At 40.5% G+C, this 576,716-nt stretch overlaps 6 protein-coding genes, 1 long non-coding RNA gene and 1 pseudogene across 34 annotated transcripts; 2 read left to right on the forward strand and 6 right to left on the reverse strand.

Moving 5' to 3' along the window:
• Positions 1–564: 564 nt before the first annotated feature.
• On the reverse strand, positions 565–78,677 carry LOC103349386 (mucin-2-like). The gene is made up of 4 exons (XM_070049816.1): positions 78,630–78,677; positions 12,323–12,487; positions 979–8,487; positions 565–933 (listed from the first exon to the last, which is right to left on the reverse strand). Exons 1-4 carry the CDS (start codon positions 78,675–78,677, stop codon positions 565–567), a joined length of 8,091 nt encoding a protein of 2,696 aa, XP_069905917.1.
• Positions 78,678–124,443: 45,766 nt separating this feature from the next.
• Positions 124,444–193,193, reverse strand: LOC115333218 (legumin J-like). Of its 4 annotated transcripts, XM_051851093.2 has the most exons (11): positions 193,127–193,193; positions 189,890–189,960; positions 144,594–144,701; positions 142,643–142,879; positions 141,999–142,205; positions 138,429–138,662; positions 135,457–135,610; positions 133,618–133,727; positions 132,602–132,715; positions 130,800–130,946; positions 124,444–126,579 (listed from the first exon to the last, which is right to left on the reverse strand). In XM_051851093.2, exons 3-11 carry the CDS (start codon positions 144,675–144,677, stop codon positions 126,445–126,447), a joined length of 1,422 nt encoding a protein of 473 aa, XP_051707053.1. In that variant the 5' UTR covers positions 144,678–144,701; positions 189,890–189,960; positions 193,127–193,193; the 3' UTR covers positions 124,444–126,444. The 4 variants fall into 4 exon arrangements, with proteins under 4 accessions (XP_051707053.1, XP_051707055.1, XP_051707054.1 ...); XM_051851095.2 differs by lacking the exons at positions 189,890–189,960; positions 193,127–193,193 and adding an exon at positions 153,897–153,970; XM_051851094.2 differs by lacking the exons at positions 189,890–189,960; positions 193,127–193,193 and adding an exon at positions 152,646–153,878.
• On the reverse strand, positions 153,951–202,057 carry C10H18orf54 (chromosome 10 C18orf54 homolog). 2 transcript variants are annotated; one of them, XM_070050172.1, is made up of 7 exons: positions 201,775–202,057; positions 198,705–199,499; positions 198,237–198,387; positions 194,465–194,567; positions 193,127–193,258; positions 189,890–189,960; positions 153,951–153,973 (listed from the first exon to the last, which is right to left on the reverse strand). In XM_070050172.1, exons 1-7 carry the CDS (start codon positions 202,055–202,057, stop codon positions 153,967–153,969), a joined length of 1,542 nt encoding a protein of 513 aa, XP_069906273.1. In that variant the 3' UTR covers positions 153,951–153,966. The 2 variants fall into 2 exon arrangements, with proteins under 2 accessions (XP_069906273.1, XP_017199679.3); XM_017344190.3 differs by lacking the exon at positions 153,951–153,973 and adding an exon at positions 177,241–180,610.
• A 1,750-nt stretch (positions 202,058–203,807) lies between these two features.
• STARD6 (StAR related lipid transfer domain containing 6) lies at positions 203,808–237,442 on the forward strand. Of its 7 annotated transcripts, none has more exons than XM_051851205.2 (11): positions 203,808–203,949; positions 204,975–205,031; positions 205,110–205,254; positions 207,505–207,588; positions 209,282–209,375; positions 209,555–209,604; positions 221,498–221,624; positions 224,771–224,888; positions 228,407–228,500; positions 230,516–234,789; positions 234,970–237,442. In XM_051851205.2, the coding sequence occupies exons 5-10, from the start codon at positions 209,286–209,288 to the stop codon at positions 230,715–230,717; spliced, it is 681 nt and encodes a 226-aa protein (XP_051707165.1). In that variant the 5' UTR covers positions 203,808–203,949; positions 204,975–205,031; positions 205,110–205,254; positions 207,505–207,588; positions 209,282–209,285; the 3' UTR covers positions 230,718–234,789; positions 234,970–237,442. The 7 variants fall into 7 exon arrangements, with proteins under 7 accessions (XP_051707165.1, XP_051707167.1, XP_017199681.1 ...); XM_051851207.2 differs by having other exon boundaries at positions 205,114–205,254; XM_017344192.3 differs by lacking the exon at positions 205,110–205,254 and having other exon boundaries at positions 204,975–205,045.
• POLI (DNA polymerase iota) lies at positions 213,543–272,135 on the reverse strand. 14 transcript variants are annotated; one of them, XM_051851199.2, is made up of 11 exons: positions 271,936–272,135; positions 270,469–270,591; positions 267,892–268,056; positions 264,223–264,375; positions 261,796–262,032; positions 257,311–257,489; positions 256,423–256,514; positions 252,579–252,709; positions 248,184–248,386; positions 235,001–235,069; positions 213,543–214,736 (listed from the first exon to the last, which is right to left on the reverse strand). In XM_051851199.2, the coding sequence occupies exons 1-11, from the start codon at positions 272,042–272,044 to the stop codon at positions 214,494–214,496; spliced, it is 1,704 nt and encodes a 567-aa protein (XP_051707159.1). In that variant the 5' UTR covers positions 272,045–272,135; the 3' UTR covers positions 213,543–214,493. The 14 variants fall into 14 exon arrangements, 10 of the variants coding, with proteins under 10 accessions (XP_051707159.1, XP_051707161.1, XP_051707162.1 ...); XM_051851202.2 differs by lacking the exon at positions 213,543–214,736 and adding an exon at positions 229,781–230,404 and having other exon boundaries at positions 271,936–272,129; XR_011379320.1 differs by lacking the exons at positions 213,543–214,736; positions 235,001–235,069 and adding exons at positions 244,609–245,805; positions 251,585–251,700 and having other exon boundaries at positions 271,936–272,130.
• MBD2 (methyl-CpG binding domain protein 2) lies at positions 272,127–389,668 on the forward strand. 5 transcript variants are annotated; one of them, XR_011379323.1, is made up of 11 exons: positions 272,133–272,344; positions 272,393–272,417; positions 273,598–273,812; positions 273,928–274,032; positions 315,465–316,884; positions 339,499–339,658; positions 355,025–355,162; positions 374,834–374,924; positions 376,131–376,308; positions 382,548–382,686; positions 386,089–389,668. It is a non-coding gene; the product is annotated as a methyl-CpG binding domain protein 2 (long non-coding RNA). The 5 variants fall into 5 exon arrangements; XR_007921456.2 differs by lacking the exon at positions 386,089–389,668 and adding an exon at positions 382,875–386,067; XR_011379326.1 differs by lacking the exons at positions 374,834–374,924; positions 386,089–389,668 and adding an exon at positions 382,875–386,072 and having other exon boundaries at positions 272,127–272,344.
• Positions 389,669–495,855: 106,187 nt separating this feature from the next.
• On the reverse strand, positions 495,856–499,920 carry LOC127492376 (protein lin-28 homolog A pseudogene; annotated as a pseudogene).
• Positions 499,921–514,469: 14,549 nt separating this feature from the next.
• LOC138844159 (large ribosomal subunit protein eL34-like) lies at positions 514,470–514,856 on the reverse strand. The gene has a single exon (XM_070051249.1). The coding sequence runs from the start codon at positions 514,831–514,833 to the stop codon at positions 514,480–514,482; it is 354 nt and encodes a 117-aa protein (XP_069907350.1). The 5' UTR covers positions 514,834–514,856; the 3' UTR covers positions 514,470–514,479.
• Between the last annotated feature and the right edge of the window lie 61,860 nt (positions 514,857–576,716).

Here is a 576,716-nt window from a genome sequence, read left to right on the forward strand (position 1 = left end):
GACTGTAATTGGTGTTGTCTCTAGAATTGCTGACTTGAGGATGCTATAGAAGCAGTGGTGCTGAAAGGCACTGTACTTTCAAGAGGTGACTGTAGTTGCTGTTGTCTCTGGAGCCACTGCACTTGAGGGCACATTAGTAGGGCTGGATGTCGATGTTGTAGTTTCAGGAGAAGTGGCTGCAGTTGGTGTTCTCTCTGGCATTGCAGTACTAGATGGTGCAGTAGAAGCAGTGGTGCTGGAAGTAGATGTGGTAGTTTCAGGTGAAGTGACTGTAGTTCCTGTTGTCTCTGTAGTTGCAGTACTAGATGGTGCAGTAGAAGCAGTGGTGCTGGAAGTAGATGTGGTAGTTTCAGGCGAAGTGACTATGGTTCCTGTTGTCTCTGTAGTTGCTGTTGTCTCAGGAGTTGCAGTACTAGATGGTGCAGTAGAAGCAGTGCTGCTGGAAGCAGATGTTTAGGTTTCAGGTGAAGTGACTGTAGTTGCTGTTGTCTCTGTAGTTGCTATTGTCTCAGGAGTTGTAGTACTAGATGGTGCAGTAGAAGCAGTGCTGCTGGAAGCAGATGTTTAGGTTTCAGGTGAAGTGACTGTAGTTGCTGTTGTCTCTGTAGTTGCTGTTGTCTCAGGAGTTGCAGTACCAGATGGTACAGTAGAAGCAGTGGTGCTGGAAGCAGATGTTGTACTTTCAGGTGAAGTGACTGTAGCTGCTGTTGTCTCTGTAGTTGCTGTTGTCTCAGGAGTTGCAGTAGTAGATGCTGCAGTAGAAGCAGTGGTGCTGGAAGTAGATGTTGTAGTTTCTGGTGAAGTGACTGTAGTTGCTGTTGTCTCTGTAGTTGCTGTTGTCTCAGGAGTTGTACTACTAGATGGTGCAGTGGAAGCAGTGGTGCTTGAAGTAGACGTGGTAGTTTCAGGTGAAGTGACTGTAGTTCCTGATGTCTCTGTAGTTGCTGTTGTCTCAGGAGTTGCAGTACCAGATGGTACAGTAGAAGCAGTGCTGCTGGAAGCAGATGTTGTAGTTTCTGGTGAAGTGACTGTAGCTGCTGTTGTCTCTGTAGTTGCTGTTGTCTCAGGAGTTGCAGTAGTAGATGGTGCAGTAGAAGCAGTGGTGCTGGAAGTAGATGTTGTAGTTTCTGGTGAAGTGACTGTAGTTGCTGTTGTCTTTGTAGTTGCTGCTGTCTCAGGAGTTGCAGTACTAGATGGTGCAGTAGAAGCAGTGGTGCTGGAAGCAAATGTAGTTATAGGTGAAGTGACTGTAGTTGCTGTAGTTTCTGGAGTGGCTGTACTTGAGAGTACAGTAGAAGCAGTGCTGCTGGAAGCAGATTTTGTAGTTTCAGGTGAAGTGACTGTAGTTCCTGTTGTCTCTGTAGTTGCTGTTGTCTCAAGAGTTGTAGTACTATATGGTGCAGTGGAAGCAGTGGTGCTGGAAATAGATGTGGTAGTTTCTGGTGAAGTGACTGTAGTTCCTGTTGTCTCTGTAGTTGCTGTTGTCTCAGGAGTTGCAGTACTAGATGGTGCAGTAGAAGCAGTGGTGCTGGAAGTAGATGATATGGTAGTTTCAGGTGAAGTGACTGTAGTTGCTGTTGTATCTGGAGTTGTAGTACTTGAGAGAACAGTAGAAGCAGTGGTGCTGGAAACAGACGTTGTAGTTTCAGGTGAAGTGACTGTAGTTGCTGTTGTCTCAGGAGTTGCAGTACTAGATGGTGCAGTAGAATCAGTGCTGCTGGTAGTAGACGTTGTAGTTTCAGGTGAAGTGACTGTAGTTCCTGATGTCTCTGTAGTTGCTGTTGTCTCAGGAGTTGCAGTACTAGTTGGTGCAGTGGAAGCAGTGGTGCTGGAAGTAGATGTTGTAGTTTCAGGTGAAGTGACTGTAGTTGCCGTAGTCTCTAAAGTTGCTGTACTTGAGAGAACAGTAGAAGAAGTTCTGATGGAAACAGATGTTGTAGTTTCAGTTGAAGTGACTGTAGTTCCTTTTGTCTCTGTAGTTGCTGTTGTCTCAGGTGTTGCAGTACTAGATGGTGCAGTAGAAGCAGTGGTGCTGGAAGTAGATGTTGTAGTTTCAGGTGAAGTGACTGTAGTTGCTGTAGTCTCTGAAGTCGCTGTACTTGAGAGAACAGTAGAAGCAGTGCTGCTGGAAACAGACGCTGTAGTTTCAGGTGAAGTGACTCTAGTTCCTATTTTCTCTGTAGTTGCTGTTGTCTCAGGAGTTGCAGTACTAGATGGTGCAGTAGAAGCAGTGGTGCTGGAAACAGACGTTGTAGTTTCAGGTGAAGTGACTGTAGTTGCTGTTGTCTCTGTAGTTGATGTTGTGTCTGGAGTTGCAGTACTAGATGGTGCAGTAGAAGCAGTGGTGCTGGAAACAGACGTTGTAGTTTCAGGTGAAGTGACTGTAGTTGCTGTTGTCTCTGTAGTTGCTGTTGTCTCAGGAGTTGCAGTACTAGATGGTGCAGTAGAAGCAGTGGTGCTGGAAACAGACGTTGCAGTTTCAGGTGAAGTGACTGTAGTTCCTGATGTCTCTGTAGTTGCTGTTGTCTCAGGAGTTGCAGTACTATATGGTGCAGTAGAAGCAGCGCTGCTGGAAGCAGATAGTGTAGTTTCAGGTGAAGTGACTGTAGTTGCTGTTGTCTCTGTAGTTGATGTTGTCTCTGGAGTTGCAGTACTAGATGGTGCAGTAGAAGCAGTGGTGCTGGAAGTAGATGTCGTAGTTTCAGGTGAAGTGACTTTAGTTCCTGTTGTCTCAGGAGTTGCAGTACTAGATGGTGCAGTAGAAGCAGTGCTGCTGGAAGCAGATAGTGTAGTTTCAGGTGAAGTGACTGTAGTTGCTGTTGTCTCTGTAGTTGATGTTGTCTCTGGAGTTGCAGTACTAGATGGTGCAGTAGAAGCAGTGGTGCTGGAAGTAGGTGTTGTAGTTTTAGGTGAAGTGACGGTAGTTGCCATAGTCTCTGGAGTTGCAGTATGAGATGGTGCAGTAGAAGCAGTGGTGCTGGAAGTAGATGTCGTAGTTTCAGGTGAAGTGACTTTAGTTCCTGTTGTCTCAGGAGTTGCAGTACTATATGGTGCAGTAGAAGCAGCGCTGCTGGAAGCAGATAGTGTAGTTTCAGGTGAAGTGACTGTAGTTGCTGTTGTCTCTGTAGTTGATGTTGTCTCTGGAGTTGCAGTACTAGATGGCGCAGTAGAAGCAGTGGTGCTGGAAGTAGATGTGGTAGTTTCTGGTGAAGTGACTGTAGTTCCTGATGTCTCTGTAGTTGCTGTTGTCTCAGGAGTTGCAGTACTAGATGGTGCAGTAGAAGCAGTGCTGCTGGAAACAGACGTTGCAGTTTCAGGTGAAGTGACTGTAGTTCCTGATGTCTCTGTAGTTGCTGTTGTCTCAGGAGTTGCAGTACTAGATGGTGCAGTAGAAGCAGTGGTGCTGGAAGCAAATGTAGTTATAGGTGAAGTGACTGTAGTTACCGTAGTCTCTGGAGTGGCTGTACTTGAGAGTACAGTAGAAGCACTGCTGCTGGAAGCAGATGTTTTAGTTTCAGGTGAAGTGACTGTAGTTCCTGTTCTCTCTGTAGTTGTTGTTGTCTCAAGAGTTGCAGTACTAGATGGTACTGTAGAAGCAGTGCTGCTGGAAGTAGATGTTGTAGTTTTAGGTGAAGTGACTGTAGTTCCTGTTGTCTCTGTAGTTGCTGTTGTCTCAGGAGTTGTAGTACTATATGGTGCAGTGGAAGCAGTGGTGCTGGAAATAGATGTGCTAGTTTCTGGTGAAGTGACTGTAGTTGCTGTTGTCTCTGCAGTTGCTGTTGTGTCTGGAGTTGCAGTACTAGATGGTGCAGTAGAAGCAGTGGTGCTGGAAGTAGATGATATGGTAGTTTCAGGTGAAGTGACTGTAGTTGCTGTTGTCTCTGGAGTTGTAGTACTTGAGAGAACAGTAGAAGCAGTGGTGCTGGAAGTAGATGTTTTAGTTTCAGGTGAAGTGACTGTAGTTGCTGTTGTCTCAGGAGTTGCAGTACTAGATGGTGCAGTAGAATCAGTGCTGCTGGAAGTAGATGTTGTAGTTTCAGGTGAAGTGACTGTAGTTGCTGTAGTCTCTGAAGTTGCTGTACTTGAGAGAACAGTAGAAGCAGTGCTGCTGGAAACAGACGTTGTAGTTTCAGGTGAAGTGACTCTAGTTCCTATTTTCTCTGTAGTTGCTGTTGTCTCAGGAGTTGCAGTACTAGATGGTGCAGTAGAAACAGTGGGGCTGGAAGAAAATGTAGTTACAGGTGAAGTGACTGTAGTTGCTGTTGTCTCTGTAGTTGCTGTTGTCTCAGGAGTTGCAGTACTAGATGATGCAGTAGAAGCAGCGCTGCTGGAAGTAGATGTCGTAGTTTCAGGTGAAGTGACTTTAGTTCCTGTTGTCTCAGGAGTTGCAGTACTAGATGGTGCAGTAGAAGCAGTGCTGCTGGAAGCAGATAGTGTAGTTTCAGGTGAAGTGACTGTAGTTGCTGTTGTCTCTGTAGTTGATGTTGTCTCAGGAGTTGCAGTACTTGAGGGCACAGTAGAAGCAGTGCTGCTGGATGTGGATGTTGTAGTTTCAGGTGAAGTGACTGTATTTCCTGTTGTCTCTGTAGTTGCTGTTGTCTCAGGAGTTGCAGTACTAGATGGTGCAGTAGAAGCAGTGGTGCTGGAAGTAGGTGTTGTAGTTTTAGGTGAAGTGACGGTAGTTGCCGTAGTCTCTGAAGTTGCTGTACTTGAGAGAATAGTAGAAGCAGTGGTGCTGGAATCAAATGTAGTTATAGGTGAAGTGACTGTAGTTGCCATAGTCTCTGGAGTTGCAGTATGAGATGGTGCAGTAGAAGCAGTGCTGCTGGAAGTAGATGTGGTAGTTTCTGGTGAAGTGACTGTAGTTCCTGTTGTCTCTGTAGTTGCTGTTGTCTCAGGAGTTGCAGTACTAGATGGTGCAGTAGAAGCAGTGCTGCTGGAAACAGACGTTGCAGTTTCAGGTGAAGTGACTGTAGTTCCTGATGTCTCTGTAGTTGCTGTTGTCTCAGGAGTTGCAGTACTAGATGGTGCAGTAGAAGCAGTGGTGCTGGAAGCAAATGTAGTTATAGGTGAAGTGACTGTAGTTGCTGTAGTCTCTGAAGTTGCTGTACTTGAGAGTACAGTAGAAGCACTGCTGCTGGAAGCAGATGTTTTAGTTTCCGGTGAAGTGACTGTCGTTATGGTAGTCTCTGTAGTTGTTGTTGTCTCAAGAGTTGCAGTACTAGATGGTACTGTAGAAGCAGTGCTGCTGGAAGTAGATGTTGTAGTTTCAGGTGAAGTGACTGTAGTTCCTGTTGTCTCTGTAGTTGCTGTTGTCTCAGGAGTTGCAGTACTATATGGTGCAGTAGAAGCAGTGGTGCTGGAAGTTGATGTTGTAGTTTCAGGTGAAGTGACTGTAGTTGCCGTAGTCTCTGAAGTTGCTGTACTTGAGAGAACAGTAGAAGCAGTGCTGCTGGAAGTAGATGTTGTAGTTTCAGGTGTAGTGACTGTAGTTCCTGTTGTCACAGAAGTTGCTGTTGTGTCTGGAGTTGCAGTACTAGATGGTGCAGTAGAAGCAGTGGTGCTGGAAGCAAATGTAGTTATAGGTGAAGTGACGGTAGTTGCCGTAGTCACTGGAGTTGCAGTACGAGATGGTGCAGTAGAAGCAGCGCTGCTGGAAGTAGATGTGGTAGTTTCTGGTGAAGTGACTGTAGTTCCTGTTGTCTCTGTAGTTGCTGTTGTCTCTGGAGTTGCAGTACTAGATGGTGCAGTAGAAGCAGTGGTGCTGGAAGTAGATGTCGTAGTTTCAGGTGAAGTGACTTTAGTTCCTGTTGTCTCAGGAGTTGCAGTACTAGATGGTGCAGTAGAAGCAGTGCTGCTGGAAGCAGATAGTGTAGTTTCAGGTGAAGTGACTGTAGTTGCTGTTGTCTCTGTAGTTGATGTTGTCTCTGGAGTTGCAGTACTAGATGGTGCAGTAGAAGCAGTGGTGCTGGAAGTAGGTGTTGTAGTTTTAGGTGAAGTGACGGTAGTTGCCATAGTCTCTGGAGTTGCAGTATGAGATGGTGCAGTAGAAGCAGTGGTGCTGGAAGTAGATGTGGTAGTTTCTGGTGAAGTGACTGTAGTTCCTGTTGTCTCTGTAGTTGCTGTTGTCTCAGGAGTTGCAGTACTAGATGGTGCAGTAGAAGCAGTGCTGCTGGAAACAGACGTTGCAGTTTCAGGTGAAGTGACTGTAGTTCCTGATGTCTCTGTAGTTGCTGTTGTCTCAGGAGTTGCAGTACTAGATGGTGCAGTAGAAGCAGTGGTGCTGGAAGCAAATGTAGTTATAGGTGAAGTGACTGTAGTTACCGTAGTCTCTGGAGTGGCTGTACTTGAGAGTACAGTAGAAGCACTGCTGCTGGAAGCAGATGTTTTAGTTTCAGGTGAAGTGACTGTAGTTCCTGTTCTCTCTGTAGTTGTTGTTGTCTCAAGAGTTGCAGTACTAGATGGTACTGTAGAAGCAGTGCTGCTGGAAGTAGATGTTGTAGTTTTAGGTGAAGTGACTGTAGTTCCTGTTGTCTCTGTAGTTGCTGTTGTCTCAGGAGTTGCAGTACTAGATGGTGCAGTAGAAGCAGTGGTGCTGGAAGTAGATGTTGTAGTTTCAGTTGAAGTGACTGTAGTTCCTTTTGTCTCTGTAGTTGCTGTTGTCTCAGGTGTTGCAGTACTAGATGGTGCAGTAGAAGCAGTGGTGCTGGAAGTAGATGTTGTAGTTTCAGGTGAAGTGACTGTAGTTGCTGTAGTCTCTGAAGTTGCTGTACTTGAGAGAACAGTAGAAGCAGTGGTGCTGGAAGTAGATGTTGTAGTTTCAGGTGTAGTGACTGTAGTTCCTGTTGTCGCAGAAGTTGCTGTTGTGTCTGGATTTGCAGTACTAGATGGTGCAGTAGAAGCAGTGGTGCTGGAAGCTAATGTAGTCATAGGTGAAGTGACTGTAGTTGCCGTAGTCACTGGAGTTGCAGTACTAGAGGGTGCAGTAGAAGCAGTGGTGCTGGATGTAGATGTTGTAGTTTCAGGTGAAGTGACTGTAGTTCCTTTTGTCTCTGTAGTTGCTGTTGTCTCAGGAGTTGCAGTACGAGATGGTGCAGTAGAAGCAGTGGTGCTGGAAACAGACGTTGTAGTTTCAGGTGAAGTGACTGTAGTTGCTGTTGTCTCTGTAGTTGCTGTTGTGTCTGGAGTTGCAGTACTAGTTGGTGCAGTGGAAGCAGTGGTGCTGGAAGTAGATGTTGTAGTTTCAGGTGAAGTGACTGTAGTTGCTGTAGTCTCTGAAGTTGCTGTACTTGAGAGAACAGTAGAAGCAGTGCTGCTGGAAACAGACGTTGTAGTTTCAGGTGAAGTGACTCTAGTTTCTATTTTCTCTGTAGTTGCTGTTGTCTCAGGAGTTGCGGTACTAGATAGTGCAGTAGAAGCAGTGGGGCTGGAAGAAAATGTAGTTATAGGTGAAATGACTGTAGTTGCTGTTGTCTCTGTAGTTGCTGTTGTCTCAGGACTTGCAGTTCTAGATGGTGCAGTAGAAGCAGTGGTGCTGGAAACAGACATTGTAGTTTCAGGTGAAGTGACTGTAGTTGCTTTTGTCTCTGTAGTTGCTGTTGTGTCTGGAGTTGCAGTAGTAGATGGTGCAGTAGAAGCAGTGGTGCTGGAAGTAGATGTTGTAGTTTCCGGTGAAGTGACTGTCGTTATGGTAGTCTCTGAAGTTGCTGTACTTGAGAGAACAGTAGAAGCTGTGCTGCTGGAAGTAGATGTTGTAGTTTCAGGTGAAGTGACTGTAATTGCTGTTGTCTCTGCAGTCACTGTTGTCTCTGGAGTTGCTGTACTTGAGAGAACAGTAGAAGCTGTGCTGCTGGAAGTTGAAGTTGTAGTTATAAGTGAAGTGACTGTCCTTATGGTAGTCTCTGAAGTCGACGGCACAGTAGTAGGGCTGGATGTGGATGTTGTAGTTTCAGGTGAAGTGACTGTAGTTGCTGTTGTCTCAGGAGTTGCAGTACTAGATGGTGCAGTAGAAGCAGTGCTGCTGGAAGCAGATGTAGTAGGCCCAGTTGAAGCAGTAGTGCTGGCCTCTGTGGTTGTAGATGTGCTTGTGCTTGTTGTAGTGCCTGAATTGGTTTGGCTGCTTGTTTCTTTGGTGGAAGTGGTGGCCGCTGCTGTGGTAGTTTCAGTTGTAGTATTAGTGATGGTTGTTTTGCTGGTAGGTTCTGTTGAGCCACCTGCCATTGTTATTGTGCTAGTAGGCTGAGTTGAAGTGGATGTTGAGGTAGATGTAGTGGTGGCTACAGGTTTTGAACTTGTAGATGTCCCAGTAGTAGATGAGGATGTCCCTTGGCTTTGAGGAACTTGAATAACAATGGAAGTATTGTTATTTCTCCCATTGTACACCAAGGACATTATGAGTACTCCAAATGCTGTTGTTATCACACCAGCTAAGAGACAAGCTAGGAAGATTTTCCATAAAGACCAACCATTGTGGAAATGTTGTGTTACCTGGAAAGTATGTTAATATTATTACCAAAAGATGAAAAAAAGTTTAAAGAAAAATTAATGCCATTTATTACCCTTCTATATTTTGTTCTGGTAATTTTGAACTCTCACTGCTTAAGGTTGTCTTTAACTATTTTGAGTTGGTTTTTGTACGTTTCCTGATATAAGGCTCAATTTTATTCTCCTGCATGTGTACAGCCAGTTTCCCCAAAGTCATTTGTTGAAGAAACTGTCCTTTCTCCCATTGTGTGTTCCTGACACATTTGTTGAAAATCAATTGACTATAAGTGCAGGGATGGATTTCTGGACCGTATTCTACCCAATTGGTCTATTACCTTTTTTAATGCAAGTACCATCATTATTTGGTTATTATCGGTTTGTAGTTGATTTTGAAAGAAATTACTTCATTTAAATAAATTGTATAAACAGGAACAGTGAGCACAGCAATTAAGTCAGTGCTTGAGATGCCTACATCCCATATCAGGATGCCTAGCTTGAGCCCCAGCTATTTCACTTCCAATCTACTTTCTTGCTAATGTGTGCTCAGAGAAAGCAGATGATAGCTCAAGTGCTTGAGTCCCTGGGCTCCTGGCTTCTACCTGGCACTGCCCTGGCTTTAGGAGGCATTTGAGGATTGAACCAATGGATGAAAGCTTTCTCTCCATTTTTTTTTCTCTCTCTCCTCCTGCCCTTTGCCTTTCAAATTAAATTAAACTAGAAAGTATAAGAACAAAGACTATCATAATTACCCTTCAATAATAACTGTTGAGCTCAAATTTTAGTTTTTCTTAGGAAAAACATTTTCCTTGTGTTTTCCCTACAATTAGAGCAAAAAGAAAATTCCACTGACCTCTCATTTTTCTGATTCATGTGTCTATATCTCTACATATCTTCATGTGTATATATATCTTCATGTGTCTATATCACTCCAGAATTGAATGTGTGCATCCCACATGGCATCTTAACTCCTTATGCCAAGGCCCACCCCCAGGGTTTACATTTTGACTCTTTCTTTTACTAGATGTATGATGATATTTGGTAATTTGCATTAGTTTGCAAAGTCTCAATTTCCTCACACGAGTATCACCTTTATTTATTTATTTGAAAGGCAGAGTTACAGAGAGACAGAAGCACAAAGAGAGAGAGGTCTTACATCCACTGATTCACTCCCCAGAAGGCTACAACAGCACGAGCTGCACCCGTCTGAACCAGGAGCCAGGAGCTTCCTCCAGGTCTCCCATGTGGATGCAGGTGCCCAAGGATTGACATCTTGTACTGCTTTCCCAGGCCATAGCAGAGATCTGGATCAGAGGTGGAGGAGCTGGGACACAAACTGGTGCCCACATGGGATGCTGGCGCTATAGGCAGTGGCTTTACCTGCTACACCACAGCTCCGGCCCCATGTTTTCTTAGAAACATACCTCCATCTATCAACTCCATCTATCAACCTCCATCTATCAACATACCTCCAACTTTCAAAAGAAGTATCTGCACATATTTAGTGATGGTTGCAGATAGCAATTTGAGTTACTCAAAGGGTTGTCTAATTAAATTTTTCTCCCTCTTAGGCCAGTTAATTATCAGTAATTCTACCCTCAACCTACTACTTTAGAGCTTTGCATTTTAATTACATTAATTAATGGCTTCTCAAATTTTCTAGCTAACCTTTCTCTCAATGTATCATTTGGCACCATGAAATATGGGGTCTGAAAAATTTGCTGAAATCCAGCTTATGCCCCCACCAATGATTTTCATTAGGTAAGATGCTTGCCTCTTGGATACTATTCTTTTATCCATTAAAGACTATGATAAGATTTGAATAAGGATTAGTGTGAGTAAAATTACTTTGTAAATTCTAAAGTATTATGCTAAGATTTGTATTATTTGTTAGTGTTATATGAGAAGAAGTATTGCATAGTATGTAACACATAAGTCTTAGGATCTGAGAGTCTTGAATTTCAATCCTCTATCAATGAGTATTATTCTGAGCAAATTCCTCAGTTTGTCTAATTCTTAATTTGTCTTATGTCAGTGGTGGAGCTAGTAATATCTACCTGAAAGTACTATTGAGAAACCTGGTTAATAAGAATAACATAATTAAATGTTTACATAAGACAGTAAAACATAACAGTTAAGACCATGAATTTTAGAGCCTAACGACTTTAAGATTTATATTTTATTTTTATAAATACAGAGGGTATGGTTGTTTATATTTTTATTTATTAATTAATTTATTTTTGTTTGAAACATCCATCTGCTGGCTCACTCCCCAAATATCTGCAACATCCAGAATTATTTAAGCCAGAGCCAGCTCCCGGAACTCCATTTGAACCTCATCATGTGGGTGTCAGGGACCCAAGTACTTATTCCACCTCCTGATGTTTCACAGGGTGTGCCTCAGCAAGAAGCTAGAATCGGAGCAGTCAGGACTGGAACTCAGACACTCCAGAACTGAATGTGCACATCCCACATGGCATCTTAACTCCTTATGCCAAGGCCCACCCCCAGGGTTTACATTTTGACTCTTCCTTTTACTAGATGTATGATGATATTTGGTAATTTGCATTAGTTTGCAAAGCCTCAATTTCCTCACACAAATATCACCTATTTCATAAAGTTTTTGTAAATAATAGTACAAAAGAAAACAATGTATAGGGTAAGCATTTGGCCTAGCAGTTAAGAAGCCCGGTAGAGTGTCTAGGTCCTGCACTGCAGTGCTTGGGTTCTATCCCCAATCATGCTCTAGCTCTTGATCCGAGCTTCTTGCTAATGTGGACCCTGGGAAGGATCAGGGAAGGTTCAAGTAACTGAGTTCCTGCCACCAACTGTGGGAGACCTGGATTGCTGTTCCTTTTTTCCCATCTTTGACCTTAGCTCAGCTCCAGCTGATGCAAGAATTTGGGAAGTGAACCATCAGATAGGATGTGTGTGTGTGTGTGTCTGGCTGGCTAGCTGTCTTTCAAATATATAATTTTCAAAATATTTTAAAAGAAGAGCTATTAATTTCAGGTCTCTGATCAGTCTGATTCTTTGAAGTCATCAGAAACATATTTTCTAAATAATCCCTATCAGTGAAAAGCATTCTTCCACATTACCTCTTTACATAATAGAGTTTTATTCACTTAGCTTTTCAGAATTTCTTCACACTGACTCTATAGCAGGCTTCCTTGGAGGAAGGTTATATTCCAGACCAGAAGCACTGAAGTGAACTGCAGAGCACTATCAAGTCTAGAGGAAGACTGGGAGATCAGGCTGTAAGGTGAGGAGAATGCAGTAAAACAAGAAGCAGGGTCAGCAATACAAGATATCTGTTTCTGGTATCAAATCAAGGTAGAAGACACAGAGAATGGGCAGTTTCCAAGTCAAGGTTGGAAGTTCGTGAGTTGTGAGCCAGGAGATTAAAGGAAGGGCCACCGTGAGGGTCCAAGGCAGTCAGAGAAGCAGAGTGTGACAGATCATGCCCACAGATTAGGGCCAGCAGCTTAACACCTGATCGGGGTTTACCTAAACACCATTCACTGTCTATATACTGGCAGGGTTCTCACCTGTTCACTACTCCAAAAAGAACACCAGATTTCTTTGCTTCCTGTAACTCTCATGTATTTTCTCTAAACTCCATACAAATATTTAAATAAAGATAATTAACTCCTCAAAAAAAGAGCTCCTACAATCTTCTACCTCTCGTGTTTTTCCCTTCGTGAACTTCAGACGATATCATAGATCTTTAAAATGAAATTGTTAATGTTGATTATTTTTCCACTGAAATACACTGGATCAAGAGTATTTTCATGTGGATTACATCTTAAACCAGGGAAACAGCATTACCCCCAAACATTACCTGACCATGTAGGAATTCTCTGTTTGGAAATTCGGAGTGTCCAAGGGACCCTGTGTTGGTGCAGACATCAGTTAAATTGGTACCAGTATCACCAGTTGCAGCCGTTGATGTAGAAAACTGATATGCTGAGTTGTGAGTTCTGTAGATGGTTGGATTCAGGAATGGCTGAAGACCAAAAGAAAAAAAGATAAGAAAAATAGGAAGGTACTGAATATTACTTCTAAAGTAATATAATCCTCACAAACCTAAATCAGACTGTGACACATCATGGGTCTGTTTTGATGAAACGTGAAGATCATTTGATTATATGACTAAAGGAGACTGAAGGAGTAAATCTTCTCAAAAGAAAAAAAAGGAAATCCATTTGGTCATCATAAATTGCTCTTAATTATTTTATTTAAGTATTTACATTAAAGTCATATTTAATACATTTGTTAAGTATAATTATGTTGCAAACTGCTGAAGTATGGTTATCTTCTTGGAATTATATCTATGAAATATATGAAATATGTTCTCTTTATAGTTCATTACTTTGCCCTGGCCCAGGATCAGCTCTCCTAGGCATTTGGGGAGTGAACCAGAGGATGGAAGATCTGTCTCTCCCTCTATGTCAGTCTGCCTTTCAAATAAATAATTAAATCTTTGTTTGATGATTTCTCTCATATGTTAATGTAATGAGCTACATTGCTACCTTTTGAACCACCCTGACAATAATCATCATACATGAAAATACTTCAGATAATGTGAAAATGTGAAATTAAAAGTATGACTTTATTTTGGTATATTTTTCATAATATTGTGGGAAATGTTTATTATGAAAAAAGAATGCACAGGTTTCAAATTTTTTTAATCCAAAATAAATATATACTTCTAATCCCATTTTACAGGAACTCTGAAGTCTCTGCATATTTTTGTTGGTTTTTAATTGTATTTAAGTTATTCAAGTTTCATGTATTTCATATATACAGATTTAGAAGCATGGTATTACTTCCCACCTTACCCTCCCTCTCATCCATGCTCCAACCCTAGTAAGTAAATCTATTAAAAAATACAATCTGTAAACAAAATAGCAGATAGTGAAAGGATAAACAGTAACTTAGATGAAAGAACAATGTTTAATGATATATAGCACCGAATGTTGATTATAATAAATAATAATACATTGGACATTTCAAAATTGCTGAAAAGATTTTAAGTATTTTCACTAACAAAATTGTAAGCCTGTGAAATGATAGATTTGCTAACTAGCATGGTTTAATCATCCCACAATAAAATATTTATCAAAACATCATATTGTACTCAATAAATATCCACAACTGTTTTTCAAGATATTGAAATGAATAATAGAATTAATGAAACCATCAGATACAAGATTAATCTGTAAAAATTAATTGGATTTTCATATAGTAATAAAGGAATATTTTGAAATTAAATATTAAAATAAAATAATAAAAATTAAATAAATATTTGAAATTAAGTTTAATATAATTTAAAACATCACCAAAACTATCAGGAATAAGTATAAAGAGGAATATATTTTATCTCTATATTGAAACCTCTAGTCATTGTTAATGAAAGTTAAAGAAGACAAACATGAATGGAGAAATAAAAACACATTATAGATAGAAGTTAGATAGTATAAGAGTTCCAATTCTCACAAATTGATATGCAAACTCAAAACTCTCCCAAAGTTCCAAAAATATTTCTGTAGATAAAAAGAATTGATTCCAGATACTTATAAAGACCAAATACTTACAAATACTTGCAAAAGGACCTTGAGTAACAAAGAATATCTTGAAGGAAAAAATACTGGAGAAGAACTATCAAATTTCAATACTAATGATAAAGCTGGAGTAATTAACGCAGGGATAAATTTCAAATGTCATAGACCTAAATGTGTGAGTAAAACAATCAAACTTCCAGATAAAAATGTGGAATATCATCATTCCTTCTGGTAGGAAAATATTTGTTAAATATAACACTGAAAGCCTAATAATAAAAGAAAAAAATAATAAATAAAATTCATTAAAATTAAGAACACACTTGGGGACAGCTCTGTGGCCCAGAGGGTTAAGCCACCATCTGCAGTGCCAGCATCCAATATGGGCACTGATTCAAGTCCTGGTTGCTCTGCTTCCAATCCAGCTCCCTGTTGATGGCCTGGGAAAGCAGCGGAAAATTGCTCAAGTGCTTGGGCCCCTGCACCCATATGGGAGACCTCTAAGAAGTTCCTGGACCCTGGACCCTGGCTCCTGGCTCCTGGCTTCAGCCTGACTCAGCTCCAGCGATTGTGGCCATTTGGAGAATGAACCAGCAGATAGAAGATTCTCTCTCTCTCTCTCTCTCTCTCTCTCTCTCTCTCTGAATCTTTCAAATAAATAAATAAATCTTTTTAAAAATATAGAACATACTTTATCATCAAAACAACATTCTTTAAGAAAATGAAAAAGTTATCCATTCAGTGGAAGAAATAGTCACTATAAATATGGACTCATACCCATTAAATGAAGAGCTACTAAAAATTATTAAGCAAAATCCAAACAACCCTATTTTAAAAGGCCTTAAAACTTAAGACCTATACCAAAAATGATTTTAAAATTTTCAATGATCATTTGAAAACCTATCTCAACATCATTACTCACCAGAAGAACACAAATTAAAACCACAATGAGACACCAAAACACACACAAAAATGAATTAAAAAGACATAGCACTAAGACTGGCAGTGATGTGGAATAGAAAGATTTCTCCTGCTTTGATTATGGATATAAGAACGAGCAGCACAAGCCACACACAAAAGAACACATACTGTATAATCCTATGTATGTGAAGTTCAAGAAAATGTAGAATGAAATCATGGAGATACACATAAGAGTGGTTACTTCTGGTACTGACCCGGGGCAGGCACAAGGAGATCTTCTTGTGTGCTATAAATGTGTTCGTTCTTGAAATGGGTAGTGGTTATACAAGTATCCACATGATAGATATACGTATGTATGGGAATTTGTGCAAAAATTCATCAACTGTACACTTAATATGGGTTTATAAATGTCTTACATAAAATGTGTTACATATTAATTACACTCAATCCTAAGTGGATATTGGAAAGACTATTGACATTGACAGCTGAATTAAACTCTAAGTTCTCAATGCAATTCTTTACCACAAAAGAATTAATAAGTGATAATATAGAGGTCAGTCTAAAGGATTTGCTAAGTAATTTGCTTCCGAGGCCAGAACTTCACTCACAAAGTGACTTCTAATTTTTAACAATATGTAGAAATCTGAGTTATGAGAACTCTAGACATTACACTACAAATATAGAAAATTAACACACAAATCCAGGTATCATATTTTCAAAACAATTTTAATGCAATCAAAATCAGATTTCTTGGTTTATGCTTGAATTATGATACCTATAAAGCAGTATTTGAGTAGATTTGTAAATTATCACCCCCAAAATTGCTAATTCCTTCAATTAATTAATATTGAAAATACAAACCTCAGCTATGCATATATCAATATATAAAAATATGAATTTTCTTAATTAGCAGTCATAAAATAGATAAAATTGTTTCCATGTAAAATTGATTAAAATTCCTTTTTAGAATAAAGTATATTGTAAAGAAGTATTAAAGTTGCATAAATATCCATAAATATTGAAAATTAGACTCAAAACTATCAGAAATACCAAACTGGTGCCCCCAGTACTCACTGGCTGATTTTCAGGGTGTTCAATATTCACTACGTATTTCCCTTGTTTACTGTGCATTCTTGAGCTGTCAGTGTCACCAGCTTAACTCCAGAAACATTTTTCAGCCTGTTCATTGCCCTTTATACCTGCAAACTTGAGAAATAATTAAGTTGATTAATATTAAATCTAGTATGAGACATCAGTCCCAGTGTGGATTAGGTTAAATAATAAATAATTATTCTTTATATGGGATCCACCTTACAGGAAGAAGTGGATGTTAAGCAATTGCGTAGATAGAAGAAAACCAATGCCATCTCTGTGACTATGCTCTCAATGGTATCTACCTGGTGGCCTACCTCGTAGTTTAAAAAAAAAAAAAAAAAAAAACTCTGCAATGATATGCAATTCTCCCTTGTGTATCCTACACGTCATCTCCCTGGCCTTTCCTTCTATCATCAAAAACAGGCCAGGACAGCATTCTGAACTAAGTGAATGTTGTTGCTTCTTTTCCAACCAGACATCCAGACATGACCATCTTTTCCTGGATGGGCAGAAACTTCTAGAATTCATGACTTCTTGGATTCTTTCTCATGGTCTGAAACTTTTCCTGTCTATCCTCTCTGCTTCTGGAAAAAAAAATCTTACTTGGTTGAGGCTTTCTCAAACCCCAAGCCAATTAGATAGTTAATATGATAATCAAGTCTCTGTGAATGCATTTGCCAAGGCCCCTTTCACCGGTTGTCCCGTGGGCTAGCGTGCGTGGCTGCCCAGATGAGTACTCCTGATCGTGCTTGCTGTCTAGTACCAGTGCACTAATGCAGGTAGAGCTCTTCCAACTTCTGCAAATTATTTTCTAAAGCAAAAGACTTTTCTCTTACCCTTAGAAATTTGGCAAGTTCTCAAAGATAACTGGCAAGAATTATGAGAGGACTTTTAACCTGCGAAATGAAGTTATTAGTTGGCTCCCAACACTTTCATCTGGAAATCCCAAATAAAATTGCTGCAGAAAAGTATATGTGAAGAATGGTGCTTAAATAACCTAAAAGTGTAAAAATGTATCTTTAGTAGTAATTAGCCCAAAAATAATTTCCTGCAAATGAGCCAGCAAGAAGCAAATATGTATGGTTTTCTGTGAAAAATGTCTCATTTATCATTATCTGACCAGATTTCTATCAGACTTTAAAGAGAAGGATAAGAGATCTTGCAATTCAACCATCTAATTTTAAAAACAAGAAAATTTGTGCCCAGAGAGAGCGGAAGCAACAAAGATTAGTTGTATGGTGGAATTTGGCTCTTGCTCATTCAAATGTCTTCTCCCCCAACTACCTTATATACTGGTGAGATCAAGCAAAAATTGAGACAAAAGTTTCAAAGATATGGCTGTAGAAGGGATCCCACATGGGATTCCTAATATATTCTGGTGTCACCTGAGACTGAATCACTCTCAGGAGTAGGATCTGAGAGCCTGATTTTGGTGTCCCACTGCCAAGTAATTGTTACTCAAAGCTTGAGATATGTTTTACTAATCAATGATTCCAAGGACGGTTGTAGAATACCTTAATATCTTTCAGAAGAAAATTGTGTATGTAAAGATACCTAAATTTTCTTGAGTTAAAACATGGTTAACTGGTGTAGCCACTGTGGAAGACAGTATGGAGATACTTCATAAATATGAATATAGACCTACCATATGATCCAGCCATCCCACTCCTGAGAATTTACCCAAACCAAAAGAAATCAGCATCTGAAAGAGTTTTCTGTACCCCCATGTTCATTGCAGCACAATTCACAATAGGTATTATATGGAATCAACCCAGATGTGGATCAACTGTTGACTGGATAAAGAAATTATGGCATATATACAGTATGGAGTACTACTCAGCTGTAGAAAAAAATGAAATCTCATCTTTTGCAAAAATATGGACATAAATGGAAACCAATATACTTAGTGAAATAAGCCAGTCCCCAAAAAACAGATATAATATGTTTTTCCTGGTTTGAGGTAACTAACAGAGTATCTAAAATGTAACATATTGGACTAAAATGGACATTTTGAGATTTGATGATTGTTTACAGTTCTTGTCTCTTCCACTAAGGAACAATGTTATTTTTTTTCTTCATTGTATTTGTTGAACTCTTTTACTTAGTGTAGGGTTAACGTTAGGATCATTAAGTAAACTAAAAATAGATCTTTGTAAAAGTTAGAAGTCAGAATGGGGGAGGGAGGTAGAAGAAGGGTTGTAGCAAAGGCGTGAAGGAGTTTGGGGGGGAGTTCCTAAATCTGTATATATGAAATATATGAAACTTATATAACTTAAATAAAATTTTAAAAAATTTAAAAAACATGGTTAAGTTTTTAATTGCTTATTAATTTAAAAAGCACCTATGGAGCATTCATCAGACCCAAATATCATACAAGGTGCTGAGAGTGTAAAGGATGATGAATCAGAGTCAAGATTCCTGCCCTCCTGGAGCATGGTAAATGCATAGTATGTATTAAATGGTTTTATACCCCATCTAAGCATCTCTTTCTATTTTATTTTTTCATTTTTTGAAGGCTTATTTACTTATTTGAAAGTCAAAGTTACAGAGAAAGGGTCATCCCCAGGTGACCGCAACTGCCAGGGTTGGGTCAGGCAGAAGCCAGGAGCTTTATCCAGCTCTCTCAAATGGGTGGCAGGAGCCCAAACACATAGGCCATCTTCCACTGCTTTTCTCAGGACATTAGAGGAAGCTCGATTGGAAGTAGAGCAGCTAGGATACAAATAAGTGTCCGTATGTGATTCCGGCTGCAGGCAGCAGCTTTATCTGCTACACCACAATGCTAGCCCCCAGGTTCTCTTAATAAAGATATTTTTTATTTATTTGAAATGCAGAAAGACAGAGAGAGAAAGACCTCTTCCATCCACTGGTTCCCTCCCTAAAGGACCTCAACAGCCAGGGCTGAGACAGACTAAAGCCAGGAGCTAAAAACTCCAACCAGGTTTCCCCACGGGTGACAGGAGCCCAAAGACTTGGGCCATCATCTGCTGCATTGCCCAATGCATTAGGAGGAAGCTGGATCAGAAGGTGAGCAGCCAGGCCCCAACCTGGCACTCCACTTTTTGGGATGCCAGCATCATAGACAACAGCTGTGCCACAACACCAGCCCCTAAAATCCTCTTTTAAATGTACTCTTTAGATAAAAATGTCCATTGTAATCCAGTGAAAGTGAAATAAAATAGCCCTGGGTCTACAGAACATAAAATGCATATGAAAAAGCTATAGAAGAGACTTCTTCCAAGGAATTGTCAGAGATAATGTCTTCCCCTTCATGTTATTATTTTAAGATTTATTGAATTATTTGAAATTCAGAGTTACACAGAGGAGAGGCAGAGAGAGAGAGAGGTCTTCCATCTGATGGTTCATTCCCCAAATGGCTACAACGGCCGAAGCTGTGCTGATCCAAAGCCAGGAGCCAGGAGCTTCTTCCAGGTCTCCCACATGGGTTCAGTGGCCCAAGGACTTGGACCATCTTCTACTGCTTTCCCAGGTTATAGCAGAGAGCTGGATCGGAAGTAGAGCAGCCAGGTCTTGAACCAGCACCCATGTGGGACGCTGGTGCTTCAGGCCAAGGCATTAACCCACTGCGCCACAGCGCCCCCTCCCCCTCATGTTAAACTAAGCCAATGAAAAGGCCTCTGGGACTGTATACCTAGCGTGATCATATCATTTACCACCCATACAAAAGAGAGCAAAAGGAGGTAGCACGAATAATTTTACAATGACAACAGTATTCCATGCAAACCAGGACATGTGGCCACTCAGCTGGAACCCACATGAATTTGAAGATTCACTAGTACAAACCATGACCAATAGATGAGACCATGAATTGTAAATAAACTTAGTATTTCTACTGAATACATGTTTCTGTTGAATATATATTTCTCTTGAAATTTTCAAAAATCTAATATAGCATGGTACTGAAACACACATTTCAGTTTTGCACTGCAGTTCCATAACTATGAAGTAAGTGAAATGCCACCAATATGTGCCATTCTTTAAATAATACATGGAATGTGTGTGTGTACAGTTCTGTCATTGGCAAAACAATATCAAAATCCCACCTTCACTGTCATTGACTGATTAACTGCTGTAATAGTTAAAGCAAGACTGAAAAGTAAATTACCATGTACTTAAATTTCTCATATAAAATTCAAGCGTTATTTTTCTAAGGAATGTTTATGTGCACTTATTACATTCCAGGCCAGCAGCTAGAGCAAAGCACACCTGCATTATTACAATGTGCAAAGGAAACAGAGATAGCTTTCACTGGAATGCTGAATATCTCCTAGGAAAGTTTTTTATAACTACAGAGTTTGAAGCCAAAAGAATTTGGAAGTCTATAATGGTTGAAAATGTTTGAAAATCCCTTAACAATACATCATTTTTTAGCAAAAAGAACACAGAGTCTGTTAATATAAGTCATCTATCATTATAAAGTGAATCACACTATAGCTTTAAAGATGACAAAAAATTAATTTATTGATCATATTACCCACATCAAACATTTCCATGGCTGAAATTTCACCATGACCTCAGAGTAATCAAAACATCTTTGTATCTCTGCTTTGGTCTTTTAAAGTGATGAGAACCAAAATGACAGCTCCAACTCTCTCATCTTCAGCAGCCTTTTAGGCCAGAGCATTATTATATTTCATCATGTTGTGTTGAATGATTAAGTGGTAACCAAATAGATACCAGATCTCAAAGGCTTCTGTACAGTAAGAAACAAAACATGACTTCAGTAAACTAGGGTATTATTTTTTCTTGACATAAAAAGAAGGCTACAGGAGGACAGTTCATGTGCAGGTGAGAGGAAGGAAAACAAAACCTGCATCCTGTGCTGAAGAATGTCACTAGGGCACACTGCGTGGGTGCTCTCCACACTGGCCTCTGACTAATTTGCATCTTGGCATTAATATCATTGATATTTCTCTGAATGATACCTACCACATTTGATGCATACCACACTGATCATATCTAATCCTACTAATTCCTTCTTCATTAAGTATCATTACCCTGTTTTCCTGATGAAATACCAAAGTATTTAGTGATAACTTATGAGTCCCAAGATAAGTTTGTGGCTACCAATTCATTCACCCAAGAACTGGTTATTAAATTTCTACTACATTCACTGTGTTTCATTACATATATGGGGTCAAGCACATTAGTGACCAGTAGAATGAGCATGTAGCATGCGCAAAAAATAGACCTTTGTTGTCATAAGTCATTGTAATCTTCATGATGCTTATTTTTTTAAAGATTTATTTTATTTATTTGAAAGACAGAGTTACAGAGAAAGGTAGAGACAGAAGAGAGGTCTTCCATCTGCTGGTTCACTCCCCAAATGGCTGCAACGGCTAGAGCTGCGCCCGTCCAAAGCCAGGAGTTTTTTATGGGTCTCCCACATGGGTGCAGGGGCTCAAGAACCTGGGCCTTATTCTACTGCTATCCCAGGCCATAGCAGAGAGCTGGATTGGAAGAGCAGCTGGGACCAGAACCTGCGCCCATATGGAATGCCAGCGCTTCAGGCTGGGACTTTAGCCCAGTGCGCCACAGCGCTGGCCCCTTCATGATGTTTATTAGTGCAGCAAAAACCAGTCAATCCAGACTAACACAGTGACCCAAGCGGTCAGCAATGAGACATCAGACCTCAGCACCTCAAGCCTGCAATATGAGTATCAGGGCATAGTAGCTGATAGAAACCCCTGCCCTTCAATATTCGAATTTGGGACTTGAACTATTAAGTTAATTTTTCTGAGGCATGGTGACTTTGGAATTTGGGCAGGGCATAAGCACTGTGGGGTGCTGGAATAGACTTAGATACAAAGAATATGGTGTGGGCTGGTGTTGTGGTATAGGGGATTAAGCCACCCACCTCCTGCAGCTCTAGCATCCCACATGGATGCTGGTTCAAGTCCCAGCTGCTCCACTTCCTATCCAGCTCACTGTTAATGTGCCTGGGAAAGCACAACCAAGTGCTTGGGCACCTGCAACCATGTGGGAGACCCAGAAGAAGCTCCTGGCACCTGGCTTTGGCTTGGCCCAGCCCCAGCTGTTGTAGTCATCTGGGGAGAAAATCTTTTTTTCTCTGTCTCTCCCTCTCTCTCTGTAACTCTGCCTTTCAAATAAATAAAATTAATCTTTTTTAAAAAAAAAGAAAGAAAGAATATGGTGAAAATGACTAAACATGTTGGAAGTGGAGTTGTTTTGTATAGACATAGAGCCAAGACAGTGACTAATGGGGAATAAAGCCAGTCACTGAAGGCTTATTGGAGGGTGTGAATCTTGAGCCAGATCTTTTTTTTAAAGATTTAATTATTTATCTATTTGAAAGTCAGAGTTACAGGGAGAGAGATGGAGAGACAGAGAAATAGACATCCTCCATCCGCTGGTTCACTCTCCAAACCAGAGCTGGGCCAAGCCAAAGCCAGGAGCTTCTTCTGGGTCTTTCACATGTGTGCAGGCCCCAAGCACATGGGCCATCCTCCCATAGGCCATCCTCCTATGCTTTCCCAGGCTCATTAGCAAGGAGCTGGATGGGAAGTGAGCACCCAAGGCATGAACCAGAGCCCATATGGGATGCCAGCACTATAGGCTGTGGCTTAACCTGCTGTACCACAGTGCTGTCCTCTCAGATCAGATCTTAAAGGAAAATAAGTGTTGGGAAAAGAGAGAAAAGGCAGGCATCACTTAAAAAGAAAGCCTTGGAGAGAGAATTAAAGTGTGAAAAATAATGTGTGTTGGTGATAGAAATAGTGAAAAGCACCTTTGTTTTTAAAGCTATAGACATGAGACTTCCTCCTAACACCAGACCCTGCATTAGAGACTCTTATGACCTCTTGCTCTTATCTACACCAGCCTCATTACTGAACTCTCTCACCTATTCCCTTCCAAGGGCACTGAGTGATCTTTAAACTCATCCCATGATCTTGCTCAGTACTTAATGGATTCCTAATGCATTCAGGAAAAGTAAATAAAATCCCACACCTTTCACAGAGGCCAAAAGAAAAAAAAATCTGGCCTGCACTATCTGTAGAGCTTTAGCTCGTACCACTACTCCCTCATTCACCAGCTTTTCATATATTCCACAAAAAAACCTGTCTCAAAATATCTGCATGTCTATGTTCTTCTGCTTGAGATTTCTTCCCCTCTTCTAGTCCACCTTCCCCAGGGTCATTCCTATCCATCTGGACAAAATAATGACCCTCCCAAAGGTGTTCACCTAGTAGTACTCACAGACATACTAGGTATATGGCAAAGAGGAATTAACATTACAGGTGGAATTGAGGTTGCTATTTAGCTGACCTTAAAATAGGGAGATTATCCTAGATTATGCAAATGGAACCAATGTAATTATAGAATCCTTAAAACTGGAAGAGGAAGGAAGAGTGAGTCACAGAAAGGGATGTAACTAAAATGGTCAGAGATTGCATTTTTGCTGATTTCAAAGAAGGAAGAAGAGGGTCATGAGCTAAGGAGTGTGGGTGGAACCCAGAAGCTGGACAAAGCAAGAAAGCAGTTCTCTCCTAGAGTCTCTAGAAGGAACATAGCTCAACTAAAATGTTTTATCCCAGAAAGACTCTGAATAGGATTTATAATCAGAACTATAAGATCATAAACTTGTATTTCTGTAAGTCACTAAGTTTGTGGCACTTGTTATAGTAGCCACAGAAAATGCAGACTCCATCATTCAAGTCTCAGTTTAAGTCTTACTCTCCAATTTACCGAGTTCTTCTACTTTCATAACCTGCCCAGGACTAAGTATTTTCTTAGGACTTATCTCAGTTGGCAATTGAATAATCATTTTGTGGTTGTTTGTTAATATCCATTATCTGTTCTGTATCTAAATTTCCACAAAGGTGAGGACTGGGCCACTTTTTTTATCATCACTTTATTCCCAGCACGCATTACATAGTGGACCCACTATAAGAGGTTTTTGACGACGGCGCCGCAGCTCACTAGGCTAATCCTCCACCTTGCGGCGCCGGCACCCCGGCTTCTAGTCCCGGTTGGGGCATCGGATTCTGTCCCGGTTGCCCCTCTTCCAGGCCAGCTCTCTGCTGTGGCCAGGGAAGGCAGTGGAGGATGGCCCAAGTGCTAGGGCCCTGCACCCCAAGGGAGACCAGGAAAAGCACCTGGCTCCTGGCTCCTGCCATCGGATCAGCGCGGTGCGCCGGCCACAGTGCGCCGGCCGCGGTGGCCATTGGAGGGTGAACCAACGGCAAAGGAAGACCTTTCTCTCTGTCTCTCTCTCTCTCTCTCTCACTGTCCACTCTGCCTGTCAAAAAAAAAAAGTTTATTGAATAAAATGCATGATATGGAATGTGTGTTTCCCCATTCACGTTTTAACCATTAGACCAAACACCTGCCTCATCTGGGGTAACGCTTACTGACAGTTAATCCTTCTCAGTGAATAACACTGTCCATAAAAGCTGGTGCCTTTAAAGCTACTGAAGAACTTCTAAAGAAGTTCCACAGCTCACTTTCAACATTTTCCAGAATTGACTGAGACCCAATGACTACAGCATCCAAACCTGCATCCAAATTGATCAAGTTAAAACTCCAATTCTAATCCATAAAAAACACTTAGAATAGAAGGTAAAAAAGAATCTGAGTATTTTTCAATTATGACCTTTGAGTGCAGAGATTCTTCATGACAAACATTTTTAAATTAAGAGAACTGGATAAAAGTGTCACAGCTTTTCTTTGAACTTTCATGACTGGGCACCTGCACACACATTCATTCGTGCATGCACACATTCAACCAGTATTTCCTGAGGCTTCTTCGTGCCATGCCTGTGCAAAATATCTCATAAGCATTTTCTCATTTAATCCTCAGCACTGCATTTATAAGCAGGTAATGCCAGTGTTTCCATTTCATACACAAGGAAACTGAGCTTCTGAGATCTAAGAATCCACCCAAGATCACACAGCGAGGGAAGAACTGGGAATCAGTTTTCCTCCTAGCAAACTTCTACCCCTGCATCAAAACCCACCTTGAGTGCTGCTCCTCAGTGTGACCTCTGCATCTAGCCTCAGACAGCACTGCCTCTGTCTTCTCGCTCTCTTTGCCCTCAGTATTGCCTCCAAATGGCTTCTGGATCAGCCATTTCTGGGTGTCTCTTTTTGGATCTGTCCTTTCTAACATTTAAGTTCCTCAAGGAGAGAAATGGTAACAAAATTGTGTATTTTTACACCATTATTTCTTAGCCAAAAAAAAAAAAAGTAAGCTGAAGATGAAGGTGGATGACACACTTACTGACATCCAGGAAATATAATAGAGGAAGTTTTCTTTTTTTTTTCTCTGGCACTTTGGGTAAGAATGATTCAGGCCAGGGCTGGCGCCGTGGCTCACTTGGTTAATCCTCCGCCTGGGGCACTGGCATCCCATATGGGCCACGGGTTCTAGTCCTGGTTGCTCCTCTTCCAGTCTAGCTCTCTGCTGTGGCCCAGGAGGGCATTGGAGGATGGCCCAAGTGCTCAAGCCCCTGCACCCACATGGGAGACCAGGAAGAAGCACCTGGCTCCTGGCTTTGGATCAATGCAGCGCCGGCAGTGGTGGCCATTTGGGGAGTGAACCAATCGAAGGAAGACCTTTATCTCTCTCTCTCACTGTCTATAACTCTACCTGTCAAATAAAAAAAAATGATTCAGGCTATAATTACATGTGGAAAAGGAACACAGTTAAAATTTGGCAGGAGACAAAGTGCTCTTCACCTACAGCACCGTGCAAGGAGCTCAGGTCATGACTCCCCTTCTCCTCCAAGAACAGGTTCCATGCATGATCTGCTGCCACACCCCATGCCCACACCACCCTCAGGGCCACCCAGATGCTTGTCATCTCAGAGGGTGGAGCTGCACACTTTCTCCAGTAAGCGCACTTGCCACACAACCTAGGGCAGTCACACAAAAAGAACTTGCTTCCAGGGATTAAGGGAGGAGCTTGGCAGGGATAAAATTCCAGGACATGAGAATTACCATAGGTTTGGGTGTTTGAGCTTCAGGTCCTAGAAATAAGACTCAGTCTTGGAGACACTTTGGACCCCATATCCAAAAGGGAGACAAAAACTATGTCACCTACCCCACAATGCTTAGGAATGGACACCCCCTACTAGAACAGGACCTCTCCTGCAACAGTCATTGAGTGGGATCAGAAGGAACTTGTATCCACACCTAGAGAAAGAGAATCACTTCTTTACATTGCTTTAACTCATAAATAGCACTTACTATACATCAGGCAAGTCTTCTAAACCCTTTATGAATATTAGCTCATTTAATCCTAACAGTCCAAGGAATTATTTTCCTGACTTTACAAAGAACCTGAGGCACAAAGAAATTAAGCATCTCACTTAAGTCACACAGCTAGGAAGCAACAAGGTAAAAATTGCACCAAATCCCTTTGATTTCAGAGTCCATTTATTTTAACCATAATTTCGTATTGCATCCTATCTTCATACAGCATAATGTTTTCATATTACAATAGTGTCCCAAATTCATCAAACACTGCTATCACTTTCAATGATGCTTTCAGTCTAGCCTGTCCAACAGGGTGTAAAAGGGCCCCATCCTGCTATTTTACCCCTACCTATGTCCCAGCTCAAGAAAGTCCCTTTTTCTCGGTTTCCAGCAGCTACCCCAGGAGCCTCCCAGCTAGCAATCTATCTCCCCCAAGTCAACTATTAATTATTTCCTTGCCAAACCTTTTTGCATACAATGGTCTTCATGGTTCATGCTTCATCAACAATTTTTCTACTTCTCAATGGGTTGAGTTCCGATATCTCTTCCTGCCTTTCAAAGACTGGTGATCCCAGCTCCCCTGGTCGATTGTGTTTTTGATGCCTTCCCTTTCCTACTCTATGTGTCTCTCAACCAAGCCAAGCCCATCCCTTCAGTGCTGCCTGGAAACCCGCCCTTAGTCCTCCTTGTGTGCATTCCCATACAGTGCTCCTTTGCACTGCTTGGGATGGCCTCCCTTTTCTATCTATTGAAGACTGACCCAACGTGAGGGTCTCCCCTCTGAAGCCTGCTCTCAAAGTCTCTTCAACCTCAATTCTGAATTTGAGGCTGGCAGAGTTCTCCCTTGCATGCAGATAAACTTGACTGGAAGTTTGAGCTCCTGCTGGGAGCATGCTACTCCAGTCTCCCCCCCAAAGTACATCCTGCATTTGATCTCCACTGGACTGCCCTAAGTTCACATTACCTTGAGGGCTCCCTTCTCAATCCTTTTGCTTTCCTCATCACTCCTTGCTGTCCCCACACATTTATTTTGCTGCTTCTTTTCTTTTAAATCAAGCAGAGGACTGAGTGAATCTAACCCTTAGTCCAAAACACAGTCTCATCTTTGCAAGACTCTTCTTTGATATTATTTTCACCTTTATCTTCACATTTTTCTCCTTTTCACTCTACCTTACATACTAATTTGTTTTCTATGTGGTTATACAAAATGAAAATGACATATTTATTCCAGCTGTTTTTGCTATGCTTGTAAGACCCATCAATATGGCACTACAGAATCAACGCACGGATTTCAATTTTTGGCACCAAAATAAGTTTATCCTTTAAATCAATTTTTTCAGGAAATTTTCAAAAAGCCTAAAATTCAGAATTACTTGGCCATATATGTAGTCTTACTTTGTTTTTTTTTTAATTTTATTTATTCATTTGAGAGGCAGAATTAGAGAGAGGGAAAGACAGAGAGATAGGTCTTCCATCTGCTGGTTCACTCTCCAAATGGCCCCAATGTCTGGATCTGGGCCCATCCAAAGCCAGGAGCCAGGAGCTTTTTCTATGTTTCCCACATGGATGCAGGAGTCCAAGTACTTGGGCCATCTTCTACTGTTTTTCCAGGCCATAGCAGAGAGCTGGATTTGAAGAGGAGCAGCCTGGACATGAAGCGGGGCCCATATGGCATGCTGGCTCTGCAGGCAGAGGCTTAGCCTACTAAGCCACAGCACTGGCTCCTGTAGCCTTAAAATTTGACCAAGCAGATGATTCCAGACCCATCACCAACATGGACAGCACTCATCCAGCTTCACAATCTTTTTTTTTCCAGTGCAATAAGATTTCAATTCTTGTTGTGCCATCCTTGGAAAAACACCTAAGAAACTTTTAAATAAAACCCATGCCCAAGCCCCACCCTGACTATTTAGATCTTCACCCCACAGTGTGGCACATGGGTGCTAGATTTTAAAACCTTCCCAGCTGATTCTAAAACACAGCCAGGGTAAAGAAGCTGGGGTGTAAAGTATTGTATTATTGTTTTAATTTGCTTTTTTCTTGGGTAACTCATGATAAACATAACTTCCTTTGTTAATTAACTGTTCTCCTGAACGTTTACCTGGTTAAAGCAAGTTAAAATTATGATCAGATATGAACTTAAAGAAGGGGAAAATACTTCTGACAGAAATATGGAACACCAGGATGGAGGGACAATCTCCACTAGCTTCAGGGATAGTGTGATTAGGACACCTATCGCAATGCACAACGCTTTGGTTTTCTAAATCCTCTCTGGAATCCATCTCCTCCTTACCCAAGTGATGCTTCCTCTATCACCACCCAGCACAAGCAGACCCAGGAGGAGCAACTGCCCGGTGCCTCTGTTGGTGAGCACTCTCTTGGCTGACTAGCTGTCTGCGCTTGCCAGCTGGCTGATGCCAATCACTGAGCGATGTGCCTTGCAGCTGTTACGGTGGAAGCTCCTCTGTCATCACTGACTGACAGCCAATGGAGTCAATTACTGTCCCTGCCCCAGCACGTTACAGAACTCTGCAAGTAGCTGCCAGGTAAAGAACTCTGCCTGTTTACAAGTGAGCTGGCAAGGACAAGATCTTATCTTCCTCCATGTTGCCCAGCAGCTAATCTGGGCTTTAAATATTCACACCATCTGAAACTGGTTTGGGGACTTGCACAGAGATTCTGTTCAGGGTGCAAATTCTTTAGGTTGCATGGAGACAGTGCAATAAATGAGACATTTCTTGGTTTTCCAACTGTGCTCTAAGGTGTTGTGCTAAGTAATATATTACCCACCAATACAAAGAAAATCCAAAGATCTACAGCAATGTCTGAGATATGGCTCCAAAAACTCCAACACTGGACTACATCCTACCCCTGCCACCTAAGTACCTATGAAGGCAAAACTCAGGGATTCAGGACATTTAAAGTCTCCAGATGATTTCAATGTGCAGCCAATTTGATGAATCTGAGAATTCCTTCCTCAGCTTCCCTTCTGCCTGGGGTTCTTCTGAGAGACAAAGGCCAAAGAGCCCCAAGTTAAACTGTATGGGGAAGGGGGTGCTTTTTTAATTCTCTGAAACAGTTTCTTGGATCTGCTACATAAACTGCTAGAAATATAATTGCTGAGAATATCTAAAGCATACACTGAAAGGACAGGACTTTGACTCATAATTTTCTTCTAATACATCACACTTTGGATGTTTATGATCCCAGACTCACAAAGGTAACTCCAAGAACATGTCAAGATATTGCAATCATATTCCTAATGGATAATTCTATGAATTCATAGTGGATGGAGAAATTAGACACTTCTATAAAGTATGGCTCCTCTGTCCCACTTTTCGATCTCAACTTTGGAATTAGAAGAAAAATTGAAAGTTTTCAACACTGAGTTTTTTAACATAAGGTATGGGGTAGAAGATTATGGGAAAATGGGAAAAAGGGCAATCAAACAACTTCTACTGAGGTGTAAGTCCCCAATCCCCACAGAGGAAGAATATCAAACCCATGAATCATAGAAGTATAGCTCACAATTTTTCTTCTCCAAAATAAAAATGAATAATTATTTGATAAAATCAAGTTTATCTTAACTGTAATTGAGGTAAACATTAACTATTTTGTATTACACTCAAGAGAAATTTTAGACTCTAGCAATCAAACTCCTGAAACCAAGTTCAGTAACAATTTTCATCCCTCAAATTAACAGTGAGGTTGTGAGTCTATTGTTAAACAGTTTCTTCTTGGAAAAAAGTCAATTTAGTAAATACTATTCATGAATTTGTTGACAATTTGTTCAGTTATAATGATTAGGCTGTGTCTAGTATTTGGCTGTGACTATGATAACTCTTTTATTAGTCTTTCCATTCACTAATCGTAAAATTCATCAAAATGAAAGAAAATCAAATTTTTCCAAACTTTTAAGAATATTTCATTTTCTGAATAAGACTTGTAGGTTTACATGAAAAACATTGTAATTAATGACTATTTCCTTATTTTGTGTTTAGGGCAAATGTTAAAAAAAAATTATGGAAATGGGGACAGTGCAGCAGGTTAAGCCGGCACATGCAATGCCAGCATCCCATATCAGAGTTCAGGTTGAAGTACCTGCTTCACTTCTGATACAGCTCCCTGGTAACACACCTGGGAAAGCAACAGAAAATGGCCCCAAGTACATAGGCCCCTGCAACTCACTTGGGAAACCCAGATATAGTTCCAGCCTCCTGACTTCAACCTGACACATCACCTGTCATTGCAGCCATCTGGGGAGTGAACCAGAGGATGGAAGACTTTCTCTCTCTCCCTCCCTCCCTTTTCCTCTCTCCCTCTCCCTCTCTCTTCCTTCCCCTTCCCTTCTCCCTCTCCCTCTGTCTCTCACTCTATCACTCTGCTTTTCCACTAAAAAAAATAAATAAACCATTTTTATAAAATTGTAGTCATTAGCAAAAAAAAAAAAAAAAAAACCTGTTGGATCCATAAAAACTTTTCAGAATGTTGAAAGGATTTTTTGAGCAGGCACTGGGGTGTAGTGGATTAAGCCACTGCCAGCAGTACCAGCATCCCATATGGATGCCAGTTAGTGTCCCAGCTGCTCTACTTCTGATCCAGTTCCCTGCTTATGTGCCTGGGAAAACAGCAAAGGACTGCCCAAGTGCTTGGGCCCCTGCACCCAGTGGAGACTCAAAGAAGCATCTGGCTCCTGGCTTTGGCCTGGCTGGTTGTGGCCATTTGGCCATTCCAGCAGATGAAAGATCTCTCTCTTCTCTCTGTGTGTCTTTCTCTCTCTCTCTCTCCTTTCTCTCTCCTCTCTCTCTCTCTCTCTCATTCTGTAACTCTGCCTTTCAAATAATAAAGCCAATCTTTAAAAAACAAAAGGATTTTTAAAACAAATGTATTTATTTGAGAGGCAGACAGACAGAGAGGGAGAGGGCTCCCATATGCTGGTTGATTCCCCAAATGACTGAAATGACTGAGGCTGAGCCAGGATGAAGCCAGGAGCTGTGAACTTAACCCAGGTCTCCCACATGAGTAACAGGAACCCAATCACATGAGCCATCACTGCTGTCTCCCAGGACCTTCCTTGGTAGGATTCCAAATTCAGTAGCAGAAGGCAGAAATCAGTTCCAGGCAATTTGATGTAAGATGCAGACATTTTAACCACTAAACTAAATATCTACCCCCAAAAAAGGGCTCTTTGAGTGTCAGTGGCAACAGCAATGACTAATTGGAGAATGGCAGTTACAGCTTCAATGTTAAGTGTTGAGTCATTCACTGTCACAGTAGTCCCTTGTTTCCCCAATAACAGGCTCAAGCTGGCTGCCGTATCCCACAACCTCACCAGATGAGATGGAGGCGAGAGCACAGAGATTTGTGTTTCTTCTTCCACTATCACTACAGGCACCATCCTCACCTCTATGGTTACTGGACTCAGGCATGCTAAGAGATTCACAATAACCAGTGCCAACAATTTCCTATTGACTGGAAGGAACTGAAGTAAATATTCGATCAATTGACACTCATTTATGATGTCAGTAGTCACCCGAGGCTCTTGTCATGAGCTGCCAAGGCTTTGGAAGCCTCTTGAGTTCACCAACTCCGATCTTATTTAGACAAGGCCATATTCAAAGTGGAAGTTCTCTCCTCCTTTCAGAGAAAGGTACCTCCTTCTTTGATGACCCGTTCTTTCCACTGGGATCTCACTCACAGAGATCTTTCATTTAGGTTGTTTTTTTTTGTTTTGTTTTGTTTTTTTTGTCACAGTGTCTTGGCTTTCCATGCCTAAAATACTCTCATCAGCTTTTTACCCAGATCCGAATACCTTAAGGGCTGATTCTGAGGACAGAGTGCTATTTAGGGCATTTGCCATTCTATGAATCTGCTGTGTATCCTGCTTCCCAGGCAGGATCATTCTCTCCTTTTTAATTCTATCAATTATTATTTGCAGACACTGGTCTTATTTATGTAATCTCTTTGAGACTTAATCCTATCTTTTCGATCAATTATGAACTTAAACTGATCACTTTAACAAGTAAAATGGCATTGGTACATGCCAGCTTGATGGGATTAAATTGGAATCTCCTGGCACATTTCTAGCTCTATGATTAGGGGTAAGTCCAAGTGAGCATGTGTCAAACTGTACATCTACTCCCTCTCTTATTCACACTCTTATATTTAACAGGGATCACTTTTCAGTTAAATTTCAACACCTAAGAATAAATGTGTGTTAATTACAGAGTTCAACCAATAGTATTAACTAGAAAAAAAATACTAAAAGAGATAAAGTATTAAATTGTACATCAACAGTCAGGACAAGGGCTGACCAAGTCACTGTTTCTCATAGTGTCCCTTTCACTTCAACAGGTTTCCTTTTTTTTGTGGTTGGTTAGTTGTCACCGATCAGGGAGAACATATGATATTTGTCCCTTTGGGACTGACTTAATTCACTCAGCATGATGTTTGCTGACAGATTTTAAGATATGCAATTTTTATAAAGAGGAACAGGTAAAAAAAATTCCCTTTGTTTTTCTTCCATAGAAAATGCTAGATTTTTAAATAAACTAGTTCACAAAACAATATTTTTACATTAATTCATTCCTTAAACTAATATTCTGTAATTACTAACTTACTATGTGTCTTTAATGAAACTCAGCTATTAACATTTTATAAATTGGTATGCCCAAGCCAAATCAATAAATATATGATATTTTAAAATAAAAATAATTTCAAAGAGGATCATGACAGGACTAGAAGACGAACAGAGAAAATCACATTACCTATACCCCTAGAGTTCTGTGACCGACAATTCTGACTGAGCAGAATTAATACCTTTAGAATTGGTTTTATGCTTTCCATATACTAGCAAGGCATTTTCTGTGCTTGACTACTCTGATTACTTGAGCTCAAGAAAAACTTCAGGAAGGAAAAAAAACAAAGAATAGTAGTGGAATTATTCTGCACACCAGAGGAGATAGGCTTCCAGAAAAAAAGTATTCTGGGCTATTCTTAAAATGAAATTAGCCTCCAAAAAAAACTTAGACTCCAGAAACACAACAATTTAATGTGTTCAGAACAAGAATTTAATTTTCTCTGAGCAAACAAAATAATAAGCATTGGCATCATCATCAAAGAAACCGGTTAGCTGGGCTGCTGTGTGTCCCTCGGAGCTCACTGCTCCATACCTGCATGTCAGGTGTTTGCTCCTTTCTGAGCATTGCTCTTCTTAGAATACCTGCCCCTCATCTTTCCTTAAACACTACCTGCAAATCCACGCTCATGATCCAGGTGCAAGTTCAAACTTCCATGAAGCCCTCTTCACCAGCTTCAACTCTCTGGGATCTCCCTGTCCCAGTGTGTATCACAAAATTAACACTTAATTGCTATAGATTCTGTTGTTGCTTTTAGTTACTGTACACATGTATGAATATATTGGCTCCCTAACTAACCTGTAAATACATTAAGGATAAGAGTAAGACTTAATTTTTTTTAATTGTATTTATTTACTTGAGGAGAGAGGGGGAGAGAGAGATGGAGAGGGAAAGCACAAAAAAGCATTTCCATCCTCCAGTTCACTCCTCAAATGCCCCCAGTGAAGCTAGGAACTCAGTCCAGGTCTCCCATATGGAGTGCAAGAACCAAATTTCTTGAGCTTCCAATGCCACCTTCCAAGGCTGCGTTGCAGAAAACTGGAGCCAGGAGCCAAAACTAAGTGTTTAACCCAGGTACTCTGATGTGGGATAATGGTGTCTAAACAGGTATTCCAACTGCTAGGCAAAATGCCTACCCTAAGACTTATAAAATCTTAAAATCTATAGCACACCCTCCTTGAGCACATATTTGGATATCTGATGGACTGTGATTTACGGCCAGACTCAGCTAAAAGCAATTTACCATGAAAGAAGACATCATCTGGAGCTCTGTTCAGCACATCATGATCTTTGGGCACAGCATACATAATGAGAGATCATAATTTAAAATGAAAGAATGAGCCAGTGGGTTCTGAAAGATGAAGCTGAATTTTCAGGCTTACCTTGGATCTGGAATCACTAATGTGCTCTGTCTTCTGCCCCACTGGTATGGCTTCCTCTCAGTGCCCTGAATTGCCTCTAAGCCACTAAACAACTTGGATGAAATCTTTTCTTTGATGACTCTTTTAATGAATTGCTGGGTGATGGTTTCGGGAGAGCCCTTCAGCTGTGAGCTGCTTGTGGAGGGAGATGCACTAAGGAAGGCTGGAGCACCTGGGGAAGGAGTCTCCTATCACTCTACTCTGTGGGATACCAGCCAGCCCGCGGAACCCAGATCCTAGCAGACCAAGCAGGGACCCACACTGTCCATCTGATATCCCCTGAAACACATCTGAAATTCAGTTTCTCTTCCCCTGCAGCATTTTCTCCTTTATTTCCTGTATTCCTAGCACAAGTATCTTTTGTGCTTCTGCTAGAGCTCTGGATTATGTTTTATGAAAGAATACCAAAGCTGGAGGTACTTTTTCAGTTTCTGATTTGCATGTCCTTTGTTTCATTGCCAAGTTCTTTCTGAGATGAACTTCTGAAGACGTTCTCAGAAGTTGATGCTTCCTCTTATTATTATAGTGATTTTTTGCTCATTAACTTTATCATTCTTAAAACAGAAGGGATTGAAAGCTACCCCTTTGATTATAAGTCTCATATAAACCAAACCTGATGTCTTATAGGTGTCTCTATAAAGGAATTAGATGCCCTGATCCCTCCCTCTTTAGTACTAAACATCACAGGAGAGGCGTGAAACTGGTCTGCTGTGTTTCTCTTCCCACCCCTGGAATCCACAGGCTGGGGTCTTTGTTAGCTCTGTTCCTAAAGCATCTCAAGTTCTAGAAAAATACCCAGAAGATAAAGGCCCTCAGTAAACACTTGCTGCTGAGTGTGAGTGACTTGGTTTTCAAGTCCATTAACAACTTTTTTGTTTTTACCAAATAAACTTCTTGGAATCCAAATATTTTTACCTTGAGATTATTTGCTTGTTTTTTGTCTTAAAAAGTTTTAAATTTAATTACCTTCTTAAAAAATACAATATACACACATAGAAATGCATTAAGTATACAGGTTATGTTAACAAAGAATGGTAAAATTAACACCCACCTTATCACAACCCAAGCTGAGATATAAGAATTTACTGGAATCATAGGCACCTTTCACATGCTTTCTAGATCACAGGTATACCTCCTGCCTCCATGTAACCCCTACTATGATTTTCATAGTATTTATAGCCCTGCTGCTCCCTGTAATTTTATACAGGCATGTACATGTTTAAACAACTTCCATTACTTCCATTTTCACCTATAGAAATTTGAAAGTTTTACATTTATGCCACAGTTTACAAATTATCAAAGTGCAAGTATTCTTGTGTTCCTTGAATAAATTCAACTTTATCATGATACATTATTTTTAGTATAATATACTATTTGATTCACTTGTTTTATTTCAGCTTTTGGGTTTTCTTTCATAAATGGGTTGAAAAAATATTTTATTTGCAGATATTGCCCTTACTGGGTATGAATCAAGATTGCCAAAAATTGAATTGGGCACCATTTCTTATGCTTTTGTTTTTTGAAATAAATTTAATTGTAATTATGTATTTTTTGAAAATTTCATAAATTTAACTTGGTCCAAGACTTTTAGGGGAGATCTTTGATTATATTGTCAACCTCTGTAGTAATAGTGGCCAACTCAAGCGTGGCTTATTTGAGCCAGTTTCATCACTCTGTGTTTCTCCAAAACTCTGTGTTATCCACTACATAGGTTTAGAGTTATTCATAATTTCTCTTTATTATTCTTTTTACCACTAATGAGCACTTACTGGTATTCCCTTGAATCTGAATTGTCATTTACGTCTTTTCTCTTGGTCCCTCTGTCCTGAACATATCTATCTAATCATTTACAACACTCAACTTCTATTTCATTAACCTTGCCAGTTAAATAATTATTTGCTATTTCATTTAAATCTGCTCTACCAAATTTTTATTTACTTCCTTCTTATTTCTTTGGGTTCACCCTGTTGCATTTTTTCCAACCTTACAACTTCTTAATTTTAATGCTTACTATATTTGTTTTCATTATTTCTTATATTTGATAAGTACCTTGATTGCATAAATCCCCCTTTAAGTACTACTCTACTTGCTCCCACAATTTCATTATGTTGTGTTTTATAACCTTTCCCATCTCAATATTCTGTGATTTCACCTATGATTAACCCAAGCATTATATGAGTATTTTATTTTGTTTCCATCTTGTGGGAGTTATTTTAAACTTTGTTTATATTTTTTATTTCCTATTTTGTTACATTGTGGTCATTAGCATTGTCGATGTAGTACTGATTTTTTTAATTTTTGAAACTTCCTTTGCAGCCTAATAGTTTCAACTTTGGGTTTGGTTTAATGAGGTTCAAATGCCTATGTCATGTGCTTTGGAAATACTGGGGTCTATGTCAAAACTGCCCAGGTGACTTGCCCGTATTCATATTTTCCCATTCTAAAGCAGTGTCTTCCATATCATGTCTTAGGCACACAAAATCACAAACAACAAAATGTATCTTACATAAAGTACTCAAAAGAATAATTGTAACTTTTTGTGACTGTAATAGTGCCTGTTATAGGTGTTTCTGTAGTCATGGTGGACTTTTCAGTAGAGATCTGTGGAATGGTCCACACTGTACTAGTAGGTGTGTTACTACTAGTAAGTGATGTAAGAGATGACAAGTTTGTTAACTCTGAGTTTAGAAGAGGTTTGGTTTTTTTTTTCAAGAATGCAGACTGATGAATTTGTTTCAGTTGTGCTTGTTTGGGACATTGGTGTGGTTTCACTAAGAGATGAGAGAGTAGAGGCTTCCATGTTGGAGGTGAGCACAGTTCCCATATGCCCCTGAGCAGGACCTGAAATGAGGCCTTCTGCTGCTGCTGTTGGAATTCCTTTGCAGTACTGGAGCCAGAGATCGGAGATACACTGGCTGCCTCTGACTTTATTGAAGGATTAGGCTTGATAGCATGTTTTTAGTGCCAATAGCCAAACCTGTGATATTTTTGTTACCAGTGTTAGAGGCTGTTAGAGGACTGGTCACATTTGAAGGAAGAAACACAGTGGCCAGAGTAGTGACTAATATTGCTGTTATCTTAGAGGCTCCATTTGCTATTGTGGCAAACCTTTCTAGAAGCATCCACTGAATGGACACTGAGGTGCAGGCTGCAATACTTCTGGTTGGCAGTGATGCACCGGAGGACACATATGTCTCATCAAGGTCATGAGAAGTGTATATTCCATAATATTGGTTACGCTTTTTAATTTGGTTTCATTTGTTAGCAAAGGTGATGGAGTACCAATGTGATACAGGGTGATGTGGACTTCTGAAATGACAGTTTTGGGTGCATTTCTCTGTCAGTCTTTGCTGTACTTGATGTGACCCCATCAGGTATTTTTATTGGGTTTGTTGTTGCAATGGAGTCACTAATAGAGGCTAGAGATGATTCCCTTAGTGTTACATGGGGATTAATCATATTAGCCAATTTTTCTTTTCCTTTAGAAGAAATAGTGACTTGTTTATTCATTGGTGGTGTTTTTTTTTTAAAAAAGGTACAGTCTGACTTTAATTCACAAACATGCTAGCAATAGATATTGTGAGCCCTTCCCTTGTAGTTGTAATCTAACTTCATTTTGATGTCTCCCATTGAATGGTAGATGGTGTCCTGGCTGCTCTGTTGCTGGTGCTAGTGATGGGGTACAGGGAAAACTGGACAAGTTTTTCAAAAAAAATAATAACTCTGTGAGCCATCCAAGTAAAAAATGCAAAGTGTGTAGTGAGAAAAATGAGTCTGGAATTTGAGAGAGGTTAACCTAGAGATATAAATTTAATAATCATTGTCCTCTAGATGAATTTTTTAAAGATTTGTTTATTTATTTTTAAAGTCAGAGTTCCAGAGAGAGAGAGAATCTTCCATCTGCTGGTTCACTCCCCAGGTGGCCACAATGGTCGGGGCTGATCCAAGCTGAAGCCAGAAGCCAAGAGCTTCATCTAGGTCTCCCGACCTGGGCAGCAGGGACCCAAGCACTCGGGATATCTTCCACTGCTTTTCCCAGGCCATTAGCAGGGACCTGGATTGGAAATGGAGCAACCAGGACACAAATCAATGCCCAAATGAGATGCCAGTGTCCCAGGAAGCAGCTTTACCACCATGGCAGCTCCTCTAGATGGACTCTTAAGAAATAAAACCAGGGGCCGGTGCCGTGGCTCACTTGGTTAATCCTCCACCTGCAGCGCTGGCATCCCATATGGGCACCGTGTTCTAGTCCTGGTTGCTCCTCTTCCAGTCCAGCTCTCTGTTGTGGCCTGGGAAGGCAGTGGAGGATGGCCCAAGTGCTTGGGTGCCTGCACCCGCATGGAAGACCAGGAAGAAGCACCTGGTTCCTGGCCTCGGATCGGCGTAGCTCTGGCAGTGGCAGCCATTTGGGGGGTGAACCAATGGAAGGAAGACCTTTCTCTCTGTCTCTCTGTCTCTCTCTCTCACTGTCTAACTCTTATCTGTCAAATAAAAAAAAAAAGAAAAGAAAAGAAAAGAAAGAAAGAAAACCACATGAAAGGGCAAGTATTTAGCCTATTGGTTAGGACTCCCATTAAGACACCTATGAACCATATATAGTACCTGTATTTGATACTCAGCTGCAGATTCCAACTCCAGCATCCTTCTTATATTTATATATAAATATATTGAATTTTATTATATATAATAAATAGATATACTGTTTTTCAACTTATTTAACAAATATAAATTTCCAAAGTACAACTTTTGGATTATAGCAGCTTTTCCCCCAATAACCTTCTCATGTAGACCCTGCAAGACAGCAGTGATAGTTGAAGGAACTAGGTTCCTGTTATCCATATGGGAGACCTGGATTGAGGTCTTGGTTCATGGCTTCACATCCCCACCCACCCTACACTAACCATTGCAGACATTTGAGGAATGAAACAACATATGGGTCTCTCTCTCTCTCTCTCTCTCTCTATCTCACCAACACCTTTTTTTTAACAACCCAGATGAGAGCACCACAAGGATGAATTTCAATGAGAGAGAAGACTAAAGGCTCAACTCTGAGCACTCCAGTGGGAAGAGGCCAAGGGGAAGAGCAGGAAGGTGTTTGAGGACAGCCAGCAGGGAGATCACAAACCAAATGGGTTGGTCATTCTGGAAGACACATGAAGGTAATGCCTAATGTAAAGAAGGTGAAGGATGTGAGTCAGTAGATTTTAAGGACACTGACCTACATCTATCTGTTATCTTTTTCTATATATCTGTATATTATACACACACACATATATATGATACTATACATCTTATTCCAAGGAACTGTGTTATCCTTTATGAATAACAGTCATCCAGAAAAAATCACTATTACCATGGCATTGATTCATCTCTAAAAATTAATTTCAATTGCTCAACAAAATCTATGGGCAAGTTTCCATGATGGGAATACTAATAAAGCAAGGGCCCTGGACAAGCTCTCTGAACTAGTAGAAACCAGCACAAAAACAGTAAGTGCCAAAGAAAGGAGGGAGAATAGGAGAAAAATTTAAAGGAATTCTTATATACCCTACAAGATTAACATTTTATTGAAGTACAATGTGTTAAAACTTCCTAGAACAATTCCTTCCCAGGAAATTACATGGCCTAGGTTCAACCTTGTAGTCAGAATCACAAGAGCCATTAATTATCTACTGTGATCCACTTTAATGGTTGTCTTATTTGTTGTTAACACAAGGTCAACATCAATATTTAATGTCATGATGTTCCCATATCTCCAAGAACCTAAAGCTCCTGAATTGAAATGAAAGAAAGTTTTTCTTCCTTATCCCTTCTAACCCACAGGGTTTTTGCTTATTACTGATGACACTATAATTCTGGTATAAAAGTGGCATAAGAGTCAGAGAGGATAGGAAACTCATTTCTAGGAAGAGGAAGCATAGGTGGACATTTTGGGAAACGAGTGAATGGCAGACCATAGAAAGGGGATGAGCTGATAGAAAAGACCAACAGTGGAGAGCAGATAAGAAATACAGAGTTTTTGTTTTTGCTTTTGCTGTGTGTGTGTGTGTGTGTGTGTGGTCTAGGTGTAGCAATATTTTGAGTATTCAGTGTGTGGAGACTTTATTTGTTCCTGTTTAGCTAGCCTGTAATGATAACACAGTTATCACTGATTAAGTACACATTAGGTACCCTGCACTAATTTCTTTATGTACATTATTTAGCTTGCTTTTCATTGAATAGGTTTCCTTATCAAATTGTGATAGATAAGGAAAATAGGGAACAGAAAGATTAAGGAACTTCCTCTCTGAATGATTGATAATCTTGGGATTTATACCAAATATATGAGATTATAAAGCCTGTATTTGTTAATACTATATAATTTTATTTAATCAGATAACCAATGACTTCATTTCACCTACTAACACTTAATGATTAAGGTCTTTAAAATACTTTGATTTTTTTTTTCAAAATATGGCCATAAATGTTTCATTATTTTAACAATTAGTGTACTATGAAGAGAGCTGTGTCAACACTATAATATGCAAAGCTCTATTAATATTTGTGACCACTTCAAAATACTTTTATCACTCCCTGTCAGGTAACCATTTGTGTGAAAAAAAGGAGCTGCATTATTTATTTCATTCCATCAAATTGGTAAAGTAGAAAGGAAAATCAAAGAAAGACAAGAAGGGAGAAAGGAAATACTGAAAACCAGAGAAGTAAACTGTAATAGGTACATAAGAAATGTAAATATTTCTTCAAAAAATTTACTAGCAATCTTTTCAGTTGCTCTTCACTGATGTCTATATTTCTTGTCCACACTCAGGTCCTGAATATGCTGAAAGCAACTCCAGCACTTGTCCTTTTCCACTCAAATTTATAGGGTTCAATTAGTGGAAGGGAACACTCAATTGGATGTCAACTGTAACACAGCATCTAAGCATACATGAATTCTAAAGAGATAAAGTAGACTAGAAGTCATTGTACTGGACACATCCCTAAACAATGGGCCTGTTAGTTGTACTTTCTTACTCTAAGAGCTATTTAGGGACATGACTTCTTTCTTCACTACCCAGAAAGAAAAGATTTGAAATGTCGTTCTCTCCCTACCCCATGGTTAAATACTGCTTCAAATGTGTACACCTTGTAATATGGGTAGTCTAGTCTAATTTTCAAAGCTTCAGAGAACCTTCTAGTGTTCATGGTATTCATGAATAGAAGTTGGGCAAAGGCTAAATGATTAGCAAATTTTTTTGAGTTCGCTTAGAATTCTAATGGCAAGTCACTAATAATAATATATTGTAATATCTAGAGCTGTGGGAGGACATTCAGTTCAAAGTCTTTGCATAACAAGATAGGTGTATCAAATAAGCACATGTTCCAGGTTACAACTGTAACACAATCTTATTTTGCATCCCCCTGCCTGTAACTTATCTTGGGAGTGATATAGTTCTTCCTCTGCACTTACATGATAGCTAAGGCAGTGCTATGGTTTTCTGTCATCACTCTTTTAATTAATAAAATATCACAGAGTCACTTGAAGTTGGCTCTAAATACTGTTCCAGGGACAGACATTTGGCACAGCAGTTAAGACCTTCTTGGGATGCCTGCATACTCTATTGCAGTGTCTGGGTTCAAATCCTGGTTCTGCTTCTGATTCCAGCTTCCTGTGGATAGACATCCTAAGAGGCAGCAGGTGAAGGCTCACGTACTGGGCTCCTTTCGGTACAGGAGCGTAGGATACACTCAGCTGAGTTCTGGGCTCCTGGTTGTAGCGTGGTCCAGTTCTGGCTCTTGTGGGCATTTGGGGAATGAGTTTGGCAGATAGAAAATCTCTGTCAGTGTGTGTGTGTGTATGTATGTATGTGTGTGTCTGTCTCTAAGCCCTTTAAGTAAAATTAAAAATAAGTATTTTTTAAAATACTATTTTTTAAAATAATATTCCAATTCAGCAATCAGAATATGCAGTCACATATAATAAACTAAACATGATACAAGGTTGAATCCCTTTCCTGTCCCAGACAAAACTGGCTATAGCAGGAAGACTGCCATAGATGGAGGTGGGTGAGACCAGGTTTGGGCCCGAATCCCGAATGTTGGAATCCTGAAAATTCAATATCCCAAAAATATAATCCCAGAAAAATAATTTTTAAAATCTTCAAATTTATTTACATTCTTAAGGGAATTTATTTGAGAAACATAAAAACACATCAGCTGCTTTATATAATAAAGTAGGCAATAGTAACACATTTTTGCAAGCATGAACACAAATATGCTAACAACAGTCATGAAAATCATGGGGTTTTAACAGCTTTGAGTGGATGAGCTACATTCACAAAGAAATGGTTCAAAGAGTGAAGTGAATAAACACATATCACTATGGTTGATAATTATGTGCACCCAGCTTTATAATTTCATCTGAAATTCCATGACAACAACCTCTCTTTTGATGGGATCAATCAAAAATTGAAATGAGTTGTCCCAAATTGTGCAGTTGCCTAAGAGCCACAATCTTGAGACAATTTATCTTGTACAAATACAAGTGCACAAAAAAGCCATCTCTTCATTTATGGAGGAAATTTCAACATTTTTAGGTATACCACAATACTCACAAAGTAAACACTATAATGCACTTTCTCAAATTCAAATTTAAAAAACAGAAAAAAAAAAAACACGAAGCAAATTAGAATTGCCTGAAAGTCTACAAAGTGTGTACCTCAAGTATTAGAAATGAGACAAGAATAAGAGAGAGAGCACGGAATTATAAAACATAATGGAGACAATTTAAAATCATGAGAAAAAACTTTAACAAAAATAGAAGGAAATACGTGAATATGTGAAAAAGTGCATTACAGACAGATTAAGGGCAATTGCAGGGGTAGTCCAGAGGAGCTGGCAGACTTTCAAGATCATGAACTCTGCTTTGAAGTCTTGCATCATGATGAACGGTGGCTTGCTTTATTCCAGGGCATGACTCTTCTCAGAGAACAGGTTCACATTCATTTTCTCCTTGGTGCTGCTCTTCGTGAAAGTCTTCAATGGTCTGATGTATGCTGACACAAGCATTTCCTCGTCAATCTTCCCACATTCTGTGCTATCCTCTTATGTTGTTTGGGATACGAGGAAATGCCTTTCACATGTGCTCATTCAGACCACAGATTTAATGGAAATGATACTAGTGATCAAACAATGCTATTGCCTAAATGTCTAAGTGTCTTCTTACCTTTCCATGCACATAACCAGTTAGTAACTTCTCTGGCTTCTTCAGGTAAATGTGACTTTAATTAATCAAAAGCTCCTGGAATATTGGCTGGAAGAAATGCCAATGCAGACAAATGATGCATTTTTAAACTGAAGTTTTCATCTTCACTGCATCATGTGACCAAACCCTTCCCCTTTTACTCCTCCTAAATAACCTTTTTTTTTTTTTTTCATTCATGGGAGATAAGGATTTTCAAATTTTGGCATTCAGCATTTCAACATTTGGAATTTTAATCTTTAAGGATTGTGATTTTCAGGATTATAGACTTAAAGGAATTTTGATTTTTCAAGATTTGAGCATTGGGATTATGGGGGTCAGGATTAGGTCTCTCAGGATGACAGACAGTAGTTGAGGTCTGCACCTGCTTTTTCTCCCTGTTCCTCTCTGTGAGGAGAGAAGACAAGGAGAGCAAAGACATTTCTGTTCCACTGGCTTCTCTCTCCTTGACTGGCAAGTTTTAATCCTGCCCCTTCCCTCACTGACAGTTACTGTCAGCTCTTAAGAAACTTCCATCATCACCCTGCCTGGACCCCTCAGCTCCACTCCATTGGCATCTCTCACAGCTTACTCTGACACCCAGTGTAACAGTGTGCTAAAGCTTTTGTGACGGTGCCACAAACTGAGAAGGCTCAAAACAGAAGATGAAGGTGTCAGCAGTGTGGGTGCCCTCGGAGCTGGTGTTGTTTTGCTTCTGGAGGCATCAATCAAACCTCTGTCTTCATTTCTACATGGAGCTTTCCCAGTGCACATGTGTCTACCCCCAGACATCCCTTTTTAATAAGGACATGAGTCATATTGGATTGGAGGCTCACCCATGAGTATGGCCTCATCCTGACTTCATTGACTCCATGAGCAGTGACCCCATTTCCAGCTAAAATCACATTCTGAGATTCTTGAGGTTTAGGATTTCAACATACAAACTAGCATGAAAGTGAGGTGAAGCCCAAAAAGCTCAGTCCATCACAGCCAGTATTCTTCACTGTAGGGTAATAGCTGTCACTTTTATTTTAATATTCTATAAAACTATTGCTTTTGTTTTTGTGAAGAAGTAATAGTAACAATCATTACCCAAATTAAATGACTGCAAATTAACTTAAGGCTCAGGTAAGTGCTTATTAAAGATCTATAAACTTGCCTTTACCCAAGTGTACCTAAAGAAGAAGCAAAATCATTCAGCCTTCATTAAAAAGCATCGCACTGTCTCATGCCACTGCAGGGTCAAATTCTGACAACAATTTGCAAATTAAAATAAGCTGGAAAAAATTTTAAAAGATAACAAGCTGGAAAATAAAGACTCCATCTCCTTGTTAGCAAGTTGTGTTATATAATTCACAAGAAAAACAAAATTCCAAATATGTACACATGCATGTGATGGAGGAAAAGCAGTGCCATTGTTCAATCATGTTGTAGATGCCAGAAAGTGGAATCAGGGAGAAGACCAACAACTTTGAAGTCACAGGGATGGAACTGGAACTACAACTCTGCCATTATGAACTGGGTGACTAGGGAATACTTCTTAATTTTCTTTTTTATCCTTCCTTACATTGAACTTCCACTTTACTTTTTACATTAAACTGAAAGTCTTGGGGCAGATGTTTGGCGCAATAGTTAACACACCTCTTGGGATGCTCACATCCCATATTGTAGTGCCTGAGTTCAGGTCCCAGCTCTGTTTCACATTCTGGCTCCCTGCTAATGTGCCCCCTAGGAGGCACAGATGATGGCTCCAGTACTTAAGTCCCTACCACTTGCAAGGGAGATCCTATTGAACTCGCGACTCTTGGCTTCAGCATGACCCATCCCTGGCTGTTAAAGCCATCTGGGGAGTGAACCAGTGGATGTAAGATCTCTTTCTTTGTTTTGATCTTTGTCTCTGTCACTCTCTTTCTCTTTGTCTCTATGTCTTTCAAATAAATAAATGATTTTAAAGCCTTCTCCTTTAATGTAGAAAATAGTATCAAAACAATGAAGAAATAGTATAAGGTAAAATAAAGATCTTCTCATTATTAATTGTCATCCATTAATATTCTAAAGTGAATATTATTAGTAATGTTACAGACCTTAGGATGAGGCTGTATTGGAATAGAGTTATCTTCTAATCCAATATGATATGTCCCTATAAAAAGTAGAAATTTGGGGAAAGACACACGCACACACACAGAATGCCAGGTAAATATTATTTATACTATAAATTCATGTATTTTAATATTTATGTAATTTTTATTTAATATTTATTTTATTCCTTTGAAAGGCAGAGCAATAGGGACAGAAAGAGATATTATCTACCAAGTGGTTCACTTCCCAAATGCACACACCAGCTGGGGTTGGGAGTCTGAAGTCAGGCACCTGGCTCTCCATCTAAGTCTGTCACATGGGTGACAGGAAGCCAAGACCTGAGCCATCACCTGTACTTTCCAGAATGAGTATTAACAAGAACTTGGATTAGATGCAAAGTAGCCAGGTCCCAATCCAGGCATTCTGCTATGGGTTGTAGGTGTCTAAAGAAGCAACTTAACCTACTGTGTTACAAGGTCCACCCTGCAATTCTAATATTTTATAGGCTGTCTTTCAGTATTTTTCTATAAAAACACAAATGTAAAAGGTAAACAAGTAGGTTATTTTAACCGAAAAAAATTGAATATGTATCAAATATTTAACAATACAATTTGTTTTTTTATTTTTTAACTTTTATTTAATGAATATAAATTTCCAAAGTACAGCTTATGGATTACAATGGCTTTCCCCCCATAACGTCCCTCCCACCCGCAACCCTCCCCTTTCCCACTCCCTCTCCCCTTCCATTCACATCAAGATTCATTTTCGATTCTCTTTATATACAGAAGATCAGTTTATCATATATTAAGTAAAGATTTCAAAAGTTTGCACCCACATAGCAACACAAAGTGAAAAATACTGTTTGAGCACTAATTATAGCATTAAATCACAATGTACAGCACATTAAGGACAGAGATCCTACATGAGGAGTAAGTGCACAGTGACTCCTGTTGTTGACTTAACAAATTGACACTCTTGTTTATGGTGTCAGTAGTCACCCTAGGCTCTTGTCATGTGTTGCCAAGGCTATGGAAGCCCCCTGAGTTCACCAACTCTGATCATATTTAGACAAGGTCGAAGTCAAAGTGGAAGTTCTCTCCTCCCTTCAGAGAAAGGTACCTCCTTCTTTGATGACCTGTTCTTTCCTCTGGGATCTCACTCACGGAGATCTTTCATTTAGGTCATTTTTTTCCTCCAGAGTGTCTTGGCTTTCCATGCCTGAAATACTCTCATGGGCTTTTCAGCCAGATCCGCATGCCTTAAGAGCTGATTCTGAGGCCAGAGTGCTGTTTAGGACATCTGCCATTCTATGAGTCTGCCGTGTATCTCACTTCCCATGTTGGATCGTTCTCTCCCTTTTTTATTCTATCGGTTAGTATTTGCAGACACTAGTCTTGTTTATGTGATCCCTTTTACTCTTAGTCCTATCATACAACTTGTTTTTTAACATGAACAGAATATCACAGAATTCTTCATATAACATTGGACGCAGACCTACTATATTCTTGTATTTTGAGTGGCTACATAGTATTCAATCATTCCCCTGTTCATATGTTTTTTGTTTTCAATTTTTTACCACTACAAATAATGATACAGTTAACCTATTTATAAATATTCATGCATATTCATATAACTATTTCTTTAAAATAGATCTTTTTATAAATTGAATTCCTGGATCAAGAGGGTATGCACATTTCTCATGGTTTATGGGTTACACAAAATATTTTTCTATGGAGTTTGTTTCAACCACAGAATCAGCCTTTTTTGGTTTTGAAAATCAAATAAGTGGAAAGTCATATCTTATTGTGATTTTAAGTTATGTGCCATTTTTAGGAAATTGCCAGTAGCAATAACTGATGGAAACTGGCCATTTGTTATCTCTTCCACTGTAAATCACCTGTTTATATTCTTTGCCCACATTTATGTCACTTGTTTGTCTCTTTATTGTAAATAAGCCTTGATTTTACATGGCTACTCTAACAGTGTTTAACTATGTGCCTTTATACAAGTTATCTAAGCTTCCTGCGCCTCTGTTCCCTCACATGAAGCAATGATATGAAGAACGTCTACCCCTGAGAATGTTGTGGAGACGGAGAGAAATGATGCATGTAAACTGCTCAGAACAATGCCTGCCATAGTTACTATTTGTTGCAAAAGGAATAGTTACTATTTGTTGCAAAAGGAATAGTTCTTACCTTCAATTAACCTGTTTTCTCATCTATAAAATAGAATGATGACACCTAGGTCCTAGATGTATTATGAAGATAAAGTAAAGGAATTAGGATAGTAATAGAGGATGGGCCTCTATAATATGTCTAATATATTTTGGGCCCTTACAATAGTCTAAACATATATAGAACTTTATAGTATTTTAATAGGCTATCATAATAGCAACAGCTCTTTTCATCATCATTCACAGAGACTGCCATCACTTAGCTTCTGGATGAATCTAGTATTTGCAGTAGCTACTTAACTATATATGCCAGGAATTAGACTAACGGCTTCCTGTGTATGTCTCATTTACTTCTGATAGCAATGTGCAAGATAGATACTGGGAAGAACTCTATTTTACAGATGATATGACTGAGGAATGTATAAATTTAAAACTTGCCCAAATCACATGCCAGTAAGTGGCGGACAGAGTTTAAACCCTGACCGTCTGACCCCAGAACTCTTGACCTTGATTGCTGGCTCTGCTTGTCACTTATATTGCATAGAGCCCACTGGAACTTCATCTTTGCCCTCAGGTTAATAGATGAAGTTTCCAGCGCTAAGAGGCAGAAAACATGTGACATATTATTTATTAGGCTAAGATTTCTCTTGTGATTAGTTGTCCTCCCAATACAGAAATACAATGAGTTTTTGTTTGATTGCTGTTTGACTTCCTATAAAACCCTATAAGGTTATCAACAATCTTTGCCATGATGACAAGTACTCCAAATAACAAAAAGAGGAAGTGAAGAAAACATAAATTTTCTTACAAGGGATATTTATTTGGAAATAAGATTTATAAAGTAAATTTTGAATTTAAAATTATCAAAATTTGTCTGTATGTGGGATCCAAAGAGTCTTGTGTTGTGTTAAAGTGCCATCTGCAGCAAACATTGTAAAATCATCATGAAATATGTCTGGGGGATATTCCTTTCTATGTTTATTTCAACAGCGACTCCTTACATTAAGTCCCACTCCATCGGCAATGGTCCGTTTTTGCTCTGTGGTTATTTCCATTCATTATTAACATCTTTTGGAATGCAGGGACTATTTTTGAAAGGAAATGAGCCAGTCAGACATATCTGGAGGCTTCACAGATGGCATTTTTTAGAATAGTTTTGTTTTCATGTTGCTATTGAAAAGTCCTTTTAGACCCCTTTGCAACATGCAATAATGCACTCACATTAACTGATACATGATGCGTGCTTCTGCTATTTTTCCTCTGCTTCACTTGGCAATTAAACACATGATTTCCCTGCAAATGACTATAATTTTTTGCTTCCATAATATTTATGTCAACTCCAAAGGAGCTGGGAGTTGGCATCCTGAAAACCTGACCATCTGAGGCAATGGCAGCAGCATGTAATTTCATCTGTATCCACTAATTACTGGATGATCAGAACACCAGAAATAAAAAATCATATGCTAAAAAACCATAATGCATGCCCTCAGCTGGCTAAATCAGTAATTTGAAGCCATGTGCAAATGAGCACATAACTTTCTGAGTGATTTATTGCTGTTTGGGGAATACATACCAAGCTTTGAAAATATTTCATTTGACCTGAACTCCAAACTTTCAGATGAAAGTGACTTACAGTACTGCTCAGATCACACCGAGGGGTCAGAAGAAGTGGCTCTCTCTGGACTCAAGAGCTCTGATTAGAGAGCAAAATATTCTGCAGAGCTGCTCATGAGATTGCCTGTACAAGGTGGCAATCAGTTGAAGGCAGAGTTCAGATACCAAAACTCCTGTGGTCATTTCTATTTCTACAATTTGAGCCTCATGGAAAACAGATAATATGGGGATAGCAGCTCCATCTTTCATACTCCTAAGTCCATTAAAATACCTCAGAAGTCCCATTTTGGATACAACAAACTGAGATCTAGAGAGGTAAATGTATTTTCCCTAAATGACACACTGAAATACAGCAGGGCTCAACTAGGCACCTGGCCCATTCATTCCAGAGTCATTTCCACCTTACCACCAAGGTCTTTGCTGTGTTCACAGGTTAGGCCCTATCTTTGCTGCAGAGAATTTACTCTACCTTATTGATCAGATCCTTACCCACTCATGGAAACAACCCTGACAAATGACCATATCCCCACAACTGGTCTAATAAGATCTCTGCTCTATTCCTTGCCTTGTACCACATCACTGGTTTACAATAACTTGGCAAATATTTGGTAATCACCAACTGTTCCACTAAGTAAAAACAGAGATTTACTGTTTCTTAGTACCTGGAAATGCAAGAAAAGCATAGAGTAAATTCTCATTATTCTATATTCTACAAAGATACCACAAACATTGAATTAACAAATATTAAAACATTACTCCTAAAGGAAATACAGGGTTAGGTTCCCGCAAGCCTTTGGTTGCAGGATTTTTGTCAGTTGCCCAATACATAACCTTGTTTTATGTGTGTTTCTCTTTAAAGACAACTTACTCAATACATGTGTTGACTCATTACCACTGACTCTGGCCAACAGCATTTTAACTCATGCCTGAATGAAGGTTCTCTAACACATCTATTTTCCCAGTAACGCACAGCCTTGTGTTTAGGAACACTAAACAGCACTTTGGCACTACCCTTGAGAACCATTTTAAACAATGAAATCAGTAGGAAAAATACAAAAATTTTGAAAAGATTGTACTAAGTAGACCATGAAAAGGACACCTGTTTACAATACGAGAGCTTAGGCAAGAAGTCAGAGCATGTCCTTGTTTGACTTCACCTGGGAACAAGCACATGAGGTAACTCATATTTTTGTCACTCTGTGCATATTCATGAATGACCTCAAAAGTGCCACAAGTATTGACTTTATGGTTACAAGTAAGTTTTAGCAAGCGGTCCAAATCATAATTATGAAATTCATGAATAATGAGAAGCAGCTTTAATTCCTACTCTTGGTGAAGCCATACAATGAAATGCTGTAGGAGTAAGAAGAGAAAATCATGTAGAGTAGACCAGGCAGGACAAATACCACAAATGGGTAAGGGAATAGAATTGAAGGAACAAATGGGATCTAACTAGACAAAAGAGAACATCAGTTTGATTCTTCAGCTTTTCCTATTATTCCCTAGAACAAGATTCCCTAGTACAAATTTTTTCTTTGGGAAAATTGATTTTACAGGTCGTTCTACCTTAATGCAAAAAAATGGGGAGTTACCAAGCAAGGCCAACATGGAACATAGTTCAGAACATATGTCTGTCTGCTCTTTCTCTCTCTCTCTCTCTCTCTCTCTCTCTCTCTCTCTCTCTCCACACACACATACAATTAACAGAGCAATACATATTTCCTTTACCACCAAACACAGAGTTCCAGAGAAGAACCTCCAATGCAAAAACGAGGCATGCAGCTACCATCAGCTGAACTTCTGGAACAGTGTAAGGAGATAGTCTTATGGTTCTTGTCTTGAGAGGAAAGCAACCACAGGATCTGTACATTGTATTTCTGAAAGTCCCTGGACTTCTTGGGAGGGATCATGAGCTGTAAAGGAGGAGCCTTGTGACCCTTGCTTATGAGTTAACAGTCAGGACTGTCCACACAATCCCTTTTAAATAGTTCATATTCAATACTAGAAGACCCATATAGCTAACCAGTGGCCCTAGAATCATGATGGTTCAACTACACTTTTTCAACCTTATGCTGGCATGAAAGTGATACTTCAAAGTTTGAATTTAGATATTTTCTCAGCTAGCAACATGCAGTATAATGCTATCTCTTGAAATGCTGGACAGCTCCCAGTCAGCCTCACAATTGTCAGGGCAAACAACCAATGCTCTGTGGTAGACTGGGATGCTAAGTTATGATGACCAATAGGTCAGGTTATTTAATGCAGTTAAAATTTATTTCAATTTAATTGAGAGAGCAACTACAATTAGATGACCAGACCAAAATCCTGTGTTCCTGATAAAGACTCCTGTGATCAGTGGTTTTCTAAAGAACTCTCACTAGTTCACAATGCAGAGTACTAAAATCTTGCCAGTTTTGAGTGAATTAATCATTATTCCAGGGTCAGACAGGCAGGTTGAAGATTGCTTAGACACTTTCATATTCCTTCCCCACAAAGAATAAAAAGGAAAAGGAGAGATTGCAATGTTCATGTCAATCAAATGCGTTATTTATAAGCTACTTAAGAGAATTTGATGAAACCAAAATTGTTAATAACTCAAGGGAAGATTTAGAAGATATCAATAAATTTTGAATTATCAAACTACTCCCAATATTATGCTATTCTTGTCATACTCCCTCTTTCTCTTTTCTCTTTCCCTCTCTAATTTGCTCACCAAATCAAAAGCAACACTTTGTTAATACCTGTAGAAAATTCATTATGTAATCTTTCTGAAGCACTTGAAGTATTTTTTATTTTAAAATGTTTAATTGATAAATATTGTATATATTCAAAATATACATTGTGGTAATTTTAATACTGCTATATTGTCTGATGATTAGATCAAATTAACTAGAACATTCATGATCTCTAGGGTTGTTAAAGGCATTTGGAGAGTAAACTATTAGATTGAGTAGACATTGCTCAAAAGAAGACCAGCAATTTGGTAACAGGTAAATGAAAATGTACTCAAAATCTCAAATCATGAAAACAGTACTTGTTAGGATAGCTGTTCTCATAATATATTCTTTAAAATTTTCATTAATACTATAGTTGCTTTTGATTAAGACATCTAAAAGGTGCATCTCTAAAATAATTGCTTAGCTTAATGTTTTTTATGTTTAAAAAAGTCCTAGCATAACTCTAGGATAAATATTACGAAGATATCATTGATTTCAAGCTTAATTTATATTTAATATATACTTCAGAAAGAGCCTAAATGTCTAAAATGTATCTGTAAAAATAAACAAATAAGAAAAGCACTGAAATTTTTAAAAAGATTAAAATTTAGCAATTATGAAAATGAAGCCCAGAAACAGATCTAAGTGTATATAATTTAGCATACAACAAATGAGGAGTTGTAAATGGTTCTTGAAATAGAATAACTGCTGGGAAAATTTGTCAAATAAAATTCTTACCTCATACCATATGATAAGACATATTAGATTAATTACAAAGTTAAAGGTAAAGAAGTAGGCTGGCGCCGTGGCTCACTTGGCTAATCCTCCACCTGCGGCGCTGGCACCCCAGGTTCTAGTCCCAGTTGGGGCACTGGATTCTGTCCCGGTTGCTCCTCTTCCAGTCAGTCCAGCTCTCTGCTGTGGCCTGGGAAGGCAGTGGAGGATGGCCCAAGTGCTTGGGCCCTGCACCTGCATGGGAGACCGGGAGGAAGCACCTGGCTCCTGGCTTCGGATCAGCGCAATGTGCCGACCGTAGCGGCCATTTGGAGGGTGAACCAACAGAAAAGGAAGACCTTTCTCTCTGTCTCTCTCTCACTCTCCTGAAAAAAAAAATGGTAAAGAAATAAATTAGTGGAAGGAATACTAAGGTCTATATAGTAGAATGACAGCACTCATTGATACTCCATCAATGACTATTGATATAAAAAAAACTCATCTACCATAAAACACCAGAAACGATAGATAAACCATACTATTGGGACAGCAGAAGGGGCAAGCCAGGAGTGGTAGGGTAGCTCTGGTAGAAATCAGGCACTGAAGTCACTGCTTCCATGAAGTCATCATCTTGGGTTTTAATGGCCTGTGGCCTCAGGCGGATCAGGGCCAAAACCCAAGGTAGGAATATGGGGCTGAGATCCCCACAAAAGTATGAGTCCTCAGTAGGTTACATACTCAGAGGCAAGCATAACTCAGGTTAGGAGTTCAGATATAACTTCCTAAAGTCCAAGCAAGGACAATAACTCATAGATCTCAGATGGCTGCATCCTGGGGCATTGGTGGTTGCAAATGCATACCCTCTACAGGAAAAACCTTCCTCACCCAATCCTGGTGATTTTCATAGAGAAAACCTCACAAAATTTAAACTCAAAATCTAAAATTTCAAAGCACACAAGGAGATGGGAAAGTATTGCTGAATAACTCTCAAGTTTGGGAGGTAGACAGGAAAGACCTTTCCAAACAAAAATACAACGTGTTTTTTTTTTTGTTTTTGTTTTTTGTTTTTGTTTTGTTTTTGTTTTTGTATTTTTTTTTTGTTTTGTTTTTTGGGGTTTTTTTTGGCAGGCAGATGTCGTTCCCCCTCTTCATGGAGGAACGACACAGGACCCTGCGCTGTTCTTTTGTCTGCTCGGCCCTCCCCGGGTTTGCTGCTGGTTCTTCCCGGGTTGGCTACCGTCCCTTCCACCTCCGTGGAAGGGCGGTTCCCCCTAGCCACTTTCCCCACTTCCGCGGGGGAGCGGCACACCGCCGGCCGGCTCTCTCGGGGGCTGCACAGGTGTTCCTTCAGATAGATGTTCCTGGTGCATGTTGTCTCTCTCCTCCTTTATAGTCCTCTTCCACCAATCCCAACTCTGCTACCCACACGCCGAGTACGCTGCTCTCCTCCAATCAGGAGTAGGTCCTACAGTTTATTGGTTGAACTGGAGGCAGCTGTGTAGAAGCTGTTTCCTCCTCTCCCAGCGCCATATTGTGGGAGAGCAGATGCATAGAATAAGTCTTAATTCCAGTAACTTAGTCTAGTCTGAGTTGCTCCCAGTTGCTCCCCACAGGCAGAGTAGACAGCGAGAGAGAGAGACAGAGAGAAAGGTCTTCCTTTGCCATTGGTTCACCCTCCAATGGCTGCCGCGGCCAGTGCACTGCAGTCGGCACACCGCGCTGATCGGAAGCCAGGAGCCAGGCACCTCTCCTGGTCCCCCATGCGGGTGCAAGGCCCAAGGACCTGGGCCATCCTCCACTCCAAGGTTTTATGTGAAAATAACACTAGTAATATTAATAGCTAAGCCAGCGCCGCAGCTCACTAGGCTAATCCTCCGCCTTGCAGCGCCGGCACCCCGGGTTCTAGTCCCAGTCGGGGCACCAGATTCTGTCCCGGTTGCCCCTCTTCCAGGCCAGCTCTCTGCTGTGGCCAGGGAGTGCAGTGGAGGATGGCCCAAGACCTTGGGAGACCAGGATAAGTACCTGGCTCCTGCCATTGGATCAGCGCGGTGCGCAGCCTGCAGCACACCAGCTGCGGCGGCCATTGGAGGGTGAACCAACGGCAAAGGAAGACCTTTCTCTCTGTCTCTCTCACTGTCCACTCTGCCTGTCAAAAAATAAAATAAAATAATTAATAGCTAATATTTATGGAGCCTATTAAATGCCAGACTCTGCTAGCTGCTCTTCATATTATGCAAAAAGAGTTTCCCACAACAACTCTCAAAGGCAACATCTGCCGAAGTCTCATTGTGTATTAACAATTAGCAGGGGCCAGCGCTGTGGTGTAGTGGGTAAAGCCGCCGCCTGCAGTGCCAGCATCCTATATGGGCGCTGGTTTGAGTCCCGGTTGCTCCACTTCCAGTCTGGCTCTCTGCTATGTCCTGGGAAAGCAATACAAGATGGCCCAAGTCCTTGGGCCCCTGCACCTGTGTGGGAGACCCTGAAGAAGCTCCTGGCTCCTGGCTTTGGATCAGCGCAGCTCCAGCCATTGCAGCCAGTTGGGGAGTGAACCAGCAGGTGGAAGGCGGCTCTCTCTCTCTCTCTTGCTCTCGCTCTCGCTCTCGCTCTCTCTCTCAATCTGCCTCTCTGTGTAACTCTGACTTTCAAATAAATAAATAAATCTTTAAAAAAAGTAAAATTAAAAAATAAAAATAACAATTAGCAAATGGTAGAGCTGTCAGGTGATCATGTGCTTTGTATGAAGCTAAGAATGTCCGTAGCCTAAGAGGTGACTACGGCTGGTAGAATACCATTCTTCTCACTGATGATATAGTATGCACAGGTATGTGATACAATTTTGGTAAATGAAACATAAGGGAGATTTTTCTTGCTCTTAAAAAAAAAAAAAAACACAAAAAATGATTTACTTTTGTTTCTGGAGTTTTCCTTCTGCATATGATGAAGCCAGCCTGAGATACTGAGAAAAGCCAGTCTAAGGATACAAATCAACAAGCCGAAGATGGTGGCACAAAAAGTTTCAGAAACCTAAGTCCTGGATAGTGCTCTCTTGCAGGACCTATGGAGTCTATACCTCCTCTTCCAGACCTGTGCTCCTCAAAGTGGGGTCTGCATACCTGTAGCTGTCCTGAACTGTTAACAGACCTCAATGCAATTGCATGTGCCAGAATATAAAGTAGAGCACCATTTCTCTTCCTCCATTGAGGAGATCTTGCCACCAAGGGGAGATAGGGGGTGGGGGAAATGGTGACTAAACAGCATTTATTTATCGACTGAACTGAGAAGTGGTTGTTTGACTTCCATTCTAGAACTAGCTCCTTATCTTGCCACTGACTGGTAACACTTTACAAGCTGGCATTTGCACTGTTGGAAATTTCTTGTTATGGAAGATGGTAATTGCCCTTATTATTTTGGTCACTTGTGTTCTAGTTTTCTGTGGTTGGCAAGTGAATAACTGAACAAATGACAATATCAATTAGGGCTAATTCAAATAACAAGATGCTATGCCAATCACATTGTCAAATATCATCTCCATATACTTTTAAATATTAGTGAAATGCAGGATATAAAAATATTTATACAATTTGACCTCACATTTCTAGATACATGGCAATATATCAATAGAAAAGAAATAAAGTAAAAATGCTGTTGGTGTTAAGTAGTGGAATTAAATATTATCATTCTCTTCTTTTTACTTTTATATATTTTCCAAAAATCCACAGTGAATATATATTAATTTTATAATCACTAAAATTAAGAAAGTATTTGAAGTAATGAATACTTGCCCTAAAAGGAAGCCTTACATTCTATTTCAAATTATTTGGATTTAAAACAAATATAAATACTAAAGAATTAAAGACATGACTATATATATGAAATATATAGATACACAAATGCTTCAGGAATATTGATAATTTTAATGTGCAAGAAGACATTCCAAAACTATGTGGAAAACCCAGAAGCCCAATTAAAAGAGGCATATTTGCACATGCATAAAAATTGGATCATAAATCACCTAATAATTGCCTCAAGAAAAAATTGCCCCACATAACAAATATAAAATATAATATCTTCCATAAATATAATTAGAACATATACTATAAAACATACTGTAAAATTAATGTCTTCAAGTTGATAAGGAAAGCACACAAGCCAACAGAAAACTAATCAATGGATACAAATAGACAAGTCTCACAGGAATAAATCCAACTTAAAAATATACTCAACTTCCCTAGTTACCACTGATCCAAGGATATCACTGACACAAATTTATGATTTAAGAAAATATAATTTTCCAATATATTGACAAATGTTTTAAGAAAACATTATCTTCTCATGTTCTGAAGGATGCCCTTATATTATAAAATTATAAATTATATATTGTTATATATTATAAATTATAAAATATTATAATTTTAGAACAATCTAAATACTAATACCTTAAAATTGCAAACATATTTAATTTCAGCTATCCATAAGTGGTCCACTTACAAATCTTTGGATATCTTCCTTATAAATAGGAGGGAATTTCAAAAGTTCATTGAAGAAGAAATTAAATGATAAGTTTCTTCAGCTGCAAAAGCTTTGAAATCCACACATAGTTTTTACATGATAGGCATTTTCCAGAACTTTTTGAAGGCCCTCATGTGTCTAAAATGCAATGTCCCTTCTCAAAGCCCCCACATGTTCACAATGGTTCAAGTCACCTCATTTATCAACAACTTTCCTGCTTCTACTCTTACCATTCTGGAGTCTATTTTTAATACAGTAGCTGAAGTGTTTTTATTAACCCAAAAGCCAAATCACATTGCTCCTTTGTTCCAAGGCTGTAATTTGTCCACTCTGTTTCTCAAAGAGAAACTCCAATTCTCCACAATGAATCACAAGGCTCTGTATAATCTAGCCCACTTCTGACATCAGCCCCTACACTTCTCCCAGATGCTCACTGTACTGGCCTCATTGGTGCACACGATCACCACAATCCCATCTCAAAGAGGGACCTTGCTGTTCCATCTACCTCAGTATCCTTTTCCACTAGATATACCTGTTACTCTCTCGCTTTCTTCCGATTTTTATCTGATGGTCAACTTCTCAGAGAGGCCTTTTCTGACTGATTTAAATTCAAGCACATAAACCAACGTGCAAGCATACCCCATATCTACTATTTGCCTTATTTCTCTACTGGTTCACTCCCTGAATTACAGCAACAACTAGTCCAAACCAGCAGCCCAGAAGTCAGTCCAGTTCTCCCATATGAGTAACGTGAACCCAAATATGTAAGGCATCACCCGTGGTCTCCCAGGTTGTGCATTATCAGGAAGCTGGAATTAGAAGCTGAGCTGGGACTTGATCAGCCAGGAACATTGATATCAGCCAGGAGGGTTGATATGGGATGCAGCTTTCCCAATCTTAACCACTGTGCCAGAAGTCCATCCCTTCACACAACTGGTGAAACAGATAAAACCAAAGTTAATGGTTCATGGCCTTTTGGCCATTAACCAATTTTGTATTAACCCCAAAAATTAATATTAACACTATCAATTTCTACCTCCTAGAATGTTCTTTGACATTCTCTTTGTTATTTAATGAGCTAAATACAGTCTTTGGCATATGCCATTTTAAATTTGCAACAGAGTACATGACTCTCTTGAAAAGTAGATGTTGGGGCCAGTGCTTTGGCATAGGGGGTAAAGCTGCCACCTGCAGTGCCAGCATACCACATGGGCTCCAGTTCAAGTCCCAGCTACTCCACTTCCCATCCAGCTCTCTGCTATGGCTTGGGAAAGCAGTAGAAGATGGACTAAGTCCCAGAGCCCTGCACCCATGTGAGAGACTGGGAAGAAGCTCCTAGCTCCTGGCTTCAGATCAACGCATCTCCAGCCATTGTGGCCAATTGGAGAGTGAACCAGCAGATGGAAGACCTCTCTCTCACTCTCTCTCTCTCTCTCTCTTTCTGTTTTTCCTTCTCTCTCTGTGTACCTCTGACTTTCAAATAAATAAATAAATACATCTTTTAAAAAAATGAAGGAAAAGTAGATGTTATATTTATGCCCTGTCTCCTCAGACTGGAATAGGAATTGAAGGAGGGGAAGGATTTTTGTCTGTGTTCAGTGCCTACCACCATTCCTGGCACTTTGTGTGCATAAACTTTACAAATTGAGAAATGCACTTTCAGGAATTCTAAATCTTCATAAACACCTTTTTTCTTTCTGTTGATTTTTAAACATGATTCCACAAATTTTTCCCTCTTGTTATTTTTGCTTTTTCCTAATAAAGAAGCGAAACACAGGAAAGAAAAAAAGGGTTTGATCTATCTCTGTCCCGAGATTTACTACTTGACAGAGGTTTGTGGTCAGACAAGGTTCTCAAGTGAGATGGCTCCTGGAAGAGGAAATTTGCCCCTGAAAAGTGCTAATGAATCCTGGATGTGGCACAAATGAACAGAGGGGGATCATGCCAGACTAACTCAACACCACTGACTGGAAAAGAGAAATTTTCTTACGTTTTCCACCTACTGTTAACTGACAGAATTCTTACACGAACTCTGTTAAAGTCATTTCAGACTGTCTGCCTCCTATCCAACAAAGGGAGGGAAAACGCATGAAGAAAACTTTTGAAAACAGGAGGAAAGAATGATTGAGGCCCTTTTTTTCCAGGATGGTGACCTAGTTACCTGGTCTGATAACTTAGTAAGTGATGCTTGGAAGAAAGGAATGGGAAGATTGGATGTAAGGAGAAAAAAACAGATTTCAAAATCCATCTAGGCAAGGACTTAAATGTTTTAAGTACACTAGGAAAGATCTTTGGTAGCTCTGTCCAGTAGAAATATAATGTGAGCCACAAATGCAAAGCACTTGTATAATTTTTAAGTTTTCATTCCAAAAAGTAGAAAAGTGAAACTAATTTAAATGTTTTATGCAACTCTATATCCAAAATATTATTTGTTCAACATGTGGTAAATATAAAAATTAAAATATTTTGGGGCCAGCCCATGGCACAGTAGGTTAATCCTCCACTTCTGGCACCTGCACCCCATATGGGCACCGGTTCTAGTCCCAGCTGCTCCTCTTCCAATCCAGCTCTCTGCTATGGCCTGGAAAAGCAGTGGAAGATAGCCTAAGTGCTTGGGCCCCTGCACCTGCCTGGGAGACCAGGAAAAAGCACATGGCTCCTCACTTCATACTGGCGCAGCTCTGGCTGTTGCAGCCATTTGGGGAGTGAACCAACAGAGGGAAGACCTTTCTCTCTCTCTCTCTCTCTCTCTCTCTCTCTGTCTGGGGCTCTCTCTCTCAAGTAAATAAATCTTTAAAAAAATTAAAATATTTTGCAGTCTTCCTTTTCATACTAAACCTTCAAAATCTGGTATATGCTTTACACTGGCTGCATGCCCCCGTTTAGATGGGCCATAAGTCAAGTGCCAACAACCTCACCACCAGATTGGACTGAGGGGGTTGGCAAGAGACAATTCCCCTCACTTATGATGGGGCTTCGAAAAACTCATGGAAAAATGGAACTCAGAGATAATATGAGTTTCTTACTAACCTTTTGAAACTTTGTTGTATCCATCCCTGTGCTTGTCACTTAAATTTACCATTTTGTAATTCAGTGTTTCAAGCGAGGATGTTATTATGTTTATATGGCTTGGAGAAGAGACAGAATCAAAATTTAGCAAAAAGCCACCAGAGTGAACAAGGAATGATTTTCAGTTTTCATTTTGATTCCTGTAAAGAATAGGGCCTTAGGCCATCTCTTTAAACAAAAATTCAGCCCTGGAGCAGTTTCTTCCTGAGGGCTTTCTGTCATCCATTAGTCCACCTCAATCCTGAAGGCAGATTTTAAAAATGACTCAGAAGCACTTAAGGGTAAGATCTTCCCATCATGTATTATGCTTTGTGGTTTATGCGTCTTCATTTAGCTTCTTCTAGTTCTATTAGAATCTTTACAAGCTAACAATTATTTTGTGGGTCCCCAAACTGCTCTTTCTCCCCATAGCCTCATTTTAACCTAATGGCCATAATTGTTTCTAATAATAACCATAATTATCCTTCATATTTATATTTGTTTTTCACACATATTATCTCATTTGAGCCTCAGAGCAATCTCATGAGGTAAACCCAATTTGTGGGGGGAAGATTGTGATTCCCATAGGGTTCAATGGCTTATCAAGGTCATACAGCTTGGTTGGGGGGAGGGTGGAGAGGACAGGGAATCAGAACAGAAACAGGTCCTTGTTCATGAAAACATACAAACAAAGATCTGCACCTGGGGTGGATTTCAGATGCATTTGTAATGTTGGTTTAATTTTTTAAGTTTATTACAACATTATGGATACATAATTGTGAGATTGGGCTAATGCATATTTTCTCACAAAATTTTCTTGCATGTAAGTATTGCTGTACGCCTATCAAACAAACCACCATTCAAGTTTTCTATCTCCCCAAGTTGCCAGAGGCAATGATTGAAAATTCTTCAGTCCCGAGCTTATTTTCTAGTACACAGCAGCACAAAAAATATTTTGATCAGTGAATAAACTGATGAACATGTTTATTTCCAGGATTTTCTAACTGTTACATTGAGGCAATGAAGGGAAAATATGTTACACAAAATATTTCCCTTATTTCTTCGAAGAGGAATCTTTGACTCAAGTAATACCTTGGCTCAACACAGTCCAGTAAATATATAATCCCAACCACATATGTAATCTTACTAATTTAATGATATGTAGATTTATTGATGACGTATTTACCCAAAATAGTACCATCTGGGCATGCAGCATGGGATTTTTTATTTCAGTTAGTAATGAGATAATTTACATTATTTCATTCATGTGCGGTCTGGGACATTTGGTGTATATTTCACACTTATATCTCAACTCAGAGCAGCAACACTTCGGGCACCCATCAGCTCCATGTGAATGGTGTCTATTGCATGGACAGCACCATCTCTGCAGCAGAGAGAAAGAGCTCTGCTGCCGTCTTCTCTTTGCCCACCAACCCACAGATACAAATTAAGCACTCACCCTGTATCCAGTACTAGAAGTAAAATAAGAGGAGAGTGGATCAAATGAAACCCTCAAGCTGTCTCATATGTGAGGACTACTAGGTTAAGAGACTGAACACACAACTGGTCATATCACATTCAACAATAGAACACTGACCTACAGCCTCTGGCAGCAAGCAACCAGGCTGTCCAGCCAAACCCCAACTTGAGCAGCAAGTAGGCTGTACTGATCAGCACTTGGTAAATGACTTCCATTCATACTTGTCCCCTTCACAACAGAGGACTGTCAGAATAAGCCAAAAAGCCTCTACAGACCAACTGGGTATGATAACCTGCTTGTAGCAGACCCCAGCAGCTTTCCCATGCCAACACCCCCAGTTAGGGCACACCGGGAGTCTTTCTGCCCTTATGGCTTTCCTCCCCTCATGACTGCCTCCAAGTCTATGATGAACACAAACACAAATGATGGTGGCTGGTGCCCTGGCAAGCTCTCAATAAAGGCCCTCTGATCATTCTCGTTGCATGGTCTTCATTTATTTCCACCAAATCCTTGTTTAGTCTTTTCTTAATGATTAAAATTGTCAAACATCTTCTTTTACTTTTCCCTGTGGGTTCAGTTTTTCATTTCATTTGCATCACTCACTCATGCAATAGTGCACTACTGGATGTCAGCCACCATGCTAAGTCTTAGAAATGAAGTAAAGAGCCAGAGAGTCAGCCTTTTCCCTCAAGGAACCTAAAGTTTAGCAAAAGCACACACACACACACACAAATGTTTAATAGGTTGTACTAAACACTACAAAGGAAAAAGGTGTGGGGAATGAAAGTGTATAACGGAACCTCAGTTTTTTAATGTTCAGAAGATATGAGTGCTAAATCTTCCCAACAAAAGATTTTTATTCTGCTATATACTTGAACTTCAACAAATGCTTGACAAAATGAGAAATACTACTTTACCAACAGACTTGACCACTGAGGAGCAGACACTTTTCCTTATCTTCCTTTTCCTTGTTCCTTTATGTTTATATTTAATGTTCTTCAGCAAACACCCCTGAATGGTGGCTGGCATTCTTTCCACAGGAGATAAAAGGAAGGATATAAAAAGTTTCCTATAAATGAAATAACCATGGCTTGCTGAAGATTAGTTTAAATAATTATTCCTTAATTTTACATTTATTGGCCGGTGCCGTGGCTCAATAGGCTAATCCTCCGCCTGCGGCACCGGCACACTGGGTTCTACTCCTGGTAGCTCCTCTTCCTGTCCAGCTCTCTGCTGTGGCCCAGGAGTGCAGTGGAGTATGGCCCAAGTCCTTGGGCCCTGCACCCATATGTGAGACCAGGAGAAGCACCTGGCTCCTGGCTTCAGATCAGCGCAGTGCGCCGGCCGCAGCGGCCAAAGGGGGGTGAACCAACAGCAAAGGCAGACCTTTCTCTCTGTCTCTCTGTCCACTCTGCCTGTCAAAAAAAAATTTACATTTATTAATAACTCTCATTTTACCAAGACAAAGAACCATGGCAAGGTTTGTCTGCATTAAACATGAAATAGTCTTCATTCTGGTTGAATTACAGATAGTAAAAAAAAAAAAAAAAAAAAAACAGAAGTAGTCTCTTACCTCAAACACTTACTAAAATTTTACAAAGGTCATTTTTAATTCTTAGAAAAATATACATTGACTCATTTTAATTTTATACTTATTTGAACAACACTTATTTTTCAATGGTTCTTTCATTTAATGTACTTCAATCTAACAAACTACTGACTCAGAAACACTCAGGTAATTAACTTGAATATTTGATAAAATAATACAGGAAGTGTTCTGAGATCTGGCAGCTATAACTAGATGTATCCAACACTTAATTTTCCTTCACAGTGGGTTAAGCACATTACCTGGAAAATTATTTTCAAAAATGCCTTAATTAGTAGTAATATGCATGCTGTCATTATATTTTTATAAAGCTAGATCTTTTGAAATATCTCAGTTGTTAAAAAAAAGAAGAAGAAGAAGAAAACATTTTTGAAAGAAATGAGGGCCGGCGCCGCAGCTCAATAGGCTAATCCTCCACCTAGCGGCGCCGGCACACCGGGTTCTAGTCCCGGTCAGGGCGCCGGATTCTGTCCCGGTTGCCCCTCTTCCAGGCCAGCTCTCTGCTGTGGCCCGGGAGTGCAGTGGAGGATGGCCCAAGTGCTTGGGCCCTGCACCCCATGGGAGACCAGGATAAGTACCTGGCTCCTGCCATCGGATCAGCGTGGTGTGCCGGCTGCAGCGCGCTGGCCGCGGCGGCCATTGGAGGGTGACCCAACAGCAAAGGAAGACCTTTCTCTCTGTCTCTCTCTCTCACTGTCCACTCTGCCTGTCAAAAAAGAAAGACAGAAAGACAGACAGAAAGACAGACAGAAAGACAGACAGAAAGACAGACAGAAAGACAGGAAGGAAGGAAGGATTGAGAATGGTGCCTGGAATCTCTAGGATATAATCAAATGTAGCAATATTTGACTTTTGGAAGTCCCTGAAGGAAAGGAAGAAGAGTGGCTTAGAAAACTTCTTCTGTGGGGCCAGTATTGTGGCACAGTGGGTTAGACTGCTGCCTCTGACGCCAGCATTCCATACGAACTCCACATCAACTTCCTACCGCTCCACATCATATCGAGCTCCCTGATAATGGTCTGGGAAAGCAGCAAAAGATGGGCCGGGTACTTGGGCCCCTGCTACCCACAGGGGAGACCCAGATGAAGTTCCTGGCTTCAGCCTGCCCAGGCCCTTCCTACCTTTGCAGCCATTTATGGCCCCTTGGTGAGTGAACCAGCAAATGGAAGACCTCTCTGTCTCCATCTCTGTGTGTGTGTGTCTCTGTAACTCTGCCTTTCAAATAAATAAATAAATCTTTTAAAAAACCATAAACCTAATCTATGATATAATGGCAGGGACAAAAAACACTATTCTGAGAAACGTGTGGACATCCAAATACAGGAAGCTCATAGGACCCAAAAACAGAAATGAGCAGTAAAGAACCTCACCTTGACACATTATAGTCAGATTTTCCAAAGTGTGACATAGGAGAGAATTCTAAACTCTACGAGAGAAAAGTACCAGGACACTCATTAGATTTACAGCATATTTCTCAACAGAAACATTATGGACCGGAGGAGAATGGAGAAATATAGAACAAGTTCTGAATTTTAAAAAAGGCTAGTCCAAAATATTTTACCCAGTGAAACTCTTTCATAAATAAGGTAGAATACTTTCCAAAACACACAAAGACTGAAGGAATTCATCACTGTCTAATGAGCCTTACAAATGATACTTTAAGATGTACTACAGACTGAATTTTCATATATAACTGGTCTATTATCATAAAAGGTAGGTTGACTAACATAAAGTGAAGGCACATAGCTCTCCTGACTTCACATAATGATATAAGTTACATTTACCTTTCAGACCATTAGTTAAGTAGCTTCAGACTTTCTAAAATTGCATATTTTATGAAATTCTAAAATACATGATCAAAAAACATTCCAAAATCCTGGAGAATCTTCCCTTCCCTGGTCTATTAGATCCAATAACACTGTAATGAAGAAGTTCTGGGAGAAATTTCAAGAATTCCTGCCCAGGAAACCCTCCACCCAGCAATATTTCAAAAAAGGAACAGAGAGGAAAAACAGAATAATACCCATACTCTTTTTTTTTTTAAGATGTAATGGATTTGATTTGAAAGGCAGAGTTACAGAGAAAGGGAGAGATAGAGAAATAGATCTTCCATCTGCTGGTTCACTCCTCAAATAGCTACAAAGGCCTAGACCTGGACCAGACACAGGCCAGGAGCCAGGAGCTTTCTAGGTCTCCCAGTGGTTGCAGAGGCCCAAGCATTGGGCCATCCTTCCCTGCTTTCCCAGGCACAGTAGCAGGGAGCTGGATCAGAAGCAGAGCAACCAGGACACAAACCAGTGCCTGTATGGGATGTTGGCATTGCCGGTGGTGATCTCACCTGCCACACCGTAATGCTGCCCCCCCCCCATACCCATTTCTATAAAAATTCCACTCTGAACGCAGATTCATCATGTTCAGTTCCTTCCTGAGACACTGACCTATCTTGTATATTTCTACTTATTAAACTCTGCACCCTTGTTTACCACTACACAAAGAATGCTAGTAATATAGATCTATTTTTAGTTTTTTTATTTGACAGGTAGAGATATAGACAGTGAAAGAGAGAGACAGAGAGAAAGGTCTTCCTTTCGTTGCTTCACTCCCCAAAATGGCCGCTATGGCCAGCGCTGTGCCGATCCAAAGCCAGAAGCCAGGTGCCTCTTCCTGGTCTCCCCTACAGGTGCAGGGCCCCAAGCACTTGGGCCATCCTCCACTGCCTTCCTGAGCCACAGCAGAGAGCTGGACAGAAAGAGGAGCAGCTGGGACTAGAACCCGGTGCCCATATGGGATGCTGTCACTGCAGGCGGAGCATTAACCAAGTGAGCCATGGTGTCGGCCCTGTAGATTGATTTTTAAAAACTTGTGTGAAAATTATACTAAATTGATCTTCTGTATATAAAGATAATTGAAAATGAATCTTGATGAAGAATGGGATGGGAGAGGGAGTAGGAGATGGGATGGTTGCAGGTGGGAAGGTAGTTACGGGGGGAAAAGCCGCCATAATCCAAAAGTTGTACTTTGGAAATTTATATTCATTAAATAAAAGTTAAAAAAATTACAAGCCTTTAAATTCTTCAAAATAAAATAATGTCAAGCAAAATGCTCTCATTGCCCAATGTAACTCTGAACTCCTAAATATCTGTAGAAGCTACTCTGCAAACAATAGCCACCAAAAGAACCAGAGTTTTATTTATCTTGCCCCATGTAAAAGATAAGCTTTCACTCAGAACTTGACCACAAATCAAAAGTTCTTGGTTCCTATGTTTAGATGATTTTATGTCTTCTGAAAAACACTCTAGTTTTACAAAGTAATATAACCTTTCCAAAATAAACAGGGAAATGAATGAGGAATTCATACTATAACATCCCAGCTCACTGGGTTAGAAAATAATTCCCCTGCACCTGTGCAAATCACACTTCAAGAGCAAGGATGTCCCTGCACAGTGAAAAGAACCTCTTTCCCATTAGTCTGTTTGCCAGGGCCTCACATAAAGTATCAAGGCTTTTCTTGAACCCTAAAAGAAAATTCTGTTAGACATGCATGGGGTGAGAGATCATGGATGACAGACAGGAATGTAGCCCTGTGTCCACGGGGTGACTGAGGAGGGAACCAGAGAGGTTTGACACCCTCACAAACACGGCCTCCTATACTTTCAAATCTGCTCTTCCCTCTCGCACCCCTCACAGGAACCAGTTCTGTTGGAATGCCTCTTCCTGGGAGACAGGTCATCAATTCAAGGGATACTCTTGCCCTCCATCACATAAAGTCTCATTATTCTTTCCTCCAATCCAACTTAATCCTCCCTTGATCTGTTTCCAAGACTCTTCAACACCTACGTCATCACTATCCCATTTTTGCTTTTGGTTTTCCCTTTGTTTTTTCCAGCTGAGTTTCTGTAGACTACTCTAATGCACACTGAGCACACTGACACCCCAAAACTTGCAGTTCTTGCTCTTGGTATCTCCCATCAGACACAGCACTTGCACAGTTTTGTGTTACTACTTTTTCTGCATTTTTGTTCCTCTAGTTGGCTCAAAAATAGAGTCGATTACTACACATTCAGCTGTACCACATAAGTAATCAAAAACACCTGAAGTGCCCCAGGTCAACCGAAATGACATTTCTAGGGACCACACTATGGCTCAGAAGATGGGGCTGCTGCTTGGAACACCCACCTCCCCTGTCAGAGGGCTGGTTCCAGTCCTGGATCTTCTACTTCTGATTCAGCTCCCTGGTAATGCTCCTGGGAGGCAGCAGGTGATGGCTCAAGTACTTGGGCCCCTGCAATGCACATGGGAGATCCAGACAGAACTCCTGGCTCCTGGCTTTTGCCTGGCCCAGCTCTGGCTCTTGTAGGCATACAGGGAGTAAATGAACCAGGTGAAGGAAGATATTCATTCTCTCTCTCTCTCTCTCTCCCCCGTCACTCTTCATTTCAAATAAATTAAAACAAATAAAGTTTTTTAAATGTTTCCTAAATCTAGGAGAATAAAAATTTTGCATTGGTTTACACTGTAAAATTTGTTACGTTTAACTGAAATTTTTTTAACTTAAAAACTTTTATTAGAAAGACTTCTGACTGATTTCAAAAGCTCTAATATCCTAAATAACACCTTGCTGATAATTACATTACTTAGAAAAGTTGACAGTTCTGTGCTAAAGTATATAAATAAACTCAGTCACTTAAACTATTGGAAATTTTCAAGGGACATTTTAGCAAGTCCAAGATTTTATTGTCATGTCTTCCTCTTAAACCTGTGAAACACTACTGAAAAAGAGCTGTTACTCTGAGACAAAACTGCAACAAAAAGGTCAGAATCCCCTGAGGAAGGTGAGTAATATGAGTATGGCCTCAAACAGCCGGAGGCTCACCTCACATGGACTCCAACCCTCTGTATTTCCTGAAATCCTCTTGGAACTCTCAAGCCATTAAATTAGTTCAGTCAAGTCCTATGCAGCACTACATCACAAAAGCAGGACTGGAACCAGCCCTCTGACAGGGGAGGTGGGTGTTCACAAAAGCACAAACTAAGAGCCAGAACCCAGCAGCAATTTTTTGTCATGTGTCTTGACTTAGCCAGGCCTACAAAACAAACAAAAAACTTTAAGGATGAAGACACATCACCATACTTCAAAGAGTAGAAGTATAAATTCCTGTGTTCAGGGGCTGGCGCCGTGGCTCACTTGGTTAATCCTCCGCCTGCGGTATTAGCACCAGGTTCTGGTCCTGGCTGCTCCTCTTCCAGTCCAGCAATCTGCTGTGGCCCAGGAGGGTAGTGGAGGATGGCCCAAGTGCTTGGGCCTCTGCACCTGCATGGGAGACCAGGAAGAGGCACCTGGCTCCTGGCTTCGGATCGGCGCAGCACTGGCCATAGCAGCCATCTGGGGACTGAACCAACGGAAGGAAGACCTTTCTTTCTGTCTCTCTCTCACAGTCTATAACTATGTCAAATAAAAAAAAAAAATACTGTGTTTATACCAGAAAGGGTTCATTCTTCATTTTTAAAAATTCGGTATAAATTAATGTGGCTATAAAAATAACATAGGAGCAACAATTCTGCATTTAGTGTGTGACCCTATACTAGCTGCCTTATTTCAGGTTGCTCATCTGTAAAATGGAAATATTATACAGCAATACCTCACCAAGTGACAGCCAGGATTAACTAGAAGACACATCATATATGCAAGATATGCTTTATAAACTAAAAGCCATCATCAACTTCTGACCCTGTAAGCCTGTCCAACAGGCTATGACTAGTAGATGATGGTAGGCTCAAAAGATAGTTAAAGTATTACCATGAATGTCCCAAATGCTTTCTGAGTAATTGCATTTATCTCCTTTCATTTATTTCCAACTTGTTTTGTTCACAGATTGACTTTGGCTCACTCTGAGCCTCTAACACCCCATCTTGCCTCTGGCTTTGGACATGAATTATTCTTAATCTCTCCAGTCTCTGAAACTCTGGCTGATCTGCTGCCAATAGCCTTTAGTGAACCTCTTCTAAGGTCCATTGTCTAAATAAAGAGCATGCAAATATATGATTAAAATGGAATAGCCTAAGACTCTTATATTTAAAAAAAATAAAATAAAATCTTCATTTATAGTAATTTTAGATTTGAGAGAAGTTGTAAAGATAGTATAAAAATTTTCCCTTATACTCCTCACCCAATCTCAATATACTTGAATGTTATCTCACATTTACTGTAATGTATTTGCCAAGTCTAAGAAACTAAAATTGGTACATTACTATTAACTAAGCTATAGAATTTTTTTTTAATTTCACTACTTTTCTATTACTGTTCTTTATTGTTGTTGTTCCAAGATCAATTTTAGGAAACCACACTGCATTGAGTTGTCATGTCTCTTTAATCACCTTTCATCTCCAACATTTTTCTCAGTCTTTTCTTATTTTTCATTACTTAACTTATTTCATTAGTATTGACCAGGAACTTTGTAGAATGTTCTTCAATTTGGATAAACATGATCTATTTTTGTCTCATTATTAAATTGGCATTGAAAGAATACTACAAAATGCCCTTTATCATCACATGATATCCACATGACATTCTTGTGGATACTAACCCTAGGAGTAGGACAGTATTTGCCAGATTCTCCACTATAAAGTTGCTTTTCCCTCTAATCTTTGAAGTGTGATTCTTAATTTTGCAGAGACAGGCAGTCTTAAAAGACGACAGAGAAAACTAAAGGAGGAGCAACAAGAGAGTTGGAAAGAAACTCAAAGAGCATATTGTTCACATCAAGCAAGACTAAGACATTTGGGGAATGAGGACATGGTAAAAACTGTCAAATGTTCAAGGAAGTAAAGAAACTTGCTGAAAGGTGTCAAATGAAAGGTGGCAATGACTCTGGCAAAAGTAATTTTAATTGTGTGATAGAGCCAAACCAGAATGCAGTGGCCTGGACTAATTACAGCAAGTTGACATAAAATGTGAATTATATATTCTAGAAACTTAACTATGAAACTATGAAGGGAATGGGTGGAAAGGGTGGTGACTGGAGAGTTACAGACTCAATGGAGACTTAGGAGCATCTCTTTATTTAATGTAAAGAGGCTTGAAAACTTGTAATCGGAGAGAACAAAGACATTTGAGCAAGAAGGAAAGTGGGGTGAAGGTTAAAGATCTAGGCAACTTTACTGGGTAGAATTTATATGGATATGGGCTATATCCCACTATATCTGTCATAAATCTGGGCCAGTCTTCATTGAGCGGTATGTCTGAATTATCAATGATTTTCTTGTTGAGAATGTGCAGAGATGTAATGAGACTTCCAGAGCAGAACACACATTCTCTTTTATATATAATTTCTTAGACATGCCCAAGTCTCCAACAAGCTGTTCATCCAGATTTTTAGTTAACTGTTCAGAGCTAGATGAGTTGTCAGTTCTGTTTAACAATTCTCATACCCTGCTAAACCAGCTTTTCAGTAAGGCTGGGCAGAGCCCTGACCGAGAAAGCCAGCAACTGGATGGGAATTTTGGTTCATTCTGACATCCTCTTTGCCTATAGTAAATTCCCTTGTTTTTTGCGCTTTCATTTTATAACATGAGAAAGCATAAACGAATATTTCCTGTGACAAAGACTACTGTTTGTCAGTAGATTGGAATTACTAAATAAAGGTTTTTTTTCTAAATCATAGTTGTGTTTTATCTTCTAAAAATAAGAATTTCTTCAAATTCCCATACTTTCCCTGAGAAAAAACACAGGGGCTTTCTGGTGGTGGTGATAATGGTGATTTTTGAAGAAGATTTAGGCAATTTCAATAAGATAGGTAGATTTTTTAATGAATATTTCAAATGTGAGTTAAAATATTATATAGGTTCAAAGGCATTTAATAAAATGAGAAGAATTTAATACAGTGGGTAAATTTGGACAAAATTTATAAATATAGAATCTACTGTAATTCAGCCAATTTTATTCTGAGAATTTACATTCTTATGAGTTAATTAATTAAAAATAAATGAATAAATTAAAGTATTATGGGTACTTATATTGAGATAAAACTATATTCATGGTTTTCATCTATTTTAACAGCAGCAAAGAAAAATACCATGGATTGAGCTAGAATGATGCTGAGGGAAGAATGAGCTGTCTGTTAAAGCAGAATTTTTCATGCTTTATCTTCAGTACTAGCCTCACTATTTCTGTTTTTTGCCATATTAATTAAAAATTGAAGAAATGCATTAACATAACAGTTAATTAGTCAAATGACTGACAAAATAATTAAACATGGATAGCAAAATTAGATTAGCTTAGAGCATCAGTGTTGTTCTCAGACTCTGACTATGAAATTGTCTCAAACTAAATACAAGGGTATTTCTGAAAAAGGTAAAATATGTTGATGGAGAATAACTCAAAGATATATATTTAATTGTTGGCTCACAGTTTTACTTGTAAATGAGGGAAATCAATCAACATATTGATTTTACCTAACAAAGGCAAAATAAGATTTTTTTTTTTTTTTCTGTCATGGTGAGTTTTTTTTTTTTTTAACTTTTATTTAATGCATATAAATTTCCAAAGTACGACTTATGGATTACAATGGCTTCCCCCCAATACCGTCCCTCCCACCCACAACCCTCCCCTTTCCCACTCCCTCTCCCCTTCCATTCACATCAAGATTCATTTTTGATTATCTTAATATACAGAAGATCAGCTTAGTATACATTAAGTATGGATTTCAACAGTTTGCTCCCACACAGAAACATAAAGTGAAAAAATAATAGATGATTTTTTTTTAAATGATGATGAAATCAGATCAGACCTATTGTCATGTTTAATCCCAGTGAGAGTCAAGTTGGGAGTTGATAATTTCTTTTTTTTTTTTTTTTTTTACAGAGGATCAGTTTAGTATGCATTAAGTAAGGATTTCAACAGTTTGCACCCCATAGAAACACAAAGTGAAATATATTGTTTGAGTACTCGTTATAGCATTAAATCTCAATGTACAGCACATTAAGGATAGAGATCCTACATGAGGAGTAAGTGCACAGTGACTCCTGTTGTTGACTTTACCAATTGACACTCCTGTCTATGGCATCAGTAATCTCCCTCTGCTCCAGTCATGAGTTTCCAAGGCTATGGAAGCCCCATGAGTTCTCCGACTCTTATCTTGTTTAGACAAGGTCATAGTCAAAGTGGAGGTTCTCTCCTCCCTTCAGAGAAAGGTACCTCCTTCTTTGAAGACCTGTTCTTTCCACTGGGATCTCACTCGCAGAGATCTTTTGCCAGAGTGTCTTGGCTTTCCATGCCTGAAATACTCTCATGAGCTTTTCAGCCAGCTCCGAATGCCTTTAGGGCTGATTCTGAGGCCAGAGTGCTATTTAGGACATCTGCCATTCTATGAGTCTGCTGAGTATCTCACTTCCCATGTTGGATCACTCTCCCCTTTATTTACTCCATCAGTTAGCGTTAGCAGGTACTAGACTTGTCTATGTGCTCCCTTTGACTCCCAGTCCCTTCACCAGGACCAACTGTGAACTGAAACTGATCACCTGGAACAGTGAGATGGCATTGGTACATGCCACCTCGATGGGATTGAATTGGAATCCCCTGGTATTCTTCCAACTCCACCACTTGGGGCAAGTCAGCCTGAGCATGTCCCAAATTATACATCTCTTCCCTCTCCCATTCCCACCACCATGTTCAACAGGGATCACATTTCAGTTAATTTTCAACACTTAAGAATAACTGTGCATCAATTACAGATCTAAACCAGTCATATTAAGTAGAACAGATAAAAAAAACTACTAAGAGGGATAATGTATTAAGTTGTTCATTAACAGTCAGGGCTATGCTGATCAAGCCACCGTTTCCCATAGTGTCCACCTCACTCCAACAGGTTTCCCTCTTGGTGTTCAGTCAGTCGTCACCGATCACGGAGAACATATAGTATTTGTCCCTTTGGGACTGGCTTATTTCACTCAGCATGATGTGTTCCAGATTCCTCCATTTTGTTGCAAATGACTGGATTTCGTTGTTTCTTACTGCAGTATAGTATTCTAAAGAGTACATATCCCATAATTTCTTTATCCAGTCTATCGTTGATGGGCATTTAGGTTGGTTCCAGGTCTTAGCTATTGTGAATTGAGCTGCAATAAACATTAGGGTGCAGACCTCTTTTTTGTTTGCCAATTTAAATTCCTTTGGGTAAATTCCAAGGAGTGGGATGGCTGGGTCGAACGGTAGGGTTATCTTCAGGTTTCTGAGGAATCTCCAGACTGACTTCCATAGTGGCTTGACCAGTTTGCATTCCCACCAACAGTGTGTTTTCTAATAGAGAGATGGAGATAAAAATAGAATTGAGAATAGTAACCTATATTTGCACATTTTTGGAACACAATGGACAGCTGACAGCTACTTGGAAGGCCAAGCTGACTTTGAGCTAGTTGAATAAGAATATCAAAAACACAGTTTGAAAAGTTTGAACAAGGCATCAGCAAAATATGACCCAAGGGTCAAGTCCCACAAATGGGAGGCCAACTGTGGCTTGCCAACAACTGATGCAGCCATGCCCTTTCATTTTCATATTGTCATGAGTATTTTAATGGCAAAATTAATCATCTACAATAAAGACCATATTACTCACAAAACTGACAACATTTACTCTGGCCAAAGTTGCCAACTCCGGCCTAAACCTATCAGTTGAAAGGCATACACTGTCAGACTGGATACACACACAGTGTCCAATCATACAAGTACTTTTTATCAGACTACAACTTTAAATAATCACATCAAGAAAAGTTAAACTAAAAATGTGGAGGAAAATGTTTCATGCAAACATTAATCAAAGAAAGCTAGAACAGCTATTAATATATGTTAGGCACAGTAAACTTCTAAATAAGGAATATTATCAAGAACCAAATAAGACATAACAAAATGAGAAACGGTTCTCTAAAAACACAAAACTATCATAACTATATAGATCTCTGAACAACAGAATGTCAAAATACAATAATCAAATATCAATGGAACTGAAAAAAATAGACAAATCTACAATTATAACTGAAGACTTCAATGTTCCTCTCTCAATAATTGATAGACTAGACAGAAAAATGATAATTATATAGAAGTCCTGAATAGCACTATCAACCAATTGGATATATCTGATATTTATACAATAGACCCCGGTAACAGCAGATTACAAATTCTTTCCAAAAACACATGGAGCATTCATTGAAACAGACCATATCCTGAGCCTTAAACAAACCTCAAATTTTTTAGACAATAAAAATAATTTTTTTTTGGAAAGTAAAAGTAGCAAAGTTTATTAGGGTAGGGACATCCGTAAGGACAGATGGGCACCTCTCCAGACAGGACCTGACAGAGAGTGCCCGGTCTACATTTAGGCCAGGGTTTTTAAAGAAGTGGGTCTTTGTCTTCACAGACTTCCTCCTGAAACAAAGGACTTTATGGATGCAAATGTTATCAGACAGGAGGAAGGGAGCAGGGTGTTTGAGATGCAGATACTGGGCTGCACCTGGGAGACTGTGGAAGATTTGTCAGGCAGAAGGGGTGGGGACCCCCCCCACCTGGCAGGTTATCAGGTGGAAGGGGGCAGGGCAGGGCAGGATGTGAATACCAGGCTGCCCCTGAAACATCATCCGGATGACCTTGAGATGCAGCATATGCTGGACATAGATGTCTTCTCTTTAGGCCTTTATGTTGCACACACATAAGCTCATAACTGACTTCCTACCTAACATTCCCCCCTCAAGAGGCAATACCCAAAATTCTTCTTTGGGATTATGGATGGAGGATCCGTTTTCTGTAACTTCTTCAAAGCGGCATGTGGGCGTCGAGGGGAATTTGGGTATTTCCTCTTGCTATCTGTTTTATGGTGTGCTACAGTGGCTAATTTTTTAAAATATTTTAGAGAATTAAATCACTAAATTAGAAATCAGTAGCAGAAGCAAATCTGAAAAATCCACAAATATTGGAAAACTGAGAAGCCATACACTTCTAAATAATATATGCACCATAGAAGATATCTCAAGAAAAATTTTAAAATATATACAAACTGTGGGGTCAGTGCTGTGGCTCAGCGGGTTAAAGCCCTGGCCTGAAGCACCAGCATCCCATATGGGCACCGGTTCGAGTCCCAGCTGCTCCACTTCCAATCCAGCTCTCTACTATGGCCTGGGATAGCAGTGGAAGATGGCCCAGGTCCTTGGGCCCCTGCTCCTGAGTGGGAGACCCGGAAGAAGCCCCTGGCTTCAGATTGGCACAGCTGCAGCCATTGCAGCCATTTGGGGAGTGCACCAGCAGATGGAAGACCTCTCTCTCTCTCTCTCTCCCTGCCTCTCTCCATAACTCTTTCAAATAAATAAAATAAATCTTAAAATATATATATATATATATACAAAAACTGCATTAAAACTAGTACAACATACTCAAATTTGTGGGAGGCAACTGAAGGGTGCTTAGAGAGAGACTTAAAATGTTAAATGATCTTATCACAATATATATTTATTAATTTATTAGAAATGAGTTATTAGAAATATCGCCAATCATTTACTGTCTGCTTCCACTTAAAATGTTTGAAAGAGAAGGGGGAAAGAGCCCCAATGCAAGCAGAGTGAATATAATAATAAACATGAGAACAGAAAGCAATGAATTTGAAAACAAAATCAACTGAGAAAATCAAGAAATCAAAAATCTGGACTTTTGAAAATAGTCATAAAATTGATGAACTTTTCTGATCAAGAATAAAGGCAAAGTTGTAACAGCTTGAGCAGCCTTAAAAGAAATAAAAATGTTTGATTATAATCCAAAGGTTAAAATAGACATATATGAATATATAGTAAATAACTGAATAAATTAGGAGAAGCAACCACTTTTAATAAATATAGAAGAAATGATGGACTAGAAAATCACCATTTGAACTTAAAAGCAAAAACACATAAGTTTGGGGTGAAGAATCCTGGTAGGCACTGCCCTAGCCACATGATCAAGGTTAACATCATCAAATGTCAATATCACATACACCCTGATGTAATGCACAGGGAATGGCAAATGATTTCTATGTTAGCCTCCCTAGGAATGCAATAACTTCAATGTAATTATGAAGAAACACCATACAAATCCAAGCTGGGGAACACTCTACAAAATAATGGCCAGTATGTATCAAAAGTTTTAAGGTCGTAGGAGACAAGAAAAGACTGAGGAACTGTCCCAGACTGGAGAAAAAGACCATGTGATGACTGAAGACAATGGAAAATCACAGATTGGATTCTGACACAGTCAAGGGTAATTATCAGGAAAAGCTGGCAAATTCAGAGTTCTGTTCCTCAGTCAACAGTGTCTTATCAAAGTTAATCTCTTAGTTTAGATAAAGGTTCGAAGGTTTGGTAAGGTGCCAATATAAGCAAAAGCTGGGCAAAAGGTTTATGGGAACTCTTATTTTTGCAACTCTAGGTATAAAATTATCTTTCAAAAAAATAGAAAAGAAACAATGCAAAGTCCCCAGTGTTCCTTCTGCAATTCTACCCCTCTCCCTCTTTCCTAGTGGCACTGACAACATTCTTAGCCCAGAAAAGTCCTTTATCCCAGCCCCGGGTTTCATCTCTAGCCTCCCTCCTGCCTCTCCAAGACTCTCTGATCCAGATGAACCAAAACATCTCATGTTTCCTAAGTGATTCTGTCTGCACCATGTCTGCACCTCCACCTGCATTCCTCCTGCATACAATGTACTTCCACAAGTTCATCCACCAAATACCAATTAAACTTTCAAAATGTCCAAGTGTCTTCCTTAAGCACTCTGTCTCATTACTGAATCATTTACTCCATTATCTCAGTTATTTGTGAATTGTGATATCACAACACATATCACATTGTGTATAGTACACTGCACAATTGATATATATTGCTTTACTTGTCTCTCTTCTCTGTTAGATTGTTAGCTTCCTTGGAGTTAGAGTAAATTTTTTAATCTGAGAGGGAGAGCGAGAGAATAAGAGAGAGAGAAATATTCTCGTACCCTGGTTCACTCCCCAGATGCCCACGATGGCCAGGGCCGGGTTGAGCAAAAGCTGGGAGCCAGGAACCCAGTCCAGGTCTCCCATATTGGTGGCAGGAATCAGATTACTTGAGGCATCACTGGTGCCTTTCCAGGTCTACATTATCAACAAAGTGGAATTAGGAATCAGAGCTGGGTATTGAACCCAAGTACTCTGACATAGCATATTCGTGCCTTAATTACCAGGCTGACCACCTGCCATATATAACACTTACAAACTTTTAGGATACTCAATAAATGATTAAATGAATGAATGAATCCCAGCTTACTAAGCCAGATAGAGGTTGAGAGTCTGAAATTATTTGACTATATTTGTAAGTACAAATGATAGCCATAGTATCCTATTTATGTCTAATCAAAATTACAGGATAACTTTAAATCTCAAATCACAAGATATACTATGAAATATTAGTAAACATCAAGATTTGTCCACTGCAACCAGAGAGCAAGAAGTTAAGACATTAGGAAAATATTCCAAATATATATAAGGTAGACAAAGGGTTAGTATCCTAAGGTATAAAGAGACATGGGCTCCTGAAGGTGAGGGACTGGCACTCTCAGCTTATTGTTATGGGTGTAAAGTATTACAAGTGTTTTTGGAAAACCACCTGAAATATCTAGGACTTTTTCAAAAGTTCATCATTTTTGATCCAGAAAATCCATTTTACATATTTTTCCTAAGGAATATTTAGGTAAGTAAGAAGAGATACATGTCCAAGGCAGCTTTTATGTTAGCAAACATTTGGAAAACATTCCAGGTGTCCATCATAGGGACTGGTTCAGTAAATTATGATGTGTTTGATATTGTATTAGTAGTCAGTCATTATGATTTGAAAAGCTACCAAGGCTGTTATTTGAAAAACATGGTTTTTGAAATCCAAATTTCACTTTAAAAATATGTAGTTATAGAGATACATATGGAAATGTGTATTCCAAATGTGAAAAAAGCTCTGGATAATAGGATTACAGCTCATTTGTTTTCCTCTGTGTTTTCTTGTACACTGTTTTTAGTAGTGGTCATAATTAGAATATTCATATACACAAATTTATTTAAGCAAATATGTACATACATACCATCGTTTCCTGACCAGGGATTTCTCTTGTTGTCTCTGGAGTAGTCATGGCTGACTAACACACAGCTCCACTTCATTCCACTTTCCCATAGCCTGCTCCCATCCTGTATTCAGCAGGAGGAAAAGGGCAACTGACCCCTTTCAGAATAGGGGGCTGACACCACATGTTGCACAAATCTCCGGCAAGCACTGCAGGCAGCAACGGGGTCCCAGATGCACCCAAAAAAAATGACTTCCCTGCCCAGCTCATGCTGAACGTTGCAAAGGAACTAGCCAAGACGTCAGTGATATTACCCAAACGAATACATCCTCCCAAATATGTACCAAAACAATACAAAGCTTTGGTAGTCGACAATTTTGTTAGTTTTACTGATGGTTTGAGGAAAACCCAGTTGAGTTTCCTGTGTACCTGTGCACACAGGTGAGTCACTTGGGCCTTACCAGGCAAGGAGGTAAGAGAATACACCCTTTCCCACTTGGAGAAACCAAGGTTCAGAGAAGTTCTGTTACTCAAGCAAGATCCCCAGAGACGATAACTCTGACACTCGAACTCAAACCCAGACCATTCTGAGCCCTTCTCTTCATACCAGGCCATCACCAACTGATGCTTCTCACCTGAGGAGCCTGACGAGCAAATCCTGAATTCCAGACCAGCCTTCCCTCCTGATGATTCTGACTCAGCAGATTGCAGATGGAGCCAGGCAATGTGTATAGTTTTCAAAGCTCAGCAGGTGATTTGTATGATTGTGTGATTTGAAGAGAAGCTGGTTAACTCTACCACACCTATAGCTTATGAAGAGAAATATTTATTCTCAGTCACTAAGAATATATATTTTTATATATTTTATATATTTTTAAATACTTATTTATTTATTTATCTGACAGGCAGAGTGATAGAGAAAGAGAGTGAGAGACAGAGAGAAACAGATCTTCCATCTGCTTGTTCACTCCCCAATGCCACAATAGCCAAGGTTGGTCCCAGGCCAAAGCCAAGAGCCAGGAACTCCACCTGGGTTTCCCACATAGGTAGCAGCTGTTTTCCCAGGCATATTAGAAGACAGCTGGATCAAAAGCAGAGCAGCCAGGACTTGAACCAGTGCGCCAATATGGGATGCCAGGTGCAAGCAATGTTTTAACCCTCTGCTCTCTAACACTGGCCCCTCAGCTGAGTTTTTTAAAGCATCAAGATGAATGAAGACAAAGGTGGAGCTCCTGCATGGAAAATAATCTATTCTGCTTTAACGGGAGGCTGTGGGGTTTTCGGGCTGTGTATGTTTCTTTATCTCTGGTTATCTTTGCTGTAGACAGCAGAAACCATACCTATGTCCTGATGGTTCTCCTTCCTTGGTTGATCTCACCTCCCTTGTAGTTGACTCTTCTTTTCTCAGTAGCCTGGTTTCCTGGTCTCTTCCATCTCTCTCTAGAACCTGATATAAGAACTTCCCCATCGAAAATCAATATGTACATTCTGAAATCATTTTCTCTGTAAATGGTTGGATTTCATTTCACCCTTAAAGGGATGCTTAAAGGAGAAGATAATATTAATAATAAAAGCAGCTACAAAGTAAAAAAAAAAAAAAAAAAAAAAAAAGAACTTCCCCATCGACCCAATCTCTGAGGCTGACCCACAAGCTGACTCAGGTTCCTGTGCAAGTCAGCCACAGATCAGCCACTGAGTAGCAGTCACTTGCCAGCAAAGAAGCTTCCAGAAATACATTTTCTCACAACCCCCACTCCAAAAAACAGAGCCTCACCTCACCACACACCAATCTATCATTTCCTTTCCTGTGAAGAAAACAGGCTGCTGAGAGGAGTGCTTTCTGGGGATGCATTTGTGCCTGGCTGTAAGGGCTCCCGCGAATCAGTAATCCTCTCAGCGAAAGACACTTCGACCCCTAGGGCTATGTTCATGCTCCCTCCTCACCTGAGTGGCACAAAGTGCTTTGGGTGTCATTTCCAATTTAGGAAAGCTCTCTGGACTGCTATGTACTTGATCTGGACCATAAGAACTGAGTTAGATTTGGACACAATCCAACATGGTAACATCAAGAAGGACATTATGAATGGAAGGGAAGTAAAGCATAAGCAACCACAGAAAAAATAAAAAGTGATATATATGGAAGATGAGTTTTGCTTGTTTTATTCTATCTAAAATTAATAGATATTTTTAAAACACAGTCCTCATAGGCTGTAATTCCCCTTCAAAAGACAAATCTATGAAGAATGTATTTAAAATCTAAATTAAGGAAGAAAAGGAACTAATGTTTATTGATACCTTTTATGTATCAAGTTCCCTAAATTATCTCACTAAATCCTCAAAACAACACCTGCAGGGTGGGTAGCATCCACTTCACCCTTCCCACCTATTTCCCAGATGAGAATAATGAGAATAAAAAGCTGACCTTTCCAAAGACACAAAGCTTATCAAAGAGAGAGAGAGAGACAGAGAGACAGAGAGGGTCAAACTGAGCTCTGCCAGTTTGCCTGTAAATCCCACATAGTGTCTCCTCACCTCATCTTGCCCTTAAGATGACAAAAAAATGGGCCATATCACTGTGGTAGAACACCCCCAGCTGAGATCAGTGTACAGGAGGTCAGAAAATTCCCACTGCAAGGGGCAAGTTAGTTTTAGCAGCACAGTATCATCCAACACATCAAACTAACAGCGCCAGTCTGAATGTTCCTGGTTTTCAAATCTCACTAGTATTTAATTTATAGATTAATTTTTATCTCATATTCATTTAATAGCTGCCAATGTCAGTAGCACATATGTAATTTTATGTGTATATTTCAGCTAACATTATAATAAAAATATTTCAAGGGTATCAGATATCTTTACCTGTTTAAAGCACTCCACCTGCCACTCAATACTGAGAAAATTGCATCAACTCATTGCTCATGAATAAACACTGACCCAAACAGATTTTTGGGTGTGTTAATGGTTCTCTAGATCAGTAGCCTCTGAGATTTCTCTACAAAGCCCAGGGTAGTATGTCCTGTGAAATCATAAGCATTGCTCTCATTCTGCTGAACTGAAGTTAAAACTAACTGGGCTGGCGCCGCGGCTCACTAGGCTAATCCTCCACCTAGCGGCGCTGGCACACCAGGCTCTAGTCCCGGTCGGGGCGCCGGATTCTGTCCCGGTTGCCCCTCTTCCAGGCCAGCTCTCTGCTGTGGCCCGGGAAGGCAGTGGAGGATGGCCCAAGTGCTTGGGCCCTGCACCCCATGGGAGACCAGGAAAAGCACCTGGCTCCTGCCATCGGATCAGCGCGGTGCGCCGGCTGCAGCGCGCCGGCTGCAGCAGCCATTGGAGGGTGAACCAACGGCAAAAGGAAGACCTTTCTCTCTGTCTCTCTCTCTCACTGTCCACTCTGCCTGTCAAAAAAAATAAAATAAAATAAAAAACTAACTGGGGAGGCACTTGTTGTGATAGAGCAGGTTAAGTCACAGCCTGAGACTCCTGAATCCCATGTCAGAGTGCCAGCTCCAGTCCTGAATCCTCTGCCTCTGGTTCAACTTCTGGGAAAGCAACAGATGATGTCTCAAGTACCTGAGTCCCCACCAGAGTTCTGGGCTCGAGGCTTTAGCCTGGCCCAGCCCCAGCTGTGCTAGGCATTTGGAAAGTGAACCAGTAGATGGAATCTTTCTTTCTGTCACTCTACCTTTCAATTAGATAAAAATAGTAATAAAACACTAGATGGGGAAGAAATTATTTTTAATGCTTTATAATTTTAAAATTTCAAATTTTGCAGATGATGAAACATTGAATTTTTTCAAGTTTTTCCTCCTGAGTAAAGAAGTAGGTATTGCTGGCACTGTGGCACAGCAGGTTAACGCAGTGACCTGAAACACCAGCATCCCATATGGGTGCTGATATGAGACTTGGCTGCTCCACTTCCAATCTGCTATGGCCTGGGAAAGCAGTAAAAGATGGCCCACGTCCTTGGACCCTTGCACCCACGTGGGAGACCTAGAAGAAGCTCCTGACTCCTGGCTTCAGATCGGCGCAGCTCCAGCCATTGTGACCAATTGGGAAGTGAACAATTGGATGGAAGACCTCTCTCTCTCTCTCTGCCTCTCCTCTCTCTATGTAACTCTGAATTTCAAATAAATAAATAAGTAAATCTTAAAAAAAAAGAAGAAAAAGAAATAGATGCGCCAATATAATGCTTGTCCTCTGGTCCCAGAAATTTATTATACTATATTATTATACTATATTATATATTAATTTTATTATATTATTTATTTACTAAATAAACATAAGATACTTTAATCACATTATCTGGGTGATGCTGTTCTAACACATTTTACACTTCTGCAAAGCACTTCACAATGCATATACCTTAAATATTTATAAATTGTTTGCCACCTTTCTTCTAGTTCTCTTTCCTATTTCCAACCCATTTCCCTTAGTGTGGATTGAATATTTAAGAGGAAAAAACTCTTTTTTTCAAAAATAAGAAGAAATTATGTCCTATCTGGTGTAAATTAAAAAATCAAAGAAGGCAATGACTTCAGACCCACCCTCTCTAGGCTGGGATGAGTCACTTTATTTACTCAGAGGGTATAAAGTTTTAAAACGTGCTTTAAATCCACTATCCCAGCTCTTAAACCTTGTGCCTTCTGACCTAGCTGACCCATATATGCATCATGCAGTCAACACCTACTATAAGAAAGGCCCAGGCTTTATGTCCAAAGATGTGTCCCCTCCCACCTCATTTCTGCCTGACGCCTTTTCCTACAGCTACTTAACTCTGGAAAATCCCCCACCCCTGCCCACCACCAGCATCCTGCCCCTCATGTGACCTGTTCTGGACCATGCCCAGATTTGATGATATGTGTCTTCCTCATAGTTTTGACCTTTAGCTCCATCTTCTTCTGGCTGTTGCAGATGACCAACACCCATATACTGCTCAATTCCCTGCTGTGTATCCTACACAGTAGACAAGGTGGCACAGACAAGAGCACCTGCCCTGCTTGCCTGGGTTGATTGTGTTGTAAAGAAACTTATAAATTAAAGACAAAAATGTTCAAACACCAACCAGCATAAAATACCACCTTAATATCTGATAAAGTAGGAATTAAAAAGATGCCTATAAGAGAAGCCTGCCAGGCAGTCATCTTTCTATCAGTAAATCTGAACATAAGTAATGAGAATGTGGTTTCTGCGGATAGGGGACTTCTAGGGCAACTACCACTGGCCCCCACATAATTGAACCCCTGCTTAGAATAAGAGCGTAGAGAGTCATAACTGCCCCATTGACCACTGGCACAGCACTGAGTGAGCAATTTCTCTGAAAAGCCAAGGGCTTTTTATCCATGTGTCAAACAATCATTTCAATAGTTTTATTGAGATACAATTTATGCACAACTGGAAGTGTTTAACATGTGCTAAATATCTATATATATAAAAACTCATATATATAATACATACAAATATACATACACACACACACACATACACACACACACATATATATCAGAGAACCCATCTTCAATATCAAGACAGTGAACATATCCACCTATCACCTCTAAAAATTTCCTTGGTTACCTTTTTAAAATTTTTATTTTAATTTTCATTTGAAAGAGAAAGAGATCTTTCATCTTCGGCGCCTACCACAAATGCTGCAACAACCTGGGCTGGGCCAGGCTGAAGCCAGGAGCCAGGAATTCCATCTATGTCTCCCACATGGGTGGCAGAGGCCCAAGCAATTGGGCCATTATTCGCTGCCTTTCCAGGCACATTAGCAGGAACTTAAAATTACACTCTGATATGGAATGCTGGTGTCCCATGTAGTAACTCAACTCGCTGCACCACAGCACTAGCCACTGCATACATCTTTTTTAAAGATTTATTGATTTGTTTGAAAGGCAAAGTTACAGAGAGAGACGGAGAGACAGAGAGAGAGAGTGGGGTCTTCCTTCCACTGGATCACTCCCCAGATGGCCACAACAGCCAGAGTTGTGACGATCTGGAGCCAAGAGCCAGAGCTTTTTCTGGATCTCCCAGGCAGGTGCAGGGATCGGAGGACCTAGGCCATCGTCTACTGCTTTCCCAGGCCATAGAGAGAGCTGGTTCAGAAGTGGAACAGCTGGGACTTGAACCAGAGCCCATATGGGATGCCGGCACTGCAGGCAGCAGCTTTACCCGTTACACCACAGTGCCGGCCCCACACTGCATACATTTTTATGTGCTCTCCACTTATACCTCCCCACAATTGCCCCATCCACAAGCTATCACTGATTTGTTTGCTGTTGCTAAAGAGTAGTTTGCATTTTCTAAAATATTATGTAAATAGAATTAGATAGTGTATAGATTCTTAATCTGGCTTTTTGCACTGTGTATAATTATTTTCAGATCCATTAATGTCATCACAGGTATCAAAAGCTAATTCCTTTTTGTTGCTGAGTAGATTTAATTGTGTGGATAAACTACAATTGTTTATCCATGTGTTGATGGATACTTTGGATTGCTTCCCAGTTTGAGATTATTACAAATAATGCTGTTATGAATATTTGTGTACAAGTATAGACAAATGCTACCTAGTAAAATGGGAGGGTCACCATAGCAAAGGTATGTCTAACTTTCTAAACTGTCAAACTGGTTTTTCAAGGTTCTCATATAATTTTTACTTCCTAAAAACAATATGCAAGAGTTCCAGTTGCTCCATAACTTTGTAAAGAGCTGGCACGGTAGTGTTTTCAACTTAATACAGTCTCAAGGTACAGTGTTGTATACTGTTGTGGTCTTAGTTTGCATTTCCTTAATGACTAAAGTTGTTGATATAATTTCATATGCCTATTTAGCATCTAAGAAGTTCTTGATGAAGTATTGGTCTCTTTTCTTCAGTTTTAATAGACAATTTGTTTTCCTAATGATGAGTTTAGAGGATTCTTCATTTGTACTGGATATAGTCCTTTATAAAATATGTGATTTGCAATGTTTTTCTCCCAAAGGGAGATTTGCTTTTCATTTTCTTAACAGTGCTTTTTAAGACAGAACTTCATAATTTGGAAGACTAATATATCAATTTGGTTTCTTTAATATTTATTTATTTATTTGAAAGAGTTACAGAAAGAGAGATGGAGAAGAGAGCAAGATTTTCTATCAGCTGGTTCACTCCCCAGATGGCCACAAAAGCTAGAGCTTGCCATTAATTTCAGCCTTTTATTTCTCTCATCAACATTTTCTATCTTTAGTTTTTTGATAACTCATATTTTGATGCTTTTATAATTGGCTTGTTTTCTTTCAATCTATTATTTCCAGCTAGTTGTATTAGTTTCCTTTTTGTGCAGTAACAAATTGCCATAATCTTAGTGGCTTACTAGGGAAGAATCGTTTCTTTGGGGTTTCCATTTTCTGGGGTCTTGCTGGATTCCTTGGCATGTGGTTCCACATCTGTCCTCCCTCTGCTTGGATGATGCTATCACAACTCCTTCTCTGACTCAAATTCTCCCTCTCTTTTAAGAACCATTGTGATTATATTAGATGCACCTAGATAAACCAAGATACTCCCCGCATTGTAACATCCTAACAATCATATCTGTAAGTCTCTTTAAGGTAACATATTCACAGATTCCGGAGATTAAGTTGTGTGCATTTTAAGAATGGATGAAATTATTCAATCTATAACACAAGTACATAAAAATATGATTGATGATTAAATATAGCTCTTGTATTCTGCACTTATACTAAATTTACTTATTAATGTTAGTATCTTTTTTGTAGTCTAAAGGATTTTCTACACATATATGATCATTTCAGCTATTTTAAAAAAGCAGTTTTGCATAAACACAGTTTTCTAACATGGATGCTTACATTTCTTTTTCACGTCTTATTTCACTGGCTAGTGCTTCCAGTATGATGTTTAAAAGCAGTAGTGAGAACAGACTTCCTCATCTTGTTCCTAAGGATAAAGGAACACTTCACTATTATCTTTTCCATTGTAGAATGTGATTATTTTGCTCACAAACTTAGTGAGATACATAAGGTCTATTATATTTTCTATTTTGTTAGGAATTTGTATCAAGAATGCATTTTTAATTTCATTAAATTATTTTCTACATGTGTTGACATGATAATAAGTTATTTTCTTTATACTATTAATAGAGCATAGTACACTGATTGATCATCAAATGTGAAAACTGAACTTAAATTCCTGAAATAACCCCGCTTGGTGAAATATATTATCTTTTAATATACTTTTAGATTTTCTTTGCTAAAGTTTTGTTAAAGTTTTTCATTTGTGCTCAAGAGTCATACTAGTCTGTAATTTTCACTTAATGCTCTTTTCTAGATTTGGCATCAAGGTAATGCTAATTTTGTAGAATGAGTTGGTAAGTATTTATTCCTCTTCATCTTGGGAGACTATTTGGTGTAGAAGTGCTGTTAGTTCTTTAAATGTTTGGTAGAACTCACCACTGAAGCCATCTAGGCCTGGAGTTTTCCTTGTGGGGTGATATTTAAATAAAAAATTCATCCTTTTTAATTGATGTAAGGCTATTCAGGTTATACATTTCCTAGTAGTGAAGTTTGGAAGATTTGTCTTTCAAGGAACTTACCAATTTCATCTAAGTAACATAAATAATCATTTTTATCATTTTTCATCACTGGGATTGTTATTTCAAGCATCCTTTTATCTTTTTTAATGTCAAATTTTTTATTTCCAGATTATTGGGCATTTTTTAAAGTTTAGTTAGAGGAAATTGCCTTCAGGAAACTGAAAGTCAAATAATCTACTGCTGATTTTGCTATTTAGGGACAGAGTTAGACAGTGAGAGAGTGAGACAGAGAGAAAGGTTCACCCCCCAAATGGCCGCTACAGCTGGCGCTGTGCCAATCCGAAGCCAGGATCCAGGAGCTTCCTCCTGGTCTCCCATGTGGGTGCAAGGGTCCAAGCACCTGGGCCATCCTCCACTGCCTTCCTGGGCCACAGCAGAGAGCTGGACTGGAAGAGGAGCAACAGGGACTAGAACCCGGTGCCCATCTGGGATGCTGGCACCACAGGCAGAGAATTAACCAAGTGAGCCATGGCACTGGCCCCTACATTTACCTCAGGGACAATGATTAAAAACTTAGAGCCATGGGCAGTTGTTTGGCACAGTGGCTAACATGCCTTTTGAGATACCCACATCCCATATGGGAGCACCTGGGGTTGATTTCTGTCTCACCTTCTGATTCTAGCTCCCTGCTAATGGCATCCTGGGAGGAAGCAGATGATCACTCAAGTACTTGTATCCCTGCCACACATGTGAGAGATTTGGAAAGAGCTTCCTTCAGCCTGGCCCAGCCCCACTGTGCAGGCATTTGGGGAGAGAACCAGCAGATAGAAAAATCTCTCTCTCTCCCTCTCTCTCACCCTGCCTCTCCCTCTCCCTTTCTGTCTCTCTGTCTTTAAAATAAAAAGAAGTAAGTAAAACTTTAAAAAATATTAGAGTCATATCCTGCTGATGATGATGACTCAAGAGTATACCTCTTGTTGAGTCAGGAGTATCACCTCTATTAATAATAATTGAAATAGTAATTCACACTTGTAGATTACTTACCGTATGCCAGGGCTTTTGCTAAGTTGGAGTCTTAGAAGCATAAATCCATTTAATCCTCATAACAACCTGAAATGTAGGAGCTATGATTATCCTTGTTTTGCTTAAGAGGAAACAGGGGCTTAGAGGAGTTGATAAACTTGTCCAAGTCACAATACACATGAAACAAATTTTCAGTTATGGAGAAAGAAATAATAGGAAGAAACCATCTAGTTTATCAGACAAGAACACAAATATATCAACAGTCAGGTGGGTGTAAACATTCGTTTGAAAATTCAAAACAGAAATTATGGAGATTTTCTTCACTAACCTGTTTCATTATCTCTTGAGAAAATTGCTGTTCAAGAAGTCTAACCTATACTCCTCCTCCTATTGAGATTTATCTATTTCTTGTCTATGGGAATGACAGAAAAAAGAATCATCATTCTGGGCCCAGCATTGTGGCATAGTAGGTTAAGACACCACCCTGCGATGCCAACATCCCGTAAGGGCACTTGTTCGTGTCCACAACTGATTGAGCTCCCTGCTAATGAGTCTGGTAAAGCAGCAGAAAATGGCCCAAATATTTGGACCCCTGCACCCATGAGGGAGACCTGGGTAAAACTCTGGACTCCTGGCTTTTGCCTGATCAACCCCAGGCCATTGAAGCCATTTGGGGAGTAAACCAGTAGATGGAAAATCGATATCTCTTTTTCTCTCTCTGTCTCTCCCTTTCTGTCTATGAATAAATCTTTTTTAAGAAGGAATCATTAGGGGATGGCATTGTGGTGTAGTTGGTAAACCCACCATTTGCGAAGCTGGCATCCCATTTGGCCACCGGTTGGAGCCCAGCTGCTCTATTTCTGATCCAGCTCCCTGCTAATACGCTTTGGAAAGTAGCAGTGATGGCTCAAGTGCTTGGGCCCCTGCACCCACATGGGAGACACAGAGGAAGCTCCTGGCTCCTGGTTTTGACCTTGCCCAGCCCTGGCCATTACAGCCATTTAGGGAGTGGACCAGTGGATGGAAGACCTCTCTCTGTAACTCTGCCTTTCACATAGATAAAATAAATCTTTACAGAAAGGGAGGGAGGGGTCATTATTCTTCACACAATGTCATTTTTAATTTTTATTTATTTATTTGAAAGAGTAACAGATAGTGAGAGTGTCAGCATTCTAATTATTATTATTGTTGTTTTCCATTCTAACTAGGTTTATGCATAAGACAATTATTTGAAAGGCTTTTTTATTTTTTGTATGATTTGTTTAATTTTCATCCTTTCTTTGGATCTTCAAGAAAATATAGCTAAGAGTAATGTATTTAGGAGGAGCAGAGTTTCTGGGTAAGGCAAGAACATGTCAATGAGACTATTCTGGGAAACAATGGTAAGAGTGCACCACACACCTATGAATCTTTTGGGACCATGTTATAAAGCAAGAGTTAAAATGTGTGGGTTATTATATCTAGATAAACCACTAAAAAGCTAAATTAAAGGACTCCTTTGTGGGGAGCAACTGGGAGCAACTCGGACTAGACTAAGTTACTGGAATTAAGACTTATTCTATGCATCTGCTCTCCCACAATATGGCGCTGGGAGAGGAGGAAACAGCTTCTACACAGCTGCCTCCAGTTCAACCAATAAACTGTAGGACCTGCTCCTGATTGGAGGAGAGCAGCGTACTCGGCGTGTGGGTAGTAGAGTTGGGATTGGCGGAAGAGGACTATAAAGGAGGAGAGAGACAACATGCACCAGGAACATCTAAGGGGAACATCTATCTGAAGGAACACCTGTGCAGCCCCCGAGAGAGCCGGCCGGCGGTGTGCCGCTCCCCCGCGGAAGTGGGGAAAGTGGCAGGGGGAACCGCCCTTCCACGGAGGTGGAAGGGTCGGTAGCCAACCCGGGAAGAACCAGCAGCAAACCCGGGGAGGGCCGAGCAGACAAAAGAACAGCGCAGGGTCCTGTGTCGTTCCTCCACGAAGACGGGGAGCGACACTCCTTGAAAGGGTATTGGAATTTTTCTTAAGCCTTTAATAAAAACTGTGGCTACCACTGCATTAATCAGTCTCATGTTAGCATATTGGTGAGCTGAGCAGATTTTTTTCCACCAATATATTGCATAGCTCATTTTACAGGAGTCATTTTTATAAAGAAATAAATCCAGAAGGTTACCTTTCTCCTGAGGCCTTGTGCTATGAAGATGGGCATGCGACTTAAATCTCCTCATCTTCCTTGTCAGTTCTAAGGATATGTCTAGACACACAGGAGGAAGTAAAAAATTGTAGCAATCAACTACATAATTTGAACAGAAAATCACATACAGCTGAAGCACTGAGTTGATTGGATAAAATGAAGTAAATTCCCACCAGTCCTCACTCTTCACTGCCTGCTTAGACACAATTCTTATCTAGGATGCCAGAACAAGTTCAAAATTGGCAGAAATCTATGTAACCCATCTAAATTGGTGATAATCTGTTCAGCCTCAGCATAGAAATAGAGAACAGTAGTTAGAATTAAATAAACTGCCAGTTCCCCCTGATCTCAATTCCTTGTTTAGAGTTTAAATCTGTATGTACAATACCCCTAAATAACTTGACAGAAATGGGCATTTTGGCCATCTATGTGGGTACAGTAACTAATCTTTGAATTTTCAGCTTATATATTTACCAAGTAACTAGTAATTGAACTTTGTTCTACAAATACAAAAAAAAATGGAACATTTCCATCAATTCCTGCAACTACACTCCTTGCTTCAAATGATAAGCTGTCTTTGCTATTCACTAAATTAAAAAAAAAAAAAGAACAAACAAACACAATAAAACCTATGCACTTATCCTTGGAAGAAGTAACCAAGGGATGCATATCTGGGAAGCATACATCACATTCGACACAGCCTCATCATTTCACCCAATTTCGGTTAACATCATCCCACCAGTGGCAAACCATGCCAGTGTGCTGGGGGTGGAGCAGCTCCCGGGGTTCCCCCTCTGCAGAGATCCTTGCCCCAGCCTGTCAAGTGCAGGCAGTACTTGGTGCCTTGGAAGAGTCAAACATGGTGTTTTCTAAGCCATGCTGTGGTAAAATGCCTCCTCTACCATTCTAGGTAGTCTAAGTCTGGATAGGATGTGTAAAATATATCACATGTATTATATATGTGCCAATTGACAGGTAAAACTTAGTTTGTTTTTGTATTTTCTTGGCAAAAGCAATAAGATACATGACTCAAGATTCCCCACTGAGTTTATTTTTACCAATCCAAGAAGTTACATAAATGTTAAGAATAATAGTAATCAAATTGTTATATAAATAAATCTATACAACCTTGAAACATTAAGAATCATCTTACCTGTTTCTTTTACAAGACAGCTACAATTATGGAAACAGGGCCTCTAAAGAATAAAGAATAAAAAATGAGTCAGGACCCATTTCCAAATTCAATGTGTATGTTTTGGAAAAACAGAAATCAGCACACTTCAAAGGTAACCAACAGAAATTGTATGCAGTTAACCAAGAAAAGATTTGGGACAAACTAATTAATCATTGCAGGGTGTTTTAGCCTATGTTCTGCTGCTATAACAAAATACCTGGGACTGGGTCATTTGTGAACAGTGATAATTTATCCAGCTCACAATTCTGGAGGCTAGAGGAGCATGGCAAGCATCAGACAACCACCTCCTTGCTACATCATCACAGAGAGGCAGAGCAAAAAGAACGTTCCAGAGACAGAAGCCAGCTTCTGAAACAGCACACTCGTGGTAATGATCCCACCGCCTATGAGGTTATTAATCCATTTATGAGGGTAAAGTCCTTATGTCCCAATCAATGCTTAAAAGCTCCATCTTTTAGTATTGCTACAATGGCAGTTAAACTTCAGCAAGAGCTCTGGAGGGGATGCTCACAACATAGCACAGGTGTTAGAAGAAACATCACAGCCTGGAAAACATGCTTCATCATGATCGCTATAAATGAGTAAAACAATTTTCACTCTGTTTCAAAAAAAAAAAAAAGTGAAGAGTGGGAATTGCGGTGCAGTGGGCTAAGCTGTTGCTTGGGATGCGTGCACCCCACATCAGAGCACCTGGGTGGGAGCCCACCTCTGCTTCTGCTTCTTGCTAATGCATACCCTGGACCAGCAGGGGATGGCTCAGGTACTTGGGCCCCTACCAGACTCATGCAAGGAAGATCCGGATGTAGTTCCAGAGCCGTGACTTCGGCTTGGCACTGGGAGGGAGTGAACCAACTGGTGGAAGTTCTCTTATATTTCTGCCATTCAAATAAATAATAATTTTAAAAAAGAAAAAATAGAGTTTTATGCCAATAATGCAATTGTATTCCCTTAGTGTTAAATTACACCTGATATTTAAAATTAGCAGAAACCAGTATTTAACACCTCCTACTATTAAAAGTAGAGTCACATGGTTATTTTCACTTCCAACTTCACAAAGGGAGAGAAAGACCGTCAATATCACCTCAGAATGAAGAACGAGCTTGTTCTGATGCCAGTGCAGGTATCACTCTGCCTGCCCAATTCAATCACCCAAAGTGCTGTGAGGGCTCATGTTCCGCACACTCGTAGGCTGGCTCAGGCATATCATGTTGGTTTTGCTGGTTTTTTTTTGTTTGTTTGTTTGTTTGTTTTTTGACAGGCAGAGTGGACAGTGAGAGAGAGAGACAGAGAGAAAGGTCTTCCTTTGCCGTTGGTTCACCCTCCAATGGCCGCTGCACTGCCGGCATGCTGCAGCCGGCGCACCGCGCTGATCCGATGGCAGGAGCCAGGTGCTTCTCCTGGTCTCCCATGGGGTGCAGGGCCCAAGGACCTGGGCCATCCTCCACTGCCTTCCCGGGCCACAGCAGAGAGCTGGACTGAATGGGGAGCAACCGGGACAGAACCCGGGATGCTGGCGCCACAGGCAGAGGATTAGCCTATTGAGCCACGGCGCCGACTTTGCTATTATTTTTCAATAGCAACCAACTGTGGAATATTGAATGGGTACAGGCTTTGTCTTAGGCTGGCTACATAATTACAAATCCCAACAACTATGAACAATGGGAATTGTTTGCTAAAATTTTAGAGACTGAGAAAGAATTACAGGAGGGCTGAATGACTGTGCAGATATCATACAGTGGAAGCAGCAGTGACAGGATCAGAGCAGGTTGCTACTTAAAGGGTTAAAATACAAGCAAATTAATATTTTTGACAAAGAAAATATTTGCTTCTCTAAAATTCTCCTTATAAAATAGAAACCTTAATTTGATAAAACTCTTGTTTTCTATTGTTTTTAGGAGAGCATAAATGAATTATCTAGACTTTCTGTAATATTTTTAAGATTTTAAGCATTTTGATGCAGATTAAAAATAAATGATAAAAGTTGTAGACATCAAGATTAATTTTAATAACAAATATTACATATTTTTTCTCAGTAGTGGGAGACTTTACATTATTTATTGTTATTGTTTTAATTATCCTCGCCTCCTTACAAAAACCAGTTGGCGCCTGTGGCGCCAGAATCCCATAAGTGCCCTGGTTCATGTCCCAGCTGCTCCTCTTCAGATCCAGCTCTCTGCTTACGGCCTGGGAAAGCAGCAGAAGATGACCCAAGTGCTTGGGCCCCCACACCCATATTGGGGACCAAGAATATGCTCCTGGCTCCAGGATTTGGATGAGCCTAGCTCTAGCCTTTGCAGCCATTTGGGGAGTGAACCAGCGGATGAAAGACCTCTCCCTCTGTCTCTCCCTCTCTCTGTCCATAACTCTGCCTCTCAAAAAATAAATAAATTTAAAAAGAAAATCAACTGAAGGAGATCTGAACATGAAACCCATATAAGACAGCTAATTTTCTTTTTTAAAAAAACTTTTATTTAATAAATAAAATTTCCAAAGTACTGCTTTTGGATTACAGTGGCTTTTCCCCACCCCCATAAATTCCCTCCCACCCACAAGCCTCCCATCTCCTGCTCCCTCTCCCATCCCATTCACATCAAGATTCATTTTCATGAAACTCGATGAAGGGTGGGATGGGAGAGGGAGTGAGAGAGGGGAGGGCTGTGGGAGGGAGGGAGGTGGGGGGGGCAGCCACAACAATACAAAAGTTGCACTTTGTAAATTCATATTTATTAAATAAAAAGATTCATTTTCAATTATCTTTATATACAGAAGATCAATTTAGTATATATTAAGTAAAAATTTCAACAATCTTCACCCACACAGAAACACAAAGTGTAAAGTACTGTTTGAGTACTAGTTATAGCATTAATTCACATTGTACAACACATTAAGGACAGAGATCCTACATGGGGAGTAAGTGCACAGTAACTCCTGTTGTTGATTTAACAATTGACACTCTTGTTTTTGGCGTCAGTAATCACCCAAGGCTCTTGTCTTTAGATCATTAAAAGCAGATGCAACTAGAATAATTATTGAAATTAAGCACTGAATTTAGTTCTGAATTTGTATCGGTTATACAAAGTAGATATACAAGTGAGAACATACATTTCTTATTGTTTTAGTGAAAAGCAGAGAAACTCAAATATTCATCTGGCAACAAATCTAAAAGGAATTTTAAAAACACAATAGCCACCATTGAGTGAGTATTCACTCAGCGCTAGGCCCTCAGCTTGGTAGTATACATTTACAAGGGTAGTTCAAAGCATTTTTGGAAAAGAGAATTAAAAACCAAGTTTATTTTGGTGCAAAAAAAATTGAAATCTGTGCATAATTTTTTTCAGATTCTGCATTTTCCATGAACCTTTTGAAGATCCCCCTGATATTTAAAGAACAAACATCATATGAATCATATGGATCCTTCTAATAGGCTCAGAGTAAAATAAGATAAAATGTCTTCAACTACAGTTTTGCAGTTATTCTGACTCGTTATTCAAACAAGTATTTTTATCTGTCTCTGACAAAAGGAGGGTATAGCACTATGAATGGAAGAAGAGCACCTCTGAAAACGAGGGAAGATAAAAGACTTTATGGCCTGGCAAGTTTTGGGTTTTGAGGAGCTGGCTTAGTGCAGGAATAGAATGAAAGAAATGGGAGAATGAAAGCAAGCAAATCCTTTCAGCAGCTCTGTGAAATATCAAATACCTTAAGTAAGCTTTTGGCAGGTGCAACACCACAGTCAGTTTATAGACGAATGCACTAACATGTTCTCGTTTCATGGTTTCCTTTGTTGCCAATAAATTCCCAATGTGCAAAAAACAGTGTTAGAATTCTGTAAAATTGCTAAAAGTTCTCATACGTAGAATCTACCATCCTGCCTTTGTTTTAAATAAGCTGAATACATATTTTGTAACTTGGAATAGGTAACAGGCATTCACTTTAGAACTTGCAAATACTCACTGTTTATAAAATGGAGAATGAGGTTATTTAGGTTGCAACTTACATCATTCTTCTAAGTAAACTTTAAAATTTGATTTTATGTTTTATATTCCCCTGTGGGGATTTCTGTCTTCATTTTTGAGGCCAGAAATGCCTACTTTGTAAATTCTTTTTTTCTATGTACTTTTCTGAAATGACATGATGCAACTACTAGTATGTAGTAGTAACTAAGGTATTTTCAATTTTTGTACTATAACATTCTTAGTGCTTAGACCGAGCCATTCTGTGAGTCTATTATAGCACTTAGAAGGATTCAAACTTAGTTTTATGAAGACCACGGGTGGATTATATAGTAGTTATTGGAAGTACACCACCATAGATTATTAAATATATATATATATACAGCTATATTCAACCTATATATGTATATATGAATACATGCGAGATATATATATATATATATATATATATATATATATATAAAACTTCATTATCCACAGGGGATTGCTTCCAGGACACCAAAATCTGTAGATCTTCAAACTCATCGCATAAAATGGCATAGTACTATATATAAGCTATTTACACCATCCCCTATGCTTTTTTTAAGTTTTAAAAACTTATTTGGAAGGCAGAGTTACAGAGAGAGGGGGAGGAACAGAGAGAGAAATCTTTCATCCACTGATTCACTCCCTAATGACCACAATGGCCAGGGCTGGGCCAGACAGAAGCCAGGAGCCAGGAGCTTCTTATAAGTCTCCCATGTGGGTGCAGGGGCCCAAGCACTTGGCGCCATGTTCTGCTGCTTTCCCAGGTGCATTAGCCGGGAGCTGGGTCGGAAGCAGAGCAGCCAGGACATGAACTGGCAGCCCCATATACCTTAGAGCATCTCTACACTATTTTATTATTCCTTAGTATAGCAAATAAAACAAAAGTTCTATGTGAATAGTTATTATATTCTGGTGTTTAGGGCAAAATACCAAGAAAAAAAAATCTATACATGTTCAGTCAGAAGCAATTGCTTTCTCCAATATTTTTGATCCACAGAACACGAGGATACAGAAGGCTGACTGAACAGAACACTTCAAAAATATCACGGGAAGTGAAGTTAAAAGACAAATTTATTTTAATGCAATAAAATGCTCACATCTGTGCATAGTTTTTTCATTAAAAAGTTTGAGAAAATGGATATTATGAAAACAATTTCTAAATTTGTTGGCACAAAAATAAACATCTTTTAATTCCATTTTCCCACAAACTTTGTGAAATCTATGAAAACTATGAAAGTGATACAAAATGTTGAGTTCCCATTAAGAAATGACCAATAACCAAGACAACATCTTTGCTCTTCAGCATTCTCGTCTCCCCCTCTCTTGGTTCTGTAAATGCTTTCTGGCCATATCGCCCAGGTCTGCTCCTTAAATTGAAAACCATTGAGTCCTCCCTGTGTGTGTTGTCTTCATCTGTGGACAGAGGAAAGTCTAACCAAGAGCTCTTCCAGGTGGAGTCTGAGTTAGCTCCAACAATAACATATCTACACAACCCTGTTAAATTCTTTCCTCCATTCATCTTCAATTTGGGACACCCTGCAGAATCATTTCCCATCCTCTCTGTGGTGTCTATGTCACACATGAGAAGTACATACTGTCTGTGAGCTCCCTTCCCACCTCCCATGCCCTCTCCCATCTCCTTCTTCATTATGGATCATTTTTAGTGTGACTTTATATATAGAGGACCATCCTTATGCTAATCATAGAGTTCAACAATTTGCCCCCATGCCCACATACAATCTATAGAGTACAATTTGGAGAGAGAATTTACAGTTGATTCTCATATTACAATTCAATAGGGACAGAGGTCCTACCTGGGGAGCAAGTGCACATTGACTACTGTTGTTCCTTTAACAATTAACACTCTTTTTTTATGGGGTCCGTGATCTCCCAAGGCTCTTGTCGTGAGCTGCCAGGGCTATGGAGGCCTTGTGTGACCATAGACTCCGTCGTTATTTGGACACACTGGCTCCTGTCTGTATAGCAAAGGCAACAGATGCTCTCTCTCATTCTCCTCTCTCTCTCTCTCTCTCTTTCTGTCTCTCTCCTTTATCCTCTCTCTCTCTCTTTAAAAAAAAAAAATTAAAGTAATCCAAAAACAGCTTCGTGTGAATCCGTTTTCAGCATGCATGGTGTATCTTCAGACAGGGTACTTAAGCCTTCTCAGTATTCCTGAGCCCTGGTGCCTTCAATTGCAAAAGGTGAACCCTAGTCCATAGTCCATAGCTTTTGTTCAGCCTTCTATGTGGTAAGGCTTTTCTTTTTAATTTTCTGCATTGCTACCAGATTTGGGCTCTTGAGGGTTTTCTGCTAACTGTGGGACAGTATCTACCCTGTGTTCTCTGTGGCCCAGGAACAATAATGAAAAGGACAGCCAACAGGTGTTGTAAATTCCTCTATGAGTGATGAGTTATTTTAGTTATATTTGACTTATAAAAGAACAGGACACAGGGCTGCTGATTTAAACTTCAAAATGAACAAAGTAAGAGTTAACATTAAAGAGTATGTGCTGGTCCATACAGAAGGGACTGATTGAGGTATTGGGCTTTGGAGTCAGACAAAACTTGCTTGAAATCTGGCTTTGCCATCAAGTAGACATGACGATGGGTGGTAGGCTTTCCTTCTCTGCAGCGTAGTGTCCTCTTCTGAAGCATGGTTGTAAAAGTGGCCACAGCATGGGGCAGCTCTAAAGATAAGTTAGGTAAATCTTTGCCACTGGTTAGCCCACTGCTTGTCATGGTCTTGTTGTCATCATCCTTGCCTGTGGAAAGCAACATGACCTTGAACCACTTATTGACAAAATAATAGACTTTCTCCCCTCTGCATCTCTGCCATTCTCTCTATATAATACACATTCTCCAGAATTTGTTCATCTTGTAACGGAAACTATGCACCCACTAGCCAACATCTCCCACCTCTCAATGTATACATGTATCAAAACATGAAGTTATGTGCCATAAATATATATGATTCTTTATGTTTTGAAATATATCAATAAAATCTTTTTAAAAATAAAAATATAAATAAGAAAGGAAGAAGGAGAAAGAGGAAGAAGGAAGAAAGGAAAGAAGGAAGGAAGGAGGGAATGAAGGAAGGAAGGAAGGAAGGAAGGAAGGAAGGAAGGAGGGGGGAAGGAAGGAAGGAAGGAAGAGGAAGGGAGGGAGGAAGGGAGGGGCAGTAGGAGGTTGGGAGACACAGAAAGAAGAGGTAAGGAGTTGAAAGGGGGAAGGGAGGAGAGAAAAAAGGCAGAGGGGGAAATTGGTAAACAGCAATTATACACTGGGGAATTTTATTAGATATTTTAGTCAAATTTTCAAGGAGTCACTCTAGTTCTCTTGAGGCAAGCTCTGTTTTCTCCCTCTGAAATTTCCATCAAGCATTGCAATTATTTGTTTAGTTTCATGACTGAGTATACATCTCAAAAGGTGTCCTAAATGTTTGAAGAGGGGTAGGGCTCACTGGAGAGATGAAACTCCCAAGCATCACAGCTGTAAAAGTTACTGTTACTGCACATATTTTGGCTTTACTGTAGCTCTTTATTTTTTTTTCAGTTGACTGATAGTTACATATGACTGTTTAATAAATAGGAACTGAGCATGACTAGAATTCTTTGTCCCCCAAAATCAGATTTTCATTCACGATGTTGGCTACCCTAATGATTTTTAAATTTCATAGGTAGTTAATTTTACCCTGAAGATAGATAGATGATGGGTAGAGAGATAGATAGATAATGTGCAAATACGTGACTACAAATTTTTTTTAAAAGAGGAAGTATTAACAGAAAAAAAATTCTGAAAATTCAAATTTCTTAGTAGATGCTGCTTACAATATGTATTGAATTCAAAAAAGTTGTGTTAAAAAAATAAAATAAATAAATCTGATATATGTTGTCTTTCCTACTATCTTTTTCACACCTCATTCCTGTTGTTACTCCTTTGTTTTCTTTTCATTTTTCCCTTCTAACCAGCTATTTACATCTGAGCTTAGTACTCAAGAATCTAGTATGATCATTTTTATAGAATTCTTTTTTTTTAAGATTTATTTATTCATTTGAAAGGCAGAATTTACAGAGAGAAGGAGAAACAGAGAGAGAGACCTTCTATCTGCTGGTTCACACCCCAAACAGCTGCAGTTTTTGAGCTGGGCAGATTGCAATGTTTGAGCAAAGGCCAGAGCTGGGCAGATTCAGAACCAGGAGCCAGGAGGTTCTTCCAGGTCTCCTACACAGGTGAAGGGGCCCAAGAGCTTGGGCCAACTCCCACTGCTTTCCCAGCCACATTATAGCAGGGAGCTGGATCAGAAGTGGAGCAGCCAGGACTCAAACTGGTGCTCCTATGGGATGCCGGTGCTACAGGTGGTGGTTTTACCCCCTACACCACAGCTCCAGCCCCCACTTTTATAATACTTAGCAAAAAATAAATTACTAGAGTATTGTTTTCACTGATTGCTCAAAAAATGAACAAAGCAATTGTCATAGGTATTCTCGTTTTAAATGAAAGAATGTTTCAAAGAAAGAAAGAAAGGAAACCTATCCTTGAGAACTCTGAATATTCTACACTGTACAGTGTATAGATTTTGTGGTTAGCAAGGGTTAAGAAATAGAAATCAAAGATGATGGGGCCAGCACCGTGGCTCACTTGGTTAATCTTCCGCCTGCAGTGCTGGCATCCCATATGGGTGCCAGTTCTAGTCCTGGTTGCTCCTCTTCCAGTCCAGCTCTCTGCTGTGGCCCGGGAAGGCAGTGGAGGATGGCCCAAGTGTTTGAGCCCTGCACCCCATGGGAGACCAGGAGAAGCACCTGGCTCCTGGCTTCGGATCAGCACAGCACACTGGCTGTAGCGGCCATTTGGGGGGTGAACCAACAAAAGGAAAACCTTTCTCTCTGTCTCCCTCTCTCACTATCTAACTCTATCTGTCAAATAAATTAAAAAAAAAAAAAAAAAAGAAATCAAAGATAATTCTATGCTTTGCTGACAAAGCATTGGACACTCCTTAAGTGTAAGGCTGGAGTCAGGCTACCCACGCTCAGGTCCACAAGAGCTGCTTGTATTTAATCTTTGTGTGTCTCATATCAATTTTTTATAGTCCAGAAAGACTGTAAAAATTATTTTTAATTGTGGTAGACAACATTTATTAGAGTTATAATTAGATTCATTATATCTGCTATTATCATGGCATTCTTTTAAATTTGTATTTTCCTTTTTTCCCCCAGAAATCTTTTATTTAAAGAATGCAAACTTCAGGAATTTCATAAATACAACTTTAGGAACACAGTGACTCTTCCCACCATACCCACCATCCCACCCATTCTACCACCCTTCTTCCTCCTCCCTCTCCTATTCCCATTCTTTTTTTTTTCTAAGATCTATTTTCAATTATTTTTATGCACATACGATTAACTCTATACTAAGTAAAGAGTTCAATAATTAGTGTGAAAAAAAAAAAACAAACTGTTCGTCAACGGTTGAAACAAAGGTTGTTCAAAGTCGTTGCATTTCAAAGTGTCAATTTCACTTCTATAGATTACCTTTTAGGTGCTCTATTAGTTATCACAGATCAGGGAGATCATATGGTATTTGTCCTTTTGAAACTGGCTTACTTCATTAAGTATGATGTTTTCTCATATCAAATGGGGATATTGATGAAAATAATGGTTCAATCACAAGGTTTTATAAGCATTAAATGGTTAATTTTTGTAAAGCATGCCAATGCCCTGCTCTTACTAGCAGTGGAAGATGGCCCTGCACCCTCGTGGGAGACCCGGAAGAAGCTCCTGACTCCTGGCTTTGGATGGGCTCAGTTCCAGTCATTGAGGTCATTTGGGGAGTGAACCAGTGGATGAAAGACCTCACTCTCTGTCTCTGCCTCTCGCTGTCTATAACTCTACCTCTCAAATAAATAATAAAAATCTTTGAAAAAAAATCTGGGTTTATTTTGGTAGATGTTAGAAGGTTTGATGAACAACTGGCTTTTATTTACTTTAAGTTCAAAATTTTAATAACATGCATCCAGCTCCAGCTCTTCGTGTCATGCCCCCAAGAAAATATTTCTAAATTTTTTTCTTGTAAAGTGTCCTATAATTGTTCCATGTATAATAGTCTTGTCCCACTGTGAATTGAAAATTTACTGAGACTTACAGTCATATCTTCATTTTCCTCTTGTTTATCTTTTAATTCCATGCACCATATTTAAGATTCTCAAAAATCCTTGTTGACTGGTTGCTAATAAGACCCAAAGTCTGCACAGTGCTTCCTAATTTACAAAGCACTCTCACATGTGCCACTGCATTTGATCCTCATGAAAAGTATCCACATTTCCAGTTTAGCAGACTAATGTTGAGAAAAGTGAAATCACTTAAAACATCATAAAAACCAGTACATGGATAAATGCAAACTTGGAGCACAGATCGTCAGAGCAAGTCGTCCCCCTGCACATTCCACACAACCAGCTCCCCTTCTCAACTCCCACAGCTGCTGGACTCTCAAGTATGCCGAGCCTCTCATTTTGCACATTCAGGAGGAAACTGGCTTCCAGACTCCCAATCCAGCTCTCTTTTGACTGACGAGAAAGTGCATCAGTAAGATATGGAAGGGACAGAATAGATGGGTATTAAAGTTGATGACTTCTCTCTTCATTCACACCCAAAACTTTGATCAAAATGATTTGTAATTCCCCAGTTTTAAAATGTATGCATCCTCTAAAACAAACCCTGGCTAGGGTCTTTGAGCCTTGACGTTGAACAGAAAAACTAGCTCTATTTATTCATTTACACATTTTACTTCTCTTCTCCCTTGATCCAAGTTATATGCAGCTTCTGTTTGGGTGAGGGCTTCCTCAAACATTTGCCTTTGGTGTGAAAGATCAATATTTTCCCTTCAAATCAATTAGCCATGAATTAATTCTAGTGTAGCAGATATGAGTCTCAGTTCACAAGCGCAGGTGTTCAAGAAATATTGCAGTTTTATTGCTTTTTAATCAACTTAATATGGCGCCAACCCCATAATTCCATCCCCATCACCATGAGTACCCCCTCCATTCCCAGGTTGCACCAACACTGATGAAGATTATGTGGACTGCAGAAAAAGCAGGAAGAGCTTCCAGCCAACAGTTTATCCTGACCACTAAAGACACCCTCATTCTCCACTTCCAAAGAAGTCCTGGAATGCAAAGTGCTCTGGCATCCTTGCCACACGGGAGTAAGGGACCTTTTCCTTGTCTGGCAGTCCTGGTGCCCATTCATTGTCCCAACATAATGCTTATTCCCACTTCCTGTGTAATACTCAAAGCTCTTTCTTCTTATCCGTGTGGGAAGAACATTTCTCCTTGATTTCTCCAGGCACTCAAGAGCTATATCTACTTCATTTTTCCTAATAGGAAATTTCCAGTACCTCTTAAATCCTCAAGTCTTTGTGAAGAAAGGAAGGGAGGAAGGAAGGAAGCATTGCTTCTATTTTCCATTCCATATAAACCTCTGGGCAATGAAAAGAAAGCTGGGCTATATTCTCCAAGAAATATAGAGAAAGTGAAAATAACAGGAGAGGCCGGCGCTGTGGCTCAACAGGCTAATCATCTGCCTGCAGTGCCAGCACCCTGGGTTCTAGTCCCGGTTGGGGCGCCGGATTCTGTCTCAGTTGCTCCTCTTCCAGTCCAGCTCTCTGCTGTGGTCCAGGAAGGCAGTGGAGGATGGCCCAAGTGCTTGGGCCCTGTACCCGCATGGGAGACCAGGAGGAAGCACCTGGCTCCTGGCTTCGGATCGCTGCAGTGCGCCAGCCATAGCTGCCATTTGGGGGGTGAACCAACAGAAGGAAGACCTTTCTCTCTGTCTCTCTCTCTCACTATCTATAACTTTCTCTCTGTCTCTCTCTCTCACTGTCTAACACTGCGCATCAAAAAAAAAAAAAGGAGAAAACAATCAGTATTTTGGTAATTTATTCTACCATATTAGTTTTGCTCTGAGATCTTTGAATTAAGTAAGGCATTGACACTAAACTATTTCACATAAAACAAGATTAAACAAGACCGGCTTCTCCAAACTATGAAGATGAGCTGGTTGAAAGCATGTATTAAGAAGCATTATAACAATAAAAACTTCCCACAGTCCCTGCAGACGCAGTGCAAAGCTGCTGGATAAACACAATCTCTCTTATAGCAGGGAAGCAGGTGAAAGGTAATGATGGCTGAACTTCACCCAACAGAGGTAGAATCCCCAACATACCCACTGTGTTCCCTCTTCCAGATCCCACCTTCCAGATCCAGATCCTTTCACACCTTCTCATTCATCCATCTCTTCAAGGGGTAACCACAAAAGACTTAGAAACAGCCTTTGGGGGCCAGTGCTGTGGCATAGTGGGTAAAGCTGCCACCTGCAGTGCTGGCATCCCACATGAGTGTCAGTTCAAGTCCCGGCTGCTCCACTTCTGATCCAGCTCTCTGCTGTGGCCTGGGGAAGCAGTAGAAAATGGCCCAAGTCCTTGTGCCCCTGCACCCATGTGGAAGATGCAGAAGAAGCTCCTGGCTCCTGGCTTCAGATCAGCACAGCTCTGGCCGATGTGGCCATCTGGGGAGTGAACAAGCAGATGGAATACCTCTGTGTCTCTCTTTCTCTCTGCCTCTGCATCTCTGTAACTCTGCCTTTCTAATAAATAAATAAATCTTTAAAAAAAAAGGAAACAGCCTTCGGATAATAAGTAACAACTTTTTTTAGCTTTTCCAAAATATTTGTTCCTTAATTATTTTTAAATACGTGTACAATAATATTTGGTAAGAGAGATGGTGGGTAAAGATGAAAAGAGAGAATGGATGAAACTGTCAAAGCCTTTCTCCAAGACATCAGCTAAATATAACTACTCCAGCCGTAGCTGGGGAGTAGGGGAAGACAGGACACTAAGGAATCACAAAAATTCTGCCTTGCTCAATAATCATTGAAAGCAGATATGAAAGAAGTTCAAGACTTCCTTTCATAGACAGAAAGTTATCGACAAGGTTTAAATAGATTTTGGAGACAAAATGTCTCCCAGCAACCTCTCTAACCTCTTTAATGCTTAACTCAATAGCATTAGATGTTAAGATCCCTTGAGATGTCCTGGGCTTTTGTAATTACTGTTTGCTTTGTTTACCTTGAGGCACTTCAGTTTGAGTTGATATTGAAAAATGGATTTGACTTTGAAATTGTTTGCAATTGTTTTGCTCAGATGTTTCCTTTCTTCCCCCACTTACTGGTTGTTCATTTATTTATGTCAGTATTGACATGTATACTCTGGGTTATAATCCAATACTATACCATTTATTGTGTTGCACAAATTGTTTCAGAATTGTAAAATAACATTAACAATGTTAAAATAGCAATAAAAACTATTATTCCCATTTTACAGTAGAGAAATTGAGACAGAGTGATCACAAAAGATTTTTCAAAGATAATGATTTGAACCCTAAACCAAGGAATCCAAAGCAAGTATAAATTTTACACACCATTGCTGCCAATGGTTGGCAGAAAGAAAAACTGGAGAATGGCCAAAGTCAATGTTTGTACTGTACTGAAATAAAAATGAATGGTCTATTAAAACAAACTATTTTAGGACAGAAGTCGAATACGAGCCAACACATAGTCATTTAATGTATTCTGTGTGGACATACATCAGACCATACTAATTATTAAAGAGCAAGTAGAAGCAGAAAAACATCAAATAAATGCGTACAAAGAGCAAAATACTTTAAAGGGTAATTAAATCAAGCTAACAATGTTTCTCCAGGCATCATCAGCTGGCTCCATGTCTCCAAATTTTAATAAGTCAAAGGTGACCAATTTGAATTTCCTTTCTTTCCTCCATTTTTCTACTGGTCTCCTTTTTTAAATTTCCCTTTTAAAACCTTTGGATAGCAGAGAAGAACTGAAGCAACAGACAAGGCCTAAAAATTGATTTAGAGAAATTTTAAAGCCCAGGTTAAATCTAAACTTCCAGAGAGCTGAGGAGGAACTGTCTATGGGTCCATGGTCCCCTAGCAGAAATGCTCAGGGATAGGAGGATTATAAGGAAAGATAAGATGGGTCTAATCTGCCTTAAGTCAGCTCCTGACTAGACACATGGCCGGCCAGCCAAACAGCCCTGAAAGAGGGACTGCTGAGAAAAGAAATAGTTGTAATTATACTCTGCCTGAGAGTCCTCCTTTCCTGCACAGTGTTCCAAGACGCATGGCAAATTTCAGTGTCAGTTTAGCGTTTGTGACATCAGACATCGCTGTACCACAGGCAGCTCCGTGACCTTCAGCCCCATGACCTTCAGCCCCATGACCTTCAACCCTGTGACCGTCAGCCCTGTGACTTTCACCTACAAGATATTCAGCTGCGTGATCTTTGGTGAGAGACTCGACCTCCCTGAACATGAGTGTCCTCATCTGGAAATGGAATTGTTAACAGCTACTTTCCTTCCAGGTCTATTTTATGGACTCAGTTAAGTGATGCAGCTTAATACTTGGCACAATGCCCAGCATCTAACAGGTGCTCAATATGTAGCATTTTAAAAAAGAATTCCTCACACTAACAAAGCAACAAAATAAACAAAATCTTTACTTTTCCTCAAAACATAGACCATTTATTCCTGCTGTGAGTCACAATATATCTGCACTTCCAAAGGGCCCTTCGTCTTCCCTTCCCAGTGACCAAAGTCTGGACAGACTATTCTCTCTCTCCCAAGGCTGAGATCATCACTGTGTCACTTCTCTGAACTCAGTAGTGTAGGGTCTGCATCGCTCATTGCAACTTAATCCCACACTGATTTTCACTGAAATTTCAGCCTTTTGTGTAGGTACATTCTGTCTTTCATAAGCCTAAAGTCTGAGAGATTATTTCTTTCCCTTCCAATCTCACATCTTATTTAGCCCAACATGGTACATTCCCAAAATACTCATTAAAGGGATAAATGATACCTCTCAAACAAGTGTGCATGTGTGGCTTACGGAGAGCCAAGTAGAATAAATGTCATTCTATTCATATACTGAGTAACCAAATGGCAGAATACCTTAAACTTTAAAAATCAAATTAATGAAATTTTGACATTTGGAATCACGGGCAAAGCCAATATAATGTACTTTAAAGTTTCTCTTGACAGGAATAGTTCCCTTCCTAACAGCAGGTGAGTTCTAGCTACAAACCCAACTCCCTGCTCAGCTGTCTCCCCTGCCATTTCTAAGCCCATGCGGGTGCTGTACTCTGTTCTCTTTAACCAAGTAATTTTCATTACTTTCTTTCCCAAACATTTATGTGATAAGTAAGACTTTGGAAATCAAAAATAAATGATTTAAGGAATAGCCTGTCTAGGGTGGTTGACTACTCACCTATTTTTGGTGTGCTACTTACTATATTCCTTAACTAGGACTGCCACAAACTAAGTAGCTCAAACAACTGATATCCATTGTCTTTATTTCTGAAGGGTGAAAGCCCGAGAGGAAGGTGTTGGCAGGGTTGGTTTCCTCTGAGGGCTGATCCATGACTGCCCCCACGCTGCAGGTGGTTTGCTGTGACCTAAGCATCCTGTGGCTGAAACATCATCCCAATCTCTGCCTTCACGTTCACTCGATGCTTTTCCTGCATTTGTGGCTCTGTTCAAATTTGTGTTTTCTATAGACACTAGTCATATGGTGTTAGCTTGCACACACACACATTCCAATATGACCTCATCTTGATTAATTATATCTGCAGCTACTCTATTTCCAGTTAATGTCTTATTCTGATGTATGGGGGCTTAGCACTTTAGCATATGAGGGAGGCAGTGACCAAATTTAACCTATAACAGCTATAAAAATCTGTGTTTAAACCCCAAAAGCAAACCAGGAAGGACCAAAGGCATCTACATCCATCAAGCTAGCTTTTGGGGAAGCGATAAACTAGCACTCTACACCTTGTACCCAGTGCTTTCAGTTTGTAAGTCAGTTTGCACTTAGACTAATCTCTGGCTATACACTAAGAGCTTAACAAGTGTCAGCTCTCAGTAGTAGTATTCATATTAGTATTATTTAGCTATTAAGTTACAGTGCAAAGTCAAACATAATTCATCCCCACCAATGAGTAATCAGTAACAGTTGAAGCCTAGAAAAAAATAGAGGCAGGGGCCGGCTCTGTGGCAAACCTGGTAAAACTGCCAGCGGTGAGGACATTCCATATGGGCGCCAGTTCAGGTCCTGGCTGCTCCACTTCTGATCCAGCTCTCTGCTATGGCCTGGGAAACAGTAGAAGATGGCCCAAGTCCTTGGGCACCTGCACCCACATGGGAGACCCATAAAAAGCTCCTGGCTCCTGGCTTCAGATCAGCACAGCTCCGGCTATTGCTGCCAACTGGGGAGTGAACAAGCAGATGGAAGACCTCTCTCTCTGCCTCTCTTTCTGTCTCTGCGTAACTCTGACTTTCAAATAAAAATAAATAAATCTTTAAAAAGAAAGAGAGGAAGGAAGGAAGGAGGGAGTAAGGGAGGAAGGAAGGAAGGAAGCAAGCAAGCAAGCAAGCTAGAAAGAAAGAGGAGTTAGAAAGAAAGAAAGGAAGAAAGAAGGGAAGGAAGGAAGGAAGGAAGGAAGAAAGCAAGCAAGTAAGCAAGCAAGCTGGCGATGAAAAGCACAAGGTGATGAATTTTGGTGTAGTTGACCATAACTGGGAATTTATCAATTATCCTTTCATGATCTAAAATTAATTAAGAATGCAAAAATTAAAATGTAATGGATTTATTATGTAAATGTGTTCCTGATGTATCTATCCATCATGCGTTTTCACTTATATCACAAAACTGCAGAAAGGAGGAAAGAATTTCCCAATGGGATACATTTAATGAATTATATGTGGACCACTAAACATTTGTGAAATATAAGAATACAAATTAAGGAAGATACTCATATTTTTAACTCAAAAGGTTTGCCGATTTTAAAAGGATACACAAACGGCTAAGCTGTAAGTTGAATGCTATGTGCATTTGATGATAATTTGTGGAATTTTTTAAAAGATACACAAAACAATGCAAATATTCTCATAAGAGGCAACAGCTATGCTAATGCCTATAAATTTTTGTTAACTTCAATATAAACAAAGCTTATGCAAAACTGTTAGTAACTGACTTGATCACAAGGGGTATTAGAAATACCGGCTTGCTAACAAACATAAAGAGAGAGAAATTTACAAGTACATATTCAAGATTTCCTTGGCTTTCAAAGGATGTTTAGTTGTATTGAGATTATATGCATGACAGGAGTTTAAGATTACAAATATGACGAGAGTTTAAAGTGGGAGATCAGTGCCGGCGGTAAAGGAGGATTTCCACAAAGAGATGTGCATTGAGCTGTGTCCTGGAGAATGACAGGTAGAAATAAGCGATGACATTATACTTCAAGGAAAGGTGACAGAAGCAGCAAGATTTTGATGTATCATAAGCAAGTGAAGAATTGAAGCTAAAGCCTCACATTGCTGTGGCTGAATTTACCATCCCTTTTTTCCTTGAAGTCATTTTTGGTGGTTGTGAGCAAGTTTGTGTGGTCTTGGGAGACCTCCCAGTGCTTGCGATTCCTGCTTCTGACACAGCCCCTACAACCAACCCAGAGAACAATGTTGAGAGAGAAGGCTAAGATCAAGTCTAAGAGTACAAACTCAAGCTGTTCATGTATCATTTTCCCAGCTTAACTTCCAAACCCAAACCTTATGCATTGCTTCAATCAGTCATTATTTTTAAAATAATTTAAAATTGCATTACCAAATTAACTTCAGTGGAATGATACAAACAAGTGGATGAGAAATAACTTAGGTGCTTTTTGCTGTTTAGATCTTATTTATGACTCAGTTGTGAGCCCAGCTTCTCCTTTCTGTCCAGTGCTGTTCAGCCCCTCCATGCAGCCAGGTCTGAGAATGTTCCTTGGCCATCCCTCTATCGCAGCCCCACGATTCTATTTGTGTTTTCCTCACCAAAATGTGAGCTTCTTAAAGGAGGAAGTTCTGTCCAGGCTCAGGTTCTGGAACCAGACTTGCAGGCTTGAATCCTGTCATTAGCCTTCCCTCTCACTGTGATTTCAGGTAACTCATCTGACTTCTCTTGAACCCACTTTTTGATTTCTAAATGGGGATTACGAGAATATCTCTTCATTCATGAAAACCACTTATGGTCAATGCCCGCCCATGCTAAGCCCTCAAAAATATGTTAGCTATTTGATTTCTTCTGGCATAAAGGGTGTGCTCAGGAAATACTTGTAGGATGGATGAATTATATTCCTTGGCTTTAAAAGAAAGAAAAAATATGCTTGTATTCTTCTGTGTATGTCTTTCAAAACCTATTCCAGTGATTGATTAATGGATTTTTATTTAAAGAAAGACTGCAAGGCAAAAGTTCTACCTAAAGAAGGAAACAAAACAGTGCCATTAGGGGTGCTCCAGATAACCAAAAGAGAGACTTTTTTTTTGTCAGAGATCTTTACCTCGATTCATTCTGTTTAGGCATTTCCTTAGTTACATACTTGATCTTCCAACACATGAGACACACTGCTGATCTTTCTAATCTCTCCTTCGAAGGAAAAAATAAAAAAAAGATGTCCACAAAGGGTGAGTGAATACAGACAAGAATGAGAAGGACTATACCTTCTACCCCTAAAATAATGCTTAGTCTTCCGCAGGAGGTGTAATGCTGCCACCACGTCTTGCTCAGAATGTGTCGAGTCATTCTTTACTAACAACTCACAGAAGCATTAGAGGCCAGCGCCGCGGCTCACTAGGCTAATCCTCCGCCTTGTGGCGCCGGCACACCGGGTACTAGTCCCGGTCAGGGCGCCAGATTCTGTCCCGGTTGCCCCTCTTCCAGGCCAGCTCTCTGCTGTGGCCAGGGAGTGTAGTGGAGGATGGCCCAAGTGCTTGGGCCCTGCACCCCATGGGAGACCAGGATAGGTACCTGGCTCCTGCCATCGGATCAGCGCGGTGCGCCGTCCGCAGCGCGCCGGCCGCGGCGGCCATTGGGGGGTGAACCAACGGCAAAGGAAGACCTTTCTCTCTGTCTCTCTCTCACTGTACACTCTGCCTGAAAAAAAAAAAAAAAAAAAAAAAAGGAAGCATTAGAATGTTGGAGCTAATCATTAGTTTGTGAAACACACCCAATAATCAGCAGTAGGCAGGTACAAACATATCCAGAAAGTTGCAATAGCAGTGTAGATAATGTGGATAATTCCACTCAAATTAACACCAGTGTTATCTAAAAGCAGTTGATTCTCTACAAGAAAGACCTTAGAAGTTTTCTGTCAGCTGTTTGTACTGTATCTCAATGAAGAATGTCTACATGTAAAAGAACACTTTCATAAACATGAGACTTTAATTCCAAAGACTGAAATAAAAGAATACCAGAGTAAAAATTGTTTATAATCATTTTATATTTATATTTTAAAAGATTCATTTATTTATGTATTTGAGAGGCAGAGTCACAAAGAGAAGAGACAGAGAGAGAGAGAGAGAGAGGTCTTCCATCCATGGGTTCACTCCCCAGATGGCCACAATGGTTGGAGCTGGGCCAATCCAAAGCCAGGGGCCAGGAACAATCACTTGGTCTATCTTCTACTGATTTCTCAGGCCATTAGCAGGGAACTAGATCAGAAGTGGAGCAGCCGGGACTCCAACCAGCACCCATACGGTATGCCAGCACCTGAAGTGGAGGCTTTACCTACTATACCACAGCACCGGCCCCTAAAATCATCTTAGTTCTAGCTCCACTTTTTTATGAATCATATATCACATAGCTAGTCATTTACTATCTCTGAGCTGGAGCAATAATACTGGTCTTGCCTATATTGGGGTAGTACTGTAATCATTCATTCATTCAATTTATTGGATATCCCTTACTTAACGTATACTAAGCTGATCTTCTGTATATTAAGATAATCGAAAATGAATCTTGATGTGAATGGAAGGGGAGAGGGAGTGGGAAAGGGGAGGGTTGTGGGTGGGAGGGACAGTATGGGGGGGAAGCCATTGTAATCCATAAGTTGTACTTTGGAAATTTATATTCATTAAATAAAAGTTAAAAAAAAATTTATTGGATATCTAACATGGACCAGGCTGAATGCAAATTATTAAGACAAAAAGGTAAATTCTACATAATACCCCAAAGAAATGTTAATACAAACTGAAAATGGGTGATGTTACTCACTGTTATAAATACAGCTGCATTTGTCATTTAAGGATGATAAAAATAGAAATCTTTTGGCAAGTGTCAGCTCATAATTTTTTCACAGCCTGCTGCACAGAAAGGGTGCACCTTCGCATCAGTTCCTCTGCATTTTCACTTCATCTCCTCAGAAAAGCCTTCTCCAGCCATCCTGTCTATGGTATCCCTCCACTCCTGATTTTTATTAAAGAATGGCCCCAGATAGTTTCCTTTACAGTAAATATTTGTATTCATACCTTATGTGTTTGTTTACATATTTACTGTTTCTGTCACAATACATGCATCCCAGGATTTCATGGATCTTATATTTGCTGCCTTGCTCTCACCAACATCTAGATCAGTTCCTAGAATATAGTAAGTATTCAATAAGTATTTGTTCTATAACTGAATGATTGGATAAATAATCTGTCACAAAGGGACAGCCTAATTGGAGAGAAATGAATGCTATGACTTGGGAGAAAGAAGAGAAAAATTAATTCACAAATATTTCAAATTCTTGTTATTATTAGTTTGAATTTTCAGAGGCATAGGGAAACAAATAATTCATCATATATGTGTTATTTTGTTCACCTCATAAAAATAACCTTTCAGGCCACTATATCCCTAAAGCTGTACCTATGAAATTTGTATTCATTAAATAAAAGCTTTCTTAAAAAAATAAAATCAAATAACCTTTCAGGGGCTGGTGCCGTGGCGTAGCAGGTAAAGCTGCTGCCTACAGTGCCAGCATCCCATATGGGTGCCAGTTCGAGTCCCAGCTGCTCCACTTCCTATCCAGCTCTGTTATAGCCTGGGAAAGCAGTGGAAGATGGCTCAAGTCTTTGGGCCCCTGCACCCACGTGGGAGACCCGGAAGAAGCTCCTGGCTCCTGGCTTCGAATCAGCGCAGCTCTGGGCATTGCGGCCATCTGGGGAGTGAACCAGCAGATGGAAGACCTCTCTCTCTCTCTTTCTCTGCCTCTGCCTCTCTGTAATTCCATCTTTCAAATAAATAGATAAATCTTTAATAAAAAATAACCTTTTCAAGTTACTATTGTTAACACCATTTTACTGATGACTAAACTGAGGCTCAAAGAGGACATTAGTTAAGGACCTCACAGTTAATAATAGTAACAGCCTCTGTGTGTGTGTGTGTGTGTGTGTGTGTTTCCTTTTTATAACTTCATCCCTGAAGATTAATAAACTACTGTTACTCTATCCTTTTAGACCTCAGGAATTAGAGAGGAGAGAGACAGGAGGAGAGATCAAGCCACAATAGTTCTTACTGAGAAAGATGAGATTTGACAGTTCACACTAAAAATTAGCTTTCCCCAGGATCAGAAAGCAGAGTCAAGTGTCTTTGCGTCCTGTATGAAGAACTCAAAGTGATGTGCCCGTAGGCACCGGCTTCTGCCTTGAGTTTCCCTCAATATCAACCGTAATTCCTTAGTCTGGATAGTTCTCTGTCTCTTTAGCTTTCTTTCTCTGCTTTTTCCATTGATGTTTTCTTTCTCTGCAAGGAAACTGTTTAAAAGGCACAAAGATCAAGCAAGAAAAGACAGTGATACTATGTTCACAGAAATGGGATTTGGTCTTTAATGTAGCCTGAGCTGGGTGTTTTACTCCAACGTTTTCATGCATGTGTAGTGAATTCTCCTTTGGAGAATAACGTTATGGCCCAGAAGTCTACAGGAAATCAATTTGTTGCAGAATTTCCCTTAGAACCACAGCTATCCTATAAAACATAAACCAGACTGAAGTGGTTTGCACAAACTTCTCTGGTGGTGTGTGAGCGCCATCTGATGCCCAGAGGAAGGGTGGCATCAGTCTCAGACCTCTGATTACAGGCTTGATAACCCACTCAGAAAATGCCATAAAAATACAGAGCCACCGGCTCAGGAGCCATGAAATCCTTGTTAATAATGTGTACCCAACATTATCTACTACAACTACTGAAAGTCCCAGCAAATATTATTTTAATATTTTCCTTTATGTTAACTTGATTTTATTCTTCTGGCCTGAGTTTTACCAAGGCAAATGTAGTAACTTATCTTTGGTACTGCAGAGGATCCAAAAATGAATAAAGAAAGGGGGAAACCCTTGCTCTCGCTCAAGGAATTTTCCACTCTTACAAAAGAGAAAACATCTTGACAATTTAAGGGGAAAAGTCAACATTAGTCAACATGAGCGTGATAAGAGGAGGTTGAAAGAAGCTTAAAGAATACCCAGAGAACTACTCACTATCTTACGCCTCGGAGGATCTGGAGAGGATTTTTTGGTTTTTTTTGTTGTTGTTGTTCATTTTTTGTTTTTTTTAGAAAATTTTTATTTAATAAATACAAATTTCAAAAGTACAACTTTTGGATTAGAGTGGTTTTCCCCCTATAACCACCCTCCCTCCTACAAACCATCCCATCTCCAACCCCCTCTCCCATCCCATGCCTCATTAAGATCCATTTTTAATTATCTTTATATACAGAAGATCAACTTGGTATATAGTAAGTTAAGATTTCAACAGTTTGCACCCACACAGACACAAAGTGTAAAGTCCTGTTTGAGTAGTAGTTTTACCATGAATTCACATAGTACAACACATTAAGGACAGAGATCCTACTTGGGGAGTAAGTGCACAGTGACTCCTGTTGTTCTGTTGTTGATTTAACACTTGACACTCTTATTTATGATGTCAGTAATCACCCGAGGCTCTTGTCATGAGCTGTAGAGAGGCTTTTTTGTAATGTGGTAATAAATCACTCATGGGGATCACTGAACTTGGGTTGATGATCCCTCTCCTTAAAAGCAGTGACTCAACAAGGGGAGGATTGTGGCAGATAGACTGGCTTCAATACTGAACCTAAAGGCTAAGGAAGTAGGAGAGATCCAGTAACACAAACGCAAGTGTAACAAAGAAGAATGCAACTTGAACACAATAAAAATGTCCTTTGGTACCAGGATGAGCCGCCAGGTGCTGGTGCTGGGTGCCCAAACGACCAACCAACCACACTAAAATGGCTCAAGTATCTGTGAGCTGCAGCTGTGGGCTCCCCTCTCAGAAGATGCCGCCTTCTGTGTGGGCTGCTGAGACACAACTTGAGCTTTGAATGTAGGAGTGCCTCCCTGAGCAAGGACATAGGCCTTCGTTCTGACCATGACCTTAGAGCGACAGCCTCACCTCGGCATTCTCATTGGTTCGTTAGTGGTCTTTTAAGAAGGTGCAAGTCTACTGGGGCACACGAAGTCTTTGAGGGAACAATGGGCTGGACACTATTAAAGGAACCAAGTTCCAGATCCTCAGCATCCATGCCTTTTCCAAAAAGCGGTTGCCCTAAAGGGGACCTCAGGACTGGGGCAGGGTCTCTTCTGTCCCCTCCCATTGCACAATTCTCTCACTCCTCACAAAGGAAAAGCGCAGCTTTCCTCCAAACACAGCAAGGAGCGTCGTCTGAGGTTGCACTAAGCTGGTGGACTGTGTGAGGAGGCATCACCCCTGAAGGAGTCCTGTGAGAGCACGGCATAGCAGGAAGGTGACAGGTACTGAAGGGAGCGAAGCCTCATTTTACCCAAGTGACAAGCCCAGTGACTGCCCAAACCCCTCTCTGTATTTCTGTCTCTTGCCCTCTCTTGAATCCTGTACTTGAGGATGGAAATTCAGAAGAGGAATGGCTGTCCAGGAATGTATTTGAATGGAACTGATAAACTTGAAGTAGGCTACTTTTTGTCAGAAGGAAAACCTGATTTGGTTGTTTGTGTTGACAATGAGGAATGGCTTTGTTGATTAATTACATGATGGACATAGGCTATGAATAGATAACATACATCTGCAGCTTCCAGGGCTGGCATGCTGTGGTGTAGTGGGTAAAGCCATTGCCTGCAGTGCCAGCATCCCATATGGATGTCAGTTCACAATACCCAGCTGCTCCACTTCCAATCCAGCTCTGCTATGGCCTGGGAAAGCAGTAGAAGATGGCCCAAGTCCTTGGGCCCCTGCACCTGCGTGGGGGACCTGGAAGAAGCCACTGGCTTTGGATTGGCGCAGCTCCGGTTGTTGCAGCCAACTGGGGAGTGAACCAGTGGATAAAAGACCTGTCTATCTCTCTCTGCCTCTCCTTCTCTCTATGTGCAACTCTTTCAAATAAATAAATAAATCTTTTAAAAATCTGCAGCTTCCAAAATATAGTTGAAGCCTAAATAGAATAAGCAAAGATCTGGTAACTGAATCATGTACAACTATTACAATTTTAAAATGTTAGATGTCAGATATAAATGTGGAAGGTACATACAAGTTTTCAAGTTATTCAGAGGTAATACAGCCAAAGAGAAAGGAAAGAAGGAAGAAAAAAGAAAGTAAGGGAGGAAGGTAGAAGGGAAGGAGAAAGGAAGGAAGGAAGGAGGGGGAGGGAGGGAGGGAGGATGGTTACTGCAAGCAGGGAGAGGGAAGAGAAACACTGTACTAGAAAACCAAAGTGAAAATGACCTAAGCCAAGTCCAGGTTGACATTTTTAACAGTCCTTGAACTTGGGCCAGCCACGGTGTGATTTTGTGCTTTATAAGTTCTCGATCCTTAACTGAATTTCCACAACCCAAGTTTTTATACAGAAGCCCACCTCAGGGCTCTAGGGAGTGGGTGAGTTCAGAGTCTTTCACTTCACCCCAATTTGAATTTTGTTGCTCATTTACAAATGTTTTCTGTTCTGTTTATTGTTTCCTTCTTTGACTTTTACTATTTTAATGTCCTTTACTTAGCAACCAAATATCCATACTTCATCCTCCCAGCTCTCCTCCTGCCTGCATTTTCCCTCTGCTGTTGCACAGTGCTCCCAAGCTGCCCTCCAAAAAACACTGTTAATAGATTTCTTTGAAAAAGGAGTCACAGTTGTAACTTTGGGGAACACTGAATGCCCTGTTCCAAAGGGCTGTCTTAGCCCCTTATAGAAATCCAGCATACTTCAAAAACTTTGTGAAAAAATGAAAATAAAAGACAAATTTATCTTGGGTCAGGTGTTTGGCAGAGCAGTTAAGACACCACATGGGATGTTTGCATCGTACATCAGTGTCTGGGTTCGAGTACTAACTCCATGCCCAATTCTAGGGTCCTGCTAATGCTTTGGGAGGCAGCAGATAATGGCTTGAGTGCTTGGGTCCCTGTCCATTAGCCCAGCTCTGGCTATTATTGGCATTTGGAGAAAGAACGAACTGATAGGAGATCTTTCTCTACCTCTCTCCTTTTCAAAAAAAAAAAAATTGAAACTCATGCATAGCTTTTACATAATAGTCATTTTCCATGAACTTTTTAAAGACTCCGCACCCACCCTGCTAGTATGGAAGACTTACTGAGAAATGGATGCTACCTGGCCTTGAGCCCTGAACCATCTACCAAGCCCTTACCTGACAGTATGGGACTTACCTCCATTCTCCCTGCAGAGCCCCTCTCTCCTTTCTTGCCTCCAACCTTTATGTCATCAGACATCAATTGATAAATTCAGCCAGTTATTGATTTTATTTCTGTCTGGTACATGAAAAAGATGACTTCAAAATTACAGAGATCCTAACGTGAATGTGTACCACTGGGATACCCCTACAAGAAATCTTCATGAAATCAATTGCCCAGACTTGGATGGATCAGAGAGGTCTTAGGATGTTTCCTTTAAACAGTGTAGTATATGCAAATTTTCCTCTCCTTCTCTGTTTCTCTCTCTCTCTCTCCCTATCTCCCATCCCTGTGTGTGTGTGTGTGTGTGTGTGTGTGTATGCGTGTGGTGTGAGAGAGAGAGGCATATACTACCTATACATTTTCAGGTATATAGATATATAAAGGTACATCAAAAGGTTCATGGGAAAATGGAAATAAAAGATGTTTATTTTGGGAGAAAATTTAAAACATGCAGTTTCTCCATAATATGTACTGTCTGTGGATTTTTTGAAGATTCATTAAAATGCTTCCTTGGAATAATTTTGCCATTAGTTTATTTTTTTAAGATTTATTTATTTGAAAGTCAGAGTTGCACAGAGAGAGGAGAGGCAGAGAGAGAAAGAGAGAGACAAAGAGAGATATAAAGAGAGAGAGAGGTCTTCCATCAGATGGTTCAATCCCTAGTTGGCTGCAATGGTCAGAGCTGTGCTGATCCAAAGCCGGGAGCCAGGAGCTTTTTCTAGGTCTCCCACACAGGTGCAGGGGCCCAAGGACTTGGGCCATCTTCTACTGCTTTCTCAGGCCATAGCAGGGAGCTGGATTGGAAGTGGAGCGGATGGGTCTTGAACCGGGCTCCTATGGGATGCCAGCACTTCAGGCCAGGGCGTTAACCCGCTGCACCACAGCACCAGCCCCACCATTAGTTTAATATAGCTCTTATAGTTAGCATCTATGAAGTTCCTCCCACCACAGGGCCTGGGATGGAGTGAAGAATGGTAAAGGAAAAGATGCCACAGCACAAAGAAAAGCCAACTTGTGTTTACCTTCTCCCTCTTCTCAGCCTTCAGTTCTTCCAAGACAATTGAAAGAGCGTGGGCTGGTGCTGTGGCATAGTAGGCTAAGCCTCCGCCTGCAGCACCAGGCATCCTATATGGGTGTCAGTCCAAGTCCCTGTTGCTCCTCTTCCAATCCAGCTCTCTGCTATGGCCTGGGAAAGCAGAGGGAGATGGCCCAAGTCCTTGGGCCTCTGCAGCCACGTGGGAGACCTGGAAGAAGCTCCTGGATCCTGGCTTCAGATAGGCCCAGCTCCAGCCATTGAGGCTATTTGGGGAGTGAACCAGAGGATGGAAGACCTCTCTCTCTGTCTCTTCCTCTCTCTGTCTGTAACTCTGCTTCTCAAATAAACAAAATGTTTAAAAATATATATCATATGTATTATTTATAATAGTATTAATATTATATTATACAGTATAATGTATGATATTAGTAACAACATATTTTTATTAATACATATTTATACAATATATTATATACTTATATGTATGTAAAGAGAGGGGACAGACTCAGGTTCAAAGCCACTAAGAGGACCTGATTTAGAGGAACTCTACCTATGTACCTATCATGAGTGTCGTCAATGAATCAAAGAGATGGCAGATAAAAAGCCAAGAGTTCCTTATCTAGGGAGAAAGAAGAAATTCAGAAGCATAAAAATAAAGAAGAAATTAATCAGCTTCACCATAAAGTTGAACAAAGAAAACTACATACCAAAAAATATATACATTATATTTCCACTTCCATAAAGTTGAAAAAGAGGCACAAGTAATTTTAGTATAAACTGATGGAAATAGACCAAGAGCACCTAGAAGTAACATCATGTTCCTTGGTCAAGGTGCTGTGGTAAGAGCATCAGTGTGCAGAGATCCACGCACTCTACACGTGAGTACACTTCACTCCATGTTTGTATTTAAATAAGAAGTTAAGAACTGGGGCCGGCATTACGTCATAGCCGGTAAAGCTACTGCCTGCACGGCCGGAATCCAATATGGGCACCGGTTTGTGTCTGGGCTGCTCTGCTTCTGATCCAGCTCCCTGCTGATAGCCTGGGGAAGCAGTGGAACAGACTCAAGTGCCTGGCCCCTGCCTGGACTCCCTCAAGTGGAAAACTCAGAAGCTCCTGGCTTCAGCCCCGCCCAGTCCCAGCCGTTTTGGCCATCTGGGGAGTGAACCACCAGATAGAGGATATCTATGTATCTCTTCCTTTCTTGCTATAACTCTTTCAAATAAATAAATAAATCTTAAAAAAAAAAAAAAGTTAGGAACCTAAGGGGTGGTAGCTGAAAATATGAGCTGAAGTAGATCCTGTCTGAATAGAAAGGGCCCACCCAAAAGCAAATACTTACAGAGAAAAGGTACAATTCAAGGATTCTCATTTCAAAGAAGATCCAGGAGTTCCGCTCCAGGCTTTGGTCAAATTATGACATTTCAATTGGTAAAGTCAACAACAGGAGTCACTGTGCACTTACTCCTCATGTAGGATCTCTGTCCTTAATGTGCTGTACATTGAGATTTAATGCTATAACGAGTACTCAAACAATATATTTCACTTTGTGTTTCTATGGGGGGTGCAAACTGTTGAAATTTTTACTTAATGCATACTAAACTGATCTTCTGTAAAAAAAAAAAAAAAAAAAGAAATTATCAATTCCCAACTTGACTCTCACTGGGATTAAACATGACAATAGGTCTGATCTGATTTCATCATCATTTAAAAAAAATCATCTATTATTTTTCACTTTATGTTTCTGTGTGGGAGCAAACCGTTGAAATCCTTACTTAATGTATACTAAGCTGATCTTCTGTATATTAAGATAATCGAAAATGAATCTTGATGTGAATGGAAGGGGAGAGGGAGTGGGAAAGGGGAGGGTTGTGGGTGGGAGGGACGGTATGGGGGGGAAGCCATTGTAATCCATAAGTCGTACTTTGGAAATTTACATTCATTTAATAAAAGTTAAAAAAAAAAGAAAATAAAGAGAGACCTGAAAAAAAATTATGACATTTAACAACAGAAGCACATTTAGCAGTTTCCCTCTTGCTTTGTGTGTTTCTGCCCCTCCTTGTCCTATAAGTGCTTACATCCTTAAGATCTTCCCACACCCAGGCCAGGTGGGAGCTCAGTACCATAAACTTGTAAAACCATCTTCAATGCCTTATTTTACAACATAGGAGAAGCTGTACTTGAAAGGGCCACCCATCCTGGATGACAGGAATGTTTATTTACTTCTCAGCTTTTACAACCTGAAACTCCTTAGACACAGACACAAAAGCTATCTCCAAGGGCAGTAATTGTTGGAGCAGTGCTGACAGTGAGGAAAGGTTATCTAGGTAGAGAAAGTATTCAAAGGCTTTTTGTGAATCACTTGAGAGCAGCTTTGCTAGCAACTGTTCTATTTTTTATTTAATTTATTCTTGACACTACTAACACCTGCAGAACACACTTAGCAACAAAACAAAAACAAATTAAAAATCCCTCCTCTTGTCCAATTGCCTAAAGAGATACAAAAATAAATAAATGATTACTGATTGCTTTGCAGTTTGGGGAGGAGGGATGGGGTGATGAGTGAAAATCTTCAAATTTTTTATTTCCCTGGCATCAAAATTGGACTTTCTGAGTATGTACTAATATTTCAGTTGAGGAGCAATGAAGCCAGTGCCTTCCTCTCTCCAACACAGTATAGTATCTCACTTAGTCTGAATATTGCTGTCTACTTCATTTCAGTATGAACCATGCTGCACTCTGAACTAAGGGAGCGTCTGAAAACATCAGGCTAAAATAATAAAATGTAAACACTGATAGCAGGATGAAGTTGGGTATTACAAAACCAACATATGAGCCTGTTTAAAGCTGTGATTTCTTGCTAATGTAAAAAAAAAGGAATTTAAACATACTTACTGGAGTATTCAAACTTCAGGGATTGGAGTGACAGTCCCCTCCAAAAAAAGTGGGAGCAAATTAATGTTATGAGGCTTATGAAATATTTGAGGACTCAAGATTATTAAGACATTGGAATGAGAATGACTGAAGGTGTTGAGTTTTGCCTTCTCTGGATCTATTATGTAGATCCACCTGTTCAACTTTCTTTAAAAAATTATTAGTATGGGTTCCCTGATAAAACAGAATGAAGAAATATTTTGAATGTACATGATATGGAAAGAGCTGGGTTCATGCAAGGCAGGGGACGAAAGAGAACTCCAGATTTGAATATAAAACATTTAAGTTAGAAATATCATAAAGCCACACCCTATGTCTCCCATATAGTCTTAGAACAGTGCTAAGCACATATCAAGATGCAAGCAAAAAATTAACAAGTAGGATCGGGTGTTGTGGTGCAGCAAATTAAGCTGCCACATGGGATGCCTGAGCGCCAAGGATTGAGTCCCAGCATCTCTGCTTCCTATCCAGCTTATTAATACTGACAGGCAGAAGATGATATACCTCAAGTGCCAATTACATGGGAGATCTAGATAGAGTTCCAGGATCCTGGCTTCAGCCTGGTCCAGTCTTTGCTGCATAGGCATTCGGGGAATGAACCAGCAGAAGGGAGATCTCTCTCTGCCTTCCAAGTATATGAAAATAAGTGAACATTTTAAAAAAGAAATATAGCTTTAAAATGAACAAGTACTTAATAAACATTGACTAATATGTGACCCCACTTACATGAGGCATCTAGAATCGAAAAATTGATAGAGACGGAAAATAGAAGTTAGCACAGCTCGGGGGTGGGAGGAGGGGTGCTACTGTTTAATAGGTACAGAGTTTCTTTCTGGGATAATGAAAATATTCTGGAAATATAAAGTGATGATGGTTGGGCAACACTGTGAATGTACTCAATGTCATTGAGTATTGCACAGTTATAATAGTTAAAATGTCAAAGTTTATGTTATGAATATTTTGCAGAAAAAAATATTTTAATGAAAAATATTGAGATTTTTGGTTGCATAGAAATAGTGATGAATGATCTCAGGAGGCTCTAACTGCCCCTTACAGAAGCAACTGGAACATGAACAGCCCGGCACGTATGTCAGAGGCCCAGCAAAGGAGAAGTGGGGCTAGTGTTGGGGCATCCAGAGTTGTAGGTAACTGAAGTCACTGTTCCCACTTCAAATTCCTCCGTGTGAAGGAAGCTTCCAGACACTTGAAGGTAGAAACCAAGAAACAATTACACAGGTTGGGGGTGGGAGACGGGAAGTGTGGTTAAAAGACCTGAGATTTGGTCTTAAATATCTTCCTTGCAGTTTGGATAACATTGCCTTTTCAGGTCTCAGTTCCCATTCCACAGATTCAGGTGATGTGACCACGCTTAGTGAAATAAGCCAGTCACAAAAAGACAAATACCATATGGTCTCTCTGATCTAACTAATAGAGCAATTAAAATGTAATCTAGGGGGCCAGCACTGTGGTGTAGTAGGTAAAGCAATCGCTTGCAGTGCTGGCATCCCATATGGGTGCCAGTTTGAGTCCCGCTGCTCCACTTCCAACCCAGCTCTCTGCTATGGCCTGGAAAATCCGTGGAAGATGGCCCAAGTCCTTCAGACCCTGCACATACTTGAAAGACTCAGAAGAAGCTCCTGGCTCTTGGCTTCAGATCAGACCAGTTCTGGCCATTTCGACTATCTTGAGAGTGAACCAGTGGATGGAAGACCTCTCTCTCTCTCTCTCTCTCTCTCTCTCTCTCTCTCTCCCTGCCTCTGCCTCTCTGTAACCCTGCCTTTCAAATAAATAAATCTTTTTTAAAAAATGTAATCTATAGGAGCAAAACTGACACTTTGAGATGCAATGACTTTGAACAGCTCTTGCCTTGACTGTTGGGAACAATGTTTTTCTTGTTTGTTTTTGTTCTTTACATCTTTTTCTTCTGCATACTAATCGGTGAACTCTCTACTTTGTGCAGGGTTAATCTTACGACTATAAAATTTAAGTGAAAATTGATCTCTGTAAAAATAAGAATGAGAAAGGAAGAGGAGGAGGAAGAAAGGCAGGAGCATGTGTAGGAAGAAGATAGGAGGGCAAGAAGCATCATGTTCCCAAATCTGTATATATTAAATGCATGAAATTGTATTTCTTACACAAAATAAATTTTTAAAAATTGATGTGACCAGGATGACATGGTCTCCACTATCTCTTTGAATCTCTGGTTCTAAGGCATCCTTATCTGCTTCTTCCTAAATAGTTCCAGCTTAAGCATGAGAAGAAAACACAGATTCCCATTTCTTTAGCCATCGTTATTCTTTTCTGGACTTTCCATTTTCTTCCTAGTTTTGTTTTTGGAAGAACAGGGATTCAAAGTGAATACAAGTTTCAAAAATTATACTTGGCACAGAATATGGAGGAGCCACCACTCAAAATTTCTGATTACTATAGCATAAACTTGCTGACTTTTTTTTTTTTGCTTTATTTTTAAGCAATAACACTGCACTGCTGACTCGTTTTTAACTGTTGATAAATGACAGTCATTGAGAATCAAGCTATATAGTAATGGGAACTATTTTTCTTTTTCTAGATTGGTTGGGTGATAAAAAGCAGCCTGATTACTCCTCAATAGGTAAGTATGAGAGTAGGAACAAAGGAACTTTTTATAACCGCCTTCCAGTATTTAGAAGCAATAAGGAACACTCAGTGGTTCTTTATCTAACCTGTAGTTCCTTTATTCAAAAAAAATTCACTCCACTCACTTATTCAAAGTTGCCATTAAAAAGAGCATTATTTAAATTTTTCACATTTAAACGTTTTATCTGCTATAATTCATTCCATTTCAAATTAAACAACTGTGGTTGTATCATAGAATGTCTGTACGTATAAAATGGTTAGGGTGGACTCAGCTTTAAAGCAAGTTTTCAACCAAAAGTGTGGTTTTGACCTGTGCTATGTGAAATACAAGTGTGATTGAGCAATTTTCTCTTCAATTCATGGATTTTGAAATAAATAGAGTAGATAGACCAAAAAGCCTACAAACACTTCCGTATTAATGGATGAAGTTACCCTAGAGAATAAAATTATAAGAAGAAATATCTATCAGCAGCACAAGAGGCTGACAAAGACCAAAATTATGAGAATCAAGTAGAATTGAACAACATATCCCACCACAGAGTAGTATATTAACAATACCACAAAGGAATTGTTTTCATTATGCTATTTTTAATATTTTTCTTGTTTTAAATTCATGTCGGATTAGATTCCTAAATCAGGCTTCGAGTTTATTGTTATCAGGAAACCCAGAAAGTTCCAGCATCATACAGATTTTCCTTAAAGGATGGTAAATCATAGCTTGAGGATATCAAAGGAAATCCAATAATGCATCAATCATAAGAACAAGTTTCATTCAAGATTATGACAAGCTACAATATGAAAATGTACAAGAGCTTTACTGGGTGACCACATAGTAATCTGATACAATACAAGATATATATACAATTTCAAGATATAAGAAACTGGATTATGAATGCTTGGTAGTATATTTTTTAAATTCCAACGTAACTTAAAATTTCTGTCAACACACATTTTCATGTACCTTTTGTGAATATTTTCCCTCTCTTTGGATGTCCTCTTTCCTACACCCAATACCCTGTGCTGGTCAGTGCACCTTTTCAATCATATTCCTCCTCCTGGATTGTGACCCATTCTCTATGAAGTTTCTTCAAAAGATCACATCCACCATAAACCTCCCAATGCTTCTAGGCATCAACCTGGAGTACCTTTCACACACACACACTTTCCATCTTCTTCCTCATGCTTTAGCTAACTCTTAATCTACATTCAGAGCTCCTGCAGAACACCTTCTTGGCATCCTCCCATCTGACACCCCGTAACTGGGCTTAATGTCTCATGTATGCATGAATATATGTATATATACATGTATATATACAGCATAATCTCTGTGTATACATGCAGACACATATAACTTATTACACTGTCCAGTTATCATAGCACTAGGACAATGTATTATTATATCATTTTCTGTTTCCCTCAATGGGAATGTTTCCTTGAGGAAAGATATCATTTAGTAGTCAACTTTATATATTTAACACTCAGAATAGTGGTTGGCTTATAGTACTTATTGTGTATGTTTAGTGATCAAATGAATGGATGAACGAACAAATGGTCAAAAGCAGGGCGAGGCCGTCTTGGTCTTCCTGAAGTCCAGTATGTAAGTGGCTATCTCCTCCAGCTGAAAGTGAACTTGATTCTCACTGTATTCCATAACAGATTCAACAGAGTTGGCAGTTTAGGTATGGGGCTGGGATAGAGAGAGAAGGAACGCAATTCCTTGTGGCCTAAAAACAAATAGCCTAAGCCAACTTCAAAATTCCACTATCTAGCAGGAGAATGACTGCAAAGCGATGGTGGTCAAGAGCATTAAAAATTAACTATACCTACTTTAGAATTTTATATGGATTAGCCCGGAAATGAGGGTGGTACCCCTGACACACTGAAGGAATACTAAATACTTGATAAAATAAATTGCAAGTGAAAAATCAAGCACTGAACAGATTTAAACAATTTTTTTTCTACTTAAGACAGTGACTCCCAGCTTAGACTACCAGCCTGAGCAACTTCAGAATGATGATTGAGATGAGCACACAGCCACCATTACCAACACTTTACCATATGCTTCTCAGGCAAAATGAAGAACTATTCCTCAAATGTAAAAAGATGACTAGGTGACTGAAAAAATCCCAATACATTCAAAGATAGTACTGAATCCATCATTAGCTTATCACTAAGGATTTCTTGGCTAATATAGGATAAGTATACAGCTACTACTATGAATACTCCTGGAAAGTGGTGGCATCATAGAAAATATCTCATGCCAACCAAAGGGCTGGGATTGCTAACTATGATTCTGAACTGACTTCTTCAGACAGTGTTTGACACATGTGAATTCCAGTGCCTCGATATATATACACACACAGGCTACCTCCTTGCTTCCTTTCACAGTGATGAATGAAATAAAAATTTGCAAGTGTTATTGATATGCATAGGAAGACTAGGTTTACTTCTGTAGTAATGAATTTGACATAACAAAAGGAAAATGAACACAAACACATATATTTAAAATCCTTACAAAAATATATCAATTTAACTTATTAGGTCTCCCCGCAGATCCACTATCAACACAAAGATACTGAAATAGTCCCTGAGCATGAATTGCCTACATTCACTCTCAGCTAAAGGAGCCCACTGGGCTGCTTTGTATTTGCTGTCTCGTTTTCACTTCATACACAGCTCCAAGTTCATTAGCCAAGTGAGTCCTCTTTAAGGTCAGCAACAGCCAACAGAGCAGGAAGAATAAACCTGAGCTCATCAGCAACTCTAAGGCAGGTTGATCGCCTGGTCCTCCTTGAATTTGGGGATCTTCTTAAACTCACTTTGCTTCCTGAAGAAAAGCTGGGCCAGGATGTGGTCTGCTGTGGCCTGGAGATAATCGTCCATGTCAAGGGTTTGCAGCTGCCGGTGTAAAGCAAAAGATATATCAGCACCAACTACTCAGACTGCTACAGAGATCCCACCGCTGCCAAGGCATTTACAGCTGTGTCACGTTACACAGCCACGAACTCCTGCGTAAGGGTCAGCTTGTGTGCCTGTCTTCCCTTGCCCTGGGGAGCACATCTTTCCAAGTCTGAGAAGTAAGGAAAGGGATGGCGAGCGGTGCTGAGGCATCTGAGGCTTTCTCTAGAAGGGACCCTGTCCTGCTGAAGCAGTTCCCTTTGAAGAGGACACAGTGCCATTTGTCTTCCTGGGAGCTGGGACTTCTCAGATCGCCAAGCCCAGAGGCAACAGCATGAGGCAGGCCTTGCTGCCAGGTAAGCAGTCCCAGTGTCCCCAGCCAGAGACTGGGTGCTCTCCACAGCTAGTCTAATGCGCTCTTTCTCTCTCTGTCCCTGTCTCTCTCCCCCTCCCTCCTCTCCTTTCTCCATCTGACTCCCCCAGTTTCTGCATGTGTGTGTCCTACTCTGTTTCTTCATCTCACTCTATGTCTGTGTCTATGCATTTCAGAATCTCTTTAGTGCTTCTCTTTCTGCCCACTTCTGTGCACAGGCCTGTCTGTACATGGATCCTTGTGAATCTGTGTCTCAGCCTCTCTGTGGTCTCTGCTCTTCTTTGTGTGTATGTCTTTGTCTCCTCCTATCTGTGTGTCCCTCTCTTTGTAAGTAGCTTCTCTGTGTCTTTCTCTTTCCATCTGTGTGTGTTTCTGTAATATATGTGTGTGTGTGTCCTTCTCTGTGTGTCTCTGTCCCACTGTGTGTGTGTTTCTCTCTAAGAGTGATTCTCTCTCACACCCTCTGCCTCTCCTTCCTCCCAAACTCTTCTTCCCCTTCAGACACCTTATTCAAAATACACTCCATTAGACAAACTTCCATTACCCACTCCATTGGGTCATGAGTGACTATCCCTCCTCCAAGTCTATGTCAGATGCTCCCGCAGATAGAAGCAGAGGTAAAAAATTCCTCCTACCCAAAATTCTGATTCATTTCTTTCTTCCTTGTTGTGAGTCATTCCTTAAATTGTACTTATTCACTTAAAACTCTGTATTTCTATTCTCTTGTCTTGCTTAAAGAATTTATTCCTTAATTTTGGGCTTGTATTTAATGGTTTTCAACTGTCATTTTCAAATTTAAAGCTTTGGGGCCAGCGTTGTGGTGAAGCTGGTTAAGCCACTGCCTGCAATACTGGCATCCCATAAGAACACTGATTAAAGTCCTGGTTGCTCTATTTCCAGTTCTGCAACCTGCTAATGAGCCAGGAAAAGCAGCAGAGAAAGGCATAGTGCTTGGGCACCTGCACCCATGTCGAAGACCCAGATAGATTTCTAGGCTCCTGACCTTGGCCTGGCCCAGTTCTGGTGGTTCTGGCTATTTGGGGAGTGAACCATCAGATGAAAGACACACTCTTTCTTTCTCTCTCTCTCTCTCTCTCTCTCTCTCTGCGTGTGTGTATGTGTGTGTCTTTCCCTTTCTCTCTGTAACTCTGTATTTCAAATAAATAAGTAAATCTTTTTTAGGACTGGCTTATTTCACTAAAATAATAGTTTTCAGTTACATCCATTCTGTTGCAAAAGACAATATTTCACTCTTTTTTATGACTGAGTAGTATTCCATAGTGTATATATGCAACATTTTCAGTCCTCAAAAAGACAAATATCATATGTTTTCTCTGATTTGAGGTAACTAACATACAGAGTACAAAAAATGTAATATATATGTATGAAATTGGCATTTTGAGATTTGTTATTGCTTGTAGCCCTTGTCTACACTCTTGAGGAACAGTGGCTTTTCTACTATTTATTGAATTCATTATTTAGTGGAGGGTTAAGCTTGTGATTATAAAATAAACTGAAAGTATTTCATTGTAAAAAATAAAAGAAAAATAAGAAACAAAGGAGGGAGGAGAGTGGGAGTATGGCTGGGAGAGAGGGTAGGGTGGGGAGTATCATTATGCTCTTAAATCTGTATATATGAAATACATGAAGTTTGTTCACCTTGTGTAAGTAAAAATAATAAAACAACTACAAAAATAGATAAATAAATCTTTGTTTAAAGTTTTAATTTGTTGGATTACCTTTTGTACAACATTGAATCTTATGTTTTCTAAAATGCATACTTTAATTCTATCTTTGTACACATAAATATATTTTACACACATAAAATTTTATTCTAGTCATTTTTAATTGTCTTCTTTTTTAAATGTTTATGCATTTATTACATTTATTTGAGAGGCAGAGAGAGAGAGAGAAATTTCCCATCTACTGGTTCACTCCCCAAATGTGCACAACAGCTAGGGGTGGTCTCAGCTAAAGCCAGGAACCAGAAACTCAATCCAACTGCCCTAGATGTGTGGCAAGGACCCAAGTACTTGAACCATCACCTGCTGCCTCCCAGGATGCTCACTAGCAAGAAGCCAGAATTGAAAGCAGAGCTAGGCTGGCGCTGCGGCTCACTAGGCTAATTCTCCGCCTTGCGGCGCTGGCACACAGGGTTCTAGTCCCGGTCGGGGCGCCGGATTCTGTCCCGGTTGCCCCTCTTCCAGGCCAGCTCTCTGCTGTGGCCAGGGAGTGCAGTGGAGGATGGCCCAAGTCCTTGGGCCCTGCACCCCATGGGAGACCAGGAGAAGCACCTGGCTCCTGCCATCAGATCAGCGCGGTGCGCCGGCCACAGCACGCTGGCCACAGCGGCCATTGGAGGGTGAACCAACAGCAAAGGAAGACCTTTCTCTCTCTCTCTCTCTCTCTCTCTCTGTCCACTCTGCCTGTCAAAAAAGAAAAAAGTAAAAAAAAGCAGAGCTAGGACTTGTACCAAGGCATTCCAATATGAAATAGGATATGGGCATCATAGCTGATGTCCTGTCCCCTACGTCAAAGGCGTACCCCTAATTCTTTTTTCTCTTTTTAGCTTTTAAAACCCTAACTTGCTATTTTCAACTTGACATTTTCCTTCTTTTTCATTTACATTTGATTTGCTTTGCTTTTGCTTTCTGATTTTTTCATATAAAGGCCATGAAGAATGGTGACAAGGTGGGGTAGCAGTGGCACTAAGACCTACACCAAAAGTAGGGGGGATCGCTGGAATCCTGCTCATCCCCCACAGAAGTCTCCAGCCAACTTTCAGTTCCAGCTTCTTCTCAGACCGAGCTCCACAAACCTTATCCCAAGTATGCTCAGGAAGGTTCTGAGCCCCAGGGAAACTGATAGGTACTGGAATTTCTCAGTTCCCTCAAAGCATATGGAATGGCATCCTGGGGAACCAGCATCACCGAGCAGGACCTAAGCCACCTGGGGCTGGGGCTCTGCTGACAATGCTGCGTAATTCATGCTCTACTCTTCCCTGGAGATCTTGCTGGGTCTCTTGCAGAAAGAACAAGAGCCAACAGAAATCTCTATTCCTGGACTTGCCCCAAGAGTGCAAAATCAGACTCATCATGCTCACCCAGTCTCACAAAGTAACCCAGACCTTACAATTTTTAAAAATCTAAGTTGCACAATTTATTACTGCTCCTCAGAGCCATTATTTCATCTTTGTTAGGAACTCTGGGGTGGATTTTTAAAAGCAAATGATTACTGTTTTATAAATAGAACATTAAATATTACACTTATTTAAAATAAATAATGATGGGAAGGAACATCACTTTGCTGCTGCTTTTTTTTTCTTTTCATGTAGAAGGCACTCCATTTCTTTATCTGTCTTCCTCCCTCTGCCCTGCTAGTACATTTGGGAAACATACACTGGGCAAATTCAATGCAGCTCATCCCTCTCTCTGTTTGGAGCCAGTTACTTTATGCTCTAGCTATACATAGGTTCAACGGCCTGTCTCAATATGGGAATGCCTATTCAATTCTAGGGGTCAATATTAGCAAAACTCACTTGCCCACAGATAGTAGTCACATTCTTTAATGTCTGCTTTATTAGTAACAAAAATAATTCCATGAACCTGTGTACACTTACTCCATAGTCTTTTTTTTTTCACAGTTAATAATTTGGGAAATTAAGAGCGAATGCGATATATCGAACCCCTTTATAATAAAATGAAAAGATCATTAGGTTCTCCTTCTCTTCAAACACTTTCCATCCAGTTCATTCATTCATTGAACATATGAGTTCTGAGGACTAGCTTTGGTCCAGACATTGTTTAGCAGGCCTCCAGCAACTTATCTGAAGGTACTTGATTCTCACCTGGTCTCCAGTGCTGAAGGCAAGGATGAAAAGCAAGTCCTCATCACATGTGCTCTTAATGTAATGCTGGGTTCCCACAGGGAAAAACACCACATCTCCAATGTGAATGCTAAACTCCATGGCACCCTGAGTATTGATAATGCCCACCTGGGAGAGAGGAAAGAATTATGTTTAAATTAAACAAGTAAAATCAAATATCCGATAAAGATAAGTACTAATAGCAAAGAACAGATAAATAAAAGCATATGGGGGCCGGCGCTGCAGCTCACTAGGCTAATCCTCCGCCTTGGGGCGCCAGCACACAGGGTTCTACTCCCGGTCGGGGCGCCGGATTCTGTCCTGGTTGCCCCTCTTCCAGGCCAGCTCTCTGCTATGGCCCGGGAGTGCAGTGGAGGATGGCCCAAGTGCTTGGGCCCTGTATCCACATGGGAGACCAGGATAAGTACCTGGCTCCTGCCATCGGATCAGCGCGGTGCGCCAGTTGCAGCGCGCCGGCCACAGCGGCCATTGGAGGGTGACCCAACGGCAAAGGAAGACCTTTCTCTCTGTCTCTCTCTCTCACTGTCCACTCTGCCTGTCAAAAAAATAAAAAATTAAAAAAAATAAAACTAAAAAAAAATAAAATAAAAGCATATGGGTTACACAGGGACTTCTTTGCGAGGCTGAAAAGCAGAAGACAGGGACCACCCCTCACATGAAACTTCCTATGCCAGAGACACAGCCCCACCAAAATGAAACAATGCTCTGTTTAGGTAAATGTTCCTCAAATTGCAGTAGTGAGTTTATACAAAAAGGATCTCATTTGCTGTATTCTAAATGAAGACTACAATTATGTTTCCTACACATTAGGCAGAGGATTTACATTTCAATGTGTCACTACTCCCATGCCCTTCTTCCCACTTGGCTGGGAAAAGCCAGTTTTCCGAGAGCAACATCCTAAGTCCTGCTTAAAAGAGTTAGAGGGTAAATGTGTGCACACAAGCACACACACAAGACACAGCAAAGCAAAGTCTGGTCCTTGAAGGGGAATGTGTAAAAGATTATAATGCCCTTTCCTAACTGATTAAAGCCTTTAACTCAAGAAACATAAAACAAAGCTTTTACTATAGATGGCATAATGAATGAAATTTATTTTGGCCTTAATTTTTTTTTTAAGATTGAGAAAAGTACAAGCTAGAGAAGCCCGTTCTACCTATGTGTTCCTTGAAAATTTCCCCAAGAAACCATGAAAACATGGAAGAATCACTGTCCGATAACTACAGTAATAGACCACACAGCTTTTCCTATGATACCAAAATAATTGATCATCTAAACCAGGCTCTCGAAGAGTCAAAGCAGTTGTTATCAATAATTTCATAAACACAATTTGGATTTATTAGAAGTATTCTGGACACACATTGATGATCCACACACCCCCAGCTACCCAACTCACATGACACTGAGAAGCAAAGTTATTTCATATTCCCCCCACAGTGTAGCACCTTCCACTTTGCATTACTTGAGGATAAAAATCTATAAAATCTAAGGTAGGCATTCTAGTCCTCTATAATAAGAGATAACATCTTAATCATTTTTGAAATACTTAGCCTCTTCTCATGAACAACTTGAATCTTCCTGTCATATCAAACTTAGAAACTATTTAACAGAGCCTGCATGGTATCCTCCATTGAAGCTGTCCCAGAAGCCATTAGAATTGAGTCCTTTTATGTTACTAATACTGGACCAAATGAAGAAATACCTGTTGTTTGCTTCTTTCTACATTAAAAATAGAAAGCCCACAAAAATGTTTACTAAGAAATTACCTTTCCACATCCACTTAATACGTATCCCATTTCATTGGCATTAAAGTGGAAGTGTGGTTGTCGTAATCCATTATTATAAACTCTGAGTGTACTCAAAGAAAGGGCATTTTGATGCTTAGAAAAGAAAAAAAATACAGTTATTTAGGTAACATCATACTCAGCAACTCAACAATTCATACAGTCCTAATAACCTAACATAGCCTTCACTGAGAACAAGCAGTTTTTTATGCCCTTTATATTTATTGTTTCACTTATTCCTTACAACAATCTTATAAGGTTGATAGTATTCATCTCCCTTATTTTACAGGTGATAGAATTAAAATCTAAGTTGATTGAGAATTTATCTAGTCATTAAAGCAAAGAAGTGGCAATCTGTGGCCACAACAATGCAAGTATAGCCATTTGAGAATTTTTTAAACTGAAGAAAAAATAATTCTCACAGCACTGAGTTTTTTCATTGAAGTGACTACCCATGCCAAAGATGTTCCCAAATTCAAATTGGAACCTCAATTAACAGTTCATGTTGGACAAATCAACCAATGTTTGATTAGATCTTTCCTTTCCATTTTTTTCTTTTTTTTTTTTTTTTTTTTTTTTTGACAGGCAGAGTGGACAGTGAGAGAGAGACAGAGAGAGAAAGGTCTTCCTTTGCCGTTGGTTCACCCTCCAATGGCCGCCGCTGCAGCCGGCGCACCGCGCTGATCCTGGCAGGAGCCAGGAGCCAGGTGCTTTTCCTGGTCTCCCATGGGGTGCAGGGCCCAAGCACCTGGGCCATCCTCCACTGCACTCCCTGGCCATAGCAGAGAGCTGGCCTGGAAGAGGGGCGACCGGGACAGAATCCGGCGCCCCAACCGGGACTAGAACCCGGTGTGCCGGCGCCGCAAGGTGGAGGATTAGCCTATTGAGCCACGGCGCCGGCTCTCCTTTCCATTTTTTTCTAAAGAAACCTGAATTCAACCAAAATCTCACATTTCATGTATATTAGTAATGTTCATTAAAACATTTTTCTCATTTACCTGGTTTAGGAATTCACTAAATATTTTTTCATTGTTGCTTAGTTCACTTCCATCTTTCCAATACTGTGCCCACTGTATTACTCCTCCTGGATATTGATATTCTTTTGAACCTGAGACAGATAAAGTTTACAAAACACAATAAGATAAAACACTTCAAAATGATATCCCAACAGAGCACCTGTAAAGTATACAACCTTACTATAGTCACAGAAAACTTATAATAGAAATTGCTGATACCAAACCATTTAGGCCTCAAAGATACTGACTTAAAAGAGTCAGATACCACTTTCTAAGCCCAGTTTCTAATCCTACTTTCTAAGCTCTCTTGAAATTTGTAACACAAAGTATCCTCTTTAGAGCAGTTTATCTCAGGGGAACTGGCTAGAAAACCTGAGAGTAATTCTAAACACCATTCTCTACCTTATCATTTAAGTCAGTCAACTATCAAGTCCTGACTGTCCCACCTATGTTTTTTTAAATATTTATTTATTTGAAAGAGTTACAGAGAGAGGTAGAGACAGAGAGAGGGAGAGAGAGGGGTCTTCCATTTGCTGGGTCACTCCCCAGATTTTTAAAACATTAATATATTTATCTGAAAGTCTAAATTACAGAGAGAGAGAGAGAGAGAGAGAGAGAGAGATCTTCCATTCCGCTGGTTCACTCCCCAAATGACCACAATGCCCAGAGCTGGGCCAACCCGAAGCCAGATGCCTGGAGCTTCAGCCTGGTCTCCCACATGGGTGCAGGGACCCAAGCACTTGTCCCATCTTCTACTGCTTTCCCAGGCACATTAGCAGGGAGCTGGATCAGAAGTGAAGCATCAGAGACTTGAATTGGCACCCATGTAGGATGCTGGTGCTGTACAGGCTTAGTCCGCTATAGCACAGCAACAGCCCTGCCTCCATCTCTTTAAATTCTTTGCTTCACAACAATTTTCTCCCTTTTACAGCTGCAATATGTGGGCCACCACTACCCCTTACTTGAAGAGCTATGAGAGAACCTTGATTCATCTGCCACTGGCCCCTTCAAGATCATCCTCTACAATAGAGCCAGAGTGATCATCACTTCAAACAGCAAAATGAATTATGGCATATTCTTTAGCATTGAGATTCTGTATAAATTCCTTAACATGGCTTCTAAAATCCTCACAGTTGGACTCTTCTCTCCTATGAGCTTCATCCCTTGTAACACTCTTGGATCCAGCACTGAGATCCTTTACACTTTGAAAACTGTCACATTCACTTTTGCCTCCAAGCCTTTCTTTCCATTGCCCGTTCTACTAAGAAATATTTTTTTAAATTTCTGAGTATGTCCCAACATTAAAAAACACATGGTAACCCAATACACATTTACAATGATATAAAAAAATGAACATTAAGAGTTTCAAAAACTTTTTTTTTTTATACTAAACTGATCTTCTGTAAAAAAAAAAAAAAAAAAAAAAAGAAACTATCAACTCCCAACTTGACTCTCACTGGGATTAAACATGACAATAGGTCTGATCTGATTTCATCATCATTAAAAAAAAAATCATCTATTATTTTTCACTTTATGTTTCCGTGTGGGAGCAAACCGTTGAAATCCTTACTTAATGTATACTAAGCTGATCTTCTGTATATTAAGATAATCGAAAATAAATCTTGATGTGAATGGAAGGGGAGAGGGAGCGGGAAAGGGGAGGGTTGTGGGTGGGAGGGAAGGTATGGGGGGGAAGCCATTGTAATCCATTATTCGTACTTTGGAAACTTATATTCATTAAATAAATAAAAAAAAAAAGATGAAGTGTGTAGCAAATATAAAAAAAAAAAAAGAGTTTCAAAAACTATAGGTATACTATACCTTTAAGGTCAAAAAAGTATCTCCACACAAGGCTGTCTGGAGACTGTACATAACTAGCATTCAAAACCAATTCTGCCAAATTTGGAGGAAGATTCACCCCCTGATCCTCTTCTTGCTTGTGGAATGCTCTAATATAATTAATTCCACCTTCAGGCTGAAACATACAAGAAATTGCATAAAGTATTTATTCAATATTCTGTGAATTTTAGTCATAGGAGGGGTGAGAAGGTAAGGATATGTTAGCATTAGCACCACTGAGATTTTCAGTGATCAGAAGAGCTGAGCTTGATTAGCTCTAGGTTTGTGTCACTTATGAAAATCCCCAAAGTTTTCAATGTAGTTTGGTTTTAAATGTATTGAGTTTTTATGGTAAATACTCATAAACTCCTGCAAAAATATACATTTGTTCCCATGCTTATAAATAATCTGACTAGTGAGTTATTTCTCTTACTTCTCCCTACAGCTCTAAACTAGCATCAACTACAAAAATGTATCTCAAAAACTTACTACACACATGTTTAAGCTTAAGATAGAACCTCCTCCAACTGCCAATTATGGGCCATCACCAATTTTCTTCACCCATCTGCACAATCAACATCCATATCTGACCTTCTTTTTTTTCCCCCAAAGAAAACTTTTATTTAAGGAATACAAACTTCATGCATTTCCTAAGTACAACTCTAGGAATACAGTGATTCGTCCCACCATACCTGCCCTCCCACCCACACTCCCACCCCTTCTCCTCCCTCTCCCATTCCAGTCCCATTCTCCACTAAGATCCATTTTCAGTTAACGTCATACATAGAAGACCAACTCTATAGTAGGAGTCCAACAAATTGTATGAAAAAGAGAAAACTGTTCCTCAGCAGTCGAGGCAAGGGCTGTTCAAAGTCACTGCATCTTGAAGTTAGTGTCACTTCTTTTTCGTTTTGAAGAAACTTAATTAACTTTAAAGAAGAACCCAATGTGGAGCTCAGTTATGAGTAATTAATTCAAACCCTAAATTAGCTTAGACTAAGTACATTTGGAATTAAGACTTAATGTGTAATATGTTAAGATTAAGTGATATGAAATATGGGGCAACATATTAAAGTGAAGCTAAATTTTAGTCTTAGGAGCTTTTAGGACCTGTTGCGAGAACTGCCGTTCCTCCATGACAGGCCTTATTTTAAGCCAGAAAAGACAGGCCTAAGGGTACAGGAGTGAAACTATGCCTGGAATTTAGATTCTTCGGCCTTCCTGTGTGATGCCTAGCCCCTAAGTTGCTCAAATGCACCAATAAAATGCATAAATTCAGGTAATTGCCATGTAAGGAATAAGGAACTCGCCTATGTGTGTAGTTGTCACTCCCCCTGTTCGTGGAGGAACGACACTAAACCCTGCCTAGGCTTCATATCCGAGTCACGGCACCATTATGTCGCTCCCCTTCTTCATGGAGGAACGACACAGGACCCTGCGCTGTTCTTTCGTCTGCTCGGCCCTCCCCGGGTTTGCTGCTGGTTCTTCCCGGGTTGGCTACCGTCCCTTCCACCTCCGTGGAAGGGCGGTTCCCCCTGCCACATTCCCCACTTCCGCGGGGGAGCGGCACACCGCCGGCCGGCTCTCTCGGGGGCTGCACAGGTGTTCCTTCAGGTAGATGTTCCCCTCAGATGTTCCTCGTGCATGTTGTCTCTCTCCTCCTTTATAGTCCTCTTCCGCCAATCCCAACTCGGCTGCCCACACGCCGAGTACGCTGCTCTCCTCCAATCAGGAGCGGCTCTTGCAGCTTGTCAAGTTGGTGAGAGGCAGCTGGGTAGAAGCTGTACGCTCCTCTCCCAGCGCCACATTGTGGGAGAGCAGATGCATAGAATAAGACTTAATTCCAGTAACTCAGTCCAGTCCGGGTTGCTCCCCACATGTAGTGACATATGTACTTGTTTACTCGAGTGCATAGAAATGCTGGGAGGGGAAGGGACGGGGCTTCTTGCCTCAGCACTGCGCTACGTCGCATGTACCGGTAAGAGCCCACCTAGCTGGTAATAAAATCCTCTTGCTGTTGCATCCAGCCTGCCTTTTGTGAGTTGTTTTGGGGAGAGTCTCGTACCAGACACAACACCAAGAATGATACATCTTTTGCGAGTATTTAAACATAATTAAAATACAACTCTTTGAGGACAGAGGTCCCACATGGGAAGTAAGTGCACAGTGACTCCTGTTAATTTAACAATTAACATTCTTATGTATGAAGCCTTTTAAATCCACAATCTCTGTCAGTATTTAGACAAGGCCATAAGCAAAGTAGAAGTTCTTTCCTCCCTTCAGAGAAAAATACCTCCTTCTTTGATGACCACTTCTTTCTACTGGGGCCTCACCCACTGAGGTCCTTCATGTAGGACATTTTTTTTTTTTGCCACAGTCTCTTGGGTTTCCTTGCCTGAAATGCTCTTGTGGGCTTTTCAGCCGGACCAGAATGCCTTAAGGACTGATTATGAAGCATATCTGACCTTCTATAACCAGCATTAGTAGTTACCACCCCTCTTCCTGGTGACAATATAAATATTTTGAGAGATCAAAGGTAGTGATTTTTCAGGAAAAGTGTGAGGTTTTCTACATGAGATTAAGAAAACATGATTACATTATCCATAGCAAACTTGTTCCTGCAAAAAGAATGGTGAGTTTATGACGCTTCAGGGATATTAATTACAATTATTTTTTACTAAATGTATAATAATATTCCTTCTAAAACATTATAATCTCCATAGAGGACCTTTCTAAAGCTAAATACAAAGCAACTCAATTTCAACCAGTTTTCTGTCTTTAGTGGGAACACAAGATATGCTTTTGTGTCCATTATCCCAACTATTATCATATCTTAGTCAATCTTTTCTGAAGCTATACTGACTAATGCCCTAGAAACAGGATATGCAGGATCACTTTGTACCCACATGATTCCTAAATTTATGGTGAAATACATTTTCTGAAATGGAATGTACCTTAAGTGACCTGGAAGCAATATCTTCAGGTGTAGAAAAAAAGACATCATCAACATCCAAGGTCTGAAGTTCATCATGTGTAGAAAAGAAGAGCAAGAAAAAGCAGTCTTCATTCCCCACATTCTTTATCCAGTGCAGTGTATTTCTAGGGAAGAAGATCACCTGGCCAGCAGTAACATTGTACGTGGTAACCACTTCACCACCAGCATCAACAACCCCAATCCATGCTGTGCCCTGAAATATAATGAGGAGAGCATACCCAACATTCACTGTAGAGTAAAGCTTCTCAATCTTTTTTATTACCTTCCTTCTAAGTGAATTTTTGGGACTTTTTTCCCTATCGCCACCCTATGAAATTTTAATATCACAGATATACTGTAGATCAGTACACTATATACATACACTGCATATGTACTATGTATATAGTATATATCCCTAAAAAGAGTTGGGGTTTTTTGTTGCCCACCAAAAACTTGAGGGAAAAACTTCCCCATTGAAACTCCACATCTTGGAGTTTGAAAATACTGAAGCAGGGGCTGGTACTGTGGCGTAGCAGGTAAAGCCGCCCGCCGCCTGTGGCACCATCATCCCATATGGCATCAGTCTGAGTCCCAGCTGCTCCACTTCTGACCCAGCTCCCTGCTATGGCTCCTAGGAAAATAGCAGAGGATGGGTCAAGTGCTTGGGCCCCTGCACTCACCTGGGAGACCCAGAAGAAGCTCCTGGCTTCTTGCTTCAGACTGGCTCAGCTCCAGCCATTACAGCAATTTGGGGAGAGAACCAGTGGATGGAAGAACTCTCTCTCTCTTTCTCCCTCCCTCTTTCTCTCCATAACTCTACTTTTCAAATAAGTAAATTAAAAAAAAAAAAAGACTGAAGCAACATGTGTAAGATGTGTGTTGATAGGTGATCACACAAGTATATACATTTGTGTTCATATATGCATATAGATGTATTTGTGCTTCCCAATAAGAAAAGATCCAAGTATAATGTTAATGATAATAATAATAATAATAATAGCTAGGGGCTGGTGCTGTGGTGCAGTGAGTTAAAGTCCCAGCCTGCAGCACTGGCATCCTACATGGGTGCCGATTCGAGTTCTGGCTGTCCCTCTTCCATTCCAGCTCTCTGCTATGGCCTGGGAAAGCAGTGGAAGATGGCCCAAATCCTTGGGCCTCTGCACCCATGTGGGAGACTTGGAAGAAGCTCCTGGCTCTGGCTTAGGATCAGCTCAACTCTGGCCATTGTGGCCAATTGGGGAGTGAACCAGCAGAATGGAAGACCTCTCTCTCTCTCTCTCTCTCTCTCTCTCTGGCTCTGCCTTTCTCTGTAGATCTGACATTCAAATAAATAAAATAATTCTTAAAAAATAATAATAATAGGCCAGCACCGCGGCTCAATAGGCTAATCCTCCACCTAGCGGTGCTGGCACACCGGGTTCTAGTCCCAGTCGGGGCACCGGATTCTGTCCCAGTTGCCCCTCTTCCAGGCCAGCTCTCTGCTGTGGCCCGGGAAGGCAGTGGAGGATGGCCCAAGTGCTTGGGCCCTGCACCCCATGGGAGACCAGGAGAAGCACCTGGCTCCTGCCTTCAGATCAGCGTGGTGCGCCGGCCGCAGCGCACCGGCCGTGGCGGCCACTGGAGGGTGAACCAACGGCAAAAGGAAGACCTTTCTCTCTGTCTCTCTCTCTCTCACTGTCCACTTTGCCTGTCAAAAAATAATAATAATAGCTAAACTTGGTGATTATACTATGTGGCAGGTGTTCATCTAAGCACTTTATGTACGCTATAAAGCATAGTACTATTATTATCCCCATTTTAAATATGAGAAAACTGAGTTTGGAAAGAATTAATAATTTTCCCTTGCACTAGGCTGACCAATGGCAAAGCTGGGATTTTGATGTAAGCAGTCTGACTCCAAAGTATATAATTTTATCCATACTACATCACAATTTGATTAAATCTATACAAAATTATATACTTTTTCTCATTCTCTAATCTGTCCCTCAGTATTACCTCTGATGTAAATAGAGAAAATACCATTATGTATGTCTACCCAAGACTCATGATCACATGGCAGCACATCCACAGAATGAATGAAAAACATATCTTACTTCTGTCATTGGCAACTTGTATAATTTGGATCCAGATGATATGGAAGTTAGAAGGGAAACTGAAGCTGCAGAGAACTCTGTTTGGCCATGTGTAGGGAATGGCACAAATATGTATCTATTTCCATGAAGGCATCAACTACTCCAGACCCAGAGCATAGACCACTCAGGGCTGAAAGGGCCCTCGCTATGGGGCTAAGTACACCAACAACCCTGTGCGTGTGCTCTTCTCAGGGCTCCCTCCAAGGGCTGTATAAAGACACTCAGGAGCAAGCTCCATGGAGAAATTTCTTTACAATTATTGGTTGGTCCTTACCATGATTATGATAATTTTCTGGGATCTAGAAAATATTCAACTCCATATAGTCTCCACTTAGAAATTCACATTATAAACTCTCTGAACTTCCAGAACAGCCTCCACAGGATAAGCTAGATCCCAGGGCCTGGAGTGTGTTCCAGACCAATTTCTCTGGCTTAAAGTTTGGTTTTAAAGGTCTCCCTCCAAGAAAGCCCATATAGTTACATTTTCTTTTTCCTACTGCTTTGTCACTGCTCAACAAAGTCTATAAACATTCATCTTTCAGAGATTATACTTTTTTATATATTGCATAAAAGTGGAAAATCCAAGAAGTCATAAACATGAACTATGTCACAAAGCAACCAATGACTATAGCTTAGAAAAGTCAACCAATCTCTCTGAGCCTTTCATGAGAAATAAGAACACTTTGGTCTCAAACAGATTAATCTCTATGTTGTAAATTCTAAAATGGGTGAACTATGCAAGTGTAAATGAGGAAGTTTTACTTATAACAACAAAAATTGTACCATAGAATTGGCTGCACATCTATTAACCAGATCATGAGTATAAGAATAAACTTTGAAAGTTCTACAAGGGTTTAGTCACTACTGCTCCCACAGGATCTGGAATATAGAAGACCAATGAATGGTTTCTAGAATTAAGGAATTATTTGAAATTTAAGTAAATACATCCATTGTACCACCAGCTACTATATTTCATTTGACTTCGAGAACATTCTGAAAGGTCTGAACCACAAAAGGGCACCCAGTTGGCAAGTTCTTAGGAACTCCAGGCTGAACATCAGCAAACATGTTTGTTATTCTGGTTGCTGCTTTTCTCCTTAGAGGAAAGCTGCTGGGTCTTTGATCATTAGATCAGAGCTGCCAGTTGTAGCTTTGGCTCAGAAGACTAAACAGTGATCTTACTTAAACAATAGTGTGTGAAAAATGATTTCATACTAAAGAAAGAAGTTCAAAGTGATGCCAAAAATAATTAAACCAAACATGCTAATGCTTCAAGGCACTGCTAACTAATCCAGTTAAATCTAATTGGAAGCCTGCATGTTTGTGCATCAGTTAGGGAGGTTTTGCAACAACAAAAATAATACCCAGAGGTCAAAAAACATAGATGCTTAAGAAGAGTGTGAACAAACCAGTTATACCTGTGCAAGATAGCCATGTTCATTGGCATTGAAGTGCCAGTGAGGGGCCCGGAGGCCATTGCTTTTTATTCTCAGGGTCCCCAGAGTCATTTGTGATCTCTGACTGTTCAAACTGGTACCAAAGGCCTCTTCTTCGTCAGTGAGATAGTCTTTGACATTGCTTCTGTACCGGGCCCACTGGATTGCACCACCAGGGAACTCAAACACCTGAAAAATTGTAAATGAGCAATCATCAGCATGGCAGCCATCTCCATGAGGCCACTGTGACCTACGGGGATAGATTCTCAAGTCCCAAACAGGAAGACGAGGAAGAGGTCTGCAAGACTCCAGGAATGCTAACAGTGACCTGTTCAGTGCTAACATTCTGAGCCCTGTGAGACATAAAAGCCACATAGCTTGGTAAGGGATTACAGGCATTGCCACTTGTCAACTTGTGATTCTCCCCTCAAGCCAGGTATAGAACTGTCTGCTGAAGAGAATTTCTGCCTGAAGCCATCACCAACTGAATTCTCCCTGCTCTCTGTCCTTTACCTCCCTTCATCCTGTTGTTCCAACAGAATAGAGCTTGGTAAACAAGCAGTGAGAAAGTGGTTTTGAAATCATCATTAAGAATGCTGGCTTTTCCTAATATGTGGGAATTGTACCTGAGATTTAGGTAAATGATTCAAAAACTGGAATTTTGGATCAACAGTCTTCTGTGCTATGGGAACCACTGTTGTTCGCATAGGCCGGGCTTCAGGTTCAAAATGAGCATCTGAATGACGCTGAGAGTTGTTAACAAAAACCAAGGAGAGAATCAGTACTCCAACTGCGGTGGTAATAATGCAGGCCAAGAAACACATCAGGAAAATGCTCATCAATGACCACTGCTGCTTCTTTTCCTAGGAAAAAGTATGGAGCAATTATCATCCACTCACAATGCATCAGAAATATTGCCTCCTCTCTCAACTTCCTACATTTTTCTCTATTCTAACTTCAGTTAAAACTGTCTGGTAAGCATAGTAAAAGAATCTATTTTTTAAAGTAGACTTAAAATTTAGGCTTTCTTTATCTACATATATATAAATATAAATATATATATGTACTTGATGTTGAATCAGGAAATGATAAGAGCAGGAGGAACTACTTTTCTTCCTTTTTTTTTTTTTTTTTTTTTTTTGGACAGGCAGAGTGGACAGTGAGAGAGTGAGAGACGGAGAGAAAGGTCTTCCTTTCCCGTTGGTTTACCCCTGCAATGGCTGCTGCAGCTGGCGCACTGATCCGAAACCAGGAGCCAGGTGCTTCTCCTGGTCTCCCTTGCGGGTACAGGGCCCAAGCACTTGGGCCATCCTCCACTGCACTCCCGGGCCACAGCAGAGAGCTGGACTGGAAGAGAGGCAACTGGGACAGAATCCGGTGCCCCAACCGGGACTAGAACCCGGGGTGCCGGCGCCGCAGGCAGAGGATTAGCCTATTGAGCCATAGCGCCAGCCCCTACTTTTCTTAAGATAACTGACCTACAGTCTTTCTGAGCTCTGTGTAAGGGTCCTGGTGGAAACTAGCCTAAGGATATATAAAAAGAAATTTTGCATTGGAAATAATCCTAAAGATCCTAGTTGAGCCTTTATGTCATATTTTTCTGAAAAGGAAACTGAAACCAAGGGAGAGCAGGGACTGTGGAAAGCTGCACTCTTTTAGTGGAAAGAAGTCATCCTGCCTCAGTGCTGTTTGCACTACACCACAGGGCTACCATTGCATATCATTTGGAGATCATAAAAGCTTGCATTAATACTTATGCTGCAGAGCTTCCCAAAAAAGCTTAAGCTTACAAACATCTCTAAGGTCACATTTTGGTTAATTAAAAAAAAAGAGCATATAACTGCATATATCCTAAAGAGTATTGCTTTACTGGATATTGATATTTCTTCCTTAATCACTTGGCCTTGATCAATGTTTTTCAAACTTCTTTACCACACCCATATTAGAATATATATTTCCCATTGTGATCTAGCACAACACACAAATACATACATATATACATGTATATACACACATGTACACACAGATCATTTAAGCAAAAGTTTCACAAAATAAAACTTGTTATTTTATTAATGTTTAAATGCCAACCCTAACCCACCATATATATGTCAAGAATAGAAGATTACAGTCTGGAGTTTGCAAACCCTCTGCCTGGATCCCTTTAAATAGAAGAGAGGAGAAATAGTTATTCTGCCTCCTCAAATTGATAAAGCAAACGTTATAAAAAGGCGCAAGGAAGAATCAGTTGAAACTAAAAATAAAAATAAAAATTGCTCCCTTTAACTTATCTAAAGGTCACTGATCAGCATGGATAAAAACATTGCCTCTAAAAGGCAACAATTTAGGGGCAACTATGATAAAAATCATTGCACTTGAAGCACTTAGTCATCCCCGGAGTTCCAATTTAAAAAGTCACCAAGGAGCTCAAGCAGGTGTGAGTTAGAGTTTTCAAAATAAAAGACAAATCCTTTTGAAGAGGGTCACTTGAGAAGAGCTGGTCTAAGGAGGGGTTCTTCCTCAAGCTCTGCATCACAGTCCAGAGGGAACCTGTGCCCAAGATGTGAATCCCCACATTACCGTGCCAGTGAAGGTGCTCGCCCTCCCCCTGGGTATAGCACTCTGTGCTGCATCTTCAGCGATTTCAAATGCTGCGTTGTCCATTGGCAAAAAGGATCAAGCACTTCACTGGGAAAAAAAAAAGAAAAAGAAAAGGAAGAGGGAAATATTTAGCAAACTGGGAGCTCCCTGAGAAGAGAAGAATGAGAATTCTTAAGTAAGGGAACACTTATATACAGCTGACAGTTAAGGAAATGAAATAAGGAAGCTGTCTCTTAAATTATATCTTGGTTTCAAAAAAACCCTTGGAAGAATTGCCAAATGAAAGACCAATAAAATACTTCCTTTGGTCCCTAACTTTTTGCTCAGTAATGACACATACAGAGATAATGATAATAATATGAGCCAACATTTATTTCTTCCTCTCACTATATTCCAGGCACTGTGCTAAATGTTTTACAAACATTATGTGATGTCATTGTTACAGAAATCCCATCAGGATATAACGCCCATTTTGCAGATTTGGAAACTGAACACAGAGAGCTGCAGAAACTGCCTAAAATCACAGAACCAGTTTAGTGTTGGTGCAAAGTACCTTTTATCCTAAGATTCTTCCATAATATTGGTTTGCTGATGATGGATGATTGGTCTAGTAAAATCTTATCTGCACTCAAAGCAGTCTTGACTCTAAATAATGTGACTAATTTTCCTAATGATATATGGAATAATCTTGTTACCTGAAAGTTAAACCTTCACATAAAATTAATTTTGCATCATCTTTCTTGGTGATGACTGATGGCCTGAGTAACCTAAAAACTGCTACTCTAAGACACAAAACAATCATCTGTCTTCTTTTCTTCCTATCCACCTTTGTTCTTTCAATAAATATGTTACCTAATATATTCCTGGCTGTCTACTGTGCTGTACAACATTAAGAGATCTTGGAGTAACTCATAATATGAATAAGAGAAACCAGAAAATTACTACAAATTTGCTGAGTGTTATGATAGCACAGACAAAAACTTGTGAGCATACAGATACGAGTATGACTGTGCCTGAGAAGGTAAGAGAAGGCAGGTCTTCACTGAAATTGTAATTGTGAGCTGAGCCTTCAACTCCCAACAGCTCCACTGGGTAGGCACACTTGGTCAGTTACTTTCTACTCCGTATTTGTTGCTTGTCTATAAGCAGCTCCAGAGCAGACCATGGAGTCAGAATGCAGATGTGAATCAGGCAGCCTGGGCTCAAACAAAGCTGTAGGCTAACCTAAACCCAAGCAATGGAGAGTTGACCTCGTTCTCTTACCAGACTTCATCAAATCTAATAGGCATAGTTTTCTATGTTTTAACAGCTCTGTGTTTTAAATGAACAGTCTTGGGGCCTGTGTTGTGGCATTAGCTGATAAAACTGCCAGCTGTGATGCCAATATCCTTTATGGGAGCAGGTTCCTGTCCTGGCTGCTGCATTTCCAACCCAGCTTCCTGCTAATGGCCTGGGAAAAGCAGCAGAAGATGGCCCAAGTGTTTGGGCCCCTGCCACCCTCATGGGAGACCTAACGAAGTTCCTGGCTCCTGGCTTCAGTCTGGCCCAGCATTAGCTGTTGCAGCCATCTAGGGAGTTAACCACTGGATGGAAGATGTCTGTGGCACCCTCTAACTCCTTCAAAGTAAATAAATAAATCTTTTAAAAATAATAAAATCAGCAGCCTTGGGGCAGGCATTTGGCATCGTGGCTAAAATACCTCTTGCCATGCCTACATCCTATATTAGAGATTGGATTCATGACCACGCTCTGCTTCTGACCAGCTTCCTGCTAACGTGCACCCTGGAAGGCAGCAGATAATGACTCAAAATCTTGGGTCCCTGCCAACCACGTGGGAGGTCCAAATTAAGATCTGGGCTCTGGGGCCAGTGCCATGACACACTAGGTTAATCCTCCACCTGTGGCGCTGGCATCCCATATGGGCACCGGGTTCTAATCCCGGTTGCTCCTCTTCCAGTCCAGCTCTCTGCTGTGGCCCGAGAAAGCAGTGGAGGTTGGCCCAAGTGCTTGGGCCCCTGCACCTGCATGGGAGACCAGGAAGAGGCATCTGGCTCCTAGCTTCGGATCAGCGCAGCTCCAGCTGTTGTGGCCATTTGGGGGTGAACTATTGGATGGAAGGCGTTTCTGTCTCTCTATATATATATCTGTAACTCTAGCTGTGAAATAAATAAATAAGCTTTAAAAACAAACCAAAAAAAGATCTGGGCTCCTTGTTTTGGCCCAGTTCAGCATGACCTGTTGCAGGCATTTGTGGAGTGAACCAGCAGATGGAAGATCTTGCATCTCCATCTCTCGTGCGCGCTCTCTCTCTCTCTTTCCCTCCCACCCCCAATTAGAAGACAAAATGAAATATAGTGGTTTTTTAGAGTCAATGAACATAGTATGACCACTTATGACAACAGAACCACACAAATCTTTAGAGTGAATTAAACACAGTTTTATGTTTTACTGTTCTTCTTTCTTGGAAATGTGAAAATGCAGCCCTCTGTCAACAGCATTACCTGAGGACTGTGATTAGCATTTATTCAAACGGCAACACAAGCAAATCATCAACCAAACTGCCATTAGCGCTCACTGAAACACTGAATTAAACAATGCTACAGCTCAACAATGTCCTTTTGATCTTTGCAGAGAAGAAAACAAAGACTGGTAGAAGATAAGTGTTTTTCCCAAGGTGCGGAGTAAGTTCCCAAGGTAGCAGAACAAGTCAATAGCAGAGTCCAAACAAAAACTTTGCTCTCTCACCTTCTGCAGAGCTGTCTGGCAGAGTTCTGTTTGCCACAGGAGGACTTTGACATGTAAGGGTACTTCAAAGGGTCTGTGGGAAAACAGTATTCTGGGCAGCTATTCGGCTTTGCTGTTAAGATGCCACTTTGGATGCCCACATCTGAATTCAGAATGCCCAGGTGCAAGATTACATAACGATTTCAGCTTCTGCTAATGTAAACCCTGGGAGGCAGGGTATACAGTAAGTAGTTGGGTCCCTGTCACCACTTGGGACATGGCTTAAGTAGTTGGGTCTCTATAACCCACTTGGAATACCTGAATTGAGGTGTGTTTTTTTTTTTTTTTTAGCATTCTTCCTGTTTTATTTTTCCTTTCTTTTTTTTCTTTTTTCTTTTTTTTTTTTTTTGCTTTCAAACTTTTATTTAATGAATATAAATTTTCAAAGTACAGCTTATGGATTACAATGGCTTCCCCCCCAATAACATCCCTCCCACCCACAACCCTCCCCTTTCCCACTCCCTCTCCCCTTCCATTCACATCAAGATTCGTTTTTGTTTCTCTTTATACACAGAAGATCAGTTTAGCATACATTAAGTAAAGATTTCAACAGTTTGCTCCCACACAGAAACATAAAGTGAAAAATACTGTTTGAGTACTAGTTATAGCATTAAATCTCAATGTACAGCACACTAAGGACAAAGATCCTACATGAGGAGTAAGTGCACAGTGACTCCTGTTGTTGACTTAACAAATTGACACTCTTGTTTATGGCATCAGTAATCACCCTAGGCTCTTGTCATGAGCTGCCAAGGCTATGGAAGCCCCCTGAGTTCACTGACTCTGATCATATTTAGACAAGGCCATGGTCAAAGTGGAAGTTCTCTCCTCCCTTCAGAGAAAGGTACCTCCTTCTTAAATGACCCGTTCTTTCCACTGGGATCTCACTCACGGAGATCTTTCATTTAGGGTTTTTTTTTTCCCCCAGAGTGTCTTGGCTTTCCATGCCTGAAATACTCTCATGGGCTTTTCAGCCAGATCCGCATGCCTTAAGGGCTGATTATGAGGCCAGAGTGCTGTTTAGGACATCTGCCATTCTATGGGTCTGCTGTGTATCTCACTTCCCATGTTGGACCATTCTCTCCCTTTTTGATTCTATCAGCTAGTATTTGCAGACACTATTTTTGCTTATGTGATCCCTTTGGTTCTTAGTCCTATCATTATGATCAATTGTGAACAGAAATTGATCACTGGGACTAGTGAGATGGCATTGGTACATGCCACCTTGATGGGATTGAATTAGAATCCCCTGGTATGTTTCTAACTCTACCGTTTGAGGTAAGTCAGCTTGAGCATGTCCCGAATTGCACATCTCTTCCCTCTCTTATTCCCACTCTTACATTTACAGCGATCACTTTTCAGTTAATTTTCAGCACTTGAGAAGAATTGTGTATTGATTACAGTATTCAACCAAAAGTATTAAGTAGAACAAACAAACAAAAAATACTAAGAGGGATAACATATCAAGTTGCTCATCAACAGTCAGGGTGAGGGCTGATCAAGTCACTGTTTCTCATAGGGTTCATTTCACTTTAACAGGTTTCCTTTTTGGTGCTCAGTTAGTTGTCACCTATCAAGGAGAACAAGTGGTATTTGTCCTTTGGGATTGGCTTATTTCACTCAGCATAATGTTTTCCAAATTCCTAACAGGGATCACTTTTCAGTTAAAATTTGAACACCTAAGAATAATTGTGTGTTAATTACAGAGTTCAACCAATGGTACTAGAACAAAAAAAAATACTAAAATGGATAAAGTATTACATTGTACATCAACCGTCAGGACAAGAGCTGATCAAGTCACTGTTTCTCATAGTGTCCATTTCATTTCAACAAGTTTCCCCTTTGGTGCTCAGTTAGTAGTCGCCGATCAGGGAGAACATATGATATTTGTCCCTTTGGGACTGGCTCAATTCACTCAGCATGATGTTTTCCAAATTCCTCTATCTTGTTGCAAATAACCGGGTTTCGTTGTTTTTGACTGCTGTATAGTATTCTATAGAGTACATGTCCCATAATTTCTTTAACCAGTCTACTGTTGATGGGCATTTGGGTTGTTTTTTTTAAAAGATTTATTCATTTACTTGAAAAAGCTACATAGAGAAGGAGAGACAGAGAGAGAAAGGTCTTCCATCTGCTGGTTCACTCCGCAGTTGGCCACAATGGCCAGAGCTGTACCAATCCAAAGCCAGGAGCCAGGAGCTTCTTCTGGGTCTCCCACACGGTTGCAGGGGCCATCTTCCACTGCTTTTCCAGGCCATAGCAGAGAGCTGGATCAGAAGTGGAGCAGCCGGGACACGAACCAGTTGCCCATATGGTATGCTGGCACTGCAGGCGGCAGCTTCATCCGCTACACCACAGCGCCAGCCCCATAAACTGAGTTTCTCATTCCTAGCTTCAGCTGGCCCAGCCCTGGCTGTTGGAGACATTTGGGAGTGAATCAGCAGATGGAAAATGGATCTGTCAGTTATTTGGTCTCTCTTCAAATAAAATAAAAATATTTTTAATGGGCACATGACCTGAATGGACATTTATCAAATGAAGATATGCAAAGGACCAACAATTATGAGGGAATGCAAATCAAAATGACTATGAAATATCATTTGAATGGTTATTACCAGAAAGACAGAAAATAGAAAAAGCTGGTCAGGATGTAAAGAAAGGGGAACACTCAATGCTATTGGTAGCAACATAAATTAGTACAACCATTATGGAAACAGTATTAAAGTTCCTCAAAAACTAGGAATATCGGCGGCACTGTGGCATAGCAGGTTAGGCTGCCACCCACAGCACCTTAGCATCGCATGTGGGTGTCCCTGTTTAAGTCCCAGCTGCTCCACTTTCAATCTGGCTCCCTGCTAGTGTGTCTGGGATAGCAGAGGAGGATGGCCCAAGTGCTTGGCCCCCTGCACCCATGTAGGAGACCTGGCTAAGGCTCCTGGCTCCTGGCTTCAGCCTGGCCCAACCCAGCCACTGTGGCCATTTGGGGAGTGAACTAGCTGATGGTACAACCCCCCCCCCCAACACACACACTCTCTCTCTCTCTCTCTCTCTCTCTCTCTCTCTCTAACTCTGCCTTTCAAATAAAAAATCTTTAAAAACAAATAACTAGAAATAGAACTGTCATATGATTTAGCAATCCCACTACTGGGTATATAGGCAAAGGAAATGAAATCAATATATCAAAGAGACTTCTGCAATCACATGTTTATTGCAGCACTGTGCACATTAGCAAAGAAACAGAATCAACCTAGGAGTCCACTGATGAACAAATGGATGAAGAAATATACAATGTACATACACAGAATACCATCGTCATAAAAATGAATGAAATTCTGTCATTTGTGACCACACAGATGAAACTGATGAACATCACGTTAAGTGAAATAATCCAGGTACAGAAAGACAAATGGTGTATGTTCTCACTTAAATGTAGGAGCTAACAAGTTGATCTTATAGAAGTAAAGCACAGAGTAGTCAGACTGTGTTTGAGTAAAGTCTAAGGGAGGGGTGATGGAAGAAGGATGGTTAACAGGTACAGGGGTATGGCCGAATAGGAGGAATAACTTCTAATATTCTACAGCACAGTAGAGTATCTATAGTTAACAATAATTGAATATTTTTAAAAAAACATAGTAGAGAGGATTTTGAATGTTCCCAATACAAAGAAATGATAAATGCATAAGATGACAGATTTGCCAGTTATTCTAGTCTGATCACTGCATCAATGTGTTGAAATGCCACACTATAACCCATAAATATGTATGATTTCCATGTGTCCATTAAAAACAGAATTTTAGGGGCTGGTGTTGTGGCACAGTGGGCTATGCTGCCAGCATCTCATGTGGGTGCCAGTTCAAGTCCAAACTGCTCCACTTCTAATCCAGCTCCCTCCTAATCTGCCTGGGAGGGCAGCAGAGGTGGTCCAAGTGTCTGGGCCCCTGCACCCATGTGGGAGACCTGGAGGAAGCTACTAGCTCCTGGCTTTGGCCTGTCCCAGTCCCTCAGTCCTCCTGTTGCAGCCATTTGGGGGGTAACCAGTGGATGGAAAACCTCTCTCTCTCTCTCTCTCTCTCTCTCTCTCTGTCTTTCCTTCTCTCTCTGCAACTCTGCTTTTCAAATAAATAAAATAAATCTTTTTAAAAAAACAGAGTTTTAAAAAATAACAAATCATAAAGGCAGAGAAAGATGGGAACTGTTACAGGTTGAGGTGACTAAAGAAGCACGACAACTAAATGGATTGGATCCTGGAACAGAAAAAATGGCATTATGAGGAAAACTGGTAAACCCTGAGTAATCTCTACAGTACAGTTAATAGCACTGTGCTAGGAATGGGTATTTAGCCTAGCAGTTATGCCCACATACATATTTGAGTAGCTGGGTTTCACTGATTCCCAGTTTTGGCTCCTACCTCCAGCTTCCTGTCAAGGCAGACCCTAAGGGGCAATGGTGATAACTCAAGTAATGAGGTTCTTGCCATCCCCAAGGGAGACCTGGATCCTAGATTAAGTTCCTGGTTTCCAGCTCTGGTCTGTGCCCAGCCCCAGCCATTGTGTACCAGTAGATAGGGGGTATATCCCTTCCTTCCCACTCCCTCCCTTTCTGACTCTCAAATAAAAAATGTTTTTAATAGCATTATGCCAAAACAATTGAAAATTGTTTTTTATGGTTATGTTGATGTTAACAAAAGGAGAGGCAAAGAGAAGGGTATTCTGGGAATATCATTGAAAGTCTAAAATCTAAAATCTAAAATTATGTACCAAAAAAAAAAAAAAAACAACCGGAAGAAGGATAAAGAAGGGAGAGAGAGAGGAAGAGGAAGAAAAGAGAGGGAGATACAGGGAGATAGTGAGAGAGAAAGGAAAATCGTGAAAAAAAAAAAAAACAGCAAATATTTACTCTTTTTCCAGGATCACAATAGTCTGTATTTTCCAAAATTCCTTTCAGTGAGGTATTGCCATGTGACTGAATTTTAGCCAATAAAATACGGGCAGAAATTCTGTGTGCCATGTCCAGGCTAAGACTTTCTAAAAGGAGGTTTAGTCTCCCCCATCTCTCCTTACGCTTTCACCAGCCAGACATAATAATGCCTGGAGCAGTGGTGGAAGAGGGCACTACATGGAAGAAACCAGAGGAAAAACACCTGCCAATGAAGAACACCCATCTCAACCTCTTGCATACACAAATACTAGAACTACACCATTAGCCATTTGAATAATCTATTTTTCACCACTAAACCATATTTATTACCTTTTTAGCCCTTATTTCTCAGTATCATCAAGGTATGGTGCAACTTTTATTCAAAATGTTTATATCCATCACAAGAGCTGGTGCATACCAATCATAAACGTGGCCAGTACAAAGATGTGCTGATTGCAGTATTTAGCAAATAGATAAGCTGAACATTTATGAAATCTTCATTGCATGACTGAAGTCTACTGGGACACAACCAGTCACGAAAGAATATTGTTTTACTTATAAAAACTGAACCAAGTAGATCATCTATATGCCACTCTGGTAAAGGAGAAAAAACAGCGCTTTTAAGTTCTAAAAAATGTTCCCCATCCCTATGCTATCTTCCTTTCTTAATTAAACATAATTAGGACATACAAACATTTTTATTTGCCAATGGCCAGGCTTATAACCTAAATACTCACTAACTTTTGAGGCACAGGCACTGATCAATCACAGCAAAAGTAATTCGTATGGCCACACCACTGTGTGTTAAATGAATATCAGTCTTTCCAATGGATACTACAAGGCAACAAGTTTATAGAAAACAGTTAAGAGTGCAAACCCTGAAGTAATCATTCAGGGCAATTGAATGATCATTGGGCAACCATTCAACTGGGAAAGACTGATAATGCCATGTTGGGCAACTCTCATTACTTCTTTGAAATGTCTAACAGTAAGAGGAGTGAGCCTTGTTTTCATTATGCAAATATTTCTTATCTAATGCTCAACTTTCAGACAGCCACTGATATCAGAGATCTATGAGAATGTCTTGCTATATATCAGACCAAGAGTCAACAAGGCATACAGGACTTAGATACTTACCTCAAAGATTTAACAATCTAATGACTCATTCCAGCTAACAAGTATATAAGGAAAACTAAATAAAGGGGAAAAATATTTTTTATGGTACCCTGATAACAATATGGGGAAATCACCTTACTAGCCCCACAGATTAAACAGTAAGTATTTACTTGAAATTCCACATTTTTGTGATAAAACAATCAATACATACCTTCACTGTTCCCATATCCCACAATGACTCACTCTGTATAAACAGTCTTCTTAGGAAAAAACCTAATCTGCAACTGAACTTTTAAAATTTATGTATTTAATAGTTATAATTAAATTACACAGTTGTTCACAGATATTCGGGAGAAAGAGTCTACCATAAGAATTTAAAACATGTAGAAAACTTCAAGCCTCAGGCTGAAATTGAGTGCCTACAAGAATATAAGTATTTATCATATATTTCTGCAATGTACTTACCACTCAATTCCATATTCTAAGAATATTCCTCTAGAGTTGGCAAACTTTTCAGGTAAAGGGTCAAAATATTTTAGGTTCTGCAAGTCCACAAGGAAAAAAATCAAAGATACCATGTAGGTATTTATATACCAAGCAATAAATAAATTTCCAAAACTTACGGGTAAAATTCAAAATATAAAAAAAATTTTGAGTATTTTTTTCCAATATAGGTCCACTAACAATAAAAAATAATTTTTATTTGGAAGTAACAATTTGCTTAAGTGAGGTTCAAAGATAGTTTTCCTTAACAAAATCTATTACAAGTGTTCATTAACAAATGCTGATCAGTTATATATTTCATCTTTGAAAGTGTCTTTTCACACAGGTAATACCAAATATGGACAACAACCCAAAAGCTTATTTGTTTAGTTGAAAACATTTACCATTTGAAAGTATTCATAGATTTCTATTGGATTCCTTTTTTGGTATTTGCTTTTTAGTATGTCATCATCTTAATCACCTCCAATTGAAGGTAAATGAAAGCTCCTGAATTGCATAGTTAAATGTATTTTTACATATGGAAATCTTCCTTGTATTTGAATTGAGATCCAAAAGTGCTGTTGAAACTGTAATTGTATCTTAGAAAACATAGCCTTGGCAAGTTGTATGTGAATGGAGAATTCACTTCTTTTAACATTAGGAAGCATGGGAACTGTTTCTGTTAGTTGTGATTCAAATACTAGCTGTCATCAAAGATGACTTTACCACAGTGCAAGATTTTCATTTGTTGCTTCACCTTGTAACTTCAGCTTGAATATCATTTAAAAATGTTATGAAGTCTTTCTCAAAAGTTAATTTTCAAAGCCATTCAGTGTTCTATATTGGTTGAGGCTGGTTATTCTTATTCAGAAAAAAATGTCACTTTTGCCCTAAGCTCAAAAATCACAATAAAACTTTACCACTGCTAAGCTGTCAAACTCCTGTGTGGTCAGACAAGAGAAGATTCAGCTTCTATTTCTGACCCAAAAAAATTCACAGAACTGATAGTGGCTAAGTCCAAAAGAGCAAATGAAAGTTCACTGTTGATGCTGCTGGTTTAGTAACACTTGGTAGACTCAAATATTTTCTGCAAAGCACCTGCTAATGAAAATACCATAGTGTACATTTTCACAAGATTTGTAAATTTGTCCAGCAAGTTCTTCCTGTTTCACACATATTTGTACCACTATTAGCTACACCTTAGCAGATTCCATCTCAGGTTTTCTGATTAATTTTTTATCAACTTTTTAAAAATAGTTCCTTCATAATTATTATACATACACTATTTATAGATGTAATTCTCTGACACTATAAACTTGGCACTTACTTCTGAAATGAAAAAAAAACTGATCAATATAAGCAACACCTGTTGGCACATCAAGAAAAAAAAACCATTGAAATTCTTCAGCCTGCTTTTTAATTGACTATTGATGTAACTTTCAATGTCTTCAACTCTTTGACCAATTATTTTCCCCAAAAGGCTAACAGTTTTAAACAAGTTTATTTTCTCTGCACATGTTCCTTCAGTTGCTTCAATTAACCATGGTTTAAGTAATCCATCACCAATAAACAAGATTTCCTTACTTGGTTAACAAGTCAGCTACCCAAAACATATTGTGCTTTCAGCCTCACTTCAATACATTTTTGTGAAGAAATTTCACAGTGATAATTTTAAATTTTCTAATTTGACCATTGCTTTCCTGTAATTTGAGAACACTGTAATAAAACCCTAGCCAGTAATGTTAATGTATATTGTATTCTTTCAGCACAGCTTTGGTGTCATCACATAACAAACAGAATGTTTTGACATATAATTCAATAACAAAATAATCTACCACTGTGCCTAAAATATGACATTTGAAGTTCACGATCCCCTTCTTGTTTTGACTTCATAGATATATACTAGCAATAAAAAAAAAATTTAGTCACGGTACAGGGATGTGCACAGCAGCAGAAAGTGACAAAAGCACCATAGTAACTGCCAAAGGTAGTGAGAAATCAGCCATAGAAAATACTTAGATCAGCTCTTGTCCTGACGGTTGATGTACAATGTAATACTTTATCCATTTTAGTATTTTTTTTGTTCTAGTACCATTGGTTGAACTCTGTAATTAACACACAATTGTTCTTAGGTGTTTAAATTTTAACTGAAAAGTGATCCCTGTTAGGAATTTGGAAAACATCATGTTGAGTGAAATAAACCAATCCCAAAGGACAAATACCACTTGTTCTCCTTGATAGGTGACAACTAACTGAGCACCAAAAAGGAAACCTGTTAAAGTGAAATGAACACTATGAGAAACGGTGACTTGATCAGCCCTCACCCTGACTGTTGATGAGCAACTTGATATGTTATCCCTCTTAGTATTTTTTTGTTTGTTCTACTTAATACTTTTGTTGAATACTGTAATCAATACACAATTCTTCTCAAGTGCTGAAAATTAACTGAAAAGTGATCGCTGTAAATGTAAGAGTGGGAATAAGAGAGGGAAGAGATGTGCAATTCGGGACATGCTCAAGCTGACTTGCCTCAAACGGTAGAGTTAGAAACATACCAGGGGATTCTAATTCAATCCCATCAAGGTGGCATGTACCAATGCCATCTCACTAGTCCCAGTGATCAATTTCTGTTCACAATTGATCATAATGATAGGACTAAGAACCAAAGGGATCATATAAACAAGAATAGTGTCTGCAAATACTAGCTGATAGAATCAAAAAGGGAGAGAATGGTCCAACATGGGAAGTGAGATACACAGCAGACCCATAGAATGGCAAATGTCTTAACAGCACTCTGGCCTCATAATCAGCCCTTAAGGCATGCGGATCTGGCTGAAATGCCCATGAGAGTATTTCAGGCATGGAAAGCCAAGACACTCTGGGGGAAAAAAAAAACCCTAAATGAAAGATCTCCGTGAGTGAGATCCCAGTGGAAAGAATGGGTCATTTAAGAAGGAGGTACCTTTCTCTGAAGGGAGGAGAGAACTTCCACTTTGACCATGGCCTTGTCTAAATATGATCAGAGTCAGTGAACTCAGGGGGCTTCCATAGCCTTGGCAGCTCATGACAAGAGCCTAGGGTGATTACTGATGCCATAAACAAGAGTGTCAATTTGTTAAGTCAACAACAGGAGTCACTGTGCACTTACTCCTCATGTAGGATCTTTGTCCTTAGTGTGCTGTACATTGAGATTTAATGCTATAACTAGTACTCAAACAGTATTTTTCACTTTATGTTTCTGTGTGGGAGCAAACTGTTGAAATCTTTACTTAATGTATGCTAAACTGATCTTCTGTGTATAAAGAGAAACAAAAACGAATCTTGATGTGAATGGAAGGGGAGAGGGAGTGGGAAAGGGGAGGGTTGCGGGTGGGAGGGACGTTATGGGGGGGAAGCCATTGTAATCCATATTCTGTACTTTGGAAATTTATATTCATAAAATAAAAGTTAAAAAAAAAGCAAAAACAACAAAAAAATATAGACAACAGCTACAAACAATAATTGAATGTATAAATGACCATTTCACCCATATACAGCTTTTTTGTCAATTAGTCATTCATAATTTCTTTCAATGAAATATGAGTGATGACAATGTAACATCTAAATTTTCGTGTGTGATTATAAAATAATAAAGTTCATTAAGACTAAGTCATTTATTCTCAACAGTTTATGCACAAGTATAATTTTATATAGATTGCAATATAAATAATTGTACATTATATTTTTTGTTCCCTATTAGTAGCCACAGATCAGGAAAATTATATGATATTTATGATATTTGTCTTTTGTCTGGGTATTAATCTTCTATCAGATGCATAGTGTGCAAATATTTTCTTCCACTCTGTTTGTTGTCTCTTCACTCTTTGGTTTCCTATGCGGCTGCTTCCTATATACCTTTAATACGCATGTTTTAATGTATACTAACATATACCCAAATAAATCAATTACAAAGAAAAAAAAAGAAAATACTTAAATGGAGACCAGCATTGTGGCACAGAGGGTTAAGTTGCCACCTGCAATACTAACATCCCATATGAGCACCAGTTTAAAACCTGGAGACTCCATTTCCGATCAAGCTTCCTGCTAATGTGTCTGGGAAGGCAGCAGGTGATGGCCTAAGTGCTTTATCTCCTATCACCCATGTAGAGACCTAGATAAAATTTCAGAATCCTGGCTTCAGGCTTAACCAGCCCAATCCATTGCAGTCATTTGGGAAAAGAACCAGGGGATAAAGAATCTCTCTGTCTCTCACTCTTTCTGTAACTCTGCCTTTCAAATAAATCCGGAAAAAAAAAAAAAGAAAAAACTTAATTGAATGAATGTTCCAATATAACTTTCTTTATGGACACTAAAGTTTTAAATTGATATAAATCTTATGTCATAAGGTATTATTCCTTTTTTTTTTTAGCCATTTAAAAATGTAAAACAGCCTTAGCTGGCAGGATATACCAAACAATGGCAGCAAAGCTAGATGCAGCCTGTGGGCTATAATTTGCCTATTCCTACTCCAGCAGTCAGATCTTACTTCTTCCTACTCCTAGATTCAAGACCTGTCGTCATTTAGAAAAGCTTGTGGTTAGAATCAATTAGTCATCATTTACTGGCTTCTCATCCAGGCAGGGTGGATCTCACTTTACTACAGGGATGGTTAATTTCCACTAGAAGGCTAATAATACAGTTTCAGAAAAAACAGTGGTTAACCACTTTGAATTAAACCAAACACTTTTGGAAAACTCACTAGTGGTGTTTTAATTTCAATCTTCATTTGGATTCTGACAATATCAAAAGCATTCCTACATTGCCCCTACTTTTCTTCCAGTATCAGAATGTGTAGTCCTGAAACAAGATGCTGTTCAAATTATAGAATCAGATATCTGGGTTACTTTCATCTGCTAAACATGGAGACTTTGGCTCATCCTTGACAAGCGAAGTCTTCCTTCCATTGGCAGGAAAGACCTTAGCACATATTTGTTGCTAAGAGTTTGTACTGTTATCATCTTACTTGAGATCATGGGTCAGAGCATGCTGCATTTCAGAACCTAAAAATGGGCTGCAAGGAGTCCAGCTCTAGTATTACAATTCGATATCTGTTTAATATAATGACAATATCAAAGTTTGGATTTCAGCCCTTTTTCGGTCTCTTTCTTTCTCTTTCCCCACACCACATCTTCTCTTTTGTCTTTGACTTAAAATAGAGATGTTGGAGAGGCTACATCACTGGTTTAGTCTATTAACTGAATTTACTTGAAATATGTGTATCCAGGAGGAGGCCTCAGCATAAGAAATAATAAGTGTGTATCCCATGGACCACTACCCTTAGACTGAAGATTCAAAGCCAATTATACACCCTACATTCTCAAGGGCCACCCCTTTTACTGACAAATGCATGTGCTAAGGTTCAAACATCCTTCCATTATGTGAGTGTGAGGAGGATAACCAAGAAGAGGCGGTCCTTGGGCCCTGCATCCGCATGGGAGACCAGGAGGAAGCACCTGGCTCCTGGCTTTGAATCAGCGCAGCGCACCAGCCACAGCGCACCAACCGTAGTGGCCATTTGTGGGGTGAACCAACAGAAAAAGGAAGACCTTTCTCTCTGTCTCTCTCTCTCTCTCACTGTCTAACTCTGCCTGTCAAAAAAATTTTAAAAAAAGAAGAGGCCTCCTATAATATAAGTTTAACAGTATCCAAAAGGAATCCTGGGGCCGAAGCACTCTCAAGGTAGGGGAAAAGAATTGGAGCCAGGGTCTTAAGTCTAAAGAATCATCTAATTTACAGAATGGAGAAAGGTGCCCTCCAGTGGTGGTGGGGAGGAAGTTTAACAGCTCTCATTAACACAGACCTATGACTAGTTCTACAAATATGTATTGCAAAATAGGCAGCTGGGTATCAGCTAGCAGTCATAATCAGCTGAAATCCTGACACCGCCTACTAGCATAATTCTGCCTGTGAGTAATGGCTAACACAGCTCACTTTGTGCCAGGAACTGTGCTAGACAAGCACTTCGCTGGAATTACTCAAGCTTTACAACTGTGTGAGTTAAGTCCAATTAGCTCCATTTTAGAAATCAAACCCCAGAGTTTCAACATGCCCTAGATACCCTAGCCAATACAAGAATAAGAATGCTATTCAAATCTTAAACCTTCCTAAGAAATCTAACCCATAAAACAATGCATACGCACAAAGAGACACACAAAGAGAAGAGCTACAGAAATCTGGGGACAACTGGTAAAATTTGTTCATTTCTTTCATCTAACAGCTTTTTAAAAAACATTTTACTGGAAGTTCCAAGATGGCGGAGTAGGGAGGGAGACTACTGCTCTGGTCTAAGAGATGTTAGCTTAAAAAAAGAGAGTGCACTCTCAGGAAAGAGTTAGGGAGAAAATGGCAAAGGAAATTCTATGCAAGTTAGAGGGACACAGTAGACCTACATGGAGGGTGCGGATGTCCATGGCTCAGGACTCGAGCAGCTGAGAGCTTCCACACCCACGTGGGAGAGAGAGGTGAGACCTGACTGTGGCAGCCCATACCACTTGCACTTGCGCCCAGCAATCAGCCAAGTGGAAACTCCTGACTCTGGTGGGTAGAACTAACAGGGAGCTGAGTGCTCATGACTGTGGGAGGCTTGTGTGTCAGAACTGTGGAAAAAAAAAAAACACTGAGGCTGGGTGGGAGGACTTTGGGCAGTCACTGTGGGAAACTCCACATGCTCAGGGTTTTCTAGTTACCTAGTAAGGAGCATTGCCGGAGAATTTGAGCTTACACTGAAGACCAAACAAATCCTTTGTGTGCTCCTTGAGACAGAGCAAATGAATATTACACCCACTGGGGCTAGGGCTCAGGCCCTGTTTTTTGAGAAGAGCTCAGCTGAGAAGAATAAATCATTAAATAAAGAGAGAGAGAGAGAGAGAGAGAGAGAGGGAGAGAGAGAGATTGATTTACCAAGCCAAACCTGGGTGTGTCACCTCAGATATGCCTTTCATCCTGAAGAACTGAACAGAGCTCCCTGGCCACATCCACCACATGCCTCTAAATATTCACTGAAATCACTCCACATATCTACAGAGGCATATTACACAGATAAAAGCTGCCACAGCAGAAAAAAAAAAAAGAATAAACCAATGAGTATCTCTACAAATGCTGAATAAAAATCTCACCAGTTCAAGAAACAAGAATAAGAAAGACAACATGACACCCGCAAAAGAACAAAACACTTCAATACTAGATTGTAAAGATGAAGAGATTGAAGAAATGCCAGAAATGAAATTGAAAACATGGATCATAAGATTACACAGAAGTAATCAGAAGCAAATGCATGAACTACTAAATTCTGTACATGATATGAGAGAAAATTTCTCCCATGAGATTGAGATCTTAAAGAGAATTCAAAATAAAATGAAGAATTCAATAGAACAAGTAAAAAATGGAGTGGCAAGCCTCAACAAAAGAATGGGTGGTACAGAAGAAAGAATATCTGACCTAGAAGATAAAGCACAAGTAATTATATAGTCAAACCAAGAATAAGAAGAGGAAAATAGTAAACTAAAAACCACTGTTGGGAATCTACAGGATACTACCAAACGATCCGAAATACGGGTTCTAGGAGTTCATGAAGGTGTGGAAAGACAGAATTAGAAGGCCCTTTTAGTGCAAACTGTTGAAATCCTTACTTATTGCATAGTAAACTGATCCTCTGTAAAAAAAAAAAAAAAAAAAAAAAGAAATTATCAATTCCCAACTTGACTCTCACTGGGATTAAACATGACAATAGGTCTGATCTGATTTCATCATCATTTAAAAAAAAATCATCTATTATTTTTCACTTTATGTTTCTGTGTGGGAGCAAACTGTTGAAATCCATACTTGATGTATACTAAGCTGATCTTCTGTATATTAAGATAATCAAAAATGAATCTTGATGTGAATGGAAGGGGAGAGGGAGTGGGAAAGGGGAGGGTTGTGGGTGGGAGGGACGGTATTGGGGGGGAAGCCATTGTAATCCATAAGTCGTACTTTGGAAATTTATATGCATTAAATAAAAGTTTAAAAAATAAAAAAAAGAAGGCCCTTTTAATGAAATAATAACAGAAAACTCCCCTAATTAGGAGAGAGAAAGGAATCCAAGTACATGAAGGACATAGAACTCCTAACAGACATGACAAAGATCTTCATCATGACACATTTTGTTGTCAAGCTCTCCAGAGTAAAACAAAGAAAAAATTCTAAAATGTGCATGAGAAAAAAGCCAGATTACTTTCAGAGGATCTCCAACTAGACTCTCAGCAGACTTTTCATCAGAAACCCTAGAGGCTAAAAGAGAATGGCAAGATATATCCCAAGTCTTAAGAGAAAAGAACTTTCAATCCGAATACTATAGCCTGCAAAGCTTTCATTTATGAATGAAGGTGAAATAAAAACCTTCCATAAAAAAGAGAAATTGAAAGAATTTGTTACCACCTGCCTGGCCCTACAGAAAATGGTTAATGCTGTGCCACACATAGAAACACAGAAACACGGTCATCACTACAAAAGAAAGTAAAGGATGGAAAGCTCCCAGTAAAAGTTCAAAGGAAATTCAAAGTAAAAAATACTAATATATTTGGAAAAATGGCAGGGCAAAGTTGTTACTCATCAATAGTCACCTTGAATGTGAATGGCCTCAACTCTTCAGTTAAAAGACAAAGACTGACTGAATGGATTAAAAAACAAAACCCATCTATTTGCTGCCTACAAGAAACACACCTCACCAACAAAGATGCACACAGACTGAAAGTGAAAGGTTGGAAAAAGATATTCCATGCCAACATAAATGAAAAAAAAAAGCAGGTATAGCCATATTAATATCAGACAAAATAAACTTTAACACAAAAACTGTTAAGAGAGACAAAGAGGGGGAACTATATAATGATTAAGGGATCAATTCAACAGGAAGATGTAACTATTATAAATGTATATGCACCTAATTACAGGGCACTGGGTTATTTAAAAGATATGTTAAGGAACTTAGAGGGAGACTTAGACTCCAATAGAATAGTATTGGGGGACTTCAACACTCCACTTTCAGCAATAGGCAGATCAATCAGACAGAAGATCAACAAGGAAACAGCAGATTTAATCGACACTATAGACCAAATGGATCTAACAGATATCTATAGAACTTTCAATCCTACACTTGAAGAATACACATTCTTCTCAGCAGTACATGGAACCTACTCTAGGATTGACAACATACTAGGCCATAAAGCAAGTCTCAGCAAATTCAAAACAACTGAAATCATACCATGCATCTTCTCAGTCCACAATGGAATGAAGCTGGAAATTAGCAAATCAGGAATCCCTAGAGCATATGTGAACACATGGAGACTAAACAACATGCTCTTGAATGAACACTGGGTCATAGAAGAAATCAAAAGAGAAATCAAAAACTTTCTGGAAGTAAATGAAGATAACAACACAACATATCAAAATTTATGGGATACAGCAAAAGCAGTGTTAAGAGGAAAGTTTATAGCAATAGGTGCCTACATTAAGAAATTGGAAAGGCACCAAGCAAATTAGCTTTCAATGCATCTCAAGGATCTAGAAAAACTGCAGAAAACCAGACCCAAAACTAGTAGGAGAAGAGAAATAATTAAAATTAGAGAAGAAATCAACAGAATTGAATCCAAAAAAACATTACAAAAGATCAGCAAAATTAAGAGCTGGTTTTTTGAAAAAATAAACAAAATTGACACACCATTGGCCCGACTAACTAAAAAAGGAGGAGAAAAGACCCGAATCAATAAAATCAGAGATGAAAAAGGGAATGTAACAACAGACACCACAGAAATAAAGAGTCATCAGAAATTACTACAAAGAGTTGTATGCCAGCAAACAGGGAAATCTATCAGAAATGGATAGATTCCTGGACACACACAACCTACCAAAATGGAACCATGAAGACATAGAAAACCTAAACAGACCCATAACTGAGACATAAATTTAATCAGTAATAAAGACCCTCCCAATGAATTGAAAATGAATCTTGATGTGAATGAAAGGGGAGAGGGAGCGGGAAAGGGGAGGGTTGCGGGTGGGAGGGAAGTTATGGGGGGGAGACATTGTAATCCATAAGCTGTACTTTGGAAATTTATATTCATTAAATAAAAGTTAAAAAATAAAAATAAAAAAGACCCTCCCAACAAAGAAAAGCCCAGGACCAGATGGATTCACTGCTGAATTCTACCAGCTATTTAAAGAAGAACTGACTCCAATTCTTCTCAAACTATTCAGAACAATTGAAAAAGATGGAATCCTCAAAATTCTTTCTATGAAGCCAGCATCACCTTAATTCCTAAACCTGAAAAAGATGCTCATTGAAAGAGAATTACAGACCAATATCCCTGATGAACAAAGACGCAAAAATCCTCAATAAAATTCTGGCCAATATAATGCAACAACACATCAGAAAGATCATCCAACCACACCAAATGGGATTTATCCCTGGTATGCAGGGATGGTTCAACGTTCACAAATCAATCAATATGATACACCACATTAACAAACTGCAGAAGAAAAACCATATGATTATCTCAATAGACGCAGAGAAAGCATTTGATAAAATACAACACCCTTTCATGATGAAAACTCTAAGCAAACTGGGTATAGAAGGAACATTCCTCAATATAATCAAGCAATTTATGAAAAACTCACGGGCAGCATCCTCTTGAATGGGGAAAAGTTGGAAGCATTTCCACTGAGATCTGGTACCAGACAGGGATGCCCACTCTCACCATTGCTATTCAATATAATACTGGAAGTTTTAGCCAGAGCCATCAGGCAAGAAAAAGAAATTGAAGGGATACGAATTGGGAAGGAAGAAGTCAAGCTATCCCTCTTTGAAGATGATATGATTCTTTATTTAGGGGATCCAGAACTCTACTAAGAGACTATTGGAACTCATAGAAGAGTTTGGAAAAGTAGCAGGATATAAAATCAATGCACAAAAATCAACAGCCTTTGTATACACAGGCAATGCCACAGCTGAGAAAGAACTGCTAAGATCAATCCCATTCACAATAGCCACAAAAACAATCAAATACCTTGGAATAAACTTAATCAAGAACATCAAAGATCTCTACAATGAGAATTACAAAACCTTAAAAGAAGAAATAGAAGAGGATACCAAAAAATGGAAAAATCTTCCATGCTCATGGATTGGAAGACTCAATATCATCAAAATGTCCTTTTTCCCAAAAGCAATTTATAGATTCAATGCAATCCCAATCAAGATACCAAAGACATTCTTCTCAGATCTAGAAAAAATGATGCTGAAATTCATATGGAGGCAAAAGAGACCTCGAATAGCTAAAGCAATCTTGTACAACAAAAACAAAGCTGGAGGCATCACAATACCAGATTTCAGGACACACTACAGGGCAGTTGTAATCAAAACAGCATGGTACTGGTACAGAAACAGATGGATAGACCAATGGAACAGAATTGAAACACCAGAAATCAACCCAAACATCTACAGCCAACTTATATTTGATCAAGGATCTAAAACCAATTCCTGGAGCAAGGACAATCTATTCAACAAATGGTGCTGGGAAAACTGGATTTCCACGTGCAGAAGCATGAAGCAAGATCCCTACTTTACACCTTATGCAAAAATCCACTTAATATGGATTAAAGATCTAAATCTACGACCTGACACCATCAAATTATTAGAGAACATCGGAGAAACACCGCAAGATACAGGCACAGGCAAAGACTTCTTGGAAAAGACCCCACAGGCACAGGCAGTCAAAGCCAAAATTAACAATTGGGATTACATCAAATTGAGAAGTTTCTGTACTGCAAGAGAAACAGTCAGTAAAGTGAAGAGGCAACCAACAGAACTGGAAAAAATATTTGCAAACTATGCAACCGATAAAGGATTAATAACCAGAATCTACAGAGAGATAAAGAAACCCCACAACAACAAAACAAACAGCCCACTTAAGAGATGGACCAAGGACCTCAATAGACATTTTTCAAAAGAGGAAATCCAAATGGCCAACAGACACATGAAAAAATGTTCAGGATCACTAGCCATCAGGGAAATGCAAATCAAAACCACAATGAGGTTTCACCTCACCCTAGTTATAATGGCTCACATACAGAAATCAACTAACGGGGCCAGCGCTGTGGCTCAGCGGGTTAACACCCTGACCTGAAGCACTGGCATCCCATATGGGCGCTGGTTCAAGACCCAGCTGCTCTACTTCCCATCCAGCTCTCAGCTATGGCCTGGGAGAACAGTAAAGAATGGTGCAAGTCCTTGGGCCCCTACACCGACATGGGAGACTGGGAAGAAGCTCCTTGCTTCAGATTGGCACAGTTCCGGCTGTTGCGGCCAATTGGGGAGTGAACCAGCGGATGGAAGACCTCTCTTTCTTTCTACCTCTCCTCTCTCTGTGTAACTCTGACTTTCAAATAAATAAATAAATCTTAAAAAAAAAGAAATCAGCTAACAACAGATGCTGGTGAGGATGTAGGGAAAAAGAGACACTAATCTACTTTTGGTGGGAATGCAAACTGGTAAAGCCACTATGGAAGTCAGTTGGGAGATTGCTCAGAAACCTGAATATAGCCCTACCATACCATTCCTTGGCATTTACCCAAAGGAAATTAAATTGGCAAATGAAAGAGCAGTCTGCACCTCAATGTTTATTGCAGCTCAATTCACAATAGCTAAGACCTGGAATCAACCTAAATGCCCATCAACAGAAGACTGGATAAAGAAATTATAGGATATGTACTCTATGGAATACAATACAGCCGTAAAAAAAAAAAAAAAAAAAAAAAAAAAATGAAATCCGGTCATTTGCAACAAAATGGAGGAATCTGGAAAAGATCATGCTGAGTGAAATAAGCCAGTCCCAAAGGGGAAAAATATCATATGTTCTCCCCGATCAGTGACAACTAACTGAGCACCTAAAAGGAAACCTGTTGAAGTGAAAAGGACACTATGAGAAACAATGTCTTGATCAGCCCTTGTCCTGACTTTTGAGGAATAACTTATAACTTACTATTTTATTCCCTTTCGTATTTTTTTGTTCTTCTCATTGGTTGAACTCTTTAATTAACATACAATTATTCTTAGGTGTTTAAATTTAACTAAAAAGTGATCCCTGTTAAATATAAGTGTGGGAATAAGAGAGGGAGGAGATGTAGTTTGGCACACGCTCACTTGGACTTACCCCTAATTGTAGAGCTAGAAATGTGCCAGGGGATTCCAATTCAATCCCATCAATGTGGCATGTACCAATGCCATCTTACTTGTTAAAATGATCAGTTTAAGTTCATAAATGATCAAAAAGATAGGATTAAGTGTTAAAATGATTACATAAATAATACCAGTGTCTGCAAATAATAATTGATAGAATTAAAAAAGAGAATGATACTACATGGGAAGCAGGATACACAGCAGACTCATGGAATGGCAAATGCCCTAAATAGCATTCTGTCCTCAGAATCAGCCCTTAAGGCATTCAGATCTGGCTAAAAAGCCCATGAGAGTTTCGCAGGTATGGAAAGCCAAGACACTCTGGCAAAAAAAAAAAAAAATGACCTAAATGAAAGATCTCTGTGAGTGGGATCCCAGCAGGAAGAACGGGCCATCAAAGAAGGTGCTGCCTTTCTCTGAAGGGAGGAGAGAGCTTCCACTTTGAATATAGCCTTGTTTAAAAAAGATTGGAGTTGGTGAACTCAAGAGGCCTCCATAGCCTTGGCAGCTCATGACAAGAGCCTTGAGTGATTACTGACATCATAAATAAGAGTGTCAATTGTTAAATCAACAATAGGAGTCACTGTATACCTGTTCCCCATGTAGGACCTCTGTCCTTAATGTGTTGTACTATGCAAATTAACGGTAAAACTACTACCCAAACAGTACTCTATACTTTGTGTGTCTTTTTGGGTGCAGTCTGTTGAAATCTTTACTTAATATACACTAAGTTGATCTTCTGTTTATAAAGATAATTGAAAATGAATCGTAATGAAGAATGGGATGGGAAAAGGAGTGGGAGATGGGATGGTTGCAGGTGGGTGGGAGGTTATAGGAGGGAAAAGCCACTATAATTCAAAAGGGGTACTTTGGAAATTTATATTTATTAGATAAAAGTTTAAAAAAAAATCTATGACCTGATACCATCAAATTATTAGAGAACATTGAGGAAACCCTGCAAGACATTGGCATATGCAAGTTTCTTGGAAAAGACCCCAGAGGCACAGGCAGTCAAATCCAAAATTAACAAAGGGGATTACATCAAATTGAGAAGTTTCTACACTGTAAAAGGAACACTCAGGAAAATGAAGAGGCAATTGACAGAATAGAAGAAATTATTTGCCAACTATGTAACAAAGAAAGGATTATAACCAGAATAAATGCAAAGAGATCAAGAAACTCTACAACAACAAAACAAACAACCCATTTAAGACATGGGCAAAAAACTTAAACAGACATTTCTCAAAGGGAAGTCCAAATGGTCAACAGATACATGCAAAAATGTTAAGGATCACTAGCTGTCAGGGAAACACAAATCAAAATCACAATGAAGTTTCACCTCACCCCAGTTAGAATGGATTTCATACAGAAATCAACAAGCAACAAATGCTGGTGAGGATGTGGGGAAAAGGGTACCCTAATCCACTGTTGGTGGGAATGTAAACTGGTAAAGCCACTATGGAAGACTGTATGGAGATACCTTAGAAATCTGGATATAAAGCTACAATTTGACCCAGCCATCCCACTGGGATTTTACCCAAGGGAAATGAAATCAGTAAATAAAAGAGTTACCTGCACCCCCATGTTCACTGCAGCTCAATTCACAATAGCTAAGACATGGAACCAACCTAAATGCCCATCAACTGAAGACTGGATGAAGAAATTGTGGGATATGTACATTATGGAATACTACACTACAGTAAAAAAAAATGAAATCCGGTCATTTGCAACAAAAGGTATGAACCTGGGAAACATCACACTTAGTGAAGTAAGCCAGTCCCAAAAGGACAAATACCTTAAGTTCTCCCTGATCTGCAAGAATGAATAGGGCACCTAAAAAGAAATTGGCAGAAGTGAAACTGACACTTTGAGAAGGGATGACCTGAGTTGCCATTGTCTTGTCTGTTGAGGGGCAGTTTTATTTTTATTTTTAGTTAATCATATATAAAGTCAATTCAAGATGGATCTCAGTAAGAAATAAGAGTGGGAATAAGAGAGGGAGGAGGAAGTTTGTAAAGCTGTATAGTTCTGCATATATTCCTAAGGACTAACTTCTAAGGGTTTAAAAACTTGCCATGGGACTCCAAAACCCATTAAGCTGGGTGATAAAAATGTCATCTTAAGTGTTAAAGTGATCATATTAAGTGTTAAAGTGAACATATAGATAGGATTAAGTGTTACAGTGACCATATAAATAGGATCAAGTGTTGGGTAATTATAATAGAATTAAAAAGGAGAGAATGTTCCAACATGGGAAGCAGGTCACACAGCAGACTCATAGAATGACAACTGCTTTAAGTAACACTCTGACCTCAGAATCAGCCCTTAAGTCTTCCTGGTCTGCCTGAAAAGCCCATGATAGCATTTCAGGCATGGAAAGCCAAGACACTGTGGCAAAAAATGCTCTACATGAAGGATCTCTGTTAGTGAGACTCCTGTGGAAAGAAGTGACCATCAAAGAAGGAGGCACTTTTCTCTAAAGAGAGGTGAGAACCTCCATTTTGCTTATGGCCTTGTCCAAATACTGACTGAGTTTGTGCGCTCAAGAGGCTTCCATAGCCTAGGCAGCTCATGTTAAGAGCCTCGAGTGATCACTGAGGTCATATATGAGTGTTAATTGTTAAATTAACAACAGGAGTCACTATGCACGAACTTCCCATGAAGGACATCTGTCCTTGATGAGTTGTATTTACAAGAGTTAACTATGGTACTTGTTCTGTGTGTGTGTGTGTGTGTGTGTGTAAATTGTTGAAATATTTACTTAGTATAGAGTTGGTCTTCTGTGTACAAAGTTAATTGAAAGTGAATCTTAATGGAAAATGGTACTGGGGAGGGGAGAGGGAGGAGAAGGCTGGGAGTGTCAGTGGGAGGGCAAGTATTGTGGGAAGAATAACTATAGTCCTAAAGTTGTACATATGAAATTTTTCTTAAAAAGTTATTAATAAAAACATTTTATTAAGGTTTGGTTGACACTCTTTTGCTCATTTTAATAGACTATTAATTCTGCTTGACTTGGAATAATCTTCTGAATATTTTTTGTGTTAAAAAAAGTGTTGAATACATAAGTGATTTAAAAGGTGCTCTGACTAAAATAATTAGTAAGGCCATTTCTTAATGAAATCTTTGCTTCTCCAAGCATCTATATAGAAGGATTGTTGATTCCTTAAGAGATTTAAAGGGGTGGTTTCTGTCAGAGGCATGATCATACTCATTCCAGCCCTGGCTGAGCCAAGTCACATACGATGTTCCTCACCGTCATCAGGGCTTCTGGACTCCCTCCCAGTTGGGACTTTGTGTTCATTTATTTTTCATCCCCCAAAAAATAAGAAAATGGTTCAATGCATTAAATATTTTACACTACTGTAAACTAAAACAAATCAACAGCTCTCTTAACATGATAATAATACCCGAGTCTGTGGTGGGTATTTGGCACAGTGGGTAAGAGGTCACATAAGACATCCACATCCCTTGAGCTTGAGTCCTGGATCTGTTTCCTGCTAATGCACACCCTGGAAGGCAGCTGGTGATGTCTCAAGTAGTTGGGTCCCTTGGCCAGTGCCATAGCTCAATAGGCTAATCCTCCCCCTGTGGCACCAGCACACCGGGTTCTAGTCCCAGTTGGGGTGCTGGATTCTGTCCCGGTTGCCCCTCTAACAGGCCAGCTCTCTGCTATGGCCCAGGAGTGCAGTGGAGGATGGCCCAAATCCTTGGGCACTGCACCCGCATGGGAGACCAGGAGAAGCACCCAGCTCCTGGCTTCGGATCAGCACAGTGCGGTGGCCACAGTGCGCCAGCCGCGGTGGCCATTGGAGGGTGAACCAACAGCAAAGGAAGACCTTTCTCTCTGTCTCTCTCTCTCATTGTCCACTCTGCCTGTCAAAAAAAAAAAAAAAAAAAAAAAACAAGTAGTGGGGTCCCTGTCACCCATTTGGGAGACCCAGATTAAGTTCTCAGCTCTTAGCTTTGGCCTGACCCAGCCTGTTGCTATGATTATTTGAGGAGCGAATCAGTGGGTGTCAGATCTTTGTCTCTCTGCCTTTCAAAGAAAATAAATTTTTAAGAAAAACAAATTTCTTAAAAGATTTATTTTATCTGAAAAGCAGAGTTACAGAGAGGGAGAGACACAGAGAAAAAGATCTTCTATCACCTGGTTCACTCCCCAAATGGCCATAGCCCAGGCAGAAGCCAGGAGCCAACAGCTTCTTCCGGTCTCCCACCTTAGTGGCGGGTACCCAACCACTTGGGCCATCTTCTGCTGCTTTCTCAGGCACTTTAGTAGGCAGCCAGGACTCGAACCAGCACTCATATGGAATGCCAGCATTGCAAGCAGTACTCAAGCTCACTGTACCACAACACCAGCCTCTAAAATAATTTTTTATATATATTCAAACCTATATACAAATACTTCAAGAAATTCATGGAGAATTAAAAGACAGATTTTGGTGCAAAATGTTTTGAAACCTATACATAGATTTCTCATATGTATTTTCCATGATGGTTTTGAAGAACCCCTGTATTCAAGTAACTTATTTTACATTAATACATCCTGGTAAACCTAATTTAGAGCACTTCTTTCTCTGAGGAAAAAAAAAACAGCACACTGCATTCTATCCTTTATTCCTATCTAATGAAATTATTAACAGTGAATTATGCCATTATGCCAGGTATTAGGTTTTAAGGATCTGGCTACTAGAAAAAAAGGAAAATGATTAGTATCTGAAAAACAAATTCTACTTCTACAAGCACAAATCAATGTAGGGACTAACAAAAAATTAATATCTACTTTATACTGCATCAAAAATACTGATCCCTTTCCTTTTGCCTATAGGACAAGATTTTTAGCTTATATCAAGTCCCTTATTCAGCAAACAAATATTTGTGGAGTACTTACTTATATTACCACAGGGCACTATTCCAACTGTGGGGGATTCAGTGTGAATGAAACACAGTCTCTACCCTCAAAATTAAGCAAAATAAAGGAGCAAAGGGGGCAAAGAGCAATGGTATGGGGAGTGGTGGTGGCCCCTAGTAAAAGGACATTTCAGCAGACACCCAAGGGAAGTGAGGGCATATGTAATGAAATATTTGGGGAAAGACCATCCAGTTGGAGGAAGTATGGCAAAGCTCTGGGAGGCCGAAGTATGTGTGGTTAGAGAACTGCAAGACCAACGTGGCTGAATCAGAGTGGTAGGCAATGTCCTGTTTTGGGGTGAGGCATCTGAGAGATTTTGATACAACACGTAGGGCTGTTTTCAGGCCATGGTAGGCACTTCACACTTTACTCTGAGACAGAAAGGCACTGGACATTTTGAGAAGAGGTTAAACATCATCTGACATGTTTATAAAAACTTATTCTTGCTGTAGTGTGGAAAATGTGAAGACACAGGGGCAGAAGCAGCCTTATGGCTTACTCCTAGTCCACCCCCCCCCAACTAAACATTACCACTGTTATCAGCTACTATTTCCTGAAATCATACAAGTATGTGACAGGCAGACCTTCCTCATATAATGCTCAAAATTGCAAAGTAGGTATCAAAAATGAGGGGGAGTGAGCATTCTAGTCTAGCAGTTAGGACACTCTCACTGGAGTACCTGGGTTCAGTTCCTAGTTCTGGCTCCTGATTCTGCTTCCTGCTAAAGCAGACAACGGAAGGCAGCAGGTGATGGCTTTGGTAGTTGGGTCCACTTGGGAGACCTGTATTGAATTCCAGGCCATCAGATTCAGCTGCCCAGCTTGGCCACTGTGGGCATTTGTGGGCATCTCCTATGAAAATTAAGTTGGGGAAAAGATTCAAGCATGTTCAAATCACTTGTCTACAATGAATGGCTAATGATGAAAATCAAAAAATCGGCCTGATGCATCACATACCACAACACACAACACAGCCCTCTGATTCAATAAATTCTGCATCAGATCTTTTCACTGCTCAGGACTTTGCATCTATTAATTCCTAACTAGAATACTCTTCTACTGAATTTCAAATTTCATTGGTAATGAACTTCAGTACACTATTCTAGATCAACTCAAGTAGCAAGTCTTGAGTGAAATCTTTCTGGATTTTTCTCAGGCTCCTTAGCTGATCCATCTTCTGTGCTTCTGTCAATGTCCCATCTTCATTTCTCTGAAACAATACTTACATGTATGGATTATGCCTGTGTGTGTGTGTGTGTGTGTATGTACTTATACACATTTTCCCATCACTTCATTCCTTACAATAGAATCAAGCCAACTTATTTATCATCACCTCTCCTTCTACATCTCCCTCCACTCCTTTCCTCTCATCTGGCACACTACCAAGAGCCAAACCTAAGTTGAATCAAATAATAAATTAAATAATCAACCTCTATAATTTCCCCATTCTACTCTATATATACCTTGGCCATCTGCTGTCACATTTAAAACTAAATCAAAAACATTAAGAGCTGGTAGGTTCTAAACATAAAGATAAGGACATGGCAATACTAATTTGCCTGTTTTGATCAGTTTGTATGCATGTGCTGAAATATTGTATGATATCCTATTAAAATATACATGCATCACATGCTAATCAAAAAATGTTAAAAAAAAAAAAAAAGGAAGGAAAGCCAGTAAAAGGTCTCCAAATACTTAAAATCCACTTGAACTGTTTTTCAAATAAATCAATATCGTCAAAATAAAAATAGAAAGCTGGAAAGCATCAAGAAAATAATAAACAAAATTGTCCCAGCAAATAATGCAGAAACTAGGAACACTTAGCCTGAAGGATGGACCATTATCTTCCTGGTTAAGAAAACTGAGTATGTAAGATTTCCTTGAAAAGCAAAATTAAGAACAACACATGGAAGACATATTCTTTCATGGAAAAGCAAGTTGTGATTAAGTGAATCAAGAATATGCTAGGAAACAAAGCACTCCAATTGCAGGGAATTTTCTACTTCCAGAAATAAGGCAATCCTGATGCAAACTAATGAAAGAACATTCTATACCTCTGATATTTTGATAGAGTATCCCATTCATATACTTACTGAATACTTAGAGTAGTCCCACATTTCTAGTTCATGAACTATTTTCTTTTATGAAGCTTTCATTATTTTTGAAATACCATTATTGGTTGCAGGTTTCTCATTGTTTTTGTTTTCTGTATAACCTGACATCTTTGCCACCTTACCTATACACCCACATTTCTTGCTTGTGGCAAGCTATGGATTGCACAAGAGGGATGGCAGACTGGCAACATGCTTTTATACCTTGTGATGTTTTTGCCCATCAAAACCTTCCTAGAACCTAATCAACTTCTGCACTAATTATCAATTCCTTATCCTTCAGGTCCAAATTCACCGTGAAGGGTTTGTCCTGCTTTCTGATAGTTACACCATGAGTAACATGTGTGGGTATGAACACATCTGGTAGTGCTCTGCCCCACATTCCCAAAATATACTGCTCTCTTTAGTGACTTGGCTATTGGTCACCTCCCTGACTCTCCCAACATAGACCCCTCATGTTAAAGGGGTTCTGCCAGCACTGGCATCCCACCCCTGCCCTCTGCATGTTCAGTCACCACTAGCAGCTTCCCTTTACCATGGAGAGTGGCTTCCTACTTGCCTGGTGACTAAAGAGCAGCTCTGTGGGCAAACTAGTAACTTTGCCATCCAGTGAACTGTAGCCCTCTCCTTCAACAAGGTCTGAACCCAAAGATAAGCCCCATCTCTTCCAAGTTTGTCCTTCCCTAGATACTCTCCCTTAACTCTAGAGTACCACATATAGTTCCCTTACATATTCTGTCATGCCTTAAAACTTTTTTTAATATTAAACTTCCATTTTCTAAAATCACTGGGTAGTTTGTTTCTAAATTAGGCTCAAATTAGTACAGTTGCCACCAAACCAGGTCAAAGAAGCAAGACAATACAAAGCCAGTGCAATGGTCTGAATGGGTCCCCCAAAATACATGTGCTGAAAAATTAATGCAACAATATTAGGAGGTGGGAGGTATTTAGGTGACTGAGACCTCTACCCTCATAAGTAGATTAATGCACCCATCTGTCATGTGAGGACACAAGGCTCCTCCCCTCTGGAGGATATAGCATCAAGAAGCCATTTTGACGCAAAGCAGCTCTCACCAGACACCTGAGCTTGCTGGGACCTTAACACTGGATTTCCCAGCCTTCAAAAGTGAGAAAAAATTTTTTGCTCCTTATCAGTTATCAAGTCTTAGGTATTATATTGTAGCAGCACAAATGGAATCAGCCAGTGAGATTTTCCTAGATTTAGTTCTAGATCTGTAAAATGGCTTATATTATCTGATAGACTGTAAAACACTGAAAAATTCAGAAATCCTAGAGTTTTGATGGCTCAAGGTATCAGAAAACTGCATCATCCTCAATACTTAAAATTACTGATCTAATCAAATGAATAACAGCAAAAAGGAAATAACTCTCCCCAATCTGAATTTACCTCATTTCAAAACAGATTTGCAGGGAATGGGGGACAGATGAATGAACAGCACGGGATTTTTCAGTTGGTAAAAGTACACATGGAGATCCACGTCATCTCTACATTTGTTCAAGTCCACTGGAGATACATGACCAAGACTGAACCCTATTTGGGGTGATGATGATGTGTCAGTCCAGTTTCCTCCATTTTAATAAATCTAAGATTCTGGTGACAAATGTTGAAAACAGGGGAGGCTGAGAGTGTGGGAGCAGGAAGCATATGGGAAATCTCTGTTAACTCCTCTTGATTTTGCCATGAACCTGAAATTGCTCTAAAAATTTTTAATTAAAAAAATCAAAGTGTTTCTTAAAACTTTTAAAGAGTATTTACAAAACATTTCCAAAGTAAAGAACATGGTATCTATTATCTTAAATTTAGATGGAGAACCAGGCTTAGAATTATCAATCAATATTTAAGACTACTACACAAAACAGTTTACTTTTTCCTGATTATATAAAGTAATATAAGATGAATTGTCAGCAAGGAGATAAAACAGAATCAGGTATCTATCATTTCTTGAGATGTATTTTCTCTTCTACGTGGTTAATATGATAAAAGAGCACTATCCCAACCATTAAAACAAGAAATACTGGGGCTGACACTGTAGCACAGTAGGCTAATCCTCCGCCTGTGGCACCGGCTTCCCATGTGGGTGCTGGTTCTAGTCCCGGCTGCTCCTCTTCCAATCCAGCTGTGGCCTGGGAAAGCAGCAGAAGATGGCCCAAGTCCTTGGGCCCCTGCACCCATGTGGGAGACCTGGAAGAAGCTCCTGGCTTCAGACTGGCACAGCTCCGGCCGTTGCGGCCATTTGGGGAGTGAACCAACAGAAGGAAGACCTTTCTCCCTGTCTCTCCCTCTCACTGTCTATAACTACCTGTCAAATAAATAAATAAAATCTTAAAAAAAAAAAAAACAAACAAGAAATACAAAAGTTAAATGAGTGACAGGGGAAGAAAAATGCAGCCAACCTACCAGAGTTTGAGGAGGATAGTTAAAACATTTAGAAAAGGAAAATGCAAGACTTGGTCAGAGCTTTCAAGAAATATAAAAGTAAGCTGTAAACAAAAGATGAGAATTCAGTACAAGTTATGCATATCTAATCTAAAAATCTGAATGCCAACAAAATACTCAAAAACTTTGGGATTTTGGAGTATTTCAGCATTTCAGATTTCAGATTAGGGATGTTTAAATAGTAAAGTCTAGGCAAATATTCCAAAAACCAAAAAATTCCAAAATCTGAAATGCTCTAGTCCCAAGCCTTTCAAATAAGGGATACTAAGCCCACATTTAAAGTATGATAATAATATACACAAAGGCAAAAAATACATGGAAAGTTTGGGAAAATCTAAGTAAAGCAATATGGCTACAGCAATTTGGAAATAAATAAGAAAAAAACAATATTAAGGATGTATGTGAGAAAGGAAAAAAAGGGAAGAAAGTGAATGAAGGATAATCATAATAACCTGCTATAATTGTACTCTGGTTAGACCTAACTTTACCCTCAGTCACTGAATGACAGAAACTGAAACCCAATTCAACATACAAGATTTGAAATATCCAATCTACACATAGAACAGAGAGACAGACTTGTACATTTGAAGAAACTTAAATTGTTAAGAAATTATCAATTTTATTGGCCTTTTGCTTCTTTTGGCTTCTTCTATATTACTGGACTTTGACAAATTCATAGCTTTATAGCACTCCAACAAATAGGTTTTATGGGATACACTGAAGAGTGACAAGTGGGACAAAAAAAAACAAAGACAAATCTACAAAAGGAATTCCATGTATTCAAAACACAGGAGAAAATAAGGAATCTTTTCATGATATATCTTTGGGAAGCATTTTGTTATAACTACATGTAATTTAAAAATAAATCATCATAAGCTATTACATACAAAACAATATCAAAATACACCCCGTATTTATAAATTTTGACAAGAAACAACAGAGATATATACCAAAAATGAACCCAAGAAGACATAATTACTCAATTTGGGTAAAAACATCAATGAAGCTGAAATGGAATGTCATAAAAAATTGAAAGAATTCTTATTGATAGTAAAGACAATACATTTCAGTCTTGATGCCACATAATGATCACACTTGATCTCATAATTTTTGTAATTAAGTTTTTGTTATATATTTTTCACAATTAAGAATTTAAAACACATTATTAAAATTTCTTAACTTTTTCTATATAACATTTTCTCATTACACCTAAGAGAGCAATGGTAGATACAATTTACAACCCCAATGCAATTTTTTAATTAATTGCTCTCATTATCAGCTTCAAGTTCTCAACTTAGCAGTCTACATTATTGCCTCCACCCAGAAACCTCAAGGAAAAAATCTTGATATTAACCATGTAATTAAATTACTTCTTTAGAGAATTTCTAAAACACTTATCCCTTAGATTTTCTGAATTAACTTTCACAAAATACACACACACACATAAATACTACAAATTAACACCTTACCAAATGGCAGCATCTTTGCTAAACAGATTTACTGTTGAATATTAATTCCTAAGCACCTTGGGTCAAAGAATATTTTTTCAGATAATTAAACCGCCATTTAATACCTCTGTTATAGGATATGTTAAACATGGTGGAATGGACACTGCATTTATTTATTTATTTATTTAATTCTTGACCAGTAAGGTTTTTACAATATTGTTCTGGGTAGTTTAACAGGCACTTAGCAAAATTTGTTTGCTTTTTTCACCACTGACATTCTGTTTTACTGAATGTGGTCTGCTTTACAGCAAACAGCTTGTACAACTAAATCAAGACTTACTTTGAGGATTAAAGTATGTATGACTTTTAAAAATGTAGCTTTCGAGTGAGTAAACATCAGGTAGATCTGGGTGAGCCATATTCCAGGCCAAGTAAAATTCACTCTTAGACAAATTCTAAAGGCGGCCAAGAAGACGAGGACATGAGGTAACAATTGCATATTAGTTCTATGTTGACTACACGTAGTGTATCTGGTGTCTGGGTAGCATCTCCAGAAAGTGATGCCGTAGTGAGTCTGAATGGCACTGACCTGGCTATAGCTCCCATTTCTAGAAACACCCTCTGTTCTAAAATGTTACGGTTTAACTAATGCTTTAAGAAATCTGATAACATCTACCAGTAGAGCATTAATTTTCCTTTTTGTGTTAAATATGGAAAGGTTTAGTTTTTTACTTAAAAAGGATTTAATTTTATCAAAATTAATTCTAATCTTTTTAACAGAAATATACAGGAGCGTTAGTTCAGAAAATATATATATACATACATGTAACATACAATTATTAAATTTCATCAGGCTTTTTAAAAATATTTTAATATGTTGTATCAGCAATGCTTTATGACTTAAATTTTAGAGTTTTTTTTTCGTAAAGATGCCCCCCACTTATCAGAAATAATACTTGGGGCCAGTGTTGTGGTACAGCACATTAAGATACCACTCATGACACCAGCATTTCATACCAGAGTGCCAAAGTCCTGGCTGCTCTGCTTCCCAACTAACTTCTTGCTTATATGCCTGGGAAGGTAGCAAAGGAGGGCCTACATACTTGGACCTCTGTCACCCACATGGGAGACCTACATGGAGTTTCTGGCTTCTGGCTTTAGCCTGGTCCAAACCTGGCTGTTGGAGTTACTTGGGGAGCAGGTCAGCGGATAGAAGATATCTCTTTCTCTCTCTGTCTCTCTCTTCTTCTAGCTCTACTCTTCCAAATAAACAAAATCTTTAAAAAAGGAAAGAAAGAATACCTCCTTGGTAGAAACTGCTAAATTATAGAACTCTGTTCAATTCCAGCTAATGACAAACATTAAAGACTACAAACAGGGCTGGCAATGTGGCATAGTGGATTAAGCTGCCACATGGAATGCCAGCATCCCACGTGGGTACAGGTTTATGTCCTGGATATTCCACTTCTGATCCAGCTCCCTACTAATATGCCTGGAAAAGCAGCAGAAGCAGCCCAAGTACTTGAATCCCTGCCACCAATGAAGGAGACCCTGATGAAGCTCCTGGCTTCAGTCTGGTCTAGCCTTGCCAGTTGCGGACATCTGGGGAGTGAACCAACGTGTGGAAGATCCCTCTCTGCCTCTCCCTCTAACTCTGCATTTCAAATAAAAATAACTTTTACAAAAAGACTACAGGTGGATTTAAAAAGTTGGACCCTTACAAAACAGCTTTAAAATGGTTGCTTTTAGATTTTCCATATTCATTTTATTTCATAAACAATTAGTTTAGATATTTTAGTTTAATATCTAAACTAATATCTGGGAAATATCAAAATAAATTTTCAAATATCTCCCCCAAGAATGATTCCTAAAATGTCATGTATTATTGAGATTATCTTACACATAATTAAAGTATTAACTCAGTGAGGAGATATCATAGCATCACCCAAGGTTAAATTCATGTCGTTTGCAAAAACATTATCTTAAATATCTATGAAAACTTAGAAGTAACAGACTTCCATATGGATGAGAGAATCACAACTATTTTGATATTCCTTAATCTGCTTGAAAGTCTATGAAAAAAATTTTACTTAAGAGAACTGAGACAGAGATCAGAATGTTTCTTAATGATCCAGCACCAGATGACAAAATGATGAGATGCTGAAGGTTAAGTCCAGGTAGGTTTCAAGAACACGCATAATCCATCTTTGGATATTAAACATTTGTTGACCTGAAGTAAGACTTCAGTATACAAATATTTTGGTACAAAATGAGGATAGCTCACAAAACCTATGGCCATTTTCAAGTTTAGTTTTTTAAAATATATAATACTGGAACAAAGCACAGAATAATGTACAGCATATTATTATATAGTCAGGTTAGGTAATAGAAAAAAACACATATTTGTTCTGTGGTGACTATTTATTATAGTGAGATTTATTTTCCTCTTCACATTTTCGGTGACTGTTTCCCACTGGTATCATCAACCAGGTCTCTCAGGCGAGATAAATGATGTAAGGCCCTTCATAAAAAGTACAAAACACATTGTAAAACAATATTAAGGACTGAACAGCCAATGGAGACAATAAGAAATGGCAGTTACATTGCTTATTAATTTCAAAGAAAGTACGAGAAACTAACTTACAGAATAATATAAATACAAAATTTTGAAAATCACCTCTTAAACAACCTTGAGATCTGAATAGCTGAAAGTTAAAATAATTTTTCTACAGTTCTATAAACATTTACTTAGAAAATTATATTTTTTTTATTTGACAGGTAGAGTTATAGACAGAGAAAGAGACAGAGAGAAAGGTCTTCCTTCCGTTGGTTCACCCCCCAAATGGCCGCTATAGCCGGCACTGCGCCAATCCAAAGCCAGGAGCCAAGTGCTTCTTCCTGGTCTCCCATGCGGGTGCAGGGCCCAAGCACTTGGGCCATCCTCCACTGCCTTCCCAGGCCACAGCAGAGAGCTGGACTGGAAGAGGAGCAACCAGGACCAGAACCTGGCACCCATATGGGATCCCGGTGCCATAGGCAGAGGATTAACCAAATGAGCCACAGTGCCAGCCCCAGAAAATTATATTTTTGACATTCAAGCTTTTAAGTTTCTCAGTCAAGAATCCTAATAAGAAACAATAATAATTATCATTGATATCACACTGAAAACATTTTTTCCATGTAATTCTCCTCACAGCTCTATGAAATAATAACCTCTTCTTTGAGTGTGTTGTGTATATATCACTTAAGAAACGAAATATGAAATCCATCTTTAGCATTTACACTCAAGAGAACTTTAAGAAATTATTTTAAAGAGCACTCAAGAGTCAGTCACACTTCTGACTTCTCCAATAAGGTTGAATAAAGGATATTATACTAACACCTGATTTTTCTGTAACAAAGCCAGGATTGCATACCAGGTCTCAGTGGAAAAAAATAAATCATTCCTCAAACAAACCAGGGATAGGCCCTTAACTTTTCAAGCTTCCTCCCAAACATATCCTTCTAGTTATTCTCTCCCATATCTTTCAGCTCCTTGGAAGCCACCCAAGAAAATGTCAATTAATCAATCCTATTTCAGATCTTTATAAATAAGAGATACTAAGAAAAAAAGATAATACTTAGGATGTTCATGGTTACCTCTAATGTTAGTAATTTCCATTTATAAATTGAGAAGTAGTGATTATAATACCCTATTGTCTCTAACATGGGAGGGGTACTTTTAAAAGTTTGTGGAAAATGGAATTAATTAAAATTACATTTTTGGTGCAAAAAAATCTGAAATTCATGCATACTTTTTTCATAACATGCATTTTACATAAATTTTTTTAAAGATTTATTTATTTATTTGAAAGGCAGAGTTACAGAGAGGCAGAGGCAAAGAGAGAGAGAGAGAGAGGTCTTCCATCTGCCAGTTCACTCCCCAATCGGCCGCAATGGCCAGAGCTGCACCAATCCAAAGCCAGGAGCTTCTTCCGGGTCTCCCAAGTGGGTGCAGGGGCTCGAGGACTTGGGCCATCTTCCACTGTTTTCCCAGACTATAGCACAGAGCTGGGTTGGAAGTGGAGCAGCTGGGATCAACCGGCACACATATGGGATGCCGTCACTGCAGGCAGCAGCTTTACCCTCTATGCCACAGCGCCGGACCTTCCATGAACTTTTTGAAGACATCTTGTTCAGTAAAGGCTCAATAAATGTATATTAAATAAAATACATTTTCCACTTTACCCAGAACAAGGAGATAAGAGAATGCCAGTAATGTTAATTATTGTAGGTATAGCTATTTCTCTGTACTTCTTGGATATTTTTTAACTCAGATGTAATGAGAGAAGAATCTGGATTTGTCTACCTTTTTTGGAAACTTCAGTTAATTTTTGAGATCTTTACTTTCATTTTCTAAATGAAAACTCATCACAATTAGAGGTATAACAACTAACAATTTTAAAAAGTATCATTTCTATGTCCGATAGTAATATCTCTTTCCCTAAAGAATATTTTCCTCTGAAAGAGACAGTTACCAGAAGAAAAGATAATTTTTACATACACTTTGGCCTTACTTTCTTTTCAGGATTGTTATTTATCTGTGATTCAAGATAAAGAAAAGGGCAAGTGACTAGAGCCCTACTTTTATTAATTACAAGTCCCAAGAGAAAGGGTTATAATCCATGGAGACATAGATTCTTTGGATTTAGAGGGTGTGTGAAATTGAAGGAGAAGATGGTATTTTTGTTTGTTTTTAAAATTTATTTATCTATTTGAAAAGCAGCATTGGAAAGAGGCAGAGGAAGAGGCAGAGAGGTCTTCAATTTGCTGGTTCACTCCCCAAATGGCCACAAGGGGGCTGAGCTGAAGCCAGAAGCCCAGTTTCTTTCAGGTCTCCCACATGGGTGCAGGGGCTCAAGGACTTGGGCCATCTTCCGCTGCTTGGGAACTGGATTGGAAGTGGAACAGCTGGGATTTGAATAGATGCCCAAATAGGATGCAGGTGCTGCAAGAGGAGGCCTAACCTATTACACCACAGTGCCAGCCCCAGTATTTTTATTTTCACCAGTCACTCTCTGTAAGTTAGTTTCCTTCCATTATGAATATAAACAGATCAATATCTGTGATTTTATATTCCACAGAATTCAGATATTTTTATATCATTTATAGTCACTGCAAAATTATCTCAAAGTATCTTTTTATACTCATGATTATTTCAAAATTAAAAGTTATAATATTGTAAGAGTTATTTTTTTAAGACTTATTTTATTTATTTGAAAGACAGAGTCACATGGAGAGGTAAAGTCAGAGAGAAAGAGAGAGAGAGAGGTCTTCCATCCAGTGGGTCACTCTCCAAATGGCCGCAACAGCCAGAGCTAAGCTGATCTGAAGCCATTAGCCAGGAGCTTCTTCCGGGTCTCCCACGTGGGTGCATGGGCCCAATCACTTGGGCCATCTTCTACTGCATTCCCAGGCCTTAGCAGAGAGCTGAATCGGAAGTGGAGCAGCCAGGACTTGAACCGGCGCCCATATAGGATGCCAGCGCTGCAGGCCAGGGCCTTAGCCCACAGTGCCACAGCGCTGGCCCCATAAGAGTTATTAAATTTACTGGAACACTTGTGATATTACTCTTTCTATTGTCTAGAAATGCACGTGATATAAATGGCCACCTATTAGCCAACTTTCTGCAAACTATTCATCCAGAAAACAGTTAGGTCTCACTGATAACCCAGACATTCATGCTTCCCAAAAATCCGTTTCTCTAAATGTTGATCCACAGGAGGAAAGAGGTAAGTAAAGGGGCTGGCATTGTGGCAGAGCAGATAAAGCTTTCGCCTGCAATGCCAGCATCCCATTGGGTGCAATTTGCTCCACTTCCCAACAAGCTTCCTACTAAGAGCCTAGGAAAAGCACTGGAAGATGGCCAAATGCATGAGCCTTTGACACCCATGCGAGAGACCCAGATGAAGCTCCTGGCTCCTGGTTTTGGCATGGGCCAGCCCTGGCCGTTGCAGCCTTCTAGGTGTAAATCAGTGGACAGAAACTCGTCACTCTCTAACTCTTTCAAATAAATAAATCTTTAAGAAAACAAACAAACAAAAGACCACTCCACAGTTTAGCTATACAGAAAACCTCCAAATTGATGGTTTTACAAAATGTATTTTAACTTGCTTACATCTTAAATGTACTGTCTTATTTTTAAAATGCATCGCTAAAGAAATACATATTATCACACCAAAATTTGTATTGTTTTCCTAACTGTGATTCAATATAAAAGATCTTTCTACTCCCATGTAATTTATTCTATGCTTTTGAAAACAATGCCAGGAGAGGAGGGAAGGGTACAGGATGAAAGAGAAGGGAAGAAAAGGTATGCAGAATAATGGGAAAAATAGATCCTCCACATTGGTTATACATCATTTCATCTCTATCTACCTTGCTTAGACTGAAACAATCTACCTAGGGAAGTAGCTATCTGACAATGACTGCTATTTCAAAAGTATATGTTGTCGCTCCCCCTCTTCGTGGAGGAACGACACAGGACCCTGCGCTGTTCTTTCGTCTGCTCGGCCCTCCCCGGGTTTGCTGCTGGTTCTTCCCGGGTTGGCTGCTGACCCCTTCCACCTCCGTGGAAGGGCGGTTCCCCCTGCCACATTCCCCACTTCCGCGGGGGAGCGGCACACCGCCGGCCGGCTCTCTCGGGGGCTGCACAGGTGTTCCCCTTAGATGTTCCTGGTGCATGCCGTCTCTCTCCTCCTTTATAGTCCTCCTCCGCCAATCCTAACTCGGCTGCCCACACGCCGAGTACGCTGCTCTCCTCCAATCAGGAGCAGCTCTTTCAGCTTATCAAGTTGGTAAGAGGCAGCTGGGTAGAAGCTGTACGCTCCTCTCCCAGCGCCACATTGTGGGAGAGCAGATGCATAGAATAAGTCTTAATTCCAGTAACTCAGTCCAGTCCGGGTTGCTCCCCACATATGTAAAAAAAACATGGTTAAAATTGTGGAAGGAATTATCCTTCATTTTCTTCTCTAAAAAAGTGGAAAAGCAGGCAACTAGGGAAAATATCAATTTAAGGGTAGTGTTACAACACTGAGTTGTCATTCACCTTAAAAACTGAAGTAAGGTTGAGCATGTGGCCTAGCAGTTGAGACATCAAATCTCACATCATAGTGCCCTGGTTTAATAGCTGCCTCTGGCTCCTGACCCCAGATTCCTTCTAGTACAGATCCTGGGAGGCAGCAGTAATGATAACTAGTTGTGTTGCTGCCATCCATGTGGGAGACCTAGACTGAATTCCCAGATCCCAGTTTTGGCCACGGCTCAGGACTTTTGCAGGCAACTGAGGAATGAACCACCAGATGGGAGCACTCTGTATCTCTCTGCTTCACAAATAAAAACATAATTAATTTTATAAAAATGAAATTAGGGAGATCCAAGACAGCTGGACAGGAAAAATTATATGATTTTGACCACGGAAAGATACCAGAACAGGGGAGAAGTTTGCAGTGGAAAGTCTACAGAGAGAAGAGAGACTCTGTGGACCAACAGGGACAGTATAACCACACAGCAGAGCAAGCAGTACACTGTTAGCAAGCCCCGCAGTCAGTGGCTGGTGGGAAAGCCATCTTCTCGGAGTGAGGTTAAAGGAACTTGCAGCAGTTGTGCCACTGGTAATATTGCCTGAGAGAGAACCTTATGATCTTCACTAACCAGAGTCCATCCTTTAGTAGTAAGAGGGCAGGATACCCACATAACCCTATGAAAGGACAGCACGTTACTGCCTTCCCTCACCCAAACAAGGTGCCTGGTAACAAGGGAAATAAATTAAAGAACAAAACCTATATGATTATTTCAATAGATGCAGAGAAAGCATTTGATAAAACAGAGCATTCTTTCATGATAAAAATCTTAAGCAAATTGGATGTAGAAGAAACATGACTCAGGCTGGCTCTGTGGCTCAGTGGGTTAACGCCCTGGCCTGAAGCACTGGCATCCCATATGATCAGCAGTTCGAGACCTGGCTGCTCCACTTCCCATCCAGCTCTCTACTATGGCCTGGGTTAGCAGTGGAATATAGCCCAAGTCCTTGGGCCTCCGCACTCACAGGAGACCCAGAAGAAGCTCCTGGCCCTTGGCTTCAGATCGGTGCAGCTCCAGCCATTGCGGCCAATTGGGGAGTGAAACAACATATGGAAGAGCTCTCTCTCTCTCTCACTTCTCTGTGTAACTGACTTTCAAATAAGTAAATAAATCTTTAAAAAAAAAGAAAAGAAACATACCCCAAAACAATCAAAGGAACATATGAATGGGGAAAAGCAGGAAGCATTTCCACTAAGATCCGGAATAAGACAAGGATACCCACTCTCATCATTACTATTCAATATAGTTCTGGACATTTTGGCCAAGACAAGAAAAATAAATCAAAGGGAATGAAGTCAATTAAAAATGATTCTTAATGAAGAATGAAATGGGAGAGGAAGTAGGAGATGGGATGGGAGTGGGGGTGGGAGAGTGGGAATGGGGGGAAGAACCACTATATTCCTAAAAGCTGTACATATGAAATTTGTATTCATTGAATAAAAGCCTTCTAGGCCGGCGCTGCAGCTCAATAGGCTAATCCTCCACCTGCAGCACCAGCACACGGGGTTCTAGTCCCAGTCGGGGTGCCAGATTCTGTCCCGGTTGCCCCTCTTCCAGGCCAGCTCTCTGCTGTGGCCCGGGAAGGCAGTGGAGGATGGCCAAGTGCTTGGGCCCTACACCCACGTGGGAGACCAGGAGAAGCACCTGGCTCCTGACTTCGGATCAGCATGGTGTGCCGGCTGCAGCAGCCATTGGGGGGGGTGAACCAACAGAAAAAGAAGACCTTTCTCTCTGTCTCTCTCTCTCACTGTCCACTCTGCCAGTCAAAAAAAAAAAGCCTTCTGAAAAAAAAGAAAAAGAAATCAAAGGGAAACAAATGGGAAAGGAGGAAGTCAAGTCAAATTATCCTTGTTTGCGATGATATAACTCTATACCTAGGGGAACTGAAAGACTCCACTGGAACTCAGAAGAGAGTTTGGCAAAGTTGCACGATACAAAATCAACACACAAAAGTTAACAACGTTTGTATACATAAACAATGCCATGGCTGAGAAAGCACTTCTAAGATTAGTCCCATTCACAATCGTTACAAAAAATTAAATATTTTGGGATAAATTTAACCAAAGGTGTGAAAAAAATCACTAAAATGAAAATTACAAAACATTAAGGAAAGAAATAGAAAATGACAGGGAAAAAGATGAAAAAATCTTCCATGTTCATGGATTAGATGAGTTAGCATCATCAAAATGTCCATATTATTCAAAGCAATTTACAGATTTAATACAATTCCAATCAAAATACCAAAGATGTTCTCACATCTAAGAAAGACAATATAAAGGGGCCAGCACTATGGCATATTAGGTTAAGCCTCCAGTCTGTGGTGCCGGCATCCTATAAGGGCACTGTTTCAAGTTCTGCCTGCTTCACTTCTGATCCAGCTCCTTGCTACGGCCTGGGAAAGCAGTGGAAGATGGCAAAAGTCTTTGAGCCCCTGAACCCACATGGGAGACCCAGAAGAAGCTCCAGGCCCCTGGCTTCAGATCTGCGCAGCTCTGGCCTCTGGCCTTTGCGGCCATTTGAGGAGTGAATCAGTAGATGGAAGACCTCTCTGAGTCTCTTTCTCTTTGAGTAACTTTACCTCTCAAGTAAATAAATAAATCTTTAAAAAAAAATTTATATGAAATCACAAGAGACTCAATAGCTAAAGCAATCTTAAATAATAAAGCTGGATGGGCTGACATTGTGGTGTAATGGATTAAGCTGCCATGTGCAATACCAGCATCCCATATGGCAGTCAATTCAAGTCCCGGCTGCTCCATATCTGATCCAGCTTCCTGATAATGCTACTGAGAAAGCAGCAGAAGATGGCTCAAGGTCCTTGGGCCTCTGCACCCAAGTGGGAGACCTGGATAAAGCTCCTAGCTCCTAGCTTAGGCCTGACTCAGCCCTGATTTTTGCGGCCATTTGGGGATTGAACCAGTGGATGGAAGATTCCTCTATTTCTCCCTCTCTGTAACTCTGCCTTTCAAATAAAATAAATCTTAGAAAAACAAAAAGAATGCTGGAAGCATCACAATACTATCTTTCAAGATGTATTACAGGGAGTTATAATCAAAACAGTCTGGTTTGGGCACAAGAACAGATACATGGACCAACAGAACTGATTAAAGACACCAGATATTAAACCACACATACACAACCAATTAATCTTGACAAAAAGCTAAAATCACTCTGTAGAGAATGGACAGTCTCTTTAACAAACGGTGTTGGGAAAATTGTAGCTCTGCGTGCAGATGCATGAAGTAAGATCCCTACCTTACATTCTACACAAAACTCACAATGGATCAGGGATCTAAACCTAGGACCTGAAATCATCAAATTACTAAAGTAAAACATCAGGGAAACACTGCAAGATGTTGGCATCAGCAATGACTTCTTGGTTAAGACCCCAGAAGAACAGGCAATAAAGGCAAAAATAGACAAATGGGATTACATCAAGCTAACAAGCTTCTGCATAGCAAAGGAAACACTCAACAAAGTAACAAGGCAACTGATAAAATTGGAGAAAACATTTGCAAACTATACATCTGATAAAGGATTAAAATCCAGGATATATAAGGAGCTCAAGAAACTAAACAACAATAAAACAAACAATCCAGTTAAGAAACGAGCTAAGAACAGGCATTTTTCAAAGGATGAAATACAAATGGTCAATAGATGAAAAGATGCTCAGGACTGCCAGCCATCGGGGAAATGCAAAAAAAACTACCATGAGGTTTCACCTCCCCCCAGTTATAATGGCTATCATGCAAAAATCAAAAAATAACAAATGCTGGGGGAGATGTGGTGAAAAAGTACCCTAATAAAATGTAACTTAGTATAATCATTATGGAAGATGATATGGTGATTCCTCAGAAATATGAAAATAATCTACCATATAACTCAGCTATTCCATTCCTTGGAATTTACCCAAAGGAAATGAAACCAGCACATTAAAGAGTTAACTGTACCACCATATTTATAGCAGCTCAATTCCCAATAGCTAAGATATCAAATCAACCCAAATGTTCATCAGCTGACAACTGAATAAAGAAAATGTAGTATATTCTCACAACGGAATACTACTCAGCCATAAAAAAATAGTGAAATTCTGTCTTTAGCAACAGAATGGATGCAAGAGAGATCATTATGCTTAGTGAAATAAGCTAGACCCAAAAAGATTCTACTTTTCCTGATTTGTGGTAACTAATATACAGAGTACAAAAAAAAAGGAATGAAACTGACATCTTGAGATTTGATTATTGTTTATAGTCCTTATCTATACTCCTGAGGAACACTGGTTTTTCAACTGCTTGTTGACTTCTTCATTTAGTGGAAGGTTAAGCTTCAAGTAAACTGAAAGTATGCCATTGCAAAAATAAGAAAGGAAGAAGGGAGGGTAGAACTGAGGCAGGGAGGGAGGCTAGGGTGGGAAGTATCATTATGTTCTTAAAACTGTACATATGAAATACTTGAAATCTGTTTCCCTCATATAAATTTTAAAATGATTTAAAAAAAGAAAATGCTCTGGTGATAGATGTGATGGTTGTACAGCATGTCAATGCTGTCAACTCCATGGAACTATACACTTGAAAATGGCTTAAATATGACTAATACATATCTACTCTTAGAATTACCTGATTTCAGTCAAAGGAATGGCTATGGTAGATTTGTATACATATTAGTAAAGAATACTTACTTTTGAAGTGACTTTGTAATGGGAATCATACTTTCCTTCAACTGTAATGTAGAGAAGTCCTCTTCTGAAATCTAATATTAAAAACATGAAAAAATATATAATTATAAAATGTTATTTAAAATGTGATAAGAATAGTAAAAACATTTCTGTACTTCTACAGATTCTAGCAAATAATTTTCAAAGAAGCATTAAATAATTTTATTTTCTTTTTTTCTAAAAATAGTACAACTACTTTCACTTAGATTCATCTTCCAGTTGTCCTAAAGTACTCTTGTAAAACATATGAATATTGGGGCCAGCACTGTGGCATAGCGGGTAAAGCTTCTGCTTACAGTGCCAGAATCCCATATGGGCGCCAGTTTGAGTCCCAGCTGCTCCACTATCGATCTAGCTCTCTGCTATGGCCTGGGAAAGCAGTAGAATATGGCCCAAGTCCTTGGGCCTCTGCATCCATGTGGGAGACCCATAAGAAGCTCCTGGATACTGGCTTCAGATCAGCACAGCTCCTGCCATTGCAGCCACCTGGGGAGTGAACCAGCAAATGGAAGACCTCTCTCCATATGCTTCTGCCTCTCTGTAACTCTGCCTTTCAAATAAATAAATAAATCTTAAAAAATAAATACAGTTTAAATGAATAGGCTTTGGTAGTTCCCAAGAGCTGATCTATTCATTACAATGAAAACTGAATTTCATAAAGCTATACCAAACAATAACAATGACTATATAAAGAGCTATCATTTATTGAGTGTTTTACCAGGTACCAAGCCCTAGACTCCATACTTCAGGTAATCTGTCTCAGTTTACCTTCTCAAAAACCTCATTACAGAGAAGAAACTGGTAAGGGAAATAAGACAGGTATAAAGACAAATACTGCAGGACCTCACTTACATGAAATCTAAAAAGTCAAACTTGCAAATAGTAAAATTGTGGCTAACAGGGAGAGGGTGGTGTGTGGTTAAGGATATATTGGTCAAACACTAAAAAATTTAGTTAGCAGGAGTAAGTTGAGAGAGCTACGGTACAACATAGTGACTATAGTTATTAACAATGTACTGTACACTAGAAAAATCGCTAAGAGTAGATTTTATTTTCTCATTCCCAAATAAGTATGTGATGTGGTACACAGGTCAGTTACTTTGATTTAGCCATTCTACAATATACACATATTTCAAAATATGTTCTACATCAAAAATGTATGTAATTTTAATAAATTAAAAATAAATTAATAAAGAAAAGGAAACTACAAAAATTAAGTGATTTGTATAAATGCTGCCATTAGTAAGTAGCACAATTAAAAAATACACTCAGACTTGGGAGAATATAAACTCTTCTCAAATGTTCTTTCACACTATATTTTTTAAAAGAAAATTTATCCCTTATAGAATAGTGCAGAGCAGAATCAGATCTTCAAATTCCTAAAAATACACAAATTTTAAAAAATTCTAAAATAAACCTTTATAAAACTATGTCCAGAAGAGCAAATAAACACATGGTAATAAAATTAAATTTCATATGAAAATATATACATATGGAGAAGTTCAATGTTGAAAAGCTTTTCTTGGCTTGCCCAAATATAGCTACAAGAAGTTGTACCACACAGATTAATTTTGCAGGACATTAAAAAACAACTCTTAATTCTGTATACAGTCCTACAGATTTACTTCTAAGGGTACAGCCTAAAAACTCGTCACAGGACTCCAAACCCATAAAAATTGGTGGTTTAAATGCCATCTTAACTGTTAAAATGATCATATTAAATGTAAAAGTCAACAAATAGATGGGTTTAAGTGTAAAAGCAATCATATAAATAACATCAAGTGCCAGGTAATAATAATACAATTAAAAAAGAAGGAAAGTCCAATATGGGAAGCAGTCCACACTGCAGACTCCTAGAATGACATTCACTGTAAATAACATTCTGACCTTAGAATCAACCCTTGAGGCTTCCAGGCCTTGCTGAAAGGCCTGTGAGGGCATTTCAGGCATGGAAAGCCAAGATTCTGTGGCAAAAAATATCCTACACAGAGGATCTCTGTGAGACCTCAGTGGAAAGAAAGGGTCATCAAAGAAGGATATCTTCTCTGAAGGGAGGAGAAAACATCCACTTTGCTTATGGCCACGTCCAAATACCGATGGAGTCTATGGTCACAGAAGGCTTCCATAGCCTTAGCAGCCCATGGCAAGAGCCTTGGGTGACCACTGACATCATAAATAAGAGTGTTAATTGTTAAAGGAACAACAGAAGTCACTGTGTACTTACTCCCTATATAGGATCTCCGTCCCTAATGAGTTCTACTATGAGAATCGAGGCAAATTTTGTTCCCAAACTACTCTATATGTTGTGTGTGTGCGTGGGTGCAAATTGTTGAAGTCTATGCTTAGCATAGAGTTGGTCCTCTGTATAAAAAGTCAAACTAAAAATGAACCATAATGAAGAAGGAGATGGGAAAGGGAGAAGGAGGTGGGATGGGAGTTGCGGGGGAGGATGCATATGGGGGAAAGAACCACTGTATTCATAAAATTGTATCTATGAAAAAATGCATTCATTATTAAAAACTTTAAAAAAAAGTTCTCTAGATCAGAAAAAAAAAAAACTCTTAAAATCCTTTCATACTGAGGTCGGCACTGTGGCACGGCGGGCTAATGCCCTGGCCTGAGGCACCGGCATCCCATATGGGTGCCAGTTTGAGACCCGGCTGCTCCTCTTCCGATCTAGCTCTCTGCTAATGGCCTGTGAAGGCAGTGGAGGATGGCCCAAGTCCTTGGGCCCTGCACCCACGTGGGAAACCTGGAGGAAGCTTCTGGCTTCAGATCGGCGCAGCTCCGGCCCTAACGGCCAATTGGGGAGTGAACCATAGATGGAAGACCTCTCTCTCTCTCTCTCTCTGACTCTCCTCTCTGTGTAACTCTTTCAAATAATAAATAAATAAATCTTTTAAAAAAAATCCTTTCATATTGTCATTGCAACATACATCTAAATAAGAAGTTGGATTTATAATCACAAACTAAATAGAACAATCATTGCCAAACTAAAAAAAATTGTAAATATCTAATAGTATTAAATGTAAGTTACTTTCTTAAAAAAAGAGTTGTTAACTCTACATTTGAGACAGAGCACATTTATTAACACAGGACTACAAGTAGCTATAAAAAATTATGTAGGAAGCAATCTTAATGTAGGCAATAATCTTTATGCAAACTCACAGATCTCAATCAGTAAATCAAGCTTGTGCTTACTTGCTTAATCTCTTCTTCCGGCTCGGTACTTTTATTCTGATTAAAACTTTCTTGTACTGCTTGAAGATTAAATAACATTTGTTTCAGTGCTTCAACTGGACCATGGTGCTTGCCTCCAGAAAGGGTACAACTCTAAAGTAAAAACAAATAATGGTAGAAGGTTACCATTAACATTTGGGAGAAAAAAAAGGTTTTATTTTGTAATATTTTCCCAAATATTAAACTAATATAAAATTCCAAACAATACATGTCAATAAAGTATTTTAAAGTATCAAAATTATAGGGTCAGGTGTTTTGCCACAGTGGGTTATACTGCAATTTGCAATGCCAGCATTCCATATCAGAGTGCTGGTTCAAGTTCCAACTGCTCTGTTTTGGATCCAGCTCCCTGCTAATGTGCCTAGGAAGGCAGCAGAAGATGGCTCAAGTGCTTGGGTCACTGCCACCCATGTAGGGGACCAGGACAGAGTTTCTGGCTCCTGGCTTTGGCCTGGCCCAGCCTAGACCACTGCAACTATTTGGGGAGTAAACCTGCAGATAGAAGATCTTTCCCCCTCCTTTTTCTCTCTGTCTCTGCCTCTCTGCATTTCAAATAAATTAATTAAAGAAATAAAAATTGTAACTCAGCATCTTCTCATACCCAGAACCCAGGTGAAGTTATTTATAGACAACCACCCCCAGAAATTAACCCACACACCTACGATCAACAAATCTTCACCAAACAAGCTAACAACATTCCCTGGAGAAAAGACAGTCACTTCCACAAATGTGTTGGGAAAACTGGATTTCCACATGTCAAAGCTTGATTCAAAACCCTTACCTCAAGCCCTATTCAAAAATCAACTCACAATGGATCAAGGATCTAAACTTGGACCTGAAACCATCAAATTACTAGAAGAAAACAAAGGGGAAATGCTGCAAGACATTGGCCTAGGCAAAGATTTCTTGGATAAAACCCCAGAAGCACAGGCAATAAAAGCAGAAACCAACAAGTGGGATTACATCAAGCTAAGAAGCTTCTATATGGCAAAAGAAACAATTAAAAAAATCAAGAGGTGACTGACAGAAGAGGAGAAAATAAATGCAAACGATATATCCAATAAAGGATTAATATTCAGAATATATAAGGAGCTCAAGAAACTTCACAACAATAAAATAAACAACTAGTACTCAATCCCAATTTATTTGTTTTTAGAATACTAAAATAAACTATCAATAATCCTAGAAGGAGTGATAGATTTATGGATATGTGTTAGGGAAATGATCTAGGTCTTTGAAAAATATCTAAATAACAGTCCTAAGTCTTCTTTTAGTAAGTTAAGATTTAACTTTACCCACCTGATCATCATCATTTAAGAAGTCTTCAAGGACGTGATTAACACACTTGGCCCTTGAACTTTGTGGAGGACTATGTTCAGAGTTAACAGGAACAGGAGATTTGCTACACAGGATTTAAAGATACAAGACAGCAATTAAGTTCTCCATTTCTAAAAAGCAGTATATAATTTTAATATTTTCATTTAAATACAAGTGGTTACCAAGAAAAAAAATCATCATAGATATGATTGTCTTAATGCTACATGGCAATTACCCCATCTTCTCCCTAAAGTGACACCAGAATCCATCCCTATCTACCTCCTTGCTTTTCTCTCAACGTTAAAAGTATAACTATAAAGAAACAAGATACCAGTCCTCAACCAAACAAGCCAGCCATCAACTACAGACTATGCCCCAAAACCTACTCGTTTCAAATAAGTAATACATTTTTTCAATTAAACACCGTTAGTGAGCCAATGATAATTAAACAAAACAAAACAAAGAAAAAACCTCCATGAACTCCTAAGAGTTTCCACTGGAATGACAATTACATGTTCTCTCACTCCAAGCCAACAGGACAGACTTCCTCTCCAAAACTGGTATTAACATAAAACAGATCATATTGGAAAAATGATTAATTTTGAAATTAAAGTCCTTAGGATCAATCCCAGTTCCATTCAGTATGTTACCTCAAGTAATTTATTTAGATGAACGTCAATGTCTACATTTGTAGTCCCACTTATCTTGCAGAGGTACTACAAAAATTAATTGAATTAAGTCTTTATGTACTGGTACATTTAATAGACTTGTCAATAAATATTACTTCACTGATACACAAGGAGTAGTAGAGGAATGGAAATCCTAGGCAAAAATCAAATGTTCCCCAAATCAAATTCTATTAATCACAGACATAAATTCAGTCTCTCTCTTATGTAACAATGTAAAGTGTTTGTTACTCAAGAACTCAGATACTAATACTTTTATAACATTTAAATGTCACAATGCTAATTGTTTATTCTTAATAAGCACCACTTCTTTTTTTAACAAACTTGAGGTGTAACTTATATGCTTTTTCTCACTCCAGATATTCTTTTCCCTCATTCTTCATCAACAGTATATATATCTACCCACTGATATCACAAAGCATTTACCTGACTGTTCAAGATAGAAGGGTCCATACTTAGGGGTTCACTATACTATTCTTCTACTTGTGTATTAACAGAAATTTTTCATAATAAAACATTCTTTTTTTTAAGATTTATTTCTCTAGTTGAGAGTCAGAGTTACACAGAGAAGGAGAGGCAGAGAGAGTGAGAGAGAGAGAGAGAGAGAGAGCGAGATCTTCTATATGCTGGTTCACTCCCCGATTGGCCACAATGGCCGGAGCCGCGCCAAGCCGAAGCCAGGAGCCAGGAGCTCCCTACGGGTCTTTCCATGCAGGTTCTTGAGTCATTTTCTACTGCTTTCCCAGGCCACAGCAGAGACCTGGATAGGAAGTGGAGCAGCCAGGACTCAAACTAGCGCCCATATGGATGGCGGCACTGCAGGCAGCGGCTTTACCCGCTATGCCACAGCACCAGCACCCAATAAAACATTCTTTAAAAAGCAATTATCTGGTTCTACCTTTCAGAATACCACAGCTAGTACTTTCTAATCAATTTTGTTTCAACCCAATGACAAACTGACAATTTGTAAGTCTCAAACTGAGACTTAGCAGTCCATCATTAGTTTTATCTACAAACACGTCTAGCACAATGTGAATGCCATCTTCTAAAAGAGAACTACTGTATACAAGGTACTGGTCCAAACCACTGATAATATTTATTATATAAACCACAAGTTATATCATTTAATTACAACATATATTAAATGCATTCAAAAACTTTACACATACATTTCTGATATAACTTGGGTATTACTTGTTCACTCATTTTGGGTCCAATTAAAAATACTGAGGCTATGATACTTTACACAGGCCAACTGATATAAAAATGAAATTCAGAAATAAAAATGGGAGGAATTAAGCACTGAATGAGTTCATAACCCAAGTTATAAAAAAAGAAAAAAAGACAATGTTAAAATAATTTGAGGGACCAGCACTGTGGCGTAGCAGGTAAAACTGCTTCCTGCAGTGCCAGAATCCCATATGGGTACTGGTTTGAGTCCCAGCTGCTCCACTTCTGATCCAGCTCTCTGCTATGGCCTGGGGAAACAGAAGATGGCCCAACTCCTTGGGCCACTGCAGCCGCGTGGGAGACCCAGAAGAAGCTCCTGGCTCTTGGCTTCGGATCAGTGCAGCTCCTGCCACTGCAGCCATCTAGGGAGTCAAACAGCGAATGCAAGATCCCTCTCTCCCTTTCTCCCTCCCTCTCTCTCTCTCTCTATCTCCTCCCCCATCTCTCTCTCTCTGCCTCTGCCTCTCTGTAATTCTGCCTTTCAAATAAATAATCTTTAAAAAAAATAACTTGAGAAATGAAGCTAAAAAGAGAAAAAAGATATTCTGGATAGTTATCATCACTATTACAATTTATAAGAGAATTCACCCTAGTCAGAAACTGTCCTAAGAGCTTTATATTCATTTTCTAATCAATTGAGTCTTTGTTATAACCCCAAAATAGCTATTATTTCTCTATCTCCAAAGTTAAGTGAAATAACTTGCATAACATCTCACATCAAGAAACTGGCAGACAGGATGTCAAACAGGAACTACAGCCAGTGTATACACTCAGTGAAGAGATATTCAACTTGGGAAGTAATCAAGAAAGAATACAACAACTTTAAAATTATTAAGACAACTGAAGGCAATTATCAGAGCCTATGGCATGAATCTGGAGTTACCATGATGTATTTCTGGTAAGCACAAATAACAGCTATAAGATTTAAACTCTCCTATGTAAGCGACCAGTTCTAACTCCTACATACATTATAAGCTATGTAAGTGAGCTTTTAAATGATTCTGATAAACTGTATCATAGTAACATTAAGCATGCAAATGAAAACAATATCCGAAAGTACAAAAATTTAACAATAGACCACATAAGAAAATGCATCATCATTTAAGGATAGTAACAACTCAAGAGAAGGTGAAATGTAAATGAGAAGTAATGGATAACTCTAATATATGGAAAGAAACAAGGGTAGAGCTTAGAGTAAAATATACAATAATTTCATAACATTCTTCTACTTGCAAAAAAAGTGCTTTCGTTCTACTCTTTCATATTAAGATATAAATCAGTATTTTATAGAGAACATATAAAATAAACATATAATATAGACAGAAGTTAATGAGTACCTAAGGTTATGAAACACTATTCCATCTTGTGGTAACAAAAGAAAAATGCAGAGCCAGCACTGTGGTGTAGCGCGTAAAGCCGCTGCCTGCAGTGCTGTCATCCCGGTTCAAGTCCTGGCTGCATCACTTCCGATCCAGCTGTCTGCTATGGCCTGGGAAAGCAAAAGAAGATGGCCCAAGTACTTGGGCCCCTGCACCCACATGGGAGACCCAAAAGAAGTTCTTGGCTCCTGGCTTCAGATCAGCTCAGCTCAGGCCATTGCAGCCAATTGGGGAATGAACCAGCAGATGGGAGACCTCTCTCTCTCCTCTCTTTCAAATAAATAAATAAATAAATCTTTAAAAAAAAATCAACTTAAGGCAAGCCTGAAGCTATGTTCTTTGGAATTACAACGTTATTATCACAGTTAATTACAATTAAGCTGTTTTAAAAATATATCTATTGTTCACATGGTACTTTTCATCTGGAAAACTAATGTTTTCCCATTGTCACTTACTTACAAAGGAACAGGAATATTATCCCATGATCTTTCTGCTTCAAGTTTATCTAATGAGCAAGGACTGTCATCCTTTTCCATGGACCTTGGTGATTCTTCAGTGCACTGCTCTAGATTTCTCTTGGCCTTCAGGATAAGCAATTCAATTTTGTCACCTAATTTTGAAAGACTATATTAAAACTCTAAGAAAAAAAAATAAGAGCAAAGCATAACAAAATCTCACAAAGTTAACAAGAAATCATGTAATTTGGAATATGCACACATTAGTAACTAACTTATTTTAAAATGCCATTTCAAGCAAACAAGATATTTTAAGTATAAAGTGATAATACATAAATGAAGATCATAACTATTCTAAAAAGAGATCACTACATCAAAAATAAAACAAAAATTCCTAGATACAGGATCAAATTACAGTTCTTCCTTTGGTTTAAAAAAAAATAAAACTGAAAAACTAAAAACAAAGTATTACCACTGAATGGCTTTTTGGTTTGTCCTGGGAGAAGTGGATTTTCACATTGACATTGGCTGTTTTCAGAATCACATTTGTATTTATTAACTAATCCTTTATCAACATTGAAGGAATCTGAAAAGTTTGAGGGTTCAAAAGAATATGCAAAACAATCTGACTTATTCATAAGCCGAGAAGTTCTTTGTGCCTGATAACTATGTCTAGGGGAACATTGATCTTCTTCAAATGTTCTATAAACTCTTTGACTATTTGCATCAGGTAGCAAGTCTTGATTGTGGAGCCAGACTGGGTATTTGGAATCAGGTATACTAGTTATCCCTGAAACATTAAGATCAGATTTCTGACTTGTGAGCCATCTTGGATAATTCTTTTCAGCGCTGTGTTCTGAACTGTCCTTCAAAGACGATTTCTTGGAAAAAGACAAAGATGATTCAGAAATGCATTTATTAGTTCTATTCACAAGTTTTGGGTTTTTTAGCCTACCACATTGTTTTCCATTTTTATATGTGTATATAACAGGAGTGACTAAGTTATCCTTGCCCATGGTAGTGGAGGATTCTTGGAGATTTGGATTCTGTTCAGTGTTCAGTGAACCCAGTCTTCCAATGCATTTCTTGTTTTTCTTGCCTACTCGGTGACCTGGTCGGACGGAAGTGAAAGCCAATGATCCATCTGCTGGAAGTTTTAATAGATCATCGGTTGTTAGGCTAACAGAGTCTATGTCATTAAAAGTCTCTCTTCTATTAGCTAAGTTTAAGGAGTTTGAGTGCTTTATGTGATCAAGATTTTCAAAAGCTGAAAAACAAAGCACAGGTCTGTTTATCTTCCTTGATCATACATAAATACTTCATAATATTTAACACTAAAGAGTTAAGAACTTTAAAAAAATTAAAAACTTAATATTTTTGCCACTTTTCCCTTATCCTCACTAATGCATTGATTAAAATACAAGAGGTATAGGTTAATAAAATGTTTTATTAATAAATATATTATAGATTAATAAAATATGAATCTCCACATTTTTCTCTAATTTCCTAAATTTTCCTGTGTTCTTTAACTTACTGCTTCAACTTTTTTCATTTAGATATATCTGATACACCAATATAATCACATTGATGTTGGTCAGTCAACGTTGGCTTCAGCACAGAAAAAAGATGATATCAAATAATTGGAAAAATAATTTGCTGTCTCACCTAATTTTGCAATGGCCTGGTATTTACAGAGACCAGCTGCACTAATTCACTAGTTGTCACCTCTAGGAGTTAGAATACAAACCTTTACCTAGACCAATGGCCGCCGCGGCCAGCGCGCTGCAAACGGCGCACCGCGCTGATCCGATGGCAGGAGCCAGGTACTTATCCTGGTCTCCCATGGGGTGCAGGGCCCAAGCACCTGGGCCATCCTCCACTGCACTCCCTGGCCACAGCAGAGAGCTGGCCTGGAAGAGGGGCAACCGGGACAGAATCCGGCACCCCGACTGGGACTAGAACCCAGTGTGCTGGCGCCGCAAGGCGGAGGATTAGCCTAGTGAGCCACGGCGCCGGCTAGACCTATTCTTTAAATGTTCCATGAAGTGCTAACTGGCTGGGAAGGCATATGGCAGAGCAGTTGAGATAATACCTAAGGTGTCCACATTTCATATCAGCATATCTACTTTCAAGTTCTAACTCTGCTTCCAATTCCAACTGCCTGGAAACCAGTAGATTATGACTGAAGTATTTGGGTCCCTACTACCGATATGGAAGGTCTAGATACAGTTTCTGGCTCCTGGTTTCAGCCTGGTCCAATCCTGGATGTTGTGGGCATTTGGGAAGTGAATGAGCAGATAGAAGAACAAACCAGGGGATAGGAAATTTGTTTCTTTTAGATACAATAAATTTTTTAAAAGATTTTTATTTATTTATTTGAGAGGTAGAATTACAGAGAGTGAGAGGGAGAGACAGAGAGAAAGGTCTTCCATCCGCTGGTTCACTCCCTAAATGGCCACAACAGCTGGAACTGTGCTGATCAGAAGCCAGTAGCCAGGAACTTCTTCCAGGTCTTTCACGTGGGTGCAGGGACTCAAGTGCCTGGGCCACCTTCTATTGCTTTCCCAGGCCATAGTAGACATCTGGATCAGAAAAAGAATAGCTGGGACTAGAACCAGTACCCATATTGGATGCTGGCAATGCAGGTGGAGGATTAATTTACCGCATTACAATGCCAGCTCCCAATAAACCTTTTAAAGTAGACAATTTTTAAAACTCAACCCATATTCTTAGGGAAAAAATATTGAATGGCTTATAAACAATTACATTCTTCAAAATTCTCATGGAAGAGCTTATCAAAGACAAATAACAATTTTGTAAATATTATTGTTCAACAGAATACAGATCAAAAAGGCTAACATAGTCCTACACCATCAAGTGGAACTGAGCAAGTATAAACTCAAAAAGGTAGAACTTGTTTAAAGTCATTAGGTTGGTTAATGAAAGAAATAATCAGCAAGTCAATGCTCTTTCCATTAGCTGTAGTAAAATGTCTTGAAGGTTTAGGACAAGCTCCTTCTTCATGCTCAAAAGAGAGGGTGTGTTGTGGTACAGTGTGTTAAGCCACTGCCAGCATCCTAAAGGAGCACCAGTTCAAGTCCCTGCTGTTCCATTTCCAATCCAGCACCCTGCTAACACACATAACAATCAGGATAAATGCCCCAAGTACTCAGGCCCCTGCCACGCATATGGCAGACCCAGATGGAGTTCTAGGCTCCTGACTTTGGCCTGACCCAACCCTGGCCTTTGCACCCATTTGGGGAGTGAGTTAGCAAATGGATGATTCTTTCTCTCCCTCCCTCCCTCCATCTCTCCCTCTAACAAAAAAAAAAAAAAGTTTCAAAATGGATAAATATGAAAATTCCTAGGAACTAGGCAATTATACCATCATCTTACAAAAATATTCAGATTTCAATGTTATTTGTATTACTTAAGTTATTTGTACTCCAAAATATCAAAACATGTCATGCTTTAAAAGACTAAAGCACATCTCTCAAATGTTTCAAATTATAGGAAAAAATAAAATATAAATAAATGCATACCCTTGTCTGGTTTATAAATACTGCTGGAAAACTGTCGCATATTAGTGAAACCTTTACCAATGTCCATCTCCCCAGCACTTGCATCTGGATGTGTCTGACTTAGTTCAAAATCATCAATATAGGCCTGCAGAGCCTGAGAAGCAGAACTGTACAGCTTATTCTTAAACTGAAATGAGCCATCAGAGTTAGAGGAATTACTACCACGCAGGCTGCAGCTTGCCAGGAGAGAAGAGACGGAAGATCCCCGAGAACAAACTCTGTGTTTTGTGTTTGATTTTGCCATGGCTTCCTCAAAATGGGTTATTTCTATTCATTCCCCTTAAAAACAACTGTAAAACAAAAATAAAAGGTTAAGATACCAAGTTAAGGGAATATTGACCATCTGCAGAGAAAATAATAAGCACATAAACTTCTAAAATGTTAATAAATAAAATCTATTATTTATAAGAGACACTGCCTTTTAGGCATTTTAGAGCTTTTTATTATTATTATCCCTTCATCAACAATTCAGAAAACATTTATTGAGCACCCACTATGTGCCTGGAAGGATACAAATATTTTCATGAGCATATACATGGAAAGTACCAAGGAAAGAGTACTCACTTTTTAGCAAAAGTCTTAAAAACTGCTGATGAGAGTCTTTTTCTCTTACAGTGAGATATTCTATGACATCACAATACCTAACACTCCCCTGCACAGACTAGTTTTATAATGGTAAGCCTATCACCTTGTACTTGCAAACAGTAGCTGCTCAGTAAAGTCTTTTTAAGCCATTAGTTAAAACATCAGAAAAAGACGGAACAATGGAGAATATCTTATTCTGTGTGTATGTGCACACCTGCTCAAATAGGAACAAAGTTGATCTGGCAGCCAGGGAATAAACACACATTCATGCATGAGTGTGGGCTGCCCTATAAAAAGAAATACAACATAAGTGGGGCAAGAGATGCCCATAAACTAGGGAGAAGAGAAAAACCAAAAATGATACCTGTGGTTGGGAAGGTCTGTCTGAGAAAAGGAGGGCAGAAGAGTGGAAAAACTCTGTTCTAGAGCGGAAAAGACAGTCTCAGTACCTCCAAACGAGGTTCAAGGCAGAACAAGGAGCATTCTCTGGCCTTCTATCACCTTTTGAGTCGTGGTCCTGGATGCAACAGACGCATCATGGGAAGACGCATCATGGGAAGGCAGGCAGAGATGCCAACATGTAACTTTAGCTAACCCTTTTCCCCAAAAAAGACTGGAGAAAATAAAACATTTTGTTTATCTGTAAAGAAAAAAACCACAAGTTTTATCATAAAATGAGCTAGGAGTATGTCCCCTTCCTAAAACAATACTGTTCATTATTTCCTAATCTTCACTTTGGGTACAACTTCTATTTTCAATTCATACGTTAAACAGATTCGGGTAACCTCTCTTCAAAATTTAAATAATCTGAAAATCGATCAATGTATCCCCTACTATTTTCCTACTACCAAAATTGATAGAATTCTTGTCTACCTTAGTACAGCAATCGTAGGATGTGTATTTGAAAACTCAAGACAGAATGAACAAGCTTTAAATCCATATATGATATGACATGTTCAGAATTAAAATTCCTAAAGAAAAACTAATGTCTAGGACTTAACACATGCTATGATGTTATAAAGTCGGTATGTTTAATTTGAGGCTGCACTTTGACCTCAGGATGGTCATCTTACCATCTCCTCCATACGTGCTCCGGTTCGACTCCCCAGGAGCAAGCCCATCGTGCTGAGAGAACAGAATGTTAGTTAAACTTGGGGCAAGAAACGGCAACTCCGCTGATTCAAAAGGAACGGTTCAAGGTCCATTCCCCGACGGGAGGGTCGCGCAGGAAACGGAAAGCGAGTCCTGGACACAGCAGCTCCGTGACGTGTCGGCTGCAGGCGCGAGCGTGGGTTTATTCTGCAGCGGCGAAGCGGAGACCCCGGGAAGCTTCGCCCGCCCGCGCCCCGCGCCGCGCCGGGGCGCACGGGGCTCACTTCTCCGCCCCTATTTAAGCAGCAACCCCAGCAGTGCCAGACGGAGTCTCCTGCGGGGGACGGTTCACCCCGGATCCCTTTCTTCAGCAGTGAGCGCCACCGCAGGCGGACCGAGAAGCAATCAGACACGACCGACCCTAAAGCGCATCGCCTTCTCCAGTGCCCAGACGCCCAGGTCAGGTTCCCGCCGTGCCGTCCCGGGGCCCATCCCCGCCCGAGAGGCACCCCTTCCCCGCCTTCTTCTGTCTCAGGACCCTCTTCCCTCGGCCTCCCTCGGGCTGTCAAAGGACTGGCTGCCCTCTGGGAAATACGCCGCACTCTCCAGCTTACTTTTCCCACTGAGGCCCCAGAAGTGGTTAAAAAAAAAAAATAATAATCGCACGATCTTTACCGAAAGCTCAGGCCTGTGACCGGCCAGGGGAGGCTACAAAGCATCCCAGACCCGCACCCGGCCCCGCCGCAGGCTCCGCTGCCTCGCAGCTGCCTCCGCCGTCACAGGCGAGGGCGACGCCCGCGCTCGCTTTCAAACTGTCCCAACATGGCGCTGGCTTGCGGTGCGCACGCGCGGCGCTCGGGCGCGGGGCGAGGCGACTGGGGGCGCTGTGGGGCCGCCTCCTTCGCGATGGGGTTGGGAGAAAGTGCGGGTCAGGGCCTACGTCCGCTGCGCTGCTCCGCTACGCCCTCGCGGGCATCCTCTGCGCGGCTGCGTCGCGGTCAGGCTCGTCTTCCCGAGGCCGGCCGCGGGGCTGAGGGAGGGACTCGGCGGGGAAGGAGACTCGGTGCCGCTGGCTTACCGTCCTGTTGCTGCGAGCCAGCCCTGAGACTCCAGTCCCCGGGGAGTTCCACCATCCCCAGACGAGGCGTCGTCTCTGCCCGGAGTAGCCCCCCTACCACTTCTTGCCTCCCCGTCCCACCCAGCCAGGCAGATGCGGGACTGCAGGAGGAAGTCTGGCCAGGGTTGAGATTTAACTCTTTAGAGACCTTGATTTCCAGGGGAGAAGGGCAGTGACCCAACACGGACCGGGGACCCGGCCAGGCAACCCGGAAAAAGAGAGATTATACAAACAGATGTAAAGACCCACTAGCATGCGTGAACTTGTCTACAAGGCTGGGCAGGATGTGAGGTGGTAAATCAAAAAAGAAAACGATGCCAGCTCAATATTATTTTGTGTTTATTTTCCACTGACCCTATGGGTGAAGATACCGTTGACCATTACTCCTGAATATGATCCAACTCATCCGATGTTACATCACCAGGTACTACAGCTGGGGTCTTCCTGTTTGATCTTTTCACTCTTTCTTGCCTACTAAACTTTACCTTCCCTTTTCTGTTAGCAAGTGAGGAAGCCCAGAAGATCAAATTCAGTGTAGCGGTTCAGTTAAACATATCTGTTGTGGCAAGAAGTGTTAGTGATTTGAAAATGATAAGAGTACCTGCAAGAGTTCCAACAATCTGCAAAATTTCTAGTCACTCAATTAAGAAAGTTGCTGAGAGGAAATAAGATAGAACAAGGACAAACCCAGGGGAGTGATTACCCAAAGATTGTTAATGACAAGACCTTTAAAAGTTATGTTTTTATTCCACGTTCCACCTAAGTGGCTTTTTAACCTATCTTTCCTTGAAGTAATGTCTTAAACTGTTCTTTTAATAAACAGTTTTTAAAGTTTTCTTATTATCTCTTTTGTCCATCTTGGGTCATATACAGGGAGCTTCAAAAGTTTGTGGAAACGTATATTATGGTAAAAACTATGCATAGATTTCAACATTTTTTTGCATCAAGATAAACTTACCTTTTAATTCTATTTTCCTAGATTTTTGAAGTCCCCTTCTACAACAAATGTTTCTTAGTGAAAATATGAAGTATGAATAAAAGACACTAAGTAGATATAAAGGAAATTAGCAAATGCAAGTGTACAAGGGAACTTCAAAATGTTGTGGAAAATGGAATTATAAGATAACAATAAATACAAATTCTGTTTCTCAACATAAGCACCATCAATTTTAAGACACTTTTGTTAGTAATAACACAAGCCCTTTAGTCCCTCCCTAAAGATCTTAGGGTCTTAGGAATTTAACTATGTCATTGCAGTGCTTTTTTATTTGATTAAATGAACAAAACGGGTGCCCTCTAAATATTTTTAAGATTAGAAAACAGAGGCCGGCGCCGCGGCTCACTAGGCTAATCCTCCGCCTAGCGGCGCCGGCACACCGGGTTCTAGTCCCGGTCGGGGCGCCGGATTCTGTCCCGGTTGCCCTTCTTCCAGGCCAGCTCTCTGCTGTGGCCAGGGAGTGCAGTGGAGGATGGCCCAAGTGCTTGGGCCCTGCACCCCATGGGAGACCAGGAAAAGCACCTGGCTCCTGGCTCCTGCCATCGGATCAGCGCGGTGCGCCGGCCGCAGCGCACCGGCCGCGGCAGCCATTGGAGGGTGAACCAACAGCAAAGGAAGACCTTTCTCTCTGTCTCTCTCTCTCACTGTCCACTCTGCCTGTCAAAAAAAAAAAAAAAAAAAAGATTAGAAAACAGAAGGAAGTCAGAAGGAGGAGCCAACTCAAGGCTATAAGTTGGATGCTTATTGATTTCCCATTAAAACCCTTGTAAAAATACCCTTGTAGCAGGAACATTATTATTCTGGAAAAGGCCTTTGCTAAAGAAGCTATTCTAGGCATTTTTCTGATAAAGCATTGGCTGACATTCTCAGATTGCTGGCTGGCAGATGTTATGACTCTTTGATCCTCCAGAAATTCAACAAAGTGCCTGACCATCCCAAAAAACTGTTGCTATGACTTTTGCTTTTAACTGGTCCACATTTGCTTTGACTGGACCACTTCTACCTATTGATGCTACTTCTTTGTCTTCAGGATCTTACTAACAAAGCCATGTTTCACCTCATGTTAGAATTTTTCAGTGAAGTGCTTCATGGTCTTTATCCCACTTGTTTCAACTTTTCATCGAAAGCTCTGCTGTTGTCTGTAGCTGAGACAGTACAACAGTTTAGGCACCTATCAAGCAGAAAGCTTGCTCTATTTTAATTTTGTATTAAGAATTGCGTAAACTGAGTCGATTGAGGTATCCATGGTGTTAGGTACTGTTCCTGTTGTTTGTCAGGCCTCATCAATTATAGTATGATCAAAATCATTTTTTTTTCTCACAAATTGACATGAACAAGCGCTTCTGCAGTCTTCATCTTTTTGTTTTAAAATTTTATTTATTTGAGAGGTAGAGTTTTAGACAGACAGAGAGAGAGACAGAGAGAAAGGTCTTCCACCCACTGATTCATTCCCCAAATGGCTGCAACAGTCGGAGCTGCACCGAAGCCAGGAACCTGGAGCCTCTTCTGCATCTTCGTCTTTAACATTATTTCATCCCTTCTTCAAGTATGTTATCTGTCCATTTGTAAACTGCTCATTTATTTTGGCAAATGTTCCCATAAACTTTTTTTAAAGTACCAGTGAGTTCACTATTCTTGGAAGTTTGATCTTGCTTCAATTTTAGCAGGATTGATTTGATAGAGGCTCTTTCCAAATTAATGTCCTATTCTGTAGTGCCTCACACTAACTCCTCTTCAGACATGTTAAGACTAGTTAGTTACTCCTTGTTTATTTGGTGCAGAGAAATTTTGAAATCCATGTATTATTTTTTCATAGCATACATTTTCCGTGAATATTTTGAGGACTCTTTACAATGATATAATTAATGAATCAAAATAATTCCACTTTATTCTTTCACAGGTTAAGAGATATGGAGATTTCCATGAGGATCTGGAGACGACTCCCAAAGGTCACTGAAATTTTGGATTAGGTTTGTTAGAAAAGGTAAAGAAACAAGAACTTTACTAGGAAAGAGGAGATGATAATGGTGTACTAAAGTTTTTCAAATGTAGATGGTCAACTTGGTGTTGTACCTTGCTGGAGAATTAAATCTAAATAAGAGAAAACATAATTGTGATTCAACCTAAAGAATTTTAGGTATCAAGGGAAGAAATGTTCTAATAATTAAACTTGAAGAAGGTTTATTGAGATGCTTCAGGAAAAAACTCTTGAGTTTTTTTAAATGAAGGATTTGTCTGTTAAAAGAAAAAAACTAACATCCTGATTACTTAAAATAGAGCCTCACACTATTTCAAGCACTTTTACATACGTTAACTCATTTAAATTTCCTAACAACTCTAAGATAGGTATTTACCCATTCTATACATATGAAAATTGAAGTTCAAAAGTTAAGCAGTTTACACAAAATAATATATCCAGTGGTGAGTGGCAGGGTTTGAATCCCATGGGGTGATGTTTGCACATTCTTTCCACCATATCTACCAGCTTCTCCTAACTGAAAACTGACGCTAGGCTAAAGAGCCCATAACACTGTAGCTTCCAGAACTCATGCACAGCAGAAACAGTTTCTGATGCAACTGTCTTTGCTAAACCTACCCACAGTACCTACCTTAGTCCCTTTGGGCTGCTCCAAGAAAGTACTGAACTATAGGAATTCATTTCTCACAAATCTGAAAGCTGGAAGTCCCAGATCAGGGTGGCATTATTGTTGGGTTCTAGTGAGGACCCTCTTCCGGAATACAGACTGCTAACTTCTGGTTCCACCAGACTTGGTGGGAGGGGAAAATGAGCAGGCACATCCATTCATGAGGGCTCTATCCTCATGACCTAATCATCTCCCAAGGGGCTCTACCTCCTCATATCATCACCTCGGAGGTTAAGATTTCAAGATAGGAATTTTAGGGAGAAAAAAATATTGAATCCACTGTTCTACCTTGCTTGAAATGGAGTTAATTTGAACTTGTTTCTCTCTGAGGAGGTGACATTTAAGCAAAGTCACCAATGAACAAAGTCAGTCATGTGAACACATTGGAGAAGGATGTTCCCAGCAGAAGGAACAACAAGTGCAAAGACCTGAGTTAAGAAGTCACTTGGTTATATTTGAGGAACAATCAAAAGTTAATTTGATTGGAGCTGAGTGGACAAGAAAATCAGTAGTAGTAGGTATGTTTAAAGGGAAGCCAGAGGTCAGATCATATACTGCTAATGCCGCTCACTCTAAAAAGATGGTTTCCCAAGAATATGTGATCCTTTCCAAGAGAAAGGAAGCATGATTAAGCTGTTTGGCACAATAATGACTTACTGACTAGCATGTGCCAGGAGCTGGAGTAGGATATTTAAGTGCATTATCTCCTTTAATCTGCACAAGTTCTATATCTTGAAGAAAATGGGGAAATAGTAATATGAAAGTAACATGATTCAAGTAATAAGTGGCAGAGGGAGGATTTGACCCAGGTCTCTTTGATTCCAAAGTCTGCCTTTTTTCATTTTACTGTATTTTCTTATTTAGAAGACTGAATAAGGAGAAAAAGGTTCATGTGTGCATATAACCAATAAGTAGTTATTATTCATTGCTGTGTGACAGACACTGTAGAATAGTGTTAAAATATAATATAGCATTTTTAAAGTGTTTATATGATTACATTCTCACCAGTTATTTGTTTTTAAAACTTTACAGATAGATGGACTATAAGGCAATTGCCCAACAAACTGCCCAAGAAGTTTTAGGTTACAGTCAAGATATATCGGGCTGGAAAGTGGTTAAAACTTCAGTAAGAAAACAAGTTAAATATGTTTCCAGAGTTTGTTTTTCAATGAGAAACAATTCCTTGTGCATTTATTTAAAATATTTCTTTTACAAACCAAAAAAAATCTTTTTTGCTTTTTTTTTCATTTTAATTTTTCTATACCTGACAGCTAATTTATCTGTGAATTTTTATTCCCCTTTGAGAAAAAGATAACTGTTTCCAGCAAGACTTCTAGAAGATTCCTGGGAAATCTGTGAGTACAATTTTCTATTTACAATCAGTTTTTAAATTCAAAGATATTAACATATCTGGAATTCAATGCTTGTTTCATTAACTGTAACAAACTATTAATTAGTAATAAGGAAATATAAATTATTAAGTCCCTAGGCTGAAATGTAATATTTTTGGGTTTTTTTTTTTGTGTTTGTTTTTTAAAGATTTATTTATTTATTTGAAAGAGATACACAGAGAAAGAGAGAAAGGTCTTTCATCTGCAGATTCACTCCCCATTTGGCCGCAACAGCCTGAGTTGCGCCGATTCGAGGCCAGGAGTCAGTCTCCATGTGGGTGCCGGGGCCCAAGATCCTGGGTCATCTTCTGCTGCTTTCTGAGCCCATAGCAGAGAGCTGGCTCAGAAGTGGAACAGCCCAGACTTGAACCAGAGCCCATATGGGATGCTGGCACTGCAGGCGGTGGCTTTACCCACTATGCCACAGCGCCGGCCCCTGAAATGTAATATTTTTTAAAAATATATTTATTTATTTACTTGAAAATCAGAGATAAACTAAGAGAGGGAGAGACACACAGGGAAAGATATCTTCCATCCACTGGTTCACTCTCCAGGTGGCTGCGTGAGGTCAAAGCTAAGAGACAGGAGCATCTTCCAGGTTTTCCACCTGGTGGCGGGGGCCCAAATACTTGGGTCATCTTACCACTTTTCCCAGGCCATTAGCAAGGAGCTGAATCAGAAGTGAAGCATCCAGAACATAAACTAGCACCCATATGGGCTGCCAGCAAATCAGGCAGTGGCTTTACCTGCTATGTTGGCCCCTGAAATATAATGTTAATCAATTACAGCAACTATGTGCCACCTGATCATTTATATTCAACTTGAAAGCAATCATAAAAAAACTCTCCTGGTGAATAATTTACTGAGATAAGAAAGTTCCAATTTAAGAAATAATAACTATAAAAGCCAGTTTGGTACTGTGTGAACAGTAGTGTTTTACGATCTACTTATTTATTTTTTAAAGGCAGAGACAAAAAGAAATATACAGGCAGAGATCAAATACTTTCAGGGCTAGGTCAGGAACTCTAGCAGCATGTCCCACACAAGTGGAAGGGACCCAGCTATTTAATCCATCACCTACTGCATCCAAAGATGTGCTTTAGCAAGAAGTGGGAAACCATACCCAAGCCAAGACTTGGACCAAGGCATTACAATATTGGATGTGGGTGTCCCATGAAGCATCTTAACTGCTAAGCCATATACCTGCCCAAATTTTGTTGTTTTTTTAAGCCCCCCACCTTTCTGCTAAATGAGTCACTAAATATTTGTTTTCCTCATTTTATTTCTCTTACTGATAAATGTGATTTTTTCTTGAAGATGCTTTTATGAACCCTATTATTTGAAATATCTATTTCAAGTAATATTCAAAATATGTACTTTAAATAATAAAGGAGAGTGTGCTATTTTAAGTGTTATTTGCTAGAATTGTTTATTTATTGCTCATGATATCACACCAGTGCCATCAGCTCATTTTATTATTGAAGAGACCAAATTATACTCAACTCCTTTTCTTTTGGAGTTCACTCCTTCTTTCACTACCCCATTTTGTGTTTTTTTAATCTAAAATTTAGCTATCTTATACATGAGTTCATTTTTTTTTCTGTTGGACAAAGCTTGTATGACTTCTTCCATTTATTTTAAGAATTATTAGGAAAAGAATTCCTACCTTTTTTGCCTAAATAATTAATGAATCTGGTAGTAACATTTTAAAACCAAACCAGGGAGAGTGGGTACAATAGAGTCCAGGTACACTGTGAGAATAGACTTATAGATAAGGTGGCTTTCAGTAACTTAAAGATCAGACTAGTGTAGACAGCCACTTCTACATCAAGAAAAACTTGGAAGTTATTCATTCTGCAAATACTTATTGAGTATTTATATGCAACATATGATACACAATGCCTAGGGCCATTCAAAGAATAACCTCCCTAAAGCTGTTTTAATGCTTAACTACAACCTTTTACCAGAGATGCTTTACTCTTAATGTAAAACTAAACAAAGAAATAATTCGAACTTTTTGCTCTCACATTTTGAGTGAAATTTGTATATACTGTATGCTGGGTATCTATTGGTATACAGCAGATTACCCAATAACTTACCAGCGTAATCATTTATCATATTATGGTTTCTGTGGGTTGGATCTAGGCACAGCTTGACTTGGTGCCTCTGGCTCACGGAATCTCACAGTGCTCCGGCTGGAGCTTAGGTCTCCTCTGAGGCTCAGTGGAGGGAAACTGCCTCTGAGCTCTGTCACAGCTGTCAGCATGATCCAGTTCCTCATGGCCTTACTAGATCAAAGGCCTCAGTTCTTGAGGACTCTTGGCTAGAACCTTCTTTAGTTTCTTGATGTGTGAGCCTCTTTATAGCACTTCACAACATGGCAGTTTACTTACCTCAGGATGAGGGGTCCAGGAAACAGCAAGAGAAAGAAAGATCAAGCAAGTCAGAAGCCGTCTTTCTGCAAACTGATCTCCAAGTGCTACCCCATAACTTTTGCAGTCTTTTGCTGAGTAGCAGTGAATGACTAGATGCACTCATGACCCAGAGGAGATTACACAGCACGTCAGTACCATCTGGTGGAGTGTATTAGGGCCCATTTAAAAGGCTATCTGCTGCACATTGACTTTGGCAAAGTTTTTTTTAAATTCTGTTTTATAGTTAAGCTATGGATCCATAAATGTCAAACATAGTTTCAGAATTAAGATTGATAAAAAGTACATAAAACTCAATTTTGCATGCATGCTTTCTCAGGCACAACACAACCCACTGATTCTTCCACATTTTTCACATTTATGTGTAGAAAGAGAGTATGATTGAAGCAGTTTGTATTCATCAAATGTACTTATTCACTTTTGTTTTTTACTCAAGGAAGGTTTTATTTCTTTTAAGGAATATATTAATACATTAGATCCTCAGGGTCACAGCAAATGCATAGTAATTCCTACAACAAACTTTTCATCAATTTGCATGCTAATGTGATAGTAATACAAAGAGAACAATTCGATGTAATTCATAGATACAATTCTAAGAATATAATGATATTTCCCTCACCTCACCTCCCTCTTTCTTTCTTTTTCAAATTTTAAGGTAATATTCTAATTTATATATTTTTAATTTATATTATATTCAATTAATGCTCCACTAATAAATAAAGAGCTCAACAAGTAAAAAATAAAAATATCTTAGTTCATTGGGGATCTAGGCAAGGGCTGTAAATAATAATCAAATGAAAATATGTCTATTTCATACATATACAATAAATCATTTAAACTATAGTAGTTTATTTATATTAACTACCACAAATAAGAGAAAACTTGTATTTTTCTTTCTGGGTCTGGCTTATTTCACTTAGCATAATGATATCCAGTTTTATCCTTTTTTTTCTTTTTGCAAATGTCAGAAATGTATTCTTTTTTATGACGGAGTAGTATTTCTTCCTGTATATATATATATATATCACATTTTATTTATCCAGTTATCAGTTGATGAACATCTAGGTTGGTTCTATATCTTAAGTATTGTAAATTGAGATGCTATAAACATGGGAGTGCAGGTAACTCTTTCATATACTACTTTCATTCCTTTGAATATATTCTCAGGAGTAGGATAGCTGGTTCACATGGTAGATCTATTTGTAGTTTTCTGAGGACTCTTCATACTGTCTTCTATAATGGTTAGACCAGTTTACATCCCCACCAACTGTGTATTAGGATTTTCACCAGCATTTATTATTTTTTTGATTTTTGAATGATAATCATTCTAACAGGGGTGAGGTGAAACCTTATTATGGTTTTTATTTGCATTCCCCTGATGACTAATGATCCTGAGCATTTTTTCACATGTCTGTCGGCCATTTTATTTCATTCTTTGTAGAATACCTGTACATATCCTTTGCACATGTCTTTTTTTTTTTTTTTTTACATTTTAAGCTTTTATTCAGTGAGAAAGATGCATGGGAGAGTGAGGTCCCTGTCTAAAGGAGAGAGGTAAATCTGTGTTCATACCGAGTACCAGGAACCAGCCCTGTGGAGGAGCATCTAGGCCAGGAAGCATGGGGTGGGTGGCCCAAGGGCCACATGCCCAGAAGGTGCAGGGCTGCAGCCAGCCCCCTACTGCTCTATTTATTACATGATAGGATTTCAATTTTTTTTTAATTCATTAAGACTGCTTTATGGCCTAGTGTATGATCTATCCTAGAGGATTTTCCATGCACGGATGAAAAGAATGTGTATTCTGCATTTGTGAGATGAAATATTCTATATGCATGTATTGGGTCTATATCTGTAGCGTAGATTAGTTCTGATATTTATTGAGTTTTTGTCTGCTTGATCTGTCCAGTGATGAAAGTGGGGTGTTGAAGTCCCCCATTATTATTATACTGGGTTATGTCTCCCTTTAGATCCATTGACATTTGTGTTATAAACTGGATGCCCTGGCATTGGGTGCATGTATATTTACTATAGTCATGTGTTCTTGTTAAATGATCTCTTAATTATAATGACCTCCTTTGTCTCTTTTAACCATTTTTGTCTTCAATTCCATTTTTGTCTAATATGAGAATAGCTATTTCTACTATGTTTTGATTACCATTTCATTGAATATCTTTTTCCATCCTTTCACTTTGAGTCTGTGTGTATCTTTATTGGTAAAGTATGTTTCTTATAGGCTGCATATAGGTAGATCTTGTTTTTTCAGCCTTTCAATCAGTCTGTATCTTCTAATTGGTAAATTTAGTTCATTTACATTCATGGTTCTTATTGGTAAGACATGACCTGGTCCTGCCATTTTTCCATGAATATTCCTATTGTTTATTTTCAGTCTCCCTTGTTCTGTTAACAGGAGGTTGTGTGCCTTCACATTCTCTCATCATGCTGAATGTCTTTTTCTGTTTCTGTGTGTAGTACATCCTTAAGTATCATTTGTAAGGCTGGCCTGATGGTGACAAATTCTTTCAATTTTTTCTTGTCTTTAAAGATCTTTATTTCACCTTCATTTATGAATGAGAGCTTCACTGGGTAAAATATTCTGGGTTGGCAATTTTTTTTCTTTTTGGACTTGGATGACATCTCTTGGTTCTCTCTTGTCCCATGGAGTTTCTGTTGAGAAATATGCTAATCTTAGGGCAGATCCTTTAAAGGTGACATTTTTAAGGAGGCATTTAAAGGTGGCATTTCTGTCTTGCATATTTTAAGATATTCTTTTGATGTTTTACTTTTAAAGTTTGACTGTAACGTGTCGTGAGGAAATAGTCAAATCATTCCTATTTGGGGTTCTATGTGTTTCCTGTATTTCAATGTACACATATTCTAAATATATGCATATATATATGTATGTATATAAATATATGCACATATAATCTAAATTGGAGATTGTTTTCTGCTGTCCATTCACAGAATAAGTTTTCTCAACCATTCTATTTTTACATACCTTTGGAAGTCATAAGACATAAGTATTTGGTTATTTGATTGTATCCCATAGATCCCAAATACTGTTTTCAGTCTTTCTAATTTTTTTATTTTTCTTTCATTTATTTTGTCTGACCTATTTCAAAAGGTGTAGCACCTCTGGCTACAGTCAGTAGGGGGAGAGAATGTTGGAACTGGCAATTCTCTGTGCCAAGATGAACCAGCTGATTCATGGCCTAGAGTGAGTTCATGATGCCTGCAAACCCACCCAGACACATGCACCATTCAAAATACCAACCCACTTTCTGGTATATCCACTGAGCCTTCTGTGAGATCTGTCCAAGGACATGGAGAACCCTGAGTTTCTACAGTCGGACCACACAAACATGAACTCAGCTTGGAGGCCTGCGCCCAGGACTCTGACAGCCACGGGGTGCACTGTGTCCTCTCTCTGCCCTGTGAGTTACCCCATCCCCTGGAGGAGCTGCCATGATTCCCAGGGTAAGGACAGAGATGTCTGCAGCTCTTCAGAACCTTGATACTGCTGCTTTTGAGGGTAGGGGAAGTACAGTAGCTGCTCAGGACCGTGACAGTGCCCCAGGCTGGACTCAAAGAACAATGAAAGTCTCCCTTAGCCAGAGCCACCAGTGGTGTAGGCTCTGACAGCCTCCTGTCACCTCAGCTGGGTGCCAGCCATAAAGATGCAGGAGTTACTGGTGGTTTGCAGCCAGCAGCTGTTGTGTCCATACTTGTTCCTCACTGCTCCACAGAATCTCTGTTCTGTTCTTCCATCTCCACTGAAAATTTCTCTCAATCAGTTCATGAGAACATGCTTCTTTGTTTTTCTGGAATCTCTGGCTGCAGGCAGTACAACTTCTCCCTATTCAGCCATCTTGGATATCTCAAATTTACTTATTCTCTATCAGTTATGGCATGTATTTAGGTTCCACAAGGAAACCAAGCTGAACATGTTGGTCAGGTTTGTCTGCTTCATTTAAAACTTTTCCTTCCCCAGTCTAGAGTCCTAAGCTGCTGAACTCAGGACCCTGGAATTCAATTTAGATCTCCAGGGGCCAGTACTGTAGCATAGCGAGTTAAGCTGCAACCTGCCACACCAGCATCCCATATGGAGGTCATTTCAATCTCGGCTGCTCCATTTCTGATCCAGCTCCCTGCTGATGTGCCTGGGAAAGCAGCAGAAGATGGCACAAGCACTTGGACCCTTGCCCCCATGTGGGAGATCTTGGATGATGCTTTGGCTTTGGCTTGACTCAGCCCTGGCCATTGAGGCCACTTGGGGAATAACCAGTGGATGGAAGCTTGTGCTCTCTTGCCTTCTCTCTGTCTGTGCATCTGCCTCTCTCTAACTGTGCTTCCTTTTTTAAAGATTCATTCATTCATTCATTCATCCATTCATTTGAAAGGCAGAGTTACGGAGAGGCAGAGTCAGAGAAAGAGAGAGAGGTCCTCCATCCACCGGTTCACTCCCCACATGGTTGCCACAGCGGGAGCTGTGCCGATCTGAAGACAGGAGCCCCTTCTGGGCCTCCCAAACAGGTGCAGGGTCCCAAGGATTTGGGCCATCCTCCACCACTTTGCTAGGGCATAGCAGAGAGCAGAGCTGATTCGGAAGTGGAGCAGCTGAAACTTGAATTGGCACCTATATGGGATGCTGGCACTGCAGGTAGCAGCTTTACCCACTATGCCACAGTGCTGGCCTGATAAATAGATCTATAAAAAAAAAAAAAAAAAGTTTGTCAACTTCAAGACACCTTTGTAAGTTGTGGTATCAGCCATTTAGTCCATTCCTAAGGGTCCTGGGAACTTAACCATGTCAGGGCAGTCCATTTTACTTCGTGTATGATTAGCAGGGAAAAAAGCGAGGTGTGCATTAAAGAATTTTTAAGATTAGAAAATAAAAAGCTGTCAGAAGGAACCAAATCAGGGCTAAAAGGTGGATGCCTAATCATTTCCCATCAAAACCTTTGTAAAACTACTGTGTTGGGCCCAGCATTGTGGTGCAGGGGGTTAAGCCACCACGTCAGATGCTATCCTCCCATATCAGTTATGATTTGAGTCTTGGCTACTCCTCTTATCCAGCTTCCTGCTAATGTGCCTGGGAAGGCAGTGAAGGATGGTCCAAGTATTTGGACTCCTGCCACCCACACAGGAGACCAAATGGAGTTCCTGATTCCTGGATTCAGTCTGGCCTAGCCCTGGAAATGGGAAGTGAACCAGCAGATGAATGATAATCTCTATTTGTGTGTATGTGTATGTATATGGTGGGATGTTTTGCCTTTCAAATAAATAAATATACCTTAAAATAAACTACTCTTGGTTCTTCAGGGAAATCAGCAAAACATGTCATGGTAGAGAAGGACACTCTTATAAAGAAATTTTACTGGGCCTTTTTCTAATAAAGCTTTGGCTACCTTTCCCAAAACACTCCTAGTGAGGAGATGTTATCTCTCTTTGACCCTTCAGAAGATCAACAAGCAAATTTCCTTGATCATCCTAAAGAACTGTTGCCACACCTTTGCTCTTGACAGGTCTGCTTTTGCTTTAACGGGACCACTTCTTCCTCTTGGTAGCCATTGCTTTGATTATGCTTTTTCTTCAGGATCTTACTAGTAAATCCATGTTTCATCTCCTGTTACAATTTTTCAAAGAAATGCTTCAAGATCTTTATCCTACTTGTTTAAAATTTCCATTTAAAGCCCTACTCTGTCTATAGCTGAGCTGGTTCCAACAGTTTTGGCACCCATCAAGCAAGTTGAGAATTTGGTCGACTTTGATTTTTCTCTCAGAATTGTGTAAGCTGTGTCATTTGAGATATCTGTGGTGTTGGCTATTGTTTCTGCTGTTGATCCTCATTTCTCTTCATTTAGGGCATGTACAAGTTTAATTTTTGATGTGGATGATCTGCCACTGTTGTCTTCATCTTCAACTTCATCTTGTAAACTGTTGGTTTCTTTTGAGCATTGTCCCCATAAACTTCTTGTAAAGCATCAGTAAATTCACTATTCCTGAACCCAGGTACTGGTTCGAGTCCCGGCTGCTTCACTACCAATCTGGCTCTCTGCTGTAGCCTGGGAAAGCAGTGGAAGATGGGCCAAGTCCCTGGGCCTTTGCACCCATGTGGGAGACCCGGAAGGGACTCCTGGCTCCTGGCTTTGGATCAGCACAGCTCTAGCCATTTGCAGCCATCTGGAGAGTGGACCAGCGGATGGAAGGCCTCTCTCTCTCTCTCTCTCTTTCTCTGCCTCTGCCTCTCTGTACCTCTGCCTTTAAAATAAATAAGTAAATAAATCTTAAAAAAAAAAAAGAAAGGATATCTTAGAGAAGACATAGAGTTATAAATCATAATGGAAATCATGAAAACCATAATGGAAATACTGGTCAGTTTGACTACATTAAAACAAAACACTCTGTACCACAAGAAAAAAGGAAAAATGAAAAATAGACTTGATTAAGAAAAACAATTTGAAATGTAAATAATAATTAACAAAGGACTTTAATAAAAAATCTAGAAACTTTCAGTATTAAACTGCATTTAAAATAAATGCACAAGTATAGCTATCCATATTCTTAAATCTTTAAAACAAGATACTGAGGGGCCGGTGCTGTGGTGCAGTGGGTTAACACCCTGGCCTGAAGCACCAGCATCCCATATGGGCGCTGGTTTGAGACCCAGCAGCTCCACTTCCAATCCAGCTTTCCATGATGGTCTGGGAAAGCAGTACAAGATGGCCCAAGTCCTTGGGCTCCTGCACCGCGTGGGAGAGCCAGAAGAAGTTCCTGGCTCCTGGCTTCAGACTGGCACAGCTCCGGCCATTGCAGCCAATTGGGGAGTGAACCATCTGATGGAAGACCTCTCTCTCTCTGTCTGCCTCTCCTCTCTCTGTGTAACTCTGAATTTCAAATAAATAAATAAATCTTTTAAAAAAAGATACTGAATACAAAAGTAAATGCTGTATATTGTGTGATATGCCATTTATATATAAAAGTGAAACTTAACTAGCAAAATACAACAAATAAAATAATTAATGCCTAAATAACCTCCATCTTTCAAGAGCTTCAACACCATATTCCCCTTCTTACCTTTCATAGTCTTGTCTAGCTCTTCAACATTTAACATATTATGTAGTAAGTGATTTATATGCTAACATCATCTGTCTTTGCATGTGGTCTGTTTTTCATAACATTTTAATTAAGTTAATGTTAGTTTTAATATGTAGTTCTATTCCTCCATCTTTCAGTAAAGTGAAGGCTATGGAGTTGAAATTTTACAGTTACTAACTTCCTTATCTTGACTGTCGAGGAACAGTTTCCTTTTTTGTTTTTGTTTTTTCATTTTTTTTCATACTATTTGTTGAAGTCTTTACTTAACATAGAGTTAATCATATGTGTATAAAATCAATTGAAAATAGATCTCAGTAAAAAATAAGAGTGGGAATAAAAGAGGGAGGAGGAAGTTTGAATAAGCTTCTTATTCCAGTCTCTCTTTCCCCACCCTCAGGAACTTCTAAGATGTATGCTCTGGCCACTGCTCCAGAGTGGGGCAAGAGTCCAGGGTGACACCCAAGTTGGGCAAAAACACTAAATTTTTTTTAAAAAGATACGCAGTTTGGCCGGCGCCATGGCTCACTAGGCTAATCCTCCGCCTGTGGTGCCGGTACCCCGGGTTCTAGTCCCGGTCGGGGCTCCGGATTCTGTCCTGGTTGTCCCTCTTCCAGGCCAGCTCTCTGCTGTGGCCCGGGAGTGCAGTGGAGGATGGCCCAAGTGCTTGGGCCCTGCACCCGCATGGGAGACCAGGAGGAAGCACCTGGCTCCTGGCTTTGGATCGGCGCAATGCACCGGCCATGGCGGCCATTTGGGAGGTAAACCAACAGAAGGAAGACCTTTCTCTTTGTCTCTCTCACTAACTCTGCCTGTCAAAAAAAAAAAAAGATACACAGTTAATGTTTGTAATTCAGTCAGTAAAAAAAAAACTTAAAAGTCTAGGGACAGTCATTGGCAGAAATTACAATGAGAGCACTTCAAAAAGTGTATGGAAAATGCAGTTAAAAGATGTTAGTTTTGGTGCTAAAATATTTTAAATCCTTGCAGAGTTTTTTTTAAAGATAGGCTTATTTATTTATTTATTTACTCATTTATTTATTTATTTGAAAGGCAGAATTAGAGAGAGGTTCATCCTCCAAATGGCTGCCATGGGCAGACTGTGCCAGGAGTTTATCTGGGTCTCCCAATTGGGTGCAAGGGCCCATGCACTTGGGCCATCTTCTGCTGCTTTCTCATGCACTTTAGCAAGGAGCTGGATCAGAAGTGGAACAGCTAGGGCTTCAACTGGCACCCATAAAGGATGCCAGCATCACAGACAGTGGCTTTACCTGCTATACCACAACACGAGGCCTCACATAGTTTTTTCTTAATACATGTTTTCCATGAACTTTATGAAGACTCCTTGTATAATGAATAACTGCTTTATGTAAGATACCTAATTAGGTGGTAGTTAGAAATATAAAAAGCTTAAGAACTCATACTTCTTCACTCCCCAGTTGGCCCTAACAGCCAATGCTGGGTCAGGCCGAAGCCATGAGCTTCATCTGGGTCTACCGTATGATGGCAGAGGCCCATCTGCTGCTGCTTTTCCCAAGCCATTAGCAGGAACTGGATCCAAAGTGGAGCAGCTGGGACATGAACTGGCACCCAGTTGGGATGCCAGGAGCTGCAGCTTTAAATCCACTAAGCCATGACACAGCCTCGTGAACTTAAATTTTAACTGTTTATTTGCAACTTCTTTTTTTAGGTTTTCTCACTGTCTTGTAGAGAGCTTAATAATAGGCTTTTAAAAATTTGTGGACCTAATGGAAACAAACCTTAAATTAAGGAAATTAAGAATTGAGCCTTTGGGGCCGGCGCTGTAGCAGAAGCCCCTGGCTCCTGGCTTTGGATCAGCCCAGCACTGGCTGCTGAGGCCATTTGGGGAGTGAGCCAATGGACAGAAGACCTCTCTCTGTCTCTCCCTCTCTTTGTCTGTAACTCTGCCTCTGAAATAAATAAATAAAATCTTAAAAAAAAATTGGAGCCATAAGATACTCCATAACCTTCGTAAGAAGCATAAACTTCTTAATGGCTTTTAGATTATGCTAAACACAGCAGGTAAACGTTTAGTGAAATGATTTTTAAGATAATCCTAAATAAAAACACCTCTTTTACAAAAACAACTATAGAAACATTATAAACAAAATTTGTAGGAAAATGAATTTTGATATAATATAAATTACTGCAATGCATGTTTAAACTAGGCTACTTTCAATTGAATATTAGTGTACTGAATGCAGATATTACATTCAGGTTTTCTTCACTGTTATTTACTTGAATATTTGTGCTTTGACAGCATTGTTTTCAGCTTAGGTTAAACTTGTTTTGAATTTTTTTCATTTTATTAGGTATCGTATTGAAGGGATAATTCCAGAATCAACAACTAAACTATCTGATTTCCTCTACCAACCTGGAAACAGAGTTACATGGGATAAATCATTGAAAGTGTACAATATGGTACACAGGATAGATTCGGTAATACATTGTTTAACATTATTCTTTTACTGTATTGATATATTTTTAGTTTTATATCTTAGCGTGTTGAGTTTATTAAAACTATATTATATAGACAGTTAAGTATTTTGTGGATTCAACTTGAGTTGAACTCTTTATAAAAAGTCTTAGAACTTCCCTCTTTATGCATCAAGGTTTCAATTCCAATTAGCTTTATTCTGTTTGTAAATGCATAGCGCATTCTGAATCTGGTAAGCTGTCATACTGTCCCACCTTTTGTTAGGAGAGAATGAACTCCCAGGTGTGGAAAACAAATATTAAGCATGCCTTGTTGATGGGAAATTAGTAGATTTATCTTAGTCATTTTACATTAAAAAATGGGAACAACACAGACACAAATGTAGGGACTTTAAAACAAACAATAGGGCCAGCGCTGCGGCTCGATAGGCTAATCCTCTGCCTGAGGCGCCGCCACACCGGATTCTGTCCCGGTTGCCCCTCTTCCAGTCCAGCTCTCTGCTGTGCCCCCAGGAGTGCAGTGGAGGATGGCCCAAGTCCTTGGGCCCTACACCCACATGGGAGACCAGGAGAAGCACCTGGTTCCTGGTTTCGGATCAGCGCTGCGCACCGGCTGCAGTGGCCATTGGGGGGTGAACCAACGGAAAAAAAAGGAAGACTTTTCTCTCTCTCTCACTGTCCACTCTGCCTGTCAAAAAAATAAATAAATAAATAAAGCATTTAAGATTCAGGAAAAAATAAAAAGCCAGAAAATAATGTATAGAAAGTTGTGGTTTATGTACATTTTCAAATATATTATCTCAGTTAAATCAACGTGAAGAGAGAAAATAAAACAACAAGAAAAGAAAATATAGGTAATTGGAATAGAAAGTTGAAGACATGTAAGAAAAAGGAAGACAGAGTGAGGGAGGCAAGTAAGGTTTAGAAAAGGAGAGAAGATCAACATGGAGTGAGGATGGAGGGAAAGTGCAGGAGACCACAGTGAGTGAAATGAGAGAGGAGAAAACACACATGATAAAAAGAGACAGAAATACAGAAAAGAAAGTAGGGTAGGGGCTTCTGAAATTGGTAAAGTACACTATTGATCTTTCATCCATGGAGGCTGCTAGAAAAATAACTACCTGGAAGAGGTGATCATTCTCTTGTAATATTTTAAAATTTATTCTCCATGTGTCATTTTTTTGTATTTTTTCCCTCTTACAAATTTTTTTGGTGGGAGAATCCTGACCTTGTTCCTGACCAGTCCCAGACAGATGTTTGTTGTTTTGACTAATTAGTTCATTCCATAAATACATTTGAGCTCCAACTGTGAACTATGAACTGTTTCAAACCCCAGGGATATATAAGGGAACAGGGAAGAGCCTAAATTCTGGTCAGATGTAATAGACAAGTAGACACTTTTTAAAAAATAGCAGATAGAGGGCCGGCGCCGTGGCTCACTAGGCTAATCCTCCGCCTTGCGGCGCTGGCACACCGGGTTCTAGTCCCGGTCGGGGCACTGGATTCTGTCCCGGTTGCCCCTCTTCCAGGCCAGCTCTCTGCTGTGGCCAGGGAGTGCAGTGGAGGATGGCCCAAGTACTTGGGCCCTGCAACCCATGGGAGACCAGGATAAGTACCTGGCTCCTGCCATCGGATCAGCATGGTGCACCGGCCCCAGCGGCCATTGGAGGGTGAACCAACGGCAAAAAAAAAAAAAAAAAAAAAAGGAAGGCCTTTCTCTCTGTCTCTCACTGTCCACTCTACCTGCCAAAAAAAAAAAAAAAAAAAAATAGCAGATAGATTCATAGGTATTATGAAGGCTGTGATAGGTAAGAATTCGTATTTGGAAGGATAATATTCATGTAAAGTCAATGAATGGAGAGTCTAACCAGCGAAAGCCTCTGTGAATGTGAGATAAATAAGTTGAAACCTGAATAACATAATGAAGGGAGGCACACATGCAAAGATCCAGGAGAGAGTAGAGGAGGATTACCACCTCTGGTATTAAGGGCGTGGACAACCATATAACACCTGATGCTGGATAAATGAGATGGACAGCAGTTCATTAGTCACTGATCATAGGCCTGCAGAGGAGAACACACAATGCCACACAGAGCCACATGAGAACAGAGTGAATATGCAGGGGCTGCAGGATGCAGGCTTTCTAGTGTCACAAGACTCCTGGTTCCCATAGGAGGATGTGATAGACCTTTCTGGATAATTCTGCAGGCCAACAGGGAACTGTGAAAGCCATTCAATAAGGATGCATAGATTGTGCTGGGTTGTTTGGGTAGGGGATCTTAGCTACAGGAAAAGAGCAACCGAGAACTTGAAGTTGGCGTTTCACAACCCTCCCAGTTTCACCAGATATCAAACAGCAGATGATGATGGTCTTTAATTTTAGGCATTGCACCACGATGTAGTAAATCAATGTGTTTTTCAGAATAAATTACCTGACCAATGTGAAGTGGAAATGGTATTGTGCTGGTAATCAGGAAACCTGGGCTCTCATTCTGCCCCATACTCTAGTTGTGATCACAGTTTTATCTGTTAGGTGCCGATTTCGCCATGTAAAAACTCAAAGAGTAGTTGATCTCAAGGTTGCTTTCTGAATTCTACACTCATAATTATAGATCTAAATGTTCTTTTTTTTTTTTTTTTTTTTTTTTTTTTTTGACAGGCAGAGTGGACAGAGAGAGAGACAGAGAGAAAGGTCTTCCTTTTTTTGCCGTTGGTTCACCCTCCAGTGGCCACCGAGGCCGGCGCGCTGCGGCCGGCACACCACGCTGATCCGATGGCAGGAGCCAGGTACTTCTCCTGGTCTCCCATGGGGTGCAGGGCCCAAGCACTTGGGCCATCCTCCACTGCACTCCCTGGCCACAGCAGAGAGCTGGCCTGGAAGAGGGGCACCGGGACAGAACCGGCGCCCCGACCGGGACTAGAACCCGGTGTGCCGGCGCCGCAAGGCGGAGGATTAGCCTAGTGAGCCGCGGCGCCGGCCTAAATGTTCTTTCAACACTGCAAATTCAAGCGGATTTGGTAATGTCTTAAACTTCAAAATGCTGCTTTTTCCAAATAAAGAGCAACCTTGTGCAATGAAATCCTTTGGAAACAATCAAAGCATAGATGTTAATTAGTTACTGCAATCTTTATGGTTTGATTTGTTACAGGACACATTCATATGTCACACCATTACACAAAGTTTTGCTATGGGCTCAATTTCCCCCCGAGACTTTATCGACCTAGTATACATCAAGCACTACGAAGGGAATATGGACATTATCAGTTGTAAGTTGAAACATTTTGTCCACATTTTGGAATTACTGTGAGTCATTAATAAATTTTCCCCTAAATTTTAGCTATAGTTTAGAAAAATTATATTTTCAATTATTTTATTTTTCTTATTTATTCAGTGGGACCAACAAGTATGTGTATGCTTTAGATAACCCTGATATTTTACCCAATTCTAGAGGTGCCATTTATATAATAATCCATAATTATGGCCTCTCCTGGACTTCTGCAGCATATATTCTGCTCTACTGGGAATCTACAGATACTTATAGGCTAAAACTTCAAGGTGTACATTTTTTTAATTGTAAGACATCAAATTAATTAGGGGATATATGATGTATTTCAATTTCTTAGAATGGGCCTATCTGCTAAATGATTAGGCTATTTAAATAATTTCCACTATATAGGATTTTACATAAATATGCGTATATGTATTTTAGAAACTTGAAGTTTTGATATAACCCTAGCTGCCTTCCCTCAAATGTGTTTGTCTGTAAAATAAAAATGTGTAACTATTTCTTAACTTGTGTCATTGGCTCAAAATATACCACTTCACATGATAAGAATCTTTGGACTTTGATAACTTGAGATAACTCATGACAAAGGGACTTTGTAAAAACATTGGCATAAAGCTATTTTTCCTCTATAATTTAATTTAACCTTACCACCCCTATTTGAATAGTTTCTCCTACTGTAAACTACTTGGAGATAGGGACGATTAAGTTTTGTTAATTACTTCCTAGCAAGATTTCAGTTCCTCTGCAATGGCTGTACTACTCGTCAGTTTCAGACTCCAGGTTGAGTCACAGCACTCACTCAAACCCATGTATGTTTAGTTGTCTCAATTTTAAAGTAAGGCCAAAAAAAACATTCACTGCTGACAACACAAAATACTGTTTCTGAATCATAGATCTATTATTATCCATATATTGAAGGCAACCTATTTCTGTCTCATTATTAGCAGCCAAAGGGAAGCTAAAAAAGAAACACAGAGGTTAAAAGCAACAACTAGAGACAGAATCAGTCATTTAGTACACAGATCACTAGTGAATTTGCTGTAAGGAATTTCCATTGAATGAATAGTCAATGAGTATTCATAGTTTTCTTATTAATGTTTCTTTTTTTTAGCTGACTCTGCACCTTGGTTGAGCTATGTATTTTACATACATTATCTCACTAATGAGTAAACTAAAATTAACAGAAATAAGACAGTTAAGAAATTAAGTTGCATAGCTGATGAGCAGCTGAACCATAAGTAAAACTCAGATCTTTCTGTTTTTCCACAGTAGTGCTACCTACTATACCATATGCCTCAGTGAAGACCCATAGCTGTCTACAAGAATACAACAGAGCTGGCTTTTTTTTTTTAATTTATTTATTTGAAAATCAGAGTTTCAGAGAGAGATCCACCATCCACTGGTTCAATACTTAAGTGGCTGCAATGGCCAGGGCTGAGCCAGGCCAATGCCAGGAGCTTCTACCAGCCTCCCACATAGGTGTCAGGGGCCCAAACAGTTGGGCCAATCTCTGCTGCTTTTCTCAGGCCATTAGCAGGGAACTGCATCAAAAGTGGAGCATCCAGGATACAAACCAGCACCTATATGGGATGCTGGTGATGCAGGCAGCAGCTCTACTTACCATGCCACAATGTCGGCCCCTACAACAGATTTTTTAAAAAGACAAGATAATCTCCATATATTAAACATTAACATATAATATTTTAATATCACTCTGGCAGTACCTTTATGCCAACATAAAAGACTTGGTAAGAATGATACAGGTCATAAAGATGGAAAATTCATTTAGCCACATTATTCTCCTAAGCAAATGGTTCAAATTTTATTTCCCACAGAACTGATTGTTAATATAATACAGAAAAATCAGCCGGCGCCGTGGCTCAATAGGCTAATCCTCCACCTTGCGGCGCCGGCACACCGGGTTCTAGTCCCGGTTGGGGCGCCGGATTCTGTCCCGGTTGCCCCTCTTCCAGGCCAGCTCTCTGCTATGGCCAGGGAGTGCAGTGGAGGATGGCCCAGGTGCTTGGGCCCTGCACCCCATGGGAGACCAGGAAAAGCACCTGGCTCCTGGCTCCTGCCAGGATCAGCGCGGTGCGCCGGCTGCAGCGGCGGCCATTGGAGGGTGAACCAACGGCAAAGGAAGACCTTTCTCTCTGTCTCTCTCTCTCACTGTCCACTCTGCCTGTCAAAAAAAAAAAAAAAAAAAAAAAAAAAAAAAAAAAATATATATATATATATATAATACAGAAAAATCCATTTTCTCTGACAACAGCAGGATTCAGTTACGCAAATATACTGATACTTTAAAAAAAAGTTTTGGAAAGTATATATATCATAATTTAATTACATTCAAATGACCACTTTCTGCATTCACATACAATCAGTATATACTATGTTCTGAAATTTCTAAAACAAATGTATTAGTTTTTTATTTAGCTACAGGAATTTGGCAGAAGGCTTTTTTATTTATTTTATTTATTAGAGAGAGAGTTCCCATTTGCTGGTTCACTCCTCAAATGCCAGCAATGGAAGCCAGGAGCCAGGAACTCACTCCAGGTCTTTCACATGAGTGGCAGAGATGAGTTACCTGAACGATCACACTGCCTCCCAGGGTCTGCATTAGCAGGAAGCAAGAGTTAGGGTCAGGAATTGAACCAAACTACTTCAGTTTGGGATGTGAGAATCTTAACAGCCATGCCCAATACCCACCCCAGAAGGAGACATTTTAAATTATTTTTATTGACAGATACCTAATCACTTAATACTTTACTTAAAATTAACATAAACTGGCATTGTGGCACAGTGGGTTAAGCCATCCCCTGCAACACTGGCATCCGGTAAGAGCTCCAGGTCCAGTCCCACCTGCTCCACTTCTGATCCAGTGATCCAGTCCTGGGAAGGCAGTGGGAGAAGGTCTAAGTGCTTGGGTCCCTGCCACCCACATGGGAGAACAGATGGAGATCCTGGCTCCTGGCTTTGGCCTGGACCTCATCTGGCCATTGTAACCATTTGGGGAGTGAATTGGTGAATCAAAGATCACTGTCTCTTTCTCTGTAACTCTGCCTTTCAAATAAATAAATATTTGAAAATAAATAAATAAATATTTGAAATGTTTTTTAAAAAATTAACAAGAAAAAAAAAATTTGTGAGCCCATAGCTCACATAGTCTTTTTCTTTGTGATTTCTTCTTTGGCTTCAAATCTCAGAAGATAATTGATACTTTTAACATTTTTTTTTCCTGGAAACAAAAGTGACAGAAATTTTGGATGTACTAGCAGGAAAGTTTGAGAGGACGATAATGCTCATGGGTTGGCTTTTCTCAATTTTGGTTTATGTGCACATTCCGACTCATGTGTACAAACACACACATATGTGTAAAACCAGTGGTAATGCTGAGAACTAAGACAGAAATCTATATACTTTTTGAAAAGATATCCCTCAAAATACTTTTTAATCTTTGTGGAATAGGTTTCATTTTCACTTTTTTTAATTATGTAGCTAAAAGTGTGGATTTTCCAGAATATCCTCCAACTTCAAATTATATTCGTGGTTATAACCATCCTTGTGGCTATGTGTGTTCACCTCTGAAAGAGTAAGTGTGACTTGCATTTATTTACTTTGACAGGTTTTTTTTTTACTTAGTTCAAGATTCCTAGCTCATCAGTAAAAAATATGTCAGTATATTCTGTTCAGAAATAGAAAGCTAAATATGAATTTTAAAATAACTCTTGAACTAACCCTGTGAAGTAAGTAGTATTGCTGTGCTCAATTTGCAGAAAAGAAAGTGGAGTCCAGAGAGATTAAGTAACTTTCTCAAGGTTATACATAGCTCAGTTTCAAGCCAAGGCTTATTCCTGAGTTCATGCTTTTAATCAGTATACCCATTTTGTTTAACTGTGGATGCATATTACTAATAAAAGGAGGCAGCATTCAATGTCATATCTACTCCTAGTTTTCATTTGCTGAATATAAGAACTGAGAAACATATTCATATAAGTAGTTTCAAATGGAAAGAGTATAATCTAGCACTGTCAATCAGTGGATTAAAATCCTTCTAAATTGTATACCATAAATAATACGGTGACCTATCATCACAAATATTTTTAATGACCTGCCTGCTAATAACACAATTAGATCCTTAAATGTTTTTGAAAAAAAGGAATTGACATGACTTGGGAAAGGATTTATTACCCAGTCATTATTCATTTTCTTTTTCAGCTAACTTACAATAGCATCTGAAAGCTTTGTATATGCTAGGGTAAAACACTGTAGTACATTCAATATTACTTTGTGTGGACAACTGTGCCATTATTCTGTAAAGTAAGAGAAGGGTGATTGTAAACAGGCTGATGGGGGGAAAGCCTACATCTCAGAGACATTTTCTCAGATAGGGTTGAGGAAAAATGCATATGGAAGTTAGGGATTTGAAAATTCATTCATTTAAAGGTATTTATCCTCCAAAACCCCAGCTTAAAGATCACTGGGTTTGAATATAAAATATTGGTCTTTTTAGAGGAAAATTTGTAAATAACATGTCAAAATGTTAAACGTAATAACCTTTCACCTAGACATTCTAAGTATAAAAGTGCAAAGAGATACATTACCAAGATTTGGTTTCGCAGTTTCATTTATAGTAACAAAATATGGAATAACCTGAATGATAGTAAAAGAACTATTATTGAGTATGAAATGCTATATGTGGTTCTGAAAAACAAGCAGATCCGTATGAATAAACAGAAGGAAGTACATGACAGTCTTTTAAGAGGAAAATGAAACTGGTTGCAGGAAAATGAACATACCTTTTTTTTTTTTTTTTTTTTGACAGGCAGAGTGGATAGTGAGAGAGAGAGACAGAGAGAAAGGTCTTCCTTTGCCGTTGGTTCACCCTCCAATGGCCGCCACAGCCGGCACACCGCGCTGATCCGAAGGCAGGAGCCAGGTGCTTCTCCTGGTCTCCCATGGGGTGCAGGGCCCAAGCACTTGGGCCATCCTCCACTGCCTTCCCGGGCCACAGCAGAGAGCTGGCCTGGAAGAGGGGCAACCGGGACAGAATCCGGCGCCCCGACCAGGACTAGAACCCGGTGTGCTGGCGCCGCTAGGTAGAGGATTAGCCTATTGAGCCGCGGCGCCAGCCCATACCTCATTTTCCAACAACAAAAAATAACTGTGTATGTAGAGTCCATATACATATATGTACGCAGGGATACTATCTTTGCACAATATATCCATAGACAACCATCTGAAAAGAAACAGTTAAAACTGTAAACAGTGATTATCACTGGGGGCCAGAATAAGGGGAAATTCTATTGTTTTTATAATATGCATATACACTTTTATAATTTTAAAAGTCAAATGACAGAAAACGAAAGGTGCCTAACTAAAGGTTTGAAGATATAGTCTAATGTTGGTCGTATGTAAAATTTTCATAAGGATATTTCTGCAAATCATTCTTTTTTTCCTTCCTTCTTTCCCTTGTTCACTATTCTATCATAAGTCCTGTAGAGAGAGAATCAATGGTGATAAGATAAGAATTATATTCTCTATAAACTTGCAAATTCAATAGATAAGCCTAAAATTCTTCTTTTTTAACTCTTCCTTTGCTTAAAGAAACCCAGCACATTCCAAACTAGTGATGTTCGTCCAGACAGAATTGAAAGGAAAACTATCTCCAACAATAATTGAAAAATCTATGCCTTCCAACTTAGTAAACTTCATCCTCAATGCAAAAGATGGAATAAAGACACACAAAACTCCATCAACACGTGATTACCATCATAGTGGTCATACATCATTCCAAAGGAGGAAATGAGGCCATTCTGCTACGAAAGCGTGTGCAGCATTATTGCAGTTTACTTCTAAGTCGACATGCAAAAATGCTGTGAAACTGTTCTACACTGTATTCTTATACAAATTACTGAAGATTCGTATGAAAACAAGAACTTACAACTGTGCAAGAAAGCAGCATTAAATATAGTTTTTAATCTCATATAAGAATGATGTTAAATAACCAGTGTTGTTAGTACACTGTTATTATTTGGTTTTGTTCCTTGGAAAAATGCTCTGTATAAGAATCAGTAAGAAAGCAGATAGTCAGAAGTCAGTGTTCATTAAAGATTAAAATACACTTTGAATTGTTTTTTCTTCACTGACTGCTTAAACTGGTAATTGTAGGAAATGTGAACATAAAAAATTGAGAGGAATTCCACGAAAATGTGTGGTCAATGACATTTAGAATTGAAAATTGAATGAGTCATGGATCAATGTCTGGTTAACATGTTCAGCTGATTCCACCCGAGTCCATACAACTAAAAGGCCCTACACATAGCACAAACAAGCATAGGAAATTTAAGTGTAGGTGGAAAGTAGGCAGCAAACTGTGGGCTTTGGGATTTGAGGAATGGCATTCAATGAGTTATCTGGGTTTCCTTATTGACTTTCAAATATTTCAGGACACGTCAGAAGCCTCCAACCAGGCATCACTGATGGGCACAAACCAAAAATAAAAGCAAAACCAAAAACCTGCCCTAAAAAGCCTGTTCCTGTTAGCTATAAGGTCAGGAAACAATATAGCCTAACAGAGCCAAAAAAAGAAAAAAAAAATGTTGACACTACCCACCCTATGTCAGCTAAACATCAACCTAAAAACTGCATCCACTCCAGCCCCTTGGTTTCAGTGAGGCAGAACTCCTATCCCATAGAAACAAGTAGTGGTACTCTGACACCTCGCTCTGTGGCCCCAGTCACATTCTTTCCACATGCAGAATACTGGCACTCACACCCAAGACTGCCAGATGTCTCCTGATCAATCACAATATCAGTCTGGAAGCCTGGGATTTCATATGTGTCGCATCCAGATGCAGGTGCTCTGGATCCAGAGACCTGCGAAATAGAAAGTACCTGCCCCCTGCCTCAACACACACACACACACACACACACACACACTATACAGTAATCAGTAGGAAACAGGATAATCATAAAAATACATTAGAAAAGGGAAAGATTGGGAAGCAGATAGTCACTGGTTCATCAGAAGTCTGATATCCCATTGGGCCCATCATTCTGGCGGTGGGAAAATATTCCCTGACCAGGCTCCACTTCAATCAGCAGGAGCTGCTTCCACGCCCCCCCCCCCCTTTTCCAGTATTCTCCTTTACTCTTCCTGAAGAAATGATCATGGTAAAAAACTGGGTAGCTTTCTCAGGCTGCTTCCTATGCAAAGAAAGCTAGAGGCTCAGAGGCATTTTTATAGCTTAAACTTTTAGTCCAAGCACTTGTTTTTGCTAGTGCCAGTCCCTTTAAAACAGCTTTCCGTGTTTGATTATGGTCTACCATACATCATGGTCTCCCACACATCATGGTCTCCCACACATCCAAAAGTCAGCACCTCTAAGTGGTACCAACATGCTTCTCCAGATTTTCCTACACTTACCTTTGAGTCAGGCTTCTGGAGAACATTAACCTACTTGAGATGCTCTACTCTGTACCACCTTAACACTTCCAGAGGTTTGCACAAAGTACTTAATAGTCTAGTTTACATTTTATATTTGACCTGTGTTCATTTCTTAACTTTGAAAATTTGCTCTGTGGAGAGGCTGATGAAAAGACAACAGTTCTACCTGCCAGCTGAATAGCTCCTAACTCTTCTATTTAAATCAAAGAGCTGGGATGCCAGCTCTGTGGCATAATAAGTAAAGCCACCACCTGTGGTGCTGGCATCCCATATGGGCGCTGAGTCCTGGCTGCTCCACTTCCGTTCCAGCCCTCTGCTGTGGTCTGGGAAAGCAGAGGAAGGTGGCCAAAGTCCTTGGGCCTCTGCACTCATGTGGGAGACACAGGGGAAGCTCCTGGCTCCTGACTTCAGATCGGCCCAGCTCTGGCCATTGCAGCCATTTGGGAAGAGACAGCAGATAGAAGACCTCTCTCTCTCTCTCTCTCTCTCTCTCTCTGACTCTGCCTCTCTGTAATTCTACTTTTCAAATAAATAAATAAATAAATAATATAAAATAAATAAATTGAATAAATTGAAGAGCTTTCAAATTGCCCAGCTCTGTTTTTTAAAAGCTTAACTTTATTATAGTACTTGAAGCCTATACAGTTAAGTGCCACCAGGTGGAGCTTTCTACATTTTTTTCTGGAGAGATGCTAGGTCAAGGCCAAAAGCTCATGGGTACATTTTCTGTTTTCCAAGGGATCACAGGAAGCTATTTGACCAAATGTTTCATAACAGCATCTAAAAACCATCTCCTCACCTTATTTACATCCTCTGTTAACAGTTTTCTCATTCTCAATCCTCTACTGTCCAAAAACCTAAATGAGCTGTGTTGTGTAACCCTCCACTTCTAGCTATTATCTATTATTGAAATATCACAAAATAACCACAGTTTCTTTTGGTTGTTGGCTTAGAAAGAAAGGGGGCATGCATTCAGCCTAGCAAGTAAGACACCAGTTGGGATGCCTCCATCCTTTCAGAGTAAACTGGGTTCAATTCTGTGATCTACATCTTAAATCCAGCTTCCTATTCACACAGACTCTGGGGGTCTCAAGTAATTGTATTCCTGCCACCCAAATGGGAGATCTGGAATGAGTTCCCCCCTTCTTTGGCCCCAGCCCAGCCCTGGCTCTTCCAGGCATTTGGGAAGTGAACCAGAAGAAGGGAGTGCATGCATATATATACATTTCATCATTAAATGATTAGCTGATGTGCTATCTCAGTGTTCATATTACTATTGACCTCTTTCTCTAGTGAATAATTTGGAAGTTGCTAATAATTATTTTGCACATAAAATTAATGGATTATACAATCATCTTCAACTTGTTTGCAATAATAAAAATTATTTTGATGGAATTACAACAGAAAGAACAAGAAATGTTTTGGGTAGCATCTAGAATGTTTATATATAGTTGAAGTAAATATTCAAATTTTAATGATAAATATAAATATGATGTCTTTGTTTTTATTATTGAAACCAGTAATGCTGGTTAGATGTAATCTACATGATCACATAATTTCATGAGATGCTACAAAGGATGCTAAAGTCATTTAGTTATTCAGTCACTCAGAAGCCAAATAATTTAATTCGGCTGAACACTTTTAGCTAGTGCTGAACTTGAGGCCATTCCTTATCTATATACTGAGAGTATTGCCTCCAAATTCTTTTTATTGCTGGGGTGTCATATAAAAATTGATGATACTCAACTAGATCATGATGGTCTAAGTCTAAAGATGAAATATTCTACTGTCAACATAAATTTTTCTAACTCAGTATTAATACAGATGCTCAAAAAGTTCATGGAAATAGAATTTAAAGATAGATTTATTTTGGTCCAAAAAATTGAAATTCATGCACAGTTTTTTCATAAAACACATTTCTCATAAGCTATTTGAAAACCCCCTCATACATATTATTTCAAAACCTTTTATACCAAAATAAACTTATCTTTTAATTTAATTCCATTTTTCATGAACTTTTTGAGTACCCTCGTATATCCACAACATTTAGTTTAGATAAATCAGCGGCAGGCTGGATCCCATTAGAGCAGAAATTTGTGATTTACTCAAAATTACCACTGCAACACAGCTCTACTATATTATCCACCTTTATAAGCCCAATGAAAATTTCCTTACATATATGTGAACATACTGTATATATCTGCAAACATACACACACACATCCATATATTTGACAGACACTGTGCACTGACTTCCATTCTACCCTGCTTCTAGTTGGAGAGGTTTGGAAAGCTTAAAAAGATGCACATACAACCTAATTTGCAACCAGAAGACTAGATCAGTCATCAAGGTGCACTGGATGAAATGAGAGCTAAAATAGAGGCTTAATTTTTTGCTGTTTATGCTGGCTGGAGAGGACAAGGAAAGGGAGGTTTTTCTTTTTTTTTTAATTTTTTTAATTTATTTATTTTATTTATTTTTTGACAGGCAGAGTGGACAGTGAGAGAGAGAGATAGAGAGAAAGGTCTTCCTTTTGCCTTTGGTTCACCCTCCAATGGCCACCGCGGCTGGCGTGCAGCGGCCAGCACACCACGCTGATCTGTAAAGGGAGGTTTTTCTTCGGTGTTTCAGTGTCCACTTACCAGATCCTTGTGTGCCAGAAGGCGGTGCATCAACATAAGAGGCACCAGCAGCTTCTCAATTCCTGGTCCCTGAGCACAAATCACAAATGTAGGTAGCTGTTTCCCAGCCTTCCAGATGTCATAGAAGTAGTGAGAATGGTGAAAACATATTGAGTTCAAATTCTTCAATCTATTGTCCTATGAAAGGCTTTAAAAAAATTTAGTTTCTCTGATGGTTGATTCCATATGGTCCTGATTTGTCTCTGGAAGCCAAGCCTAGAACTCACTCCTTTAGCACCTCAGTGATTTTGTAACTATTTAATTCACTATATTAAATCCCTTGTTGCTTAAGATATATATATGGCCATCCCACTTTCCTGATCAATACATTTGAAAGAAGTTTAAAGAAGTTTATATTTTTCTCAGATTTCAGTATACCTTAAAATATTTTTTCAAAATATTAAGATACTACTTTATCTAATATATAGAAAGTATAACATAGTAAGGACTCAAATATCACCAAATTATGAGAGTCTCATATCTATATGTCAAATGCACAATCCTGTTTGTGAGCTAAAATTAACATGAATCAACTTTTTAGGAGAACAAGGCTCAAGGGAGAATATATTTCCTTTTTCCAGAAAAAAATACAGTATTGTGAGATAACAGGGTACAAGAGAAGTCCACACAATCCTCATAATTTGTTTACAAGTGGTGGCAGTATGCAGAGGAGAGAAATGTGATAAGAAAACATAAAATCATTAAACCCAGGTTTGCAGATAGAAGACCAAACTTTGGGCCCACACAGGGTGATGACTGAAATGCAACTGCCTGGCAACTTTAAAGAGCTATACTTTTTGCAAAATAGTGACCCAGAAAAATGATTCAATCACAAAATATCAGACATATGATTTGGCAGGAAAAGTATCCCCTGAAAATCCATGCCCTCAATCTGCCCTTATCTGAGGTTTAATTTATTAAAATGAGAAATAAAACTGCTATAATCCAAAAGCTGTACCTATGAAATTTATATTTATTAAATAAGAGCTATTTGTATAAAAAAAGAGGGAAATAAAAGTCCATGCTTGCAAGCTGTTGGCAGAAGCAAGTACAAATATTTTCTGGAGAGACATCCTCATCCACACCTATATGAGTCCCACAAAGCCTAGCAAACATGAGCATACCCTGTGAAATCACAAAGCACATCAAGGAGAAGGCCAAGCACACTTGAGTTGTCTGCAGGAAAAAACAGAGTCCCCCACCAAAGAATTCAGACATGTGTTACTTAATATAGAATAAAAGTGTGTTAAAACCATAAGTAAAAGCATGAGTAATAAATCAGGTTCAGTACAGTAGTATATGGAAAATATCCAAGCAGTTGTAAAGGAATGATAGAACGTCTGTATCATTCTAGGAATAGTGTACAGTTGAGACAGTTTAAGCAGAAAGGGATGGATTTATATGAATAAATTAGGTACTTAGAACATTATTTGGAAAAGTAGGAATAAAGTTATAGGCCTGAGAGACGCCCCCAAGTATACCATGCAGGAGTTCTAACAGGGGAGAAACTATAATTAAGGCAACATTGGAGCTATTAAAAGCAAGAACATTCTAAAAATGTTATAGCACAGATGTAAATCAAGTATGAATAAGTTGTTACCTTTGCTTCTACAAATATTTCTTGACATCCATAAGCTGATAACCAAGCACCGGAACAGAAAGCCCAGTCACTAGCTCTATAACAACATTTTCTCTCTCTCTTAATCCCCACAAAACCAGGAATACTAAGGAATGTTACTCTACAAGTGATTCATCTTTGCACCTTGTCAGCAGAAAATAAATAAGAAGAGAGCCTCTACATTCAAGTTTTGTGGGCATGTATCTAACTGGTAAGACCTAATTTCTACCCTGAAGACTCATAATGTATTAATGCTAAAGGGACTTGGTAAGGAGGAGGAGGAGGTGAAAACTCAGAGAAGCAGTTTCCTGGAATCACTTCCCAACTCTGAAAAAAGGCTGTAGATTTACTTCGTACAGAAGAGTAAAACAAATGAGCTCTGAGTCTGAACTGTTGAGTGCCTGATACAGTACTTATGAAGCATTCTAGGAGCCGGCGCTGTGGCACAGTGGGTTAATGCCCTGGCCTGAAGCGCCAGCATCCCGTATGGGTGCTGCTTCGAGACCGGGCTGCACCACTTCCGATCCAGCTCTCTTCTATGGCATGGGAAGGCAGTAAAAGTTGGCCCAAGTCCCTGGGCCCCACTTGGGAGACCCAGAGGAGGCTCCTGGCTTCAGATCAGCGCAGCTCCAGCCGTTGCAGCCAATTGGGGAATGAACCAGTGGATGGAAGACCTATCTCTGTGTGTGTGTGTGTGTGTCTCTCTCTCTCTCTCTCTCTCTCTCTGCCTCTCCTCTCTCTGTGTAACTCTGACTTTCAAATAAATAAATAAATCTTAAAAAAAATAAGTATTCTAAAAATATGATTAAATGACTACACATTTTGACTACTGATATTTTCAGTTCCTTTTCCCTATGTTTTTCTAATAACATAAGCAGCCAAACATCAATAATCCAAGTGAGATATTTTTAGCATATCTAAGAAACATATACAGCCCAAAAGAAAAGAATTAATGATACAAACATTAGGTGTTCTACCAACATGACCTCGCCAGGAACTCAAAGCTGACAAATTCTATCCAAGTAATTAGAGCGTCTAATAAAAATATTTACCCATTTTCTTCAACAAGTAACAGTAGACCAAAATCTTCAAAGAGAGAAAAAAAAGAAGAAAAGTAGAAGACCCTCATAGAATTCTATGCTCAGCAAAAATGCTTAAAACATTAAAAGTAAAATAAAAATGACATACATCAGCCATATGAAAATTGAAGGAACTCATGCGCAAGAGACTTGTACTGTATAGAATAACTTAAAAAACACTAACTCCTTAAAGAAAGCATAGAAAATGAAAAGAAGCATAGAAAAAGGTGTAAAGGACACTGGGAAAAACAGGAAATATAGGTTGGTAGATTTAAACCCAATCATACAACTGATCACATTAAATACAAACAGTCTGAAACACAAGACTGGATGAAAAAGCAAACTCCAACTAACTGCTGTGTATAAAATATTTTAAATATAAAGACACAAATAGGTTAAATGTTAAAGATTGGAGGCCGGTGCTGCGGCTCAATAGGCTAATCCTCCACCTAGAGGCGCTGGCACACAGGGTTCTAGTCCCAGTCGGGGCGCCAGATTCTGTCCCGGTTGCCCCTCTTCCAGGCCAGCTCTCTGCTGTGGCCCGGGAAGGCAGTGGAGGATGGCCCAAGTGCTTGGGCCCTGCACCCCATGGGAGACCAGGAGAAGCACCTGGCTCCTGCCTTCGGATCAGCGCAGTGCGCCGGCCGCAGCGCACCAGCCGTGGTGGCCATTGGAAGGTGAACCAACGGCAAAGGAAGACCTTTCTCTCTGTCTCTCTCTCTCTCACTATCCACTCTGTCAAAAAAAAAAAAAAAAAAAAAAAAAAAGTTAAAGATTGGAAAATGGGTAAGTGGTCTAACATTAACCAAAAGAAATATGTAATATCATTGGAAAAGCAGTTTTCAGAGCAAAGAATTTATGAGGAATAAAGTAAGGTTATTTCAAAGTAATAAAAGTGTCAGTTCATCAGGAGAATTTAATAGCCCTAATTAATGAACCTTCAAAATACATGAAGCAGAAACTGACAAAACAAATCCACAATTATAGTTGGAGATTTAAATATTTGTCTCTCATTAATTGTTAGAATAAATATACAAAAAATCCGTTTGGCAACAGAACTTTGAGCACTTTTGAATATTTACAAAGGTAGCCCACATTTAGGATCATAACACATCTCAAAAATTATATTCTGTAGCCTAATAAAGAATCTGTTTGCTTTTTGTTCAGGATTACCTGGCATGGAGCTCCTAAAACTCATGAAATTTCCCAAAGAATAGTAATGCCTTTGCTACTGGGAATACCCAGTAGGTTCTGAGAGAGAATGCTAGTGATGTCACTCACGGCAGGCCCACAGATAGCTTGGGAGGAGAAGGAAGCTGGAGATTGAACTCAAACACAGTCAAGAGTGAATGAATCATGCCTCTATCATGAGATGGCAAGAAAAACTGCACTTCCTGATTACCTGATGTTTTGTCTTGACTTAGAGTTACATAGTTGTTGGTTATAATTACTTATTAGCATGTTCATTTATGTTTATTCACTTTCCTATATATAAATTTCACAATAGAAAGGTATTTTTAATATTGAAAATCATCTAAATTTGATTAAAGCCATAAATCTGTAGATTCAGAAAGGACCAAAAATCCCAAACATGACAGTACGAATCTATAGCTAGACATAATAGAAACAGCAAATCATTAAAGATAAAACAGTATTCTTAAAAATGGCCTATAAAGTCAGTTCTCAATCCATAGTTTTAAAGATATAATTTCAAAAACAAAAAGTAAAAAGAATCCTATTTAGAAGGAGTATCTGAGATGCAACAAAAAAAGATAACCACTCCCATGAAATAAGCATTTGGGCAAATCTAAACAAATACCGACTTACATAAAATACTAACAAAATCCAATTTACAGATTAAAGAACTAGAGGAATTTGATTAGAATACTCTATTTCAACATCTCTGTTATTTGGAAAGAGGGCACAGATATTTACTATTTTTGAGATGTTTAAGAATGTTTAATTTTTAAGGGTAATCAAAAGTACTTGTGGGGCAAGTATTGTGGCATAGTGGGTTAAGCTGCCACCTGCAGCACAGGCGTCCCATAGGAGCACCAGTTTGTGTCCAGTATGCTCCACTTCCCATCCAGCTCCTTGCAAATGTGCCTGGGAAAGCAACAGAGAATGGCCCAAGTCCTTGGGCCCCTGCCACCTACGTGGGAGACCTAGAAGAAGCTCCTTGACTCCTGGCTTCAGCTTGGCCCATACATCTGGGGAATGAACCAGTGGAAGGAAAACTTCTGTGACTCTGCCTTTCAAATAAATAAAACAAATCTTTAAAACAATATATACTTGTAACAGAATATTCACATTTCACAGGGAAAATATGTAACAAATAGAAGATCCAACCAATCCCAAAAGATGACATGAAGGGATAAAGTTGAGAATTAAACATAGCACCGAGAAAGAATGCACAAAATACAATGGCAAAAATAAATCCAAATAGGCTTGCATTTTGCAGTATTGTTTATACTATATAGAGGAATCTCCTGACCTAACTCCTCTACACTTAACCCAGGGTGGGAGGAGGGGAGAAAAAGAGTTTAAACAAAAATAGGAAAGGATCAGGAAGCATCAGACAAGAAGCAGTCTTGAGAAGCAGGGTTTGATCCTACAGCAAATACTTAGAGGGCAGTCTGCAATTGACTTAGAGTCTAAGCTTCAGGATCAAGTAGCAAGGTCTGGGGACAATGACATTCAATTAGCTTCCCTGAAGGGGACACATGAGATGCCAAGGAGCTTATACCACCTCACTCAGACAAGAGGCAAATGCAAATCATATCTGAAGGAAAGCATCCACAATCTAGATCCCTGGTCTTCCTAAAGATTAAACTAAGACACATACTCAGGGAAATGAGCCACAATGGTATACAATAACCACAAATTTAGGCTTATAAAGACTTAAACATTGAAATGGTCAGAAATAGTGTTACAAATGTTAAAATCGCAAAGGGAGCACATAAACAAGTCTAGTACCTGCTAACACTAACCGATAGAATAAATAAAGGGGAGAGTGATCCAACATGGGAAGTGAGATACTCAGCAGACTCATAGAATAGCAGATGTCCTAAATAGCACTCTGGCCTCAGAATCAGCCCTAAAGGCATTCGGATCTGGCTGAAAAGCCCATGAGAGTATTTCAGGCATGGAAAGCCAAGACACTCTGGCAAAAGATCTCTGTGAGTGAGATCCCAGTGGAAAGAACAGGTCTTCAAAGAAGGAGGTACCTTTCTCTGAAGGGAGGAGAGAACCTCCACTTTGACTATGACCTTGTCTAAACAAGATAAGAATTGGAGAACTCAGAGGGCTTCCATAGCCTTGGAAACTCATGACTGGAGCATAGGGAGATTACTGATGCCATAGACAGGAGTGTCAATTGGTAAAGTCAACAACAGGAGTCACTGTGCACTTACTCCTCATGTAGGATCTCTGTCCTTAATGTGCTGTGCATTGAGATTTAATGCTATAACGAGTACTCAAACAATATATTTCACTTTGTGTTTCTATGGGGGTGCAAACTGTTGAAATCTTTACTTAATGTATACTAAACTGATCCTCTGTAAAAAAAAAAAAAAATTATCAACTCCCAACTTGACTCTCACTGGGAGTAAACATGACAATAGGTCTGCTCTGATTTCATCATCATTAAAAAAAATCATCTATTATTTTTCACTTTATGTTTCTGTGTGGGAGCAAACTGTTGAAATCCTTACTTAATGTATACTAAGCTGATCTTCTGTATATTAAGATAATCGAAAATGAATCTTGATGTGAATGGAAGGGGAGAGGGAGTGGGAAAGAGGAGGGTTGTGGGTGGGAGGGACGGTATGGGGGGGAAGCCATTGTAATCCATAAATCGTACTTTGGAAATTTATATCCATTAAATAAAAGTTAAAAAAAAAAAACAAATGTTAAAATCGACCTACAAAACACTTTAGTGAATGTTTAGGAAGATTTTAAGAAAAATCAAATAAAAATATAGTTATCAAAACTAAAACCATCATTTATATTTATTTGAGAGTCACAGAGAGAGGAAAAGGGGGCGGGGGGCTGGGGGGTCTTCCCTCTGATGACTCATTCCCCAAATGGCTGTAACACCCAAAACTGGGCTGATCCAAAGCCAGAAGCCAGGAGCTAGGAGCTTCCTCTGGCATCTCCCATGTGGGTGCAGGGACCCAATCACTTGGGCCATCCTCTACTGCTTTCCCAGGCCACGGCAGAGAGCTAGATCAGAAAAGGAGCATCTGGGACATGAACTGATGCTGCATCAGAGGCCCAACCTACTATACCACAGTGCCGGCCCCCCATCATTATTTTAAATAGCAGATGAGATGCTGATGAAAAATGGATTAGCAAACTGGAAAATGGAATTGATAAAACTACCCAAAATACAACAAACAGAAACAAGAGGCTGAAAACTATGAGACACTGAGACATGAGGAATAGAATATGAAAGTCAATCACTGTACAGAGTCCTAAAACAGACAAGAAACAAAATCTGAAGAGTTAAAATGTCTAAAAATGTTATAGAATATGTATTGAAAGTTACAGGAAACAAGCATATACCAAGAAAAATAACAAAAAGAAATTCACATTTCCAAACATTACAGTAAATTTGCAGGACCTGAAAGATAATCTTAAAGAGAGGTTAAGATCACCTACAGTTAATTCTGAAGCCCGAAGATGTTGCCTAACTTAAGGCTCTAAAATAAGTAGCAGAACAGTGTTACATCCCCACATTCTCACTCCAGAAACCATACTTTTAACTACTATTTTAGCTTCTCTTTTAAAACTGGTCAAAACCACTTACTTTCTTACTCTTCATAACCATTTTTTTCTTGAAACATTTCTAGCTGCCCAAGTAAGTTCCATGAAATTATTTCAAGGATTATCAAGTGATATACTTCCTTTATGAGTTCAAATATCTCACCAGCATACATGCAGAAACAGTATATAGTCACTGACAAATATGTACAATGAATAACTGATGTTCTTGCTTTTGTTAGTTTATGTAAAAACATTTTTAGGGACCAGCACTACGGCAAGGCAAGTGAAGCCGCTGCCTGCAGTGTCAGCATCCCATGTGGGTGTCGGTTTGAGTCCCAGCTGCTCTGTTTCTGATCCAGCTCTCCGCAACGGCCTGGGATGGCAGTGCAGGATGGCCCAAGTCCTTGGGCCCCTGCACACACATAGGAGACCCAAAAGAAGTTCCTGGCACCTGGCTTCTGATGCAGCCATTTGGGGAGTGAGCCAGAGGATGGAACACCTCTCTTTCTTTGCCTCTGCCTCTCTGTAACTATGCCTTTCACATAAATAAATACATCTTTAAAAAATTTTTTTTTTATTTGAAAGGTAAGAAAACAGACAAAAAGAGAGGTAAAGATAGAGATCTGTCTCCCATGTGCTGGTTCACTCCCTGAATATGTGCAACAGCTGGGGCTGGACTAGGCCAAGGCCAGGAGGAAGCAACTCAATCCTGGTCTCCCATGAGAATGGTAGCGACCCAAGTCCTTCAACCATTACCTGTTGCCCTCCAGGGTATGCATTAGTAGGAAAATGGAATTAGGAGAATGTGGGGAGCAACTCGGACTAGACTGAGTTACTGGAATTAAGACTTATTCTATGCATCTGCTCTCCCACAATATGGCGCTGAGAAGGGAGTAACAACTTCTACACAGCTGTCTCTCGCCAACTTGAGTGATGACCTGCAGGAGCTGATCCTGCTCCTGATTGGAGGAGAGCAGCGTACTCGGCGTGTGGGTAGCAGAGTTGGGATTGGTGGAAGAGGACTATAAAGGAGGAGAGAGACAACATGCACCAGGGAACATCTATCTGAAGGAACACCTGAGCAGCCCCCGAGAGAGCCGGCCAGCGGTGTGCCGCTCCCCCGCGGAAGTGGGGAAAGTGGCAGGGGGAACCGCCCTTCCACGGAGGTGGAAGGATTGGTAGCCAACCCGGGAAGAACCAGCAGCAAACCCGGGGAGGGCCGAGCAGACAAAAGAACAGCGCAGGGTCCTGTGTCGTTCCTCCACGAAGAGGGGGAGCGACAGGAGAATTGGGACTCAAATCCAGGTACTCTGATATGGAATGCAGGTGTCCTAAGCAGTGCCTTAACCACCAAGCCAAAAACCTACCTCCAAGTTATTATTTTTGATAACCCCAAACTATCTGCTAAAATTCCTTGATGCTAAGGAAATTATCAAATTCTAAGGAATCCAAAACTAAATTGAAATTTCTTCCTTTAAGTATTTTTAGGTTTAGTCTTTATTTACATTTGTGTACTTTCTTTTTGAAGTCTTTATTTTAGATCACAGAAATTACACGCTGGAGACCAGGAGCCCCCCTATATCAGTGCTGAAAAACACTTCAGTATATTCTAGAAAATATTCCCTCTCTGTTTTGCAAATTATAAAATGGCCTCGATTTTATACCCAATTTTTAATCTAGTAGGCAAAGGCTGAAGTCAGTAGCAATGGAAGAAAGCCAATATAATTTAGTAAATGTGTGCATTACCCTCCATTGCCTCTAAGCCCTAAAAACTGGCAAGAAGGAAATGGACTTCTTCCATTATCTCGTATGCTCATTTCTATTCCATCTATCCTCCAATCTACTTTTATGGAGAGTTCCTTCTACCACTATTCTGTACAATAAATACATTTCTTTTCACCTCCAACTGCCTACACAGGTACTGGCCACATCATCCATTCATTCAATATTTACTGAATGCCCTCTGTCTTCCATGTACTGTGACAGATTCCAAGTATACAAAGAAGGATTAATGGAATATATACTGATTTGATATTTTACAAGTCAACTTATTAAATTAAATGGTATTATAATATTTCAGTCAAAATTAGCTACAATTTAATAGGTTAGTTTGCAGATTTTTTATTTGGCTGTTTCCAAACAGGTCGACTTCCTGTATTTCACAGAAAACAGACTGTTCTTCACCAGAGCACAGCAATGACACAGGGAGTCTAATTTTTGTATGTAGGCATATACATCTCTTACTCTCAATTTAAGGAAAATGCACAAAAGCTGACCATGATATTATTTTTATTGAAAAGCAATATAAAATGGAAATAATATGAATATTTTACATTATTTCTTCTGTTATATTTTTATGCTTTGTGCTGGAATTTACTTCCTGAAACATTTTACATTGGATTTCCACATTATTGGATATCTATTAGTGTTCAATTAGAACAGCTTAAAAAGCTGCTAATCTCTAGCTTTTCAGACCTTTCTTCTTAACATGTTTACTTATGTACAATGTGCAGATCTGATTTTGTTCTCCTCCACTCAGCCAACAGTTCTTTTTGTACATCTTCTGGCAGTTCATAGAAAATTTGAGGGTCAATGTCAGAAGGAAAAGTAATTTTCTCGTCAGCAGAATCTTGCTCTCTATTTTCTGTAAGTCTTTCATCATGAGAACCTGTTGCTATTGTTTGCTTATGGCTATGTGCAGTGTGGCTTTTAGTGAATAGTTGATCACTTTGCAAATTTGGAAATGAATGAAAAACTGATACAGCAGGGTTTGTATTTGAAAAGTGGAACCCCTGAGATTCTTTAGATTCTTGACCTGTTCTTTCATCTTTCAGTCTACTATCTACATAATAATCCTTGTGGCTAGACAGAAAAGAAGAACTACTGCTATTTAAGCCTGATGTTCCAGGTTCACACAAAGAGGATACCTCTTTGCTACTGGATAAATGATCTCTAGTATTCAAGGGAGTATCTCGCATTTGTTTTGTAGAGAAGAAAGACAACACTCCTCTAGAGGCATGCAATGGACAACTCAGACTTTCTTTTCCTTGAAAATTCTCTGTAGATTTCCCAGAAAGGATTTCTTCTTGAATATCTCTTGGAAGCTGCTTAAAGACTTCTTGGTCAATACCCTCAGGAAGTGAATGGAGTGGAAATTCATTAATATCTTTTTCTTTAGAAAAATCTGCAGTATCTACTGGAGACTCCCCAGTCCTTGTACTTTCAATTCTTCCACTTGGTACAAAACTCCAATTTGTTTTTTTGTCTTTAGAAAAATCTTCCATATGAGTGTCTTTTATTTTCTAGAACACAAGGATAACAGAGTAATTTAGATACCTGACATCTTTTAAACACCGTCACTGCTGAAGAGTGCCAGTAGCTAGTATCTGACAAAATGTTTTTATCCTACTCAGCAACTTCAAACCTTTATGTTCGGTTCCAAACAACTACAGATGATTAGTCTCACACTGCTGTATGGGCCTTTACTCACTATTCTAGGAGGAGGCTTCCTTTCTAGATAGCACTAAGTCAGAGCAGTATTCAGAGGCCTAGAAAGATCTTAACAATCATGTGTTCAAATTTGCAATACTATAAATAATAGAATGGCCTTAAAAAAGCTAATTGATTCATCTAAGGAAATATTTTTTAAAAGGCAGAAGTATGGGGCTGGCGCTATGGCACAGCCGGTAAAGCCGCTGCCTGCAGTGCCGGCATCCCATGTGGGCACCAGTTCAAGTACCGACTGCTCCACTTCCAATCCAGGTCTCTGCTGTAGCCTGAAAAAGCAGTAGAATATGGCTCAAGTCCTTGAGCCCCTGCACCTGTGTGGGAGTCCCAGAAGAAACTCCTGGCTACTGGCTTTGGATTGGCATAGCTCTAGTCATCCCAGCCAATTGGGGAGCGAACCAGAAGATGGAAGACTTTCTCTGCCTCTCCTTCTCTTTCTGTACTCTGACTTTCAAATAAATTAATAAATCTTTAAAAAAAAATAGGAATTTAACATCAAGGACTGGTATTCCAAAAATTACTTTTATTATAAAGAGTAACTTTAAGAAAAGCAAAAATGATTTGGTAATGGTAAAAGTTGACATCATTAAGATATAGCATTATTTTACATGTAAGTAAAATAAAAATTTAAAAACCTCCACTTCTCATTTGTACAATATGATTTTTCACTTAAATTTCTCCTTTAGCTTTAAGCTCCATTAAAATGTATATATTTTCAAATAGTACTCAGTAAGCATCAATATAATAATAACTTCAAATATTAAAAGGAGGGGCTGGCGCTGTGGCGTAACAGGTAAAGTCACCACCTGCACTGCCAGCATCCCATATGGGCCCAGTTCAAGTCCCGGCTGTTCCACCTCTGAATGGCCCAAATCCTTGGACCCCTGCACCCACATGGGAGACCCAAAAGCAGCTCCTGGCTCCTGGCTTCAGACTGGCACAGCTCCAGCCATTGCAGCCACTTGCAGAATGAACCAGCGGATGGAAGACCACTCTCTCTCTCTGCCTCTCCTTCTCTCTCTGTGTGTAACTCTGTCTTTCAAATAAATAAATAAATCTTTAAAAAAATTAAAAAGAGTACAAGAGATTAACATCATATTTATTAAGCACCTACAGTATGTTAGACATATGCAAGGTACTTACATTTATATTTATTTCTATAATGCCACAGTAAATTAGCGGTCTAAAATTCCTATTCTTCAGATTAATTAAAATATAAGAAGTAAAATTTTTTAAAAATTTTCTATAAATGGAATAAAAAGGATACCAAAAAAAGTAATTTAAAAAGGGCATTCAGCCACTATTTACATAATACTATATTTTCATTTTTAATATAAGTGGAAAGAAAATATCACTAAATTATAGTATTAATTAAATTATAAATTTAAAATTTTTTTGTTTTAGTTAAAATTATAGGCATTAACAATTTAATAAAAGATTTTTTAAAAAAACATGCCAAATTTACTAAATTTTTAAAAAAGTTTTAGTGTTGAAAATGCTGGTTTATACCTCTATGTATGCAGTTAATTTCTACAATTCTAAAATCAGTAGTCATTTCTATCAATATTTATCAGAATACAGTATCATTTCAAAACTAAGAAAATTCAAAGACTTGAGCTACAAAGTTGTCAGAAGGGTGCTGGCAACATATATATAAATTGATAATAAGATCTGATCTCTAGTGTCTGAAGATATGCTTATATTTATGAGCTAATCCATCATATTCTGTATACTGGTAGAAAATGTGTTCACTTCCAAAACAGTGACTCTCCATAGTGTTTTTCTCTTTTACTCAGGGATGCTACGTCTTCTTATTAGAACACAATACATTTAAGGTCAGCAACCATAATATGGTAGGTAAAGCAACTTCAGTAAGTTTGTGGGAAAGTGGAATTAAAAGATAAGTTCATTTTGATGCCAAAAAAATTGCAATCTACACTTGTAAAGGAGTCTTCAAAGAGTTTACAGAAAATACATATTAGGAGAAAACAATGCATGGATTTCAAAAATTTTTTGCACCAAAATAAACTTATCTTTTAATTCGCTTTTTCTATAAATGTTCTGAAGTACTCTCATAGCCCAAACAAGTAAATCATCCAAACAATATCACTGGAAAGAATGTCTAACTTATATCAGCTAAACACAAACTCAGACCCAATAAGAAAGTACTTACAAAACTGCGCTTGCCAGGGCGTGTGGTTGCTAATGATGGTGTTAAGTAACGATCCATAGGCCCTTTCTTCGCGCTACTTAGTTCTTTAAGGTTGCAGAAGCACACACTTAGAAGGGTAAGGTGAAATGGCATCTTCACATTCACCATATTTCGAAAAAGTTTCATAAGTATATCAACCATAGGAGTCATCACATCATTACTTCCTAAATAAAATATTTAAGAAGACAATATATAAATATATTACATCAATCAATATTAAGAGCTTAGTATAACTTACATTGCTTAGATTAGGAAATTAAAATCCTAAATATATGTCTTTGATTATCTTGGCATTACACACTAAACAAGGACATCTCAACATAATACTAAATACCAAAGGAGTTAGTTTTCAAAAGATGGGAAATATGGGGTTTCTGGTTAAAGTAAAGTGATAGAGTTGGAAAATCTTCCCCTCCCTAAACTATTATAAAACTGAACAAAAATATATTTTAAAAAAACCATCTTAGGGATCTGGAAATGAAACAAAGGCAAACAAAGTAAGAAGCAGTGATTCATGAAAAGTTGCTAGACCTTAAGAAGTGGGTGACAGCAGCCTTACTGCTGAGACTGTTCACATACCCCTTATACAGCTCAGTTAATGAAATCACTCCACCACGGTGATGCCGGCTGTGAAACCCAGAGCATCACTGATAACGATAAACCTGACTTGAGGCAGGGGGCAAAAGCTCCACTCACACTCACACTCAACAGTGCTGTTAGTAAAATGAGCAAACATAGTAGGAAACAAATGGGGAAATCCCACAGCTTTGCTAGCCTGAGGTTACAGTCATGGTATGGGTAAATAAACGATAAGTGGGATGGCCAGCAATTTAACCAGGATATCTGGAAATGGGAGATCCACTGAGGGTCTAGCTAAGCTCACCTAGGTGACTGAGAGACTGCTTGCATACAGAGGGAAGGCCAGAGAGGGCCCAAGCTCACCACACATTCTTAACTGAAATGGCTACGTGTATATTGAGGAGAGATACAGGAAGATCTAGCAGAAAACAAAAATCAAGGCAGTGAAAAAGTGTTTAGCTCGCAATTAAGATGCCCATATCCCACATCAAAGTGGTATTCCATTCAAAGGTTCTATTGCTGGCTCTGGCTCCTGACTCCAGCTTCCCACCAATGCAAGCCCTGAGAGGTAGCAGTGATGGCTCAAGTAATTGGGTTCTTGCCTCCCAAGAAAGATAGAGACACATGACTCATCACAGAAAAGAGAATAATATATACAGCTGTGCCTATTTACAATTTATTATCTTTCTGTTCCAAATTTGCCCTTCAGTAGCTGCTATGCAATAATAAACTAGACTCTAAATAATTTTTCCAGAGAACCTAATGTAAGCTTTGTCAATACAGACCACCAGGGGAGCACTGAGGGAGGAAGGGGCTTTTCTTCCTGGTTCCAGTGTACAGTCATTTACTTTTTCTTGGTCCTGTTGCATAATCTGTTCATAGCACCTATGTGTGAGCACATCCAGCAGTGTTCTGCCACACCACAAACATGTAAAATGGGCCCTCTCCTAGCAATCACAAGCCTCAGTTCCAAGCTTGGTATCTAGCTTACAATTACCTTACCACTCTAAGACTTCTGGTGGTTAAGACCCTGTTTGTCACACCAGCTTCTCATAGCAGAGTGCCTAGATTCAAGCCCAGCTCTGCTCCCAATTCCAGCTTCCTGTGTACCTGGAAGGCAGCAGGTAATAGCTATAGTACTTGGGTCTCTGCCACCCACAAGGGAGACCTGGACTTGGTTCCTGGCTCCTTACCAGTTGGCCTAGCAGGCATTTGGGGAATGAACTATAGATAGGATATTTGTCTGTCTGCATGACTCTCAAATTATTTATTTATTTATTTGAAAAGCAGAGTGACAGAGCATGAGAGTGGGAGTGAAACAGAGGTATGGAGGAAAAGGGGCGGGAGGATGGGTGTCTTCCATCTGCTGGTTTACTCCCTAATTGCCCACAACGACCAGGGTTGGGCCAGGCCAAAGCCAAGAGCCAGAAACTCCACTGGGTCTCCCACGTGGACAGCAGGAACCAAGTACCTGGGCCATTATCCATTGCCAACCAGGCATTTGAGCAGGAAGTTGGATCAGAAATATGAAGCAGCTGGGCCTCAAACCAGCACTCTAATTTGGGATGCAGATGTCCCAAGCAGCAGCTTAACCCTCTGTGCCACGATTCCTGTTCCTCAAATAAAATTTTTAAAAATTCAGAAGTTTTTAAAAGTAATACCGCATGCTCCAACTGCAAACTGTGGCCCAAGTCTTCCTGCATGCCCACTAACAGCCTTCACTGGTCTACAGCCAACCGCTTTCTACAGCCTTCACAGACAGATGCCATCTCTTCCACCCTGCTCTAGAAGCAGAACGCATTCCTTCAGTGCAATCACCCATCAGCCTCTGCTTACCTGGATGCTCCAGGGCTGTTTACAGAAGCCTCCCAACATACCCAAAGTCTGAGGCATGGGGAACACTTTCAAGGATCATTTATCCAGGAAAATTGTCATTTAAAGTACACCATAAATTTTAGTTACATTGAGCTGTTTGATACTATTTCTCAACTCTTCAAACTCAACCAGAACTCTATCCAAGATAGATCATATGCTAGGCAATAAGTTTCAATGAATTTAAATGGATTGAAATTATTCAAAGTTTGTTATTTAATGAACATTAAATATAAATTAGAAGTCAACAACAGAAAAAAAATTAGGGAAATTATCAAATAATTGGAAATTAACACATTTTTGAAGATTGGGGTAAAGGGAACAGCATTGTGGCATAGAGGGTAAAGCTGCCGCCTGCAATGCCAACATTCCATTATGGGTACCAGTTCGAATCCCAGTTGCTCCACTTCAATTCAGCTCCCTGCTAATGGCCTGGGAAAATCAACAGAAGGTGGCCCAAGTGTTTGGGTCCCTGTACCCAACTGGAAGATCTGGTTCCTGGCCTGTCCCAGCACTGGCCATTGCAGCCATCCGGAGACTGAACCAAAGGATGGAAGATTTCTCTCTTTCTAGTGTGTGTCTTTCCCTCTCTCTCTGTAAAGCTTTCAAAGTAAATTAATTAATTAAACAAGATTAGGGGTGAAAAAATCAGAAGAGATATAAGAAACTATTTTGTCCTTATTGAAAAACAAGCAAAGCAAATTTACAGACTTCAACTAAAGCAACTACTTAAAAGGAAATACAGGGGGCTGGGCTGTGGCGCAGAGGGTTAACGCCCTGGCCTGAAGCACTGCCATCCCATATGGGCACTGGTTCAAGCCCAGCTGCTCCACTTCCAATCCAGCTCTCTGCTATGGCCGGGGAAAACAGCAGAAAATGGCCCAAGTGCTTGGGCCCCTGTATCCACCCACCCGGAAGAAGCTCCTGGCTCCTGGCTTCAGATCAGCGCAGCTCTGGCTGTTGCGGCCAACTGGGGAGTGAACCATCGGATGGAAGACCTCTCTCTCTGCCTCTCCTCTGTGTAACTCTGACTTTCAAGTAAATAAATAAATATTTATAAAAAAAGGAAATATAAAACTTTAATTAGAAAAGAACTATAAAATAAGTAACCTAGGTATTTATCTTAAGAAACCAGGAGGGAAAGGAAAATTTACCTTAAAGCAAACAGAAAAAATGTAAGGATCAGGAAACAACTGTAGTAGAAAAATAGAAAAATGTTTCAAAAAGTTGATCAAACTAAAATTTAAAGATAAATTTATTTTGGTGCAAAAAATTTTTGAAGCCCTATGGTATTCTTCAAAGATGCATTTTTATGAACTTTTTAAAGGCCCATAACAGAAAAATAATGGAGATAACAAAATTGATAAACCTTGGCTAAAATACCAAAATAAAAAAGATGTAAGTTATCAAAACCGAGAATGGAAGTGGAAACATCAATAAATTCTACAAAAAGTTAAAGGACTAACAGTAGTATTAACAACTTCATGTCAACAAATTAATGACGTGGGTGAAAGGCACAAATTCCCAGAAGATACAAATTATCATGACTGATGCAAAATAAACACAAAATTGAATAGACTTTTAACAAATCCACCCAATAGTTTGTACATAAATTATCTACAGAACCATTTTTCATAATAGCAGAAACAAAGAATGCAATCTATATGCACATAAATCAGTTACCTCACATGGCATAGAGTTGTAGTGGTTTTGTTTAAACATGGAAAACAGTCTGAATCCTCACTTTTACTATTTATTTAAAAACAACAGTTTTCCAGTGAAAATTTCTGATAGAAAAATACCTAACTGCTGACTTCTATGAAAACCCTCCATATATTTCTAACTCAAAGTATACTTTTTTTAGAGTTCAAATTGAATATTAAATTCTGAGAAAACTAGTCATACCTGTCCCTAACTTCTGAATTACATGAGATGGGATAGGGCACTGTCGACTCTCACGACCACAGAGCTTCCCAGATGAAAACCGACGAATTATTAATCTTATTGTATGGGGCTTCCTTCCATCTTGGCATACTCTAAAATAAGTGGAAATAGGGAATTAGAAAAATACTACCTAAAGATTTTTTAATGGGTAATACCTCATTCATGTAAAAGTTCGAGATTTGGCAACTAGAAGGGTATTTCAGAAAGTTCATGGAAAAATCACATTAAAAGATAAAGTTTGATACCAAAAAAATACCTTGAACCCATGTATAGTTCTTCAAGTTACACTTTCCATGTGCTTTTTGAAGATACTTTGAAATTATATATATAATACATAACTAAGTACTAAGCAATAAAGATCCCTGAATACATAAATAAATATCACAAAGTCTAGAACACCAACACTCTGAAATTGTGTGAGGCTCTCAAGTCTCACTCAGAATTGAGTGCTGGCAAATGCAGAACAGAAACAGAAATGGGACATAATTGTAACAAGCTGTCTTATAATCCATATCCAAAATACAACCAAAAGCAACATAATAAAATTTGCAGAAAATTTAAGAAATTGAGAGAATCATTCACTGACAGAAGCAAATAAGTGAAGCATGCCAACATTTTGTAAGAATGAGATTTGTATGAATGAGATTTGTAGAATGAGATTACTAAAAGCAAAATGTGAAGCAGGCATGTGGCCTGGCAGTTAAGCTGCTGGTTTGGATCCCAGCTTCCCATATTGGAATGCCTGAGGGAATCCTGACTGCTCCCAATTCCAATTTCCTGCAAATATGCACCCAAGGAGGCAGTAGGTGATGGCTCAGGCAGCTGGGTCCCTGCTACTCCCCAAGAGTCCCAAGCTTCTAGCCTTGCTCAACTCTGCCCCAGCTGTTACTTTTGGGAGATAAACCAGTAGACAGTTCTATCTCTGTCTCCATGCCACCTGAATAAGAAATTTAAAAAATCTTTTAATATTCTTATAAAATGGAATTACTTTTGTTAAGGAACATTCCCCAAATAGATCCCAGAGAGTCAGTAGTATCACCACTATCAGATTAACAGTGTTAAGAGTACTACCCTAAAAGGTAGTACTTAGGAAGGTAAGTATATATGCTTGCATATTAAAAGAAACCCATAAAGAGGTCTGCAGAGCACCTGCCATCCCATATGGGTACCGGTTCAATTCCTGGCTGCTCCACTTCCAATCCAGCTCCCTGCTAATGCTCCTGGGAAAGCAGCAAAAAATGGCCCAAGTGCTTGGGCCCCTGCACCCACGTGGGAGACCGGGAAGAAACTCCTGGCTCCTGGCTTCAGATTGGCCCAGCTCCAGCCCTTGCAGCCATTTGGGAAGTGAACCAGTGGATGGAAGACCTCTCTCTCTCTCTCTCTCTCTCTCTCTGCCTCTGCCTCTCTATAACTCTGCCTTCCAAATAAATAAACAAATCTTAAAAAAAAAAGAATTCCATCCAAATGGTCTTGGTTTTGGTGTTGAAATGAATGTGTTAATGATATGAAAAATCTACTTAAAAAGCAGAAAATCTAATTAACTGGAAAAATAAATGTAATTAAAGAAAACATTTTCCTTAGTATATGCATGGCGATGCATGAAATACCAAACACAAAATGCAAGTATTGTATATCATTAAGCAAACTAAAATTGAAGATTCTGAATTAGTAAAATTAATTTTGTAGTAAGTAATTTTTTTCTTCTCTTATTCCTTTATTATAAAACTTGATGGCTGCTTAACGGGGTTAATAAAATGTTTTAAGTGGTTCCTGAAAACATGTTACTAATTTCAGGATCTTCTAATTAAACTTGTTCTAGTAAGTAATGATGCAATTCAAAGAGTTGGATATGCTAATTAGATACATTAGAAAAAGGTTACATCCTAAGCGATCTTAAACTAGTGCCTACAGTATGGATTAAAAATTATATGGTTTTACATTCCCTTCATACCTATAATATTAACCACCATTACTCCAGAAAAAAAATTAGCACACATACACACACAGGCAAATCACTTAGATAATATTATACCTCAACCACTAAAGTAAGGGGCCATGCTGTCAGGGACAGGAGACTGGCAAGCAGAAATATGAACAAAGAGTTATACTTGCTATTTCGTGGATTTAAAGCATCAAGTCTCATTTTAGGGCTGACTCTTCAAGTAAGAGAACCTGCAAGGCATACTCATATGGTCTATGTACATGCAGAGCTTTCTGATGGCCACGTATTGAAGCACAGTCTTATATTTAGATGAGGTTGGGAAAGCTTTTTCTGCCAAGGGTCATTTGGGTATTTATAGAATCATTCAGGCCACACAGAACTATCAACTGAGAAATTAGTCTGTTGGGGCTGGCACTGTGGTGTAGCGAATAAAGCCACCACCTGCAGTTCCAGCATCCCATATGGATGCCAGTTCGAGTCCCGGCTGCTCCACTTCCAATCCAGCTCTCTTCTATAGACTGGGAAAGCAGTACAAGATGGCCCAAGTCCTTGGGCCCCTGCACCGGCTTGGGAGACTTGGAGGAAGCTCCTGGCTCCTGGCTTTGGATCAGCGCAGCTCTGGCCATTGCAGCCAATTGGGGAGTGAACCAGAGAATGGAAGATCTCTCTCCCTGCCTCTCCTCTCTCTATGTGTAACTCTGCCTTTCAAATAAATAAATAAATCTTTGAAAAAAAAAATAGATTGCTCTAGATTTATTGAAAGTCAAGTCCCGCCTGCAGATGCCTTGGCAGGATCAGATTTCCCCAGCTTAAGCAGCCCACAGGCCAGACGCCGCCCCCTCCTGCACCCTGATTTAGATGAAGCAGAGTGAATGATTCTGGTTGACTAGCACACTCACACGCCCATCCTGAGTCACATTGCTGGAGTTGAGTCATACAGTGAGCCCCAGCTGAGTGAAGCTTAGCAAAGCACTGCATGGCCCTGCTCAAAGCAAGACAGCCAGGCTGCATAAACTCGTAGGAAATTTCACTTCACAGTTTTCTCAGACTCAGAGTCATTTGAAAACCATTTTCCCTAGATACAGTTAAATCACCAGGGCCACTAAGAAACACATCTAATGCCAGCTGTTATACCTCTAACAATAAAGAGAGAATCACAAATTGGGGGAAAAGATACCCCACTCTTTTGTAGAATATTGAGAAATACATGTATGATGACTACTAAGGAGCACCAGAAAACTAAACTTGCTCAGTACTTTATGCTATTTGTACACTGCTAGTCCCAGTGGACTCTCATCATGTACTTATAGATCAGAAACCCTGCACACACTCACACATGGCCCATCTATCCATTCCTTCCTTTGACTCTGTTTTCTTTCACATAATCTGAGGCAAAGGAGATATGAAGGATTTTTGGAATTGTGACAAAATAAATCCTCTTTGCATTTTTTTCCCCTCTTACTGAAAATCAAGTAACTATTAGGTTGAGGGCGAAGGCTCTGCAATTGCCACAGCAAAGAAAATTAAAACTTCCTTCTCATCTAAGGACTAGAATAAGCCTAGGAATATGAGAGATAGCCATAAAATCTCTTTAGGAAACTATCTGCAACTCAAAATCCACAGTACAACTACAGTGTCACTACAATTAAGACCAGTGGAGGTAGATGCCTTCAACGTAGTTAACAAGACCTATGAATATCTTTGTGGTAGTTTTGAATGCAGAGAAATCCAGTGAAAAATGTATCTTTACACGATCTAGTTTCCAGTTAACCTGTAAGTTCAAGATAAAATATCAAGCATCGTTTCCACACTCTATAATGAACAAATGTAATGAATGACTTGGAAACACAGACTGAAAATCACCTGTTCAAAAGACTAGTAAGCAGTTCTTCAATCTTTTTTCTGACTTCAACTTCAGATGAACATTTTTTAAATGAATCTTCTTCACTAAAGGACTATCAAAGAAAAATGAAGATTTATATAAACTCAAATAAATACATCCAATTGTCAGTATGTAAGTCAAATATTCAACACATTCTTCACTAACTTACCTCCTGTGCTTAGTTTGAGACATTTAGTTCCCATTTATGTTAACTGCTCTTATCTGCAAGTTATTGTAGTTCACTAGAAAGTTATAAAGCTCTATTATCAATTCCAAACTTTACTGTGAGATTATAGCAACATTCTTAACCCCCTAGGACTACTCAAATCTGAGTTTACCCTTACACATATTATTGAACCTTTCCAAAGTACAGCATCTTCCACCTAAGAAGAGAAGGAAAGAAGGGGGAGGACTGAATGAATAAATAACAGTACTACCTACCTGAAAGTTCGTTGTGTAGACTATATAGACTATAATGTATATAAAGCACTTAAAACGGTGCTTGGCACATAGGAAAAATGCCAATCAATGTTAACTATGTCATTATATGTGTCCCCACTTGCTAAATCACTGGGTTACTTTAAAAACAAGATTTTTGAAACATTAAAATGTTTGCCTCCTAGTATATGGAATATAGGCTTGTGAAATTAAGTTGTATTCCAAGTAGCTAACTAGAGACATAAAAATATCAACACTTAAGATTCAACTTAAGAATATTTATTAATCTACATCAGGCTTCTCACAGAAAGGGGATCATGTACTAACCTAGTAAACAAATTAAAAGAACAAGAATGTGGTACTAAACTTAGAAATCTTCATCTCAAACAGTATGACAATCAATGTTTAATGAAAATAACACCATCACATACCTGAGGTGGCCCTGAGGGTATCACAGGAGAGTTATCTTCTCCAAAACTGAGCTTCTGGATACGCTGAGCAACTGAAATTCCTAATTCCTTTTCTAATATTTTAGATGAAAAGGTTTGGAGATCATGCACACTAGTGATGCCCAGTGCTTCAAGACGTTTAGTAGTTTTATAGCCAACACCTAAGCAAAAAAAAATTGCCCAGTGTTAAAGTAGTTTTATCCTTAAAATGAAGCTAATAAAATATATCAACTATATCTTTAAGTTCCATAATTACTATTTATAAAGATCAAACTCTGTTGCAACTTAGGTGGTTTCTTCCACCCAGGCCTCAGAGTTGTATGTATCTCTTTTAAGCCCTCACAATATGTAATATAATGTATTCAAGAATCATGGCTATTATTAATGCAAAAAAAAAAGACTTTCACTAGAGCAATTAAAATTAATTAATGTGAGCTTATTAAGTAATCTAACTCCTATATAAAATACTACACAATTATCCACAAGTCATATCTAGCAATATTTACCATCCAGAACACAACCAAAAGCCAGGAAGGAAATAAGCAAAATATCTTAATAGCAAAACTATCACAAAGTTCTTGCACTAAAGCTCACCCTAATTTTATTCATATGAGAAATATTCAGACCAATTAGTGCCTCTTTATTCCTTTTCATTTTGTTTAATTTTTAAAATTAATTAATTTAGTTTCTAGTGTAAGCAAGGTAGCAAGATTTAATGGGTTATGGCATCTGTCAAGATGATGGGCACCTGTCCAGATGGATCTGAGAAAGTGCCCAGTCATTCAGATGGGGGTAAAGCATGGTTACAAAATTTAACACACAGAATAAACCTGTCAGGCCAGGTGGGCATCTCAGGAAAGAGCTGAGTGCCTCATTTTTAAAAATAACAATAATCTGGGGCTGGCATCGTGGCTTAACAGGTAAAGCTGCTGCCTGTGATGCCATTATCCCTGGATGCTACACTTCTGACCCAGCTCCCTGCAAATGGCTGGAAAAGCAGCAGAAGATGGCACAAGTGCTTGGGTCTCTGCACCAGGTGGGAGACCAGGATGAAACGCCTGGCTCCTGGCTTCGGCCTGGCCCTTGTGGTCATCTAGGGAGTGAATAAGTGGTTGGAAGGTATCCCTCCCCCTTTCTCTCCCTCTGACTTTCAAATAAATAAAACAATAATCTATAATCTATGGTTATCTGATTTCCTTGCAAAGTAAAAGCAGTCAATCAGAGGAGACAGGTATACAGAGGGAATTACTAATGTACAATGACAGATACTTTCACAGAAATATAAGAAGGCTGGCAATTTAGCAATATGGACAAAGTAGAAAGTCTGTAAAAAAAAAAAAAAGCTACAAAATCACAAGCATAAAGCCAAGTAAAAATTTCTGTACACTCTGTACAGTATTTAATCCTTAATGACATTAGTCTTCAGAATACAGAGTCATACAACACACTTGTAATTTTACTACGTTAAGGAAGGTAAGGCATATATAATACATTTTGGAATCACCAAAACATGGGTTAAAAATGTAAAGTTATAGGGCCGGCTTCATGGCATAGCAGGTAATGCTACCACCTGCAATGCAGGCATCCCATATGGGTGCAGGTTTGTGCCCCAGCTGCTCCACTTCTGATCCAGCTCCCTGCTAATAGCCTGAGAAAAGGCAAAGAAGATGGTCCAACTGTCTGGGTCCCTGCCACCCATGTGGGAGACTGGAGGAGGCTCCTGGCTCCTAGCTTCCGCCTGGCCCAGTGCTGGCCATTTGCGGAGTGAATCTCTCTGTAATTGTGACTTTCAAAATAACTAAATAAATCTATAAAAAATAAAATGTAAAATTATAACACCTAAAGGATTATTTCAATTGTCTTAGAAATTCACTTCTACAAAAGTTTAACATCTTATTCCCTAGCAATGCTAGAGAAATAAAGTTTAGCATATCCATATGACAATGTAGATATTTGATTTTCAAAGATACAAACTTGCCCCGTGACCTGAATACATCATTGAAAATGAAAACAGATCTAGGGACCAGCATTGTGCTGGAGCAGGTTAAGCCACTGCCTACAATGCTGATACTCATGTGGGTGCCTGTTTAAGTCCCAGCTGCTCCACTTCTGATCCAGCTACCCGTTAATTAGCCTGGGAAAGCAGCAAAAGATAATCCAAGTGTTTGGCTCCCTGTACTCATCTGGGAGACCTGGGTGGAGTTCCAGGCTTCTGGCTTTGGCCTAGCCCAGCCCCAGCCACTGTGGCTATTTGGGAAATGAACCAGCAGATGGATGGTCTGTCTCTCTCTCTCCTTTCATTGAAACTCTGGATTTCAAGTAGAAAAATTAAAAGAAAATAAAATTAAAAGATAATTTTATTTTGGTGCAAAAAATGTTAAAATTATAGCAAATATTTATAATATGATTTTTTTTTGAAAGTCAGAGTTACACAGAGAGAGAGGAGAGGCAAAGGGGGGGGGGGTGTCTTCCATCCGATGGTTCATTCCCCAATTGGCGGCAACGGCCAGAACTGTGCTGATTCAAAGCTAGGAGCCAGGAGCTTCTTCCAGGTCTCAGGTGTAGGGGCCCAAGGACTTGGGCCATCTTCTACTGCTTTCCCAGGCCATAGCAGAGAGCTGGATCGGAAGTGGAGCAGCCGGGTCTCGAACCACGCCCATATGGGATGCCGGTACTTCAGGCCAGGTGTTAACCCACTGTGCCACAGCACCGGCCCCCATAATATGCATTTTTTTAAAAGACTATTTATTTTGAAAGTCAGAGCTACAGAGACAGAAGGAGATACAGAGAGATTTTCCATCTGCTGGTTCACTCCCCAGATGGTCATAAGGGCCAGTGCTGGGCCAGGCCAAAGCCAAGAGTAAGGAGCTTCATCTGGGTCTCCCAAGTGGGTGGCAGGACCCCAAACACTCGAGCCATCTTCTGCTAATTTTTGAGGCCATTAGCAGGGAACTGGATTAGAAGTAGAACAGATGGGAATCAAACTGGTACCCATATGGAATGCCAGTGTTGCAGGTGGTGGCCTTACCTACCACATCACAACACCATAATACGCGTTTTCTAAAAGATTTATTTATTTATTTGAAAGGCAGAGCTACAGAGAGGGAGGGACAGAAAGGAAATGAGACAGTTTATCCACTGGTTCATTCCCCTAAATGATTGCAATGGCTAGGGCTGAGCTAGCCCGAAAACCAGGAGCTTGGAACTCCGTCCAGGTCTCCCTCATAGTTGGTAGTGGCCTAAAAACTTGGGCCATCCTCCGCTTCCTTCCCAGGCACATTAGCAGGGAGCTGGATCAGAAGTGGAGTAGCCAGGACTGGAACTGGCGCCCATACAGGATGGCTGCAACACAAGCACAGGCTAAATCTGCTGTGCCATAATGCCGGTCCCTTCATCATACAAATTTTCCCAGAACTTTTTGAAGACCTCCCCTACTTCATGGTTTTCAAAATTTTTTGTATCATAGTAAACTTATCTTAGAAGGTTGGATAAAGGATACCAAAGTAGACAGATGGAAGTAACAAGTTCTAATATGTCAAAGCACAAGTGACTAATTCCCCATGTGTTATTTACTGTATGAAAAACTGGAAGAGAGGATCCAGTAGGATCCAAACACATGAAAAAATAAGGAAATGTAAAGGTTGGGGCCAGCGCTGTGGCGCAGCAGATTAAACCCCTGGCCTGAAGCACCGGCATCCCATATGGGTGCTGGTTCTAGTCCTGGCTGCTCCACTTCAATCCAGCTCTCTGCTATGCCTTGGGAAAGCAGTAGAACATGGCCCAACTCCTTGGGCCCCTACACCTGAGACCTGGAAGAAGCTCCTGGCTCCTAGCTTCAGATTGGCACAGCTCTGGCCGTTGTAGCCATCTGGGGAGTGAACCATCAGAGGGAAGACCTCTCTGGAAGAAGCTCCTGGCTCCTAGCTTCAGATTGGCACAGCTCTGGCCGTTGTAGCCATCTGGGGAGTGAACCATCAGAGGGAAGACCTCTCTCTCTGTACCTCTCTCTGTAACTCTTGTCTTTCACATAAATAAAATAATAAATCTTAAAAAAAAAAAAAAAAAGAAAGAAATGTAAAGGTTAACTGCCTGATTTGATCAGTTTATGTTGTGTATAGGTGTTAAAATACCATCCTTTACTCCATAAAAATGTGTATATATTACATGTAGATCAGAAATTTTAAAATGTAATTTAAAACTTTTAGAAAACTAAACTTAGCTTTTAATTCTCTTTTCCTATAAACTTTCTGAAGCACCCCTACAATTCTAACTACACAAAAGTAGGTAAAAACAGAAAAGTACTTTCACATATTTCCTAATACAGAGTTGCTTTAGAAAACATGTCTTTTAATTCTCCTCAAGAGACAAGTACAAGTGTGTAAGAATTAATTACACTGTATCTATACTTTTTAAAATTAAAGAAATGCAATAAAACCAATACATACTTTTCAAATGCATGTGTCTTACCAGGCATTTCCTTTATGTGGTTCAAACTATGCATGAGATCTTGACAACTCTCAGGTAATAAGACAGTTTGTTGATTTGGCTTAAAGACGCCAGAGACTAATTTTGCCAGTAGTTTATTAGAAGCCACTCCAGCACAGCCGGTGAGTCCCAACTGATTGTACATGGCTTCCCGCATCTCTGCTGCAATTTGAGACCCAACAAGTAGTCTGATGTGCAAGACATCATGCAGGTTTACAGCTGCAAAAACAGACAAGATTTTTAAATGTTACATCAAAAATTTAATTTTCCTTTTCACAAACCAGTTTTCGAAAGGTACAAGGTTTAATAATCTATACCCAAACCCTGTTACCACCACCACCACCAGTGTTAGCCATTTGACTCATCTCTTTCATTGTTCATAAGACTACTGCAAAGTAAACAAATACCACAGGGGAATGTCAGGGCCTGTGATAGTAAATGTATGCTGGGAGTGCTTAATTATTGACAAATTATGAAAACTGGCTTCATGAAAAAATTCTTACTGACACTGATAAAAATTTTACCACATTTACCTGTTAGGAAGCATAAATTATTACATAATGATAAAGTTAACACTACAGTTTTAAAGAATTGAATCTAAACTTTACACACTAGCTACATGAGCTGCTAAAAATAAATTCTGACGCACAATTTAAGAAAGTAAGGAAGAAAAGAAGGGAGGGAGAGGGAAGAAGGAAGGAAATATCATTATATTCTGAGAATTCTATCGCCAAACTGCACTGAATCTGTCCTCTCTGTATTAATGAGCCTATCCTTATCCTCAGGAAACTCATGCCTAAAAGGTCTACAGACAAAATACCATGAAATCTGCAATTTACTTCCAAATGCCTTAGTGATTAATCAATCAATCCATACTAAAAGCAAGATACAGCAAATATGCCCTAATGATAGTAGATGGTATATCCACGAGAAAGGAAACAACGAGTGTTCTCTGCCAACTTTTCTTTATGTTTGAAAACATTTTTAATAAAACATTATGTGGAAAAGGAAGAATTGATGAGTAATTACACACTTTCTATTTGGGATTTAAAACAAAGTTCTCTTTCTACAAGAATATGTTCTAACAATGAAGTCTGGGTTTGCCTTAAAAAGTATATAGAAATACATTTGGGGGACGGGCGCTGTGGTGCAACAGGTTAACGCCCTAGCCTGAAGCACTGGCATCCCACATGGGCACCAGTTCTAGTCTCGGCTGCTCCTCTTCCAATCCAGCTCTCTGCTATGGCTTGGGAAAGCAGTAGAAGATGGCCCAAGTCCTTGGGCCCCTGCACCCATGTGGGAGACCCTGAAGAAGCTCCTGGATCCTGGCTTCGGATTTGTGCAGCTCTGGTCATTGCAGCAAAATTGGGGAGTGAACCAGTGGATGGAAGACCTCTCTCTATCTCTTTCCCTCTCTCTCTCTCTCTGCCTCTCCTCTCTCTGTGTAACTATGACTTTCAAATAAATAAATAAATCTTAATTAAAAAAAAAGAAATATATTTGAAACCTATTTGTTACTTAGCCGTTGTAAGCAACAAATGAGTACAGGTACAAAAGACACATAAAAAAATCATGCTTTCTAAAAATTATAGCTCTACTCCTTTCTTCTGTAGAGAACTAGACTAGAGATTAATGACAGCTCTACAAAAGAGGAAGATCAGAGGAAGCATATACTGAGGCCAAGCAGCAAGAGGTCATGCAAGTCTTACATAAAAACCAGTAGCTCGCCCTGATATGGAGTCAGCAGCAGAGTCACAAGATGTCTGGAAGCCTAATTATACACTTAATGGTGTCTACTGCAGCTTATTTTCAAACACAAACATCCTTGGAAACATGATCAGTCACTCATACCCTAATATTTGAAGGGTATGAACCATTCTGCTCAAAGCTACTAAGAGTTGGCTAAGATTCCTTGAATAGATTAAACAGAAACTTCCAGAAAACACTAGCATATGACAGGGAGACCTGGACAAGATGAGAGCGCAACACTGGGGTCTCAATGTCTCAAGGGAATAGAAGGGAATAAATAAAATACATCAAAGGCAAGTTTAGCCCACCTCACAATTCTCCTTAGAGATAGGATTAGGAGAATCAAAAATCATTCTAAAACACATGTTTCTAAAAATCAAGAAAACTCATATAACAAAGGGTGACCTAAGAAGGGTTGGCTCTTAAAAATGAAAAAAAGAATCACTATGTCAGAGTACTGAGCTACACAGCACCAAAATCTCATTTTCTGCAAACTTAGTATGGAATAACAACAGCTGATTTTAGTTATACTGGACAGATCACTGACTAGACATGGCTATTCTCCAACAAAAGTCAGAAATCTTTCAGAATGACACAGCAAGCTTAAACAGTAAGGAATGGATGCATTTTTAGTTACTAAACAGAATGAGAAGAACTCACGTTGATTATTGTACACATGACCCGACACAGTCGCTGCAGAAAGTTCATCACTTGGAAGCTGCTGTAATCTCTTCTCAACTATTTCTGTCAGATCCACAAAATTTTCATCAAATCCAAGTCTCTCAACAACTGGACTAAATTCTTCCAGCAATTCTAGGTTGAAATAATATTAGAATACAGATGTAATTGAAGATATAGGTTTAACCATTTAACGCTTTAAGAATATATCAAATTTAATCATATTGTTAAGATTTTATATATATTCAAATTCCACAATATTTTTAAAAAGTCCTCAGTTAACTGGGATTTATTTCCCCTGCACCACATTTTGGGTAGAGACAATATTTTACAACAAACAAGTCCAAAAATGACATTTCCAGGGTAATTACTATGGTGATATATTTAGCTCATTCCTCTATAATTTTTATATCAGTAGTACATTAAATATCACTGTTTATAGTTAATTACAATCTCGAATCAGTGTCAAACAATTATAGTCTCCTTAGGGAAGTAAAACCATGTAATTTCAGCTGTACTTTCCACAAGTTTAAAAAAGGCAAAACAAAATAACACTTAACATCTTGAATTATTACTGAGTCAAACAGAAGTCATTTAATTTTGAAAATAAACTACAAGGCAGTATTTTGAGTAGCCAATCTCCAGCACATTCCTCAAGGGCAGAGAGGCAGAGACAGATCACAGCTTACATGGCTTCAATGTCCAGCATCTAGTATAACACCCAGCCCTTAAGTCCAGTTTACTAAATGGAACCAAGGTTTAATTCTTTGTTTTGTTTTGTTTTTTTAATTTTTTGTATCTTTATTTATCTAAGACAGACAAAGAGAGGGAAAGAGAGAGACAGCAAGTAAGAGTGCTGGTCCACACTCCAAATGTCCTCAACAGCTAGGGTGGGCCAGGCTGAAGCCAGGCACTGAAAACTTGATCTGGGTTTCCCAAATGTATGGGCAGGATGAACTAGTTATGCCATTACCTCCCGCCTACCAGGATGCACATTAGCAGGAAGCTGGGATGAGGAAAGGAGCTAGGATCCAAACCAGAAACTCTGAAATGCGACCTAGGCATCCCAAATGAGTTTAACCAATAGGCCAAACACCTGCCCCTGAAGCAAGATTTAAAATAAACTCAAAAAGACTATCAATTCTCATACATGAAAGGGTTTCAAAAAGATCACAGAAAATGGAATTAAAGATAATGTGCTGGGGGGGCAGCATTGTGATACAGTGGGTTAAACCACCAACTGCAAGGCTGACATCCCATATTGGAGCTGGTTTGACTCCAGCTCCAGCTGCTCTACTTCCAATCCAGCTATTTGCTAATGTGCCTGGGAAAGCAGTGGAAGGCAGCCCGAGTACTTGGGTCCTTGCCACCCACGTGGGAGACCTGGATGGAGTGCCAAGCTGCTGGTTTCAGCCTGGCCACATCCTTGTCACCGTGGCTATTTGGGGAGTAAACCAGTAGATGGTTTATTCTCTCTCAGTAGGGGTAAGCATTTGATCTAGTGGGTAAGACTGTGCTTGGGACCCTCACAAGCTATAGTGGGCTAACCTTAAGTACAAAATATGGCAATTTTCAAAACTTTAACTACAAATAATGTTTGATGCAGCAATGAACTTCTAGGAACTAACCTTACAGATATTCCCTTAAAAGTATGACAAAATTCTATATGAAAATATCTACTGCAGGATATAACAGCAAAATAACTGGTAACACTATCATTATGTATGTAGGGAAGTCATATTTATTATCCAAATAAGTAAAAGGAGGTCCTATAATTACAGGAGCAGGCATCTGGCATAACAGTGAACATGTCAGTGTGGGGGCGGGCACTGTGGTGTAGAAGGTTAAGCCTCTGCCTGAGCGTCAGCATCCCATCTGGGCTGCACCAGCATCCCAAGTGGCTGCATCACTTTGGATCCAGCTCCCTGCCAACACACCTGGGAAAGCAGTGAAAGATGGCCAAGTACTTGGGCCCTTGCACTCATGTGGGAGATCTGGAAGAAGCTCCTAGCTCCTGGCTTCAGATTGTTGCAACCATCTGGGGAGTGAACCAGAGGGTGGAAGACCTCTCTTTCTCTCTGCCTCTGCCTCTCTGTAACTCTGCCTTTCAAGTGAACAAATAAATCCTTAAAAAAAAAAAAAGCAAAAGAAAAGAAATTTATACTTTTTAAAAATATTTATCCATTCTTATCTTTTAAAAAATATTTATTTATTTATTTGAAAAGCAGAGCCTCAGAGAGGGAGTGAGTGAGTGAAACAGACAGATTTTTTTGTCAATTGCCCATTTATACCTTTTGCCCATTTTTGTTGGATTTGGATTTCTGTTCCTTGTTATGATGTAAAAGCTCTTTCTATGCTATAGATATTTAACCCTTTCATCTAAAACCTCCTATAATAAAAGAAAAATTTTAACCATAGTAAAAAAGATAAATCAATACAAAGCTGATGTTTAAAAATGACTATAGGTGTCCTTAGGCATCTGAAAAAGATCGGTTTAGGACCCCACTTCCACCCCTCACAAATACCATAATCTGCAGATGCTCAAGTTCCTTATAAAAAAAAGGTATATTTGCATGCAATCAATACTCATCCTCCTGAATACTTTAAATCACCTTTAGATTACTGGTAATACCAATATAAATGTTATGTCAATACTTGTTATACTACACAGTCTCTGCAACAATGACAAGAAAAAAATGCCTGTACATGTTCGGTACAAATGCAATTTCTCTTAAAATATTTTAGATCCATTGTTGGTTCAATCTGTGGATACAGAACCTGCAGCTAGGGGGACAACTCTACATATTTTCAAATTTCTTCTAACTTACTAAAAATACTAACCCAAGATTCAAACTCAAATCTTATCATGGGGAAATGTACTGACAGTGTATTATACATATAAAATCTAAGACTAGACTAATATACTCATTATTTTGCTAATAGTTCTTAAGAAACCAGCTTTTAATTATGTTGAGCAAACATTCCAGAAGCCTCTCCCACTATCATTAGTGCATTCAAGAACATACTTCTTCAAAATTCATTTAAGCTTAAAATATCTGACTTCCTTATGGCACACATTCCCATTTTCTTCCTTTCTTTAGATTTTTATTTATTTATGTTATTATTATAACTTATCTGTGGGACAGAGAAAAAAAAAACTCTCCCATTCAATGGCTTACTCCCCAAAGCCCAGCCTGGATCAGGCTGAATCCAGAAATGAGGAACTCAGTTTGGGCCATACGTGTAGGTGGCAGAGACCCAAGTATTTGAGCCACTACTTACTGCCTCCCAGGTTACATATAAGCAGGAAGTCAGGGATCAGGAGGCAGAGCTGAGGCTTGAACCCAGGCAAGCCAGGCCAAACGCCCACCTCCATTTTATTACTTTTAAATTGTTTTTCATTTTGCATGGTATTTACATAAACATCAGATATGACAGAGTTCCAATTACTTCTAACTATATATACTGTTGTCAACATTACTCACAATATAAAAATTCAATTCAGATAATTTTTAAAAGTAGCTAAGATCCATAATAAAGGTTTTAGGGAAAAGGAATTTGGCATATGATATTCTATATTTATTAAAAGATTTATGTAGTAAATAGGTATCCTGTAAAAAATACAAAATGTGTATTACAAATAATCTATACCTGTAACCTTATATGACATTTCTCTGTAACGGGTCAAGTCTTCTCCATTAACTAACACCAGCTGTGGACACTTTTCCTTTGCATCCTTGACAGTCATAAGTTTCTTAACTCCAAGTTTCCTAGCTTCATAGTTGCAGGTAACCACTAAATATTTCTGTTGGACCCCTATAAAAATAAATATTTTAGGAGGAAATCAAGCAAGGTTGAAGAAACACTTTAAAATATCAATTACTAATTCCATATTATAGCTGTATAAATTAAAATGCAATGTTTTAATAAGGACAAAATCTGTTAAAAAAAAAAAAAGTACAGCCTCCATTCATCAAAAAATCTTCAAAGCAGAAATATCGGATTTTCAAGCAATCTCTCACACACAATTTATAAGATACCAACACATTATTTTTCCATATACCACTTTTAATCTTTCATTGTTCTGCCTACTTGGAAGAAGGAAAGTTATCATTAAATTACAAAACAGTAATAGTAATAAAAATTGCATATTGAGATGAACTATTCACAAGCAAGAATTATCATATCTACTTCTCAAATTTAAAATACCACAAATCAACAGTCTGTGGAATCTTTAGTGCTAAGATGTAAATCAAACCTCTATTTTATTCAAACACTACAAAATCACAGTATTGCTATGTAACTCATAAGTACTTCACCAAAAAAAAAAAAAAAAAGAACAGAGTACAATTAAATATTGGTTGCTGCCTGAAAAACTGCTATCTTCAGAGCAACTTGCCAATGTATGTAAGGCAAAGTTCTGTGTGCTGTAGCAATAGCTAACTATTGCTCTAAGGCTCTGAGGCTCTCTCTGCAATAAATGTCCTTATTATGTCCTTTTCTACAGAAGATAGCTGCGAGTTATTATGAGCTCTCTAATGAAATGAGCACATTACAATCATCTACACACCGCCTAAAAATCCTACTCTATTGATTTGAGAGTGTTAAACAAGTTGACAGTGCTTGCTACTTATAAAAGTAAGATTCATCTAAAATATGTAAAATACTGTAACGAGGAAGGAAAGGACTGCATTTTTCCCTTCATGTAAGACACCTGTTTCTAAAATTTTGGTATCATAAACAAGGCAAAGAAACATTATTTGTACATAACATTTTTAATCCATCAGATGATGCTCAAAAATACAATCACTGGGTCAAAGATCATAATCACCATTCATCAGGCAACTATATGAAAAATCACACTCGTAAATTCCTCAACTGAAAAAAGGAGTCTTTAAATGCAGAACTGCATTATATGGACTTGCTACTATACGTACGCCACCATCCTGAGTTGGGTATATATTATCAATGAAAGACTATTTTTCTCAAAGAAACTCACATCCCTTTCTTTCCAACAATTCATCTGTATTTCTTCATCACACAGAACACTTTCATTAAGTATTATCTACAAAGCACCTTATGTCACAATGCTACTAATCAAAAGTGCCTTCAGGAGAAAATATTTAGGTACTCTAATGCTAAACCCTTGAAAACTCTTAGAAATCCTAGCCTCATTCTGGCATGGGAAAATTTAGTAATCCCTTTGTTCTTCAGTAATCAACTGGGTTGAACTGGGATTAAACTAAGCCAGGCAAAAGAGGGTAGCAGCAAGTGAACCAAAATAGCTCTTTTAGGCTTAAATTCAAAGAATCCTTCCTTTTTAAAATCTTTCCCAATTTAAGATATAAAAGGCAAAATGTTAAAGCAACCCAGCATATCTGTAAGTGGTCTTTAAGGTGAAACTTCTTGCATTTAAAAAGATACTTGTGGCTTGCGCTGAGGCTCACTAGGCTAATCCGGCGCCGGCACACCAGGTTCTAGTCCCGGTCGGGGCGCCGGATTCTGTCCCGGTCGCCCCTCTTCCAGGCCAGCTCTCTGCTGTGGCCAGGGAATGCAGTGGAGGATGGCCCAAGTGCTTGGGCCCTGCACCCCATGGGAGACCAGGAAAAGTACCTGGCTCCTGCCATCGGATCAGCGCGGTGCGCCGGCTGCAGCACGCTGGCCGCGGCAGCCATTGGAGGGTGAACCAACAGCAAAGGAAGACCTTTCTGTCTCTCTCTCTCTCACTGTCCACTTTGCCTGTCAAAAAAAAAAAAAAAAAAATTTAAAAAAAGATACTTGTGTTTTTATCGAAAGCTTGCTGTTTTAATATTTGGAGTTGTTTAACACTCAACTACTTTGTTAGCTGTCACTTTCAAAATGGGGAGGACAGATGACAACTCCCAGATGTGATTAAAAAAACAGCTGTTTTTGATATACAGACTTATAAAATTTCAAACACCGAGAATAAGAAGTCTGCCTAAAGAACTAAGCCACTGACCAAATGAGGAGACTAAAAGTTTCTGCTTTTTTTCATTTGGTCAGCTTGGCTATACTGGCCTCAGATTCACCATTTTTTCAAAGAGGCTTATAAAGCTGGTACTTCATAGTGAAGTCTAGACGCCTGTCCATATAGCACTTTAGGGAACGCTTCCAGAATCTTAATATGGTTAGTACATTAAAATACAAGCATCCTCATAGCTAATGATACCATTACACAAGAAAAATATCATCAATGTCCAGAATTACCTAAAGGCTTGTCCTTTAATTCTGGATTTGAGATCATTTCTACCTGTGCATAAAAGCAATCCAAATCCACGTGGACTATGATTCTGAATGAAGAAGTTCGAGTTGGGACCACTTGATCATGAACTGTCGCACAATATACAAAGAAATACAAAAATATATTCAGACTGCTTATCATCCTTGAGCAACAGGCAATGTCTTAGAACATGGTATCTAAGAAAGAAGACGGCAGAGTGATTTTAAGTTTTTCTTGGATTTGTTTTGTCAAAATTTAAAAATTACAAAGACCTTAAACTCCATCTATAGTAGGGTCTTCAATCCTGCTTCCATTTCTTTGCATAGTTATTTTTCTCACGCTAGAAAAATAGTTGACTAAAAGTTTCTTGATCCATTATGGATGATGCAAGTACTAATACTATCCTTTTGAAGTACATAGTAGCTTTTAGAATAAATCAGAAAGGGCAGAAAAGTTGAAATGTTGATTTCCAACATTACACTGTGGCATGTCCTTACATTTAAAAAAATCTGCCACGTAAAACATCAAAGGACAACCTGTGAGTTGCAGTGGACTCAATTTAACTCCTACTTGAGAGCAGGATTATCTGGTTTCGTGCTAACCCCAGCGCCTAGAAAAGCATGCAGGACATAAGAGACTGCTCAACACCACTCACTAACTGGAAAGACCCAATTATTTCTTGGATTTCAAAAAAGTCTTTAACTCATGCATGGGCAGAGGAAGGGTTGACAGAGGCAAGAAGGGCTCTTCAACCAGGTTAAATCAGGCAGGCGAGATGCAGTGGTGGTAGTCTCGTTTGATGCTGGAACAGCCAAGAACATTAGGGTAAGCACTGGTAACGTGAATACAGTGTAGTCCACTTAGCAATATTATACCAATGTTGATTTCTTAGTTCTGACAAACGTACCAAGATAATGCAAGACATTAAAATTAAGGGCATCGCTCTGCAACTTTTTTTTCTGTAACCATGATATTCCTTTTTTTTTTTTTTTTTTTTTTTTAATGCAAAGAATGTGAGGCAGAGGTTTGCCTGCAGGCCCTGGGGTTGCCACAGGCAGGAACCTGAGGTCGGGAATGTTTCAACCTCCCAACTCCTGGCTTCCCGGCGGCCATCCCTTCCAGCCCAAACCGAGGCCGGATCGCAGGCCCCCAGCAGGAGACCGACATGGTTCTCAACTTCTCTAACCTGACGCAGCCCGGCAGCTCGCGACCGGCTCCGCCTCGCCGCCCTCGGGGGCTGCGTCCTCCACGTGCCGGCGGCGGGCTGACGCCACCCACCTTGCACCTGCGAGACGAAGTCATCCCCCCCGAGGGATGCCCCTTGCCTGAGAAACACGAGGCAGATAAGGGAAACCCTCCCTGGACAGGGCCGGGAAAGCGAAAGGCGCCGGAGGCCGCAGGGGCGCCCACCCGCGCGTCCCGCCACACCCTCCTCGTTTACGCCCTCAGAGCACCCTGCGAGCCGCCGGCCGCCTCCGCGTCCGCCAGCTCCATGGCCCAAGCCTCGTCCTCTTCCTCGTCGCCGCCGCCTTCCTCCTCCGACTCCACCCCCAGCGTCGCCATGCTGCAGCCGCTCTCCGCGCGCGGCGGCTTCCGCCCGCTTCCGCCCGGTCTCCTGGGAAACCGCGGCCCCGAGTCCGGCCGCTGGCGCCGGCGTGTGGCGGCCAACCGGCCCGCTTCCCGGAGTGACGCGCGGGCCGGGGTTCCCGGGTCGGGTGGCTGGAATCGAAACCCCAGTCAGCTCGGTTTTTCCTTGAGGGCTTTGACGTTCGGTGCACACCACGTATTTTAACTTTCATCTCTGCTGCCTCCTGATCCATGTTAATGTAATTGCTAATCCTAGACCTGAACTCTTTCTTTCTGGTGAGAGCAGGGGGAGCAGGGGTGGGTGCCCGTTATGGTAAGCTCCAGGTGGCCATGCGAACGATGATGGCAAGTGTGTTAAGGTTTGTGAGGTGGCGTTTGCTTTATTTAATTATTGGACCCGGTTTGACAGCTCCCATCAGCTTGTACACTCCCCCCAGATTGCCACAGTGACTGGGGCTGAGCTAGGCTAAGGAAGACAGAAGCCAGGAACTCAATTCTGGTCTCCCACGTGGTCTCCCACGTTGGGCAGGGGCCCAGCTACCTGAGCCGCTCATTTCCTGCTGCCTCCCACGGTCTGCACTGACACGAAGCTGAAGTCAGGATCTCAGGAATTGAACCCAGCTCCTCCAACGTAGGATATGAGTGTCTGAATCGCCAGGCTAAATACCTGCTCCTGGATCCAAGATTTAGTACCAAAACTGAATAGGATTTTGATCCATGAGTTTTGATGTCATAAAATCTCCAATCTAAACCTTTCCCCTTGCTAATTATGTGACTCTCTGAGCCTCAGCTGCTCTGCTGTTTAAAAAAAGAAGAAAAAACAAGAAAAGAAAATGAAAAAATTATCTTAAATATTTTGAGATAAAATGAATAGATAAAAAACTGACAACTTTTTTAAAAAAGATTTATTTATTTGAGAGGCAGAGTCACAGGCAGAGAGATGGGGAGACAGAGAGAAAGGTCTTCCACTCACTGGTTCACTCCCCAAAGGGCTGCAGTGGCTGGAGCTGGGCCCATCCGAAGCCAGGAACCAGGAGCTTCATCCAGGTCTTCCACATGGGTGCAGGGGCCCAAGGATTTGAACCATCTTCTACAGCTTTCCCAAGCCATCAGCAGGGAGCTGGATTGGAAGTGGAGCAGCCAGAACTCCAACCAGTCCCCCTATGGGGTGCTGGCGCCAGAGGTGGAGGCTTAACCTACTACGCCACAGTGCTGGCCCCTGACATACAGCTTTAATACCCTGATGTATATAAAACAGCTAACACGTTGAAGTTGCTGAATAATTATTAGTTCTTTCTTTGCCTTCTATGAGGATGCCATGAGTGTCTGTGTTTGTTGGTTTGTGTGTGTGTGTATGTGTATGTGTATTTCTTCCAATTATTTACATTTCTCACACTCTTGCTCTTTATGCTATTCTGTGTATATGAATATATGTATATGCAAACACATATATACAGACATTAAAATATATATATGCACTTGTATTCAAACATGTAATTTTTTGCATGATTCTGTTTCTTATCAAATAGGATCTGAGAATGTTGAGAAATATTTTAAAGGAAATGTTGATGCATCCAGAAAGGAGAAGGAATAACCAGCCTAGCTGGGGCTCAATGGTTTGAAGACCAGACCTTCCTCGTTGGGTATTTATTCTTCGACATTTGGACCGCTTCCCTAAAAGTCTCCTCTCTAGGATCTGCATTGCCTGTTTAGAGCTATGCTATTTTTTTATGAATGCTGTTTGGTAAGTCTAGATAAAGCGCTTTTGAATTGAGTTCTTCTTTGGCCATTAAGTGCCAGTCAAGAGTCCAATAATTTTAGAAAAACTAAGATTTTTTTATTTTTTTAAATTCTTCCAGATTGAGAATGATGCAAACCACTGAGGTACCATGGCAGAGGAAAACAGTTCCTTTAGGAGAGATCATCACAGCTCACTTATATTCACATCATAGACTGGGGTAAAAGTGAGTAAGGATTTAAAAAACAGCAATTTCTTGCTTTGGTTGCATTTATTTCCCGGTCAGTTGTCAAACTTGAAAAGTGGCTTTTAGCCCATGAGAGTATTACAGGCATGGAAAGCCAAAACACTCTGGCAAAAAAAAAAAAAAAAAAAAAAAAAAAAAAAAAAGACCTAAATGAAAGATCTCCACGAGTGAGATCCCAGGGGAAAGAACAGGTCATCAAAGAAGGAGGTACCTTTCTCTGAAGGGAGGAGAGAACTTCCACTTTGACTACGACCTTGTCTAAATATGATCAGAGAACTCAAAAGGCTTCCATAGCCTTGGCAACTCATGACAAGAGCCTAGGGTGATTACTGACGCCATAAACAAGAGTGTCAATTTGTTAAGTCAACAACAGGAGTCACTGTGCACTTACTCCTCATGTAGGATCTCTGTACTTAATGTGCTGTACATTGTGATTTAATGCTATAATGAGTACTCAAACAGTATTTTTCACTTCGTGTTTCTATGTGGGTGCAAACTGTTGAAATCTTTACTTAATATATGCTAAACTGATCTTCTGTATATAAAGAGAATTGAAAATGAATCTTGATGTGAATGGAAGGGGGGAGGGAGATGGAAAGGGGAGGGTTGCGGGTGGGAGGGAAGTTATGGGGGGGAAGCCATTGTAATGCATAAGCTGTACTTTGGAAATTTATATTCATTAAATAAAAGTTAAAAAAAAAAAAAAAGAAAAGTGGCTTTTAATTTAGTGGAAGAATAGATGGAGCCGGCGCAGTGGCTCACTAGGCTAATCCTCCACCTGCGGCGCCGGCACTTCGGATTCTAGTCCCGGTTGGGGCGCCGGATTCTTTCCTGGTTGCTCCTCTTCCAGTCCAGCTCTCTGCTGTGGCCTGGGAAGGCAGTGGAGGATGGCCCAAGTGTTTGGGCCCTGCACCCCATGGGAGACCAGGAGGAAGCACTTGGCTCCTGGCTTCGCGCCGGCCGGCCATGGCAGCCATTTAGGGGGTGAACCAACAGATGGAAGGCCTTTCTCTCTGTCTCTCTCTCTAACTCTGCCTGTCAAAAAAAAAAAAAAAAAAGGAATAAATAGATATACCCTTGCAATTCCTTGGTGAGCTAACAGGGTTGGTTTGCTGTCTTTTCTTTCTTTCTTCCTTTCTTTCTCTTTCTTTCTTTTTTTTTTTTTTTTTTTTTTTTTTTATTGAGAGAGAGAAAGAGATCTTCCATCTAGTACTTCTCTCCCCAAGTGCCCACAACAGCCAGGGCTGGGACAGGTTGAGCCTAGGAGCCCAACACTGCATCTAGATCTCCCATGTGGGTGTGAGGGCCAAGTATTTGAGCCATCATCTATTGCCTCCCCTGGGACAGAAAGCCAGATCTGAAGCCAAAATGACACTGAATCCCAGGCACACTGGTTTGGGATGCCAGCATCTCAAGTGGCAGCTTTCCCCGCCATGCCACAATGCCCACCTCCAGAGCAGGCTTTCTGTGTGACCCAGGTAGTCACACCATGCCCCACACTTGGCTTAATGTTCTGCAGTTGACTTGACACTCTTAGTAATTTTTATACAAAGATGTCCACTTTGTCATTCTGCACTGGACCCTACAAATTATTAGCCAAGGCTGGGAACCAGAAAGCAAGGGACATAGAAAATAACAGTTACAAAGCAACTCTATGTGAGGTACAGGGCTAAAAGCTTGAAGCAGGTCATTTAATTCAGTGTAATACCCTAGAGAACAGGTATCGTTATTTTCGTTTGGCTAGCAAAGACTAAAGTGGTGGCTCAAGTAATTAGTAATGGCAGATCTACTTTTCAGAGTTTTCCACAGGGGAGAATTCATGAAAAATGTTTCCTCTATAGAGGAAATCAATTCTCTATGGCCATTTCCTTAGTGTTTCAAACACTAGATGACCTGGAGTAGGGAGAATAAACATCCCTCAAGTATATCAGGAGTCATAAAAATAAAATATGAGTGAAAACATGTTGCTTTCTGGTAGGGGTAGTTTTGGGAAAGGAGAAATTTTTTTAAAAAATTCTATAAATCCTTCTTCTTGGTTTTAATTTACAGCCTCTAAACTATGATAATTTTGGTAAATAAATATCTCTTGAGCTTGGATTACATTTGTAGTTTTATGTGCCAAAGGAGAAAAGCAATTGCAAGATGGAATAAACATGGATAATTAACTAAAATTATGGTCAAAGCAGTTTCTTAGGAACATGGAAAGCATTGGCTGGTAGGTAAAAAAAACTGAGAAGGGAGTGGGCATTTGGTGCTGTAGTTAAGATACCGTTTGCGACACCCATGTCCCACATAGCAGTGCATGATTTGAACCTGAATCTTCTGCTTCAGATCCAGCTTCCTGTTAATGTGCACCCTGGGAGACAGCAGTTGATGGCTCAAGTACTTGAGTCCCTGCTATCCATGTGGGAGACCCATATGGAGCTCCCAGCTTCAGCCTGGCCCAGCCCTAGCTGTTGAATGGCTGTTATCTGTCTCTCTCCCTGCCTCAAATTAAATGAAAATAATTAAAAAGAGAGAGAGAGAGAGAGAGAGAGAGAAGAATCTGGGGATATTTTGGCCCTTTGGAAGTCAAGACATTATGAACATATGTACATTAAAAGTAATAAGCATGATTACCCATGTTACTAAATGATGGGAATAGGTACCAATGCCTGCTTCTTTCCTCTTAGCCAAACTTCCCACGTGGCAGAGGAAAAAGTATAACAATGTTCAAGGCTTGGACACAAAGAATGCAAGGGTATTTTTGAGTGTTCCTATTTTATGGTAGCAGGTGATGGCTATGTAGGTATTGAACAAATTTGTCAAAGGCCCAGTTTGAATTGGCTAAGGCATAAACAGCTTGGTTTTGTAAGTCTTTGGCCTAACACAGTGATTCTCAACTGAGGACAGTTTTGTTCCCTACTGGATATTTGGCAGACTGGAGACATTTTTAGTAGTCACTTCTGGGCAGTTGGAGCTCTGTGCTACTGACATCTGGTGAAGAGAGGCCAGGAATATTGCTGACCATTTAACAGTGCATGAGAAAGCCCCTCACAACAAAGAAGCATCCACTCTGAAGTGTCAGTTGGGCCAAGGTTGGGACACTGTATTGTCTATACCACCTGGCTCGAACTAACCTCTTCAGCTTAGAGTTTCTAGTTGTAATGAAAAATCGGTCTACAGTTATGTGCTTTTAATTATAAATAAGACATTTTTAGAAAAAAGGAGAATGTTAAAAAAGAACAACAAATCCTATTATTTTCATTGTGGGAATTTATACTTTGAAGCTAAAAAGCAAATGGAATGTGTTTGCTGGAAAAGACATGTGAGAAAAATATCCACACTTTTATGGAGTTTGTGAGTTGTCCCTAGGGTGAAAAGCTAATGAGTCAGAAATAATTTAAAAGGCTAAGAAGTTGAAACCAGAAAACATTACATGCTTTAGATGGTTGAAAGCAAACTATAATTATGCTGCACTGGCAGTTGTACAATTTACGTGTCGTGTGGTATTTACTTAATAACTCTAACCAAAGGTCCAAACCCCTTTGCATAAAAACCTCAATAGTTACGAAGAACTTTCTTTTGTCAGTGTCACACACCATAGTTACAGTTTGCAATTTCAAGCTTTCCCTGTGTAACCTAAAAGTATTTGGTGTATACCATGTGATTAGGGCTAAAAGAAGATATAAGAGTTCGGCATTTTCCTAACAGCTAGCTTCTCCTTGCTTTGACCTTTCTCTGTGGTTCTGTAGAAATCTGTTGAAAAGCCTGCACAGTCATTTTGGTAATAACATTTTAAATGTTGCTTGCCAGGGTGTGCTTTTCATTTTGGATGGAAACAGGTGGAGCCCGCTGCAATCACAGTACACTTCATTTAGGCCTAGTTTGTAAGTAACGTCTGCAAGGCTCAGTCATTGAGAGGAAGAAAAGTATTGATGTCATAAAGAAAATGCAAGCAGATTGACAAAGGTCAGGTACACAGTGTTCATTTCTTTTTTCCTTTTATTTGAAAGGCAGAGAGATCTTCTATTTGCAGGTTCACTCCTGAGATGCCTTTGACAGCCAGATTTGGGCAGAACTCAGTCTGGATCTCCCACATGGGTGGCAGGGCCCCAGGTGCTTTAGCCATCACCTACGCCTCCCAGGGTGCATATTAACAGGAAACTGGAATCAGAAGGGAAGTGGGACTCAAATCAGGTCCTCTGATATAGGAAGCAGGCAACTTAACCACAGTACCAAACACCTGGCCCTATAAACATTTGACTTCTTTTTTTAAAGATTTATTTATTTATTTGAGAGGCAGAGCTACACACACACACACACACACACAGAGAGAGAGAGAATGTCTTCCATCTGCTTGTTCACTCCCCAGATGGCTGCAATGGCCAGAGCTGAGCCGATCTGAAGCCAGGAGCCAGGAGCTTCTTCCAGTCTACCATGTGGGTACAAGAGCCCAAGGACCTAGGCTCCCCTGCTTCCCAGGCCCAAGCAGAGAGCTGGATCGGAAGTGCAGCAGCCAGGACTTGAACTGGCGCCCACATGGGATGCTGGCACTGCAAGCAGTGGCTTTACCCACTATGTCACAGTGCTGACTCCTAAATATTTGACTTTAATGTAATTTTAAAATAAAAATCCCAGGTTCTTTTTAAAAAGAATAAGTTATGACTATTAGGGACAATTTGGAAAATATAGAACGAAGGTAAGAAGAAAATGAGAATAATGTTTAATAATCCATAGTCTTAGTGCTCAAAGATAACTGAACTTTAATAGCCTTCCTAAAGCACAACTTAAAAAGAAAATTTTTGTTTCGTTTCACAAATAAATGTGTGTCAATTTCTTTACCAAACCACAAAAACCATTGTGTGATATATCAGCTAATTAAATGACACAAAGAAAACTTATCCACTTGTTTTTCATGTTAATTTAAAGGCAATGAACAAAGACTGTCTCAACATCATCCTGGAAATTCTAATTTCCATTTAACAATCGTCAGTTTTCAATGATCATTTTTTTGAGAAGCGGAGAGACAGAGTACCAGTCTGCTGATTCACTCCCCACATGCTCACAGTGGTCCAGGACCAGGCCAAAGGCAAACCTGGGAGCCTGAAACTCAACCCAGGTCTCCTATATGGGTGGCAGGACCCAATCACTTGAGCCATCACTGCTACCTCCTAGGGTCTACGTCAGCAGGAAGCTGAAGTCAGGAGCTGGAGCTGGAAATCGGACCCAGCCACTCTGATGTAGAACACAGACATCTTAGCTCGCAGGCTAAGTGCCTGTTCTCCATTTTCATTGTTGAGAGTAATGTAAGCACTCTGTAAAGAAAAATAATATTTATATTTGTAGAACTTATTGCCTAAAGTGGACTCAAATATATGATTTTTTAAATTGTATTTATTTATTTGAGAGGTAGAATTATAGACAGTGAGAGGGAGAGACAGATAGGAAGGTCTTCTATCCGCTGGTTCACTCCCCAATTGGCCACAACAGCCAGAGTTGTGCTTATCAGAAGCCAGGAGCCAGGAGCTTCTAATCCTGATCTCCCATGCAGATGCAGGGGCTCAAGTGCCTGGGACATCTTCCACTGCTTTCCCAGGCGATAGCAGAGAGCTGAATCAGAAGAGGAGCAGCTGGGACTAGAACTGGCCACAGATGGAGGATTAACCTACTGCACCACAGTGCCGGCCCTCCGAAGAAATCATTGAAATATCTGTTAACCCTAGAAGTTTTTTTGTCCCTTCTCGTTATTTAAGAAATTCTTCTAAAACAGAAGTATAAAGTGAAACCATATTCTGCCCTGAGGTGATCACTGTTAACAGATTCTGATCAGTTTTATTAGACTTTTACTTATAATGCTAAGTATAGTTGAAGTAGGCAGGCATACAGGTTAAAATTGATCAGATTTGTGAACTGGAAGACCACGCCTGCACCACGCCCCTGTGTGACCTCATTCCCCTACCTGGCCACACCTTGGTGCCCACCAGCCAATCAGGTTAATTAACCACTCCCCTTTGGAAGTGGGTTAAAAGCTGGACGCAGTGTGGCCCGGCCCAGTTCTTTTTCCCTGGTCTCTTGCTAGGAAGGGGCTTGCTGTAGCCCCGCACCTCCAGGGCGCATGGCCTTCGGGCCATGTGCTCTAGGCTTCCTGGCCTAGATGCTCTTCCATGTGGCTGGTTCCTGGTGCTCAGTATGAACCCCTATTCATCTCTCTCTCTTAAATAAAGCTCTCACTCTCCTATGCATCTTTCTCACTAAATAAAAGCTTAAAATGTACCATGCTGCCTCGTTTATCTGTGCCGATATTTAGAATTCTTCTCTAAATATTAGGCAAGAACCTAATGGGCTAATTAATATCAGGGATTTAGTAATAAGCCTGTGGTGAAATCATAACGCACCCCAAATTCCGGTAGCACATGTGGCACCCCAGATAGCATTTCTAGAGAACCACATCTAGGGGCCACATTTCAATGTAAATTTTAAGGGGTCTTCTCCGATTTCATGGTTACACAATGATAGACATTTCTAATTCACACAAGCGGATTACACTGCTATTATTCTGCTGTAGGCTTTTTCACTGGCAATGTCTTGAACATCAGTTCTTTTTAGTGTATAAAAATCTGCTGCATTTGTTTTCATGGCTATATTGTGTTACCAAGTCCACATGGATGGGACGCATTTCTGGTTTTAGCTGTTACTGATAATGCTGCAGCGAACATCCTTGGTCATATTTCTTTGTGCTTTTCTTCAGAGCTCTGATCCCACCTCACCCTAGACAAATTCAACTTCCTAAATTTCTGTAAGAAAGTTAACTTTTTCTTTTAAAAATAGGTTGCACACTGTGTAAGTACACTGTGTAAGCATACTGTGATACACCAGGCCTGTCAGTTCTACCTCCAGTGTTCTCCCAAGTCCTTCCACTTCTCTGTATTTGCACTGACATCTTCCCCATCCAGGAAGCACACATTTATCTCTGGCTTGGCCTGTTTTAATGGCCTCCTGATGTCTGCCCTTTACAATCCGTGGGCCCCAGAGCAGGCAGAAGGACTTTTAATAATGTAATCTACAGTTTCATTTTCCTGCTAAGAACCCTCCAAATGCTCGTTGCAATCTCCAGAGTAAAATTCAAGCCCCTTTCTGGCCATGGTCCTCAGAGGTCTCTTAGGGGAAGCTTCCTCTCCATTTCTCACAGCCTTCTGATTATCTGTCCCTGCACTTGGGTCACACCACCCCCAGTTCCATTCTGGGGACATGTCTATGTCTTCAGCTGGCAAGATGGAGACCCAGGAGAACTGATGGTGTAAGTTTCTTTATAATGCACAAAAAGCAGAAGACCAGTGTTCCAGCTCAGAGACAGCCAGAAAGAGAGGTAATTCTGCTTTACTTGGATTTTCTGTCCTTTTGGGGTCTTCAGTGCATTGGATGAGGGCCACCCACGTTGTGGAGAGCAATCTTCTTTTTTCAACCTACTGATTCAAATGTTAATCTCATCTAGAAACACCCTCAAAGGTATGCCCAGAATAACCAGATGTTTAGCCAAGTATCTGGATACCCTGCAGTCCAGTCAAGCTGACACGTGAAGTAATCATTACAGGATAATTTGTTGCCTCCAGACAGTTCTGTCGTTTGGGACGTTTTCCACAGAACTGACTTGTTGTCTTCCACTGGTTTTCTATTAAATGTTAACATCAATACCTCAAACTGACCTTCCCAAACCACACTGTCAGAAAACCTCCCCCAGAGTTACCACATTCTCTCACATCTTACTAAGTTTCATTTCTAACACTTATCTTAACATGTAATTATCTGTATTTATCTACTACTTACTTATCTTTGACCTCCCTCTCTCCTATTAGAATTTAAGTTCCGTTAAGGTGGAGACTTATTCTATGCCTTATGCTTTGTTGGAATCCACCAAAAATGTGAATGCAATAAAACATATTATTTCAACATCAGTGGAAGATCAGATTCCTAGATAATGTTAGATTGTAAAAATGCGCTATAGACAAATTCTTAGAGAAGAACTCCAAAGAATATATGTAGAAAAACTGTCCCCCAAGAGGTGAAATTTAATCTCTCCCCGTATGCTGGCGATCTGAACGTGGTGACTCACTGATGAAGAATAGAGTATGGAAAGGGAGAAATAGTACATTTACAGTGGAGAAGTCTGAAGTCATTCTCTTAACCAGTCAGGGTGTTCCATGTACTCCAATCAGATACATTCAGAAGGGCACAGCAGTACTTCAGTGCAATTCTTGCCAAAAATGTATAAACTCAATCAAACTAGGAGAAAATGTCAGATAAATTCTAGTTTAAAAGCACTCTACAGACTAATTAGCCAGTATTCATCAAAATCGTCTAGGTCGTGAAAGGCAAAACAGAACCATCACAGACAGAAAGAAACTAACAAGATGACAGCAAAACGCAATGTTGGATTCTGAAACAGAAAGAGGGTATTAGTAGAAAAGCTGGTGAAATACAATAAAATCACAGGTTTATGGAAATACATCAGTGTGTTAGTTTCTTAGTTTTGACCAGTATACCATGTAATCTAAAATTTAATAAGGGCAACTGGTGAAGGATTTATGAGAACTCTGTTTATTATCTTTGTAACTTTTCTGTAAACATAAGTTTATTACAAAATTACAAGTCTATTTTAAAAAGATAGGTAATCACAAACCACAATCTAAATAAACCACAATATTGTTTCAACTCTTTGCAAGTTAAAAAAACACAACTTAGAAATCGAAAAGTATCTAGAGGGGCCTGCTGTTGTGGTATAGTGAGTAAAGTCAACATCCCATATAGGCACGGGTTCAAGTCCTGGCTACTCTGCTTCCAATCCAGCTCTCTGCTATGCCTTGGGAAAGCAATAGAAGACGACCCAATTCCTTAGGCCCTGCACCCTCATGGAACACCTAGAAGAAGCTCCTGGATCATGGCTTCTGATAGGCACAGCTACGGCTGTTGTGGCCATCTGGAGAATGAACCAGCAGATGGAAAACCTCTCTCTCTGCCTCTGACTCTCTGTAACACTACCTTTCAAATAAATAAACAAATCTTTTTTTAAAAAAAAAGTCTCTAGACTTAAACTCATGTGTTGCTACTGCTACTATATTCAAAAGTGTGATGAAAATTTTGCCTTTGTATGTTAATTACTATACTCATAAATTTTAGCAACTATCCTTTGAACTATGAACTATGTTTAAAATATTTTAAAACCTCTTGGGTCTCAACTATTCTTTTCCATTACTGTCACCATACTTTAAAATCCTTAAAAGATGCTATTTCTGCAGTTAATACTCATTTAATTTTTATAGTTTGAAGCAGATTTTCGAACAGGCTGCCACTAAACAGATGATTACTGTCATTGAAATTGTTTCATTTCTTAAACAAGAGTTTCTACGTGAGATGATTCTCATTTGTCTGAAAGTTTTAGCTTATTTTGATTTTGAATAAAAGCCAGGAAGACTATTAAGAAAGTAATGGGAATAAGGCCTCGAAGTCGGCATTGCTGAGCCTCCTATATGTCTGATGGGTCAGGACGGAAGGCAATGTGAGGAGTGGCTGCTTCCAGAAGGAATTAAATACTCAAGAACAAGAGTCGTTTGTTCTTTCTGTTATTGGCCAGGCAGTTAAATTCAATTGGACAGCCAGTTCAGTTGCATAAGACCATGCACTACATTCTCTTGTGTAATGACAAATTAGTGAGCTACCCACTGGAGAAGATGTCCTAGTTTTTGGATTTACACAGAATTACTAAGAAATTGATACTTAAGATATTAAAAAGAAAAAGTATTGGGTTGATTTACTTTTCTTCACCTTTGTGGAATCAAAGATGACAGTCATAAAAGACTAAGAACAACTGAGGAACTGTCACCAACTAGAGGGGACTAAGAAAATGTAACCAGTAAATGAAATGTGGGATCCTCGATCAGATCCCTGGGCAAAAAAAAAAAAAAAAAAGGCCATTAGCAGGAGCTGGATTGGAAGTTGAGCAGCCAGGATACAAACTTGCACCCATATGGGATGCTGGCATCTCGGGTGTCTGCTTCGTCCACTGTTCAGCAATGTCTGTCTCTCTCCTTCAACTTTGAAATAAAACATTGTTTCTTCAGTGCAGTAGCAGATAAAGTGCAGTGCTTGGCTTATGCATTAGAAGTATTTGTGCAAAAATACATATTTAAAAATATTAGCTTTACACTGTGTATTGAGATGTTCAGAACATACTTTGAGAGGCTCATTGAAAGATTCACATTTCCTATATTTATGCCAGAGTATTTGCTCATTGAGTGAAATACTGGACCAAATAGCCTAGATATTTAAAATTGGAGGACTTTTTTCCCCTCTTCCTATTTTTTTTCTTTCTCATCAAGTACAAGCAGGTTTTTAAAAAAATATTTCATTTATTTAAAAGACATACTAATAGAGAAAGAGAGACGGGTGAGAGAGAGCTTGTCATCTGTTTGTTCACTCCCCAAATGACTACAACTGTCAAGGGTAGGCCAAACTGAAGCCAGGAGCCTGGAACTATCCGGGTGTCCCACATGGGGATCAGAGGTCCAAGCACTTGGGTCATCTTCCCCTGCTTTCTCAGGAGCATTAGCAGGGAGCTGGATGGGAAGTGGAGCTGCCAGAACTTGAACAAGTATTCATATGGGATGCCAGCATTGCAGGCAGCAGCTTAACCTATTGAGCTACAACTCAGACCCCAAGTAGATATACTAGAGTTTGGATAAGCTAAATTTAATTACCATGTGGCTTTACTGCAATCCAACGGAGGAAGTAAAAACAAAAACTTGACTGAATGGGTAATCAGGGACTCATTCTTTGAGATTACCTTATAAGTGAAAGTCATTGTAGGGAAGTCCTTTTTACAGTTCAGCAATTATACTCTATTTTATTATAATGACCATTCATTGATCTCTACTCCATTCTTGCCCATTTATCTATTTCTAATCAAATGCATAACCCAGCAAGGAAATATACCATTTCCTTCCAGATGAGGAAATGGAGGCTCAGAAAACTGAAGCAAAAATCGCTTCTCGGCCTTTTGGCTAAGATCAAGTGTAGAAAACTGAAGCAATGAGCTTGATCTAGGCTTCAGACTCAGACTGTGCCATCCCCAAATGTCTGTTTATATTGATTGAGTAACAAATTCTGCTCTTAGTGTCATCACAGTGAGATTTTAGTATACAAGCCTTTAACACTTCAAAAATCATAATTTTAAGAAATGTAAGATTTCAATTGAACAAGTCATATACAATTATATTTTCTTCAAAACACAGATATACATGGGAAAACCCAAGATATTCTAGTTATTAGTAAGTTATTAGGTTCTGTTAATAAGAATAGATTATTAAGCTAATAAACTATACTTCATAAGTACATTCACTTAACACTCAAGATAAAAGAGTTTCTTTTAATAATTTATACTATTGCAGCATAATAAATGTGTTTTCTAAAAACATAAAATATCAATGATCTAAAAGATACATCTTTTAATATTTACTTTAAAATGTCTACTTCTCTGCCCCTTTACTTATTTATTTTCCATAGTGAAAAATGTATAGGTTATCTCCTTGGCTGAAAGTTACCCTTTCAAAGCAGAGTTAAATAATTACCCTTACCCTGATCTCACTGAGAGTTCCTCATAAAAAATTTAATTATGGACTTTTGATATGGGAAATATTTCCAGTTGAGCTTTTATTCTGTAATACAGATGTTCTATGATTGGATCCATAGAGAAAGATGTTTTAGCTGATAAAGAGGGAAGGAAGATTTTGTGGCTATTGTTGCTTTCACCTGACAATTAAAAGCTGCATAATTAGATACTATACTTTAGCGCCCTGTTATAAGATACAGGTTGAAACCTATCCCTTACATCATGAAACTAACAAGTTTCATTCTGTGTGGCCAGAAGCCCTTCTCAGTGAAGTTGAAGTGCATTAAAGGGGTGCTGACATCCTCTTGGCCTGAGCAGAGAATGTTCTTTCAAAGCTCTCCAATAAAACACAAAATACCCACATTCCCTGCTTGAATTTTCAAAACTACAGGGCAAACTAGATGATCATTTCTTCCTGAACATTCCTGGTCAAAAGAATCACCTAGACATTAACTTTTAAAATGTCTTTTCCTAGACACCTCATCTATAAATTCTAATTTAATAGATTGGGGTCGGGGCTGAAGCTCTGAGTTATAGACAAATACCACAGGCGATAAGAAAGATTTGAAACACACTTGCTCAGATTTTAAAAAAACAAAAAAAATTCTTTTTTATAAGGATTTATTTATTTTATTTGAAAGTCAAGAGATAAAGAGAGACAAAGAAAGAAAGGTCTTCTATCTATTGGGTCACTCCACAGATGATCACAACACCCAGAGTTGGACTAGGCTGAAGCCAGGAGCCAAGAGTTTCATTTGGTTGTCTCACATGGGTGACAGGGGCCCAACTTTGGGCCATTTTCTGCTGCTTTCCCCAGGCCATTAACAGGGAGCTGGATCAGAAGTAGTGCAGGGGCTTACGCTGCGGCACAGCTGGTTAAAGCCCTGGCCTGCAGCACTGGCATCCCATTTGGGCCCCAGTTCAAGTCCTGGCTGCTCCACTTCTGATCCATGTCTCTGCTACAGCCTTGGAAAGCTGTAGAAGATGGCCCAAGTGCCTGGCCCCCTGGATCCATGTGAAAGACCTGGAAGGAGCTCCTGGCTCCTGGCTTCAGAACAACTCAGCTCCAGCCATTGTGATCATCTGGGGAGTGAACCAGCCAATGGAAGACCCCTCTCTCTGCATGTCTCTACCTCTCTCTGTAACTGTCTTTCAAATAAATAAAATAAATTAAAAAAAAAAAAAGTGGTGCAACCGGGACTCCAACCAGTGCCCATATGGGATGCTGGTGTCACAGGTGGTGACTTTATCACAAAGCTGACCCCAAAAACAAAGAATTTCCTGTTACTGTGAGGAGTTATTAGGGTACTGGAAATAGGATGAAAATTTCTATTAGTCAAATTTCCAGTCTCTCTATTTACAAATTATGTAACTTTTTCTCAGTGTCTGTGATAATAATAGTTATCTCTCAGATTTAGTGTATGTATTAGTTGTGAGTGCTCTCGGCTCTGCCTACATAAACTGTGATCTGGCCACTAGTAGCAAGCAGTCACTGAAAAATGTGTTTAAAACACAGAATCTGAGGCGGGCATTAGCTTAGCTAGTAAACTGCCACTTGAGAAATCTGCATCCTATATCAGAATGCCTAGTTCGAGTTTCTGCCCCATTTCTGATTCCAGGTTCCCGCTAATATACACCCTGGGAAGCAGCAAATGATGGCTTGGGTCCCTGCCTGGGTTGAGTTCCTGGTTCCTGGCTTTGGTCTGGCTCAGCCCTGGATATTGCAGGTATTTGGGGAATGAAACACTGAATAGGAGCCCTCTCCCTCTTGCTCTCCCTCTCTCACTGACTCTCCAATATATATTTAAATACAGGGGTGGGCATTTGCTGCCAGTTCTTAAGATGTCTCTTGGGACATCCACATCACATCCCATATCAGAGTTCCTGGGTTCAAGACCCAGCTGTCCTTCCAATGTGTACCCTGGGAGGCAGTCCCTGATGGCGCAAGTACTTTGGTCCCTGCTACCCTCCTGGGAGAAATGAATTTGCGTTCCAGGCTCTTGGCTTCAGCCTGGCTCAGCTCCAGTTTTTATTTTATTATTATTTATTTAAGATATAGTTATTTATTTGAAAGTCAGAGTTAGAGAGAGAGAGAGAGAGAGAGAAATCTTCCATCTACTGATTCACTCCCAAGTGGTCACAATGGCCAGGGCTCAGCCAGGCCAAAGCCAGGAGTCAGGAGCCAGGAGCTTCATCTGGATCTCCCACATAGTGGCAAGGACCCAAGCACTTGGGCCACCTTCCACTACTTTTCCCAAGCCGTTAACAAGGATCTGTATCAGAAGTGAAGCATCTGGGACTTGAACCGGCACCAGTATGTAATGTCAGCGTATCGGATTATAGCTTTACCCTTATGCTACAACTCCAGCCTTCAGCTCCAGTTTTTGCAGGCATCTGTGGAGTGAATCAGCAGGTGGAGATGGTCAGTCTCCCTTCCTATCTGTCTCTCTGCTTTTCCAATGTATATAAATATATAAAGGCATACAAAGATACATATACTGGAAATATATTTAAAGTATACTTCAAAACTGCAGAGGCTCAACTCTTCCCAGACATATGGCTTTAGAACATACTTGTTACAATTATGCCCTCCCTGGATGATGGGTGATTCACATGCACTTTGAAGTTGGAAAGGCCCTGACCTAATCAACTAGTAAATGTTCAGGAAATGTTAGATTCTTCCCTTCTCATAATCCTTGCACCACTGTTTTAATTTACCTGGAGCTCATTGTCATCACTACTATTTCCTTTCTCCCTCCCACCCTCCCTCCCTCTCTCTCTCACTCTTTCTTTCTTTTTTAATTTGAAAGGCTGGTTCACTCCCCCAAGGCCTGCCACAGCCAGGACTGGGCCATTTGGAAGTTAGGAGCCCAGAACACAAATTGGGTGTCTCACATAAGTGTCAGGAACCCAAATATTTGAGCCATTAACTTGCTGAATCCCAGGAAGTGCATTACTCAAACCAGGCACTCCACTATGGGATGCAAGCGTCCCGAGGGGTGACTTTAATTGCGGTATCAAACTCCCGTCCCTCCAGTTACTGTAAATTTAAGTTCATCAGGAGCATTTAGAGCATGAGGGGTAGAAGCATTCAGAAACAAATGAGGGGTCTGGAAATCCAGCTGCTGCAAACGGTAAAAAGGAGGCTTTCACTTTCAGACTCTGCTTCTGCACTCCGCTGCACACACGAAACTAACAACATACATTTTTCAGTTGCTTTCTGAGGGGCATTTTGAAGATTTTTAATCTAGAGAGCTATCAGAAAGTTCACAGACTATTGAACTGTAATGTTTATTTTGGTGCAGAATTGTTTTGGAAATCCACATATAGTTTTCTTATAATATATATTCCCAATAATGTTTTGAAGACCCCTTTATTGCATGCATTTCAAAATTTTTGCATTAAAGTAAACTTGTCTTTTATTTCCATTGTCCACAAGCATTTTGAGGTACCTGCAAATGTGCTTCACCAAGAATTTCTACTCAGCTTTCACTACCACTTAGGATTTGTGGCTGGCAAGAGAGGCTTACAGCTAATAATTAAACTGGTAATTGCTTGAATAAAAATTTAGGGAAGGCGTCATAAAAAGGTTTTCAGTTTTCCTTTTTTTTTTTTTTAATCTCATTGAAACCAGAGGAGCCAGAGGAGGAGAATTAGGTAGAACCTGTCTTACTACATCAAAGACTTTTTTAGTAATTGCCTACATTATGATGTATGGCACAAGTTAGTACATGGCAAATGAGAATGAAGATATTTCAAACTTTGGGGTGCACTCCGGGAACAATGGAGAAGACTGTTTGCCACCATTAATAATTTAGCTGGAATGCTCTTAGTAAAACAGCAAGTAAATTTAATTTTATGTTTTAAAATAAATGGGAGTTCTCAACTTTTAGGTGTTTTAGCCATAGAAAAAAAGACTGTTCAATGCCTGTGTTCCCTATCAAGTGTGCTCTCTAACAGAATTTATTGAGATCTGATATTTCTAAGTGTTCTATAACTGATATATTTCTTCTAGGAATATTTGATTTTTCCCTTTATCACTAGTCAAAACCCATCCTTGGAGGTTTTTGATCCCATTATATTGTGTTGCTAAGCTGGCAACTTGGCTTCATACATAGCCAAAGTCTCACATTTTCTACACATCTTGCAGAAAGTGGTCAGGTGCATTCTCACCTGTTGTTCCCAAGTTCTCGGAGGAAAGATCAATACATTAAAAGACTGGAAAACCAAGTTGGGTGTTCCTGGAATTACACATGGTAAGTCTGAATTCACTGCTCACCCTTTACAATACTCTACAGGGAAGGAGTATCTGTCACCTTCTCCATTTCTTTTTTTAATTTTATTTATTTATTTTATTTATTTATTTATTTTTTATTTTTTGACAGGCAGAGTGGACAGTGAGAGAGACAGAGAAAGGTCTTCCTTTTGCCGTTGGTTCACCCTCCAATGGCCGCCGCGGCCAGCGCGCTGCGGCCGGCAGACCGCCCTGATCAGATGGCAGGAGCCAGGTACTTATCCTGATCTCCCATGGGGTGCAGGGCCCAAGTACTTAGGCCATCCTCCACTGCACTCCTGGGCCACAGCAGAGAGCTGGCCTGGAAGAGGGGCAACCGGGACAGAATCCGGCGCCCCAACCGGGACTAGAACCCGGTGTGCCGGCGCCACAGGTGGAGGATTAGCCTAGTGAGCCGCGGCGCCGGCCATCTTCTGCATTGCAATATGATAGATTCAGTGGCAGAAATAAGGCGTGCTTTGAGATTGAGATAATTAATATAATAAGTGGGTCATTGAGGAATTACATTTTCACAAAAGGGGCTTTGTACCTAAATTCACAAATAAACTATTCTACATATTATGGGCTGAGTTAATATCTTGAAGTCTTTAGTAACTCCAAATATGACCTTATTTGATCAGTGAGAGATTTTTTACAGATTTATTTATTTATTTGAAATGCAGAGTTACAGAGAGAAAGAGAGAGACACACAGAGAGATATCATCCATCCACCGGTTCACACCCCAAATGACCTCAACATCCTGGGCTGTGCCAGGCTGAAGCCAGGAGCCAGGAGCTTCTTCCAGGTCTCCCATGTGGATGACAGGGCCCAAGCACTTGGGTCATCCTCTGCTGCTTTCTCAGATGCATTAGCAGGGAGCTGGATCAAAAGTAGAGTCATGGAGAAATGAACTGGCACACATATGAGATGCCTGCATTGCAGGCGGCAATTTAACCAGCTGTGCTACAACACCGGCCCCAAAGAAATGCTCTCAGGGTGGACCTTAATCCAATGCGACTGGTGTATTATTAAGAAGAGGATGTTTGGGCACAGACACAGGGAGGATGTTGTGAAATGACAAAGGAAGGGGATGGCCGTCTACAAGCCAAGGAGAAGGGCCTGGAACAGATCCTGGTCTCACCGAAACCATCAACCTGCTGGCACCTTGATTTTGAACTTCTCGTCTTAAGAACTGTGAGACAATAAGTTTGTGTTGTGTAAGCCACTCAGCTTGTGATACTTTGCCACAGGAACTCTAGGAAACTAATACACCTGGGGAATAACTGGGAAGAAAAAGAGTAGTGGGTATTAGGTTTATCATGATTAGGACATCCAGACTATTCCATGCATCTAGTGTAAAAAGACAAAATGGTATTTTTAATTCTAGCCTTGGCTTTCTTTTAGCTTCATGATAATAGCTACCTATACAGTAGAGTCATATGGCCACAATTCAGGCACACTGTCACTTGTACCATTTCATTGTCTTTGCACAGCACTTTCTTGTTCATTAACTCAGTTGATCTTCACAGAATTCTTGAGCTAGACACAAGCTCAACGCACCCTCAATAATGGGGCCATGTACCAGGAACAGAAATATTACTAATACTTTCCCTCTATAACCTCTGTTGACCTCCCATACCCTACAGGATGGTTTTTTTTTTTTCTCTCCCCAGAAAGGTATAATTGTGTCTGGTAGAAATATAAAGCATCTGTTTCATTTTGTACCGAAATTGGCTGCCTGGCAAAATCAAGACAGAGGTGGAGCCAGGCCAACCTTATGTAAAGAAGAGCTTTACATTGTCACACCCTTGGAAATCTCCACGATCTTCTAATAGCTTGAAATTCCCATACCTGGACGAGTGTTCTTGTAGAGCCCCTCACACAGTGCAAATATCCTAGGGGGAGTTACAAAGCTGAAAATGAATATTTGTTTTGATGGTTTTATGAGAAGTAACAAAGATTCTGTGGGAAGGGGTAAAGATGAACTATCTGATCATGACCAGTGCAAAAGCAAGAATGAGAAGACATAGTTCATTGATACCTCGTGACTGAATTAAATCTATTAATGTAGTTAATGTAGGCTTTCCTAAAACACTATTTTCCTTTTTAGCTGACTCTCTGCATAAAAACTATTAGGTGCCTTGAAATGTATAAATTTTAACAGTTTTGATTGGTTTTAGCGGTTATTATTTATAACATAGGGCCAGACAGTCACTATCCAGGCCCTGGGGATGTAAGTTCTCTGGTGTTTGCAACAATATTCCTCTCTGCTGTTGTAAGTGAAAGTATCCATGGACAAAACAAACAAAAAGATGTGGCTGTGTCCCAGTCAAACTTTATGGACATTGGAATTTGAAGTTCACAGAATTTTCATGAGTCATGAAATATATTTTTATCCCCCAACCATTTAAAAATGTACAAAAACTACTGGCAGGTCAAATTGGCCCCTTGGGTCCGATATATAACACAATCCCCCCCCACCCACCCACCCACTAAACAGTTGAAGCCCAAGAATTTATACCTAATTTTATCCTTAAAGATCATCATGGCTTTGGGAGAAAAAAATTGTTTTGAAATAGTGTAAATGTTGTTTCCAATAAAAATAAGGTTAAGTCCAAAAAAATAATAATAATAAAATAAAGGGGAAGCTGCCCTATTTGGTGGGGACAGGGATCATAAGGTGACCTGGAGAGCCTTCTGTATTTCTGTTTTGGGCCTGAAATACTTTTCCAGACTCCACAGAACAATTTTTAAATTTCTGAGCTGGCCTAAAAACACAGTGTTTTTAAAAACCAGTCCACGACTTCATAGCTGCTTAGAAGGCGAATGTGAACTAGGATTCAAATCTGTTGATCTGGGTAGTGAATATTACATGAAGCATTTTCATCTCTATTAAGAGTCTTGTTACGTTGTTTTATGGCTTCTGATTGTTCTATCACTCATTTTCCTGTTACATTGATTTTAAAGTAGTTTAGACCCACAGAAAAGTTGTAAGAATAGTAAGAAGAATTGTCATATATCCTTTACCCAGATTCACCACTTTTAAGTCATGTTACACACACACACACACACACACACACACACTCAAATGATCTTTTCTAAACTATTTGGGAATAGGTTTCACACATCATGTCCTTTGCCCTTAATATTTCAGTGTATATTTCTCAAGTCCAAGCATTCCTTTGGCATGTAATTCTGTAATCATAAACTTATTCTTATTGCACTCTCAACAAACTGTATACCCTTTCCTGGTCTTAATTTGTTACAACATGCTACCTAGTAATGTGTTTTTCAGATGGGATTGCTTTTCAAATACTTTTAGTCTGTGGGTCTTCCCACTAATTTTCACCTACAGAACTAACAAGGGTTTCCCAACTCTTCCTCTTTCTTCATGGCTTTGTTCCTGCAAACCCCCAGTGCTTTTTGTTTCAGGGAAGGAGGGGCCGTAACTGAATCATAACTTTACTCCACATTGCAGCTGTCAACCTACACAACCGGAGCTCAGTTGCTGTTTTTCAATCCCTTTTGGTTAACTCCATACTCATTACAAAATAGCAGTGGTTATTTTATTTTATTTTTATTATCAGTTGAGTTTCGTGTGATTTGAGTTAGAGGTATCACTAATAGAAGTAATTCGTGCATTTGATTAATGATTGCAAGCAAATATACTTTCTCTTTTGTTTTCTGTGTAGGCCACAGGAATTTTCTGGCATCAAAAACTTAAGTTCATGTTTCAGTTCTGCATTTACTAGATAGGTCATCTTTGTTGATCACTGAATCTTCCCTCTCCTTAGTTATCCAACATTTCTACCTGTCCTCTAAGGGCCTGCCTTATCTATTTCAGGGATTTTTGTGAGGAAAAATCCTAAAGTATATATGTAGAAGAGCTTTATAAGAAATGCCAAGATATTTAGATACAGTAGATATGTATTTAAAATGTGGGAGCTATCATAGAAATGATCCAGTCCAACTGGATTATTTTACAGATGAGGAAACTAAAAGCCAGAAAGATTAAATCACCTGTTCAGAGTCACTGAACTATTAGGCAGAGCCAGGTTTCCTGGTTCCTAGACCAGGAAATAAATCATCCACTTATTTCAGAGACAGAGACATAGAGAGACAGACAGAAAGAGAGGTCTTCTGGTTCACTCCTCAAATGCCCCCAATAGCTAGAGATGGGCCAGGCTGAAGCCAGGAGCTGGGAACACAATCCAGGTCTCATGACCCAAGGACCTGAATCATCACTTGCTGCCTCCCTGTGTGCATTCATAGGAAACTGGAGTCAGGACCTAGAGCTGAGACTGGACCTCAAGCACTCAAATATGAAAAGTGGGCATCTCAGTCGGTGACCTAACTGTTAGACCAAATGCCCATTCCTTGACCAGTACTGTTTAGCCTCAGCAAGCTGTCTCCCTAGACTGTGTCCCCTCTTCAGGCACCTCAGCTTTATCCTCCAAACATCATCGTTTGATTTTGTGAAGAACATGACCATAAGGACAATTATGTAACATTTCAATAAATATGAGTATGCTAGTTTAGAAACAGCTAGGCGATTTAAAGAAAATACACAAGGATTAAAGGTGGCTCAGAATGGAATTTGACATGATTTGAAAAATGTCAGGAAATCATTCTTGCCCAATGAGGTACAGATTCTGTAAAAATGTCAATAACCAGGATCTATATCAAGCTTGTACAGATTTAGTCTTAGCTGAAGGTCAATACATGACCTATAAAAGCTGCCAATAATCTTATAATTTTTCAACTGATTTGATTATAAGATGTTAGGACAGATCAGTAGTGGCATAGTTCTGCCTGAGGCCCAATTCACTATTTTTTTTTTTTTTTTTTTTTGACAGGCAGAGTTAGACAGTGAGAGAGAGAGAAAGGTCTTCCTTCCATTGGCTCACCCCCAAAATGGCCACCATAGCTGGCGTGCTGGGCCGATCCGAAGCCAGAAGCCAGGTGCTTCTCCTGGTCTCCCATGCGGGTGCAGGGCCCAAGCACTTGGGCCATCCTCCACTGCCTTCCTAGGCCACAGCAGAGAGCTGGACTGGAAGAGGAGCAACCGGAACAGAATCCGGTGCCCCAACCGGGACTAGAACCCGGGGTACTGGTGCCGCAGGAGGAAGATTAGCCTAGTGAGCCGCAGCGCTGGCCCAATTCACTATTGACCTGAAAACTTAGCCTTGCAGTTATTCAGGAAGATACAGCAGATGAAATAAGTAACAAATTACTTTGTGTACAGTATTGGGTGGGAGAAGACATCGGTTGAATCTATTTGTGATGCTACTCAAACAGATCTCAACGATGGAAATAGGAGAGTAAAAAGTTGACAAAGGCTTGGAACCCACAAAGAAAAAAGGTTTTCTACTATTCATCAGCAAAAGTGGTCACTGAGTATCCTAACTGATTCAACCTTTTTATTCAGGTAAATTATATAGGGGTGTACTACTGGGATTGAATGAGAAAAGATGTAGTCTACAAAGTTCAGGTCAATAGTCCTAGGGTGATACAATTGAGAAGACTCCAGAATTTCTGCCAGTTTGAGAACCCTCAAAATCTCACACACCTATTGCCCTCTGTGAAGGTTTGAATAATCAGATCCAGGATTTGATGGCTATTTTCATAGATAATATAATTAGGCTACAAGTTATTAAGTTCTCAGCTTCATCTGAGTTTATGCTTCTAACTGATAAACTAGTTATGAAGTTTACATATGAGTATAGAGGGGCCGGGGCTCTAGCGTAGTGGGTAAAAGCTGCTGCCTACAGTGCTGGCATCCCATACAGGCGCCAGTTCAGGTCCCAGCTGCCCCACTTCTGATCCGGCTCTCTGCTATGGCCTGGGAAAGAAGTGGAAGATTGCCCAAGTCCTTGGGCCCCTGCACCCATGTGGGAGACCTAGAGGAAGCTTCTGGCTCCTGGCTTTGGATCAGCGCATTTCCAGCCTTTGTGGCCAAATGGAAAGTGAACCAGTGGATGGAAGGCCTCTCTCTTTCTCTGCCTTTCCTCTCTCTCTCTGTAACTCTGACTTTCAAATAAATAAAAAAATATTTTTAAAAAATATGAGTATAGAAATTTTAGATTGTTACTGATTTACTTTTAGGTGTATCTGAAATTTGTTTCAGAAAATAATCAAAATAATTTGAAAGTTCACCAGTCAGAACATTATATTGTTTAATTTAATAATGCTTTGCAAATATAGAAGCAAAGTGATAATCCTTCACCAGTTATGGGTGTTATGTTCTTGAACAGTAGTGTGGTTATCAAAACTACTGTTGTTACGCTCATGATCACAAAGAATAGTCAGACTTAGGAGAAAAATACACATCATAAAGCTATTATATGTTTTAACTCAGTAAATAAAAATGGACGGCATGCACTTCTGAAACAAACTGGATCTGCTGGCGTTGTAGTAGGTGAGTCACCTTTTGTCAATTATTCAGGAAAAAACTGCTAAGGTAGATTCTCATGTTACCATCATGATATCAGACTGTATGACTCTCCTGCTTTTGAGCCAGCCCTTTCCACCTTGAAATTTAATGTTTCTTTTACTTTGCTTTGTTCTGTTTCTTGCAAGTCTCAGCACATGCTTGTGTAACACCCTTTGTACAGTGCCTCTCAATATGTAAGCACTGGGGAGGAGAGAGGCTGGTCTGAAAGCCATATACAGACAGGGTGGGGCAAAAGACAGAGCTCTGCACTGCCGCTGCTTCCTCTGAGCTCAGACATGCCTCCAGGAAGGGCACAGGGCTGAACCACATGTTTATATAAGTCAAGCACAGATTTTAATTTATTTATTTGTTTAATCTCATAGCCTATAACTCACATCCCCTTCAGAGCCTACTAACTCAGAAATAGAAGATAAAAGATGTGGATTTTGAACTCTATTTGTGCTAAAAATAGTTTTGGAGGGAAAATTAGCTTTCTCTTGAGGACTCTCCCCTGCCTCCCTCAGGGCCTTACCCACTATGAACTGAAAATAAATAGCCCTCTGCGAACAGCCAGCCTTATTTTTCCACCCAGTAGCTGGTGTGAGAAGCTGGTTCTGAGAGCAGAGGCCTGTTGGGACCTGTGGGAAGCCAAACACACCTGCCAGTTTTCTGATTAGGACCAGCAAGCCTTGTGAGCCCACGGTGCCTCAGGGGAGGCAAGGCTGGGCCACACCACCATGAACCCTGCAGAGCCCTGTGCTGGTCAGGCTGCCTCTTCTCACTAATTAAATATCTGTTCTTGTCTTGGGGAAGATCAAAGAGAAGATGGGGGATGGGGTGGAGAGAGAAAGTAAACGCTAGGCTCTGGGAGAGTAGACCTCAATGCCTCTTCGTTATTAAAGCTCTAAAAGCAAGGGGTTAAAACTGTCCCCTCCCCCATGTTAACAAAAGCTGGGAAAAGAGATAATTACTAGCATTTTGGATGTGACACCGTATTTTTATTTTATCTTGAAGTCCAATTATGCCGACAGTTCAACTTGGCGGCAGCTGCTCAAGACTTAGAGTAAAGAAATATCAGTAACACTCCATAAAGCCCAAAATATCTATCCTCAAGCTGGGAGTGGGCAAAGTGTGTAAGTGTTTTTAAATTATCCTCTCTTGTTTTAAATAGAAAATACTGAGGTTTAGGTTAAATAAAAAGGATTCCAGCAATATCTTGTTCTATTTATTGATACGTTTAGGAAAAAGTATTCCATTTAAGTTGGCATGTTCTCCCTAGAAGGATAGCATATGCAGACAAAATGCAACAAGGGAAAACTTCCATTCTCTGATTCCAAGAAGGCTTTCAGTAGCCCCTGAACCAATCCAGATTCATAGGCTGTAGTAATAGGTATAGGACATAGTAATATCAAATAGTGAAGAGGGCATATCAGGGAAATATGACTTAAAGCCACAATGAGATAGCCCTACACACTCATTAGAAAGACTGAACTTACTTTAAAAACCACCTTTGGCAAATGCAAGAAGAATACAGAGCAACTGGAATACTCACATTCTTGGAGGGAATGCACATGGTCCAGTGACTTTGCAATGCAACTTGTCGGCACTAAGTGTTGTGGTACAATGATAGGCCACCGCTTTGGATGCCTGCATCCCATATCGGAGTTCAAATCCAAGATCTGCTGCTTCTGATTCATCTGCTAATGCATCCTGTGAAGTAGCAGGTGGTGGTTCAGATGCTTGGCCCTAGCCACTGACATGGGAGACCCAGAGGGAGTTTTGGCTCCTGGCTGCAGCCTAGCCCATCCCTGGCTCTTGTGAGCATTTGGAGAGTGAACCAGTGGATAGAAGTGCTCTCTCTCTCCATCTCTCTCTCTCTCCGTGTCTCTCTCTTTCATCAAGTAAATGAAATTAAATAAACATTTTAAAAAAAATCAGTTTGGCAATTTCTTCAGAAGTTTGACATATACCTCCCATGTCATTCTACTCTGAGGTATTTACCCAAGAGAAACAAAAGCATTTCTGCATAAAGATGTGTAAATAATATTCAGTGTGGGAGCCAGCACTGTGGCGTAGCCACTAAAGCCACTGCCTGCAGTGCTGGCATCCCAAATGGGGGCCGGTTGAGTCCCAGCTGCTCTACTTCCGATCCAGCTCTCTGCTATGGCCTGGGAATGCAGTAGAAGATGACTCAAGTCTTAGAGCCCCTGCACCCGTGTGAGAGACCCGGAAGAAGCTCCTGGCTCCGGGCTTCAGATGGGCGTAGCTCCAGCTGTGGCAGCCTCCAGTCTGTGGAGTGAACCAGCGGGTGGAGGACCTCGCTCTCTCTCCCTCTGCCTCTCTGTAACTCTGCCTTTCAAATAGATACATAAATCTTAAAAAACAAAAACAAAAACAAAAACAAAACATTGTGGACTTCTTTACTCTCTCTCTCTTTCTCTCTCTCTGCCTCTGCAACTTTGTAACTCTGACTTGCAAATAAATACATAAGTCTTTTTTTTTTTTTTTAAGATTTATGTATTTATTTGCAAGGCAGAGTTACACACAGAGAAGGAGAGGCAGAGAGAGAAAGGTCTTCCATCCGCTGGTTCACTCCCCAAATGGTTGCAATGGCCGCAGCTGTGCCAATCTGAAGCGGTGCCCGTATGGGATACCAGCACGGCAGGCGGTAGCTTTACCTGCTGTACCACAGCACCGACCCCTAAATACGTAAATCTTTAAAAATATATTCATTGTGGACTCCCTTGTCACAAATAATCCAAATATTCATCAATATGTGAATGGATTAAAACAAGTTGTGTTATATCCATGGTGCCGGCACTGTGGTGTAGCTGGTGGTATTGCTACTAGGGATGCCAGCATCCCATATGGGCTCTGGTTCATGACCCCTGGCACCCACAGGGGAGACCCAGAAGTTGTTCCTGGCTCTTGGTTATGGCCTGGCCCAGCCTGGTTGTTACAGCCATTTGGGAAGTGAACCAGTGGATGGAAGATCTCTCTCTCTCTCCCCCTATCTCTGTGTAACTCTGACTTTCAAATAATCAATACATCTTAAAAAAAATTGATCAAATGATGCTCTTTCAGTGTGTATGGTTTGGTTATGCCTCAAATAAATTGAAAAAAAAAAAAAGAAAGAAAGAAAAGAAGTACACTGAAAAACCTAAGACTTTGGGATCTTTAGGTCATTTCCCAGTCCTATTCCAGGGTAAAAGTGTCACTAAGGGACCGGTGCTGTGGCATAGCAGGTAAAGTCACCATCTGCAGTGCCAGCATCCCATATGGTTGCTGGTTCATGTCCCGGCTGCTCCAGTTCCGATGGAAATGGCCCAAGTCCTTGGGCCCCTGCACCCTCGTGGGAGACCCGGAAGAAGCTCCTGGCTCCTGGCTTCAGATCAGCGCAGCTCCAGCCTTTGTGGCCACTTGGGGAGTGAATCAACAGATGGAAAATCTCTCGTTCTCTGCCTCTGCCTCTCTGTAACTGGTTTTCTAATAAATAAATAAACCTTTTTTTTTTTTTTAAAGAGTCACTTAGGAGGCGTGTACAGTGAAATCTACTCCCTCTAGGAAATTGCATTATGGACGTTAAGCATATGACAGTTCACTAAAACTGTAACTGATGGACCAGACCTTGTCTGAGAAAACACATATATTTAGCCCTTGGTAGTCGGAGAGTTACTTACTCTAATTTATGGCTTTATCAGCTACACAAAGTGGTTGTCATGTCATTGTCAGAGGGTAAGAACATGGTCTTAAGTGTGTACAATAAAACCGTAACTCAAAGAGTTGACGTCAACAGTGCTGTTATCAGACTAGTTGGATATGGTGAAATTACAAAATAGCTCCGTATGTCCCATCAAAGGAAGAATTGAATTGGGTTATTACTTGATGAGGCTCATGAAATTCCTAGATTTACTAGCTGCAGATCCAGGCTTGTCAATAGTATCATTGTTCAAATTCCTTCGTGGCTTTCAAATTTTTTTAAAGCAATGGATCCTTTCATCAAACACAATCTCACTTAAAGCACCCATCTAAATCGCCACTCTTGCTATAGATAAAAACATAATGTTTTTAATCATATATGCAGTTTATAATTTCACTTTTCAATCCTTATAATCAGTAAGGATAAGTAACTAGAGAATGATGACCACAAGATTTACCAAATAGAGTTTGTGAATAGTGATTAAATCAGCTTCAACATCCAATTTCTTTATCTTGTTTGGATTGTAGAGAAATTTTACGCTCACACAGAGAAGCAGTTTCAAATGGCATTCTCTAAAATCAGTTCCTATTGACAAGTGTACATTCTTTAATTAAAGTGATCTAGAAGCTTGATAGGGTTTGTTTGCTTCTAACTTGAATCATTGTTTGCTGCTAACTCATTTCATCTGTTAACAAAAGAATCAGTCAAGAAACACCAAAATTCCCAGTGTTAAAATGAGCTAACGTGAAACTATCCCAATTCGATAGGTTGTGCATTACTTGTTAGTGGACAACTTTTACTCCATGCTCATACACACAAAGCAGACAACCCTATGCTTTGCCTGAGATTTCACAACGGTGCACACGAGTAGTCACAGTGCTTTCACTTGCACAATTTTATGTGTTCAGACATGCAAAAACGCAAATTAAAATTGAGGAGGAAAAAGGCTGAGTCAGAACAGTGCCAATAATTAGTGAAGCAATATAAGAAGTTTAAGAGCAAGCATGCTTTTGAAAGTTCACACAGAAAGTGGAATTAAAAGATGCTTACTTGGTGCAAAAATTTTTTTAAATCAGGCATTTTTTAATAATACACATTTTCCATGAGGTTTTTAAAAGTATAGTATCCTTTATTTTTCATAAAGAGTGGAGCATGTTTTATTTATTTATTTATTTATTTATTTATTTATGTAAAAGAAAGAGAGAGTTCTTCTATATAATGGTTTACTTTCCAAAGGTCTGCAACAGCTGGAGGTGGGCCAGACTGAAGCCAGGAGCCAGAGCGTCCATCTTGGTTTCCCACATGGGTAACAGGAATGCAATCTTTGGCTATGGTCTACTGCACATTAGCAGGAAGCTGGATCACTGCGGGGGCCATGACTTGATTCTAGGCATTCTGACACGGGATGAGGGCTTTCTAAGTTGCAGCTTAACCTGCTGGGCCACATCCCTGCTCCTCTAAGGTCCTGCTTTGTATAATCATAGACTAAAAAGTTTTGCAGAAAATCTTTGCTAAATCAGTCACAAATTCATATTTTCACATTTTTATGCATATGCTAATTATCCATTTCTCTCTAGAATTATTTTGAAATTTTTTCCTCATATGTCCTCAAGTGCTATTTTTTATTCAGGATTAATTAATTATAGTATTCTACAAATTATAGGATTCATAACAAATATGCCATAGATGTATAAATGTTATTTTAGTGTAAACTATGAAAAACATACAATTGGAAAGCCATTTCTTTTTTGACTTAGATTTACTTGTTAAAAAACAAATTCATGGGGCTGACAATGTGGCATAGCAGGTAAAACCACCGCCTGCAGTGCCAGCATCCCAAATGGATGCCGGTTGGAGTCCTAGCTGCTCAACTTCTGATCCAGTTCTCTGCTATGGCCTGGGAAAGCAGTAGAAGATGGCCTAAGTCCTTGGAGCCCCTGTACCCACATGGGAGACCAGGAGGAAGCTCCTGGCTCCTGGCTTCAGATCAGCGAAGCTCCAGCCTTGTGGCCACTTGGGGAGTGAACCAGCAGATGAAAGACCTTTCTCTCTTTCTCTTTGCCTCTGCCTCTCTAACTCTGCCTTTCAAATAAATAAACAAATATTAAACACACACAAAATTTCATTTCTAATCTTGATTTTTTATTGTTACTAGATTCCAGAACATGTCTGATTTATATGCAATGACTACAGGCAAATTGCATGTTCCAAGGCATTTGCTAACATTTCTGCTTATATGTCTTTTAAAGAAAAACTCCATTAAAATTTAGAACATTATTTAATCTTTCCATTCATTTTTATACTCATGAAACTTCTACACAGGATTAGTTACCCCCTGATTAACAGATAGAGGAGATGAGTAAGGGACAGGAAAGAGGGCTCAATTCTCACCCACAAAAGCAGGTGGTGTTCTCTCTCCAGGACTTCACTGTTATACTTGTTCTTTTGTCACTGAACACGTGGAAACTCTGATGTTCTAGACACAACTCTTGAATTAGCACGTTCCTTTTATCTGTCTCAAGCAATCAGACTCGCAACTCAATTCTGTAAAGAGTTCAGGGCCATCGATCAGTGCTAAAAACTTCCTTAAGCTCAGAGTTAGCTCTAAGAGCGATCGCTGAAACTCCAGTCAGCTACAGAGTAAAACAGGATGAAGAATCCTTCAGAGGTAAACACTAGGACCCTGAGGAAGATAGTAAGCTACATAATTGACAGCAGAACAGGCAACACCGACCCAATCACACATAAAGTCCACACACAGGAAATCAATAGTTAATATGTTCAGAATTTAGAATTATATAGAGGTGTGGGTGTTTGACACAGTGGTTAGGTGCCCGCATCTCACAGCAGAGTGCCTGAGTTTGAAGCTTGACTCTGCTTCTGATCCAGCTTTTCTTCTGGTTCACAACCTGGGAAATAAAAGGTGATAGTTGGAGTGCTGGGGTCCCTGCCACCCAGGTGGAGCACCTGGCTTCAGCCTGGTCCACCTGGCCTGGCCGTTGTGAGCATTTGGAAGGTGAACTAGCAGATGGAATAGCTGTCTCTCACTCTGTATTTGCCTTTCAAATAGATAACTTTTTTTTTTTAATTTTAAATCTCATATAAACACAGGTAAAGCTGTCCTTCCCCACTCTGTAATTGAAAGGGTCCAGGTTTGAAACCAGATGGACGTAGGCTCAACTACAGCTCTATTATTTCCCAGTTGGGTAAACTCTGGTGAACAGTTTAACCTCTTACTGCCGTGGTGCTCTCTTCTGTAAGCCTTAGATAACAATAGCCACTTTGCATGGTGTTGCAATGGTTAGATAAGAATGCATGAAAAGTGTCCCATGCAAGGGTTAGCCTGTAATCAACACTCATGAAAACAATGGTAACAAACATCAGAAGGAAAGTCACATTATAATTTGTAAAAATGTATATGTTTTTGTCAAAAATAATCCCTGCATATGTTTTAAGAAGGTAAATAATACAGAGAAGTAAATAAAGAAAATATGCAGTACTTGGCCCGGTCTCTATTCCTCAGTCCCACTAACCAGAGGCAACACGTTTTCTCTCTTTTAGCTTCCTCTTCTAGTGTAGGCTCACCTCCTCAATTTTGAGTGGAGTCATTCAAATATTCCTGATAGTTTTCAAATTATTTTTCAAACATATTTTTCAAATTATATGTTTCAAAATATATTCAAATAAATTTTTCAAATAAAATTTTCAAAATATATTCAAATACATATATGGTCCCATATATGGTACAAAATATCAAAATACTACAATTAAGCTTATATTTCCTTTCTTTTTCCCCCTCAAGTCTGTGCTGACTTCTTTAAAATTTCTCAATGTTCTTTGTAATTTTCACTAATTTTCCCCATACCCTCAAGAGCTTCTCAATATAATTTTCTGCATAACCATCAGTGTGATTCTTTCATGTGTTTATCCTAAAGATGTGCCTCCTGCTGCCTCTGTCCTCTTCCTCCAGTGTGGAATATTGCTCTGTGGGCCTGTGGTCCAGCTAAGAGCTCCTTTTCCCATGCTTGTGGGGAGTCCGTTGCTCTCTCCTGTATTGGAATCCCTTTTCCTGTATCCCTCATCTTCTTCAATTCCTCTTTCATTTCTTGTTTTCTGTAGAGTGCAACTTTCTGCAGCTTACTGGAAAATAGTGCTTGGGACATACATTTTCAAAGATTGATCTTGCAGGTCTGAAAATTATGTTTACTGGGAATTCTTGTTTGAAACAGCTTAAAAATTGTAAGTGATTATTTCTTCACCATGTTGTTTTCGTATTGTTGAAAAGTTCAGTGATAGCCTTTAAAAATTATTTGTTTATTTGAGACAGGGAGAGAGAATGAGATGTGAATCTTTCAATCTTTTTTTCTTTATAAATGTATTTTTTTAAATTTTAATTAGTTTTTTTAACTTTTATTTAATAAATATACATTTCCAAAGTACAGCTTATGGATTACAATGGCTTTTCTCCCCCATAACTTCTCTCCCGCCTACAACCCTCCCATCTCCCGCTCCTTCTCCCATTCCATTTGTATCAAGATTCATTTTCAATTATCTTTATATATAGAAGATCAGTTTAGTATATATTATGTAAAGATTTCAACTGTTTGAACCCACACAGAAACACAAAGTGTAAAGTACTGTTTGAGTACTAGTTATAGCATTAATTCACATTGTACAACACATTAAGGACAGATATCCTACATGGGGAGTAAGTGCACAGTGACTCCTGTTGTTGACTTAACAAATTGACACTCTTGTTTATGGTGTCAGTAATCACCCTATGCTCTTGTCATGAGTTGCCAAGGCTGTGGAAGCCTTTTGAGTTCGCCAACTCAAATCTTATTTAGACAAGGTCATAGTCAAAGTGGAAGTTCTCTCCTCCCTTCAGAGAAAGGTACCTCCTGCTTTGATGGCCTGCTGTTTCCACTGGGCTCTCACTTGCAGGGATCTTTCATTTAGGGTTTGTTTTGTTTTGTTTTGTTTTTGCCAGAGTGTCTTGGATTTCCATGCCTAAAATACTCTCATGGACTCTTCAGCCAGATCTGAATGCCTTAAGGGCTGATTCTGAGGCTGTTTAGGACATCTGCCGTTCTATGAGTCTGCTGTGTATCCCGCTTCCCATGTTGGATCGTTTTCTCCCTTTTTTATTCTATAGGTTAGTATTGGCAGACACTAGTCTTGTTTATGTGATCCCTTTGACTCTTAGACCTATCAGTGTGATCAATTGTGAACTGAAACTGATCACTTGGACTAGTTAGATGGCATTGGTACATGCCACCTTGATGGGATTGTATTGGAATCCCCTGGCACGTTTCTAACTCCACCATTTGGGGCAAGTCCGATTGAGCATGTCCCAAATTGTACATCTCCTCCCTCTCTTATTCCCACTCTTATATTTAACAGAGATCACTTTTTCAGTTAAATTTAAACACCTAAGAATAATTGTGTGTTAATTAAAGAGTTCAACCAATAGTATTAAGTACGACAAAAAAAATACTAAAAGGGATAAAGTATTAAGTTGTTCATCAACAGTCAGGGCAAGGGCTGATCAAGTCACTGTTTCTCATAGTGTCTATTTCACTTCAACAGATTTCCTTTTTGGTGCTCGGTTAGTTGTCACCAATCAGGGAGAACATATGATATTTGTCCCTTGGGGACTGGCTTATTTCACTTAGCATGATGTTTTCCAGATTCCTCCATTTTGTTGCAAATGACCAGATTTCACTGTTTCTTACTGCGGTATAGTATTCTAAAGAGTACATATCCCATAATTTCTTTATCCGGGACAGAATCCGGCGCCCCAACCGGGACTAGAACCCGGTGTGCTGGCGCCACAAGGCGGAGGATTAGCCTAGTGAGCCGGCCCAGATGGTAGAATTTCATTCTTTTTTATAGCTAAATAATATTCCATTGTGTGTGTGTGTGTGTGTGTGTGTATATATATATATATCACATTTTCTTTATCCTTTCATTTGATGATGGACACCTGTGGCTGATGTGAATAGTGTTGCTATAAACATGTTGGTGCAGGTATCTCTTTGAACATTGTGTTCAAGTCTTTTGGGTATATACCCTGTGGAGGGATTGCTGGGTCATATGGTAAGTCTATTTCCAGTTTTTAAAGAAGTCTCCACACTGTTTTCCACAGTGACTGCACTAATTTACATTCCCACCAGCTCATCTGTTTGTTCATTCCTCAAACAGCTACAGCAGCAGGAGCTCTGAACTCAGTGCAGCTTTCCCATGTGGGTGGCAGGGACCCAATCACTTGAGCCATCATGGCTGCTTCCCAGGGTCTACGTGAGCAGGGAGCTGCAGTCAAGAGCCCTAGGCAGGTATGGAGTGAAAAACCAGGACTGGACATGCAAGCTAGATACTCTGATACAGTACAGTCTTCTTAACTGGCGTCTTAACGAGGCTGGATTCCCACCCCGACAATGTGACGCTTACTGCCAGTCTTTCTGCGAGGATTTAGGACCTTTCTTCCGATGTTCTGAAATCTTGAGAAACTATCTGAGGGTGAGACTGTGTTTTTCTTCATTATGCTGAGATCTTATTGGACTTTTCCATCTGAAGATTTGTAGCCTGGCAAATTCCTTTTTTTTTTTTTTTGGATAATTTATTCCTCTTTTCTTTATTTTTTATTTCTGAAACTCTTACTTGTTATATATTGGCACTACTAGTTTCAAATTTAACTTTTTCTGTGTTTTTAACTTAATTTTCTGATATTCCTATTGATTTTTATAAATGTATTTAAGATTTATTTATTTACTTGAAAGCCAGAGTTAGAGGCAGAGGCAGAGAGAGAGAGAGATCTTCCATCCACTAGCTCACTCCCCTGATGACTGCAACGCCTGGAGCTTTGTTGATCTGAAGCCAGGAGCCAAGAGCTTCTTCACGGTCTCCCACGAGCGTGCAGGGGCCCTAGGACTTGGGCCATCTTCTACTGCTTTCCCAGGCCATAGTAGAGAGCTGGATTGGAAGCAGAGCAGCCAGGACTCAAACCGGCCCCCATATGGGATGCTGGCACTGCAGGCAGCAGCTTTACGCACTATGCCAGAACACCGCCTCCTCCCTCCTTTTAAATATATATTATATATATATATATATAATTGATTTTTTAAAAAATCCAATCATAGTTGCATATCCAAGAGCTCTTTCTTGTTTCCTGATTGTTTCTTTTTAGTATTGTCTTGTTTATCCTGAAGCATCTGCTGAGTTTGTTAATTGCTGAGTAATATGATTTTAATTACATGTTTTTAAAAGTTTCTTCAGGGGCTGGCATTGTGGCATAGCAGGTTAGGCTTCTGCCTGTGGCGCCGACACATATGGAAATATGGGTGCCAGTTTAAGTCCCAACTGCTCCACTTCCAATCTAGCTTCCTGCTAATGGCGTGGGAAAAGCAGCAGCAGACGACCCAAATGGCTGGGCCCCTGCACCCATGTGAGACATCCAGAAAAAGCTTGGGGCTCCTGGCTTCCGGCTTTGGCCTGGCGTAGCCCCGACAGTTGCGGCCATCTGGGAATAAACCAGCAAATGGAAATCTCTCCTTCTGTCTCTCCTCCTCTCCCCATAACCCTGTTTCAAAAAAAAAAAAAATTAAAAAAAAGTTTCTTCAATTCCTTTTGTTGTCTATGTTTCCTTCAAAGTTATTCTATGTTTTTTGCTATACTTTTCCATATAAAAGACTTTCCTCTGGAGATTCTAGGCTGGCCATAGTAAAGAGTGGAAAAAGGAAAACCTGTCTGAAGGTCTGCATACTTGGGCAGGAAAAATCTTACGAATGTCTTGAAGGAATAAAGAAACGATATGATACACTACACAAATGCATAGAAAATGACTTGGGGATAAGTGCTGAAAAGTTAAACTGTGTTCTGGGAGAAAAACCTGTCTTGCAGAACGAGTGGAAGAAACAGAGTAGGAGAGAACCAGTGTGCTCAGGTCTTGCTGGTGAAGCATTTGAAATGTGATCAGTGGAATGACCTTGTCTGATGCAGACACAGCGAGAAGGCACAGTCAGAACTCAAGAATGTGGCGGTTTGATCACAATGATAGTGAGAGCAAACACAGGGAAGTGAGTTGAGGCTGGGCTATTATACTGAGGAGTCCAGTGATGATGTTAGAATGATAGCTAAAGGAAGAGGAGCAAGCAGCCTGGGCACTGTGCTACTTCCATGGATATGAAAATGACATATGATATGCCCTTCGATTATGGAGACAAGACTTACATCAAAGCGCAGATGAGGGAAAGGAATATTAGAATCCAACATCCTCATGCTCTTTATTTCTGTAGTCCAATTATCTCAGCAGAGGACATGCAAAAACCCTCCCCCACCCTGCCATTCAGATGTATCTTGAAAGATTAAATAGCATGTGCTCCAAAATGATATTATTTTGGTTAGAAATGATCAGACATTTTCATGGTGACCACAAGAGACACACTTCAAAGTACGCTCAGAGGTTTTTTCCTTTGTCTCAACTATTTCATGATAAAGCAAGCTCATGCAAGAACTAGATCTAATGAAATCATATTACTGACTTTCTTTTTTCTTTGTGTTCTAACCCCTGCAATATATACCCCAGTGAAATATCAAAACTTATTTCACTTTATGGAAATATTACCGCAGTATCTCGTTCCTTCTCTTATTGGCCCATTCGGATCTTATAATACAATTACTCTAAATTTAGTGTTAACTCATCTAAACTTTTAAGAGAAAAAAAACACTTTAATGTATGACTTTGAAACATAACATTTGAAGGGACAAATATTTGGGCCATGTTCTGCTTCCCAGGTTCATTAGCAGGGAGCTATATTGGAAGTAGAAAAACTGAGACTCAAACTGGCACACCAATATGGGATGCTGGCCTCATAATAGGAAGCTTTATTCTACAACGCCAGCCCCCAGAAGCCAAATTATTCCAAAGTGAATAAGGTTCAAACTGCCATTAGTCAGCTTGGGTTTTGGCCTAGGGATACCAATGCATATTTCAGGTGATTAAGTTTTCCCACTTTTCTCTGATTGAATGGTTATGACTCATTCATTATAACCTGGAGTTATAATGAATTTGTTTGATACAAGTTCATTATTCACATATTATATTTGAATCTGTTTTTCTGACATTAATTAATGTCATTCAGAGTAGCAGTGCTTGTTACCACCTAGATCAAACATGGGCAATGAATAAGGTGACGGCCCGGTGCTGTGGCGTAGCAGGTAAAGCCACCACCTGCAGTGCCAGCATCCCATATCAGCACTGGTTCAAGTCCCAGCTATTCCACTTCCAATCCAGCTCTCTGCTATGGCCTAGGAAAACAGTGGAAGATGGCCCAAGTCCTTGGGCCTCTGCACCCACATGGGAGACCCAGAAGAAGCTCCTGGCTCCTGGCTTTGGATCAGCACAGCTCTGACTATTGTAGCCACTTGGGGAGTGAACCAGCAGATGGAAGACCTCTCTTTTTCTCTCTTTCTCTCTCTCTCTCTCTCTGCCTCTCCTTCTATCTCTGTGTAACTCTAATTTTCCAATAAATAAATAAATCTTTAAAAAAAAAAAAGAAGGTGGCATGACTCAGACTCCAGAGGGTTATGCAGACAGTCCATTATATGCTTAAGTAAGGGATTTTTTAAAAAATAAAAACACTTTGATAGAAATGAAAATTTCATTTAAAATTATGTGAAAGACAATTGGTAAATCAAGTATATCTGTATCTCAGTTGTGGAAAAGATCACACCTCATACTCCTACTCAGAGAAGAGGACAGTTGCTATGAAATTATCAAGTTAAAAGACAATTTACTGGGGCCGGTGCCGTGGCTCATTTGATTAATCCTCTGCCTGTGGCGCCAGCATCCCATATGGGCGCCGGGTTCTAGTTCCGGTTGCTCCTCTTCCAGTCCAGCTCCCTGCTGTGGCCCGGAAAGGCAGTGGAGGATGGCCCAAGTGCTTGGGCCCTGCATCCGCATGGGAAACCAGGAGGAAGTACCTGGCTCCTGGCTTCGGATTGGCACAGCGCCGGCAGTGGCCATCTGGAGAGTGAACCAATGGAAGGAAGACCTTTCTCTCTGTCTCTCTCTGTCTATAACTCTACCTGTCAAATAAATTAAAAAAAAAAAAGACAATTTACTGCGTCATAATCTTTGAAGCTGGTCGGCCTGGCAGAGATTAGGGCCTGGGCAGAGTGGTCTTTTCAAATGCTTTTCTTGTCATCAAGGTGTGAAAGCAAAGGCCTCTTTGGTCAGCTGATGCCAGTGGACAAGCCCACCAACCACTCTCCCTTGCTCTCTCTTTTAACCCTTCTTCCTTCTTTACGCTTTGTAATTTTTAAACCCAGGCATCTCAAACCTGGGAGTTGCCTGAATTCCATTAAGATTTACACAATTCCTTGAGGAAAGAAACTGAATTGCTACAAAGAATGCATTGTGCTGTAAGTATTCAAAAATCCAACAGGAGTTTATTCCCAAAATTGTCGATTTTCTCAAATAACAAGAATTGTGGAGATAAATAGTTGCAAGACTCAGTTCTGCTCAGTAGTATCATTCAGACTCTGTCTTCTGGCTCTGCTCTGCCTAGGGTATTGGCCTTTTGACTTTGTGTTTGTTTTTTACTGCTTTCCCATTACCAAAGTCACTTCTTTCCTGTTTTAACTTAAGCTAGGCTGGGAATGTATTTATATTTTCTAGTCTCTGTTTTGGAGGTGGGAAGGAAGGCACGGGTTGGTAACAGGTGTTGTGTTAGGCCAACCAGTCTGTCTGCCATTGATGATGACAGAGGTTAGCGGATCCCTGTTGCTTTTATCTTCTATTGCAGATGACAATCTTCCACATTTGCTGAAGACTATATGAAACTGGTAACAGATGCTTGGAGATAAGCAATTGCAATCTAGTGAACTATGAATAATTTTGAGGAGTCTTGAAGTAGGTGAATGACTGAGATACAAAGTTCGAAAATATTTTACAACAGGATCCTTAGTCCAAATCATGAGCTCTCTACCAATTTTTTAGTAATACCTTCCTTTTAAAAAATGGTTTTCGTTTTCTTTTAAAGGCAGGTGCACATACCAACATAAACACACACACACACAAAACACACACAGACACACACAGAACTGTCTTCCATCTGTTGGACTAATCCCCAAATGCAAGGAGCCAGGGATGGGGCAAACTGAATCCAGGTCTGTTATGTCTGTGGCAGGGACCCAACTACTTGAGCCATTACCTGGTGCCTCTCAAGATGTACATTAGCAAGAAGCTGGTTGAGAAGCAGAGTTGCCAGGACTTGAATCAGCACTCTGAAATGGGATGTGGGTGTCTAAATGGCATCTTTTATTTCCCCTAAATATTTTTATTTATTTGAAATACAGAGTGTTAGTAAAATGGTGCAGACTTATCTGTGGCACAATCTACGCCCTGGACACCATCCTCAGCTCCAGTCCCTGCCATTAGCCATTACTGGAAGCCAGGTGACCAGATGACCCAACCACAGGTGTCAGCTCCACCCCCACCCTAGTGGGATTTGCTGCTTCTATTTCCTTGGCCCCCTGGCAAAGGTATAACAGGACCTGCTTCCTGTACACATGCCCTCTCTCTCTTACCCTCTCGCCCTCTCACCCCAGCCCATCGGGCTTCCCCCACCTGACCATAAACTTTAACTCGGGTTTGATGTGTTTTGTGGTGGCCTTACACAGAGTAACAGAGAGAGAGAGAGAGAGAGAGAGGGAGAAACTTTCAACCACTGGTTCACTCCCCAAATAGCTGCAACAGCGGGGGCCTGTCTAAGCCAAAGTCAGGAGCCAGGAACTCTATCTGGATCTCTCATGTGTGTGGCAGGAGCCTAAGCACTTGGGCCATCTTCTGTTGCTTTCCCAGGTGCATTAACAGGGAGCTGGATGGAAGCAGAGTGGTTGGGACTTGAATTGGCACTCTGATATGGGATGCCAGTCTTGCAGGCAGTGACTAAACATGCTATGCCACAACACCAGCCCCATCCCAAGTGGCATCTTAACTGTTGTGCCAAATGCCTGCCCCTATTAGTTTTTAAAGTGATAGCAGAAAGTACTGCAGATTGATGGTAAATTAAAAAATTAGCAAAACCTAAAAGAAAATACTGAGAAAACACCATAAAAGATTACATAAATATATTGAAATCTATGTATATAATTTTTAAAAATGTTAGAAGTCAGATTATCCAAATTTATCTAAATTATAAACTGAGAAGAAACATAAATGCAGATAATATTATAATTCAACAGAGGTTGTTTTGGACTATCTTCTATGATCCTCAACATTTTTGAGGAACTGAGCAAGAGTTCAAATTCAAGTTTACATGTTTGTAAAATAATTTTAAATTAAGTCAAATTTGTTGTTAAATGTCTGTTGGAGCATGGAAACCTACGTTTTCTAAGACTAGAAGAACTGTTACCTTATTTTGTATTATCCATAAGATTATGTACTTCCTTTGAGAAGCAGGTTTGCTGCTAATTATTTTGAGAGTATAATTCTTACAAAATGTACCAATTCTAATTATGCATCAAGTACCTACTGAACATTTGCCATGTGCAAATCCAGCAAACAGGCACTGGAGATACAAGGGTGAACCTGAAGAATAGTTTTATGCACTGGTGGTGGACAAAAGGCAAACAACTAATAAAGTATAATAATGGATGGGGAAAACCCAGTGATAGTTTGGCACAGAATACACACCTTGGGGGGGGGGTGCGAAGTAGTGTAAAAGTGGAGGAATAGGGAGAAGGCTCATTGGCTATATGGTGTCTAATAGAAGTTGGCCCAGGGACAGTGCTAGGAGGGGTGAGGGCAAGGGTAGGAGAGATTTTTCCCAATCAAAGGTCGCAGCAGGTGTGCGGACAAAGACACGAGAAGAAAGAGCAGTTGGAAGCAATCAAACCAACCAAGCTCTCATCTTGGTGTCAGGAGAGTTGGGTTCTTGTCTTTGTTCTGCCATTGTGAGATGTGTGTGACACGTTGGGAAAGGACCTCTCCCTTGATGAGGTCTATTTTCTGATTTACTTAGTTACCACTCTTCGTCTTCTTGTGAGCCGCAGCAGAGACAGCCCCTTCTCTGATGGGGTGTGATGTAGCCAGAATTAAGCTAACAACCATCGGCTAACATATTAAGTTGTATTTTAGGGCTCTCCAAGCCAAAGATAATTTTATTTTTACTAGTAACACTGTGATTTTTACTTAGAAGCAGTTAAATCAAATATGTGTGTTTCTATCCTTTAATCCTAAAAAAAATTCTTTTTGAATACCAGACGCTAAAATGATTTTCCTTGGTTCCAAATTTGCCACTTCTTGTTTTCGCGTGCTTTTCAGATAATTAACTCTTCTTTTTTTAGTTTGTACTATTAAGCATGGGGTTTCTCTGTAGTCATTCCAAGTGGAAGAGTATTAAAAAATCTATTTATACTGTGCATACTTGAAAGTGTCATTTGGCCTTGACGTGTGGTGCCAGCAGTATTTTGTTTTTGTTGGGTATTAGCAGTTGGGCCAACTCAGTGAATCATAAAGTCTCCTAATTAGAACTGCAAAAAGTTTTTCACTGTGCCATCACTCCCATTTAGTGTCTTGATAAACCTGATCTTACTGCTTAGACTCTAAGAGAGGGAAACTGATGCGACTGTTATCACTTGATGAAAATATGCGCAGTAGAAAAAGTAAGATTTTCTATTACCTATGTCCTGTTTTTATTGAATATTTTATCACACCCAAAGATTCTAATGCAGGTTATATAGCTGCCAATGAAACATGCAAATCTCAAAAAAAGACATTACTGTGTAACAATTCCTCCTGAATCTGTTCTATTTTTCAAACTAAAAATAGAAATTAACAGTTATTTTTTTGACAACTACCATTTCTTTAAGGGCTTAACCTCTGATTGATGTGGTAAACAATAAAGGGAAAATATCTGGAACAATGGGTAGGCTAATAGGGGTGACAGCTGGTGTTTTTCAGCACCTGCCTTTACACCTGGGAGGCAGGGATCAGAGGTGGTTAAATCTCCATTGTTCCTTTAATGGACCAGATTTCATACATAATCCTCTCTTGTTTTTGTTTTTCACTTTTTCCTTAAAATAAGCCAGTAAGACCTTATTCATTATAAGAGATAAAATTGAAAAATTTGGTCACAACTTTACTGTTTGTGAAAAACAATGTGCTGCTATAGTTTTCCCAGGTGTGATATAAAGTGCATTTTCCTAGAGGCAGAAAAAGTTTATTGCTTGCCCGGTATTTTAAGGGAATACAAGGGGCCTGTCTCTTAGGTATTGCATGTATTTTCATACTGTTAGGGTCTCAATCTAGTCCCCAAAATTCATTCTATTTCCTTGATAGGAATGTTTTCTTCCTTCAGCGGAAAATATTTAAGTGCCACTGTTATTATTAATATTTATACATTGCTCTATGGTATCACAGTAGAAAAATATGTGTGGCCAAAAATCTTTGAAATGCGTGAATAAAGTTTTTCTGAACAGAGAGAATGCTAAACTATACTGGCATTTAGCGAATGGAATCTAGTAGTTGAAGTCAAAATCATGACCCTGAGTTCTCGTAATTTATTCCTCTAAACATGCTTTTTATAGTCATGTTATTTGACTTGTATCCTGGAGAGGTAAATTTGCCACAAGTACATCTTTTCCCATCTATTGTCTCAACTGCCTTTTCTCCTAAGATTTTTTTCTTACATTTATTTACCTTTCAGTTTTCATTAGGTGAGAAAATCATGGTACTCCATCTAACAGAGTGTTTGTCATTCACATTTTAATCCCATTTTTTCTGACTTTTGTTCCTTCAATTGAGCCTTGAGTATTTGTATTCCCTAGCTTCAGTTCCTGATCCTTTTATTATTATTAAACATATATGCTCATCTTGGAGGTCTCTGTCACTTTGACAGATGACTTCTAAGTGCATGTCTCCAGAAGTGAGCTCTCTCCTGGAAAGTGGACTTGGACTTCAACTCTTTTCTGGACACATTTCTAGATGGAATTCCTGTGGGAAGCTGTAACATAGTATATCTCAAATCAGGGACATTAAAAGGTCAGGCTCAGAGACAGACAAGTTTGGGTGTATGAGTCAATGTTTGCATGTATTGCAAAGGTAAAATTATAATTTTCCATTACATCATACCAACATTAACCAGTTTTTCTATACATTAAACTCAGTCTCAACTTTTAGCTCCTATGCGTTCAGAAGCCTAGTATTATCATGAATCTGATAGCTTTATATTTTTCAGACATCCATTTGGTAATATGCCATGTTTAATTCTGGTAGCACATAGCCATAAATGTTTAATAACATATAGAAAACGTGCTTCTCAAATTTATATTAGTTTTTCCTTCATCTATTTCCAGCTATCCTTTAAAATCTTAGTGTGAATGAAGAATCTGCAAACAAACGCATTTCACAGATTCCTAGTGGTTGTTAGGTTGGACTTTCAACACAAGAGTATTTACCGAGTCAAAGGCCATGGATTCTCGTGTTAGACAAGAACATCGAAATTAAGAAATGATCCTGAGAAATTCGGTAAATTCTACACGGACTCAGGTTTTGAGTCTAAAGGTAAGTCCCACGTGGCTAAAGGTCATATTCCAAGTTGCTTCCCTGTCTCCACGCTCAGGAAGTTCTAGCGCCGTCGGTCAGAGGCCCTGAGCTCAGGCCCTGGCCAACACCTATAATCCATCATCCCAGGGCCCCGCGGCCTCCTTCTCGGAGTTCCCCGGGAAGCCCTGGAAAGGGGGTATCCCAGTGATCGTTAGGGAACAGAACACGAGGTCCAGCTCGTCTGTCGTTCATTCATTGGGCAGTAAACACAGGTAACGACACGCAGCGCGGGCGACGAACCCTGCTGTAAACCCGGTACGCGCCGTCGCTGGGGCGCGGGGTCCCCAGTGACTCAGAGCCCGACCGGCCTTCCGGGCTCGGCGCGTCCCGGGGGGCGGGGGCCGGAAGGGCGCGGCCGGGGGCGGAGCCGGTGCGGCCTGGGAGGGCGTGTCCCCGAGGAGGCGGAGACAAGATGGGCGCTCGGAACGCTTGGAGGACCTAAGAGGCGGCGGCCGGGGCCACGCCCCGGGCGGGAGGGCCGCTCTGTGCGCGCCCGCTCTATGATGCTTGCGCGCGTACCCCGCGCGCCGCGCTGCGGGCGGGGCGGGTCTCCGGGATTCCAAGGGCTCGGTTACGGAAGAAGCGCAGCGCCGGCTGGGGAGGGGGCTGGATGCGCGCGCACCCGGGGGGAGGCCGCTGCTGCCCGGAGCAGGAGGAGGGGGAGAGCGCAGCGGGCGGCAGCGGCGCTGGCGGCGACTCCGCCATAGAGCAGGGGGGCCAGGGCAGCGCGCTCGCCCCGTCCCCGGTGAGCGGCGTGCGCAGGGAAGGCGCTCGGGGCGGCGGCCGTGGCCGGGGGCGGTGGAAGCAGGCGGGCCGGGGCGGCGGCGTCTGTGGCCGTGGCCGGGGCCGGGGCCGTGGCCGGGGACGGGGCCGGGGCCGGGGCCGGGGCCGCGGCCGTCCCCCGAGTGGCGGCAGCGGCCTTGGCGGCGACGGCGGCGGCGGCGGCTGCGGCGGCGGCGGCAGCGGCAGCAGCAGCGGTGGCGGCGGCGCCCCCCGGCGGGAGCCGGTCCCTTTCCCGTCGGGGAGCGCGGGGCCGGGGCCCAGGGGACCCCGGGCCACGGAGAGCGGGAAGAGGATGGACTGCCCGGCCCTCCCCCCCGGATGGAAGAAGGAGGAAGTGATCCGAAAATCTGGGCTCAGTGCCGGCAAGAGCGATGTCTACTACTTCAGGTACCGCCCTGGGGCGGGGGGGGAGGGGGCGGCGGGGTCAGCCCGGGGTCAAGGGTCAAGAGCTGGCCTGGGCCGGGGGTCCCCGGAGGGGCCCGGGGGATGTGTGTGCAGGGCAGGCTGGCCGGGCAGTGAGGGGTGTGAACCCTCGGGTGGGAGTCGGCCCCGGCGTCCCATGCCAGAGGGGTCAGGAACAGTGGTTTGGTGTGCCGTGCGAGGGTTCTTGCGGTCGGGAGGAGTTGTCCACGGAAGGGTTAAAAGAAGGTGTAATTCATCGAAACTATAAAACCCAGTGGCTGTTGGCTCCTGTCCTGGCCTGTCCTAGATTCATCATCGCAGGAGTGTTTAATCATGCACATGTGGAAGAATTAGCTCTGCGCAGCAGCGAGGGTTAGGTTGCTTCGTGGGCCCCGGGAAAGTTTCACGGGAAGCGGCTGCTTGGAATGCCTCAAGTTTTGTTGTAACTCCCCTGGTGTTGCAGAGCCTTTGTTACTTGGTTGATAGCCTCCCAACCCGCCATTCGCCCCCCAGGGAACACTTGGCAATGTCTGCAGGTATTTTTGGTTCTCACACCTGGGGAGGGGTTCCTGGCGTCCTGTGAGTAGAGGCTAGATAGAGGTGGTGCTTCGGGTCCTACGGGTATTATGCTTGGGACGGGCCCCAGCAGAGTGGTCTGGCCCGGAGTGCACCACCGACGCTGGGGTGGAGAAATCCTGGTTTAAATGAGTCGCGATGTTTCGCCTTCATGTCATCCTGCAGTCCTTTGGTCATGCTGTTTGTGGCCTTAGCCTGTATAACCCAGTCAGCTCCCTGAAGTGTCTGTGGCTGGTAACCGTGGAATTACAAACAAACTGACTAAATTTTCTTAGAAGCCATCCCATCTATAGAGGAGAGTATAATGATGTTGTAGTCAGTGCTTTGGAGGACTGTGCTTGTGGACTGATAGAAGCATTTTTCAGGAAACGTGTCTGGGTTTTGGAGCCAGTCGTCAGCCATTTAGCCATTGCAGTAGTGTTACGAAGGATTTCCTGTCTTATGTCATCATGTAGGATAATGCATTACCCCTGGGAAAATGTTCATATGTGCATGCAGTGCAGTGCTTACGCATTGGGAGTACTCTTAAATAGATTTCAGAGGTTTAACAAGAAAACTCCACTCCCTAAGTGATAAATCCACACAAGCGTGTGTCGCTGTTGGTGCAGCATATCAAAGTGCACTTGCTTCTGATGGTTGCTCAGATACATGGAGAAGTTTCAGTAAATGAATCTCAGTTCTTCAAGTAAAAAAAAATTGAAGCGGTGTTGCATTAGGACATTTTTCACTTCATCTGAGACCACTCCTCTTGAAATCTTAAGTAAGGAGTTGATGTTGTGGCTTAATGGGTAAAGCCGCTTCCTGTGTCGTGGGCATCCCATATGGGTTCCTGTTCATATCTGGACTGCTCCATTTCCAATCTAGCTCCCTGCTAATGGCTGGAGAAAGCAGCAAGAGATGGCCCAAGTGTTTGTACCTCTGCTACCCACGTGGGAGACCCCAGTGAAACTCCTGGCTTCTGACTTCAGCTTTGCTCAGCCCTGGCTGCTTGGCCATTTGGGGAGTGAACCGCACATGGAAGCTCGCTCGCTCTCTCCTTCTCTGTAACTCTTTCAAATAAATAAATCTTAAAAAATAAATTGGAAAACTTAGAAATATGAAAGCAGATTCTATTGTTTTGTATTTCCTCATCCTTAAATATTCGATTTCATGCTAAGTATGTTATTGTGGTAAAAATAGAATTGCTGCCTGCGCCATGGCTCACTAGGCTAATCCTCCGCCTTGCGGTGCCGGCACACCGGGTTCTAGTCCCAGTCGGGGCCCCAGATTCTGTCCCGGTTGCCCCTCTTCCAGGCCAGCTCTCTGCTGTGGCCCGGGAAGGCAGTGGAGGATGGCCCAAGTGCTTGGGCCCTGCACCCCATGGGAGACCAGGAGAAGCACCTGGCTCCTGCCATCAGATCAGCGCGGCGCACCAGCCGCAGCGCACCGGCCGCGGCGGCCATTGGAGGGGTGAACCAACTGCAAAGGAAGACCTTTCTCTCTGTCTCTCTCTCTCACTGTCCACTCTGCCTGTCAAAAAAAAAAAAAAAAAAAAAAAAAAAGAGAAAAAAAATAGAATTGCTTCTCTCAAGTTCACCTACGGGCTGTTCACAGCTTTCGTTTGTAGATTGTTTCATCCACAGCAACTTTTATTTCCGTTCTGAGCAGGCAGTCTGCATGGCCTTCTGTGAGCTGTCTGCTGATGCCTTACAGGCAATGATATTTGACAAGAATATTCTGTCTGGAGTTGAACTCCTTGAGGAATAGGTGACTACTCCACTCTCAGTGGAACATTTTTTTTTTTTTTTAAAGATTTTTATTTATTTATTTGAGAGATAGAGTTAGAGACAATGAGAGGGAGAGACAGAGAGAAAGGTCTTCCATCCCCTGGTTCACTCCCCAAATGGCTGCAATGGCTGGAGCTGGGCCGATCCGAAGCCAGGAGCCAGGCGCTTCTTTCTGGTCTCCCACGTAGGTGCAGGGGTCCAAGGGCTTGGGCCATCTTCTACTGCTTTCCCAGGCCATAGCAGAGAGCGGGATTGGAAGAGGAGCTGCCGGGACTAGAACCGGCACCCACATGGGATGCCGGTGCCACAGCTCCAGCCGCGGAGCATCTTAAAATTTGAATTTCACTCCTTGTGACAGTTCTCCCGGGATATGGTTTATTTGGTTTTGAGGTTTTCAGTTGACGTATTTGCAGTAACTTTAGGTTATTGCATAGCTTTTTGTTTGCTTTACTTGTAGTAGCTGGAAAATTACTTCAGAAAGTCTATTAATAACAGGTTTAGATTTGTGATCATTTAACAGTTTATTGAATGTTAAGTTTTGTGTAAAGTTTTGAATGTGAAATTTTTTAAGATTTATTTATTTATTTGAAAGAGCTACAAGAGAGAGGACACACAAATGCGCACAGCGCGCGCGCGTACACACCCTCCCACCCCCCTTCTGCTGGTTCACTTCCCGAGTGACTACAGTGGCTAGGGCTGGGCCAGGCTGAAGCCCTGAGCTTTTTCCAGGTTTCCCACATTAGTGGCAGGGGCCCAAACACTTGGGCCATTTTCTACTGCTTTTCCCAGTCCATTAACAGGGAGCTAGAGCAGCTGGGATATGAACCTGCACTCATATGGTATAGTGTCACATGTGCCGGCTTTACCCGTTAAACCACAGTGCCGGCCTCTAAGTGTGAAATTTTTTTATACAAACTCAATAGATATTTTATGGTAGAAAATACTGATATGATCACTTAGAAACAGACTTTCTAAGCAAGTTTGTGTAGAGGCAAATTGCAAACCAGTATAAGTAATCTGTGCACTGAAAGTTTTTATGAAATGCTGCAGCCTATTTGCCTTTTACTTGTTTGTGCAAACTGAAATGGAGAGGACACATTGAACAGATTTGTACCCAGTGTGTTTTAGTTTAGAGCTGTAAGGAGTATTGTCTTGCTTATTGAGTACCTACAAAGTGTTAGTTACTGTGCAGGATTGTAGCATCCAGTTTTTATTCCTCTCTCAGACGTTAGATTAGGATACATGTTAGGTAGTGTAGGATAGTTGTGACACAGTAGTTCCTTTGCCTTGTGACTTTAGCTTTCTGTGATGAGTAATGGTTGTTATCTACTTATTTTAAAGGAAGACAAATTGTTTTTCAACCCACAGTGTCACTGTTTTACATAGTAGTGTCTCATATAACTCTACCCTTAAAAAAAACAGTTGCCCACTAAAGAGCACTTATCTGTTGACAGGTGGATTCAGAATTGATTCTCCCTTTGGTATTGTGAACACCTGCACCCAGTTATTCACAAAGAGCCTAATAATGCTAACTTCTGAATTAGCCTGCCCCTGGGGAGATTAACCAAATCTCTGCCTGTGAACGTAGGGTGTGCCTGATATTTATTAATTGGACTGAAATTAAGCTCACTGAGAAAGTCTCAGGTTTTGGTAGCGTATGTTTTGGCTCCATGCTGACACTGCCGAGTTTTAGTAGGAAGGTGTGCCCTCTAGTTGCCAGTTAAGCAATGTAATTATGCTTTCTGTCAGGATTACTGATAGTGTTGTGGCAGTTCGTATATTATCATTAATTCTGTGTTTTGGAAGGGTGTGTTCTGATAAAGTATTGGATCCATTGGTATAATTTCTGAAAAAGTCCATTGCCATCATTTGAACTCCTTATTTGAATGATAATTTTCTAACTAGTCTACTTGAATCCTGACGCTCTAGTCTTGGGTTCCTTGCATGATACTTGCTGGCTCACATTTTCTTTTTCATAGGCTCCTTTAGCTACTGTCTCATGCCCCTTTGATCAAGTTTAAACTTGTTGGGTTGGGTTCTAGACTCTTGGTTATAACTTGAGTGAAAGATCTGGGAATCACGGTAAACTATTATAGCTGCTGTCATAAAATATCATTTGGTTGGATATTAGAAACAATAATAAACATTTTTGACTCATCAAAATTATGATTTGTACCTGATCACTTCTGGAAAAAGGAACAACAGGAACAGGGAATTGAATAATCATAGGGAGCAGGTATCTCCGGAAAGACTGAAACATTTCACCTTCTTCATCTGAGGAGGACTCACATAATTGAGGTCTGTAACATCATAAGTTATATTGATAAGATAGAAGCTTCTAGAGAAGGCAGTACAGAGCTTAGGGGTTAAGCCATCTGGAGGTTTTACTTCATTTTGAGCCTGTGGTGAGTGATAGTGGTACCTTGAGTATAATGCCTGAGGGCATGAGTTCTGAATCATGGAGAATGTCAGAGTTCAGCCAAACACCCTCCCCTCCCTGCCTTACAAACAAAAACAAAAACCTTCTCCAGGTTCTTAGATATTTGTGTTAAGGCCTTCACCATAGTAATTTTCTCTGGTTATTCCTGTATAGTTAAACCTGATATCCCCATGTAGTGCTTTCATATTCCCATATTTCCTGTGGTTGTATCACCTAGCTGTCTTCCTTCTTTTGCAGACACAGTGCTGAACACATGGATGTAAAATGTTCATCAGTTGGCATTACAATAAATTTTGGAAAACTAAGCCTTAAATGACTTCTTAGTTTTCGCTTTATTTTTTTTTATCTTTGATTCTGTGTTGGGATAAAACTGGCAAGATAGTTTTTAAGGCTAAGCATTTTCAGGTTTCTAGTTTTCATCATTCATAGGGTACTGTAGAAGGAGAGAAGACCCCTTTCCCCCTGGGATTTTGAATATGATATGTATAATGAAAAGAGTAAAAAAGATGCTTGTATTGGAAAGACACAAGGAAGAGATTGGCATTTGAATTTCTTTGATTATATAGTATAGAATAACATGGGGGCTTGTGCACCTTAGCTTTATGTCTCAGAGTTCTCAGAAGTTTGGCAGCTATTAGTACTATTTTGCTGAATGCGTTACATGAATTATCATATTGGATCCTTTTTCTTTTTTAAAGATTTATTTATTTTATTTGAAAGAGAGAGGAGAGGCAGAGAGAGAGAGAGAGAGAGAGAGAGAGAGAGAGAATGTCTTCCATCCGCCAGTTTACTCTCCAGATGGCCGCAATGGCTGGAGCTGCGCCAATCCAAAGCCAGGAGCTTCTTCCGGGTCTCCCACGCTGGTGCAGGGGCCCAAGCACTTAGGCCATCCTCTACTGCTTTCCCATACCTGCTAGCAGAGAGCTGGATCGGAAGTGGAGCAGCTGGGACTTGAACCTGTACCTATATGGGATGCTAGCAGTTCACGCAGTGGCTTTACCTGTAACTCCACAGCGCCGGCCCCCCATATTGGATCCTTAAATCCCTATGAGACATGTACAATAATCTTCATTTTGCCAATTGGGAGTTAGCACAGGGAAGTTAAGTAATACACTCCAGAGAGCACTGCATGTAAGTGCAGAGTTAGAATCCTGAAGCAGATGGTTTAGCTCCAGAACTCTTACTATGCTCTGCTGCCTGGCATAAGGATTCCTATTTGTAGTCTTAAATATTGCAGCACCTCATGCCTAATCCCCTTTATGGAGCTTGTTGTGCCACTAAAATAATGTAAATTATTTACTGTTATACTTGCTTCCTGAAGATGTCAAAGGGTAAAGTTCAACTCCTTATTTGGTAATGAAGTCATTGTACCAAGGATAACCTTCCAGTTTTATGTAACACTGGAAGGAAGAAATGGGAAAATGTGGTAAATAACAATTGAAATAGCATTTTTCTGTGGAGTATTAGTGATTGATGTGTTTAGATATATTCTCTTCCACCCTACTCTATTCTCTCCCACCTCCCACCCCCCTTTCTCATATGAGAGTATCCAACCTAGGATTAACCTTGTTACTTCTTAACATTTTCAGATAGGCAACATATTTCCTAAGGAGTAAGCTATAGATCTTCATTTAAAAACTCTCACTTTAATTAAAAGAGATCAAGTTGTAACTTGCAGGCTAAATGAGATTGTGGGAAACTTGTATGGTTATAGGAGAAAGTTCTGTTTCTTCCATAATTTATATACAGTTGAAATGTACCCTAAAGAACATTAAAAAAATGTTTTTAGCTGGAGAAAAGAAAGAAACCCAGTGTTTACTTAAGAGCATATTGTGTAATAGAGAGTTTGGCATGCTTTTAGTCTTTCCTCTTGATATTGCCTGATTGAAGCCTGGATCAGGAATGGTGTGCTCTCTGTTATTTCCCCCTCAGTAGTACTGTCACATCTTTTTGTAATTTGTTGGAGAAATTTTTGTTAGGTGCAACACTGTTGTCTGTCCTGCATCTGATTTTTGAAATCTGGCATGCAAAGTCTCACCTGCCACAGTACCCACAATACCTGAATTAGAGGAAACACATAGCTCAAAAGGAACTGATGCATATACATTCTAAAAATAATCTCTAACAGTTGATAGCTGGTTTTTCTTTTTTCACATTGCTCTTAAAAATTTGTTCTGTGAGATAGTCAATTTTTTTCATAATTTGGTTTTAATTATTGGCACAGATGTAGGTGATTTGCAAAGTAGGTGATGCTTTTTTTTGGAATTTTTTTTTAAAGATTTATTTATTTATTTGAAAGACAGAGTTGCAGAGGCAGAGAGAGAGGTCCTCCATCTGCTGGTTCACTCCCCAAACAGTGGCAACGGCTGGAGCTGGGCTGATGGAAGACAGGAGCCAAGAGTTTCCTCTGGGTCTCCTAAGAGGGTGCAGGAGTCCAAGCACTTGGGTCATCCTCCAGCTGCTTTCCCAGGCCACAGCAGAGAGCTGGATCGGAAGTGGAGCATCTGGGATTCAAGTGGGCACCCACATGGGATGTCAGCACTGCAGGTGGTAGCTTCACCGCTATACCACAGCACTGGCCCCTGTTTTAGAATTTTAATTTATTTAAAATTTTATTTATAAGACAGAAAGAGAGAGAGAGACAAAGGCAGAGAGAGCTCCTATCTCTGGTTCATTTTCAGTGCCCACTGTGGTAAAAGCTGGGTCAGGGAGGAGCTGGGAATCCAGTCCAGGTCTCCCGGGGACCCAGCCACCTGAGCCATCACCTGCTTCCTCCCAGGGTGCACATTAACATGAAGTTGGCATGGGAACTGAGGCAGGTATTGAATCCAGGCACTCTGCTTTGGTGTGCCAGTATTCCAACACAAAGTCTTAACAGCTAAGCCAGGTGTCTGCCTCCTGTTTTTTTTTTTTTTGTAGTGAGAATCATAACTTTTTTATAATAATTTTTATTTATTTGAAAGAGTTACACAAAGAGAGGGGGAAAGAGAAATCTTCCATCTGCTGGTTCACTCCCCATTTGACTGCAACAATGAGAGCTGAGCCAGGAGCTTCATCTCAGTCTCCCACATGAGTGGCAGGGGCCCAGTCACCTAGCCTATCTGCCTCTGCTTTTCCCAGGCCGTGAGCAGGGAGATGAATTGGATGTGGAGCAGTCTAGACAAGACCCAGGGCCTTATGGGATGCTGGCACTGTCGGGGGTGTCTGCTATGATACAGTGCCAGCCCCAGGAATCCTAACCTGGTAACTTGTTGAGGTCTTCTCAAGACCTGCGTGGAGAATTAGAAACAAACCATCAACTCTTATATTTCATTCATTTTTTCAGTTTGACTTCAAATATTAATACCCTGTGTAGCTCTTATATTGGTATTTTATTGCTCTTTGCAGTTTCTACTAAGAAATGACTAGGAAAATTGTAAAGTGAAGTTTTATTTAATTTCACTGGTGCTTTGGAAAACTAAAACTTCATAAGGAAAGAGGATAAAAGCATGGAATAGAATGAAATTTGAGCAATGTCTGTGAATCGTGATTTCCCCCTATCTTTCTTATTATAATATAAATTTATTTGGGAACTTGAGGTACATAAGCTATAAGCTGTATGTGAATACAGATAGTAAGAAATAAAATTTTAAATTAGATTTAAAAATTGAGTGGTTAGCATTTGTCTGGAACAGTGTTGTGATTTACAAATGTGAGGAAGAACATAATCCTCTTTTGAACTTTTTTTTGAATCTTGCACTTTCTTTTCCTTTGATACTGGGAGGATCCATAGATACAGTAAGGATGGATGCTTTAAAAATATTTTTAACAGATATGCATTTCTTTAATATGCATTAAGCATTTCCAGAGGTCCCTACCAGAAATGGGCAACTCCTGTGGCATTTTGAGGATACTTTTGTAAACTGTTTTCCACATTTGTTTTAGTAAATGGTTAGGTTAGCAAGTCATTTTCTTTTGCCCATCAGATTCTTAATGTCCTCAAAGTCAGGGGATGAGTCTGGTTCATTTTAATCTTTGGTATTACAGTCTGAAGTATATAGAAAGTTCTTAATAAGTCCTTGCTGAATAAAGCAAATAGTTAATACATTTCTCTGTTAAATCCAAAGACTTGTGGTTATGTGGCTAATGCTGGCTGTAGATAGACCTGGCTGCTCTATAGAGATTGTCTTGTGTCCCCTGATAGACCCAGCATCCTGCTGTATACTAAATCAGGTATACAATTTTTTTTACAGCTTATTTATTTATTTGAAAAAGTTGGAGAGATATCTTGCATCTGCTGGTTCACTTCTCAAATGGCCTCAACAGCCAGTGCTGGGCTAGGCTGAAGCCAGGAGTCTGGTGCTTCTTCTCCATCTTCCACACATTGGTAGCAGGGGTCCAAGCACTTTGGCCATCTTCTGCTTTCCCAGCCCATTAGCAGGGAACAGGATCAGAAGTCGAACAGCTGAGACTCGAACTGGTGCCCATATGGGATGGCAGTGGCTTTACCTGTTATACCACAATTCCAGTCCTATATACAAATACTTAATAGCTGAAGTAAACATTTTATTTTTCCTGAAGCTTGTGTGTATAGTGTTTATGTGTATACAATATGTATAGATTTTAAACTTTATTTGAAAGGTAGAGATAGGTAAAGAGAGATCTCCCCTCTGTTGCTTCAGACTCCAGTGCCTGGAATAGTTGGGGCTGTGCCAAGTGTGAAGCCAGGACCTGGACACTCACTCTTGGGTCTCCCATGTGCGTAGCAGAGACCGAGGCACTTGGGTTAACACCTGATGCCCTTCAGGGTGCACATCAGCAGGAAACTAGAATCAGGAGCAAGGCCAGAACTGGAAGTCAGGCATTCTGAGATGGGATTTGGGTGTCGCAAATGGTATCTTAGGTGCTATACCACATGTCCGCTCCTGTATATAGATTTTGAGAACTGTAAGACTATGGGACTTTTGATTTTCCTTTTAATAGAAAAAAAATTCCTTTATCTTTTGCTTAAAAGATGTACCATCAGGGCATGCATTTGATTTAGTGCTTAAGAGATTGGTTAAGATGATGCATCTTGGGGCAAGTGTTGTGGCGTAGCAGGTTAAGCTGCCACCTGCGGTGCCACCATCACTTCTGATCCAGCTCCCTGCTAATGTGCCTGGGAAGGCCGTGGAGGATGGCCCAAGTGCTTGTAGCCATGCACTCACATGAGAGACCGGTTAGAAGCTTCTCGCTCCTGGCTTCAGCCTGGCCCAGTCCAGCTCCGGCCCTTGTGGCCATCTGGGAAGTTAACCAGTGGATGGAAAACCTTTGTCTCTCTTTTTCTACCTCCCTTTCTGTAATTCTTTTTCTTTTTTTTCTTTCTTTTTTAAATATTTTATTTATTTGAAAGAGTTACAGAGAGAGGTAGAGACAGAGAGGTCTTCCATCTGCTGGTTCACTCCCCAAATGGCCTCAACGCCCGGAGCTGCGCTGATCTGAAGCCAGGAGCTTCTTCGGGTCTCCCACGTGGGTGCAGGGGCCCAAGGGCTTGGGCCATCTTCTGCTTTCCCAGGCCACAGCAGAGAGCTGGATCAGAACAGGAGCAGCTAGTACTAGAACCAGTGCCCATATGGGATGCTGGTGCTTCAGGCCAGGGCTTTAACCCTCTGCGCTACAGCGCCGGCCCCTATAACTCTGCCTTTTAAATGAATAAAACAAATCTTAAAAAAAAAAAAAAAAAAACAACAACAACAAAAATAACAAAGATGGGGCGTCTTATGTTGCAGTACCTGGATTTAATACCCAGCTTTGGCTCCTGACTCCAGCTACCTGCTAATGCTGACCCTGGGAGTCAGCAGTGATGGCATAAATAGTTGGGTTCCTGCCACTCATGTGGGAGGCCTGGATTGACTTCTAGACTCCTTGATTTGGTTCCAGCCCAGACCTGGCCATTGCATTTGTGGAGTGAATCAGGAGATGGGTGCTCTATCTCTCTGCCTCTCAAAAAACAGACAAAAAAAATCTGTCATCTTGGGAGAATCATGTTTTTACCTAATTTTATTTGTTTCTGTTGCTACAACTCTGCGAGCTGTTTCATATAGTATCTTGGAAGAAAAGTGGTCTACAGTAAAAAAAGAAAGAAAAATAAAAACAAGTAAAAGTAGACATACAGAATAAATGATGGGATTTTTTCTTACTACATTCCAGAGTTAAGCTTACCCTTTCAGTTTCTAAATGCTTTCTCTGCACTATGTACCTATTTGAGGACCAGTAAGTTTAGCCACAGACCACAGTTGGATAACCCTGATTTAGAATAAAGAGTGGGGACTTTTGAGTCAAAAGATGGAGCTTGAGTCTTGCTTTACTGTTCCAACTTGGATAGTTTTTAAGTTTCTGTAAACCTCTGGTTTCTCAGCTGTAAATTGAGAATAAGAAATGGGATTTTTTTTTGAAATTAAATGAATACATGTAAGGCATTTGGTATGTAGTAGATGGTCAGTAGATTAGTAAAATGTTAGTTCCTTTCTCTTTGCTTAACTCAGCATAGAAATGTGAAAATTATGTGAATATTTATAGTATTGTGTTGTATTATGTTAGATCTTAGTTTATAAGTATTCATCAGGGCTTTATAAAATTATATTTCCTCATTATAAAGGTATTTTATGATCAATATGAAAAATTGAGAATATAGAAGAATATTGAAAGAGAATTGGCAGTTATTGTATAAAGGGAACCACTGTCAGTATTTTTTTTTTTTTGACAGGCAGGATGGACAGTGAGAGAGAGAGACAGAGAGAAAGGTCTTCCTTTGCCGTTGGTTCACCCTCCAATGGCTGCTGCGGCTGGCGCACCGCGCTGATCCGATGGCAGGAGCTAGGTGCTTCTCCTGGTCTCCCATGGGGTGCAGGGCCCAAGCACTTGGGCCATCCTCCACTGCACTCCCGGGCCACAGCAGAGAGCTGGCTTGGAAGAGGGGCAACTGGGACAGAATCCGGCGCCCCGACCGGGACTAGAACCCGGTGTGCTGGCGCCCCAAGGCGGAGGATTAGCCAAGTGAGCCGCGGTGCCGGCCGCTATCAGTATTTCGACATAGTATCTACCAGTCTGGTTTTTTTTAGTATATTTGTACATGTATGCATACACACACACACACACACACACACACCCTTTATTATGGAAAAAGTGAAACACATACAGAAGTAAATGAAAAAGTACAATGCACTCCTATGGACCTGACCAGTGCCTGGTCAATCTTATTTCATCCATCTCCAACTGTAATTATATTTTAAAATAACTCTGAGACATACTTAATTTCTTAAATTTGCATAGTAGTGTTCCAGCCCCAACTAAATCAAAATCATGGATATTTTTCTTTTTTCCTCTCTCAGAAAGTAAGAGCTTTAAGATAACAGTATGAGATTAGGGAGGATTCTATGTTAACTCATTTTTTGCATTTTAGTTGGATTGCCCTGATTTTTAATATTTCTTAAACCACCATATAGAAATAATATAGTTACTCTAATACTCTGTTTCCAGGTAATTTTTGTTATATAAGTGCATGTTATAGAATGAAAGTGGTACAGAATTTCATTTGTACTTGTCTTTTTTTTTTAAAGGTAGAATTAGAGAGAGACAGAGAAAGAGATTGATTATTGATCTTCCATCTGTTAGTTCATTCAACAAATGGCTGCAACACTCAGGGCTGAGCCAGGCCGAAGCCAGGAGCCAGAAGTTTTTCTGGGTGCAGGGGCTTAAGGACATGGGCCATCTTCTGCTGCCTTCCAGGGATGTTAGCACAGAGCTGAATCAGAAAGTGGAGCAGCCAGGACTTGAGCCAGTGCCCATATAGGATGCCAGTGCTATAGGCTGCAGCTGTACCCACTGCACCACAGCACTGGCCCCTGTGAGTCTTAAACTATGTAAAATTCTGTGATGGTTCCTTCATTACTTATATTGAAGAAAAAGGATGCAGTGCTTTTACATTTTATCAGTAGCCAAATTGTAAATACGTATTTTTCTTATTAATAATTTAAAAGTAATCCTGTAACTCCCTCTCAACTATAAAGGTATTTATTTATGTATTTGAAAGCTAGAGTTACAGAGAGAGAGGGAGACAAAAAGAGAGGTTCTCCATTTGCTGGTTCACTCCCCAGCTTTGGGCCAGGCCAGAGCCTCGGGGCTCCTCCAGCTCCTTCTGGGTTTGGGGCCCAAGCACTTGGGCCATTCTCTGCTGTTTTCCCAGGCACATTAGCAGGGAGCTGGATCAGAAATGGAGTAGCTGGGACACGAATCGGTACCCATATGGGATGCTGGCATTGCAGGTGCCATCTTTACCTGCTGTAACATAATGCTGGCCCCCAAGGAAATTCTTTAATGCTAAAATTTATCCACCCAAAGTCTTAGTATTTTTTTAAAAACTGCTTTCTGTTTCCAGGTGAAATATGAGTGTGCCAATTGCATACTTCAATGTTTATATTTAAACATTTTGTCATAAAAATTTTCAAACGTAGATTCATAAGTGCAGAGAATTTTATGAATGACTACTTGGCTTAAACAATCATGAATACACAATCTTATTTCATTCCTATCTCAATTAACCTCCCCAGCCCAGTTTTCATTATTTGAAACAAATGTGACATCGTGTACTTGCATTCATAAATAAGTACTTCAGTGTGCTAGTTGTGAAGATACGATTTTTGGAAATTTTATAACCATACAGAACTCAATATTTCAAAATCAGAAGAGAGACCAACAGTTCATGGTTATTTGCTTAATTGCTTTCTGGGTTCAGAAGGAGGAAACTTTTCCATTGCTGGGTTCTGTGAAGGCTTTTAGGAAAGAGTTGGGGTAGAAGGATTGGTTTTTTGGACTCTTGGAGAGTGAGGATAGAGTCATGCATTATGGATCAAGTAAAAGTCCTGGTTATAAAAAGGACTGTTCTCATTCAGATTAGAGAGGACAAACCAGCATGGCTGGAGCACAGGTCACAGGGTAAGCAAGAGCAAAAAATCGGGGTGAAAGATTAAAAGGGACTAAATTAAGGTGGCCATAATTTCACTATTTCTGGTATCTCAATTACACCTTTTTAGATTTTTCAGATGCCAGGTAAAATTTCTTTTTGATAATCTATACTTAAAACTCATTAAAATGGAGTTCAGGGGCCGGCACTGTGGTGTAGCAGGTAAAGCTGCCACTCACACTGCCGGCATCCCATATAGACGCTGGTTCGAGTCCCGGCTGCTTTACTTCCAATTCAGCTCTCTGCTATGGGCTGGGAAAGCAGTAGAAGATGGCTCAAGTCCTTGGGCCCCGTACCAGTGTGAGAGACCCAGAAGAAGCTCCTGGCTCCTGGCTTCAGATCAGCCCAGCTTCAGCCGTTGCGGCTGTTCGAGGAGTGAACCAGCAGATGGAGGACCTCTCTGTCTTTCTGCCTCTCCTTCTGTCTCTCTGTAACTCTGACTTTCAAGTAAAAATAAATAAATCTTAAAAAAAAAAAAAAAAAAAAAAGAAAATGGAATTCAATTTAAGAACAGCTTTAAACAATTTAATTGGAATGAAACATTTCAAGTTCAAGTGATGAAATGTTCATTTTAAACTGGAAAATTACCACTCATCTTTTTATTTAATTAGTATTTTTTCTTCATGGTATTTAAATAGTGGCTTAGGAGAAGTTAAAAGTGTGATCACAGGTTGGCTCAGGATTGACATATCTAGGGGGCAGGCAGTTGGTAGGGAAATTTTTTTTTTGTGGTTGAAAGTGAAATAGTATTTCATTACTGGGATTAGAAGTAATCACTTTGGGCAGAGAAAACTGAAAATGACTAATAGCCTTCACCAGCATACTAGGGTTAAAAAAAAAAAGGTAGCTTTCCTAACTTATGATGGCTTTAGAGTGAGAGCTTAGTCATCTTAAGTCCTGATGTTTCTGAGACTGCGACCTGTAGCAGCATTCTTTGAGGGCATACGTGATGCCTTAGTCACCCTTGGTGAGACCACAGTTTATATTCTCTTTTGCCCCTTAAAGGATCAGTTTACCTCTGTGGAGATGATACGGATCTCCTGGACAGAATTCCCACATAACCATTCTCTTGGGCCTTGGACGCCTATATGCTTGCCATCACTTGCTGTAGAGAAAGGCTTTAAAATCCCCTGAGGCAACTGGATTGACTGTCCTTAAAGTACAATTCACCGCCGGCACCGCGGCTCACTAGGCTAATCCTCTGCCTTGTGGCGCCGGCACACCAGGTTCTAGTCCCGGTCGGGGTGCCGGATTCTGTCCCGGTTGCCCCTCTTCCAGGCCAGCTCTCTGCTGTGGCCAGGGAGTGCAGTGGAGGATGGCCCAAGTGCTTGGGCCCTGCACCCCTTGGGAGACCAAGATAAGTACCTGGCTCCTGCCATCGGATCAGCGCGGTGTGCCGGCCGCAGCAGCCATTGGAGGGTGAACCAACGGCAAAGGAAGACCTTTCTCTCTATCTCTCACTCTCACTGTCCACTCTGCCTGTCCCAAAAAAAAAAAAAAAAAAAAAAAGTACAATTCACAAGCCGTTGCAGATAAGGGGAAGGACATGGCTTCTACTAACTTTTTATTTTTGAAGATTTATTTATTGATTTTGAGTCACAGAGAGGGAGACACAGAGATCTTCCATCTTGTGATTCACTCCTGTATGGCTGAATTGGCTAGTGCCAGGCCAGTGCAGAGTGCTTCATCTGGGTCTGTGTTGGAGGTGGCAGGGGCCCAAACACTCGGGCCATTTTCCACTGCTTTTCCCAGGCACGTTAGCTGGGAGCTGATTCTGAAGTGGAGCAGCCCATACACTAACCGGCACCCCTGTGAGATGCCAGTATCACAGGCAGTGGCTTTACCCACTAAGCCACAACACCATCCCTTTTGCTAATGTTTCTGAAGGAAGTGGTATGCATGAGAGGTCCCTGGAGCTGTGCCACACGGATAGATACTTCATGGAATTCCATCCCCATGACAGCAAGTAGTGATTTGGTATCACTATGGATTTATTGATTACCAGTTGATGTTTCAACTTTCTTTTTGACATGCTAATAGTTAAAATACCTACCTTTTTTACTTCATTTCCAGTTTAATTTATTAACAGTATGTCTGACCTTTTTAAAAAAAAATCGTAAATACCTTACATTTATGTTTTAAAATAAATACAGCAACAATTTTAAACCATGTTAACTGCTAATCCAGGTCATAAACTTGTGCAATCACTTTTCATAAATGCAGCTTTATCTACTTGAAAGGTGGAGTGAACAGAGAGAGTTAGAGAGGGACAGAGATCCTCCATCTGCTGGCTCCCCAGATGAATGCAACTGCCTGTTCTTGACCAGGCTAACGCTGAGAGCCTGGAACTTCATCCAGGTCTCCCAGCTGGGTAGCAGGAGTCCAAGCACTTGACCCATCATCTGTTGCCTTCCAGGTGCATTAGCAGGAACCCGGATCAGAAGTGGAGGAGCTGGGACTCAAACCATATCCAATAGGGGATGTGAGAAGTCCCAAGCAATGCCTGTTCTATATACAGCTTCTTTTTGTAAAGATTTATTTATTTATTTGAAAGAGTTACAGAGAGGCAGAGGCAGAGAGAGAGAGGTCTTCCAAACACTGGTTCACTCCCCAAATGACCACAACTGCTGGAGCTTCGCCCATTTGAAGCTAGGAACCTGGAGCTTCTTCCAGGTCTCTCACACACGTGCAGGGGTCCAAGAACTTGAGCCATCTTCTACTGCTTTCCCAGGCCATAGCAGAGAGCTGGATTGGAAGAGGAGCAGCCAGGACTAGAACTGGTGACCACATGGGATGTAGGTGGAGCAGCTGGGACTCGAACTGGTGCCCATTCGGATGCTAGCACTGAAGGTGGCAGCTTTACCTGCTATGCCACAGTGCGGGCCTCCATATATAGCTTCTTAATTGGAGTTTTTATATATTTAAAAGTTCCTTGATTTGAGGGAGAGGTGTCTAAAATGGATGGATTTCTGGTGAGTTTTGGTTCTGTAGAGGAATGTGATAGTGCATCTCTAGTGTATTTCATCTGTAGGAGAGAACTGGCATTTCAACTGTTACATAAGGAACTACTTACTGTGGGTTTAATTTATGAAGTTTGTCAATTGATTTCTCAGAAATGATTTTCTGTTTTCCACTTAAGCTGCATATTAACAATAGTACTTCTTATCTTTTTGGTAAAAGTTGCTACCTGGGCTGATGCTATGATGCAATGGGTTAAGCTTCTACCTGCGATGCTGGCATCCCATATGAGCACTGGTTCGAGTCCTGGCTGTTCCACATCTGATCCAGCTCCCTCCTAATGTGCCTGGGAAAGCAGCAAAGGATGGCCCAAGTGATTGGGCCCTTGTTTCCCATGTGAGAGACCCAGGTGGAGTTCCAGGCTCCTGGCATCTGCCTGGCTTACCCTGGCCATTGTAACCATTTAGAGTGGACTAGTGGATGGATGATCTCTCTCTCTCTGTGTCCCTATAACTCTGGCTTTCAGATAAAAAATAAGTCTTAAAAAAAAAAAAAAGTTGCTACCTGAGTATTTTCATCACTTTGAAATTAGTTTGTCAAAACAAAGCCCTCTTGAGATCAACTTTTTAATTTCACTAAAGAGATCTATTAGCAAAATATCTGATTGAGAATTGCTGTTTTTTTTTTTTTGTGGTGACATTTAATTTTTGAGCTATATCAAATAGTTTATTAGAACTTGTTTATAACTTAGGTATCTATATAAAGACTTTGACTATTGTAGCTTAATGAAAATCAATTGGAATTATATGCCACAATAATAGAGTAATCTTTAGCAATTCTTCAGATTAACTTGGGTCCTTTAGTACCACTTGTACTTTATTTGTAGTATAACAGATTAACCATAAAAATATTTCCCAGTTTGTTTATTTATTTATTTATTTATTTTTGACAGGCAGAGTGGATAGTGAGAGAGAGAGACAGAGAGAAAGGTCTTCCTTTGCCGTTGGTTCACCCTCCAATGGCCGCCATGGCTGGTGCGCTGCGGCTGGCGCACTGCGCTGATCCGAAGGCAGGAGCCAGGTGCTTCTCCTGGTCTCCCATGGGGTGCAGGGCCCAAGCAGTTGGGCCATCCTCCACTGCCTTCCCGGGGCCACAGCAGAGAGCTGGCCTGGAAGAGGGGCAACCGGGACAGAATCCGGCGCCCCGACCGGGACTAGAACCCTGTGTGCCGGCGCCGCTAGGTGGAGGATTAGCCTGTTGAGCCGCGGCGCTGGCCACCCAGTTCAGTTTTTAAAATTCTTTGCAATATCATTTTTAAATTAATGTTGAATTCATCAAAACACTCTCTCCAAACAAAAGGTATAGCTTTTACTGTTCAACTGATGAGATTTTATGGTTGCAGCAAAGTTACCTTGTTTAGTGCTAGCCTCTATAATGTTTGACCGTTTTTGAAAAGTGGTATTGTAATTTGTGGTTGTTGAAGTCTTTAAGGAAATGCATAGGAATCATTGTAATTAAATAATACTTGTAGGAGACAGAATTATTTCTAATTTTTAAAAATTTATTTATTTATTTGAAAAGCTGAGTTAAAGAGAGGCAGAGGCAGAGAGAAAGAGAGAGGTCTTTTATCCACTGGTTCACTGTCCAAATGTCCCCAATGGCTGGAACTGAGCCATTCTGAATCTAAGAGCCAGGAGCTTCTTCCAGGTCTCCCACATGGATGCAGGGACCCAAGGACTTGGGCCATCTTCCACTGCTTTCCCAGGTGCATTAGCAGGGACCTGGATTGGAAGTGGAGTAGCTGGGACTTGAACTGATGCCCATATGGGATACCAGTGCAGCAGGCTGGGGCTTTAACCCTCTGTGCTACAGTGCTGGCACCCAGGATTATTTCTGACTTGGAATGGAGAATAACAGGGCTTCCTAGGGGAGGTGACATTTTCGCTTGTTGGGGAGGATTGAATAGCCTTTTGCCAAGCAGGATGTTGCTATGGCTGTCCTTCCATCTTCAGACATGACTGGAAGAGTCAAAGGTGTATGGTGTATTTTGGTGATTGTGAGTTTGGAATGTGAGATACCAGGACTAATAGGAAGTCTGGGAAAAAAATGTGTTTAGTAGACAGAAAGCGTTTGATGTCTTACTAAGAAGGTGAAGTTGTTTTGTCAGCACTGAGGACTCCCTGACTGGTAGAACTTGGAACTGGATGTGTGCTCAGGGATGGGGCACTGCAGGATTGTGCTATGGCCTTCTGGCTTGCAGTGTTAAATCCTAGACAGGCAGGGATGCCTTTAACAAAGATGGGGTTTGGAGATGGAAATACTGAAAAGGACTTAACTGTTTATTTGGTGATACTGAGCATGTTTGGAAATGCAGGTTAGCATTGGAGTGGAAGTTGAAGATCTTCAAAAAGGTCATGGTAAATGTGTTTGTGTGTGTGTGTATGACTCAATTTCAGCTTATACCAAACATTTTTTTTTTTTTTACAGATATATGTATTTATTTTAAAGTCAGAATTACACAGAAAGAGAAGGAGAGGCAGAGAGAGAGAGAGAGGTCAACCATCCGCTGGTTCACTCTCCAGTTGGCCACAACACCCGGATCGCGAGCCAGGAGCCAGGAGCTTCTTCCTTCTCCCATGTGGGTGTTGGGGCCCAAGGACTTGGGCCATCTTCCACTGCTTTCCCAGGCCACAGCAGAGAGCTGGATTGGAAATGGAGCAGCTGGGACTAGAACTGGTGCCCACATGGAATGCCAGTATTGCAGGTGGCGGCTTTACCTGCTATGCCACAGCACTGTCCCCAACAAACATCTTTTTTTTTTTAGAAATCTTTCATTTAACAAATATAAATTTCATAGGTACAGCTTTTGGAATATAGCGGTTCTTCCCCATATCTGCCCTCCCAACCCCAAACCATCCCACCTCCTACTCCCTTTCCCATCCCATTCATTAAGATTCATTTTTAATTTTCTTTATATACAGAAGACCAACTCTATACTAAGTAAAGATTTCAACAGTTTGCACCCACATAGACACACAAAGTATAAAGCACTGTTTGAGACAAGTTTTACCATTAATTCTCATAGTACAACTCATTAAGGACAGAGGTTGTGCATGGGGAGCAACTGCACAGTGACTTCTGTTGTTGATTTAACAATTGACACTTTTACTTATGATGTCAGTGATCACCCGAGGCTCTTGACATGAACTGCCAAGGCTGTGGAAGCCTTTTGAATCCACAAACACGTCAGTATTTAGACAGGGCCATAAGCAAAGTGGAAGTTCTCTCCTCCCTTCCGAGAAATATACCTCCTTCTTTGATGGCCCCTTTCCACTGGGATCTCACTCACAGGATCTTTCATGTAGGTTTTTTTTGCCATAGTATCTTGGCTTTCCCTGTCTGAAATGCTCTCATGTATTGGGCATTGCCTAAAATTTCCATTACAATATGGTGCCTGGCGGACGTTCTGCAGCTGCCGCTGTTAAGCTACATAAGATCAAACCACTGGCAATGATAGGTCCGCTTTAGTTCTGGACACGTGGACAGTGCGTGATCCCTATACTTTACTTAAGGTGCCCCTGTGTGTGGTCCACCCATACCTGCGTGACCTTTTCTCTGATTGGCTCCCCTACTGCGCATGTCCTTTGTAAGCTTTATAAGCCTGTACACTTCCTCAGTAAAGCGGTTTCTGCTTCGACAGAACGGGTGCTTGTGGTGTGTTCATCACCCGTCGACCTTACCCTTCCCGTTCACCTTGTTGGGGAGTGCTTGTGCTGCCCCTGCTGGTCAGGGGCTAGCACTGGGCTTGAGACCCCGACACTCATGGGCTCTTCAGCCAGATCCAAATGCCTTAAGGGCTGATTCTGAGGCCAGAGTGCTGTTTAGGGCAACAAACATCTTTTTTTTTTTTTTTATTTTCTTTTTGACAGGCAGAGTGGACAGTGAGAGAGAGAGACAGAGAGAAAGGTCTTCCTTTGCCGTTGGCTCACCCTCCAATGGCCGCCGCGGCCGGTGCGCTGCGGCCGGCATACCGCGCTGATCCGATGCCAGGAGCCAGGAGCCAGGTGCTTTTCCTGGTCTCCCATGGGGTGCAGGCCCAAGCACCTGGGCCATCCTCCACTGCACTCCCTGGCCACAGCAGAGAGCTGGCCTGGAAGAGGGGCAACCGGGACAGAATCCGGCGCCCCAACCGGGACTAGAACCCGGTGTGCCGGCGCCACAAGGTGGAGGATTAGCCTAGTGAGCCGCGGCGCCGGCCGGCAACAAACATCTTTTAATTACATTTTTCCACAAGGGTTTTAGAGTAGCCTCGTAGAATCCCATACGACTATTTTTTCTCCTGATATTTTCTGGTTCTTGTCTGATTTGCTGTATTCTGTTATGTTCTGGTGGCTACTGGTTGTTATCTTCATGTGTTGGCTAAATTCTGTATATGTTGAATTCTGCTTCAGAAATGTGTAAGTCATGTGATTGTGCACGAACAGCATTAATAAGATCTTCACTTGTCTTGATGTCTTTGGTAGCCTGAGTGCCATAGTTTGTGACAGTGAGGAATATTGACTGTGATTTGATCCAGAGAGAACTTTGATGGTTCCAAAGGAACATTTTATCACGTGGTTTCCTAGTCTTTTTCTGTCTTCTGGTTGAATTGTATTTTTATTTAATTGTGGTCTTTTGGTGCCAGGTTAAGTTCTAAACATTAAATGTTGTCTTTGAGAGGCATCCTAAAACTGTCACATACATACCACACTGACTTTGTTCTAGCACATTTTGGGCATTCTTCTTATAAAACATTTTTTATAGATTAATGCATCACAAGAAAAATTTTTTAAGAAAGTAATTTAATTTATTTCTCTGTGTAATTCTTTTTTTGTTTTAAGGTTTATTTTTTTATTTGAAAAGCAGAGTTACAGAGGCAGAGGCACAGAGAGAGAGAGAGGTCTTCCATTTGTTGGTTCATTCCCTAGATGGCCCAGTGGCTGGATGGAGCTGCACTGATCCGAAGCCGGGAGCCAGGAGCCTCCTCTGCGTCTCCCATGTGGGTGTGGGGGTCCAAGGACTTGGGCCATCCTATATTGCTTTCCCAGGCCACAGCAGAGCGCTGAATCGAAAGTGGGGTAGCGGAGACTCAAACTGGCACCCATATGGGATGCTGGCACTGCAGACTATGACTTTACCACTACGCCACAGCGCTGGCCCTGTCTGTGTAATTCTGACACTTTTGTTAATTTTCAGCTTTGGTACTGTTTCTTACAAGAAGCAAATTATTCTTAATTTGCTTCTCTAAAGTAGGAGTTATTAGGGAGCACTTAAACATTGTCAAAATGCAAGAACTTATTTCTGTTATAAATCTTATGAGTCCAAGTAAGTAGCTCAACGATTATATAGGTTCTGAGTGTTTGTGTATGTGTGTGTGTGTGTTTTACAAGGGTTGTTGACTTTAGAAGTACTTATTCTAAAGTTATTATTACCAAAATTTATATGTTTCATAATTACAGGAAATAGGTAACATGTCAGGAGTCAGTTTGGAAAGAAAGTTTGTAAGATTGAAGATGTTTTAACAGTGAGCGTGTGCTCTGCAGGCAGTTTGTGTTTTCTCTCCCTGGTTGCAGTGAGTGACCGTAGGATGATCTGTAGTGATGGCTGTGATGTGCTATGGTGCTGGACCTCAGGGAGTCCTATACTCAATTGATGACTTGTTCTCTCTTCTCACAGAATTCATTTGAGACTTGAATATTTACTTTAAAAAATGCACACAAATTTGAAATTATAGTGTTATGATAATTGGGGACAGAAAGGATGGCATGAAGGCAAAATTATGTAGTGATCTAAGGTAAATAATACTACCTTTTGTACAACTAACTTTATCTTTCTTCTAGTCCAAGTGGTAAGAAGTTCAGAAGCAAACCTCAGTTGGCAAGGTATCTTGGAAATACTGTGGACCTCAGCAGTTTTGATTTCAGAACTGGAAAGATGATGCCTAGTAAATTACAGAAGAACAAACAGAGACTACGGAACGATCCTCTCAATCAGAATAAGGTTGGTTTACTTACTTACGGCGTACATATACGACTTCAGAAGTTCTTCAAAAAGTATGTTAAGTTACATTGGAATGCCCCCTTGCCTCACAAAACTTTTTGACTTATAAATCTGAAACATTTTCTGGTATTTGGCAGTACTTACACGAAGGGAACGTAGTGTGCAGTAGAAAAAAGCATTTCAGTATCTCTGGGCCAACACATACAACACCTTTGACCAACTGGGACTGTTTACATTGTTAATTGTCCACATTTGTATTTCTTAAAATATTTCCTGTTGCCCAAAAAGAGGCATAATTTTAATTTGGCTAGTGTTCTTACCACATAATTTATTGTCACTTAACTAATTTTCAGAATTGAGAAAAGGCACGCTTTGTTTTGACTTTGCTGATGTGACTGGAGACTTTTTTCATTAGCTCTTAATTTTATTGAGCTGCTTATATAACAGTTTAAGCCAGTCACGTTTGAGTGTTGGTGCTAATTTAAATGTATTAAAGCACCCAGTATCTTTACAAAGAAAACATCTTTTCTGCCAAGGGCTCCTGTGAAGCATGGAACCAATTTTTCTTTCTGTAGATTTCAGAGGTCTGTGTGTCTGTGTGTTGCCACTGCCATTGTGTCACCTGGCAATGTGGAAGTAGGTAAGGGAGAAGTAGGGACTTTTCTTTCTTTGGATAGGACTGCTGTAACCTTGCATGTCCTAGGGAGTGCTGCATGCACTTTAGGAGCCCGAGGCAGTGCACTCAGTGGGAAGGGCTGTGGGCTCAGGTAGGTGTAGTTTGGTGAAGCCCTGCTGCTTATTAGCTTCTGAGGACCTCAGGTTCTCATTTTTAAAAGTAAGAATAAAATTTTCTCTTCGCATTATTTTGAGCGGTAAATGGGAGTTTCTTTACAAACATCTAGTTAAAGCATTTGACCGTTGATAGTTCCATTCCTTTCCCCTCTGCACCTTACCTGAACTGTCACCTTCCTGAGCACCAAAGCAAACCTGGTGAACAGTGCTGCCTGGTGGCAAGTGTAGAAAACTTTCTGACCTAGGATTTCTTCCTTTTTCTTTTTTTCTGAAGGATCTGAGGTCTCTGCTTTATGCATGTTTTTATTTAGAATTCAGCTTAATCGTTTGCTTTACAATAGTTTAATTTCTAAAAACAGGTCGGGAGGTCAGAATGCATTGATTTCTGTAGGGGCGGTGGCAGCTTCCCTGTTTAGTGAAGCAGAATAGAAGGGAAGGCTGAATTACTTCTGTACTTCTCAACTGTGCTGTTGGATTGATAGTTCACAAGGTGATAAGAAGGAGAACAGATAGTCATAGGAGTGGAGAGAGCTCAGGTTAACAGAAGTTGGGACCCTGTACATATAAGTGATCTCCCCTATATTTCAATTTAAGAAAACCTTTATTCTGGGGTTATTTTGCTTATTAAAAATCTAGAAGAAAATTAAGATTTATATTTCTAAGACTGCTTTTTGAAAACTCTTTATCACATTGCTAGTTGGCTAGAAGGGGTTCAAATATTTATAAAGTGAACAGAATGCTTTCAAATTACACTGTTGTCACCAGAATCACAGTTTAAGTGCATTAAGTGTCATATGAAGATTTACTTCCTGACAATTATGGTTCATTACAAACCAAAACCTGCTTCATCTCTTTAGTGTGTGTGCACCTTCCTGCTCTAGCTGCGCTGGACCGCTCATCGTCCCGCACCATCGCATGCACTTTCAAGATTCTGCTTGCTCATGTGCTGTTTCCTCTGCTTGGAATGCGCTTGCCCCTTCCCCTCCATCTGGTGAACTCCTGCTCATCCAAGGTGCAGCTCCATTGTCTCCATCTCTGGGAAGCTTGCCCTGCGTTCTCCAGGCAGAACCAATCCCTGCTTGCATAAAGCTTCCCTGATGCTTGGCTGTGGTATTTGTGACTGTTTGTCTGCTTCAGCGAGACTCAGCTCCATGAGGGCAGTCTTTTGTTTTTGCTTTTGTTTCATGTTTTCCAAAGCCTGGCACGTGGTGAGTATTTAATGACTGTTGTTTTGTATTTGATTTGATATATACCTTATTTCAGAATTTTATAGTTGTAATAAATGTTTATTAAGTATGTGAGTGTGCCAGCATTATTTTGGAAATTCCTTTTTTCATTTTCATTGGTTTCTGAAGATTTCTATGTGAGTGTTTTGGGGGATGGCCTTATTTTTACATCTAATTTTATTTTAATCACAGTGAAGTTTTAACTTCTTTTTAAAACTATATCTTTTAATCTGAATTCTTTTAAAGATTAAAAAGTTATTAATTTATTTGAAAGGTAGAATAGTAGAGAGAAGGAGGAAGGGAGAGAATCTTCTTTCAATGCTGTTTCACCTCCCAAATGGCTGCAACAGCCAGGGCTAGGGCAAGCTGAAGCCAGGATCCAGGAAATCCATCTGGGTCTTCCACGTGGGTGTCAGGAAACCCAAGTACTTTGGTTATCATCCGCTGCCTTCCCAGGCGCATTACCAAGAAGCTGGATAGGAAGTGGAGTAGCTGATACTTGAATCAGTGCTTCAGGGGGTGTGGGTGTACCAAGTGGTGGCAGCTTAACCTGCTGTGCAACAATGCCAGCCAGAAGTTTTGCCTTTTAAAAAACAAACTCTTGGAATAAAACCAACATTAGCTATTTCTAGAAAATTAAAATTTATTTGTATTTAATTAAGTATTTATCTGTTGTTTTTTTGCAGCACCAATTTCTGCTTGTCTTAAATGCAGCCTGTGAAATATATATACATACACACACACACACACACATACATATATAAATATATATATATCTCTTGTTCCTGATTAGGTTATAACTTACTGGTTTTCTTGCAGCTAGCTGCCTTAGTCGTTTACAGTCACCATCTGCATCTCTCCAGCTGAGAAAGCATTGAAATATCAAGTAGATTATTGAAAATAGTAGGTTAGATTAATGGGAAAAAACTAGAGAGAGCATTGGATGATATTGGAATCAGAACACAAGCAGCTTTCTCAGAGCTTACTCAAAAGAGAAAATTTGTGGGACCAGCACTGTGGTGCAGCAGGTTAAGCTGATGCTTGTGATGTTGGCATCACAATATTTGGGTTCCAGTCCTGGCGGCTGCACTTCCAATGTAGCTCTCTGCCGATGTGCCTGGGAAGCAGCAGATTGTGGCTCAAGTGCTTGAGTCCTGCTACCCATGTGGGAGATCTAGATGGAGTTCCTGGCAACTGGCTTGGACCTAGTCCAGCCCAGGCTGCTGTGGCCGTTTGGGGAGGGAACTTGTAGATGGAAGATAATCTCCTTTCCTTTCACTCTCACTCTGCCTTTGAAAGAAAGAAAGGCAGGAAGGAGAGAAAGAGAGAAAGGAAGAAAGTAAGTTGAGGAACTCCATATCCAAAGAGACTTCCTATGATGATAGAAATCTTTTAATCACAGCCATTGAGTACTTTGAAATACTACTATTGTGACTGAAAAACTCAGTTTTTAGTTATATTAAGGAATAACATGCACATAATTAACACAGTTCTAGTTCTGTGTCTTTCAATATGTAAATTAAAAATCAGCCTTTGTTTCAAAAGTTAAACATTGTTTAGGTATTCATATAGACCTTGACTTTTCAAAGAGGAGATGTTTCAGGGTTTCAGAAAAAATTACCCTCACCATTTTAACAGGAAAGCTGAGTAGAGGCAAGATAAATTTATTTTTTTTATTTTTATTTTTTTTTATTTTTTGACAGGCAGAGTGGACAGAGAGAGAGACAGAGAGAAAGGTCTTCCTTTTGCCGTTGGTTCACCCTCCAATGGCCGCCGCGGTCGGCGCGCTGCGGCCGGCGCACCGCGCTGATCCGATGCCAGGAGCCAGGAGCCAGGTGCTTTTTCCTGGTCTCCCATGGGGTGCAGGGCCCAAGCACCTGGGCCATCCTCCACTGCACTCCCTGGCCACAGCAGAGAGCTGGCCTGGAAGAGGGGCAACCGGGACAGAATCCGGCGCCCTGACCGGGACTAGAACCTGGTGTGCTGGCGCCGCTAGGCGGAGGATTAGCCTAGTGAGCCGCGGCACCGGCCAAATTTATTTATTTTTTTAAAGATTTTTCATTTATTTATTTGAGAGGTAGAGTTACAGACAATGAGAGGGAGAGACAGAGAGAAAGGTCTTCCGTCTGCTGGTTCACTCCCCAAATGGCTGAAATGGCCAGAGCTACGCCAATCTGAAGCCAGAAGCCAGTAGCTGCTTCTGGGTCTCCCACGCGGGTGCGAGGCCATCCTCTACTGCATTCCCAGGCCATAGCAGAGAGCTGGATGGGAAGAGGAGGGACTAGAACCGGTGCCCATATGGGATGCCGGTGCCGCAGGTGGAGGATTAACCTGCACCACAGTGCCGGCCCCAAGTTTGTTTTTTTTTTTTTTTTTTTTTTTTTTTTCAATATTTATTTATTTATTTGAAAGAGTTACAGAGAGAAGGAGAGGCAGAAAGAGAGAGAGGTATCTTCCATCGCTGGTTCACTCCCCTCAAAGGCCACAACAGCCCGAGCTGCGCCTATCCAAGGCCAAGAGCCAGGAGCTTCTTCCGGGTCTCCCATGTGGGTGCAGGTGTCCAAGGGTCCATTTTCCACTGCTTTCCCAGGCCATAGCAGAGAGCTGGATCAAAAGTGGAGCAGCGGGAACTCGAACTAGTGCCATATAAGATGCCGGCTCTGCTAGATGGCGGCTTTACCTGCTATGCCACAGCGCCAGCCCCAAGATAAATTTCTAAAAAACCTTAATTGGAGACACTCTGGAATCAATTGAAGGCGAGTACAGTGATTGTGAATGTAAGATTTGTTTAGGGAATTTCAGTTAACTTGGTTTTCTCACTAGAAGTTTTTAGTATTTCAGATGTGTAAACACTGAACTGAATTCTTTTTTTCTGGAGGTTAACATCAAAATGTTTATAAAATTAAAGCTGTAGAACCAATAAAATTAAAATTCCCTAATGTAATATGGTATGCCATATAATGTATTTTATAAATTGTTTACAGTATGAATATGGTAATATGGCATGGGACAAGTTATGTTTTAGTTTGACTTGATGTACTTAATACATTAGAAAGACTCAATTCTTTGATCACATTTCTCTGTTAACTCAAATTGGATACATTTGGAAATAAAGAGCATTACATTTTCTGAGTGAAATCAATTGTATGTTAAATCTGCCATTATTTATTTCTCATGAATTGTCTTGGTTTAAGGTGGTATTTTATATTATTGTGACTAAAAAACACAGATCTGGATTCTGTATAGATGTATACCAGGTTCTTAACTAAGTCTAGAAGGTGCTTGTTTTAATTATCCTCAACCAAATAATAAATTCTTTTTTTAAAAGATTTATTTATTTTATTTGAAAGGCAGAGTTAGAGAGACTCTCAAGATCTTCATCACTTGCAAATGATTGCAACGGTCCAGGTTGGTCCAGGCTAAAGCCAGGATCCCAGAGCTTTTTCCAGGTTTCCCACATCGGGGCAGGGGCCCAAGCACTTGGGCCATCCTTCTCTGCTTTCCCAGGAACATTAGCAGGGAATTGGATGGAAAGTGGAGTAGCCCGAACTCCAGCTGGTGCCCATATGGGATGCTGGTCTTGCGGGTGTGACTTAATCCTCTATGTCACAATGCCAACCTGCCAGAGTCCAGCTCTGGCTGGTCCAAGGGTTCCCAAAGGTGCGTGCTGCAATGCCAACCCCAGTAGTAATTTTCTGGACAGGGTGTGTTGGGCAGTATTTGTGCAGTTTGAGAAGTTCTTTAATGAATGCTGGTGGAGGAATTCAGATTTGGGTGTTGGATATGGAATAAGGTCTATTATGGAGACTTGATTTGAGAAAGAGTGCAGTTGGGCTGTTGTAGTTCAGAAAAGCAGTGATGGCTTTACCTGTTGCTTTGGCCGAAGAGATGGAAAGGTATGATACAGAAGAGATGAGTGGATGCCAATACTTAATGACTGTAGAGAAGAGGGAATTGCTGATGTTTGCTGCAGTTCTGCATTTGATGGGGCTGGGGTCTGATAGGGAATGGGGAGAAAGAGCAAGTTGAGGGATGGAGTGAAGAAAGTTGAATTAAAATATTTTTGTTTTGTGGCCTTCAAAAATGTCTTATGGATGTTCAGGAATTCTCAGGTCACACTTTGTGAATTTCTGTCCTGTTGTTTGTTATTAGGATTGCCCAGCCATGGGACAAACAAAGTATCTCATCAAACCCCAGGCACGTGGGTTAAATGAATATGTTAAAACTTACTTGAAAGGCAGGGTTAGAGAGAGGGAGACAGACAGACAGGTTGTCCATCCACTGGTTTACTCCCTAAATGGCTGCAATGGCTGGGGCTGAGGACAGGCCAAAGCCAGAAGCCAGGAACTTGTTGCATGGGCCCAAGTACGTGGGTCATCTGCTGCTTCTTTCCCAGGTGCTTTATCAGGGAGCTGGTTCAGAAGTGGAGATGCTGGAAGTCTTAAACTGGCAACCACATAGGATGCTGGCATCAGAGACAGCGCAGTACCACAACACTGGCCCTGAATACATTAATCTTAGGAAGAGTGGGGCAAATCTTACAGAGAGGTAATAGGAAAATCAAGAGCATGTGATGAAAAAAAAAAACCTAAAAATATTTTGTTAAAGTGAGAAGAAAAGCTTTGTATATGCATTGCATTTCCAAATCAGAAAGCAACTGGCCACCTTTATATAACCAGTTTTGAGGGATGGAAAGGATATGAAGTCCTTAGAATGTTAGGAAGTTTCTAGAAATGAGAAATTAGAAACAAAATGTGTCTGCTCTTTTAAAATTTAAAAATTTTAATGTATTTGATTACACAAGTTGTACATGTACTGAAAATAATATTTAATGAAAAATATCTCCCTATTTCTCAGCCCGAGTTCTCTCTCTCTCTCTCTCTCTCTTTTTTTTTTTTTTAAAGATTTATTTATTTGAAAGAGTTACACAGAGAGAGAGAGGTCTTCCATCCACTGATTCACTCCCCAATTGGCCACAACGGCTGGAGCTGTGCTGATCCAGGAGCTTCTTCGGGGTCTCCCACATGGGTGCAGGGGCCCAAGCACTTGGGCCATCTTCTACTGCTTTCCAAGGCCACAGCAGAGAGCTGGATCGGAAGTGGAGCAGCTGGGACTAGAACCAGTGCCCATATTGGATGCTGGCACTGCTAGGTGGCGGCTTTACCTACTATGCCACAGCGCCGGCCTCTCAAGTATCATTTTAATTCTGTGACTCTTCACACTCCATAGTTCCCCAAGTGTGTATATATTAGTGACAGTTTAGATGTAAAGGAGATAACTAATTCCATACAATATTTACCCGTTTGAGTAGGACTGCTGTATAGGCAGAAGAGAAATTAACCTCAAATGTAGCCTAGTAGTTTCTAGACAAAGGAGACTGGTGTGGAGTTTAATATACTGGGGCAAAGCTTAAAGTTAATTAATAGGAGGTCAATGAGTAAATTTTAAAAATGGGGCAGGTTATCCTTTAGGTGAGTTGCAAAGAACATTTAATTGGTTACAATAATATTAACCTGGGGGAAAAACAGCTAATGAATCTTGGATATTAACAAAAAAATCAAACTTGCCCCAAATGGTCAACTATTCTATAGAGAGGTAAGCAAACCATGGGCCCAAGAAAGTAGAGGAGAATGGGGTCTTCACTCACTTCTCTACCTCATATTTCAGTGACTCTCAAACTCTGCTGACCTCAACTAAGAATAAAATTATATTTTGCATCATAGCTCAGAACACACACGTGTTTATGCATTATTAAATGATCTAAACAAACTCACCCTTATTAAATGTGCTGTGCACTGATCATTTGTACCCTACACCACAGTCTTAAAAGTTTAGTTATGAGCCATTTCATTGATGTAATGGTTTGAAGTTTGAAAACCAATCACTTAATCTTACCCATGCCACCCAAACTTTACAAAGTATATTTTAGAATAAAGTAGACTCTCCTATAATCTTAATATTTTCTCTGAATGTTCTCTCCAGTCCCTAGCCTTACTGACACTTCAGTGTGCTTTGAAAATACTACTTCCTCTCAAGTTATAATAAAGGGCTTTTTTTTTTGTCTCTCACTTTCTTACAAGCACACATCTAAGAGCCAAGAAGTGGAAGAGGTTTCCTCCTTTCTCCCCATTACTCCTTCAAATCATTACTTCATTTTTGTTTCTCCAAGAACACCAGCCCCTTTGAAGCCCACAGCATTTCTCTTTAATTCATTGGACACTGGTTTTTGTTTCAGTCATCTCCATCGCATCTGGGTCCTCATTCATGGAGACCTCAATACTCATGTGGATAACTCACTCAACATCCTAAGTTCTTGGATCTATTTATCTTCCCAACTCTCACCAACCTAACATTGTGATCGCAGGCTTGTCAACCAACTACACCATCCCCAATATCTTAGTAGAATATCAATTCCTCAATTTCCACTTCATACTCCTGCAGCTCACTTTCAGCACTGCCTTCGCATTTTTGACCCCAAAAAGATCTGTCCATTTTCAGTCTATCTTCTCACTGTTCCTTAACCTCATTCACAATCCTTCCTCACCAGCAAGAGTTCCATGATCCACCATCATTACATTGCCAAAACATCTAACTTAATTGTCCTCTATGGTTTTTGTACTTATACTATTAAATTCTTTCACTGATCCACTCCTCTAAATGGAAGAGATTAAACCACGATCACTTTCATCTAACATCTACTGATTCTCCCTACTACCAAAGAAAATTTACTGAATATTGTCCACATGGACCAATTTTAACTCTCATTCACTTTTCAACCCAATCTGGCTTCTGTTTCTACTGAAAGTATTGTCAGGGTTATCAATAACTTATGACGCCAAATTCAATGAAAATTTCAGTTTTCCTCCAGGTAGGTAACCTTCCAGCAGCAAACAATAACTGGTCACTCTCCTTTTTTGAAACTTTTCTCTTCTCCCAAGTCTCTCCTACCGTACCTCCGATTCTTTCTCAGTCTCCTTTGCCGAGTCTTTCCACTTTAACCAAATGCTAATTATTAGATTTTCTAAAGGGTTGGTCCCAACTCCTTTCCTGTATCCGGGTACTCCTCCAGTTTCATTATTTGCAATACTATCTTTGAGCTAATAATTTTACCCACTGCATAGATGACATCTCCATTTGGATGTTTAAAAGGTACTTCAAATTTTGCACATTCAAAACTGAATTGGTTTTATATACTCATGTAAATTATTTTCCTATGGTGATCTCCATAAATAGCATTCAACCTATACAAACGACAAATCAAGGACTCACCAGAGTCTTCTCTGTCAAGCTCCACAATCCCATCAAATCTATTTTCAAGAGACCCAGAATCTGCCCATTTCCAGAATTTGATGTAAACAGGCTTTTTTTTAGAAAAACAGAAAATATCAGACACAATTCAAATGTTCCTGAAAGTCATCCTGAGGCATGGACTCAGGTAAGAAACCTCCTTGCCTCTATGGTTTCTTCCACATTGGTCTCTTTCATAGTTAAAGGAAAAAAACAATAGTAATGTGTTCCTTGACCATGCACTGTCTTCTCAACATTGTCCTCTCTCTTCCACCTCCATTCAAGCTTCTTAAGAGTAGTCTAATGGAGAAAGGGATAAAAATACACACATAGATGTTTGTAATACATAGGTGTTTGTAAATGCATAGGAGGACATACTGAAAAAAACTCATAAACAATAGCTTCCTCTAAGAGAACTTGGGAAGCTGGCACTGTGGCCTAGCAAGTAAAGCCACCGCCTGCAGTGCTGGCATCCCATATGGCCGCCAGTTCGAGTCCCAGCTGTTCCACTTCAGATCCAGCTCTCTGCTATGCCCCAGGAAAGCAGTGGAAGATGGCCCAAGTGCTTGGGCCCCTACACTCATGTGAGAGACCCAGAAGAAACTCCTGGCTTTGGATCCGCGTAGGTCTTTGGATCTCTGTCTCTGCCTCTCCTTCTCTTTCTGTGTAACTCTGACTTTAAAATAAAAAAAATAAATCTTTAAAAAAATGCTATTTGAGTGATACTTGGCAGTATTTTTTATTTATTTGACAGTGAGGGAGAGAGAGAGAAAGGTCTTCCTTCCATTGGTTCACCCCCCAAATGGCCGCTACGGCCGGAGCTGCACTTATCCGAAGCCAGGAGCCAGGAGCTTCTTCCAGGTCTCCCACGTGGGTGCAGGGCCCAAGGGCTTGTTCTGTCTTCTGCTGTTTCCCAGGCCATAGCAGAGAGCTGGATCAGAAGTGGAGCAGCCAGGACTCGAACCAGCGTCACAGCGCTGGCCCCTGCTCCACTTCTGATCTAGCTCTCTGCCACTGCTCCTGGGAAAGCAGCAGAGGATGGCCCAGGTGCTTTGGCCCCTGTACCCACGTAGAAGACCTAGAGGAAGTTCCTGGCTCCTGGCGAGCCCTGGCTGTTGCTGCCATTGGGGAGTGAACCTGTGGATGGAAGTGTGCTCTTTGTCTTGTTTTCTCTCTGTCCCCCTCTTCTCTATCTTTTCATTTCAAGTAGATAAATCTTTTAAAACAGTTATGGGAACCATAGAATAAATGCATTCTAAAAAAACCCTAGATTTACAGAAATATTGATACACACGGACTTTCTTCTTCTTGTGTTTATAAATTTTAGCTCCCACATGTTAGGGAGAACATGCAATATTTGTCTTTCTGGGTCCAGCTTATTTCACTCAACATCATGCCCTCTGGTTCCATCCATTTTGTAATTTTTTACAGATGAATAGTATTCCATTTTGCATATATACCACAATTTTTTTATTCATCTGCTGATGGACACCTTGGCTGATTGCAGGTTTTGTCTGTTGTAAATAGTGTTGCTTATAAACATGGTGCAGGTATCTCTTTGATATATTGTCTTCAAGTCTTTTGGATACATGTCCAGTAGAGGGATTGCTGGATCATATGACCAGTCTATTTCTAGTTTTTAAAGAAACTTCATACCGTTTTCCACAGTGGCTGCATTAATCTACATTCCTACCAACAGTGCATTGGTGTGCCCCTTTGTCCACATCCTCACCAGCATTTGTACTCTCTGTGTTTTGGATGCCATATAGCTTTATTTTAAAAACCGAGAAGAGGAATATTTGGAAAAGACAGTGTAAGTCCCTGGCATAGACTATGCTATGTGAAGACTTTACCTGGCATATTAGACATGGTCTGTTTCGAAAGGAATCTGTTTTGAAATCCTCAGTTGATCTGAAAATGTACCTGAGAGAGGTTCTTGTTATTTCCAACCCTCCCTCTCTCATTCTCCTTTATAGTCAATGGTCATCCTTTATGGGACACATTTCTCACTTGTCTGCAATATTACCATAGTACAAAATGTTTGATTTCCAATAAAAGGACAGTTTGAAGTGCTGGGTTCAGAAAGTGAATGACTCAGTAAGAGTCAATTATTTCCACAAGCACAGTGCTTTACTTGCAACAAAATTTAGAGAACTGATTACTAAATAAAAGTTTTAATGGTACACTATGTGATGTTTTGACATATAACTCAAAAAGCTCTGGGAACAGAGTGACATAGTTTTATTTATACACTTATGTGAGCAAAATTTCTTTACAGTTATAAAAAATGAAAAATAGGATTAATGCTAAATTTTGTCATAGTTTGACAATTAAAAATACTGACCCAAGAGCATAGTTATATTCTAAGATTCTTTTTATCAAGCCAAATATAGCTAATAAAATTTATATTTTATGCTTAATTATATTAAAATTATCATGCCATTTTGGTCAGTTATATAGTAATGGCAGTGCACCAGAAGAAATTTATTACTGTACCTCTAAGAACTTTATGGTCACAGGAAATTTAAAACAATTTCATGATATCTAGATAGTTAATTAAACATTCTCCAGTTTAAAATAGAAAATGGAATTATTCAAAAGGATAAAAAGAATCCCATAAAATACGTGACTATCGAAGAGTTTGCTCATGTGTGAATGATTGTGGTTATATATTTAGATTCTGTTAGATACACTTGTCATGGTATAACAGTTTTTTAACATATCAGTATTTAAAATACTTGAAATAAATGCATCCTTTACATTAAACATAAAATATTCCTCTTGTCAAACAAGTTGGATATATATGTTTTCAGAAATCTAGAGGGTGGGATTACACACCTCTGGTTTATGATGCATATTCTTTACTGATTCTTTGTTCGCTTTCCTATCCTTAATCAAGTTAGGTCACTGAAAGACTGCACAATTAGACCAACCTGATTTAGATACTTTTAGAATTGCCTTCACTGACCTGTTCTTTAAGTCTTCTGTTCTTGACTTTTATGGAATGTCACTGAAAAAAAGAAACCATTTGAAATCTTAATATTTCTTGTGTTGAATTCCTTTATTTTTTCTGGATTTAGTAGAACTTTTTTTTTGTTTTCGTCAGAGTGGGTGTGCTTCCTTGTCTCTGACCATGCTATCCATATCATTTAAGGTTCCTCTTTTTCCCAGTTCCCTTGAAAATTCAGATTCAGATTTAATGCTCACCTATAGTACCCCTGTTTAACCTTTTCAGGAGGAAATTTGTTTTTTTCATGTTTGATTTTCTGTTTCTAAGAATTACTTTATATTGCATATTGGACTTGGTGAGTATACAGAGAGCCACCTCAGGTACTTACCCTGAAGAGATGAAGTAAACATTTCAAAACTAAGATATATATTCTTCCCAACAGCTAGGGAAATATAATGGAGTTTCAAAAAATTAACTATTTTCGGGGCTGGCGCTGTGGCACAGCAGGTTAATGCCCTGGCTTGGGGTGCCGGCATCCCATATGGACTCGTTTGGAGACCCAGCTGCTCCTCTTCCGATCCAGCTCTCTGCTATGGCCTGGGAAAGCAGTAGAAGATGGCCCAAGTCCTTGGGCCCCTGCACCAGCGTGGGAGACCAGGAAGAAGCTCCTGGATCCCGGCTTTGCATCAGTGTAGCTCCAGTCGTTGCGGCTGTTTGGGGAGTGAACCAGCGGGTAGAAGACCTCTCTCTCTCTCTCTCTCTCTCTCTCTCTCTCTCTCTGTGTGTGTCTGTCTCTCCTCTCTCTGTAGCTCTGACTTTCAAATGATTAAAATATTAACTATTTTCAACATAAGATGCATTAATAAAATTCATTAAATTTTGGTTTGAAGATGTGTGTGCTGAGAAGATTTAGCAAAGATTGGAAATTTTTGGTTCTAAACATGTATTAAAATGTTTTTGGCAGCTTTATTTTTGTGACACAAAGAACTTAGTTTTTTTATATTGGAAAGGAATATTCCAAATACATTAATAGCTTTAATCTTGTAACATTAGCGTGTTTGCTTTTAACTCTTTATGTCAAATTGGCAACGGGGTTCTGCACAGGAGTCTGGGGCGGGGGCACCCAGCAGTCTCGGGCGTGAAAGGCAGCCCGGGAGCCTAGTTCCCCCGGATTCCTGCATGCGTCAGTCCCGGCTCCGTTTCCGGTCAGCAGAGGTGCGACAAGGGCGGGAGGGTGACGGAGGATGAGTTAGCCACTGCCTCTCCGTGTAAGGGGCGAGACACCGGTGTCCGGTGCTGAGTTGGTCGGTGGACCTCAGTCAGTGTGGGAAAGGGGAGGTGGGGCCAGGGCTGCGTCCCTGCAGGTGCGCTCAGCGCTGCCCCCCCACCTCCACCGTGCAGTCCCGGGGAGATGCGCTACATTTTCCCTGCGGAGGGAGGCGGCCCAAGGGGTGTCACAAGCCCGGTTTTCAGCTTTCTTCATGGGTCCAGAGGAATTAAAGGACTTGGCCCATTCTGAGCCCTGCTGGTACTTTTTTATTAATATTAAATATTTATTTATTATTTATTTTATTTGAAAACCAGTGACAGAAGGAAATGGAGATCCTCCATCTGCTGATTCATCCCCTAAATGGGGCCAGGAGCTTCTTCCCTGTCTCCCATGTGGGCGCTGGGGCCCAAAGATGTAGGCCATCCTCCAGTGCTTTCCCAGGCACATTGCAGGGAGGTGGATCAGAAGTGGAGCAGCCAGGACTCAAACCGGCACCCCCGTGGCATGTTGGGATTGCAGGCTTAACTCGCTAAGCCACAACGCCAGCTGCTACATACACACTTTATACATATGGCCTGAGGGTAATTTTATGCATTATTTTCAGTGTGCTTGTATTTGACTATCGCGTGTCACCTGAAGTCAGGTGTAGAATTTTCCTCTTGTGGCCTCATGTCCTCACTCAGAAAGTTTTTTAGTAATTTTGGATTAGACATGCTCAATATGATCTTAGTTTGTCATAAGTTTGTCGTATTTTTCTACATTGAGTTCCATTTGCTGGAATTAGAGCTTCTATTGCCAGTTCTTTTTATATAGAAGTGAAGATGAACTTTTAGGTGGTTTTGTATAAGCTCAATCTCCTAACTGCTGATCAGGCGTGCATATTTTAACTATGCCAGTTTCCCTACATTCTCTGGACGCAGGAGTAATTGCTATCCTGAAGTTCTCCTTCCTTTTGTATAAATCAATCTTAGATGTATTTGTTCATGTCAAGAGCTTCGGGTGATCATACGAAAGAGTGTTAATTGTTAAGTAAATGACAGGAGTCACTGTGCGCTAACTTCCCATGCAGGACCTCTGTCCTCAAAGAGTTGTATTATGAGACTTAATAATAAAACTTGTTCTTAAAGAATTACTTCTCTTAGTGTATTAAGTGGAGGATATTCTTATGTCACAGAAATTATAGCTGTGTCTAAGTGCTCCCAAAAGATATGTCATTCTTGGGTTCTTGGGTTCTTTAAGGATAATTAAGTTTCTTAAAAAAAAAAAAAAGTGAAATTACCATCCAGGTGCAATGACTTTGAACAGCCCTTGTCTGAACTGTTGAGGAACAGCTTTTGTTCTTTTTATATTTTTTTGTTTTTAGTTTTTTTTCTTTCTTTACCTAGAATAGAGTTAATATTCTTTGTGTAAAGTTAAATGAAAATAGATTTTAGTAAAAACCAAAACTGGGAACAGGAGAGGGAAGAGGAAAGGGAGTAGGAGTGTGGATGGAAGGGTGGGTACGGTGGGAAGAATTACTATGTTTCTAAAGTTGTATTTATGAAATGCATGCAAGTAAATTTAAAAAACTGTATTTGTACAGTTAAAAATCCTTAGTACTTTGCTCTTAATTATAAATTTTATGTGGAGAATTTTCTTACATTTAGAAGTATATGAAAGTTTTCATTTATTATGAGACAACTTCAGTTATGTCTTACATAATGTCTTAAATGTGCTTTGGGGGGATTTATCATGCAAAGATACAATTTTGGAATAATCATTTAAATAACAGTGAATTAATAAAACAGGCTTCATCTAATTGCTTGTATATGTAATATTAATGGAAACACTTATATTCACAGGGTAAACCAGATTTGAATACAACGTTGCCAATTCGACAAACAGCATCAATTTTCAAACAACCAGTAACCAAAGTCACAAATCATCCTAGTAATAAGGTGAAATCAGACCCACAGCGAATGAATGAACAGCCACGTCAGGTAAGGATGTAATTTTATTCTCCATTCTTATTTTTCAAAAACTTCGAGTAAATTCTGGTTGAAGTGGAATGTACTTGGGAAGAAAATTGGTTTTAGTTCTGCCATTACGTGAGTGTTGGAAAATAACTAAAATAATGCAAAATTTAGGTAGACTATTTTAAGGAAAAATTTAAGAAGTCAAACAAAAATGAGTATTATTATGGAGTACTTTTTAATGTTTTTGTGTGGTAATATATATCAGACTTGGTTCTGCTAAACTTAGTTTTTTAAAGCTTACCTTTCCAGGAATAATATTTTATAGAGGAATGAAGCATGCAGGTTGTGTTATTTAATTTAATGATATTTTCTTTGACTTGGAAACTACTTTTTTGTTCTGATATTTTATTTCATGAAATCTGCCCTGCCCCTTTTGAAAAACAGTTAGATAAAACTTTGTCAATATGGTATGTTGTCCTGTGACTTCCATTTTTGTATAAAATAAATTTATTTTCCTCTTTCTTTATTGCTTTAAGCTGTATTCCACCGGAATCTTTTCTTAGGAAAAAAAGAATTATCTGAAAGGCCTCCCCGTCGCTTAAAATGCCATATATCCAGGGGAGGGACAGGTGAGAAAACGCTTAAACCTTCCAAGCAATCTTGCTGATTCATTCCCTAATTGTGGCAAGAAAGTTTAGGTACTTTGTGAATTTTTAGTAACAATTGGAATTATGGAGTGGAGGGAGCAATGTCTGTGCATTTTTTTCCTCTCCTTTCTCTGCCTGCTCCCAACCAAGGGTTAGAAACACGGATTTACCTAGGAAGATTATCTTGCTCTTACAACCCCTTTTTAGGGTCTCACTCCACCTTTTCATTTGAATTTTGGTTTTCACTAGTCTTTCAAGTATCTCATCTCCAGACTTCGTAAAGGATTGGGCCAAAACTTTCAGACAGTTGCTCTAGAAGAAACTACATAAAGATATTCAGTTCCCACATCCTCTGTAGTGTTTTTTCCTCTTCAGGTGAGCCAGGAAAACAGAAGATATTTGGAGCCACATTGGATCCGCATCTTGCTATAGATGTCTCAAGATTTGAAGTTCTAAACTTGCTTTACTGTTGGTCCCCAAGAGATTCAACAGGGGCCATGTAAGTGTATCACATCCAATATAAAAGATGCGTACCTGCATGTGCCTTTAGGTTCTTGTCACCACGTAGGTTTTCTCTGGGCCATTCAGCTTTCTGTGTGAGGCTTTCCCCCTCTGTTTACTGCTGTACCCAGTAATAGTCACCAAACTGCCAGTTTTAGCATATTCATTACAGCAGGGAAGAAGTTCTGCCGTTCTAACCTTGGCTCACCTTGATAAAGCCTTCCCTGGTTGGGTTCTTTCTCAGATACTGTCTAAAGTCTTGAACATCTTGCCATTTGGCTTTTTGGTGATTTGAAAATCATTTTCTCAGAAAGACTTGTTAACTGAAATTTTTGAAAGTGTACAATTGGGTAAAATAGCTTACTTCAAAATCCCAAACAATGAAGCGTGATCTTCAGGAACATTGTTCCACACTGAACATTGGAGGAGTCTTACTGAGAGTGGATAGCACTGAAGAGATTTGTCCTCATCTTTTCTTTGTCAAATCATTCTCAACGTAGTCTATAAACCTCAGTGTTTTGTTTGAAGACCAATTGATTGGCAAATTTTGGTCATTTTAACTGTAACAATTGTTTTCTGTACAAATTAAGTCACAGATTTTAAATAGTGTAGTAATTATATTTCCTGGATATTTATCTGGTTGTAGAGATACTGAAAACATAGAATTTTAAAGTTAAAGTAGCCAAACTTCTCATTCTTTGGTATGCCAAATAGGCTTATGTTTTCCTCCTTTTTTTTTATTTTAAAATAAACTTTGTTATTCTCAAATGAAAAGCATGTATCAAAAAACTAAATCCTATCCCCTCCATCTCCCTAGAAAAAAGCTCTGTCATTTTAACCCAGCTCTTTATGAGGGTTTTATCTTCTTTGTGGCTTGCATAGATAGGAAGTGTTAACACTGGCTTACTTCTCAAAAGCTTGGACTGGGTTTTTACTTTACCCTCATGTTAACTGACAGTTGTTGTTGGATGTGTTTGTACTAAGAAACAAGTTGTCTTTTCCCCCTTCTTTATCTTCAGTATGAGAATTGAGGTAATGTTTGACTACTGTTGTCACCTGTAGGACTCCAAACGTTAGGACTAAACGTTGAGCAACTATAAAAAGAAAACAGAAAAGATAATTTTCATATTTTTGGAATCATGATATGTCATCTGTACCATTTCAGTTCATATTCAGGTTTGTTAGTAAAGGAAAGATACTGGTTTTATTTTTTAAAAATATTTATTTGTTTATCTGAAAGCCAGAGTTTCAGAAAAGCAGAGGCAGAGAGGGAGAGAGGTCTTTCATCCGCTGGTTCACTCCCCAGATGGCCACAATGGCTGGAGCTGCGCTGATCCAAACCTGGAGCCAGGAGACTCTTCTAGGTCTCCCATACAGGTGCAGGAGCCCAAGGACTTAGGCCATCTTCTGTTGCTTTCCCAGGCCATAGCAGGGAGCTGGATCGGAAGAGGAGCAGCTGGGATTGGAACCAGCACCCATATAGGATGTTGGCACTGTAGGCGGCGGCTTTACCTACTATGCCACAGCCTTGATCCCTGGTTTTAATTAAGGGCAGATGATGCCTGTGGTTAGGCATTGTTATTGAGGAAGTAGTTGGCAAATAACATGTGCAAAAATGATGGTTCTTGTATTACTACCCATTACTTAAGTTCATTGAACTAGGTTGATAATATCAATTGCTAAATATGCCTTTTGGTGAAGATATTTTTATCATAAAGTAGATGAATTAGACAATCAGATTCCTCTTCTTGAGGTTTCTGTATATATAAGTGGTTTTATTCTTTAACCATGTTAATATTTTTCAACCAGATATTTAAGCTAGTAGAATGATAACTCCTTTTTGATGGTTGAATTTTGAGGATTAGAACTAGAGTTAGGCTTCTGGATCTTGACCCTGTCTCTACTTTGAGTAGATTTGAAGTGATTAATTTTGATGAGAAATAATTGTGAAAATTAATAATTCTTTCTTACATAACAAACATCCAGTGTCCAGATCATTGTATGGTGGTCCAATTTGTACAGATTTCTTCAAAATGCTTTAGCTTTAAAAGTGCAAATTAGAGTATGAAATGGGAAATGCATTAAACAAAATTCAGCAGTGAATTCTACCTGTGTTTAAAATTATAAGGTAGAGATGGAATCTGTAAGACCCAGTTATGGTGAAGTAAGTAGCCAGTCATTTTTACATATAGTTTCAAGCATATTTCACGAGTGAGTGCTTGTCTTCATTAGAGTGAAAAGAAACCTGGAATGGGTTAGTGGGAACTCTAGCAACTGTTATCCCAAAGAGTAAGATCTTACAATGTCCTTATTCAGTTCTGTACATAAAACCTGCCCCAGGATTTTTGTTTTGTCTTCAGTCCAGTTGAACTGTGATTTTGCTGTAAGCATCTTCCCTAGCTTACCTTTTTCAGTATACGAAGAACTCAATTTCTGTTTCTTATTTCTTTCTTTCTGTCATCTTTATGCTTTCTGGTCTCTTGATTGTTTCTTTCTCTCTTTTATCCTCAAACAGAAGAACTTCACCTTTCAGCTGTTTTTTCCTTGTAATTATTAGAATGTAGGAAGCCAATAGGTTTTTGGTAGTCTGAATATTAATTAAATTTCTACCAGAGTATTCACTTTTTTTTTTTTTAAGTAGGAGTGAATATTAAAGCCAATGAAGTGACATACTTGAATCATCTATTTGATCTTGGAATTTTTTTTCCTTTATTTTGTTTTGTTCATTCTTCTTTCAAAGGATATGAAACTTTCATAAGTTTGTTTTTAGTTAGAAGTTACCAGATGAAAGATAAAATTTTAAAAGATGTGTACTTTAAAGACATTGTATGTAAAAAGTTTGTAAAATATTTTATTTCCAGTTGTTGTAAACCTAGAAAATAAACAATTCATTCCAGGCATTCCAGCAAAATTTACTTCTTCCTGGCCTCTGACAGTTATTTCCCGTATAGTCTCCTTATAATAAAGTTTTTGTGATTGAGGAGTAGATAAGCTGAAGCGCAGAGTCCCGGAGAGGGACTAAACGAAACAATTGACTGCCAGGGCAGAGAAAATAGCTGGCATGCGTGCTCTATACTACTTTAAACATCACTTGGATAAGTTGGGAAGGTGCCACCTGCAAAGTATCAGATAAATGCTCCTGACAGATGCTAAAGGTGTTTAAGAAGGGCGAACTTACTATGACCAGGAGGTCACGGGACATCATTAGTAGAGATGTGAGATGCCTCACTAAGTTAGTCTTTTAAAGTTAAGTGGGATTGGGGCCAGCACTGTGGTGTGGTAGGTAGAGCTTGCCCCTTGCAATACTGGCATCCTATGTCAGTGCTGGCTCAAGTCCCAGCTGTTCCACTTCTGATCCAGCTCCCTGCCTGGGAAAGCAGTGGAGGATGACCCAAGGGCTTGGGCCCCTGCACCAACCTGGGAGACTGGAATGAAGCTCCTGGCTCTTAGCTTCAGCCTGGTCCATCCCTGGCTGTTGTGGCCATCTGGGGAGTGGAAGATGTCTTTCTCTTCCCCCTCTCCTCCCTGTAACTCTGCCTTTCAAATAAATAAATAAATCTTTAAAAAAATCAAGTGGGATTTGAAAAGCAAATGGAGGGGAGGACATTCAAATTAGGGAGAATTTTGTTTTCCAAGCTGTTATTTGGGAATGAGCAAGAAATGAGTTTGGAGATTAGGGTTTTGGGGGGAAGTTGTGGGAACTAAGAATGGTTTATATTGGGGTTTCCTTAAATGCTAATTGTTAGAAGCTTAAAAAATGTTATCATTTGCTTTCTTTATCACAAAAAGAAATTTCGGAGAGACAAAATTTACTGATAATTTCTTTCCCTTTTTTTTTTTTTGAAATATTTTATTCATTTATTTGAAAGGTAGAGGTACAGATAGTGAGAGGGAGAGAAAGGTCTTCCTTCCGCTGGTTCATTCCCCAAATGGCTGCAATGACTGGAGCTGCGCCCATCTGAAGCCGGGAGCCAAGAGCTTCTTTGGGTCTCCCACACAGGTACAGGGCCCAAGGACTTGGGCTGTCTTCTAGGGTTTTCCCAGACTACAACAGAGAGCTGGATTGGAAGTGGAGCAGTCGGGACTTGAACCAGCACCCATATGGGATGCTGGCACTGCAGGTGGTGGCTTTACCCACTATGCCACAGAACTGACCCCTTATTTTACTATTTTAAGTGCATTTTAAATGTATAATGATTGTAGCATATACTCATATATGCACTTCAAAAAATTTTTCCCAAAGATTGAATTATAGATGTTTTTCCTATGTTTTTAAGTTGTGTGCTATAATTTTTAATAGCTATTTATATTTTATAGCTATTTATATTTTTTTAGCTATTCTCCCTCTCCCCTCTTTTTTTATTTTTTAATTATTTGGGCCATTGCTGTGGCTCAGTGGGTTAATTCTTTGCCTGTGGCGCCGGTATCTCATGTGTGCTGGTTCTAGTCCTGGCTGCTCCCTCTTCCAATGCAGCTCTCTGCTGTGACATGGAAAAGCAGTAGAGGATGGCCCAAATGCTTGGGCCCCTGTACCTGTGTGGGAGACCCGGAAGACGCTCCTGGCTCCTGGCTGCGGATGGAGGACCTTTCTCTCTGTCTCTCCCTCTGTCTGTGATTCTGCCTTTCAAATAAATAAATAAACTCTTTAAAAAATTATTTATTTGAAAGGCACAATTAGAGAGAGGGAGAGGGACCGGTGCTGTGGCGTAGTGGGTAGAGCCACCATCTGCAGTGCCGACATCCCGTATGGGTGCTGGTTCGAATCCCAGCTGCTGCACTTCCGATCTGGCTCTCTGCTATGACCTGGAAAAGCATTAGATTAACCAAGTCCTGGGGCCCCCTGCACCTGCGTGGGAAACCTGGAGGAAGCTCCAGGCTCCTGGCTTCAGCTCACCCTAACTCCAGCTGTTGTGGCCATCTGGGGAGTGAACCAATGGATGGAAGACGTCTTTCTCTCTCTCTGACTCTGCATCTTTTTAACTCTGCCTTTCAAATAAATAAATTAATCATTAAAAAAAAGAAAAAAAAAAGAGAAAGGGAGAGTCAGAGACAGAGAAGGAGAGCTTCCATCCACTTTACTCCCCAAACGACTGCAACAGCCTGGGCTAGGCCAGGCCAGAGCCAGGAGCTCCTTTCAGGTCGTGGGTGTGGCAGAGGACTAAGGACTTGGGCCATCTTCTGCTTTTTCCCTGGGCACGTTAGTGGGGAGCTGGATTGGAAGCAGAGCAGTTGGGACTCAAACCTGTGCACAAAGGGGATGCTTGGCATAACAGGTAGTGGCACAACCTGCTGTTCTACAATGCTGGCCCCACTTATTCCCTTTTTAAAAATTAATGATTTTTTCATTTTTATTTGAAAATCAGAAAGACATGGAGAGAGAGAGATGGAGACAGACAGAGATATTCCATCTACTGATTCACTCTCCAAATTCCCCCAATAGCAGAACCCAACCAGACCAGAGCCAGGAACCTAGAACTCAGTTGAGGTCTCCCAGATAGATGGCAGAAACCCACTACTTGAGCCATCACCTGCTGCCTCCCAGGGTGTGAATTAGCAGAAATGTCAGCTGGAAGTAGAACTAGGACTTGAACTTGGGCACTCCAATATGGGAAATGGGTGTCCCAAGCAGTGTCTTAACTTCTGTGTCACATACACACCCATGATTTTTGTAATTGACTATATTTAGTGACAACAGATTTACTTAATGCTAGCATATGATTTACTTACCTATTTCCATAGTATTTTTCCTTACTATAGGTAATATTCCAGTGAGTATAATTATCCATTTTATATTTATTATATATTTATTCTATATTCTATATTATAATTATGCATATTATAATTATGTATATTAAGTTCCTGCCCATATTTTACCATGTTTCCTTGGGTTAAATTCCAGAAATATAATTAGTGTGACTATATACTATTTTCTGATACATGTTAGCAAGTTGATTCTAAAGGATTGTATCAGATTAAAGGCTATTGACAGTTTATTTGCATTCTGGTATCACCTTACCTTTTATGATATAGAATATATTATATATATATTTTTGATAGTTTTATAATCCAGAAAAGTATTATAAATTTTTATTTATTTGAATACTTGTGAAGTTGAATAGATGGAAGCTTTTGTGGTTAATTTTGTGAATGTATAATGTTCAGAGGATTTTGAACTAGGAAATAGCTATTTTTAAAAATTAGCTAGAATTTAAGATAAATAATTTATTAATATATAAATATAAGGATTACATCTATATTTTATAATTAATCATTTAACTTTATGATTATTTGATATTTATATACTAATATATTAATATTATAGTTAATTATATTAATATAAGTAATGTATTTATATATTTAAATGCTTATTTATATATTAAATATATAAATGTAAGTAAATTATAAATAAGTAATAATAATTTTTAAAAGATTAACTAGAACTTAAATAAATTAGAAAAATTTTTTTTAAAAAGTCTTATATCCAGCAGTGTAACTTGTGCAGCTTTGTTATTCGCATTCAAGCTTTTCTTGGTTGTTTTTGGCTCCTCTACATTTTTGACTCAGCTTGTCCATTTTTCTTCAAAACCTGCTGTAATTTACAACTGTAGATAAATTGGAGAGACTTAATCTTTTTATAATATTGTTCTATAATCCATAAATCTTTTATATCCATCTGCTAATATTTTTTAGTGTTCAGTCTAGTGATGTGATACCAGATACTGGGTGTTTTTTGATGCTACAGTAAATGTTATCATTTGCAAAATTTTTATTTTCTAATTATCTCTTACTAATACTAGAAATTGATTTTGTACTATGACTGTGTATTCAGTTATCTTGAATTTTATACATGAGCAAATGTGTCATTGCCAATGCAAATTTTCTTTCTTCTATCGTTGACTTTTTTTTCACTTGTCTTATTTCACTGACTAGGACTTCTGATGTACTCTTGTTTTTTTTTTTAAAGATTTTTTTATTTATTTGAAAGGCAGAATTACAGAGAGGGGGAAAGGTAGAGAGATCTTCCCATCCATTGGTTCACTCTCCATATGGCTGCAGCCAGGAGCTTCATCCAGGTCTGTTTGAATGTTACACAGACCTTGAATTCCTGGGTCATGTCCGATGTCATAGTATTACCAATTTTTTTTTTTTTTTGACAGGCAGAGTGGACAGTGAGAGAGAGAGAGAGAGAGAGAGAAAGGTCTTCCTTTGCAGTTGGTTCACCCTCCAATGGCCGCTGTGGCTGATGCACCGCGCTGATCCGATGGCAGGAGCCAGGTACTTATCCTGGTCTCCCATGGGGTGCAGGGCCCAAGCACTTGGGCCATCCTCCACTGCACTCCCTGGCCACAGCAGAGAGCTGGCCTGGAAGAGGGGCAACCGGGACAGAATCCAGCGCCCCGACTGGGACTAGAACCCGGGGTGCCGGCGCCGCAAGGCGGAGGATTAGCATAGTGAGCCGCGGCGCCGGCCAGTATTACCATTTTTATCACTGCTTAGATTTGTACTATTTGGTGTAGAGTTTTTTGCATTTATATTCATGAGAGAGATCGACTTGATTCTTATTTTCTTATAATTTTCCTCTCATGTTTTAATATTAAAGTTTTTTTGGCCTTGAAAATTAGTTAGGAGGTGGATCCTTTTAAAAATATTACTTGGAAAAGTTTGTGTAAAATTGATCCTTTTTTTGAATGTTTGGAAGAACTAATTATGAAATTATCTTAGCCTTACTTTTTATAGAAATATTTTAAATAATGTATGCAATTTACTTAATAGGTATATGAATGAATATTTATATTCTTTTACTAATTTTTATAACATGTTTTCTAGGAATATGTGCATTTCATAGTTTTCAAATTTAGTGATACATAAGATTGTTTTTATATTTTCTGGTAATATTTTATTAATGTAGCGTCTGTTGTGATGTTCTTTTTTTTTCTAATAATGGTAGTATCTGGATAAATGGTGTATTTGAGGTATTGGGGAGACCTATTTTTTATTGGCATTTAAAAGGATAGAGCATCTGTTACTATCTTACTATGAGAAATAGAAGTTAATATATACAATTGAGAATTAGTTCTACGAGGGCTTTTCTGAGAGATATGTTTTCTGATAATGGTGAATCTTTATCTGTGATAATCACAGTTCCTGGAATTGAGTGGGTTTTAAAATCATTGATTTGTTTACTCAGTGGCAAATATTGCTGATTATATTACAGATGTTGTCTGAACAATGACAGCAAAAACTCAGCAGGTCTCCTGTCCATACCTTGTCCTTTAGAACTTTCAATCTATTAAGGAAAACAAGTACTAAACAAATAATTCCAAGTGAGAAATTCATGAATAAGGAAAAACAATTAATCCTAATGTGAACTTATATGTCAGTAAGAAAATTATTATTATACTTCCTACTTTAGGAGTATCACATGAAAATTTAGGCACTGTGAGTGATACTCTTATTCCATGGTCCTCTTAGGATATTATGTCTCTAGGATTTGGCAAGTATTAAATGCCTACCATGTTGAGTTATAAAATATTCAAGGCAAAGTTCAGACAAGTGCAGGCGATGATTACTGTACTTCATTTTCATCAACTCAGTTTTGCTTTTTTGCTGCTGTTTAGTTCTTCCATCATCTTAAGCCCAAATTGTTACCTTCTGCCTTAACAAGAGATCACATTGTAGTTTGCCTAGCCACATCAATCAAGCTGTTCCTCAGTTTACATAATACTTTTGTTGTTACCCAGCCCTTTCTTTCTGGGACACTGTGACAAAAATCATAGAGTAGCTCGTGTTGGGCCTTTGATGTTTGCAGACCATGGCATTCAAGTTAAGTTTGTTTTTGCTGACCATAACTGGACAACTCTGATTTCATATGAGGTTGCTTTGAAATAGAGCAGTTTATAACCTACACAGTAAATTCCCTTTGGGTAGAAACATTGTTTATTTCTGCAGTCTAACCCAGTGTCTTGCATTCTTAACTCTTTGAAGCTCACTGCATATAAAGTACACATTTTCTGGATTTTGCTTTAGTCTGTAAGTGTGTAACAAGATCATTTATTCTTTCGTTAGATTTAATAAATGCATTGTGAAAGTGAATGAAATTCTGTTTATGAAATCCTGTTATTTGGAAAACTTCTGAGTAATTTGATTAAAAAAAGGATTTCTAAAGAACTTTCTCATATTTGATCAATTTTGATAACCTTCTGAGATAGACATGATAGTTTATTAGTGTTTTTAGCACACTAGTGAGAAGACATCCAAAGAGATGAAGTGTCTTGTCTGACAGCATTTCTATTTAATGACTGAGCTGTAAGTAAAGCATTTAGGTGCTCTTTCCATCATCGTGTCTTCCCTCTTCTTAACCACAGTTTCATCCTGTAAACATTTGGGTACCAGCTATATGTAAGCCTCTATGCAGTGTTGCTAGTCGCTGTTTTAGCAAATGTGAGCATATCATGCTCTTGATAGAAATGAAGACTGTGCAGAATAAAGCTCTTAAAATGGTGAGATCATCATGGTAACTTTGGTTCTCTATAAACAAGTAACAGTTTTGTCTCACTTTAAAATGCACATATCTTATATAGTTATTTTTATTAGAAAAGAAAAAAGTTTATAAACTTATTAATCATTACTGTTGGACATTCTAATTTGCATGGCAGACTTGCATAAGTCCTTTGACAGCAGGTGAATGAATAGGGCAGAGGAGTTTAGTCAGGAATTGGATTTGGTAATTGGAAGGCTACTCTGACCTTGAACAAGGTTGGTATTAAGCGTAATAGTAGGAGCAGAGCCTGGGTTAGGATAAGAATGAATGGAAGGTGAGGAGTTAAGACTGAAAGTTATTGTCATAGTAGTAGGAGAACGGTAGCGATGCTATGTGGGAAAAGCAGTGTGAAGAACATGTTTTAAGTTGTCAGTGTGTGTTTGGTGTTTGCCACTGCAGGGGAGGAGACCCAAGGGAAGGAAGAGGGAAGAGGGGAAATGGGAGAGGAGAAACGGGGTAGAGATTAGGAGGAGGCAGGAGTGGGGAGAATCTCAGCAAGATGGCAGGGTGCTGCTTTCTCTGAGAAGGGGGGGAACCCGAGGTGCTCAGGACTTTGAGGCTACCGCCTGCCTTTTCTCAACAGCTGTGTTGTCCATTACTGCAGGCTTGTTGCTTTAGGAGCTAGTAGTCAGCATATGGTGTTTAAAATCAATGGGAAATAGGAGTTTGGAGATAAAGAAGAGTTTTAAATGAACTTAGTTTCATTGATGAGCTTCAGCGTGTTTCTACATGGCAAGTTTATTTTTATACTGGTGGTTATAATTTCAAAAAGGAATCCATTTTAGGATGACACGAGTATAGACCAAGGGTGCCACCGAACATTCACCCTAAAAATGTTCATAATGCCAAGATTGAGGAATGTTTCTTTAGGTCATTGTAGCCGGTTATTTTTTGTTTTTTGATTGACCTCAGCACAGAAGTGTGGCCTGTGTCTTTGATTCTCTCCTACCTTCTATCCTTGAAATAAGCCCAGAGTGCTTTTGAGGTCTTTCTAAGGGCCTAACTACCATTGCAGCATGGAAACAGAAGAACTAAGAATAAAAAGAAAATTATAGTTTCGGGAAATCTTAATTAAAAGCTATCCATGAACTTGGACTAGAAGAAAATTCTGATTCTTGGGTAGCGCATTCCTCCCCATTATGGTTTCCTGATGCCCTGGCCCTGGGTTTCCCTCCTGCCTCTTCTTTACTGCTCAATTGTGGAGAGCCTTGGCAGTGATGCTTTTCACTGTTCCTCCGCATGAGAAGCATCGGGATGCCAAACCGTTGTGTTATTTTAACGAGGGCTTAAGAGAAGTGTTCTCTGTGTTGCATAGATCCCACCAGAACTGCTTTCTGTCGCCCTTCTTTTCAGAAACTCACAAGATGAAGTGCTGTCATGGCATTTCCTGAGTATGGCTGCAGAGCCCAGGGTGCGTTCTCCTTTCTGTAATCTCTGTCTACCACTGCACTCTACTTAGCACTGGTGCGAGATTTGTGAGTGCGACTTTTGCAGTTTCACAGGATCTAGCACTTAAGAGAGCCCCGCACTTAGGAGGAAAGGCCCTCCGCCTTGGTTTAATCAATACCTTTTGAACAGCGGGGCTCACACGTTTTTGTACTGGACCCTGAAAATTGGGTAGCCAGTTTTGCTTACCTAAGTATTTCTAGCCAGCTTTGGGTCCAGCTGGTGTGGATGTGAGGGGAAGAGGACAAGTTTTTTTTTTTTTTTTTTTTTTTTTTTTTTTAAGATACTTGTAGTGGCAGGGGCCCCCCTCTGAAAATCTGAGAGGGAAGGGCAGGTTCATATGTATGGGCTCAGACTCTTCATTTGTTAGTAATTTCCTTTCAGAAGTGACATTATTTTTCATTAGTGTATATTTAATTTTCACCAGTGACCAACTACCTAGTAACTGCTATTATGTGATCAGCAAGTATACCGCTACAAGCCACAGGTGAAACAAAACAGTAAGCTGATGTTGTCACATATTGGGAAAGTTCAAGTGTTCGGAAAATAACATAACGCCTTGAGATTGTTTTTATTGTCCTGCTCCATAGAGTGGGAAACATTTAGAGAGGTTAGGTTGGTTACCAAGTCTATAAAGCCAGTGACAAAGCAAGACTTTGAACATAGGTCAGCCTGACTCTAAAGCCCAGTTCCATTCAGTTTGCTACTGAGAAGTTAGATGTCCTTGTCACCTGAATTGGTTGTGTCAAGTTGAGGATATGAATACACTCAGAAGGTTAGTTTGTTTTCATTTAGTGCATTTTTTTAAATACTGCATAGGCCTGGAATTGCTTTTCAAATGAAATGTGGATGAAAATAATACAGATACTTTTCAATGAGGTCATGAAAAGTAGGTATTTATATAATTAATGTAAAACAGTATTCTTATGGTAAAAATTTAAAAGCCTGCAGTTAAATATGCCTAGTAAAACTCTGCCTCTGTCTGTGGTGAAATGCTTGCACAGCATTGTCACATGTCTGAAAGTGTGTTCTTGGAGTAGAAGTATCAGTTTAATTTCCACCTGTCGAATAAGATTTTGGTGTTGATATTTGTAGTTGGAGTCTGAAGTAGCTAATTTACAGATAATGTATAGTACACTAATTCTTTGATATTTATCATGTGAGCTACTTCAAATTGATGTCTTCTTATAACTCTATACCTGCTTTAGCTTAAACATGTTACAAGCCTGGGTTTCATAATTCTGCATAAGGAGGAGACAGCATTAGGGACAGATTGCTGACAATTGATAGCTTTCAAAGTATTTATTACTTAAAAGTTAAATGGATTAAAAATAACTTGATAGTTTTCTTAGCATTTTACTGATCTTTCATCAGCCTTTGATGTTGTTAGAATGACCTGAGGCCTCTATTCCATGATCTAACACAGAACCAAGCATGTAAATACTCTTTCAGAGCTCTTGATATTAACAGCAGGACTTTTTAATCACATTGACCTGGGTTTTAATTCCACTTGCCTCGCTGACTAGTTGTGCAACCTTTGGTAAATAACTTAACCTCTTCAAACTTCAGTTTTATTTATTTATTTTTATCCGTGATCTAGATTAATACTGTGTTCTCCAAAATGGTGTAGGAAAGATGGGCTAAATTCCTGTACATAAAGCACTTAGCACAGTTGCAGACCTATGCAAAGGGCCTATGGCTAAGTGTTAGCTGTCCATCAGGTTGGGGTGACTAGGCACAGCTTCATTGAACAAAACAGAAAAACAGAACTTTGCATAAGCCTTTTAAATGAACTTCAGCACATCTCCTGTAATCAAATCATACGGCGGCAAATATTTTCCTCCCGTCCTCTGCAAGGAAGAGGATAGAATAATACGTGTATTTTATTTTTGGCATAAATAAGAATAACATTTGGAGATCTTGGTGGTCACTACATATCATTGCTTTGTGTGCCATACCATCCTCTCAACACAAACCAAACTGAGATCCCTGAACTTGCATCAGAATCCCCTAGGGTGCTTATAGAAACCCCAGACACATTAAATAGAGTCTGTGGGAGTGAGGCCTTATGATTAGTCATCATGGTTATGGATATGCATAAGCTCATTAGGAACACTTGTGGTCTCACCTCCTTACCTTTAATTAAGCTGCTGGCTGGGTTGGCATAGTCTGTCCTCTTTTATACAGTTCTAGAATTCTTACACTTTTTCCAAGAGTGACCTTTACCTAAAAGCTTTCCCAAATTCTCTGCAATTGAAACGAGTTTTGTGTCTTTATTATTGCAGTCATCATAATCTGTCTTCTAGACTTAAAGTTGCTTTCCACCAAGCAGTGGGCTCCTAGAGGGCTGCAGTTGCCAGTCATTTTAACAACCATCCCTGCTGCATAGCAGAACACTCTTCTGTAGTGGGCACTTGAATACTCTTTAAATTTGAATTTATCTCCAAATTGCTTTTTCCTAGCAAATCCTCCTCTGACCTCCTCAAAAAAGCACAGCTCTTTTCAAAGTAAATACGAAGCAGCCCACACTGATGGAAGGCAGTAATAATATAAAACATTAACCCCAGTTCCCAGAGCATCGGAACAGGGGCACCTGTTTGTGTATGGCTGCGAGGAGTTGGTTGTGAACTTGCTTCGTCATCATCCTGTTGTTTAGATTTTTTCATAAATCCAACAAATCCTCCAGCGCCCAAGTTAAATCCACAGCAGTTAAGAAACTAAAATGCTGCAGTTGTGTTCTGGGTTAGTTTTACTTTAAACAGACTTAATCATTCACGTCACTGAAGAAGCAGCTTTTGTAACACAGTGTCCTGGTTGTCCTCTGGGCTGTACTAAGACGGATAAAGCACACGTAGCTGTGCTGTTTGGGGGTCCCGCGTGTGCCTGCTAAGTAAGGAGACTGTGAAGTCAAGGTGCAGAGGTGAGCTCCAGTGACTGGTAAGATGGTTTCCTCAGAGGTGCTGCCCTGTCGCTGGTGGAGCAGTCACTTGCTCTGGATGACTTTTAGCGCCATCCTGGGCATCTCCCGCAGTCAGCCGGTTTACTGGATGAGGCGTTGCCCAGCCTAATGGCAGCGGAAGGTGAAGCACATGGAGGAACTGCCCAACTTCTGCTGTACTCGAGGGACAAAGAGAGCAAGGTACTCAGGCACTTACATGGTCTGGTTGATGGAGATTAGAGAGAGAGGAAAAAACTTATGGTGATGGCATCTTAGGGTTTTTTTTTTCCAAATATAAATTCACTGTTAACTATAAGCATTCTATTTATTTATTATTTGGCCTCACACCAGGCAGCACGATTAAGTTGAGAAAACTCGTTGGATTTAGTTACTGAATTCAGATACTTGGTGGGTAGTTGAGGCTTTATGACAGCAGCAGTGTTTATGACTTGTGGTGACGTGTGGTGGAAGAGACTAAGTAGCTGTTATAGAGGGACCTCCTTTCAAATTTAAACAGCCTCTTTTATTATTATTATTATTATTACTGTCTTTGGACTTCTCATGGGTGGCGGAGTAATGCAGGTGAATACAATCATCCAGGTAAAATCTGGAGTTCATAACTGAGTGGATCTAGAAATTTTAAACTTAGGCATTCAGTGGAGGACTTTTAGAGTAAATGGAGTGAATATTGGATGGGAAGGCGGAATGGGATCATGGTGTTGAAATGCCGGGGGCAAGAGAGCATGTGTTGATCATCCTCTTAGGAGGGGGTTGGGAAGAAAAAGACAGTGGTCATTGTCGCAGCTGGATAGAGTTTGCATTTATTCAAAGACAGTACAGATTCACTGCCCTAAAGAAGTCTTTTGTGCTGATCATTTGTCATTGAGCCTCCTTTCACCCCAGCACCAGGCTACTATCTTTATAGCTTTGCCTTTTTTCCCCACCTAGCACAATGTACATTTAAGTTGTATGTGAATACTTCAAAAAGTTTATAGAAAATGAAATTAAAGGGACCAATGTTATGGCTCAGTGGGTAAAGCCGCCATCTGCGGCGCCAACATCCCCTAGGGGCGCCAGTTCAAGTCCTGGTTGCTCCACCCTGATAATGTGCCTGGAAGTGCTTGGGGCCTCTGCACCCACATGGTACCCTGAAGAAGTACCCTGAAGAAGCTCCCGGCTCCTGGCTCCAGCACTGTGGCATAGAGGGTTAAGCCGCAGTCTGAAATGCTGCATTCCATATGGGCACCTATGAATTCTTGGCTGCATCATTTCCAATCCAGCTCCCTGTTAATGCACCTGGGAAAGCAGTGGAAGATGGCCCAAGTGTTTGGGTCCCTGCACCCACGTCAGAGACTCAGAAGAAGCTCCTGGCTCCCAGCTTTGGTCTGACCCAGCCCTGGTTGTTGCAGCTATTTGGGGCGTAAACCAGCAGATGGAAGATCTCTCTCTGCCTCTCCCTCTCTGTCTGTAACTCTGCCTTTCAACCTTTCAAATAAGTAAATAAATCTTAAGAAAAAAGAAAATGGAATTAAAAGATTAGTTTGATATAAAAATGTTTCGCAGTCCATGCATAGTTTTAAAATAATGTTTATTCTCCATGAACTTTTTGAAGACCTCTCATATTTTAAAATGCAAAGCAGCCCTTCTTCTAGAAGAACCCAAATAAAACAAGGAAGAATCTGAGGAGGTGAATATAGAGAAAAAATGAGTTAGGAACATAGTAGTGTAAACAGACATTTATGTCATAAGGACTGTTTCTGTTCTCAGTGAAATTAGGTCAGCTAATTAGCTTTCAGTCAGTGACCAGAAGGATGAAAAGGAAGTGACCTTGACCCCTTAAATGTTTTCATAAACTAGTTTTCTTTCCTTCTTTGACCTTTCCCACACCCCTTGTCTCCCTGGGGAAGGGGTGGGGTTGAGGGAGGGACCCATGCATGCACACACACACAAACACATTGACAGGGCGCATGCATGAATTTTTTAATACTTTAATTTTCAGACATAAGCATTCTATTGTTTTTTTTTTTTTCTTTCTGCTTCTAAACTTAAGATGGTACATTGACCATTGAAAGAACGCATGCACAGTCTTGGTTTCTAACATCCTCTGCCATAAGGAAGGCATTACACGTATCAGATTCTGACTTCAGTGGAGTTTATGGTGGCTGATTGACATGTGAGGGTTCCAGGCTTGTAGTTTAGAGCCGTACACCTGTGTTTCAATCCAGAATTTATTTTGCAGAATTTTACAAATTTTTTTTCATCATATTCTTTCTAACTGAAAAATGTAAGAATTAAAAATGAAATCTAAAAAAAGTTTTAATATCTAGAATTGGAGTTTTAGATATAAAATATCAACAGTTATACCTGAAAGTGATTCCCGTGCTATTGTGTGTTTTTTTTTTTTTGAGTAGTGTTGATTTTTTCTTTCATTTTTTAAAAAAGATTTATCTATTTATTTGAAAGTCAGAGTTACACAGAGAGAGGAGAGGCAGAGAGAAAGAGTGGTCTTCCATCTGATGGATGGTTCACTCCCCAAATGGCCGCTACGGCCGGAGCTGTGCCTATCCAAAGCGAGGAGCCAGGAGCTTTTTCCAGGTCTCCCACTTGGGGGCAGGGGCCCAAAGACTTGGGCCATACTCCACTGCTTTTCCAGGCCATAGCAGAGAGCTGGATCGGAAGTAGAGCAGCCAGGCCTTGAACCGGCAGCCGTATGGGTTGCTGGCGCTTCGGGCCAGGGCGTTAACCCACTGCACCACAGTGCTGGCCCCTTTTTTCAGATTTTACATACACACCTCCCCCACATCCCACATATTCATACATACCTTTAGTATGTGTATATATGTGAAAAGCATTTACTAATCTTATACTCAACAGTTCCCCTAGATATTTTTCATTATAAATTTAATTTGGTTTTATTTTCCTTCTTTTTTTCTACAGCTGTGCTATTCATTAGCTTACTATAGGGTGAAAAGAAAGCAGGCAGTTTCTTGGGTCATTTATCACATTCATCAGTATTACCTTTATATAACTGCTTGTATCCATGATGATGGATGTATTCATGTCTTCTTACTGTTGACCTGTTCTTGAATGATGAGAGTTTGGGGAGACATAAGGAGATGCCATACCAAAGGTCATCAGAGGAGAATGTTGCATTCTGTTGCAGGTTACTCTGGGTGTCGGTGTTGAGGTTGTTATAAATCCAACATATTACTATTCTGCCATAACTAGAATTATACTTCTCTGTCTCCTCATTTGTCTGGAGGGCTGTGATCTGATACGTTACATACATCCAGATGTCAGAATATACGCCCTTCCTTCAGACATTCTTTAGAGTAGCCAAAATTTGCTGTGAGTAAGAACAGTGGACCTTATGCTTACTATCTGACAGGTGCTGTACATATGGTGCCTTATTTAATGCTCAAAGTAGTCTTGTTTGATAGCCCTTGCTGCCACAGAAGGGGAAATTGAAGCTTCTGAAGAGGTGTTAGACCTTGGCCAACATCATTCCTCTTGAATGTAGTGGGTGTCAGATCTGGGATTTCAACATGACTTTGTGTGTCCTTCAGGTTTTCGGGCCAAGGCCAGTTGGTCCCATTTTCATTCACACAAATATTTTCTTCAGTACCAGCTTTGTGCCAGGCCCTGGCACCCAGGATTAAAGGCAGACAGAGTCCTGGAGTATTCTTTTATCTGCACAAATAAGAAGCAGACTAGAAAAGAGAGGAAGCTTGAGGGCAAGGACAATATGTACGTTTTTGACTGTTGCATCCACAGGACAAGCAGCACAACACATAGTAGGAGCTCAATAAATATGTGTTGAATGGGTGAATGACATTAATGAGAAATAATAGCTAACTAGGAAAGAGGATAAAGCATAAAAATATAAAATAAGAAAGCATAACTGTCTTGGAATTTCTATTGTTTGAATGAACAGTTCTATCTCTTGGTAGACTCTTAAGGCATGAAGAACATTTCTGTGTGCTCACCAGAGCCTAGAATGATGATCTGTGATCATCAAGTGAGTGACTGTTGTAACCTAGGCCCTGTGCAACAGGGAAAAAGTCACTTATGAGTGTGAGATCACTTAGGAAGCAAGGCCGTGCTAAGATTGGTTGGAAAGTTTCTGTAGTTAAGTGGTCTTTTTTTCCCCCTAAAGTGTGCTGATGTGCTGAATTTCAGTGTCTTGGAAAAAAAATCACATATGTGAAGTAGTTTTTTTCCCTAATGTTATTGGATAAAGGATGTAATATATACTATTGCTTATTTTCTATCTTCCCTGATAAGTTTTAACATGAAAACTTCATGCCAATGAGTCTTTGAAAAATTCAAATTATATTCTTTGGAAGATACTTTACAAAGAGCCATATATATAGCATACAGCATCTGTAATACTATAACAAATAAGTTGCACAAAAAGACAAAACATCTTTCGAGTAGTGTCATCTGAAAAAATTATGATGTGTTGAAATAATTCATGTTTGGAGTATCATTTAGCTTCTTGTTAGAAGAAATAAATTATAGGAAACTACTAAAATGATTTAAATTTCATGATTCAACAGCATCGATGCGCTACTTTCTTGTTTTAAGGATGTATCCATTAACAGTGGTATTTTGCCTTACAGCTTTTCTGGGAGAAGAGGCTACAAGGACTTAGTGCATCAGATGTAACAGAACAAATTATAAAAACCATGGAACTACCTAAAGGTCTTCAAGGTATTATCTAAGTTCAGCTGGGCAGATATTTATTAAGTACCTACTGTGTGCCAGGCACTTGTGTTGATGCTGTGGATTCAGAATTGTCTTTGCCTTTAGGGCTCCTATGCCTTGCTTTATGGTGTATCTCTTGTGTTGTAGTATACTCAGGGGAAATATGCATGAAAAACTTGTGTGTTGCAGGAATACCTTAGGGTAGTTTATTACTGTAGATTTTTTTTTTTCTGGATAAAAATGTTGGCTGTAGGCTCATCATCTAAGTTAGCCCTGTGCTACCTTCAGCACAGGTTGCAGGTGGGCAGCAGGTTTTTTCAAGCTGCCTGCTCACTGCAGCACCTGGACCCAGCACTTGGTCTTCTCTCATCCTTTTCCTGAAAGAACACTGATGGCTCTCCTTCTGATGGTAGCAGTTGGAATAGATGCACATTGGTCTAGTAACCACCCCAGTAGGGGGCTCTGGGGTGGAATTTCAGATGGCATTTTTCCAAGTATTAGAACTTTGGCTTCTAAATCTTGATATATCATGGATTGCTCAAAAATCTTTATAAGTCATAGTTAGACTATTCTCTCATCCCTTTATGTTCTTGGAAATTACTGTTTTAATGAGTTCAACAAATGTAATGCTTTAAGCAATACATTTAAATTTGACTGTGGTGCCAGTCTCCTACAAACAGTTCAGGTGTGCAGTTATTAATTCTATGGAGATTTTGTTAGGTCTTTGAAAAAGCTGCTAAAAAGGCAACTACAGCATGCTTTCATTGACTCTTCCTTTGAAGTCCTGAAACAAAGAAGATTATAGTGTTGAGATATCACTGGAAATTAATGTTAGGAGCTACAAGAAGAAATTACTCCAGGATACATTAATAGGGAGGCTTGAGTATAATGTAATGGCTTTACAATGGACTTTAGATTATTGAATAATTGACTTTGGTTTTCTAAAGTTTAGTACCTTGGAAAATATATTTTAAAATTCTATTAAAGTTTTATTAAAATGATCATCTCTTTCACTACTATTTCCTCAATGTGAATTTTTTGGTGTATAATATCTATGAAGTGGAGATGATATTATCCTTTGTTGGGTTGGCTTACATCAGTTTTAAGCACATGATCCTAGATGAATATAACAGTATCAGTTGTTTCAGATCATGTGAGGTTTGTCCAGCACATTAAGCATTTCCTGTCATTCATGCAAATTTCTAATTGCAGGAGTTGGTCCAGGTAGTAATGATGAGACCCTTTTATCTGCTGTTGCCAGTGCTTTGCACACAAGCTCTGCGCCAATCACAGGGCAAGTCTCTGCTGCTGTGGAAAAGAACCCCGCTGTCTGGCTCAACACATCTCAACCCCTCTGCAAAGCTTTCATTGTCACAGACGAAGACATTAGGTAAGACTGCCTAACATGATCTCAAAAATGGAGACTTTACATTTGGGTACATTTTATAGCACCCATTAGGTTCAGTGGCACATCCAGCAGGTGCAGAATCAACTAGAAAGGTATACTACTTCTGAAACTGATGGAAGGTGACAAAAGACTTTTATAACAAGCACGTGTTGGAAAAAGAAGTGCTGTGTATCAGGAGTATCCTCACAAGCATGTCCAAAGGACAGGTGCCAGATCAGTTGTTCTCTACACCTCATTTTGTGGTGTGTTTTGAGATTTGGGGTTCTGACTTTGTGCTATAACGAGCCCCTTTCACTCAGTCATGCATTTTTTAAAGATATTAATTTCAAAGGAAGAGTGTTAGATATCTTCCATTTATAGATTCACTCCCTAAATGGCTGTGGGAGCCAAGAACTCTATCCTGGTCTCCCCTGTGGGTGGCAGGGGTCCAAGCACTTCCCAGGCACATGAGCAGGAGGCTGGATTGGAAAGGCGGGCCTTGAATCAGCACTCTGATAATAGGAAGCAGGTGTCACAAGCAATGGCTTAACCCACTGTGCTACAGCACTGGCCCCCACTCAGTTATGCCTTTTATGATTGCTTTCTGCATTGGTTTGTCTGCAAAACAATCTTTAAAAGCAGATGATAAGGGCCGGCGCTGTGGCGTAGCAGGTAAAGCCGCCACCTGCAGTGCCGGCATCCCATATGGGTGCCGATTCTAGTCCCGGCTGCCCCACTTCCAGTCCAGCTCTCTGCTGTGGTCTGGGAAAGCAGTAGAGATGGCCTAAGTCCTTGGGCCCCTGCACCCGCATGGAAGACCTGGAAGAAGCTCCTGGCTCCTGGCTTTGAATCGGCACAGCTCCAGCCCTTGGGGTCATCTGGGGAGTGAACCAGTGGATGGAAGATCTCTTTCTCTCTCTCTCTCTCCATCTCTCTGTGTAACTCTGACCTTCAAATAAATAAATAAATCTTAAAAAAAAAAAAAAAAAAAAAAAAGAAAGAAATTGAATGCTGTCCAGGAATAAAGGGTACTTTTGAAAAAAATAAAAAAAGACAGATAACAATGCTGCCTTAAGACCAGTTGTGTTTTCAAAGTTCAATTTAGTTCCCTTGTTAATGTTTTCCCCCACTTAAGATCGAACTAGAGATTTCGTTATGTCTGCTTCTTTTTGTCTCAAATAAAGATTTAAGGTGGATTGAGAGAAGACAGAGGCAGACATGGACGCATGTATGCACACACACAAAATGAGAAGCAAGTGAGAAAGATGAAGCAAAGGGTAAAGCAATAAAGCAACCAAGAACGAGAGAGGACACAAATTCTGTCTGTCAACATTGTTTGCTCTTTCTAAGGCTGAGCCACAAATCAGGATTTTAGCATAAGCAGTAAAAAGAAAGTGCCCAACTCAGATTGATAGTTACCAGAGAGCGTAAGCACGCCATTGCTCCAGACGCAGAAGGATTCCAGATGGTATGACAGTGAAGGAGTACGGCATTTATGAACTCTGTTCCTTTGTAAGGATACTGTAGTGTGCTCTTTTTTTTTTTTTTTTTAATGCTTCACCATTTCTATCTTCTAGATATAAATCAGTTTTACTGGAGTATTATTCCTAGACAGAACCAGCAGATGGCACCTTTGAATCATGTAACTGTAAAATGTATTCTCTATTTGTATTTTATTTTCTCTAAATCTGTAGAAGGCTGGCATGAATTTTTTTTTGAAAGGCATGAATCTAACTAGTTTTATAAGTCCATCTTTTTGCAAACATGAAACAGCTCAAAGTTGTATACCTTGATTATGTGAAGCTTATGATCAACTTTGTTTTTTCAAGAAAAAATATGAAGTCAAGTTGACTTCCTGGATTGTTCCTCAGGAGATGAGTGCTTTTCCACCTTGAAAAAGTACCCAGTCAGTCAGGAGGGATTCTGTTGTGTAATGGGTATTGACTGAGCCCGAGTTCCAGCGTGGGAATGTTGATGGCATCAATACCAGAGCTTTTGGTAGTGGAGGAGACTCTTAAAGCCAGATCTGGGTGATTTCCTTTTCTGGTAAATGTGTCTAACAAAATTGTTTGTTTGGTTGATTATAGTAGGAATTATTAACCAAGCATTCCATATTGAATTAATACAGGATCAAAGCAAACTAACTGCAAATGGGATTGTTACCCTTCTTCTAATAGTGAAGCCAGTATTTGACCTTAAACTAAAGATCTCAACATTGAGTATGTTTTTTCAGTACAGGAATTTGATGATAGTTTTATCTATGGGTTTATTTCTTTTCCGATAGTTTTGTTGAAGAAGCACTCACTAATTAGTGCATGCTTTAGTGGGCAGTAGTCTGGGCCAGGCGTGCCTGGGTTCTCTGCTCAGGGTCTTGGCAAAGCCGACATCAAAGTACTGGCTGGACTGTGTACTCTCCTGGAACTTGGGGTTCTCATTGCAGCTCATATGGGTGTTGCAGAATGGTTCTTGGGGCTAAGGCCTTTGTTCTTTTGTTGGTTAAGAGGTGGGGGCAGCTTCTAGCACATAGATGTGCCTGCAGTCCCTTGCCCTGTGACCCTCCCTTATGCCCTTCCATGCTTTTTCAAGAATACCCTTTAGGGGCTGTTATTAGGTTAGGCACATCATAGTAATCTTTCTTTTGGAGTAACCCAAGGTCAGTTTATTAGTAATCTAATCATGGAGTGCCATCCCATCATAGTCACAACTGACGCACACCCTTAAGGGGAGGGAATTATGTACGAGATGTAGATGCAGGTAAGAAGAGAGACTCTTAGTCCATCTTAGAAATCAGCCTTCCACAGGGGACAATTACTTTAATGTCAGCAGTTGTTAAATAAGTAAAGAAACTTAAGAGTTTAAGTACATTTTCCAACCCACAGGGATCATTTGCTCCATCTTCCATGTCTCCTACAGGGCAGCTGTGCAGAGTGCTGTACACTGCTGCCAGGAGAGACCTCCAGTGAGACTGGTGCTCCATTTGTCCTGAGCTTTGAATCGCTGAACCAGAGGCAGCACTAACTCTGTAGGAAACAAATGTGCTCTTGACCCTGCTGCATTACAGAAAAACCTGTTAGCTGATTTCTTTTAATACAACAGAGGCTGCAGAGCTTAGTTTTGGAAAACTCATTTAAAAAGTGGAAATCTAGCTTTTTGTGCTGCCTTTGGATTTTAATAAAGACTTCTGAAGTTTTTTGACTACACAGTGTATGTTTCCTTTACTGCCTTGGACCTAGTCCTGTTCTAGTAAAAGAAATGTGGTCTACAGTAGAGTGTGGGGAACTTTGCAGCTGGTTCTGTGTCCCAAGAGTTGCTTCTGATAGAATCCTTGGTGCCTTTGCTTCTTGACTTTGCTACCGTCCCAGGTTTGAGCAGTGCTGCAGTCTGCCATCCTCAATTATTTACACAGAGATCATCCTCCCTGCCCACTGCTAGTAGAGCCCTCAGTATTTCTTGCTATGTCTCTTACTTGCCTTTGTCTGCTTCACCTCCCACTGCTCATGCATTCTCACATCTATCTTCTGGCTGCAACGTGTGCTTGTCTCATTTTCAGTGCAAGGCTAATCTTGGACCTTTGCTTCTCCCTTTCTTCTTGTCGCTGGGACCTTTACTTACCAATCTTTTCTCTTATGTTTCTTGAATTTCGCCCCTTTACTTGGTTCTCGATTTAAATTTATTTTGAGTATGCCTGGCTTGCTAGACATGTGTTAGGAGTTTCTCTCCTGTCTTCTTGGGGAGCGCTTTTTTCTGCTTTTTAAAGATCTGATGTGGGGTAGCCAGTAAAGCCACCCGCTGCCTGCAGAACTGTATTCCCATATGGATGCTAACTCTTGTCCCAGCTGCTCCACTTCCCATCCAGCTACCTGCTAATGTGCCTGGGAAGGCAGCAGAGGGTAGACCTAGTGCTTGGGTCCCTACACCCACATGGGAGACCCAAAAGAAGCTTCTGACTTCAGATTAACTCAGCTCTAGCCATTGTCACCATTTGGGAAGTGAACAGATGGAAGATCACTCTGTCTCTCCCTTTCTCTCTCTCTCTAATTCTGCCTTTCCAATAAATAAATAAGTCTTTTTAAAAAAACAAAAAGATTAGGTGCATACCAAGCCTTTCTGCCTGTGCTTTGCTCTCCAGCTGTTAGCTCAGAGTCATTTTTTTTTAAAAGGATTTATTTATTTATTTGAGAAGTAGAGTTACATACAGAGAGAGGGAGAGAGAGAGGTCTTCCATCTGCTGGTTCACTCCCCAGTTGGCCACAACGGCTGGAGATGGGTTGATCTGAAGCTGGGAGTTTCTTCCTGGTCTGCCACGTGGTTGCAGGGGCCCAAGGGCTTGGCCCATCTTCTACTGCTCTCCCAGGTCATAGCAAAGAGCTGGATTGGAAGTGGGGCAGCCAGGACTAGAATCGGCACCCATATGGGATGCCGGGCACTGCAGGTGGCAGCTTTACCCGCTAAGCCACAACGCCAGCCCCAGAGCCATTTTTACAAGTTGGAATTACTAATTCTTGCCTTTGAGGTACCTTTGCATTCACAAACCTACAGAGACTCATGGCATGGCCTTTTGAAAACAATCATTTTAGGGACCACCATTGTGGCATGGCAGGTAAACCTGCTACCTACAATGCTGTCATTACCTATGGGCACCAGTTTGTGTTCCTTCTGTTCACTTCTGATCCAGCTCCCTGCTAATGCCCTGGGAAAGCAGTGGAAGATGGCCCAAGTGCTTGGACCCCCACTACTCATGAAGGAGACTGGATGAAGCTCGTGGATCTTGACTATGGTCTGGCTCAGTCCTGGCCATTGCGGCCATTTGGGAAACTGAACCTGCAGATGGAAGGTCGATCTCTCTCTCCATCTCTCTAACTCTGACTTTCAAAGAAACAGATCTTTTTAAATAATTATTTTACTTTATTATTTGAGAGGCAGAGAGGCAGATACACACACACACACACACACACACACAGAGAGAGAGAGAGAGAGAGAGAGAGAGAGAAGGAAAGACAGAGAGAGGGAGAGAGAGAGAGAGAGAAAGAGATGGCATGCACATGTAAGAGTTCCTACCCACTGGTTTACTTATCAGATGCCCACAATAGCCAGGTCAAAGTCAGGAGCTCAAAACTCAACCCAAGTTTCCCACATGGGTGACAGGAACCTAAGTACTTGAACTGTCCCCTGCTGCCTTTCAGGGTGTACACTGACAGAAAGCTGGAATCATGAGCAGAGCCAGGACTCAAACCCAGGCACTCTGGATATGGGGTACAGGCATCCCAAGTGGCATCTTAATTGCTAGGCCAAATGCCTGTCCCTCATTGCATGTAATTAACCTCCCAGCTCCTATATTTGATGCGATACTTGTCAGGCTTTGTGCATGGTAAACAGGATTGTTGGTCTTTTTTTTTTTTTTTAAAGATTTATTTATTTATTTATTTGAAAGAGTTACAGAGATAGGTAGAGACACAGAGAGAGGTCTTGCATCTGCTGGTTCACTGCTCAAGTGGCTGCAACGGCCAGAGCTGAGCCGATCTGGAACCAGGAGCTTCTTCCAGGTCTCCCACATAGGTGCAGGGGCCCTAGGACTTGGGCCATCCTCCTCTGCTTTCCTAAGTGCATTAGCAGAGAGGTGGATCAGAAATGGAGCATCTGGGACTGGAACCAGAACTCTTATGGGATGCTGGCCCTGCAGACCAGGGCTTTAACCCACCGTGCCATAGCACCGGCCCCAGGATTGTTGTTCTTGGCTCCTTGGTACTGACTTGTTTCTTACAGATCCAGGAATCCAGGGGAGAGCTCTCCACTCACACAGATATAGAATTACCAAGCAAATCTCAGTTTATCTTGCCTTTGCTTCCTCGTTCTTTCTCAGTGCTTCATCTAACCAGCTGCCTGCCTTTCTTTCCTTGTTAACTCCCTCTTATATCCCTGTTTCCAGGTCCTTTCTAATTATCTTTTATAGGAATAAAGTCGAAGTTTCATTTGCTTGATAACATTGAAATTGAATAGCAAGTCCCTCATGTGAGTCTGCCTCTAGAAGTCTCATTGAGATGAGGGAACATTCCTCTTTGGCAAGGCTCGTAGGTGTGATCTGGTTTGTGAGTGTGCAGGCAACTTCTGCAAAGACTAAGGAGTTAAATGTATTCAGTTTTCAGGAATTGAATAATTTTGAAGTAAGGATGTACTTTTGTATCCGATTCTGTTTTCACTGCTTGCCAAATTTGCCGTCTTTCTCTTTTTTTCGATTTGAAAAGGAAACAGGAAGAGCGAGTGCAACAAGTACGCAAGAAGCTGGAAGAAGCACTGATGGCAGACATCTTGTCCCGGGCTGCGGACACAGAAGAGATGGATATTGAAATGGACAGTGCAGATGAAGCCTAAGAAAATGATCAGGTACCTGCATGAGCATAGACGAGACATGTGGGACTTCAGCTGTTTTGTTTCCCAGTAGCCTTTGTAGCCCCCGGGCAGTGAGCTGGAATGCTGCTTTGCTTAGGTTACTGCTTGTGCTGCTGTTTGGCCCTCTTCTCTGTGCTTAAGGAACATACAAGTTACTGTGTCCCTTGTTCTTCTTACGTAAGGGCATTCACATCCCTGAAGTCACCCATGAGGGATCTGCCTCCTTGGTTAAAGCCAGGTGGAAAATCTCCAAGGCATCATTGGAGAAAAGCAGAGAAAGATGAGAAGGGCTCTGCCCAGGTAGGAATCATGGCTGCGGAATGTGGCAGCAGCGCTCATCTCTGCAGTACTGGCCTCCTAGAGTACTTTGTCCTTTCTTTAAAATCGTGCTGCAAAGTAGGCGAAATCTCCCTCTTTCTAAGTTCTCTCTAGCAGACTTGATGTATGCAGAATAAGGACATAATCAACCCTAAAAAAAAGGAAATTTGGTTTTCTACTGAGCACACATAAGAGGTTCCTGGGCTCTGTTCCAGTGGACATACGTCCTCTGTAGGTGATGACACACAATTGGATGTGTGTTCTGTAGATGATGGCACAAAAACCTCAGAGGCCACACTTTGCTTCCCAGCTCCCATCCTGTTTTGTTTGGGCAGCCCTTGTCTTGCTTTCTGCCACCCCAGCTGTGCTGATTTATTTGTTTCCTTGAAGCCAAAGGTGGTGGTGGTGGTGGGGTGCTGGGGAAGCTCACATGATGTGAAGGGTCCACAGCCCTGTCTGAATAAGTGCCTTTATACTGACCCTGAAGGATGGGTAGGAGTGAGCCAGGGGGAGGTGGGGTAGAAAGTCCTGAAAGAACAGAAAGCAGAAGCCTCGTTTCTTTATGGAACAGCAATGAAAAGTCAATGTGGTTGGAATGCAGTAACTCTGGGGAGGGTTGGGGAATGTGTGAAAGACATTCCTAGTCACGGTGCCTGTGGGTTATAAAAGACATTGAGTGTGATCATTAAACCCTGTGGGAATCCACTAAAGGGTCAGTAGCATGAACAGGTTTGCTTATTTACGGGATCTCTGTGGCTGCTGCATGGAGTAGGGAAGCCTGGACTCCAAATCCACTTGGGGGGTTTTGTGGTTCCAACAAGAAATGGTGGTGGCTTCATGAGGGTGCTGGCAGCGTGTGAGGGAAGAGAAGAGGGAAAGGGCAGATCCGTGTTTGGAAATAAAATCGACTTGGCCAGGTGAGTGGGTGCAAGAGTGGCCAAGATGACTTGGGCTTGTCAGGCAAGTGAGTAGAAGGATTCCCATTCAGTAGAGAAGGGTGTGCAGTGTGGCAGGGGAGTTCAATACTGGAAACACAGTCTTACCTTCCTACGACTGCCTCTTTCTTTCTTTTTTCTTTTTTCTTTCTTTCTTTTTTTTTTTTGGACAGGCAGAGTGGATAGTGAAAGAGAGACAGAGAGAAAGGTCTTCCTTTTGCCATTGGTTCACCCTCCAATGGCCGCTGCGGCCGGTGCACCGCGCTGATCCGATGGAGGAGCCATGTACTTATCCTGGTATCCCATGGGGTGCAGGGCCCAAGCACTTGGGCCATCCTCCACTGTACTCCCTGGCCACAGCAGAGAGCTGGCGTGGAAGAGGGGCAACCGGGACAGAATCCGGCGCCCCGACCGGGACTAGAACCAAGTGTACCGGCGCTGCAAGGCAGAGGATTAGCCTAGTGAGCTGCGGCGCCAGCCTGCTTTTTTCTTAATTCAGGGTCAGTTCGTGCCACCTGTTACCAAAATCAATATAATGTCTTAGATCAGCAACACTTTGGGTCACACAGTTTTCTGACTGTTCAGAACCATTTGAATCCAGTTCAGTTCTTTTTTAAATCTTTTTCCCCCCCTTTCCTGAGGATGGGAAGCGGCTGCTGACACTCTGGGTTTTGTTTTCTAAGCTGACAAAGGTGTGCTGTGTGGACCTGGGTGAGTGTCCTTAGTGGGTGCGAGTCCTCCAGAGGGAAGCCTGACGTCGTTTCTTTCGTGTGAGGCTGCAGCCCTGCTGTCGCTGATGCGTGGAGGGACTGTGGGCCCCGCGCCTCTGCCAGCGTCTGTGCCGTTGCGGCCGAATGGCCTCTCGGTCTCAGAGCCCTCCTTTTCTGTCGGAGCTTGTTCGCTTTTTGTTTTGCCTTCAGCTTTCCTGGAGAAATGAGTTTGGGATAAGTAGGGTACCTCATTGAGCCCTGACTAGGCCCAGGCTTCCTTTGCAGGGTACTTGTCGGATGGGTATCAGAGCAGCACCTGAATCTGTGTACGCTGTGCTGTGGGCCCCAGGCACTTTCCTAATGTGGAAGCTGGTGACTGCTCATGGCCTCGCACAGATGTGCATAGCAGTAGAAGTAATTACCGTTGAGTGAGTTTTAGTGAGTTCTGTAAAAGTAGCCATTATTCTGGTGCATTAAGTAGGGAAAGATTATTATTTTTGTCATGATATAAATTTGAGACTGAAATTATTGGGTCAGGTCATTAGATTTATGGATTGTGGAAGACCAAAAGTAAATTTAAAAGATTAGACGTCACCAAATTACATTTACCTAAACTCTTTCATGTAGCTCTATATGCACCTAAAATGCTTAATAAACAGGAGCATGGCCCCTTCACTAGATCTCTGTAATAACCTGTGGCATAGGTAGGGCATAGCTTGTCAAAGGGAGGGACATGGCCAGCATCCGGTGGTTCCTAAAAGATGGAACTAGAATCTTCGAGTGAACAGTGCCCTCCCACTCATCCCGTGGCAGCTCTTTCTAATGTTCCTTATTAGCAAGGTGGACCTTAGTTAAATATCAGATGGAGGTTTACTGTGTTACATTTTATAGTCTCAGAGAAGTGTCCAGGCTATAGTGATTGTAAAAGGTAACTAAAGAACAAAGATAAATGAAGTATTGAATCAGACATGAATGGTTTAGTTGCAATTGCACAGTACCCGTTTCACCCAGTTAGACAATAAGAAGACTTGGTGTGTATCTGTCATCTCTAAATATTTTATAGTACAATGAATCATTGCAAAGTAGAATAAGCCGTTGTGAGTAGAAATTTCTGCAAAATATGTTTGGATTTGGCTGTTATCTATTATGTTTTCTGTTTTGAATTCTGATTTAAAAGAGAAAATATTTGCATAAACATACAAAAGAGTACATGATTTCTTTGAAAATGAAGTATTTAATATTGAATAACCTTTAAGTAATAAAGGTTATTATCAAAATAAAAATGTGAAACAATAAAGAGATATGTTGAGTACTTTTTATTTGCAAAGTGCTGTAACTAAGTGGTAATTTATTTCTAACTTCGTTTGCAAGTTTTGCTGAGCTCTCACCTGACAAAATATTGAATCACTTAAGTTTGTTTTTTTCCCTTACAGGTAACTTTCGACTGACTTTCCCCAAGAGCAAATTCTTAGAAATTGGACAAAAACGTTTTCACTGGGTTTTGCCTGTAAGAAAACAATGTACCCGAGCACACACATAGAGCTTTTTAATAGCACTAACCAATGCCTTTTTAGATGTATTTTTGATGTATATATCTATTATTCAAAAAATGATGTTTATTTTGAGTCCTAGGACTTAAAATTAGTCTTTTGTAATATCAAGCAAGACCCTTAAGATGAAGCTGAGCTTTTGATGCCAGGTGCAATCTACTGGAAATGTAGCACTTACGTGAAATGTTTGTTTCCCCTCCAGTTTTAATATGAACAGATCAGGAGTACCAAATAAATTTCCCAATTAAAAAATATTGTGACTTCACTGTATATAAACAGATTTTTTTATACTTTATTGAAAGAGGACACCTGTACATTCTTCCATCATCACTGTAAAGATGAATAAATGATTATATTCACAGACTGATTGGAATTGTTTCTGTTAAAGAACACACACAATAGCCCTGCATTAGTCTTCCTGAGATCCGTTCACCTTTGCTCCCTGGGCCTCGGATTGAAATTGAGTGGTAGAGTACACTGTGTTCATTTGCAGTGTGCTTCCAGACATGTGAGAACTGTGCTTTCCCCAGAATTCTAGATTGCCATCTAGCATGTGTATGTTTTTTTGTTTTTTTTCCTTGCTTGTGACCAGTACTTTTGGTAATTGTATAAAAACAAGGTTTTTCTCCCCTTTGGCATGAATCAGATATACAAGTACCTTTCAGGTGTTAAAAGAAGTCCATGTCTATTGTTTTTTCTAATGTCCACTGGCTAACTAAGTTAACAGGTGCCGGGAGAGGCGGCAGAGTTGCTTAATGAACCAGATTGTAATACCTCATCATGTTAGTACCTGACTGATGAGAGTTTCCGTTGAAACTCATGAGCGTAACTTTCCTTACTGTTCACATTTCTTGACAGCTAATTACTAAAGCTTGCATTACATTATTAAATGGATTTTAAAATAAAAAAAAAATACCTAAGTTTATCTGATACCAAGGAAGGGCGGGAGTAGTTACAAGCAAATTAAAACAAATTTTGCAAAACAGTGGAAATAATGTGTATTTACTTATTATGTGCTTATTAACTTTTGAGTTTTTAAAATTGGACCTGGAATGATGTGGTCCAGGATGTGATCAGTTTCACATCCCTATCACCTGTACTGCTCGACTCTGCTCCCTCCCAGTTCCTGGAAAGGGAGAGAAGAGGGCAGTCATCAAAGCACTGTGACTGCCCAGGTGTGGGCTGCTACACTTCTGGACCTTTAAGCCAAACCACATGGATACTTCTTGGAATTCCTGATTTACATTCACCTTTGATGTTTGGGCCTTAGGCCACCAATTTCCTTGGCACAGCCCTTCTGGTGGATACACAGGGAAGCTGCAGACGCTGGGAGGACGGTTAGCAGAGGGCACTTCTCTGGCCCATCAGATGATCTCCAGTTCTAATAGGGGTAGGGAGTTAGTGTTGATTCCTTTTTTAATGCTAGCCTAACTAGTTAGAACAGATCCCAAAGGTTTTTTTTCTCTTCCCGCAAGTCCATGATTCTTCATTTATTAGGCTTATGATAACTTCACCATAGTGATCATACATTGTTTTTACAAACAGTCCAGCCAAGATAACGTATACTTTTATAGACAGCTTTGTAAAAGCAAAAACACAGTGTACACACTACAAAATTTTGATTTTTTAAAAAAATAGACTTTGCTCAGGTGGAGAACGAGGTATGAAAGCCATTACATGGTATCCTCTGGAGACTATCCCATAAATCCAGGGTGTTCACAATATACTCATAGGACAGCTTGTCCAAAATTACATTCACCATCTCCCCCATAAAACCCAGCACCACCTTGCATTCCCCAGCCTGGGTAAAAGCAAACCATCTTCTCTGGTTGCCCAAGGCAGAAGTCCAGTGGTCATCCCCTTTGTTTGCTTGCCACATCCCATCTGTGAAAAGTGCTGTTGTGACCTCACAGCTCATCTGGCCATCTCTTCTCCATTGCACAGCCACTGGCGTGGTGTACACCCCCCTTCCTCTCTGGGCTTTCAGTGGCTACCCTGTGCTTCTGCCGTCCCCACTGTTCCTTCCCCCTCCCTCTGCTCTCCCCAGTGTGGTCATCAGATTGATTCTCAAAACAATTGTGACCATATCATTTCCTTGCTCAAAAGTCCCCACTTAACGTTTGTATGCAGTTTAGAGTAAGTTTTAAGAGCAAGCACTTTGGAATTAGGAGAACCTGTGTTAGAACCCTGGTTTTTTGCTGTCTGTGTGACTTGTCGGGTTGCTTTATTTCTGAGCCTGTTCCTCCTCAGTGAAATAGGAATAATAATACCTACCTCATAGAGTTGTTGTGAGGATTCAGTGAGATACCATTTATAAAGTGTTTAGCTCAGTGCCTAGTGCGTAGAGTGCTCCCATTGGAGCATACTGTTGTCATTTTCCTTGCAGGTGTCTTTATGCCACTTCCAAGAGGCCTCTGCTGATAACCCTAACTTCTCCCTACCCCATAACACTTTTTTTCTGCCTCAGGACACTGGTCATTTCCTTTGTAGAAATTTTCTAAGTCTGTATTTATTTATTTGTTGACTTTTTGTCTCTCTCTCTACTAGAATGTAAGCTCTACAAGAGCAAGGCCGTGTCTGTTTTGTTCCCTGTTGTACCCCAGTACTTAGCCCAGGGCCTGGCACATAGTAAGCCCTCACTACCTGTTTGCCGAGCTAATGGAAGAATGGTCAAAGGCTCTCCGTGACCTGGTTTCCGCCTACCTGTCTAGCCTCATTCCGCCATTCTCCCCATTGTGCCTTCGGCTCAAGAAAAACTGTTACTTGCTCTTTTGCAGCGTCCCTTGGGCCTCCGTGTCTTTGCACCTTTTGTTCCTTTGCCTGAGACAACCTTTACCTTCTACATGGCAAATTCCTGATCATGTCAGCTCGATGGCTACCTCCTCTGTGATGTTGTCCCCTGTTTCTACAGGCAGATGCTCTTTTTCCCTCCTCCAAGTTCCCACTGTACTTTGTAAATACCTCTGTGGAAGCACTTTATTGTATTGTATTGTAATTTTTTTGCACGTCTGTTCCTACTGTTAGACTGTAAACACCATGAAAGCAAAGACTGTGTCTTCTCACCTTCTCGTCCACAGGACCTGGCTCATAATAGCCTATCAGTAAGCATTTGTTGAATGAATTTGTGAATGAACAGAATCATGTGATTGGAAAAGATTTGGAAGATGTTTGTGCTATTAAGAAAGGGAATGCCCTGGTGGCTTCCTGTGTCCTCTTTCCTTTTTCCTTTTTGCTCTAGAGATGAGATCTAGAGAGTATTGTGTAATCTCTTTGAATATAAGATCACTTGTTTGAATTTTTAAAGTAAGTTGAATAACATCTTCATAAATGGTTGCAAGAGATGTCAAAAAGCTTTGTGATCTCTCAATGCTATAAAAGTCCAAAATAAATATTTGCACTATTAGTATTTCCATAGTAAATGCTATGAGAAAATGTACAGCAATAAATTTTGAAGCTTTAAAAATGTCTGTGTAAGTCATCTTCAGTGACTTAATCCATGAAGGACATCTCTAGCTTGTATTTTCCAGGCACAAGGGATTTCAGGTGGGTGCAGGACCCCAGAACTTTCTGAGCTTATCCACTGACACTTCTTTCACTGCTGCTGAGACAGTTGCTCATTCTCCTGGCCTATCTACTGTGCAGAAAGATGGGGCAGGGGATGTAAGTCCTACAACATAATTAGCTAGGAATAGCTGAGGTATTGGGACTTGGAGCAGCAAATTATCAGTCTGCGTTTCATGGGTTGGACTTTTAAATTTTAATTTGCTGATTTTCTCTACAGGACAAACGCAAATTTTATATAAAGTTTTAAAAATTATTTGGCTTTGTTTTTATGACAGGAAGACAAAAGATTTTGTGTTCTTAATTTGAAAAACCTATTGATAGGAAGAGACAGAGATCGTCCATCCCCAAATGCTTGTAGTAGCTGGTGCTGGGCCAGGCTGAATCCAGAAGCCAGGGATTCTCTTCTGGGTTTCCCATGTGGATGGCCAGGGAACCAAATACTTGAACCATCATCCACTGCCTCTCCCAGGTGCATTAGCAGGAAGTTGAGTCAGATGGATGGAGTAGCCAGGGCATGAACCAGGTACTTGGACATGGGGTGTGTGAATCACAAGTAGCACCTTGCCCCACTGTAGCTCAGTGTCAACCTAACAAAATGGTTTTTATGTTCCTCTCCTTTAGATGGCACTTTATAATGTATAGGACACTTTCACTTCCCTGACCGGCATCTTTGAATTTTAACCTAAATAGAAGCCGTGTAACACGAACATGTTCTGGTTCTCCTCATTTAAGAGTTAAGGAATCTAAGACCAAGAGAGGTTAAACGACTCCCCGGACTAGGAAGGTGCAGAGTGGGGAATCCGGGTGTAGAGGTGTCTGTTTCCATAGCTGGGCAATCTTCTGGTGCTGGGCCCACTGTCAGCTCTGCAGCGGCCCTTTTCTCTGACAGCAGCACAGTCTGGTTCATCAGGTACAGGGTGTGGGCTGGAAGCTTCTACGGGGCCTAGTGCTTGTTTAGAGGAAAGCTGGGCCTTTGAAGAATCAAGCTTTTTCCATGAACTCTTCTGCTGAGAAATCATTGCCAGGATTATTTATCTTATGTAAAAGGTAGAAATTGGTCTTCTTAGACACAGAACACTGGCAATTATTTTTACATGGGGTTTGTATTTTCTTCCTGCGCTCGTGTTTTGAGCTTTTTGCCTTGTGAGCTCAATGCTCTGAGAAGTCGGGCAGGAGACGTGAGTGGGCCTGTAGGCCCGGCAGGGCGTGTGGGAAAGGAAATTCTTGACTTTTGAACACTTGCTTTTATGACATCCTTGTGACTTTAATTTTGGGTGTTTATTGCACACATAGTAGTAGAGTAGTACATGTATATCATTTATAAATAAACATACATTCAGAACACATGCTTTTGTTTTTGAAAAGGTTTATTATGAAGAGTTGTGAGACCACTGCTGCAGTACAGGCCTCACCTGGGGTCCCTGCCATGTTGCCATTGGTTGGGAAATTTTGTGACTTGGTGCTTTCCTCCAGGGGTGGTGTCCATTGCTTCTGTAAAATTCTCAATAGGGAATGTATATCAAAGAAGAACATGGCCCTGAGGGCTGGTTAATTGATTTCACCCCATGCATGACAGCATATGGTGGCTTAGGCTGGCATACACAGATTCTAATCATCTGTAGCTTGATTTTCCATTTTGATTTAGGAAGTGAATGCTAGCAAAATACCTAGCACAGCGCCCACATACAGCATTTTTCATCAGTGGTTGCAACCTCTTTTGTCAAAAAACAAAAACCAGGTATTTTGTTTGTTTGTTTTTTAATGAGTTGGAATACTTTTTTGGGAGTAGTTACCTTGATTTTTGCTCACTGGGTGGATACTCCTGAGACAGAGAACCACAGTAGAAATTGTGTATGTTGCAGGGGGATGTTGAAAACAAGCTGTCAGAGTGCCTTGTTGGAAGCGGTACATTTTATACAAAGGCCTTAGACTCCACAATAGCTGGTTGTGTGAAAACACTTGGAAAGGGATGCTTGAGGGCGAGGATACAAATAGCAACATGGTGGAATGAGCTATTTAGGGTGGGAATGAATGCCTTCTTTTAAAACCTTTCTTTATCCCTCCCATCTCCCCTAAAATGCAGAGTCACTCAGTGCAATACTATAAATGAGAAAGCCACAACCTTGCAGCTGTGACTGTTATTTTTTTTAAAATGATTGTGGCTTTTAGAACAAACCAGACTTTAGTTTTTCAGAAGCTACTGTGAGAAGGGAATGAATTAGTCACCTCACCCTGAAAGCACTGAACATGAAGGGGTAAAATACATTATTACTCAGTGAGTCAAAAACACTGAACGTTCCTGGAACTTTAAATTCATTCAGGGAATTGCACATCTTTGTTTTTCTGATATAAAAAAAATGAAACCCCATAGATCTATTGCTGTATTCTCAAAGATCAGTAGAGAGGCAAGAGGAAGTGTGGGTGAGCAATAAAGAATGGAGTTGGGCTGGCATTGTGGTGTAGCAAGTAAAGCCACTGCCTGCAGTGCCAGCATCCCATATGGGTACCAGTTTGTGTCCCGACTGCTCCACTTCTGATCCAGCTCCCTGCTAATGAATGGGTAAGAAAAGCAACAGAAGATGGTCCATGTGCTTGGGCCCCTGCTAACCACATGGAAGACCTGGATGAAGCTCAAGACTCATGGCTTCAGCCTGTCCCAGCCCTGGCTGTTGTGGTCGTCTGGGGAGTGAACCAGTGGATGGAAGATCTGTGTCTCCGCCCCCTGCACCCCAACTCTGACTTTCAAATCACTACATAAATCTTTAAAAAAAAAAAAAAAAAGAAGACAATCCAATCTGTTCAGATTTCTCCCTGGTACTGACATCTTAGATTTGGGGAAGAAATAAATATACAGTGGAGTTTTACAGACGCGTACTCTGTTAATTCAAATGTTCATAACTCCACTTAGCAAATATCCTCAGATAGAAAGTAAGACTTATCTTTTCCACTTCTTTATTTAACTGCCTGGTGTGTGGCAGATGGAAGGCTGGCTACGCCAGCAGCCACACGCTGACTGATACACTCTTTCCACAGTTAAGACTTCAGCAGCCATCGTGTGACCTTGAAGAGACAAACGTGTGGTTGCAAAGATTGATTGTGGTTGATTGGAAAGCCAGCAAGAGCCCAGGTTCTCAATAACCTGTGGAGTTCTTGAACCAATATTTAAAATTCCTCCCCTTCCCCTGCCCTCACACATTGGCCGTGTGTTGAATGCCTATCCATAATTTAAAAAAAAAAAATTAGAGTTAGCACTAACTGGTAAGTACCCAAAGTTGAACACCAGTGCTCAGTCACTGAAAGCCCTGTTTCATCTTTCTCACTGGTTGCAGCTGTTAGTATTCATGAGCGCCCACACACATCATTGCCATAGTGATTTCTGTCTCTTCTTCCTGCCTTCTCCAGCCAGCAGATCTTTCTCATAGATATTTGGATTAATCAGATGTTCTGGTTCACATTTACAATGGGCCTTTATCCTCTTGACTAGGTCTGAATCCCTTAAGTGACTCTTGACTTTTGAACTACACACCTGCGAACGCTTCCAACGAAAGCCCTCAATCAGTCGTGCCACGACGTGTTTTCCATGGCTGCCGTTACAAGTTACTGTGAAGTTAGGAACTTCACAGAGCACTCATTTGTTAGTTCATAGTTTCTTTGGGTCGGGAGTCCTGGGATGGATGTGGCTGAGCTGTGTCTCTGCTTAGAGTCAACAGGGTTGGGAGGAGGGTGTTGAAGGGCCTGAGATTTTACCTGGAGGCTGTGGGAGAGCACCTACTTCCCAGGGTGTTGTTGGCAGAATTCAGGTATGTGTGGTTGCGGGACCGAGGCCCCTGTTTTCTGACCGACTTTCCGTTCACAGTCTTCACTTCTGCAGGCTGGAGGCTGCCTACGCTCGCTGGCCCATGGTCACCTTTTTTTTTTTTAAGACATTTTATTTATTTGAAAGACAGAGGTAGAGACAGAGAGAGAGGTCTTCCTTTGCTGATTCACTCCCCAGATGGCTGCAACGGCTGAGGCTACGCCAATCAGAAGCCAGGAGCTTCTTCCGGGTTTCCCACATGGGTGCAGGGACCCAAGCACTTGGGCCATCCTCTACTGCCCTCCCATGCCACAGCAGAGAGCTGGATTGGAAGAGGAGCAGCCGGGACTAGAACCGGCGCCCATATGGAGGCACCGGGTCTCCTTTAACTCCAGCACAAGCAAGTCTTATCCTTCTCAGGCTTTGTATCTCTCTGACCTCCCCTTCTCTGTTTCATGGCTCCAACTGTATCTGGAGAAAGTTCTCTGCTTTCTAGAGCTCATTTGAATAGATTGAGTCCACCCAGATAATCTTCCTCTTTTAAGGTCTGCAACTTAATACCATCTGCAAACTCAGTCACATTTGCTATGTAACCCAACATATACACAGTTTCTAGAAATTAGGGCATTTTTTTTTTTTTTTTTTTTGAGGAAGGATCCTTCTGTCTGCCACATGCTGTTAGCTACAAGTAACTAAAATAAGTCTCCCATGGCTTAACAATAAGGAAGTTCATATGAAGTGTGTCTAAAAGATAATCCTAGGATAGGACAGATCCCCAGTGCAAACCATCAGGGTGCATGCTTGGCTTCTGTGTAGTCCTCTGGCTCTGGTCTCCTCTCCATGGATAGCTTCATCCTCAGCTCAGTGGCAAGACAGTTCCAGGTGACGCATTCAGACACAGCAGTGGCCAGGGGAAGAAAAGACTGTTTCTTCCCTTGCCTGATTTTTAGACACTCCCAAACAGTTCGCTCATTCTTCATTGCCCGTTCCTAAATGAGTCACTGAGAAAGTGGGTTGTAATTACCCCAGGTGGCTTAGATTAATCATGTGGGAGCGAAATGGCAGTTGGGGAGTCAACCACAATGCCTTCTTCAATCTTCGGTCTCAAACTGCTTACTATTCTTTTGTGTCATGCTACTCCCTACCCGTGCACTTTCATTTTTACTAGTTTCTTTGTAGAATTAGCTTATTTTTCTCACAATCAGTCCAAATCCTACATTTGTGAAGCCTGGATACATCACATTTCTTCCCCAAAGCCTTGTCAAATGCATTCCAATCTGTCTGTTGGTAGCACAACTCTGCCTAACGCATGGATCTGACTCCATGCCTGATTCTCAGCTAGGTTACAAGTTTCTCCAGGACATGGACAATGACTTTTGAAAATGAATGCATTTGGGAGGAGCTCATCAATTTAGTGAGTGGCTTTAGCCAACTGTGAAGGCTGAGGGCAGAGCCCTCCACAAAACCCCTCATTTCTGATACCAGCTGCACGTGGAGGGGATTCCCAAACCATTATTTGCAGGAATGACTCACAGAACTTAATAAAACTATTATATTCATGACTATGGTTTATTGCAGGGAAAGCATGTAGATTAATATCAGCCAAAAGACACATAGGGCAGAGTCTGAAGGGATTTCTAGGCTTGTAGCTTCCACTGCTCTCTCCTCCTTGAGTGAGGACACACTACCTTTCAGGCATGTGATATGCATAGATAGTCCCCAGTAGGCAAGCTCAGGTGTCCAATTTTTCACTAGGGCTTTATTATGCAGTCATGATTGATTGTGTAACCCCATTCTGCCACCATAAGTCATATGGTTGATGGCTCTGGAGTGGCCAGCCTCTACTCTGATACTACTGGTTGTGGTTGGCCCCATTCTAAAATGCAGTTTGAACAGACCTCACCCTAAAATAAAGATACTCTTTTTTAAAAAGACTTATTTATTTACGTATTTATTTGAAAGGCAGAGCTACAGAGAGCAAGGGAGATCGAGATCTTCCATCTGCTAGTTCACTCCCCAGATGGCTGCAATGGCCAGGGCTAGGCCAAGCTGAAGCCAGGAACCAGGAGCCAGGAGCCAGGAGCCAGGAGCCAGGAGCAAGGAGCCAGGCATCAGGAGCTTCTTCTGGGTCTTCCACATGAGTGCAAGGGCCCAAGGACTTGAACCATCCTCTGATGCTTTCCCAGGCATATTGGCAGGGAGCTGGATTGGGAATGGAGCTGAGACTTGAACCAACACCCATATGGGATGCCGGCGCTGTAGGCAGCAGCTTTATTTGCTACACCACAGTGCCAGCCCCAATAAAATACGCTTATCAGATATGATCTAAAAGACCTCCCAGAAGCCAAGGTCAAAGGCCATTCCTCTCTCTGGGCAAGATCAAGTTCTTTACTTCACACTTTGTGATAAATATTTTGGTAGCAAATAAAAATGTGGTTATTGCTAGGTTTTAGCAATACTCTGTTGGTAATCAAATTAATATTGAAATAGTCTAGAATGAACATATTTAAAGAGCAATTAGCATTTAATGCCATTCCACTGAAGCTTTATTTTTCAACTTTACTCTCACTATGCAGGAATCCTTCCTTATAGTCATCACATTAAAATAAACATCTCTCTGTTGCTCTTTCTTCACAAATTATATACAGTAATTAAGGCATAATTGCTTCCTTTTTTTCTTAATCTGGAGCAAATATATGGTTTAAGAATAAACAACAAGGATATATAGACTAAGTAATCTTGCAAACACTTTACCTTCTAGAAATAAAAAGCAATGATCTCCATTTAAGCAATAATAGTTACTGCAGCAATTACAGAGCCGCAGTTTTTTCCTATATTTAATTATTTTTAGACCTTTTAATCTATCCTTTTACCTATAACAGATTAGAATTTTCTTGATTCTCATCTTATGTCTGTAATGACACAAACCAACTCAGTGAGGCTATAGGACAGGGGAACAAACCTTGACACATACTATTCTACGTGAGTGACTTCATATCTGGGTAGTCCAGAGAGTCTAAAATCAGCATAGAGGGTGAAAAAAAAATCTCTCCATTTCTTTCCCTCTATCTCTGCCCCACCCATCTGTCTCACCTCTCTTTCTTTTATTTCTTCAGTGAAAATTACCCTAGGAAACTCTCTAAAACACCTATAAAGTTTACCATGTATAATATAGTTTGGCATAACCAACTTCATAAAATAATCATATAAATTAATCTAAGGTAGTGATTTGCAATCTAGTTGTGCACATCGCCCCCTGCCTCTGCAATAGACTTGGCAATAGTGAAACAGTATTTGTTGTCCCAATGTCAAGTGGGTAGAGGCCAGAGGTGGTGCTAAAAGCCCTACAATGTACAGGACAGCTTCTGCAAATGTCAATATTACCAAAAAGCCTGGGCTCAAAAAAGAATTTTTTTTAAATAAGGATAGTTGGGGGCCAGCGCTGTGGCGTAGCAGGTTAAGCCACCGCCTGCAGTGCCTGCATCCCATATGGGTGTCGGTTTGAGACCTGGCTGCTCTACTTCCAATCCAGCTCTCTGCTGTGGCCTAGGAAGGCAGTGGAGGATGGCTCAAGTCCTTGGGCTCCTGCACCCATGTGGGAGACTCAGAGGAGGCTCCTGTCTTCAGATTGGCGCAGCTCCGGCTGTTGCGGCCAGTTGGGGATTAAACCAGCGGATGAAAGATCTCTCTCTCTCTGTGTAACTTTGGCTTTCAAATAAATAAATAAATCTTTTTTTTTTTTTAAATAAGGATAGATGGAGATATCAGAGCATTTTATTTTGCCTTTCAGGTAAAGAGGGTGGGGGAAGGTGGCGGAGAATCCTGGAGACCTCTTGCATGCCTGAAGCGGACTGCCTACCATTCTGGTTTTTAAAAAATATTTATGTACTTATTTTAAAATTATACACTAAATTCCAGTTTTTATTCATGTGTGGTTCTGTGATAGTGGACAAATAGTGTCACGTATATCCTCCAGCAGAAGCATAAGGAACATTCCTGCCACTTTCCCAAAGTCTCATTTGCTGGTCCTTTGTGGTCAGCCCCTTCCCTCCCCTGATCCACTGTCAGCCATTGACCTGCTCTGCTTCCCTATAGTCTTGCCTTTTCCGGAATGTCACATAAATTGAACAGAGCCTGTGAGTTTGGCTTCTTTCACTTACACAATGCATTTGAGAATAATGTATCAAACGCTCGTTCTTTTACTGCTATGGACGTCTGCTTTTCCGTTGTTACCCATTTGTCGAAGGGCATATTCTGTTTTACTATCAAACCTCAATGACCTTAACAAACCTGAAGAGGTCTGTTTCTGGTTGAGAGGATCAAATGGAAGCGTTGTCTCACATTCTGCACCTTGGGAAGCTCCACATTCTGTGTATAGGAGGCAGTTGTTCTGTTCTAACCGTGGTGTGTTTTGCTTCAGAGAATTGCATCCATTCACCTTGATTTATGCTTGGGATTGTTTTCGATGCAATCATAAAACACATACACAGAATGCAACACGTGTATCAGCGCAATAGCATGGGCCCGCAGAACACGGGTGCCACCTTCAAAGGGAGTAACTCTAAGTTACTCAATGAAGGAGCTGTTGGCAGAGGAGAATGGGTGGAGCCAGGATCCCCTGAGTGCTGCCCGCCTCGTCAGGGCTGTCTTCCTTCTGTCGTGCCTTTTCATCCATGCTGGTTCTGCTTTTGTGCTTGTTCTGAGTTCTTTCCCTTTCAGTTCTACGGAAATCTCATCAGTTCTTTAAGGCCTGTGTCTGTCTATCTCTGCACGCTACACCAACTATGATCTTTTCTTTCCTCTTCCGCTCATGGCACCAATTGTCTGTCCCCCATATACTGGCGTTGATTACAACCATTTGGGGTTGCTGTTATATACAGTCTTATTCCCAACCAACACCTATCCTTTGTCTCATCTTAACTACCTGCAGTATGTTTTTACTCCCTGCAGTTTTTGGCATAGAGGAAAGAAGTTATTTTTGAATGAATTGTGGGCAGATATTATCCCAAAGTGCTTACTGCTAACATTTAAGTGGCACTTTAAAAGTTGTGTTAGATGAAATAAGCCAGTCACAAAAGGACAAATATTGCACAGTTCCATTTTTTTTGAGATACCCAGAGAAGTCTAATTCATAGAGACACAAAATAGATGGGTGCTTGCCAAGGGCTGGAGGGAGGGGGAGGGGGAGTTATTGTATAATGAGTGAAGAGTTTGCTTGGGAAGACGGAAAAGTTCTGGAGATGGGTGGTGGTGGCAGCTGTAGAATGTTGTGAACGCAGTTAATGCCACTGAATTGCATGCTTCAAAGTGGCAAATTTTAGATTATGTGTATTTTACCAGAATTTTTAAAATGAGAGAAAATCTGCTAGAGAATGAATTAGACATCATCCTTATCCTCTTACTAACTTACCATAGAGTGGGAATGCTGTTTGCTTGGTAATCACAATCTTTGTGGGGGCAAAGAGGGAAAGAAAAACCACACAGTCAAATCTTAGTGATATTCTTATGAACTATAACTTAACCCTGATGTTTATTTTCCCGTTTCCCCATCAACTTTGCTTGAGTGATCCTTTTCTTGTCCTGGTGACTTTATCCTCAGAGATCAGAATTTCCCTGCTGCTTCTGGCTGTAATGTTCACCATGCCACTGAGCCCCAGAGGGCTGTGCTGCCTTTCCCGTTTATCAGTGTGTGACCCTCCTGAAGCTTTTTTTTTTTTTTTTTTTTTTTTTTTTGACAGGCAGAGTGGACAGTGAGAGAGAGAGAGAGACAGAGAGAAAGGTCTTCCTTTTGCCATTGGTTCACCCTCCAATGGCCGCCGCGGCCGGCGCACTGCGCTGATCTGATGGCAGGAGCCAGGTGCTTCTCCTGGTCTCCCATGGGGTGCAGGGCCCAAGCACTTGGGCCATCCTCCACTGCACTCCCTGGCCACAGCAGAGAGCTGGCCTGGAAGAGGGGCAACCGGGACAGAATCCGGCGCCCCGACCGGGACTAGAACCTGGTGTGCCGGAGCCGCAAGGCGGAGGATTAGCCTAGTGAGCCACAGTGCCGGCCTAACCTCCTGAAGCTTTGAAAACAGCAGACTTTCTAGAGCGTCCTCAGCCCTGGTAGGCATAATGGCATCCTCCTGACTACATGAATTTCATCTTTAATTTCTTTATTTTTTAAGATTTCTTTATTTATTTGAAAGTCAGAGTTATGGGGAGCACAGAGAGAGGCAGAGAGATCTTCTGTCTGCTGGTTTGCTCCCCAAATGGCCACAACAAGAACTGAATCCTGTTGAAACCATAACAGGACTAGGCCAGGCTGAAAGCAAGAGCAATGAGCTTCATCCAGGTCTTCCATGTGGATGGCAGGGCCCAAGCACCTGGCCATCTTCTGCTATTTCCCCCAGGCCATTAGAAGAGCTGGATTAGCAGTGGAGAAGCTGGGACATGAACCAAAGCACATATGGGGTGCCAGAGTCTCGGACAGCAGCTTAACCTGCTGAGCCACAACGCTGGCACCTCCAGGTCTAATTTCTTTCTTCCTTCCTTGTTGGCAGACTCATTTATTTGTTTCTTGAATGGCTTGGCATGGGGAAGGCATGCTTTGCTTAATTTCTTAAGGAAGAAAATACTCAAATCTGATTGCATCCTCTATGGTGATCCTGAGAAATGGAGAACAGGCAGGCTGGACTAGTGGACATGGTACATAACCATCAGCGTGGCCCATGGTGTGCATTCAAAAGACCCAACTGCTTCCAGAACTCTGTGCGAGGGCGCATGTGAGAAGAGCAAGGATACAGAATGTGCAAGACCAGGGTCACTGTGTCAGCTTTCTGTCACTTTAGCTAAAATACCTGTGAGGAGCCACTTAGACTGGAAGAATGTTCATTTTGGCTTCTAGTTTGGAGGTTCACAGTCCTAAGTGGGATGGCCCCATTAGTCTGGGGTCTGGGAGAGGTTGTTAAGGGTGGAACATGGGCAGAGGGAGGATCACATGGTGAGTCAGGAAGCAGCTAGACACAGGGAGCAGGCTCTTCACCTGCGCTCTATGTGGCTTCTCCTTAGAAAGCCGTCTTGATCGGATCATGTGACTCCTCCTTAGCATCCTCATGCAACCCAGTCACTTCCAGACACTGTAATTGTATCAAGATCCCAAGATAATCATCAACATTAACCTGTTAACCATAAACATAATACTTTGGGGTACACGTGTCTACATGAGTTTGGGGAGCCGAATCCTGTGCAAACCGTAGCAGTCACCACTGTGACCACATCAAAGCATGGCATTGAAGAAGGGAGGCCATGTCCAGCAATGACCGGGACTTGCTGCCTGGGAAACGACACAGGTCAAGCATTGCAGCATGAACATTACTTTCTTGTTCCCTACTACAGTCCATTTTTCTCTCCGAGGAAAAGTTTATCAGTTCATATTGAGTTGGAGATTTCCAGAGGCTGGTTCATGATAGAATAATAACACCAGACCTATACATGATCTCCATCTAGACTGACGTTAATCATAACCTAGATGAGAGATATTACTGTCCCCATTTTTGGTATGAGTCCTAGTGAATGGTGGTCACTCAGCTGTGCATGGCAGAGCCAGGGCTTGAGTCCAGGTAGCTGGTTCCAGAGGTCATGCAGGACCCCATCTTCTTCCCTCTGTTCACCTGGTGTGGGTCAGGTTAGTATATTCAGAGATATGATAGCATGGGGCAGCCACCACAATCCGAAGGGGCAACAGATTGTGTTAAACTGAGAGAATAGCCTTTTTGGCAACAGGCATGTAAAAACCCCGGAAAGAAATAACCTCTAACAAACGGCGAATGGAGGGTTTGAGAGGAGGAGGAAGACTGGGAATGAGGAAAGATGAGACAATATGACTTGAGATGGAAATGTTTTCTTAAAAAAAAAACAGGGAAAGATAAGGGAAAATGCAAAGAAAATGCTCCTGTCAGAGTTGGAAAGGAAACGGGAGCAAGAGTCCCATGATGAAAGAAGCTACGCTTGATAATTTAGAAAATATTGCTTCTTCAGCATTCTGCATCTTCGCTTAAATGGGCTGCTTTATTTCTTTAATGCTCCACTTTTTCCAGCCTTTGGTTGGCGAGGCAGCCTCATTACCTTCATTTTTTACTGGCTGTCGAGATAGTTCAGGTTCAGATGGGCCAAGTTGAGGTAATGACCCAGGCAGGGTAAATGGAAAACTTTCTGTACTCTTGGGAATAAGTCATCAATTTAATATCTTTCCTGTGTGCTACATTCTTTCTATAAATAATATAAAAAATGTATGCAAGCTAGGTTCTGAATTGTTTTTATTCAAGAAAATTTAAGATGAGGATTGCAAACTCATTCATCAATGTCTACAAAATACTTAAAATGAAATGTGCTCCACGCAGCAGGCATTAAAAAGTCACTGCTGACTTTCTGAAATAACTTCTCTGAGGCTCGACTTAGATTTACCATCCTCTTTCCTACATTCTGTCCTGACTCTTCTCTAGAGCTGGCGTGTGGTTATCGCCCGGGCTGGATCAAAGGCAGCACTGACACAGTGGAGCGGCCCTTCCTGCCCCTGTCCTTGCTTCTCCTTCTCTTTGTTCTCCACCACGTTCGTAGCTTCCTTTCAGGACCTGTTGCTCTAGGAGAGGACAGGCAATCAGAGTGGACTTTTAGAATGTGGTTATTATTTTCCTTGGTGTTAATATTCAAGTCCTGTCTGCATGAAGGCAGCAGCCCATCCATTATCCTCCATTATACGTGATGGTAGCCTGAGCATCCTATAGGGAGATACAGTTTCTGCTTTCTGGCCAAACCCAAAGTGTGTTTTTAACAAAGGACAGTGGCAGTTTCCCCACCCCACAGCGTAAATCATCTGTATCATTCATGCTTGTGAGTTCTTGTCTGGGAAATCTTTTTCTCCTACCCTACAATTACCTGTATATGAAAAGCTTTGTATTAATTGCTGACTCACTGGGAGCACTCTGATATAGAGTCACATTTTAATATTTTGGAATCTCAAAGCATGTCATATTTTTCTTTTTCTTTATTTATTTGAAAGGCAGAGATACAGAGAAGGAGAGAAGACAGAGATCTTCCACCCACTGACACACTCCTCAAATGGCTGCAACAACCAGGGCTGGGCCAGGACGAAGCCAGGAGCCAGGAGCTTCTTCTAGGTCTCCCACGTGGGCTCAGGGTTCCACGTACCTGGGCTGTCCCCCACTGCCTTCCTAGGCACACTGGCAAGGAGCTGGATCAGAAGTGGAGCAGTCAGGACTTAAACCCACACCCACATGGGATGCCAACACTGCAGGCAGAGCCTCAACCCTCTACACCACAGCGCCAGCCCCAGCAGGTAGTATTTTAAAACAAGATCTCAGTAAGATTCATAAGAACAATATCAGTAGAATTCACTCTCCTTGCCTTTTTCTCAGTACTTACCAAAGAAGTACAAAGGAACACAAGTTTGTCCTCTTTCTACTGCCAGCCTTTCAACCTTTTGGCACAGCGGAGCTCATTTCTCCTGCTGATTCTATCACCCTGCCTGTTAGTTTTCTAGGGCTTCCATAAGAAAGCACAGCACATAGATGGCCTAAATAACAGACATTTATGTTCTCACAGTTCTGGAGGCTGGACACCCCAAGATCAAAGTGTTGGTGCAGTTGGTCTTCTCTGAGGCCTCCTTCCTGGGCCTGTAGATGGCGCTGTTTCTCCTCCCTGTTTTCACATCATTTGTCTGTATCCGGTTCCTCTTTTTATAAGAAAGCTATTAATATTTAGAGCACCCCCTAATGACCTCATTTTCACTAAATTGCCCTGTTTAAGCCTCCTGTCTCCAAAGGTAGCACATTCTGGGGTTTGGACTTCAACTCATGGACTTTGGAGGATCACAATTCAGCCTTGACATCCTAAATACTTTATATTTTAGATGTTGGCATTTGTTGGAATATGTATGAATGTTCATTGTTCCAGGGTATTTTCACTTGACATACACTTACAACTTATTTATTTATTTTAAAGCTTTATTTATTTATAAGTCAGAATTACAGATAGGTAGGTAGGTAGGTAGGTAGAGAGAAAAAGAGCGAGAGAGAGAGGGAGAGAGAGAGAGATTGTCCACCCTCTGATTCACACCCCAAATGGTTGCAGCAACCAGGACTGGGCCAGGATGAAGCCAGGAGCCAGGAGCTCCTTCCAGGTCTCCCCCGTGGGCAGAGCCCAAGCACTTGGGCCATCCTCCACTGCTTTCCCAGGCCATTGGCAGGGAGCTGGATTGGAAGTGGAGCAGCTAGGACATGAACAAGTGCCCATATGGGATGCTGGTGCTGCAGGTGGTGGCTTAACCCACTGTGCCACAGTGCCGGCCCCTATACTTTCAGTTTAATGCAAAGCTTCTTATCTGAAATCCATGGACTACTTGGAGTCCATAACCATGCTGAAATGGTGTGCCAGAACTTATTGTTTTATATATTATGAGCGCTTTCCTATCAGACTCTTGAAGGGTTTATAGCGCGAAAAATTGTTAGGAACTAATGGCTGATGTAAAGGGTTTTCTTCTCGCCTATCTCACATAATGAGGATTTCCTTACACATATGAGCCCTTCACTGTCTGTCTTTGCATTCAACGTCCTAAGGCTCAGCAGCATCCCACAGCCCTTCCTCTGCCCCACACACTGTTCTAAGTCTTCACAAATACAAACTCATTTAGTCTTCACAGGGCCAACACGAGGGAGGTGATGTTTACACATGAAGAAACTGAAGCACACAGAGGGTAAGCAGCTTAGGCCCCAGAGTTAGCAAATGGCAGAGCCAGGATTTGCATTCGGGTAGTCTGGTGCAGGAGTGCTGACCACTACCCTCTGCCCCTCCTTTCTCATCTTTCTATGCTCGATGATTACAGCCCTGTGATCTGCACCCATGGAACCAAGGGTCATCCTCATTGCTGATATAACTTATGTTTATGTCTGGAACTTTCATTGAGGAAGAATTTGAGAGTTTACAAAGGCCTGAAGGATGACTGGTATTGTCATTGGACTTCTTTAAATGGAACATTCTGTTACTTCTAGACCAAAGGCTTAATCTAAAGGAACAATTCCAGTTGCCTTGGGCTGGGGTGGAGCCAGGAGTTACCCCTTTGCTTTTGGGGCCCCCCGCCCTGTCCCTACCACCCCACCTCTTGGCAGCCTTCTCTCTACTTTAGTTTTCTAACCCCAGGGAGAAAATGAAATACCTCCTTTCCTGTGTCAAAAGTGTCCAATTAAGAAAACACAACTGAAAAGGGAAGTAAGTTTGAGTATAATTCACTTCTTTCTGGGATTTGGAAAGATTTGCATTCACCTAGATTTTCAGAAGTAATAGGCGTCACCATGAAGCCTTACAATTTTGCAACCAGTGTGTGTTCTGATACTTTTTTGAAACTAAATATATGTTTGGGGAAAAGGGATCTATTTTAAGGCATAAATAATATGATATCCCTTAGGACAGCATCAAGATTACTTAAATGAATATACAAGCTTCTTATATTGAAGGCTACCAACAGATCATTTAACTAGGGCTAGCATATTTTTTTTTAGAAGACTATTTATTTGAAAGGCAGAGTTGGAGGCTGGTGGTAGAGAGAGATTCTCTGTCTGCTAGTTCATGCCCCAAATGTCCTTAACAGCCAGGACAGGGCCATGCTGAAGCCAGGACCCAGGAAGTCCATAGTCTTCCACATATGCACCAGGGGCCCAAGCACTTGGGCCACCATTTGCTGCCTTCTCAGGTGCATTAGCGGGGAGTGGATTGGAAAAGAAGCAGCCAGGACTCAAAGCAGTCACCCCAATATGGGATATTGACAGCATAAGTGGCAGCTTGACCCACTGTGTCACAATGCCAGCCAAAGGTGCTCTTTGAACATATCAGAGTGAATGCATGGTATACTAAATGGCAATAGATGGCATGTAAGTGAATGTCTCATCCATGGAAGGTGTCAATCCAATTACTTCAGTCAACCCACTCATCAAATCAGATCCCTGTCTAATCAGTTACTAGATTATCAGTTGTAAAGAAAGCCTGGAATCCCAGATGGATAGTGCTTGTGACAATGTCTAAGGCACAATTGTAATTTTCATGAAATAGGCAACTGGGTTAGCTACAGAAATAAGTTGCTTAATTATATTCCATGTTTTAATTTGTTACATCAAATAAAATGCCTACATTAAAAGTAACTTTCTCTTCTTGTAGGTATTCATTTTTAAAATAAAAAAAATTCACCCATGTGTATACAGGGTTAAAAATGTTTCTTCCAGGACTGGCGTTGTGGCACAGTGGATTAAGCCACTGCCTGCCTTGCTAGCATCCCTTATGAGCACCAATTTGAGTCCCAGATGCTCCACTGCCAAGCCAGCTCACTGCTAATGCAACTGGGAAAGCAGTGGAAGATGGCAAAAGTGCTTGGGTCCCTGCACCAATATGGGAGACCCAGAAAAAGCTCCTGGCTTCTATTTTAAACCTGGCCCAGCCCTGGCCATTGCAGCCATTTGGGGAATGAACTAGTAGATGGAAAAATCTGTCTTTCTCTGTCACTTCCTCTCTCTGAAACTCTGCCTTTCAAACAAACAAAACAAATCTAAAAGCTTCTTCCAAAGCTGATAGGGACAAAGAAATTTATCTGCAATTATATATTTCTGCAATTATATATTTCTCAGACACCAATTTTCAATACATTTAAGGTGTTAGCTCTGGAGCGGCTGGCTTGGTCTGAGCTGTTAATGATGATTTCCACCGAGGAAAAGAGCTTTAGAGTAGCTGGCTGTAGGTGGGACCACCATGAAGGCAGGTCAGAAAGTATATGGAAAAGTGTAATTAAAAGATAACTTTATTTTGGTGCCAAAATTTTTTGAAATCCACACATAGTTTTTTCATAGCTTGAATTTTTTCCCAAGAACTTTTGAAGACCCCTCAAATAAATGGACTTCAATTTTTTTTGGCATCTAAATAAACATCTTTGATTTTAAAATATATTTGAGAAGCAGAGAAACAGAGAGCCAGTGAGCTTCCATCCATTGATTTACTTCCTAGATGCCTTCAACAGCTGGGGCTGAACTCAGTCCAGGTCTCCCACATGCATGGCAGGAACCCTGCTGCCTCCCAGGCTATGCATTAGCAGGAAGCTGGAGTTAGGAGTCGGTACTGGGAATAGAACCCAGGTACTCTGAAGTGGGACACAGGCATCTTAACTGCCAGGTGAAGTACTCGCTCCCTAAACTTATATTTTAATTCCATTTTCCAAGAACTATTTGAAGTATCCTCACACTACCTAGATTAAAGCTTGGTAGGAGGCTCATCGCAGCTCTTTCAAGCTCAAAGACAGTCTGGAATGAGGTGCCCAGAACCAGGTAACTTCTCCCTTTCACTCCAGTGTATGCCCCATGGTAGCAGGTCTCCCGTGTGGGCTGCATCATTCACTCAGTTCGAGCAAGCTAGCCCTGAGCCTCAAGGCTATGTCAGATGCACAGTATCTCATGTTAAAAGCAGAGATGTTGGGGCTGGCCCTGTGGAGCAGTAGGTTAATCCTCCGCCTGTGGCACTGGCATCCCATATGGGTGCCGGTTCTAGTTCCGGCTGCTCCTCTTTCAATCCAGCTCTCTGCTGTGGCTTGGGAAAGCAGTAGAAGATGGCCCAAGTCCTGGGGCCCCTGCACCCACATGGGAGACCAGGAAGAAGCACCTGGCTCCTGGCTTCGGCCATTGCGGCCATTTGGGGGGTGAACCAACGGAAGGAAGACCATTCTCTCTGTCTCTCCCTCTCACTGTCTGTAACTCTACCTCTCAAATAAATAAATAAAATCTTTTAAAAAAAAGCAGAGATGTTGATCTGGAAGGGCAGAGATTCTTTAGGTAGGGCCTTGACTGCTGTGACGATAAAGAAATCTACGTGTGATGCTCAGATGCGGGCTCACCCCGAGAGGCCCACCCGCTGTCGGCATGGGTGGGGCCATGGCGCTCTTCCGTAAGAAGCACCAGAAGTGGCTCACTAGGCTAATCCTCCGCCTTGCGGCGCCGGCACACCAGGTTCTACTCCCGGTTGGGGCGCCGGATTCTGTCCCGGTTGCCCCTCTTCCAGGCCAGCTCTCTGCTGTGGCCAGGGAGTGCAGTGGAGGATGGCCCAAGTGCTTGGGCCCTGCACCCCATGGGAGACCAGGATAAGTACCCGGCTCCTGCCATCGGATCACCGCGGCGGCCATTGGAGGGTGAACCAACGGCAAAGGAAGACCTTTCTGTCTGTCTCTCTCTCTCACTGTCCACTCTGCCTATCAAAAAAAAAAAAAAAAAAAAAAAAAAAAAAAAAAAAAAAAAAAAAAAAAAAAAAGAGAGGGAGAGCTTAATTCCTTACCACAACCTGGACATGCACTTTCAAAACTGTCCCCTACTGTTCCCTCGTCGCCCAGACAGGGAATCCTGGCTTCCGCAGTGTTCCAGGTGCTTCTTCACATAGGGGCAGGTCCTGGGGGCAGGTCCTGGGTGTCAGGTGAGCTAAAAATCAAACTTTCCATCACCAGAAGTGTGTCATTAAGCTTCTGTGAGAATTGGACAGCCCAGAGAAATGATGCAGCTTGCTTCCCCACACCATGTTGCGTTTCAACTTAAAGTGACACATAGGCAGTCTGTGGGTGAGAAATAGAGCAAGGTGACAAGTGATAAGACAATTCAGGTGACAGAGCTTAAGACAGAACCGCTACTTCCCTCCACCTTCCCTGTATAGGGAGGAGACTGGGTGGGTTGGCAGCTGGCCTAGGATGTCGGTTGTCACATGGGACTGGAAATCAACGATGCACATTTAAAATGCCAGTCTTGTTTCCAGTCTGTGTGTCTAATATTGTAGCAAGTGGAACTGCCAGAGCTTAGGGCATGAGACATTTGCTGTTGAATTTACTACTGTTAAGGTGGTTTTCATTGAGAGCATTTGGCAGTGAGACCCCACTTGCTTCCTTTTCTCTACTCTTCACACCCCTTTCCCTTGTAAAAAAGCAAGCAACATTTTCCTTTATTTTATTTATTTTTTTCTCTCCCTGGATCAAGTATGCAGCCTGTTGTGAATGAAAGGGAGCGCCTCTAGAGGTCAGTGCAGCATAAAAAATGGCGCGTGCTTGGCCCCGGAGCTGGATCCTGAGGGTTTCAATCATCCTTGCATCCCTGCCTCCTTCTAATGAGGAACAGTGCCTTTACTTCACGCTGAGCCTCCTCCTGCAGCAATCCCCTTGATGGCCATTTTCCATTCATGTAAGTTTAAACACGTGCAGTCAAAGGCAGCTCTCATCTGAAGCTGAGACCTGGTGGTGCTGTTCTCAGCCATCGGGTTGCTCACCTTTTCTATTTGATCCTAGCAAGTAACCCCTTCAACCCCCCATGTCCTTTCAAAGCTTTATCCCAGGGCAGGCAGAGGCCTGACTGTCTTTCAATTCCCTTGGGCTGCCGCCCGCACCCCCCACATTTCCTTGTAGTGAAAGAGCCCTTGGTGTGTGTGTGTGTGTGTGTGTGTGTTGTGTGCTCATATGCCCTTTTGGTCTTGTCTTTCAAATTTGAAAATTCCTACATCTTCCATTATGTTCTCAAAGGATAGGTGTATGTAAGGGAGAACAGTAACAAAGCTCCCTGGCAATGCAGGGCTGGGAAGAGAATTCTGCTGAGGTCCCTGGGCAGGCACTGCAGAGCGTGGGGAAGCACCCTGCGAATTTCTGGAGGCATAGTTTCCCTCACTGAGGTCAGTTCCACTTCTCCCCTTTACTCCTCGGCAATCCTCAGTGCCACCCCTCCATCACTGGGACGGCGCGCAACTAAATCACAGGTGTTCCAATTTCCACATTCCTTTTGCAGCCCTTGAATATTTTATTAAAAAAGTTCAGTTAAAAGGCAGAAAAGGAGGGAGGGAAAGAGTGAGCCAGCAAGCAGGAGAGTTATTCCATTCACTAGTTCACTCCCCAAACAATGGCTGGGGTTGGGCTACACTGAAGCCAGTTACCAGGAACTCAGTCTGGATCTTCTGCATGAGTGACAAAGATCTAATCACTTGAGCTAGCACCTGGTGCCTTACAGGGAGTGTATTAGCAGGAAATTGGAATCTGCAGAACTGCGACTTGAACCCAGGCATGATGACATGGGCTATCGGCGTCCCAAGTGGCAGCTTAACTCCTGAGCTAAATGCTCACCCCTAGCCCTTAATTTTTGTATGTTCTCTGCAAGGCATTTGGTCCTGTTGAAAGTTTATGATGTCTCTTCCTGCCATTCTTTTGCACTCTTGCCCTCCACTGTCTCATTTTTGTCTGGAAAGCCATCACTTCCAACCTTCTCCTCCTGCACTAATAGCCTTGCGAATCCATCCTGGCAGACTGAATATGAGCCTAGGATCTTCCTTGGGGGCTCCAGGCAGACCCACCCACTGACCAAAGTTGACGTGATGGATCCTCCTCACCAGCTGGCCTTAACAGCCTTGACCCCATTTCATTGGGTTTCATCTTTTCCCTGATGACATCATCCCTTTGCATAGTTCCAATTAGTATTCAGATGCTGTAAACATCCCGAACTTGAGCTCCAGAACAAATCTTTCCACTGCTCTTGAATTCTGAAAGTTCTATAACCAGTGGCATTTTTCCATTTGGAACTCCTACAAAAGCTTTGAATTTAGCAAGTCTAAAACCTAGCTCCTCATCATATGCCCCCAAATTCAGGTTTCCTACTGTCTCCCACTTTATTAATGGTTCCATTATCCATCTAGTAGCCCAAGCTAGAAACTTCTCTTCCTTTCTTTTTCTCTCTTGTCCCCTGTCTCATCACTGTGGGTTCTTTCCTTCCCCTCAAAACCCAACCAGTAGCAAAGTGCATGTATGATGGGTACCAAATGAGTAAAATGAGTAATTATTTGGTGGAGAGGGCTTTAGCATCTCTATAATCTCCATTAAGTCACCACGGCCATCCAGCCATCCCAGGTAAACGTCTCCTCTCAGTAGAATGTGCATCTTCTCTGCACACACAGCTTCCCTATCTGACCTCCGCTTATAGGGAAGCGACTCTTAACCATTTGTATATGAGTTTCGGAGCTCTCTGCAAGGGCAAGCTATCCAAAGTATGAAGCTGGTTGTATTATTCCCCTACTTAATAAAATCTACTCTTTTTTTAGCTTATAATATAAAAGCACAAACCTTTTAGCATGTTGTTTAGGGCTCTTGCTGGCTCCAATCTGCCTTCCTAGCTATGTTTACTGCTGCCTCCATCCCATTTCCAGTCTCCATCACTTACACAATAAATGATATTTCTTGAACATTTTCCTTGCCGCTCTCTTTGGTATACCTTTCCCCCTAATTCACTATTTGATTACTCAGATCAAACGTCACTTGTGTGAAATTTTCTGCATTGCAGCCAAGCAGATCATTCAGAATTAGGCACTCTCTGCTAGCTGGGTGCTCCATAGCTCGTGGCATTGACTCAGGAGCACAAATCCTGTCAAGTTCACTTGTTTACTTCTCTCTCTCTGCCACTGAAGTCTAAGTTCCTGTCTCAAAGGAGGACTGTCTGCTTAGGTCTCAAGGTTATGGCACCTCTCCTTGTGTCTAGTATGTGGCAGATGCTCCTTAACTGTTTTGTGAATCGAGGAGACAGTTAATGTATCAAAGGGGAGATGGATGTCACTGATTATAAACTGTTATGATTTTACTTCAACCCAATCCCTAGTAGGGACACTTGAGTTCTGGAAGCATGGCTCTGTGCTCTGCAAGGCACAAGGAACCCTGTACCATGCCCCTGCCCAGCTGGAATGAGGAGCAGAGTAAGAAGGTGTCTGGAGGAGTTTAGATTCTCTGTAGTGTGGTCGGAGTCTCTCTCTCTCTCACTGTGTGTGTGTTTATTCAAGAGTAGTGGGGAGTAGGGTGGATAATGTCCCATAGAATTTTCTGTTTATAAGAAAAATGAGCACTCCACATTATCAAGGATAACAAGACCGGTTGACTTTCAAGTGCTGTTTGAGCTGCTCCTCTGGGTAGAAGGAACCCAAAAAGCACGATTCAGTCCCATCACAGATCTGCAAAGGTGCTTTGATAAGTAGGATAAGCACATGTTATCATCCACACTGGGACATTTTTGAATGTGGTAAAGTCAGGTACCATTAAATATTTCACCAGGATTGTCCATATAAACCTGGTATGTGATACTACCAATGGAGACCGCCAGACGTGTAACGTGGTCTGTAAGTGTTCCAGGTTCAGAGGAGAAAGAAATTACAAGGAGGCTGGGGGTTCACAGAGTCTCTGAAGAGAGGTATCTTGAGTCAGATCTGGAAGAAAGAGAGTGTAGAAGAGGAAGTGGGTCTGGAATATGATGGTGGAAGATCACACAGTTTGTACAGAGGATGGAGAGAAGACCCATTTGTCTGGTCATAGAGGGTGCTGATGGAGGGTCTGGAGTAGAGGGATGTAGAGGCTAGGAGAGTAAGTGAATGACAGGCTGGAGAGAATTTGGATGGTCAGTTGAACATTGAGATTTTTTACTCTAGGTAGTAGGGGGCTGTACTAGTCTATTTTTCATCACTATAACAAAATCACTGAGGCAGGCTACTTATGAAGAAAAAGAGATTTACTTAGAATGCAGTTTGGGAGGTTCACAGTCCAAGGTCAGGTGGAGGGGGGCCTTGGTCTTAGGTGGGGGCCAAATGGCAGCTGACATCACATCATGGTGGAGGCATGAGTGGGAGGAAGCATTACCTGTTGGGACAGGGAGTCTGACAACTACATGGGGCTTTTTTTCACAATCCTCTCACAAGAACTAATCAGGGTCCCATGAGAAATATCTAATTCTTTTTGAGGACACCCCCAAGTGACCTAAGGACAACCCACTAGTCCCCACTTGAAAATCTCACCTCCCAACATTGCCACATTGAAGACCAAGTGCCCAGTGCTTGGGCCTGAATCATAGCAGGAAGCAGTGACAGCTTTGGGTGGAATGACTTACATTAAGGTCAACTTCAATTATATCTCCCTGGTATAACCAGAAGAAGCCAGAGGTGCAGTAGGAATTTGCAGGTACCTAGACATAGGTCACAAGCATCATAAATGGGGTGGTGGTACAGAGAATGGAAACAGAGATGTTTGCAAGAGACTTATGAAAGGGAAGAAACAATACATAACCTAGAGACTGTTTGCCCACAGGAGGGGAGCAGTAGATGGAGGAAGGATCCAGGAAACATGAGTTTTCACAGTGGGAAGGTGTGACCCCCCCTCCCTGTTAATGGGAGGTGTGGGCTTCTCATTCCTGTTACCTGAAAATGCAAGTGGAAAGGGGGTACATAAAGGTAAGTTTGGAGGTCTTAAAATATTTTTGTTTCTGCTGTTAAAAGTAGCATGTTTCTTTTAAAAGAACTTGAATAAAGTAGGAATTATGCATGAAAAATTTAGCATCTGATGATCTTGATATACTTCATTACTGGAATATTCCTGATGTTCTGTTAATTCCAAAGGATTTGATACAAAAAGCAGAGGTGAAGAAGAATCTGGTTTCTATGTGATTTTTTTAAAATAATTTACTGTTTGTCTTTAGGAAAATATTCTATTCATAAAAATATGTTCATTTAAAATCTGTTGGTGCCTTCCTCTGTACCAGACATTATGGAAGAAATATTTAAAAAGTGGAGTAGGAGGGCAGGCATTTTGCACTATGGTTATGCTGCTACTTGGGATGCCAGCATCCCATAACAGAGCGCCTGGGTTCGAGTCCTGGCTTTGTATCTGATTCCAGTTTCCTGCTAATGCATACTGTGGGAGGCAGCAGATAATGGGTCAAGTAGTTGAGTCCCTGTCACCTGCATGGGAGACTGGATTGAGTTTGGCACTCCTCGCTTTGGACTGGCCCAGCCCCATATCTTGTTAGCATTTGGGGAGTGAACCAGTAGATGGGGGATCTCTGTCTCTGCCTTTCAAATAAAACTAACTAAATAAATAAATAATTAAAAAACTGAAAATGGCTAGGAAAAATTCACAGAGGAAACTGGTGGGACAAGTTTCATATGAATGGAGTTTAGAGAAGGAATTACTAAATGAAAAGCCCTATAGAAATACACTCACAGACCCAGATTTCCCATGTTGGAAGTAATTAAGTACAATGAAGATTCTCACAGGTTCCTTGTGTGTTTGAGGTTTAAAAAAATTTAACATCCTCCAGGGTTTATTGTTTATGGAGCTGGATTGTTCTAGTCTTAAGCAAACTTCTCTCAGCCTTCTTCCGCTTCCTTTATCCTTTTCCACGTGCATTCATCAGAACTATTGCTGTTTTGGAATGAGTGTTGTGGTACAGCTGCTCATCTTGGAATGCCTGCATTCAAATTAGGCTCCCGGTGCAAGTCCTGGCTACTCTGCTTCTGATCCAGCTTCTTGTTAATGCATTTGGGAAGCAATGAATGATGTCACACGTGCTTGGGTTCCTGCCACCCACGTGGGAGATCCAGGTGGAGCTCTGGGCTCCTGGCTTTGGCCTGACCCACTGTTGGCTGTTATGGGCATTTGGAGAGTGCACCAGTGGCTGGACTATCCCTCTGTCTATCTCTCATTTTCTCTGTCAGTCTGCCCTTTATATGCATGTGTACCTACCTACATACATAAATACTTTTAAAGGATCTGTTGCTGTTTTATCAGCAAGAATGTTTATGTTGAATATTGGTGGGTTTGGCAAGGTTCCGGACTGTGCATAATACTGTGCTCACTTTATTTTTCAGCCACTTCAGCTGAATTACACTGGTAGTGTGAATACTCAGACTGCTTTCCTGGTCATTTCCTATCCTGCAATTTCAGGATCTGCAGGAGGCAGTTGTTTGTAGGATCTTGGGATGAAGATACTCCAGTCCTTCCCTGTCATCTGTTCTCATTTTCCTTCTCTTGGACAGCATTTCTGGACATTTTCTGCCAAGGTTGTTGGCAATGTGGGGACCTGTGATGGAGCTTTGCTCTTGTTGGTTCTGGTGATGCTGCTGGCCCAGCTGTTCTTGTTACCAATATTTCCTCTTGACCTCCAAAGTTTTCTGTGCCGACCCCAAAGGGCCCTGCAGCTATGTTGCTGTGCTGGGAAACTGTGATGCTGAAGCCATTGCCTGCCAGCCCCTTGCTGTGGCCGTGCCATGCTGTGTTGACAGGTGAGGTTACTCACAGGATAAGCGTTTACCCAAGGGTGCTCCATTTCTGTCTTTCTATCTTGTGTCTGCCAGGCCCATCCAACAAACCAGAGACACGTCCAGCTGTGTCTTTTCATCAGCATGAATGTAACATCAAGTCAGGATGGAGCTATACCCTTCTCCTAGTGGAAAAAAAGATGTCTCTTTGGTTGCAGGCAAATTTCTGATGCAGAAATGAGAATAAAAATCCTGAAATGCCAATCCCGTGCCTCCACCAGGGGGCAGATATGTCACGGCCATTGAAACTCACCCAGGTGTGTTTTACAATAAACATCACGTTAGTGAAAATGTACCCTAAAATTATGTTCTTATATCTTTCTCTGCATATCTTTAATACTTATAAGCATAGAGAGTATATTAGTATATGTAACACTGGTATGTATTTTAACTGAATGTATAGTCTTCAAGTGATTTTATACTTTCCATTGTAATGGTTTTATGAACAAAGAAAGGGTATTTAGCAATACAAATTGCTTTGTAGTCCCTAGTTTTCCTTTGAAGAACAAAACATACATCACACAAAAGGAGGTTTTGAAGGAGAAACATTTAGAGTTAATGGGCACGGTCTGTCATTTTGCAAGGATTTTTGCTCTCTTATCATACTTTTGAAACAACAATTCTGATGTATTTTTTTTTCCACTGAAGACTTTTTCTTTTTTCAGGTTGGAAGAGAGCTACCTACAATTTCTAAGTGCAGTATTTTGATACTGATTATGTTGTTTATCAATATACTTTTCTTGATCAGAAGTTCAATCCTGGTGAATGTTACAGCTGATTTGTGGTTTGAAAGAGTTTTCCTCACAGTGTGGAAGTGGAAGCCATGTCTTGGCAGTGTGGGCACCTTATTATGGATTGTGCTCTGACTATTGAGAGGACCAAGACAGATATTATCCCGAGGCCCAGATATAGTAAAGATCTTTTTGTGCCTATATTTGGGCCATGGCTTTATGAAAAGTGGTGCAACGGCATATCTACAAATTTTCCATCAACATATTCCTTCAAATGTAAGACTGTAAGGCTCTCAGTTAGTTTCAAGGTTGATTCAGTGCTCAGAGCCCAGAGGTATTCTGGGCCTTGTGTACTTCGTTGCCTTAGTTCAAAAGAAAAACTACACATCCAGCTCCTGACTATTGTTCCAGAGGTATCTCAGGAGAGAGAGCGAGCCAGAGTAAAAGGCATTGCATTAATTTTGTTGAAAGAGTGAGTACAGTGTGGCTCAGTGGAATGATACTGCGCGAGATCAAAGCTAAGACCTTTGGCCATTCCCCATATGCCCTGCCTTTCACGGGTGTTATGAAATGTGAAGACTATGCAGGAAATGTTTTGGTAGCTGATTCACAGCTCCATATGGAGCTCCCACATGCTGCAAAAGTGAGGGTGGGGATGGGAGTGCAATAGGGGAAAACATGAGGAACAGAAAATATTGTCTGGCTAATCCCCTCCCTACCTTGTTTTTTGGTCTTTTTCCTTTACCACAGGGTTTGGAGACTTCAAAGATACTTTGCCTGGAAGTTTCGGTTACTGGTAAACCACACAGTACAACACATGTTCTAACCATCTATTTCAACAACTGTATTTTTTTTTTTTATTTAAAACATTTATTCTAAAGGCAGAGTGAGAAAGAGGGAGAAACACACACACACACACACACACACACACACACACATTTACAGATCCTTCATTAACTGGTTCAGTTCCCAAAAGGCCACAACAGCCAGGGCTGGGCTAGCCAAAGCCAGGAACCAGGAATTCCATCTGAGTCTCCCACATGGGTGTTAGGGACCCAAGTATGGGAGCCTTCTCCTACTGCTTCCTAGGCACCTTAGCAAGAAGTTGCATTGGAAGCAGAGTAGCTAGTTCTCAAAGCAGCACTCTGTCTGATATGGAATGCAAGCATTCTAAATGGCAGCTTAACCCCCTATACCCCAATTCCCTCCCCTCAGCAACTTAGCTTAAATTCTTGCTGTTTTAATTGTGATCTGGGGACTAGCAGTGTTGGTATCATTATGGGGGAACTTGCTAGAAATGCAGAACCTGTGCCTCACCCCAGACCTCCTGGACCGGAGTCTCCATCTTAGCAAAGTTCAGGTGATTCACATGTGCATTAAAGGTAGACTCACTGCCTCGATGACATTCTTCTTGGAGCAGAGTTTGCCCCCTCCCCTTCACTGGCTATTTTCTGGGGTACTGGTCTACCTGGTACAAGTTCTCCGAAACTAGAATAATTTGTCTCACAAGCCTGTGATCAGGCTGCCTATAAAGATAACACCTGCTAGTGCACTGCTGTTTCCTCAATAGTACTTATTTTTATTTATTTATTTATTTATTTTTTTGACAGGCAGAGTGGACAGTGAGAGACAGAGACAGAGAGAAAGGTCTTCCTTTTGCCGTTGGTTCACCCTCCAATGGCCGCCACGGCCGGTGCACCGCGCTGATCCGATGGCAGGAGCCAGATACTTATCCTGGTCTCCCATGGGGTGCAGGGCCCAAGCACTTGGGCCATCCTCCACTGCACTCCCTGGCCACAGCAGAGAGCTGGCCTGGAAGAGGGGCAACCGGGATGGAATCCGGCGCCCTGACTGGGACTAGAACCCAAGGTGCCGGCGCCGCAAGGTGGAGGATTAGCCTAGTGAGCCGTGGCGCCGGCTTATTTATTTATTTTTAAAGACTTTTATTTAGTAAATATAAATTTCCAAAGTACAGTTTATGGATTACAATGGCTCCCCCCCGCCATAACTTCCCTCCCACCCACAACCCTCTCATCTCCCGCTCCCTCTCCCATTCCATTCACATCAAGATTCATTTTCAATTCTCTTTATATACAGAAGATCAATTTAGTATATTAAGTAAAGATTTCATCAGTTTGCACCCACACAGAAACATAAAGTGTAAAATACTGTTTCAGTCCTAGTTATAGCATTAATTCACATTGGACAACACATTAAGGACAGAGATCCTACATGAGGAGTAAGTGCACAGTGACTCCTGTAGTTGACTTAACAATTTGACACTCTTGTTTATGGCCTCAGTAATCACCCTAGGCTCTAGTCATGAGTTGCCAAGGCTATCAAAGCCTCTTGAGTTCACAAACTCTGACCTTATTTAGACAAGGTCATAGTCAAAGTGGAAGTTCCCTCCTCCCTTCAGAGAAAGGTACCTCCTTCTTTGATGGCCCGTTCTTTCTACTGGGATCTCACTCACAGAGATCTTTCATTTAGGTGTGTGGTTTTTTTTTTTTTTTTTTTTTTTTTCCCCAGAGTGTCTTGGCTTTCCATGCCTAAAATACTCTCATGGGCTCTTCAGCCAGATCCAAATGCCTTAAGGGCTAATTCTGAGGCCAGAGTACTGTTTAGGACATCTGCCATTCTATGAGTCTGCTGTGTATCCGCTTCCCATATTGGATCATTCTCTCCCTTTTTAATTCTATCAGTTAGTATTAGCAGAGACTAGTCTTGTTTATGTGATCCCTTTGACTCTTAGACCAATCAGTGTGATCAATTATGAACTGAAATTGATCACTTGGACTAGTGAGATGGCATTGGTACATGCCACCTTTATGGGATTGTATTGGAATCCTCTGGCGCATTTCTAACTCCACCAGTTGGGGCAAGTCAGCTTGAGCATGTCCCAAATTGAATAGTACTTATTTTTTAACATAAAGTAATAAAGTGAAGTTTGCTTTTTATTAAGCAAACTTGACAGAACTCCAATTTACAAGATATAAAATGAGGAAATGATTATTCATGTTATGAAGAATCTCTGTTTTACAGAGAAATTTTCTGAAGTATTCCCTTAAATTGCCTTGGGGTACATTTGAATTGAAATTTGACTCAAATGTTGATTCACAGTCCAATTTTTAAGATGGCATGTAATGAATAAACGGAGACATGATTGCACAGATGGTGATTTTGGGCACTGTATTAATCCAGTTCTGTAAGAGCTCTTGACCAGGTTCCTCGTCTCTTTTTCCCATTTCGTCCTGATTTCTCTGAGTCCACAATCTGGAATCACTTCTTCTCATTCATCCACTAAACTATGTAACTCTATCGCTTCAGATCTCTGTGGAGCCAAAGACTTCACGGAGACTGAATTATCTGAGAAGACGTCTAAAGATGAATTTGCGAAAAATGGCTCTTCGTCCTGATGATTAGTAATAGTGGTATTATGCTTGACGTGAGCCTGTAAAATCCTCTCTGGTAGTAAAACTCTGCCAAGAGAAAGTGGATACGTTCCTACAGAACACTGAGCAACAGTGCAGAAATATTTCTTGGGCCCTGAAATATTATCTGTAACTGGTCAACCACACAGGAACAGCTTCTGTGCTCACCACCTCCTTTGTATTCTCATGGCCTTTGTTCACATCTCTATTATGGTGCTTAGATTTCTGCAGTGCTAGCTGTGTGTTGGGCTGCTTCCTTTAGGACTTTTTTCATAGGGTTTCACAGGAGCCTGTTGAATGAAAGACTGAGGCTTCTACTGCACAATATCACTCCCTTTAGAAAGAAGCAAGGGTCTGACACGGGAACAAAGCAACTACAAAAAGCTGGTCAAAGACTGATCCGTTATCTCTTCGCACAGAAGCAGCTGTAATGTGGTGTGTCTGAACTATCAGATAATAAAAATCAGTATTTGGCTTAGAGATCGTGACTATATTTTCATATTAATATCTGTGAGGCACTGCAATGGCAGAGGAGGGAGGAGAGGAAGAACAAGAACATGAAGAAGAGAGAGAACAGGAAAGGGCAGGTGGTGGTGGGAAACTGTGTCTGTGTCGTTGAAAAAAACCTGCCTGTCCATTTATGTCTCAAACTGTTGTTTCTTCCCTCAGAGACTGGCTCTGCTTGTGCACCGTGTGACTTCTTAGGTCAGGACTAAGAACTCAGCTCTACTGGGAATCTTGCTTGTTCACATGGAAACATAAGGTTTTAGAAACAGCAGTTCTTTTCTAGGCCTTGCTTAGCAAGAAGAATCAGGGGGGATGGGCATTTGTCACAGAGGTTAAGCAAACCATTTGCAGGGCCTGGGTTCGAATCCTGGCTATGTCACTGATCCTAGCTTCCTGCTAATGTGCATCCTGGGAAGCTGCAAGTGATGGAGCAAGTAGCTGGGTCCCGGCTACCACATGAGAAACCTGGGGAGAATTCCCGGCTCCTGACTTCAGCCCAGCCCCAGCCATTGTGGTATTTGGGTAGTGGACCAAAGGATGAGATGCTGTCTCTGCCTCTCTCTTTGACCTTCAAATAAATTAAATAAGATTTTTAAAAAAGCAAAAAAGAACCAAATCACCTCTTTGTTGTCTAATTATTCAACTAAATGTGAAGAATCCTCCCAGAACCTGCCACATTAATATTTGGAAGGGGTGATATTCTTGAGTAATCCGCTTAATGTACCTGGTGCCACCTCCTCTAGGTGTGGGAATCCTGAAGCCATTTGGTCTACCAAATGCAAGTATCTGCCTCCCATGCTATTGGGAGGCAGCCTTTAATCAGAAATTTGTGAGGATATATTGGATTATTAATTACTATGCTCATACTTTGCAATGTAAGCCATACAAGTTTTTTGTATGTTTAAAATAATTATGTACATCAAATAAAAAATGACAAAGTAGGGTTCTGGTAGAAACTTCTAATTCTTCCTCACTAAAAAAAATGATGAATGAAACTAAAGACCCTGTTCTTATCTAGTCTTGTCATCATTTTTTATGACATAAAATGTGGCTATCTTCTAAATAATTTCTTATAATTGTTGTCTTTGTCTTTCCCCTCTCCTCCCCTCCCCTCCTTTTCTCTCCTCTTCACTCCTCTCTTCTCCTCTCCTCTCCATTAGTGTAACCAGATATCCACAAGTTTCTATCATGGCCCCAGTTGGCAGAAAAATTAAACTTTTAAGAGAAAGCAAAACATTCTTTTACTTGCACTACTTATCCCCTGTATTCCTGATGGAGCTTACTGCTTGTGTTGTGAAACTATGCATTGATTATCATTACACTTAAATTGGGATACCTGGTATGTATTCCTGCAGCTTTTTCTTCCTCTACTCCAATTGTTTGCAAGGCTTTAACCATCTGCCCCTGTATTTTCTGTGATCTATACTGTATGTTCACTGCTGTTGACAGTAAAAGCAACTTTCTGACCAGAGTCACAGGTAAAAATGGATCCCTGTTAGATAGAAATATGGGCATCTGGGTGTTTCCTATACAATGCTGATGCCTCACTCCCCATTTGCAGCAGCAAAGCAGTGCTTATCTTTAAAATCTCTGTGCTCTGTATCCCATAGGTTTTCAACAAGATGTGGAGAACTTCAAAAAATTCATATAAAATGTGGACCTTGAAAAAACTGTGCATAGACATCAAAATTTTTTTTGCCCCAAATAAATTCATCTTTCAATTTCATTGTCCACAAACTTTTTAAAGTATCCTTGTAGAGTTAGTGGGAAGAAAAATTTGAAAGGGCAGAAAATAGAACAGCATAGAACATCATCGAGGTAAATCTTGCAAGATAACTGAGCTGGCATAAACAATGGTCCAGGAGCACCAGATTTCTCGAGAATGGGACAAAATACAAAGCTAAGGCTTCCTCATTAGTGTTATTGGAATTGTATGACAAGCAACCTTTCACATTAGAAAATAGCTGACACTTGTGATGTCAAACCTGCCAGAAATATTCATTTTTTAATTTTTTTTTTTTTTTTTTGAGAGGCAGAGTGGACAGTGAGAGAGAGAGACAGAGAGAAAGGTCTTCCTTTTGCCGTTGGTTCACCCTCCAATGGCCGCCGCTGCAGCCGGCGCACCGCGCTGATCCTGGCAGGAGCCAGGAGCCAGGTGCTTTTTCCTGGTCTCCCATGGGGTGCAGGGCCCAAGCACCTGGGCCATCCTCCACTGCACTCCCTGGCCATAGCAGAGAGCTGGCCTGGAAGAGGGGCGACCGGGACAGAATCCGGCGCCCCAACCGGGACTAGAACCCGGTGTGCCGGCGCCGCAAGGTGGAGGATTAGCCTATTGAGCCACGGCGCCGGCCCCATTTTTTAATTTTAAGAATTTACAACTATATTTAATTGAGCATTTATTTCAGAAGTGATACTACACACTTGACAGATTCCTTGGAATGCCAGTTCCTTTTGTGTTTGGGTGATGATGTGTGGATGTTCATTGTGTGTTTGTGCTTTTGCCTAAGACCTGGAGGGAAGGGAGCTGTTGACATAGGTGGCCCAGACCTTGGCATTTTCTCATTCCGAGGCCTTTCAAGCTGCCTGTATGGTGCGGTACATCTAGGGATCTTTCCTGTAGTTGTTGGAATTGGGACCAAAATTACTATGAAATGTAGCTCAAACAGCTGACAAGTAATAAAACAGTTGATCTTTCCTCTTTTATGGGCTGTTTTAATGCTCTCAGCTCTCTTGAAGGAGGTAGGAAGCAAAGCTATTGATTTTTTGCTCCATTTGGGGTAGGTTAGGCTTTAGTTGTATTGACAGATGCTTGTCCCCAGGGAACTTGTTGGGAGGAATAAATACATCTCTTCTCTAGGTTAGACAGCCCCTTTCTCCAGAGAGTTTTAACTAAGAGTGAACATGGTAGGATTTCTCAGGTTCATGTTTTATGCTCCAAAAGGATTACTACCAGTTAGCTGAGAGTGTTGGCTGTTATTATTTCTCTTGCATTTGCATTAAAGGATTTAGAGCCTTTGGGATTATCCAATAACTCAGGGCTATCAATCTCAATTATCCAAAGAGTAGAGCCTCTTGCCATAGGCAAACGTAACAGGAATAAACTGTCTCATGATACATTCAGGTTCAACATCTACCAGCCAATCTAAAATTATTGTATCAGCCAATAATTGGTGAGCTCAATGTTTAGATTGTTTCCAGCCAAGAAGCTGTGTTGGGCATATGATGCAATTTTTGGAAATATTTGTAAGAGAAACATCAAAGTTTGGCATACTGGAGGAAGTATGCATCCAGGGTTGGCCCATGAGAAAGCAGAGAGTGAGCAAAAGTCCAGAGTTAGCATTTGGGTGTTCCCATTGAATGCAGTTTCCTTTTTCTGCACAACTTATGTGGGGTGGGGGATATCTAGCTTTTTTGTTTTGTTTTTAATGTTAATACTAAGTTGTGGCTATTTTTCTCATGTGAATATGACCTACATATTATACATATACATCTTTCATATACTTATTACTAATGATTTTGATGACTGCTGATCATTCTATGTATATCTCTTTTTCCTTATATTAGGTATTAGTGTCCCTGTGCTCTTTCCAAATATTTCTACTAAAACCAGATTTTAGAAGTTGTCTGATAATAGATATTAGATTGAGTTTTTTGCTCATTCAAGAGACACAGAAAAAAGTATACTGTTGGTGGGGTAGGTACGGATGCATGAAGCAAAGATGTTAAAAGAGTTGAGTGGGGGGCCGGCGCCGCGGCTCACTAGGCTAATCCTCCGCCTAGCGGCGCCGGCACACCGGGTTCTAGTCCCGGTCGGGGCACCGGATTCTGTCCCGGTTGCCCCTCTTCCAGGCCAGCCCTCTGCTGTGGCCAGGGAGTGCAGTGGAGGATGGCCCAGGTGCTCGGGCCCTGCACCCGCATGGGAGACCAGGAAAAGCACCTGGCTCCTGGCTCCTGCCATCGGATCAGCGCGGTGCGCCGGCCGCAGCGCGCCGGCCGTGGCGGCCATTGGAAGGTGAACCAACGGCAAAGGAAGACCTTTCTCTCTGTCTCTCTCTCTCACTGTCCACTCTGCCTGTCAAAATAAAAAAAAAAAAAAGAGTTGAGTGGGAATAGAAAGATGCTCAATGTTTTAATTATGTGTTACTTCTCCTAGGAAAATGTAATTTTATTTTCACATCTAGCTCTATAGTCTTGTTTCCTCTTAAAGAAAATTTGATCTCAGTGTTAGGGAGGGGTAGAATCATGAGAAAAAGGAGAGGTTGACTACATGAGAATTAGTAGTACAAATATACAGTTGTTTACCTGTTTCTTAAGGAAAGGGCCTCTTTTTCTTCATGCAATAATTAAAAAAAATACACTTATTGCACAAAACTTTAAGATGTCAGATGTGGGGCCAGTGTTGTGGCATAGTGCGTAAAGTCACTGGCTTGATGCTGACATGCCACATGTGCACCAGTTCAAGACCTGGCTGCTTCACTTATGATCCAGCTCCCTGCTAATGTGCCTGAGAAAGCAGTGGAAGATGTCCCAACTACTTGGGCCCGTGCACTCATGTGGGAGACCAGGAAGAAGTTCCTACCTCCTGGATTCAGGCTGGCCCAGCCCCAGCCATTGTAGCCATTTGGGGAGTGAACCAGTGGATAGAAGGTGGAACTCTCTCTCTTTCTCTCTCTCTCTCTACCACACACACACACACACTCTGTGTATCTCTGACTTTCAAATAAATGAATTTAAAAAAATCAGATGTGTAAAAGAAGAGGACAAAGATTACCTCTAATTCTAACAGCCAGAGGTGCCTTTTTAACATTTTAACATAAACCCTTCCTTTTTACAAAAATAGGACTATACTAAAAGTACTAATGATTAAGCATGAGGCTAATTGTTTTACCTTCAGAATTCTCAGCATTTTCCATGTCAATAAAATATACTTACTAACCAATAGTGGCTTCTTCTTATCCCATTATGTATCTGTTTTTGACCAAATATAACCAATGGGCATTTATTTTATTTCTAGTATTCTTAAAAATACTTAGATTGGTATCTTTAAATGTGCAGCTTTCTATTTTTATCTGATATTTATTTTATATACTTTAAAACAAGATTTGTTTTATTTATTTGAAAGGCAGATTTTAAGTGAAATTATTGAGTCAAATGTATATACATTACAAATCATGTTGGCAAACTGCTCTCCAGAAGTTGTCAGTTTTCATGGCCAACAAAAAAGTATTATGAGGCAGGTATTGGACCAGGCAGTTAAGATGCTCATGTTCTACACTGTAGTGCCTGGTTGCAAACAACTTCTGGCTCCTGAGTACAACTTACTGTTAATGCAGACGCTGGGAGACTCAAGGGGTTGGATTTCACTCATATGTGAAACCTGAATTGAGTCTCTTATGGGCATTTGGGAAGTGAACCACAGATGGGAGTTTTATCTCTCCATCTCTCAGAAGGAAAAAGTGTATCAGAGTTTCTTTTTCTCCAAACTTTGCCTATATTAGTTGTTAGAATATTTTTCATTAATTGGAAAGATGAAAAATAGTTTCTCATTATATAAATTTAGATTTTTAATTAATGATTTTAATCATGGTTTTTAAGAGTTCTCTAGTTTTGGCTTGTATATTAAAATCCTTGATTCATTTTGAGTTAATTTTCATATGTGGTATAGGGAAAGGTTCACCTTTGTTCTTTGAGGTGTGTCTGGATGTCTAAGCATTAGTTGTTGTAAAGGTTGCTTTTTACCCATTGAATTGTTTTAGCACACTTGCTGAAGTTGGCTATAAGTATATCGGTTTGTTTCTGGACACTCAATGCTATTCCATTGATATATATATCTACTTTATGGCAATAATACACTGTTCCCATTAAGATTATTTGTTTATTTTATTGGCAGTTAGATAAAGAGAAAGACAGACAGAGACGGCTCTTATCCATTTCTCTACTTCCTAAACACCTGCAATGGATGAGGCCAAAGTCAGGAGCCAGGAACTCATTCCAGGTCTCCCACATGGGTGGCAGGGACCCCAATTACTTGAGTCATCCTCACTGCCTTCCAGGGTCTGCAATTTGTCCTTTTTCAGAATTCTTTGGCTGTTCTTTTTGCAATTTCTATTTCTCTTCTGAATTTCCTATTTATATCTGCAGTTACTTAATCACTTCATTTGTAAAAGGAGAAATTTCATAATTTCTCCTGGCTTTGCAGAATGACATGAAATGAGCTTGTGATGTGGGATCCTGCACAGAGTTTTGGGAATTACTTGTCTTTTATTGACTTTTATGTAAAAAAATAGTTTGGGCAGGAGAAAAACAATTAAATTTTAGTTAATACCAACAGCAATTCCATTTGCACAAAAATGGCCTGAATTAAAAAGAAGCAGGGACAATAGTTAAAAACACAAAATGCCTCAGTTAGCTTATCAGTGGTTTCCAAATAGGAGAGTAAATGTATTCCAGGATGCGCAATAATTCATTGGTGTGTGGAATAGAATATTAACACTTACTCTGAATGATAATTAAAAGTAAATTTATTAAACATTACACATAAAATACAGCTGATTATACTAGGAAAATAATGAGTTTATGATGAGTATTTCATCATTTGAATCTTAAAGTCATAATATACTGGTTGTATAACTGTCAGATTCCTCTTCTGTGAAAGGGTGGTGATTATAGAATTTGTAAGTAATATATAGGAAACATATACCAGATGTAATTTGAAAATTATTATGAGCCAAATGAACATGGTGCTTTCAAGTTAAGCATAGACCTTCGAAGTGGACCAAAAAGATCGTACCAAGTTGTGAGATCGGTTTGAGGCATTTGGCAATCTTGAAATTTCCATCCCTTGAGATTTGTCACCTTGGCCAACAAGAGGACATCATTCTCACTGTTTATTGCCTCCCCTCCTTGAACAGTTTTGTAGGGATTTGCAGCATCTTCCATTTTTATGTCACACTTTCATCCCTCATTTTCCTTCCACATTAAAATCTACTTCTGGGGAAAAATTATCTTTCAAAAGTAAAAACTCATTTTTAAATTAATTTCATGCCATTAAAACACCCATATTGTGTACATAGCTTATAATGTCTACAATATATTAATACATGGATATGTGCTAGAATAAAAATACCTCCATTAGAAGTGAATGCTGAAAAATAATTTCCTGATAGTGGTGAATAATAAAAGAAATCTGGAGACAAATTAGAGGCCTAATTCTATCTCAGGCTTTCTGCTCTGACCATCCTCATACGTTTGGAAAAGTTTTTGAGTATATCTTGATACTGACTTAATTTCTTTTTAAATTTTTTTATTTAATAAATGTGAATTTACAAAGTGCAACTTTTGTATTATTGTGGCTTCCCCCCCACAACCTCCCTCCCTCCTGCACCCCTCCCCTCTCCTACTCCCTCTCCCATCCCGCCCTTCATCGAGTTTCATTTTCAGTCACCTTCATATACAGAAGATCAACTTAGCATACACTAAGCAAGGACTTCAACAGGCTGCACTCACACAACTGCACAAGGTATAGGGTATTGTTCGACCAGCAGTATTATCTTTAACTCTCATAGTAAAACACATTAAGGACAGAGATCCTGCGTGGGGAGCATGTGCCCAGTGACTCCTGTTGTTGATTTAACAGTTGGCACTCTTATTTATGACGTCAGCAATCACCTGAGGCTCTTGCCATGAGCTGTCTAGGCTATAGAAGCCCCTTGAGTTCACCAACTCTGAACTTGTTTAGTCAAGGCCATATCACAGTGGAGGTTCCTTCCTCCCTTCAGAGAAAGGCGCCTCCCTCCTTGATGGCCTGTTCTTTCTGCTGGGTCTTGTTCACCAGGATCTTTCATTTAGGTTGTTTTTGCCACTGTGTTATGGCTTTTCATGCCTGTGAGACTCTTATGGGCCTTTTAGCCAGATCCAAATGCCCCAAGGGTTGACTCTGAGGCCAGAGTGCTGTCTGGGGCATTTGCCATTCTATGAGTCTGCTGTGTGTCCTGCTTCCCCCGCAGGATCATTCTCTCCCTTTTAATTCTATCCTTCATTATTTGCACACACTGGTCTTATTTGTGAAATCTCTTTGACACTTACCCTATCTTTTTGATTGGTTATGTACTTATACTTATCACTTTACCAAGTGCTTTGGCATTGGTACCTGCCTCCTTGATAAGATTGAGTTGAAATCCCCTGGCACATTTCTAGCTTTACCATTGGAGGTAAGTCCGAGTGAGCATGTGCCGACCTATATATCTCCTCCCTCTCTTATTCCCACTCCTATATTTAACAGAGATCACTTTTCTATTAATTTTAAATGTCTAAGAATAATTGTGTATTGATTACAACCAGTGGCATTAAGTAGAACAAACAGAGCAACAACAACAACAACAAAAATACTAAAAGGAATAAAATAGTAAGTTGTTCAACAGTCTAGACAAGGGCTGATCATGTCATTGTCTCTCATAGTGTCCATTTCACTTCAATGGGTTTCCTTTTAGATGCTCGTTTAGTTGCCATCGATCAGGGAGAACATATGATGTTTGTCCCTTTTAGACTGGCTTATTTCACTCAGCATGATATTTTCCAGATTCCTCCATTTTGTTGCAAATGACTGGATTTCATTGTTTTTTACTGCTGTATAGTGTTCCATAGAGTACATATCACATAATTTCTTTATCCAGTCATCTGTTGATGGACATTTAGGTTGATTGTGGGGAGCAACCCGGACTAGACTAAGTTACTGGAATTAAGACTTATTCTATGCATCTGCTCTCCCACAATATGGCGCTGGGAGAGGAGAAAACAGCTTCTACACAGCTGCCTCTTGCCAACTTGAGTGATGACCTCCAGGAGCTGATCCTGCTCCTGATTGGAGGAGAGCAGCGTACTCGGCGTGTGGGCAGCCGAGTTGGGATTGGCGGAAGAGGACTATAAGGGAGGAGAGAGACAGCATGCACCAGGAACATCTAAGGGGAACATCTATCTGAAGGAACACCTGTGCAGCCCCCGAGAGAGCCGGCCAGCGGTGTGCCGCTCCCCCGCGGAAGTGGGGAAAGTGGCCAGGGTGAACCGCCCTTCCATGGAGGTGTAAGGGACGGTAGCCAACCCGGGAAGAACCAGCAGCCAACCCGGGAAGAACCAGCAGCAAACCCGGGGAGGGCCGAGCAGACAAAAGAACAGCGCAGGGTCCTGTGTCGTTCCTCCACGAAGACGGGGAGCGACAGTTGATTCCATGTCTTAGTTATTGTGAATTGAGCTGCAACAAATATTGAGGTGCAAATGGCTCTTTTTTTCTCCCCTTTAATTCCATTTGGGAAAATTCCAAGGAGTGGGATGGCTGGGTCCTGTGGTAGGGCTATATTCAGGTTTCTGAGGACTCTACAAACTGTCTTCCATAGTGGCTTGACCAGTTTGCATTCCCACCAACAGTGGATTAGTGTCCCTTTTTCCCCACATCCTCGCCAGCATCTGTTGTTGGTAGATTTCTGTATGTAAGCCAATCTAACCGGAGTGAGGTGAAACCTCATTGTGGTTTTGATTTGCATTTCCCTGATGGCTAGGGATCCTGAGCATTTTTTCATGTGTCTGTTGGCCATTCGGATTTCCTCTTTTGAAAAATGTCTATTGAGGTCCTTGGCCCATCTTTTTATTGGGTTGTTTATCTTGTTTCTGTGGTGTTTTTTGATCATTTTATAGATTCTAGTTGTTAATCCTTTATCTGTTGTGTAGTTTGCGAATAACGTCTCTCATTCTGTTGGTTGCCTCTTCACTTTCCTGACTGTTTCCTTTGCTGTAAAGAAACTTTTCAGTTTGAGGTAATCCCATTTGTTTATTTTATCTTTGATTACCCATGCCTCTGGGGTCTTCTCCAGGAATTCTTCACCTGTTCCAATGTCTTGAAGGGTTTCCCCTTATGCTCTCAATTAGTTTCATGGTGTCGTGACGTATCTCTAGTTCTTTGATCCATGTTGAGTGGATTTTTGTATAAGGTGTAAGGTAGGGGTCTTGCTTCATACTTCGACATGTGGACATCCAGTTTTCCCAGCACAATTTGTTGAAGAAGCTGTCCTTGTTCAGGGGGTTGGTTTTAGGTCCTTTGTCGAATATGAGTTGGTTATAGATGTTTGGATTGATCTCCGGTGTTTCTATTCTTTTTTTTTTTTTTAATTTTTTTGACAGGCAGAGTGGACAGTGAGAGAGAGAGAGACAGAGAGAAGGGTCTTCCTTTTGCAGTTGGTTCACCCTCCAATGGCCGTCGTGGCTGGCGCGCTGCGGCTGGCGCACCGCGCTGATCCGATGGCAGGAGCCAGGTACTTCTCCTGGTCTCCCATGGGGTGCAGGGCCCAAGCACTTGGGCCATCCTCCACTGCACTCCCGGGCCACAGCAGAGAGCTGACCTGGAAGAGGGGCAACCGGGACAGAATCCGGCGCCCCGACCGGGACTAGAACCCGGTGTGCCGGTGTCGCAAGGCAGAGGATTAGCCTTTTGAGCTGCGGCGCCGGCTCTATTCTGTTCCTTTGGTCTATCCATCTTTTTTTGTACCAGTACCAGGCTGTTTTGATTATAACTGCCCTGTAGTATGTCTTGAAGTCTGGAATTGTGATGCCTCTGGCTTTGTTTTTATTGTAAAGGAATGCTTTAGCTATTCTCCATGTCCTGTTTCTCCATATGAATTTCAGCATCGTTTTTTCTAGGTCTTTGAAGAATGACTTTGGTATTTTGATTGGTATTGCATTGAACTTGCATATTGCTTTTGGGAGAATGGACATTTTGATGATATTGATTCTTCCAGCCCATGAGCATAGCAGGTTTTTCCATTTTTTTTGTGTCGTCTTGTATTTCTTTCTTTAGTGTTTTGTAATTTTCATCATAGAGGTCTTTGACATCCTTGGTTAAATTTATTCCAGGGTACTTGATTGTTTTTGTGGCTATTGTGAATGGGATTGATCTTAGAAGTTCTTCCTCAGCCACAGCATTGTCTGTGTATAAAAAGGCTGTTGATTTCTGAGCGTTGACTTTGTATCCTGCTACTTTACCAAACTCTTCTATGAGTTCCAATGGTCTCTTATAGGAATTTATTGGGACCCCTATATATGGTATCATGTCATCTGCAAACAGGGATAGTTTAACTTCCTCCTTTTCCATTTGTATCCCTTTAATTTCTTTTTCTTGCCTGATGGCCCTGGCTAACACTTCTAGGACTATATTGAATAGCAATGGTGAGAGTGGGCATCCCTCTGACTTAATTTCTTGGCACTGTGAATCCAGTTATCTCACCATCCAATTTCAGTTTCTCTCAGGTAGGCAGGTTGGTGATTGTGGAACTTCTGGTCTTGGTATTAGTCTCTGTCTTTGAAATTGCTTTGGCTTCTTGCTTATCAGCCTTCAGCAACCAGCACTTAGAATCAGAGCTGCAAATTTCTCCTGTTCCTTCCTGCTCTCTTCTTTTTTTTTTTTTTAAAGGTTTATTCTGTTTATTTGATATCAGAGTTATAGAGAGAGGTAGAGACAGAGAGAGAGGTCTTCCATCCTCTGGTTCACTCCCCAATTGGACACAACAGCTGGCGCTGTGCCAATCCGAAGCCAGGAGCCAGGAGCTTCTTCCAAGTCTCCCACGCAGGTGCAGGACTTGGGCCATCTTCTACTGCTATCCCAGGCCATAGCAAAGAACTGGATCAGGAGAGGAGCAGCCAGGACTAGAACCAGCACCCAAATATGATGCCAGCACTTCAGGCCAGGGCATTAACCCGCTGTGCCAAACACCAGCCCCCCCTGCTCTCTTTAATCTTTCCTATCCCTCATCCATATTTCTGGCTACCCAGTGACCTCAAAGCTCTAGACCTTAGGTTTTTACTTCTTTGATGCTCATTAAAATGTACCCTAGGCACATGGTACATTCTGTGTTCTTACCTGTGTGCTGATGATCCTGTACTGATGTAAAACAACATGAGGAAGAATTGGATCTGGCGTCAGGATGGTGTATTCTGGTGTCAGCTGATACCTCAGGGCATCTTTCTATTATATCTGGTCTTCCCAGTCTTTCATTTATGCTTTAAAATCATTTCCAGATTATTTAGTTTGTTAATAAGCTAGTTTGTTAATAAGTTAGTTATAGATAATATTAAAAAATGGCTCCTATACACGAGTAGTTGTTGGGAGACTCTGAGTACTGATGATCGGAGAAAGGAAGCTTTGCTTATACAAATGTGTATTTGGTGTATTTACTTGCTGTGGTGTAGCAGGTAAAGCTGCCATCTGCAGTGCCGGCATCCCATCTGGGTGCTGGTCCGAGTCCCGGTTGCTCCACTTCCTATCCAGCTCTCTGCTATGGCCTGGGAAAGCAGTGGAAGATGTGGAAGATGGTCCAAGTCCTTGGGCCCCTACACCCACGTGGGAGACCCGGAAGAAACTCCTGGTTCCTGGCTTCGGACTGCGGCCACCTGGGGAGTGAACCAGCAGATGGAAGACCTCTCTCTCTCTCTCTCTCTCTGCCTCTCCTTCTCTCTCTATGTAACTCTGATTCTCAAATAAGTAAATAAATCTTTAAAAAACACACAAATGTGTATTTGGCAAAGTTATGGCGACTGCACGCCTTCTCTACCATCACTGGGCAGGCCTATCTGCTTTGGCACGTGCACAGAATGCTCTGTCATGTCAATTCCGAAGTCAGAATGCATATTTTTCAGAAGATATTCTTTTTTTTTAAAAAAAGATTTATTTATTTATTTGAAAAGCAGAGTTATAGGCAGAGAGAGGGAGAGACAGAGAGAGCAAAGTTCCATCTGCTGATTCACTCCCCTCATGGCTGCAACAGCCGGAGCTGGGCTGATCCAAAGCCAGGATCCAGGAGCTTCCCATGGGTCTCCCACGTGGGTGTAGGGGCCCAAGCATTTGGGGCCATCTTCCACTGCTTTCCCAGGTGCATTAGCAGAGAAGCTAGATAGGAAGTGGTTCAGCCAGGACTTGAACAGGCGCCCATATGGGATGCTGGTGCAGCTATGGCGGCCCCCAGATCATATTTTCTAGTCCAATAATTGCACTGAGAAATTTATCACAGATGTAAAATACTCTTCCAATAAAGGGAAGAGGAGAAATTTTTTTATTTTCTGTCTTCTGTCCTCAGAATTTCCTAAATTCTCTATGATAGGCGCTTTTAAACTGGAACCCCCAATCATCATTAAAAACAATTGTTCTGCATAACCAGTGGTGGAAATAACTGTTAGTAAGTCACTGTTGAATTATACTATGAAGACTCAGACGCATGGTGGAGACTTATTAGCATCTAGGTGTTGCTTCCTCCTATCTCTTTGACGTTAGACAAGAAACCGCTTTTCGCCCCAGTTTTCTCCTCTGTGTAAGGGGGATTTTCACCAGCATGTGCTCACTGAGCTTCTGCTGTGTGTCAGACAGGATTTTAAATGGTGGAGATGAAGGAGTAAGGAAAACGGACAAAAATCTTTGAACTCTTGGAACTTGGTTTCACTTTCTATCAACTTGTGAAAATTAAACGGGAGAGCGAGAATTTGGTGCAGCAGTTACGTTGCTGCTTGAGATGTCCGCATTCCATAGCAGAGTGCCTGGTGGAGTCCACCTTCCGGCTATTGGGAAGATGATGGCTCAAGTGCCTTGGTCCCTGCAACCCAGATGGGAGACAGGATGGAGTTCTGAGCCCCAGCTGTTGAGGGCATCTGGAGAATAAACCAGGGGATGAAAGATCTCTCTTCATCTGTCTCTCTGCCTTTCAAATGAAGTGAAAATAAATAAATAAAAATTTAAGAAAAAGAAAATGAAATGAGTTAAAACATGTCAAGCAATTAGAATAATGATTGGCACCAGGAAAGTGCTTCTTAACTATTAACTATTACTGTTATTATTATGAACATTGCACTGATTTTCTTTGGAAAATGAAAGTCTAGCAGCAAATAACCAAATTAAAAGCAAATATTAGAAAGACAAATGTTGTAAGCTGGGACTAGCTTTTATTATTGGAGCTATGTTAGGCTTGGCCTGATGAGTGATTTATGAAAAATCATTTTGTCATATTAATTGACCCAATTGCTGTGTGGGCCCACAGACCACACACAGGTGGGTACTGAGGTGGATAGTTCTCTGTCCTCCGGCTATAACACCAGCTCAGTGGATTGGAGCCTTTCAATGAAAAGTCTTCCCATCACTCAGGCCAGGACCGTGGGATCCTAATCAAATCTATTTTGTCTATATCCCTTCTTATGTACATTTTGAATTGCATTTGTGTCATTTTATTATCACAGCATTGACGTGGAACACCTCAAGGGAGTGAAATCTTTCAAGAGAAATGATGATTCATAAACTTGCCTGGGGGACAAAAACCAAAACCCAAACAAAAGCTCCCCCTATTGACACACCTGTCAGCTCGGGTTTCCCTATGTGCCAGTTATTGTTTTTTGGGCGTCTCTTTTCAGCATATGAGCATACATACTTTTTCTAGGCTCAGAGTTCAGTTTAAGTAGATTGAATTTCCTTGCCTAATTATTTGTAAAAGATTTAAAGAAGAAAAAAACAAAGAAAACCTATATGCATTTTCCTCTTCTTTTCTAGCAAATTTTTGCCAGTATGCAGTTTAATGGAAAATGCTGTATCTTTAGGGTTTTATTCCTGAGTCAAATTCCTTGGGAGTATTCTGTGCAATTTAAAGGCTATTAGGAACCTCTGGGTCATGTTGTTATTATTTATAACAGCTTTTGTTGTTTGGGGGGAAGGTCACCACTGCTGCTGAAATAATTTTTTCCCCCTAGGAAAAAAAATCTAAGCTCTGCCACCAAGAAAATTAGATCATAAAGGAGAAAATGGGACTATCTGGTTTATTTTGTAAGCATTACCTATTTAAGAGATACATTCTTTAATCGAAATTTTACAGTGCTTCCAGCAATCTTCTCTTCTGTTATATTTAGTGAGGAAATTTACAAGGGAAAAATTAAACACCTTTAGGTTTTGCCTCAGGCTCCCATGACTGTCTGGCGTAGACCTCAGCCAATGTCAATATTACCGTTTTATTTAGAATTTTGTTTACAGCAAGAGGGAGGATTATTGAAAGTTCATCTTTAATCAAGTTGTACAGTCAGGATTGTGCTGTTTTAAAAGGTGGAAATGAGGTATAATTTTGCATTTGAATAGTTGGTATATTGCAAAGAACACTGAACAACGTGTAAGAGGAGCTAGATCCTGCTAAGTAGCAGTGTCTTTGGGCAAATTGTTTTACTCTCTGGCTTTGATATATTCATAGATAATATGAAGACATTAGATTACACCTTGGTTTTTAAACATTTTGGTTACAACTTACAGTAAGAAATATATAGATACACGCACACGTACATTTGTATATAAGCTTCATGAAAAAAGTTATTCTGTGTCCAATGTGTTGATATTTTCTAATTTATTTCCATTTCATTCTATTTTTAAAAAGACTTATTTATTTATTTGAAAGTCAGTTACAGAGAGAGAGAGACATATCTCTCACCTGCTGGTTCACTCCCCTGATGGTTGCAATGCCCTTGGCTGGGTCAGGCAGAAGCCAGGAGCCAAGAGATTCTTACAGGTCTCCCACATGGGTGGCAGGGGCCAAAACACTTGAGGACATCGTCCACTGATTTTCCCATGCCATTAGCAGAGAGCTGGATAGAAAGTAGAGCAGCTGGGAATCAACCAGTGCCCATATGGGATGCCGACATTGTAGGGGGTGGCTTTACCATCCTCCCTACAATCAACTAGATTTTGCCAGAGGAGTATGTGAGGTTTAATGGGAGGTGTGCCAGCTCCCAGAACCTGGTGCTTCAGCGACTGCCTCCACGGCCTCTGCACAAGTTCATGAAATAGGGGGTATTTGTTTGCCAATCTCCCTGTCCGGCAATGCCTCTTTGAGTTTCATGTTTTATTCAAGGAAGGCCCAAGTGATAGACATGATCACTGTATAATACAACTGGGCTTGGGTCAGCATGTCCTTGATGAGCCAGTTGTGTTTTGAGCTGCTTTGCATGGAAGTAGAATAGAAGCAGAAACACATCTTTTTTTATTTTTTTCATAGAGCTTGTGTTTCTGCAGCATGCTCATTCACTTTGTTTCATTCCTTTATCTATTCATTTTTAAGATTTATTTATTTATTTGAAAGGCAGAGTTATAGAAGGCAGAGGCAGAGAAAGAGAGAGAGAGGTCTTCCATCTGCTGGTTCACTCCCCAGGTGGCTGCAATGGCTGGAGCTGAGCCAATCTGAAGCCAAGAGCCAGGAGCTTCTTCTGGGTCTCCCACGTGAGTGCAGGGGCTCAAGGACTTGGGCCATCTTCCACTGTTATTTCAGGCCACAGCAGAGAGCTGGCTCAGAAGCAGAGTAGCTGGGACTCAAACTGGAGCCCATATGGGATGCTGGCACTGCAGGTGGTGGCTTTACCTGCTACACCACAGCGCTGGCTCCAGAGACACATCCTGAGGTCTAAGTGTCTGAAAATAAGAATCAGGTTATCCAGAGCAGGCTTCATTTCCTTTATTCTAGATTTTCTGATCACTGCTGTCTACTGTTCTCGTATTTTCCTGAATTCTTAGGGCTATTTTAATCTATATACTGTTTCCTAGGGTTGCAGAATTAATGAATGTGCCATGACAAAACATGCAGTGAGGTTGAGGCATGTTGGTAGAGGAGAATTAGGTCCATTTGTTCCTAGTGACTATTGTGACTCTTTAATAAGGGGTCTAGTAGGCAACAATTACTGTGCTTACCTGACCTTGGAAGTCTTTTACAGCCTCCTCTGGACTGTAAGTGCGATGAGGGCAGGGAGCTTGTTGGTTTCCCTTCATGGTTTGTAGAATCAATGTTGCTGAGTGACAACTGCTTGTACTGAGAGTTCTCTGATAGGGAAGAATCCATCTGCAGGTAGTTGTCTATGGGACAAATAGACAGGATATAGGCCCCACACATGCACTGTGCAAGACTGGGGCTTGTTATCTCCCTTTCCTGTTTTCCTCCACCCTAGAAATTTAGTAACTTATGGAAAAGTGTTCATGACAGAATGGTCCAGTGGATTCTGTCTTCCAAACTCTGAACAGAATTTCTATTTTCAACCAAAGAATCACTTGTGTTGGAATTTTAAGTCAGAGTTGGAGGAAAAGATCTGGAAGAGCCCAGTGCAAGGGGCTGAATACTCATCCAGGGAAAGTTTGCTCTGCTTGGGACATTGAGAACAGTGGGATCCCAGCACTCACAGACTAGGGCAAAGCTAAGGTCTCTAGACTAGGGCAAAGCTGAGGTCTCTAGTTACTTTAACTCTCTTTTACTATTATGTGGGCTTGACACAAATGGAAATGATTTTGAAACCTAAATCCACATGCGAACTTCTCAGTTCAAGCTGTATGAAGAAGAGTGGTATGCACCATTGTGGGAAGTGAGGATTTTGTAATAATTATAATAATCATAGTAACTGTTTTTTTAAAAACTTATTTTATTTGAAAGACAGAATTAGAGAGAGAGAGAGAGAGAGGAGGAGGAGGAAGAAGAGGAAGGGGAGAGAGAGAGGTAGAGAGAGAGAGAGACGTTTTCTATCTGCTGGTTCACTCCCCAGGTGGTCGCAACAGTTGGAGCTGCACCGATCTGAAGCCAGGAGCCAGGAGCTTCAAATGCGTCTCCCACGTGGGTGCAGGGACCCAAACACTTGGGCCACCTTCCACTGCTTTCACAGGTGCATTAACAGGGAGCTGGATTGATGGGTACCCATATTGAATGCAGAATTCAGGCTGTGGCTTAACCCTTTACTAAGCCACAGTGCTGGTCCCAGTAACATAATTCTTAATCTGCACAGCAAGTTATGATCTGACAGATTGTATGTGTGTGTATGTGTGTGTGTGTGTGTGTATAAAACACCACATATATCTTGTGTATGTAGTTTTTGTCTGGTATCAACATTTTGGGTAATATTGGACCACATATACAATAGAGATCCCATGAGATTATATTGCTTAGTGACATATTGGCCATTTAGTTTGTGTAAACACACTGTATGATGTTCATATAACAATGAAATCACCGAGTGGTGTTTTCCTTAGAACATATCCCCATCATCAAGCAACACATGACTGTTTGTGTATATATATATATATATATATGTATATAATGACTGTATATATACATATATAATGACTATTTATATATACATGATATAAGTATATGAGGGTACTTCAAAAAGTTTGTGGAAAATGGAATTCAAAGATGCATTTATTATGGTGCAAAAATATTTTTAAATCTATGTAGAAGTTTTTCATAGTACACAATTTCCATGAACTTTTTGAACCTCCCTTATATATGTATGTATATATGATATATGTAAACATGTATACATACATTTTTATGTGTAGCCATATTTATTCACCTATGAAATAGGTATTATTGTTATCAGTAAGTGGATTGAAGCTCATGGACTGTGGCATCCAAATGCATGCAGCAGTGGAAGAGTGGGCTAGTATAATCTTCAGTTATGCCTCTAGAGGATGTTACAGCCCAAGTATGAATTACACCACTTTTTCGTCTTAACTTTTGATGATTTTAAATTTAAGTGCAACACATACAAAAAAACAATGCATGTGATATCTTTTCACAACGTGGACACAGCCATGAAACCAGCACCCAGAACATGTCCAGCATCTCAGAGGCCCCCTCATGTCCCATCCCAGGCATTGGGTCTTCCAGACTCTGCCACAAGGAAAAGCACTGTCCTGAGTTCTGACAACAAGAATTACACTTCGTGTGATTTTGAAGATATATGCTTGAAACCATCAAGTGTCTTCCTTTGTAACGCTTAAGGAAAACATCAAGTTTGTATAAATATTTCTTCAGTGTAAAGTCTATGTTATTTCAGATAATTTTAACTGATTCTCTTAGATGAGCTGTTTTGTTCTCCCCTGATGAGTGGAGAAGGCTGGCTTTGAGATGGAGATGAATACACTTCTGTCAAAGGGAAGTTATGCTTGATTGGGAGCTCTGTTAGAACAGGTCAATTAATCAGATCACAGTGGTAAAATATTGCCACTTTCAGGAATCATTGCAGGTGGCATTAAATTATAGAGTCTAGTCTTGATGTTTATGAATAACTCATAATAAATAAATAGACTTAGCATTTTTACAGAGTGCCTAATAGAGTTTGACTTATTCCTGTGGGCTGATTTAATGTGTTCAATCAGCTGCCAGGAATGGGTGCCAGGAAAGCATTGGCAGTGAACAAAGTCAAGAAGAGACTTTTCTGTTAAGTGAGGTTGGGGCTTTCCTCTTAATGGATATAACCCTCACACCTTTTGGATAAACTGCATGGAATCATCAATGTGGATGAATTGTCCTCATCTTCTAGACCACTGGGTTTAGCAAATTGGCAAATTTGTTTTCTTAATGTATCTGGAGATACATTACCACTCTGGTTTAAGAAGAAGTCAAAATAGTCTGTGTTTTAGGGCCTCAGTTTCTAGATGTGTGAAATGGGGATTATGAGACCTGCCTCCCAGTATTATTGTAAGGACTGAATGAGAAAATACATATAAAGCATTTTGGATAGTACCTGGTTGGGGTAAGCCTTAATCTGTATTAGCCACTAGACACAGACTCATGTATTGGTAGTGCAATGGAGTGAATGTTTGTGTCCCCACTCCCCCACCTCCACATTCATATGCTGAAATCCTAACTGTGGGGAGCAGCTCGGACTAGACTAAGTTACTGGAATTAAGACTTATTCTATGCATCTGCTCTCCCACAATATGGCGCTGGGAGAGAAGAAAACAGCTTTTACACAGCTGCCTCCAGTTCAGCCAATAAACTGTAGGACCTGCTCCTGATTGGAGGAGAGCAGCGTACTCGGCGTGTGGGCAGCCAAGTTAGGATTGGCAGAGGAGGACTATAAAGGAGGAGAGAGACGGCATGCACCAGGAACATCTAAGGGGAACATCTAAGGGGAACACCTGTGCAGCCCCCGAGAGAGCTGGCCGGCGGTGTGCCACTCCCCTGCGGAAGTGGGGAATGTGGCAGGGGGAACCGCCCTTCCACGGAGGTGGAAGGGACAGTAGCCAACCCGGGAAGAACCAGCAGCAAACCCGGGGAGGGCCGAGCAGACGAAAGAACAGCGCAGGGTCCTGTGTCGTTCCTCCACGAAGACGGGGAGCGACACTAACATCCATCGTGATGATTTTAGAAGATGGGGTCTTTGAGAGGCCATTTGGTCGTGAGGGAGAAGCCCTCATGAATGGAATTAATGCCCTTTCGAAAGGGACCTGAAGGAGCTCTGCTACCCACTTTCTGCTATGTGAGGATGCAACAGGAAGATGGCAGTCTGCAACCTGGAAGAGGTTGCACCAGAACCCAACCATATTGACATGGTGGTCCTGCCCTTTCAGTCTCCAGAGTGATGGGAGATGAGTCTCTGTTGTGCATGAATTATCCCATCTATGGTGCTTTGTTATAGTAGCCTCGACCAACTAAGACTGGAAAAATATATGTCTACCCATCTGGTATCTTTTTGAAGGGCTCCAAGAAAGTGCCATCTACAAAAAGAATTTCTGAAAGCCCCTATCTTCCATAAGACATCTACTACTGGTTTTGTTAAATGGCAGAACAACACCTCATTTTGCAGACACTGGACCAACCAACCTCCTGCCATTCACTTGATCTCTTCTACTAATTCCATTTTTTTTCCAGGTCCGTTATTCTCATACTTTAACATGGTATGCTAATGTGGACTGTCTAGTTTTAACCCAAACACATTTTTCTGAGCTCCATAAATCTGTTGCTAATTGCCTACAAGCTAACTTCATTTGAATATTCTACTCATAACTCAGTTCGGACATGTTCAAACCTGATCTCACAATTTTCTCCTTTTTGGATTAGTAAGTTAAATTATTCACTCATGCACTTATCATAAACACATTTAAACACCATTACCAAGCTAGGCATTGGGGATATGTGATAGATACTCTGAACTTGATCTTTTCCTCATGGGGCTTCAGTCTAGGGGAGAGTTCAGTTTGGAAAGGAAAAGAACCATTATAGCTTCAGGTGGTACCTGCTGTGATGGGACAGTGCGCGGTGCTCATAGGACACCTAATTAACCCAGACACAAGGAATCAAGGAGGCTTTCTGGAATAAGTCGTGACTAAGAAAAGATTGGATTAAGGGAGCCAGGGAAAAAGGAAGCAGGGTAGATAGACACCATTGCCCAGATTAAAACTTGAAGTTGCATTATAATTTTTCACAAAGACCTGGTGACTCATAAATATGTGTATGAATGTGCATGATTAATAAGAGTTACAATTGTTTTCTTTTTAAATTTTCCTTTATTTGAAAGGCAGAGTGATACAGAAGACAGAAAGAGCGAACCTTCATCCAACTGTTCATTCCCCAAATGCCTGCAACAGTCAGAGCTGGACCACACCAAAATCATGAGCCCAGAACTCCATCTCAGTCTTCAAAGTGAGTGGCAGAGATCTAAAAATTTGAGTTGTGAACTGCTGCCTCCTAGGATGCAAATTAACAAGAAGCTGAAATGGGGAGTGGAGCTGAGACCTGGACCCAGACACTCTGATAAGAGATGTGGATGTTCTAAGTGGCATCTTAACCACTGTGCCACAATGCCTGCCCACAATTGCTGAATATATAATACATGCCAGACACTTTTAAAGTGTTTGACACACATATCAGCTCATTTACTCTTTTACATAACCCAGTGAGGTAAATCCTGCAATCCTCATTATAAGGGTGAGAAAACCAAGGCACAAAATGGTAAGTAGGTGTGGGGAGCAACTCGGACTAGACTAAGTTACTGGAATTAAGACTTATTCTATGCATCTGCTCTCCCACAATATGGCGCTGGGAGAGGAGTAAACAGCTTCTACACAGCTGCCTCCAGTTCGACCAATAAACTGTAGGAGCTGCTCCTGATTGGAGGAGAGCAGCGTACTCGGCGTGTGGGTAGCAGAGTTGGGATTGGTGGAAGAGGACTATAAAGGAGGAGAGAGACAACATGCACCGGGAACATTCAGATAACATCTGAGCAGCCCCTGAGAGAGCCGGCCGGTGGTGTGCTGCTCCCCCGCGGAAGTGGGGAAAGTGGCAGGGGGAGCCGCCCTTCCACGGAGGTGGAAGGGTCGGCAGCCAACCTGGGAAGGACCAGCAGCAAACCCGGGAAGGGCCGAGCAGACAAAAGAACAGCGCAGGGTTTAGTGTCATTCCTCCGCGTAGAGGGGGAGCGACAGTAGGTTTGCTGAACTTTTTGCAAAAAGTAAATGGCAGAACTGGAGTTCATGAGATGTGTGACCACTCTTAGTCACGATCAGCACACATCTGCTCCAGCTCATCTGCCTACTCTATTGCTCTTACTTTCATACGGCCTGCCTCACTATTGCCTGGACTCCCAGTAATACCACTGCCCTTCATTCTTCTTCTTTTTTTTTTTTTTTTTTTTTTTGACAGGCAGAGTGGATAGTGAGAGAGAGAGACAGGGAGAAAGGTCTTCCTTTGCCATTGGTTCACCCTCCAATGGCCGCCGTGGCCAGCGCGCTGTGGCCGGCGCACCGCGCTGATCCGATGGCAGGAGCCAGGTACTTCTCCTGGTCTCCCATGGGGTGCAGGGCCCAAGCACTTGGGCCATCCTCCACTGCCTTCCCAGGCCACAGCAGAGAGCTGGCCTGGAAGAGGGGCAACCAGGACAGAATCCGGCGCCCCGACAGGGACTAGAACCCTGTGTGCCGGCACCGTAAGGCAGAGGATTAGCCTAGTGAGCCGCGGCGCTGGCCTGCCCTTCATTCTTGTTACTTGCAAACAGCCTCTCACACTGACCCCAGAGCAATCTTTCTTTTTTATTTTATTTCTTTTTTAAAGATTTATTTATTTGAAAGACAGAGTTACAGAAAGAGAGAGAGAGAGAGTGAGAGAGAGAGAGACAGGTAGAAACAGAGAGAAAGAGAGAAGTCTTCTATCCGCTGGTTCACTCCCCAAATGGCTGCAATGGCTGGAGCTCAGCCAATCCGAAGCCAGGAACCTGGAGATTCTTCCTGGTCTCCCATGTGGGCGAAGGGGCCCAAGGACTTGGGCCATCCTTCACTACTTTCCCAGGCACATTAGCAGAGAGCTGGATCAGAAGTGGAGCAGCTGGGGCTCAAACCAGCATCCATATGAGCTGCCGGCACTGCAGGCTGGGGCTTTAACCCACAGTGCTGAACCCAGTAATCTTTCTTAGTGATGACTCTGTGTTTTGGTGTAGTGGTTAAGCTACTGCTAGGAACATCTGCATCCCATTTTGGAGTGTTAGGTTTGGATCCTAGATCCATTCTCCATTCCAGCTTTCTGCTAAAGCACATCCTAGGGGGAATTAATGATGACTCAAGTAGTTGGGTTTCTGTCATCCACATGGTAGACCTGAATTCTGTTCCCAGCTGCTGGTTTGGGCTTGGTTGAGCCTTGGCTTTTGTGGGCCTTTGAAGAACGACCTGGTGGATAGGAGATCTCTTTGTTTCTGTTGGTCCATCTCTTTGCTTCTCAAACAAATTAAGTAAATATAAATAAAAAATATGACTATGATTATGTAACCCCTCCCCATCTAATATTCACCAGTGTTTTTTCAAACCCACAGAGTCAAGTTCAGTGCTTCTATCTTATCATCTCTAACCTCTTTGAGCAATGGGCCCCTGACTCCCACTCCAGCAGCTTTGCTCTCTGTTATGCAAGTGTCTTGCATTTCTCCATCTGCATGGCATTTCTTCTACCTTTCTTTGCAAATTCCCTCTTTTTTCTCTTTGGTTGCACTGGTGTTCACATGTGCTTCAAAATTTGGTTCCTTTCTAACCCCTGCTCCTTTTAAGTCTGGGTGAAAGGGCCTTTGAGGTCTCACAGTGTGCTCTGCTCTGACCCCTGCAAGACTCTCCATACTGAGCCATTTTCACACTCTAATGAATGTTCTGTTTCATGTCTTTCTGCTCCACTAGACCTTGAACTCTGTATGGGCAAGGACTGTTCTTATTTATTTTTACATTTCTAGCCCTTTACCTGGCCCAGCATAGTGCTCAGCAGATAACTGATGAATGAATAAATCAAAGGATGCCACACAGAGAGCAGGGTCCTGGGGCAAAGAGTCTGTGGGAACAGACAGCATTTGATTAATGGAAGGAGAGTGTGCAGGGTAGCAGATCAGGGCACTTTGCTAGTGGCTGGAGGAATTCAACAGAGGGTAAGACCTGGGTACATATCAGCAAATGCAGTGACCTGGATGACCCAGAACTGTGAAAAGAGGCCCCAGTGAACTGTTGTTGGCCTCTGAGAGTTCCTATCAGCCATGATTTTTATTATTTATTTATTTTATAATAATTTTATTTAAGTTATACAAGTTTCATATATTTCATATATACAGATTTTGGAACATAGTGACACTTCCCCCCTCTACTCTCCCTCCCACACACACTCTAATCCTTCCCCCCTCCATCTTGCATTTCCATTCTTAATTTTCACAAAGATCTATTTTCAGTATACTTAATGATCATGTAGCTATTTTACTATTCTTTTAATAAACATCCCTAGAGGATCACCTAAGGTGGTTAACAACAAGAAAATTAGTCTCATTGTCTTTCACTCCTTTCTTTCTTCCTCCTTTCTTTCATTAAAGTAACCTCTGCAAAAATAAAAAAATTAGTATGTAGTTTACAAACCAGATGTTGAAAAGTGTTATTATAGTATTTGTTTCCTAGTATTATCTTAATCAAGTACTACAAGTTGGGCAACAGATTTTCATTTTCTTGTAGTCCTCGGGCCAGAAGTCCAAAATCAAAGCATCAGCATGACATCCCTCTGGCATTTGTAGGGGAGCATCTTTCTTTGCCTCTTGCAGGGACATCAAGCCTTGGCTTGAAGCCACATTCCTCCAACCTGCTTCTATTGCTTCATGTCCTTCTGCGCATGTCTGTGTCTTCACATGGTCATCTCCTCTCCTTGTATTTCCTCTCTGCTTATAAGGACACCATCCTACTCCAGTGTGGCTTCATCTAACTAATTACACTGGCAACAAGCCTGTTTCTAAATAAGTCACATTCTAAAGTGCTGTGGGTTAGGTAGGACTTCACCATACATTTTTCAGGGGCACGGTTCAGCCCACAAGTATGTTCCTATTACTCAGAAATAACAACCAAGTTATAATTTTCCAGATAATTTTTTTTAAAAAGATTTATTTACTTATTAGAAAGGCAAAGTGAAAGAGAGGGAAAGAGAGAGAGAGAGAGAGAGAGAGAGATCTTTCACCTGCTAGTTCAAATGCCAATAGACAGGGCTGGTCCAGGCCAAAGCTTGGAGCCAGGAACTCCATCCAAGTCTCCTATGTGGATGGCAGGGACTCAATTACTTGTGTTAACAACTGATGTCTCCCAAGGTTTGAAATAACAGGAAACTGGATTGGAAGCCAAGTAAGTGGGAATCAGGCTCTCTGTTATGGGAGGAGGTGTCTCAATTGGCACTGACTTAACATGCTATGCTACAATGCTTGCTCCCAGGTATTTTATTTATATTTATTTATTATACATATATGCATTTTTAATCAAAGTGAGAGGATTCTGTATATATACTGTTTGTATGGCTAATTTTTTTTTTTTTTTTTTTTTTTTTTTTTTTTTTTTTTTTTTTTTTTTACAGGCAGAGTGGACAGTGAGAGAGAGAGACAGAAAGAAAGGTCTTCCTTTGCCATTGGTTCACCCTCCAATGGCCGCCGCAGCCAGTGCGCTGCGGCTGGTGCACCGCGCTGATCCGATGGCAGGAGCCAGGTACTTCTCCTGGTTTCCCATGGGGTGCAGGGCCCAAGCACTTGGGCCATCCTCCACTGCACTCCCGGGCCACAGCAGAGAGCTGGCCTGGAAGAGGGGCAACCGGGACAGAATCCGGCACCCCGACCGGGACTAGAACCCTGTGTGCCGGTGCCACAAGGTGGAGGATTACCTAGTGAGCCACGGTGCCGGCCCAGTATGGCTAATTTTTTAAAGTTAATGATCTAAGATGATTAACTTTTGTTATCTGATTTCTTTTGTCTTTATTTTTCAAGACATTTTTTCTGGCTTATTTACTGCGATTTTTAGTCATTGTATCTGAAATGTGATCTTATAATGCTATTTTGAATTGCTAAGCATATTTTCTGATTATTAAGGAAACTTGCTGGGTTCCCTGTGGGGATACCAAAGGAAAAATATAGATTTAAACACCCCATTTCATTATGCATAATCCATGTAAGCCCATATTTTGGACATTTGTGCTCTAATTGACATTCAGAAATTGAGAGACAGGCTGAGCTCTCACCATGTCCCCCAGTGGAAGAGGGCTGAGGTCAAGTGTTACCCTCGTTTGAATCTCTCCGATTAGATTCAATGAGCTGTGTGCCTAATGAAAGGTTTCATCTACAGGCTCATTTGCTCAGAAGAACTTTTTCTTAACCTTTCTTTCCTCTACCTAATGCATGAGTCTGCTAAGACCTGCAAAAAGAAGGAAGCTTTGCTGCTGTAGCATAATCTATATCATTGTGCAAGTGAACTAAAATACAGTGAAGCGTAATACAAAAGAAAGGACATTATCTAACCTTTATTTTCCATCTCTTGTCTCCCTGTTCTCTATTTGGAAGGAAAATCTGAAGCTGACCCGGGTGCTTTTCAGAAATAAGAACATGTTGTGTGCCTTAAAAATAAAAATAAAATGGATATCTAATGTTTATGAAGGCGGGGATGACTGAATGGGCACTGTCCAGCTGAGCTAATGGAAAATTGATCCCCCAGTGATCAGCTGTGAAATCCCTTTGAGATAGGGTGCTCAGCTAAGAATGTTTTACAGAGAGAAAGTGGCAATCACCGATGTGGGAGGATTTGTGAAATATTGGGAATAAAAATCCTGCCCACAACATTTTTCCCTGTACTGACTCACCCAGATGCCTGAAATGATGCATTCCTGGGGAAGATGTCATTGAGGGACAAGCTTAAATCTCAAAGGTCATCTAAGCTCGATAAACATAAAACGATGGTGTGCTGTCCTATAGTACCTGTGTGAACCTGGGCTCATCAACTAACGCAGAACACAGGAGTGTGAAGTTTTGTTGAGGGATGGAGACCAAGAGCAAGCAGTATTTAATTGGGACATGCTACACATGGGTGGCCATTGTAAAGGTAGCAGGAGTTGAGAGATTTAGACTGGATGTGAGAGGGAAGATGTATGTGGCTACAAGAAAGGAGATGTCACACAACTGGAGACAGGTGCAGTTCCATCATTTATGGCCAGATTATCTGGATTCAAATCTGAACTCTGCTTGCTACAGAGTGTGAGACTTTGGTCAAGTAATAGTCTTAGATTGTTGATCTGTTGTGTGGGGGTAATAGTTGAAACTACCTCAAAGGACTGATGAGAAGGTCAAATAAAATAATGAATGTAACATGCTTAACACAGAGCGTGGGGCATAGTAATTGCCCAGGAAGTATTAGACTCCACTATTACTGCTGTTAACATATCAGAGGAAATGTGTTCCTCACCAGGCTAGAAAGTTGTAGCAGTATTCTAACTTTTAATTCTTGCAAACATTCTGTAGCAGTACCTCCTTTTGGAGGCAAGACAATTGCAGCTTACAAAAGTGAAATAATTTGAGCCATTTTAGGTAGCTAGTAAATCCCAGAATTTGAATATAAATCCCTCTAGGACTCAGCAAGTGAGGCATTCATCCTGCCCACAGCTAGTGCCTGTAATCAGTGGCCAGAGCTACCCAGCAAGGTCATGTGTCTTAGGCTGACTTCCCTAGATGCAAAGTTCAAGATTGGATGCATGACTCAGGCATTCTGATGGTGCAGATCCTGTGAAGCATTAGGGTTGCCTTAACTAAATATGATTCTCTCATCCATGCAGGAGATCTATACTGAGTTTCTGACCCTTGGCTTCAGCTTCAGCCCAAGTTTGGGCATTGCAATCATTGTGGGGTGCACGAGTGGATGGGAATGCTCCCTCTTTTTAACAGTCATTCTCTCTCTCTTTTTTTTATTCTTTTTGACAGGCAGAGTTAGACAGTGAATGAGAGAGAGAGAGAGAGAGAGAGAGAGAGAGAAAGGTCTTCATTTTTCCGTTGGTTCACCCCCTAAATGGCCCCTACGGCCGGCACGCTGTGCTGATCCGAAGCCAGGAGCAAGGTACTTCTCCTGGTCTCTCATGCGGGTGCAGGGCCCAAGCACTTGGGCCATCCTCCACTGCACTCCCGGGCCACAGCAGAGAGCTGGACTGGAAGAGGGGCAACCGGGACAGAATCCGGCGCCCCGACTGGGACTAGAACCCAGTGTGCTGGCGCCACAGGTGGAGGATTAGCTTAGTGAGCTGTGGAGCTGGTATCTCTCTCTCTCTCTCTTTCTCTCTCCCCCTCCCTCCCTCTCCCCCTCCCTCTCTCTCCCCTTTCTCCCTCTCTCCCCCCTTCCTCTCTCTCTCCCCCCCTCTCTCCCCCCTCTCTTCCTTTCTCTCTCCCCCCCTCTCTCTTCCCCTCTCTCCCTCCTCCCTCTCTCCCCCCTCCTTCCCTCTCTCTCTCTCCCCCTCCCTCTCTCCCCATCTCTCTCCCTCCCTCCCCCCTCTCTCCTTCTCCCCCCTCTTTCTCTGTGTCTGAGTGTGTCTGCCTCTCAACTAACATTCCCCCCCCCCCCCATATATAATAACAAGGTAAAGGACCATAATTAAGTAAGTGATTTTCTCAGGAAATATTGTTTTAGAGGATAAATTTCCTAAAATTAACTTCATATGTAATTATCAGTGCTAAACTACCTAAAATGTAATGTACTGGAGTGAAACGGACATTTTGAGATTGATGATTGTATACAGTCCTTATGTTTTGTGGAATAGTGTTTTTGTCTTCATACTGTTTGTTGAACTATTTACTAGTGTAGGGTCAACCTTATGATCATTAAGGAAACTGAGAATAGACCTCTGTTAAATTTAAGAAAGGGAATAGGAGAGGGAGGAGAAAGAAGGGGTTCAGTGGGGGCAGGAGGGAGGGTAGGGTGGGAAGTATCACCATCTTCCTAAATTTATATGTATAAATACATGGAACTTGTACAACTTAAATAAATTTTTTTAAAAATTAAAAAAATGGATGCAAATGATTTATTGTGGGAGAAGGAAAAGCCTGTTAAGAGAGAGAGGAGAACAGGCAAGGAAGGTGAAAGGACTAAGTGAAGATATGATCTCTAGGAAACTAGTCTTGGCCTGGTCTTTGTGGGAAGATGATAAAAAAAATGAACTAGGTCACACATAATAGCTTTCTCTCCTTGAGGCAAATTGAGGTAAACGGGCTGACGTTCTGTGCTCCCTGTATTGATCAATCCTTTCCTGTTCACCTCCTGGGTGAGGTAGCTACTATTCATGGGTGATTATAAAGAGAAGGGTGCGACTTCCAATTCTCCCAGCAGCTGGGCTGGGCTCAATAGCTCAGTAAGGTGATCACCTTACCGTGGGACACTACTCGAGTCTGTTTGGGCTGCTGTCACCAAATACTATAGATCTGGTGGCTAATAAACAACAGGAATTTATTTCTCACAGTTGTGTCTGGGAAGTTCAAGGATAGTGTCCAGGCAGATTCTGTGTTTGGTGAGGGTTTGAGTTCTTGTTCACATACCTCTGTCTTTTCAATGTGAACTCACACAGCAGAGAGGGTAAGGGCTCTCAGGTGTCTTTCACAAAGGTACTAATCCCATTCATGAGGGCTCCACACTTATGACCTTATCACCCCAAGGGCCCTGCCTCCTACGATCATCATGTTGGAGGTTAGGATTTCATTTTATGAATTTTGGGGAAGCACAATCAGACCGTAGGTAGTACCAGACAGATACTACACCTGGAAAATCCGGTGGGTGAGCCCAGTGTAGGGTCAGGCCGGTTACTTGAGGCAATCTGTGGAGAGACTGTCTTTGTGAGATCAGAGCTCTAATGAGAAGGGCAAGTATTCATATGTATTGAAACCAAGAGTCAAAGCAAGGCACAGAATACGAGGGGTCTTCAAAAATGCTGGAAAATGCACATAATGCTAAAGCTATGCATGGATTTCAAAATCTTTTCAACAATACAAACTTATTTTTTAATTGTTTTTTTTTTTTCCATAAATTGTTTGAAGTACTCTCACATGTAGGGCTATTGCTAAATCATGACATCAAGAAGTAGTGAAAAACCTGTTGAGGCCAGAGGAGCCGGAAGGTCTGCGAGCAAAGATGACCTTTGACCCTCTCAGCTCATACACACCAATATGCAGTTTTGGGGAAACAGGACCATGTGGAATGGGGGAGGGGGTGAACTTATTTCATGGCTCTCAGTGTGTGCTTCAGCGTGGGATGAGGTTGCTCAAGGGGCTGAGCAACATCGCTACCAGCAGGTGGTGGAGCTGACTTGAGAACAGCTGGAGCCAGGCTGAGTCGGTGTTGGGCTGGAGCTAAGTGAGGCAGAAGCTGCTGTTCTGGTTCTGTTCTGCAACTCAGTGTCTAAGCCTTTTGACCCCCATGCAGGTGGGTTTCTCAGTTGTAAAATGTGGATGTCTCCTGCAGCTAAAAACTCCGCCCTGTTTTGTTGGCATTCATATAAGACACCACAAAGTGGAGCTTTCACCCAAATTAAAAGCGGCACTCTCTGTGTGCTTCACCAGTGATGACTGATGGACTTACTGCTTATTCTTTTTGTTTCACATTGAAAAATCAATGAAGAGCTTTGAAAAATTGGTTTAAAATGCCATAGGGAGCACATGGTTTGGTAGAGATGGATGGTCATGGCATGGAACCTTCTAAGTTGGGAAACGAGAGAGAGCCCATGAGGCTGATTGGCTTCTTGTCTTTGGGGCAGGCACAGTCATCACCACTTGAGACAGGACAGAATCTCACTATCAAACAGTGTATGTGGAAGGCCACTTGGTGGGGCTGTTGTTGCATTCAGAGCAAAGGTGTGCCTTCAGTGGTGGTTTCTGCCTATGGAGATTTAGCTGTGCAAACTCAGTGGCAACGATTTGGCAAGCTAGGGACATCCAGTAGCTGCGTGGATTTTTAGGGACCCTGATAATACCTTGCTCATTTAAAAGTTTACTTTGAAGGGGGACTATCCCCTTGATTCTGTGTTCACAGTATTCTTTCTGCTTTCCCGAGTACCACCTGCTTAACCTCACCTAAAGTAATTGAAAAGTAGCACCTGGATTTTGAGTTCTACTTGATGTGTTAACACTTTCCAGGTATCTCTTGAGCGTGACCTAGGGAGACTCAAAAAGGGACATTCAGGGGATAACTTTGAGTGACTTTCCTTGCTATCCTTGGATGAAATGCATCCTTCAGGCTTAGAGTAGGAAACAGCAGTTTGGAGTATGTTTGTAGCTCTTGGAGCATCTGGATTTCTTGGTGGTGTTGACCTTTGATGGTTAAGATAATTCTCTGAGTGCTGTGAGCCTGGCTCTGAGCGGCTGCAGTATGGTGTTCCATCCACCACCCATCCTTTGAGAAGATCCTTTCTTGCAGTGGAGGTGCTGGTGTTTCTTAGCTCAACCCACAACAAAGCATTAAAAAAATCAACTGTGCTTAATTTTTTGCCTTCCTAATGAATAGGTAATAGTGTTTATAGGAAGGAAAATAAACTATGGATGGCTTACTTTATAAAATAGTTTCATATGGATTTCTGTTAATTACAAACACAAATATGTACACTTGCTGTACTGGTAAATTTGCTAGGTTTTTACAAAGAAGCTGTACATACTTACCAGTGAAAGGATTCCATCAGAACTCAGAAAAAAATTCTGCTGTCACTGTTTAATAAAGGAAGGCAGAAATCATCGTAAGGGAAATGATCCGGTGATTTGTTCGTGATTAAGTGAGAGACCAATGGCTCATTATTGCCTTCCAAGAAAAACTGAAACACCCCCAAAAGAAAAACTCAACAGAAAGAAGTATTATTAGCTGCTTAAACAGAACACTGTAGAATTTCACTGCATCTGTTAAACAAGTGTCAGCTGCCTGCCTGCATATATTGGGCTGGAGAGATAGAGAAACTAAGGGACTTAATTTTCTTCTACAGCAGGCCCAGAGCTAATCATGTTTTGACACCTGGACTAGTGCCTCACATGCAGAAGGGGAGAGGCCCAGGACGGTGATGTCAACACTGGTGAATGTTCATTATTCATTTCTGATGGCTTTGAATATTAATTTGGTGGCTTTGTTTGCTATAACATATACTGAAATTGAAGGTAGAATGTGGCTGTTGTATGCACTATGCACAGCACTAGTGCATCCAGTTGACACATGAGAAATCTGGTCATAGAGGGTGCAGAGCTTGGTTCTAAGGGAGCGGTAGAACTGGAAGGGTTCCAATTTTCAGAGGAGAAAATTGAGACCCAGATAAGAGTCATGGTTTATTGAGAAGTCTGATTTAGGAAGGGAATAGAGATGAACTTGTATTAAGTTTCTGCAGTCATATCCTTTAACCATGCTTGATTGAATCTCTCTTCTTTATTCCTCTATGACATGTCAGGTTTGTCCCATAGATTTCTAGTTACATTCATTAATAACCACTCGAATCCAATCTAGGCCAATTTAAAACTTCAGTCTTCATCCAGTTGAGCTATTTGTCCTTTCCCCCTCCTCTTAAAAGGACCACGAGAAGTCCTGAAGGACTTGGCCCAGGGACAAGGCACAATCTCCTCTTCGGGGCTTTCTCTCCAGAATACCTTGCTAATTTATTTGGGTATGCAATCCTGTGTTTGGTATGTCCAATGCTCTTTCTGAGGTAGGTATCCCAATACCAGCTCCCTTGGCAAAAGTCAGTGTACTCTGGGGGTTCAGTGAGATTCTGCGATATCTTGATATGTAGTTACCATGATTAGCTCCCTAGGCTGGTGCCTTTGTGGAATCTCTTTGCCTGATGACCAGCTGTCTTGTGTATTGTACAGAAAAGATTGTGCAAGCCGATTACCATCTGAGGTGCTCACTTTGCCCTTGGGACTCTCATCATCCTTGTTGGGGTGACACTTGAGAGTGCTGGCTGCTCTGTAGCAGATACGTCTCTATACTGCTATCTAAAATGCAGGTCATATCAGCCAGTCTGCTTCGTAAACGTATCCATCCTGGACCCTGCCAGAGTTCTGTTCTGGAACATTCTACCTGCTTCCTGGCTCCAGCCCTCCTAACAAGTATTTTTCTGTCTTCTTACCTCCTTAGCTTGTTGTTAGGTAGAGGAGAGGAGTGTAACACAACCCAATGATACAATCACAGCTAGCAGTTTTTTTTTTTTTTTTTTTTTTTTTTTTTTTTTTTTTTTTTTTTTTTTTGACAGGCAGAGTGGACAGTGAGAGAGAGAGACAGAGAGAGAAAGGTCTTCCTTTGCCGTTGGTTCACCCTCCAATGGCCGCCGCTGCAGCCGGCGCACCGCGCTGATCCGATGGCAGGAGCCAGGATCCAGGTGCTTTTTCCTGGTCTCCCATGGGGTGCAGGGCCCAAGCACCTGGGCCATCCTCCACTGCACTCCCTGGCCATAGCAGAGAGCTGGCCTGGAAGAGGGGCAACCGGGACAGAATCCGGCGCCCCAACCGGGACTAGAACCCGGTGTGCCGGCGCCGCAAGGTGGAGGATTAGCCTATTGAGCCACGGCGCCGGCTAGCTAGCAGTTTTAAGGAACATAAAAATGGAAAGGAAATTGAAGGGTTAGCAAGTTTTAATTTCTTAGTTGTGTGGGCATTGTTTGGATTGAACCGTGTGCTGAAGCTTACCACTGCGTCTGTTTCAGAGACCAGATTTTTCTGTACCTTGCAAAGATTTATTGCTCTTGGTTAGTAATGAACAAAATGCATTGGCAAATGGAATGGTTTGTGACTGTCCTATTTCAAGTTTTCTGAATTTTATGCAATGCTTTTTTGACCACCTGGGCTTTGATTTCATCTGAAAAAATACGTTGTAACATGTTCTTTTTTTTTTTTTCTTTTTGACAGGCAGAGTTAGACAGAGACAGAGAGAGAGAGAGAGAGAGAGAGAGAAAGGTTTTCCTTCCATTGGTTCACCCCCTAAATGGCCCCTACGGCCGGCGCGCTGTGGCCGGCAGTGCGCCAATCTGAAGCCAGGAGCCAGGTGCTTCCTCGTCTCCCATGCGGGTACAGGGCTCAAGTACTTGGGCCATCCTCCACTGCACTCCCGGGCCACAGCAGAGAGCTGGCCTGGAAGAGGAGCACCCTCCTCCTGGCACCCTGACCAGGACTAGAACCCGGGGTGCTGGTGTCGCAGGCGGAGGATTAGCCTAGTGAGCCACGGCGCCAGCCTGTAACATGTTCTTAAACTCGTACATGTAAAGTCATACCCACAGCACATTTTCTCAGGTTCTTTGTTTTATCATTTACTGGGGATATAAAACACCAAGTAGTCCACAGCTTCCAGGCCAAAAAGAATTATTGTTTATGTTGGCTGACTATTGTTTTCATGAATCCTGATCAATAATTGTATAAGCATGATGATTTTTGATACCCAACACAAATTTTCAATGGTTTTATTTTTAATAATATCTAATATTAAATAATAACTGAAACATCTTTTTAGAAATTGTAGAGCACATGATTGGTTTAGACAAAATTGTACTGTTTCTCAAACTGAATTTTTAAATTGTTCTTTTAATGTTATTTTTAAAAGGGTTTATTTATTCGAAAGGTAAAGTGACACACACACACACACAGAGGAAGAGAGAGAGAGAAATCTATCTACAGGTTCATTTGCCAAATGGCTGCAATGGCCAGGTCTGGACCAGGCTTAAGCCATTATTGAGGAATTTCATCTAGGTTTTCTGTGTGGAGGGCAGGGATCCAAGTATTTGAGTCATCCTCTGTTGTCTTCCCAGGCACATCAGCAGGAAACTGGATCAGAAACAGATTAGCTGGGACTCTAATCAGCATTCCAATATGAGATACTGGCATTAAAAGAGCTTAACCCTCTGTGTCAAAATTCTCATCCCTTTTTAACATTATTTTGTATAATTTTTCTTGAATAAAAAAGATTTCATCAGATATACCAACATTTAAGTTAGGCTTTACCATTTACTGACCTGGGTTACATAATTAACCTGTTTAAATCCCAGTTTCCTCATCTATCCAAATAGGGGTAGTTCTCACTGCCTCATAAAAGAGCTTTGAGAATTAAGAGACTATGTGAGAAGCCCAGAACAATGTTCTACATGTACAATGCAAATACTCAGACCTCAGTTATAGCCATTATTGGCTCTTGTGGCAGACTGATTGCCCTATTGACATCACTTCTGCACACTCTGGGTCTGTGCTACTTGCCATGGACATTTGTAATTCCCATCACTGCAGAGCTAGAGTGCATTTCCCCCTGGTTCCCACGTCATTGAGTCACATGACTGGCATTAGCAGATGGAACACTCTCATGGGCTTAACAGAGCACGTGTGTGTTTCCTTTTTCTCTTTCGGCCCTCTGCTGCCCACACCCTGTTTGCCACCAGAACTGTTGAAGAATGACACCAGGAGGGGCCAGAATGCCCCGCTCAGTCCTCTAGAGCCACCTCGGAAGAGCTGAACTTCAGCCGACTGCTTCCATGGGAGCCAGCTCAGCCTAAATCATTTGCCAGCACACCCAAGAGCTGTAGAAATGCTGATTGTCTTCACTTCTGCACTTTGGGTGATTTGCTAGGCAGCCTACAGTGCCAGTGAGTAAGGGATACAGCTGTTAGCAGTTACTGACTGGAATTTGTGACTGCAGTCTTTGGGAGCTTGGCTGGCCTTCCCCACAAGGCAAAGCTTACCTGTGCAGTACTTTGTGATTGTTGCTACTCAACAAATGTTTCTCAGCAAATGAGAAGGTATTCTGTTCATTAGTGAAATGAACTATGGACTTTTGTCAAACATATTTAGAAAGAATTCTCAGTTCTGATATTTTTAAACTGAGTGATACTGAAGAGATTGTCTTGCTGTCTCTGATTTTGATTCCTTACCAAAATACATGAATAGTAATAGTAGTATATGTGGATTTTTAATTAAGTGAGCTAAGGTGTATAAAACACAAAACAGAGTAGGTACCTTTAAAAAATGTTAGTGGCTTCTGTGGATTTCAACAAATGAGCTTGAAGCTTTATTTGGAACTCCTTGTTGGGGGTTACAGTTTCCATATATTTGGTCAAAGAATGTAATCCTACAGAGAAAGCTAGATTTTACAGCCTTGGTAAGGGCATGCATGAAGATGGATGAAGGAAGAGGACCTCAGCTAGGTCAGCTGACTCCACAGGGCGACAGAGCCTCCCGCTCACGGCTGCCGAGCCACTTCCCTTCAGTCCTTCTTGCTTTCACATCCTCAGCACACCCAACAGTCTTCTGTGGTCCACTGCCTGCCTGGGTTCTTCCATGGAATTTGCTGGAAAATGGCCCACATGTCCACTCTCTTCCTCTATACCTCTCACTTATTCATCTTTTCAAATACAGGTTTCCCATTCTGCTCGCTCTGAATCATACCAGTGTTAACTTTTTATTATAGTAAGAAGCACATAACATTTATAATTTTAATTATTTTTTAAATGGTACTGCAGTGATAACTATATGTATTTTGTTGTGCAACATGCCTCTAGAACTTGTCCATCTTGCAAACTGAAAATCTAGACCCATGGAAAAACAGCTTCTTTTCTCTCCATTCTTTGTGGATTAACTTTTAAAAAAAATATATTATTTATTTGAAAGAAAGAGCTACAGACAGAGAGAGGGAGAGACAGAGAGCGGGAGAGCAAGATCTTCCATCTACTGGTTCACTCCCCAAATGGCTGCAGCTGCTGGAGCTGGGCCAGGCTGAAGCCAGGAGCCAAGGAGCTTCTTCTGACTCTCCCATGTGGAGGCATGTGTTCAAGCACTTGGGCCATCCTCTGCTGCTTTCCCAGGTCATTAGCAGGTAGCTGGACTGGAAATGGAATAGCCAAGACTCAAACTAGCACTCATATGGGGTACTGGCATCACAAGCAGTGACTTTGCCTGCTCTGCCACAACACTGACACTTGTGGGTTAATGTTTAAAGAATAGTTTGAATGCTGAGCAGACATTTAATTGACCCCTGGGTGTTGTCTGGTGGGTTTGGGGGCCTTTCCTTACCTCGCTTTAATTTAGATCTTTTATGTGGTTTATACACACAGATTATTCTGTAACATTCTGCTTGAAGAGTTAAGAGCATCCAAGAACTATAATCTTCACAACTACCTGAAAAATAACTATCATAAAAGTTTCCAAGGGTGAAGATGCTCAGACTGAATATAATTTAGCTTCTTAGCCCCAATATGGCAAAGCTCATTTGAGTCTGGGTTTTGGCCAGGATTGGCTGCTGTTAGATTGTCATTCCCACTTTTCTTGTATGCTCCCTCTAGAATTGCTTATCTTTTGCATGAAAGTTTGTTTTCTTTTTCATCTTTCTGATTCCTCATACTTGACTTTCTCATTCAGTTCTGAGTGCCAGTTCTCTGCTCCTTTTACTGCCAGCAAAAGTAAAAATAGCTAACACTGAGCGCATGTTATTTATTGGCACCATGTTTGAGTGGGCATTTGCTCATTTGCTGATCATTACTTCATCAAGGAGGTGTTACTATTTTTTCAGTTTCTGGATAAAGAAATGATGTGCGCAAGTACTGTGTAATATAATTTTTGTAAAATTTTCTCCAAGTTTTGACTCATGTTTTGGAAAATAAACTACTAAACCTAAGAATTTCATCATGGCCTCTCTCTGTTCCATAGAAGCTCTTCACCAGTGTTCTTTCAAAGGGTCTAGTCACCAAATCAGCATCCTCGTTCCATGAGAAGAGTCACAGGCACACCAGCACATGAAAGACCAGGAAGAGAGCACTAGAAAAGAGAGTTACTTAACTCGTGATTTCTCATGCTAATGTGTTGGCAGAAACACTATTTTTGCTCAACATCAATGGAACTAATGTTCTATAGAGTATATATCAGGCAAAGCTCCTAATAGCAGTGCAACTGATCTTTAAGCAAACACGTAAAAATATGTATCCACATGCATTTTGTTCCATTCAGAAGGAGTCACTTTGGTAGTCTGTTCATTTATTCTAGTGGTGGTGTTTTGAATCTCAAGATATTAGAATAATTTCTTAAACTTTTCTTTTGGAATCCTTTTCAGAGCCAGAAGTACAGAGAAAAATCAATCTTGCTACTTAGGATTGTATCTTGTTTCTGACCCAAAAGTGTATCTGTGAGCTTGGTCACTGTCTTGTTCACTGGACTGAACAATTTTGTACTTAAAAAAAATCAGATTATCAGGAATGAAGGGTTTCCTAGGGTGAAAGTGCTGTATCGGAGGTGATCTAACTTCTGGGTTGCATGAAGATGGAATGTTTCTGAGTGAAGAGTTTGGGAGGATTGAGTGCATTGAGCCACCACCCCAAGAGGAATTTATATTCTTTTTGTTGGTTTTGGCCAATTATTTCCATCAATTTTGTGATCCTGGACTTCACAGTTTTCCTTTAGCCCTGTCCTGTGCTTGCTCTGTGCCTTTCATGCACAAATTTTCTGGCTCTGATCATATTCCTAGGTTGGTGCAATCCTTTGACTTTGATCTTGATCGTGAGCATGTATCTTTGTAATTCCACTTGCTCTTACATTAGTTTTCTGCCTGGTAAAATTCTTACCTATTATTTCTTGTATCAAATTCCTCAACTGTTTTTCCTGGGTGTCCTGGCTCCTGGCTGAAGCATGCTGTTATTGCCTTGATTGGCAATACCCTAACTGATTTTGGTGTTACTTAGAAAACATTTAGTTTGGACTTTGAGATCTGAGATTTATTAATTTGGCATAGATGTGCTCAGGGACTAATACGTGTCAGGTACTGTTATGGGTGATAGAGATTCAAAGGTTGTGATAAGACAATGCTACCTTCTAGGTAGAGTGCAGCAGAATAGATGCTGGGATTCTAAACTACATAAGTGGACTGGTTGGTAATGAGCAGGGAAAGTGAAAAGGAGACTGTTAGGTATGGAAATATAACATATTCCGGAAAAAGCAAGATGTTCTCCCTCACAGAAGCTTAGGGTACAGGGAATATATGAGGGGTTTCAAAAATTCATGAAAAATTTGTATTTTCAAATATTTTATTTTTTTTAAATTTGAGAGACAGATACACACAGGGAGAGAGGGAGACAGAAAGGGAACCCCAATCTGCTGGTTTACTCCCTAAATGCTGTAATGGTTATACCAAAGCTGGGAGGTGGGGACTCAATCTAGGTCTTCCATATGGGCGGCAGGAACCCAGCAAATTGAGCTCCCCAGTGCGCTCATTAGCAGGAAGCTGGAGCCAGGGGCCAGAGTGGGATATAGAACCTAGGTACTCCAATGGGGGCTGCGGGCTTCTTAACTGCTGGGCTAAATGCCTGCCCTGCGTTATCTTTTGATTCCATTTCCATGAACTTTTTGAAGCTCTCTCATACAGCAGTGACCAGGATTAGAAACAGAAATGGAAATCAGGATAGATTAGGTAAGGAGTATATAATAACAGGGAAATAGCGTCCTCAAAAGATTTACACAGGGTACTGAAGTGATCACTGGACTATGATAAATCTGACAGCAGTGTGGAGGAAAGCAGACTGGGAGATACAAAACTTCACTAAGGGAGAGAGAGATAATGAGTGCCGAGACCAAGTCAGGGCAACAGGAATGAAGAGGAAGGGCTAGAGGGAGAGCTTTTATGAAGGAAGAATCAATGCAAATTTCATATTTATGATGTGAGGCCGGAAGACTGGCTTAGTCTGTTTTCTGTTGCTGTAATAAAATACTTTGGGTCAGGCATGGTATAAATAAAAGAGATTTATTTAGCTCATGGTTCTAGAGGTCCAAGAGTATGTTGCTGGCATCTGCTCAGCCTCATCCTGTGTCAGCTCATGGCAGAAAGATGGAAGGGAAGCAGGTGAGTGTGGAAGAGCATGTGTGTGAGATGGGGGAGAGACTGACTTGCTTTATCGTGTTCTACTCTCATGGTAATGCATCCAGTCCTGCAAGAACTAACTCTTGTGAGTCCTAATGCAATCTCAGGAGGTCCTAAGGTGCTCCTCTGACAAACAAATGAATCCATTCATGGGGAGAGTGTCCCCAAGGACCTAACAACCTTCTAACGGCCTCACCATCTCTCAGTACTGTTACACTGGCAATTAAACATCAGCATGAGTTTTGGCAGGGACAAATCACAACTCAATAATTGCAGGGAGGGTGAAAAATGTGTATATGACTTCTAAGTTTCTTTATAGACAACTGACTAGAAAAATTTGCTGAGACTTGGGGACACTAGGGAGTAATGTTTATGGGTTAGAGATGCTTAAACATGCATTAAATGCCATGGAAGTATTAAATGTTATTAGCTTAGGAATAACAACCTCTACTACCACAAAAAAATGAATACTCCCAGCTGACATGATTTTCCAGTAAATTATAATTATACATCTGCATATTTTATTCCTGAGTATATACAAAGCTGTAAAATTTATAGAAATATGATCCAAAAACACAAGGGTCTAAGAAAGAGGGCAGGATGTAAAAGGTGGATCAAAGAAATATTTAAGTTAATTGCATCTGTGACCCAGTCTGTTAACATCTCTATTTATGCTGCAACTCTCCAAACAATGATTTGTGTTGTTGCTTGGTGCATAAAGACGTGTGGTTGGGTAAGGCTGTAAAATTTTTTTTGAGCAAAGTTACTGTATTACAAGTCATAATAAACCTGAATTTTGGCAAGCAGAACGAACAAATTTGTCTATATGATTAGGAGAAAACTCTAGCAAATCATCAAGGTATACAGGAGTTGGCAGCATGTGTGTTTTTTGGTTGTTTTTCAGAAACATTTATTTCTCCTCAAAGGGAAAGAAAAATCTAAATGATAACACTGCCAAAAATGAAAGAAGATTAGGTGTTTTCTCTGCCTACAGTGGAAGTGACTCTTCCATCTGTATGCAACATGCTTCATGTTCTGCTACAAAACTAAACTGTTAATAAGGAGAAAATGTGTGAAAGAAAAATTTCTTCCAAATTACGACTCACAGTTGGAAAGGGTAAGCATTTAAATGTTAATGACAATAACACCATTACTATTCTGCTTGCAAATAAATCTAGGTATGAAGACATCAGTCCATGATGAAAAGAAATTAAGTTTGCATTAGGTTTCTGCTTAAAACTCACACATCCTATAAAATGTCAAGGTCACACGCCAACCCTATTTAGTTCTGTCTCTTAACGTGTCTTTCAACACAATTTGTTCAAGAACAGGACTGTCTAGCTTTGAATAAATTGAAGGTTGGCATTTTTAGTCGTATCAACTTTGTGGGTTGTTTTAATAAGAAAAAAACTTCAAACATACAGAAGGGTTATAAAGAACTCTGATATGCTCCTCACTTTTTTTTTTTTTATTTGCTTTATCATTGTGGCTCATTTTCTTTCCCTCTAAAACATATACTTATTTTTAATGTCCTTTTTTTTGAACCACTTGAGAGTAAGCTGCAGACATGCTGCCTGTCACCCCTAAATAGTTTAAGGCATGTTTCCTACAAAGGCTTTTCTAGATAGCTGCAGTAGATCCATCAAAATAGGATGTTACATTGATATATTATTACTATTCAATTCACAGAAGGCATTCAAATTTTTTCCAATTGCCCTGTTGATGTCCAGGATCCAGTGGAGACTTACACATTTAATTTAGCCATAATGTCTCTTTACTCTCCTTCAATTTGGAACAGCTCCTAAGTCTTTATTTATCTATTTTGGCTTTAGGTTTTTGAAGAGTATAGATTGACTGCATTATAGGAGCCTCTTCAATTTGAATTTATTTCATATTTTCTCAAGAGTAAGAATAGGTTTGTTTCTCAAGAACACATCAAATAGGATACTATATTTTTAAAAAATGTTTATTTTATTATTTGAAAGGCAGAGTTACAGAGAGACAGAGGCAGAGAGAGAAAGAGAAAAGTCTTCCATTGGTTGGTTCACTTCCCCAGATGACTGGAGTGGCTGGAGCTGTGCCGATCCAAAGCCAGGAACCAGGAGCTTCTTTTGGGCCTCCACACAGGTGCAGGGGCTCAAGGACTTGGGCATCTTCTACTGCTTTCTCAGGCTATATCAGAGAGCTGGATTGGAAGTAGAGCAGCCGGGTCTTGAACTGGCACCTATATGGGATACTGGCACCGCAGACATTGTTTTTCCCTGCTATGCCACAGTGTTGGCCCCAGGATACTATATACTACACTATTTGGGGGGACATAATCACACTTCTGGTGATAGTAACTTTTTGTGTGGTTACAAATAGTATCTTCACATTTCTCCACTGTGAAATTCATAAGTATTCATAAGTATTTTGTGCTTGTTAACAAATAAGTGGTATTTGGATTCTGCTAATTATGCTACAACTCAAGTTATATCAGTATAAACTCATGCATTCCTATTTTATTCAATGGTTTATAATGAATTACTATGACTGTTGATTTTGATGCTTAAATTATCCCAGATGTGGGCGGCATGAGCTACTTTGAGCTGGATTCTCTGTCTTTTTGACATGTCCCATCATTCTTACAGCATTTCCTTATTTTCTTGCACAAAAGGATGCACATTCATTCATTCACTTTCATTTTGTATGTTCCTTGTCTCAGTTCTTGAACCAGTTATTTCTTCAAAGAGTCCTTTTCCTTTTAATGATGAATGGTTTTTAGAAACCAAGAATTTTGTACTAGACACTCTTATTGCTACTAGGGTGTCACTGGTCTTGCACTTAGTAGATAGAGCTTAAGAATATGTGTATGTGTATGTAAAGAATATGTGTATGTGTATGTGTGTATGTGAATGTGTATGTATGTGTGTATGTGTGTATATGTATGTATGTGTATGTATATGTATGCATGTGTGTATGTATGTACATATTTGTGTATTCAGTGATTTGTGTTGCCCCTAAATCAGCAAGGTCAGAATTTTCTTGGAACTTGCCAGAAATACAAACTCTCACAATTGATGTAGTGATTCAGAAACTCTGTAGGGTTGGGTTCAGTCATATGTGTTTTATTTATTTTTAAGCTATTTTATTTATTTTTTATTTAGTAAATATAAATTTTCAATGTACAGTTAATGGATTACAATGGCTCCCCCCATAATTTCCCTCCCACTCGCACCCCTCCCATCTCCCACTCCCTCTCCCATTCCATTCACATCAAGATTCATTTTCAATTATCTTTATATACAGAAGATCAATTCAGTATATATTAAGTAAAGATTTCATCAGTTTGCACCCACACAGAAACACAAAGTGTAAAATACTGTTTCAGTACTAGTTATAGCATTACTTCACATTGGACAACACACTAAGGACAGATCCCACATGAGAAGCAAGTACACAGTGACTCCTGTTGTTGACTTAACAATTTGACACTCTTGTTTATGGCGTCAGTAATCTCCCTAGGCTCTAGTCATGAGTTGCCAAGGCTATGGAAGCCTTCTGAGTTCGCCGACTTCGATCTTACTTAGACAGGGTCATAGTCAAAGTGGAAGTTCTCTACTCCCTTCAGAGAAAGGTACCTCCTTCTTTGATGGCCCCGTTCTTTCCACTGGGATCTCACTCTCAGAGATCTTTCATTTAGGTCTTCTTTTTTTTTTTTTTCCAGGGTGTCTTGGCTTTCCATGCCTAAAATATTCTCATGGGCTCTTCAGCCATATCCAAATGCCTTAAGGGCTGATTCTGAGGCCAGAGTACCGTTTAGGACATCTGCCATTCTATGAGTCTACTGTGTATCCCGCTTCCCATGATGGATCGTTCTTTCCCTTTTTGAGTCTATCAGCTAGTATTAGCAGACACTAGTCTTGTTTGTGTGATCCCTTTGACTCTTAGACCTATCAGTGTGATCAATTGTGAACTGAAACTGATCACTTGGACTAGTGAGATGGCATTGGTACATGCCACCTTGATGGGATTGTATTGGGATCCCCTGGCATGATTCTAACTCCACCATTTGGGGCAAGTCTGATTGAGCATGTCCCAAATTGTACATCTCCTCCCTCTCTTATTACCACTCTTATATTTAAAAGGGGTCATTTTTCAGTTAAAATTTAAACACCTAAGAATAATTGTGTGTTAATCACAGAGTTCAACCAATAGTACTAGAACAAAACAAAGAGAAAATACTAAAATGGATAAAGTATTACATTGTACATCAACAGTCAGGACAAGAGCTGATCAAGTCACTGTTTCTCATAGTGTCCATTCCACTTCAACAAGTTTCCCCTTTGGTGCTCAGTTAGTTTTTGCCAATCAGGGAGAACATATGATATTTGTCCCTTTGGGACTGGCTTAATTCACTCAGCATAATGTTTTCCAGATTCCTCCATCTTGTTGCAAATGAACGGATTTCATTGTTTTTTACTGCTGTATAGTATTCTATAGAGTACATGTCCCATAATTTCTTTATCCAGTCTACTGTTGATGGGCATTTGGGTTGGTTCCAGGTCTTAGCTATTGTGAATTGAGCTGCAATAAACATTAATGTGCAGACAGCTTCTTTGTTTGCCAATTTAATTTCCTTTGGGTAAATTCCAAGGAGTGGAATGGTTGGGTTGCATGGTAGGGTTATCTTCAGGTTTCTGAGGAATCTCCAAACTGACTTCCATAGTGGCTTAACACATTTTTAACATTTTATTTAATGAATATAAATTTCTTGAGCACATCTTTAGGAATATAGTGATTCTTCCCACCATACTTGTCCCTCCCCCACCCCACCTTCTCCCTCTCCCATTCCCAGTTTCATTCTCCATTAAGATTTGTTTTCAATGAACTTTATGCATGGAAGACCAACTCTATAGTAAGTATAGATTACAACTATTTGCACACCTGCACACATGAAGTATAAAAACTATTTGAGAGCAAGTTTTACAATTAAATCCAATAGTACAACTCATTTAGGACAGAGGTCCTGCATGGAAATAAGTGCACAGTGACTCCTATTGGTAATTTAACAAATAACACTCTTATGTATGGTGTCAATGATCACCTGAAGTTCTTGACATGAGCTGTCAAGGCTATGGAAGCCTTCTGAGTCCACAGTTTCCATCAGTATTTAGGAAAGGCCATAGCAAAGTGGAAGTTTTCTCCTCTCTTCAGAGAAAAGTACATCCTTCTTTGATGGCCTCTTCTTTCTGCTAGAATCTCACTCATGGAGATCCTTCCTGTAGAATTTTTTTTTCTTGCCATAGTATTTTGGTTTTCCATGCCTGAATGCTCTCATAGGCTTTTCAGCCAGACCAGAATGTGTTAAGAGCTGATTCTGAGGTCAGAGTGCTTTTAAAACGATTGTCATTCTATGAGTCTGCTTAGTGGACTGTTTCCCATGTTGGATTTTTCTCTCCTTTTCAATTCTATTAGTATTAACAAACACTTGATCTTGTTTATATGATCAATTTAACACTTAATCCTATTTATATGATCATTTTAACACTTAATATGATCACTTTAACATTTAACATGACATTTTTACCACTCAGCTTAATGGAATTAGGGTCCCATGGGAAGATTTTAAACTGTACACTTAGTAGTAAGTCCATAGAAACATATGCAGAATTATGGAATTTTATAGCTACAAACTTCCTCCTCCCTCTCTTATTCTCACTCTTATTTTTAACCAAGATCTATTTTTATTTGACTTTATACACATATGATTAATTCTATGTTAGATAAAGAGTTCAACCAATGGTATTAAGAAAGAAAACAAAATAATAAAATTGTTCCTCATCAGACAAGGGCTGTTCAAGTCATTGCTTTTCAATGTGTCAATTTCATTGTTACATGTTTCCTTTTAGGTGCTCTGTTGTTTGTAACAGATAATGGAGAACATATGGTATTTGTCCCTTTGGGACTGGCTTATTTCACTAAGTATGATGTTTTCCAGATTCACTCATTTTGTTGCAAATGACCAGATTTCATTTTTTACTACTGTATAGTATTCCATAGAGTACATATCCCATAATTTAATTTTCCAGTCTTCAGTTCATGAGTTGCAATAAACATGGGTGTGCAGATAGCTCTTTTATTTGCTGATTTAATTTCCCTTGGGTAAATTTCCTGGAGTGGGATGGCTGGTTCATATGGTAGGTCTACATTCAGGTATCTCCAAACTGTCTTCCATAGTGGTTTTACCAGTTTACATTCCCATCAACAGTGGATTAGGGTAGCTTTTTCTCCACATCCGCACCAGCATTTGTTGTTGATTGATTTCTGTATGAAAGCCATTCTAACTGGGATGAGGTCAAACCTCATTGTGGTTTTGATTTGCATTTTGCTGACGGCTAGTGATCCTGAGCATTTTCTCATGTGTCTATTGGCTATTTGGATTTCCTCTTTTAAAAAATGTCTGTTTAAGTCCTTTCCCCATTTCTTAACTGAGTTGTTTGTTTTGCTGTTATGGAGTTCCTTGATCTCTTTGTATATCCTAGTTATTAATCCTTTATATGTTGCATAGTTTGCAAATAATTTCTCCCATTCTGTCAGTTGCCTCTTCACTTTCCTGACTGTTTCTTTCGCTGTACTGAAGCTTCTCAATTTGATGTAATCCTAGTTGTTAATTTTGGCTTTGATTGCCTGTGCCTCTGAAGTCTTTTCCAAGAAGACTTTGCTTATGCCAGTGTCCTGCAGGGTTTCTCCAATGCTCTCTAATAATTTGAGGTATCAAGTCATAGATTTAGGTCTTAATCCATTTTGAGTGGATTTTTGAGTAAGTTGTAAGGTAGGGGTCCTACTTCATACTTCTGCATGTGGAAATCCAGTTTTCCCAGCACCATTTGTTGAAGAGACTGTCCTTGCTCCAGAGATTGGTTTTAGCTCCTTGGTCAAATATAAGTTGGTTATAGATGTTTGGATTGATTTCTGGCATTTCTATTCTGTTCCATTGGTCTACCCAACTGTTTTTGTACAAGTACCAGGCTGTCTTGAAGTTGGATATTGTGATGCCTCTGGCTTTATTTTTGTTGTGTAAGATAGTTTTAGCTCTTTGAGGTCTCTTTTGTTTCCAAATGAATTTCAGCATCATTTTTTTAGATCTCAGATGAATATCTTCGGTATTTTGATTGGTATCACATTCAATCTGTAAATTGCTTTTGGAAGAACGGACATTTTGATGATATTGATTCTTCCAATCCATGAACATGGAATTTTTTCCCCATTTTTTTGTATCTTCTTCTATTTCTATAATATTTTGTAATTCTCATCATAGAGATCTTTGACATCCTTGGTTAAATTTATTGAGGTATTTGATTTTCTTTGTAGCTATCATGAATGAGATTGATCTTAGAAGTTCGTTCTCATCCTTGGTATTGTTTGTGTATACAAAGGCTTTTTTTTTGTGTGTGTATTGATTTTTGTATCCTGCTACTTTACCAAACTCTTCTATGAGTTCCAATAGTCTCTTGGTGAAGTCTTTTGGGTCCTCTATATATAGAATGATGTCATAGGGATAATTTGACCTCCTTCTTCCCAATTTGTATCCCTTTGATTTATTTTTCTTGGCTAATGGATCGGGCTAATATTTCCAGGACTATATTGAATAGCAATGGTGTGAGTGGGCATCCTTTTTCTGGTACCAGATTTCAGTGGGAATGCTATCAACTTTTTCCCATTCAATAGGACACTGGCCATGGGTTTGCCCTAAATTGCATTGATTTTGTAGAATAGAATGTCCCTTCTATACTTAATTTGCTTAGTGTTTTCATCATGAAGGTGTGTTGTACTTTAAATGCTTTCTCTGCATCTATTGAGATAATCATATGGTTTTTGTTCTTAAATTTGTTAATGTGATGTACCACTTTGGTTGATTTGTGAATGTTGAACCATCCCTACATACCAGGGATAAATTGCACTTGGTCTGGGTGGATGATCTTTCTGATGTGTTGTTTTTGGATTTGATTGGTCGGAATTTTGTTGAGGATTTTTGCATGTGTGTTCATCAGGGAAATTGGTCTGTAGTTCTCTTTCTCTGTTGCATCTTTTTCAGCTTTAGGAATTAAGTTGATGCTGGCTTCATAGAAAGAATTTGGGAGGATTCCCTCCCTTCCAATTGTTTTGAATAACTTGAGAATTGGAGTTAGTTCTTCTTTAAAAGTTTGGTAGAATTCAGAAGTGAAGCTGTGGGCTTTTCTTTGTTGGGAGGTCTTTATAACTGTGTCAATTTCCATTTTGGTTATGGGTTTGTTTAGATTTTCTATGTCTTCATGGCTCAATTTAGGTAGGTTATATTTGTCCAGGAAACTATCCTCTTCTTCTAAGTTTCCCAATTGGTTGACACACAGCTCTTTGTATTAATTTCTGATGATTCCTTTTATTTCTGTGGTGTCTGTTGATACATTTCCTTTTTCAACTCTAATTTTACTGATTTGGGTTTTCTCTCTCCTTTTTTTTTTTGGTTAGTTGGGCCAATGGTGTGTCATTTTTGTTTATTTTTCCAAAAAACCAGCTCTTCATTTTGCTGATCTTCTGTAATTTTTTTTTGATTCAAGTTTGTTGATTTCTTCTCTGATTTTAATTATTTCTCTTCTCCTATTAGTTTTGTGTTTGTCTGGCTGCTGTTTTTCTAGATCCTTGCATTGCATTGATAGCTCATTTATTTGGTGTCTTTCCAATTTCTTGATGTACACACCTATTGCTATAAACTTTCCTCTTAGCACTGCTTTTGCAGTATCCCATAAGTTTTGATATGTTGTATTGTCATCTTCATTTGTTTCCAGAAATTTTTTGATTTCTCTTTTGATTTCTTCTATGACCTGCTGTTCATTCAGGAGCATGTTGTTCTGTCTCCATGTGTTTGCTTATGCTCTAGAGATTCTTGAGTTGCTGATTTCTAGCTTCATTCCATTGTGGTCCAAGAAGATCCATGGTATGGTATTGATTTTTTTTTTTAAATTTTCTGAGACTTGCTTCATGGCCTAGTATGTGGTTAATCCTCGATAGAGTCCCATGTACTGGAGAAAAGAATGTATATTCGGCAACTCTAGGATGAAAAGTTCTATAGATACCTGCTAGGTCCATTTGGTCTATAGTGTCTATTAACTCTGTTGTTTCCTTGCTGATTTTGTGTCTGGTTGATCTGTCCATTGCTGAAAGTGGGGTATTGAAGTCCACCATTACTATCATTTTTGAGTCTATATCTCCCTTTAGATCCCTTAACTTTTCCTTTAAATAGCCAGGTGCCCTGTAATTAGGTACATATACATTTATAATAGTGATGTCTTCCTGTTGAATTGATCCTTTAATCATTACATAGTACCCTTCTTTGTCTCTTTTAACAGTTTTTGTGTTAAAGCCTATTTTGTCTGATACTAGGATGGCTACACTGGCTATCTCTTTTTCAGTTTCTGTTAGCATGGAATATCTTTTTCCATCCTTACACTTTCAGTCTGTGTGCATCTTTGTTGTTGAGTTGTATTTTTTGTAGGCAGCAAATAGATGGGTTTTGTTTTTTTAATCCATTCAGCCAGTTTGTGTCTTTTAACTGGAGAGTTAAGGCCATTTACAGTTAAGTTAACTATTGATATGCAACGACTTTCCTCTGCCATTTTTCCAAAGATATTCCTATTTTTCACTTTGGATTTCCTTTGTACTTTTACTGGAAGTTTTTTTCCTTTACTTTCTTTCATAGTGATGACCATGTTTCTGTGTTTCTGTGTGTAGCATATCCTTAAGCATCTTTTGCAGGGCTGGATGGGTGCTGGCAAATTCTTTCTATCTGTTTGTTATGGAAGGTCTTTATTTCTCCTTTATTCATAAATGAGAACTTTGCAGGATATAACATTCTGGGTTGACAGTTTTTCTCTTGAAACTTGGACTATATCTCTCCATTATCTTCTAGCCTGAACTGTTTTCTGATGAGAAGTATGTTGTGAGTCTAATTGGAGATCCTCTGAAAGTAATCTGGCATATATCTGGTGCACATTTTACAATCTTTTCTTTATGTTTTATTGCGGTGAATTTGATTACAATGTGTTGTGGTGAAGATCTTTTCTGTCTGTTAGGGATTCTTTGTGCTTCCTGTAACTTGAATGTCCCTTTCTTTCTCCAAATTGGGGAAGTTTTCATTATTATCTCAGTAAAAATACTTTCTAATCCTTTTTCTCTTTCCATATCTTCAGGACTTCCTAGAAATTGTAGATTGAGTCATTTGATAGTATCATGTAGTTCCCCAACAGTGTTTTTTAGTTTTCTAATTTACTCTTCTATTTTAGGTCTGACTGTATAATTTCCTGTGCTTTGTTTTCTAAGTCAGATATTCTTTCTTCTGCTTCACCAATTCTGTTGCTGAGGCTTTCCACTGCATTTTTTTTGTTCTATTGAATTCTTCATTTCATTTTGATTTCTCTTTAAGACCTCAATTTTGTGGGAGAAATTTTCTTTCTTGTCATGAAAGATTTCATGTAGGTCATGCATTTGCTTCTGATTATTTTTATGTAATCCTATGATGAATTTTTTGAATTCCTTTTCTGGGATTTCTTCAATCTCTTCATCTTCACAATCTAGTATTGAAGTGTTATGTTCTTTTGGGAGCATCATATTGTCTTCTTTATTCTTGTTTCTTGAATGGGTGTGATTGTTATTTGGCATTTGCGGAGATACTTGTTGGTTTATTCTTTGCTTTTTTGCTGTGGCAGCTTTTATGTTTGTACTATACCTCTGTAGATTAGTGGAGTGTCTGCTTTTAGTGAATATCTAGAGGTGTGTAGTGGGTGTGGCCAGGGAGCTCTGTTCAGCTCTCCAGGGTGAAGGACATGTGTAAGGTGGCACACTGAGTTTTATTGTGGTAAATTTTTCTCTTTTTATTATCAGAGGGGAGGTTTATTTTATTCAGCAGAACTCCTCTCCTCAAAGGAGAGCAGTGCCTGAGTGCTAACCTCAGTGGGTTTAATATTCCTCTGCCCTGTCTCAAGGGCCACACAAAGGATCTGTTTGGTCAGTCAGTGTAAGCTCAGGTTCCCCAGCAATGTCCCCCATCAGGTAACAATGGAGCCCTGAGCTTTCGGAGTCTCCCACAGTCACTGATGAAGTCCCAGCCACACCATGAACCCTCCCATGCAGCCTCAGTGTTTTCATGGTTCCAGCACACAAGCCTCCCACAGTCATGAATACCCAGCCCCCTGTTATTCTCCCCACCAGAACACTCATCCCTCTGTTATTCTCCCCAGTAAGATGAATTCTCTACTCGACTGGTTGTTGGGCATGGACAGCTGTTACATATGTCCAAAATGGCACCTGCCCTATTGGCTTGTTATAGGATGCCATTGCAGGGTGATTGAGGAGAGACAAATGTGCCCCTTCTTTTTTATTCTCCTCAAGTTTGGCAGGTACACTATCCTCCATGGGGCTCCAAGCCAGGTTCCCTCTAGGCTCTTTCTGTAGCATTATTGCCAGTGGCTTGGGCTGCTGAAGTCTGGTCTCCCCTCACTCTCCAATGCTGGTGTGCAAGCTCTCATCTGCTGGTGTCCTGAGTTGTGGGTATCCACACCCTCCACTGTAGGTCCACTGCGTCCTGCTCATTTGTGTAGTTTCCTCTGCTGTTTTCTCCCTAACTCTTCCATTACACTGCACTCTCTACTTTTTAAAAACTATCTTCTCCTATACTAGAACAGTAAGCTTTCTCCCTACTCTGCCTTCTTCGTAGCTATTGGCGTAGTTTTTATTTTTAGGTGTAGTCAACACTAGGCAGGCTTATGAAAGAGGAGAAATTTTTCTATATATTCCGTTAGTCTTCAAACTCCAATGGATGTCTGATCTTAATGATTTCATGGCTCCCCCCTCTATAGGAACCCAGAAGATCCATGCTTACTCTATTTTTTCCCTTCATCAAGACTATTAAGAGCAGATCCATACTTCAGTTCCTCTATGGATTGTCTCTCAAAGTGAAGTCTGGGAGAAAATACATAAGAAGTATTTGGAGGATTATTAAAAATATAGACTACCTCCCCTCCTCTATTCAGACATCTGGACATAGAACTTGCAAATTTGCAAGTCATCAGATTTCCTAGGTAAATATTAGGTGTAATAAATTTTGAAACTACTAATTTCAGGAATTATCTCTTTAAACACATTTGTCCCTTAAAAGAAGTTTCTTCCATAAGGAAATCAACCATAGTCATGCAATCATAGACACTTTTGTGTTGCTGGTGTGTGTGCTGCTATAACAAAATAGCTAATACTGGGTAAAGAATAGAACAGAAAATTATTTCTTCACAATTCTAGAGGCTACAGAGTCCAAGATCAAGGAGTTGATGTTTAGGGAGGGCCTTCCTTCTATATATCACGTGGTGGAAGGTGAAAGGACAAAGAGCTGGAGAGAGTAGACTGATTCCCTCAGCCATTTTTATAGTGTCATTAATCCATTCACAAGAGTGCAGCCCTCATAACCTACCAGCTCCTATTAGACTCCACCTCACAATACTGTTGCACCGGGAATTAAGTTTCAACATGAGTTTTGGGGGTTACAAAACATCAAAACCATTGAATGGGTTTTTCAAGTACTCTAGATGTTGGACCACAGTAGATAGCACACATTTTCTTCAAACATTTTGGTCAAAAATAATTTTAGGATCATAGAAATCAACCCAAATAGAATACTATAGCTGTTATAAGTGATAAGATATTGAACTGTCTAATTTCTTAGAAATCTGAGGTCATATAAAAAGTGATCTTCCCACTTAAATATGTTAGAAAACAGCATTTCTTGTTTCCAGAAGAGAGGAGAAAACAACCACAATAAGATGAATTCAAGCAAGATGCTAGGATGAACATCTGTATTTTTTATTTTTTTTTTGGTGTGTGTGGGGGGAAGCAAGGTACATCTATGGGGTAATTATTAGAATAATTGAAGCTTTTTTTTTTTTTTTTTTTTGACAGGCAGAGTTAGACAGTGAGAGAGAGAGACAGAGAGAAAGGTCTTCCTTCCGTTGGTTCACCCCTGAAATGGCTGCCTCGGCTGGTGCTGCGCCAATCCGAAGCCAGGAGCCAGGTGCTTCTCCTGGTCTCCCATGCGGGTGCAGGGCCCAAGGACCTGGGCCATCCTCCACTGATCTCCCGGGCCACAGCAGAGAGCTGTACTGGAAGAGGAGCAACTGGGACAGAACCAGCGCCCCAACTGGGACTAGAATCCGGGGTGCTGGCGCCGCAGGCAGAGGATTAGCCTAGTGAGCCACAGCACTGGCCAGAATAATTGAAACTTAAAAATCACTCATTTGAAATACTCAGAGTTATAGAAATGATAATTTTTGGAGTTCTCATTTTGATAACTTGTTAAATGAACTCAAATCATTTTATGGGGGATTGGTGTAGACTAGAGACACAGGAACCTGGAATATATTTTCTATGGCATTTATAGATTTTCTATTTCCTTCCTTGATATTCTCAGGGAAGTTTACCAGGAGTGATTCCACAAGTAGACTTATTGTGTCTAATTAATTAATTAGAAGTGGTTGAATTCAGTTGATTGATTACTTACTTTGGATGTTAGGAGTAGTAACATGTCCTTAATCACATCAAAAAATAGTTTGATGTATTTCCTTGTTTTTCCATTGGGTTATTTTGGCACACTAGGCTCAAGGCTTAGCTTATGTCATCTCCAATAACTTACCGTTTGAGAAGAACAATTTTCCTGAGATTGGTCATAATATTTCTTCATGCTGCTAAGTGGCTAGCTAGGATTTCAATTTACTGATGTATTTGCTTCCTGATGAGATTTCTACCATCACAAAGTGGGAAATGTCACCATGGGTCAGTCCCAAGTTCTATCAACTCAGAACTATGCCACAGGTAATGGACATAAAGGTTGACTTGGGGAGAGCATGGGGAATTGTATTTATGGTATTTATTCAAGACTGTCATGTTTGAGCCAAAAAATTAGCTTTATTTGTAATGAGTAAATTTTCAGACCCTGATGAAGATGTTCAATGATTATATCAAGAACAATAAGAGGAAAATAAGAAACTGCATTTTCAGTTGCTTTTACTTTTTTATTTTTTGATTAATATGATACTTGTACATTTTGATGGGCTATAGTGTAATGTTTCAACACCTAAATAAGCATTAACTGATCAAATCAGTCAGTTGCACTTTTTAAAAAGAACAAAAAATTTATCTTATGGACTTTTTCCTCTTTTTCCTCTCTGAACTTTTGTGCTCTGGGCTTCCATTCTATCATTATTTCAAAGTAAGTTTTCTAGATCAATGTTTTTGTTCCTTTCTTTTTGCATTTTTTCCCCCTAGAATTTATGTCATGCTAAATGGCAAACAGTTTTATAGATCCTAGGAGTTATTTGAAGGAGATTAAGCTATTTAAAGAAGACCAAGGTATAATCCTTATTTTATTTGCTCTAGTTGGTGAAACAGACTAGGTGAAAATAGAATCAGAAGCTTTTGTCTTTTAAGAACCTAGCACATGTCAGGATTTTAGTCAGGCTACACGTGTTGCCTTGTGACATCCTTGGAAACATTTTGGAAGTTTGGGATTATTATTATTATCATAATATGACAATTTGGGTTTTTCAGAATTGGGATGTAGACCAGGCCCTTCTGAAGTTTATACACTTTTAGTTACATTCAGAGCAGACAAAGAGAAGGCACAGAAAACTTGTGGTTGTTGAATGATGTAAATCCAGTCCAAAAAGACAAATATCATGATTTTTTGATTTGTGGTAACTGATATATACTATGCAAAAATGTAGCGTATATGAGTGAAATTTATGTTTTGAGACTTGATTACTGTTTGTAGCCTTGTCCATACTCCTTTTTTAAAATTTTTTTTTATTTGACAGGTGGAGTTATAGACAGTGAGAGAGAGAGAGACAGAGAGAAAGGTCTTCCTTCCGTTGGTTCACTCCCCAAATGGCCGCCACGGCCGGCACTGCGCCGATCCAAAGCCAGGAGCCAGGTGCTTCTTCCTGGTCTCCCATGCGGGTGCAGGAGTCCAAACACTTGGGCCATCCTCTACTGCTCTCCTGGGTCACAGCAGAGAGCTGGACTGGAAGAGGAGCAACCCGAACTAGAACCTGGCACCCATATGGGATGCTGGTGCCACAGGTGGAGGATTAACCAAGTGAGCCACGGCGCCTGCCCCCATACTCTTTTTTTTTTTTTTTTAAGATTTATTTATTTATTTGAAAGGCAGAGTTAGAGAGGCAGAGAGAGAGAGAGAGAGAGAGATAAGAAGGGAAAGGGGAGGGAGAGTGAGAGTAGGGAATGTAAGATGAAAAGTATTGTTATGTTATTAAAACTATATGAACTATATGAAATTTGTTTCCTTTATAAATAAAAAGAAAAAAAAGCAATAAAAGTCCATGTTGTATTTTCTATGATCCTCAATTTTCAAGTAATACAATCTGATAATAATTTCCTTTGCTATGTTACATGATTTTTTACATTTTAAACATCTTGTCCTCATTAAACATTTAACCCATACTAGTTTGAACCAAATGCTGGCAAATTAGATCAGATATTACCATTTTACAGGTGAGAGACTAAAGAACTTATCATAGTCAAATAGCTGACACATGGTAGGGGAATTAGACTTCATTTATATGTGTTTAGAATGAACTTAGCAGGAACTAGTTTTGAACTAGCAGTTTAGCCAAATCCCTAGATCCTCTACCCCAAGCAGAAAACAGATGCTGTGTGTCCCACCAGTATTCTGCCTCGGGAATGTTGCCTTCCTCTCTCTAATTGACCTGCACATACCCAAATGAGAATGTCTGTGGAAGGACTTGGGAGTTTCAGGAGGAGGGGAAGGAAAAGTAAAGGAAGAGTTGCAAAGATGGGATAAAGGGGTTAGAACAATGAATCTGAAGACAGTTTTGCCTTGGGATGGCCCTGTTGTCATCTGTCAGAACAGGGCCTGCAGAATGGTCTGTTCAGTTAGCTTTGAGGAGACTGAGAAAAATTCAGTGATACTAAATTTTCTAACATATGAATTGATTTCATAACTTTATTTTATACGTATTGTTAGTAAATTTCATTTGTACATCTAAAAGTAATTATATTTGTAGCATAAGAATTTGTGAATTTAAATAATAACTAACTTGGGGGTCAGGAACATTAATTTTATGGTAAGCCATTTGCCTCTGATAGTTAGTTTGATGATGCTGATGTTAACAAATCATATAAATTAAATGGAGTTGAGAGATCAGTTATTCCAATTAAATGTAAGATATGCTCATATAAAACAGTGCTGATTGTGTGTTAGGTTCTGGTAAGGAAGAAGAGAAGGCTGATTTAAAAGATGTTTTATGTAGTGAATCTTATTCAAATAGTCATGATATTTATATATTTAGGAATTGTTGAAAAACAACACAAGTTTTGTTTCAAGAAATGAAGTCTTGGAGATGGTATATGAGATTAATCATGCACTTTTTACAGAGAAGGGTTTCACCTCTGCCCAATGAATGAGCACACTATATACTCCAGTTCTATTTTCATGTTTTCTTTCTACTTTACATGGTGTAATATTTTACTTGTATAAATAGGAGCCATGGAAACTTTGATGTCCAGACTCATGGAAGCTGTCTGTCATTATCAGTAAGTGTGTACACAGTTAAGCTTTTAGTATGCTAGTTAAATAACCACTCATATATAAGTGATTTATGTACTTCCTGCTCTTAGTTTTGTTTTTTCCAATATTTCACTTTCAACTTCTTTTTTATATTTAATGTGCATCTTTTGTATAAATAATGTATAATTGAGTATTTTTTACAAAACAAATCTGATATCTGTCTTTTTCTTGGAGCATTTAGTGCATTTACATTTAATATAATTATTGATGTGTTCAAATTTGTCTTGGTTTGTATTTGGCCCATGTACTCTTTGTTCCATATTTTGGATTATTTGAATATTTTAATATTTAAATCTAATTACTCTCCTTGGCTTTTGCTTATATACACTTGTATTATGTTTTAATGATTAGGAGTTACAATATATGCTACAATATATGTTTTCTATAGATCATGGTTTATATTGAATATATACTTTAACATTTAATTAAGACATTTATGATAGTATAATTCAATTTATTCCTTTGTGACAGTGTCATGTATTTTATGTTTATTATAAACCTTACCTTAGTGTAATTACTTATGTTTTAAAAAGTTCTGCGTCTTTCAAAGAAAATAAGAAAATATATTTAACTAAAATGATTATTGTAATTTCAGTCCCCTTGAATTATTCCATGCTGCACATTAGAATTTCCCCACAGTATTATTTTACTTCAGCCTCAAGAGCTTTGTTTTTCACTTCATGTATTGCATATCTGCTGATAATGAATTGACTTTTCCTTCACATGATCTGAAAATGTTTTTATTTTACCTATAGTTTTGAAGGGCTTTTTTTTTGGATTTAGAGTTCTAGGTTTTTATATTTTCATTTACTGCTTTAACATACTGTATCACTGCGTTGAACATGACACATGGTATACATGTACCAAGGTATCACATGTGATCCCATCAATATTCAAGATTTTTATGTATCAAATATTTTTGAAAAGTACTCTTTTGAATAATTCTCCTTATGAAAATTCACACCTTAAAATTGCAAAAACAAGAGAATCTTAAGATATGGTGACAGTTAATTTTATGTGTTTACTTGAATGGGGCATGGGATGCTGGCCCCTCCATTTCAGTCTTCTCTTCTAGGGCACTAGGTTTGTGATAGCAATGGGCTTGCTCAGACCAGTCAGGTGGAGTCATTAAGGAAGTCCCACTGATAGACGGCATCAAAGGAAAAGAAGAATAACCCAGCTGAGATGCATCTTAACTCAGAATGAGCAAAACTGTCAGCCATAGGAGTATAGTAGTTATTCAAAGGCAGTAAAATGCACAGTTTTTTTTTTTTACTGTGCTGTAATAGATCAACAGCAAATAAAGGTGTGCCTATTTTTTTTAACCAGAGTGGGCATATAATTCAAAAGTAAAATAATAAAAATATTTTAAAAAGTGTTTGCTGACCACATTAAAGTAACGTCAACACACATGTGTTCTCAATGTTCTTTCCACCTGCTGTAAAGTTGACCAGAGATAGACTTTGCAGGGTAGAAAACTAGTCAGTTTTCTGACTGTTATTCCAACAATTTCTGGCACAGTTTAAAATTTTGAGTTTTCAGCCCCAATTGGTAGAGTTGGAAACATACCAGGGGATTCCAATTCAATCCCATCAAGGTGGCATGTGCCAATGCCATCTCACTACTCCAAGTGATCAATTTCAGTTCACAATTGATCATAATGAAAGGACTAAGAGTCAAAGGGAGCACATAAACAAGTCTAGTATCTGCTAACACCAACCGATAGAATAAATAAAGGGGAGAGTGATCCAACATGGGAAGTGAGATACTCAGCAGACTCATAGAATGGCGGATGTCCTAAATAGCACTCTGGCCTCAGAATCAGCCCTAAAGGCACTCGGATCTGGCTGAAAAGCCCATGAGAGTATTTCAGGCATGGAAAGCCAAGACACTCTGGCAAAAAGATCTCTGTGAGTGAGATCCCAGTGGAAAGAACAGGTCTTCAAAGAGGGAGGTGCCTTTCTCTGAAGGGAGGAGAGAACCTCCACTTTGACTATGACCGTGTCTAAACAAGATAAGAGTCGGAGAACTCAAGGGGCTTCCATAGCCTTGGAAACTCATAACTGGTGCATAGGGAGATTACTGATGCCATAAACAGGAGTGTCAATTGGTAAAGTCAACAACAGGAGTCACTGTGCACTTACTCCTCATGTAGGATCTCTGTCCTTAACGTGCTGTACACTGAGGCTTAATGCTATAACGAGTACTCAAACAGTATATTTCACTTTGTGTTTCTATGGGGGTGCAAATGACTGAAATCTTTACTTAATGTACACTAAACTGATCTTCTGCAAAAAAAAAAAAAAAAAAAAAAAAAAGAAAGAAAGAAATTATCAATTCCCAACTTGACTCTCACTGGGATTAAACATGACAATAGGTCTGATCTGATTTCATCATCATTTAAAAAAATCATCTATTATTTTTCACTTTATGTTTCTGTGTGGGAGCAAACTGTTGAAATACTTACTTAAGGTATACTAAGCTGATCTTCTGTATATTAAGATAATCGAAAATGAATCTTGATGTGAATGGAAGGGGAGAGGGAGTGGGAAAGGGGAGGGTTGTGGGTGGGAGGGACGGTATGGGGGGGGAAGCCATTGTAACACATGAGTCGTACTTTGGAAATTTATATTCATTAAATAAAAGATTAAAAAAAATAAAATTTTGAGTTTTCAAATTTTAAGTGTTTTATAGATGTAACCAAATAATATTAAAGTTGAGCTTACCATCCCTAATCAATTATTCACAATTTCCGAGGTTCTGACATCTGTGCAAACAAGGCTGAGAAATGTAAAGAGGACAGGCATTGAAGTCAGACAGATCTGGGTTTCAGGTTAAGATCTATTCTCCAGGCTGCATTAAGTCATTTAATTCTTCTGAGTCTCAGTTTCCTACTCTGAAATAGGATAAATCTTACCTCTAACAATTACTACATCTAGGGTGTAAACACTATCTTACATTCTCTACTATTTTTATGATATTTTATTGACATATTAAGGTTTTAAAGAGAGTAGTTTACATTTAGCAAACAGGATATAACTAGCATAGAGTCATGGGTTATTACCGTATTCTTATCTCCCAAACACTTTTGGTTTACTACCTGAAAATATTTGAAACATCCATGAAAGTTTTTTCAACTCAGACATCTGTTTAATGTGGGACTGGTGTGGTTGAGAGAGTTAATTAGTTTACAGTCACTTCTCATTTCAGGCCAACTTCTTTCCTGGAGGAGTTATAGTTTTAGCCAAAAAATGTTAAAAATTGGTTTCAAAAATTATGATCTTGTGTTTTTCAGAATTACAGTTACCTACCAATATGATATACCTACTATCACTAAATGTGTGATCATACTACTGTAGATGCGCAATACGAAAGGGCACTTCAAAAACTTCATGGGAAATACAATTAAAGGATGAGTTTGTTTTGGTGCCAGAAATAAAATCCATGCATAAATTTTTCATAATACACAATTTCCACAGTTTTTGAAGATCCCTAGTATCTATGGATGATAAGGATGGGTTCATTTTTGTAAGTGTTTACCCACCAATTTACAGTGTTGTTAAATGGTCTATTCAGAGCTGTGTTATGAAAGTAAGGTCAATCTGTTGAACACTGGTACAAGGAGATGCTATAAGATTTTGACTACACTAAATCATTGTCCCAAATCAACCTATATATATATATAGTTAATATTATTAGCTCTATTGTGGTGAGACACACATAATATGAATTTTATCATCTTAGCTACTTTGAAACATGTAGTTAACTATATGCACATTATTATACAACAGATCTTTAGAAATTGTTCATCTTGGAAAAATGAAACTGTACCTGTTATACAACAACTTCTCTTTGTCCCTCTGCCCAACCTCTGGCAACCACCAGTCTACTTTCTGTTTCTAAACAAGCTTAGTATTTTTTTTACCCAAGACTTCATTTTCTGCTTCTTCCCCATTTCTACAGATGACACCTGTATACATTTATTCCTTCAACTCACATCTTTTCAGTTTCTTTTTGGCTCCTACACTGATGCTTTTAAAACAAGATTTTATTTTTATTTATTTGAAAAAAGATACACACACACACACACACACACACGTAATATACCAAGAACTCAGTTCAGGTATCCATTGGGGGTGGCAGGGATCCAAGTACCTCGGCTACAACTTGTTGCTTCCCAAGGTGCACGTTAGCAGAAAGCTGGATTTGGAAGCAGAATCAGCACTCAAACCCAGACACTTGACTATGGGATGTGGACGTCGTAAGCAGCATCTTAACCACTGTTCCAGTGTCAAGTAACTGTCAAGTTATATGCTTTGAATAGTGTTATCCTTTTGCTTTCTAGAACAATATTTTCTGCAGCTTTGCTCTCACTAGCAAGAGTTTTCTGATGTTAACTTCTGAAAACTTTCCATTTGAAAACCTTGGGCTACCAACTACCTTCAGGTATAGTCTGAGGCCATTTCTTGCAGCCACACATTGACAGATAAATGGTTCTCCCTAGCAGTTAGAAGTAGTTAAGCCTAGTGGAAGGTTATGCATATGAAATCCTGCCTGACTCTATGCTTGATGGAGAATAATATGGCCTCAGCACTGTTTCAGGGTTTTCAATCATTTAAAATAGATGCTAGGTTTGATATGGTAGTCAATCTCCATCAAGCATATTCAGAAAACCTTGAATCATTCAATTCAGAAAGCTTCTGCTTATGATCATTCAATTCAACAAACCACTGCTCATGTGGCACTCATGATAGCATTATGAGTGATGAGAGAGCTTTAGAATGGCTGTGTTCCTATCAAGAACATTTCCCTTGAATGTTTGAAGGTTGATGAACTTGGCCAAAATCATGCAGGAGCACGTCAGGTGCCTGTAGTCATGTTGCTGATAATTTATGCTGCAGTTTTATTTTATAGGGATTTATACTTCTTCTTCCATGATTCCTCATAAACTCTTTATGGAGTAGAGAAAATGTACAGGAAGCTTTTTATTAAAAGGCTTTATAAAAGGGGGCAAATAAAGAGTCGATATTTCTAGACAACTGAGGTAAGACATTTTGTATTTGGCCTTCCCTTAGCCTCTTGAACCATTTGGCCTTGTGAGTCAACCTTGTGATAATCAAAGTGCGGATTAAATTCCCTACTATTGGTGTTTGTTAGTTACCTAATGTGATGGCCTTTTCAGACAAAATTGCATAAGACACACCTGGGGAGATCTAGGAAACTGCCAATTCCTAGGCATCTTTCCCTCAGGTTCTTATTTACTGATCCATTGGGTCTAATAATTTGCTTGTTAAAAGTCTCCATTTCTTATTGTATATGCATAACCTAAAAGTTACCACTTTATGCATTTTAAGTGTACAGCTTAATGAAATACATTCATGTAGGGCCATCACCACCACGACCCATCACCAGAATTTAGTACTCTGCTGTTTAAACACCACCCTTGGCTGTTCTGAGGCAGATATTCCCACCATGCGTGTGAAACTTGGATCGCGTGGCAGCGCAGAGCTTTGCTAAGCACCAAAAAATAAGCACTCAGGAGACATGATTCTTGGATTCCTGCAGTTTGTGCTTTGGTTTGGATCAAAGAAGAATACTGCATGTGGAGGAGAACAATCCCAGACAATAAACGTGACATACTGTGTGTTTGTATGTATTATTATTACACATAAGAGTATGATTGTAAGAGTCATAAACCCATTTCTTTGATTATGGCATATTAGTTGATACAAGTCAGAGCTTGTACTTCCACCAAAGCTATTCCTCACAGGAGGTGTTTAGCCCAGCAGTAACCTGGGTTTGACTCCCGGCCCTGGCTCCTGCTAATCCCGACCCTGGAATGCAGGAGTGATGGCTCAAGGAATTGGGTTCCTGCTCCCCACGTGAGAGACATGCGCTGAACACCTGGTTTCAGCTAGGTATTTTGGGAACGAACCGAAGCAAATGGGAGTGCTTCGTTGCTCTGCCTCCAAGACAAATACATTTAAATCAAAGAGGTATTTGCCACATGGAATTAAGAATAAATTCAATTCCATTAGTCTTTTAGCAGGAAGCCACATGTATCAATAAGCACAATGGTATCCTCTGTGGTTTTGGTTGCATGATTCCAGTGAAAAAAATCTCAGGTCATTTTATTTGGAAAACAACCAGAGGAGAGTTTTTAGCTTGTTAAATGTTCTCCCTTGCAGCTAAAACGTTAAACAGAATTTCTTCTATAATGGTTCAAAGTATCTGCACCTGATGTTCTGAAAAACCACAGACCACAGTTTTGAGTCTAAAGTGCAGACCTTACCTGAGATGGGTGAGTGTCAGTTTTCTATCAGTCTGAAGCTGAGGAGAACCCCGGGGACCTCAAGTAGCGTCTCAGCCTCTCCCCAGTGGTTTCTCCTTCTGTCCTCTCCCCCTCACCACCTCCATGTCTTTTGAAGAAGTTGTAGCTTAAATCAGTCTATTTCCCCCTCTGCTGGCTTAGAATTCAGATTATGAATTTTTGTGACTATTATCCCCTCACTCTTTTCTGCATTTTTATGGGTTTATGTCTTTTAAAAATCCTTTTGTGGGATGGGTGTTGTAGTGCAGTGGGTTAAGTGGCCACTGGGACGCATGTACCTCATATCAGAACGCCAGTTTGAGTTCTGGCTCTTTGACTTCTGATCATATGTGTCTGGGAAGCACCTTGATGATGGTCCAGATATTTGGGTTCCTGCCATCCGCATGGGAGACCTGGATGGAGTTTCTGCTTTTGGTCTTGGCCACCCCTGGCTGCTGCAAGCAGGCAAGTTTGGAAGATCTCTTCCTTTCTATCACACTGCCTTTCAAATAAATCTTCAAAAAAATAAAAATCCTTTTGTTATTGAGCCGAGAACACTGCTATATTCTGAATGTGTGACTGTAAAACTCAGGTGTTGCTGGTGTGATGGTATTAAGAGATGATGAAGCCAGGAGGACTCCTCCCAGGTGAATGGGATTAAGGCCCCTATAAAAGAAGCTTCCTGAAGCCCTAGGCATGCTTGTCTTTCTACCTCCGGCTGTGTGAGAGTGCAGGAGTTCCTCCCTCCTTCTGTCCCTCCTTCTGTCCCTCCCTCTGTCCCTCCCTCTGCCTACACCAAGGGCCCTTCTCAGGAGCAGAAAGAGCAGCTCTCATTGGACAAGAAAACCTGTCAGTCTTGATCTTGGACCTCTCACCTCCGGAACTGTGAGAAATACTTTTGTTCTCTAGTAGTGTCCCAACCTCATACATTCTATATGGTAGCACAAATGAACTAAGACACAAACCGAAACAAACTAAATGCAATGTGGAATACAGGTGGTTGGGTCTTGCACACTAGGGGATAAACTGGGGGTAATCTGAATGAGGTGTGTCATTTAGTTGGTCATATTGTATCATTGTTAATGTCTTAGTTTTGACAAATGTGCTATGGCTGAACAGGTTGTTAACAATAGGAGAAGCTGAGAGAAAGGTTTACAGGACCTTTGTACTATCTTTGCAACTTCTTGCAAATATGTAGTTTTTCCAAAATTAAGTTTACTAAGAAAATAACTTGGCTATAGTTTTGGCTGGGTTCTCAGAAGGGCAAAAATGTTAGTTGCAAGGGCTTAATCAGTTATCTTGGCCCTGAAATGAACGTTCAGATATTACCCGCCTTTGTAAGATAAAAGTATACATTTATTCAAGTCCTAAGTTATTTGAGGTAAAGATACATGATTTTGGAGTCCTGTCTGGTTTCCCTCGGGCTTGGTCTCATTCTGCTTTAAGACACCTGTGTGGAATTTGTATTCTTATGTTGCAGCCCAGAGTGGGTCTAATTCCTTCAACATTTGATTAGCTTAGTGCTAATTTTCTTTTAACAACACTCTTCTAAAAGCTTACAGAGTGACGATGGAGAACTAAATGTTTTTATATCACCAGGTCCAAAATTTAGATAATAAGCCAATTCTAAACATCTACATAATTTATTTCAGGCAAAATTATATTAGAGCACAGGTTGTATTGTTACCAAAAATTATACCAGTGAGAAGGGCAAATTTTAATTTTCACTTCATAAAGATGCTGCTAAATGGACATGTATTTAATTTACATTCTGTTGGGACTTAGTACTTCTCACCCTATGGAGTTATACATGTTGCCTCCTCTCCCAGGGGTGGTGTCTGTGTTGTTGCATTATTGCAGTGTAAGGAAGTTGGCAATAGTGGCTGTTGCCATCACCTGGTATCATTTGAGAGGCCTTTCTTTCTCATTTAGCAAATCCAAAACTTTAATTTTCATTACTTCTTCCTTGCACTCCAGTACCAAATTGTGTGTGACCTTGGTGACCAGGCATTTCCGGCTTTACACTGTGGGACTTGCCTGACTTAAATAACTGCCTCCTAGGGAAGGCTTCTTATGTTAAGCCAGTCAAAGCAAATTAGGGGCTATGTGGTAGGGAAATGACGATTTTATGGATCTACTTTTTAAGTTACTGCTGAAATCTTTGTGGGAGTTACCCTGTGTATTGCAGATCTTTGGCCATGTTGCAGACTTCTACCTCTGGAAGCCAATAACACCCTCTCACCCTACTTGTGGCAGCCAAAAATGTCCCCAGTCAAATGACCCTATGTAGGCAAGAATCATCTGTGTTTTGAGAACAACTACAGTAGAGCCCACAGAACTCTGCTGTTGCATTTTAAAAGCACAAAAGCTGTCCTATCCACTTAAGACTGTATTGGATCTAATGGCATTTCAGCTAACCTGGAATGCCAGGCCAAGGTGTGATCATAGCATTGTATGTTAAGTCACAGTGATCTCCCAGCTCTGGCTGGGACCTTGCCTGAGGCTCTGTGTTCTACATAGCAGTCATCTTCTATGAATAGTCACCTACCTCCCCAAATAACAGCATCTTGAGGCCTACAACTTGAAGTTTCTTGCCCAGGATGCAGGCCGTAGCTGTTAAAGACACTTATGATAGAGCCAGATTTGTATAACTGTATCTGGAGGGATACATGAGAGTCTGGGACTGACTTTTGGCTAAAATAAGGATGAGTGGGCTAGTTATTAATTTATAATACATCAGTGTTAGCTTTTCACATTGTTCAGAGGTGTGTAGGTAAATGGTTTATGCCTGGTTTAACTGTGTAAACAGGCTGCCTGGACTACATGACTAGTGGGCCATGAAAAATTCAGTGGAACCTTCTACTGAGTTCTTTCAAAACCAAGATTGCAAATGATATATTGGTGACAGATAAACTGTAGATAAAGTAGGCTATGTGAACATAAAATGGCTCTGGAGAGCTGCCCTTTGAAATCTCTCAGGTCCTTTATGCTCATTTTTTCTTTGTAGTCACTGATTCAAAGCCTTAGGAGTTTTCTCTGCATTGTTCTGAGTTCCTTGCTTTTTCCAACTTGTATAATCTTTGCAAAGGCCACCTGGAGAACTGCTGATACCTGCACAGCCTAATGTGGGTGATTAACGCCATCAAGGCAAAATCTGACTCACTAAATTCTGTAGGTCACCAGAACAACTGTTAAATATTCATTGGTTCCTAAAATTCTTCAGACTTTTTTTCTTCTGTGACAGCTTAGTGAAATATAGTTCTCATAACAAATTCCCCCTTTTAAAGTGCATAATCCAGTGGTTTTTTAGTATATTCATAGGTGTAACCTTTTCACAACCCTATCTAATTCTAGGACCTCTTTATCACCACCAAATCCCTGCACCTGTTAGCCATCCTTCCCCGTTGCTGCTTCATCCCAGCTTCTGGCAACAACTTTTAGTCTCTTTGGATGTGTCCACTCTGGGCGATCTTGGTCAGTTTGAATGTTTATAGCAAAAATACCGTAAATGGGTGGCTTAAACTACAGAAACTTCTCACAGTTCCAGCGCCTGGGAAGATCAAGATTATGGTGCTGGTAAATTCAATATCTGGTGAGGACCTGTTTTGCCATTAGCACATGGTAGAGAGCAGAGAAAGAAGCTGTCCCATAACTTCATAAGGGCACTGATCCTATTCATGAGGGCGCTACTCTTAGGACCTAACTACAATCTTCCCCCGCCCCTCACCAAAGTACCCATCTCCTAGTATACCATATTGGAAGTTAATATTTTAATGTAAATCTTAAGTCCAGGGCATTTGAAATTTTATAAAACTAGAGTCATACAGTACAGGGGAGTTTTGTGACCTCTTTCACTTGACATAATGTTTTCAAGGTTCATTTGTCACATATACCAGATTTACCCCTTCTACTGACTGAAAAATCTGATTATCCATTCAGCTGAAAGATTTTTGGGTTGTTTCAATGTTTTGGTTATCATGAATAATGCTGCCATTAACAGTCGGGAACAAGATTTTATGTGGATGTTTTTATTTCTCTTGTATATATGCCAAGGTGTGGAATTGCTAGGTTATATAGTAACTACATGTTTAGCCTTATGAAGAAATGCCAGACTGATTTACAAAGTAACTACCCCATTTTACATTGAGCAGTGTCTGAAGGTTCCAATTTCTCCACATCCTCACTAATACTTACTGTCTACCTTTTTAGTTATTATCTTAATTGGTGTGGAATGATATCTACTTGAGGTTTTGATTTACAGTTTCCTAAGCATAATTACATTAGATGTCTTATGTTCATTGGCAATATGCATATATTTTAAGAACTATTTAAATTATTTGCCCTTTACAAGATGGGTTGTCTTTTAAAAAATTTAAGTCTAAGAGCTCTTCAAATATTCTGAATACATGCACTTTATCAGATGTGATTTGCAAATATCCTTTCTCATTCTGTGGATTGTATTTTTACTTTCTTGATGACATACTTTGAAGCACAAAAGTCTTTAACTTTGGCATAGTTCACTTATCACTTGCATTTTGGGTATCCCATCTCGGAACCATTTCCTAATCTGTTACAAAAATATTTGCCTGTGTCTTCTATGAATTTTATAATTTTAGTTTAAATTGGATTTACTTTGAATTTTTTTATGTGGTTTGAGGTAGGGATTCAATTTCATTGGTTTCCTCATGACCATTCTATTTGCTATTACATCACCATTTATTGAAAAAAATTTGAACACTTTGTGGTTTAACTTTTATCTGTACCTAGGCAGTGTCCTGGACAGTGAAGACATTATCCTCATACTTGACTCCCCTTATTGAGGGGTGGGGATTCCATCTGTAAAACTCCATGGCTAGGGTTAAGATCAGTCTGCTATGCATAGCTTGCTCTCCAAGAAGAGGGAGGTAAGACCACGGATATGGTCTACCTTCTGACTTCATGTTCACGCACTGGGGTAGGGCAGTGATTAAGGGGGTAAAAGCAAGGCCTGGGTATGGTTAGTAGAACTCGGATTCTCTGCCGCCTGTGATGCCAGCGTCCCATATGGCGATGGTTCGAGTCCTGGCTGCTCCACTTTGATCCAGCTCCCTGCTAATGTACCTGGGCCATCATCCACTGGTTTTCCCAAGTCCTTGATCCCCTGCACCCACATGGGAGAAATGGATGAAGCTCCTGGCTCCTGCCTGGCTCGGCCCTGGCCACTGAGGCCACCCAGGGGGTGAACCAAGGGATGCAAGAACTCTCACTGTTTCTGTTTCTCCCTCTCTCTATGTAACTTTCAAATAAATGAATATGCAAAAAAAAACTTGGCTTCTTTTGAGATGACGCAGTAAGCATATGTTTTCCTTCTTGGAGGTATTATAATACCTGCTTCCTCAAACTCGCCTTCTTGTATCCATCCTCAGGTTGCCCATTTCCCCTAATATTTCAGTGGAAAAAAATGAAAGGTAAACTCCTCATAATATCTTTCCTGTCCAAAATCCTTCAGTGGCTCCCCATTGCCTGCAAGATCAACTTTACACCCTAGAGACTAGAGGCATAGTTTTTTTTTTTTTTGTCAGTAAGCACTCTATTTAATTTTTACATTAATTTCTTAACATAGTATGATTTATCAGATACAAGCCTTTTTTTTTTTTTTTTTTTTTTTTTTTTTTTTTTAGCAGAGTTCGTAAGAGACAGGTCTTCCTTTTCCGTTGGCTCACCCCCCAAATTGCCTCCACGGTCAGCGCACTGCGGCCAGCACACTGCACCGATTTGAAGCCAGAAGCCAGGTGCTTCCTGATGATCTCCCATGTGGGTGCAGGGCCCAAGCATTTGGGTCATCCTCCACTGCACTCCCAGGCCACAGCAGAGAGCTGGACTGGAAGAGGAGCAACTAGGACAGAATCAGGCGCCCCAACTGGGACTAGAACCCGGAGTGCTGGCTCTGCAGGCGGAGGTTTAGCCTAGTGAGCCACAGCGCTGGCCCAGATACAAGTTTAAGACCGTAATGATATTCCCTCCCTCCCTCCTACCTTCCTTTCTCTTACCTTTTTTAATTAACATTCCAAACTTTCATTATAGTTAAAATTATTCAGTGAAGTATTAAGCCTTTTTAACAAATTAAAAAGACACTTTAGTTCACTGGGAATATAGACAACAACTAAAAATAACTGAATGGAAAAATGATCACCCATAAGCATAGTTTTTTTTTTTTTTTTTTTTTAGATTATTTACTTGAAAGAGTTACAGAGAAGAGAGGCCGGGGGAGGGGGAGGGAGGGAGGGAGAGAGAGGTCTTCCATCTGCTGGGTCACTCCCCAGTTGGCCGCAACGGCCGGAGCTGTGCCAATCCAAATCCGGGAGCCAGGAGACTCCTCTGGGTCTCCCATGTGGGTGCAGGGGCCCAAGGAGTTGGACCATCTTCCACTGCTTTCCCAGGCCACAGCAGAGAGCTGGATTGGAGGTGGAGCAGCTGGGACTTGAACCTGCACCCATATGGGATGCCTGCACTACAGGCACCGCTTTATCTGCTACCCCACAGTGCTGCCCCCCGCCCTTTTTTTTTTTTTTTTTTAATAGTTGTACCACAGCTTCTTTAACCAGTTGTATCAGATATTTACTTTTTTTGATCATTGGTTTGGCTAATGGTTTCTACATCCTTTACCAATAAGACCTTTTTATATCTTTTAACTATGTATGTCTCTTTCATGTCACAAACAAGTTGGAACAATTGCAAACCAATGTCACAAAGAAACAATTGAATCTTTATGGTGAGTTGCTGAAAGAATAAGTTCTATAATTGAGGGGTTTGAACCAGAGTGAGGACTAATGATATTATGGCATCCTAGCTAATTTTGTTTTTGGTAAAGGCATGGTGATTATGTCGAGATAGCCTTATGATTTTTGAGATGTTCCACAATTATGAGTGGTAAAACATCTGCCTGGGATTTGCTTTATATTTCACAAAAAGTACTTATCAAAATTGTCAAGATTGATAATAGTCATTTCCCCATTCTTTATACTTGTACATGTTTTACAAATTTTAATGAATTTTCAAAACTCTAACTTTACATGTTAGCTATAAGGGACTGGAATAACATTAAAATTACACTGACACTGTCAGAAAAATTTCTAATTCCTTCAAATTGTCACTTTAAACAAAACTAAAATTAAAAATTACTGATGCCTAATTATAGGTTTATTTTGAAAGAAAAGCAGTTTAGTCAGACCTATATTTGAAGAAATTACCTTAGTTTTATTTCTAAAAATAGTGACTATTTATATATTCCTAGCATATTTAAGAAATAACAAGACTAAAGATTTTTTTCACTTGATTTCATAACAATTTTAGGTATGTACAGAATATCTGCAAAGATAAAACAAGATTCCTATCTTGCCTGACCCAATTTCCTTCTTATTACCAACTTAAATAACCATGGAATATTGGCACAAACTTGAAAACCAATGTTGATAATCGCTACCAGCACAACTCTGGACACTTGTTCTGTTCTACCAGTTTTCCAACTAATGTTCCTTTTCTTCCTGGGATCCAATCCAAAAGGATGCCATATTACATATAATCTATGGTAGTTTTTTAATATCTTAATTTTCATAACATTGACAGTCATGTTTTTATAAAATCTAATCAATTTTTAAAATGATTAGAATATGATATAGCTTTTTCTTTTTTGGAAAAATTCTATGGAGGGGCCAATTGTTCCCATATCGGGAAATACTTGACATCTATGGTATTTAACTGGGAAAGGACACCCCCACTAGTTAGGTAGAGAGATGTTAGTTTTCTCCACTGTGAAGTTACTGACCTTTTCCATATTCTGTTCTCTGGAGGTGGAACACTAATTCTTGTCCATGCTGAAGCCTGGGAGAGACAGAAAGGGGAATATTTACTCACATTATATGCAGGACTATCTTTTTAACCCACATTTTTATGTATTAAATAATGTTTCTATTAACATGAACTGAACTTGCTCTACACTTTGGGTTGTAATTCAACACTACGTTATTTATCTTGTTTCTTGGGTGGTAATACCTGTAGCTATTGGGAGGTCTTTCACATTAGCTTTGTGTCTCTTTGACATGACCTCATCTTTTTGAGGTTTTCTTTGGAACACTTTGGTTTCTGTCACTGTATTATCTTCCAGGTTCATCTTGAATTGTCCTTGTCTGAGCCCCAGTGGCAGCTGTTTCTAAGAAGCTGTTTCATTTCTCTGGATAATGGAATTTAGGAACTATGATATAAGTGTACTCATTGCTACACGTGTCACTACTTTAGGCCCTTTCATTGTTTAACCAGCTATATTATAAGTGAACCATGATCACTTTGAGAAAGTCTTCTACTTTATTTAAAAATACCAGTCCCCTTATCTATAAACTCGGCCTAATATTTTCTTTAAGTGATTAGAATATTAAACAATGTTTATGTAATAGGATGCTGAGTGGTACTTTTTTTTTCCTTTCCTAGAAATGGGACATAAGCCTGAACAATGAGCAAAAGCTATTAGTCATATTCTAAATTCAGAGAAGCATTTGACATGGGGCCAGCCCTTTCTTCATAGAGCTTATCCTTCCTCCCTACCTCCTCATACATGTAGGAATGACTCCCCATTGGGTAGTAAGGCTTTTCTTCCTCTTACCATACTCCCTGTGGGAGACAGCAAAAGAACTGCTGTCAATTTCAGTTGCCAAAAATGTCAGCTACACTGAGTTGGGGGCTGGCAACAGAGCCTTTGGGGGCAGATGGCTCCCAGTATCGCTGAGCTTGAATGAACGTTCAAGAGAATGGGGGAGCTTGGGTTTTCCCCACGCATTTGAGCCCTCCTGCCTGAATGCCCCCAGTGGGCTGCCTCTTGCAGGGCAGAAGCGTCCTTGCAGGGGGGAGTGTCCATGGTGGACTTTCCGGCCTAGGTGTTCCATGAACAAGCACAAGTGCTCACCAAGAGAACTGGCAGTGACACCTGCCACACAGAGCAGGTCCCAGAGAAGCAATGGGGTTTTGCCACACTGTGGATATTGTAGTGGGGGAAAACTACATGCTCTCTTCCTCCCCACCCAAACTTACGGGACAAAGCACTGAGACAGTGAAGAGTAACAAAGTGGGTGGACGAAGGCTCCCTACTTGGAGCTGCTGAAACCTCAAGCCTTCATGCAGAGGAGAATTTTGATGTTAAAGGGAGTTTAAAATCTTAAATGCGAAGAGCTGGGTCTCTGAGAACAAAGGTGAGACTGATTGTGAAGGAACTTAAGGGCTAGGATGAGATCTCAAAGATTCTTTTCCCCACTGTCAGAATGGCAGAATCCACTGGAGAAGTAAATAAACTTCCCCAACCCCAGAAGATCAAGCAGAGACTCCTCAAAATCTTATTACTTGTATGCAACATCTAGCATGGAACCTGTTCATGTCAGTTATACAAAAGATGTTGATTTTTTTTATTATGACCAGTGCTATTAGTTTGGATGTGAGTCTATTATCCTGTATGATTAACAAGTCCCAAATTCTTCCCTCTAGTTTGTCTCAGTTACTGAGTGCTAACAATACAAGGAGGCACCCTCCCCTTGGCCTCCCTGCCCTCTACACCCCATGCTGGGATCTGCCTAGGATAGCTTTGAGGGGTTAGATCTGAAAGCAATTCCAGATGGCATGTGCTCTGAGAGGCTTCACAATGGGGCCTCTCCCTGTGGCGAGGTGCTCTGAATTTCCAGGAGAGAGATGAGCTCCTAACTTCACTGTTGTTCTTATACCAGGTCTGGAAGGTGATACAGCTTGAAAGATGCTTCCCTTTTTAGGTAGAATGTACTAACATAAGCCAAAAGAAAATATACCATGGAGAGAAACTACAGTATATGCACTTGGTCAATATCTGCATTTGGTTAGCATATTTTAAGAAGCTAGTTTTAATTTTTAAAAAAGACTTATTTGAAAGTTAGAGAGGTAGATACCAAGAGGCCTTCCATCCACTGTTTCATTCCCCAAACAGCTGTGACAGCTGGATCTGTGCTGATCCAGAGCCAGGAGTTTCTTCAGGGTCCCCCGTGTGGGTGCAGGGCTGAAGGATGTGGGTCATCCTCTGCTGCTTTCCCAGGCCATAGCAGGGAGCTGGATTGGAAGTGGAGCAGCCAGGACATGAACCAGTGTCCATAAAGGGTACCAGTGCTTTAACCTGCTGTACAACACCACTAGGCTGGCCCTGCTGGTGTTCATTTGCATAGGCTGTTACTCATTCACTGCATCACAGAGGACTATTATCACCTGACAGCCAAGTGGAAATGAAAACAAGAAATGGGTAGGATTTGCTTATATTTGGATCCAAGAGGAGACCACCATAAGGCTGGTTTGTGTTTGGTTACATTTCCTAAGCTTCTTAAACTGGGAAGAGTTTCTGGGAATATTGACAAAAAGCAAACCCCAAATTGAGACCAAGTGATTCTCAGAAAGAGAACATAAATCTAAGTTGCCCAAGATAATGCTGAGTTTAATTTATATTACATCCAAAGTTAAGTCCAGATTCTGTGTTCCCTTGGAGGAACACTTCAGAGTACCCCTTTGCTCTGTTATTAAATATATATCCAATCAGCACATGGTGTGTGAGCATCTAGACCACTGGTCCTGCCCCATGCTAGTTGCTATGAGAAATGCCTAAGAAAAAGCTCCACCCTTGGTCCCTACCCTCAAGGGTCTCCCGAGAGCCTGTGTGGAAAGGAAAAATGACAAAGAACAAATCAGCTGGATTTATGGAAAATGTTTAAAAGAGCCTATACAGATTCAAAGATGGAAGTGTGGGCAAGACACGTGAAAGCAGGTTAACGGTATGGACTGACTGAGTGGGACGATAAGGAGTAGGTGTCCGGGTGCTGGGCCAGAAGATAGATACTTTAATTTGGTATATGTGAGTGATGGACATCTTGGAAACATTGGGGCTTGCAATGAAGGCACTGAAGCACATTTTTTTTTTCTGGTACCAGTAAGTCTTGACTTATTCACTGTATTTCCCCAGGGAAAGGAGAAGGGAGGGGGAGAGTCAGCATATGTATTAGGAAGCAATTAGAAAATGGGAAAGGAAGTACCCAGTACAGCCAAAATCGACCTTCAAATAAACACACCCCAGTGATGGTCACCAAACCCAAGGGGGCTCAGTCTCCTGATGCTCGGGCATGAAGGGAGGGATCAGTGAAAGAACAGACTCGAGCTCTCCTACCCTCCCTCCCTCCATCCCACAAGTTCAAGATTTCACACAAAGCTTTGGTTTCCATCTGAACATGGAGTTACATTTGTTCGTCTCCTATCAAACAATCTTGTGGCCACTTTGCACCTGCATATAAGTTCCTGAGTGACTTGGAACTTAGTCCCCTTCTTGGTATCCAAACCCCACTTTGTACATAGAAGGTGCCCAGTAGCTTCTCTTCTTTAGGATACAAATTGATGTTTGACCCATCCAAATATATCAGTGTCTTAAGTCTTTGGCATGAACCACATCAGGAAATGGTCTTGACTTGGGAGGCTGGGAACAAGAGGTGGAGGCTTCCTTTTTCTCCTCAGGATTTTTGCATGAATCCTTTAGATGTGTGGAAACACCCCAGCAATTAAGTGTTTACATGTGGGCATGCAGGTTTCCTTTCATGGATGGGGGAATGGAGAAGAGGGTAGGGTAGGAGTCAAATTTCAAGGATAGAAGATCCAGAATAGGATAGGGGAAGGAGAACACAAAAGAAAAGACAATTTAAGATCCCCACTTCAAGAAGAGAGCTCCCCCAAACTTATGTTTCAGATCCTTTTGCCTGGTGCAGAACTTTCTGTCAAAGATGCTTTGGCTATCTTTCTCTCAATACAAAAAGTTGGCAAACAATAAAACTCCAAAAGAACGTGGAGAAAGACCAATACATTATATTTACACAAACTAGGCCACCTAGCAATCACCAGCTTGGACTCGGTGAAGTCCTACAAAGCCCTGACCAATACAATAACTAAAGGTGGGGGCAGCATTTGGGGGAGACAGGAGCCTAGGACCAGACACATCACCCAATGCGCTCTATTGCGTTTGCCCCACTTCAACACAGTGAGGTAGGTTTATAGTGATCTCTGGGTGTGTAAATGAACCTCCTTCTTCTCCTGTAGTTACCATGACAGTAATTGCTACAGTAACAGGGCAGGACACTGGCTCTAGACACCACTGAGGCCCTCACTTATGGGTCTCATGGAAGCCAAGAATTGGCAAGTTTAAAGATTTAAGTCCTTCTTTCTTTCCCTGGAAAACACAGGATGGATACAGGGTATTGGTCTTCAAAATCATCCTTACCAGCTCACATTTTTCACACGTGTATGCATGCACACACATTTATACACACATATGCACCCTGTTATTCTTAGTGGGTCTCGCCTAAATCTGGTGAAAGATGGCTCTGTGAAGTGAAACAAAAGACCTGTGTCCTAGGATCAGGCAGCCCTAGCCATGGCTTCCTCTCTGGGCCTTTGACGTGGCGTGGTCTAAACTTCTGCACCACCTTCTCCTGTCCAGACTAATTTTCAATCTTCCAGGAGGAGGAGATCAAGTCATGGGGCAACCCCATTAACACTTTGTCTCCTGTGAAACATTTTCAAGGTGGAGGGAGTTTCAGGAGGACACTGCGGCAACAAGGCCAGCTCTAATTGGCAAAAGGAGGTAGTTCAATAGGCTGTGCACTCCAAATAGCTGCTCTCCATGGTGATAAAAACAAGAAATCTTCCTGCTGTGCAGACCTGGAGCTGCTGCAGACTCATCCCTGAAATTGCTCATCTACCCAAGAACACAGTGCAGGAATGAGGGCCTTCAATTAAATATACAAAAATATAAGCTCAGAATATTAAAAATTCAAATGCACAAGGTACATCCTTCACACACAGCTAGTGCAGCTGGCATCCTGCGGAAAGTGGGACCCAAGGTGCGGTTATCCAAGGGAGCAAACAAACAAATCACATTGGCCCAGATGGGGTGGGAGTGAGCTCAGGAACAGTGGATCTGACTGTTCCCCTAGTCACCTTTTTGCAGATCATCACAACCCATTGCTTGGGACAGTTCCAGGTACCCTCTCTCAGGATTGAGTTATGAAGAAACAAGATGTGGAAAATCCTGCCTTACTCCTGAGAGAATCCCTCCCATGGGATGTAGTGGTTTGTGGGTTGGGTCCAGGAATCTGGTGCCACAACCAACCTTCTCACCCTGGTGAAGGAAGTATTATTCCATATCCTTCCTTGAAAGGACAACTTTCCCATCCAGGTGACTTTCCAAAGCTAGAGAATTTGCACACGGGGCCTCAGATAAAGCATGCAGGTTATAGGGCGATATCGCCCCAAGCCCCTTAATTGCATTTGGATACAGCATGGTTGGAATTCCCTGCCTCACTCCTTCCTCCCAGCAAGAGGGGAAAAAGTGATGCTGTGAACCCCAGCCTGGGATACATGGTGGTGCCAGCTCCCCCCAACCTACTTCTGTCCCCACTGTCTCCACTCTGGTTGATGTCTGCTCCTTGAAATTTCCTATAGCAAAAAATCAGGCCCCACCCACTGTGGCTCAATTCTGGGCTTCGGGGAGCATGGAAGGGCTGTAGATCTCTTCATCCTCCCAGAAGTAGGCTGGCTTTCCCTGGGCGCTGGAGGCCTGCTGGGCCTTCAGGGGGCACCAGGCCACCATATGGCTGATGCTCTGGCAGAAGTGGCACTTCTTGGGCTGAGGTGGCAGCTTGCACTCCTTGGTGAGATGGTCTAGACCTCCACAGTTACAGCATATGTCTGCTTTAGATCTGTGCTTTGCAAGTTCTTTCCCTTTGGCCGCCTGTCGCTCCCAATACAGAACACCCCACCAAGTCCGGTGACACGATGGATTCCAGGCCCTTGGCGGACTTCTTGAAGGCGAACTCCGCTGCTTCCCCCTCCGTCAGGCTCCGGAAGCCCTCAATGTGCAGCTTACTCCAGCGCGTAAAGACGTCCACCCGAGGGGGGGTGGTTTGAGTGCGACCCCAGCATGGGTGGAAATGGACAGGAGGCCGAGCCCAGTGCGCAAATTGAATCACTTGGAGATGCTGCTCTTGTCCAGCAGCTGCGGCTCGTCCACCGCCCTGGGCCACGTCCTCTGGCGCCGCCTCCAGCACTTTCTCTGCCGCCTTGGGGTAGCCACCTGCAAACTGTTGGTTGGACACAGTAGCCGGGCGGCTGTGGCCCCAGAGAAGCCCGGAGGCAAAGGTTGGAGCACATTTCTTGAGCAAATGGTATACTGGGTGAGATGGAGAGGTACTGACTTGTCACAATCCCAATGTGTTTGTCTTTTCTGAGGCTCTCTTCATGTGTTATATGCCATTTTTAGTCATTAACATTTAGCTAAAATTGCTCTTTCAATCTAGCAGATTCCTCTAGGGTTTGCTTACATATTTCTGAAATCTCTAATTCTGAACCCAGAAAACCTGATCTCTCGTTTTTAAGCCTCTGGAGCTGAGTTTTCACATTAGACTAAACACTGGTATCCTCTGAGCTGCACCTAGCACTGATCCCTGTTCTTTCCAGCAACACTTTAAGCACGTCGCTATGAACCAACCAGAGTACATAGCATAGATATTGGCTTAAGGTAAAATAGGTGCTTAACACATTCTGTAACTTCTTTGGTTTCCTAGAACTACTGGTTTTATTTTTTCTTAGCTTTCTTTTGCTGGTCTATTAGGAGTTGGGGGTTTCCTTAGTGACCCCCCTCTATTTCCTTCAACAGCTGAGAGCATATCTCGCGGTTGGTGTTCTTTCCTCTGAAATTGGCAGTAGAGTTAGTTGAAGCAGGGGGTTGATGAGGAACATCAGTGTCCTTTGTAACCTGCCTATGCTTGACAGGCTCGTTTCCTTCCCAGACTTGGAAGCACACGAGGCTGAGAGCCAGGAAATCTGCAGCTTCAGTCTTGCAGTAATAAGGCAATTCACTTCACCTCTCCACTTCTCGGTTCTCTCGTGTGTAATATATGGGAGTTCAGTGCAACGGGTGAATTTCAAACTGTTCCTTAGAGTCAAGAAACTTCAGAGATGCCTTCAAGGTAGTTGTGTGAGTTTGCAGTGATTGAGAGGTTACTGGAGAGCCAGGTGAGATGGGGATTAAGCTTCCCACTGTAACTACTGCTACTTTATTTCGTCTAATTCAGTATTTTGCACAGTACTTTATAGACTTTTGCTCTGTAAAAGTTTGGGAGTAGGTGTCTAGCCTGGTGGATGAGGTGTCTGTCTCATGTTTGCGTGCCTGGGTTTGATTCCTGGCTCCAACTCCAGCTTCCTGCTGTACACCCTGGGAGGCAGCAGTGATGGCTCTAGTAGTTGGTTTCCTGCTTCTGTGGGAATGTAGGCAGCAAGGGAAAGGAGCTGAGGTCTGACAGCTTCCTGTTGACCCTTCTGACATTGTGGGTTGATGCCTGACAGCCTTAGCTGAACTGCTCAACAGCTCCCTGCTGACCTGTGTGTGCTGCTGATTGACAACTCCAGGCAATCCTGTTTTGAAACCCCTGGCTGACCAAAGGATAGCTGTGGCTGGTGCATATGACACCTCTACATGGCCCACATCAGAACTCTCCTTCTGAGTACTATATAAACTTTTACTTCCGTGCACAGCTCCAGCCTATGTCCTGTGCACCACCAAGCAATTGCCCCCTTTTCTGTGTAGCAGAAACCACACGCTCCACAATGCTGTGAACTTGGACAAAGCATTAGCCAGAAATACCCAATATGGCTGCAGGATGTGTCCCTCTGTATAATGTTAGGTCTTTATGTTACTGTAACAAAATTACCATGGTGGGGGGAGTTACTTCCGCTCCCATCATGCACCTGACACCATAACACTTTCAACATTGCCAAAGGGTGTGGAAATGGGAGGTGCTTGAACCCTGTCCCAAACACTACCACTTTTGAGTATTCAATTGGACTGCACTTGGGATGTTGTCCCTTATACGTCTGCATAGTATAAAGGGAAGGCCTCACCTTGTTGAGGTGGGGATTTTCTTTGAGGGTTTTTCAATGTAGAAGTATGCCCTTGGTAAGGGGCTTTCTTTAGTGTTTTGTTTGCATTTTTTATTTTTATTTTTATTTATTTATTTTTGACAGGCAGAGTGGACAGAGAGAGAGAGAGAGAGAAAGGTCTTCCTTTGCCGTTGGTTCACCCTCCAATGGCCGCTGCGGCTGGCGCACCACGCTGATCCGATGGCAGGAGCCAGGTACTTATCCTGGTCTCCCATGGGGTGCAGGGCCCAAGCACTTGGGCCATCCTCCACTGCACTCCCTGGCCACAGCAGAGAGCTGGCCTGGAAGGGGGGCAACCGGGACAGAATCTGGCACCCCGACCGGGACTAGAACCCAGTGTGCCGGCGCCGCAAGGCGGAGGATTAGCCTAGTGAGCCGCGCTATTCCTGTTCTCACTCTTCAGCTGGCCTTAGTTCTTGAGTCTATACTTTTGCTTTGCTCTTATTCTGCTTCCCTGTAGCCCTTTGTGTCTCTACCTTTGAATTCCTTGATGTGTGGAGATTGGAACCTGCAATAAGTGTATCCTGCCCCCTGCAAGGGAGACCTTGTTGGTGCTCCCTGCTGTTGGGAGCATCTGGAGAGTGAAGCAACAGTTGAGAGCATGGTTTCTCTCTCTGCCTCTGATTAACAATAAAAGCTCTGAAAACCCTGGTTCTGGATGAGTTGTAAAGCTGTGTTTACTATTTTGGCCAACAGTCATATATAGCTATAGAGCCCTTGAAAGATGGCCAGTCAGAATTGTGCTGTAAATTTAAACTGTAAACTTATAAAAATAGAAAAAGCTGATTAGTTATTAAAAATATTGAGGCCATGTTGAAACAGTAACATTTTTGATATATTGGATAAGTAAACTATTAGAATTTTTAAATATAGCTTGTAGAAAATTTAATGTGACTCACATTTCTATTGAACATCATTAACTTTCAGTCTTTCAGTTCTGAAACTCTGGCTCTGTGCATGAACACATGGACACTGTAGGATATGTGGTGGTATCTCGGGCTTGCTGGAGAGTTGTGGAGGTAGCAAGTGGAGATGAAGCCTCCTTTGAGAAGCTCAAAGCAAGATGAGTCCTGGACCTTGACATCAAGTAGAAAAATCACTGCATCCAGCTGGTGGCAACGAGGGGAGCTCCTGCTTTTCCAGGCCTGGCTTTCCCCTGTCTTTTTTATGATTTATTTATTTGAAATGTGGAGTTAGGCAGAGATTCTATCTGCTGGTTCACTCATCAAATGGCTACAACAGCCATAGCTGTGCTGATCCGAAGTAAGGAGACGGGAGCTTCTTCTAGGTCTCCTACATGAGTGCAGGGGCCCAAGGACTTGGGCCATCTCCTACTGTTTCCCAGGTCATAGCAGAGAGCTGGATCAGAAGTGGAGCAGCTGGGACTTGATCTGGTGCCCATATGGGAATGCCTACACTGCAGGTGGTGGCTTTACCCACTATGTCACAGCGTCGGCCCCTCCTGTCTTCTATTGCCCAGCCTCACCTGCTTATGCAGCCCACAGTGTGATATCCACATGTCCTGGAGTTCCTGGAGTAGCACTGAATTTTGTTCACTTATTCCTACAAATATTTTTGTCTGGTCAGCCTGAATCATGGTTCAAAAACTGTGGCTACTGTGGATATTAGGGAATTGTAAGAAGTTCTGTTAGGATTTATAGTGTAAAATACAAACTTCAAGGTCTAGGGGCAGAAGAAAATGAAGCAGCAGAACACAGAATATTTTTAGGGAAGTGAAACTGGGATTCTGTAACTGTGGTTGTATCATGACACTTGTCCAAATTCACAGAAGGTACAGCACAGAGGGTGAACTGTCATGTGAAACTGTAGGCTTTAGTGCTAGTGTGTCAGTGTTGGCTCATCCTTTGTAATAAATACACTGCTCTGGGGGATGTTGGTGGAGGAGGCCGTGTGTGTGTGTGATAAAGGGGAGGTTAGCAGGCACTAGCTCAATTTTGCTGTGAACCTAAATCTACTCTAACAATGTCTATTAATTAAAACTCAGTACACAATCTTACAACTGTATTGAATATAAAAGAAATAGATACAGAAAACTTTCCTGTACTGGCAACTGCCTCCCCTCCGGTGAAGGGGACAGCTTGAGTTAGCCCAATGCCAAGCTGTTCTCTATGCTACTTTATGTGAGAAAATGGCCATTGGTACCTTGTAGGGGTGCCCTGGGTCTCCAGTTTAATGCGAGCCAGGAAAACTATAAAGTTGTTGTCTTGCCTTCTGAGGAGGGCATGATTGATAAATGGCCACTAAATGACTCTGCAAATCTGTGGGAACTACTGTTTTTTCTGGGTCCCTGTGAGGTCAAACTGTCTTTGAAGACTTGTTGCAAGGTAACCTAGTGGCCTCTTAGTGTGATGGGGCCTTAGTCTTATTTATTTAATCACACTTCCTTAGATGACAAATTGCTGGCTCTGACATGGTGAGCAACAGAGGGCTGTTGTAATGAGACAGTGTGAGCAAATCGAGGTTTAATAAGCATTCTCTTTCGCCTCTCATTTTAAAACCTAAAAAAAGTCTTCTCTTCATAAGGAAAGGAAAAAGGTAGAGTAGCATAATGTTCTGTTTTTTGATGGTGGAAATTTAATTCTACGCTGGTAGACTTGAGCAAGCTTTGCGCACAGGTGGGCTGACCAGGGTTCTTCTCTGTAACTGCATGACTATGGGGGGACTCTGTCCTGTGGACATTCGTCTGTCATTTGTCAAATACACAGAAGGATGATGGTCTGACCTGCTCATTGTTTACATAAAAAGCATTTGATAAGTGAATAGGGAGAAGGCACAGTGGTTACTGGTGATTTATTAGAAGAACACAGGAAGCTGGAAATACTGGTTTCTTCCTTTCCCAGTACAACTGGGGTAAACCTGGCTCTCCTATTTCCCGACAGTATCATTTGGAACAAGGTACCAGTCCTCCCTGCCTCTTTCTTTCAAGGTTTTATAAATTTACAAATACAATTTAGGCTCATTGCTTTGTATTTCTCGAGTCTTAGAAAGCACATACTGGTTGGTATATATTTACTTTAAAGAATCTTATCCTTTTTTTTTTTTTTTAAACTTTTATTTAATGCATATAATTTTCCAAACTACGACTTATGGATTACAATGGCTTCCCCCCCATACCGTCCCTCCCACCCACAACCCTCCCCTTTCCCACTCCCTCTCCCCTTCCATTCACATCAAGATTCATTCTCGATTATCTTAATATACAGAAGATCAGCTTAGTATACATTAAGTATGGATTTCAACAGTTTGCTCCCACACAGAAACATAAAGTGAAAAATAATAGATGATTTTTTTAAATGATGATGAAATCAGAGCAGACCTATTGTCATGTTTAATCCCAGTGAGAGTCAAGTTGGGAATTGATAATTTCTTTTTTTTTTTTTACAGAGGATCAGTTTAGTATGCATTAAGTAAGGATTTCAACAGTTTGCACCCCCATAGAAACACAAAGTGAAATATACTGTTTGAGTACTAGTTATAGCATTAAATCTCAATGTACAGCACATTAAGGATAGAGATCCTACATGAGGAGTAAGTGCACAGTGACTCCTGTTGTTGACTTTACCAATTGACACTCCTGTCTATGGCATCAGTAATCTCCCTATGCTCTAGTCATGAGTTTCCAAGGCTATGGAAGCCCTCTGAGTTCTCCGACTCTTATCTTGTTTAGACAAGGTCATAGTCAAAGTGGAGGTTCTCTCCTCCCTTCAGAGAAAGGTACCTCCTTCTTTGATGACCTGTTCTTTCCACTGGGATCTCACTCGCAGAGATCTTTTTCCAGAGTGTCTTGGCTTTCCATGCCTGAAATACTCTCGTGAGCTCTTCAGCCAGATCCGAATGCCTTTAGGGCTGATTCTGAGGCCAGAGTGCTATTTAGGACATCTGCCATTCTATGAGTCTGCTGAGTATCTCACTTCCCATGTTGGATCACTCTCCCCTTTATTTACTCCATCAGTTAGCGTTAGCAGGTACTAGACTTGTCTAAGTGCTCCCTTTGACTCCCAGTCCCTTCACCATGACCAACTGTGAACTGAAACTGATCACCTGGAACAGTGAGATGGCATTGGTACATGCCACCTCGATGGGATTGAATTGGAATCCCCTGGTATGCTTCCAACTCCACCACTTGGGGCAAGTCAGCCTGAGCATGTCCTAAATTATACATCTCTTCCCTCTCCCATTCCCACCACCATGTTCAACAGGGATCACATTTCAGTTAATTTTCAACACTTAAGAATAACTGTGCATCAATTACAGATCTAAACCAGTCATATTAAGTAGAACAGATAAAAAAACTACTAAGAGGGATAATGTATTAAGTTGTTCATTAACAGTCAGGGCTATGCTGATCAAGCCACCATTTCCCATAGTGTCCACCTCACTCCAACAGGTTTCCCTCTTGGTGTTCAGTCAGTCGTCACTGATCAGGGAGAACATATGGTATTTGTCCCTTTGGGACTGGCTTATTTCACTCAGCATGATGTGTTCCAGATTCCTCCATTTTGTTGCAAATGACTGGATTTCGTTGTTTCTTACTGCGGTATAGTATTCTAAAGAGTACATATCCCATAATTTCTTTATCCAGTCTATCGTTGATGGGCATTTAGGTTGGTTCCAGGTCTTAGCTATTGTGAATTGAGCTGCAATAAACATTAGGGTGCAGACCACTTTTTTGTTTGCCAATTTAAATTCCTTTGGGTAAATTCCAAGGAGTGGGATGGCTGGGTGGAATGGTAGGGTTATCTTCAGGTTTCTGAGGAATCTCCAGACTGACTTCCATAGTGGCTTGACCAGTTTGCATTCCCACCAACAGTGGGTTAGTGTCCCTTTTTCCCCACATCCTCGCCAGCATCTGTTGTTGGTAGATTTCTGCATGTGAGCCATTCTAACCGGGGTGAGGTGAAACCTCATTGTGGTTTTGATTTGCATTTCCCTGATTGCTAATGACCTTGAACATTTTTTCATGTGCCTGTTGGCCATTTGGATTTCCTCTTTTGAAAAATGTCTATTGAGGTCCTTGGCCCATCTCTTAAGTGGGTTGTTGGTTTTGTTTTTGTGGAGTTTCTTGATCTCTTTGTAGATTCCGGTTATTAACCCTTTATCTGTTGCATAGTTTGCAAATATTTTTTCCCATTCTGTCGGTTGTCTTTTCACTCTCCTGACTGTTTCTTTTGCAGTACAGAAACTTCTCAATTTGATGCAATCCCAATAGTTGATTTTGGCTTTGACTGCCTGTGCCTCCCGGGTCTTTTCCAGAAATTCTTTGCCTGTGCCAATATCTTGAAGGGTTTCTCCAATGTTCTCTAGTAACTTGATGGTGTCAGGTCGTAGATTTAGGTCTTTAATCCATGTTGAGTGGATTTTTGTGTAAGGTGTAAGGTAGGGGTCTTGCTTCATGATTCTGCACGTGGAAATCCAATTTTCCCAGCACCATTTATTGAATAGACTGTCCTTGCTCCAGGAATTAGTTTTAGATCCTTGATCAAATATAAGTTGGCTGTAGATGTTTGGGTTGATTTCTGGTGTTTCAATTCTGTTCCATTGGTCTATCCATCTGTTTCTGTACCAGTACCATGCTGTTTTAATTACAACTGCCCTGTAGTATGTCCTGAAATCTGGTATTGTGATGCCTCCGGCTTTGTTTTTGTTGTACAAGATTGCTTTAGCTATTCGAGGTCTCTTGTGCCTCCATATAAATTTCAGCACCATTTTTTCCAGATCTGAGAAGAAGGTCTTCGGTATCTTGATTGGTATTGCATTGAATCTATAAATTGCTTTCGGGAGAATGGACATTTTGATGATATTGATTCTTCCAATCCATGAGCATGGAAGATTTTTCCATTTCTTGGTATCCTCTTCTATTTCTTTCTTTAAGGTTTTGTAATTTTCATCGTAGAGATCTTTAACGTCTTTGGTTAAGTTTATTCCAAGGTATTTGATTGTTTTTGTAGCTATTGTGAATGGGACTGATCTTAGAAGTTCTTCCTCAGCCATGGCATTGTCTGTGTATACAAAGGCTGTTGATTTTTGTGCATTGATTTTATACCCTGCTACTTTGCCAAACTCTTCTATGAGTTCCAATAGTCTCTTAGTAGAGTTCTTTGGGTCCCCTAAATAAAGAATCATGTCATCTGCAAAGAGGGATAGTTTGAGTTCTTCCTTCCCAATGTGTATCCCTTTAATTTCTTTTTCTTGCCTAATAGCTCTGGCTAGAACCTCCAGAACTATATTGAATAGCAGTGGTGAGAGTGGGCATCCCTGTCTGGTTCCAGATCTCAGTGGAAATGCTTCCAACTTTTCCCCATTCAATAGGATGTTGGCTGTGGGTTTTTCATAGATTGCTTTGATTGTATTGAGGAATGTTCCTTCCAAACCCAGTTTGCTTAGAGTTTTCAACATGAACGGGTGTTGTATTTTATCAAATGCTTTCTCGGCATCTATTGAGATAATCATATGGTTTTTCTTCTGCAGTCTGTTAATGTGGTTTATCACATTGATTGTCTTGCGCACATTAAACCATCCCTGCATACCAGGGATAAATCCCACTTGGTCTGGGTGGATGATCTTTCTGATGTGTTGTTGCATTCTATTGGCGAGAATTTTATTGAGGATTTTTGCATCTATGTTCATCAGGGATATTGGTCTGTAATTCTCTTTCAGTGCTGCATCTTTCTCTGGCTTAGGAATTAAGGTGATGCTGGCTTCATAGAAAGAATTTGGGAGGACTCCCTCTTCTTCGATTGTTCTGAATAGTTTGAGAAGAATTGGAGTTAGTTCTTCTTTAAACGTCTGGTAGAATTCAGCAGTGAATCCATCTGGTCCTGGGCTTTTCTTTGTTGGGAGGGCCTTTATTACTGTTTCAATTTCTGTCTCAGTTATGGGTCTGTTTAGGTTTTCGATGTCTTCCTGGTTCAATTTAGGCAGGTTGCATGTGTCCAGGAATCTATCCATTTCTGATAGGTTTCCCTGTTTGCTGGCATACAAGTCCTTGTAGTAATTTCTGATGATTCTTTTTATTTCTGTGGTGTCTGTTGTTACGTTTCCTTTTTCATCTCTGATTTTATTGATTTGGGTCTTTTCTCTTCTTTTTTTAGTTAGTTGGGCCAATGGGGTGTCAATTTTGTTTATTTTTTCAAAAAACCAGCTCTTCGTTTGGCTGATTTTTTGTAATGTTTTTCTTGATTCAATCCTGTTGATTTCTTCTCTGATTTTAATTATTTCTCTTCTCCTACTAGATTTGGGTCTGATTTGCTGTAGGTTTTCTAGATCCTTGAGGTGAATTGAAAGCTCATCTATTTGGTGTCTTTCCAATTTCTTGATGTAGGCACCTATTGATATAAACTTTCCTCTTAACACTGCTTTTGCTGCATCCCATAAGTTTTGGTATGTTGTGCTGTTATCCTCATTTACTTCCAGAAAGTTTTTGATTTCTCTTTTGATTTCTTCTATGACCCATTGTTCATTCAGGAGCATGTTGTTCAATCTCCATGTGTTTGCGTATGCTCTAGGGATTCCTGAGTTGCTAATTTCCAACTTCATTCCTTTATGGTCTGAGAAGCTGCATGGTATGATTCTAATTCTTTTGAATTTGCTGAGGCTTGCTTTATGGCCTAGTATGTGGTCAATCCTAGAGAAGCTTCCATGTACTGCTGAGAAGAATGTAAAATCTTTAGCTGTAGGATTGAAAGTTCTGTATATATCTGTTAGATCCATTTGGGCTATAGTGTCATTTAAATCTACTGTATCCTTGTTGATCTTCTGACCGGATGATCTGTCTATTTCTGAGAGTGGAGTATTGAAGTCCCCCAGTACTACTGTATTGGGGTCTAAGTCTCCCTTTAAGTCCGTTAATAAATCTTTTAGATAAACTGGTGCCCTGTAGTTAGGTGCATATACATTGATAATTGTTATATCTTCCTGTTGAATTGATCCCTTAATCATGATATAGTGTCCCTCTTTGTCTCTCTTAACAGTTTTTGTGGTAAAGTTTATGTTGTCCGATATTAAGATCGCTACGCCCGCTCTTTTTTCATTTCTGTTGGCATGGTATATCTTTTTCCAGCCTTTCACTTTCAGTCTGTATGGATCTTTGTTGGAAAGATGTGTTTCTTGTAAGCAGCAAATAGATGGGTTTTGTTCCTTAACCCAATCAGCCAATCGGTGTCTTTTAACTGGACAGTTCAGGCCATTCACGTTCAAAGTGACTAATGATAAGTGGTAACTTTGCCCTGCCATTTGCCAAAGATAAGTTCTAATATATGCTTTGAATTCCCTGTGATCTTTTGCTGTGAGGTTTCCTTCCTTGGTTTCCTTCCTTTACCTTCTTTCATATTGATGACCGTGTTTCTGTGTTTCTGTGTGTAACACATCTTTAAGCATCTTTTGCAGGGCTGGACGAGTGGCAACAAATTCTTTCAATTTCTGTTTGCAATGAAAAGTCTTTATTTCACCTTCATTCACAAATGATAGCTTTGCAGGATATAATATTCTGGGCTGGCAGTTGTTCTCTCTTAGTACCTGGGCTATATCTCGCCATTCCCTCCTAGCTTTTAGAGTTTCTGATGAGAAGTCAGCTGTGAGTCTGATTGGAGATCCTCTGAGAGTAATCTGACGTTTCTCTCTTGCACATTTTAGGATCTTTTCTTTATGTTTCACTGTGGAGAGTTTAATTACAACGTGTCGTGGTGAGGATCTCTTTTGGTCGTGTTTATTAGGGGTTCTGTGGGCTTCCTGTACTAGGATTTCTCTGTCCTTCTCCAAACCTGGGAAATTTTCTGCTAATATCTCACTAAAAAGGCCTTCTAATCCTTTCTCCCTCTCCATGCCTTCAGGAACTCCTAGAACCCGAATGTTGGGTTTTTTAATAGTATCCTGAAGATTCCCGACAATATGTTTCAGATTTCTAATTTCCTCTTCTTTTCTTTGGTCTGACTGTATCCTTTCCTGTTCTCTGTCTTCTAAGTCCGATATTCTCTCTTCTGCTTCACCCATTCTGTTTGTAAGGCTCTCTATTGTGTTTTTCATTTGATCTATTGAATTCTTCACTTCAGTCACTATCACAGTTTCCTGTTGTACTAGTTGTTTCGTTTCATTTTGATTCCTCCTTAATATTTCATTTTCACGAGAGAGATTTTCTATCTTGTCCATTAAGGATTTGTGTAGTTCCAGAATTTGTTTTTGAGAACTTCTTAATGTTCTTATCAATTTTTTGAGATCTGCTTCTTGCATTTCTTCTATGTCATCATCTTCATAGTCTTGAATTGGGGTGTCTTTTTCATTTGGGGGCGTCATGGTGACTTCCTTGTTTTTATTACCTCGGTTTTTGCGTTTGTTATTTGGCATATTGGAGATATTTGGTTTCTTCACTGTGGTGCTTTTTCTTGTTATACTATGACTCTAGATTAAGTGTACTGTCTGTTTTTGATGGAGCCTTAGGGCTTGAGATGGGTGTGGCCTGAGAGCTCTGTTTGGTGTGCCAAAGGTGACACTCCCAGGTTAGGCGTGGTAAATCTCTCTCTCTCTCTTTCTTTTTTTTTTTTTTTTTTTTTTTTTGATTCAAAAGGGAAGTAATTCCGCACAGCTGAACGAAGTTGGAGGTAGTTAGCAGGCAAATGATATACCCACAGGAGCCAGAGATCGGAAGCTCTTTCCCAAGATCCCCACAGAGAAGCTGTTCGGCCCTCAGAGTGGGCTCAAATTCTCCTTCAGCCTCCCACTGGGTTGCCAAAGTTACGGAATTGTAGCGTCTCTGGAGAGTGTTCACGTGAATTCCGTGAGTTCTCTCCCCCACCGTCTCTTTTTTCACAGTCTCAGTTCAGTAGCACCACCAATTTACTAGGTCCTAATCTCCTGTTAATTTGCCCCGCCCAGAGTCAGGTTTTTCTGCTAGGCTCAGGGCCGGTGCAGACCTGAGGTCGCTCTGCTTATGACGTATGTCCAAGATGGCGCCTGCTCTTTGTCTTGCTCGCCCTTGAGAGGTGAGCGGAGAGAGAGAAACCCGTGTCCGTACTAGTCACCCTTTTTTTTTTTTTTTCTCTCTCTCTCTCTCTTCCAGTTAGCCTTGTGAACTTCCCCCCCCGGGGGTCGTTCCCTCTAGTCTCCTCTCTCCGCTTGCCTGCCGGTGTCTCGGGCTATTGAGGTTCGGCTCACCTCGCGTTCCAGCGCTGGTGTGTTGAGTCTGCCGCTGATGTCCCGAACTGTGGGCTCCCACGCTCTCCACGCAGGTCCGCTGTGAGTCACGCGTTCCGGAAGAGTTTCTTCTGCTGTTTCCTCCCCTACTCTTCCTTGAACCTGCAGTATCTCCACTTTTATTAAACTATCTCTCCCCAGACTATCAGTGTGCTCCCTTCCTATTCCGCCATCTTGCCGCTATCTGAAGAATCTTATCCTTTAAGTTGCAAAGACAAAGTATTCTCACTAAAGTTCAAAAACTGCAAAAGCATAGAAAATTAAAAGTGAAAATCTTCCTCATTTCTCCAAATTTTGATAGTTTGATCGTTTCTGAGATATCTCTGTGCTTATATAAGCCTGTGTGCATGAATGGGTATAATTTTCACTTTAGCTGAATCAGACTATATTCATTCATAGCTTTGTTTTTTAACTAATGGAATTCCAAGGTTATCTTCTATATCTCCACATGTTGTATTTCTCCCTTTTACTAAGTGTATGGCATTCCATTACATGCATATACATTATTTAGTAATTTCTTAATGAAAACGTTATTCATTTTATACCCGTTTCTTACAATCATAGAAACAAGATGGCTATAAGAAATATCAACAGTACAGGAAGGTGTATAATGTAAAATAAAAGCCTTTATTTGACCCATTCTCACTTCTCACTTCTGAAATAAAATTCCCTGGGAGGGACCACTTTGAATGTATTGCTTTGTTCTAATGCTGGTTATTCTAATGTAAATGAACACACAAACATAAGCATGCTACTTAACAACTTTCAACAGTATCTGTTGGCTGGAAGCTATGAGACACAAGTCTGAAACATAAGGCATGGAGAAAAGGGCAAGCTTTTTTGTGTGTGTGCATGCGCATGAGTGCATACATTTGTATCCCGATTAAATATTTTTTATAAAACTTATTTGAAAGGCAGAATGACTGAACTCTTCCGTTTTCAGGCTTACTCTAATAGCTACAACAGCTGGGGATGTGGGCCGGCAGCCTGGAACTCCATCTGGGTCTTACATATATATGGGTGGCAGGGGCCCAAGCACTTGGGTCATCAACAGCTACCTTCTCCGGCACATTAGTAGCAAGCTGGATTGTAAGCAGAATAGTTGGGACCTAAACTGGCACTCCAATATGGAATGCTAGAGACCCAAGTGTCAGCATAACCTATTGGACCATAATGCCAGTCCCTGGATTAAACATTTGTGTAAATTATAAAAATTGTTGATACAATTTTGTTAATGACTTTCTCCATATGAAAATACTTCAAAAGGGTCATGGAAAAATGGTATTGGTTTATTTTGATGTAAAAAAAAATTGAAAACTCATGTTCATGGGAGATCTTAAGATTCCTAGAAAATGTAAACTCAGAAAATGTGCATGAATTTAAATTTTTTTGCATGAACTTTTGAAAGTACTATAGAAACTTTCAATAGTGGTGGAGCCTGAGGGTAGGCACAATTCATCTGCTATTTCATGGAACTGATTCCCGGGTTGTATGTGTGAATTTGTAGCATTTGTTTTAAATTCAGGCTTTACACTAGCCCACCCTTATGCTTGTAGCTATTGGAGCTCTGATTGAACAGAGGCATCTAAGTGTTGATCAGCATGTGGTAAAGGGCCACCAACAAGAGCACTACAAGCCATACACTAGACATGAAGTCCAACAGTGGGTACATTCAAGACAAATCTAGACAGAGTTCAGTGTCAAAAGAAAAAGGGTTTAATCTGAACAAAATGATCCAAGTTACGGAGTCATGTGCATTCTGCTGGGCTACGAGACTCTCAGTGTGAGGTGATTAGATAGTTCAGGTCAGATATGGCAGAAACTTGCAACTGAATTCAGTTTTAGATTTGGGGGTGAAAATCTGGTTCCTCAGTCTACCGAACATTGGTGGTGGGAAGGTTTTCTAACATGGATGTTGACAGAAATGGAGTTGAATTTCCAGTAAGGTTTTCTACAGGAATGCTCCTTGTGTGAGACAACTAAAATGTTTTCTGCAATTATAAGTTTTATTGTGCTCACATGAGAGTGGAATTGGAAGAATGTTAAAAGTGGACTGGTGCCGGCGCCGCGGCTCATTAGGCTAATCTTCCGCCTTGCGGCGCCGGCACACCGGGTTCTAGTCCCAGTCGGGGCCCCGGATTCTGTCCTGGTTGCCCCTCTTCCAGGCCAGCTCTCTGCTGTGGCCAGGGAGTGCAGTGGAGGATGGCCCAAGTGCTTGGGCCCTGCACCCCATGTGAGACCAGGAGAAGCACCTGGCTCCTGCCATCGGATCAGCATGGTGCGCCGGCCGTGGCGGCCATTGGAGGGTGAACCAACGGCAAAGGAAGACCTTTCTCTCTGTCTCTCTCTCTCACTGTCCACTCTGCCTGTCAAAAGAAAGAAAAAATGGACTGGTATGCAGATTTAACCACTGAGAAGTTTATTAAAGCCCAAGTCAAAATACAATGACAGTAGTAGAAAAGTAATCAGGTATGTGTTTTGGGTTATGGGCTCTTTGGCCAAGGGGTGGCTATACACAGATCATGAGGTGTGGCTATCCTATGGAGAGGGAAAGTCACTTTCTAATGTTATGGAGATGATAGCTCTAACTGTTAAGGGGTGGCCCCCACTAGGTTCAGGCTGTTGTATCTGGTGTGAGGAGGAATTCAAGGATGAGACACAAAGGTGAGCAGAGAAGCAAAATTTACTTATATACAAAGTAAAAGTACTTGGGAAAGAATGTGGGCAAACTTGGAGGGAATGAGCCACCCTTAACAGGATTCTGATCTGTCCTTTTATTTGGTCTGGGAGCATAGGGAATGGTGTTTGGGGTGAGGCTTAATTGAATATTCAAAGGAGTTGGAGTTTGGTGCAGAACTTAGACTTGAGTATTGTCCATTTCCTTTGTTTGAGGAACTCTCGGGTGTCATGGCATCAGGTGCATGATAGGAATGAGTGTTACCCATGGTAATTTAATTACAACGACATTATAATGAACTAAAGGTGATTATGTGTTGCAGCTGGCAGTTGTACTGGTTGTTTTTAGCCCATTCTGTGTTCTCTTTTTCTTTTTTTTTAAGCCACTTTTATTTATTGCAAAGGCAGAGTTAGAGAGGGAGAGACAGAGGTCTTCTGTCTACCTCCATCTTCACTTCCCAAATGGCTGCAATGGGCAGGGCTGGACCAGGCTGAAGCCAGGAGCCAGGAGCTTCAAGTGGGTCTCCCATGTGGGTGGTAGGGGCTCAAACACTGAACTATTTTCCACTTTCCCAGGCACATTAGCAGGGAGCTGAATCGGTAGTAGAGCAGTGGGGATGCCAAGTGGTAGCCACGTGTGATGACAGGATCATAGGTGGCGGCTTTAACTGCTACACTGCAATGCTGTCCCCCCCCCCCCCCCCCCCCCGGTTCTTAAGCAGGGAAACTCTGGTAGCTGTGGTCTCCATGGAAGGAGGTAGGGTTTGGTTGGTGTACACAGGGCTCTAGTGCAGGTGCTGGCGGTCCTCAGCTCCTCTCTCTCTGCTGGCTACCACCTTGCCTGAGTTGTATCCACCTATCATTTAATAGTTTTATTGATTCTGCCTCTCTGTCTGCCTGTCTGTCTGCCTCTCTGTCTCTGTCTGTGTGAAATGTGCCAGTGTGACCTCTTTGTAAGTGAAAATACCCTGGAGCAACTTAGATGGGAATGCTAGAAAATCAGATCCTATTAATCTACTGGATGATCTTAATGCAGGTCTCTGGATATTATAGACCCTGCATATAGAATAAGGTACCAGAGGTCTAGGCAGAAAGAGGATGGATTGGGATCTTCCTCTAACTGTTCATTCACATGTGGACTCTACATCCTTGAAGGAACCTGCCTCAACCGGCATAGGATTTGGTGGGACAACTTCCTAATGGACCCCAGTTTCTGGCTTCCCTGGTCTCCAGATAAGGTGGAGCCTGAATATGACTGGCCTTTTGGTGGGGTATATAGGTTGACAGTCAGCTATCAGAACAGAATGAAGAACAACCTCTCAATCTGTCTTTCTGCTCCCTTTCTTTGAGAGGGACAGAGAGCTCCTAGCCATTGGCTTATCCCCTAAATGCCCTCAATAGTGGGGGTTGGGCCTGGCTTAAACTGGAAGCTGGGGACTCAATCCAGGTCTCCCACTTGGGTGGAAGAAACTCAGTTACTTGAGACATCACCCATGATTCCCAGGGCCTGCACTGGCAGGAAGCTGGAGTTGGGAACTCTATCAGGGAGTGAAATCCAGACACTTTGATACTAGAATGTATCTGAACCACTTAGCCAAAATACCCTCCCTGCTACCAGTCTTATTTACTTAAGGGTTTATTTATTTGAAAGGCAGTTAGGGTCTTTTTATCTGCTGGTTCACTCTTCAAATGATAGCAATGCTTGAGCTGGGCTGGTCTGAAGCCAGGGGCTTCTTCTGGGTCTCCCACCTGAGTGCAGGGGACCAAGCCCTTTGGCCATCTTCTGTTACTTTCCCAGGCACATTAACAGGAAGCTGTATTGGAATTAGAGCAGCTGGGACTGGAATCAATGCCCCTGTGGGGGCTGGTGTCACAAGCGGTATCACTACCCACTATGCCACAACGCTGGCCCCCTGCTGCCAGCCTTTTGAAGAGGTGTATAGCACTAGTCCAAAAGCACTCTTAGGTATGTAGCACTGGACCAGAAGGACTCTTGGGAGCAAAGCTCTGACAAGGAAGGTGGGTGGGCATGGTAGGGTAGAGCATTGTAGCACAGTGATTCTCCAAGTGTGGTTCCCAGATCAGTATTGGGATCATGATACAGACGTATCGGATCGTGACATGCAGGAACGTGACAAGCATGCAGATCCTTGGGCATACTCCAGATCTGCGAGATCAGAAACTCCACGGCTGGGACCCGGCAATGTTTAGTATGGTCTCCAGGTGATTCTTATGAATACTCAGATTTAAGAATCATTACTGTAGATGAACCAGCTACCTGTTACTTGAGATTATCCTTTAACATAAGAACAAGTAAAATCAGAGTGAACCAGCTACCTGTTAACTTGAGATTATCCTTTAACATAAGAACAAGTAAAATCAGAGTCAAAAATACCTACAGAAATCACTTTTAATTTTCTTCCAAATTTCTGCTACTGAAGGAAAGCTTTTTTTTCCCCCCAATGTTACCTTAAAAAAATAACATTAATTGAAAAGTTCCAATATGCTTGGCAAAGTGCTTAGTATTTTAGCTACATTATTTCCTGGAATTTATTCAACCTCTATTAATTAGGTGATCTAATTTCCATTTTACAGATGAATAAACAGAGGGATTAAGAATCTCATTAAAGGTTTTGGAGCTAATAAATGACAGAGTTGAAATTTGAACCCAGGGAGTTTGAGAAAATGAACTTGGCTTTCTTAACCACTAAGCTGCAATGTGACTTCTTAATTTCCCTTTATATCCATCCTTGTGCATAGGACTGCGGACCACATGTCATTCAGTAATGTATATTGATTAGTGTTTTTCTGCTTTGTGCATAATGAAAAACTGGTGTTTTTGCCTCTTCTAATCAACTCATTGCTCTTGGATCTCTTTGGTCAACAATTTTAATATGTTTGAGTAGTAAAGCTCAGAGTTCAACATTAACTGGACCTATATACTGTGTTTTAATCTTTCACTTGCTAAATTTATGTTTTTTCTATTACACCTGGAAATCTTCTTGTCACAATGTGAATGATTTACTACTTTCCTCTGAAGGATTTCTGTGTGTCACATTGGCACCTCCTATAATATTTTAGGACAAGGGTAAAAGTAATAAGACAGTGATTTTTAAATCAGTCAAATACTGTTACAAGATAAACATACAATTTTTTCTCTTATGGTAACTTTTCTATAACTGGAAGTGTTGTGGTACTGCTATTTTAAATTCTAAGTGTGAAAATATTTCATTTTTTTTTTTTGGATTTTTAATTACTTGAAAGCTTCATGTTTTTATTTAGCTTTCTGACTCTGTGCTTGTGCCTTCAGCACTTTCACAACAATTTTCTGCTCCTCGATAAGGAAAGCACGCTTGATCCTGTCACGGACACATTTAGCACACATGGAACCACCATAAGCCCTGCTGACGTGTTTTTTGGTTTTAGACAATCTCATCAGGACTTTAGGTCTCACAGCACGAACCCCACGAAGTCTGCCTGGGCACATACCACATGCAGATTTTGGTGCCTTCCCAACCTTCTTAGTATAAAGGTAAACAATTCTGTTACCAGGAGTTCGGGACAGTCTGGTTTTGTTGGAGGCTGTATTGTAGGAGAGCCTCCGGCGGTACGTCAAACGCTGGACCATTATGGCTGCCTCTAAGCACCGTCCCGGAACGAAAATATTTCTACAACACAAAACTCCTCTTTTGTGTATAGGAGTGATTGGGTGTGGGTCAAAGAGACTTGGAACATTAATTCAGAAGTGGCTCCAGAGAGACAAGTTAATTTTCTAAATCAGCCTGGTGAGAGTTGGAGCTTGGAAAATACATTAAAGGAAAAATGTCTTATATGCTGCTAGAACAATTATGAGTAAAAAGCTCAGAAGTAAACTGGCCACCAAAGTTCAGTAACGTTGCCAGTGTTGTTTGATTCACCTGAAAATCTAAGGTACAAAATCTTGCTGATTCTAAGATGTGGCTTTTTCACATTTAATATTTCTGAAATTGGGGGAAAAGGGAAAAATGTATCACTATGTTCTTGGAATTGTATCTATGAAATTGGCTCCCTATAAACAAAGTAATTAACAAGGGAAGTGATTCAAAGTAGCTGTAAATGTAGTTGAGGTGAAATGGACACTATGAGAAACAATGACTTGATCAGCCCTTGTCCTCACTGTCCAGGCACAACTTAATACTTTATTCCTTTTAGTACTTTTTTTTTGTTCTACTTAATACCATTGGTTGAACTCTAACACACAATTATTCTTAGATGTTTAAATTTTACTGAAAAGTGGGAATAAGAGTGGGAATAAGAGGGAGGAGATGTACAGTTTGGCACATGCTCAATCTGACTACTAATGGTAGAGTTAGAAACATGCTGGGGTTTCCAATTCAATCCCATCAAGGTGGCATGTACCAATGTCATCTCACTAGTCAAAGTGATCAGTTTCAGTTCCTAATTGATCATAATGATAGGATTAAGAGTAAAAGGGATCACATAAACTAGACTAGTGCCTGCTAATACTAACTGATAGAATGAAAAAGGAGAGAACGATCCAATAGGGGAAGTGGGATATACAGCAGAATGATAGAATGGCAGATGCCCTAAACAGTACTCTGGCCTCAGAATCGGCCTTTAAGGCATTCGGATCTGGCTGAAGAGCCCATGAGAGTATTTTGGGCATGGAAAGCCAAGACACTGTGGCAAACAAACAAACAAACAAACACCTAAATGAAAGATCTCTGCGAGTGAGATCCCAGTGGAAAGAACAGGTCATCAAAGAAGGAGGTACCTTTCTCTGAGGGGAGGAGGGAACTTCCATTTGACCATGGCCTTGTCTAAATATGATCAGAGTTTGGGAACTCAAGAGGCTTCCATAGCCTTGGCAGCTCATGACAAGGGCCTAGGGTGATTACTGATGCCATAAACAAGAGTGTCAAATTGTTAAGTCAACAACAGGAGTCACTGTGTATTTACTCCCCCGTGTAGGGTCTCTGTTCTTAATGTGTTGTACTATGTGAATTAACGGTATAACTAGTACTCAAGCAGTACTTTACACTTAATTTGCACCCACACAGAAACACAGTTAATCTTTATAAACAGAAGATCAATTTAGTATATACTAAGTAAAGATAATTGAAAATGAATCTTGATGAAGAATGGGATGGGAGAGGGAGTGGGAGATGGGATGGTTGTGGGTGGGAGGGTGGTTATGTGGGGAAAAGCTGCTATAATCCAAAAGTTGTACTTTGTTTTTTTAACTTTTATTTAATAAATATAAATTTCCAAAGTAGCTGTAAATGTAGTTTCTGAAGTCTCATTTTTTTTTTTTAAAGATGTATTTATTTGAGAGGCAGAGTTACAGAGCTCTTCATCTGCTGGTTCACTCCCCAAATGGCTACAACAGCTGGAGCTGGGCCAATCCAAAGCCAGGAACCTGGAGCTTCTCCCAGGTTTTCCACGTGGGTGCAGGGGCCCAAGGCCTTGGGCCATTTTCCACTGCTTTCTCAGGTGCATTAGCAGGGAGTTGGATTGGAAGAGGAGCAGCCAGGACAACTAGTGCTCAAATGTAGTGCTGGTGCTTCGGGCAGAGGCTTAACCTACTACCTCAAAGAACCAGCCCCTCAAATATTCTTAAAATCTAATAAAGTAGCAGAAAAGGAAAAATCACATTTTAGAATGAATTTAATAGACATCAATGTAGTAACACATTATGGTTTTGTAAACTGTGTATATAAAGATGTCTAACTTAGACAGCTGTGACTTCTATTTCAATTACCAGACTATTTAAATTTTTGGATGCAATTTTGAACTATAAGATTGTCACAACCAAATCTGAGCATTTTGTAACTTCTGCTTGATAAATTTTGTAATTTAACAATGTTTTTGCCCCAATGCTGTATTGTATCAAAGTTTATATCTATATCCTTACCAAAGATTCTCAGGTTTTCCTTCCATTATTGAAATTTTTAATAAAACTTAAACAATATTTTTTCTTAGATTTCCAAAAACTGAGTTAAAATTGATATAAATGTGATATATAAATTTAATTATTGGAAATAATGATATTATAAGTACTTCATAGTATTGCCATAAAATAATTACCATGTAATTGTGTTATAAGGTCTGTGAATGAATCCAATGAGTAACTGTTAAGATTATGCCATTTTACTGTGTACGTGCAAATATTGAAATAAAAATGAGCACAACTTAAACCCTTGTTACTATGATAGGATGTCAATATAGAATTTTTAGCTGAGAGTACAATAGAAATTTTCAAAGATGATAGCAGAAGGAATCATGACTGTGCATTTAAAAAATTTTAATTGTAGCAAAATACACACTGCATTAAAATTCATCATTTTAAAGTGTATAATACTCTGGCTAAAAGTACATTTGCATTTTTGTACAGCTATCATCACTACCCATCTCCAGAACTGTTTTATCTTCCCCAATTGGAATTCTTTACCCATTAAACCACTTAGCATTCTTCTCTTCCCCAGCAGCTGCCTTTTTGTTTATTGCTATGAATATTTCAATTCTGGATACTTAAATAGAATCAAATAATACTTAACATTTTGTGACTGGCTTATTTCACTTAGCACAGTGTTCTCAAGGTGAACCCATGTTGTACCATAGTTTTCTTCCTTTTAAAGACTGAATAATGTTCAATTGTACACATATTTATTCCTCCACTCATAAGCATTTTGTTTTCTTCCACCTTTTGGCTAGTGTCAGTAATTCTGCTAGGAATGAGTCTCTGCTTTCACTTCTTTTGGATGCCTAACCAGTAATAGAATTTCTGGATCATCCATGCTTAAGTTTTCAAGGAACCTTTCTATTGGTTTCTAAAGTGGCTGTAGCATTTTACGTTCAACAGTTTTAATTTCTCTACAAGCTACCTCCAAATTGTTTTTTCTTTTATATAGTATCCAATGGAGATGAGGTAGTGGAATCATGACTCCTTACAACTCCCCTCACGTAGAGGGTACAACAACAGGATAGGGATTAAATATGGGGTGACTTTTGGGGAATCATAATCATGATGTGATCTCAATGAGAAAACAAGTTCAAGGGAAACCCACTTGTTTTCTCAAATTCCATCAACTTAATTTTTAAAAATATGCATTTCAAATTTTAAAATATTAATAGAGAATATTCCATCTGCTGGTTCCATCCCCGAATGACTATAATTATCTAGGCCTGAGCCAGGCTGAAGATGAGGACTGGAACTCAATCTAGCACTCTAATGTGGGTGGCTGGGATCTACATATTTAAACCAACATCTGCCTCTCAAGGTGTGTGTTAGCAGAAAGTTGGAATCAGAAGTAGCTTCCAGGCTCCCAAGTAGTGTCTTTCCTGCTGTGCCAAATGGCTCTCAATTATAACAATTGGAGATCTGGTGAGTCCTTCTAGCTGCCTTGTGTAGTGTTGATGACAGCTCATGACAAAATCAGATAGGGACTTTCCTGATCTTTCTTCCCCTTTAACTCTGAAGGAGTTGGAAGCTGGCTTTAGTAAGGGGGGTGTGTGTGGGAGGGAGAAGGGGGAAGAGGGAAGGGAAGGGGTTGAGAGGGGGAGATCAGTGAGTTGAGAGGTAGTGAATAGAAGGCTTGGCTGAACTAGAAGAAGTGGATCACACTCCATTGCTTGCTCCATTTGTTGCAAATACAAAGGAGCCCAGAAGCTTCAACTTTATATGAAGACTATGTTTTGATTATGTCAAGATACTGAGGCTCTATACCACACTGAAACTGCATTTTGTGATGTACAGTGATAATTGGACTTTCTGTTACTTAAGGGTAACTACAGAACTCATGAAGTCAATTTTTGTTTTCATCCAGTGCATGGGAATAAGTATAATTTAGAGAAGAGAATGATAAAAATTCAGTTGTTGGGGCCAGTGCTGTGGTGTAGTGTGCTGTGCTGGCATCCTATATGGGCGCTGGTTTGAGTTCTGGCTGCTCTACTTCCTATCCAGCTCTCTGCTATGGCCTGGGAAAGCAGTGAAGATAGCCCAAGTCCCTGGGTTCCTGCACCCGCCTGGGAGATCTGGAAGAAGCTCCAGGCTCCTGGCTTTGGGTGGGCGCAGTTCTGGTTGTTGTGGCCAACTGGGGAGTGATCCAGCGGATGGAAGACCTCTCTCTGCCTCACCTTATCTGTATAACTCTGACTTTCAAATAAATCTTAATCCTAAAACAACTGAGTTTTTTTATGTCCTATGAATTGAGCTGCTTTGGTGAAATGGTAAAATACACATGAAATGTCAGTGCCTCTCCCAGTTCTACCCAGTTGTTAGTAGAATGATCAATTTTCCTTGGGAAAATTGAGGCTTAGGGGTGGGGGAAAGCATGCTTGCCTATTGCTTCTGTCTGAAATATTTGTTAGTCACCTAGTCTCCACTAGATAGCAGCAATTGTGCAGTAATGGGAGAGAAGTTTTATTGTAGGAAAAGAACATGTTCTGTTAAGTTATGGGGAAATTATTTCTAAAGATAATTCCAGTTATTGACTCTGCCAAAGGTATGTGAAGCTCAGTTCCATATTCTAGCGGGTTATTAGCTGGATTTTGTCAGTAGTTAGCAGTAATGAACAAAGCTGGCCTAAACATTAAGAAAACATATGCAGAGGTAGAGTCTGCTTCAGATATTGCCCTTTTGAGTGACGTCTGCTTCTCTGCCTGTCTGTGGTCTTTATCAGGCTTGGAAGATGGGAGTGGGAATTCTAGCTGTGCAAGTCATAACAGTTGCTAGGAAAACAGACTGTTTCGTCACATCAAAGAAACTTTTCCTCCATGTTTACATCCTTCCCCTTGCATAGCTAACTTCCTCCTGCCTCATTGACTGGGATTTGTGCCACACCCTACACTGACAAGGGGTGTAGTACTGCCACAACTGCCCCAGAAATTCTGGTGTGGTCCCTGCAGTGCTGATGGGTTAGTTTCTCTTGAAGGGTACAGCCAAGGGAAGGAAGGGCTGACCCCAAGCAGAACTGTCTTAGGAAGTTGGGTAAGAGGAGACTGCACAAGTAGGCAATGTCTACTTTAGGTAGTGTCTGAAATCTTGACCAGAAGTGTTTCTGATCTTGATTTTCTTTGGATTTGGAATATACTTTGGGGGTGAGGCCCAAGTCTAAAATGAAATCCACTTACCTTTCATCTATATCTTAGGTGCATATCTGAAGTTCATCTTACGTACTATTTTTGAGGTTCTTGTATTTTGACTGTTGTCTCAGTAAAGTCAGGTGTGGAATTTTCCACTTCTGGTGTCATGTTAGAGTTCAACATTGTAAGATTTTGGAATACTTCATATTTTGGGTTTGATTAACTGTTCCACCTATATAAAAATAGTGGGCTATCAAAGAAATCTCTAGCCATCAGAAGTTAAAAATATATTTTATTCAAATAAAAACATTCTGTTAGATCATGAAATATCAAAGCAGGAAAGAATTTGATGCTGTCTAATGCAAACTATTTGGGAAGTGAAGCTCAGAACATAGGTGGCTTTCCTGAAATTCCAGCTAGTTAGATAATTAAAACAGTAAACTCATGGACGATTCTACAGCAATTATAAAGCCACGGCAACTACTACTTTCATCACTTTCAATTGAGGCTTCTCTTGATCATGACAGATGGTCAGATATTGTGGAATTGAAGTGAAGGGTAGAACAGGAGATTTTCAGAAGTAACAGTTTCTCTGCCATTGGCTATGGAGGATGTGGACCTCCCAGGGGAGCCAATGTTTTCTGTAAAGACCATGGAGTATCTACTTCAGGCTTTGAGGGTCAGAGTGTCCAACTACTCAACTCTGCTGTCAAAGTGCAAAAGCAGCCATGGACAAAACAAAACAAAAATCCAAAATAAATGTATGTAACCATGTTCTGAAAACTTTATTTACAATAATATGAACTGGTTAGGATTTGGCCTGTAGTCTGTAATTTGCTTACCTCTCATTACATGCATCTGAAAAGTTGATTTTCTGGTCAGTTCAGAACAGAAATGGCTTTGAGAAGGGAGAAATAGGTTTTAGATCAGACTCAAGAATTTGTTATCTCCAACTTCAAGTGAAGGCATGGACTTCAACTTGGTTCACATGATGTGGAAACAACTTGCTATCCACTCAATCTATCATGACAACTAATACATATGGTACATGCAATTAGCATTGTGGCATAGTGGGCTAAGCTGCTTGCAGCTGGCCACCCATGTGGGAATGATGGTTAGCTTCCTGCTGCTGTTCCCAAACCAGCTCCCTGCTAATATTTCTGGGAAGGCAGCAGATGGGGACCCAAATGCTTGGGCCTTGCCGCCCATGTGATAAGACATGGATGGTATTCTGGGATCCTACCTTCAGATTGGCCCATATCTGGCTGTTGTGGTCATTTGGGGGCGTGAACTAGTGGTTGGCAGATCTCTCTCTTTGCCTATTACTCTTTCAAATAATTCTTTAAAGATAGACTACATATATTAAGCTGATTGTTTACTTCACCAAACCAGTCAGTCAAGTAGTCATAATAGTGTGTCCTTGCTGAGGCCTAACCTTGATGTAACTTTGGTTCCTTAGAGGAATATCTATCTAGCTGAAAGTTAGTTTACCTGTAAACTACATTTCTCATTGGGCCTAGTATGAGAACATCTAATTGAATCATACTCTGAATGAGGACACAGCTTGCCTTAGAATTAATTTAACCAAATAATTAGGAAACTTCTAAAGTTGCTGCAAAAATTAACAGGAAGTCATTTGCAAATTGCCTGAGCATTCATTTGCTAGGAGACATAGGTCATCTATTTTTGGCTGGGAAGTCACAGGATGGGTGCATGTCCTGAAGTCTCAAAGAGAGGAACAGTGATTTGTATGCAGGAAAACTGCTTTTGAAGACTCTCAGAAGTTAAGGCAAAGTCATTTCTTGGAGCAATGGCTGAGGTTACAGCGAGTAACTATGTTGAATGAGGAGTTTCTATTAGTCAGATGTAAATATGCAATGATTTTATTTCTCTAATTCTGGGTTGTATCTTTTTTCTTTTATTATTTAGTAAATATAAATTTCCAAAGTACAGTTTATAGATTACAATGGCTTCCCCCCCATAATTTCCCTCCCACTCGCACCCCTCCCATCTCCCGCTCCCTCTCCCATTCCATTCACATCAAGATTCATTTTCAATTATCTTTATATACAGAAGATCAGTTTAGTATATAGTAAGTAAATATTTCATCAATTTGCACCCACACAGAAACACAAAGTGTAAAATATTGTTTCAGTACTAGTCCAATGTGAAGTAATGCTATAACAACACATTAAGGACAGATCCCATATGAGAAGTAAGTACACAGTGACTCCTATTGTTGACTTAACAATTTGACATTCTTGTTTATGGCGTCAGTAATCTCCCTAGGCTCTAGTCATGAGTTTCCAAGGCTATGGAAGCCTTTTGAGTTCGCCGACTTCCACTTTGACTATGACCCTGTCTAAATAAGATCGAAGTTCTCTCCTCCCTTCAGAGAAAGGTACCTCCTTCTTTGGCCCCGTTCTTTCCACTGGGATCTCACTCGCAGAGATCTTTCATTTAGGTCCTCTTTGTCCCCCCCCCCCCCCCCGCTCCCCCAAGTGTCTTGGCTTTCCATGCCTAAAATACTCTCATGGGCTCTTCAGCCAGATCCAAATGCCTTAAGGGCTGATTCTGAGGCCAGAGTGCTGTTTAGGACATCTGCCATTCTATGAGTCTGCTGTGTATCCCGCTTCCCATGATGGATCGTTCTCTGCCTTTTTGATTCTATCAGCTAGTATTAGCAGACACTAGTCTTGTGTGATCCCTTTGACTCTTAATCCTATCAGTGTGATCAATTGTGAACTGAAATTGATCACTTGGACTAGTGAGATGGCATTGGTACATGCCACCTTGAAGGGATTGAATTGGAATCCCCTGGCACATTTCTAACTCCACCTTTTGGGGAAGTCCGATTGAGCATGTCCCAAATTGTACATCTCCTCCCTCTTATTCCCACTCTTATATTTAACAGGGATCACTTTTAAGTTAAAATTTAAACACATAAGAATAATTGTGTTAATTACAGAGTTCAACCAATAGTACTAGAAGAAAAAAAATACTAAAAGGGATAAAGTGTTACGTTGTACATCAACAGTCAGGACAAGGGCTGATCAAGTCACTGATTCTCATAGTGTCCATTTCACTTCAACAGGTTTCCCATTGAATCTTGTATATTTTTTTCTACTGGGATGCTGATCTAATGATATTTTGGGTGATTTCTTAATTTTTTAAAAATTTATTTGAAAGGCAAAGTTAGCGAGAGAGAGATCTTCCATCTGCCAGTTCACTCCGCAGATGGCTACACCATTCTGGATCCAGGAGCCTGGGTCTCCCACATGGGTACAGTGGCCCTCTACTGCTTTCTCAGGCCGTAGCAGAGAGCTGGATCAGAAGTGGAACAGCCAGGACATGACCCAGTGCCCACATGGGATGCCAGCACTGCAGGCAGCGGCTTTACCCACCACTACCCCACAGTGCTGGCCCTGATTACTTAATTTTTCAGTCATTTTAGAAACTAAAATAGTTCTTGTGATCTCAACCACAAATTCCTTTCAAGGTTTTTCTTTCCTGTTTCCTTCTAAACTCTGCAAACACTGGATTTCTGTCTGGGAATGAGTAGTGTTTGTCAGGGTTGTGATCTACCCTTTCACAATCCTACTTCCCCCACTGAAATTAACTCGCTAAACTGAGGGAGTATACAGCTAGCCTTATCAAACTTTAATCACTGGACTCATGAGCACCTTTGCTTCTCCAATAAATAACACTTAGATGATCAGTATTGTTATGATGGGCTTTGTTTAGGAGACTTCTTTGTCCAGGCAGGGAATTCAAGGACTAGGGAAGAAAGAACTGAAACCCAACTGGCCATTATAAAACTGGTCATGAACCTGGATACAAGCTGATGTAAATGGACCAAATGACCACTGTGACTTTAACCAGCCCCACATTGCCTGGCTGGTGGCTAATGTGCAGTTGTCTCTATCCTTTGTTTCTGAACCCTTCCTTGTAGCCCCCTTAAAAGCACCAAAGCACCCTCATTTAGCTAGATGGTAGTTCTTGAAACTCGAACGTCTGTTACTTCCTTAGCTATTGATAAACTTCTTGTCCTTTCCCCAAAACTTTGTCCTAGTTATTTTGGTTCAGCACCAGGGACAGGAACCACACTTCTGGTTATACAATGTACTGAGTACTTCTCTATATTATGAAGAATTTGGATTTCACACCAATGTGAGGACTTTGGAGACATACTTTATTACAGAAGTTAACTCTAATTCTAAAGCTGGGAAGCCAAGGTATGTCTTGGGCAAAGCTTTCTTAGTCGTATGTCGGGTACATTTATGGGAAGACAGTAATTTTAACAAGCAGAGTAACTGTATCTGGTAGGGAGGGCTTCGTTATAGGTACACTAACTCTTTTGGGAATGGTTTTACAGTGTATTCTCAAGTGAACCTAAAATATGAGACCTTTATTAGTCACCCTAGTAGGGGGTGATTTCTCATCCCTCTGAGCTGTGGCAAACTTAACTGGAATACTTCTCTAAATATAATGTTTCTGGCTTAAAAATTGTTACTTTTATACTTCCTTTCTAATTTGAGAGCTTAGACTTTATAAAAAGTAGCATACCCTTGGCTATTGTATATAACTTATGAATGAATTAAGAAAATTTATTTCTGTTCTATGTTGTACCTTGTGGCTTCTGATTCTTCCAAAACATTGAACATCTCCTATGTGTGAGTCAGCTGGGCATTAGGGACACAGAAACTTGGTCCTTATGTTCCCATACCTGACATACAGGTGTTGATAATAGTGATACCACATATTAAAGCTATAAAAGGTTATGTATGAGGTACAGTGCTGCTCTTTGACAGTAGCACTGAATGCAAGCGTGATATTTAGAAGACGTTATGAAATGATCCTTATCATTTCTTTCTTTCTTTCTTTTTTTTTTTGACAGGCAGAGTGGACAGTGAGAGAGAGAGAGACGGAGAGAAAGGTCTTCCTTTGCCGTTGGTTCACCCTCCAATGGCTGCCACGGCTGGCACGCTGCGGCCAGCGCACCGCGCTGATCCAATGGCAGGAGCCAGGTGCTTCTCCTGGTCTCCCATGGGGTGCAAGACCCAAGCACTTGGGCCATCCTCCACTGCACTCCCTGGCCACAGCAGAGAGCTGGCCTGGAAGAGGGGCAGCCGGGACAGAATCTGGTGCCCTGACCGGAATTAGAACCCCGTGTGCCGGCGCCGCAAGGTGGAGGATTAGCCTAGTGAGCCGCAGCGCCGGCCCCTTATCATTTCTCTTGCTAAGAACTAGAATAAATGGATGTAAAACTTCCCCAAACCCACATTGCTTGGGGAACTGGATTATTTTGGCTACTGGAATTTAGCTCACATTGTGTTTGTGGTTGTAAAAATGCAACATGAACATTGTCATAAATATCTTAAATCTCCACAAGATGGGGATATGTCCCTAGTAAAGCAAAGTTTTCAAGCCAAACTTTAATTCAATTGGAATATGATTCATTCTTTTGATTATGAAATTTCCCTCACTTTTTAGGAAGAAAAATGTCTGAAATGAACTAGTCAATCAAAATGTTGAATAAATGCCAAGTACAAAAGTTAATTTGTAAGTTGAAAATGAGATCACTAGAAGTTCACTCAGAATACATAAACTGAAATTTCCAAGATTTCAAAACATTTTTGCAATCTTTATTTTGCTTGTGGTAAAACAGAAAATGAAAAAGAGATAAAAAGAACCTCCATGACTAAGCAACTGGTTTCTTCAAGCATATTTTGGAAATATCAGATGAGGTGGTTTGACTTGCAATTGACTTTGATCGTACTGCTTAATTTTTTGAGATTGAAAGTAGTATAAGCTTATTGTAAAGATAATGTGCCTATAAAATAAGAGTGCCTCTTCATCTCACCACCCCCCGCCCAGATGAAGCCCACTCAGTTGAAGGTATCTTTGAGTTCTTTGCTATGCATTTATCAGTATGTCTTTATAGTGAGGATCTGAGTATACACAGGAAAATGATCAGACCTTATATAAAAATAGGACCATGGCCCACAGTCTATAGCAGCCAGCCCAGGAAATCAACCCAGTATTTACACTCTCCAACCCAGGAAACCAGCCTGCTTTTTATGCCAGACTTTTAGGAAATCAGACACTTTCTAGCAACTGGTCCAGGAAGCCAACCAATAACCACTGTCACGATCAGCCCGACAGCCAGGGCATGATAATTGATGGCTTCCACAATTTTGATCCCAGTATCCAATTTAGGACTAACCACAGGAAAGCTAACATGCGCCCATAATCAAGCACACAGGCATACCCACTGAAAGCCTACCTACAGCTTTCCTAGGCCAACAGCCTCAAATGAGGGCACACCCGAGGTCTTTCCTTTTTCTACTATAAAGCTTTCCAACTCTGTTTGCTTTGAGTCGTGGTGGTGGCTGGCTACTTTTCTATCTCAAGCTCAGAATATAGCCTTTACTTGGTCTCATTTGGTTTGTTTTTGATGATTTCTGTCTGTATAGATTCTTCCATTCAACAACATGGATTTGAATGTCTACTATTCAAGAGTCTAGGGAAACTATTATTGCCCATGCTGATGCTCACTTCTTGATGGGAGATAAGTAAATGTTTATAATGTAATACCAGGGAATTGTATAGGTTCTGAATAAAAACACAGCCCAATAAAATGATGAAGAGAAGGTATCATCTTGATAAGATGGACAGGATAATCTCTGGGGAGATGACACTTAAGCAGAGTTCTGGATCAGTGGAGGGAGAGAGAACCTATGGTTATCGTGTTTTGTAAGTTGAAGGAGTAGCAGGCATCGAGAACTTGTTTTGGCAGCAAGCTTGTTTCCTGGGAAAAACAAGAAGGCCAGAGTCACTAGAGGTAGACTCAGTTAAGATCATGTTTATCAAACAGATAATATAGATATCTATTTTGCCTCATGACCCAATATATTTCACACATATTAATGTAGGTGGGATTGTGTTGTCCAATAAAATAGTCATTTAGTATCTATAGGTGATCAGTTACAGGATCCTCTTGTTTATGAAAATTCAGATGCTCACATCCTCTGTATAAAATGCTGTAGGGAGCTGGTGCCGTGGCTCAATAGGCTAATCCTCCACCTTGCGGTGCCAGCACACCTGGTTCTAGGCCTGATCAGGGCGCCGGATTCTGTCCTGGTTGCCCCTCTTCCAGGCCAGCTCTCTGCTGTGGCCAGGGAGTGCAGTGGAGGATGGCCCAAGTCCTTGGCCCTGCACCCCATGGGAGACCAGGAGAAGCACCTGGCTCCTGCCATTGGATCAGCGCGGTGCGCTGGCCGCAGCGTGCCAGCCGTGGCAGCCATTGGAGGGCGAACTAATGTCAAAGGAAGACCTTTCTCTCTGTCTCTCTCTCTCACTGTCCACTCTGCCTGTCAAAAAATAAATAAATAAATAAATAAATGCTGTAGGGGCTGGCATGTGCTACAGTGGATTAAGCCTCTACCTGTAATGCTGGCAGCCCATACTGGAGGGCTGGTTTGGGGCTTGTATGTTGTACTTTCAGTCCAGCTTCCTGATGATGTGCCTGAGGAAGTAGTGGACAATGGTAAGTTGGGACCCTGCCACCTATGTAGGAGGCCAGGATAGAGGTCATGGCTTCTGGCTTTAGCCTGGTCCAGCCCTGGCTGTTATGGCCATTTGAGGGAGTGAACCAGCAAATGGAAGATCTCTATCTCTCCTTTATACTTGCCATCCCTGCCTCCTCTTTGTCACTCTGTCTTTCAAGTAAATCTTATGAAAATGGTTTAGGGGTTGGTGTTCTGGTGCAGTGAGGTAAGCTACCACCTACAATTCTGGCATCCTGTTTCAGAGCCTGGGTTCCAGTTCTGGCTGTTCCATTTTGATCCAGCTCCCTGATAATGTCTGGGAAAGCAGTAGAAAGTGGCCCAAGTGCTTGGGTTCCTGCTACCCACTTGGGAGACCTGGGTGAAATTCTGGGCTCCAGGCTATGTCCTGGTCTAGTCCCTGCTATTGGAGCCACTTGAGGAGTGAACCAGCTGAAGGAAGATCTGCCTTCCATGTCTCTCCCTCTGTCTGTCTCTCCCCCACCCCCGCTATAACCCTGACTTTCAAATAAATCTTCAAAGGGTTTAATACTTGCACATAACCAGTGTACATTCTCCTGTACACTTTAAATCATCTATAGATTACCTATACCTATTGGAATATAAATTCTACGTAAATAACTGCTAAAGCATATTGTTCAAGGAATAATGACAACAAAAAGTCTGTATGGATGCAGTATAGATGCAATATTTTCTCAAATATTTTCCCTCTCATTGGGGAAATGTACAAATGTCAAACCCATGGACATGAAAGATTACTGTCTATTGAAGTTTTAGCACCCAGCACCCAGAATGTGACCTTACTTGGGAATAAAGTCATTGTAAATGCAATCTGGTAAGGTGAAGTCTGCTTGTAGTAGATTATCCATGGGACCTCAGTCAGATATGCTTGGCTTTCTTATAAGAGACTTGGGGGAGAAGGCCATATGATGACATAGCCAGGGGTTGAAATGCTAGGGATTTCCTGTAACTACCGAGAGCTGGGAAGAGGCAAAGAAAAGTCAGAGGGACCAGGGCGCCAATGACTCCTTGATTTCTGAATGCTGGTATGCAGAGCTGTGAGACTGTAAATATCTATTAAGTTATAATTTGTGTTCCTTTGTTACAGCAGCCTAGGAAGCAAACACAAACTGAAATGAAAGTGATATTAAATTGTGCCTACTTTCTGACCTGTGGTCTGACAGTTCTACCCCATGGAATTTCACGTTGACCAGGACTCGAGTGGCTTCCCAACTATTGCTTCCATACCTAAATCCCTGTATTCTGAAGTTGAAAGTCAGAAGCAGGTGAGAGTTGTGGGAAGAGGCCAGGGCTTGCGCTACATCACTTTAAGCCATGGGAGGAACTCTGCAAATTGTTCCTGAGGGTGCAGGAAAAGCCATTGGTAGGGATGCTAGACTTTCCTTTTTTGAGTTTGTGTATATATAACACATGATCTGATTATTTTTTAAGAAGATCTTTATAACTTTGTCTGCTATTTGGAGAAAAGCCCTTGTATTTTCTATTTGTTTTTTACTTAAGGCAAACAAATTTCATGTATTTCACATATACAGATTTAGGAACACAGTGATACTTGCCATCCTACCTTCCTTGCCACCCAATCCCACCCTTCCACCTCCTTCCCCCCATATTCCCTCTTAATTCTTACAATGACCTATTTTCAGTTTACTTTATACTCCTAAGATTAAACCTAAACTAAGTAAAAACTTCAAATTATGAAAAGTGTTTCTCAACAATAGAAACAATGGTTGTCAGTAATTATCAATTCTTAAAATGTCAGTTTTACTCATACACATTACATTTTTTTGGTACGCTACTAGTTACCAAAGGTTAGGGAAAACAAGGTATTTGTCTTTTTGAGACAGGCTTATTTCATCAAGTACAATGGTTTCCAATTACATCCATTTTGTTGTAAAATAAAGATTTCATTCTTTTTTGTGGCTCAGTATTCAATAATATACAAATACCACAATTTCACAATTTCTTTGTCCAGTCATCAGTTGATGGACATCCAGGTTGATTCCATATCTTAGCTATTGTGAAATGAGTCACAATAAACATGGGGGCACATATAAGTCTTTTATATGCTGACTTCATTTCATTTAGGTAAATTCCCAGGAGTAGGTTGCTGGGTCATATGGTAGGGTGTGTGTGTGTGGGTGTGTTTTTCTCAGATTTCTGAGAATCTCCTTAAGTCTTCCACAATGGCTATACTGGTTTACATTCCCAGCAACAGTGGATTAGGGTACCTTTTCCCCCACATTCTTACCAGCATTTATTGTTTGACTTCTGTTTGAGAACCATTCTAATTGGGGTGAGGTAAAACTGCATTGTGGTTTTGATTTGCATTTCGCTGATGGCTAGTGATCCTGAGCATTTTTGTCTGTTAGCCATTTGAATTTCATCATTTGAAAAATGCCTGTTCAAGTCCTTTTCGCATTTCTTAAATGGGTTGATTATTTTGAGTTTCTTGAGCTCTTTATAGATTGTGGATATTAACTCTTTATCAACTGCGTAGTTTGCAAAATTTTCTCCCATTTTGTCTATTGCCTCTTCACTTTGCTGAGTGTTTACTTTGCGGTGCAGAAGCTTCACAGTTTGATGTAATCACATTTGTCTATTTGGGCTTTTACTGATTGTGCTTCTGGGGCCTTTCCAAGTCTTTGCCTATGCCAATGTCTTGCAGAGTTTCTCCAAATGTTCTGCTCTAGTAATTTGACAGTATTGGGTCATAGATTTGGATCCTTGATCCATTGTGGTTTGTTTTGTATTTTGTGTAAGGTAGGGTCTTGTTTCATACTTCTGCACATGGAGATCCAGTTTTCTCAGTGCCAGTACCACTTGTTGAAGAGATGGTCCTGGCTCTAGAGATTCTTAGCTCCTTTGTCACAGATTGGTTGGCTGTATATATGTGGTTTTGAGGGAGAGAGATGGAGAGAGAGGTGGGTAGGTAGGTCTTTCATCTGCTGGGCCGCTCCCCAGATGGTTGCAACCATCCAAAGCCAGGAGCCAGGAGCTGCTTCTGGGTCTCCCATATAGGTACAGGGGCCCAATGACTTGGGCTATCTTCTTCTGCTTTCCCAGGCCATAGCAAAGAGCTAGATTGGAAGTGGAGAAGCTAGTACTGCAAACCAGCAAATATATGGGATGCTGGCACTGCAGGTGGCAGCTTTGCCCACATGCCACAATGCTGGCCCCTGGACATTTTGATGATATTGATTCTTCTAATCCATAAACATGGAAGACTTTTCCATTTCTTTGTGTCTTCTATTTAATATCTTGTAATTTTCATTGTAGAGGTCTTTGACATTCTTGGTTAAATTTATTCTAAGGTATTTAATTTTTTATAGCTACTGTGAATGGGATTGATCTTAGAAACTCTCTCAGCCATGACATTGTCTGTGGATTCAAAGGCTATGGATTTTTGTGTGTGAATTTTATATTCTGCCACTTTATCAAACTCATTTTTGAGTTCCAATAGTCTATCAGTGGAATCCTATGGATACTTTTTCTGTAGTATCATGTTACCTGCAAATGATAGTTTGATTTCCTCCTTTCCAATTTGTATCCCTTTCATTTCTTTTTCTTGCCCAATGGCTGTAGCTAAAACTTCCAGGACTAATATTGAATAGCCATGGTAAGATTGGGCATCCTTGTTGGGTTCCAGATCTTACTGGGAATGCTTCCAGCTTTTTCCTATTCAATAGGATGCTGGCTGTGGGTTTGTCATAAATTGCCTTGATTGTGTTGGGAAATGTTCCTTCTATACCCAGTTTGCTTAAGGTTTTCATCATGAAAGGATGTACTTTATCAAATGCTGTCTTTTCATCTATTGAGATAATCATGGTTTTTGTTATTCAGTTTATGTGATGTATCACATTAATTTACAAATATTGAACTGTACCTGCATACTGGAGAGAAATCTCACTTGGTTCAGGTGAATGATTTTTCTGCTGTGTTGGATTTAAGTAGCTAGTATGTTGAGGGTTTTTACACCTATTTCATCAGACATATTGCTTTATAGTTTAGTTTCTTTGCTGTATCTTTTTCTGGTTTTGGGATTAAGGTGATGCTGGCTTCATAGGACACTTGTAGGATTCCCTCCCTTTAAATGGTTCTGAATAGCTTGAGAAGAATTGAAATTTGTTCTTTAAACATCTGGCAGAACTCGGCAGTGAAGCCATTCAGTCCTGGGTTATTGTTTTTTGGGAGGATCTTTATTACTGATTCAATCTCTTTGTTACTAGTTTATGTAGGTTTTGTGTGTCTTCATGTCTCAACCCTGGTGGATTATATGTGTCCAGGAATCTATTTAATTTCTCAAAAATGTTATATAGCTTTTTGTATTAACTTTGATTTTTTTCTGTGATATGTTGCTACATTTCCTTTTTTATCTGAGTATACTTATTTGGGTTTTATCTTTTTGGCCAATGGTATATCAGTTTTTAAATTTTTTTTCAAAAAACTTATTTCACTGATCATTTGTATTTTATTTCAATTTTACTTATTCTCATTCAATTATGCTTCCTTCTAATTTTGTGTTTATTTTTCTGGTCTTCGAGATGCATTGATAGCTCATTTATTTGGTATCTTTCCAATTTCTTGATGTAGGTACCAATTACTATAAATTTCCCTCTTAACACTGCTTTTGCTGTATCTCGTAAGTTTTGATATGTTCTATGGTCATCTTAATTTTTAGATGTCCCTTTTGATTTCTTCTATCATCGACTGTTAGTTCATTGAGTAGCATGTTTTTTGGTCTTCATATGTTTGCATATATTCTAGAATTCTTGAGTTGTTAATTTCTGGCTTTATTCCATTGTAACCAGGAAAGATGCATGGTATGACTTCAATGTTTTTGAATATGCGGAAACTTGCTTTATGGCCTAGAATATGATCTATCCTAAAGAAATTTCTATGTGCTGATGAGAAGAATGTGAATTTTTGCAACTGTGGGATGAAAGATTCTGTAGATATTGGGCCCATTTGGTCCACAGTGTAGATTAGCTCTTGTTTCTTTGATTTTTTTTTATGTTTAGTTGATCTGTCCATTGGTGAAAGTGGGGTGTTAGAGTCCCAGATAACTCTTGTATTGGAATCTATGTCTGCTTTCAAACCCATTAGCATTTAAGTAGTCAGGCACCCTGGATTTATATACATTTTTTATAGTCACATCTTCCTATTGAATTGATCCCTTACTTATTGCATAATGCCCTTCTTTGTCTCTCTCAACAGATTTTGTGTTAAAGTCTATTTTTCTGATATTAGTAGGGCTATACCTGCTTATTTTTGCTTTCCATTATCATGAGATATCTTTTTTTTCCATCCTTTTACTTTCAGTCTGCCTGTATCTTTGTGGTGAGATGTGCTTCTGCCAGTTTACATCTTTTAACTGGAGAGTTGAAACTATTTACATTCAAGGTTACAATTGATAAGTAATGATTTGGCCTGGCCATTTGTCCATAAATATTCCAATGTTCCCTTTGAGTTTCCTTTGTACTTTTGCTATGAGAGTTTTCTGCCTTTTTCCATATTGATGACTATCTTTCTGTATTTCTGTGTGTAGAACGTCTTTAAACATCATTTGTAAAGCTGGGTGAGTGGTGACAATCTTTCAATACCTTTTGTTGTGGAAGGACTTTATTTCGCCTTCATTCATAAATGAGAGCTTTGTAGGGTATAGTATTCTTGGTTGATAGCTTTTTTTTCTCTTATGACTTGGATTATGTCTCTCCATTCTCTCCTAGCCTGTAGAGTTTCTGATACTAAGTCAGCTGTGAGTTTAACTGGAGATCCTCTGAAAGTAATCTGGTTTTTGTCTCTCTCTCTCTCTCTCCTCCCCGTTTTTAAAAAAGATTTATTTTAAGTAAGAGTTACACAGAGCAGGAGAGGCAGAGAGGTCTTCCATCTGCTGTTCCACTCCCAGATGGTTGCCACAATCCGAAGCCAGGAGCTTCTTGGTCTCTCATGTGAATACAGGGGCCCAAGGGCTTGAGCCATCTTCTACTGCTTTCCCAGACCTTATCAGAACTGGATTGGAAGTGGAGCAGCTGGGTCTCAAATCGGCACCCATATGGATGAAGTGCCAGCTTCACCTGCCATGCCACAGAGCCAGCTCCTGGTGTTTCTCTTCTGCACGTTTTAGAATCTTTTGTTTTACTACTGCAAGTCTGACTAGTATATCATGAAGATCATTTCTGGTTATGTCTATTAGGAATTCTATGTGTCTCATGTACTTGGATATTCCTTTCTCCAAATTAGGGAAGTTTTAATCTCACTGGGTAGGTCTTCATGTCATATATGCATTTCTTTAATTCATGAATTTGCTTCTCATTGCTTTTTAGTAATCCTATGATCTTCCTTTTTTAATTATTTGAGAGGTAGATTTATAGACAGAGGGAGAGAAAGAGAGGCCTCACATCTGCTGGTACACTCCCCAGTTGGCTGTAAAAGCCAGAGCTGGGCCAATATGAAGCCAGGACCTTCATCTGGGTCTCCCATGTGGATACAGGGGCCTGAGTACTTGGGCCAACTTCCACTGCTTTTCTAGGCCATAGATCAAGAGATGGAACAGAAGAGGAGCAGCCAGAACCTGAACCAGCACCCACATGGGTTGCTGGTGCCACAGGAGGAGGCTTAACCTATTATGGCACAGTGCTGGGCCTTTATGATAGTTCTTTTAAAATTCCTTTTCCGGCCTTTCATCAATCTCTTCATTTTCACATTCTAATATTGAAGTGTTGTTGTGTTCTTTTGGGGGAGTCATGTTGTCTTCCTTGTTTCTTGAATTTCTGCATTTATTTTTAGGCATTTGTTGGTTTCCTCCTCTGATGGCTTTTATCTGAACTATGTATCTGTGGCTTAGTGGAGTGTCTACTCTTCCAGTGAATACCCATAGGTGTGTGCTGGGTATGGCCAGGGAGCTTAGGTCAGTTCTCTAGGTTGAGAAAAATATGCATGATGACACCCAAGTTGGGTGTGGTAGATACCTATTGTCAGAAATGGGAAGAGTATGATCACCTCTACTGGTGTAATCACACCCTAACCTCCTCTTCTTCCAAGGTGTTAAATGCCCACTGTTAATCACAGTGTATGCAATACTTGCTTGTACTGCCACATGAATTGCACAAAGGATCTGTGCAGTCCTCATGTGAACGTGCATCCTGCTACAATGACCCACTGCAGGTCCCTAGGGAGCTCTGAGCTTCTGGTACCAGAGACTGTCCAGAGACCCAGCTATACCCTGAGTCCTACAGTGCAGTCTGAGTTCCACAGTCTCAATATGAAAGGCTCCCACAGTCATGGGGTGCAGAGGATCTGCTCTGCCTCGCTAGCTTAACTTGTCCATGGAGAGAGCAGAGACATTCCTGGAGCCAGCTGCCTGTGGGTACTCTGTCTTGGCAGTTTGAGTCTTGGAGCCTGTGATATGTTGAGAGGCTAGGAGCATCTCGCAGTCCTACATCGGTGCCCAGCCCCCTGTAAACCCTCTCAGCCAGACTCAAAGTTGGTCAGTGGGGAATGTGAACTTTTCCCTCTGGTAAAATCTACCCTTCATGCATGTATACAGGAGTCACTTCAGCTGCTACTGGTGTCCAAATAGTGCCTTTTCACTACCAGTTGCCAGGTACCCTTAGGGAGTGGGGAGGAAAAAAAGTGCCCCCCACCCCATTAGGGCTCCAGGCCCGACCTCAAAGACAATGTGTTCCTTATGGCTCTCCCTCCAGAAATATCACCAGTGGCATGGACTGCTGCCATTTGCTCTCACTTCACTCTCCAAAGCTAGCATATCCTTCAGCTCTTGGCTGTGGGGATCGTGTGTGGTTGGTATGCATCTGCCCCTTCCACATTCATCCATGGCATCCCTTTTCATTCTGTAGAATTTCCACTGTAAATTTCTCTCCAACTCTCCTTGGGAATGTACTTCCCCACTCTTTCTCACTTTTCCCCTCATCTAAAGCAGTGTGTCTTTCCCAAGTCAGCCATCTTGGAATCTGTCTGCCCTTTTATTTTCAAGATGTGGAGAAATGAACTCTTGTTGATAGAAATATAAAGGGTACAATCTTTCTGCAAAATGTGTCTTGCAACTTTTGAAAACTTACTGTACTGCAACCATGTTGTTCATCTATTCTATTACTAAATATTTCTAAAAAAGCAACAAATGGATACACTTATACAAATGTCTTCAGTAGTTTAGTTTGAGTTGTTTCCAGATTCAGACTATTAAAAATGTTCACCAGCAAGTGAATGGGCAAAACAAATTGTGGTAAATCCAAATAATGGAATACTACTCTGCCTTGCAAAGGGATGAAATGTTGATGCATGCAACAATATGGGTGCATCTTAAAGTAGATAAGCTGAGTGATATAAAAAGGGTATATATAAAAAGGACTAACTTTGAGTCTGGCTGAGAGAATTGTCAGGGAACTGGACACCCACATAGGACTGTGAGATGCTCCCAGCCTCTCAACATATCACACAAAAAAAGGATATGTAATAGGAGTCCTTTATGTAAATCCCTGGAAATGCAAATTAATCTAAAAGTGATAAAAAGCAGATGATGGTTAGAAGGGAAGTAGGACTGAGAAGATCATTTGTCCTTGGAGGTGATGGGCATGTTCACAGTCTTAATTGTAGGCATTATTTCAGAGGTGTATATATCTACATTAATACTTAACAATTTGTACATTTTAAATGTGCCATTGAGTATATATCAGTTATGCTTCAAAAAGCCTTGTAAAATGTGACAAAATATGATTTGATATAAAATATTTCCTCAGACAGCAAATAGATAGGAATAAGGAGAAATTAAGATGGGCTATTGTTAATAACTGAGGGATGGATATATGTGGGCTTATTCAGTCCACTTTTATATTCAAAATGTTTCATAGCAAAAATACTGTAATTTTTCTGTGTATCTTTGTGCTTCTTTGCATGAATTGTATATGGACTAGGGCACTGAGAGTGAAGTAATAGATTTCAAGAGCTTACATCATTCTTTACATTGGCATTATTAAACTGAAGTTTATAAATTTTATTTTGGTGAGAAGTGAAGACTTATTTTCTAGTTGGAATACAAACTAAATTGAAAAGCTATGGCATTTCAAGTTAATGACCCTAACTAAATAACTTTAATTAAATGCAACAATTAAAAATATTCAGCCTCTTAATTTTTTGTCAACTTTTTTGCAGACAGCTTTGGGAAGCAGAATTTGTCCTTGCTCACTCTTCCTCTTTGCTCCTTACCGGATTGTTCAGACATACATAATTCTAAAGTTTTGTTAGCATTGCATGCCAAAACATACCTTACAGATGCTTACTTTTCTAGCCTCCTTAATTTGGTATATTTAATCGCTGAAAATTTGTGCTGTATATTTTTACTATTTTTTAAAAGATTTATTTATTTGAATGGCGTAGTTGGGAAGGGAAGAAGGGAGTGAGAGAGAGAGAGAGACAGAGATAGAGATACCCTCTCTCTACACTGGTTTACTCCTCATAAGGTCTCAATGGTTGGAGCTGGATCAGTCTGAAGCCAGGAGCCTGGAGCCTCTCCCAGGTTTCCCATATGGGTGTAGGGGCCCAAGGACTTGACATCTGCTGCCCTACCAGGCACATTAGCAGGGAGCTGCATCAGAGGAAGAGCAACTGGAACATGAACTGGCACCTATATGGCATGCTGGGATTATAGGAAGCGGCTTTACCAACTATGCCCCAGCACCGGCGCCCCTATATTTTTACTGTTGATAAAGCTGCAATACCTAGAAGTTAACTTGCTCAAAGTTATGCAGCTAGGTAAAGCCAGAGCCAGAATATAAACCCAAGGATTCTAGCTCTAGAGTCCATTGTCTATAATCTTTGTTTTACTTTCCTTGGACTTAAAATTTTCATTAACTAAAATTATGGATATAAAGCTCTTGAATTTCTTAATGCTGTGTTTTGTATATACATACAGTAGCATTTTTCTCAATTTTTCACAATGTTTTACATATAAAATTGTTAAGTAGAGTGATACTTCAGTTGTTTTAGAATGACACTTACCAATGGAATGGATCAGTATTCCCTTTCAGTTTAAAGTGCTTTTTAGACAATGGGATTATTACAGGAAATGCCTTTGGCCTCTATCTTCAGGAGAAAGATAGGAAAGTGGCCTTTAAGAGGCTTCCACAGCCTTGGCAGCTCCTGACAAGAGCCTCGGGTGATCACTGATGTCATAAACAAGAGTGTCAATTGTTAAATCAACAACAGGAGTCACTGTGCACTTGCTCCCCATATATGACTTCTGTCCTTAATGTGTTGTACTATGAGAGTTAGTGGTAAAACTAGTCTTCAAACAGTACTCTATACTTCGTGTGTCTGTGGGTACAAACTGTTGAAATCTTTATATGCAGAAGATAAACTCTATACTAAGTAAAGATAATTAAAAATCTTAATGGGATGGGAGAGGGTGTAGGAGGTGGCATGGTTTGGGGGTGGGAGGGTGGATATGGGGGGAAGTACTACTATAATCCAAAAGTTGTACTTATTTTTTTTTTTAATTTTTTTTGACAGAGTGGACAGTGAGAGGGACAGAGAGAAAGGTCTTCCTTTTGCCATTGGTTCACCCTCCAATGGCCGCCGTGGCCGGCACGCTGTGGCCGGCGCACTGCGCTGATCCGATGACAGGAGATAGGTGGTCTCCTATGGGGTGCAGGACCCAAGTACTTGGGCCATCCTCCACTGCACTCCCTGGCCACAGCAGAGAGCTGACCTGGAAGAGGGGCAACCGGGACAGAATCCGGCGCCCTGACTGGGACTAGAACCCGGTGTGCCGGCGCCGCAAGGTGGAGGATTAGCCTAGTGAGCCGCAGCGCCGGCCAAAAGTTGTACTTATGAAATTCATATTTATTAAATAAAAACTTTCTATAAAATAATAAAGTGGCCTTTACCTGGGTTAGAGTGCCTGGACAACCTATTGGCCACAGATTGACTGCATTTCCACCTCCTGCTTCTCATCTTGGAGCTTTGGTGTAGTACAGACGTGGTACAATTAGTATATTCCTCTCAAATGTTTATCACAAACTTGCTAGCTTGCAAGATTAAATTGTAACCTTCTGTGGCAGAAATGATAGTTGTCTCTCAATATACATGCTTTGCTTTCTTTGTGTTGATAGAGATCTGACTGTTGAGCAGACGCATGGACACTCAAAAGGAAGACCAAATCATCCTGGGTCGCCATGTGTAGCCATGTAACCAATGGAGTAATGTAGAATTGTTCTGTGACAGCTTTAATGAAACTTCTTCAGGGATGCTGATGTATGTCCTTGACTTTCTCCTCCCAGTGTCTTCCTCCTCAACTTTTTCTTCATCTTTCTGCTTGCAACACTGATAGGAAGTTGAATCACTACCTTGTATTATGAGGATAAGAATCCAATTCAATAGATAGGCAGCAGCAGCGTTCTGGTACCAAATGAAACCAGGCCACCATACAAGCCTTGGGTTCCCTACATTTTATTCAAGGTATAAAGTTCTTTTTCATTTAAATCACCTTTTACATTAACATTTATATAGTGCTTTAAAATTTTCAGAATGAATTCACATCGGTTATTTCCTTTCATCAGAACTGGATTTTTAAAAGATTTCCCAAGTAATACTTTATCCATTTTAGCATTTTTTTTTATTTTGTTTTGTTCTAGTACTATTGGTTGAACTCTGTAATTAACACACAATTATTCTCAGGTGTTTAAATTTTAACTTAAAAGTGATCCCTATTAAATATAAGAGTGGGAATAAGAGGGAGGAGATGTACAATTTGGGACATGCTCAATCAGACTTGCCCCAAATGGTGGAGTTAGAAATGTGCCAGGGGATTCCAATTCAATCCCATCAAGGTGGCATGTACCAATGCCATCTCACTAGTCCAAGTGATCAATTTCAGTTCACAATTGATCACACTGATAGGTCTAAGAGTCAAAGGGATCACATAAACAAGACTAGTGTCTGCTAATACTGATAGAATCAGAAAGGGAGAGAACGATCCAACATGGGAAGCGGGATACATAGCAGAGTCACAGAATGGCAGATGTCCTAAATAGCACTCTGGCCTCAGAATCAGCCCTTAAGGCATTCGGATCTGGCTGAAGAGCCTATGAGAGCATTTTAGGCATGGAAAGCCAAGACACTCTGCCGGGGGGGCTGGGGGAGGGGGAGAAAAGAGGACCTAAATGAAAGATCTCTGCGAGTGAGATCCCAGTGGAAAGAACGGGGCCAAAGAAGGAGGTACCTTTCTCTGAAGGGAGGAGAGAACTTCCACTTTGACCATGGCCTTGTCTAAATATGATCAGAGTCAGTGAACTCAAAAGGCTTCCATAGCTTTGGCAACTCTTGACTAGAGCCTAGGCAGATTACTGACGCCATAAACAAGAATGTCAAATTAAGTCAACAACAGGAGTCACTGTGTACTTGGTCCTCATGTGGGATCTCTGTCCTTAATGTGTTGTCCAATGTGAAGTAATGCTATAACTAGTACTGAAACAGTATTTAACATTTTGTGTTTCTGTGTGGGTGCAAATTGATGAAATCTTTACTTACTATATACTGAATCGATCTTCTGTATATACAGATAATTGAAAATGAATCTTGATGTGAAATGGAATGGGAGAGGGAGCGGGAGATGGGAGGGGTGCGAGTGGGAGGGAAATTATGGGTGGAGGAAGCCATTGTAATCTATAAACTGTACTTTGGAAATTTATATTTACTAAATAAAAAAAAAACTCATTCTTAAAAGATTTCCCAAGTCTCAGTATTTCTATTTCATGACCTAGGGTGACTGTAGTCTGGTTGCAATTAGGTGATTGTAGGGTATAGTTTGTTGTTGTTTGTTCACTCTTAGGGTTGGCTTCTCTGATTATTTGAATTCTGTAGTGAGCTGTAGCAATTGATTGCTTTTTTTGTTAAAATTTTTAGATTCACTTACTTTTTAAAGTTATACAAGTTTCATATATGCCATATATACAGATTTAGGAACATAGTCAGATTTCCTACTCACACGCCAACCCTCCTCCCCCTTCCTCTTGGACTCTCATTCTTAATTTTTTACAATGATCTATTTTCAGTATACTTAGTGATTGTATAGTTAACGGTACTCTAAGTAAAGGAATTCAACAAATGGTATGAGAGAAACAAAACACTGTTCCTCAATGGAAGAAAAAGTTCTATAAACAATCATTTGTACTCAAAATCTATTTCACTCCATTACATTTTGGGTATTCTATTAGTTACATCAGATCTGGGAAAGCATATGATAGCTGTCTTTTTGGGACTGGCTCTTTTCAATAAGTATAATGATTTCCATTTGAGGCCGGCGCCGCGGCTCACTAGGCTAATCCTCCGCCTTGCGGCGCCGGCACACCGGGTTCTAGTCCCGGTCCGGTTGCCCCTCTTCCAGGCCAGCTCTCTGCTGTGGCCCGGGAGTGCAGTGGAGGATGGCCCAAGTGCTTGGGCCCTGCACCCCATGGGAGACCAGGAGAAGCACCTGGCTCCTGCCATCGGATCAGCGCAGTGCGCCGGCCGCAGCGCGCCAGCCACGGCGGCCATTGGAGGGTGAACCAACGGCAAAAAGGAAGACCTTTCTCTCTGTCTCTCTCTCTCACTGTCCACTCTGCCTGTCAAAAAAAAAAAATTATAATTTCCATTTGAGACTATCTTGTTGCAAAAGATAGGATTCCATTTTCTATAGCTGAGTAGTATTCCATAATATATGTATCATAATTTCTTTATCAGTCGACAGTTGATGGACATCTAGGTTGATTCTAGATCTTTACTATTGTGAATTGTACTGAAATGAACATGGGGTACAGATAACTCTTTCATATACTTATTTGGTTTGGGTAAATTCCCAGGTGTGGGATGGCTAGATCATATAGTAGGTCTTTATTCAGATTTCAGAGGTATCTCCATACTGTCTTCTACAGCGGCTCTACCAGTTTACATTCCACTAACAGTGAACCAAGGGGTACCTTTTCCCGCACATCCTCTCCAGCATTTGTCATTTGTTGATTTTTCACCTTCATCCATAAATGAGCGCTTTGGGGGTTCAGTATTCTATATTGATATTTTTTCCTTTTAAGACTTGGGCTATATCTCACCATTCCCTTTTAGCCTGTAGGGTTTCTGATGAGAAATCAGCTGTGAGTCTAACTGGAGATCCTCTGAAAGTAGTCTGGTGCTTCTTTCATGCATATTTTAAAATCTCAATTTCATGGAAAAAATTTTCATGTCATGTATTGTTTTCTTTAGTTTGTGGATTTGCTTCTGATTGCTTTTGCGTGACCCTATGATTACTTTTTTTCAAGTTCATTTCTGGCATCAATCTCTTCATCTTCACATTCTTTTGTTTTGCTTTTTTGACAGGTAGATTTATAAACAGAGAAAAGCCTTCCTTCCGTTGGTTCACCCCCCAAATGGCTGCCATGGCTGGTGCGCTGCGCTGATCCGAAGCCAGGAGCCAGGTGCTTGCTCCTGGTCTCCCATGCAGGTGAAGAGCCCAAGGACTTGGGTCATCCTCCACTGTCTTTCTGGGCCACAGCAGAGAGTTGGTCTGGAAGAGGAGCAACTGGGACAGAACCAGCGCCCCAACTGGGACTAAAACCTGGAGTGCCGGCACCACAGGCGGAGGATTAGCCAAGTGAGCTGCAGCGCCAGCCCATCTTCACATTCTAATATTGAAATGTTGTGTTCCTTTTAGTGTGGGTCATGTGTCTGTCTTATGTCTTGAGTTTCTGCACTTTAGGCATTTGTGGGGACTTTTTTCCTTCTGATGGCTTTCATTTTTGGACTCTGCTTTTGTTTATTGGATTGTCTGCATTTTGAGTGAATACCAAGAGCTGTGTGGTGGGTGTGGCAGAGAACTCTGGTTAATGCTCTACAGTGGGGTGAGTTTCCAGGGAAACACCCACGTTGGGCATAGTAGAACTCAATACCCAACTACACCCTATACCTTATCACGAAAACCACTGAATCTTCGAGGTCTCGGCACAAGGCTCTCGCAGTTGCTGGGTCCAGATGTTTCCCTTTACTTTGCCAGTCTGTCCATCAACAGAGAGGCAGATGTTCCCCAAGGTGGCTCTGCCTAAGCATTTTGACCCTTGGAGGCTGCAGGTGCGTGTGCCCCACCGTCCTATGTAGCTTCCCAGCATGTCCCAGCCAGGCTCTGAGTCAGTGGGGACTGTGGACCCACTCCCTCTGCAAGAATCTCTGGATCCTATGTGCAGACTAGAGTCAGCTGAACATTGCTGCCTGTTTGGCATGGTTGATCATGTGTCCCATCTCAGCCAGCTAATGTGCATGCCCTATGGCTTCAGCTGCTGCTGCCCTAATCCAAAATGGCACCTGTCCTCTCTCAGCTGGACAGCGGGTGCTGTTCTGGAGAGATTCAGGGGAATCCAACATCCCACTTCCCTTCCACTGGGTCCATGGGTAATCACCAGCAACCGTTAGACCCCAGGGCTCCAGTCCCGACCCATGCCATGCTCTCCCTCTGGCTCTATCACCGCAGTGCTGAAGTCCGACCTTACCTCTGTCTCTAAACTGTCACCTCTTGGGGGCTCTGCTGCTGCAGCTCTGTTCACGCTTGTGTTGCCTGTGGGCACTATTCACGTAGGTTCACGCTGTCTTACCTTCTCCTGTGGGGCTTTCCATGTGATTTTTTTCCTTCAATTTTCCCCTGAAAGTGTACTAACTATATTTCTCTCTTCAGTGTTTATCCTTAGCCCAGCAAAGCACTGTTTTCTAATCCACCATCTTTAAAACTTGATTCGTTTACCTTTTAATATAAATAGAACAGGTTTAATATAGTTCATAGATAGAATTGAGTATGTTGCTTTCCTGCTTTTTTTTCTTGTTTAGTTTTTTTTTTTTTTTTGAAAGGCAGAGTGGACAGAGAGAGAGAGAGAAAGGTCTTCCTTTGCCGTTGGTTCACTCTCCAATGGCCACCGCGGCCAGCGCGCTGCGGCCTGTGCACTGCGCTGATCCGATGGCAGGAGCCAGGAGCCAGGTGCTTTTCCTGGTCTCCCATGGGGTGCAGGGCCCAAGCACCTGGGCCATCCTCCACTGCACTCCCTGGCCACAGCAGAGAGCTGGCCTGGAAGAGGGGCAACCGGGACAGAATCCGGCACCGGGACTAGAACCTGGTGTGCTGGTGCCGCAAGGCGGAGGATTAGCCTAGTGAGCCGCGGCACCGGCCTCTTGTTTAGTTTTTGAGATAACATTTTAAATTTATAGTCAAAGGCTTAATGCTCCACTACATAGTTCAACAAGCAAAAAGTAAAAGACTGCTCTTCAGGTGTATAGACAAGGGCTATACCAATTGATTATTAAAATGGAAAAAATCACAATGTCAACTTCTTAATGGTTGATTGGCATTGTTAACTCTTTGTTTTCCCATTCACTTAATTTTTATGATTCAAGTATTGAATAATTAAGTCTAATTTTAAAAGTCAATCTATTACATAAGGATAATATAATATCATTTAACTATACTTTTTATTTTAGGTAAACTGTTGATTTCGGTTCGGTTTTCTTCCAGGTATCTTTTCACAAGTATTTATGGAGTCGGGTAATAAACATCCACTTTATAACCAGAGAGACGTGCAGATGGTTAATGCATCTGTGCTTCACTAGCTTTACTTAGCTCTGTGGTCTCTGACCTCTATCGTAATCATTTTGGGTTTTGGATCATAGAAACTTTTTATAGTAGAAGGAAACATGCCATGGAAAGGAATGTCGGCCAAAAAAAAAAAAAAAAAAACCACTGGACAAGCCCAGTTTCCTTGTGGTCAACTATTTTCCTCCTCCCTCTCCAAAGTCCGCATTGTCTCTGAGTTGACTTAATGCTTTGGATTCTTACTAACTTCCCCTGTTTTCTCCTCTCCAGGACAATTTATAGCAAAACTGCACATTGAGAGTCCATGTATTCCATGTAATATTCATTGCTTAGATCTTTAAGAGTCTGACTAAAATCATCTGTTATGACCCAAACTGGAAGTATTAGATATTGTTCTGGCTTTCCTCTTGGTAGCATGACTTCTGTTGCTGGTATAGACTAGAATATTCTGGTGTCTTATTTCTGATTTCTGACAGGCATGACATTGCCTATCTTCACAGTTGTCATGCACACACAATGATACCACCTCTAAGGGGATCTATTTGCAGCCTGAACATAGTTGGTGCATAAGAAATATGAGAATTTCATGGCAGACATTCTAAGAAAATGTACTATGATAATTTTCTTATAAGGGGATATAAAGAAGTGTCTTGAGTATGGAGTCCGTTTGTCTTATTTACGCAAATCACCACAGGGACAAGTGGTGGCCTTATGACCACTTGAATACTGCTATCTAGGCATATGGATGGTATTGGCTAAAAATATGTACCCATTTAAAGCAAAATCGCCAGATTTAAAATACCTAGAGACCTAGATATAACTAGTAGCACAATACATCCCAATTACTATCTCTGATCTCAATGTATTATTAAACTGTTTATTGTACACAAGAGTAATTTCATTTTAAACAATTTTAAAATGTACTTGAAAACAAGTACATCAGATTTCAATTTTACGAATAGGAGACAACAATTACAGCTTTCACCCAACCAATGCCTCTTCTCTGTATTTATTCTACAGGATTTATCACTAGGTATATCTGGACATCAAGGTCGAAACAAGCTGGAATAAGAAATTTCTAGAATCTTGGTATTGGGAAATAAATCCACTGCTGTAGAGTCTCATCTTTAACAAGCCAGACCTTTTTGAGGTTTATTCTTTGATCACACCTTGTTCTACAGCTGGACTTTTTCCTCATCTTCATTCAGTAGCCAGTTGGCTGCCTGGTATTCTCTCCCTCTCTCCATCATGATAAGCTGAAGAATTTTTTGAGGTAAATTCATTTGTTTACTGTTTAATCCATTTTGGAAATTTGAGGTGAAATTTTATCCATCTTATCTGTGGGGTGGGGGGAAGGACAATTTTTACCCAAACAAAGCAAGGCAAAACAAAACGAAACACCTCACCTGGAAGAGATGTGCAGTTGGGGACATGCTCAAGCTGACTTACCTCAAATGGTAGAGTTAGAAACATACCAGGGGATTCCAATTCAATCCCATCAAGGTGGCATGTACCAATGCCATCTCACTAGTCCCAGTGATCAATTTCTGCTCACAATTGATCATAATGATAGGACTAACAACCAAAGGGATCACAGAAACAAGACTAGTGTCTGCAAATACTAGCTGATAGAATAAAAAAGGGAGAGAATGATCCAACATGGGAAGTGAGATACACAGCAGACCCATAGAATGGCAGATGTCCTAAACAGCACTCTGGCCTCAGAATAGCCCTTAAGGCATGCGGATCTGGCTGAAAAGCCCATGAGACTATTTCAGGCATGGAAAGCCAAGACACTCTGGGGGGAAAAAAAAAACCTAAATGAAAGATCTCTGCGAGTGAGATCCCAGTGGAAAGAATGGGTCATCAAAGCAGGAGGTACCTTTCTCTGAAGGGAGGAGAGAACTTCCACTTTGACCATGGCCTTGTCTAAATAAGAGTCGGAGAACTCAAAAGGCTTCCATAGCCTTGGTGACTCATGACAAGAGCCTAGGGTGATTACTGATGCCATAAACAGGAGTGTCAATTTGTTAAGTCAACAACAGGAGTCACTGTGCACTTACTCCTCATGTAGGATCTCTGTCCTTAATGTGTTGTACATTGTGATTTAATGCTATAACTAGTACTCAAACAGTATTTTTGACTTTATGTTTCTATGTGGGTGCAAACTGTTAATCTTTACTTAATGTATGCTAAACTGATCTTCTGTATATAAAGAGAATTGAAAATAAATCTTGATGTGAATGGAAGGGGGGAGGGAGAGGGAAAGGGGAGGGTTGTGGGTGGGAGGGAAGTTATGGGGGGGGAGTCATTGTAATCCATAAGCTGTACTTTGGAAATTTATATTCATTAAATAAAAGTTAAAAAAATAAAAATAAAATGAAATCCATTAATTTTAATTTCTTATTTACATAAAAGCAATAAATTTCACGTATTTTATACAATTTCAAGAGCATAATGATACTTCCCACTCTACTTTCCTCCCCCACCTTGTTCCAATCCATCCTTCAGTTTTTATTTTAATGTTTACAATGACACACTTTCAATTTACCTTATAATTGTGAGTTTATTCCACCACTAAATACATAATTCAATAAGTAGTAAGTAGAAAAACCACTATTCCTGGGGTTGGTGCTGTGGTGTAGTGGGTAAAGCTACCACCTGCAGTGCCGGCATCCCATATGGGCACCGGTTTTAGTCCCAGCTGCTCCACTTCTGATCCAGCTCTCTGCTATGGCTTGGAAAAGCAGTGGAAGATGACCCAAGTCCTTAGGCCTCTGCACCAATGTGGGAGACCCAGAAACTCCTGGCTTTGTATTGGTGCAGCTTGGGCTGTTTTGGCCATCTGGTGAGTGAACCAGTGAGTAGAGGACCCCTCTGCCTCTGCCTCTGTTACTCTGCCTTTCAAATAAATCTTTTTTAGAAGAAAAACCCCACTATTCCTCACAAGTATAGACAAGGGATATAAACAATAATCAAATCTCAACGTCAGTTTCACTCATTTACATTGCATTTTTCTTGTACTCTGTATATTAGTTGACACAAATCTGGCTTATTTTTTGGTACTGGCTTATTTTATTCATTATAATCTCTGAGTGCATCCATTTTATTGCAAAGTACATGAATTCATCCTTTTTTATGACCAAGTAGTATTCCATTGGATTTATATACCACAATTTTTATTACACTGTCATCATTTGATAGACACTTGGGTTGATTCTATAGCTTAGCTATTGTGAGTTCAGTTGTGTGTGTGTTTTTTTTTTTGACAGAGTGGACAGAGAGTGAAAGGTCTTCCTTTTTGCCGTTGGTTCACCCTCCAATGGCCACTGTGGCCGGTGTGCTACGGCCGGCGCATCGCGCTGATCTGAAGCCAGGAGCCAGGTTCTTCTCCTGGTCTCCCATGTGGGTGCAGGGCCCAGTGACTTGGGCCATCCTCCACTGCACTCCCGGGCCACAGCAGAGAGCTGGCCTGGAAGAGGGGCAACCGGGACAGAATTCGGCACCCCGACCGGGACTAGAACCTGGTGTGCCGGCGCCGCAAGGTGGAGGATTAGCCTAGTGAGCCACGGCGCCAGCCGAGTTCAGCTGTTCTATACATGAGAAAACTTTTTCTTATGCTGATTTTATTTCCTTTGAGTAAATTCCCAGTAGTAGAATGACTGGGTCATATAGCAGATCAATTTTTATAAAATCAAAACCATTTTAATAAGTTTATAATCCATCATCTCTGAAGTTGTGTCTTCGAACACATTAAACTAATGCATGACCATAAAATTGAAAGAAATCTATCAGTCTAATTTTTCTATATAAAATTCCCATCAAATTAGTTGTACTTAGGATTTTGGTTTGGCAGCTGTGATTGACAGGTTACATTTCCATTGGATGAAAAAGATACTTAAAATTTAGCTTTCATTTTTAAGATTTATTATTTGACAGAATTACAGAGGAGAGGATAGGCAGAGAGAGAGGTCTTCCATCCTCTGGTTCACTCCCCAATTGACCACAACAGCTGGCGCTGTGCCAGTCTGGAGCCAGGAGCTTCCTCTGGGTCTCCCACATGGGTGCAGGGGCCCAAGGACTTGGGCCATCTTCTACTGCTTTCCCAGTCCATAGCAGAGAGCTGGATCAGAAGAAGAGCAGCTGGGACTTGAACCGGCGCCCATATGTGATGCTGGTGCTTCAGGCCAGGGCTTTGACCTACTGCACCACAACACTGGCTCCTTATTCACTTCTTATAGGCTGATTTTTTTTTTTCCTAGGCAGAAAATTTTTCTTGGAATCCTTCCATGTTTGAGAGGCAGCTCACAATAGAATAAGTGAGTTCCTCATAAGGGGGGATTTGTCCATGTGCTTAATTTCCTCTGCCATATGCAAAATTCTCAGGTATACTCTTAAAAAATTATTTGAAAGAATTACAGAGGTAGAGAGGTTTTCCACCTTCTGATTCACTCCCCAGATGGCTGAAGCCAGGAGCTTCCTCCGGGTCTCCCATGCGGGTGCAGGGGCCCAAGGACTTGGGCCATCTTCTACTGCTTTTCCAGGCCATAGTAGAGAGCTGACTCAGAAGAGGAGCAGCCAGGACTAGAGCCGGCACCCATATGGGATGCCTGCACTTCAGACCAGGGCTTTAACCTGTGGCACCACAGCACCAGCCCCTCAGGTATACTTGATATCAAAACCACCTTGATATATCCCAATGGCACCTAGTGCAGTACCTTACACAAAACATTCAGATATCCATTGAATTGTATTGACTCTCTTTCTTAAAATGTACAAATCCATTGCTCAGTACCACAGCACAGCATTGAATTTTTTTTTGCCTTTCTCTAGAAAAATGACAGGGGTTAAAAGTTCTAAGTGGTTGCCTTTTTTTTTTGTTTTTGGTCCTATTTCACTGTTTCTTCCTCTCTATAGTTATTGAATTATCCTTATTTTTTCTATCATGCCTTTTTTTCCTGTACAATATACGCATACCTACACACTGTTCATTCCCTACTTTCTATTTACGAGTTTCTCTTTAGAATGCCAGTATTAATGCTGGAATTGGTCAGTCACAGATACTTCCATGTTGATTAGAATGTCACCTGCCTAGGGCATTCCCGCAGGGCAAGATGACAGTTCCCTCCAGCCATTTCACTTCCTTGGATTTATTTGGTATGATTCAGGGTGACTTAGATGATAAAGGTGACTTAAGAATAGTTGTCAAAGGTGAAAAAAAGTATTTTATACATTCTCTTAGGAAATAGTTTTATCACCTTGCTACTACTATTCTCCTCCATGGTGAGGTTTAAACAGTTAGCTAGATTGTAATAAACTATCCAAATATGAAATTTTCCAAATATCAAGTAGATAGATTCTCTGTAAAGCTTGCATTGTTTTCTGCAGTGTTCATTTCCCACCATTTTCCCTCTTTGCAAATGCCCGTTGTGTCCTTTCCTGTAGTGTTGTTGCTGGTCAGCATAGACCCTTCCTCACTAGAGTAACATGTAGTCAGGATTTTTCCTGGGAGTTTTGATATTTCTCCTCCCTCCTACCCTTTCTTCCAGATATGTGAGTATTGATCTGCACGCGTTCAGACATACTCTCCCAGCCCTTCCGGATGACTTTATTCCTTTGAAGAAGTGTATTTTTACGTTGAAAATTTAACATGACTGTGGCAGGCAGTAAGTGGAGACTGCTTAAAAAGAGTGTGCATGGATAAAGGAAAGTAACCCAAAGAATATGATGCCTGGTTACACATGGAGGAAATGGGTAGACAGATATCTGTAGAACTGATTATTATTATCCCTATATACTTATATCTAATTTCCCTTTGGAACTCCTTATCTGTGAGAGATGTCTAACAAGCATTAATTCTCCCCTGAGAATCAATCTGAAGTTTGGGGTCAGTGTTATTGCAGGTCTAAAAACGGGGTTATAATCAATTTAACTTGTTTTATTGGTGCGTACTTAAAATATTTTATCTTGGTTCATCGAGTGAGGGTGAAGGCTACTCCCAAAGCTTTTGCCACAGAGACTTTCTGGATTTTTATTCTAGAACTATTTTTTTACATTCAGAATTTGCTACCTGGGCTTCTCGCACAATTTAAAAGATCCATTGTGAATAATTTTATACCTGTGCCTGAAATTATAAATTAATGTCACCTAATAGACTCTCTGATTTATTGGATATAGTTCAATAACATCATTCCTTTTATTTCATTGCAATAAATTTTTAAGCTCTGCTATGGCTCAAGGAGTCCCTCTGGGGTGAAGTATTAATTGTAAATTCAGAGTAAACCCATTGAGCCCCGGTGCCTTGGTTTATTGAGGTGTAGGAACAATAGTATAAGTGAGTATTTCATCACTGTCTGCCATCTCAGATTTTTACTGGAATGAGCAGCAAAATATCATGAACAAGTCTTGAGTAAGCCCCGTCTTTGCTGAGGTTTCTGTACATTCACACTACATAAACTTCCTATATCAGATTAATGGCTATTTACTCATCACCCACTATGTAGCCAATGAAACACTAAGGGATAGTTCTGATGAACAGAGATCCCTGTCCTAAGGTTCTCAATCTTTCCAATGAAAAATATAAGCTCACCAAAGTGGAGCTTTTTTTTTTTTTTTTTTTTAAGACTTTGAGAGGCAGAATTACAGAGAGGGAGAGACAGAGGTTTTCCATCTGCTGACTTACTCCCCAAATGGCTGCAATGGCCCTATTTGGACTGATCAGGAGCCAGGAGATTTCTCTGGGTCTCCCACATGGGTGTAGGGGCCCAAGCCCTTGGGCCATTTTCCACTGCTATCCCAGGCTACAAGCCTGAAGCTGTATGGGAAGAGGAGTAGCTGGGACATGAACTGGTGCCTATATGGAATGTTGGCGCTGCAGGCAGAGGCTAAAATTACTATGCCACAGCACTGGCCCCAGAACTGTTGTCTTATTTTATTTTCTGCTGTATCTCTAGTGCCCAGAACATGTTAAATGTGTGGTAAGTTTTCAGAGATACATAATGTTAAACAAATGAGTAACACTATTCCACATATTTTGGTTCACCAATATTATGGAGTGTACTAAACCAGAAGGTGAGAAGGTATTTTGCCTCCATTCTTCATGATCTGAGATGAGAGCTTGATGTGGGGACAGACTAGAAGAAGCTAGGTGTATGTTGCTTCTGTTAATCGTTGGCACATGGATTTCTAGACTTGGGCTACTTGTGTGACCTGGAAGTTGATAGAAAATCCTAAGCTTAAGAGTTTGTCCAAGATGTGAGTTTCATCTGTACATGCTCAATGAATGTTCTAAAATACATATGTAATATATATATTTCAGGACTGGAGAGAGCTGCCTCAGATGCAAGGTATCCTCTACACATATCCTGTTGGCAAATTGTCCAACATCACCCAGCACCTTAAGCAGTGAAAAATTCATAATTTTCTTGGCAGATAATTCCAAATTTTGACTACTCAAACTATAAAAACATTTTTAGGGATAAAATTTCTGCTTATTAGTCTCAATTCTGCCATTTTAAAAGTACTCATGGTCATTTCTCTTTGCCATGGAATGGTATCACTTGTAACATGAATGTCTGATTCTGTTTCCTTTTTCCCAGATTTCTAGATAGTGAAATGTTTGTGAATAATCTTTACTAGATTATAGGTTTCATATAGGCCAAAATTTCCTGTTACTTTACTATTTGTATATCTGCAGCCTCCAGTTTATATGCATTATTTTTCCTTGTATTGAGATATACTTTCTCTGTAACAGAATGCATAGATCTTACATATAGAGTTTGAGTTTGAGAATAGCATACCTCTGTGTAACTACCATTCCTATCAAGGTATGACACATTTTCATCATACTGGAGAATTCTCTAATGCTCTTTTGCAGGTAACCTTCCCAGAGGCAATTACTGTTCTGATTTCAATTGCCATAGACTCTTCCTCCTTTTTTGTGAACATTATGTTGGTGGAATCAAACTGTATATGTTCTTTGGTGTTTAGCTTCTTTTGCCCAAAATGTTTTTTTTTCTGAGATTCATCTCTTCTGTTGAATGTTCAATGTTCTTTATTAGTGCCGAGTATCATTTCATTGCATGACTATATACCTATTTGTGTTGCTCTCTTTGTCTTCAAGAATGTTGGGTGTAAACATTACTCCTTAGATTTCATTTAATGATACGGCATATATATCTTGGAATAAGAGTATTACCCCTTTGTATTGGAATCGTACCTTTGGTAGTAGAACCCAATTTATATTAGTTGTAACAGTGTATTCATTGCGTGGTATACATGCTGACAGAGTGTAAGGAGCAGGACTTTGTAGCAACACTGCTATAGGTTCAAACCTCAAACTTCTTCCTTTTTTAAAGATTTGATTTATTCATTTGAGAGGTAGAGTTACAGTGAGAGGTAGAGACAGAGAAAGGTCTTCCTTCCATTGGTTCACTCTCCAAATGGCGGCAACAGCCAGAGCTGTGCCGATCCAAAGCCAGGAGCCAGGAGCTTCTTCCAAGTATCCTTTGTGGGTGCAGGGGCCCAAGCACTTAGGCCTTCTTCTATTGCTTTCTCAGGCTATAGCAGAGAGCAGGATTGGAAGAGGGAGCAGTCAGGACTAGAACCGGTACCCATATGGGATGCCAGCACCACAGGCATCATGGCGCCGGTCCCAAACATTCTTTTTATGATCTGCAGGACATACAGGAAATCAGAATATATCTCTGTACTTCTGCAAGATAGAAATATCTATGTTTCTATAATGCACAAGATTAGGAGCTTAAGGTATTCAATAAATATTCCTATTCCCATCTGCACACCTGCTTTCATTTTGGAACTGCAACCTATGAGAAATTCTACAGTATTGCTATGCTATCTCTTCTATACTCAGGAATTTTCATAAACTCATGTTGGACTTCTACATTGAAGCTACTTACTTTAGTGTGATCCATTCCATTTTACCTCACACCAATGGACCCTCGATCAATGTGCAGAGTTGCCATCTGCATCAGCTGGGTCATCTATGGAATTGATGAGGAGATTATCTATGTGTTCATAAATTGCTTCTAATTTGAACAGAAATATTTCTTTAGCATGATGTTAGCCTTCCTTTAAAGTTGCCCTACTTATCAATAATCTTTGGGAACTGTTATGAAGGTTTTTTCAGATCCATCATATTTTTCATTTTGTTTTACCAGATTTCAAGAGATACAATTCTATAGACCTATGTGATTTAAAGGCCTTACATCCTAAATATATGAAAAATAAATTATAACCACCCTTTTGGATATATTTTATTAAAATACATGAAAATAGTCTATTAACAATTCACCTCAAAATGTCATTTTCTAGATTACTTATTTTGAAGGACATACCCTCTCTCCAGGATCCTCCCATGCAGGGAGAGAGGGAGAGAAAGATTTTTTTTTTGACAGGCAGAGTGGACAGTGAGAGAGAGAGAGAGAAAGGTCTTCCTTTTGCCGTTGGTTCACCCTCCAATGGCCGCCGCGGTCAGCGCGCTGCGGCCGGCGCACCGCGCTGATCCGATGGCAGGAGCCAGGAGCCAGGTGCTTTTCCTGGTCTCCCATGGAGTGCAGGGCCCAAGAACTTGTACCATCCTCCACTGCACTCCCTGGCCACAGCAGAGAGCTGGCCTGGAAGAGGGGCAACCTGGACTAGAACCCGGTGTGCCGGCGCCGCTAGGCGGAGGATTAGCCTAGTGAGCCGCGGCACCGGCCTGAGAAAGATCTTGAATTGTTTTATTGTCCAAATTCCAGGAATAGCTGGCATTGTGCCAGGTTGAAACCAGTGGCACTGAACTCCATCCAGGTCTCCCACATCAGTGACAAGAACCCAACCACTTGAGTTATCACCTGCCACCCAAGGTACATACCAGCAGGAAGCTAGAATCTGAAGTAGAGCTTGGATTGAAACTTATGCACTCCAATATGGGATGCAGTTGTCCCTAATGGTATTTGAACTAATATACCAAATGTTTTCCCTTTTCATTAAATTATTTTGAAAATAGAGAGGCATAGAACATGATTTCCAAATTTTAAAAGGTAACCCTTAATACACAAGGAATGTTATGTCTTGCTCAAAATATTTTCTTCAAGACAACAAATATAAGGCATTTAATATTTTCAACTGTGTGTGATTGTAAAAGTATTTTTAACTTGAGAAATTAAGAACTTGTGAGATTCTCTTTGAAATTGCATGAGATTGTTGCATTATCACTTTTGAAATTTCAAAGTATCCTTATAGCCAGTCAAAAGATGAAATCAAATCATAATCTCTTCTAAATATGTTGTCTAATTGTTTTTTTTTTAATAGTCATTTTCATTGACTTGGATAACTCCCACACAGGTATACATATATCTAAGAATATATGACTTGTTTCCAATGGTTATCATTTTCTTAAACTTGAGTATGAGAATTGATCACGTGGTTGATGAGAACTTTAATATACAAACCACTCTTCTAAATTTCCTTCTATTTTAAAAATTAGAGAACATTTGGGGTGGGGAATGTGTGGCCCTTGAAATCATTTGGTTTGGCCCTGCTAAGGCAACCACAGGTGGGACTTGAAATGCAATAGATCTATAGCAATCTAATTTGTAAGTTGATGATTTTGTATGACCCATGAATGATTCTTCTTTTTTTGACAGGCAGAGTTAGACAGTGAGGGAGAGAGACAGGGAGAAAGGTCTTCCTTCTGTTGGTTCACCCCCCAAATGGCCGCTACGGCCGGTGCACTGCTCCGAACCAAAGCCAGGAGCCAGGTGCTTCCTCCTGGTCTCCCATGCAGGTGCAGGGCCCCGAGCACTTGGGCCATCCTCCACTGCCTTCCTGGGCCACAGCTGAGAGCTGGACTGGAAGAGGAGCAACCGGGACAGAATCTGGCACCCCACCGGGACTAGAACCCGGGGTGCTGGCACCGCAGGCGGAGGATTAGCCAAGTGAGCCATGGCACAAGCCCCATGAATGACTTTATAAATATTCAAATGACCCCTGAATAAGAATGAAAGGCAGATTGAGTTGGAAGAGGCTTGATTGTCAAGCTCATCTTCTATTTTACATCAGCATTGAAGTTTGTACATAGTGGGCATACAATAAGATTTTAACAAGGTATATTGAAGAATTGAATTTGATTGGTTTTTCATACATATGATATATATTTCATATTGAGAAATCTATTTCCAGGAGTTCATAATCATTCTAACTAAATATCATCTGTCTGATAATACTATTTTTCAAGTGTCAAAGGAGAGAGAAATGTTTCTCCTCTTCTGTAATTTTGTGGTTGGCAATACTTTGATATCCAGGATCATTACAAGAACAGCTGGGAGGATGGCGTCTTCAAAGAACTTCAGAACAACTCTCAGGTAATCAGGTTCTCTCTAAAGATACTCATGAATAAATTTTTTTCTGTACAAAATTGCATCAGCAATTTTTTTGTAGCAGTTATAAAGAAAATCACAACATAAACTCATGTGGAGATCATTTTACATTTACATTCATGAAAAAGGTGAAAATTTACTAAGAATGTCCTTGGACTGAGCCTTTGATCAGGATTCACTAAATGATCATTATTATTTCACGGTACTTCATGTTGATTGAATCATTCTCCCATGTAAAGACTGCTATACTCACATTGATAGCCTACACTTGCTTTTGAAAGGATTCAAAAATTGTACTTTTCTGGGTTCTATTTTTGTGTGTCAGGGAAATCTAACAAAATGAGTAAAGAGAAAACATTTTCACCATTGTCATTATCATCCTCATCATCCCTATTTTTATTAATAATACATCTGCAATGAACTTCAATGCTAGAGTTTTAGCATGAACTATTCTTCTAGTACTTGAATTTGAAGTAGTTTTAAGAGAGACTTGTAAGTTTTCCTAGCAGATAAATCAGATTCTAACACCAAATTTAATACCAAGGAGTATAATAAGGATTTGTGATGCTTCCTAGAGGATCCAAGGTCTATAAACCGATGAATAGTTTACAATGAGACATAAATATAGCATGTAAAACATGCAGCCATTTCAGAGAAAAATCTTGGTTGTCTGAGGTTTGGTAGTAGTAAAAGAAAAAATAGTTGGTCTTACAAATTTTGTGTGAAGATAGCTTTATTTTTTCACATGCTAATAAGGGAAACCTTATAGTCCTAATTGGGCTGAACATATTCCTGGCCTAGAAAAGGGGGCAATAACTGAGGATCAGTGACTTCCATTGAGAAGGGGCATCACATGGCTCCTGACTTGAGGTCTTGTTTTTCACTGCAAATTGTCTGCATTTGCAAATGCAGACAAACAGCAAGAAATTCAAGGAAGAAATGACCAGGAGAATATTCTGAAGTGAAATAAAATCCCCAAATGAATAATTTGATTGAATCTCATCCTAACTTCCCATTTTCTTAAGGAACACGTGAGCAATCTGTCAGATGAGGTACTCATCTTGAGGTGCCAATCTCAGCTTGTGTTGACATGACAGAAGCATTCGCAAGCCTAGTGCATTTTTCAAGCTCAACTTTATTCACTCACTTTCCTGCAGATCTGCATAGGAAGTCATGGCCGATTTGCTCAGCAATAGAAGTGCTTTGTGCATGTCCCTCTTTCCCAGTGGTCTGACTTCTCTGGAGTTGCCTCAATGACAATCTCTTAACAGGACCTTAGAATAGCAGTACATGCGTGTGCCTATAATCCCCATAGGCTGGGGTCTATTTTCTGCCAGCTCCCCTGAGCTCACTAGTTGAGTCCATAGCAGTTGAAATACCTGACCATGCTCATCTGTTTCTAAGGTTCTAATATTTTGTCTGATAAGTTGAGAGTTAAATGTAGGGGCATAGAGACCTTGCCATGCTTTTTGCTAAAACCATAGAATTGTTCTCAGTAGAAAAAATAACTCATTAGCAGCTGTCGGCCTTAATATGGCCTTTTGCACTGTTATTTCTGGGTTGCCTTAAAATGCATCAAGAAGTGATGTAGGAGTGAAGTTGACACTTTGAGATGTGATGATTTTTAACAGCCCTTGTCTTGAATGTTGAACATTTTTTTTTCTTCATACTATTTGTTGAACTCTTTACTTAGTGTTGGGTTAATCGTATGAATACAATGATAACTGAAAAAAGATCTTAAGGGAAAAAAAGAATGGGAATAGGAGAGGGAGGAGGAAGTTTGCCAACTTGAACAGGAGGAAGTGTAGGCTGGAGAGTGTCTGTGTTCCTGTACCTGTATGTATGAAATATGTGAAACTTGTATACCTTTTGTATACCTTAAATTTTTTTTAACTTTTATTTAATGAATATAAATTTCCAAAGTACAGCTTATGGATTACAATGGCTTCCCCCCCGATAACGTCCCTCCCACCCGCAACCCTCCCCTTTTCCCACTCCCTCTCCCCTTCCATTCGCATCAAGTTTCATTTTCGATTCTCTTTATATACAGAAGATCAGTTTAGCATACATTAAGTAAAGATTTCAACAGTTTGCTCCCACACAGAAAAATAAAGTGAAAAATACTGTTTGAGTACTAGTTATAGCATTAAATCTCAATGTACAGCACACTAAGGCCAAAGATCCTACATGAGGAGTAAGTGCACAGTGACTCCTGTTGTTGACTTCACAAATTGACACTCTTGTTTATGGTGTCAGTAATCACCCTAGGCTCTTGTCATGAGCTGCCAAGGCTATGGAAGCCTTTTGAGTTCACTGACTCTGATCATATTTAGACAAGGCCATGGTCAAAGTGGAAGTTCTCTCCTCCCTTCAGAGAAAGGTACCTCCTTCTTTGATGACCCATTCTTTCCACTGGGATCTCACTCGCAGAGATCTTTCATTTAGGTTTTTTTTTTTTTTTTTTCCCCAGAATGTCTTGGCTTTCCATGCCTGAAATAGTCTCATGGGCTTTTCAGCCAGATCCGCATGCCTTAAGGGCTGATTCTGAGGCCAGAGTGCTGTTTAGGACATCTGCCATTCTATGGGTCTGCTGTGTATCTCACTTCCCATGTTGGATCGTTCTCTCCCTTTTTTATTCTATCAGCTAGTATTTGCAGACACTAGTCTTGTTTCTGTGATCCCTTTGGTTGTTAGTCCTATCATTATGATCAATTGTGAACAGAAACTGATCACTTGGACTAGTGAGATGGCATTGGTACATGCCACCTTGATGGGATTGTATTGGAATCCCCTGGTATGTTTCTAACTCTACTGTTTGAGGTAAGTCAGCTTGAGCATGGCCCAAATTGCACATCTCTTCCCTCTCTTATTCCTACTCTTATATTTAACAGTGATCACTTTTCAGTTAAGTTTCAGCACTTAACAATAATTGTGTATTGATTACAGTATTCAACCAAAAGTATTAAGGAGAACAAACAACAAAAAAATACTAAGAGGGATAACATATTAAGTTGTTCATCAACAGTCAGGGCAAGGGCTGATCAAGTCACCGTTTCTCATAGTGTTCATTTCACTTTAACAGGTTTCCTTTTTGGTGCTCAGTTAGTATATACCTTAAATTTTAAAGTGATGAATCAATATCAGGGAATACCATTAGTTTCTGTGAGACACATCTCATTGACAACAGTAGAAATCAATCTGTACAGGGATTCCACTTCTGCGTGGTTGAGAACGGAGTGGTAACGTTAGCCTTGTCTGGAGCTACCAAAGGGCAAGACCACACTCTAAGGGCCCAGTCAGATTCTTTATTACCATAGTTGCTCTTCAAATAGCTTTTTGTTCCCAAACTAGATGTTCATGTGCAGTGGTTAGTTGAGACTTTAATGATAAATTGGGGAAGGGGAGACATTGAGTAGGACGTGCACATCACCTTGAATAAGAATTTAAAGACTTCTATTTTTTAGAGATTGACTCACTGACTTGAAAGGCAGAGTTAGAGAAGCAGAAGCAAAGCGAGAGAGAGGTCTTTCATCCACTGGTTCACTCTCCAAATGGCTGCAACAGCTGGAGCTGGGCTGATCTGAAGCCAGGAGCCAGGAGCTTCTTCGGGGCCTCACATGGGGGTGCAGGGGCCCAAGGACTTGGATCATCTTCTGCTTTCCCAGGCCATAGCAGAGAGCCAGCTCGGAAGTGGAGCAGCTGGGACTTGGCACCCATATGGGATGCTGGCACAGCAGGCAGCGGCCCAACCCACTACGCCACAGTACTGTCCCCAGAATTTAAAGATTTTTTTTAAGGGGTCAGCGCTGTGGCACAGTGGGTAAAGCTACTGCCTGCGGTGCTAGCACTATATATGGTCACAGGTTTGAGTCTAGGCTGCTCCACTTCCAATGCAGCTTCCTGATAAAGTGCCTGAGAAAGCAGCAGAAGATGGCCCAAGTGCTTGGGTTCCAGCCACCACATGGGAGACCTGGAGGAGGCTCTGGGTTCCTGGCTTCTGGCAGACCCAGTGGTGGCTGTTGCAGCCATTTGGGGAGTAAACCAGTGGATGTAAGATCTTTCCCTTTCTCTCTGTTTTTCAAGTATATATATTTTTTTAATTATTTGAAAGGCAGTTAGAGACAAAGAGGTCTTCCATCCACTGGTTCACTCCCCAATTGGCTGCGATGGCCAGAGCTGAGCCAATCCAAAGCCAGGAGCCAGAAGCTTCTTCCAGTTCTCCCACACAGGTAGAGGGGCCCAAGGATTAAACATAGCAGAACACTAGATCGGAAGTGGAGCATCCGGGACTTGAACCATACAGGATGCCAGCTCTGCAGGCGGTGGTTTTACCCACTATGCCACAGCACCGGCCCCAAACTTAATGTCTTAATGAAAATTTGTCTTGTCATAGTTCTGGAGGCCTCCTGTGAGGGCTGTAAGAGAAGGATCTGTTCCAGGCCTGTCTCCTTAGCCCAAGGATGGGCATCTACTCCCTGTATCTCTTTGTGTGGACTTCCCTCCATGTGTGTCCTAATTTCCCTCTTTTATAAGGACACTGGTTATATTGGATTTAGGGTCCACACTAACAATATCACTTTTTTTTAACTTTTACTTTTTTGACAGGCAGAGTAGACAGAGAGAAAGGTCTTCCTTTTGCCGTTGGTTCACCCTCCAATGGCCGCCATGGCCGGCGCCCCGCACTGATCCGAAGACAGGAGCCAGGAGCCCGGTCTCCCATGGGGTGCAGGGCCCAAGCACTTGGGCCATCCTCCACTGCACTCCCGGGCCATAGCAGAGAGCTGGCCTGGAAGAGGAGCAACCGGGACAGAATCCGGTGCCCTGACTGGGACTAGAACCCGGTGTGCTGGTGCCGCAAGGTGGAGAATTAGCCTATTGAGCCATGGCACTGGCCCAACAATATCACTTTAATTAAATTACTCTTTGTATATAGTCTCTAAATAAGGTTGTGTTCTAATGTACTATGATTATTATTTGAGCATTTGAATTGGTGGACCATCTGTTCAGCCCAAGAACATCATATATTTCACTTGTAATTAAGAGAGCAGTTAAAAATGGGGCTGATGTAGTGGGTTTAGCTGCTGTCTGCAGTGCTGGCATCCCCAGTGTGCTGGTTCGAGTCATGGCTTCTCCATTTCCAGTCCAGCTCCCTGGTAATGTAACTGGGAAAGCAGTGGAGGATAACCCAAGTCCTTGGGCTCCTGCTATCCATGTGGGAGACCCAGAAGAATCTCCTGACTCCTGGCTTCAGCCTGGTCCAGCCCTGGCCATTGTGGCAATTTGGGGGAGTGAACCAGTGAATGGAAAAATCTGTCTCTCCCTCTTGCTCTAACTCTGCCTTTTAAATAAAACAAATCTTTAAAAAAAATTAGTTAAAATGAAACACCAAAAAGTATGAGGGTTGGCATTAGTGTGGCATCAATGTTCTGGATGTATTTCTGTCACTTTCCAGATACTCTTAGGTAAGTCATCTCTCCTAGCATGGGTGTCATTTTCTTTAAAGATTTATTTATTTATTCAAAAGTAAGAATTACAGAGAGAAGGAGAGGCAGAGACAGGTCTTCAATCCACTGGTTCACTCCCCAAATGGCAGCAATAATGCTGGAGCTGAGCCAATTCAATGCCAGGAGCTTCTTCTGGTCTCCCACGCAGGTGCAGGGGCCCAAGGACCTGGCCATCTTGTACTGCTTTCCCAGGCCATATCAGAGAGCTGGATTGGAAGTGGAGCAGCCAGGTCTTGAATCTGTGCCTACGTGGGATGCTGGCACTGCAGGCAATGGCTTTACCTGCTATGCTGTGGGCCAGCCCCTATATATGGGTGACTTTTTCCAACTGAGGTAGAGGTTAGACATAGCTGACCTCTGAGATCTATCATACCTTCATGCAATCTGCATCTCTATGTTGATATAACCTGATTAATTTCAGTGAAATGGAGAAAACTCATTCTTTGCTGCTGGCAAACCACATGAATTCTAAGATGATACATTTTCTTCCCGAGGTTAGGACAGCTCAAATCTCAGAAGCTTTTGCTTATTTTTTAATGTACTAAGTAGATACATAATACATGTTTATCATGTATACTTTATCAATATGTTTACATTGTGATGGATAAACTGAACTAATACATGCATTATTGTACATGTTTATCATTTTATGGGATAAGAATGCTTACAGTGTAATCTCATCAATTTCTAGGAATATAAAATATTGTAGATTTTTGGAACTCATTGCTTTAGTTGAAGTTTTATATTTTTTGACCAATATCTCCCCCAACCTTCTAACTTCAGGCCCTCAATGTACTCAATGCTTCTATGAGTTTAACATTTTATGTTCTACATCCAGGTAAGATTGTACACTACTTGTCTTTCTGGGCTTGGCTCATTTCACTTAACATCACATCCTCCAGATTCATCCATGTCGTTGCAAATACATATTAGGTTTTCTTCCCCCAGTGAGTCAAATCCACTTTTCCATATCCAGTGTAATAGTCCCGGTGTTCCCCATGTTGCTTTATCCCAACCTGTCTGGGTTGATAATTATCTATGAGGAATCTTATAGCTTCCTCCAGCTTTGAGACCATGGACCCTGTTTTCTTTTTTCCCCCAACATTTATTTAATATAAGTTTTCAAAGTACACCTTTTGAATTATAGCAGCTTTCCCCCCCATAACCTTCCTCCCACCTGCAACCATCCCATCTCCCACTCCCTCTCCCATCCCATTCTTCATCAATATTCATTTTCAATTATCTTTATATACAGAAGACCAACTTAGTATATACTAAGTAAAGATTTCAACAGACTGGACCCTGTTTTCATGTCTTCAATCTTGACGGTGGTTATCAGGCACCTAGGATTTTCTGACCCTAGCCCAGGACCTCCTGTGGCCCCCTCAAATTTCATTGTGTGACTTTCATCTTGTGTATAACTGGCCTGACTATAATGTCATTTTCCCAGAAAAGCTAAGGTCCCAAGTGACTTTGGAGGACAATGACGACTTTTTCCCTGAATAACTGATAGAGCAAATTCATTTTTGGAGAGGAATAAAAACAATGACTTTCCGGTGTCTCATCTAGGATCACTGTTACTTTCTTGTGAAATATTGCTTGTGACATTTCACTGCTCTTAGTTGCTATCTAATCAGGAACTCAGAAATCATTTAAACCAATTGGCCAAATTGTCCTCAGTAGACTGTGAAAGTCGCTCCTGCTGGTGGCTGATACCACCAGTCACAGCAGTGACTGTGGGGTTTCTGTTCCCAATGACTGAAGCCCATTGAGGTCTTGAATGAAGAGGGTCACGTCCAAGGAGATGAAGGGATAGAGCTTTCAGATGAAGCACAAGATTTTTCTGTTTGTTCTAATGGAGCTTATCACAACAGTCTGACATTCAGGTGATCCCAGACCTAATTTGTCACAGACACAGGTTGTAAATAGTTTTAATGGGTTGCTACTGAGGTAATAAAGTATATTTGAGTGGCTTTGGTTTTTATATTCTACTTTAAAAAGGAACAGTGAACTGGATAGTGTAGTTTAAAAGGTGTGTGTTAAATTGAATGGGTGAGTATGTGGTCACAAAGAATATAGCTAAAATATATTTTGTACATGTAATATTGTTGTATGTTTATGATGGTTTTTATCCAGTGCAAATTTGGTTTCATTATTACTATCAGGTATTTCTAAATTGAAGCTAAAACTAGATTAAATTTTTCTACTAGTTCTTAGAGTCAAGGTATTGATAATCCTCACTGATCAATCTGCATCTTTTGTGAGTGATTAACTTGAAAGGGGTAGAGTATTAGAGCCAAGTGAGTGCCTGGGGTGGATTTGGGTAACTATTAAGGGTCCTCACTGTGGGAAGGTAAAGATAAAGGCTACCCACTTAATGTCTTTGTTGATATCTCCAAGCAGTTAGCTGAACTGAGCTGAAGGCCCCTGTCTGGCTTGTTAGTTCACTGCCATATTTGTTTGAGGAGCCAGGCCCTGCCACTGGGCCTGGGTATTTGATTATAGTGCTCTCATGCTTACCATGAAAGAGTTCAGCTGAATAAAAATTCTCTTTATTGCTACAGTGTGGAAATAGAAAAATTCAAGCATTTCTTCTGTTTATTCTCTCTACCTATAGTTACAGAACCTGCAAAATCTCCAGTTGGTTTTTGAGTGGTAATGGGGCATGTGCTTATTGTTCTTATCTAGGACATGCAAAAAATGGCAAAAAATATGTAAATACATATTGTAAAGAAAGTGCTGTTTGGGGCTGTAAGTTAATCCTCTGCCTGTGCTGGTGGTTCTAGTCCTGGCTGTTCCACTTCTGATCTAGCTCTCTGCTTTGGCCTGGGAAAGCAGTAGAAGATGGCCCAAGTCCTTGGGCCCCTGCACCTGCATGGGAGACTGAAGAAGCTTCTGGCTCCTGGGCTTCGAATCGGCTCAGCTCCAGCCGTTGCGACCATATGGGGAGTAAACCAGGGGATGGAAGACCTCTTTCTCTCTCTCTGCCTCTCTGTAGCTCTGCCTTTCAAATAAATCAATCTTCAAAAATGCTGCTGTTTCAGAGTTATGTGGAGAGTTCTTTGGTCCCATATTTATGTCCTAACTTTAGTATTTTTGATGTTCATCTTTGGTTTTATGCCATGGGTCTGAACTGGACACTGATTGATACCATTTAGGAGAAGAAATCAAACTTTGTATAGGAGCAAAGCTCTTGTTCTGTGTCTGTCTACTCTATTCTAGGTCACTTAACTTCATTAATTCTAAGAGCTCACTGAAGGAAAAGTCTTATCTTTTTATTCTTCATCATGTATGGCAGCTCTTTGAGTCTTGGAGGAATGGATGAATTCAGGCAGATGATAATTTTAAAGCATCATTATGTTAGCTGTAATAGTTAGAGTAATGTTTGCATTAAGTACTTTTTGAAGGAAAATTCTAACACACAAAATGATACTTTTGGTTAGTAACTGGAAAGCCTGAAATCATGAGTGTCACTGTGAGACTCTGATTCACTTTCACTGGATTTTGCCCCACACATAGACATAAAAACTAAGTAAACATGTTATCTGAGAGCAGACCCTACTCTAAATATTTTCAGCTTAGGGTTTTTCCAGGAAAATCCTAACTGTCTCTTAGAGAGTCACATTCTTTCAGTTTCTTTCCTTACCCTGTCTGCAGAAACCTTTTTGGTTCTACTAAAGATTAATAATACAGAGCAAGAAGTACTTCAACATAACAAAGTGGAATGCAGGCAACACAAGAACCTTTCAGCATGATTGATTTATGTGTGACAAAGACCTGAGAGAGTGAGTGTCTGATTGCATAGTGGGAAAAGACTGTGTGAACTAAAATAAGCAAAAAGACAGAGTGCCTCTTTCACAAAAAGTAAGCTCCAGAGAGCAGGCATTCAGCCTGTTCCATTCATTATTCCTGTAACCTATAACAGGGTATACAGCAGATTCTTAACAAGTGTTTGTTGAATGATTGAGTGAATGAATAATAATGTAATAGAATTGTAATATCCAGGTAATTTATCAGGGGAAGAAAAATATTTTAGCTTAACCTCCAGAAAATTGCCATAACTGCCTTTGAAGCCTTGGTTTTTGGAGCTGTAGGGAAGTTCAATATTTACCTCTGAAAGTCTGATAACCTAGTGTGCTGAAATAAACTGAAAATATACAGATGAAAGGAAAATAACACAATGTGCACATAAGCATGAGAAATACAGATTATGCAAATCAAAAAGGCCAGATGGTTGTGACTTTAACACCCTCTTAATAGAAGAGAGGGAAGTGGGGGCAGTATGCAATTTTATAAATGAAGAAATGATTTTCAGGGAAAGAGCCCAGAGAATAAACAATGGCCTGGGACAAAGTTCCTTTTGGCTCTAGTTGTACTGTTTGTTAACTGTATTCCTTTGTAATGTGGGTTTAAAATTCCTTGATTAATACAATTTCAGGAGGAAGATTGAAGGCACTTGTATTATTGTTGGTGGCTTAGATCTTTGGGTAGATAAAGGAACTTCAGAGAAAGCACTTCACTGTATTTGCTTCTCCCAAGAGACTATTTGAAGTCCAAAGTGGCATATGTTCTTATTTTAGGAAATACAGCTTCATGCATTAAATATATACAGATTTGGGAAGATGATGCTTCTTCCCCCCACCTCCCTCCCACCCACACTCTTGCCTTTCTTCCTACTTCTTCCTTTCTTATTTTTGTAAAGATCAATTTTCAGTGAATTTTCATATTTATAAGATTAACACTACACCCAGTAGAGAGTTAACTGATTTTTATTTTTTAACTTTTATTTAATGAATATAAATTTCCAAAGTACGACTTATGGATTACAATGGCTTCCCCCCCATACCGTCCCTCCCACCCACAACCCTCCCCTTTCCCACTCCCTCTCCCCTTCCATTCACATCAAGATTCATTTTCGATTATCTTAATATACAGAAGATCAGCTTAGTATACATTAAGTAAGGATTTCAACAGTTTGCTCCCACACAGAAACATAAAGTGAAAAATGATAGATGATTTTTTACATGATGATGAAATCAGATCAGACATATTGTCATGTTTAATCCCAGTGAGAGTCAAGTTGGGAATTGATAATTTCTTTCTTTTCTTTTCTTTTCTTTTCTTTTTTTTTTTTTTTACAGAAGATCAGTTTAGTATACATTAAGTAAAGCTTTCAACAGTTTGCACCCCCATAGAAACACAAAGTGAAATATACTGTTTGAGTACTAGTTATAGCATTAAATCTCAATGTACAACACATTAAGGACAGAGATCCTACATGAGGAGTAAGTGCACAGTGACTCCTGTTGTTGACTTTACCAATTGACACTCCTGTCTATGGCATCAGTAATCTCCCTATGCTCCAGTCATGAGTTTCCAAGGCTATGGAAGCCCCTTGAGTTCTCCGACTCTTATCTTGTTTAGACAAGGTCATAGTCAAAGTGGAGGTTCTCTCCTGAGTTAACTGATTAATATGAAGAAAAAAAGTATTGAACAAAACAAACAAGAAAAACATTGCTCCCAGACAGTCAAGGCAAGAGCTATTCAAAATTGTCACATCTCAAAGTGTCAGTTTTGCTCCTATAGATTACATTTTAAGTACTCTGTTACCACAGATCAGAGAGACCATATGGTATTTGTCATTTTGTTAATTGGCTTATTTCATTCAATATAATAGTTTCCAGTTGTATCCATTTAGTTGCAAATGACAGGGTTTCATTTTTCTAGTGCTGTGTAGTATTTCGTAGTGTATATATATCATTTCTTTAGCCAGTCTTCAGCTGATGGACATCTTGGTTGAATCTATATCTTAACTATTGTAAATTGAGCTCAAATGAACGTGGGGGCACAGATAACTTTCAGGTGCTGATTTCATTTCCTTTGGATAAATTCCTAGGAGTGGAATGGGTGGATCATATGGTATGTCTATATTTGTCTTTCTGAAATGTTGCCATACTGTCTTCCACAGTGATTGTACCAGTTTACATTCCCACTAACAATGGATTAAGGTAGCCTTCTCACATCCTCACTAGCATTTGTTTGGTTCACATACAGAAATTAACATTCTAATGGGAGTGAAGTGAAAACCTCATTGTGGTTTTGTTTCACATTTCCCTGATGGCTGGTGACCCCAAGCATTTTTTTCATGTATCTGTTGGCCATTTGAATTTCTTCTCTTGAGAAATGTTGGTTCAATTCATTTGACCTTTTTTAAATTGGATGTTTGTTTTGTTTGTGTTAAGTTCCTTGATCTTTATAGATTTTGGAAGATATTCCTTTTTTACTTGCATATTGTTTGCAAATATTTTCTACCATTCTGTTGGTTGCTTTTTACATTGTTGAGTATTTGTTTTGCAGTTCAGATGTTTTTCAGTTTGTAATCCTACTTGTTAATTTTGGCTTTATTGCCTGTGCTTCTGGAGTCTTTCCTTATTCCCATGTCTTGTAGGATTGCCCCAGTGTTCTCGAGCAATTTGATGGCATCACATCTTAGATGAGATTCCTGATTCATTTTGAGTGGATTTTTGTCTAAGGTATGAGGTAGGGGTACTATTTCATACCTCTGCATGTAGAGATCCAGTTTTCTGAGCACCATTTGTTGAAGAGACTGTCTTGGCTCCAGGAGTTGATTTTTGCTCCTTGTCAAAAATACGTTGGTTGTAGGTGTGTGGATTTAGTTCTGGGATTTCTGTTTTGCTCCTTTGGTCTACACATCTGTTTTTCTTTTTTTTTCTTTTCTTTTTCTTTTTCTTTTTTTTTTTTTTACAGAAGATCAGTTTAGTATACATTAAGTAAAGCTTTCAACAGTTTGCACCCCCATAGAAACACAAAGTGAAATATACTGTTTGAGTACTCATTATAGCATTAAGTCTCAATGTACAGCACGCTAAGGACAGAGATCCTACATGAGGAGTAAGTGCACAGTGACTCCTGTTGTTGACTTTACAAATTGACACTCTTGTTTATGGCCTCAGTAATCTCCCCATGCTCCAGTCATGAGTTTCCAAGGCTATGGAAGCCCCTTGAGTTCTCCGACTCTTATCTTGTTTAGACAAGGTCATAGTCAAAGTGGAGGTTCTCTCCTCCCTTCAGAGAAAGGTACCTCCTTCTCTGAAGACCTGTTCTTTCCACTGGGATCTCACTCGCGGAGATCTTTCATTTAGGTTTGTGGATTTTTTTTTTTTTTTTTGCCAGAGTGTCTTGGCTTTCCATGCCTGAAATACTCTCATGGGCTTTTCAGCCAGATCCGAATGCCTTTAGGGCTGATTCTGAGGCCAGAATGCTGTTTAGGACATTCGCCATTCTATGAGTCTGCTGAGTATCTCGCTTCCCATGTTGGATCACTCTCCCCTTTATTTATTCTATCGGTTAGTATTAGCAGGTACTAGACTTGTTTATGTGCTCCCTTTGACTCTTAGTCCTTTCATTATGATCAATTGGGAACAGAAATTGATCACCTGGACTAGTGAGATGGCATTGGACATGCCACCTTGATGGGATTAAATTGGAGTCCCCTGGTATGTTTCTAACTCTACCATTTGGGGCAAGTCAGCTTGAGCATGTCCCAAGTTGTACATCTCTTCCCTCTCTTATTCCCACTCTTATGTTTACCAGGGATCACATTTCAGTTAAATTTCAACACTTAAGAATAACTGTGTATTAATTACAGAATTAAACCAGTCATATTAAGTGGAACAGACAAAAAAAAAAACTACTAAGAGGGATAATGTATTAAGTTGTTCATTAACAGTCAGGGCTATGCTGATCAAGCCACCGTTTCCCATAGTGTCCACCTCACTCCAACAGGTTTCCCTCTTGGTGTTCAGTCAGTTGTCACCGATCAGGGAGAACATATGGTATTTGTCCCTTTGGGACTGGCTTATTTCACTCAGCATGATGTGTTCCAGATTCCTCCATTTTGTTGCAAATGACTGGATTTCATTGTTTCTTACTGTGGTATAGTATTCTAAAGAGTACATATCCCATAATTTCTTTATCTAGTCTACCGTTGATGGGCATTTAGGTTGGTTCCAGGTCTTGGCTATTGTGAATTGTACTGCAATAAACGCTTTTTTGTTTGCCAATTTAAATTCCTTTGGGTAAATTCCAAGGAGTGGGATGGCTGGGTCGAATGGTAGGGTTATCTTCAGGTTTCTGAGGAATCTCCAGACTGACTTCCATAGTGGCTTGACCAGTTTGCATTCCCACCAACAGTGGGTTAGTGTCCCTTTTTCCCCACATCCTCGCCAGCATCTGTTGTTGGTAGATTTGTGTATGTGAGCCATTCTAACCGGGGTGAGGTGAAACCTCATTGTGGTTTTGATTTGCATTTCCCTGATTGCTAGTGATCTTGAACATTTTTTTATGTGTCTGGCCATTTGGATTTCCTCTTTTGAAAAATGTCTATTGAGGTCCTTGGCCCATCTCTTAAGTGGGTTGTTTGTTTTGTTTTTGTGGAGTTTCTTGATCTCTTTGTAGATTCTGGTTATTAACCCTTTATCTGTTGCATAGTTTGCAAATATTTTTTCCCATTCTGTCGGTTGTCTCTTCACTCTCCTGACTGTTTCTTTTGCAGTACAGAAACTTCTCAATTTGATGCAATCCCAATAGTTGATTTTGGCTTTGACTGCCTGTGCCTCCTGGGACTTTTCCAGGAACTCTTTGCCTGTGCCAATATCTCCATTGTTCTCTAATAACTTGATGTTGTCAGGTCATAGATTTAGGTCTTTAATCCATGTTGAGTGGATTTTTGTGTAATGTGTAAGGTAGGGGTCTTGCTTCATGCTTCTGCATGTGGAAATCCAGTTTTCCCAGCACCATTTATTGAATAGACTGTCCTTGCTCCAGGAATTGGTTTTAGATCCTTGATCAAATATAAGTTGGCTGTACATGTTTGGGTTAATTTCTGGTGTTTCAATTCTGTTCCATTGGTCTATCCATCTGTTTCTGTACCAGTACCATGCTGTTTTGATTACAACTGCCCTGTAGTATGTCCTGAAATCTGGTATTGTGATGCCTCCAGCTTTGTTTTTGTTGTATAAGATTGCTTTAGCTATTCGAGGTCTCTTGTTCCTCCATATAAATTTCAGCATCATTTTTTCTAGATCTGAGAAGAATGTCTTTGGTATCCTGATTGGTATTGCATTGAATTTATAAATTGCTTTTGGGAGAATGGACATTTTGATGATGTTGATTCTTCCAATCCATGAGCATGGAAGATTTTTCCATTTTTTGGTATCCTCTTCTATTTCTTTATTTAAGATTTTGTAATTCTCATTGTAGAGATCTTTAACGTCCTTGGTTAAGTTTATTCCAAGGTATTTGATTGTTTTTGTAGCTATTGTGAATGGGATTGATCTTAGTTCTTTTTCAACCATGGCATTGCTTGTGTATACAAAGGCTGTTGATTTTTGTGCATTGATTTTATATCCTGCCACTTTGCCAAACTCCTCTATGAGTTCCAATAGTCTCCTAGTAGAGTTCTTTGGATCCTCTAGGTAAAGAATCATATCATCTGCAAAGAGGGATAGTTTGACTTCTTCCTTCTGAATTTGTATTCCTTTAATTTCTTTTTCTTGTCTGATGGCTATGGCAAAAACTTCCAGAACTATGTTAAATAGCAGTGGTGAGAGTGGGCATCCCTGCCTGGTGCCAGATCTCAGTGGAAATGCTTCCAATATTTCCCCATTCAATAGGATGCTGGCCATGGGTTTTTCATAAATTGCTTTGATTGTATTGAGGAATGTTCCTTCCAAACCCAGTTTGCTTCGAGTTTTCATCATGAAAGGTGTAGAATTTTATCGAATGCTTTCTCTGCATCAATTGAGATAATCATATGGTTTTACTTTTGCAGTCTGTTAATGTGGTGAATCACATTGATTGATTTGCGAACGTTGAACCATCCCTGCATACCAGGGATAAATTCCACTTGGTCTGGGTGGATGATTTTTCTGATGTGTTGTTGTTTTCTATTGGCGAGAATTTTATTGAGGATTTTTGCATCTATGTTCATCAGGGATATTGGTCTATAATTTTCTTTCAGTGCTGCATCTTTCTCTGGCTTAGGGATTAAGGTGATGCTGGCTTTATAGAAAGAATTTGGGAGGATTCCATCTTTTTCAATTGTTCTGAATAGTTTGAGAAGAAATGGAATTAGTTCTTCTTTAAATGTCTGGTAGAATTCAGCAGTGAATCCATCTGGTCCTGGGCTTTTCTTTGTTGGGAGGGCCTTTATTACTGTTTCAATTTCTTTTTCAGTTATGGGTCTGTTTAGGTTTTCTATGTCTTCATGGTTCAATTTAGGTAGATTGCATGTATCCAGGAATCTGTCCATTTCTGATAGGTTTCCCTGTTTGCTCGCATACAAGTCCTTGAGTAATTTCTGATGATTCTTTTAATTTCTGTGGTGTCTGTTGTTACGTTTCCTTTTTCATCTCTGATTTTATTGATTTGCGTCTCTTCTCTTCTTTTTTTAGTTAGTTGGGCCAATGGGGTGTCAATTTTGTTTATTTTTTCAAAAAACCAGCTGTTCGCTTGGCTGATTTTTTTGTAATGTTTTTTTTGGATTCAATGCTGTTGTTTTATTCTCTGATTTTAATTATTTCTCTTCTCCTACTAGATTTGGGTCTGGTTTGCTGTAGTTTTTCTAGGTCTTTGAGATGCGCTGAAAGCTCATTTATTTGGTACCTTTCCAATTTCTTGATGTAGGCACCAATTGCTATAAACTTACCTCTCAATACTGCTTTCACTGTATCCCATAAGTTTTGATATTTTGTGTTGTTATTCTCATTTATTCCAGAAAGTTTTTTATTTCTCTTTTGGTTTCTTTTTTTTTTTTTTTTTTTTTTTTTTTTTTTTTTTTATCTTTTATTTAATGAATATAAATTTCCAAAGTACGTCTCATGGGTTACAATGGCTTTCCCCCCCATACCGTCCCTCCCACCCACCACCCTCCCCTTTCCCACTCCCTCTCCCCTTCCATTCACATCAAGATTCATTTTCGATTATCTTAGTATACAGAAGATCAGCTTAGTATACCTTAAGTAAGGATTTCAACAGTTTGTTCCCACACAGAAACATAAAGTGAAAAATAATAGATGATTTTTTTTTAAATGATGATGAAATCAGATCAGACCTATTGTCATGTTTAATCCCAGTGAGAGTCAAGTTGGGAATTGATAGTTTCTTTCTTTTTTTTTTTTTTTTTTAACAGAAGATCAGTTTAGTGTACATTAAGTAAAGATTTCAACAGTTTGCACCCCCATAGAAACACAAAGTGAAATATACTGTTTGAGTACTCGTTATAGCATTAAGCCTCAGTGTACAGCACATTAAGGACAGAGATCCTACATGAGGAGTAAGTGCACAGTGACTCCTGTTGTTGACTTTACAAATTGACACTCCTGTTTATGGCATCAGTAATCTCCCTATGCACCAGTCATGAGTTTCCAAGGCTATGGAAGCCCCTTGAGTTCTCCGACTCTTATCTTGTTTAGACAAGGTCATAGTCAAAGTGGAGGTTCTCTCCTCCCTTCAGAGAAAGGCACCTCCCTCTTTGAAGACCTGTTCTTTCCACTGGGATCTCACTCACAGAGATCTTTTTGCCAGAGTGTCTTGGCTTTCCATGCCTGAAATACTCTCATGGGCTTTTCAGCCAGATCCGAGTGCCTTTAGGGCTGATTCTGAGGCCAGAGTGCTATTTAGGACATCTGCCATTCTATGAGTCTGCTGAGTATCTCACTTCCCATGTTGGATCACTCTCCCCTTTATTTATTCTATCGGTTAGTGTTAGCAGATACTAGACTTGTTTATGTGCTCCCTTTGACTCTTAGTCCTTTCATTATGATCAATTGTGAACTGAAATTGATCACTTGGAATAGTGAGATGGCATTGGCACATGCCACCTTGATGGGATTGAATTGGAATCCCCTAGTATGTTTCCAACTCTACCAATTGGGGCAAGTCAGCCCGAGCATGCCCCAAATTATACATCTCTTCCCTCTCTTATTCCCACTTTTATGTTTAACAGGGATCACATTTCAGTTAATTTTCAACACTTAAGAATAACTGTGTGATAATTACAGAATTAAACCAGTCATATTAAGTAGAACAGACAAAAAAAAAATACTATGAGGGATAATGTATTAAGTTGTCCATTAGCAGTCAGGGCTATGCTGATCAAGTCACCATTTCTCATAGTGTCCATTTCACTTCAGGAGGTTTCCTTTTTGGTGTTCAGTCAGTTGTCACCGATCAGGGAGAACATATGGTATTTGTCCCTTTGGGACTGGCTTACTTCACTCAGCATGATGTGTTCCAGATTCCTCCATTTTGTTGCAAATGACTGGATTTCGTTGTTTCTTACTGCGGTATAGTATTCTAAAGAATACATATCCCATAATTTCTTTATCCAGTCTACCATTGATGGGCATTTAGGTTGGTTCCAGGTCTTGGCTATTGTGAATTGTGCTGCAATAAACATTAGGGTGCAGACCGCTTTTTTCTTTATCAATTTAAACTCCTTTGGGTAAATTCCAAGGAGTGGGATGGCTGGGTCGAACGGTAGGGTTATATTCAGGTTTCTGAGGAATCTCCAGACTGATTTCCATAGTGGCTTAACCAGTTTGCATTCCCACCAACAGTGGGTTAATGTCCCTTTTTCCCCACATCCTCGCCAGCATCTGTTGTTGGTAGATTTCTGTATGTGAGCCATTCTAACCGGGGTGAGGTGAAACCTCATTGTGGTTTTGATTTGCATTTCCCTGATTGCTAGTGACCTTGAACATTTTTTCATGTGCCTGTTGGCCATTTGGATTTCCTCTTTTGAAAAATGTCTATTGAGGTCCTTGGCCCATCTCTTAAGTGGGTTGTTTGTTTTGTTTTTGTGGAGTTTCTTGATCTCTTTGTAGATTCTGGTTATTAACCCTTTATCTGTTGCATAGTTTGCAAATATTTTTTCCCATTCTGTCGGTTGTCTCTTCACTCTCCTGACTGTTTCTTTTGCAGTACAGAAACTTCTCAATTTGATGCAATCCCAATAGTTGATTTTGGCTTTGACTGCCTGTGCCTCCTGGGACTTTTCCAGGAACTCTTTGCCTGTGCCAATATCTCCATTGTTCTCTAATAACTTGATGTTGTCAGGTCATAGATTTAGGTCTTTAATCCATGTTGAGTGGATTTTTGTGTAATGTGTAAGGTAGGGGTCTTGCTTCATGCTTCTGCATGTGGAAATCCAGTTTTCCCAGCACCATTTATTGAATAGACTGTCCTTGCTCCAGGAATTGGTTTTAGATCCTTGATCAAATATAAGTTGGCTGTACATGTTTGGGTTAATTTCTGGTGTTTCAATTCTGTTCCATTGGTCTATCCATCTGTTTCTGTACCAGTACCATGCTGTTTTGATTACAACTGCCCTGTAGTATGTCCTGAAATCTGGTATTGTGATGCCTCCAGCTTTGTTTTTGTTGTATAAGATTGCTTTAGCTATTCGAGGTCTCTTGTTCCTCCATATAAATTTCAGCATCATTTTTTCTAGATCTGAGAAGAATGTCTTTGGTATCCTGATTGGTATTGCATTGAATTTATAAATTGCTTTTGGGAGAATGGACATTTTGATGATGTTGATTCTTCCAATCCATGAGCATGGAAGATTTTTCCATTTTTTGGTATCCTCTTCTATTTCTTTATTTAAGATTTTGTAATTCTCATTGTAGAGATCTTTAACGTCCTTGGTTAAGTTTATTCCAAGGTATTTGATTGTTTTTGTAGCTATTGTGAATGGGATTGATCTTAGTTCTTTTTCAACCATGGCATTGCTTGTGTATACAAAGGCTGTTGATTTTTGTGCATTGATTTTATATCCTGCCACTTTGCCAAACTCCTCTATGAGTTCCAATAGTCTCCTAGTAGAGTTCTTTGGATCCTCTAGGTAAAGAATCATATCATCTGCAAAGAGGGATAGTTTGACTTCTTCCTTCTGAATTTGTATTCCTTTAATTTCTTTTTCTTGTCTGATGGCTATGGCAAAAACTTCCAGAACTATGTTAAATAGCAGTGGTGAGAGTGGGCATCCCTGCCTGGTGCCAGATCTCAGTGGAAATGCTTCCAATATTTCCCCATTCAATAGGATGCTGGCCATGGGTTTTTCATAAATTGCTTTGATTGTATTGAGGAATGTTCCTTCCAAACCCAGTTTGCTTCGAGTTTTCATCATGAAAGGTGTAGAATTTTATCGAATGCTTTCTCTGCATCAATTGAGATAATCATATGGTTTTACTTTTGCAGTCTGTTAATGTGGTGAATCACATTGATTGATTTGCGAACGTTGAACCATCCCTGCATACCAGGGATAAATTCCACTTGGTCTGGGTGGATGATTTTTCTGATGTGTTGTTGTTTTCTATTGGCGAGAATTTTATTGAGGATTTTTGCATCTATGTTCATCAGGGATATTGGTCTATAATTTTCTTTCAGTGCTGCATCTTTCTCTGGCTTAGGGATTAAGGTGATGCTGGCTTTATAGAAAGAATTTGGGAGGATTCCATCTTTTTCAATTGTTCTGAATAGTTTGAGAAGAAATGGAATTAGTTCTTCTTTAAATGTCTGGTAGAATTCAGCAGTGAATCCATCTGGTCCTGGGCTTTTCTTTGTTGGGAGGGCCTTTATTACTGTTTCAATTTCTTTTTCAGTTATGGGTCTGTTTAGGTTTTCTATGTCTTCATGGTTCAATTTAGGTAGATTGCATGTATCCAGGAATCTGTCCATTTCTGATAGGTTTCCCTGTTTGCTCGCATACAAGTCCTTGAGTAATTTCTGATGATTCTTTTAATTTCTGTGGTGTCTGTTGTTACGTTTCCTTTTTCATCTCTGATTTTATTGATTTGCGTCTCTTCTCTTCTTTTTTTAGTTAGTTGGGCCAATGGGGTGTCAATTTTGTTTATTTTTTCAAAAAACCAGCTGTTCGCTTGGCTGATTTTTTTGTAATGTTTTTTTTGGATTCAATGCTGTTGTTTTATTCTCTGATTTTAATTATTTCTCTTCTCCTACTAGATTTGGGTCTGGTTTGCTGTAGTTTTTCTAGGTCTTTGAGATGCGCTGAAAGCTCATTTATTTGGTACCTTTCCAATTTCTTGATGTAGGCACCAATTGCTATAAACTTACCTCTCAATACTGCTTTCACTGTATCCCATAAGTTTTGATATTTTGTGTTGTTATTCTCATTTATTCCAGAAAGTTTTTTATTTCTCTTTTGGTTTCTTGAATGACACAGTGTCCATTCAGGAGCATGTTGTTCAGTCTCCATGTGTTTGCATACTTTCTGGGGTTTCCTGAGTTGCTAA

This window comes from Oryctolagus cuniculus, chromosome 10, assembly GCF_964237555.1.
Source record: "Oryctolagus cuniculus chromosome 10, mOryCun1.1, whole genome shotgun sequence".
In the NCBI taxonomy this organism is placed as follows: Eukaryota; Metazoa; Chordata; class Mammalia; order Lagomorpha; family Leporidae; genus Oryctolagus; species Oryctolagus cuniculus.

Excerpts from the sequence above, each read along its gene's own strand:
- POLI (XM_002713542.5), bottom strand. The coding sequence starts at position 272,044 with ATGGCGACGCTGGGGGTGGAGTCGGAGGAGGAAGGCGGCGGCGACGAG. Across the intron at positions 270,592-271,935 it reads GGCGGCCGGCGGCTCGCAGG|TTCATGATCAAGTGGTCCCA; the intron begins GTGCTCTGAGGG and ends ATTGTGCGACAG. Across the intron at positions 245,806-248,183 it reads GCCCTGGCAAGCGCAGTTTT|AAAATAAAAGACACTCATAT; the intron begins GTAAGTACTTTC and ends CTTGTGTTCTAG.
- LOC103349386 (XM_070049816.1), bottom strand. The coding sequence starts at position 78,677 with ATGACTACTCCAGAGACAACAAGAGAAATCCCTGGTCAGGAAACGATG. Across the intron at positions 12,488-78,629 it reads TCCCTGGTCAGGAAACGATG|CCATTCCTGAATCCAACCAT; the intron begins GTATGTATGTAC and ends TTTGGTCTTCAG. Across the intron at positions 8,488-12,322 it reads GAGAATTCCTACATGGTCAG|GTAACACAACATTTCCACAA; the intron begins GTAATGTTTGGG and ends CATACTTTCCAG.
- STARD6 (XM_017344192.3), top strand. The coding sequence starts at position 209,286 with ATGGACTATAAGGCAATTGCCCAACAAACTGCCCAAGAAGTTTTAGGT. Across the intron at positions 221,625-224,770 it reads TGGTACACAGGATAGATTCG|GACACATTCATATGTCACAC; the intron begins GTAATACATTGT and ends GATTTGTTACAG. Across the intron at positions 224,889-228,406 it reads GAATATGGACATTATCAGTT|CTAAAAGTGTGGATTTTCCA; the intron begins GTAAGTTGAAAC and ends TTAATTATGTAG.
- LOC115333218 (XM_051851093.2), bottom strand. The coding sequence starts at position 144,677 with ATGGACAACGCAGCATTTGAAATCGCTGAAGATGCAGCACAGAGTGCT. Across the intron at positions 142,880-144,593 it reads CGAGCACCTTCACTGGCACG|GAAAAGAAGCAGCAGTGGTC; the intron begins GTAATGTGGGGA and ends ACTTTTTCCTAG. Across the intron at positions 126,580-130,799 it reads CCTTCAGCACTGGAGACCAG|CTGCAAACCCTTGACATGGA; the intron begins GTGAGAATCAAG and ends TTACACCGGCAG.
- LOC138844159 (XM_070051249.1), bottom strand. The coding sequence starts at position 514,833 with ATGGTCCAGCGTTTGACGTACCGCCGGAGGCTCTCCTACAATACAGCC.
- C10H18orf54 (XM_017344190.3), bottom strand. The coding sequence starts at position 202,057 with ATGGCAAAATCAAACACAAAACACAGAGTTTGTTCTCGGGGATCTTCC. Across the intron at positions 198,388-198,704 it reads AACCAAAAAGCCATTCAGTG|GTGACAAAATTGAATTGCTT; the intron begins GTAATACTTTGT and ends TTTCAAAATTAG. Across the intron at positions 193,259-194,464 it reads TCTTAAATGATGATGATCAG|AGTTGTACCCTTTCTGGAGG; the intron begins GTGGGTAAAGTT and ends TTTTTACTTTAG.